Source organism: Pan paniscus, chromosome 6 (genome assembly GCF_029289425.2).
Source record: "Pan paniscus chromosome 6, NHGRI_mPanPan1-v2.0_pri, whole genome shotgun sequence".
Lineage (NCBI taxonomy): Eukaryota > Metazoa > Chordata > Mammalia > Primates > Hominidae > Pan > Pan paniscus.
Window position 1 is genome coordinate 34571062 of NC_073255.2, and position 538615 is coordinate 35109676.

Below are 538615 nucleotides of genomic sequence, written 5' to 3' on the forward strand. Positions count from 1 at the left end.
GAACATCCTTTACTTCACAAGTGGCCAGAAATACAAGAGAACCTCTGTGTCTTGTCAGGGAGTGGGTGCCTAGCCTAACTTAATCCTAGGGGTACCTGTGATGACATTGAAGGCTAGCATTTCTTAACATGCTGGGTACTGCGCTACGTGCTTTGCACATGTCACCTCACTTAATCCCTACAACAATACTGTACGTTTTTGGGTTTTTTGTTTGTTTTTTGGGACAATGTCTCTGTAAGGTTTTTGGTTTTGTTTTTTTTGTTTTGTTTTGTTTTGTTTTGTTTTTTGAGGCAGGGCCTTGCTCTGTCACTCAGGCTAGAATGGAGTAGCTCACTGCAGCCTGTACCTTCCAGGCTCAAGTGATCCTCCCACATTAGCCTCCCAAGTAGCTGGAACTACAGGCATGTGCCACCACACATGGCTAACTTTTTTATAGAGATGGGGTCTCACTATGTTTTCCAGGCTGCTCTCAAACTCATGGCCTCAAGCTGTCCTCCCACCTTGGCCTCCCAAAGTATTGGGATTATAGGCGTGAGCCGCCATGCCCAGCCAATACTGTTAGTTTTGATAACATCATTATCCTTATTGTACAGAAAAGGAATCTAAGTAATTGACTCAAGTCATACATCTAGCAAGAGAGGAATTAGATTTTTTATTCTATCCTATGATATGGAAGTAACTCTTCAGCTGCCCCGACCCTATGGCTCCAGGCTTCTGCTATGGGCCTAGTTCAGAGCTTCCAGGAAATGTAGATGATGCAGTACACTTACAGCACTGGTTCTCAACTCTATCTGCATGTGAGATCATCACCTGGGGAGATGATCCACCGGGTCCTCCCCAGACCACATGGATTCAATTTTCTGGAGGATGGGACCAAAGCTTTGGATGTTTTGTAAGATTTCTTTGGATGACTCTACTGGGTGTCCAGAGTTGAGACCCACTCCCCTTAAAGCCATTCTCAATGAATATATGAAACTTTAAAAAGAAATTCCGAAGACCCTCATATCAAAAGTCTCTTTGGAATAATATCTGCTCCTCCCTCTCCAAGGGGCAATCTCTGAACAGGCAGTGGAGGTAAGGATACTTCATGGGGGATTTCCAAACCTTTTACTTGCTTATAATGCATACATTGTAGGATTGGCTCACTTTAATGCAGAGGTAAGTGCTTCTCTCAGGCCCTTAAGAAAAAACTGACCCTAAGTACCACTTCTGCTCTTGCAAGAATCCGAGAGTATACACCTCCTTCAGTTTTGCACCCTAGACACCACTCTGACTCACCCTAATCCTGACCCTGCGAGACGTTTTTCACATACTATCACTCTGTAAAATGTAAGACAAATAGGAAAAAATTCAGTGGCTCACAGCAATATATAATAATCATCATCATCTACATTTGTATAGATAAAACTTTAACCGGTTAGAGATCTTTGGTTGCAAGCAACAGAAACAAACTCTGGCTAAGTTGAGGAAATAAAACTAATGAAAGCATATGGGTTGGATCACAGAATCCAATGAAATGCAGTAACCTCAGAAAAGATAAGAACCAAGGTGCCCATAAGAATCAAGGATGCAACAGCTTAAAGATGTTGCCTTTCCCCACTTTGAGATCCTGCTTCCAAGATTCAAACCCATGGTAAGAGGTTCTACTTGGCTCCTATGACTGCCCCTCAGCACTATGATTGACCGTTCCAACAACACTATATTCAAAAGGACAGCTCCCCAAAGCAAAACTGGGAGGTTTTAACAGAAGGAAGAAGAAACAAATGCTGGCCTGGCAAAACGAGTAGATGTTTATTCTTCTCCTGTGCCATTTACATTTATGTGTTTTGCATACATAAATAACATCATGTGAAGGAGCGGGGGCAGGACATCTGCATTCCAGGTAAAGTTATGTCCTGATTGCCACTTTCCTAACGTTAGTGATAAGTACTTTGTAAATTTAAAAAGCACTACACATATATGGTTTATTATTATAACCCTCTTCTTGAAAAATGTGGGCTTGCAAATCAGAGAGATTAGACCTATTTAACCTGCCTGCCACTAGACAGGCAGAAGCATAACTAGCTTACTGGTCCAGTTTTTTCTTCTTTGTTTTTTCCCATGAAGATTCCTCTAATTTTGCTCAAGCACGTATATACAATTCTGCATTTTGTCCAAAGTTTCTGAGGTGTTTTGTGAAGATGATTTTCTTTTTAAGATGCTGGTTCACTATGTTGCTGGAAAATGGAGTCCCCAGACTACATTCCATATCTCACTTTTAGATATTTGCATTGCATAGCAGCACATTGGGGGGGTCCTGAAATCAATAAACCTGTAAAGTCATGTTGAAGTCAGTATTTCTTGAACTTCTTTTACCTTGAAAGCTTTTCTTTAAATAATATCTATCTTTTGTGTGTGTGTGTGTGTGTGTGTGTGTGTCTGTGTGTGTGACAGAGTCTTGCTCTATTGCCCAGGCTGGAGTGCAGCGGCGCAATCTCTGCTTACTGCGACCTCCACCTCCCAGGTTCAAGTGATTCTCCCACCTCAGCCTCCCGAGTAGCTGGGACTACAGGCACATGCCACCATGCTCAGCTACTTTTTGTAATTTTAGTAGAGACACGGTTTTGCCATATTAGCCCGGCTGCTCTCCAACTCCTGGCATCAAATGATCTGCCCACCGTGACCTCCCAAAATGTTGGGATTACAGGTGTGAGCCACTGTGCCCAGCCAGTAACATCTATCTTTAAGAGCTAGTAATTCCTGGAATGTTCTTTAGGAAACACTGGTCTAATGATTTAAATGGTGATAATAAGTAACAGAGTCTGGCTACTAATAGAGGTCATTCTTGATAAATTTGGGGAAATGCCAAGGAAAACTTTGCAAACAAATTGTCTTTGCATTCCTGAGGGTTGTGGGGGATTTTTTTTGTTTTTGTTTTGGGGTTTTGTTGTTTATGGTGGTGGTAGTCCAATGTGGATTGCAGAAACACTGTATACATTTGCACACCTCTTGGCCAGCACACCCAGCTAATGTTATCTCTCTTCGCACAAGGAAGGAAATGAAGTACTTTCCATTCTTGCCCTTGTTTTCCAACCCCAAAGTTTCCATGGTTTTATTCTGATTGCTGAGACTTTCCAAACCCAGTGTCATGCAGTAAATTTGGTGGAACAGTTGTATAAAATCTGTTCTGCCATTTTTGAAGAAGGGAACTTATTATATTTATTTTTAGACCATAAAACATCTATTTTTCTGACAGCTCTGGAATAACCAACATTGAAATAGAACTTAGAACTACTCCTGATTGAGGAACAGAAGTTAAGCTAGCTCTCTAAAAGTTAAACAAGTTTAAATGAGCTGCCTAAACAGAACATAATCCTCCATGATATTCAATTGAGTCACAGTGAATTAATATGGACATGTCATAATTCTTTCACTCTGGAGCACAGATACTCCATGTGCTTTTGGAACAAGATTTTTCTAAATTGTAGAGTTGAATAGTTAGGGATATTTATTATATGAATATTTCCAGGGACTGGGGAATAGGACATTGCTCTGGAACTTATAATAATGTGATGTTTGAGTCAAGATTTATGTAGGAAACAAATAGGAAAAGCCAGATTTCACTAGGAAATTTTTTTATTGTTCAGCTAATTATAGTAAAAATTTATCTGAAGACTGAAGGGTGAACTGAGAGGGGATCGCTCTCAGTCCTAAAGTCTGCCTTTATGTTTTCTTCACTGCACCTAGGCTACAGATTTACTAGAAAAGCTTCTAGAAAAACATAATCCATCACAAAAAAATGGCCAATAAATAGCCAATTAATTAATCACTCAATGTATATTACACACCTATTCTGTGCAAGAGATTCAACGAAGCAATGGTCCTCTCCCTTGAACAGTTTCCAGTGTAAGCTGGCAAATCAAACGTGCACATGAAGAGCTGGAAACAGGACATCTCCTTTTTCACAGCTGTCAGGATGGCAGTCCCTGAGAAAGTCTCTCTTAACTTCCAGTTAAAATGCCTATGAAGATGCAGAAAAAGGTGGAAACTTGTGACACAAGGAAAACCAAAAATTTCCAGAATGTGATTCTCCAGTCACAGAAAATAACAGTGAAGCTATATTTAGAAAAGTACTTATTTGTCTTCTTATACTTTACAGCATAAAACAGCAAAGCCAGTCCACCTGAAAGATGTTTCTCCTCTGCTCAAAGAACCAGAGAGACAGGGTCAGGAACCCCATGGGAACTAGGCAGCTGTCTCTCCTGGGTGCCTTTTGTATTGATGAGAGTGCCATTCACATTTCCCCCACTGCAGCACTGTCTGTAAATGCACTTAAGATTGCAATTCCAAAAGAACAAACAAACAGCAGAAAAAGTAGGGAAGACCAACACTGGCATGACATTCAAGCTGTGAGATGATCAGGAGGAATCAGGATTTGTGGCAGGAGTATTACGTATTTCATGGACTCCAATAGAGAACCAGGCAGTGAGGGTAGGGGATCTCTCATCAGGACAGAAAAAATATACATAAAAAAATACATGGGCTGGGGGCAGTGGCTTACACCTGTAATCCCAGCACTTTGGGAGACCGAGGAGGGAGGATCACTTGAAGTCAGGAGTTGACCGCCTGGCCAACATGGTGAAACCCCATCTCTACATCAAATAAATAAATAAGCAAGCAAGCCGGGTGTGGTGACACGCACCTGTAGTCCCAGCTACTCAGGAGGCTGAGACATGAGAATCGATTGAACCCAGGAGGCAGAGGTTGCAGTGAGCTAAGACTGCACCACTGCACTCCAGCCTGGGCAACAGAGCAAGACCCTGTTTAAAAAAAAAAAAAAAAAGCATCTGTGCTAAATTCTGGGACTTAAGCAGAGAATGTTTAAAGATGGGTAGAAGGGAAAAAAATCAGGCCTATAAAGGTACTATGAAATAAAGGAAAGGATATTGTGGCAAGGTGGATGAAGCCAAATACCAAATATCCTGTGGTGCGGGCAACGGAACAGGGGTTCTTGGGGGACACTTACATGGCCAGCTGGAAAGGGCATCAGTCTGCCCCTCCCCACACATTCCCTCATCATCCCATGCAGAGAGGCAATATTGAGGGCCACACGGCACACTTACGGCCCAAAGGAGGAACTCTGCCTCTCTGCTTCTTCACCTTCTTATAATGCAAATACGAGAACAACCTTGAAGGTAAAGAATAAACTATTGGGGCATAAGCACCAAGCAGTTTGAATGCACAGGCACCCCTGCAGGGAATTATCTGCAAACTCAGGCATTCAGTGCCTGGCAACCTTGTGAGAAGTTAGATTCAGGCTGGTAGAAGAAGGGTCACCCAGTTCCAAGGGCAACTGAGTTAGCATCCCAGTGTTCCCACTATCAGTCAGCCTGAGCTCTTGGGGTCATTCAACAAACAGCCCTGCTTGCCTCTCTCCAACAATCCACCCAGTGACCCTGGAGACCCATGAAACATAAGCCTGCCCATTCGGGGCAGAAACATGAAATTTTCAGTGGAGATTTCAGCATTTGTTGACATCACCAAATAAGACAGTTTCATAAACAGGGAAAACACAAGTAAAAGTTCTTTGTGAAGGCCTGTAGGGCCTCCCAGAGTGTTTGGTCATGGATCCCAGGTCAATCCAGGAGGGAAAAAGTCCCAAGGATCAGCCTGAGGGGGTTTGCAACCATTTGACTGGCCCTGCAGTACTACAAATAAGGCCAGACTTTGGGCCAAACATGTTAATCTAGAAGCAATGGAAGGTGGTGACCACTATATATACACACACTGGCTAACCAGCAAATAATTCAGAGGTAGTGTTTAAGTAACAAAACTAAACTCTGGAGTCAAAGCTAGTCTCTTAAAATTAAGAGGCTTAACTGTCTTATTGGCAATATCTCCCTTGGGTGACTGGAAGATGTTGTATCAGGCCTTTGGGAGGAAAACTTGGGTAAAATGGCTAAAACCGTGTCCTTGTCTTCCTCAGAGAATTGTTGCCATTGGCACCAGAGGCTAAGACGTTGCTGCTGCTATCAGGGCTTGGGTCCTTGTCAAGGGTCATGTATAACTCCCAGGGAACAGGCAGTATTAGGTCCAAGGAAAAAGCAAGGAAGGGCCTGCTTGCCTTGCAGAAAAATCAGTCCTGGGGTCACATGGTGCCAATCTGAGTCTGGTTTAAGGTGATTTTCTGTATCAAGTTGCCAGTGGCATCATCTGGGCAGAAGATAGGAATATGGTTGTGTGGAACCAAGGGAAGTAGTTGCACCACTGCTAGATGACAGCTACTCCTGTACCATTGTCTGAGAGAGCAGAATATTAATAAAATCCCCTGCCTCCAGTTCAAGTTAAGGGTGACACTAAGTTTACACAATAAGCCATTGCCTGAGTCCCCCAAAGAAGGCTGTTCTTTATTCCCTACTTATATCTGGAATGGAATGGAAGAAAGGTAATTCATACCTTCAGCTCCACCCACACCCAATACAACTCTGAGTTGATCCAAACCATCCCTCCTTTTCCCTCAGCAAAAGCTATGTGCAGACAGGAAGTCATCATTCTGCCACCAAAGGCCACCAGGCTACCTTCACAGATCAAGGAGGGTCTACTACAGAGAAGAGGGAACCTGCTACATAGGCCTAATGCCACAACCACATCCCCATCATAGAAGAACATGTAAGAAGCATTGAAAAGTCAACACACACAAAAATGCCAGTCACCTACTTTGAGGCAATTACCATGAAATGACTTCACAGGGAAGAAAACATCCAAATTTATGTCCATGAAGTTGTTCCCAACCCAGGCTAACCTTCCCAGCCACCTACTGGAGTCAAGGTGGGGATGAAAAAAGAAGGAAAGTGGTTAGGTATAGAGACACAAAGGCCCTAACACACTCAATGGATTCTTCCTATAAGCCACCAGATGTGAACAGCCACTTGCTCATGAATTTTGCTCAGGACTTGAGGGCCAGATTTGGCCTGCAATTGGATGTACCACTTCCATTTCATAGGAGTTTTCTTGGCATTTTCCCACCTCAAAGGTCTTTGGTTCAGAGAGAGTGAGGTGGGTTGTTAGGTTAGAGTGTCACATTTTTTCTTTAGTGAGACAATCTCTCTCTGTTAGAGCTCAGAAACAGGGTTGAAATATTCAGCAGTGGAAGGAAGTCTCAAAGTGCAAAAATTTAAAGATCAAAAAATACTAACAGAATCTCATTGCCAAAAATTTTCAATAATCTATGAGATCAGCACTATGGTTTAAATATGTTCTCCAAAAAGCATGTGTTGGAAACTTAACCCTTATGCAACATTTTTAGGAGTTGAAGCCTAATGAGGGGTTATTAGGCCATGAGGGCTCTGCCCTCATGGATGGATTAATGCTGTTATCATGGAAGTGGGTTTGTTATTGAAGGAGTAGGCTTGTTACAAAAGAAAGAGTTCAGTTCTCTTCTCTCTCTCGACCTCTTGACCTCTCGACCCCTCTTGCCCTCTCACCTTCCTCTATGTGATGAAGGCCCTCACTAGATGTCAGCCCCTCAATCTTGGAGTTTCCAACCTCCACAACTGTAAGCCAATACATTTCCTTTCTTTGTAAATTACCCAGTCTTAGGTATTCTGTTGCAGCAGGATGGAATGAACCAAGGCAATCAGTCATGAATACATGTAACTTCTCAGGGTCCGAAGGGGATAAGGGGCCTAAGGCCAGAGATTGTGTTACTGTACCCTAGACAGCTTCCAAAGCTTCTTACTAGAGGGTGGGGGTGAGGGAGGTGTTTAAATCGGCCTGGTTGTCCAGTGAAGTATCACAAGTGCTTTGATAAAATGTATGTGTGTGATTCACTGTATCCAAAGAGGCAAACTAAGCGTTAGGGGTCTTTCTTTGTAGCTTATAGCTATAAGGTTAGCAATGTGTCTTTGGCAGTTGTAAAGTAGCTCTTTGGACTGCTGCCCAAGTACCCTTCAAGAAAGACATTTGGGAAGTGGGGCTGTTGACTCTCTTCTGATTCAAGGCCTAGCTGACTGTGAATAGCATTGTCTGGTCAGCATGAAGGACAGTAAAAGCCACTTTCTTAGTTGGAGCCATGATTAAGATGTCATAAATTTAATAAAATACTTAAATCTCAATGAGCTGTTCCCATTGTGCTAGGGATCAAGACCCTATTTCTAGTGAGTTCAAATATCCCTGCAACAGAATAATAAAGAGGTACTACATGTCATGTTAAGCAAAAGCAAAGTGCTCTTGAATTACTTCTTAAAGAATCAGGAAGAAGAGGCAATAGCAGACCTACAGTAACATACCAAGTGTAGATAGTAGCCTCAATCAGTTCAATAACTATTATACAACCACCTCTTTATTTAGTCCTTGTTATCCACAGTCAGGCATCAAGCCCAGTCCCTACCTCCAGCTTTTTTGACCAGCCAAACTGTACTGTTGAATCGGTAGATAATGGGCATTTAATCTTTGCCTACATTTAACCTCTCCTGGTATGTAATTCTACTTCAACAGAAAAATCTTTTCTAGCACAGTAAAATCAGGTAACTCCTAGGAGTGTAACTTTATAGCTTTTGCAGTAGCAAAAAAAAAAATGTGGGTGTTCATTTGGCATCTGTGCCCCTTCATTGGGCTGATATTTTACAATGTCCAGCCGGGCTCAGCGACGCACACCTGTAATGTCAGCACTTTAGAAGGCTAAGGTGGGCAGATGGCTTGAGCTCAGGAGTTCAAGTCTAGCCTGGGCAACATGAAAAGACCCCATTTCTACAAAAAAAAAAAAAATACAAAAATTAGCCAGATGTTATTTTGTATACCTGTAGTCCCAGCTAATCTGGAGGCTGAGGTGGGCACATCACTTGAGCCCGGGAGGTTGAGGCTGTAGAGAGCCAAGACAGTGTTACTGCACTCCAGTCTGGGCAACAGAATGAGACCCTGTCTCAAAAAAAAAAAAAAAAAAAGTCCAATCCATGTAGTCTGACAAAGAAATCCACAAGTGTAGTCCAATCAAATAGGCAAACATCCATACAAATTGTGACCCAGGGCTCTCAACTAAAAGTAATATTAGTCCTGAATCCTGACAGAGGGATTCATTTACCATGGAGTAAGCCTAAAAAGCTTTCTGAGGCAGTTGGGAAACAGGGTCTAGCCCTAGTCCTCCTTAAGTTTGAATAAGACAAAATCTGTCCAGAGGGATGCTTTGGAGCTTGAACTCAGCCCCAGAAGACAGCAACAAAGGCTGGTGCAGAATATCTCCAGGATGGTTAATTGTATGTGTTCATTTGACTGGGCTAGGGATGCCCAGATAGCTGGTAGAACATTTATGGGTGTATCTGTGAGGGTGTTTCCACAAGAGACTGGCATTTTAATCTTTAGACTGAGTAAAGAAGATAAGATCTCCCTCACCAACACAAGTGGGCATCATCCCATCCATTGAGGGCCTGAGTATGACAAAAAGTAACTTCGCTCTCTGCTCGAGCTGGGATATCCATCTTCTCCTGCTCCCAGACGTTGGTGCTCGTGGTTCTCAGGCCTTCAGACTTGAACCAGGATTTATACTATTTTCTCACCTGACCCTTATCCCTTCAGGTTTTGACTCAAACTACAAATGACACCACTGGCTTTCTTGGGCCTCCAGTTTGTAGATGGCAGATTATGGGACTTCACAGCTTCCATTATCTCAGGAGCCAATCTTTCATAATAATCTCTCTCTCTCTCTCTCTCTGAATAATGATATTTTGCATCTTCAAAACTTACATTAAATGATCATAGAGTCTTTAAATTGGGAAAATTTAGTAAATCATCCAGAGACAAATGTTACTTTTCTCTAGATCTTTCTTCATAACATCAGTATCTGTTAATACTATATATATACTATATATATTATATATACTATATATATATTATAAGGTAGATATATATATTATATATATATACCTTTCTTGCTAAACTAACTTTCATTAATCGTTGATTTGGTTAGACTATCTTCAAATAATTTTTTTTCCAAAAAATCTACAGTAGAGATTTCTCTTATGAGTAGTTGAGCATCTATTCATTCAAAATATTTATTGAAGTCACCATATGGTGACCTTATCTTTACTCCTTCGACCTGAGAATACTTAAAGGGTGCAATACTACTTTTATATATATATATATATATATATGTATATAATATGTATAGCATATATAATATACTACATATGTATATAATATGTATAGCATATATATTATATACTATATATATACTATATATAGTATACTATATATACAGTATATATATACTGTATATATAGTATACTATATATACAGTATATATATACTGTATATATAGTATACTATATATAGTGTATATATACTGTATATATAGTATATAGTGTATATGTATATATATAGAGAGAGAGAGAGAGAGAGAGAGATTCTGTTTCTCTGAAAAACCTTGACTAATACAATCCCTTTATGTCTCTGTTTTTGCTGTCATGGATTAAAAATAATATTAATAAAATAAAATAAAAAAATTGGGGCTGGGCACAGTGGCTCGCGCCTATAATCCCAGCACTTTGGGAGGCCAAGATGGGCAGATTGCTTGAGCCCAGGAGTCTGAGATCAGTCTGGAAGCCATGGCGAAACCCCATATCTACAAAAAATACCAAAAAATTAGCCAGGCTTGGCACATGCCTGTAGTTCCAGCTACTCAAAAGGCTGAGGTGGGAGGATCACCCAAGCCTGGGAGTTTGAGGCTGCAGTGAGCCATGATTGTGCCACTGCACTCCAGCCTGGGTGACAGAGTGAGACCCTGTCTCAAAAACAAAAAATAATTGGGTTATTTTGAGGCCTCTTGCTTCCACATTCCATGTTAAGGTGGAGCATATATTGCCTAAAAGTAGTATTGCACCCTCTAAGTATTCTCAGGTTGAAGGAGTAAAGATAAAGTCACCATATGGTGACTTCAATAGATATTTTGAATGAATAGATGCTCAACTACTCATGAGAAACATCTACTATAGATTTTTTGGAAAAAAATTATTTGAAGATACTCTAACCAAATCAACGATTAATGAAAGTATAGCAAGAAAGGGAAAATTGTAGTTCAAAAGGATAAGGTCTCTTCTTATTCAGTTTGCACCCCAACTTCAGGAATCTCTTTGAATTATGTATTTCCAGATAGATCCTGAGGTCTTGGGACAAAGTTTGACCTTGTGTCATTTTAATTAACTAGTCATATTCCTTTCTCCCTTTCTCAGTATAAGGATACGTGTTTCTTGAACCAGTCTCCACCCAACAAATCAGATGGAATGTCTTGACTTGTTTGATGACTATTTAAAACAATAACTACTGTTGTTCTTCCAGGACTTGCTAACAATGGCTAAGTTTTCACTTGATTGGAACACTATGCCAGAAGAAATACTTAACAAAAAGTCTTTTTTTCCCTTTATAGAAGCAGAATTACACAGAACAACATAATGGACATTTTTATGGCTGAGCAATTTGAATAATGATATTTTGCATCTTCAAAACTTATTTTAAATGATCATAGAGTCTTTAATTTTGGAAAATTTAGTAAACCATCCAGGGACAAATATTACCTTTCACCAGATCTTTCTTCATAGCATCTGGATCTGTTAATACTTCTGGGTTAACTAGAATTTAAAATACATGCAGCATGATCTTGACAATATGACCTTGACCATGTAAAAATATATGAGAAAAAGACTACAAAGAAATATATCAAAATGTATGAAGCAATTATTTCTAGATATTGGAAATCTGGGAGATTTGAGGGTTTTTTCCCACTTCTCTGTGATTTCAAATGACCATTTTTTATTAAAAATGAATATTATTTTTACAAAAATCAGAACATACAATTTATATATGTCCATAATATTAACTAAGTGAAGAAGAAATGTATAAAGAGAAAAACAACAGGAAGGAAGAATACTAGAATTTCAATGGTTCCTGAGTGATTTAATTTCTGCTTTCTGGCTTTTTGTATTTTCCAAATTTTCTGTGATTAGCAGAGCATATATTAATTTTTAATGTAAAAAGTCACTCTCTTTCAAAAAATAAATGGTAAATGAATAAGGCAGCAAATGCCAAAACAAAAAAAAAAAAAACAAAAAAAACCCACCCAGTTCCAATAATAAGTAAGATTATTGGAAGGAAGTTCACTGTGGCCGTGCATTAGGAATGACTTTATGGGAGACAGAACTTTTGCTGGGCTTGAAGTATGAGCAGGTGTAACTGGGCAAAGAGGAAGGAATAGGGAACTCCCAGCGCAGGAAGGGGGCCTGCCCACAGGGTGGAGGTAGAACATTCTGACTGGAGCAGAAAGCTCATTCAGGGAAGTGAAGGAGGGTAAGCATAAAGTTTGGCTCCACTCAACTGGGGAGGGCTATGGGTCTCCAGTGAGATACCTTGAGTTTATTCTGCAAAAAAGCATTGTCTGTTTATGCCATACATGCCTAAAGTATCCCAGGAGATTATTTGCAATTACGTTCAGGTAGTTGTTTCCATCCACTATTGGCTTAGTTCCATAGTCAAGAAGACTTCCACTGGGACCGTTCCGTTTCACTTTGTGACCTATATCCCTCCTTCTGCTGCCTTCCCTTTAACATTCTTCCCCTCTGCCTAAAGCCCTTTGACTTCTTGGCTCCATTCAGGACCCCCCACTCTCCTCCTAACCCTGCAGTAAGTTCCTTACTCTACAAAATCATCCTGTTGCTCTTTCTGGCATCCACACCCATCCAACAATATTGCTCTTCCCTTAATGTTGTTGATGGCAGATAGGAAATTACTCAGTTATAGTAATTCATAATAAAGGGTAAGTTATTTCTAAGTTTAACATTTACTTTCAAGAGATATTCCCATTTTAAAAGCGGTGCTTGTTCCACATGTTTTCACTCATAGGTGGGAACTGAACAATGAGAACACATGGACACAGGAAGGGGAACATCACACACCAGGGACTGTTGTGGGGTGGGGTGAGGGGGGAGGGATAGCACTGGGAGATATACCTAATGCTAAATGACGAGTTGATGGGTGCAGCACACCAACATGGCACATGTATACATATGTAACAAGCCTGCACGTTGTGCACATGTACCCAAAAACTTAAAGTATAATAATAATTAAAAAATAAAAAATAAAAATAAATAAAAGAGGTGCTTGTTAACCCATTCTACTTAGTACAATGGAGGGAAGGAAGGAGGTAAATTTTTTGAGCTACATGCCTTATCCTCAAACTAATAAAGCCACCAGTTAAACGTCCCAGAGCCAACAACTTTGGAAAAGTTGTCAATCCCTTTAAATCCCCATAAATTCAAGAGTGAGAGCTGGAGGAGATAGGATACAGGCGAGCCTCCAGGGCAGGTCAGTGCCCGGGAGGGCTGATGCCGACCCGTGATATTCTCCTCTACTGACACAGCTGGTCACAGCAGGTGAGTGAAATGCCTGCAGTCTCAGGGACCCAGGCAGAGCCAAGACTTCCTTTGACCCCTGGAGTGGGGACACATACTTTCCTGCTTACCCTACCACCCACCTGTTCAGTGTGTGCTTGACCTGACCCCATGCCTGGAGCAGGGAAAAAGGAGGAGGAAGAGGAGATATGCGTGGGACAGCACTCTGTGAGCTGGAGGGGTGGCAGGGTGATATGAAGAACAGATGCAAGGGCCGGTTATTATTAGTGCCCTTGGTAAACAGGAGAGCTGCTTACACAGGGATGAAATCAGCTGTTTTTGTACTGAGGCAAGTTCCAACAATTACTGCCTCCACTCTCTTCCCAACTTAATCTGACTTTCTCTGAAACTTGGAAACTGTTAACCCTATTTCTACCTTCCCCATCTTCAGTCTACTTTCTGCAACCGGGTATACAATAATAATAACTGTTGGAACTAACCACTCCAGGAACAATTCTAAGACATCATATATGTAAACTTTATTTTCCTTACAACCAGCCTCTGATGGAGGTGCTGTTGTTGTCACTGTTTCACAGATGAGGGCCCTAAAGCCTAAAGAGTTGAAATCACTTGCCTAAGATCACCCAGCTGATAAGTGGCAGGACTGGGATTTAAACCTGTATACTATTCCTACACACTTTGATGTACTACCTTAATGTTTTAGACTCATTAAACTTTGCTTTTATCATGTGTGTAAGGAATCCATAATTCACACTGAACAGAGTCCATACTCTTCAATCCAGAAGTAAAGTGCTTTCACACCCTGACCTCATTCTACTACCTATCTTACATACACAACTTGATCTCCGACCCCTTTGACACAGGAAATCACACCCTGGCCAAATGGATCTAGTCAATAACCTCTGAACTCTGAACTTACATATACACTCAATATCCCTGCACATTCAGCCTTTGTCACCTACCCCTTCTCCTCCTCACCTCCAGCTCATTGGAATACCCGACTTTCCCATACTATCTCTTGTGTCTGGGACAAAGCTCAACAAAATACTTGCAAACTGAATCCGGCAGCACATCAAAAAGCTGATACACCACAATCAAGTAGGCTTCATCCCTGGGATGCAAGGTTGGTTCAACATACTCAAATCAATAAATGTGATTCATCACGTAAACAGAACTAAAGACAAAAACCACATGATTATCTCAATAGATGCAGAAAAGGCTTTTGATAAAATTCAACATCCCTTCATGTTAAAAACCCTAAATAAACTAAGTATTGAAGGAATATACCTCAAAATAATATGAGCCATCTATGACAGACCCACAGCCAACATCATACTGAACAGGCAAAAGCTAGAAGCCTTCCCCTTAAAACTGGCACAAGACAAGGATGCCCTCTTTCACCACTCCTATCCAACATAGTATTGGAAGTCCTGGCCAGAGCAATCAGGCAAGAGAAAGAAATAAGGGCATCCAAATAGAGAGGAAGTCAAACTATCTCTGTTTGCAGATGACATGATCCTATACCCAGAAAACCTCATAATCTCAGCCCAAAAGCTCCTTCAGCTGATAAACAACTTCAGCAAAGTTTCAGGATACAAAATTAATGTACAAAATATTGCTAGCATTCCTATACACCAACAAAAGCCAAGCTGAGAGACAAATCAGGAATGGAATCTCATTCACAATTGCCACAAAAAGAATAAAATACCTAGGAATACAGCAAACCAGGGAGGTGAAATATCTCTACAATGAGAATTACGAAACACTCTTCAGAGAAATCAGAGATGACACAAACAAATGGAAAAGCATTTCATGTTCATGGATAGGATGAATCAATATCATTAAAATGGCCATGCTGCCCAAAGCAATTTACAGATTCATTGTGTTATCCCTATCAAACTACTAATAACATCCTTTGTAGAACTAGAAAATACTATTTTAAAATTCACGTGGAACCAAAGAAAAGCCCAAATGGCCAAGGCAATCCTCAGAACAAAAGCTGGAAGAACAAAAGAACAAAGCTGGAAGCATCACATTACCTGACTTCAAACTATACTACAGGGTTATAGTAACCAAAGCAGCATGATCCTGGTACAAAAATAGACACATAGACAAATGGAACAGAATAGAGAGCCCAGAAATAAGGCTGCACACCTACAACCATCTGATCTTAGACAAAGCTGACAAAAACAAGCAATGGGGAAAGGACTCCCTATTCCATAAATGGTGCTGGGATAACAGGCTAGTCATATGCAGAAGATTGAAACTGGACCCCTTTCTTACACCATACACAAAAATCAACTCAAGATAGGTTAAAGTCCAGGTGTGGTGGCTCACACCTGTAATCTCAGCACTTTGGTAGGCCCAGGTGGGCAGATCACCTGAGGTCAGGAGTTTGAGACCAGCCTGGCCAACATGGCAAAACCCCATCTCTACTAAAAATATAAAAAATTAGCTGAGAGTTTTGGCAGGCACCTATAATCCCAGCTACTTGGAAGGCTGAGACAGAAGAATTGCTTGATCCTGGGGGGGGAGGTCACAGTGAGCCGAGATTGTGCCATTGCAGTACAGCCTGTGCAACAGGGCAAGACTCTGTCTCAAAAAAAAAAAAAAAAAAAAAAAACTATATTAAAGACTTAAATGTAAAACCCAAATTTATAAAAACCCTGGAAGACAACCTATGTAATACTGTTCAAGACATAGGAACAGGCAAAAGTTTCACGGTGAAGACTCGGAAAGCAATTGCAACAAAAGTACAAATTAACAAATTAGATCTAATTAAACTTGAGAGCTTCTGCACAGCAAAAGAAACTATCAACACATTAAACAGACAACCTACAGAATGGGGTCAAATATTTGCAAACTATGCTTCTGACAAAGTTCTAATATCCAAAAGCTATAAGGAACTTAAACAAATTTACAAGAGAGAAAAACAACTCCATTAAAAAGTGGGCAAAGGACATGAACAGACAGTTTTTGAAAAAAGACATTCATGTGGCCAACAAACATATGAAGAAAAAGCTCAACATCATTGATTACCAGAGAAATGTAAATCAAAACCACGATGAGATACCATCTACCACCAGTTAGAATGACTATTATTAAAGAGCCAAAAAATAACAGATGCTGGCGAGGTTGCGGAGAAAAGGGAATGCTTATACACTGTTGGTGGGAATGTAAATTAGTTCAGTCACTGTGGAAAGCAGTGTGGCAATTTCTCAAAGAGCTAAAAATAGAACCACCATTCGACCCAGCAATCCCATTACTGGTATTTACCCAAAGGAATATAAATAGTTCTACCATAAAGATAAATGCATGCATATGTTCACTGCAGCAGGATTCACAGTAGCAAAGATATGGACTCAACCTAAATGCCCATCAATGGTAGACTGGATAAACAAAACACGGTACTGGCTGGGCGCAGTGGCTCACGCCTGTAATCCCAGAACTTTGGGAGGCCGAGGCAGGTGGATCACCTGAGGTCAGGAGTTCAAGACCAGCCTGGCCAACATGGTGAAACCTCGTCTCTACTAAAAATACAAAAAATTAGCCAGGCATGGTGGTGGGCGCCTGTAATCCCAGCTACTTGGGAGGCTGAAGCAGCAGAATCGCTTGAACCCATGAGTCGGAGATCCTGAGCTGAGCTGAGATCGTGCCACTGCACTCCAGACTGGGCAACAAGAGTGAAATTCTGTCTCAAAAAAAAAAAAAAGAAAATCCGGTGCATATACACTGTAGATATGTACGGCATGGCCCCAAACCATGATCCTGGTACAAAAACAGACACATGGACCAACATAACAGAACAGAAAGCTGAGAAATAAGGCTGCATGCCTACAACCATCTGATCTTCCACAAAGCTGACAAAAACAAGCAATGGAGAAAGAACTCCCTGTTCAATAAATGATGCTGGGATAACCGGCTAGCCATAGGAAGAAGATTGAAACTGGACTCCTTCTTCACACCATACACGAAAATCAACTCAAGGTAGTTTAAAGACTTAAATATAAAATCCTTTACAGAGGTAAAATCTTTAAGATATTCTGGAAAAATAGATTAATAAAACCTCCAGAGTTTGATGGAACCATTTCCACCCCCTACAGAAACCTTTATTTGCCTGTCAACAACATCTGTCCAATCATTTTGGTTTCTGGCTTCTTCCACTAATGTCTCACTGTAACCACCATTACCAGCCCCTCTGCGTGGGTGTCTGGGTGTCTCCTGGTTCAGTGAGTCTCAAACTTGAATATACATGTGGATCACTTGGAGATTATGATTTAGGACTTCTGAGTCGGGCCCGAGTGTCTGCATTTCAAACAAGCTGCCAGGTGATGCCAATGCTGTTAGTTCACGGACCAAACTTTGAGCAAACTTAACATCATGCCTAACTTGGCATAACAGATGCCAGCTCTTTTTCCTTCTGCCAGGTGATACACAATTATGAGGCTTCCCCCTAGATAGGTCCCCTCCTGGATCACCCAATACACCTATGGAAACCCTGTCACTTGCAAAAAATCTGCAATCCCAATTGTGCTTCATGCCTTCTCCTTCTGCTTGCTCACACCTTCCCCTCGTGTCGTCTCCCTCCCTCCTTCTTTTCCCTCTCCCTCTGACCCATACCAGCTTCAGTGGAGTAATCTTTACTACAGTTCTTGTCATGGTGCTCCCTGTTAAATAACTGTAGCATGTGTTTCTTGCTACCCAGAGATTCTGTAATTACAATAATAATGTCTGCACGCAATTTCTAGCCAGTCTGAAGACTGCACACTGTTGTAGGATGCGTGTATCACAATAAGAGGAAACACGTGGGAAGAGAATCAGAAAAAAGCTTGGAAGAACATTCTGTACTTTATGTTTTATTTACAAAGGCCCTTAATTATTTATTATGAGCATCATTATTCTTCCCTATAATCACAAGAGAAAAGAAAGCGTATTATTGAAGTTGAGGGATGTTAGCAGAGCCCCAGGGAAGCCTCCGGGGCCCCCACACAGCAGGAACAGGAGGAGTGTCCCACTGATAAAGACTGAGAGCTCAAGGCTGCATCCAATGTTCCCACCACCTCCAGGTGGGCTGCCCATGCCTGGCAGCGAGCAAGGCCACCTCAGGGTTTCTCCTTCATCACCATCCAGCACTGTGACTCTGAAACTTTTCAATTTCATGGAACCTTTCGAAAATCTGAATCTGAGGAAAGGGAAGGCCTCTGTGCACACAATCACACAAGAAAACACAGACTCCTTAAAAGTTCAGGGTTCACAGTTTTCCCAAGGGCATGAAAAACGGACCCTAGACTTAAAAGTATCCACACAATAGAAGCATAAAAGAGCCATGCTCAAGAAATTGTCTAGAAGTGAGAGGTGCAGAGGACATTTGGTGTAAAGTTAGGTCTGGATTCACACCCCAGATCTGCCGTTGCTAGGACATGAATTTGGGCACCTTGCTTAACCTCTCTTAAGTAGTGATACCTACCTTGTGGGCTTGCACCAAGGATTAAATGCAGTAAAGTACATGAAGGTACCTGCCAGGAAGCAGACGTGCAATCGATAGTAGAGGAATGTATCACTCTGATTTGGGATGCAGCAGGGACTTCTAAAAGTGGTAATTCTTACTCAGAATAAGAGATGTCTATGTGTTTTAATCCAAATTAAGAGGAGCCTTGCCCTCTTTGCCCATTTATTCAATGGCTGCTGGCCACTTGACAGCAGGGTCACTGCCCCACTCAGCAAGGTCACTGCCTCACTCAACAGGGTCTGGGTGAGCTGAGGCAGAGCAGTACACCTTCCACAATATGCCAGAAAAAAACACACTTGTGGTTACACTGGCCTCTGGAGCCTCAAAAAGCTGAAGAAGCCCAGAGAGATTTGCTTAAAAGCGCTATTTGAAGTCCTTGGTAAAAAATGCAACCTAAGGACAATTGTATTTCTACATTGAAAGGCTTTTAAAAATACTTTAAATTGGAAGGTCAGAGCTTCAAAGAGCATAATGACTGGCTGTTTATCTCCATTACCCTCTGCTTCTGGTGCTTCTGTGAACATGTTCTGACCTCTAACTGTGAGTGGAAATGCAGGAAGGATGCTGTCTGTGCATTAGTGAGAGCCTTGAAACTTGCCTAGAGCACTTCTGAAACTCTGCCAAGATGAAATAAATAGCATATAGCCTCCCTTCAAATCTCAACTTGAAAATGACACTGGCCAGGCGCAGTGGCTCACGCCTGTAATCCTAGCACTTTGGGAGGCCGAGGCAGGTGGATCTCGAGGTCAGGAGTTTGAGACCAGCCTGGTCAATATGGTGAAACCCTGTCTCTACTAGAAATACAAAAAGTAGCCAAGCATGGTGATGCATGCCTGTAGTCCCAGCTACTCAGGAGGCTGAGGCAGGAGAATCACTTGAACCCTGAAGGCAGAAGTTGCACTGAGCCGAGATTGTGCCACTGCACTCCAGCCTGGTGACAGAGCGAGACTCCGTCTCAAAAAAAAAAAAAAAAAAAAAAAAGTGACACTGTATATCTTTGAATTAAAAGATTCAAAATATTTTAAAGCATTTGACAGGTTTTACTAGAAAGAGAGGTTGTGATGATTACATGAGAAAAAGTTATTTTCAGACATCATAGATGTAAGTGTGAAAACAAAACTAATCAGGCTTCTAAAAGAATATAGAAGAGAGATTTTTATCACTATCTTAGTCTGTTTGTGCTGCTATAACAAAATGCCATGGACTGGGTAATTTATAAGAACTGACATTTATTTCTCACAGTTTTAGAGGCTGAGAGTCCAAGATCAATGCACCAGTAGCTTTGATTGTCAAGTAAAGGCCTAGTCTCTGCTCCCAAGTTGGGGCCCTGTTGCTGAATCGGATGGAGGAGATAAATGCTGTATCCTCACATGGCAGAGGGACAGAAAGGCAAGAGGTGCAAACTCCCTCTGTCAAGTCCTTTTATAAGGACACCTAATCCCATTCATGAAGGCAGAGTCCTCATGACTCAATTGCCTCCAAAAGGCCACACTTACTAATACTGTTGCATTGGGAATTAAGTTTCAACATGAATTTTGAAGGAACAGAAACCCTTCATTGCAATGGTCATTGCAAGGTCATAGCAATGACCTTGGGGTAAGCAAAAGTTTCTTAAACAGACCATGAAAAGAGCTAACCATAAAAGAAAAAAATTGATAAATTTTTTTTTAGTATGAAGAACCTTCTGTCCATCAAAAGACACCATTAAGAGAGTTAAGACTGGGTGCGGTGGCTCACGCCTCTAATTCCCAGCACTCTGGGAGGCTGGGGTGGGTGGGTCACTTGAGGTCAGGAGTTTGAGACCAGCCTGGCCAACATGGTGAAACCCCATCTCTACTAAAAATACAAAAAATTAGACGGGCGTGGTAGCACGTGTCTGTAATCCCAGTTACTCAGGAGGCTAAGGCAGGAGAATTGCTTGAACCTGGGAGGCGAAGGTGGCAGTGAACCGAGATCATGCCACTGCACTCCGAACTGGGAGAAAAGATATTTGCAATACACATATCTAATAAATAAATAGTATGAAAGACTCCTTTAAATTGTTTTAGCAGATAAAAATAAAATTTTAAATGTTCAAAAGACTGGAACAGGGGGCCAGGCATGGTGGCTTATGCCTGTAATCCCAGCACTTTGAGAGGCCGAGGCGGATGGATCACCTGAGGTCAGGAGTTCGAGTCCACCCCGGCCAACATGGTGAAACTCCGTCTCTACTAAATATACAAAAATTAGCTGGGCGTGGTGACATATGTCTGCAATCCCAGCTACTCGGGAGGCTGAGGCAGGGAGAATTGCTTCAGGTGGAAGTGGAGGTTGCAGTGAGCTGACAGCGTGCCACTGGACTCCAGCCTGGGCAACAGAGTGAGACTCCGTCTCAAAAAAAAAAAAAAAAGACTTGAACAGACACTTCACAAAAGACAATATCCGAATGGTCAATGTGTGCATGAAGAGAGTTGCTCAAAACCATCAGTCATCAGGGAAATGAAAGTTAAATCACAGTGAGATACCACTACTCACCCACCAGAATGGCTACAATGAAGAAGATTGACAGTACCAACAGTGGGAGAGAATGCAGACAACTGGAGCCCCCACATGCTCCTGGTGGGAATGTAAATTTCTTTGAACATCTTTATGTGCGATCCCTGTGAAGATGGAGAGTGCTGAAAGAGAAGAAAGCACCTAATAGTAGGTGTTAACGGACTGAATGTTTTGTCTTCCCCAAATTTATATGTTGAAACCTAATGCCCAATGTGATGGTATTAGGAAGTTAGGCCTTTGGGAGATGATTAGGTCAAGAGAGTGGAGCACCCATGAATGGAGTTAGTGCCCTTATAAGAAAAGACCCAAGAGAGATGATTTGTCTCTTGGTCCTGTGAGGATACAACCAGAAGACAGCTATCTGCAAACCTGGAAGAGGGCCCTCATCAGACACTGAATCAGCTGATCTGGGACTTCCCAGCTCCCAGAATTGTGAAAAAATAAATGTTTGTTGTTTAAGTCACCCAATCTATAGTATTCTGTTATGGCAGCCTGAAATGACCAGGATAGTAGGGAGTATGTTTTTTAAGTGAGCCATGGTTGAGGAGGTGAATATCAAGTCTCTCTTACACTTGAGCTCACTTGAAGCCATCCTTAGCTACTGGTTGGTACACTTGGAGATGTCAGCTTGTCTTTGTTTAGTCCTTCTCTCCTTGTTGTATGTTTTTTTTCTTCCTTTCTCTTGAGTTTAGATCTCTGGGTTTGGAGCCATTGATCTGCTTCAGCCACACTCCCCCACCAACTCCTCCAGTTTCCAACATTTTTTTTTTTTTTTTTACTTTTGGGGGCATAAACAAAGAAATGGACAAGCAGGTGAATGGATTTACTTCCCATTGCTGCAAAATGCATGCCTAAGCAGCCTCTTCCCATATTGATACGAGTTCTTTGTCAAAAGATACTCAGGATTACTGTAGACTGAAATGTAGTCTTTTAGTGTAATTTTTCTTTCTTAAACATGAATGCTCATGATTATCATCTTATTTAGTAAACTATCCTTGATCCTTCTTCACGCCCATCATTTGGTCATTTTATTGTGCTTCTAAGTGCCTGATTTCTCCTTCGGTTCCTGACACCCTCCTGCTGAGGTCTTTACAACCTACCAGTGCTCACAGTTCCGTGAATTCTTCATTCAGCCAATGGTATCATTTGCCAAGGACAATTTGAGAATATTGGATCACAGCCTATGAACATGTTCTGTGCTTGGAGTTAGAGACACAGTTTTTGAAAGCAAATTTTTTTGTTGTGGTTTGAGACAGAGTCTCGCTGTCACCCAGGCTGGAGTGCAGTGGCACGATCTCGGCTCACTGCAAGCTCCACCTCCCAGGTTCATGTCATTATCCTGACTCAGCCTTCCGAGAAGCTGGGACTAGAGGTGCCCACCACCACGCCCAGCTAATTTTTTGTATTTTTAGTAGAGATGGGGTTTCACCATGTTAGCCAGGATGGTCTCGATCTCCTGACCTCGTGATCCACCTGCCTCGGCCTCCCAGAGTGCTAGAATTTACAGGCGTGAGCCACCGCACCCGGCTGAAAGTAAAATTTTAAATACAGGCTAATTGGCCGGGCGCAGTGGCTCACGACTGTAATCCCAGTACTTTGGGAGGCCAAAGTGGGTGGATCACCTGAGGTCAGGAGTTCGAGACCAGCCTGGCCAACATGGTGAAATCCCATCTCTACTAAAAATATGAAAATTAGCTGGGCATTTTGGCATGCACCTGCAATCCCAGCTACCTGGGAGGCTGAGGCAGAAGAATCACTTGAACCCAGGAGGTGGAGGTTGCAGTGAGCCAAGATCACACCACTGCACTCCAGCCTAGGTGAAGGAGTGAGACTCTGTCTCAAAAAAATTAATTAATCAATTTTAAAAAATAAATACAGGCTAATCTCAATTTTTCCTAGATTTAGTACATAGTACATTAATGTTCATGTGGATTATTTTCCTGAGCAGAGCCTGACATTGAGACTCCTAAATACTTCCATGTATCTAATTCAAGCAATTGCAGGAAGGACAGATTTGTATGCAAGACCATTTCTAGGAAATATATCAGTAATTTTTAAATCTCCTAAACTCTGTTCATCTCCATCAACATTTGGAACTTGCAGTGCCAAGCGGAAGTTTCCTGTTTTCCTTTGTTCTAACCAGAATTATATAGATGGGCTCTACCCTTGTGACAGACACCATTTATCATCTACTCAGTATTCATTTCCCCCTACCACCACCCTATTCCTCCTCTGAATGCACCACCCTTATTTTTCTCCAGGGAATACCAGGCAATGCACCTCTGCCTGGAACAGCAATCTCATTCCCCCGACCTGTGATGGGTCTAGGGATGGCATGTGCCCCAGTTCTTCCACTGAGATGTATGCAGAATCTGCCAGGTAGAGCCTCAGAGGAAATGGCTGCTTTCTTGATGGGAAGGAAAAAGCCTGCTTGTCCTGGCTCCTTGCCCTTTTACCTTTACTTTTCTCTTGTCCTCATTCTTCCTTCCTGGAACACAAATGTGATACTAGAGCTATAGTAATCACCATGTGACCAAAAGGGAACAATCAAGAGAAATGCAGAGACATCAGACCTAATGTTGTTGAGCTGTTCAATCAGCAGGCAACATCCCATCTCTGGACTTGTTATGTGAGAAAAATTAACCTCTAATAGTTTAAGCCTGTCTATTTTGTTTTCTGTTACTTGCAGCCAAAAGCATTCCTAGCAGATGCCTCCATTATTATCATGAGGTCAAGGGAAACTAATATGTATTAAGCAGCTTCCATGCATCAAGGATTGAGCTGTTTTGCATATGCTAGTTCCTTGGCTCCTCAGACAGCCCTATGAAGTAGCTCTTAGCATCTCTGTTTATAGATTAGGGCACTGAGTTCAAAGAGATTAAGGAAAAGGTAGACCAAGATGAAACCCAGGCCTATCTGACTCTACTGCCCCAGTTCTCCCTATCCCACCATACTGCTGGGAAGGGCAGATGGCAGCTTGCCCTATTTTGGCTAAAATTTGAGCCTTTGGATAGTGAAGTAGGAGCATTTGGTTGTTTGGGTTTTTTATTATTATTATTTCAGATAATGATAAGTACCATGAAAAAATTAAAAAGAATTACAGATAGTAACTAGAGAATGACCCTAGTGACTACAGATTGGAAGTCAGAAAAACTTCTTCGAGAAGGAAATAATAGAGCAGAGTCCTGAATAATAAGTATGAACCAACCACACAAAGATCTGACAGAGAGTGTTCCAGGCTGGGAACAGCACGTGCAAATGCCCTGAGATGCAAGCAAGCCTCAAGTACGGCAGTGAGTTGGGCATAATAAGCCAGGAAGTAAGACATGAAGTCAGAGAGGCAGGAATGTGTAGGGTCTTGTGAGCTGTGGAGGAAAGTTTGGAAGGCATTAGAGGGTTTTACTCAGGCAGGTGACTTGATCTGATTTACCTTTTAAAAAGACCACTTTGCAGCTGTGTAAAGAATGGACTGTACAGAGGTTAAAAGTGGAGGCAGAGAGACCAGTTGGGAGGCTATTGCAATAATCCAGGCAAAAGAAGATGGTGGCTCAGACCAGGGTGGTAAACAGCAGAAAAAGTGGTGTGATAGGGGTAAGTTGTGAAGACAGAACTAACAGGGCTTGATTTTGATTCATTATAGGGGTTAACAGAAAGAGGAGTCAAAATCATTCTGGTGGGCTGGCAGCTCCATTTGCTAGGATGGAGAGGACTAAGGTGGATCACTTTGGGGAGGGCCTGGTGGAAGGGGGTAGGACTTGGGAACTAAGAGTTCCCTTTAGATCATGCTGTGTTTGAGATGCTTATGAAACATCCCGTGGAGATGTTGAGTGGGCAGTTAAATGAGGTAACAACAATTAATTGGGCACCTGCTATACACAAGTGTCCTCGTAAGTGTTACTGTGCTTCACACTCAGCTTTATGAAATAACTGGGTATTAGTACTGTCATCAAGCCCAGAAATCCAGATAAGGACAAAGGAAACTTACCCAATGGCTAAGTTACTTGCCTGAGATCCCACCTCAGGTAGGTGGCAGCCAGGACATGAACTCAGGGTTTAAGGTTCCAAAACCTATGGTTTTCCCTAGTACCACCCAGTAAAACAGTCCCAGGGAGAGCTTTCAAAATTCTTTCTGAGGATATTGTGGAAATTTGAGGCAGATGCAGAGCCTGCTGTGTGGGGATGGGGCTTCCTTAGGCCAGGACACTAAGCTTCTTTAGGGATCATTCCCTGGGCAACCTCAATCCCTTCTTAAAGAGAAGAGGAAGAGATTTTTTATGGACTAATGAGATTTTTACCTTCTGTTTAAGTTTATTAAATCTGAAAAACTTTCAATTTTAGAGCAAAGATGGATTCTCTCTCATCACCTCTTCTAGGGATTTTTTTCTAAATTTGACATTACCTGACCATATAGAAGATATTCTCAAATGCTCTTGTGAAGGGGAGAGAGAGAACTGTTCACTTTCTAGGCTGGAAAAAGAGCAGCTGCCAACACAAGTGCATTAAGGTGCCTGCCCATGGTTATTTAACCTGCGACAATTTCTTTAAAAACTCCTGGAAATGTGTGGTGAGAAATGGCGAAATCTGTCATTACTCAAACCAAAAATGAACCATGATTCCATCTTCTGAGGGCTGCCAAACAGCAATAGTAGCAAAATAAAAATGGATGTCAGAGTTGGGAGCCTTGGCTAAGGTGTTCAGAGGGAGGTTAATAAGATACCCAGGAAGAAAGAGGAAGGTTAGACTTCTTGACTTATTGTTTCCTTACACATCATGGTGCCAGCAAGTACTTGTGATCTTAGGGGTTCATAAAAGTATTCTAGAATACACTTTTTATTCCCAGATAGTGCAGTAGATGTCCCAGGAGAATTGATAAATGTCAAATTGGGCAGCATTTGAAGCTCAGTCTCTAGGGAACATTTTCTTTTTCAAATTCATATAGGGACACAATACAGATTTCCATCCTTTGCCTCTCTCTTTCTCCCAGTTTTTCTCCCCAGTAATTCCAAGGAGAAAAATCCTTGATAGAATGCAATCAGTTACTGTTCTGAGCTTGAATAGTGCTTCGATTTGCTTTTCCCTCCCTCAGTCTTGTCTTTGGAGTTATATAAAACCTGACATAATCATTTTTGTTCATCAAGCTTTAAATTAAGTGCAATTTATGGATAATTGCAATAATGTCTCTGATTCATTTGTGCTGAAATCACCAGAGTGCTGCCCAATAGCCAATCCTGAAGATTTTGGATTGCTCCAAAGATCTTTTCTCCTGCCCTGTTTCCTTAAAAGGATAGATAAAGAGAAATCCTGACTATTTACTGGATTCCATGCCATATCCTCCTACCCCTCAGTGAATTCAAAACCCAGAAACAGTCTAGCAACTTTGCAAATTTTTACTTGCCACAGTTACCTCAACCAAGTAAAACTTGATGCTGGAGGATGGGTGAGGAAGGAATAGAGAAGATTCTTGGATTAATTGAGTTCAACCTACTAAAGCACCCAAGCTTACATGGTTTTTGAATTATTATTTGCAAATCTATACCCCACCAAGCAACCATAACTATATTATCAAGATGGAAGCCCAGCAGTTCCAATCCTAAGCAAGTACTTGTGCTTTTTTAAAACAGGAGAAGTGGATTATTTGTTTGGTTAATTAGCTGTTGCCTCCTCAACTGCTTAGAATTTTCTCATTGCACTAATTCAATTATCTAATTAACACCAAGACGATATGGTTCTGCAATGCATTTCACTTATGATTCGTGTGTATTCTCTCATTTCTTTATCGTAACTGTACAGAGGCTAGCTTTCCTATTATCTTATTATCCCTATTTTCTACATGAGAAAAACAAGGTTCATAGCAGTACTGCAAATTAAGACAGAGACCAAAGTTTAGGCTTTGACATTTAATTCTACATGTGACTCTCTATTACATGGGCTCAGTCAGATAGGGTCTTCAGCTTGTTTGAAAATTCTTTAATGAGAGATGCTTTTAAGCCACTTTAAAAAATTTCAAGCTAGTATCTTGATAGTTGGTTTCATTCCTTAACAGGTAGAATGCGTGTCTGCAAACTACTAAATTTAAAGACTAAGAGAGAAGGAATACCATGGGGTTTATCCTACCCAGAGACTAGCACAGTTCCCTGCACAAAGAGGGTGATCTACTGATATTTCACAAATGAATGAATTTCTGGGTAGTTATTATAAAACATCGTTATTTTACTTTAAAACATAACTAAGATAAAATTATATCCCAATTTCAAAAATATAAATATTAGCATAAGAAATCTAGAAAAACATACAACAGATTTTTAATGTCTGACACATGATTAAAAAAGAACAAAATGAATGAGAATAAAACACATTACAGAGCCTTTGTGCAGTGAGTGTAGACAGACTTTTTTTTAAATCCCAGATCTTCCACTGTCCACAGTATGGTTTTGAGCAAGTTACTTAAGCCCTTTGCACCTCATTTTTGTCACTTGAAAAACAGGGATAATTATAATAGTGTATACTTCATAGTATTGCTGTACTAATTAAATAAGTAATGTGTATATAGTATCAAGCAATTAGCTAGTTTTTTTTTTTTTTTTTTTTTTTTTTTTTTTAAGACAGAAGGTCTCTCTCTGTTGCCCAGGCACAATCATAGCTCACTGCATCCTTGAACTCCTGGGCTCAAGTAATCCTCCCACCCTAGCCTCCCAAGTAGCCAAGACTACAGGCACACAGCCGTTACACCCAGCTAATTATTTTATTTTTTGTACAGACAGGTCTCACTAAGTTGCTCAGGCTGGTCTCGAACTCCTGGCCTCAAATGATCCTCTTGTCTTGGTCTCCCAAAGTGCTAAGATTACAGGCATGAACCACCATGCCTGGCCAGCTATTCTTACTATTGTCATCATGTCATTTCTCCTCAGTTCACATTTCTGTGACCTGAGTATCACTATGCCATGACCTACTTTCATTGGCAAATATAATGGAAAGCTGACTACAATTGCAAACATCAGTAGCATTACACACATGAAATGTGAGAACTAGAACTTTGGTTTCTCCATCCTTCTCTCTTAACCCACAAAGGAAGCAGCAAGGGAATTGCTGAGCCTATAGTTATATGGAAGAAGAAAGAAGGCAACTGCCTGCAGCCCATCTGGCATGTGCCAATGGCAGATGGAGAGATGGCACACATGCCTTTTGCTATGGGTCTTTGTCCCAATTTCTTTATTTTATGGCTTATTTATATCTTTGGGTGGGGAGAGAAAACCTGTCCACATTCTACCTACCAAGTGCATTCTAGAAATTTCATGTTAAATCATTGTTCACTAACTTCCAGAGCCAAGTCAAGAGAGTGCAGTAAACAATATCTAATTTTGCTACTTTTTGTTTTTTAGTAACCAAGAAGTCAACCAGAGAAATTTTAGCACTGGGACAACAGGCCCCATGGAGGGGTGAGGAGAGAGTGAGGGACTGAAAATTGCAGGATTATAAATCTGCATACTTAACAGTAAGGTATCACTCTCCTGCTCAGATCCCAGAATTTCCACAATCAGGTTGACTATACTCCCATGGGAGGTTAGAAGATTCTTCTCTGGAAAAACTCAATAGACTTAGCGAAAAACATCTTCAAATGTTGACATCAGGGGATTATCCAGTAAAGGACTGTCAACTTCCTGATCCCCGCTAGGAGCCTACCAATCAACAAGGCTCATCCAGGGACATGGAGCTTCCAACCGGAGAATGGACTTTTTCAATATATTGGCAATGAAAGATTACCTGGTATTTGGGGAAAGCTTCTAACATGCAAAACAGAGATACAAGCAAATAACAAAAAGGAACTTGGAGGCCAGAAACAGTGCTGGAAATAGAAAACTTCTCCATAAACAAAAAACAGTGGTAAGAGAAGATATTGCATCTATGAGATAAGAGCAATCACAAAACAAAGAACCCTGGAAAATTATAAAACTGAAAGCCAAACCAAAGAAGAAAATGTCAAGTAAGAGTCCAAGAAAGTTCACCAAAAAGCTAATCAGAGAAAACAATGTTAAAACTATTAATATTTTTATTTTTGAGACAGGGTCTCACCCTGTCACCTAAGCTGGAGTGCAGTAGCACAATCATGTCTCACTGCAGCCTCAACCTCCCAGGCTTCAGCAATCCTCTCACCTCAGCCTCTCAAGTAGCTGGGGTTACAGGCATGTACCACCACGCCCAGCTAATTTTTTTTTATTATATGTAGAGATGGGGTCTCACTATGTTGCCCAGGCTGGTTTCAATCTCCTGGGCTCAAGTGATCCTCCCGCCTCAAACTCTCAAAGTGCTGGGATTACAGGAATAAGCCACTGCGCTCAGCCAACAATATTAAAATTAGAGTATCAGTCTAGGAGGTCTGTGTCAGAAAGCTTAGGTTTGGGTACATATAACAGAAAACCAAAGATAATAGTGGCTTAAATGCACAAGGATTTATTCTCTCTTAAATGGAGATAGGCAAGCTAAGGTTAATATGGCAGCTCCAGAGAGATTGCCTCTATCTTTTTATTCTGCCTTTTTCAGCATGTGGCTTCTATCCTCAAATTCACATCATAGTCTAAAATATGCTGGAGCTCTGGCCATCCTGTCTGCATTCCAGTATCAGGAAAGAGGAAGCCAGGCAGGACAGAGGGACAGCTGGCCAGGTCAGTGCCAAAAGCAATTTTCCAAGAAATCCTATACCAATACCTCCACTGATGTCTCATTGGCCAGAACAGTAATCTGGTTCCCTCTAGCTGCAAAGGAGTCTGGGAAATGTATTCTTTTATCTGGGTACTTTACCACAGCCAACTAATAAGTGTTTTCCTACTAAGGAAGAAAGGGAGGATATAAATATATTTAGGTAGGCAATAGCAGTCTTTATTACAGGGTCCCATTTCTGGTTAACAAGAAGTCTGTGAAGAGTGACTAGAGAAAATGGACAGGAGGAAATTACTCAGAATTCATATAAGGAAAATATATTTCCAGATGGATGGACTGCTAAGGATCAAGCATAATGAATGAGAAAGGATCCCACCAAGGCCCATCCTTATAAGATTTCAGATTATTGGACACAAAGAGAAGATCCAGGCTAAGTTCACAAACAGTGGATCAGGGCTAAGGATGGCAAGGGACTCTCAGCAGCACCCCTGGGAACTAGAAGATAGTGGAACAGCACCGTTAAAATTCTCAGGAACGGCCAGGTGCTGTGGCTCACACCTGTAATCCCAGCACTTTGGGAGGCCAAGGAGGGTGGATCACAAGGTCAGGAGATCGAGACCATCCTGGCTAACACGGTGAAACCCTGTCTCTACTAAAAATACAAAAAATTAGCCGGGCGTGGTGATGGGCGCCTGTAGTCGCAGCTACTCGGGAGGCTGAGGCAAGAGAATGGCATGAACCCAGGAGGCAGAGCTTGCAGTGAGCTGAGATTGCACCACTGCACTCCAGCCTGGGGGACAGAGCGAGACTCTGTCTCAAAAAAAAAAAAAAAAAAAAAATTCTCAGGAACATGAGTTCTACACCTGGAAAAATGAATAATCAAGTTTACAGAGATTCTCAACTGTTGAAAAATGTTCTTGAGAAGAAACTAAGAAAAAAGAGAATGTAGAATTTAGGAAACAGTGGAGCCAACATGGGAGGAAGGATGAAGAAATTCCCAGTGATATGGGAGGGAGACAGGGAAGTGCTGGGTAGAGAAGGGCAGGGTCCCTAGCGAGGACTCCACCATCGGGTTTGTGCCCACGGACCTGAGTGAGAGCAGGCACTCCAGTTTTTGTGCCCAAATGTTGCATTTTCGAAGACTACTGTGACCTGCCATGCCCCCCATCCTGTGTCTATACAAACTCAAGACAGTAACAGGCGTAGACACAAGCAGCTGGACGAGCAGAGGAGCAGAAGAGCACACCAACAGGCACCAGCAGACACTTGGAGGCCATCGATGGCAGGTGACATGGAATTCAGTGGGGGGCGGTTGGAGGAAAGTCTGGGCTCTGGGCGGCCTGATTCCAGGGAAGACCACCTTCCCACTCCATCCCCCTTTTAGCCTCCCCATCCATCTCACCAAGAGCTACTTCCACCAGTAAAGGACAATAAAAGTCAATAAAACCTTGTACCCATCCTCCAAGCCCACATGTGGGCTTTCCAGTACACTAGGGCAAGAACCCAGGACACAGAAAGCCCTCTGTCCTTGCAATAAGACAGAGGGTCTAATTGAGCTGATTAACACAAGCTGCCTGTGGACGGCAAAACTGAAAGAGCACACTGTTAACACATGCCCACTGGGGCTTCAGGAGTTGTAAACACTCAACCCTAGACACTGCTATGGAGTTGGAGACCATGCTTCCCATGACCTGCCTGTCTGCATGCTCCCCATAGGGGTTTGAGCAGGGGGGCACCAAAGAAGAGAGCCATGCCCTGTCACAAGTTCTGCCAGGGGGATAAGGAAACTTCCCATTCCACCAGGATGGCAGCTGTTTAGCAGGCCTAGGGAGCAGCCAGCCCAGTTTAGAGTAGGAGAAAATAATGGATAGATTATTTGAAATTTACACTGTAAAACTAGGGGTGGAAGAAAATTTAGCAATAGATCCAAATAAAACTAAGCCAATTTAAATAAATGAACCAATTATAAGCCAGAGAGCAGCGGCTCACACCTGTAATCACAATGCTTTGAGGGGCCAGGGCAGGAGGATCTCTTGAGCCCAGGAGTTTGAGACCAGCCTGGGCAAAATAGTGAAACCTCATCTCTACAAAAAGTTAAAAAAATTAGCCAGCTGGCTGGGCACAGTGGCTCACACCTGTAATCCCAGCACTTTGGGAGGCCGAGGCAGGCAGATCATGAGGTCAGGAGTTCAAGACCAGCCTGACCAATATGATGAAACCCCATCTTACTAAAAATACAAAAATTACCTGGGTGTGGTGGTGTGCACTTGTAGTCCCAGCTACTCTGGAGGCTGAAGCAGGAGAATTGCTTGAACCCAGGAGGTGGAGGTTGCAGTGAGTCAAGATCACACCACTGCACTCCAGCCTGGGCAACAGAGTGAGACTCTGTCTCAAAAAAAAAAAAATAGTCAGCTGTCATGGTGTGCACCCACGTGTGTCCTAACTACTTGGGAAGATGAAGTGGGAGGATCGCTTGAGTGCAGGAATTCAAGGTTACGGTGAGCTATGATAACACCACTGCACTCCAACCTGGGTGACAGAGCAAGATCCTGCCTCAAAAATTAAAAAAAAAAACATTTAAGCAATTACAAAAGCAAATCTTCGTCTACCATGATACAAGTTAGATGATAACGTCTAAAACGTTTGAGAAACGATTGAGAAATAGAAGTTTATGCATATTTATAAACACATAGATGCAGACAACAAAAGAAAAAAAACAAAAATAGAGAGTGGTTGCTGTCAGGCCTCTGAGACCAAGCCAAGCCATTGCATCCCCTGTGACTTGTACGTATATATCCAGATGGCCTGAAGTAACTGAAGATCCACAAAAGAAGTAAAAATAGCCTTAACTGATGACATTCCACCATTGTGATTTGTTTCTGCCCCACCCTAACTGATCAATGTACTTTGTAATTCTCCCCACCCTTGAGAATGTACTTTGTGAGATCCACCCCTGCCCGCAAAACATTGCTCTTAACCTCACCGCCTATCCCAAAACCTATAAGAACTAATGATAATCCACCACCCTTTGCTGACTCTCTTTTTGGACTCAGCCCACCTGCACCCAGGTGAAATAAACAGCCATGTTGCTCACACAAAGCCTGTTTGGTGGTCTCTTCACACAGATGCGCATGAAATTTGGTGCCGTGACTCAGATTGGGGGACCTCCCTTGGGAGATCAATCCCCCGTCCTCCTGCTCTTTGCTCCATGAGAAAGATCCACCTACAACCTCAGGTCCTCAGACCGACCAGCCCAAGAAACATCTCACCAATTTCAAATCCGGTAAGTGGCCTCTTTTTACTCTCTTCTCCAACCTCCCTCACTATCCCTCAACCTCTTTCTCCTTTCAATCTTGGCGCCACACTTCAATCTCTCCCTTCTCTTGATTTCAATTCCTTTCATTTTCTGGTAGAGACAAAGGAGACACATTTTATCTGTGGACCCAAAACTCCGGCACCGGTCACGGACTGGGAAGGCAGCCTTCCCTTGGTGTTTAACCATTGCAGGGACGCCTCTCTGATCATTCACCCACGTTTCAGCGGTGTCAGACCACGCAGGGACACCTACCTTGGTCCTTCACCCTTAGCGGCAAGTCCTGCTTTTCTGGGGGAGGGGCAAGTACCCCAGCCCCTTCTCTCCATGTCTCTACCCCTTCTCTGATTTTCTGGGGCAGAGGCAAGAACCCCCCAACCCCTTCTCCTTCACCCTTAGCAGCAAGTCCTGCTTTTCTGGGGGAGGGGCAAGTACCCCAACCTTGTATCTCTGCACCCCAATCCCTTATTTCCCTGCCCCAACCCCTTTCCTGCTTTTCTGGAGGGTAAGAACCCCCAAACCCCTTCCCTCCATGTCTCTATGCTCTCTTTTCTCTGGGCTTGCCTCCTTCACTATGGGCAACCTTCCTACATTCCTCCTTCTTCTCCCTTAGCCTGTGTTCTCAAGAACTTAAAACCTCTTCAACTCACACCTGACCTAAAACCTAAATGCCTTATTTTCTTCTGCAATGCCGCTTGACCCCAATACAAACTCGACAGTAGTTCCAAATAGCCAGAAAATGGCACTTTGAATTTTTCCATCCTGCAAGATCTAAATAATTCTTGTCGTAAAATAGGCAAACAGTCTGAGGTGCCTGACGTCCAGGCATTCTTTGACACATCAGTCCCTTCCTAGTCTCTGTGCCTAATGCAACTCACCCCAAATCTTCCTTCCCCTCAGTCCCAACCCCAAGCATCACTGAGTCTTTCTAATCTTCCTTTTCTACAGACCTATCTGACCTCTCCCCTCCTTGCCAGGCCGAGCTAGGTCCCAATTCTTCCTCAGCCTCCTCTCCTCCACCCTATAATCCTATCACCTCCCCTCCTCACACCCGGTCTGGCTTACAGTTTTGTTCTGTGACTAGCCCTCCTCCACCTGCCCAGCAATTTATTCTTAAAAAGGTGGCTGGAGCTAAAGGCATAGTCAAAGTTAATGCTCCTTTTTCTTTATCCCAAATCAGAGAGCGTTTAGGCTCTTTTTCATCAAATATAAAAATCCAGCCCAGTTCATGACTTGTTTGGCAGCAACCCTGCAATGCTTTACAGCCCTAGACCCTAAAAGGTCAAAAGGCCGTCTTATTCTCAAAATACATTTTATTACCCAATCTGCTCCCGACATTAAATAAAACTCCAAAAATTAAATTCCAGCCCTCAAACCCCATAACAGGACTTAACTAACCTCGCCTTCAAGGTGTAAAATAATAGAAAAAAGTTGCAATTCCTTTCCTCCACTGTGAGACAAACCCCAGCCACATCTCCAGCACACAAGAACTTCCAAACGCCTGAACCGCAGCGGCCAGGCGTTCCTCCAGAACCTCCTCCCCCAGGAGCTTGCTACAAGTGCCACAAATCTGACCACCCGGCCAAGAAATGCCTGCAGCCCAGGATTCCTCCTAAGCCGTGTTCCATCTGTGCGGGACCCCACTGGAAATCGGACTGTTCAACTCACCTGGCAGCCACTCCCAGAGCCCCTGGAACTCTGGCCCAAGGCTCTCTGACTGACTCCTTCTCGGCTTACCAGCTGAAGACTGACGCTGCCCGATCGCCTCGGAAGCTCCATAGACCATCACGGACACCGAGCTTTGGGTAACTCTCACAGTGGAGGGTAAGTCCATCCCCTGTTTAATCAAAACCGGGACTACGCACTCCACGTTGCCTACTTTTCAAGGGCCTGTTTCCCTTGCCTCCATAACTGTTGTGAGTATTGACAGCCAGGCTTCTAAACCCCTGAAAACTCCCCCACTCTGGTGCCAACTTGGACAACAGTCTTTTATGCACTGCTTTTTAGTTATCCCCACCTGCCCAGTTCCCTTATTAGGCCGAGATATTTTAACCAAATTATCTGCTTCCCTGACTATTCCTGGATTACAGCTACATCTCATTGCTGCCCTTCTCCCCAACCCAAAGCCTCCTTCGCGTCTTCCTCTCGTATCCCCCCACCTTAACCCACAAGTATGGGACATCTCTACTCCTTCCCTGGCAACTGATCACATGCCCGTTACCATCCCATTAAAACCTAATCACCCTTACCCCGCTCAATGCCAATATCCCATCCCACAGCACGCTTTAAAAGGATTAAAGCCTGTTATCACTCGCCTGCTACAGCATGGGCTTCTAAAACCTATAAACTCTCCTTACAATTCCCCCATTTTACCTGTCCAAAAACTGGACAAGTCTTACAGATTAGTTCCGAATCTGCGCCTTATCAACAAAATTGTTTCGCCTATCCATCCTGTGGTGCCCAACCCGTACACTCTTTTGTCCTCAATACCTTCCTCCACAACTCACTATTCTGTTCTCAATCTTAAAGATGCTTTTTTCACTATTCCCCTGCACCCCTCGTCCCAGCGTCTCTTTGCTTTCACTTAGACTGACCCTGACACCCATTAGGCTCAGCAAATTACCTGGGCTGTACTGCTGCAAGGCTTCATAGACAGCCCCCATTACTTCAGTCAAGCCCAAATTTCATCCTCATCTGTTACCTATCTCGGCATAATTATCATAAAAACACACGTGCTCTCCCTGCTGATCGTGTCCGATTAATCTCCCAAACCTCAATCCCTTACAAAACAACAGCTCCTTTCCTTCCTAGCCATGGTTAGTGCGGTCAGAATTCTCACACAAGAGCCAGGACCACACCCTGTAACCTTTCTGTCCAAACAAATTGACCTTACTGTTTTAGCCTAGCCCTCATGTCTGCAGGCAGTGGCTGCCACTGCTTTAATACTTTTAGAGGCCCTAAAAATCACAAACTATGCTCAACTCACTCTCTACAGCTCTCATAATTTCCAAAATCTATTTTCTTACTCACACCTGACACATATACTGTCTGCTCCCTGGCTCCTTCAGCTGTACTCACTCTTCGTTAAGTCCCACAATTACCATTGTTCCTGGCCCAGACTAAAATCCAGCCTCCCACATTATTCCAAATACCACACCTGACCCTCATGACTGCATCTCTCTGATCCACCTGACGTTCCCCCCATTTCCCCATATTTCCTTCTTTCCTCTTCCTCACCCTGATCATGCTTGATTTATTGATGGCAGTTCCAAGGCCTAATCGCCACACACCAGCAAAGGCAGGCTATGCTATAGTACAAGCCACTAGCCCGCCTCTTAGAACCCCTCATTTCCTTTCCATCGTGGAAATCTATCCTCAAGGAAATAACTTCTCAGTGTTCCATCTGCTATTCTACTACTTCTCAGGGATTATTCAGGCCCCCTCCCTTCCCTACACATCAAGCTTGAAGATTTGCCCCCACCCAGGACTGGCAGATTAGCTTCACTCAACATGCCCCGAGTCAGATAACTAAAATACCTCTTAGTCTAAGTAGACACTTTCACTAGATAAGTAGAGGCCTTTCCTACAGGGTCTGAGAAGGCCACCACAGTCATTTCTTCCCTTCTGTCAGACATAATTCCTCAGTTTAGCCTTCCCACCTCTATACAGTCTGATAACAGACCAGCCTTTACTAGTCAAATCACCCAAGCAGTTTCTCAGGCTCTTGGTATTCAGTGGAACCTTCATATCCCTTATCATCCTCAATCTTCAGGAAAGGTAGAACGGACTAATGGTCTTTTAAAGGTACACCTCACCAAGCTCAGCCTCCAACTTAAAAAGGATTGGACAGTACTTTTACCTCTTGCTCTTCTCAGAATTAGAGCCTGTCCTCGAGATGCTACAGGGTACAGTCCATTTGAACTTTTATATGGACGCACTTTCTTGCTTGGCCCCAACCTCATCCCAGACACCAGCCCTCTAGGCGACTATCTTCCAGTCCTCCAGCAGGCTAGACAGGCTGCTAATCTTCTCTTGCCTACTCCAGATCTCCAGCCATATGAAGACACCCTAGCTGGACGATCAGTTCTTGTTAAGAATCTGACCCCTCAAACTCTACAACCTCGATAGACCGGACCCTACTTCGTCATCTATAGTGCCCCGACTGCCGTCCGCCTGCAGGATCCTCCCCACTAGGTTCACCATTCCAGAATAAAGCTGTGTCCATAGGACAGCCAGCCTAATCCCTCCTCTTCCTCCTGGAAGTCGCAAGTACTCTCCCCTACTTCCCTTAAACTCATTCGTATTTCTGAAGAACAGTAATAACCCTTATGAGCCTAATACATCCCTTCATTCTATTAGGTCTGTTCGTCCTTACCCTACTTTTTGCAACAGGACTTTACCAAGTCACCCCCACCACTTAGGCCGAGTCCCAAAAAACTAGTCATCCCTACTATCTTCCGTCTGGTCATACTCCTATTCTCCATTCTCAACTACTTATAAATGCCCTACTCTTGTTTACACCACTGGTTTACACTGTTTCTTCAAGCCATCACAGCTGATATCTCTTGGTGCTATCCCCAAACTGCCACTCTTAACTCCCTCTTAGAGTGGATAGATGATCTTTGCTGGCAAGGCACCCTCCAATACTTCCACCCTGATGAAGTTCTATTCTTTACTTTTATACTCGCTCTTATTCTCATTCCCATTCTTATGCCACCCTCTACCTCTCCCCAGCTATCTCCACCACACTATCAACCTTACCCATTCTCTCCTAGCCGCTTCTAATCCCTCCTTAGTGAACAACTGCTGGCTTTGCATTTCCCTTTCTTCCAGTGCCTACACAGCTGTCCCCGCCTTACAGGCAGACTGGGCAACATCTCCCATCTCCCTACACCTCCGAACTTCCTTTAACAGCCCTCACCTTTACCCTCCTGAAGAACTCATTTACTTTCTAGACAGGTCCAGCAAGACTTCCCCAGACATTTCACATCAGCAAGCTGCCGCCCTCCTTCGCACTTATTTAAAAAACCTTTCTCCTTATATTAACTCTATTCCCCCCATATTCGGACCTCTCACAACACAAACTACTATTCCTGTGGCCACTCCTTTATGTATCTCTCGGCAAAGACCCACTGGAATTCCCCTAGGTAACCTTTCACCTTCTCAATGTTCATTTACTCCTCATCTCCGAAGCCCAACTACACACATCACTGAAACAATTGGAGCCTTCCCGCTCCATGTTACAGACAAGCCCTCTATCAATACTGACAAACTTAAAAACATTAGCAGTAATTATTGCTTAGGAAGACACTTACCCTGTATTGCACTCCATCCTTGGCTACCTTCCCCTTGCTCATCAGACTCTCCTCCCAGGCCCTCTTCTTGTTTACTTATACCCAGCCCCGAAAATAACAGTGAAAGGTTGCTCGTAGATACTCAACGTTTTCTCATACACCATGAAAATCGAACCTCCCCCTCTAAGCAGTTACCCCAATCAGTCCTCATTACAACCTCTGACAGCTGCCGCCCTAGCTGGATCCCTAGGACTCTAGGTACAAGACACCCCTTTCAGCTCTTCTTCTCATCTTTTTACTTTACATCTCCAGTTTTGCCTCGCACAAGGTCTCTTCTTCCTCTGTGGATCCTCTACCTACATGTGTCTCTACCTGCTAATTGGACAGGCACATGCACACTAGTCTTCCTTACCCCCAAAATTCAATTTGCAAATAGGACCAAAGAGCTCCCTGTTCCCCTCATGACACCCAGACGACAAAGAAGAGTTGTTCCACTAATTCCCTTGATGGTCGGTTTAGGACTTTCTGCCTCCACTATTGCTCTCGGTACTGGAATAGCAGGCATTTCAACCTCTGTCACGACCTTCCGTAGCGTGTCTAATGACTTCTGCTAGCATCACAGACATATCACAAACTTTATCAGTCCTCCAGCCCCAAGTTGACTCTTTAGCTGCAGTTGTCCTCCAAAACCGCCGAGGCCTTGACTTACTCACTGCTGAAAAAGGAGGACTCTGCATATTCTTAAATGAAGAGTGTTGTTTTTACCTAAATCAATCTGGCTTGGTGTATGACAACATAAAAAAACTCAAGGATAGAGCCCAAAAACTTGCCAACCAAGCAAGTAATTATGCTGAACCCCCTTAGGCACTCTCTAATTGGATGTCCTAGGTCCTCCCAATTCTTAGTCCTTTAATACCCATTTTTCTCCTTCTTTTATTCAGACCTTGTATCTTCCGTTTAGTTTCTCAATTCATCCAAAACTGTATGCAGGCCATCACCAATCATTCCATATGACAAATGTTTCTTCTAACATCACCAATCATTCTATATGACAAATGTTTCTTCTAACATCCCCACAATATCACCCCTTACCACAAGACCTCCCTTCAGCTTAATCTCTCCCACTCTAGGTTCCCACGCTGCCCCTAATCCTGCTTGAAGCAGCCCTGAGAAACATCGCCCATTCTCTCTCCATACCACCCCCCAAAAATTTTCGCCGCCCCAACACTTCAACACTATTTTGTTTTATTTTTCTTATTAATAAAAGAAGGTAGGAATGTCAGGCCTCTGAGCCCAAGCCAAGCCATTGCATCCCCTGTGACTTGCATGTATACATCCAGATGGCCTGAAGTAACTGAAGATCCACAAAAGAAGTAAAAATAGCCTTAACTGATGATATTCCACCATTGTGATTTGTTTCTGCCCCACCCTAACTGATCAATGTACTTTGTAATTCTCCCCACCCTTGAGAATGTACTTTGTGAGATCCACCCCTGCCCGCAAAACATTGCTCTTAACTTCACCGCCTATCCCAAAACCTATAAGAACTAATGATAATCTACCACCCTTTGCTGACTCTTTTTTCGGACTCAGCCCGCCTGCACCCAGGTGAAATAAACAGCCATGTTGCTCACACAAAGCCTGTTTGGTGGTCTCTTCACACAGACGCGCATGAAAGTTGCCTCAGCAGAAGAGGAAGGGGGAAACCGAAGCAAGGAAATTCTGTTTTTCATATAAGAATTTTAGCACTATGGTTAAAATAGGTGCATTATCTTTGATATTTTAAAAATCAGTTTTTAAATGGTGGCTGATCCCTGTAATCCCAATAATTTAGGAGGCCAAGGCTGGAGGATGGCTTGAGCCCAGGAGTTTTGAGACCAGCCTGGGCTATGTAGTCCACTAAAGGAATATATTGTCTCTACCAAAAAAATATTTTAAATTAGCCAGACATGGTGAGCCTGTAGTCCCAGCTAATTGGAAAGCTGAGGTAGGAGGATTGCTCGAGCCCAGGAGGTCAAGGCTGTAGTGAGCCGTGATCTCACCACTGCACTCCAGCCCGGGTAAGAGTGAGACTCTGTCTCAAAAATAAAAAATAAAAAATACATTTTTGAAAAATGAAAACAATCCTGTCATTCCTTCACTAAATTATCCAAACTACTTCAGTGGCATCTTTCATTGGAATTAGAGAAATAAAACAGTAGAAGAAATAAATTAATAGATTGATCTGGATTAATCTTATCTTTATCTGTGATTCAATAACTCTATCAACTAGTCCTGTGAATTCTAGAAATCAAGGTTTCTGTGCTCAAGGTATATCTATCTCAATCTCAGCACCTATAAGAAATGACATTTTATCTTGGGAAGGCAGCAGGTACCACACACACGTGCGCACACACACACACACACATAGTATTTCTGTCCATGTTTCACTGATTCAATTTGAAGACTTTAGAACAAAAGATCCACTGGAATGGTTTACCAAGCACCAGACTGCTCAATTCCTGGGTCCTTAGAAATCTAGTTTAACTGTTGATTTAAAAAAAAAAATTAACGCAAAATGCATTAATGAGATAAATTGTAGAGGGAAGGAATCTGTCAAACTGAATCAAGGAAAGAGACAGCTAACATAATATTTCTCCCAAGATAAGTATTATTTGAAAACTCCTTGTGTAAGTTTGTCACTAGGAAATCCAGCTACTCAAAAAAGCATTTTACTGGGCTGACAAAGACAGGACAGCATGTATGCCCTGTTATTTTACATGTGTCAAAGTACCCAGGTGTTCCCTTTCATTCTTTCTCTGAAAGAGGAGTTGATTGAGGAGCCCTAAGAAGCTTCCGTCTCCTTTAGATAGCAACTGAAAGGCAGTTAATGGGCCTTTAAAGTGTAGATAACAGAGGTGAGCAAAACAAGAGCTACATCAAGCCTTCCTCCTACATTCCACTGCTCAGCTGGGGTTCAGTGCTGTCCCTCAGTCAAGAGAAAGAGCAGGACGAATTCAATTCTGCTATAACTGAGCTGCGTGCCCATCCCCTCTTTGCTTCCTTGTGGTTTGACCTCTAGTGAAATGTCATTTTATTTTACAGATGCAGACTTTCCATTCACAAGTGGGTGCTAGCCCTCAATCTAACAACAAATAAACACTAGATTTTGAAATCAAGGTGCCCTCAAAAGTAATGTCACTCCCAGGTCGAACCATCAAATGAGGAGTGAACCATACAACAAACCTTCAGCTTCCTGGGTCCCTTCACTCTTTCCACTGAACTGTGTAATGACAAGGAAACTTGCTCATGATATGATGGTAAGTGAAAAAAGCAGAACATGGGTGTATACATATGTCATATAGATGGGTCTGTGTTCATGTGTTTCAGAGAAATGCATTGAAGTATTATCTGTGGTTATTTGTGCTGTAGAAGAATTGTGAGTGATTCGTAATTTTATTCTTGGTAATTTTCTGTATTTTCCAAATTATCTCAACAGGGAACCAAGGACAATATATTCCTTTAGCATTAAAAGCAAAATAAAAGGAATCTTGAATAAAACTTTTTTCTGTTTTCTATTTAAATCAAAAGAAGGAAAGGGGGCTTGTTAATGGAGTTGCCACAGTGCAATTGTTTGCCCACACCTGGAAGATCCCACCAAGTTCTGGTCTCAGAGATAGTGTGGCTAAGAGCAGAGGTCAGAAAGTAAGATTAATTGTTATTGTAAGAATGAAGTGAATTGACACAAGTAAAGTGCTTAGAGCAGTGCCTATAGGCACTGGTAAGCACAGGTAGAAAATGTTTAATAAATATTAGCTATTATTATTATTACTCTGAGATGGTAGCTTCCCCCTCTTACCAGAAAGCGGTCCCAATCCAGACCCCAAGAGAGGGTTCTTGGGTCTCAGGCAAGAAAGAAATTAGGGCAAGTCCACAGAGTAAAGTGAAAGCAAGTTTATTAAGAAAGTAAAGGAATAAAGAATGGCTACTCCATAGACAGAGCAGCCCCAAGGGCTGCTGGTTGCCCATTTTTATGGTTATTTCTTGATTATATGCTAAACAATGGGTGGATTATTCATGCTTCCCCTTTTTAGACCATATAGGGTAATTTCCTGACATTGCCATGGCATTCGTAAACTGTCATGGCACTGGTGGGAGTGTAGCAGTGAGGACAACCAGAGTTTACTCTCGTCGCCATCTTGGTTCTGGTGGGTTTGGGCCAGCTCTATGGCCTGTATCTTGTGCCAACCTCCTATCTCATCCTGTGACTTAGAATGCCTAACTATCTGGGAATGCAGCCCAGTAGGTCTCAGCCTTACTTTAACCAGCTCCTATTCAAGATGGAGTTGCTCTTGTTCAAACGCCTCTGGCAACCCCACCCCTCCAGTTCCTTTCCTCTCCAAGACAATGAGCAGTTCTTTATGGTCCTTAAGGAACTTGCAAGTATATTTTCTGCCCGTTTACATCTTCTATATTATAATGCAGATTTTGGCTGTGTGGAGATATATGGGAGTTGCACACTAAAATTATATGCATTTTTTTTTCTGAGCTGGATCACATGCCCTTTGGTAAAATAATCCGGCTGGTGTTTCATTCGTCAGTAAGCTTTTCCAGGCTCATGCCTTCCCCCATTTTCACTAAGTGCTTCCTGACTATTTCTCTTGAATAGCCAAGAAGAAGGATTAATACGTTAAGCTGATTAAGGTGTACTTTGATTTATGATCATCTCTTTTCAAGTGTTTTCAAGACCCAGTCTTTTATTCTTACTAAGCTATAGAAAACTGGTAGGCAATGCCATCAGACAAGCAAGCTATTCTTTTTTTTCTACATGACACAATGTCTTTCTTCAACCTTTCTGTGGTCAAGAAATGCCAGCATTGAAAAATAAAAAGAAATAATCTCTTTAATGACAGGGAAACATGGCTATCTTGTATTTGAACTTGTTACCCTCTAGATGTGGGTGGAAGATGAGTCTCTCTTCTTTGAGAATTGACTGACCAAGGCCCGGCTATGTCACCTGGTTGACTAGATACAGAAGTCATCACTATTCCTCGTTGCCAGTAAGTGGCAATTTATCACCATGTCACATGCCACGTCGTGTTATCCTAATGTGCAGAACTCCAGGACTTTTGAGAACAATCTATCCTTGATCATCCCTGTAAACAATGTGACTCTATTTAGGGAGTATGAGCACAGATAGCCCAAAATGGCAAAAAATTTTAAAGCATGTCTACTTGGCCTTGAACTACTTTTTGTTTTCATATTTGAAATGTCTGTGATGATTGTTCAGAAGTTTGCCCCACTATTTAAAAAAAAAAAAAAAAAAAAAAGCAAAGCTACAAAGAGAGCCAAGTCAGGATTGCTCAAAAACTGTTTGCTTTCTTATTCTATCATTCTGTTCTAAAGGGCTCTGTGACTTCACACCATGAGGTTGAAGCTAGAGTCCTTTCTCACCAAGAGAGAAGTAAAGCATCCACTTTTGTTGACTTATCACCACTAAGCTGTAGTCTTTCTGGTGCAGAATTTTCCCTGGACAGGCAAGAAAAAGAGGATTAGATACTCTGTCATTAACTTATTCATCAATTCAAGATTTATTGAGTGCTGACTTATTATGTGAAGCCTATTTTGTTCAGTGCTGGTGGTACTGGGACAATGGCACCATTTCTGCCCTTAAGGATATAGACAAATAGACAGTTACAATGTCATGCTCTAAGTGCTTAAGAACAAAGGGGATGAGGATGTTAAATATTGAGAAATGGAGCCCTGGTCTTCCTTGAGGGTTCAGAAAGCTTTCTCAGAATAGGTGAGTGTTGATACTGAAGGATAAGATGTTCACCGGGAAATAAGGAGGGAAAAGGTATACCAGGACAAGAAGTGGCTTTGAGGAAGGCAGAGTCAGGTGAATGTGAGGGGCTCTGAGCCCTCTGGGACAGCAGCAGCACAGTGTGGTTGTGGGGAGGCAGAGTCGTCAGAAGATGAGATGAAGCTAATCTTGAGGGTCTTTGTAGATGATACTAAGTTACTTAGGCTTTATCTTAAGCTCGAAAGAGAGTGGTTGAGGAACTCTAAGCAGGTGAGTTAGATGATTAAAATTTTGCTTTAGAAAGATTATTATGGCTGCAGGGTGGAGAAGAGTTAGGAGGAGGGAACACAGCATTGGAGCCCATAACATCATGTTGCAGATGACAGCAATAGACCAGGCCTGAGCTAAAGCAGTGGCTCCAGGGGCCAACAGGGAAAGGTGTCTGGGAGGCAGAAGGTCAATGGTTTTGTGATGGATCAGATGGTGGTGGTAGAAATCAAGGAGAAGACTAGGATGACCCAGGTTCCTCACTTGAGAGAATCAGTGAGTGTCAGTGCTATTACCACGAACAAGCCAGAAAGAGGACAGAAGCCTCTAAAAAGAGCTTCCGTTAGGACAGGATGGCTCTTAAAGGGATGGAGGGTGCAGGGGGCACGACTAAGCTGAAATGTTCACGAGTCATTTGTCCAGTCACACATTCAATAAAGGTGCCTTGCAACAAGCCCTGTGCTGGCAGTGAGATGACCATCCTGTGGCATGGTGGCAAGACAGTAGGATTCATCTCCATTCACAGCTCTGCTCCTCACCAGCCCTGGGACTGTTGTCAGCCCATTCACTTCTAAGCCCCCATTTCATCATCTCAAATAGAGTGACTGAGGCCTCCACTTGTGATGATGATCGTTATGACAATGGAGGGGAAAGCCCTTAGAAAACTGTCAATTACTGTAAACCAAATGGCCATTTCCACCACGAAGCTGAGAGCAGAGTTTGCCTTGTGAATAATGGACCATACTGGCAAAGAAGAGACAAGAGAAGACTGGTGAAGAAAAGCAATCTTAGCAGTGCAACAGGCTTGGAGAGAAGTAGGGAGTGGCCTCAGGAGGCGCACCACCCCTTGTTCCTACATTGCAGTGACAGTCCTTTGTATTCACAGTGTGCAAAAAGGTGGCCCTTGTGTAGACAAAGGGAAGTACTCTGAAATAACAGGCTGGAGGCTGCAAGGTGAGAATAGTTGGCAGTTACAGTCCTTATTTTAAATAATAATTATTTTTCAGTAGGTGTTTTTGGAGTGCAGATTAATTAAAAATACGATACGGTAAAACAGGTGGTTTCTTTTATTTCTGTGGCCCTTCATAGTAAAATGCAGTGTTTGCACTTTAAAGAATTTCATAGAATTCACCTCTAGGTATTCTGATAGTGATTTTGAGGCACAGCAGAAATGACTGCACCTGCCTTGCACCTCAAACAACTAAGATTTAAGGATCTAACAAACTACTGAAAGATGAAAATCACACAGCCAGTTGGCAATGTGGATATAGACAAACCAGCTTGGATCTATGTCTTTTGTCTCCAAGATCCAGGCTTTCTATACTACTTTATGTTATTTACTTGGAAGGATCAAAGGTCTTAAAAATATTGTAAAATATTCTTTAGCAAAGCTCTTCTCAGTTTCTCAAAGAACAGGTTTAAGAAGGAATTTCAGAGAATGCCTTGCTCCATTTATAATTCTCTTGCTTTCCTAAATCTTGAAACTTTTTTCTCTCTTGGATCTTTTTTTCTTACCCTACAACATGTTAGAGTCTCGACTTTCTCTAGATTCTTGCTCCTCTTCTAGACATGGCCCTGTCTCTCCGTTTCTCTTCTAGGTCAAGGTTTTTGAAAAATACACTCAAAGTGTGGTCTCTACTTCCTCAGGTACTTCCCATATCTCAGCCCAGTAAGATCAGCCTGCTGAGTGGCCTACTGCACTGACCTTGCAAATACCAAGGTCACTGATGACTTCCCTTTGTCACGTGTTTTGGCCGCTGAATGTGACTTCCGTGTAGCATGACACTACCAGCCATGTCTTCTCTCCCCTTGGTTTCTGTGTCCTCACTCTCCTGGGCTCTTTCCTCTCTCTCTTGCCCCTCTCTCCCACCTGCCCTGTGGATTGTTTCCTCTTTCTCTGCCTGTTCAGTAAAGCCCTGTATTCTCCACACGCCTTGACTATCCTCTCTTCTCACTCCAAAAAATGAAGAAAGTAGATCTCAGCCTTTTGTGTTTGCAACACATTTTGGAGCAGGAGAAATTTTGGAGGCAGCCTGATGAGATTAAAATGCATCCACAGCTATATTGAACTATCGCCACCCTGGTTGCCTTTTGGCACAGTGTGGGTGTTTGAATAGAACTTCCTGCTCTCTTTTATGTACTCTTCTTGTGAAGTCAAGTTTCTCAACCCAGGAATCTGCACAGCCCTGGCCTGATGTTAAGTGATGGAGTGCCATGCCTCTTAACTTTTTCTCATGGCAAGATGGAGCTTCCTCTCTGCACAGAGACTTGCACAGAAGGCTCAGGGCTACATTTGAGCTGACAGACATGCCCACCCTCAGTTGTAGTGCGTGAAGGAATAGCTTTTACAGAGGGTGGGAAACACTGCCCCAGCCTTTCACACCCCTCTAAGGCTTTATCTTTTAGAATTATTGTGGTAAAATATACATAACATAAAATTTATTTATGTATTTATTTTTGAGACAAGCTCTTGCTCTGTCACCCAGGCTGGAGTGCAGTGGTGTGATCTCAGCTCCCTGCAACCTTCACTTTCCAGGCTCAAACAATCCTCCCACTTCAGCCTTCAAAGCACTTGGGACTACAGGCATGCTGCTATACACACTTGTATCACACTTGGCTAATCAAAAAAAAAAACAATTTGTAGAGACAAGATCTCACTATATTGTCCAGGCTGGTCTCAAACTCCCAGGCTCAAGCAATCCTGCTGCCTTGGCCTCCCAAAGTGCTGGGATTAACAGGCGTGAGCCGCCATACCCAGCCTAACTATTATTTTTTGAAAGATGAAGTCTTGCTCTGTTGCCCCAGCTGGAGTACAGCTGTGCTGTCATAGCTCACTGCAGCCTCAAATGCCTCCGTTCAAATGATCCTTCCACCTCAGCCTCCTGAGTAGCTGGGACTGCAGGCACATGCCACTATGCCTGGCTAATTTTCTTTTGTAGAGAATGGGTCTTGATATATTGCCCAGGCTGGTCTTGAACCCCTGGCCTCAAGCAATCTTCCTTCTTTGGTCTCCTCAAGTGCTTGGATTACAGACATGAGCCACAGCACCTGCTCTAAAATTTAATCTTTAAACCATGCTTAAGTGTACAGTTCAGTGGCATTGCATACATTCACAACTTTGTGCAAATATAGCCATTATCTAGTTCCAGAACATTTTTATCCCCCTCAATAGAAATCCTGTAGTCATTAAGCAATCCCTCCCCACTTTTCTTTCCCCAACCCCTGGCAACCACCAATCTGCTTTCTGTCTCTATGAATTTCCCTATTCTGTATATTTCGTATACATAGAATTACATAATATGTGGTCTTTTGTGTCTGTTTCTTTCAGTTAGCATATTTTCAAGGTTCATCCATGCTGTGGCTTGTATCAGTACTTCATTTTTTTCATTGCCGAATAATATTCCATTGTATGGATAGATCCCATTTTGTTTATCCAGTCACCTGTTGATGGAAATTTGGATTGTGTTCATCTTTTGGCTATTACGAGTAGTGTTACTATGAGCATTCATATACAAGTTTTTATTTAAATTCCTGTGTTCAAATCTTTTGGGTACATGCCTAGGAGTGGAATTTCTGGGTCCTATGGAAGTTCTATGTTTAACTTTTTGAGGAACTGCCAAACTATTTTCCACAGCAGCTGTACCATTTTATATTCTCCCCAGTAATGTATGAGGATTCCAACTTCTCCACATTCTCGCCAACACTTTCAAAAATTATGGCCATCTTAGTGGGTGTGAAGTAGTATCTCAGTGTGGTTCTAAGGTTTTATCTTTGTTTTAAATGTTAATGATTCTTAAAACTATATTCCTAAGTATTTACCATGGAGAAATAAAAGCATTTATCTGCAAAAGGACTTGTACACAAATATTCAAAGCACCTTCATTTGTAATATCAAAAAAAACTAGAAACAAACCAAGTGTCCACCAAAAGGTAAATGGATTAAACAAATACTGGCATATCCATACAATGAAATACCAATCAGCAGTAAAAAGGAATAAACTACATATAACACATAACTCATGGGTGAATCACATAGGCTGAGTGAAAGAAGTCAGGACAAAATAGTTCTTCATGTATGATTCTAGTACACAAAGCTCCAGAAAAGACAAAACTAATCCACAGTAATAGCTCCGTGGTTGTGATACTGACAGGAGGCAGGGGGGTACTGGATAAAAGAGGGCAGTTCCCCAGCAAAGGCCCCACCCTCAAGTCTGGAAACCTGCGGCCCTAAATGGGAATAGACATTCCTGGTTTTGTGCCCAAATGTTGCCTTCTGGCCTGCCACATCATTCTATCCTGTACCCATATAAACCCCAAACCCCATGAGCAAAAGAGCAGAGGAGCAAAAGAGCGGCACAGCAGAGCAGCAAAGGAGATAAGAGGAGGGTCTGACCATCGAGAGGAGTTCAGCTGGGGACAGTCGGAGAGGAGATCGGCTGCAGGACGGCCAAACTCCATGGTTGATCATCTTCACACTCCATTCCCTTTCCAGCTCCATCCATCCCACCAAGAGCCACTTCCATCCAGCAATAAAATCCCCCACATTTACTGTCCCTCAATTTGTCCATGTGACCTGATTCTTCCTGGATGCTGGGCAAAAACCTGGGTACCAAGAAGGTACTGAGCTGGTTAACACTTAGGCCATCTGCAGACAGCAGAGCTAAAAGAGCACTGTAATATGCCCACTGGGGCTTTAGGAGTCACAGGCATCCACCCCTAGATGCTACTATGGGCCCAGAGCCCAAAAGCACTTGCCCTGGCTCCTGCACCTGCCCATCTGCTCCCCATCCCATAAGAGGTTTGAGCGTGCAGTGGCCAAACAAATGAGCCACACCCCTGCCTCACATCCCACAAGGGGGTCAGGGAGCTCTCTCATTTCAGTTGCATGGGGCTGGGCATAGGGACTGACTGCAAAGGGGGATAAGATAACTTTATTGGAGATGGAATAGTCTATACCTTGATAAAGGTGGTGGTTATATCAGAGTAAACATTTGTCAGCATTCATTAAACTGTTCACTTAAAAGGAGTGCATTTTATTGTATGACATTATCCCTTAGTAAAGTTGATATAAACTTTTTTTGAGAAACGTTACAAACCCTCGGATATGTAGCTCCAGTCCCCAACCCTAATTTATTCATTTCTTTCAGAACTCAGCAAATGTGTATTGAGTACCTACTATGTGCTAGCCTCTGTGCTGTGAGATAAGGATACAAAGGTGACAGAGATGGTTCCTGAGGTCATGAATACCACAGTCTAGTCTGGAGGACAAATGTTACATCATTAAACAGATATTGTCATCATTACAACTGTAATAAATGCACAAAAGAAAGGTACATGAGGTTTTGAGAGCTTATAGAAGAGGGTGACCTAGCTGAGATTCAGATAAGTTGTGGCAAGGTTTAGTTGAGATCTGAAAAATGGAGAGGAGTTGACACTTGGGGTCTTCTTCACAAAGAGGGAAGAGCACATTCAAAAAGCCTGTGACTCGAAGGAATATTGCTGTCGAAGGATCTGAAAGCAGGGCAACATGGCTGGAGGACAGAGATGGAGGGGAGGACTGAGAAAGGTGCGTTGGAGAGTGGGTCAGGCCAGGTCATGAGGGCCTTCAGACAAAGCTCGGGATCTTGGTTTTATCATCAGAGCAATGAGAATTCATTGAACTACAGATAATGGGAATTGAAAAGATCAGCTTTGGGTTTCAAGACACTCTCCCCGGCCACCCTGGGGAGAATGCTTTAGAAGAGAGAAGTGGCATATGATTACGGAAGGAAAAGCTAACAGCTTCCTGGGAAAGTCCTGGAGAGAGGTGATGATGGGCTCTAGTCTCAGGTGGTGGTACAGATGGGCAAAATTGGACAGGTTCAACAGGCTCAACCTCAAGGAGGGTTGATGGGGGAAAAGTAGCTTTACAAAATTTCTGGGTGGTCCAACTAGATGGCGGGGGGTGGGGGGCGTTGGGGGATGGGCAACAGAGTGGGTCAGGTTTGGAAGGAAGACCTGAAGTGTGGTTCCAGACCTGTAGCATTTGAGGCTCCTAAACCACCAAGCTCTTTCAGACTTTCTTTTCCCTGAAATGCCCTCCCTTCCCCACTTTCTGACAGGAGAAACTCCATTCATGAATGGATGCCCAACTCAGGTCTCGCAGGCTCCCTCCTTTTCTACAGATAGTTCATCCTTTCTTCTCCTGTATCAGCTCTCTCTACAGCACAAGCTCCTCTCCTACCCAAAACTGCAATATTCTCTTCACAAGCTGTGTTCTCTACTAAGCTGTTGGCTCCCTGGGGGCAGGGCTGTGAATTCATCTTTGCACCCCTAGCACCAGTGCAGTATCACCAGAATATAGCTGATCTGTACATACTTGAGAGATTGAAGTGAGCGCATGTGTACAAAACACTTAATATTTCTGTAGTGCCTTTCTCCTGAAGAGCTCAAGAAGTTACAGAACAGATATAAATATATGTTTGCAAGTGGAAGGTGCGAAAGGTGAGCTATTGCAGACACTTGGTGAGTGATGAGAAGAAAAGAGGAGATTTTTGCTCTTTACCAGGTCATAGTATAAGTTAGGAATACATTTGGCTGCAAAATTAGAAAACTAATTCTCAGAGGCTGAAACAAACATGGGTTATTTTTCTCACATAGGATATAGTCCATCCAGAGGTGGACAGTTGCACACTTTGGCTCAAGTGCCCAGCGATACCACACTGACTCTATTTTCCAGTATGTTGTCCCAACTATATTGACCTTTTGACCTCACAGTCTTTGGCTCTTGATTGAAGTCTGGTTGTAGCATTACTAGGCATTTCATTTGCATTCAAATCATAAAGAAAGTGGGAAATGGGCTGGGCGCGGTGGCTCACGCCTATAATCCCAACACTTTGGGAAGCCAAGGTGGGCAGATCACCTGAGGTCAGGAGTTCGAGACCAGCCTGGCCAACATGGTGAAACCCCGCCTCTACTAAAAATACAAAAATTACCTGGGCATGGTGGCAGGCGCCTGTAATCCCAGCTACTCAGGAGGCTGAGGCAGGAGAATCTCTTGAACCCCGTAGACGGAGGTTGCAGCGAGCCAAGATGGTGCCATTGTACTCCAGCCTGGGCAACAACAGCAAAACTCTGTCTAAAAAAAAAAAAAAGAAAGAAAAAAGAAAAGAGGGAAAAGGAAAGACAGAACCAGAAAAAATTTTTCAGAGGCTCCCCCACCAGACCCTTCTTTCGACTCATTGGCTAGAACTGGGTCAATGACTTCCTTAGCTGTAAGAAAGACTGGGAAATCAGGAAGGGGATTGTCATGGTCGTCTTGGATCAATCATAATCCTGGGTTCTGTCACTAAGGAAGAAGTGGAGAATAGATTGATAATTGGGAAGACAATTCACAGTGTCTGCCACTGAACAAGTACCATCTACCAGGAAGAGCTAGTGCCTTCTTGAAGTCAATTTGTCTTCGTGGAGCTAGGTGGAAATGAATCCCTCTCTAATGTCCGTAGGAACAAGATGCTAATGGTATTGTTACTTCACATGGATAGAAAACACTGGGCACCTGAATGGAATGCCTCTTGAAGCTTTCAGCCCCAAATGTCCAAATTGATTCCTCACTCACCACCTCCCCATCCCTACAACCAGGCATTTTAAAAAACAAATTCTTTGATCCAATCCAGCATCTCTTGAGATAAATAACAGGCTTTCCATCCAACTGGCTCATGCTTGGGCTGCTCAGGAGATCTGATGGGAACTCTCTAGGCCCATGGCAATGTCTTCTCTAATAGTTTGACTTTTCTTCCTTTTTGAATTAGAATACTAGTGGTTATGTATTTAGTGAGCTTGAGCACTGGAGGTCCAGAGAAGGAGAGTGGCTGGGTCATGTTTTGGGGTTTTGGGTTTTGTTTTGTTTTTGTTTTAGTAACAATCACCCATGTAAGAGGGCTTATGAATTTTATATTGGAGAACTGTTCTTCAGGTTCCATACCTGTGGTCATCTATTATGATTCTAAAGGAGGAAAGGGCAAGAGGAACTCAGGACAAACAGGTGGAAAGCAAGTGCCTCATCAGCTTCCAGTCACTACACATAGACCCTTCTTCACCTAAATCAAAAGAGAAAACCATGTTCTTGACGACACTGGAGTGAAAGACATCAAAAGTGTATTATTAATCCTTGCTATAAACATAAGCCGACACATTGCCCAGCTACAAACATGAGTAATTAAGAGATCAGCTAAGGGCTGCTTGGGGAACATACTTTGACAGCAGCCACTACAGAACTTGAACCTGAATACAGGCTGCAATCCACGTGTGAGATCTTCCCTGCTGGCATTGACTGCTCCCTACCGGGGTCCCCAACATTTCACACAAGCCTCAGCACAGCGCTGAGCGCAGGTTTCTCCTCTATTCCAGACCAGCAGCAACTTTAGAGTTAGACACCTTGCCCTGAGGCCCTGCAGAGTGTCTGGCTCATGGCAGATACTCAAACACCGAGGCTGAGTGAACAGTCCACGAGTACCCGCTTAGCTCCTCCACTAGCAGGAATGCCCAGGACATGGGAAATACAGAATCCTCATCCAATGATCTCAGCACCTACAGCAATGCATTCAGCCTCGGACACAAACTTTCTGCATCCTCCAAGGGCCTGAACAAGAAATGTGACAGAAGCAAGGTTTTCCGTTCTTCAAGCTTATTTCAGGTTTGTTTTTGTTTGTTTCTTTGTTTGGTTTGGTTTGGTTTTTTGAGACAGGGTCTCACTCTATCGCCCAGGCTGGAGTGCAGTGGTTCATTGCAACTTTTGCCTCCTGGGTTCAAGCGATCCTTCCACCTCAGCCTCCCGAGTAGCTAGGACTAGAGAGCGCCACCACACCCGGCTAACTTTTGTATTTTTTGGTAGAGACAGGGCTTCACCATGTTGGCCAGGCTAGTAACTCCTGACCTCAAGTGATCCGCCCACCTCGGCCTCCCAAAGTCCTGGGATTCCAGGCTTGAGCCACCGCGCCCGGCCCTATTTCAGTTTTCAGTCTGCTTTCTCCTCCCTTCGGCTCTACCTGGGACATCAATCTACCTCCCCAGGCTACCCGGATAATTCTCTCATCACCTGGCTAATTCACTCTCAGTCTTCAGTTTTTCTCGTCGACGTCAGCTCCTCAAGAAGCCCTCCCTGACCTACTCCCCACCCCAAGTCTAGATCAGGTGACCCCTCTGGGAGCGGGCTCAGGAGGCCTCTGCCTCCTCTTGGTTGTGCTGTAATCGCCCATTGGTCGCTTTCCTTTTCTAGACTGTGAACTGCACGAGGGCAAGAGGTAATCTTGTTCTCTCGTCCCCATCGCTTATGACACCACCTGGAGCTTAGTAAGGGCTCAACATTTTGGAATAAATTCAAGGAGTGGCGTGTCCCCAGAGTAGCTGTGCTGGGCCGTGCGTCGCCCGCGAAACAGCTCCTATTTGGGGAATTCCAGCCTTAGGCCTCAGTCTCTCCGCAGCTGAGACTTGGGACTCTGTACTCGGGAGGCGCGCCCGCCGACTTGGGACCCGCTTCCAGGGTCCCAGAGCGACCCCGCCCGCTGGGGCCGTGTCCCTGCCGCGGGGCGGCGGCGGCGGCTCCCAGGCAGGAGCCTGCGAGCAGGTGGGGGCGGCGGCCCCGCCTCCGCGTCCCGGCAGCACCAGAGCCGGTGGCCGGGGAGCGAGCCGGGCACACCGAGCGCAGCTCGGCGGTAGCGGCGCCGCTTGGAGCACGGGCGCTGCGGGACGGAGCCCGGAGCCAGAGTCGGCGGCGGCGGAGACGTCGGCCGGAGCTCGAGTCCAGTCCAGACCCCGGCTCCGCCACCTGCAGGTAGCGGCTTCCCGCGCGGGTGCGGGTCGGTGCCCGAGGGTGGAAGGAACGGGCGGTGTAGCGGCGGCCGCCCTGGTCGGTCCCTGAGCAGAGTGGCCCGGCCCGGGACAGAGATCCTGAGGGCGTGGGAGGGCCGGGGAACCCCCGCCGGGCTGCAGCCCCGGGCCCAGGAGGTTGTCGACGTGCCGCGCGGCGCTCACGCCCCCCACCCGCACCCTGCCACGCGCCCCGGCCAGGCCGGGCCGGGCGGAAACAAACCGCGGGGTGGGGAGCGAGGTCACCACGGGGTTGCTTGGTGACTTCTCCGGACTGGACTCTCCGGTGAGCAGCCCCTGGCACCGAGGCGGCCTCGGCCTGGTCCTTCGCGACGCTCTCTCTTCTCCGCTTCGCCCCCGGAACAAAAGGCTGGGGTCTCGCTGGGGAGGGGGCTGTCGCGGGAAGGGCTGAGGCGGAGTAAAAGAGAGCTAGGAAATTGCAGAGCCGGAGGTGGCTTGGGGAATACAGAAGGAGCCCCCTAGTGAGGGAGCCAACTCCAGAGATGTGAAGTGACTTGTCCAAGGTCACACAGCTCATGGGGACAGAGCGCAGGTCTCTGGACGCCCCTCCCGTGCTCATCTCCAAGCCCCTGGGGTCAGTAGTCAGACTGTGCTCCAGCAATGTACATTTGGCCACAAATGGGTTTAGGGTCCTTTGGAGGATTAGGTGGTGGGTAGGTAGGTGGCAGAGCAGATTTCCCCCAGCCCCTGACACGCACTCTCTGAAGGTGGCGGGGAGGGCGGGCACCCGGCCGCCCTGGACCTGGAGGAGCGCGGCCCGGGCCCCGTGGGCAGGCAGGCACCGGTTCTCAGGAACAGCGCCTTTGGAGGGTGGCGTGCCAGCCACGTGGGTGTGCCCGTGGCGGGCGCTGGGGCGGCGTGGGGACCGTGTGTGCGCCTCCCTCTGGAAAGAATTTTCTGCAGGGAAAGGCCAGGAGAGCGGTTCCATGCTCCCTGGGACAGTGTGGCCAATCCCTGACACTCGGGGCGCTTTGTAACTGGCTGTATTGGGGAGGAAAGTTACTCTGTAGCAGGAAGTTAGGCTGTCTCTTCGCCTCTGTGCCTCGGGTCCTTGGCTGTAAATGAGGGCCTTGTTTGGCATGACCAGTGTGATTTAGAAGGTTTGTGCCCCTCCGCCTCCTCCTTTCCAGAATCTTTTCTCACTTCAGAGGGAGGACTGGGAGTGCACTTCTTGTGCCCAGCATTAATAGTTATCTCTGGGACTCCTGCCTCCCTTCAATTTTTTTTAACTTTATCATTACGAAAGAGGTCAGAGGAGAGGTTGTTTTTGGGCCTTGCAAGGAGATAAACTCCAGGTCAATACCTGGACAGGACATGAGGGAGGCTTCTGGGATGCTAGAAATGCTTCTCACCTTGACCTAAGAACTACTGAAGTTATACCCTTGAGACTTGTGCACTTACGTAAATTCTACCTCAGTGAAAAAGTAAATAAAAATGTGATGCTAAAGTCCACTCATTGTGGTAACACACAGATTGCTGCAGTTTTCCAGCTAATGCATTTCAAAGATACATTTAAAAACCACAAAAACCAAATCAGAAAAGAAGTGGCGAGGAGGGGCAAAAGAAAGTTAAGAAGTAACTGGAAATGAAACATACACTGCAGATGCCTTTATGTGCATCACCTGCTGTGATTCGCAGCAATTCTTTAACAGAGATATTGTTATTGTGCCTTTTTTACAGATGAGAAAATAAAAGGTCACAGAGGTTAAATTACTTACTCAGGGTAACAGCCTGGGCACACAGACTTCAAATTCTAGACAGGCAACCTTCAACAGGCAATTTGTGGCCACCTGAATCGGGGCAGAGCGGTCAGGGTGACAAACACTTGTAGGCTGGCTTCCTGCCATTGCCCCCTTTTTGTTCCTTTTAGGAGTCTCTGTTTTCATGTAATTGTGAGTGTGACATTGTGTCACAGATTGCAGTTACCCAGCAGCAGAAGGAATGGAGGAAGTGTGTGTGTGTGTGTGTGTGTGTGTGTGTGTGTGTGTGTGTCTAAGAACATACAGTTATAAGAACAGGGGAAAGCCAGCTGGTCTAGCCTGGCAACGCTCTTTTTAGGAGACTTATTGTTCAGAAACCATATAGTACAGGTTGCGAGTTTGCAGTCACTCCAACACATACACAAAGAATAAAGAATATAACCTAGGAAAGATCCGAGAAAACAAAATGTGATTAACGGTAGAGGGAAACATAGAATTTTCATCAGGGTGGCAGTCAACTTTTTTACATTCTAGAATTTATAAATATGTTTATTAATGTTGAAGTTTTTTAAAAAAAGAAACCTACACAAATAACTCAGCAAAAGGCAGGAAATGTGTTTTCTAGCAAATGTGTTATAAATATTTAATATATATGAACTTTGGTGCAGAAATATTTGAAACATTAGGGTACAGTAGCCTTAAATCTACGGAGAAATCCTGAGAACTTTGTCCTGATGTGTGGTCTTCTAGTGATTTTATATTTCTGCCTAATATTTCAAACTTAAAGGGGTAGAAACGTCTTTGTTTTACCACCAGTTTCAAGTTGCAGAGTTGAATGTTTGTCTTAGGAAGTTTTGGTGTAAAGAATGTGGGTTAAGGGGAGCAATTTAGAAATAGCTCTGGGCGAGTCCCCTCAGCCCAGTGCCATCGAGCACGGTTCTGCATCACAAAGTTATCTTTAGGCAAGTTTGCCTTGTCACAGTGGTGCTTCTGCCATCTGGCTGCTGGAATATTTAGAAAAGAATCGTAATGTTTGACTGACTTTGCCGACAGCATGACAAAACAAACTTCGAGGGGAACTATTAAATATGAGTTAGGGTTGGTGAGAAAGTGATTAATTGCTTTTTATTTAGCCACTGTACAAAACCGAAGAGGCATGCCTTTCCCCAGCCGATGCTGGGCAGGGGCAGCACACGTGTTTTCTCACTGGCTTCAGCCAGTAGTGCACTTGAAACTCCCCTTTTGCAATTCTAGCTGCGTCTTTCCTTAGACCTGTTCAAGAGGGAACCCGACTATTATGCAGCAGGGGAATTGTGTAGTGAACTGCGGTGTTCAAGTGCCAAGGAGGTAAACTAAAGCAGAGTAAACGTGACAAAAATGCCCAGCGGGCATTATGTGGGCCAGGCACTGTGGAGGAAGATTTTCAAGTGCATCTTGAAGGAATGTTCATCCTATGTGGGTGGTGTTTTCCAGCTAACACTGCATCTAGGATGGTGGCATCCAGGAGAGAGTGCCAGGCCTGCGCATGAACTGTGAGAGTCAGCTCTTGGTTAGCTAGGAGGAGGCAGTAGCCAGTCTCAGTGCTTGAGTTTCTGAGGACGTGCGTCTGTGTGAGTGCACATGTGTGTCTGAGCAAGGTGCCCAGGTTGCCATCCACTGTTCCTTAAGAGCTAATGACTAGCTAGCCCTGCCCAGGGCTGGGCTAAGAGCTTTATATGTAGGACATCACTACAGCAGCCCTATAGGGAGCTGATTCTTCATACTCCTTTATCAAAGGGGAGACAGAAGCCGAAGGCTGACTTACTCTCAGAATGATCATGTTGCACCCTACTGTGGTCTTTTATCAGCCCGCTCATAACCCCAAGGTGTCCCCAACCTACCTGACTCTCTCTTATTGCACCTGAGCTCCTGGAAGGCAGGAATTGTGTTCATCTCCATTCCCAGCACAGCACCTGCCCCATGCCTGGCAAGTGAGGGGTACTCCCTAAAGGTTGTTGAATGAATTAAAGGACTGTGTAAGTGGAGGAATCAGTAATTGTGTGAGTGAATGAATGAATGAATGAATGAATGAATATCTGGAAGTATGTTCCAAGATCAAAAGACAATTATTTGTTGTATTTTATCTGTTGTTTTAACTTTCACTGTCTAATTCCCTTTTGTTAATATGGCTCCATCAGGCATAACTGTATGGATGAGATTTCCAATAGGTATCTCCTTTAGTGCTCAGCCTATAAAATCAAAAAGCCTCTGCTTCTTTAAAACATTATTTATTCTTTTGTATAACTTATGTAAGTCAGAATCCCTGGACTATTTTGCATGAATCTTACATGCATCATTTATTTGCTATCTGATCTTGGACAAATTACTTAACCTCTCTGTGTTTTGGTTTTCTCATCTACGAAATGAGGATAATAATAGTATTTATCTCATGTTTAAGGCTAATAAGATAGATTTATTCTGTTTTTTTGTTTTGTTTTGTTTTTTTGTTTTTTGATAGGGTCTTGCTCTGTTGCCCAAGCTGGAGTGCAGTGGTTTGATCACAGCTCACTACTGCCTCCAACTCCCACGCTCAAGTGATCCTCCCACCTCAGCCTCCTGAGGAATTGGAACTACAGGCACATGCCACCATGCCCGGCTAATTTTTTTTTTATTTTTTGTAGAGACAGGATCTGACTATACTGCCCAGGCTGGTCTCGAACTCTTGGATTTAAGCGATCCTCCTGCCTCAGCCTCCCAAAATGCTGGGATTATAGACATGATCTGCCTTGCCCAGCCATAAGATAGATTTGGTACTTAGGACAGTGCCTCATTCATAGCAATGTTCAGTCAATTAGCCATTATGATGATGATGATGATGATGATGATGATCTGATGCTTTTAAAAATTGTTTGCCTTAAATGTTCCGGGTTCCATAAAGTGTTCAAGGAGTTTACAAAAATAGCAAACAACATAAAATTAATAGATAATGAAACTGAGGTAAAGGGAACACACGGGTTAGAAAGTGAGATAAAATCAGAGGTAATTTACAGAACCAGAATAGATCATAAGTTGTGGATAGTTTCCAGAGGTGGGAGTAAAAATTTGCCAGAGCTTCCCAGCAGCCAAAACAAAAAAGAAAACATAAATAGTTACCTGATCCACAGTGACCATGAGATAAAAACAGATCGGTTACACAGCTTTTCCTGGTCCTGAAACCTGGGATAACTTTCTCCTGGCAGGTCTTCAATGCACTCACTGTTGCCATAGAGACCTAAGTCTTCAACATCATCCCTGCCATAAAGACAATGGAAATGCTGTGGTAGAAGGCAAAAGTAAGGGTTTCCTAGAACTTTATTGACTGCAGTTCCGGAGACATAATCCCACACAGCTCAGTAAAAGCTCTTTGCAGGGCCAAAACACTGTGGTTCAGGGACATTCTGTATTCTTAGCTATGCTTACTGAGTGCCTGGAAGAGCCAGAGCCTTCCTTCCAAAGATTGTAATTCTTATGAGAGTCAGGTAGTGAACAATCTCATCTTTAAGAACTTTGGCTCTGGCTGAAGCCATTTAAGTGAGCCAAATCAGTTTACCTCATCCAGGAAAAGTCCAAAGGGTGTCATTGTGCACATGTACTCATTAACAGATGATTATGTATTTATGAATTTTCTTAATACCAGCAGTCCATAATTTCCCTTTAGCTGAAAATTTTTATTACCTACTTGGAAAAAGAAAAATCCAGTGCTAGAAAGCATAAGTATTTTATTTTTTAAACATTTTTTATTATTGAAATAATAGTGCTCATGTCTTTTAAGCTCCCCACTCCCGTATATATATCCAGATGTGAATTGTAGCAGCTGCCAAAGTAAACAAAACCAAACCAGTGCACACACCCGAATCTGGCTTACATGGATTTGTTTATTTGTCTTGTGGAATTAGACTCCTAAGAAAGGCAGTCTGGGGCCTGTGCAGGAGCTATCTGAGACCAGTATCCATCCATCTTCCTGCTTCACCACACTTAGCCTATAGGACTTCATCCTAAATCTGGTTGCCTCATGATGACGATACGGCTGCAGTATCTCTAGGCTTCCATCTGCAGTCTAGGCAAGAAGACAAGGAAGGTGCAAATAGATAAAGGAATTAACGTCCTTCTATTAGTGAGGTTTTACCTTTTTATTCAGCAAGTGATGCACTCCCTAGGACTTCCACCTGCATCTCACTGGTCAGAACAGTGTCACAGGGTTGTTCTAAATATATTAGAGTCTGATAAATCAAATATTTTTAGCTGGGTAAATTGCAACCCCATCACTCAAATTAGGGCTTCTGCTGTGAGGAAGAAGAGGGAATGGTTATTGAGTAGGCAGCTAGCAGTATCAGCCACCTGACTGACTTCCATTATTAGCCATGTGTCTGACTTAATTAGAAATTACAGAAGGTGACTCAGTAATTTTAAATGTTGTACTCTTCTAGATCTTCATGGAATTAGTGTTAGAGAATGAAATGCACCCAACTGCCTGTGTAAAGATTCCTAAATCGCTATTGTCAGCCTTGCTTCTTCTCTAAATTTCAGATCTAAATTTCCATTTGCCAAAAGCACCTCAAACTCAAAATGTTTCGAATTAAAATCTATTCTCTCTGCTCATTGACCACCGCTTCCCACTCTCTCCTCCGTCTCGTTTAACACTACATTGTCTTGACCACCAAGGACCCAAGGGGTCACCCCAGGCTCTTTCTTCTTCCCCATCCCAGGCATCCAATCTGATTTCCTCCTTGGCTCTATCCCATTGCCATTACTCTGATTTAAATAAATACCCATCCTTACTCATGTGGGTCCCCAAATTGATATACCTGTTTGCCCTTCCTCTCCCTACAATTCAGTTTCCACACATAGCCCCACGGTGCTGTTTTTAGAACACAGATGTCTAACAACATCTTTCCTCTCTTTAAAAACCTACAAAATAAGGTCCAAAAGCCCAGCTCTTGACAGCCTGGCATTGTGAGCTTCCTGCCACAACCCTCAAGCCACAGCACCCATGCACTCACACAGGGCAGGACTCTGCTCATACCCGCCCCTACTTCAGTCATGGAAGGCCTGGCTCAGACATTTCTTTCTGACACTTTACTTGTCCATAACTTATGGCACAATTAAGTAAATTTTCATGTATGCTTCCAAACTATTTTATATTTCTTTTTTGCCCTGGATTCTTTTTTCCTGATATTAATAATACTACAGCAGTTTTTTTCTTAAAAATCAGTTTTATTGAGCTATAATTCACATACCATAAGATTCAGCTTTTTAAAATACACAATTTCAGTGGTTTTTAGAATTTTCACAGTTGTGCAACCATTGCCATTATTTAATTCCAGACATTTTCATCACCCCAAGAAGAAACCTGTTAATAGTCGCTTCTCATCTCCCTCCCCTCAATCCTTGACAACCACTAATCTATTTTTTATTTCTATAGATATTTCCTATAAACGGAATCTTACAATATGTGGCCTTTTTGATAAGAGAATTTTTTTTTTTTTTTGAGACAGGGTTTCGCTCTGTCACCCAGACTGGAGTCCAGTGGTGCTATCCCAGCTCACTGCAGCCTCGACCACCCAGGCACAGGTGATCCTCCTGCCTTAGCCTCCCAGGTAGCTGGGACTACAGGCGCGTGCCATGACACCCAGCTAATTTTTGTATTTTTAGTAGAGATGGGGTTTTGCCATGTTGGCCAGGCTGGTCTCGAACTCCTAGGCAAGCGATCTGTCCGCCTCCACCTCCCAAAATGAATTTAATAACCTGCTTACGGTTATTATGATTACTCATATATTGGAACTTATTTTGTGTTTTCTTGTATACCCTGTGCTTTATTATTACTTCTTTTTTTCCCTTCCTTTTCTGCCTTCTACAAAAGTGCCTGGCACATAGTAACCTTCAGTAAGTGTTACAAGCTATCATTTGTGGGCAGGAACTATGTAGCTATGAATTTATTTATCCATCAAACATTTATTGATTACCTGCTACTCGTGTTTATAGTTTTGTTGCATGGCTAGCTTAGTGTCTAACAGATAGAAGAAGCTCAGTACATATTTGCTGCATTGCATGGACTGTGCAGAGACTGATGTGCTTGTCGAAGGCTGGGGGAGTCGTGGAAAGCACACAGGCTTGGGATCAAATTCACTTGGGTTGGATCTGATTTTGTCACATCCTAGCTATTTGATCTTGGGTGATTACCTTATGTCTTTGAGCCTTCATTTCCTCATCTGTGAAATGGGGATGATAACATCTGTTGTGAAGAGTTGTTTTGGGAGATGAGAGATAGTTATGTAAGTGACAATCAGAATTGCTAGTGTAGGGAATATGCTCAGTACATGTGAACTATTGTTTTTCTCAGTGAACTGTTTAACCGAGCACCCTCCCAACCATGTACATCAGTATTGAAACACCAACCATGACTGCCCAGGGAATAAAGGTGTAGTCAAAAATGAAACTGGCCCCTTTCCTATGTGGCTGATGTAAGTTATTACCGCCCTATTAGAGGAGGGGACATTTTCCCCTCACATGGTAGAACCAAGGAAAACAACCAAAAGTGTACTTTCTTCTTCCTTTTAACAACAGGAGTCGATTTTAAGTCTCCGATGTCCCTTAAAGCTTCCGTTTATTCTAACACTCGTTTAAACGTTTCAATGAAACATTTTTGTTTCAGTCATGCTTCTCTCCAGGGATTCAGAGAAAAAATAAAGTAGCGTCAGAAATAGGTAAGACAACTACCTAGAAAAGGAGAAGCTTAGCAAGCTTGAAGACAGGCTATTTGGAAATACACAGTCAGAGGAGACAAAAGAAAAAAAAACAGTAAGACAAGACAAGCAAGCAACCATTTTTCCTGAGTTTCAAATTCACTTTCCCCACGTTTTAAAAGCTTTTGCTCGTCTCTTTGTTGCTGTTGTTCTGGTTTTCACCCAAATGTGTATGTCTTGAGGTTAGAAATTTGCCTGCGGACATAGAAGGAAGGCTAAAGAGTAGCCTGGGTTTATGCCTTTTGTTGTCCTTCCTGGCATGCATGGATGCTCAGTGAGTTTTAAGGGATGGTGTTTGATCTGCACTCATTTTGACAGTATCCGTATGAATTACATGTATCTAAAAAAGACGAGCCAAGATACCTGTCCATAGGATCTAGGGATGCAGTATTTTGTGGCTAGGGGAACAGAGCCCCCACGTGTTATTTCAGACATGTGCACCTTCTCACCAGCATGCTTGTGTTCTCACAGGTAATAAATGACAGGGTCTGCTACAGCTGGAATCAACTTAAAATTATCCATGCCTAATACAGCATCATGTCTTAAAACCATTCCTTGTTGTGTGTTAACCATGTGATAACAGAAGAATTAAACTGTAGGGGTTATGACTGGTTTGGGGAGAATTATTTTATTCTGCTCTTGCCTATTTTCCTAGTGCACCTGGTCAGTCGCCTCTAACTTGTGGATGGCTGTGGTGGTGATTTCAGCTGTCCCAGGAAGTCTGTGTGCAAGGCCAGCACAGCAAATCCCACCCTCAGTGCTGAGTCCTACTCTCGATGGCTCCAGCAGCTGCTCATTTGGACCAAATCGTCAAGACCATTTTAATCTTTTTCTTTCTTTATTTGTATTTGCCTTTGAGGTGTAAAGAGATCTCCTAATTAGGATAGTTCAAAATACTTTTAAAAATACTTCTTCACAGTTGTCCCAAATAAAGTGTTTCTCTGAGGTGGTAATCCTGAACTTTTGCTTATTAATTTTTTGAATAAGGAATAATGCACATGACACTTCAAAAAGTGTAAAAAGGATGTTCACTATAAAATATTTCCTGTACTCTATCCTCAGACCACCTAGTTATGCATTCTTCCAGAGAAAAGGCATACTCATTCTTTTATTATTATTATTATCATCATCATCATCATCATCATTTTTTTAGAGACAGAGTCTCTCTCTGTTGCCCAGCTGGAGTGCAGTGGCCTGCCTGATCATGGCTCACTGCAGACTCCATCTCCTGAGCTCAAGCCTCAGCCTCCTGAGTAGCTGGGACTATAGGTACACCAGCTAATTTTTATTTTTATTTTATTTTATTTTATTTTTTAGTAGAGATAGGGACCTGCTTTGTTGCCCAGGCTGGTCTTGAATGTTAGGCCTCAAGTAATCCTGCCCCTGCTTTCCAAAGTGCTGGGATTACAGGTGTGAGCTGCCATGCCCAGCTGCAAACTCATTCCATATACATTTTCTGCTGCCTGCTTTTTTCACATAACACAATGTGGAAATCATTCCAGGTTCTTACATATAGGGCTGCCATATTCTTTGTGACAGCTACCTAGTGTGTCAGTATAATGTATGAACCATAATTTAATAATTAGTTTTCAGTTGACAGGTATATACACTATTTCCAGCCTTTTCCTATTAAAACAAATGCTGCAAGTTTTGTCACTGTACAAATTATTTCTCACACATGAGAAAGATCAGTAAGATAAATTCCTAGAATTGAAATGTGAATTTTTAAATGTTGCTATATTTTCCCATTACCCTTCACAGAAGTTGTACAAATTTATATTCCTACCAATAATTGTCTGATTCCCTGCACTCTCTCCAACACATACATATCAAACTTTTTATCTTTGCCAATTTGATAGGTGAAAATGGTATCTGATTGTGGTTTTGACTTGCATTTTCTCATTAGGAATAACATTGAGGGTCTTTGAATGTGTTTAATTGCCATTTATGTTTCCTTATGTGTGAACTGTTTAGGCCTATTTGTGTATTTTCTATCGGGTTATTGATTTTTATTGTAGGAACACCTTATAGAGAAGATAAAACAGCCATTTTACTATAATTTTTATTTTACTGTAATTTCCCCCAGTTTATAATATGACTTATTTTAATGTAATTTCCCTGCAATTTGTAGTATGACTGGGCTTTATTTAATGTGGTTTTATGTATATAGATATGTATTTATTGCTTTGCAGAAACCTTTTCTTCTATACATTTTAGAAAGGTCTTTCTGACTTGTAGATTTTAAAAATTCTCTCATATTTTTAGTATGATTATAATTTCCTTTTTTAGAAATTAAAAATTTGATTCCTTGCAATTTAATGTAAGGCATGAGATCCTTACATTGTTAGCTAACTTAATTTTTTTCCAGATTACTACCCAATTTACTCAATACTTTTTGTTGAATAACTTATCTTTTCCCCACTGATATCCAATGTCTTTCTTTTTTTAAAATAATAACCAAAATTTCCAAAAATACCTAGGTCAATTTCCAGGCTCTCAGGTCTATTACCATTACTGATTCTCCATATAGCAATATCAAATGGTTTTAATGAATATGGCTTTATTATTTGTTTATTATCCAATGATTTTATTTTTCCATGTAAACTTTGAAATCACCTTGAGTAGTTATAAAAAGCAAACAAGTTAGTATTTTCATTATGATCACCTTAAATTTATACATTAGTATAGAGAAAAATCAACTTTTGTATGATATTTAGTCTTCCTACCCAAGACTAAAGTGTGTTTTTCCACGTCTTCACTGTTTCTCAGTAATGTTTTGAAGTTTTATTTCATGTCTTTGCATATTTTGTTAAGTTTATGCTTAGGTATACTTTTTTAAAGTTGCTATTGTGAACACAATTATTTCTTCACAATACTTTCTGGCAGTTATTGTTTATATACAGGGATACTTTTTGGAGTTTATTGGTTTGGAAGAGCTACCTTTTTGAATTATCTTATTAATTAAAATAATTTTCCGGCCAGGTGCAGTGGCTCAAGCCTGTAATCCCAGCACTTTGGGAGGCCGAGGTGGGGTGGATCACCTGAGGTCAGGAGTTCAAGACCAGCCTGGTCAACATGGTGAAACCCCATCTCTACTAAATATACAAAAATTAACTGGGGTGGTGGCACATGCCTGTAGTACCAGCTACTTGGGAGGCTGAAGTAGGAGAATCGCTTGAACCTGGGAGATGGAGGTTGCAATGAGCTGAGATCACACCGCTGCACTCCAACCTGGGAGACAGAGCGAGACTCCGTCTCAAAAAAAATAATTAAAATAAAAATAAAAATAATTAAAATAATTAAATTATTTGATTTAATTATATAAATTAAAATTATATAATATATAATATGTATACTTATTTAATTTAATTATATAAATTAAAATTAAAATAATTTTTCTGTGGAGTCTCTTAGATTTTCCATATATATTACCATATTATTTGGGGGGAAAACATGATAATTGAGCCTCCTTCTTTTCAACTATTATACAATTTAGTTCTTTCTTTTATCTAATTGAATTGACTACTAGCTCTAGGATAATGATAACTAGTAGTGACAATAGTGGACATGCTTGTCTTGTTCCTGACTTTAATTGGAATTTGTTTAGTCTTTCTCCATTTGCCATAATGTATTTTGAGTTATGTTATAGATATTTAGAGGCAGCTATGGAGATGATTGTATGATTTTCCTGTTTTATGCCCCTGCTATAGTGAGTCATATCAGTAGGTTTTCTAGCATTAAAACATCTTTGCATTTAAACCCTACTTGGTTGGCGTGTATTATTTTTAGTGTGTTGCTGAATTCTGTTCATTTATGCTTATTATTTTCTTCCTCCATATTCATAAATGAGATTGGTCAGTAGTTTTCTTTTTTATTTGTTCTATTCTTTCTTAGGTTTGGATCTGACTGCTAAGTGGTAATTAACTGCTTCTTAGAGGTTGGGCAGAATTCAGCCATCTATCTTTCACACTTCTTGGTGGTGGATCTTTGACAACTTTCACTATTTCTTCTGTTTAGATGTTCTCTCTTGTCTTGGTCACTTGATTAACTCATGTTTTCATATTCAGCTCTTCATAATGGTTGTCTGTTTCAATTCAAGTTTTCAGATTTCTTTACCTAGATTTCAGCAAAATCTTTTAATGTCTTCTCTATCTATCATTATTTTCCCTGTCTCTTGTTTTATTTTGTGTATCTGTGCTTTCTCTTTCTCCCTCCCCTCATTTGGTTAAGGTAAGATGGTTACTTATTTTATTGTTTTTTGTTTTTCAGAGACTAAGCTTTTAGATATATTCATTTAAACATTTATCTTTTTCCTAATTCCTAAATATCTGGTTTCAAAAATTCACAAATAAATGTTAATTCCTTCCCTTCTGCCTCCTTTAGGTTCATATTATTGTTACTCATGTTTCTTGAGAGTTTTTTATTCCTTGTTTTATAAATATATTTACTTACAGCTATGATTTTTGCCCTGAATTTTTCATTAGCTGCATTCCATAGGTTCTGATATGCAATGTTTTCATTATCCTTATTTTCTCAGTACACATTAAGTTTGGTTTTCATATCTTTTTGTTCCGAGATCTGTTAAATAAAGTTTAAAAGTTTCTAAGTGATAGAATTTTAAAGTTTTCTTTGTATTTTTGTCATTTGATAGGATTGTGAACAGAAAATATTATCTGTTCTGTTTCTACGTTTTAGAATTTGTTAAGATTTTCTTTGCACTATTTACAGCTAATATATAGTCCCTTCTGTGGCTAGTTTAGGGACACTTTAATATGTGTCTTCTATATTTAGAATGTATAGTCATATATTTCCCCCTACCTTGCAATTATTTTATTTATTTATTTTAAAACCTTACTTTTTTGATCCACTAAATATGATAACGACAGAGAGAGAACCCATAAAAGTCTTGATCCGAATATAGATTTGCCTTCCTTTCCTTGAATAATATCCTATAGCTTTGCTTTATTAATTTTGTTACTGCTATTTGGAACATTGATATTCATGACTGCTAACTCAAACTTTGTATATTATTCCCTTTACCATTATAAAGAATCTTTCTTTGCCTTGTTTAATGGTTTTTATGGTGATTTTAATTTTCTCTGTTTCAAATCAGGTGTGTATCTTTTACACAGTATATAGTTGAATTTGGTCCAGTTTGAGGGCTTTTTCTTTTAATATGTGAGCTCTGCCTATTTATGTGTATTGATATGGCAGATATGTTTGTTATTATTTTTGTTATGTGTTCTGTTTTCTATTTTTTATTGCTTAATTTGCTTTTTTTACATGATCTGTTTTTTTCCTTACTTTGTGCCCATGTAATTCATTTGGGAGATGTGTCCTATCTTTAGTTCTTCTAGCAATCCCCTTTGTAATGATAATAATTCTCTGTTGTTGTTTCTTTTAATTTAGAGAGTATCCACTGATTCCCCAACAGAAATGATACTGAATATCCACTTCTTCCCACCTCTCCTCTATCCCTTTCCAAACCTCCTTTCCACCATTCAATTCTAGTTGATATAATCACTTTTTTTTAGTTTTTCCAAAACTAAACCTTTTAATATACTTGACTTATACTCCTGTGAGAAATAGACATGATTTATTCTCTTTAAAGATATTTTGATTTATTAACTTTAAAGGTATTATGCTTGAGTATAATAGCTAAGGAATCAACATGCATATATCTCCCACTTTATCTTCCTTTTCACCTGATAACTTTTGCAAGTTACGTTTTTCCATTTTGCCATGATTAATAGTAGTTCCATTCCTTTCCGATAGCATATTTCCATAGCTGTTTCAGTCTTGATTCAGCAGTTAATTCAATACTTACTGCCATTTCTTTGTCCCCACTTTCTCTCCTCAACTCTTGATTAGCTGACATTTTTCCTACAGTGGTATCTTCAATACAAATTCAAGAAACACACATTTTGCATGTTTAAAAACATTTGCCACTTGCCTTCTTACTACAATGACAGTTTGGCTGGATATAAACTTTTAAGTCACACATTGTTTCTCTGGGATATGATGGCATGGCTAATATGTCTCCAAAACTATATGATTTTCCTTTGGATATCACAGACCTTTTATTTTATTTATTAATAAATTTATTTATTTATTTTTGAGACAGAATCTCACTCTGTCATCCAGGCTGGAGTGCTATGGTTTGATCACAGCTTACTGCAGCCTCCACCTTCTAGCCTCAAGCAATCCTCCCATCTCAGCCTCCCAAGTAGCTGGGACAAGACACACGCCACCATGCCCAGCTAATTTTTCAATTTTTCTCTAGAGACAGGGTCTCCCTATATTTCCAGGCTCATGAACTCCTGGTGCAAGTGATTCTCTCGCCTTGGCCTCCCAAAGTATGGGGATTACAGGCATAAGCCACTGTGACTTGCCTTGTACCTTTAAATGTATAGAATTAAATCTTCCTTTTGAAAAGCTTTCTTAAATTATATGCTTGATATTATGTGTTTGAATATTTGTTCTCTTCCATTTGTTTATGTCTTTTACTCAGGAAAACCAGTTATCTTTTTCATTTGTCTTCCATATCTAGCAGTTTCTCTCTAATCCTTTCAAATTCTTTGTCCATTTACATTTCATTCTGCTCATTTTTCTCAATCCTCCATGGTACTCAGTGTGTTTTCAACAATCCCTGTTTTCTTTGGGCTTCTCCTAGTGTGTTCTTCATTTTTCTCTTTTACTTCTGCCATGATATTTTTCATCCTCTATTATTTTGCTAGATATTCTCAGAGTCCTTATCTCTTTTCTTTGATTCCTTGTTTTAAAGGGTTAATTATTTCATTAAATCCTTTGAGTTAATAATTGTATATCTTGTCACAGTGTTTATCTGCTTTACAGCAGTATTTTTTCTAATAAATGTTCTTTACTTATCATCGTTCTTTTCCTATTCCTTTCCTTATTTTTTTCTTAGTTTTTTTTTTTTTTTTTGGTATAGATCTTATACTGGTTCTCTTTTTCATTATTCATCTTGAAATGAGATCAACTCTTCTTGGACCAACTATTTTCAGATTTACTTGAGGAAATGACCATGGCAAGTTCTAGACCAGCAAGAATTCTTTTTGGCTTAGGGAGGAACTCCTTATGACACAGAGAGAGAGAAGTATGTGTGTTATAAGACTCATTGAAATGCACATTTGCATCTGTGCCTGCAAATAATTTTGGACCCTCCTTTCCCCAGCCGGTAGAGGTGGGTAGCTTTGAGGCTGCCCAAGATTCACTGTCTTCTTGGCCTACCTCATTCCTAGAATGTCCCTACAGAAATGCCTTGCCTTTGCCATCTTCTCTGCTCCCTGGTGGGTCTAGGGTCTAAGATCAGTTCTGCTGCCATCCTACACACCCTTTTCCATTATTCTAAATGAGAGTTGATGGGTTTTCTTTGCCAAGGAGCTAGTGTTTCCCACTTTGGAGAGCAGGGCTCTGCAGGCTTTGTCTGAGGCTTACAGCCACAAATGTATCCTCTACAGCATATCCACACCCCGTGTCAGATCATCCTGAGCAATGAACCGTCCTGTCTCATTCATTAAAGTGCAGAGTTACGGAGATATGGTTTTACCAAAGAATATTTTCTTTTTCTTTGTTATCTTGAGATGATTTCCAAGAAAAGGAAGAAACAGATATTTTTACCGTCTTAAAACTGGAAGACCTTCTTGAACTTTATTTTGAGAAGTGAGTTTTTCAATCTAAAAATCTAAAAGCAAGCTGCCTCCTCTCTGCTGCCGTTTAGTAAGACCACTTCTATTTCCAAGAAGCCACCATATCCTTACTTTAAAAAATTACATTTGGAAAAACTTTGTTTTTTGGACAGGATCATATGCAATTTTAAATTTCTTTATTATTTATCTCAAAGCAGTACTCCTTTGCTCCTCATATTTATACAACTTAGGAAAGAAGAAACAGTCTACCTTTTTCTTGAACAAATAGATGGGAATGAAAGCCAGAACTAGAGACCAGTTTTCCCAGCTATCAGATGATTTCTCTTTGATTGCCTTGCTTTTTGTCATGCCAGAGAAGGCTTTTCTAGTGTGCACTGTAAGCTTTGAGAACCCAACATTCATTTTTTTTTTTAGATGGAGTCTCACTCTGTCACTCAGGCTGGAGTGCGGTGGCACGATTTCGGCTCACTGCAACCTCCGTCTCCTGGGAGAACCCAACATTCAGAATATATTTTATTCCCACGCCAATAATGAGGTCTACCATTGGACAGAAACTTTGACACTTCTCTTCCCTTTTCTAGTTTGCAATATTTTTCTTTAATAATCATTAAGATGATATCTCATTTCTAGATTCACATATAACTTTCTCAATGTTCTGCTAACAAGGTTTGTCTCCATCTTTTGCGGGAGCCTGATTCCTTGTTTATATGCCATTGCCTTGATACAAAAATATCTTGATACCAACTGATATGGTTTGGATTTGTATCCCTGCCCAAATCTCATGTCGAACTGTAATCCCCAGTGTTGGAGGTGGGGCCTGGTGGCAGGTGATTGGATCGTGGGCGGTTTCTCATTATTGGTTTAGTGCCATCCCCTCATCGTTGCTCTTGTGATGGTGAGTGAGTTCTCACGAGATCTGATTGTTTAAAAGTGTGTGGCATCCCCACCCCAGTCTCCCCACCCCAGTCCTGCTTCTGCCATTTAAGACACTGTTCCCACTTTGCCTTCTGCCATGAGTAAACGTTCCCTGAGGCCTCCCCAGAAGCAGATGCCATTATGCTTCCTGTACAGCCTGCAGAACTGTGAGCCAATTAAACCTCTTTTCTTTATAAATTTCTCAGTTTTCAGGTATTTCTTTATAGCAACGCGAGAACAGACTAATACACCAAGGCAATGGTATTTGGCATTCGGCATTACTTTTGGCTTTGCCAATACCAATATCCCAAAGACGTAGTCCCTATCTTTGAAGCTTTGAGGAGCCCATGGTCCAGTGAAGGGAGACACAGAGACATATAAAAGGAAAATAGGTCCGGGCATGGTGGCCCATCCCTGTGATCCCAGCTATTAGGGATGCTGAGGCATGAGAATTGGTTGGCCCTGGTGGGGCAGAGCTTGCAGTGAGCTGAGATCATGCCACTGCACTCCAGCCTGGGTGACAGAGCGAGACTCCATCTCAAACAAAACAAAACAAAAATGAAAAAGAAGAAGAAAATTGCCAGAGTGCTCAGTACCATAGTAGAAGTGTGACCAAAGTGCAAAGTGCTATAGGGGCAGTTAGCCCTCCCGAAGGGAGAAGAAAGCCAATGCAGAGAAGCTGGCACCTGAACACAGTTTTGCAGGTTAGCAGGTGTTTTCCAGATGGTGAAGGCCCTGACCTGCAGCCTGAATACCATGGGCAGACTTAGAGATGTATTTAAAAAAAAAAAAAAGAAAAAAAGAATATAAGAAAATGTCAACAGTGTGATGTGGGTAAAATGGAGGAGGCCCAGAACACAGTGGAGGATGAGATGTGGAGTTTGACTTCGTAGTAAGTAGCCCAGAGAGGAGTACATGTTAAACCTGGGAGTGATGTCATGGACGCTGATAGGTGACACCTGTAGTCGATTTGTGAGACTTGGCTGTCAGTGATGTGCTGGCTGCCTCAGGAAGGAATCTGCCTGGTAGCTGAGATGAGGGAGGCTCCTTGCTGCAGGCTGTTTGAGGTTTTAGCCTAACTTCAAACTGGATGAGGGAGCCAGGGCGTCAGAATCTGCTTATCCTGGAACAGTAGGAATAAGGTTAAAGCACTTAAACTAACCTAAAGTCGCACCCAAAACCTGGAAAGAAAGGATTTGTTTCTTCTTGTACCCAATACTACCTCCCATCTGCACATTATTTCCTCAATGATTTTTGGAATAGTAGCATTTTTGGAGTACGTACAACGTGAAAAGTTACCACCTTAGCCTTAAGAAAGCAAAAAACACCATTCGTATAAAATCTAGCATCATAACATAAAGAGGTGGTCATTCATTTTGTAAAATGGCTCATTATTTTATGATATTAATTGTAAGTTTCCGTTGAATAATAAACTCCCTTTAGCTAATGCATGCTGGGCTTAATACCTAGATGATGGGTTGATCAGTGCAGCAAACCACCATGGTATGTGTTTTCCTATGTAACAAACCTGCACACCCTGCACATGTACCCCAGAAATTAAAATAAAAGTTGAAGGAAAAAAATATTAAGCTCCCTTTTTATGCTTAAGGTTTACCTTGATTTTCCAAAACTTAGAGATACCCTGTTTTAGAAGTATAACTGTTATATAAAATGAAGCTTACTTGTGAATGTGTGATTAATATCATGTATTTTTTAATAAACCCAGTTCTTAATTAATTCAAGGATGAAAGAGAAGAAAGACAGGAAATCAATATTTTCTCCTTTCACCCTTGGGAACCACACATATAACAATTTTTATGGAACTCAGCCCTCATTTAAATGCCTGAGTCAGTGATAAATATTATTAATATCTTAATTTTTTCCTTTCACCAAATACTGTTCAAAAATTAGAGTGAATTCAATGAATGATCTGGGAACAAATTTGCATTTCAATATGAGTCCTATAAAAGAAAACCAATTTATGAGCTCATCTTAGTATGTGTACATAGTGGGTTTCATATTAGATGTGGTTAAAGTATGTTTCCATTTTAGAATTCACATAGATAAACCCACATTAATCCTTTCAGCACTTCAGCAGATAATTAACTTTAATACCCAGTTAGGGCTGAGCCAGTTCAGTTTCTGGAGCCGATGTCTGGGCTGGTGTTTCTCAGGTGTCAGAAGTCGTTCATGTCGCCTGTGTGAGAGCAATGGTTTCCCTTTCACTTTGTATGTCATATTCAATTCCAAGTACAGTAGCATTTGCATGGACCCAGCCTGCTGAAATTAAATGAATCTACATGAAAATGAGCCTTTTCAGCAGAGGCCACAACTTCTGACTCTATGGGAGACAGAATGCTTTCATCATCCTAGATGTTCCAGAGCAGGGTTCTTCAAACTTTAGCGAGCATAAAACTCCCCTGTAGATAAGATGCTCTCAGAGATTCTGCTTCAGTAGGTCTGTGTGGAGACGGTGCCTTTCTTACAGCCTTCCACATTGGAGAGCTGCTCAGTGTGGCCCCAGATCCACAGTGTCGGCCTTACGCAGAAGCTTGTTAGAAATGCAGAATCCCAGGCCCCAACTCCGACCTACTGAATCAGCTGAATCAGAATCTGCATTTTAACAAGATCTCCAGTGACTCACCCTCCACTGGAGTTTGGTAAATACCACCCTAGATCACTGTTCCCCAAAGCCTGGTTTAGGTATTGCTAGGGAAACTGGAGATGAGTTTAGAGACTATATAAACATTTTAAAATAATGGCTGTGTTTATTCTTATTATTACTTTCCTTCTTTTTATTACCTTCTAAGTGTTTATTCTTCCTGAGATCCTGTGTTTATTCTTATTATTACCTTCCATTTATTCTTAGTATTACTTTCCATTATTATAAACCAAGTGGTATTGGTTTTCCGTTTATGATAATAAAGTTTATTTTCCAAAATAAACTTATTTGACTGAAAGCATGACTTGATTTATAGTAAATGTTAAATAAATGTGAGTTTAGGAGGTATGCGGCTGTCACAAAAACCACGAAAGTCATTTGTATACAAGTGACCTTACTTAGTATGGTGCTTAAGAGCCTGGCCTCTGGAGCCTGACACTCTGGGTTTGAGTACCAACTCCTCCACTAATGACACTGTGTGACCTTGGGCAAGTTTCTTGACCTCTCCATCCTTCAATTGCCTCATCTGGAGAATGGAGATAATAATGGTATCTATCTCATTGGGGTGTCATGGTGCTTAAAAAAGGGCTAATATATGAAACACTCTAAGAACAGTGCCTGACACATAGTAAGGGCTGTGTCAGGGCTAATTTGCTTCACTGTTATCTAGAGCACAAATACATGCTCAGTGATTTTTTCATCAGATTTCCCCCAATCCTGTTCCTGGCTTCTCTGCTTACTCAGGCCAACATGCCCCACCTCCCCACAAAAGCTAAATATTTACAGATTTTTTATATCATTGAGAAGAGTGAGAGCAGCAACTTCCATTTGGCCAAAAAGAGGACAGTCTCATAGGTTGGAAGTCCAAGGAGAGAGATGTGAACAGAGAATTTGCTCATTAAATGACAAGAAAGTGACAACAGAAAGTGACCATCATAAAACATTCTCATCATCACCTGGAGAGATGTTTAAAAATAAAAGTCTTTTATTATTTTACTTATAGCTTTAGAAACTTTACTACATTTACGTTGAGAACCCCTTTATTTGTTCCTTGTTTGCACGTGGGCTTGTGGGCTGCTATCTCCTGGCCGCAAGTTACCTTTAATAGATGAATGATGGATGCTTAGAGGTGGCAGGACCCTACTGAGATCATAATGTGAGATATATATTGCGTCATGGGGTTTATTAGCCTTCATTGGTTCAGAAGTGAGAAATCATTATTCTCCTCCTTCTGCCCCATTTTATAGCCAAAGAAACAAGGGATGTGTTTCTTTGAAAGAGGAACAGTGTCAAAACATACAAAGTTAGGATTGCGCAGAGTACCTTATTTGCAGATTCCTAGTCAAGTGTGTTATTTTACTATTATTATTGTTTTGAGGTGGGGTCTCACTCTGTCGCCCAGGCTGGAGCGTAGTGGTACAATCGCAGCTTACTGCAGCCTTGACTTCCCCAGGCTCAGGTGATCTTCCCACCTCAGCCTCCTGAGTAGCCGGAACTACAGGTGTGCACCACCACACTTGGCTAATTTTTTTTGTATTTTTTGTAGAGATGGGATTTTGCCATGTTGCCCAGGCTGATCTTGAACTCCTGGGCTCAAGCTATCTACCCATGTCGGCCTCCCAAAATGCTGGGATTACAGGTATGAGCCACTGCACCCAGCCCACATGCTTTTGTCAGATGGTGGCAGTAATCTTTCTTGCTTATATTTAAAAACATAAGCACACTTTCTGTGTGTGAACAGCTGTACTCTCACAGGCTACTCTTGGAGAAGAAAAAGAGTTTGACGAGAGCAACTAGTGTGTAAAATTACTTACATGAGTTCTTTCTTTCTGAAATAACTCACAAAGTGTGGTTGGAACACAGACATATATAATTTCTTATTAAAAGAGAGGCAAGCCCAGTCCACATCACTTCTGAATGAGTACAGACAGGCTGAACATGTAGGGAAAGAAAGGGATCAAGTAGGGCGCCCGTACCCTCACCCTGGAATAGCTCCCGCTAAAGAGGTTGCAGTGCATGTCCTGTGCGACCTGCAGACGTGCTCTGTGCTCTGTGGCCCACTGGCTTTTAAAAATGCTTTTTAAATTACATACCCAGATTTCAAAATTGAACTTCGCGCAAAAATCTAGATAGATACGGGGCTTTTGGAAGAGGGAAGTAGGGGGTTCTGGCCAATACTGGGCTCGTATTCCCATGGAATATCACCCAACCCACGCTGAGAGGGGCTCCCACTGCAGACCCAGGTCCATGTCCTGTAGCCGTGTCCCGCCTGCGCTCTTTCACCTGTTATTTAGCCCACCTCTGAGTGGGTGGTCACAGCCTGCTCCCTACTGGCAAGGGATGCTGGGGAAGGAGTTCCTACTTCTGGCTGGAGGAGGTGGGACTCACAATGTGGGAAATTCCTCCAGCATAGGGTAAGTGTTCAAAAGACGGTGGGCAACCATAAGACAGATGAGCACCCCTGCCCAAGGAGGAAGATGCTTGCAGGATAGCTGAGTGTCATTGAGGAGCCTCCATCATGGCAGCCCTTTCCTCTTCTCCCCGACACATGCAGAGCCTCCCAGGCTGCTTGTGTTCTCCCACTTCCAAATCTCTGATTATTTGCTGCTCCTGCTTACTAGAACAGACTCCTTTAGTCACCTCTCTGCCTGGTGAAAAATAAGATCACTTCTACCAAGTGTTTCTTTATTGCGCCTCCTCCTCAAGTTTGAATGGATGATGCTATCCGTTAGCACTCTCTACCTCTCCTGGGGCATTTATCTGACTCCTGCTTTTTTTTTTCTTTTTTTTTTTTTTGAGACAGAGTCTTGCTCTGTTGCCCAGGCTGGGGTGCAGCAGCGCAATCTAGGCTCACTGCAACCTCCGCCTCCCAGGTTCAAGCCACTCTCCCACCTCAGCCAGCCTCCCAAGTAGCTGGGATTACAGGAGCCTGCCACCACACCTGGCTAATTTTTTTGTATTTTTAGTAGAGACGGGGTTTCACCACGTTGGCCAGGCTGGTTTGGAACTCCTGACCTCAAGTGATCCACCTGCCTCGGCCTCCCAAAGTGCTAGGATTACAGGCGTGAGCCACCGTGCCTGAATTGACTCCTGCTTTTAACATAGTTATTTGTAGTGGTGATGATAAGTGTCACTTCCACGTATGTGTCAGGACGTGTACTGTGTCTTCATATACAGTGTTTGTTTTAATTGTGAAAACAAACAGAATTAAGCATTATCACTCCTAATTTACAAATGAAGAAAAGGAGGCCCAGTAAGGTAAAGTGACCTGACCAAGGCCACACGGCCAGGAAAAGGGAAAGGTGGAAGTGGAACCTGGGGCCGTCTGGTTCTGAGAGCAGGTGCTGTATTCGGGCCTCCCGTGAAAGTGCGTGTTAGTTCTGTTTCCCTCACCACCCTCTAATGGTGCTTGGATGTGTATTTCGATGCTGTTTTGCGATAGTTCATGAATTGGGAGAAAGTATAAAAGCCTTTGAGAATCTGTCCTTTTACATCCTAAACATTTTAAATACACTTCAGAGCAAAACAACATTTTTAAATGGGTTGAGAGAACACAAAGCCTCGAAGAGCTCTTGGGTGCAGCCCCTGACTTCCTGGAGCTCAGCATTCTCAACTGTCAGATTTTAACAAATACTTCTTTAGATAATTGCTTAATTATTGTATCTGGGAAAAAAAAAGCCTTTCACAGCCATCAAACACTACATATAAAACTATCCTCTAATCCCGGATTTTGAAAAATCCTTGCCTGTGACTTCAGCGAGGCAGCATCTCGGTGGCACCTAAGCATTCCCAGGTTCCTAAAGATAAAACTAGATGGAAACCAAGGCCGCTCAGGTGAGGGAGGGGCAAGCAGAAGAATTACAGCCACCTTTATGGGGTTTCTTTCACTTAAGGGTCTCAAAAATATTTTTAAATCTTTGCAAAATGGAAGCAGGGATATAACTTGACCTGAATCACATCAAGCTAATAAAGTAATGTGGTGCAGTGGAAATGAGGTTTTAATGGCAAAACTCCATCTATACTAAAAATACAAAAATTAGCCAGGGGTGGCAGTGTGTGCCTGTAGTCCTAGCTACTTGGGAGGCTGAGGTGGGAGGATCGCTTGAACCCAGGAGGTGGAGGTTGCAGTGAGCCGAGATCACGCCGCTGCACTCCAGCCTGGGTGACAGAGCGAGACTCTGTCTCAAAAAAAAAAAGAAATGAGGTTTTAGATAAGAAAAACCAGGGCTTTAAACTCAGCTCTGATGATCTTTCTGAAATTTAGTAGAAATTGCATACTTCTCTGAGGCAAAGTTGGGTTATTTGCTACAAGGAAATATCAGCATCTACCACGTGGTTGTTGAGAGGATTACATAAAATGTCTTAGAAGTCCCCAGTGCAGTGCTGAGCACCTACCGGGTGGGAGAGTCAAAAAGGTATAGAGCCAATCCTTATTACTTGCAGATTCTACATTTGCAAATTCACCTACGTGTACTCACGAAAGTGTATTTGTAACTCCAAAATCAGTACTCACGGTGCTTTTGTGGTCATTCCCAGGCATGTGAAAAGTGGTGAAAAACTGTAGACACTGACGAGCATGTTCCCAGCTGAGCTGAAATAACAGGACACTCTGCCTTCTTGTTTCAGCTCTTATCCTATAAACAAGTGCCCCTCTCGCAGTCTGTGTTAATGCCACGTTTTTTCCAAATTTTGTACTTATTGTTGGTGGTTTTGCCGTTTAAAATGGCCCCAAGCAAAGTGCTGAAGCGCTGCCTAGTATTCTTAAGCCCAAGAAGGCCGTGATGTGCCTTATGGAGAAAATATAAGTGTTTGATAAGATTTGTTCAGACATGACTCCTAGTGCCGTTGGCCATGGGTTGTCTTGTTCTATCTGGGCCCTCAACGGATTAGATGGCGCCCACCCGCAATGGTGAGGGAGACCTTTACTCAGTCTGCAGATTCAAATGCTAACCTGTTTTGGAAACACCTTTACAGATACACCCAGAAATGATGTTCTACCAGCCAGATGGGCAACCCTTAGCCCAATTAAGTTGACACATAAAAGTAATCATCACACTCTGTGTTCATGACAACTTTCTAAACATAACTATAGTGAATAATGAGAATCAACTGTATTTTATTTAGTTCCTATATTGGATAGGTTCAATATTACTGGATAAAACAAATTAACTCAAAAATCTTCATGGCTTAACACAATGGGAGTTTATTTTTCACATACGTAAAGTCTAATCAGGTGTTTGGCAGGTAGTCTTACAGGTGAGTCAGGGACCCGGACTCCTTTCATCTTGTGGCTCTGCCAACACATAGGACCTTTGCTACAGTCAATGGGCAGAGAAAGAGAAAAGTCGTGGGCAGAAGGTCTTTCTGAACCAGCCCAGAAGTAATAGCACATCACTTCGACCTTCATTGCATTGACCAGAACTCAGTCTCGTGGTCACACCTAGCTGCAAGGGAGGCTGGGAGATGCAGTCTAGCCATGTGCTGAGGGATTACAGGAATAGCTCTGCTGTAGTTCTCCTTAAAGTCTCTTTATACAGTTATTTTTTCTTAGGTAAATGACAAAACCCTTAGGTAAGTGGTATTTCCGTTTTTAAAGGTTATTCTTCCCCACCTTTTCCAGTTTTTCACCAGGGGAAGCATTTCTGTCTCCTGTCATGTGTCTTAGTTAAAAGATGAGATCCTTATATAATGAGACCTCTAGATAGTCTCTTGTTCTGTTAATACTTCAACCAACTCTTTAATCTTTGCTATAAATTTTTGACTAAAAATATTTTTGCCACTGAATAAAAGATCATAAAAAATAGACCCAGTGCCTCCTGTAAAAGAAAGTGTTAAAATACAAATATCTGATAATTTGTGCTTGTTCCAACTAAATTGTGGGCCTGCATCCAAGTTGCCTTAGCATCAGCCTGTAAAATGCTAACTGTGTCTAACCCTATGTCATTGTGTGTATTAGTTTAGTGCACCATTAGTTTAGTTTTGGTAATAAAATAACACTGATGTTACCTGAAAGAAACACATACTACCCCATGAGATCTCTGCTCAATTCTACTATGGTTTTATGCTGTGGACTCTGATGAGTATTTTCCTTTTCGGTCTTTCTGTTCTTGTTTTAATATCAAGGAATGAGGCAGTAACACAGTAATGATCAGGCTCCTTCTTTCAAGGAGCCTGAAATACTTTGTAAGAAAAGTGTAGTTGTGTACAACAATCAGCTTATGCACCTCCTTGGAACTCTTAGGAAAACTATCATGGACTCTTTCCCCAAAAAAGTTGCACTGACACACATATTTTACGCCATTTTCAATTTTTGTATAATTTTAGATTAATCCTGCTGGGAAAAAAGATGGTACCATATGATCCAGCAATTCCACTCTTGCATATACGCTGAAAAGAATGAAAAGCAAGGTCTTGAAGAGATATTTGTACACCAATGTTCATAGCAGCATTTCTCACAACACCCCAAAGGTGAAAGCAACCCAGGCACTCATCAATAGATGAATGGCTCAACTAAATGTGGTGTATACGTACAATGGAATAATTCAGAATGAATTTCTGATCCATGCTACAACATGAATGAAGGTTGAAAACATTATGCTAAATGAAATAAGCCAGACTCAAACGGACAAATATTATATTGTATGGTTCCACATATATGAGGTACCTAGACTAGACAAATTCATAGAGACAGAAAGTAGAACAGAGGTTACTGGGGGCTGAGGGGAGGAGACAGTGGGGAGTTATTGTTTAATGGGTACAGAGTTTCTGTTTGGGATGATGAACAAGTTTTGGAAATGGATAGTGATGCTGTTTGCACAGCATTGTGAATGCACTTAACGCCACTGAATTGTATACTTAAAAGGTGTTAAAATGATAAATCTGATATTCTTGGACTTTAGAACCTATTAAGCCTTGGTTCCAATCCCAGGTCTGCTGGTTATAGTATAGGTGACTTTGAGCAAAAGAGTTAATGTCTCTGAACATCCTTTTCTTTATCTATAAAAATGGGGATGCCAGGGCGTTGAAGCCCTGACCTTAGAAGATTCTTGTAGAAATAAGTGTGATTAGTGTGTCACATAATTGCCATTTATAAAAAGATAAAAAGAACTAACATATTAGGTGGGCAAAATTCAGTGGACTATGCTAACAAGAAAGCATCACATTGCATAAATGCTTTTGGCCTCTGTGGAGACAAGAATATTAACATGAAAAAACATAAATGCCACAGGATTTTAAAGATGAAAAAACATAGGGACAGGCCTTGTTCTGGTCCTCCAGTAACCAAAGGGACAGCTGGAATACAAAATCACCCCTGCCCAAGTGTAAGGTTTATTTCAGTTTCTGCTTTGATTGTTTTTAGGTTCTCATATAGGTTTTTCCAATTCTTATAAACTATGGGGTTTTTCTTTAATACAGATTTTAAGTCCTTGCAGTGTGCCTTGCTATGGGTTCTAAGACACATGCCCACATACACACATATGCATGCACACATACAGGCTCCACACATTTATCCAGAGATCAGACCTCCTATAATATTAACTATTTGAAACAGAATCATATTGGCAGAATCATGCCAAAAAGCCCCCTGCATAGCAAATACCAGATAGAATGTCTAGGCAGAGGAGAGGAGTGGCCCATCCTCATCCAGATGGCTGGGTAGAAATGATGACACAGGAATAGCAGGGAAAGTAAGAGCTGACAGGAGAGAAAGAGGCAGGAAAATGACTAGCGCCCTAAGCCTTGCTCGAGGCTGGCATCATGAGTTCATGTTGAGCCTGTGACATTCAGAAAAGGTTACATTTCATTCTGTTTGCTCTGCTTAGGAAAATGGGAGTCTATGCAGAATGATTGAAAACGATAAAACTAAAAATTTAATGCTAAAGAGGTAGAAGTCAGTTATCTGGAAAAATTATTATGGAATGAAGGATTGCTATATATATATATACATATATATGTATATTCTATTTGTACTGAGACACAAATAGCTAAATTCTATCAGTTTTAACACCTATTATCTCTAGAATCTGGCTGCTTTTGTCAATCTCCAGCACTTAGCACAAGGCTTGCCTCAGAGTGGGCACTCTGTGAATAAATGAATGAACAAATGAGTGAATGAATGAACAGGTGAAAGAATCAAGCTGACTATAATATGCATGTCTGCAAGATACACATTTCCTGCATGTAAGTAAAGAAATCCAAGTTTAAAGCCATCCTTTTTCTCTTTTTCAGAGCAGAAGCCACTCTCTTGGGACCATTAATAAGCAGGAGACATCAACACCGTGACACATGCCAGTGCCACCGCCACCCCCACCTCCTCTGCCTCCACCTCCCCCGCCTCTGGGGGCTCCTCCCCCTCCCCCACCATCAGCACCCCCGGTAAGACCTTTTTTTCTGATTGGTTTACTGTGGAGCATAAACTGCTTGAATACACTTGAGCAGAAGGTTTTAAATGTTCAGAAGTAGCACTGCCTAGCTTCCCTGTGGCAGGTGGCATCTTAGGTAGCTGGATCTGGCAGCTTTAGAGTCTGATTCCAAACCAGCCTGGCTCAGCCATTTCTCTCCCCCATTCTTCGGCAGCTTCCACCTCCACCTCACTGGTCTACTGATGTCTACCTCATTTCTCTTCTCATTCCTGCTGCTTGGTACAGGCTCGCGAGTCTGAGTGACTTTCTGTCTCACTGGAAACTTCACGCAATGGGCCATGCCAAAGTGCACAGCCAATGAGGCCTTGTGAAGTCAAGTTCCAGTGTGGAATTTGGATGGTGATAATGATAGATTGAGCTTCAGTCCCCTAGTGTAATAGGAAATGCCACAACGAAATATAAAATCCTTACATGAAGTTTCCCTATCTACACAAGACTGAATCAAGGCTATTTCAGTTCGTGTTGCTGAATGTTCTCTCTTGGTTTCATAGTTTGGTTTGTGTCTAGAAGTGGGCCACTGAGGGTGGTCATTTTGTTTTGGAACAGGGATTCTCAGCCTTGGCACCACTGACATTTGGGGTGAAATCATTTGTGTTGTTTGGGCTGTCCTATGCATTGTAGGATGTTTAGCAACATCCCTGGCCTCTACCCACTAGATGCCAGCAGCACCCCCCAATTGTGGCAGTAAAAAAATGGCCCTATATATTGCCAGATGTCCCCTTGTGGGACAAAAATCACCACCGCACACAGAGTTTCAGAAAAATGCTAGTGCTTACTGCTTATGGCAAACTTTTCCTCTAAAGAAAACCAGGAGCACTTCTCACACTCATTTTCCATTCCTCACACCACTTCAGTGAGGGGCGTCTCACATCCGCTCCGCAGCTTCTGTTTTCCGTGGAAAACGAACGAGATGACGGTATGGCACACAGAGACAGGGCTGCTTAGGGATGGTGTGAGCCAAGTCAGCAGAAGCCGGGAACAGAACCTCCCTGCCATCCTCCCCACCGGATGCAACCCTCCCTCAGATGCACAGATGACATGGCCCTGAGGAGTGTTAGCTATGAAGGGAGAGCCTGCGGCCCCTGCTGCATGACCACAGGCCCTGGTGAGGGTGAGAGTATGCCTGAGATGTCACCCCACGTGACATTAGTTTGGACACTGACCCTATCTGAGGTGCCAAGGGCTTAGACCTCCCTGGAACTTGGCTCTTGCCCTGCAAGAGAGTAGAAAGAAAGCACATAGTATAAATTACATTTGAGAGCTTTCTAACCAATATAAACAAAGAATAGGAATAAGTATTGAAGTTTCACTGCTGAATTTGACCCAAAGTCAAATTCAAGGTCATTGCCACAAAGTGATGGTTTGTAAGTAAACACACATGAAACTATCATATGGATCTTGCAAGCACTGAAGAAGTACAACTTAGAATAACTGCAAACACTGACGTACCCATAAATTTAGCCAGAATAAATAAACTGAACAAAATCCATGTTATTGGAGGTTTGAGAAAATAATCCTTTTTAAACATTGCTGGTGACAGACAAATGTCTAGGACTCAGTAAAAGTTGAACAGGTCTTTCTGGAGTGTTCTCTGTAAGAAAACAGTAAATGTGTATGTATCATAGTTTTCCCCTGGTAATCAGGTAGTTTTATTTTTGAGACTGATTTAAGAATTTAACCCTAAAAATACCAAAAAGAATTTATGCAAGGATATGTCCAACAATGCTATTTATTCTAGCGAAAAAATAGATCTTAAATGGCTTACGAGAACTAAATGAAATGTGTTATGTCATACTGTTAATTAAAAATTGCATTATGCAGTGGTGGTAATTAAAACTTACATCTGGCGGGGGCACAGTGGCTCACACCTGTTATCCCAGCACTTTGGGAGGCCGAGGTGGGCAGATCACCTGAGGTCAGGAATTCAAGACCAGCCTGGCCAACATGGCGAAACCCTGTCTCTACTAAAAAATACAAAAATTAGTCAGGCATGGTGGCAGGTGCCTGTAATCCCAGATACTCAGGAGGCTGTGGCAGGGAGAATTACTTGAACCCAGGAGGTGGAGGTTGCAGTGAGCCAACATGGCACCACTGCACTCCAGCCTGGGTGACAGAGTGAGACTCTGTCTCAAAACAAAAACAAAAACAAAAACAACTTACATCTATGCTGATATGGAAAAGTAGATATAAAATGATGGATTAGAAACAACACACATTTTGGCCGGGCATGGTGGCTCATACCTGTAATCCCAGCACTTTGGGAGGCTGAGGCAAGTGGATCACAAGGTCAGGAGATGGAGACCACCCTGGCTAACATGGTGAAACCCCGTCTCTACTAAAAACACAAAAAAATTAGCTGGGCATGGTGGTGGGCGCCTGTAGTCCCAGCTACTCGGGAGGCTGAGGCAGGAGAATGGTGTGAACCCAGGAGGCGGAGCTTGCGGTGAGCCGAGACCACGCCACTGCACTCCAGCCTGGGCAACAGAGTGAGACTCCGTCTCAAAAAAACAAACAAACAAATGAAAAACACATTTTGTGCATAATGAAATCAACTACTTAATATATGTAATAAATAGCAAAAATCAGAAGAGAATTTGATAATGTTGACAATAACATTTAATGTTTTATTAGGGAATTTCTTCTTTAAAGATGCTTAAATGCATAATAAAAATAATTGTACATTTGGTTAAATTTTTTGAATTCTCTCCTTCATTTCTCTCTCCCTTTCTCTCTCTTTCTGAAGAACAGGTCAATTTAAGAGTAAAATAATCATGTAAATTTTAATATTTTCTTAAAACATATTTTCTACATTTATGTAGAAAAATAATATGTATACTTACAATACATATTAAAGGCAAATAATTAACATCTTTAGCATATAAAGAGCTCTTACAGATTACTATGGAAATGATGAATACAAAGATGGGCACAGGATATGATTAGATTGAAGAAATGCAAATATTTTAACCTCACTACAGTTTAATAAGAACAAATTAAAATAATGAGAAACCATTTTTATCTATCAGTTTAGTGAGATATTTTTATTTATTTATTTATTTAGTTAGTTAGTTAGTTATTTAGTTATTGAGATGGAGTCTTGCTTTTTCGCCCAGGCTGGAGTGCAGTGGCACTATCTCGGCTCACTGCAAGCTCCTCCTCCCAGGTTCACGCCATTCTCCTGCATCAGCCTCCCGAGTAGCTGGAATTACAGGTGCCCGACACCACGCCCGGCTAATTTTCTCTATTTTTAGTAGAGACGGGGTTTCACTGTGTTAGCCAGGATGGTCTTGATCTCCTGACCTCGTGATCCACCCGCCTCAGCCTCCCAAAGTGCTGGGATTACAGGCGTGAGCCACTGCGCCCAACCTAGTGAGATACTTTTTAAATGTTGGCTGGAGTATTAGGAACTAGGCACTTATAACTCTTGGTGGGAGCAAAACTTAGTGAAATGCCCTAAGATACAATTTGTCAGTAAAAAATAGACCTAGTTTCACTTCAAGTAATTTTCTTGACATGGCTTCACTTCAAGTAATTTTTATTTAAGTAACTAATCATAGATATACAGAAATATATAGCTATAGGAGATTAATGAAAGTATTACTTGTAATAATAACCAAAAAGAAAGAAACAAAAAACAACCCACATTTTTTATGACAGCAGATTCAATAATTTATTATATAGCCTCTAAATGGTATATGAAGCAGCCATTAAAATCATATCAGAATTAAAAAGAAGAAAATGACAAATGTTGGCAAGGATGTGGAGTGATGGAAACTCTCATACACTGCTGGTGGGAGTGTAAATTGATATAAACCCTTTGGAAAACCGTTTGACAGCACCTACCACAGTTAAACATGTGCATCCTAGGTAGATATCCAAGAGAAGTATGTGCCTGCATGACCCAAAAGACATGTTAAGAACATTTGTAGCAGCATGAATAGCACAAAACTGGAAACAACCCCCTATGTCCATCAATGGCAGAATGGATTGATAAAATGTGTGTTATGGTCATGCTCTAAAGTATTATACAGCAGTGAAAATGAATCAACAATACATGCAACAATGTGGAGGAATAGCCACCTGACAAAAGAATACATGCTGTATGATCCCATGTATATAAAGCTCCAAAACAGAAAAAAATAAACTACAGTGTTTAGGAATGCAAGACAAGCTGGTAAAATTATGAGGAAAAGCAAGAAAGGGATAACCATAAAATCAGGAGATGGCACCCTTTGGGAGGAGAGTGGGGGACTCAGGATCAGAAAGGCCCTGGGTGCTTCTAGAGTGCTGGCAAGGCTCTAATTCTTGACACAGGTGGCGATGACATACAGTTATCACTTTATAGAAATATGTTAAACTGTACAAAATTATTTTATGTGCTTTTCTATTTGTGGCACTGGACAATTTAAAAAGTTAAAAGAGAAAAAAATCATATCCAAATTAATTTGTAACTTCCAATGTCGTGATTGATTCAGACAAGAATCATCTATGAAAGGTAAAACCACTGAGTGAAAGGTTGTGGGGGAAAAAGATGTTCTCAGGGTCAGAAGTATCACCCACAGATGCTTCTTACTGCAAAGGGGAAAGTGTCTCTTTAAAATGGATCAAACTTACCGTCACGTGTAATGGAATGACCTCCTATCACAAGCCTCTGCTGGATACAAGGAGGCACACAGAGCGTCACCCTGTGGTAATCTGCCCAGAATGAATGACCTCATGAGCAAGCAATCAGACACATGCAGAATGTGGGACCTTCTGCAACAGAGGCTGGCAAACCAGGACCCCTGAGCCACAGCCAGCTCACCACCTGTTTTTTATCGTCCTCCAGCTAAAACTGGTTTTTACATTTTCAAATGACTGGAAAAAAATTAAAAGAAAAGTAATATTTTGTGACACATGAAAAGTATACGAAATTCACGTTTCAATCCATAAATAGTGTTATTGGAGCACAGCCACACTCATGCAATTTGTCTATGACTGTTTTTATGCTACAGCAGCAGAACACCAATTAAGCGAAATGTTATTCCTCAAAGAATTCCATTCTTCTCCCTAGTAGGCTTGAATTTTAAAAATTTTACTCAATTATTATTACTATGTTCTGAGTTCTGTCAATAAATATTTTGTGGAAGTTTGTGTTCTCTTTTGTTATATAAGTATATACATTATATTCTAGATTTTTGCCTCTTGGCCCACATACCTAAAATATTTACAGCCTGGCCCCTTCCAAGAGAAGTTTGCCAACACCTGTCCCGCAGTCAGCTGGGCTCATTCAGCCTCCCATTCCCACTACCCACCACCCACCCACTGCAGTAGCCAGAGATCTTGCATGCGCACATCCTCTGCTTCTCCTCTCCAGAACTTCCTGGACCCTGCTGAGCTGTGGCCCACTCCATCCTGCATGGTCTGGCCCCTGCCTGTCTCTAAGACCTCTTCCTGTGCCCCTGTCCTGGAGTCTCCTACTTAAGGCCTCTGCATAGCCATTGAGAGCCTGGAAAGGCTCTTCACAGTCATCCCAGCTCAGGTGTCCCTTCCTCCTACATTACTGGCTTTTATATCGTTTATATCTGCAAAGCCCCCACTTCAGAGCAGGTAGTAGTTTTTAACTTTTTTAAAAATTTGACTGGGGTCTATATTTGATGTTTTGTGTCACTCATGCCTGGCTCGAAATAAGTACTCAACTCACTGAATGAATGAATACATGAATGAATGAACAACTATTTATGTAAATTGGGTTAAGAAATGGAGTTAAAACTTTTTATAATCAGTGTTCAGGACTCTAAACATCTATGTTGTGAAAGAAAAGAGTATATTTGAAGGTAGAAAGCATGGTAAGAAAGACTTTGTTTAGGACCATCACAACAGGTGGATAGGATTTTGCAGTGGGGGAGAGAGATTGGGCTCAACTCCGAATACAACATGGGCAAAAGGGAATGTATAGCCCAGGAGCAGGGTGGGGGTCAGTGAATATACTAAAAAGAAACATCAGGGCTAAAGGAGATTCTGGCTGAATGCAGCTAGCAAGATTCTTACTGAAGACAAGCCAGGGTGATCGGACATACCCTGGGGGTTGGTGAAGGATAAGGCACCTGATCGGATATCAAGGGTGATCAGATATCGAGATGGGGTCGTTCTTGCTAAACTGACGTAGCAGGGGGTTTTGCCAAAACTGGATTTTATAAGGGAGTGCATAGATGGGCCTGGGAAAAGCTTTGGAAGCTTGATTAAATTTTGGTTACAAGGTCAGGATTCTCTGGTCAAGCAGAGAGCCTTTGTCAGTGCGCATAGACCAGCATGTCAGGTTTTATTATATGTAATCTTTGTAAGATGGGGATCATTTTGTGTGATATGTCTGATCCTCTGTAACGAAATGCAAACTTCACACCGGCTCTGGAAGACCTGGGGAGCAGGTTAGGGGGAAATTAGGCCAAACGTTTTTTAGTTTCAGCCTTCTACCTCTCCCCTCACCCCTTCTTGCTCCTCCTCATCTCCATCGCTGATGAGCATCTTTTCTTTTTTCAAGAGCGTGGAACGGAGAAAAGGGCTGATGGAGCCTGCTGAAGCTGTGGAGCAGGCTTAAAGCAAAGCCAGATGGGCTCTCTTCATCTCCTTTCCCTCTTTTCTTGCTTCTGGTTCCCCAGTTTTTGAGCTCCTTTGTCTGATCTCTTTAAAATTCAATATTGTCTGGCACAGTGGCTCAAGCCTGTAATCCCAGCACTTTGGGAGGCCAAGGCAGGTGGATCACTTGAGGTCAGGAGTTCAAGACCAGCCTGGCCAACATGGTGAAACCCCATCTCTACTAAAAAATACAAAAATTAGCCACGTATGGTGGCGAGCACCTGTAATCCCAGCTACTTAGGAGGCTGAGGCAGGAGAATCGCTTGAACCCAAGAGGCGGAGGTTGCAGTGAACCAAGATCACACCACTGCACTCCAGCCTGGCTCAAAAAAATAGTAATAATAAATAAAAAATAAAATCCAATATCAATGTCAAAATTGCCCACATGGTGTGTTGGTCCACTTAAAATTAAATTATTACTGTTGCTTTACTTATAAGATGTAACCTAAAAATATATCTAAAGGAAATAGAATGGATTTGATATTTGAAATGCATCAGAATTTTACCAAACTTTTGCTTTCAACTGTACTTTGACCCCTTGGTAGATTCCAAGATGAGCAAAGAAGCCCCTCGGGGGCCTGTGATTTCCGTTTTCTTGCCACAGTCCCTAACCATGGGTGGTGCACTCTCCCTACATGTCACTGACCAGCTGAGAAATTCTTTGGAGTTGGGTTGCCCAGGCAAAGCCAGACAGTAGGGTTTATGGCTACAGCATTTGTGTTTATTTATAAAATAGAATGTGGATTTTTATACCATTATTATTTAATGTTGCCATTCAAATTTCAATATCCTAAGGAAGAAACAGTTCACCTAGGGCAGGCCATGTCTTATTATTTAAATACAAAGGGGAAACTGGCTTGATAATCACTTTTTGCCATGAAAAGCAACGCTCTAAGTAGGAAGACACTGAGGTGCCGTATATTTCTGCCTGCCCGTTCCGGGAGTGATGTTTCATAGAATGCTGAAGGGAGATTACAGTGAGAAGCTCATCGCACCCCTAGCTGTTTTCCTCCCTCGTTCCTGTTTGCCAGAGTCTTTGCTTTCAGGAAATTCAGTGGCATGATTTTTCTCCTTGTAGTCTAAGGATTGCATGATTCCTCGGCAAAGTGGGCTTTCCAGTAGGAAATATAAGCTGTGACATATATTCGGAGGTTTTCCCACCGTCTTTAACATGCTGGGGTGCATGCGGTATAGAAAAACATGCCAATCTGTGAAAGAAAATGGAGAAAATGGAGTGCTCTCTGAAGTCTCATGAGAGCTTTTTTGGAATTTTGTGTTTGCTGTTGTTAAAAAAAAATGCAGGGGCAGAGGGTCGCTAGGTGGAAGGGTGCTTAGTAGAATTGCATATTACACCATATTCTGGAAAAGGTAATTTGCATGTCTGCTGGTTCATTTGGAATAATGAAAGGCTTAAAAATTCTTACACACTGTCACTCACTTAGGTTCCCCTGACACTCTGGTACTTCGATTAGTGTCACTAATGAGGGATTGGGGACGCTTACCAGGAACTGATAGTGGCCACTGGAATAAGGATAAGGCATTTGCATCAGGCCAAGCTGTTAGGATAGTATTAAGTTGACATTTGGTTGCTGCTTAACAGTTTGCAAAATGACACCTTTGTCTTTAAGCAATTCTAAAAACTTGATTTTCCCTCTCTTCTTTGGTGGTGAACACCAGGAGCAGGAACATGGCTTTAGTGAAAAATGAGCTAGTGTTGGCAGCAGGTTGCCTCGGTCTGGAAGAGAAAGAGGTGTGGCAGGACCTGCCACTCATACTTCCAAAGGGCCATTCAGGGTGGTATTTAAATGTGTTTCTTTTTTCACAGCTGTGAGGTGGGAGGGGTGGCAGGAACAAAGAGGAGAGGGCTTGCAGTGGTGTGCAGGAGGCAGCGATTACAGACTCATAATGCCCAGGACTTGGCAAGAAAAGCCTGCGAGCACTTGTTAAGGGCCTTTGTTGAGTTTCATAGGAGCCCGGAGCATAAGCCGCTCGCAGGCGGTGTCTGAGCTGAGGGTTACGGCAGGAAGGTGACAGGGGGTACAATGCCAAAGGGTGACCCTAGGGTTTGTCTCTGGAGCAATGATTCCTAACTGGAGCTTTCTGTTATACCCAAATCTTCTGGCTCTTTGCCTTGGAAATATTTTAAGATTCCAGGGTAACTAACAATTCCTGGAAAACTGCCAGCGAACCTTTCCTCCCTCCACCAGGTTTGTCTTTTCATCTGTACACTGCTGTGCTTGCGAAGGTCACCATCGTTGGGAGGCTGGGATCTTTGGAGCCACTTACTTCTTTCCCCAAACTGTTCTTTCCTTCTTTAACCTTTCTTGTCATAAAAGGGAAAAAAAAACTCCACCCACGTCAGGTTGTTGCTGGTGGTTAGAGAACCAGCCCTGCCCAGGGAGGAAAAGCTCTCATAAGGTGGGGTGAGGAGGGGTGGCCCATGCTGAGCTCCACATCTAGTGGTGCTGGACTCTGCAACGTGACTTCCTGGCTGCCAAGCCAACACGCCACATCTCTGCAGTGGAGGGCTGGCTTGGCAGCCAGGAAGTCACGTTTCCTAGAGTGTTTAATAAAAGGATAGGTAACATGAAGTGAGAAAAACAGGATACATGTAGACAGTGTAGTCCCAGTTACGTAAAACAAAACTGTGTGTGCACCGGCTCGCCTATGCACTCTCACATAAAGGCTGTAAGGACATGGAAAACGTGTCATCACTGGGTATCTGGGGTGGAAAAGGGTTGGGTGATTTTTATTTTCTTTTTTGTGTGAGTCTGCGTCTCCTCAGATGTCTACATGGAACATTTGTTTCTTTTATAATTAGAAGAAAAGGTTTTTAAAAAGGAATGAATTATCACTTACCCATTGGCTGAGTTGGATCCTGTAACAATAATGCTTCATAATAACAGGCATCTACTAAATAGCTATTGTGCCCCAAGTACTGTGTTAAGCACTTAACATGGATTGTCTAAATTATCTAAATATTTACAACAATCCAATGAGGTAGGGACCGGTAGTGCCATTTTAAGGATGAGAGAACTGAGGCACAGAAAGTTTACTTACTTGCCCAGTGTCACACAGCCAGTCATGGGTAGAGGCTGGATTCCTCCCCTGCCTTTCTGGCCATTGAGCCTAACTCCCGTGTGCCCCACTGCCTCCAGCTGCGTGAACGGGTTCAGTAAGTGGTACTGATGACTAGGCAATGAACACTTATCTAGCATTTACTATGACCTTTGCATTGGCCTGTGGACTAGCACATAGTAATTGAGTTATTCTTCACAGTAACCCTTTGAGGCAGGTACTGTTGTTCTCATTTTAAGGATGAGCTAACTCAGGCACTGGGGGCACGTCACTTACTGGGCAGGGCTATTATTGGGACTCTGGCCAAACGGCTCCCGGCTGTGCTCTGAAGCGCTAAACCAAAAGCCCTTCGATGCAGATCTTCTCAAGGATTACTTCTACTTCTCTCAATCTAAAAGCCAGGAAGTCAATGGATTCTGCTCCCCATACCTTGGCCAGAGCTTCCACATTTCCTCCAAGCTGCCTCCTGAGATTGCTGTTTTCTTTCCTTTTTTTTTTTTTTCTGTGTGGTTCCATTGTTTTCCCCACTTGCTTTTTGGTTCTTCCACCCTTCTAATAGGAAAAAACAAAAAAACAAAAAACGTATTGCACATTGTCCTCGGAATAAAACTCATGGTTTAGAGAGATTCTGATAGAGAATCAGCATGAAAAAAGAAGATGCAGTGCAAAGGAACTTGATTTTGTTTTGTCTTTGTTTACAGCTAATGGCAGATGAGCTCAGAAGGATAGGGTCTCTGCTGCTAGCAGTGCGGGGCACATAGTGGGGACAGTGGCTGCCCCTTGAGCTCAGTGACAGCAGACTGTGTTCTTAACCTAGATCAGGCTATCATGCAAATTTAACTGAGCTTTGGCCACACAAAATTACTAAGTCTCTGCCTCTGAAGAGTTTAGAACCTGAATCCAGAGAAACCAGGGCATGACATTGGTCACTGCTTGGTCATGAGAAAGATGAGTATAGAATTGGCTTCTTATTCCTAGACTAAAACTTTGTACCGTATGTTGCCTGTTCATTAAGTATTTCCTGAATACGGGATCCTGAAGTCTCATCTTTAAAGAGCCCTCTTGCCCTCTGAATTAGTCACCTTTCATCCCTAAGCTTGCTTCTCTGCATATCAGGCATTAGATGTGCCTAGATAATGTTGTGAGCTCTCTCCTAAGCAGACCAGAGTCGGATGAGGGATGAGGGAGGATCTTGGGGCCAATGCACAAGGCAGCTAATGAGAGATCTGAAGACAGAGAGTCTGTGCCTAGGTCAGTCCGAAGGACGTAGTAGGCACTCGGTTCCTAGCCTTTCTTCCTGATCTAGTGAGTTTAGTGCAGATACTGTAATTCACCAGGCAAACCCACTATGAGCTAACCAACCACGATTTTCCATTTGCCGTGAGCCTAAGCCTTGAAAGCCAGAACGACATTCTGCGTTGTGTTGTATGAGAACACCATCAACATTGGACCTGGCTGTGATATGAAAGTTATTTTTTAAAGAAAAAATAAAATTAAAAAAGAACACCCTCAATGCGTTTAAATTTTAGTAAGAATATTTTATAAAGCAAATGCAGTTATATCAGAAGTAACAAATATAGGGACAGCAAAATTTAATACTTGGGTATTATTTTAAAAGCCATAAAGTATCTTTTGGCACAGCCTTTCTCATTCCAACTCATTATTTTCAAAGAGAATAGACCCTGTGCCTTTTGCTTTGCATGAAGATTTTTTTAAAATTCACAGAAAGGAACAGAGCGTACCCACTTTGTACATGCTAGCAATAGATTTCCATTTTAATAAGGTCTGTTCACAATAGAGGAGTCTGAATGTGTTTTCAAGTTGGTTAAAGCAGGATGCCACCTGTACCACATAGAGTATTTAAAACACAATGGTGGCCAGACACGTTGGCTCATGCCTGTAATCACAACACTTTGGGAGGCCCAGGCAGGTGGATCACCTGAGGTCAGGAGTTCAACACCAGCCTGGCCAATATGGTGAAACCCCGTCTCTACTAAAAATACAAGAATTTGCTGGGCATGGTGGCGTGCGCCTGTAATCCCAGCTACTCGGGAGGCTGAGGCAGGAGAATCGCTTGAACCTGGGAGGCAGAGGTTGCAGTGAGCCAAGATCACACCCCATTGTACTCCAGCCTGGAAGACAAGAGCAAAACTCTGTCTCAAAACAAAAATCAAAAAACAACACAGGGTGTAAAAACATGTTTAAACACGTTTGTGTCCCACAGTTGTCCAGTCAGCACTCATTGTGCTAAGCTGTCTGCTTCAGTAGGGATCATGTAATGGTGCAGCCTGGTGTATTAAAAACAAAACGTGGATTTTAGAGTCATACACCTTGGAAGCAGAATTTCAGCTGTGCCATTTCCTAGCCATAGGATGTCAAGCAAATTACTTAATAACTCTAAGCCTCAGTTTCCTCATTTGTGAATGGGACTAATAATTGCCACTTCCTAGGGTACATTGCTCCTAGAATGGAAACTTCATAGAGGGATTGTTTTTGTCTATTTTGCTCACAATGCATCTTTAATGCCCTGAACAGGAGTATAGCAGGCATAGAGTTATTGTGAGGACCCCATAAGATAGCAGTAGCAGCTGTTGCTTACCAAGAGCCTCCTTAGTAAATAGTACCTACTTTCATTTTGGGGACTGGAAAACAACTGGATAAATAACCCGATCTTGGACCGACATGTTCAGGTCAAAAGTCCTTGTGGTCAGTACAGGGCAGGAGGTCAGACACTAGAAGCCAACATCAAAATTGAGAACCTGAGTTATCCAAGTGGGAAGTCAGGCCAGCAGTCTGAAAATAGCCCAGAAATAGGTGGTATGGGACCAAGGGAAAGCTTCTCCTTTGCCCTCTGAAGGTTTGTTAAAAATCACTGAAAAGAGGCCAATTAACAGGAGAAAAGGCATATAAATTTTATTAACGTGTACCTGGGAGTCTTTAGAATAAAGACCCAACGATGTAGCGGAAATTATCTATTTTTATGTTTAGGTTGAACAGAGTATTGACAGCCGTGTGGAAATATGATTAGACAAAGAGGGTAGATCCGATGCTAATAGACTGAACAGGGGAAACCCAGCAAGGTGTGTCTGTCTAGACTCCTTCGGCCTCCCTGAGCTGCATTCCTTCCTTCTGGGTGTGGGACAAGACCCTCTCTGGAATGAGGTCTTATGACCTACAATCAAACAAAACAGGTCAGATAATTTCTTTATGGCCAGTTTTTACACTGAAGGCGGTGGGGAGTTAGAGTAATATTTTTAGGTTTATGGCTGGCTTTGGGGAAAAGGGGCTCTGGTTTCTATGACCCTCCTTGGGGAAGAGGGGTTCTAGTTTCTGTGGTTAGCCTTGGGGGAGAATGGGACTGAGCGACAAGAGGTCAGGTGAAGGTCAGAGATAAACTTTTGCCTCTGAGGCTACTTCTGAGGCCTTCATTTTGGGGAATTGTTTTAATTCCAAGCAATGTGCAGGTGTTACCATTTCTAGGTCATCTGGGGTTCCAAGTCCATGGGGCCAGTACTTGCTCCTGCAGCATGATTCTTAGGAGTGGAATGGTTTGTCTTCTCTCCTCTTTTGCTGAGTTGAGTGGACTTGGGCCCACGGGTATAGCAGGAGGTACCTGGAACCAGCCACAGATTAGACCCACATGGGTGCAGCTATAGGACTGTAACTGCTAAAGCTAGCAACAAATACACGAAGATCCGGGGGCATCCTGAGCATCCACTCCAGTGAGATGGCAGCTCCATTCAAACATTTTAAACATTTGGAGAGGACTTTGTTTTCTAAGCTGCCGTTGGTTTGTCATTTCACAAGCAGCTTCACCAGTAGCAGACCAAGAGGGAAGGGAAGGACATGCGTTTCCCTAGAAGGTTTAATCGTGATACTCATGCAAGAATTCTGGATCACCTGAGCCCAAGCCCCTCTCCAAAGCAAAGAAAGAAGTTCTTTGGGCCTTGTGGCAGCTTTGGGATGCTGAGATTCTAGTGCTGTGGGTTGGTCTTTCTCTACCTGAGCCAAACATTCATTTAAAACTCTACTACCCAGGGAAATTTGAACACTGATGGGATATTGGTTTATATAAAGGAACTGTAGATAATTTTACAGCTAATTTTATTTAATAATATGCTTGTTATATTTTAAGAGCTCTTTTCTTCTATAGCTATATACTGAAATATTTGTGGGTGATTTCATACAGTGTTGGATATGTTTTTAATAAGCAGGGATTTGGAGGGGGAACGTGGGTTGTGGAAAGACATAACAAGATGGGCTGGAGTTGATAATTGTTGAAGTTGGATGATGATGCCTGGAGGCTCAATTGTACTACTCACATCATGTATGCTAACAATTTTTCATAGTAAAAAAACTTTAGTGGACATCAACAACCTCACATTTTGTGCAAAATATAAGTGATTTGGCAGAACCAAGGAAGGAGTTATGTAGCATGCTTTCACTAATTCAGGTGGGCATTTGAGATCAAATATTATATGCTTTTTAATTTAAAAAATAAAAGTTCATAAGTCATCTGCTTGAAATTCTGTATGTCACTGTGATTTATTCCCCTTATCTCAACCCCAGCCTAGCCCAATCTGGCTCCTGTTTTTCTAGGGATTAACGTTAAGGTTTTATTGTGTTGTTTTGTTTTTAAGCTCTCCTGCCCTAATCGTTGAGTTGGCATATGCAATAGTTTGGGTCTTTTTTCCTAAGAGTGGAAATGGATACAAGCAACAGGAATGTCAGAGAAGCTGTGGGACTTGCCATCATAATCTTCCTTGCTACTTTTTATGTAAATAAACCACAGACCGCATGGGAACACCAGATATCAAACAATATTTTGTGAAACTGTTGCATTTACTGTTCTCTGCCCTGGTACAAGGACATCTATCACTAGCTGGTGTTTTCTCCCACAAAGCACAGAGGACATTGGGGCAATTATTAAATCAAAAGTTCCCAGTTGGCAACTCTTCTTGATGCCAAGGACACCAGATATGGAAGAATTTTCACCTTCAGTGTTCTCTAATCTGACTAAATGCCTCTCGTGACTGTATTGTTGAAGAATTTCAGAAGGTGGTGAGGGGGAAGGAGCCTTAAAGCCAACTCTAAGAGAAAAGCTTCTGGTCATAGAGATAGCATACAAAGTGTGTGTTGCGGCTTAAAAAAAATTCGTGTGCATACACGTGTGTGTATTTCTTTACATATACATATTTGTTAAAGACCATCATCTGAACTATTAAGAGACAATCAAAGGGAAAAGAGGTCTTTGGTTGTGCTAGACCTTAGCATAGGTCAGTGTATGTTCTAGAACAGAAACATGTCAGATGATGGAGTTTTCCAGAAAATTAAATCTAAGACCGTGGTGGAATAGTTATTTAAGGGCTTAGCATCATCAGAGCAATCGTTTATATTTTCTTCTGGGTTGCTTTTGGGAATTGCTTTTTGTCAGAGGGAAGGGTATGTCTTTAGGGATAAAAGAATAATTGGAAATTTAAAATATCTCAAGACTCATTCATATGCCTTTTGGGTCATCAGAAACCGTATCTGTTTACTAATGCTTGCTCAGATAGTTACATTTAAAAGGAGCATGTTTTTCCATGAATGTGAAACTTCATTTCGTGAAGAGGCACCATGCTTGTTCCCCATAACTTCCTCTAGTTTTTGTTCTAAAAAAGTAAAATTTTATTGATAGGTAGTCCTAAAAGGAAAAACCAAAAGCAATGGTTGATGTAAAATTAGAGAGACTGACTTTGGAGTATAAAGGATAATGGAAGACAGTTCAGGAGCCATGACTTTGGAGTATGAAGGAAAAACGGAAGAGAAAGTTTAGGAGCCTTGAATTAGGAGTTTGAAGGAGAATGGAAGAGAAGGTTTAGGAGCCTTGAATTAGGAATATGAAGGAGAATGGAAGAGAAGGTTTTGGAGCCAAACTCCAGGGCCTCTCCCGAGCTGGAGGAGCACAGCAGGTCTGGTTCTTTGTGGTTACACAGGGCAGGGCAGCGCCCCTTCAGTGATTCTCAAGACGTCACAACATGGGTACCCGGGGACTTCTTTAGACCTCACAGTCCACCACAGAGATTCAGACTCACACAGGGGAACATGCCACCCCTACTCACCCCATTGAGAACCACTACAGAAAGTGAGGATTGAAAGAGGGACAATGGAGACTCACCAATAAACATGATTCCAGGGGGCCAGAGAGCACCATGCCCCACCTGGCACACACTCACCTTCCCCATGTGTTGGAGGGATACCTGAGCTAGAAAGAAAAGGCCACAGGCCTGTGTGTCAGGTGGACCTGGCTCCCGAGTTTAGTCATCTCTGATATCTGGGCCAATTCTTTTGGACCTCACTTTCCTCATCTGTGAAATGGAAATAATAATACCTTTATGGGGTTGTAAAGGAATTCACTGCAATGATGCTTTAAAGCATCAGCACAGATCCTGGAACATACTAAGTGTTCAGTTATATCAGTGGCAGTCCCCTCTCCCCCAGTCCCCGGCATCTCAGGATGGGGCTCAGCCTCACTGAGTTTCGCACTGTCCTCTCTGGAAATACAGCAAACCCTCCTGTGTCGTATTATGCTCTTGCCAGGCCCGACCTTGCCGGCCATGTCACCTTCTGCTTCTGTGCCAGGAGAGACTGCCCTCAGGAGGGTGCTGAGACTGGAGGTGGGGGACGGAGATTGAACCCCCCTTTCCCCAGGGCTCTGCAGAGCAGAATGTGAAGCTCACTTCCTGGTGTCTGCGATGTTCTCCTTGGCTCGGCCACAAGCAAGTTCACACATCAGCTCCTCTTTACCTTATTGGGGTTGTCACTTTTTAGCCCACCTCCTCTTCTTTTTTTGACCAAATCTTTTCAATGGAATCATCAAATCCTGACCTTCATCTGGGAAAAACCCTGGCTGCTCCTCCTCACCAGGGTCATGCAAGACCACTCCCTCCTCACCATTGACTTACATTCAAAGTAACAATATACTTTTGTGTTCCAGGCACACAAAATTTCCATGACTGACAGTGCCAGGCTTGGCCTGTTTGGTTTAGATAAAAGCAATTGTCAAGCAGTGGACCTGGAAGGCTCGGTGGACTTTATGAAGTTCAGTATCGTTCCTTCCTGCTGTTGGCACAGATGGTGAGGGCTATTGGCAAGACCAGCTGCGTGGCCGCATGCTGGTGCAGGCTGGGCCGACTGGACGGGCGCCCCGAGAGCTGAGCTTCTTTCACATCGGCCTCATCAGTGCCCTCTGGGTAACCTTGGATTTCTGTGCCCTTCACCCTTCAGGCCCCACAGTGGGGACAGTCCTATAGGGAGAGGTTTGAGCGTGCTATTGATTTTCTTTCTTGCTTCATGTTGCTTTTGTTTCATTTAAAGTGTTGCTAGACAATGCCTGAAGAGAAAGGCTCCTCTAAACCTTTTTATTTTAATTTTACTTGTTTTTATTTTTTTAATTTTTTAATTTTTAATTTTTGAGATGGGAGTCTTGCTTTGTTACCCAGGCTGCAGTACAGTGGTACAATCATGGCTCACTGCAGCCTCCAGCTACTGGACTCAAGCAGTCCTCCTGCCTCAGCCTCCCAAATAGCTGAGACTACAGGCACACAGCACCATGCCTAGCTAATTTATTTTTTATTTATTTTGTAGAGACAGGTCTTGCTTTGTTGCCCCGGCTGGTTTCAAACTCCTGGCATCAAGCAATCCTCCTGCCTTGGCCTCCCAAAGCATAGGCATGAGCCATGATGCCTAGCCTAAAGCTTTAAACATGTTCTTCAAAGGCTGGGTTCTCAAGTGTAAAACAGGGAGAGGCTGGCCAAAAGTAGAAGGTGCCATGACCATACCACATCAGCTTCCTAAGGAGGATCAAAGGAACAAAATGAGATTTCATAGGAAAACTCTTTAAAATACAAAATCGTGTACAGCCTTGTTGTTCGGTGAAATGAACTGAAATATGGCAGCTATATTAGGACATATTATTCTTGCTTTAACAAGAGCCAGACACCAAGAGAATCAAGACCAACAAGAATCATCTTACCACTCAGTTCCCTGATTCACTGCTTTGACACCTGGAGCAGTAGCCCTAGGGCTACCCAACCTGCTGGAACTTCTTGTATGTCTTCCCCAAGAAACAGGTGCATATTGCGAAACCTCTTGTTCTCTTTGCTGCCAAATGTAGTTGCCCCCTACCCTGAACTCAGGATTTCTAACATAGACCCAGTGGTGATGGCTGAGTTTCAGGTTGGGAGGACAAGTTTAGAAAAAGGAAGGAGTGTGTGTCCAAAGTCACTTATTGACAGGGAGACTTTTCCACAGCAATTATAATCATACCTTCCTGTTATTACTCATAATAGTAATCCTCTAACATTTTGCTGTCAGCCGTGTGACAAATTAAAAAACATCTCCCCATAGAATATCACTGGATCTTTCAACACCTTCATGAGACAGGTAAGGTCTAATTTTGGGCTCCCCTAAAAGAAGATTCTGAGACAAGGCTTTAGGTGCAAGTAGTTTGTTTGGGAGGTGATTCCTGGATGCCCTGATAAGAGAGTGAGGAAGTGAAATAGAAGAGGGAGGAAAACCAGTAATGGGTGTACGGGGAACTGGGGCTGCACCCCTGCTGTATCCTGGAGAGACTGTGTGGAGCCTGCCTCAAGTCATTCCACCAACTCTTGTGACTCTCAGGCACTTTCCCCATCTGTCTTGCAGGGGTGTGCCTTCTCCTCTGGGAGTTCCCCTGGCAGAGTCCAACAGGCAGCTAGCCCAGAGGGGAGATGAAGTCATCCTCTGCAATAGGCTGAGCAGGTGTGCATGGGAGACCCACAGCATCTGCTATGGCTGTGCTTCTCACAGGGACAGGTTCATAGGGGAAGAAACAGGCACAGTGAGCTCCAGTGCTTGCTCAGAGTCCACAGGACTCCATCCCCTGCCCTCTGTCCCCTCCACCACAGTGCATCCCCTAAAGCCCCAGGGCAGTCAGTATTAGGAGACTAGCAACAGGGCCAGTAGCAATGGCCTTCTCTGACAGTGTTTCTCACACAGGGGCCCTGCATGGCTGGTGTGGCCCCTTCTTTTAGAGGCTCTTTTAGAGCATGGTGATTAAGATTCCTGAGCCAGACTTCCTGTGTTGCCATCCCAGAAGTTCTGCAGCCTTGGTTGAGCAAATTACTTAAATCTTCTGTGCCCTAGTTTCATTCTCTATTAAAATACTACCTTTCTCATTATGGCTGATGTGAAGACTAATTGAATTAATACATATGAAGAGCTTAGTAGAGAATAAGGACCATCCAGGTGTTCACTGGTGGTGGTGTGGTTGGGCATAGCGATGCTCTTTTTCCTTCTACTACCGTTTTCCTGGCTTTGGAATTAATGTGAACCGGTAAAACAAAAGCTCACATTTCATTGCAGCATTTATGTCTGATAGGGATCTCACGAAGTTTAAACACCATTACACTTCGGATGATTTATGTATCACCTGCCTTCACTGCACGCTGGTAAACTCCCTAAGGAAGGAGATTGCACTTGCCTTGCCCTTCCTGGCATCAGCAGCATGAATCAGTGAGGCACCCGGCCTTGGGAGCTGCTCAGGAAATACGCACTCAGCGAGGAGAGCACATCCTTCCACAGGTTCACCAGTGACAGCAAAGCCTCATGTTACACAGCCTAGCCACCTGCTGCTGGTGGCATTAATGTAAGAAGAATTTTAAAGGCTGCACAAAAGATGCACTTCTCCCAGAATTTTCTCTATATTTATAGAATGCTATTATAAGACCCTCAAAAGTATTTTCAGCTGTGGCTCGATTCTTTAATCCCAAGTAGGATGCAATTGAAAGCTAAAATATGGAGTGTGGCATTTTAATATGCGCTATTAGCATCCACCACTGATGATCAGTATTAATGTTTTATTATGGATAGCACTATATGCCAACAGGTGGACTACATTTAACACTTGTTTGACTTTGACACACTCTGAAAATGGGTCAGGGCCAAATTGAGGAGTCCTGTTTAACAGATGACGAATCCCTTCCACTGAGGTGTACAGACTCCCCTGCAGCAGAAGTGACCTGGGCCAGGTCACTTGTTCACAATTACCACGTTTCTTTGATAAATGTCAGAGGCACCCAGTAGAGGGAGATGGGTGTTGGCTCCGCAGCCTGTGACTTGGTCGTAGACTCAGCTTCTTGTGGGCTGAATTATGTTTCTCTGGCCAAATTCCAATGTCGAAATCCTAACCCCCAGTGCCTCAGAATGTATTTAGAGAGAGGGCCTTTGAAAAGGTAATTAAGATAAAGTGAAGTGCTAGTGCTTCACTTCCCATGTGAATACACAGGGAAAAGACAGCCATCTACAAGCAAGGGGAGAGGCTCTCAGAAAAAACCAGCCAGCCAACACCTTGATCTTGACCTTCTAACCTCCAGGACTCTGAGAAAATAAGTGTCTGCGGTTCAAGCCACTCAGTCTTTGTACTTTGTTGTCAGCCCTAACAAACTAATGCACGATGTCTTTCTTAGCAAGCGTGTGCAGAAACCACCTGAGGCTCCCTCAGCTCTATGAAGTCCCAGCTTCCATCCTCTGAGATGCTGCCATTAACCTGAGGAAAGGCTTTTAGGGGTAAACGTATTTTTCTTGAGGCAGAATTCAGCGTTCCTGGACAGAATCTGCACCTTGTATCTTCACCCAGTGCTCATACATGGATGTGGATGCACATCCTTTCCCCCAAGTGTCTGTGCTGTTTTGTTTTGGTTGTACTTGCTTTGTTTTGCCTTGTTCTGTCTACTGTTTAGAAAAAATGCAGAATCTCTGATTAGAAGGAGCCTTTTAGGGCTTTGCTTCTAATGACATAAATTGCTGAGTGTGCTGCAGTAGCAATGCATTTAGAATCAATGGACAGATAACTGCTATTTCTAGAAGCTTATATGGAGAATTGTGTCAATTCCTTGCAACCTTGGATGGTCTCAGCATTCATTATAGGACAGTCTTTCAGTAATCACAAAGCGAATTGTCCCTCTCACATGCCATGCAGCAGCTGTTGGCTCCCTTTTGGGGGCCACTGTTCTAATTGATTCTTGCTGGAGTGATGGGGCTCAGTTATGGCTGGAGTGGACGAGCAGACCCAGGGTTAGCCTCAGGGGGTCTTAGCGTAGGCTGATAGTTGCAAACATGTACCAAAGAAACCACAAGAAGTGAATGTTAACTCACTTTTTACAAATCATCTCACTCCTGCCCTTTCTTTGTCTCCATTTTTTCTCACTCTACTGTCCCTTTATTATTTTGTCTCTGTTGCCACAGTGAGCAAATCAAAGTACAGGACACCCTGTTAAACTTGAATTTCAATTAAATGACATATAATTGTTTTAGTATAAGTGTGTAGCAAACTCACACTAAATCAATTATTTGTTGTTTATCTGAAATTCAGATTTAACTGTGAATTCTGTATTTTATCTGGTAACCCTATGTCTCTCAACATGACTTTTGTGTGTTTCTTAGATATGTATGTGTATATGTAGATAGGACTATAGACATACACATAGCTATCTTCCTCACAGACTTTGCTAATCTGTCCTTTTCCATTGTAAACCTACCCCACCCTACATATCTCCCACCTTTATTCATATCTTTAGGGGTTTTTATACATATCTTTTCTTCTTCCTTTGTTCATGCCTTTGTATTCTATTCCCTATTGTATATCTCCCTAATCTATCCTTAAAAACTATGGTATTTCCTCCTAAATATTGGTCATATTTAATAAGTACTTTAAGTTTCCTTCTTACTTTAAAATTCTGAGAAGTAAAAATCTTTAGGCCAGGCACAGTGTCTCACACCTGCAATCCTAGCACTTTGGGAGGCCAAGGCTGGAGGATTGCTTGAGCCCAGGAGGTCGAGAATAGCATGAACAACAAAATGAGATCTCATCTCTACAAAAAATAAAAAAATAAAAAAATTAGCCGAGCATGTTGGTGTGGTGTCTGTTGTCTCAGATACACAGGAGTCTAAAGCAGGAGGACAGCTTGAGCGCAGGATTGCTTGAGCCTGCCGTGAGCTGTGATCTTGCCACTGCACGCTAGCCTAGGTGACAGAATGAGACCCTGTCTCAAAAGAAAAACCAAACAAAACTTTCTAGCTATCTCTTTAAAAACAGCACTTGCATTTTATTGTCATTCTTATTTATTTGTTTATATTGGTTTTACCTTGTCAGATCAATGGCTCTTCATTGAAAATGGGATGATACCCTTAGACAGAAGGTTGGTGGGGTAGAATACATGTCATGTAAGAACCTTCTGGGCAACATGGAAAGTTTAAGGAATAAATATTTTTTCACTCTTGTCATATTTTATTAGCAAATCTCAAAATCCACCAGTCAATAGGCACAAGTTACTCTAATGTCTGTTTTTTCGCAAATCACTATGCTAAGCTATGGGAGACCCAAATCAGTGGAGCCTTATTTGTCTCTGCCCTCAGGTAAGACATATGAAGAGATAATATGAAGTAATATATATTCATTGTAGCAAAGAATGTAGGCTGAGGGGGAACTGAGTGATAAGAGACCTTGGTGATTAAGGGATTGGGTGAAAATGGCTGCCCTCCTTACCAGCGTGAAGCACAGAGCAGACAGTGCTGGGGCCCTCGCTGGGAACTCACACACCTCCCTCACCTTGCACCCCAACCACCTCCCTCACCTCACCTTGTCCCCAAACTGTGTCATAGGGTAGTTAAACTTTGCTCCCCCATAATCTGGCATTTCAGAAGACAAACTAAGTCGTTTCTCTTAAAAAGAATCATGGCAACATGTCCCTGATGCTTTTGGAAAATATAAACTGATGAATTTATTTTTCTTGATTTTTAGTAGATTATGCCCCAACTCATTCCACAAAAAGTTGAGACAGTGATTTTCCCGCAGAGTTTTCCTACACCCTTTCCATAGTACTTGGCTTCTACAGATTTTTTTTTTCTGGTTTATAAGATGTCTGATTTATTTTTTGACAAAATAAACCAGAAAGCTCAGTGCAGGTGTCCACCAATTCAAGGAGAAGACACACTTTTCAGAGCTCTGCTTCCTATGGCCCAGCTGCTGTTGGCCATTGGTGTTACCTGGGGTTTCTACATTCTCCCACCTCCTACCCAGTGACTTCTCCCAGGGACGTTGATGACTGTGGAGCTTTAATAGTATGATTTTCTTTAAACTATTCCATGTAAACATTGAATATATCTCTGTGTGTATATGTGATTTAATTTTTAAATGGACTTTTTTAGAGCAGTTTTAGGTTCACAGCAAAATTGAGCACAAAGTACAGAGAGTTCCTGTACACCCACTGCTGCCACACATGCACAGCCTCTCCCACTGTGCACATCAAGACTTACATTCTGTATTTTTTAAAGATTCATCATCTTTAAAACCCTCCTTTTCATGGTTGTTGCAGCATGAACCTATTGTTACTCAAAATGAACAGACTGAGTACCAGAGATTATTGGCATTTTAATGTGATTTCTTTAAAATGTTTATGTATTAGTTTTTATGGTAAGTGTCTTACAGTCATATTACATAGCCATATTTTCTCATATTACATAGCCATATTTTCTGCCAGTACAAGTATTTTTGGTTCTTAAAGTGAAATGGAATATACTAGAGATCAGAATAGTAGCTGACACATCAAAGGCAGTTGATGATGTTTGTTAAACTACATTGATATTCTATTTCTCAGAGTCTTGTGACTTCCAGATGCTTCATGGTCTTTAAATGGCTTCTCCCCTCACCCCACCCTCAACAAGGCTGTAGCCTCTTCCATAGCGTGTGGGTTAACTTCACTGAAATACCAAGGAGGCAGAGACCCATCAGCACAAAAGAAGGACAGTGTATAGGGATATATCTTAGGTTCAGAGCAATGGTTACATCAGCCCACACCACTCTCATTACATATAGCCTCAATCAGCAGGCCTAATTTTAGGAGGTGCAAGACAAAAATACAGTCGAGAGAAGTGAACTAAAAATACACCCCCCTTATTCTGTTACAATGTACTTCCTCAGATAGTTGGTCTGTTCCATTAAGCAAAATTCTCTGCCTATCATAATTGTCATAAAGACTTTTCGATGATGATTAAGAACAATGAAAGCCTACATTTTATTTTGATTCATTGCAGCTGTCGTGACCTTCCACTTATTTCTGCTCCTTTTTAGAATTGCTGGCATTCACTTAAACAGATGCTACTGTATTTTTCAGGGAGAGTTTGAGGTGGCCCCATTTTATTAATATACAAAGAGTGTCATTAAGGAGGGTATGTTGTATGAGTCACACTTTAAGTATACCAGTGGGCCCCTTCTGTGATTCTCATGACAAAAATACTTGTTTCTATTTTCAGCTCCCACTGTATTTTTCACATTGAAGAACCTATTTTATTTTAATGAAGTTTTAAGAGTGCTTATTATGTATAAGACACTATGCTGAGTACTGGAAGGGTTGATTGAGACATAATTCCTGCCTCAAGGAACTTACTTGGAGAAGACAGATACATGTCAAGATGTGAAACTAGGATGTCTGCAGTTGGCACTTCTTAGGGAGGGAGCTGTTTTTGGGGAAATATCTTCATGAACTATGGAGGTAGGGCTGGAACTTGAGGGCAGGAACAAGGTAGCAGTAAGAATGGATAAACCATACCACATGAGACAAGGGGAAGAATTCGTTCCATGCATAAGAGGCTGGGCAGAGGGAGAAGACGGTTGAGCAGGGAGCTGAGAGAGAAGATCCAGAACACTGGTTTGAGGTTTGGGACAAAAGGAGTGCTGGACCAGGTGACATTCCATGTTGGGAAGATCAAAGGCCATTTGAGAGCCAGGGATGCCCAGTGCTCAGTGTGAGGATGTTGATGATGCTTGGGAGGGAGAGCCTTTCTGTTCTCTACCACATTTCAATAACATCTACTGTACTTATCAGGAATGCTTTATGTGAGTGTTTTGGGGTTTCTTTGTTTTGTTTTGTTTTGTTTGGGTGTGGGGACTATCCCAGAAGGTTCTGAGCTGCATTTCTGAGAGCATGAGGAATACAGCAGAGACAGGATATATGAAAGTAGGAACCTGGAAGCAAATGTGACCCTGAGACACAAGCTCCCCTGAAATTGCAGAAGTCTTTGGCAGGCATTGTACTTCCTGAGGGCATCAAGCGGGAGGTCTGAGCCAGTTTCCTCTCGATCTCAAGGGCTTGGGAAACCCCAGCTGATATCTGCTTGTCTGGGTTAAACTGTTAAAATGCATGGCCATTTTACATAAGTTTATAAGAGTGGAAATGCACAGAAGGGAATAATTAATTCTGACTCAGATTAATTTAGGGCTCCCTGAGAGAGCCTTCATAGCTGGGCGTTGGAAGCTGAGTGTGAGTTCAATAAACAGAATTGGAGAAGGCTGTGTCAGGTAGAGGGAATGCCTGAGAATTGGCCTTGAGACACCAACTGTGTGGACAGGACAGGGAATGGAGAACTAGGCATGTGTGGTTGGCATCTATAGTGTGTGGGTGGGTAGAAACATGGGCCGTGGTCAGATTCTGGAAGGCCTTAAACTCTGTGCTTAGTGAATTTTGACTTAAGTCTGTGGATGTCTGATCTGTATCTAGAGAACTAAATTGGAGAAACAACATGAAAGTTTGTAAGGAAAAGTTTTGAAAGCAAGAGTCCCATTAGAAGACATTTAAATCCATGACTCTCAAACTTCCCACTTCCACCTATACACCTACTACAGTTTGGATACTTGTCTCCCCAAACCTCATTGTGAAACGTGATCCCCAGTGCTGGAGGTGGGGCCTAATGGATGGTGGTTGGGTCATGGGGACAGCTCCCCATGAGTTTGTTCTTGCTGTATTAGTTCCCTCCAAAGCTGGTTGTTAAAAAGAACCTGGTGCCTCCCCCGTCTCTCTTCCTTCCTCTCTTACCATGTGATCTGGACACACTGGCTTCACTTTGCCTTCTACCATAAGTGGAATCAGCCTGAAGCCCCCACCAGAAGCAGATGCTCGCGCCATGCTTCTTGCACAGCCTGCAGGACTGTAAGTCAAATAAACCTCTCTTTTCTTCATAAATTACCCAGGCTCAGGTATTCCTTTATAGCAACACAAACAGACTAAGATAACCCCTGGAGGATGATCTACTCCCATCGCTAAGATTGGAGCCATAGTTCAAATGGTATGGGTGAGAAGTAAAGAGAGTGAACACAAGAAATTGTAGTAGAACTAGAAAGGATGGTAGGAATCAGAGATACATTTGGAGGCATGGTTGATAGGTGGTAAAATTGACAAATTATTGATACAGGGAATTGTTGGTTTTAAGTCTGGTTAACTTGAAAGATATTATTGAGCTCTGTATCACAATAGGAGTAAGAGATGCATAGGAGTGTGTTTGTGCACGGTGGGGAGCGGTGGGGGTGGGGCAGAGATTATGAGTTTGGTTTTGGATGTGTTAAGATTGAGGTACTAGTGGGATATTTACATGGAGATGTTCAGCAGCCAGTTGGAAATGCAGGCCTGGGGCTGCACACTAAGCTCATTCGTAAATGACTTATCTATGTCGCATAAATGCCAGCAAAGCCCAGAGGTAGATGGAGTAGATTCTAGGTGTTTCAGCTCATTCCTGAGCCTCACCATGGAAGTAATATATGGAAGTGTCTGGATTTCCCCCTACTCTGTCCCTGCCCATAGGAGATTCTCAGTGAATGTTTGTTTGAGTGGGAGCAATACCCTCAGTTTGGTGATTCTGGGGGGAATGGAAGAGTTTATACTTTACTTGCAAATCATGGTATGGAAGCACTCATTTACTATATTTGCTTATATTTGACCTTTTGTCCATGAACATATGGACATAACAAATATTTTCCTAGGAAAAGAAATGTAACTTTACAAGAGAGATTTTTCTTAAATACACAGGGCAAAGGGGTGGTGGCAGGGGTACTGCACAGTCTTAGTCCTGCCTTCCTGCCTCCTTTCCTTTGTTTTCTCTTCGTTGTGACCTGTTAGCATAGTAGTTTATACTACCTTCTATTTGCCATTTATTTATTTATTAATATATTGCTTGTTTATTGTTTCTTTATTATAGATATTTGTCCTCTAAAGAGCAGCAGCCTGAGTCTGTTTTGGTAGAGAACTTAGACCAGAATGGTTGTGCTTAATAGAAGAAGAAAGTCAAACAAGTATGGATTGAATGGCTGGCGTGCAGGGTCACTGGGCTTATGTGGTGAAAAATGAAGGAACTGACATTTGCCCCTCAGGGTTGTTGGGAGACTCACATGCCATCATATCTAGGGACAGAATTATAAGCTGCAAATGTTTGCAATTATAGGACACTGATGGTGTTGTCATCGTTATTTGGGGAAAATCAGGTAAATGAAGAAAGATTCACCAGAGTTTTCAGAACATACTTCATGGAAAAGATATATTTGAGCCAGACAGAGCCATTGTCCATTCTTACGCAGAAGAGGGACTGATGGCATTTGGGGAAGATTTATCTGGAAGTGTTTTGCAGCAATTCAGCCATGCAGTAGCGGGAAGCCCTGGCGTGGTTGCTGACATGGGAGGGGAGGTCATTCTGGCACTCCATGGTGTCCATGGGTCCCCTGAGGCATATAATTCAGGGGGCATTTTCTTCCCAGAACACATCCATTTAGCTTCCTTGCTGGCAGCACCTCCTGGCCCACTTACCTTATTCTGTGAAGGCCTCACACACAAACAAACTAGACCATTAGACAACTCAACTTGAGTTCAAGATGAGGCTGGGGGAGATGCTCCTTCTTTTTCCTAGGGAAAATGTCAGACTTGGTTGTTTCTGGATGTCTAAACTTTCTCATATGATAAAAGATACTGTAGGGCCAGGAAATGATAAAAGGTCAGTAAGACATGGGATAGTCGGCAAGGATGGTCACTTGGGCTGGGAAAGGCCTGGTCATTTGTTGGCCTGGGGATATATTATCATCTCTGTCCTGAAAATGAAAAGAAATTAGAACTGAGCAAGTGGCCCAGTGGGCATATCAAATTTTTATGTGTCCATGGTTAAAAAATGAGCTGTGCAAAGAGTCGGCAGTGAAAGGAGCAACATTGCAAGTGTAGTTTGTGTCTGTTAATGGGGCTCACTGTTTTGGCCAGGGTGTAAGAGAGATAATAAGCTTATTGCAGTGTGTTGAGTTTAAGTTGCAATCTCTAAATAATATGCCAACACTGTTATTTCTTTATTTATCACACTGAGACATCATCTGTTGACTTGCTACTATGAGTGATGAGGATTTAGCTTCCTTGAATCATCCCTCTTCTCTTCTTCCCCACCTTCCTCCTTATTTTTTTTATCCTTATGGCACTATTTTTACTTCCTTTTGTGGTTACCTTTGTAACTTTAAATAATACACTGAAGCCTCTGTTGCTTTTGGTCAGCTTTTGACAGCATTCTTTCACCCTCTGTTTTGTGAAATGAGGTTGTGGTGCCTCTCCCTTTTGCTACATCTCTTTTCTATCTTCCATATCCCAATTTTTCTCAACTGTATTTTTTATTTTGTTTGTTTTTATTTATTTATTTTGAAATTAACATATAGTAAGACTGACTTTTGCAGGGGAGGGTAACAACTTTGTAAATTGCAACACATGCATAGATTTTTGTAACTACCACCACCATCAGGACACAGTGCAATTCCATCACCCCTAAAAACTCCATCGTGCCACCCATTTGTAATCACACCTTCCTTCCACCCCTAATCCATGGCAGCCACTGCTCTTCCTTTATTATCATTATTATTCCATTGCTGGGTAGTAGTCCTCAGCTTATTAATCTATTCACCTCCTGAAGTACATTTTGGTTGTTTTCAGTTTTGAGCAATTATGAATAAAGCTGATCTAAACATTCATACATAAGTTTTCATATGAACATAAATCTCTATTTCTCTATCATAACCAGACCATACCATCTTGATTACTGTAGTTTACAGGAAGTCCTAAAATCAGGTAATGTGAGTTATCCAACTTTACTACTCTTCTTTTGCAAAATCATTTTGATGATTCTAGTTCCTTTGCCTTTCCATATAAATTTTAGAGTTAGCATGTCTATATCTATTTTAAAATCTTACTGGGATTTTGATTGGAATTGCATTGAATTTACAGATCAACCTGGGAAGAACTGACATCTTTCCTATGTTGAGTTATCCAGTTCATGAACATAGCATATCTCTTCATTTATTTAGGTCTACTTTCTTTCATTAGCATTTTTTGATTTTAAGAATCCATATGCTGTGCGTGTTTTGTTAGATTTATACGTAAGTATTTCCTTTGTACTTGGAGCTATTTTAAGGTATTTTTAAATTTTTGATTTCCAGTTTTTTGCTGGTACAGTATATAGTTTTGTGTACTGACCTGGTATCTTATTACCTGACTAAATTCACTTATCCGTTCTAGGAGTTTTCTACATAGAAAATCATGTTGTCTGAGAAGAGGTACAATTTTTATTTCCTCCTTCCCAATCTGTTATGCCATTTATTTATTTGTCTTATGTTATTGTGCTTGCTAGAATTTCCATTATGATGGTCAGTGAGAGTGGTGAGAGTGAATGTCCCTGCTTTGTTCCTGATCTTGGGAGAAAATGTTTTACCACTAAGTGTATTGTCAGCTATAGTTTTGTTTAGTTGTTGAAGTACCCTTTTATTCCTAGTTTGCTGAGAGTTTTTATCATGAATGGATGTTGAATTTTGTCAGATGCTTTTTCTGTATCAATTGATGTGATCATGTGATTTTTCTTTTTTAGACTATTAATATGGTGGATTTTATTGATTGATTTTGAACCAGATTTTATTATATTGTATTCCCAGAATAAACCCCACTTAGTGGTAGTTTATTATTATTTCTACATATTGCTGGACTCTGTCAGTTCTTCATAGCTAAGGATAACGTTTGTGTTCAGTTGTGTAATCATATTAAGTGTTTCCTGCTTTGTCTCTACAAATGTCTCTAAAAGTTGAAAATCTCTGAAAGACAATACTTTTAGGATTATGAAGTACAAATACTGTCTGTATGGAAACAAATAGGATTGCATGATTGCTACAATGAGAGTATTTGTGACAGAAATACTCTCAACGTTTTAATAGGGTAAGATATGATAACTCCTTTCTTACTCTTATTAAGTTACTCAGAATCAATGTCTTTCTTGGACAATTTTCTCTTTTTCCCACATTTCAGATTCTCTATTTTTAGTAGTGGTTGAGGAAAGGGAGCCATATTCTTTCTTCCCTTGATGCCCAGCATCGCCCAGCTTCTTAGACGTTCTCTTGCTCAGAATGTGTTCCATTCTTTTCTAATTTGAACTGGCTATTTTCTAGGCCTGCTACACAGCTGTCTTCCAGGGATTTCTTTTTATTGGATCTCTGGCTTTATTCCAGGGAATGCAAGCTTTAAAACAGGAAAAGGTGGAGTCTGCTGAAAATTATTAGGGGGAACTGATATTAATAGCTAACATTTATTGAGTAATTACCAGGTGCCAAGCCCTGTTTTAAGCTCATTATAGGGATTACCTCCTTTAATCTGCACTACAACTTATGTGGTAGTTATTACTCTCTTCCAAATTTTATGGATGAGGAAATTGAGGCTTCAAAAGTCAAGTAACCTGGCTAAGTTTTGCCACCAATAAATGGTGGACCCAGAATCCCAACTGAGGTGATGGGACTCTGGAGCCCTCATTTTTAACTGCAAAGAGGGGCTGTCTCGGGTGTCTTTAGGGGTGACTTACTCCACCAAGCACACTTGGCCACTGGCAGACTGGACCCAGATGCTTCCTGAAATGCAGACAGCCAGAACAGAATAGTAAATTGAAGAACTGACCCCTGAACTCAGCTCTTTCCACTATACCACACTGCCTTCTTAATAATGAGTGGGTAAATACGCTTTTGGCAGCCCAACTAGCAGGAAGAAGTGGCTCAGAGAAGAGCCAAGAATGTTGAGAACATGAACCACAGAGACACTAGGGGTATGGAGGATCACTGCAAACCAAAGAAGGACTTGTTGGGTGCAGACAGGGAAGAAAAGGCCTCTACTCTTCATTGACAGGGCCTAGAACTGGAGTGAGGCCGAGGGATGACACAGTTATAGAACACATATGCTCAGCAGCCCGGTCTGGTGACCTAGGGGCCCAATCCAGAGAGATTTGGAAGAAGGTTCTGGAATGGATGAGAATTCCATTGGATCCAGCAATGCAACCCTTTCAGGACTGTCCTTGGGCTAGCTGTGAGTCATTGTTTCTCTAGGATTCAATCCAAGTCTGGACCCAGAGGCATCTGTTGGACTTTTCATGCAAAGGTCCTAGAAATTGACTGTAAGACAAGGAAGTCTAGGCTGGGCATGGTGGCTCACGTCTGTAATCCTAGCACTTTGGGAGGCCGAGGCAGGTGGATCATCTGAGGTCAGGAGTTCAAGACCAGCCTGGCCAACATGGTGAAACCCTGTCTCTACTAAAAATACAAAAATTAGCCGGGCGTGATGGCACATGCCTGTAATCCCAGCTACTTGGGAGGCTGAGGCAGGAGAATCACTTGAACCTGTGAGGTGGAGGTTGCAGTAAACCAAAGTCGTGCCACTGCACTCCAGCCTGCGCGACAAAGCAAGACTCTGTCTCAAAAAAAAAGAAAAGGAAGTCTAGATTCACTTACATTATCATCTATAACAGACAATACTGTGGAAACATCTTGAACTTTCTAGAAATTTTGGAATTTTCCCTTGCTTAGTTATTTTCGTTACCTTTGTCTCCTTTCATATGTGAGCAATGTTCATAACCACTATTATTTTAGAGCCAACAAAGGGAGGCCAAATGCCAAAGACCCTGCATTTTGCCCTGCAGCCAATAGGGAGACAAGCAAGGAGAGAAGAGGCCCAACACTCACAAGAGAGAGGTGGACCAGCAGGGCTGGTCCATAAGAGGTTCTCTGTTACCTGACAAGGGAGTTTCAGGTACAGCTTATTTACAGTTGAGGGTATCAGCCACACAGCATAGGGTTACTCTGTGCACTTTCCATTTCAAGTGCTTTCAGTCCCCCTGCCAAGGTGGCTGCTGGCATTTAATGCACTCATCAGGCTCTTCTCAGAGCCTGTCATTCAGCCTTGGCTGTCCTTTCTGGCTCTGGCAAAAGCCTAGCACTTAGCTCCTTTGGCCCCAGCCTTCTTCGGCGCTCCACTCACTGTCTGTTTCTACCCACCCTCCCTTTTCCTTCTCTGATGCCCCTTTCCTGCCCACTCCTTCCTGCTCTGGCTCTCACACTGCTTGTGAGGCAACATCTAGCCTGGCCTCAAGCCAGAGAGCAGTGGGACCTCTCCGCTCTCCCAGCTTCAGGCCTGTCTTGTATTTCCTGGGTATAAGAGGCTGTGTTGTGATGAAGAAAGCCAAACTTGCCTAGACTCACTGCTCAGCTCTGTACTTGGTAGCAGTGGATGGTCTGCTTCACCCTTGTGCCTCATCTGTAGACTGGACATAATATTCATAACTAGTACCTACATTATAGAATTGTTCAGGGCCTTTGAAATGAATTAATACATGCAAAGCAGTTGGGACAGTGCCTGGCACATACAAATGCCTTCCCATTTCTTTTTATTATTGGTATTGTCATTGTCACCCATTGCATGTTGCAGCCGTCTTGTTAATTCCTTTACCCTAATGCCAAAGTCACCGCTGTGTGCACTCTAAGTAGAGAGAAGGAGCTGGGACTCTGTAAAAGACTGGTTATTTCAAATGAGAAAGAGAGCAAGGAGCCATAGGGACCTTTGAGGTTTCGAGCCTGGATGAATGGGGAGAAGCCCTTAACAGAGACTGAGGGCCAGCAGCACTGTGAGTTGGAAATAACAACGGTAATGTTATTTCATTAGTTTGCAAATTAATCTGCCAGGCGGGGGCATGTTTCTTTTTGATAGTACTTTTTGTCTAGAAGAAATAGAAGATATGAAACCTCACACTGTTCTAACTAGGTATTATTTATTAGTTGTTCCTGGTGCCATGCCCTTGACTCCTGGCTCTGCCCCCGCCCCCTCCACACCCCAGCTTTTTTTTTTTTTTTTTTTTTTTTTGAGTTCATGAGATTGTTCTTTCTAGGTCCAACTTAAGTTTGAAGATCAAATTTTCTCGTAATTTAAAATTTAGTCTTAAAAGCCTGAGAATATTGGCATCATTGTAAAGGAGAGAATGGTGCGGAATTGAATTCACATCTCTAGGGACACAGTGGCCAAAGGATAAAAAGGGTGAAGACATTAGGATGAATCAGGGCTGAAATGTGACCTCAAAAAACAGCCACTTCTCTTCCCACACCTGCGTGCTTTGTGGGAGCAGATAAATGTCAAGGGAGGCAGCGTCAAAGATCCAGGGACTAAGGTTTCTATAGAGTTCATGTCAACAAAATACTGATAGGTTGCTCACAGTTTTTTTAAGCTGGATTCACTGGTAAGAGAAAGTGGAGTGGCTTAGTTTTTGTGCTCAAAAATAAGAAGCAAGACCAATATGTAGAAGCTATAATACTGGGCAAGATATGAGCAGTGCTGTAGAGAATTAAAAACGATGTGCCTTGGCAGTGGAAAAGTAGATCACACAAGGAAAAGTTTAGTTGAGAAAGTTGAAAAAATACATTTTCTAAAGTAAACTGTATTTGGTGTCAAGAGCTTCACGGGGAGATGAAAGGTTTGGCAGATATGGCAGAGTGGGGTGTGGGGCATCCCCAGAAGAGGAGGTGGGCTGAGCACAGGCTTGGAAGTGGGAAAGAAGAGACAGGGGATAAACCCAGAGCAGCTGAAATGAGGCTCCAACTGGCCAAGGAAAGATATCTTGGGACAGTATGGCTGAATTCCTTGATTCGGTAGAGACTAGTGGGCCATTGAAGCATTTTGAGAAGAGGAGTCAATTAGCACTTTAAAAACGATCATTTGAAGGCTGTCTCAAAGAGAGATGAGAGTCCAATTTTGGAGACCAGCTAGGAGGCTCTGGGTCTAGAGTATAAATAATGAGAAGTATATATATATATATATACACACACATACACAAATATATTAAATATATGTACATATATGTGTGTATATACACACATATATACAGTGATGCATCGATTAACAAAGGGTATATGTTCTGAAGCATCTACATTGTTAGGTGATTTTGTCATCATGTGAACATCCTAGAGTGCACTCACACAAACCTGGATGGTAGAGCCTACTGCACACCTAGGTTATGTGGTATGGCCTGTTGCTCTAGGCTACAAACCTGTATGGCATGTTACTGTACTCAATGAATCCTGTAGGCAACTGTAACGCAGTGGTAAGTATTTGTGTATCTAACCATATCTAAACATAGGAAAGGTACAGTAACAATATGGTATTATACTGTTATAGGACCACCGTCGTATGTGTGGTGCATTACTGACTGATACATCATTATGCAGAGAATGTGCACACACGCACACACATGTACATACACCCCCCAAGCACAACATCCTGGCAATCTTACCCATACTTCATTCCCACTCTTTTTTTTTTCTTCTTTTTTTGAGATGGAGTTTCACTCGTGTTGCCCAGACTAGAGTGCAATGGCGCAATTTTGGCTCACTGCAACCTCTGCCTCCCGGGTTCAAGAGATTCTCCTGCCTCAGCCTCCCAAGTAGCTGGGATTACAGGCATGTGCCACCACACCTGGCTAATTTTGTATTTTTAGTAGGGACGGGGTTTCTCCATGTTGGTCAGGCTGGTCTCAAACTCCCAACCTCAGGTGATCCGCCCGCCTTGGCCTCCCAAAGTGCTGGGATTACAGGCGTGAGCCACTGTGCCCCACCTGTATCCCCACTCTTAACACCATGCCTAGCACAGAGTTAGCACTCAAATCTTAAATAATATTGGGTTATATTACTATTCAAGGGGTTCGCTTTACTGATTTCTATTTACCATCTTTTCAAGCCCCTTCTTTCCAGCAGTTTCTGTGAACTACTTTTACCAGTTAAAGTAACCATCATGTGCATTTAAAGACATGCCTTTGTCTAGTGTCTGATCCACCATTTATATGTTTAATGTCCTTTTGAATTGCTAGTTATGGGGTAGTTGAGTCTCTAATCCCTGCCTCTGAAATCCATCTGTATCTGCCCAATTTACACATGTCCCAAATCTCTCTTTCTCCATGTTTCTTTCTATTCTTCCCATCCCTAACATTTATTCTTATATTTTTCTGATTATTCCCTACTAAAGAGACTTAGAATTAATACTGGAATCAAAATTCTCATTGTTGCTAAAAATTAGTACTACAATATATTGCCAGATGTGCAGTTTGTAGTTAGGAAGGGATTGGCACACAGTAGAACTGCTTGATAACACTGGTTTGGGTAGGAAAAAGCTGGCATTTATACATAAACTCATGGTGCCCCGTGGAAATCTGGGCAAGCTCAGCAGGCAATACTAATGAGGCCTCTGATTTTCTTCCACTGGGTGAGATGGAAAGTCATTGGAGATTTTGAGTGGAATAACATGATCTGGGTAGTAGATGCTCTGCTAAAGGTAAGCATGTTGCTCTAGGAACACAGATAGGGATCTTCATCTGGACTTCCAGGATCAAGAGGCCTCTTGGGAGACAGCCAAGAGACAAGTGTAAAAAGAGCAGAGATCAGCTCAAGCCAAGGTCTGGAGGTGAGCACCAGCATGGAAGGCTCAAGGAGTGGAAAGTCTGGGCTGGTCACGAAGGGCCTTATGCATCGTGAGGGGATTTGAATCCTCAGGATTCAATTCAAATGGATCCAGCAAAGAATGACACAATTAATGATACATCTTTTATAAAGATTACTCTGTCTGTTGTGTGGGGGAGGGCAAGGAGACATGAAAACCACATAAGGGAATCCAGAGGTGATGAATGCCTGCTTAAGGCATCATGGCAGCGATGGAGAAGAGGTGACAGATTTCTGAGAAATCAGGAAAAACAACAGGAGTTTGCAATGGATTGGCTGTTAAGAATAAGGAAAAGGGATGAGTATGAGGTGACCTTTACATCCCTAAGCAAAGATGTGACAGCTGCAGATAGTAACCAAGTTATGAAAGTGGATGAAATAACCTTGATGGGTATGCTTGTTTTATGGGTGTAAAGAACAGGACCAGACTCATAGCCCCAACAAAAGACCCCCTCATTTTGCTTTACCTCCAGGGAAGCAAAGGGGCACAGGGTGAATCAGCTCTGTGCTCCAGGTAACAGTCACAGTTCTGTACACTGTACTGTTTAAGATATCAGACCTTGGCCAACATGGCGAAACCCCATCTCCACTAACAATACAAAAATTAGCTGGGCGTGGTGGTGTGCACCTGTAATCCCAGCTACTCCAGAGGCTGAGGCAGAAGAATTGCTTGAACCCAGGAGGAGGAGGTGGCAGTGAGCCAAGATCATGCCACTGCACTCCAGCCTGGGCAACAGAGTGACACCCCATCTCCAAAAAAAAAAAAAAATCAGGCTTTAGAAAAGAAGGTTAGCAGGTGCATTCTTTTTGAGCATGGATTGGAATTGGATATTTGGGTTTCTAAAAATGAGACTTGGAACTGTTAGATCTCAATGTACCTCATTCTAGAACAACTTGACTTATGCACATATGGGGTGCAGGGAACACTGTGTCAGACCTGACAGGAGAAAGTTAGTTTTTTAAGCAAATATTTCATGTCTCTCTTTTGGATTCCAGGTTCTCTGTGTTCTCCTACATAAAGATGGCAACAGTAGAAGGGAGACATTGCCATTCTGGCTGTCCTTGGGATTCAGACTTGGTAATGAACTACAAACACCCTGGCTGCTGACGCCTGTCTGCCCCCAAGTTTTAGGAGACAGGGGTAGGCTGAGGGCTGGGGTGATCAGCAGGCTTGTATGCCTGGAAACCTGTGCACTAATTTTTGGTTCAATGGCCACATTGGAGAAGCTACTTTTAGGAGACTGCAAGGCTGAAATTGTATTAAAACGATAGGGTTTGGACCCTTGTTGAGAGAAATGACCCGCTAGATTAGAATCGACCAGCTAAGGTTTTTATTAGTATTTTTCACAATTACGAGTATTGGAAAGGTGAGGATGGCATATGGTGACAGGGTGACAAATAGCAGGAGATGTGTATGTCAAAGTTTTGATCTGGGCTGGACTGTCATCTCCCTTCCCCAGCCTATGCTGTAAGGCAGTTGACTCATTTGTTGGAATGACAAATGGACATGCGAAAGCTTTTATAATGTATCAAGGTGAGAGAAAAGGCCCCTCCGTATTTTTTTTTGTTCTATCCTTGGCTTTGTTAAGACTGTTGTTCAATTTTTATATTTCTAATCTCACAGGCACACTTCAGGTCTGCATCCTTTATAACCAAAGGGATGAGCTAAGGTGAACGTCTATTCTACGATGGTTCATCTTTTGGGGATTCTGGGCTGTCTTTTTTGAAGCTTGCTGTAGAACTGAGTCAACAAAAGCTTTATGTGAAACCCAACAAATTGTCACTACTCAAGCACCATGTTAATGAGACAAAACAAGAGTGAACTTGGAAGTAATGTTTTGTTGGCTTCTTTTTTGTTTTGTTTTGTCTGTGTGTTTTTAGTTTTTGGTGCATAGTTTTGCCGTGGGAAAAGTGTCCAGGAATGGCTTTCTCTCCCTTGACTGTCTTTTTAGTGACGTTGCCCATGATCAGGATTTGCACAACATGAAACGTTCAGTGAATATTTGAAAATCCTTTCTTTCCTGTTTCTGCATCCTGTAACCACAGTAACAAGAATTCTTGAGGTGGCAGGAGGTTTTTTAAGCAAATGATGGTTGAATTGTTAATAAATATTGCAGATGAAGTGGAGAAATGACTGGTTTTGTGTAAAGTGGACTTCAGTGTGCAAATGGATATGTCCTTTTGTGCAAAACCAATTAAGTCTAAATATACTGTATATGGTCGCTTTTGCCACAAAATTGTTAATTCCTAGCTGCCGCACAGGAGAGGAGAGGATTGGCGAACACCATATTAAGATCAGGTGAGGCCGGGCACGGTGGCTTACGCCTGTAATCCCAGCACTTTGGGAGGCCGAGGCGGGCGGATCACAAGGTCAGGAGATCGAGACCATCCTGGCTAACACCGTAAAACCCCGTCTCTACTAAAAAAAATACAAAAATTAGCCGGGCGTGGTGGCGGGCGCCTGTAGTCCCAGCAACTCGGGAGGCTGAGGCAGGAGAATGGCGTGAACCTGGGAGGCGGAGCTTGCAGTGAGCCGAGATCGCGCCGCCACTGCACTCCAACCTGGGCGACAGAGTGAGACTCCATCTCAAAAAAAAAAAAAAAAAAAGATCGGGTGAGAGAGCCCTCTAGCGGGAGATCATCGGGGCGCTCATCAGGGCCGACACTGGAGCAGAAGACAGCTGAGAAGTCAGAGAGGGAATGTTAAATTTAGCCCACAAGGTTGAACTGCACCGTGTAAGTAAACACACTGTGACTTGCCATGTCCTCCTGCTGACTTGGAAGATGTTTACTAACAAATCTGCCCTGTGGAATTGTCAAGAACTTATTGAGGCATGTCCAAAGTTAAAATCATCATTTTAAGGACATGCAACGTTCTTCACAGCCCTCACCTGAAATGCCTGGCCTGGGCGAGGTCAAGGAGTGGGGGATACCTTTTGGTAATAAACAGTCTAAATTGGATGAGATGACCCTCCCCTCCAATCCCCAAGGGCTAGTGAGGGATGGGGTTTTCTCATCATTCCAGTTGCTTTTTTAAAGAAAAGAATGCACCATTCTCACCCTTGCCTTCCCTAAGGCTCCTCTGAGTTGGGCTGTGAATATTATTATAATTCAGTGGGTTATCTTCTTATACCTAGAAGGAAAATTACAAAGCACGCTTTTTCCCCAAATTCCCTGACCATAATGCATACCTGAAGTTGTAATGCCAAATTCACACAAAAATTTTCATACCCTCTTAGCTACAGTTGTGATATTTCTTTGGTCCCTTATTTCTGTCATTCATTATTTAATTGAGAGGAAACTTTAAAAATCTTAAAATTTTGCAGCTTAAAATGAACTCATGATATTAATGGTTATATGGGGTTTTTAAAAGCATATTGTATGGGAAATGCCCTACCTTTCTAAAATAAATAAATACATACATACATAATATCTCCAGTGAATCAGGATTGAGGCTCTTTGCTCGCCACTTTCTTGTTGACCATCATTCATAAGTCCCTCTCAGGGGTTCAAAAGCTTGTTTCCAGGCAGCAAGAATCAGACTTTGAAGCCTATGCCCTTCAAAACCTGCATAAGGTTCATAACCCACACAGTGGAGTCTGCCAGTGAAAATGTGGACTCAGCACATTTTAGCCAAAACCACAACTGCCTCTGCTTCTAGTCTGTGACACGAGAGAGCCCATGAGTTTCTAGTCAGCCAACCTGGTTTGTCCTTTTTTAAACAGAAAATGGCAATAGCAAGGATTTATAAATACTATTTATACTCCAGGGATCCTCTAAGGTCTCAGTCTTCCTTGAAGCCTGCTCAGCCTGAAAAACATGGTCATTTCTGGCCTCTTGGTGGCCTTCCTCTCTGGGGAACCAGCATGCCTGCCCAGTCCTGTGCTGTGCATTGCACAGTGGCTTAACTCGCTATAGTGTATGCCTCTCTGCCTGGTGCATGCGTATGCCCTTAAGAGCAAAGACAGCTCTGATACCCTGGGTCTAGTTCATTCATTCACTCACTCACTCAAGTCATTTATTCATTCGTTCATACAGTAGTTATTGAGCCAGATCCAATTCTACTCTTCGGGGATATTTTTGTGAACAAAACAGACAGAATATTTTTTCCTGATGTGGAGTCCTTGGGGTTAATGAACATTCATCTCATAATCACAAATGGAAATTTTCCACAATGATAATATAAACTTATATCCTATGATAAATGTGACAGAGGAAAAAGGAATATGGTACCCTCAGAGAAAACAGTGAATGGCCTTATTTAGATTTGGGGTCAGAAAAGGCCTCTGAAGTGGTGATATTTAAGCTGAAACCCAAAGATACATGGTATCCCCGTACAGTAGGGCTAACAAGTATTTCTTGCTTTGAGAAATGATCAGCCATTTCTAAGGTCACGTGGTTGGTATGAACCTTATAACTGTGGAGAATCCTCCTGGCTGTGGCTTCCAGGGCAACCCCTTCCCTCCTTTATTTGCCACCAATCTCCTAATGTTCTTTCTGGTGTTCCCTGGCTCTAATAACCCATGGAAACCTCCACCATGTCAGCTGAAGCTACAGCTGAAGTGAAGCAGTTGTATCTCAGGGCTACTTGCAGAAATAGGACAAAACTTTTTCCTGCAAATATATTTATGAAGCATCTTGCAGTCCATTAGACACTTATCCTAATAAAAGAGCATGTATCCTTGGTAGTCATTGTTGCAAAGTGAAAAGCACATGGCCTTTGGGATTCAGCTGATCTGGGTTTGAACCCCAGCCCTGCAGCCTCAAACAGACGATTTCTTAGTCTCAGTTTCCTCATCTGTAAGATGAGGGCAAACTCACTTGAAACGCACAAGGTCTTGTGAGGACTAATGTAACACACCCAGGCACAGAAGACAGTCACCAGACATTCATTGTAATCTTCTGCATTCCCTTTCTCCACAACTTTCTGACCTCTAGGGGTCCCAGTTTCCCCTGAGCTCCCCAGTTCTCCCCTCTGCTCCATGATCACATGAAGACCACCATCCTCCATTCAAAGCCAGCTCGTAGAGCATGAATCTGCTTCCCTTAAGAGACACAATGGGCCCAGCATGAGCCACCCAGGACCCAATAGCAAGGAGGTTGTGAGTACCTAAGGACTGAGCAAGACTTCGGTCCTGCTCAGGAGAACAGTCCAGGGGATGACAGGGCACAGGAGCAACTCCCATCGTCAAGTGGGGAATCAGTCAAGGATTTGGTCCAGGAGGGGACCTGGGGCACCAAGCAGGATGATCATTCAAAACCTGAGAGCAGGGACCAGGTACTCAAGGACAGAAGCCCTGGGGCGGGGAGTGTAAGAGAGAGGAAAGAGGGGCTATGATTTAGGGCTCCCTAAGACCTCCAGGAGCTTGTGCACAAGATAGGCACTTGGGACTTGGTCATCTAAAATAAAGAGTCCCTTCTAGGTCACCAGGAAAAGAGGTGTGAGCAGGACCCAAAAGTGTCTCTCCCGTAGGTAATCTGAGATCAGCCTTGGGAATGGGACGGGGAAGACAGAGAACTGCAAGAGGAGAAACTGACAGCAGACAGGACATTTTGCTTATCTGAAAATGCTATTATAGTCCAATCCCTCTTACTCCCTTACAGGTAAGCACAGACACCTCCAGCTTGCGAAGGGCAGATCCGAAAGGCCGGAGTGCGCTGTTAGCTGATATCCAGCAAGGAACTCGCCTGCGCAAAGTCACGCAGATCAACGACCGCAGTGCCCCGCAGATCGAGAGTAAGTGAGCAGCCCGGCCAGGCCTCCTGTGAGCCAAAGACAGGACAGGCATGTGAGGCACAGCCAGACACCCCTGGCTGGGGCCACAGCTGCTTCCCAGGATGCATATGGAGCCATCTCAGACCTGCTCATTGGACAGGCCAAGTGGGCGAGAGAACCGGAGCTTTCCCTCCAAATCTGCAAATGGTTTAGAGCATAACTTCCATCCTTTTCATATGCTAAAAAGAACAACTCTGCAATGGGACACCTATTTAAAAATTATGATAAAATACACATAATATAAAATTCATCATTTTAACCATTTTAAAGTGTTCAATCGGTGCCAATTATTATATTCACAATGTTGTTGCAACAATCACCTCTATCTAGTTCCAGAACATTTACATCGCCCCTAAAAGAAATCTCATACCCATTAGTAAGTCATTCCCCATTAGTCCCCGGCCCTTGCCAACCCAATCTACTTTCTGTCTCTCTGGATTTGCCTATTCTGTTATTTCAAAGAAATGGAATCATGCAATATATGGCCTTTTGTGACTGGCTTCCTTCACTTAGCATAATGTTTTCAAGCTTCATAGATGTTGGAGCATGTATCAGTACTTCACTCCTTTTATCACTGAATATTTAATTGTGTGGACACACCATGTTTTGTGTATTCTTTGTAGGGTAACATTTAAAGATCACTCACCTTGTGTCAACATGGTCCTCAAACTCAGTGATAGAAAGTGAAGGGCTCACTTTTTAAAAAATGCAAAATTTTTGTTTCGCTTTTCACAAGGAGAAAGATTTATTGAGAATTCTGTTTCAGAGGATGATATGACTGAAGCTTGCTGTCTTCTAGAATGTGACAGAGTAAATTGAGTCCTGTGCTCAGGTCAGACGACCCACATTGAGTTCTGGTTCTGCAACCAGACAAATCGGGGAGCCTCTTTGAGGATGTTTGGTCATCTGTGAAATGGGGAGACAATACCTGGCTCCTTTTTTTTTCTTGGTCGATTGTTGAAAGTTGAAATAATATATGCAGAACTCTTTAGTACAGATCGAGCATCCCTAATCCAAAAATCCCAAATCTGAAACTTTTTGAATGTCGACATGATGCCTCATGTGGATGATGAAGATGACGTTGTTAACCCTGAAGAAAATGTGCCTCCAGGTGACATGGTGGAAATGTATGATGTGTTTACTGAAGGACAAGAGTAGCATACATTCATAACAGAACAAGAAATGATGTCAGTTTACAAAATCAGAGAGAGGCTTCTGAGACAAAAACCATTGCTGATGAAGCAGATGACTCTGGAGGAAACATTTTTAAAAGCCAGCTAGCAGAATGCTGCCTCAACTCTAGAGGGCCTACTTCCTGGTCTCTCAGTGGTTTCTGATGTTTCTTCTCACCTAAAACAATGAGATCCAGTGTCCAGTAGCCTTTAGTCAAAACACAGCATCGCAGGAGACTGAAAGCCTGCCTTTGTTTGTTGCTGCCGTTGTCTAACAGCTGATCCGGGTATTCTGGTGATACTACTGTGTTGCTTAGTTACCTTGAACACATTATTTTTTTGCTGTGTTAATGGTATGCCATATTTTTAACTGCTAAGTACTTATGTGTGAAGAAGTGTAGGAAAATGATTGCTTATTGGTAGCATAGAAATTCAGTGTCAGGAATGATGGTAATGGACAAACCACAGATTGTCCACATGGGAGGCTGAGACGGTGACACCTATGCTTTCTGATGGCTCCATGAATGCAAGCTTTGTTTTATGCACAAAATTATTTTAAAATATTGCATGAAATTAATATTTTATTAACTTCGGGCTGTGTGTAAAGGTACATATGAAACAAATACATTTCATGTTTAGACTTGGGTCCCATTCCCCAAGATATCGCATTATGTATACGTAAATATTTCAAAATTTTAAAAAAATCTGAAATACTTTGGTCCCAAGCATTTTGGATAAGGGATACTCACCCTGTAATGTAAGGTATTATTATGTCTTCCTATGTTTTGCTATGACGTGCGTGATGGTAATTCTTAAAGATAGTCCTAAAAATAGAATTATATCTCCTATCTGTAATTATAAATGTCAACACACAAGGATAGACAAATTTTTAAAGAAATATTTTCAACATTGAGAAATATTTTCAACATTGAGTACATTAAAAATTAGTTTCTGGTTAAACCCATGATCGAATTGGTTAAGCCTAATTAACAGGTAAATCAATTTCATTGAAACACTCACTTCCTAATCATTCTCATGAGTAAGTAATGTACAATATTAATACTCAGAATAATCTGGCCACTTTCATCCACCAGTGGGCACTGTGCCCTAATTTCTCTGTGCATATTAGCTTCAAGTTGTTAAATATTTTCTGCCAGGAATTCTTGTCTAAGCTGAGTATCTTCTCGTTTTCTGTAGTTGGTAATCACATATGTCTGGAAGGCTGGAGTTAGTGACACCTTTCCTCAGGGGCTCATGATCTTTCCGTTCCATAGATGAAAAGGTGCAGGGAGGTGCGAGGGGCTGGGGGCTTGAGGGCTGGAGAGACAGGAAGGAAACTGCCAGGGCACAATCTGGCAGGCTTTACCTCCTGCCTGCTGTTCTGGTCAGCGCTCTGTGGACAAGAAGTTAAAATGACTGACTGAATTAAATCTGTGGGTTTTCTTTGTCTAGTCCTCCATAGCCAAGTTGAAAATAAGAGCAGCTCTACACCTACCACATTTGGGTTTTCTAATTCGAAGGTGCTGCCAGTTGCTCTGTTAGCATCTACAAAATGGCAGTGTTCAGGTCCCTTTGTTTTGGTCACTTTTCAGGGGAGCTGGGCACAGATGGTTAGTTCTTTGGTAGGACTGGAGAGGGCAGGGCATGTGAGTCTACAGGGTATCAAGGCAGAGGGTGCTTGGGGAGGATGCTGAGTGAAAGGATGACATTGGAGGTGGGAGAATGGGAAGGCTGACAAGGGCAGTGGTCGACCAGTGTTAGACCATGGTCTGAAATGAGACCTGGCTGCTCAGCTCTGCTCTCAAGTCCTTGCCTATTTGTGTCTTCTCTCTAAAGGTTCTAAAGGAACCAACAAAGAAGGAGGAGGTTCTGCAAACACACGAGGCGCGAGCACACCTCCCACCCTGGGAGATCTGTTTGCTGGTGGCTTTCCTGTATTGCGACCAGCAGGCCAGCGGGATGTAGCAGGTAAGGAAGAATTCATTCTGGCTCCCTTGTGGTCTGTATCTCCTTAACTTGTGGAACCATCTGGGCAATCCACACATGCCAGTAAGCAACATGGTTTTACTGAACGGGCATGATAGAGTAGAAGATCATGTTCTTGGGACCTTAAGCACTAGAAACTTCCAAAGTACAAAATGGTTCTTGAGAAATCTTTTAATTCATCATCCTGTTTAAATTATTCCATTGTAATAGCTTAAAAATGACTTGTAATAGTGTGTAATACTTAGTGATGGCGTGATGGTAGCCCAGACTGCAAAGTGTATATAAACAGAAGGTCCAAATTGTAATAGAACTTCATAGTGACATCACTGTGGATGCATTAGCAATGCATGAGTTGTAATGATTCGGTCATCATATCAGTTAGGTACTGCTGTGTAACGAAACACCCTAAAACTTAAAAGCTTTAAACAATCATTTTTTAGCCTACAATTCTGTGGGTTAGCAGCTTAGAGTAGTCTTGGCTGGGCTCCCTCTTGCATCTATAAAGAACTGCAGGTTGTGTAGGTAGCTTTGCTAATCTTATATTTCTCATATTTTTCCAACCTCTGGAGCCTCAGCTATAACCACTGGCCTGACCCACCTCTATCACGTGGTCTCTCAGTATCCAGCAGGCTGTCTGGGCCTTGTTTTCATGCCAGCAGCAGGGTTCCAAGAGAGAAGACAGAAGTATAAATAAAGTCTCTTGAGGCTTAGTCTTGGAAGTATTACTAGGATGTAACTTGGAAGTCTAAGAAGTATCACTTCCTACCACATTCTCTTAGCCAAAACAAGTCACAAGGATGGGGAAATAGACTTCGCCTCTTGATGAGAGGAACTGTAAAATCATATTTCAAAGATTATGGAATCAAGCATAAGTGGGTAATGAAGGCTATGTCTGTAATCAGTCTACCTCAGTGATTTTTGTTTCAGTGGGCATCAGATGTTTTGAAAATATTGCATTAAAATTGAACAAATACAAATTTACTCTGAGAAAAAAAACCTGTTTTTCCTATTCTTGTTCTCTTTAACCAGCAAGCTGAATAAACTCCAGGAATACCATTAATACAGGAGGAAATACAAAGGCCCAAACATTCCTCATACCAGATCTTCCATCATGCGACTTTTCTAACTTTTTCAGTGGCTTCTGTGACTGTTTAATATTATGGGATGCTTATGCTGCCTCACTCACCAATAAAAGTCCAGTAAAGAAAAAGGCTCTAGGATATTTTGAGATCCAACTTGAACCTTCTCAGGGGCCATGTTCATTTCCTCATTTTTGCTGAGGGGTTAGCAGGAAAGGTAGAGTACAAGGTCTTCCTCAATAAAGACAGTGGATATTCTTCAGTGTCCTCTTCTTTTTCAAAATTCCCGAGTGCTATCAAACAAATATCCTTTGGAATAGAAGGCTTCCACCAGTTTCTCTTCATAGAAGACGGGAGAAATGGGCCCCAGTCAGGTTTTCATAGGAAGCAGCCAAAAATAGCCAGCAGGAGTCCTACTGGTCTGCTTGTCACCAGTGGAACATAAGTGTCAGATGTTTGAGCCACTGTAATGGGGAAGACAAGAATTTATCTCTTTAGAGATGGAGGTCCATAAGGAAGTGACTAATGATGCCTGTTCCAGGATGGAAACTCAAGGAGAAAGCCACCAGATTAACACATGGACTGGGTACCATGTCAGGGCAAGGCAGGCTGTGGCTCCCTCCTCCCAGCACTTTCCCGGCAGCCCCATTCTCATCAGAGGAAGGGACTTGCGCCTTTGCTCCCTCTCTGATCTTCTGGCCTACCTTTCTTGGTGGTTCATGCCATCCCCTCCACTCACACTATCCTCCTTGCTGCTCTCACACACCAGCATGTTGCTGCCACTGGGCACTTGCACCAACTCTCCCTTGGCCTGAAAGGCTCATCCGCAGGTGTCCACGTGGCTCAGTCTCTCCCTTCCTGCAGGTCTCTGCTCAGGTGGCAGCTGATCAAAGTGTCCGTGAGGTCTTCACTTATTATCCCATATAAAGGTTTAGTCCTATCCTTTCATTCCATATCTCCTTTTCCTCAATTTACTTTTCTTGTATTACTCGGCACCACCTGACATATCATGTATTCACTGGTTTATCTGTTTATTGTCTGTCTTATCCATCTGAAGCTAAGCTCCGTGAAGGCAGGGACTATGTTTTGTTCATTGCCATAGAAATGCCTGGCGCATGGCAGGTGCTCAGTAAATACTTGCTGAATTGCATGTGTGAATGGTAGTGTGGTGGCTGACATTCATTAGGGACCATAGCACAGTGTCATGGGCTCATGGTACTTTTAGGGACCCATGAAAATATTTAAATTTCTTTTAAAATCAGAAGAAAACATATGACCTTTTAGGATCAAAGAATGTATTTGTCTTTGTACCAATGCAGTCATGAATGTAAATATTTTTTTAATAGAGAAGAGGCCCACAAAGGCAAAAGTGCCTAGGGACCCTGGAGTCATAATGCAGGCTCGGCTTAGAGCTCCAAGGGAGTGAGAATTACAATAAGATATGATGAGTAAACATTATTTCTGGGTTGAATAGAATATGTAATGAGACTTCCAAGGTCTTCTGGAAAACATTCAGATTTGAGGAAGAAGAAATATTTCATCTTTTGCTAAACCTGCACGTTCTAAAAGCTGAATCCTTTCCTATGGGCACAGCATCCCTGATGCCCTCAATCTGGCCTTTCCCGCCACCTCCTGGCCTCCTTTGTGTTTTCTTTGGATTTCTAGGGCTCGGGTTTCCATTGTGAAGGACAGCCTCCTCCCTTACTTCCTTCAACTCCCTCGGAGCTCTCTGTCGGCCCAGGCCTGCCTCCTCCACTTGCCTGCACTTACACCATCAGCCCCTTTCTCCCCTGCAGTCTCACCTTCCTCCCTGAGGGGCATGCCCGCCCTCGCTTATGCTGCGCATGTTAGGATAAAAATGAGTTTGCCCACATTTCTCATTTGGTTGGTGGCTTCATCAACACAGGATCCCCTACTTTTAACTGACTCACTTTAAGGGTTTTTGAATCTCTGAGACATGGTGTCCTCAGTTACTTAAAAGGTTTGGATAGGCTATTTAAGGGTAGGCTTTGCTCTGTTTTGTAAACTTTCATTATCCCTTTCAATTTCATTCAGCCACTGGGCATGTAGGTAGGCTCTGCCTTGTTTAGGCAGCTGCCTAGGTTCTCCTCGTCATCTTTTTGTATTATATGGAAAAAGGTTTGAGAACTTCTAGGCAGGAATCCCTGAGCTGACACCTGCTAATACCATCCTCACCCTACCTTAAGAACAGCCATTCCATAATGTGGTTGGAATATTATGGTCTAGGTGACTGTCACATTATAGCCAGAGGGGCTCATATTTGGAAAGCCAGATACCAAGGTCTTGCCTACTTAGCTTCACCTGAGTCACCTCTGCTAGGCCGTGCTTTGATTGGCCTGGCTTTTGACATCCAGTACTTTAAGTGTATGGCTTAGCCCCTGATTGGGGTAAACACACAGGAGACTCAAGTACTGCAAATCTCAGAATCCCCAACAGATGCTGGGGTTTCTAATCTGAAATGAAAGCTGCAGGTCCCATGCTGCAGCACCCAGGAAGTAGTGGGTGTGAGAAAACATCATTTTTCAAGTGTTGTCCACATGTCATGGTGATTATAAAATATAGGGGAGAACACCCCCCAGAATTCTTATAAAAAGAGCACTAAATCTGGAAGAAATATTTTAATCTGCCTCCTGAGTAGACAGTGATACTCCAAGGACATCTCTAAGCAGTAATTGCAGAACTTCAAGGCAGTAAACAACGAGAGGAACTTTTTCTTATTAGAGAGAGGCAGAGCGAAAAAAGGGTGAGAACTAGCAAAATGGTGCAAGGCTGTGCGGAGTATAGAGGCCCCTCCTGGGGACGTGCTCCACCTGAGTCTTCCGTAAAAACCAAACGCAAATGCTTATCAAGAGCCAATGGTTGTTGCTGAATTTAAAAGAGGAATTGAATTTCAAGCTGGGGCAGATGCAATGAAGGATCTATAGGGTGAGAAAGCCAAAACCCTTGGGAATTAGCATAAGTCTTTGGGAAAGGAGGTTTTGAACTTCCAGAGGTCATAGAACTGTGAGGTTCAAGGCCATTGGACCTGGGTTGTCAAGGGCAAATGTCTCCCTCCAGTCTTACCTTATGTATTCAGGGAATCATGAATTTTCTGCTCTCAACACAGAAACAAAGAAAGTCAAATTTCACGAAATGCTGGGAGTGAAGAAAACCTCCCTAGCCAGGAGTGCTGGTTGGTACACCTGAGGGTCCAAATTAGAGCATAAGGGCTGATGGACCTAGCAGGTGTCAGTGAATGAGTGTGTGTGTGGCCTTGATTAGGAAGGGCAAAAGACACCCGGGCAGTCCTGGCCCTGGCTGGGATACTAGAGGCCCAAGGCAGATGACAGCACAGGTGGCATGGATAGGAGGGCTGGAGGCCTGACCTGGGCTTGTCATTAATGCTGGCAAGGACTTTGGATCTGGTCCAGTTGGTCCTTCTGGGTGACAGCTGTGGCACCTGAGGCCTCTCAGTGGACACGTGCAGAAAAAGCGGTCTACAGTGCAGCTCACTGCGGGCAGGCTTGAGTGTCCTGAGTGCCGCCTGCCTGCGGGGGCTTTCTCCTTCTTTATTGCCGAGCTAACCCAGAATCTCTTTCACTTCCAGGTGGCAAGACAGGGCAGGGCCCTGGCTCCCGCGCGCCCTCTCCCAGGCTTCCCAACAAAACCATCAGCGGCCCGCTTATCCCGCCTGCCTCTCCCAGGCTAGGCAATACCTCCGAGGCGCATGGCGCTGCCAGGACAGCCCCGCCTCGCCCCAACGTGCCTGCCCCGCCCCCTCCCACCCCACCCCCTCCGCCTCCACCCTTACCCCCGCCCCTTCCCTCTTCCTCCCCCATCAAAACTCCGCTTGTGTCCCCACCCGGCCCACTGACCAAAGGGAACCTCCCGGTGGTTGCACCCCCCGTCCCCTGTGCGCCACCACCTCCACCTCCGCCACCTCCCCCAACGCCACCCCCGCTGCCCCCGGCCTCGGTTCTTAGTGACAAGGCAGTGAAGCCTCAGCTAGCTCCCTTGCACCTCCCGCCCATCCCGCCCCCGCTCCCTCTGCTCCCACCTTGTGGGTATCCGGGGCTCAAAGCGGAGCCCGCCAGCCCTGCGCAAGATGTGCAGGAGCCTCCCGCCCCGCCGCCCCCGCTCCCCCCTTATGCTTCGTGCTCCCCGAGGGCTTCTTTGCCCGCACCCCCTTTGCCGGGAGTTAATAGCAGCAGTGAAACTCCACCCCCGCTACCCCCTAAATCCCCCAGCTTCCAGGCCCCACCGCAGAAGGCCAGTGCGCAGGCCTTGCCCGCCCCGCCTGCCCCTCCGGGCTCCCAGCCGTTCCTGCAGAAGAAGAGGCATGGCCGACCAGGTAAGGAGCGCTGCCTGGCCCAGTGCCCCTGGTGGAGTGCGATAAAATCTTGTCGTTGCACAGGACTTTATTGTTGGAAGTATTCATTTCAGAGGTGGACACCAGGGGTGAGGGAGGCAGAGAGACTTGCCCAAAATCATGCTGCATGTAAGCAAGGGATCCCGGCCTTGATCCCCTGCCCTTACTAGCTCTGTGGCCCTGGGCAACCACTTGGCCTCTCTGTTCTCCCTTCTATTCATCTGTAAAATGGGGATAGATAGCAATAGTTGTTACCTCCTGGGCTTGTTGTTAAGGATTAAGTGCGTTCTTAGGTTTGAGGTGCTTGGAACAGGGCAACAGTGAGCTTGAGAGGGATTATTTATTCTTACTACCATCCTTCCAACTCCCAATCTCCTCCCTGAGGTGGAGGGGGCGTGAGTGTGGCTTGTTTCCAGAACCAGGCCTCCTTTTATATTTGCCCGCGTTTTCCTATCTGGCTCCCAGCCAGAATCTTCGCCGGCCCTCAGTAAACTGGATTCCCACTCTGCCTTAGTTTTCGCAGGTTCTCCAGCTGACTCAGGAAAACTGAGGGCCTGTATTTTGAGCCAAATATTAAAAATAATTCCTTCACATATGCAGCACAGGTTATTTGAATTGAGTGTTCATGCCCCATGGCTGATTTCCTTGATCCCGCTAGTAGGAGGCTTCATTCAGTTTTAGTGCCCCTGTGAATGGAAAGTACCTCCACACGTCCACAGACACACCCACATCCACACACGCAGACACACTCAAACATATGCACACTCATAACACACACATCCACATGCACACCCCCAACACACATATTCCTTTGTCTTTTAGAAAATCTTTTGATGCAGAAAGCTTCTTAAAAGTATTTTCTTGACTTAAAAATAACGCAAGCTTGTTGCAGAGCTAATAGAAGGAAATTCAAATTGGCCAGGTACGGATGGCTCACACCAGTAATCCCATTGCTTCGGGAGGCCCATGCATGAAGATGGCTTGAGGTCAGGAGTTCTAGGCCAGCCTGGGTAACACAGCAAAACCCCATCTCTACAGAAAATAAAAATAAAAAATTGGCTGGGCATGGTGGCAGACAACTATAGTCCCAGCTACTTGGGAGGCTAAGGCAGGAGGATCGTTTGAATCTAGGTGTTCAAGGCTGTGGTGAGCTATGATTGTGCCATTGTACTCCAGCTTGGATGACAGAGCCAGATGCTGCTGTCTCTGAGTAAATTAAGTAATTCAATCACCCATAATAACATCACCCAGAGATGAAAACTGCCATTTGGATAGGTTTCTTCAATTCTTTTTTCTGAATATATGTACACGTTTACATGGTTAATACCATTTTTCAGATACAGTTTTGTGTTCTGTTTTTTATTTAATATTATATTAAAAACAATTTTATCAAATTGTTAAAATGTCTTTATAAGCATGACAATATATTCCATATTCCTCATGTTAGATATCTAAGTTGATTCCATTTTTTGTTATTATGAATAATATTGCAAGAAATACTTTTGTAGAAATTTTAATCCACGTTTTTGATATTTTTCTAAAAGTATTGGTGTCTTAAAGGGAATTCCTGGTGCAAAGAGCAAAGATATTTTTAAGCCTCTTGATTACAAGAGGTAAGGTTTTAATCATTCTCTTTTCAATTGACTGGTCACCATGAGGGCCAGCATTTGGGCTGATAAGCCCCTTCTGATATTTGTTATTTTCAAATATTTATGATGTGATGAAAAAGACAAAGCTTTTTTTTTTTTTTTTTTGAGACACAGTTTCACTCTGCCATCTAGGCTGGAGTGCAGTGGCAGGATCTCAGCTCACTGCAACCTTCGCCTCCCAGGTTCAAGTGATTCTTGTGCCTCAACCTTCCGAGTAGCTGGGGTTACAGGCGTGCACCACCACACCTGGCTAATTTTTGTATTTTTAGTAGAGACAGGGTTTCACCATGTTGGCCAGGCTGGTCTCAAACTCCTGACTTCAAATGATCAGCCCACCTCAGCCTCCTAAGGTGCTGGTATTACAGGTGTGAGCCACCATGCCTGGCCAACAAAAACAAGGCTTTTGATTCAGAGGGCTATGAGTTCAAATCCTGGGTTCCTCGCCCACTCCTGTGGAAACTCACACCACATGGGTTTGTTTTTTATTAATACTGATTTTTTTTTATTTGACAAATGGGCCTACTAATAACACCTTTCACATAGGATTATTAGGAATATGAAATGAGAAATCTGCATAAAGGGCTTGCATGTAACTTCAGCTCCAGCAGCATTATTTCCTTACCACACAGTGGGGCAGCTGTTCACCCAGAAGAGGGGCTGCAGTCCTTTTACTGCATGTGGGAGCAAGTAAATTCCTCATAGATCCTTGTGCCCAGAAAGGGAAGACCAGAAAGGGAGAGGAAGGCAGTTGGGAGGAAGAAAGGAAGATGAGCAGATGCTGAAGGGACATGAGACACGAGGATGGCGGTTGATGACTGAGAATGCCTGCTGCAGCTGGGGCCCCTTCATCTGCTCCAGAGTAGTGAGCCCCAGGCCAGGATGGGGATTCATATCTGGCCTTCTTCTTTGCATCTTTGGATTTGAAACTTGGTTTGTCCATGTTCAAAATAAGGGCAATTTCTACTTTAGCCCAACATGGGGGGAAAAGAGAGAGGTAGTAGTTGTGAACATCTTAGCACAGATAGTAATAATGTAATTGTCATCATTTTAAGAAGCAAAGTGATGTTTGCAGTGCCACTGAAGAAATAAGCAGCAGTGGAACCCCTGCACTGATGTGCCAGGATAGCAGATTTTGGGTTGCCAGATGAACCATACAGGAAAGTATTGGCAAAGGAGACAGTGAGCCTCTCAGGCATGATCAGAGAAGGCTGGAGGAAGTAGGTTGGATTCAAGTTAGGCCCTGGTGGGCACGTAAGATTTAGGTGGACCGGAAAGAGAAACAAGCATTTGTAGTGCTGGAGAACCAGTGTGAGCAGGGACACAGGGGCAGAACAAGCCCCTGACCGCTCCCTCTTCAAGCCTCCCTCTGGGCCTCTTCTACAGACAACCCTTCCTGTTCTTACCACTCTCCAGTGATTCCCCTGCTTTGGGCTGTACCCAATGATGAAGGTTATCACCATCATTAATATTATTGCAGCAGCTAACATTTATTGAGGACTTACTACATGCCACTCAACTTAAATTCAACTCATTGAATCTTCTCAGTAACCCTGGAAAGTGGGTGTACTATTACTACTCCCATCTTACAGATGAGGAAACTAAAACACAAAGAGGCTATGCTACTTATCCCAACAGGAGAACTGCAATTCGGTGCCAAGCAGGTTGACTCCAGAGGTTGCCCTTTTACTCGCTGTATCATATTACATCTGAAGATAGAAAGGCCTAATATCTCACATAAGGTTATAGCATCCACCATTCCCATCCGTGTTTCTGAATACACCATCATCTTCTCTGTAAGGGGCCGGTGGGGGAAAGCTAAATCCACCTCCAGCACCCCCTGCGAGATCACCTACCACAGAGCTTTCAAGCAAGAGCCAGCAGGCTACAGCCTGGACCCCGACGCAGCAGCCTGGAGGTCAACTGCGAAATGGAAGCCTGCACATCATTGGTAAGTGGGTTGCACCCTCTGCCGCTTTGGCTGCCAGTAGGAAAGTGATTCTCCCAACCTCTGGAGAGAGAGTTTGCTGGCCACAGTGCTGCCATCTCAGGGTGCATGCTTCTTTCATGAACAGGGGCTCACTCCAGCACCAACCAGCCCATAGGTTCTGTTAAATAGGGTTCCTTTCAAGGCTTTCTGCATAGTTTCAAGGCCCACTGTCTAGCCTTCTAATTCAGATTAGAGAAAGGGAAGAAAAGCAGCATTTAAACTGTGTGTGTGCGTGTGCATGTGTGCATGTGTGTGTGTGTGTGTGTGTGTCTATGGAGAAATCAATGCATAAGCCTGAAAGAGTAGAATGATATGGATAAGGAGAAAGATACATAGAAGACTCACCAGGTAGAGGGACATTTTGAGTACAAGTATGGAGGTAGGAAGGAAAGTCACCTGGGGTCAGATGTGAAGCCGTGGAATCTTTCGATCCCTTCTGTGTGCTGGGCTAGTGTCTGACAGAGGCCCAGATCACAAAGCAGGGACTCAGCCCATGAAAGGGCCACAGGAGCCCTCCCCTCCTGCCAACACATCCCAGAGCAGAAGCTGTTTGCTTTGTGGAGCTCAGGTCCCACCCTAGACACAGGCCATGCTCCTCCATTCCCCAGTCATTCTGCCCACCTCTCCCTCCCCTCAAAACCCTCCCAGGAGCTTCTCAGGTGCTTCAGGCTGCTGGGGCTTTGCCAGTTCCTTGTTGGCACCAGGGTCCCCACCTCTGATTCTGGACCCTGGAGAGCCCCATGCCACTTCCACCCCTTTAGCAGCTTCCTTACGGTGTTATTGGTTGAAGTAAGTTCAGGTGGGTGACAGGGAGTGACTGGATTTCCCTCTTCCTGCTTCCCTCCATCCCAACCAACCAGTAAAACTTGAGAGGTGAATGGATGTCTTAGGGAGAATGGCCCTGTTGTTAAAATCCTTGCACTGAGCAGGCTAACAGAAAATGGTGGATGCAGTCAGAGTAATCTCTGTGCTCCTGGAAATGATCAAAACTTGGATCATGACAGTAACCTGAGTAACTCTTTCCATTTCACTTGTGTGCAGATGACTTTGAGTCTAAATTCACGTTCCATTCTGTGGAAGACTTTCCCCCTCCGGATGAATATAAACCATGCCAGAAGATTTACCCCAGCAAGATCCCCAGAAGTAAGTACCACCTTGATAAGACTCCTGGCATTTCCCGACCCTTCAAAATTAGGTGCCCACTGTGCATCAGTTGGTCACAGACTGTCTAAAGGATGATGTCATGATTTCACTGTACCACTGCAAGGATGTAGTGCTGTGCATAGTTCTGGAACTTTCAGGACATTGATTTCTCCTGATACCTAAGTGTTCATTTAGAGATTTTTATAGAACACTAACGGTAACTGTTTGGCATCAGATTTGGATGCCTAAACTTACCACTCATCCCTCTCCTCCGTGGGGCTTTTGATAAGGGAACTAACCAACCCAGGTAACAGCAAAATAGGATATTTTGCATCAATCACTGAGGAAGAACCTAAAAACCCCTAATTCAGAACTCTGGCAAATCGTGACATGGAGAATGTCCTTAGGTCAACGGTTCTCAACCGTGGCAACATATTAGAATGACCTAAGGAGCTTTTACAAATCCTGAAGGCCAGGCTACATCTAAACCACATAATCAGAATATGAAGGTGTCAGGATTTTTAAAAGCTGCCAGGTCATTCCAACATACAGCCAAGGTTGAGAATAATAGCCCAGTAAGGGCCCTCCTCCCCCTGATTTCATTGTGTGGTTGGACTTTAAGAGAGGACATTTAACCCAGCTTAACTGTTCAGCCTTAAGAGTAGAGAGATGAGCCAGGCATGATCCATGCCTGTAACCCCAGCACTTTGGGAGGCTGAGGCAGGAGGATCACATGAGGCCAGGAGTTTAAGGCCAGCCTTGTCAACATAGCGAGATTCCATTTCTACAAAATATTAGCCAGGTGTGGTAGTGCACACCTGTAGTCCCAGCTTCTTGGGAGCCTGAGGTGGGAGGATTGCTTGAGCCCAGGAGTTGGAGGCTGCAGTGAGCTATGATTGTGCCACTTCACTCCAGCATTGGTGACAGAGTGAGACTCTGTATCCACAAAAAAAAAAAAAAAAAAAGAGAGAGAGAGAATGAGGTGATGAGGTAGAAGAGCCAATTCTTGTCTGGTACTGGGCCAATCAGATTGGGCAGGAGCCAGAGTCAGCATTATAGAGTGAGTGTCAAATGCGTTCCCACCCCACGCCCTAAATAAGCCCCCATTCCAGACCTCTGTGGACCCAGATGGAAAATCAGTGTCCAGGGTTAGCCTAAGACCAGGAATCGTGAGCCAGGCTCTTTGCCCGTCTTCTTTCAGAGGGACCTTAGTGAAGTCCTTTCTGCAGAACTCAACTTCCTGCAGAGCAGAGGGAATGCAGGCCTGCCGTGTGCTCAGGTGGAGGGGGCGTGGACCTGCCCTGTGCTTAGGTGGAGGGAACCCAGGGCCCTGTGCTCAGGTGGAGGGGGCGCAGGCCTGCCCTGTGTTCAGGTGGAGGGGGTGAGGGCCTGCCCTGTGCTCAGGTGGAGGGGGCGCAGACCTGCCCTGTGCTCAGGTGGAGGGGATGCGGGCCTGCCCTATGCTCAGGTGGAAGGGGCGAGGGCCTGCCCTGTGCTCAGGTGGGGGGAATGCGGGCCTGCCTTGTGCTCAGGTGGAGGGGGCATGGGCCTGCCCTGTGCTCAGGTGGGGGAAACGCGGGCCTGCCCTGTGCTCAGGTGGAGGGGGCGAGGGCCTGCCCTGTGCTCAGGTGGAGGGGGCGAGGGCCTGCCCTGTGCTCAGGTGGAGGGGGCGAGGGCCTGCCCTGTGCTCAGGTGTGGGGAACACGGGCCTGACCTGTGCTCTGGTCGGGGGAAAGTGGGCCTGCCCTGTGCTCAGGTGCGGGGAACACAGGCCTGCCTTGTGCTCAGGTGGATGTTCATCTCTGGGTCCGCTGGGACATCTCTCTGCTGGCCTGTGTGGCTATACATTTAGAGATATAACCCTGTGTGCCCTTTCTAATAAAATGTAAACACCAACTGCTCTGAGTTGAGAGAGAGAGAAAGGGATCAGTATGAAGGAGGATGGAGGGAAATCCCACCCACTGAAGGTTAAATAGAACATGAAGGGCCAGCAATGGGGGAAGACAGGTGCTGTGTCCATCTCCCATCCTTGCTCAGTTCAGCGTGCTCACATGAACCGCCTGTCATACGCAGGCACCCTGTAGGCACCAGAGGCTGCAAAGTGTAAGAAACAAGCTCTCCTCCACCACGCACCCACCACCCTCCTGAGATAGATGAGAATTAGACCCCATAAGAATGTCTTAATCAGTGATTGTTTAGAGTGCCAAGGGGGTGCAGGTGAATGCTGGGGGCCTGAAAGCCAGAGAGAGAGGGTCACAGTTCCACGTGGGTGGGAAGGCATCCAGGCTGAGGACAGGACAGACCCAGGAGAGAGTGTGATTGTGCTGGGTGCATGTAGGAACCATCTGTCCCACGTGGTACATCAGAGCCCAAGGTGCCTGGCTAGATAAGACCATACAGACTGCCGGAGGTGCAAGGTTGGGAGTGTGTGTCCATATATAACACCCCTTTTCCCATCTTGTGAAATATGCACAGGAATCAGCTCGATAAAAACCTAAGTGTTTGTGTTCTTATTGGAGGATACAGCTTAGGTTCCCCAACAGCAGGCCTCCTAATACTGCACCCAGAATTAGGCTCCTTTACTCCCTCAGGCAACAGGACTCACACATGAGGAAACTGAGCCTGGCCCCCTGCAGTCACAGAGTGTGCCTCACGGGACTTTCCACATGGCAAGGAGAGCAGAGCCAAGGGACCCCCTTCATCAACAGGCAGCTGGATCTCATAGTGGGCCGGAAGGAGCCAGGCTGCACGGGGCTGCCTGCACATGAACCTACGGAGACAAGGAGATAAGGGTGCCTTCTAACAGTCTGTGTCCTGCCTAAGGCATTGGAGCGTGAACCTGTAAGCAGGGAAGAACTGTCAGTGAAAACACTAAATGACAGTTCCAGGGCCATCATGGACCCTGCAGTGGATGCTGTGGATGTTCATGCCCGGCACTGTTCTAGGTGCTTTGCATACCTTATCATTTGTCCTTAATGCAGAGAGTTTCCAGACAGGGAAAAGGCCAAGTGACTTGCCTAAAGCCTCACAGCAGATTAAAGCCAGAGCCAGGAATTTTGAACCCACACCTGTCTGAACCCAGGGCCAGTTCCATTTGGCCATGGTGAACTCTGAGAACAGACGTGATGAGATGCAGGTTGAGACAGATAACCAGTGGCTTGATCAGAGGAGGTAGAGACCAGGGTCAGGGAACCTGTTAGCCAGCTATTATAAGAGTCTGTGCTGGGAGGCCGAGGCAGGCGGATCACCTGAGGCCAGGAGTTTGAGACCAGCCTGGTCAACATGGTGAAACCCTGTCTCTACTAAAAATACAAAGTTAGCCGGGTGTGGTGGCGGACGCCTGTAATCCCAGCTACTCGGGAGGCTGAGGCAGGAGGACTGCTTGAACCTGGGAGGCAGAGGTTGCAGTGAGCTGAGATCGTGCCATTGCAATCCAGCCTGGGTGACAAGAGCAAAATTCCATCTAAAAACAAAAAACAAAAAAAAGAGTCTGTGCAAGGGAGGATGGATGGAGGAGGTCCTCAGAGTGATCAGGGTTTGGAGAAGCAGGTGCAGATGGGATCAAGGAAAGTGGAGGAGCCAGCGTCCCAGGAGTGCCTGCCTTGGGCTGGATGGAGGATGTGACACCAAGAAGGAACTGGAGGTTTCAGGGGGAGGCGATGGGATTCCTGTCATTTATGGTGAGGGGAGGTGGCTAAAGGGCTACAAGGGGGAGATGCCATGTGGCAGGTGGAGCACAGGGTATACAGGTCTGGGGCTGATAGGGTGGGGCAAGGGCAAGGACTTGATTTGCTGGCCATTAGTTTGGAGATGGAAATATAGAACAATGAAGGACATGGCCATGATGTCGCCCGGGGTGCGTGAAGTAGGTCTGTCTGTGTGACAGGAGGCTTTAAGCTGCCAATGAACAGGGTCAACTCAGTCCCTCCCAGACAACCAGGCCCGTGCAAGCATTTAATAAATGGGACTTGACTTTGGTGACCTAGACAGAAAGCTGAGGGGGGAGGTAAGGAATTCCTTTTATTATACTGTCACCAAGTTGTAAATCAAGAATGTATACTGTTTTTCTTAATTTAATTCAGTATACTTATTGGCAGTATTGAAATAACTGTGCCCTTGGAAAATGCACATGTACAGAATCCCAGCTACTGGCTCATTCAGGCTCCTTTCCTTCCCCTGAGGCAGGGTTTGCTGACTGGCCACGTTCATGCCATAAGCCCCACAGCTTTCCCTTACACCCACCTGGCCCCTGAAGGCTTTTTAATTGTAACCTATACCCTAAACCAGAGGTCAGCAAACATTTGCTGTAAAGGACCAGAGAATACATATTTGAAGTAATGTAGGTCTCGATTACAACTACTCAATTCTGCTGATTATTAAATCAATCAGCAGCCATAAATAATACATAAATGAATCGGCATGGCTGTGTTCCAATAAAACTTTATTTACAAAAACAGGTGTGGGCTGGATTTGGTCTGCTGGTCATGTTTTGCTGATCTGCCCTAAACCATTCCAGAAAACAGATTCCTAAAAACCTCTTTCTGCTCTTCAGTCTTTCCCAGTAATGTGCTGTGGGGTCCCTCAACCTTCAGATTCAGTCAGTTCTAATCTACAGCTAGCTGCATTTTATGCCCGTGGTGCTCACTCGCATCCTCAAGAAGAGAAGAAAAGCTACACCCCCTCACTGCACACAGCTTGCCAGGAGGGCGCAATTGGCAGTCTGTGCACCAAAAATAATCTCCTGATGTTTACAAAGAGCAGTTTTGTAAAGAGCCTATTAAATGAACTGACATTGTACAGACTTGAAAGGGCAAGTGCAATTTCAAAATTAAGATACTGTTTTAGATTGATGTGGCATCGGTGGACACGAAGTACTCCACTAGCCTCCCAGCAAAATTAAATATGCATGTTCCTGTCATCCCTGTGAGCCCTAGTGCAGAACCTTTTTAATTATATTAGTGTGAATCAGATGTGGCGTATGCCTGTCTGATTACATTTCTTCTTGTTCACTGTTGACCTGGCTTCCCAAGACAAGTTCTTCGTGGTCTGGGAGACAGTGTTGATTCCATCAGATGAGTGTGTTCTCATGCACTGTGGTCTCCTATGTGCCCTCTGTCCCCACCTGCTTGTTTGCTGTCTCTCTTTCTGACACACACACACATACAAGACACACACATGAGCACACACGCTTAGCTCTTCCACTAGCCATCATCACTGTCTCCACTCTGCAGGTGTTTGCTATTTTCTTCCATTGATTGAATGGCTTTGTTTAGTTTTGTGTTTTGTGTGTATTGTTTTTTGTTGTTGTTGTTGTTTTTTGCTTTTGTTTCATTTTTTTGAGACAGTCTCACTCGTTTGCCTAGGCTGGAGTACAGTGGTGTGATCTCGGCTCACTGCAACCTCTGCCTCCTGGGTTCAAGTGATTCTCCTGCCTCAGCCTCCCAAGTAGCACATGCACCACCACACCCAGCTAATTTTTGTATTTTCAGTACAGACAGGGTTTCATCCTGTTGGCCAGGCTGGGCTCGAACTCCTGACCTCAAGTGATCCGCCCACCTCGGCAACCCAAAGTGTTGGGTGGGTGAGCCACTGCACCCAGCCTAGTTTTTTTTTTCCTAATGTTTTAAAAATGCATTAGATTCCTCAATAAGTGAAACATATAATTACCATTATGACCCATCAATTCCACTCTTGGGTATAGGCTAAAAAGAATTTAAAACTAGTGTTCAAACAAGAACTTGTACACAAATATTCATAGCAGCACTATTCACAATAGCTAAAAGGTGGAAATAACTGATGAACACAGAAGCAAAATGTGGTGTAGCCATACGATGGAATATGATTCAACAAGAAATAGGATGGAAGCACTGATACATTGCTACAACATGGATAAACCTTGTGTTAGTTTGTTCTCACATTGTTATAAAGAAATACTTGAAACTGGGTAATTTATAAGAAAAGAGGTTTAATTGGCTCACAGTTCTTCAGGCTGTACGGGAAGCATAATGCCAGCATTTGCTTCTTGGGAAGCCTCAGGGAGCGTCCAGTCATGGTGGAAGGCGAATGAGGAGCACTTGTGTCACGTGACGGAGCGGAGCAAGAGGGAGAGTGTTTGGAGGAGGTGCCACACACTTAACCAGATCTTGCAACAATTCACTATCTCCAGGACAGCATCAAGCCATAAGGGATCTGCCCCCATGACTCAGACACCTCACACCAGGCCCCACCTCTAAATTGGGGATTACAGTTCAACATGAGATTTGGTGGGGACACATATTCAAACTATATCAAACCTTGAAAATATTATGTAAGTGAAAGAATCCAGAAACGAAAGGCCACATGTTGTATAATTTCATTTAGATGGAATGTCCAGAAGAGGCAAATCCACAGAGACAGAAAATAGATTAGTGGTTTCCAGAGAGAAGAGGAAGAAGGGAATGGTGAGTGAGTACTGATGGATGCCAGGCTTTCTTTTGGCAGCCAGGGCAACATAGCAAGACTCTGTCTTTACAGAAAAATTTTAAAAATTAGCCAGGCATGGTGGTGTGCTCCTATAGTCTCTGCTGCTGGGGAGGCTCAGGCAGGAGAATCATTTGAGCCCAGGAGTTTGAGACTGCAGTGAGCTATGATTGTGCCTGGGCAACAGTGAGATCCTCTCTAGCCTGCGCAACAGTGAGATCCTCTCTCTGAAAAAATTTTAGGCGGAGTACAGTGGCTCATGTCTCTAATCCCAGCACTTTGGGAGGCCAAAGCAGGTGGATGGCTTGAGCTCAAGAGCTCGAGACCAGCCTGGGCAACATGGCGAAACCCCATCACTACAAAAAAATACAAAAATTAGCTGAATGTGGTGGTGCATGCCTGTAGTCCCAGCTACCTGGGAGGCTGAGGTGGGAGGATTGCTTGAGCCCGGGAGGTGGAGGTTGCAGTGAGCCATAATGGTGCCACTGCACTCTAGCCTGGGTGCCAGAGCAAGACTCTGTCTCAAAACAAAAATTTTTTTTTAAGTTTTCCTTTTGGGGTGATAGAAACATTTTGAAACTACATAGAAGTGATGGTTGCACAACACTGTAAATGTACTAAATGTCACTAATGGTAAATTGTATGTTATGTGTATTTTACAACAATAAAAAGAAAGTGAACAAAAACTGTCAGTAGGAATTTTGGGAAAAATGCAAAGGTCACAAATATTTGTTAACATAATGATGGTATAAAGAATGACATCATCTTCCTATCAACAGATACTCACTGAGGCCCTTGCCCTTTGGAGAGATTTAGATAAACAAGTACCTCACATGTGCTTGAAAAATTCACATTTCAAACATAATTGTGGTTATATCCCAAGTCCTGAACAACTCCCCATTCTCCTCTTCCCCCAGCCCCTGGCAGTACCCTTCTACTCTCTGTCTCTATTAATTTCACTGCTCTAGGTACCTCATGTAAGTGGAATTATATAGCATTAGTTTTTTTAAGCCTGGTTTATTTTACTTAGCTTATGTCCTCAAAATTCATCTGTGTTGTAGCATATGTCAAAATTTATTTCCTTTTTAAGGCTGAATAGTATTCCATTGTATGGATGTACCACATTTTGTTATCCATTAATCTGTTGATAGACACTTGGGCTGCTTCCACCTCTTAACTTTTGTGAATGCTCTGAACATGGAAGTACAAATATCTGTTCAAGTCCCTGCTTTCAATACCCAAAGTAGAATTGCTGGATCGTATGGTAATTCCATTTTTAATTTTTTGAGGAAATGCTATACTGTTTTCATATCTACTGGGCCATTTTACACTTCTACCATCAGTGTGCAAGTGTTTCAATTTCTCTATATTCTCTCTGACAATTTTTATTTTCTGTTTTTTATTTTATCTTATTTTTATTGTATAGTGGCCATTCTAACAGGTGTGAGGTGTATCTCTTTGTGATTGAACTCCTATTTTAAAATAGAGTTACTTTACACTTAACAGTAAAAACACGCACCGTTATTTCCATTAGCAATGGAAACTCTCCATTAGGCACTGCAGTAATTTCAACAGTATGGAATAGTTCATGTCATAAAAATTAAAGAATTAGATGTCCCAAGACAGAGAACAAAACATACTGCCAGTAGGAGGGTATTTATTTCCATCTTTGCGGAAGGCAGCTGGGGAGTAAGAACCTCTGCCCTGATGAGCTTTCCTTGGTGAAGCCTGGTTTTTACTGCTGACCATACCTCTTCAAAAGCTGTCTTCCAGCACCCCACTCTTTTACCACAGCTTCTGTCCTTCCAGGACAATCCTTTATTTTTTGAACCCATGAAGGTACTGTAATGTCTATAAAGTATCTCTCTGGACCTACTCTGGTCCCTGAGCCATTTTTCTGCTCTTCTCTTAGCCAACACTGCCTCCACTTCCCCACCCCCCGTTCTCTCTGGAGCCAAGTCCTCCCAGGCTTTCTCCCCTCTGCACCATGGTAAGCGCTCTTACCAAGGCCACCAGTGGAGCTCCATGTTGCCAACTACAGTGTCAGAGGCTCTAGCCTCAGCCCGTCACTCCCTCTTTCTGAAACACTTCTTCATTTAGATTTTATGACAGCTCTCTCCTTTCTCCTTCCACTGTACACTGAGTCCTTCTCAGTTTTTTGTTACACCACACACTTCAGAGTCGTCTTTGACTTCTCTCTTCTACTCCTGCATCCAACTTACCAGTGAACTCGAGTGTCTCTCCTTGAAATGCACCCAGAATCTGATCTCTCTTACCTCCTCTGCCACTCCCATTCTGCCCTAAGCCACTGTCATTCCTCACCTGAATTGTTGCTGGAACCTGCTAACAGGATCCACTGCTTCACACTGCAGCCCAAGTGATTTGTCTACAGCCCAAGTTCAGTCACTCCCCTCCACTCAGAATCCTCCAGGGAATCCCCATCTCGCCCCAAGTCAACTGGAAATTCCTATCATGGTTCATAAGACCTACGTGAACTTCCTCCCTCCCCTTTCACCACTCTCCTCCTACCTCATTGTGCTCTAACAACACCTGCAATTTCCAGAACATTCCAAGTACACATTTGTTCCTGGGCTCTGCATTTGCTGTTCCTTCTGATACCTGGTTCTGAGTGATGATAACTACTTTTAATATATTGGTGTACATATTTCTGGTATTTTCTCTCTTTATTTGATCAATTTCTTTTCTACCTAAATATACAAACTATTTTTTACAAAATTTAGGTTTTATTTTATGTACTTTTTAGTATACTTTCTCCGAATATCCATGTGACTGTCTCCCTACTTTCTCTTGATCTTTGATCAAATGGTACCTGTCTTAGCTCAGGCTGCCATAACAAAATACCATAGACTGGGTGGCACAAACGACAGAAATTTATTTTCTCATGGTTCTGGAGGCTGAGAAGTCCAAGATCAAGGTGCTAGTCAATTTAGTTTCTGGGGAGGGCTCTCTTCCTGGCTTGCAGAGGGCTACCTTCTCACTGTGTGCACACTTGGTGCCACACAAGCTTCCTGGTGTCCTGTTTTATAAGGGCACTAATCCCATCATGAGGGTCCCATCCTCATGACTTCATTTGCACCTAACGACCTGCCAAAAGCCACACCTCCAAATACCATCATACTGGGGCTAGGGCTTCCACATATGAATTTTGGAGAAACACGATTCAATCCATGGCAGTAACTTATCAGAGAGGTCTCCCCTGACTACCCTGTATAAGACAGAAGCTCTTCCTGCCCTATCACTTTTTATTCTCTTTACACTGTTTTTTAATTGTCTTCAAAGCATTTATCACCTCCAGACATTATTTACCTGCTACTTGTCTGCCTCTGCAGTACAGTGTAAGGCCCTGAATGGCAGAGACTGCAGCAGTTTTTATTCACTGGCTTATTTCCAGCTCTCAGAATAAAGTGAGGCACACAGACACTCCTTACGTATTTGTTGAATTAATAAATTAAAATGTTCACTCATATATGCATTGCTGAACCATTTACATAATAAAAAATTTGGAAATAGCACACATCTCCAGTATTGGGGTTAAATAAATGGAGGCAGAGCCACACAATGGAACGCTATGTAACCATTACAAAATGGGGCTATCAAATATTTAGTGACATAGGAAAATGTTTACCTTTTTACGTAAAAACACCTTGTTATGTAAAAACAATACCAAAAAATGCATACAAAAAAGTATATAAAATAAAATCTACATTTTGTAAAAAATAAATTCATGTATCTATGCAGAAAAGGAGAAGTTGATCAAATAGAAGAGAGAAGAGACTAGAAATATGTACACCAAAATATTTTATTTATTTATTTATTCATTTATTTAGAGATTAGGTCTCACTCTATTGCCCTGGCTCGAGTGCAGTGGTGCGATCTTGTCTCACTGCAGCCTCCGCCTCCCAGGTTCAAGTGATTCTCCTGCCTCAGCCTCTTGAGTAGCTGGGACTACAGGTGTGTGCCACCACGCCCAGCTAATTTTTGTATTTTTAGTAGAGATGCAGTTTTGCCATGTTGGTCAGGCTGTTCTCAACTCCTGGCCTCAAGTGATCCGCCTGCCTCAGCCTCCCAAAGTGCTGGGATTACAGGTGTGAGCCACTGCACCCAGCCTGTACACGAAAATATTAAAAGTGGTTATCACTCAATGGTGAAAGTTGGGTGATATTAATTTTCTTTACTAATTAGTTCAAGTTTTTATAATACATGTGCATTGCTCTTAACAATCTTGAAATCTAATTTTTAAATTGCAAGTTGTCAGGAGAGAGAATATGATTAGCTCACCTCTGGCCCGAGCACCTGTGGACAGGAAGTGAGGTCCGCTGGTATGTAGGGTGACCTCTCTCAGAGACTGAGCGGGCTCAGTTCTCTACGAGGAGAGGAGGTTGAGGAAGGAGTGATGGAGGCTCTCATACCAGCCAAAATGATGACAGCAACAGTGGGGGATGAGAGGAAAGGCCAGATATGCAGTCTCTAAGGTTTAAACCTAGAAGACACTAGAATGATCATTTCCAATCACACTTGTCATTTCCTTCACTTAGAGATGATGAGAAGCCTTCAATGTAAGAACAAGAAAGGCCCTTTGAGGTCAGACAGCCCAACTCCTTCCTGTACAGCTAGAGAAGCCAAAGCAGAAGTAAAGTGGCCTGCCCTGTTTACAGCTGGTGGCAAAGCTGGGGCTAGAGTCCAAGTTCTCTGCCCTGGGGTCCAGCACTCCTTGCACCACATTGCACTGTCTCTCCACTCTGATGCCAGGGCAGCCCATAGCTTAGTCAGACGGTGTTGGCCCAGAGCTGACAGTTAGATTTGCTTCAAAGCCCCCTCCCTGGCTCACAGGAATTGCAGCCCAGGGCTGGTGGTTATGAATGGGAGGGAATTGCAGCCCAGGGCTGGTGGTTATGAATGGGAGGGAAGAGGAGCCATCTGTGGACAGGAGACGGAAGCAGTGTCCACTCAGCCTGCTCTTAAGTGCAGTAGGTGCTTGAGATTGAGGAGAGAGGTAAACAATATTTCTCCTGATGAGTTACAGTATCCCAAGTGTGAAAACCCCTGATTTGGTGAATCTGCAAAGCCCTTCTGTGGGAAGGGAGCCCATGTGAAGGACTACTTCAGCAGAATGGCTCTGCTTTTGAATTCTGAGATTCTGGTGGCATCTCATAAGGGAAAATCCCTTTAAGGGAATATTTGGATTAAAAGCACTCTGACAAACCCTGACTAAGTCCCGGCCACTCACTTCTAGTAGCAGTGATTTTTTTTTTTTTTTTTTTTACAAGACAGAGTTTGCCTTTCTGTTTTAGGGAGAAATTGATTCCCCTTTAATCTTCCCAATATTGTTTCTTGTCATATTTATGAAAACCAGTGGGAAGAGCCAGGTGCGATGGCTCATGTCTATAATCCCAACACTTTGGGAGGCTGAGGTGGGCGGATCGCTTGAGCTCAGGAGTTCGAGACCATCCTGGCCAACATGGCAAAACCCCATGTTTCTATTTTCATGTTTCTATTTTTCTATTTGAAGCCCCATTTTTTACTACCAAAAATATAAAAAAGTAGCCAGGTGTGGTGGTGTGCACCTGTAGTCCCAGCTACTCGGGAGGCTGAGGTGACAGGATTGCTTGAGCCTGGGAGGCAGAGGTTGCAGTAAGCTGAGATCATGCCACTGCACTCCAGAGCAAGTCCCTGTCTCAAAATAAAACAAAATAAAATAAAATAAAATAAAATAAAATAAAGAAAACCAGTGGGAATTGCTAACCTATGGTGAAGCCTATTTTATTGCCTAGTGGTTCCCAAACAGGGGAAATTTTGCCTCCCAGGAGACATTTGGCAATGTCTGGAGTCATTTTTGGGTTGTTACAAGTGGCCATAAGCAGGGGGCTGGGGTGTGCGACTGGCATCTAGTGCGTAGAGACCGGGGATGCTATTAAACATTCTGCAACACACAGGACCGCCCCCACAATAGAGAATTATACAGCCCAAATGTCAATAAAGCCAAGATTGCAGACCCCTGGCCTAGAAGGTCTTTCTGTAGTGGACAGGAGTTTCTTAAATCTAAGAACAGTCATTTCCAAGGCTACCCTCTCACATGGAATTAGACAAGGGGCTGTATATTAGTGATTTCTTCTTCTTTTTTTTTTTTTTTTTTACTTTTTGCTCAGTTAATAAACTAGCTAAAAATCTAGCAGTTACTATATATTTTGCTCTAAAATATCTTTATTCTAGAACAAGTGCACTCATTAAAAAGTTTTAATGAAAATTACAGTGCCCATTTGATTAATGTGTTATAAGTTTTAGAGAACCTTCTACGTGACAGTCCAATTTAAAAAATTGTACCTTACCTTAAAAGGTTTTTATAATGACTTATATATTATATATGTTGTAGAAAAGTTGAAAAAATATTTCTGAAGGGAGTTTTTTGGCCAGGCATGGTGGCTCATGCCTATAATCCCAGGACTTTGGGAGGCCAAGGTGCGAGGATCACTTGAGCCCAGGAGTTCGAGATAAGCCTGGCCAACATGGCGAAACCTTGTCTCTACTAAAAATATCAAAAAAATTAGCCACGCATGGTGGCAAGCACCTGTAGTCCTAGCTACTCAGGAGGCTGAGGAATCAGAATTGCTTGAACCTGGGAGGCAGAGGTTGCAGTGAGTTGAGATAGCACCACTGCACTCCAGCCTGTGGCAAGACTCTGTCTCAAAACAAACAAAAAAAAAGAGCGTGTTTTTTTTTTTAATGGTGATTCTACCACTTAGAAGGAAACATTTCAGAATATTATTATGTATTTCTCAATGAATTTTTTAAATAGTTGAGATCATTCTATTTATACAAATTCATTTCTCCAAAATGAGTCTTTGTAAATATTCAGTTTCCTGCAGGGTGCAGTAGCTCATGCCTGTAATCCCAGAATTTTGGGAGGCAAAGGTGGGAGGATCACTCGAGTCTGGGAGTTTGAGACCAGCCTGGGAAACATAGTGAGACCCTGTCTCTACAAAAAATTTTAAAAGTTAGCTGAATGTGGTGATGCACACCTGTGATCCCAGCTACTCAGGAGGCTGAGGTGGAAGGATCACTTGAGTCCAGAAGGTTGAGGCTGCAGTGAGTCATGATCATATCACTGCATTCCAGCCTGGGAGACAGAGGGAGACCTTGTCTAAAAAATAGAATAAAATGAAAAATAAAATAATAAAAAAACAGGTGCTTAGTACTCCATCATGTAATACTGAACCCTACGTTACCTAAAAACCTATGTTGAACACAGGTCATTAATTGTTCACTATTATAAATAGTCTATAATGAACATTCATGCTTTTCTGTTGCTTTTTAAATAGCACAGCAATCTGGATTGTTCTGGAGACTTTGGGACATGATTATTTAATGCCTAGTTCATGACAGAAACAGAATAGATAGGTGTCCTACCAGTGCAACAGAGGAAACACCATTTGGAATAACCAATTGAAGGGAGAGTTCTGGAACACCTGGGAATGGGGATTTAAGCTTGGGTAGACCAACCAAAACATGTATCTGTATATATACAGATGTATGTATGGAAATACCAAAAAGAAAAAAAAATTGAAGAGATAAACATCAAACTTTTAGCCATGGTGACTCTGGGATAGAAAATTGGGATTGGGGGAGGAACAAGAAGAGAAGAGGAACTTTGAGGTTTTTTTCCATTATCTTCTTATTTTTTGAATTCTTAACTATAAGAATATATTCATATGTAACTTGTGTAATACTTAAGCACAACACACTTGAGAGAATGATTTGGTTCCTCATGGATGGGAGGCCTGATTTGTCAGCAGTTACTCATCTTTTACTTTTTTAGCCAGCCCTGGTATTGCTGGGCACATTGTGGATAATGGATGAGCGTCCCTGGAGATGGTATATTTTGGTAAAGAAGTTCTAACGTGCATTTATTTGATGGGCCTTAATAATTTGTTCTCTTCTCAGAGTATTAGACATGACTCTTCTGCATCCATGGTCTTTGACATAGAAGATGGGAGTGGTGGAAACAGACAGTCTAGGGCCAGGATCCTGAAGGTTTCATTGTTTTAAGTGCTGATTTAGAGAAAGTTTCTCTGTGAAACATGCACACCTGGTCCCTGGGCCAATAGATAATGAGATTGTTCTTTTTTCCTTCAGGCCGTACACCTGGTCCCTGGCTCCAAGCGGAGGCAGTCGGGCAGAGCTCTGATGACATCAAAGGCAGAAATTCTCAGGTAACACAAGCCTCATGTCTCTGAATGTAAAACCAGGAATTCTCCTCAGGGGGCACAGAAATGGTAAGGGTATGCTTTCTCCTTAACAGCTTTATATTTTTCCTCACACTCCTTTTCCTCAGGGAAAGCCATTTGGTGGACCTTTTTTCAAGCCAGAATGAAACACTCACCATTTCAAAATCTGAAGTGTGACAAAAGGGGGCTTCCCTGGAATCACCACTACATATAGAAGCAAGTTTAGCAACTCTGACATTCTGCAACAATCATGCCAATCACTTCCCATTCTTCCTTGGTTATGATGGCCTGTGAGAAAAACTGAATAATATGTATAAAACATAATTCAGTATTCTCTCTCATCTGTAGAATACATGGTTTCTTTTAGCACACTTGGAGTTTTTTTCTCCCACCAATGTTATAATTGATTTTGGCCAAATTTAGTCACAATTCAAGTACTAGTACCCACAAGAAATGAACAGAACTAGAAGGCAAGCCAGACAGCTGCTTTTGTGATAAGACAGTCCTTGAAGAAACACCTTTAGTCTCACCCAGGGCATCTTGAACAGAAGTATTTCCTAACCTGGACACATTTCCCTGCACATGACAGGGTCTCATCTTTAAAAGCCCTTTGTTTCTTCGAAAACATGTATTCAGTCAAACAATAGTCTCCCCATTTCTGAATACTATGTGACAGACTACAGAGTCACTTGCAGTTAAACCAGGCAATTCTGCAACTGTGTGGAACATCAAGGAAAGTGACCTGAGAAGGAAGAGGCTAGGTTCCTGGAAGCTAGGATGAGTTCCTCAGAGGAAAAAGTACATCCTCTAGCAGATAAGTATCCCCCTTTTCTAACCACAGCTGATGCGAGAATTGCAGTAACGATTCTTAGACGATCACAGGTTCAAAACTGTGTGTATGATTGTAGTTAAGGAAGAAGTATATATACATAGGAAAAAAGACAGGAAGAATATACACAATATTGTTAACAGGTAGAGAGAATTCTGAGAAGATGGCAGAGGAGAAAGCACCAGGAATCTGTGGACAACAATTGCATTGGCAGAATCTGTCTGATGTAATTTGTCTCAGTATTTTGGAACTCTGGGATTCATTAAAGGCTTGAAACTTCCATGGGAAAGCTTGGACAGTAAATTGTGCTCTTAGTACAATAGTAACTACTCATCCTCCACCCCCCACCCCATGGCAGGCAACTGGGCACGTGTTCCTGGAGCAGCTTGCGCACAGCTTGCAGGAGCCAAGGTGGGCACACACACAAAAAAACCCTGTCCTCCAGATACTGGGGAATCTGTTCTCTGATTGCTTATTGCTGCTTCTGATCACAGAGGTACAAATAAAGAGATGGGCAGCCATTGTTGCACCTCCTCTTATTGTTGTAAATCCCTTTCCCTCTGGCTGAAGTGGCCTCCTGGGGATTTCAAGGGCTGGTGGCCATTTTGTTCCTCCTGTCCTTGCTCTTTTTTTTCCCCATTTGGGAGCCAAACATTAAAGATGAACATTCAAAGGCTACTACATATATGATGAAAATTAGAAAGTGACCACATATGCCCAGGGAAAGGCACAGGCTCAGAAAAGACCAAGAAGACCTTAAGATTACACCTCAGGCTGATTCTTAGCATAGAGACAGCCTACAACAATCAAAAAAATAAAATGAACAAAAACAATAAGAAAAACCAGCAAACCCTGGGGGAGAGAGAGAATTGGTATCTAGAGTTACCACATATTAGATTAAAATGTAGAGTTTTCAACAACAAAAATCACATCATACAAAGAAACAGGAGAGTATGGCCCATTCAAAGGAAGAAAAAAAAACAAATCAATAGAGACTGCTCTTAAAAAAGACCTGATGGGAGATCTACTAGACAAAGACTTTAAAACAACTGTCTTAAAGATGCTCAAAGAACTAAAGGAAAATGTGGAGAAAGTCAAGAAAAGGATGTATGAACAAAATGGAAGTATCAATAAAGAGGAAAAAAACATTTTCTGGAGCTGAAAAATACAACAAATGAAATGAAAAATTTACTAGAGGGAATAAAAGGCAGACTTGAGCAGGCAGATGAAAGAATCAACAAACTTGAAGATAGGACAACTGAAATTATTGAGTCAGAAGAACAGAAAGAAAAAAAATTAAAAGTGAACAAAGCCTAAGAGACCTGTGGGAGCCCATCTAGCAGATTAACAGGCTTATTGTGGGAGTTCTAGAAGGAGAAAGGAAAGAAAAAGGGTAAAAAAGACTCTCTGAAGAAATAATAGCTCAAAACTCCCCAAATTTGATGAAAGGCATGAATATAAACATCCAAAACGCTCAGTAAAGTAAGATGAACTAAAAAACTACACCAAAGAAACACTATAATCAAATTTTCAAAAGGCAAAGAGAAAATCTTGAAAACAGCAAGAGAGAAGTGACTCATCACATACAAGGGATCCTCAGTAAGATTATCAGTAAATTTATCATCCAAACTTTGAAGGCCAGAAGGTGGTGAGCCCATATATTCCAAGTGCTAAAAGAAAAAAACTGTCAAGCCGTAATTTTCTACCTGGCAAAACCATTCTTAAAAAGTGAGGGAGAAATTAAGATATTCACAGATAAACAAAAGCTGAGGGAGTTTGTTACCACTAGACCTGCCCTGCAAGAATACTCAAGGGAGTCCTAAAGGGTCAAATGAAAGGACACGAAACAGTAACTTGAAGCTGTAGGAAGAAACAGTGACCTCACTAAAGGTAAGTATATGGCCAATTATAAAATCTAATATTATTGTAACAACAGTTTGTAACTATACTTTTTGTTTTCTACATGATTTAAAAGACAAAACATTTTAAAATTTTTTAGTTTAAAAGCTAGTGTTATTGTAACTTTGGTTTGTAACTATATATTTAGGGTTATACATAATTTAAGAGACTAGTGTATTTAAAAGACTTATTAATTTATGTTTTGGGGCACACAATATATAAAGATGTAATTTGTTCACATCAACAACTAAAAGGAGTGGTGATGGAGCTGTAAAAAAGCAGATATTTTGTATGTTATTGAATCTAAGCTACTATAAAATCAAATTATAGTCTTATAACTTTAGGATGTTAAGTGTAATCCCTATGGGCTATGGCCTGAATGTTTGTGTCCTTCAAAATTCATATGCCAAAACCTAATCCCTAATGTGACAGTATTAAAAGGTTGGGCCTTTGGGAAGGTGATAAACCATGAGGGCAGAGCCCTCATGAATGAGATTAGTGCCCTTATAAAATAGGCTTAAGGGAGCTTGTTCATCCCTTTCACCATGTGAGGATGCAGTTTGAAGGCACCATCTAGCAGACAGCGAGCCCTCACAAGACACCATATCTGTTGGTGCCTTGATCTTGGACTTCCCAGCCTCTACAAATTTAAGAAATAAATTTCTGCTGTTTTCATGAATTACTCAGTGTAAGATGCTTTGTTATAGCAGCCTGAAAAGGCTAAGACACCATGGTAACCACACAGAAAATAGCTATAGAATATATACAAAAGGAAATGAGAAACAAATTTAAACATTTCACTACAAAAAAAGTCAACTAAACAGAAAAGAAAGGGTATGAGGTACAAAAAAGCTATATAGAAAACAAGTAGCAAAATGACAGAGTAAATCCCTCCTTGTCAGTAATTGCTTCAAATGTAAATGGATTCAACTTTCCAATCAAAAGACAGAGATTGGCAGAATGGATTTTTAAAAATCTGATCCAACAGTATGCTGTTTACAAGAGACTCAGTTTAGCTATAAAGACAAATAGGTTGAAAGTGAAAGGATGGAAAGAGATATTCCTACTGTGATCAAAAGAGAGCAGGGGTGGCTCTACTAACATCAGGCAAAATAGACATTAAATCAAAAAGTTTACAAGAAACAAAAAGGACATTATATGTTAATACAAGGTTCAATAGAGCAAGAAGACATAACAATTACAGCTATTAGTTCACCTAATAACAGACCATCAAAATGCATGAAAGTGAGAAATAGACCTATAATAATAGCTGAAGAATCAAATATCCTACTCCTAATAATGGGTGAAACAACCAGACAGGAGATAAGGAAAGAAATAGAGAACACAAAAAAGCTGTATATAACAGACATATACAGTACAGTCTACCCAACAACAGCAGTATATACATTCTTCTTAAATGCACGTGAGACATTTTCCAGGAGAGACCATTTGTTAGGCCACAAATTAAGTGTCTTAAATGATTTTAAAAGATAGATATCAGGCCAGGCATGGTGGCTCATGCCTGTAATCCTGGCACTTTGAGAGGCCTAGGTGGGTGGATCACCTGAGGTCAGGAGTTCCAGATCAGCCTGGAACATGGTGAAAACCCATCTCTACTAAAATACAAAAAATACCCGGGCATGGTGGTGGGCACGTGTAGTCCCAGCTACTTGGGAGGCTGAGGTGGGAGAATCACTTGAACCCAGGAGGCAGAGGTTGCAGTAAGCCAAGACCGTGCCATTGCACTCTAGCCTGGGCAACAAGAGTGAAACTCCATCTCAAAAAAAAAAAAAAAAGATAGATATCAGACAAAATATCTTTCCTAGCACAGTGGAATAAAATTATAAATCTAGAACAGAAGTAAAACTGGAAAATTCACAAATTTGTAGAAATTAAGCACTACACTCTTAAACAACCAATGGATCAAAGAATAAATCAGAAAGGAAACTATAAAACACTTGGAGATTAATTGAAATGAACATACAACATACCAAAATTTATGGAACACTGAAAGCAGTGCTAAGAGGGAGATTTATAGCTATAAATTGTTACATTAAAAAACAAGAAAGTTATCAAATCAGCAACCTAATTTTACAATGTAAAGAGCTAGAAAAAGAAGAACAAACTAAACCTAAAGCTAGCAAGAAGGAAGGAAATGAAGAAAATTAAAACAGAGATCAATGAAATAGAGAACAGAAAAACAATACAGAAAATCAACAGAACCAAAAGTTGGTTATTGAAAAGATTAACAAAACTGACAAACCTTTAGTTAGATAGACTAAGGAAAAAACAGAGAAGACTCAAACTGCTAAAATCAGAAATGAAAGTGGATACATTACTACTAATCCAACTGAAATAAAAAGGATTATAAGAGAGTATTATAAATACTTTTATGCCAAAAAGTTGGATAACCTAGATGAAATGGACACATTTCTAAAAACACAAAACCTACCAAGACCAAATCACAATGAAATAGAAAATCTGGCTGGGCATGGTGGCTTACACATGTAATCACAGCTCTTTGGGAGGTTAAGGTGGGAGAATTGCTTGAGGCCAGGAGTCTGAGCCAGCCTAGACAACATAGCGAACCCTGTCTCTACAAAAAAATTTTTAAATTAGCCAGATATGGTGGTGCGTGGCTGTAGTCTAGCTACTTGGGAGACTGAGGTGAGAAGATTGCTTGAACCCAGGAGTTTGAGGCTGCAGTGAGCTATGGATTGCACCACTGCACTACACCCTGGGTGACAGAGTGAAACCCTGTCTCAAAAAAAAAAAAGAAAAAGAAGATAGAGAGTAGAAGGATGGTTACAAACTAGTGGGGGAGTGGAGTTGGGGATGGTTACTTGGTATAAAAAATAGTTAGAATAAATAAGACCTACTATTTGATAGCACAACAGGGTGACTATAGTCAACAATAATTTAACTGTGCAGTTTAAAATAACTCAAAGAGTATAACTGGATTGTCTGTAACCCAAAGATAAATGCTTGAGGGGATGGATACCCGATTTTCCTTGATGTGATGATCACTCATTGTATACCTGTATCAAAACATCTCGTGTACCCCATAAATATATACACCTACTATGTACCCACAAAAAAAAAGAAATAGAAAATCTGAATAGACTTATAACTAGTAAGGACATTTAACCATTAATCAAATATCTCCCAAAAAAGAAGAGCTCTGGGCTTCATGGCTTCACTGGTGAATTCTGCCAAACGTTCAAAGAACTAACCCAATCCCTCTAAAAGCTTTCCAAAAAACTGAAGAGGAGGGAACACTTTTTATCTATTCTATGAGACCAGCATTATCCTGATACCAAAGCCAGCAAAGACACAAGAAAACTGTAGACCAATATCCCTTATAAACACTGATGCAGAAATTCTCAACAAAATACTAGCAAATCAAATCCAGTAGTATATTAAAAGGATTATATACCATGACCAAGTAGGATTTATTCCTGCATGGCAAAGATTATTCAATATATAAAAATCAGTTAATGCAATATATTGCATTAATAGGATGAAGGGAAAAAAACACATGATCATCTCAATTGATGCAGAAAAAGCATTTGACAAAATTGAACACCTTTTCATGATAAAAAAAATTCTCAATAAACTAGGAATAGAAGGAAACTCCCTTAACATAATAAAAGCCATATATGAAAAATCTACAGTGAACATGCCCAATGGTGAAAGACTGAAAGCTTTTGCTTTAAGATCAGGAACAAGGCAAGGATGCCTGCTTTCATCGCTTCTATTCAACATAGTACTGGAAGTCTATCCAGAGCAGTTGGGCAAGAAAAAGAAATAAAAGGCATCCAAATTGGAAAGCAAGAAGTAAAATTATCTCTGTTTGCAGATGATATGTTGTTATATGTAGAAAATCCTAAAGATTCCACCAAAAAAAAGCTGTTAGAAATAATTCAGCAAAGTAGCAGGATACAAAGTCAACACACAAAAATATGGTTGTATTTCTACACACTAACAATGAGCAATCTGTAACGAAAATTACAGAAAGAATTCCATTTATGATAGCATAGAAAAGAATGAAATACTTAGCAGTTAACCAAGCAGGTGAAAGACTTGCATAATGAAAACTATAAAACATGGCTGAAATAAATTAAATAAGACATAAATAAATGCAAACACATCCCATGTTCATGGGTTAGAAGACAATATTGTTAAGATGTCAATACTACCCAAAGCAATCTACAGATTCAGTGTAAACCCTACCGAAATCTCAATGACATTTTCTTCAGAAATAGAAAAACCCAGAATCCTAAAAGAAGAATCCTAAAATTCATATGGAATCTCAAGGAACTCCTTGAGATAGCCACAACAATCTTGAAAAAGAAAAATAAATCTAGGGGACTCACACGTCCTATTTCAAAACTATAATAATCAAAACAGTGTGGTACTGGTATAAAGACAGACATATAGACCAATGGGATAGAATAAAAAGCAATAAATAAATAGAATAAAAAGAAATAAACCCTTGCATGTATGGTCAAATGATTTTAACAAGGGTGCCAAGACCATTCAATAGGGAAAAGGTAGTATTTTCAACAAATGATGCTAGGAACACTGGATATCCCCACATAGAAGAATGAAGTTGGACCCCTTCTAATAACATGTACAAAAATTAACTCAAAATGAATCGAAGACCTAAATGTAGGACCCGAAACTGTAAAACTCTTAGGAGAAAACACAGGGCAAAACCTTCATGACACTGGGTTTGACAATGATTTCTTGGATATGACACTAAAGGCATAGTCAACAGAAGAAAAAATAAGCAAACTGGATTTCATGAAAATCTTTAAAATTTGCATATCAAAGACAATATAAAAAAGAACAGGCAACCCACAGAATGGGAGGAGGTATTTTCATATCGTGTATCTGATTAGAGATTAATATCCATAATATATACAGAACTTATAAAACTCAACAAGAAAACAAATAACCTAATTTAAAAATGAGCAATGGACTTGAGTAGACATTTCTCTAAAGAAGATAAACAAATGGCCAATGAGCATAGGAAAAGTTGCTCAGCATCACTAATCATTAGAGAAATAAAAATCAAAATTACAATGAGATACCACCTCATACACATCAAGATGGCTGCTATCAAAACAAAACAAAATAACAAGTGGTGGCAAAGATGTGGAGAAAATGGAACCCTTATGCACTGTTGGTGAGAATGTGAACTGGTACAGCTGCTGTGGAAAACAGTATGGCAGTTCCTCAAAATATAAAAAACAGAATTACCATATGATCTGGCACTTCCACTTCTGCGTATATACCCAAAAGAATCTAAAGCAGAGCCTGGAAGAGATATTTGTACACCCATGTTCATAGCAGCATTATTTACAATAGCTAAAATGTAGAAGCAACTTGATCCTCTTGTAGTTCATGAGCGTGATGATTGAGTATTCATGTGCATGTGTGAGATGTGCCACTCTCTGAACCTTGTTACAACCTTGGCACATTACCTGTCTGACCTGAACTTGGAAAAATAAAATAAAATGTAGAAGCAACTCAAGTATCATAGATAGATGAATGGATAAACAAAATGTGATACACGCATGTACAGTGGAATATTATCCAGCTTAAAAAGTAGGAAGTTCTAAAATATGCTTCAACATGGATGAACTTTGAGAACATTATTCTAAGTGAAATAAGCCACTCACAAAAGACAGACACCATATATGCCTCCATTTACCTAAGTACGTACGGTAGTAGAGACAGCAAGTAGACTGGTGCTTGCCAGAGATTAGAGGGAAAAAGAAAATTGAGAGGTATTGTTTAATGGGTACAGAGTCTCAGTTTTACAAGATGAAAAGAGTTAAACAAAAGTGGGTACTGATGATTGGTTGCAAAACATTATGAATGTATTTAATACCCCTAAACTATACACTTAAAAATGATTACTAGTCAGCTGGGTGTGGTGGCTCATGCCTGTAATCCCAGCACTTTGGGAGGCCAAGGCAGTCGGATCACCTGAGGTTGGGAGTTCGAGACCAGCCTGACCAACATGGAGAAACCCCATCTCTACTAAAAATACAGAATTAGCCAGGCATGGTGGCGCATATCTGTAATCCCAGCTACACGGGAGGCTGAGGCAAGAGAAGCGCTTGAACCCGTGGACGGAGGTTGCGGTGAGCTGAGATCACGCCATTGCACTCCAGCCTGGGCAACAAGAGTGAAACTCCGTCTCAAAAAAAAAAAAAAAAAGGTTACTAGTGTAAATTTTATGTTATTTATATTTTACCACAATAAAAATGGAGAAAAAATGTTAATAGGCATTCACTCTAGAAGACTATGGCTGATTTGTACTTTCTTCTTTTGGCGTTTATGCAATTTCCAAGTTTTCTACAATGATTATATTATTCCCGTGACCAGGAAAATATAGTAATAATCATAATCGTGTTCCTTCATATTCGTATGGCTCTTTACATTTTTCAGTTAGCTTGCATATGTTATATCATCTAATCCTTTTAATAACCCTGTGATGGAAGCTGGAGAGATACCTTTAATGCCATTTTTATAAAAGAGAAAACTTTCTAGAAATTTGAAGAACTTGCCCATGTCACAATGCCCAAACCTTCTGACCTCTTGTTCAGTGCTTCTTCCATAATGCCTCACTGCTTTTCCTGGCATGTTAGAATCTCCAGGGACAAGAATCCTCCTCACTACCAACGTGTCACACACTGTGCAGGATCTGGTCCCCAGCCTCACGGCAGGCATGCACCCAGATCACCTGAGTCTGGTGGTTTTGATCTCCGCCTGCAAGTCTAGTCAAAGTGGATTGTAGTCTCCTTTGGGCATTCCACAGTCAAGAAGATCTTTGTATCTCACTGGATACCATCTTAATTCATTCTCACTGCAGTGAGACACAAAACAATCGGAGAAATCACTGGGTTCTAGACATTGCAAACAATACCCCAGGGACTTTTCTTTTTTATGGCTAGAGTGGTCAGTGCATGGGGTGGTAGCCCTGGGCTGGAAGTCTGAATGCCTAAATCTGTTTCTTGCTTTTCCACTGCCTTAACTTGGGGTCTCCAGCACGTTTTTTTTATTTCTCTGAGCTTCCTGTCAAGTGAATTGCTGATGATTGGTTCTATAAATGTTTATAAGACAGTATTAGGTCCTCACATACCATCAACTACATATCCCATTTCATCTGGTTTCCACCCACAGCCCCTTGGGTAAAAATCAGCTCTTTGCATAGGCATCTCCCCAAACTTGACAGCCTTGCATGAATGAGAAGCTTCGGGGCCCAGCCTGTTTGTGGGGGTGGAGGAGGAAGGCTTTCATGTGCAAGAGTCTCCTAACTCCACCTGGTAATGTTCTGTTATGTTTCCACAGTTATCTCTAAAGACTCTTCGGTGAGAAGACAGATGAAGCGAAGGTCCCGGGGTTCCAGGTTGCAGAACAACATGTCAGATGCCACCCACCCCATGCTCAAGCTGTAATTCAGTTGGCATACAGGCTTGGAATTGAGAATTTATTTATTGTAAATATGTGATTTGCACGGGCTTTAAAGCAGTATTTTAATTGACTTTTATTTCAGTAATATTTTTTAAAACACCCCTCATTTTTCCATTTTTTACGTTGCATCTTGGCATTTGTCTGTCAGCACAGATAGAGCCCTGTCCCTCCACCTAGTGCCCACTCCATGGCTGTGAATATGCTTGCAGGCCGGCCCTTCCTAGATTCTGAACTGTTTGTAGAGAGTCCTTAGTTTGCAGGTAGCCCCAAAGTTATAAATATCTACAACGGCTTCTTATTGGCATAATTTCATATTCTCATCACACTAACTGCAAAATCAAACCAAATAATGCCTTATCAATGATGCAGCTCAGAGGAAGTAGTGTGTCCCCCACACCCAGACAGTGCCGCACAGCCTCCAGGGAACGAGATGCCATGTCTCGCTTCCATTTTGCAGTACAGGGAATTTTTTTTTTTTTTTTTTTTTTTTTTTTTGCTGCCTAATGTAATATATCACAAAGTAAAGGCAAGAGTGGGCTTGGCCCTCCGATGCCAACCACAGGGCCCCTTTTGTAACTGAATAATCCTCCAAGTAGCCAGTGCTCCTACTGTTTACAGTGTCCCTAGTGCCCAGGTCTCTGTCACTTTCCTCCTGTTCCCTCCAAGTTCCCAGTCCCATCCCAGTAGCCAGCTTTATGAGATTTTGGTATTTCTTCCCTACAGATTAAAAACATACCCAACTCATCATTATGCTAAACTACCAATTGTATCTCAGAGGTCTCCCCTTCTGCCCTTGCTTCGAGTGTGGACTTCCATGGAAAATATGACATGAAAAAGTATAGAACGAAACATCGTGTGAAATACCTGCCGCAAATACCTAGTGCCTCACTGCCCCCATCTTAGGATCCTTGGAGCCACCCGTCAGGCAAAATCTAGCTCCCTTCTGAGCTAAAGGAGAACCTTGCCTGACAACTCCACATTCATTCCCTTGTGGTGGGCACCTGTCTGTGGGGAGATGTGTGCAAGCTCAGCCACTCTGAATATGGAAAAGGTCAGGCCGGGCTGGTCCTGCTCTTCACTCCCTCTTCTTGATCCTGTAGGGAGTGGAAGTGTGTTTTTGCTTGCTGTCTGACCCCTGATGTTCCCCATCGTTGGTCGGGGAAGACTGTGACAGAGGAAGGAGAAAAAATAGAAGGAAACAGAATGATCCCTGGGCTGTGCTCAAAATAGCTGCCCTTTAAAGGAAATCAGGCAGGGAGGGGAGGGAAACCAGCGAAAAAGAAATTTGCTTTGCAACAACCCACGCACACATTCACCCCTGAAGTATGTCGTGTCCAGACCAAGCCATCCAGAAAGGCAGCCGGTCAGGAGGGTGTGGGCAAACATGACTGCATCTGCCTCACTGTTGTCTGGAGTAAAGACTCAGGTGGTGTCCCGCAGCAGTGCTGTGCTTTCTCATTCCAGATGGAAGCAAGTGAGCCAGGGTCAAATTCCCTTCTCCAGGGGAATGAATCAAGCCCAAACTGTAACAGCTAAATAAGTAGAAGTTTTTGCAGGTCATCAGCTCTGGGCATAACTAATTTGTTTTATTGGTTCTGGAAGATTTCCAAAAAGCCAGAATTTATTATTATAACAGTATCCACTCCACTGCCCTCACAGTTGTGTAAAATAATTATAGAAGTTTTAATGATCCTGATTAAGAAGACCCTAGACAAAGGCAATTCCACCTTCAGAGTAGACTGCCTGCCCTAATGAGGTGTTTAGACATTCGTGTCCCCTATGGCTGGGATGGAAATTAAAATAACACCATTTAAGGACAGAGCGGGCCAGGAGCAGTGGCTCATGCATGTAATCCCAGCATGAGAGGCTGAGGTGGGTGGATTACTTGAGGTTAGGAGTTCAAGACCAGCCTGGCCAACATGGTGAAACCCTGTCTACTCAAATACAAAAAGTTAGCCAGGCGTGGTGGCTCACACCTGTAATCCCAGCAACTTGGGAGGTTCAGGTACAAGAATTGCTCGAACCTTGGAGGTGGAGGTTGCAGTGAGCTGAGATGGCGCCACTGCACTCTAGCCTGGGCAACAGAGCGAGACCCTAACTCAAAAAAAAAAAAGGACAGAGGGGAGGAAGGAGCAGAAACCAAAAATGGCAATTAGGGAGAAATCTCAGGAATGTGGCGTCCCATCTCCCCTTGAGATCTATCACTGAATTCACAACCCTTCGAGCTCATGCTGGTGCACTGAGTCCCTTGGGCGCTGTAAAGGTTTAACCCCTTGACTGTAAACTCAGACTTAGAGACATCTGAGTCACACAGTCCCCGCCATTGTCACATATTCTCACTGACACTGCAGTCTGTGACTCCTCCAATGTATCACATGTATTTTATATTTATTGATGTCTCCCTCCGCAGATTCATTTCTTTGTACTTAATAAACTTTAGTAAGTGGAAATGCTTTCAGTCGTTTCCTTGTTAAAACCCATCAGTGGTCACCAGTATCAATCTAAACCAAACATTTTTAAGGATCAGGAGAAGTTGAAGTTCTAAGAATGATAGAAAAAAAATAGATATTTACACGGATACAGTGCTTGCTGTAACATAGTGTGTTAGAAACAGGGCCTTTCTTTCTTGAGCTAACTAGCCTAATTGGTATTTGGAAAAAACAAGCAAGAAAAAAAAATTTCTCAGGTGCATTTTTTAAAAAGTAGATAACACTATATTTATTCAGTTTGATTAACACAGAATGGGCAGTGTATTGCTTATAAATTCTGCTAAATTGTGTTGAAATAGAACAACCTTCCCTCTACGTGCACTTAGTCCCCACTCCCAACTCAGCAAACCCCTCAAAAAAACCTCCTGTAGGAACAGAATCATCTTGAATCCTCCTGTAGTGTTTTAAGGTGGACCTTTGGGAACAGGGTTCAGGGGAGGTGAGATTTACCTGCTAGGCAAGCTATCTCAGAGCTCGTGCTTAGAAGGCAAACCAGGATCTGAATCTCCATTTTGCCTCTTAAAAGTTGCCTCTTACAATCTGTGCCTCAGCTTCCTCATTTGTCAAAAGGGGACATAAATATGTATCCGAGTGTATATTGGTGAAGATTCAATGATGGTGAAGATACACATGGGCAAGCCCTCAACCCTTGGATCACAACGGAGCCAGTGATGCACACCCTGCACCCCGGGGAGCAGCCAGTTTGCTGATTCCATGCTTGGGCACAAACAGGGCTCTGCTGGCTGCATCCCAGGCACTTCATTCAGTATTTGCTGAGCTGCTCAGACCACACTTCACTAACTCTGCTGCTGGATAACAATGAGGAGCAGTCATTAAAATTCATAGATGTTCCTGAAATAAATCTCATCTAGAAACTAATTTCAAAGCTGGTTACTACACACTTTGCATCAGAATTAGTTAAGGGGCCGTTTTATTGCTCTCTTATTGGTGGAGGTACAGATTAGCTCTTTCATGGCCAAAAGGGCCAGTCTGAATGGGGAAGAAAAAGTAAGGGCCGAAGCTAATCTACAAAGTGGATGATGAACATCAAAGTCACATTGAGCGTGGCCGTGGTGAAGTAGCTAGAAGTGTAAGCACCTTTTATGGAGTTAAGTGTGAGAGACGTGTTCCTAGAGAGGGAGCAAGTTAATGGGAAGGGCTGTGGACTCCAGAATCAAGTTCCAGATTCTCAGACGGTGCCCCGGGAGGCTTCAGCATCCTCCATCCACCCATTCTGTTATGGGTTGAATTGTGTCCCCACAAAAATCCATAGGTTGAAGTCCCAACCCCCAGTACCTCAGAATGTGACCTTATTTAGAAATAGGCCCATTGCAGACATCGTTAGTTAAGATGAGGTCACACTGGATTAGGGTGGGCCCCTGATGCGATATGACTGGTGTCCTTAGAAAATGAAGAAACTGGACACAGACATAGACACAGGGAGAACGCCACATGAAGATGAAGGCAGAGATAATCAGGATGCTGCTTCTATGGGTCCCAAAGTGCTGAAGATTGCCAGCAAGCCACCAGAAGGTGGGCAAGAGACATGAAACACATTCTCACAGCCCTCAGAAGGAACCAGCCCTGCAGATGTCTTATTCCTGGTCCGTCTGGGCTCCAGAACTGTGAACCAGGAAATTTCTCCTGGTTACGCTGCCCAGTGTGTGGTACTTCTTTGTGACGGCAGCCCCGGCAAAAGAATACAGGCTTTGTCACCCAGAGCTTTGCAGGAGGGTACAATGTTTATGAAAAGAGAGCTGGGAATAAAATTTCAGAATTAGCAGCTCCTTATCATGTAAACAGAGCAGTCATCTACCCTGACCTTGAAATACGTCATTCATTGCAGGTTAACTAAGTCCTATCTTCACGAGCAAGACATTCAGTTTCGTTTTACCTGTCACAGTGGAGAGTCATGGAAAGCAAGCTGGCATTTCTGGGTCACAGGAGTGAAGAGAGCTGGCTTTTTCCCTAAGTGGCATCCTCGCCTGTTGTGGCATTGCTGATGCCTTGGAATCAAGATGTCTGGCACAGAGCACCAGCCACTCTGATGATCTAGACTTCCACTCTAATAACTATGGTAAAATACACATAAAGTCTACCATCCTTACCATGTTTAGTGCTTAATTCATTCGTGTTGTGTACATTCATATTGTTGTACAACCGTCACCACCATCCCTCTCCATAACTTATCTTGCGAAACTTTCTGAAACTCTATACTCATTAAACAGTAACTCCCAATTTCTCCCCCACCTCCAGCCCCTAGCAACCACCCTTCTAATTTCCGTCTCTGTGATTTTGACTGCTCTAGGTACCTCATAGAAATGAAACCATATAATATTCGTGACTGGTTGATTTCACAGAGCGTAACATCCTTAAGGTTCATCCATGTAGCATGTCAGAATCTGCTTCCACTTTTTAAGGATGAATAATATTCCATTGTATGGATAGAACACATTTTGTTTCTCCATTCTTCCATCTGTGGATATTTGAGTTGCTTCCAGATTTTAGCACTGTGAATAGTGCTACTATGAACATGGGTGTGCAACCTCTCTTCCAGACCCTACTTTCAATTCTTTTGTGTATACCCAGAAGTGGGATTGCCCGATTATACAGCAGTTCTATTTTTCATTTTTTGAGCAACTCCATACTGTTTCCCACAATGGATGCACTGTTTTACATTCCCACCAACAGTACATAAGGGTTCCAATTTCTCCACATCCTCACCCACATTTGTTATTTTCTGGTTGTGGTTTTTTGTTGTTGTTGTTTGTTGTTGTTGTTTTTGTTTTCAATAGTAGCTATCCTGACGGGTGTGAGGTGATATTTCGTTGTGGTTTTATATTTAAAGACTGAATTTATCCACAGAACATTACATGATGCAAGAAACTGCTGAACTGACTGTTTTCTAAAGATTCCAGCCAGAAAAATATATCCATTCTCATACATTTTCTATATTGCGACTGAGGCCCACGTTTATTCATGAGACACAAAACAGAAGAGGCCACTCCACTGGATGTTAATTTCAGTTTTTTTTATTGTATGCTTGATGCATTTAGAGACAATTCCAAGGGCAAGCACTGGATAGGGATATTATCTGCTTTGTAGATATTTGTACAAAAGACTGTTAAGACTACATGGCCAGTTCCCACTGCAGGAAACAGAATGATTTTCTTTTTTTTTTAATTATTATTCCCTGCCAATAGCATTTTCCATCTAACACATTTAAATTCTCACAGCATAATTGCAAACATGTACATATTGGTTCCCACGAGAAATCTGCAGGTGACATTTCGGGATATTTGGAGTCAATCAGATAAAGCACATTATGACAGAAACCATAAGAGGGGAGCTGGGACCTGGGACTGTGCAGAATGAAAAGCCACGGCTACGGGAAGCATAAGCTTGTGCTGCAACGGCATGTGCACATGACCTGCTGCTCCTGGCCCTCCACGAAGCATGCCCAGCAAGGGAACCTCCTCCGTCCCTCCTCCACGTGCTTCCTTCCTAAGGCTGAGAGCTCAACTGAAGACCTTCCCCAATAAATGACAGATGGCTCTTCAGTCGGGAATGCAGTTAGTGGTTTCAGGACAGACACACTGATCCCACCCGGCTTCCCTGCTGAACCACCCAGTACTGAATAACACCTGTACTAATGTGGGATGACATCAGCTAGGAAGCAAAGTAATTTGCCTGGTTGATGATTATTTTTTATACCTAATGATTCACCCAATAGTAAAGGAACCCCACAGCTAAGATCTAACAGGCATATACCTGCTCTGTTAGTTTATAAGAAAGACTCGTTCTAATAACACCAGGTCTTATATTATTGAGCACTAAGGAAACGCCATAATTTAGATTATATTCTACCAAAAATTTCAAAGCACCTCCAAGAATGAAAGGGTACTATTTCTGCTTTGCTAATTTACTCCTGCCAGAGCTTCTGTCCTTGAATATGAGGGCTATCTTCACCTATAGTAAATCCCATCTATTAGACAAGACTAGCTAGCTTATGTTTGGTTATGGGGCAAGGGAGTGGGGGAGAGATTCTGTCCTTTCTAGCTATGGCTTCTTTCTGCACAAGCATGCTCAGCCCCCACCCCAGTCTGAAAAGATACACAAAGGGTTTCCTAGGAAGCTACTTATACACTATGACCCTTAAACATAATTTTTGTATTTCATCTTGAATATTCATGTTCCCTATACTGCCTTCAGAAAAGCAATCCCTGGTCCACAAATTATTCATGTAACAAGCATTTTTCCAAAGCAAAATCTGTTAGGAACATTTAAAAATGAACATTCCTCACTATAACAGCCTGCTCAAAACCCAACAACCTATTTCCAGCTGTTAATATAAGTACATAAAGTCACTAAAAGTAAGCGCAGCCACATCAGCAGATTCTCTGCTCTCTTCTCGTCTTTCTCCACCCATCCCAATGCACAACTGTCCACTGTGCTTATAGACCACCTCCAGACCTGATGGGAGCTGCCACGCCCCTTTTAACTTTTGCCAGGCTGTGCCATGCCCTCTAGTGGTAGGACTAGGACATCACAATTGTGGTGTAGAGTATTAGCCAAGACAGCTCTCAATTATGGTTGCCTTCTTTAAGATGCTTGACCAAGGTCAATGTCCCCTAACAGAAGTAGCCATTGTGTTTCCCAATGGGTAATGACATAAAGCGGGTAGGGTTATCCATGGCCTTTGTTTGGCCCATAGAAATGAAAGGAGGCTTCTGTGTAATTAATTCTTACTAGACTTCTTTTGATCAAATCCTGAATCACCTTGGTTATCTCAGACATGTCAGGTCTGATGAGACATTTCATAGTAGGCGAAGGTGAAATCACTCAGTGAAATTTTAGAGCAGCTTTCTGCATCATCTTGCTTTACATAGCCACTTGGAACATGGACTTGGGAGGGGAGAGTTACCTACGTCATCTTCGAACCTCACCTCCCCCCCCTTAACAGTGATAGAAAGATACTTTTAGAATAGCCGCCCCACCTAAAAGGACACTCTAAATTCACCAACAGTGAAAGCCCAGGCCAAACCTGCGTGAAGCTCTTAGCAGCTACAGGCCACCATTATTGGTTGCCATTAACTCTGTCAGCTGAAATCGTCTTCCCATCACCCACAATGTGTGGTTAATGATTTTATATACAGAGTTTACAAAACTGCTGAGCAAAAAGCTCATGGCACTCCTATACTCATGCTCTGGAGAGTTGGTAGAAAAAAAGAATGTGTTCTGATAAAACCTCTGATCCTCACTGTTCACATCCATGTAACGGGCTGGGTCCCCTCAAAATCTCATGATACAGCTTCTGGGAAGGAGTTATTAACCCTGTCACTTCCCAGATTGCTGATACTCACAATGTTTCCATTTGCAGATTCCTGCCAAGAATGATGAGGCAGGATTAGGCCCAACTGGTGCTCTCTCACTAGCTGCTGTATTTACATACACTTCTGTTCATCATCTCTGCCCATTTCAGGAGTGGCTGAGAGTTTGAATAGGTGGCGGTAAGCTCCCACCACCACCCCATGCCCAGTGCAGCTACCCGCCTGAATGAAGGCAGCTCCTGGGACATGTGAGGTGTGAGGAGTGGGGGGAAGATCCAGGGAAGTCAGCTGCTTTGTATTTGGGTTTGTGGGATGTAATGGCCTTGGCAGGAAGGGTGGGGCCTGAACTGGTATCCTGCAGAGAAATGCTTCTATATCCATCTATCGCCTCCTTGCCCTCTGTCTTCCCAATGCTAAGCCCATCTGGTCTTCCTTGCATGCTTTTCTATGCTCTGGTGGTAAGTGAAATCCTTTAAGTGAACCCGACATTGGAAACAAATCAGTTTAATTAAAGTCTCTCTGCTGAGATAATGTAGTGACTGCTAGGATTCCAGATATTTAACTAGAATCTAAATAGTCAAGAGTTCTTCCTTTTCTTTCCCTCGTTGGCTGAGAGATTCACCACTCTGTGGGTGGAACTGTGCCATAGGACCATTCAATTATTCCTAGACTAGCTGTTGGTAACTAGACTGGGAATCATTTCTACACAAGGAATCCTGTGATGGCTGTGCTGCTGTGTAGGGAGAGCTGCCTCCTGGGACATCCATGCAGTGATTCAGAAGGCCACCAGCATGGCTATGCCTGAATCTCGGAAGTGAATAGGTTCCAGCTAACAAATTATCAGCTCTCCTGTAAGTGGAAGCAGCTCTGCAGTCCACCACACATAAGCACAGTGCATGGAAAATGGGAAGACAGCTTCTTCAGGAGCCCAGGATGTAGGAAGGAGCCAGGACTACAGAGGGGTCCCTTTCTTCCTTCCGATTGGTTCTGTCCCCCAGAAGACACCTGTAGAGACACTGTGCACTACAGGCATGCACTCACGGGAGGCCAGGGAGGGTCCCTTTGACAACACACACAAGAGCCCTGTGTGTGTGCACAAATGCCTCTTGTTAACCTGAAAGAAACCGCTACTGAGGGAAAGACTAAGACTTCAAAAGAATTTGCTTTTCCCGCCAACTCGGCACTGTGAAGCCTGCCTTTCAAGGCTTGATGAACTCTAGTCCTCTTGTAAAAGGCTAATGTGTCCATTGCCACTGAAATACAATAATAGCAGCTTAAAATCCACAATTAGTCACACAACTGAACAAAAGGCAACGGGATACATGTTACACTGCACAGGAAGGAGACCTACATTGCAGAAGGGGACGCTGTGAGATTCAAGGTGGAACACAAGGTAACAGTTTGATCTGGCTTCAGAAAAGGAGGCCACATATTAACTTTCTCATTTTACTCAAACAGGAGAGTGGTTTGTTTTGCTGGTAATTTAGTAAGGTGGGAAGTCTTAAATAAGAAGGGGAAAGGGAACGCTTACTTCACTTAAAGAACTTAATCTCCGTGTCAACACAGTCATAGAAAAGGTCCCCCACTTCTGCAGGGTCCAGTGGCTCGGAGCTGGTCAGGATTTCTTCCATGGCTTCCAGGCCTTGCTTCTCCAGCTCCAGCATGGTGCTCCTCAGCTTGCGACCTTGCTCCTGAGGAAGGACACGACTGCTTTAGGTGTCAGCAAAATAGCAGGGGACATTGCAGCGGACACTGAAACCCTCTAGGGGGCCAGCTGGCTTCCTGCTCAAGGTCCTGTCCTCCCCACACTCCGTTTCACACACGACTGCCGCAGGGATTGTTCTAGAATGCCTGTATGATTATGTCACTGCCCGGCTTAGAACACCTGCACAGCTTTCTGCTGCCTTCAGGACAAAGCCCAGACCCCAGAGTGACACTGAGGGAAGGCCCTTCTGACATCCGAGACCACTTCCCCTGCATCTCCCCACTCCTCAGCTGGACTGAATTCACTGTAGCCCTCCAGCCTCTGCTGCTGTCTCGCCCCTGCACAGGTGGCCCTGCCCTCTGGAAGGCCATCCCCTTTCTCAGCGCTTGGTCGACGTGCACCCATCTTCAGCTTCCTTGCAAAGCCTTTCCTCTTCCCCGCACAGTGCCACACCGTTCCCCCTGCCATGGGCGCTGTCTCCCACCTTGTGCTGGCTTGCCTCTGCAGCTGTGGCCCCTTGGATGGGAACCGGGCTCATTTCTATCCTCCAGTGACTGGGAGGGCACTCTCAAAAAATGTTCATTGAATGAAAAAATAATGGATCAATGAATAAACAGGTGCCATGTCTCTCCCCTGTTCACTCTTTTTCTGAGATGGTGAGTTCACTTCTTCCATGGGACTCACTCATTTATGGCAGATGACAGTGAAAGCTTTCATTTGCCCCATGAGTCCCAGAACTGAGAAGCTGCTCTCACCACCCGCCCACCACTGCTTCATGCAGCATCATGTGACTCCACCTGAGAGTCATTTGTAAATTTCAAAACCCACCAGCCTCAGCAGTCTCATCTTGAACACACAGCCCTTTCTACCTCTTCATTCTAATTAACCAAATATGCACAACACCATACACCACACAGCGACAGTTTTCATCTACTTGGGGCTTACGGTCATCCACCAAGAACATAAGCACTATCAGGAACTAATGTGGACAGCCCTGGAGAAAACACAGTTGAATGCAGTGGCAGCATGCATGCTTCCGATTATCTGCCAGCCTTTTTAGGCTGGCAGGGAGGAGAGATGTAAAATAACTGTGCGACCTTTACATGTCAAATGGTCACTTCTATGGAAGAGAAGGGCAAGCTCTCAGAAAAGTGAGACAGCCCTTCTCAGAGATGCTTTCTGAATTCATCTGGATTTATTGCTTGGATTTTTCTCTTGATATCCTTTTTCTATAGTCCACCATGTCAAATGCAAGAGGCTCACACAGTCCACAGCACCAATTTACACAAAAGGTCCCCCTTTTGGGCCCTTCAGGCCAGTTTGGACCTATTAAAAGTTGTCACATAAATAGTTGGGGAAAACTGATGAGTGTCTAACAAGCACGTTCCTTCTTCCTCTCTTCAGCAAAATATAGGCTTGAATTTTATATAAAGTCCATCGGGGTGGCTGCTGTGGACACACTGGGTGCTGTGGAACATGCTTTGGGTGGTTTTCTTGTTTGAATTGATGACTTATCACTTTATTAACCAAAGGTGTGGGATTGGGGAGAGCTGCACTTTGAAGGATTACGACTTCTTTTTTAAAACTAGGAATATGAGGCTGGGCGCGGTGGCTCATGCTTGTAATCCCAGCACTTTGGGAGGCAGAAGCAGGTGGATTGCTTGAGCTCAAGAGTTCAAGACCAGCCTGGCCAACAGGGTGAAACCCCGTCTCTACTAAAAATACAAAAAAACCCACAAAAAACCCTAGGAATATGAGAATATTTTCTAAAACTATGTTTGTACTATGGTAAAACATATGTATTATAACATAAGATTTACCATTTAAAAACTTTAAAATGTATAGTTCAGTGCATTAAGCTCATTCACAATGTTGTGCAACCAGCACCACCAGCCAACTCCAGAACTTTTTTGAAACAACATATGATTGTATCTTTAATAAAATGTTGCCAGCAAATAACAACTTTTTACCCCCAAAAGTACATAAGGAATTTTACACAATATATAACAGTTATCCCTACCGTACTGCATATTCCTATTATTCCTACATAAACAGTAAATGTAAGTAAGATACTCAGCCTGCTGAGTTCCAAAATAACATGAGAAGGAGAAGCTTTGTCTTATTTGGTTTCAAGAGCCTGGGCAGGAAAATGGACACCAGCCTTCTAGGAAAGGCCCCAGGAACCTGGCCTCTGGGAGGAGCCCGGTCACACTGGATGTGGGGGTAGGGTCTAGCTTGACATCTGCTTCCCTGCCTCCTTCCTCGCTGACCTCGCCCGCCCGCCTCCGCCTCCGCCTCTGCCTCTGTGGCCCTCATGCAAGCTCACCTGGTCACTTTCGATGATGGCACGTGCCCACTCGTGGGCTTTGTACAGCTCATGCCGGCGGTCTGGTTTCTCCTGGAACCGAGGCTCCTTTTTGGCAGGGTCGTCATCCCCAAAACAGGGAGACTGTGTTTTGGGGACAAGTTTTACGTCATCAACAAAGATGAAAGGCTTGAATATGGACCTGGAGAGGAAGGAGAGGCACTTCAGCCAGGCAGAGGCTGGGACCCGGGAACACCCAGAGACTGTCTTTTTATTCAGCAAACATTTCCCAAGCCAACTTATGGTGGGTGGTGGGTGTGTGTGACGGGTGGGTGGGTGAGTGCCAAGAGAGACATAACTGCATGTTTTAGTCGCTATTTTAGCAAAACTGCAGCCATTTACAAGCTGCAAATTCCTCTACTTACAGCAAAGAGACATCAAAACAGACTTCCTTTGTTCTGAACCATTTGAGAGGACTCTTTTAGCAATAAAAAGTGAGGCAAACAAACAGTGTTCTGACAAACGGTGCAAGGAACCATCTAGCTGAGCGAGAGAGGTTTGCCTTTTTTTTTTTTTTTTAATACCGCGGTCTGAGAAGCAGCCTTCGGGAAAGGAAGGGCCTTTTGGTTTGGGTTTGTTTTTAGTTTTTTTCTGAGGTTCTACCTTACTGAAAAATCTATGGAATATCTCTGACAGACCCAAGGAGGGGACAGAGTAAGAAAGATGACAGAAGAGGCCTTGGAGGGTGCACACCACACAGAAGTCTGGTTGTGTGAGAGAGCTAGCACAGGGCACAGCAGGTAGCTAATGCCCCCCAGCTCTCTTCAATTCAGTTCTCTCGGCAGGATGGATGTTATCTTCGGGAAAATGGCTGTGCGCATGCCTGCATGTGTGTGTACTTGTACAAGTCTAGGATACATCACCCCCCCACCCACCCACCCACACACACACACACAAGAGCCACGCATATTAACAGCTGTGGCCTGGGATCCCAGGCCAACGGGGTAAGGGACCACTATGGCCAACTGTAACGCCGGGGACAGAGTCTTATCCTACCCTCCCTGCACCCAGAGGAAACACTGCTGGATCAGAGGGCTGCTCCTGGCAGGCATGGGCACCTCTGCGTCCCAAGGATTGCCTGTTTTCAGCTGTACCATGGGGCAGCACCTGCAATAACAGCAGGAGAGAAGGAACTCCCCATATGTGCCCCATATGTATAGGTCAGATTTGTCAGATTTGGACATTTTTTTCTCCTCTCAACAGGTGCACTGTGGCCCACCTCGGGTACCTCAAGTGGGCTAGAGGTGAGCTAGGATGTTGATTCCCTCAGCCCTGGGGCATCTGGAGCTTGAGGAAGCCAGGGCAGCCTTGCCAGTATGGCACACAGGTATTAATATTTTCAGGTATGGGCAAGGTATGGTGGCTCACACCTGTAATCCCAGCATTTTGGGAGGCTGGGGCAGGTGGATCACTTGAGGTCAGGAGTTCGAGCCCAGCCTGGCCAACATGGTAAAACCCCGTTTCTACTAAAAATAAAAAAAAATTAGCCAGATGTGGTGGAGTGCTCCTGTAATCCCAGCTACTCAGGAGGTTGAGGTGGAAGAGTCGCTGGAACCCAGGAGGGAGAGGTTGCAGTGAGCCAAGATCATGCCATCGCACTCCGGCCTGGGTGACTGAGCGAGACTTTGTCTCAAAAACAAACAAACAGACAAAGAAAAACTATTTTCAGGTATGCCATGACCTGAAAAGGACTGGGAGCCAATAACCCTTGCCAGCCAATTTTGTCCTCGGACTTGCAGCAACAGTATCGGCTGCAGAACCTCAGGCCCCACCCTGTCCTGCTCAATCAGAATCTGCAATTTTAACAAGATCCCTGCAGATTCATAACATATCCCAGTCTGAAGAGCACTACTAAAGACACAATAGTAATGAGAAGTACTCTCTTAGGTTAGCTTCCTGATGTTGCCATGGGACAGGAGTCTCAAGTGAGAAAAGAAAGACACTGATCACAATATGCAAAATTGGGGCCCAGACTAATTTAATTTGAGTATTAAAAGCAGTGAGACCTTCGTACCCCAAGCTGGTGAACTGAGTGGTACTAGTTGAGGACTAGTGTCAGGTACTCTGCTGTTCTCTATAGATGACGCAAATATAATTGGAGACTGGGCCCATCTCCGATCCACTGGGAAGCACAAGGCATGCCAGGCTGCGCCTACCTGCTCAAAGTCAAGCCCTGCCAAGAACCTACCCTCCCTAGCCATCATCAAAAGAAGCCCCCCCTAAAGACATAGGGGAGCTACCCTTGCACAGAAGGAACACACACTTCCACTTCCTACAGCCCCTTGAAAATAGATGATTGCTATACCCCTCTACTGAGTGTTGAATGAATGGCTGTTGAATATGAAAAAGGAATTATTGCAAAACCTAAAACTGTTTAAACCAATTTTTACTATATGAAATTGAATTCTTTAACTGGTGAGTCAGTTGATTCTGCAAAAGGGCTGCAGATGGAGGGCTCGCTGCAATGGATCAGTGGGGAGGAGGAGGGCCAGGAGAGAGCACGCCTAGCCATCCACAACCAGCTGTCTCCAGGCTACCTCTGGGCTCTGACAGCAGGACTGTCTCACCACAGACAGGCGTCCTACCCTTGAGGGCCAGACAGCACTCGGGGTTTCCTGGGAAGTCAGCGCATGTCACATCAGCAGCATCAGCCTCTTTCGCTGGCACAGAGACCCTTCAGTGGTAGACAGGCCCAGGGCTCCCACCCAGCAGCCCAGAGTCAGCTCGGTTCACATCTTCTCAGCTCCAGGGCTCTGCGCTGGGCAGAACTGGGCAAAGCCAAGACTCCCACCTGGGCTGGTAGGCTTCACGGTGGAACTGGTGCAGGCTCAACACCTGGCAGGCAAGGGAACTGCGACCACGCCCTCCAGCGGAGCCTACTGAGCAGGCCCCATGCAATGCTACTTCATTCAATCCCCATGCCACTCCAAAGCCCACTCCAAACCCAAGTGGGAGCAGTATCTTCATCAGGAAACCTGCCATTTCACTCCTAAAACCTCAGTGCTTCCCTTACTGCGCATCTCAGGACTCTTCTGACACAGGACCCCTTGGGAGAGCCATGCCAAGAAGTGAGGGAAGGGGACAGCCTGGCAGCACCGCTGGGTGGAGCTACCTCCCACAGAGCAGGGCAGGGAACTGGGCTGGGACTTGGAACAGGGGTGTGAGTCCCCGCTTTGCGTCTGACCCACTGTGGGTCCATGTTTTCCCTCTCTGGCTCTCATCTGACTACAGTGATCTCAACAGTCCCTTCTAGCTTCTACAACTCGTTTATTTCTATTTCTGTCATGAAGCTTGTAAACTTGTGATGCCAGCTTCAGTAAGCTCATGCTAACCACAGTCAGGGTCTTCTGTATTCAATATAGGATAAACGCATAGTAAAAACTCAGAATGCTCTATGTGATGTAACTTTAAACCCACCCTAAGCTCACTGGAATGGAGAGGTTAATCAATGAGGGTGTCTGGTGCTTTTCTAAGAGAAGAGATACCATAAGTTTGTCCCTCTCATCTATCCATTTTAGTTTAAAAAGAATACATAATAAATATGAGGAGGTTCCCAAAATATTCTAAAGCAGCCAAAGCTCTCCAAATATTTTTTCAAAGCTTAGTATACTCAACTAATAAAAAATATAAAGCCTAAATGTATTGAGGTGGTTAAAAGCTTTTTTGAGATTGAATAAATTATATAACTAATAAATAAGGTTATCTAAAAAATAATAATTACATAAAATATTAACAAAAATTATTGCTGATAATAATTGCAATATTAATATTTGTTTAAACCAGGATGTGGAAATTATCTATAATTCAGGTTTCATCATTTGTGTCTATGTACCCAGAAAAGGGGAATGGGGGTAACTCAGTGGTTCCCAAACATTTTGATTTCTTACCAATCTTTACAGAAAATCACATGTAGAATTCCAAATAGATAAGGAGATACTCTGACATTTTCCCACAGGTGAGCCACAGACGGTAGCTTCTTAAATGCTACTTGAATGAACCTAAGCCCATTAACAGACACACCCAACTGTCTCCACCACCTACAATTAGCAGATACACCCAACCGTGTCCAGCCCACCTGACCAGGATGAGGCCCATTTCATCACATGCATGGGACGCCCCCGAGTGTCCCGTGGATGGCTTGGATGCAGAACACACCTGAGAAGGTTCCAGAAGGCTGATTCTGCCTCTGTCCTCAGGGCTGACTCTCAGACCAACCTTCAGAAAAGTCACCAAACCCTGGGTTGGGAATTTGCCCCAGTCACTCAGACTTCTGTGGTGTGGTGTGACAGGAATACAAGACGATGGGCCCAAAAGCACAAAGTGCTTCCAATGGCAAGGCACAGCCCAGCAGCCAGTTCATGAGGAGGTTCAAAGCTGGCCGAGCTACTTTAAAGGGACCTTGGGAGGGACAGTTAAATCAATGAGACCATGAGCAACACTAAAGGAAGCCTCCCTCAGCATCCAGCTCTCACGAAGAAAAATCCAAGGGCTGAGGCACACAGTCCCACGACACGACGCACAGTGTGGGCATCCAAACTCCATTGCAGAGATCTGCAGAATTTTAGCCTTGAGTGACAATTTGAGGCACAGCCAAGAAACATACTCCACTGGATACACCATTACCTCATCTGTCCATTTTTCCCTCTAAAGCCTTGTGAGGGATGCAGCATGCCAATGCAAAAAAAACTATTTTCCAATCATTTGTTTTCTCATTTTGGAAGAACAGCAACATTACCATGAAAATCTCTAACATTTCATAGCACAGCATAATTCTCAAAGCATCTGCATTCAATTCTCATGGTACTCTTATTCATTCATTCATTCATTCATTCAGCAAATATGTGTTGAGCCCTGGCTGAGTACCAGATGCTGTTCTAGGTACTAGGGATACAGCAGTGAACAAAGAAGGGCAAACATTTCTGTCCCATTTTACATATGAGATGACTGAGGCTCACAGAAGCTAAGTGCTTTGTCCAAAATCACATTCCTACTAAGTGGCAGATCTAGAAGTAAATTCAGATCTAAATGCAAGGTCAGTTTTCCCCACTACCTCTCACTCTTATATTCTTCTGTTAGTTTTTCCATACACCTTATACTGCTGCAGAAAAATAAAATACTTTTCGTGCTTTAGAATTTAGAATTTAATATCAGTGGCTAGCCAACAGTGTTGTCCTCAAACATGGCTCTGCACTTACTGAAGATGCAGAAACTCTCCAAGCAACAAACCAGGCTGCTCCTGTGACCTGGAGTTCCTGGCAAATCTACTGAGGAGAGTTAGCACAGAAAGAACAATACATAAATCCCTGTTCAGAGGAAGCTGCTCAAATTTGAACCAATCTCAAATAAACCTGCAATACCAAGTTTCTCTCAAAAACGCAGGCGCCCCTCAGAGTGGTTCATCTATGTTTATTCCAGCTTTACTGTGAGCCACTTTAATCATAGAGTCAAAGTCACACCTGGCTCCCATAAACATATACACCTTTTATGTACCCACAAAAATTAAAACAAACAAACAAAAACTTTTAAAGTCATACCTGGCTGAGAGCAGAACTAATCCATGAAGGGAGTTTCCATTTTAAAGGGAAAGAGAGCCAGTACTTTTGAAGCACCGAACAGCCTTAAGGATGGTGGGCTGGATTCAGCGGCTCTGGGAGGTTTTGAAAAGTCAGATGTGTAGGACAGAGAGAGGAGACAGCTGGTGTTGGAAGAATTCAGAATGGAATTGGAGGGGTAGGCACCATGTTGCCTAGGGCCTTCGGCTCTGTCTATCTGTGCAGGCTGTGCCCCACGTGGCTCCAAAGGCTGCATGAGTCATGCTGACCAAGGCTCATAATGTTTGCTCCAGTAACAAAAAGCTGTTTCTGACATTTGAATTATCTAGATGGTAATATCTTGCCCAAGCCAATTTAACTTCTCAAGATTAGTACACTGGCCCAGCACTTTGGGAGGCGGAGGCAGGCAGATCACCTGAGGTCAGGACTTCGAGACCAGCCTGGCCAACATGGTGAAACCCCGTCTCTACTAAAAATAAAAAATTAGCCGGGTGTGGTGGCACGTGCCTGTAGTCCCAGCTACTCAGGAGGCTGAGGAAGGAGAATCGTTTGAACCCAGGAGGTGGAGGTTGCAGTGAGCCGAGATCACGCCACTGCACTCCAGCCTAGGTAACAGAGTGAGATTCCATCTCAAAAAAAAAAAAAAAAAAAGATTAGTACACTGAGAGGAGAAGAGGAGGAAACAAAAGACACACAGACATACAAGTAAGGAGGTGGGGTAGAGGGGAATGTCCCTGGCATCTCTCCAGTACCCTGCCACTACATAAAGTAGCTCAGACACCCTATTTTCCTAGAACTTCTACATTCTCTCCCCCTTCTGGTTTACCCATCCTGTATCTTATTTATTTTATTTTATTTTATTTTTTGAGACAGAGTCTCACTCTGTCATGCAGGCTGGAGTGCAGTGGCTCAATCTCAGCTCACTGCAACCTTTGCCTCCCAGGTTCAAGTGATTCTCCTGCCTCAGCCTCCAGAGTAGCTGGGATTACAGGCGTGCACCACCACGCCTGGCTAATTTTTGTATTTTTTTTTAGTAGAGACAGGGTTTCGCCATGTTGGCCAGGCTGGTCTGGAACTCCTGACCTCAAGCAATCCACCCACCTTGACCTCCCAAAGTGCTGGGATTACAGGCGTGAGCGGCCGTACCTGGCCTGTATCTTGAGTATTTATTTGTGTATTTTCCTGCATGTGGGGACCTCTCAGTGGTTTACTGGTCTAACAACTATATCTCTGAAAAAAAATAGCTCAGTTTTATGGCATTTGCCAATTTCTGTAGTGTAAATACCCCCACTGTGGCCCATTTCAAGGGGCCAATGACATCACCAAATGTGGAGTTGGGAAGAGAGGCTCTCTTCACAATCAGCTTTCCGTGGCTCCAGCACACTGTAAGACTCCGAATTTTACACTCTCACAATGCTAAGGTACCTCTCTACTCCTCCCCTCTCCAATTCTTCACATCAATGAAGCTTTAACAAGTGCTGGCTTCCTAGGAAATGGTTTCCAAAAGTCAGAACCAGTATACTAAAGCCAATCAGTGTCACTCTTTGAATGACTGTGGCACACATGTTGATGTGATGGAATTTGCCTTCTCAATATAATTAAGTGAAGAACTTCTGCATCTCCCTCAGGCATTCAAACTCTGACTTTAGCATCTCCTTCCACTTCTCAACCTTACAAACTACCTAGCACATAGTAGGAGGAGGGAGGGAGGGAGGGGAAAAGAGGATGTGAGCGCAAGTTATTTCAAGGACAAGATCTATAATTAATACAGTGAGAAAAGGACAGACAAGTGTCCAGGCAGGCAGAACAACGGTAAGATCACGTTTTTTGGTTTTAACATTAACTGGGAGGGATAAAGACTAAAGTGCTGTTCTTTTCCAAGTCTGCTACTATGAAACAATTTCTAACATTTTTAGCATTAACAGAAGCCAAAATCTCCCTAATTTTCTTGCCTAAAAACCTAACAAAAGGTAATTATGTTTCTTGCTGACAAAAGACAGTAAGTCGAGCAAGCACAATTACAGAGAAACAACTGAAATGTTGAATAGAAAGAATAACAACCTATGACAGTTCTACAGTCATGGTAGGAAATGCAGCTCTTTTACCATGGAAGATAACACTGAATGTCTTCCAGAAGGGTCTTAATCTTCTATAATACAAGGTTTTTAAAATTAATTTAACCATGAATAATTTTCTTTTAAAAGTACTTAAAATTTTTTATTTTAACTATCAGAAGGCTATTGCCCAGCCATTTTTATAACTGGATTAGGCCATGTCCTTCAGCCTAGGAAGTGGAGTTCCTTTACGTTGGTGTCCTGGGCTCACAAGGCCCTGTCTCCTGAGCACAGTTAGAGCTGGTATCTGAGACATCAGGGACAACAGCAGTTGGTTCAGCTCAACCCACTCTTTGGAAGGGTCCTGTTCCCTAAAAAGCCATGCCCAAATACTTTGCAGAGCATTCCAGACACTTGAAAATAGAACTCCAAATGTCCATATGTACCCCTGTCATCCAGCAGGGTCCTCACAAGGGGCTACTGAGTCACCAGCATTAGGGGAGCAAACTAGGTCACAGTCCAGGAGGAGGGAGGCCCAGACACAAAGGGAAGACGGAGCCCCAAATCTGGTGGGATAAAAAGTGGGTAGAAGGTATGGCCATGGAGCCAAAGATTCAGAACTGGGAGAGAAAATCAAGGAAATAGCAACTGGACTCAAACAGGAGGAGCCTCCTGAGAGGCTGCCAGGAGCGGCGTAGAGCAGTTGAGGCTCACTGATAAAGGCTGACGGGTGCCACGGGAGGGTGGTGGGCTTGATTCACAGAGGGGCTGGGGGTAGAGGAGCAATAGTCACCTAGTGACCAGCATCACCTACAGGAGGATGCACGGCTCTAGCCCGTGGTCATGTGGTTTCATGACTCTCTGCCTTTGCATGTGCCATCCTCTCCACACAGACTGTTGTTTCTGCTTTTTACCTAAAGAACCCCTACTCTTCTCACAATGCCCAGTGCTCAAGAGCTCCTTCCTCTGTGAAGTTTTCCCCTTCATCATCTCATTTGTGCCACCACTTTCCTTGTACACACTTCATCCATGGTACACAACAGACACAATATTTGGTACACAGTAGGTGCTTAGCGTTTGTTGAATGAACGAGTGAATGAAAAACTAAGAACAGCTAATACTGAGTTCCGCAGTCAGGTCTGGTTAGAAACATCTATTGATATTGGCAGTAGTTTAAAAAATGAGGCCAAAGTGTCACAAGAGGTGCTTCACTTTTCCTCTGAGTCATCTAAGAACCAGTCCCTAGCTAGATGCAATCACTGTCTTATATTCCTGAAACAGTAAAAGGAGAATAAATATTTTCAGCTGCAAAAGGAATGAAATTTAATACCAGCAAATACCTTGGAAACAGATTCAAAGTTTAAAAGCTGACTTTCAGACACTGATAATGATGTTCAGTCAATGGAACACCCCAAAAAACACCAGAGAACCTACTGGAATGGGCAGCCTTCTAGAGCCTTCTAGGCTGAGGATCAGACTTACCTGACAGATTCCTAGGTCCACCTCAAAGATTCTGATACGATAGGTTTCAGTCAAGGAACCTGTATTTTTTGAAAACTCCTCCAAGTGATTCTAGCAATGAACAGATTTAGAAACCACTGGATGGCTGGTTCTAAGCTACTGATGATATGATTCCTGATATACATGACAGAATGTTCCTGGGGAGAGAGGCTGCTGTCTGCCTGGGAGATCAGAGATCGTCTTCATAAGTGATCGTTAAATCTACTATGTATTGACTTGGATTATCTCATTTAATCCTCCCAACAAGCATGTAAAGGTAGGGGCTGATATTATCCCCATTGTACAAATACAGAAACTGAAGCTTAGAGAGGTGAAATAACTTATTCAGCTACTATGTGGCAAAGGTCGGATTCAAAATCCTGGCAGGTCATTCTAGAGGCTGCGTTCTTCATCCCTGTGTAATGCTGCCTTTTTGCTGAAGCACATGGGCAGAAAGCAACCCCCTAAAACACAATGTCTTAAAGAAGGGGCCAGTACACTTGAAGTTGCTTCAATCTGTATTGCCTCCGAACTGTTTTATTCTCTAACTCACAGGAACTGGTTGTTTTGATAAATCATGAGCATTCCCACATCTCTCTGTCTCGCTGTGTTTTGTTCATTTATGTATTCCTCATGTACCACACAATGCTTGGCCCATGATATATACTCAGTAAATATTTGGTATTAGGTTGGTGCAAAAGTAATGGTAAGCACCACAATTACTTTTGCACCAACCTAATAAATTTAAAAGAACTACTAGATTCCCTGACTGTCATAAATACTATGTGACTAAAATCAAGGAATTCACTTAATCAAAGCCCTTGGTGCTACACTGCCCACACTGAGGCTGACTGAAAAACGTGACTTTGATAAGGGGAGGACATGGTCAGGCGCTTACTACGCACTTGCTGAATGAGCTTTCAAGGGAAGCACTTATGTTCTGCCTACGTGACCAGGCCTCGGACAAACCTGGAAGGATCAGGGGTTCCAGTGAAGTAGTGAATGCACAGAGAGCTTCTATTCTGCGGCAGGACAGACACTCCACTGGCTGTGGTGAGGAAAGACTCAGAGTCTATGCACACTCCACTGGCTTTGTCCCGTAAGGTGTTCATCATAGTCTGCACCGTGATGCTTTCTGCAAAAACACAAAAGACAGACAAATGGAAAGAGTAGATATAGGCCGGGCGCGGTGGCTCACGCCTGTAATCCCAGCACTTTGGAGGCCGAGGCGGGCGGATCACGAGGTCAGGAGATCGCGACCATCCTGGATAACACGGTGAAACCCCGTCTCTACTAAAAATACAAAAAAAAAGCCAGGGGTGGTGGCATGCGCCTGTAGTCGCAGCTACTTGGGAGGCTGAGGCAGGAGAATGGCGTGAACCTGGGAGGCAGAGTTTGCAGTGAGCTGAGATCGCGTCACTGCACTCCAGCCTGGGCGACAGAGCGAGACTCCGTCTCAAAAAACAAACAAACAAAAAAGAGTAGCTATAACACAAAACTGTGGCGTGGCGGGCCACTAACTAAAATCCATTCACTGCATTCTCTTTTTAGTAATAAAAACTCTGAAATTACATCTGGGACTGTAACTACCAAACTACAGTCTATTTCCCCACTTCCCTTGTGACTATGTGTGGCCATGTGACAAATGTTGATCAACAGGAGGTAAGCAGAAACAATGTGTGCAATTCCTCATCACATCTATAAACAAGGTATGTTTGCCTTTTATTTTCTCCCTTCCTGCCAACTAGGAGATGCAAACAAGCGGACCACAAATCGAATTCCTGTGTTGAGTCACAGTAACCAGCCCTGGACTGGCCGTATATACCTGAACTATAACATGGGAGAGAAATAACCTACTATTTTCTTTAAGCTACGTTAATTTGGGGTGTCTTTGTTACAGCATTTAGCTGTACCTCAACCAGTACAATAACTCAATAGATATCCACAAGAAAGTACATACAATCTACTACGCACAGTCCACCAAACTCGCTCCCATAAACTCTTGCTGGTCAGAGTCAATACTCTATTTGGAGAATGTCCTCTCTGCGGTGGGAAATATATGCACAGAGACGCATTTAGAATATTCAGAGCCATTAGGACTGTTGGCTGTGACCACAGATAAATGGATAAACAAATCCTTGATTACATGAGATCCCATTTCTACATCTTCCCCTGGGTTATAATTTGTTAAAACACTATTTTAGTCTGTGTTCACCACGATGGAACTGAAGTATCACATGGAGAGGTTTGTTGGCACATTCACATCCTCTTTATAAATCTCTACTTACATGTCATACCTAGAAATATTAACAACAAATCCTTGTTTGCTTCAACTGTCCAATGTTCAGATTTCCTCATTGTCTTATAAATGAGCCTATTGATTTGAATTGGAACCAATCAGAATTGGAAACGTCTCTGCCTCTTGTTTTTTCCCCTTGCATCTTTTTATTTTGAGATGGAGTCTCATTCTGTCCCCCAGGCTGGAGTGCAGTGGCGCAATCTTGGCTCACTGCATCCTCCGCCTCCCAGATTCAAGTGATTTGCCCACCTTAGCCTCCCTGGTAGCTGGGACTACAGGCATGCACCACCACGCCCAGCTAATTTTTGTATTTTTTTGGTAGAGATGGGGTTTCACCATGTTGGCCAGGCTGCTCTTGAACTCCTGGCCTCAAGTGATCCACTCTCCATGGGCCTCCCAAAGTGCTGGATTGCGGGCGTGAGCCACCGCACCCACTCAGCTTGCATCTTAGTTGTCAGAGTCATCTTTCCTGTAGTTTCGCACAGTGTAAGCTTTGCAGATGGCATCCTCATGGCATTATTTGTTGGGAACAGGGCCCCCGAAATCTGGCCATAAACTGGCCCCAAAACTGGCCATAAACAAAATCTCTGCAGCACTGTGACATGTTCATGATGGCCATGATACCCACACTGGAAGGTTGTGGGTTTAACAGAATCAGGGCAAGGAACACCTGGCCCACCCAGGGCAGAAAACCGCTTAAAGGTGTTCTTAAACCACAAACAATAGCATGAGCAATCTGTGTCTTAAGGACATGCTCCTGCTGCAGATAACTAGCCAGACCCATCCCTTTATTTCGGCCCATCCCTTTGTTTCCCGTAAGGAATACTTTTAGTTAATCTATAACCTATAGAAACAATGCTTATCACTGGCTTGCTGTCAGTAAATACATGGGTAAATCTATGTTCAAGGCTCCCATCTCTGAAGGCTGTGAGACCCCTGATTTCCCACTCCACACCTCTACACTTCCGTGTGTGTGTCTTTAATTCCTCTAGCGCCTCTGGGTTAGGGTCTCCCCAACCAAGCTGGTCTTGGCAATTATTATATTAAATAGCGTATTTGTTCCTCTATCCTCTGTATTTCCTGTAAATTAGTAGCTAGACCTAAAGGCTTTATCAGATTTAGAGTTGATGTTTTGGCAACATTATTTAATATCTTTCACCAAGCTAGTTTTTTTTTTAATTAAAAAAATTTTGATTTTTTAAAAGCTCCTGTTTAAAAGTGAGTATTTTCTTACCTTCCTACCCAGAATATATTACATAAGTGCTATAGCAAAAGTCCTAAAGTGTTCTAGATTAAGAGTCAGGAAACATTTTCCTTCTTTTTTGTTTTTTTTAAAAAGAGACAGGGTCTCACTCTGTCACCCAGGCTGGAGTGAGGTGGTGCAATCATACCTCACCGCAGCCTTGAACTCCTGGGCTTAAAAAATCTTCCCACCTCAGCCCCCTGAAGAGCTGGAACTATAGGACCACATCACCACATCTGGCTAATTTTATTTCTTTGGAGAGATGAGGTCTTGCTAAGTTACCCAGGCTGGTCTTAAACTGAACTCCTAGCCTCAAGTGATCCTCTGCCTCAGCCTCCCCAAAGTACTGTGATTACAAGCATGCACCTGGCCTGACAGTAAATATTTTAGGTTTATGGGCCATACAATTTCCGTTGAAACTTTCCTGTTGCACCTGCTCAACTCTGCCATTATAGTGAGAAAGCAGCCCCAAACAATATATAAATAAATGGGTGTGGCTACAGTCCAATAAAATTTTGTTTTTAAAACAGGCAGCTGCCAACAGGTCATAGTTTGCTGACCCCTGTTCTAAATGATCCAAAACTTCACCTTATAAAATACATGCATCACCAACAAATATAGAATGACTGTTGTGGGTTTTCTGGAAGGATTTCCACATAGGCACAAAAGTAAGAAGCTATCTAGTCGCCACATATACCTAAATATGGATTCTGATTTAAGTTAATAACTAGGGGCTGGGTGTGGTGGCTTAGGCCTATAATCCCAGCACTTTGGGAGGCCAAGGCGGGCAAATCTCTTGAGCCCAGGAGTGTCAGACCAGCCTGGGCAACAAAATGAGACCCTGTCTCTACAAAAAAAAAAATTAGCCAGAAATGGTGGCATATGTTTGTAGTCCCAGCTATTGGGATGGCAGCAGGGGTGCAGCTGAGGGAGGATCGCTTGAGTTCAGGAGGTGGAGGCTGCAGTGAGCCGAGACTGTGCCAACACACTTGAGTGTAGGCAACAGAGTGACACACTGTCTCAATAAACAAATAAATAAATAAATAAAATAAGTTAGTAACTAGTTGGCAGATGGAGTGGCAACAATTCAACTCATCAAGTATCCATGGAACAAAAAACTATACAGGCATCAAAAAGGGACCCTAAGATGAATAAGAGACAACACCTCTGCCCTCAAGTCCCAGCAGGCTAGCGGGGCAGGGAAAGATGAGTCAAATATATAATTACTGATGTATGAGGATGGCTGCAGTAATATTACAAAAGGCAACACAATGACATCAGAGATTAAAGGAGAATAACATGGGTAGGAGCAGGAAACCTCCAGGGATGAGGAAGCACCATGTAAAAATAAATACAAGTTGTTTTCTTGCCTGCACATCAGGGACTTTTAGCACAAGTTGGTCTTTACATACAAGGGCTATTCTGTATTTCTTTTTGTTCACCCTTCTAAGTTCAGACAAGTTCTCAGAAACAGCTGCAAGAGAAAGGGTATGAGAAGGAGAATTGTGAGGGAGAGACTAACTCACCTTCTTGTTTTTCTAAGCTGTCTTTGCCAGCACCGCAGTCTAGATGATCCTCAACTGGAGAAAAGACTTTGGAAAAATTGAACTCGCCCTCTCCCGTCCACCAACCTTGGCTCTGAGCGTAACTCCTGAGTTCAGGATGCTCTGCATCCATCTTAGTGGTGAGCGAAAGCCGATTGCAAATGCACCTCACTCCCTCTGCAGAGAGTGCAAAGCCCCATGAGTTAAAAATATACTTATAAAGACTTAATCAACAAATGGAAATGTATAGGGAATCCTTTTCCTGAAACACTGACTTTAACTACAGGGAGGAATCCATTTAATTTTTGAAGACAGAAACAGACAATCATTGAGTCTCTTTCTAGGAGACCTCCTAAAAGGTCTGACCAGTCTTGACTGGGCATTATCACATTTTAAATGAGCAACAGTCACTTAACCCATCTTAAAAGCATAATCAACAGGAAATATGTAAGGCTCTTCATTTTGGCTAAATAAGCCACAAGCATTCATTAGTTACACACAAAAAAAGGGACAGGTCCTTTGAAAGAGGTACTGAGCTAACAAGACTTAGCAATCCACAAGGGAGTCCTCTATAATAGAGATGCTGTTCCTCTACAGCAATGCTCTATCGCATCTATAGAAAGCCCCCTCCCTGGTCTGATTTCTTTTCACCTGGAAAAACACTTTACACCCCTACTCCTTGGCCAAATATATATGGTTTTTTTTAAAAAAATACAAATCAAATACTTCATTCAACTTTTTTTTCAGGTCTCAACATTTAGAAAATCATAGTGGCAATGACAAATTGTTTTAAAATAATTGAATATATTCATGAATATACATATGTCTGGGTACGTGTGTGTGCACACATGTGTGTGAGTGTGTGAGATAAAGTGTGTGCATGCGTGTGTGTATGTGTTTGAAAAATCTATGGGAAATATTTTCTTATAAAAATAGAAGTGTGACTAAATAAATCTAGAATTAGAAATGCCTGCATTCTGAGTACATTTCACTTTGATGAATGAGGGCTTAGACCAGAAACTCTCCTACCAGCTGGCTGGCTTGCTATGTCTTCTTCGAAGCCTGAGCTGCAAATGCACACAGGACAACTCAGCCTTCCAGCTTCAAGATGCTGTCTAGGGCACAAACACTAGGAAGTTATCAGTGCTAGCTTAAAAGGGCCATTCCTATTTGCTGCTTCCAGGGATTCTTGGAGAATGAAGTGAGATAAAGAACATAAACTACAAGCTACAGGAAAGCCATCATTGCCTGAAAACCAGTTCCTAGAGGCAGGATCAGTGCTGGACTAAGTTCTTTCAGTATGTTTTGCTTCACTGATTTACACTTCTGAAATAAGCATTCCTGGCTGGTAGGCATTGGTCCTTTGTCATTTATCTTTTCAGAGAGGACCATAAAAGTACAATTATAAACAATTAAAAATAAAAACCAGTTTTGGCCTAAACAAGTGATTTTGACATCATTCATACTAAGTTATTTAAAAAAATACTCTTGTAAGCAACTCTACAGATATTAGTTTCCCAGTGGGCAGATTTATAGTAGACATTTGCTTTTAAGAATGTTAGCCTTTGGGAGACGGAGTGCATTAAATCTTACTGCAATCCATCACACCGCTGCTGGGATCAGACGACATGAAATCAATAAGTCCAAGAAATGGCTGGGGTTCTTTTTTATTTAAATATTTAGTTAACTAATGGAAGCATTCATTTTGTGTAATTTTTTAAGCTACATTTTGAAGAGACGCTCAGCTTTTGAAACACAGTCATAGATCAAAAAGTGTTAGGTTCAACTTAAAAGCAATATGACTGCTTTGAAGCATGGATTACTAGCACTCTTGATGGAAGCATTCAATAGTAAGACTTCATCTTAGGAGGGCTTTTTATCAAGGAGTTTTAAGTTCCTGCATTGTAGGAGAGTTGGAGACCTGGTAGGCTGCACTGGCTCTTAGTTCTAGAACTACTGTAAGAGCTGGGCAAGTAGGCACACACACTGGTAGGTGGGTACATGCTGGGCATATGAGGTGGAGAAACTCTCCGTGATTGCTGACGGACACCACTAGCCCATTCTACACCCTTTTGAGATAGAAAGAGGCCACCCCCGCCTCCAGACAGACACAGCCTTCATACAGCTTGGCCAGGAAGCCACAGTCTAGATTTCACTGCCTCACTGGGGCAATTTTGTATAGAGTACAACGTACCCATCATCCAGAGAAGCCCTGATCACTGGACTAACTTTGTGCACAGAAAACAGGCTTCATTCCCATCTACTGTGGTAGATCTTCCGCTTCTAACTCGGGTCAAATTTGGTTCAATTCACCCCTAAGATAGGGATGGCACACAAGTTTCATCCCCAACATCATTATGGATTACTTGGAAGAGACTTCCTGGTAAATTTAGTTAAGAAAAATACATAGGCCAAGAATAGGTTCAATGAAAGAGAAGTGTCGTGACCTACTACTCCACCATTAGCACAGGAGGGAAGAATGGCAGTGCACACATCACATGGTCACCACCCAGTCCCAAGGAGCTGCTCGGGCCAAAATTCCCTCTTAGGACTACTTAGTTCTCTTCGAACCCCTTTAACCCATTCTGGGATCTCATCCTGTCCAGAAATGAGGATGCTGAGGCGGGGATACAAAACTACCACTCCCACCCCTAACACTTACTTCCCCAGGGCTGTGTTAGAAGCAAGATGCTGCAGGGGCCACAGAGCAGCAAATTTATGGGCACTAAATTCTTCTGGGTGGATCATCTAGTCCTCTGCTCTTCTAGAAACACTGTCTCACTGTGAGAGAAATGAACTTCACTCACAAAGAAATCCCACAGTGGCATATACCGGTCCTCACACAGATCTAAACTCCTATTTTAGAGGAACATGCCAAGCACAAAGATCTACAGGGTTGGGGGTGACAAGGAGTTACTGTCCAGTGAAGGGACTTGTTGACCTATTACACAAGAAGAGTCACCATTCTCTTGGCCAATTAATAGAGTAATGGTTTACGTCATGGAATTCCTGGTAGTCAAAAGCAGGTTCTTCCCAGAAAGCAAACAGAAAATACGAAATGTTAAGAGCCTGCTTCACTCCAGGTTCAGGAGACTCCAGGTTCTCTTCTTGGAGGTTCCCAGAAATGAGAGGCATGCCAAAGCATGACAGTCCCACACAGAGATGACCTGCAACGGCATGTCTTTCTTCTAGGTCTGACACTGTACATGCAGGCCACCCCATCTCTGTGGCCTTCCCTGTCCTCAGAACTCTCCATCATCCACACCCGCTCACCTGTGACTTTCTCGGCAGCCCAGTACTTCCCTATGGTCTCAAGCACCCAGGCTTCATCACGATCCACAATCAGATATGCACTTTGGAAGCTGTGGCAGGAGTTTGCATCTTCATAGTAATTCCCACCTTGTCCATGTTCTTCCAACAAGGAGACAATGACATCTAAGGCTTCTTTAGCTGTTTCCCCTCTTTCTAAACCAAGCCTGCAGGAAGGAAACCAGAACCATACTTCAGTCATTTCATACCACAGGATTGTTACTAGAGTAACCAAAGACTGGGCAAGGCCGAGTTATGAAGCATGCCAACATGTGTAAACATGTTAAGTCTGCAGAACAATAAGCAAACTGATTAACTGCACTGTATCTCAGAATACACTTCTCACATGTTTGCTTAAAAAACCATATGGGGTGGCCAGGTGCAGTGGTTCATGCCTATAATCCTAGCACTTTGGGAGTGGCAGGATTGCTTGAGCTCAGGAGTTCAAGTCCAGCCTGGGCAACATAGCAAGACCTCTTCCTCAAAAAAAATTTTTTTTAATTAGCCAGGCATGGCGGGACACACTGGCAGTCTCAGCTATTTGGAAGGCTGAGGTGGTACGATCGCTTAAGCCAAGCAGGTCGAGGCTGCAGTGAGTCATGATCATGCCACCACACTCCAGTCTGGGCATCAGAGTGAGACCCTGTCTCAAAAAAAAAAAAAAAAAAGAAAGAAAGAAAGAAAGAAAGAAAGAAAGAAAAAATCATAGGGGTTTCTGTCTTTGGTCATTTCCCTTCAACATAGGAGAGTCAGGAACCCAGTGTCTTCTCCCTCTGGGAAGGCACCTGTGTGTCTTCCCCTCTTCTGACTGTGTCTCGCACAGAGCTGGCCAGCTCAGCTCTAGCCCTTACAAAACCACCTCTCTGTGGCATGTACTCCCTCCTGACTCTAACCTGGGCAAAAGGAAATCAAGGCCAAGTCTGGCCTTGATCTCTATTATTCTACACCAGGTATTTTGCTTACTTATTAAAAGTGTTCAAATGCCAGACATTATCCTGTGTCCAGAGAGGACATTGTCCTGTCTCTGTCTCAGAGACCTTATTAGGAATGGGCAGCTGGTTGGGACATAATCAGCCTTTTCTACACATTTCTCCTCCTGCCTATTAGCCTACGTCTATTGGTATGGCTTACAGCTTCAGTCATCAAAAGAATATGTATTCCCTTTGAAGTGAGACATCCATCTCCCCCTAGCCTTTCCAATTAATAAACCCTTTAAAGAGGGCACTGATATGGTTTGGCTGTGTCCCCACCCAAATCTCAAATTACATCTCCCAGAATTCTCACTTGTTGTGGGAGGGACCCAAAAGGAGGTAACTGAATCAGGGGGTCCGGTCTTTCCTGTGCTATTCTCGTGATAGTGAATAAGACTCACAAGATCTGATGGGTTTATCAGGGGCTCCCGCTTTTGCTTCTTCCTCATTTTCTCTTGCACAGTACTGCCCTCTGTGTGACCTTGGGCAGGTTATATATTTTGAACTTCAGTTTTATGTCATCTATAAAATGAACGCCCACATCATTTAGTTGTTGTAAGAGTAGGTTTATGAGATAACATCCATGAAAATACGCAGTGCTAGTGCTTGTGACCAGGAAAGTGGTCAGTACATTTCTGGAGGTAGAACACTGTGGCAGAGAAACATATGACTCAGAGATAAATGGACCCAGCTTCTAGCTATGGCTCTGCTACTCACTGGCATTAAGATCTTAAGTAATGTGACCTTTCCAAACCTTGATTTTTCTCATCTGCAGATTGAAAACAACACTACCTCCCTCTCTGGCTGTTATGAAAGAGGATGGTACATGCCATGTACTCAGGAAGTGTCCATTGATTCATCTGTTCATTCAAATTATAATTCAGGTGGCAGGAACACAGGAGTCTTAGAACCTGGGCAATGGTTCTACTACAATGGTGGTACAAGCCCATTCTTGGTGAATTTTCAACTTGAGAAGTAAAAACTATTCAAATTTATCTAATTTGATGCTTCCTAAAGGGATATTTCACTGTGCTGCCAGGGAGAAGAAAAGCTAATACAACTAATCTATAGGCTGATTAGTATAACAGGCTTATGTTTATAGTCAAATAATTACATGACAATTCATTTGACATTTCTCATTTTAAGCTTATGTAGCAAGACTCGGTTACAAGGCAGTGATTTACAAAGCTGAACCCTAAAACCTTAGGAGAGGGATAAAAGAATAAACCCACTAGAAGATTGAATTCAGCTGACTTTTCCTTTGGTCAATGTCATCTTCTCCAAAGAGAAGGAACAGAAGCAGGCACTCATCTTATCTTGAGGCTCCGGAACAAACAAAGGTGCTGTGAGTGCCTCTCAGAATCCCACGTTGTGCACACTCGAAGGCCTCCTTCCTCCCTTCCACAGGTCCCTGGTAGCCCCCTGGTCACAATGCCTCACACAGACATTCCAGGCAGAATCCTGCTCCCAGGGCCTTTGCAGGGCCCCAACTTGCCCGTGCAAACATGTGCTAGGAGCATGTGAATACACAGCCAGCTGTAACAGCCCTGTCTTCGGAGCTTGTGACTTATCTTTTTTGATTTCTAGTGTACTCTTCTGATGTTCTGCCTGTTTGCATTCCACACTGAGGCCCTACACTTGCACTTGCCCTCCCATGCTGACTTTGATGTCCTATGGCAGAGTTGGCAACGGGACCTCAGCACTATCCACAGACCTAATTCTGATTTCACCCTCCTATCCCTTGTGCCAGGACCATGGGTCAGAGATACCCCTTTATCCCACCTGATTATTCCCACCTGGTCTTCCTACCATGCCATGAGGACAGGGCCAACTGCTCCATAGTACATGGGCCGTGAATAACACCAGGGTTACACCCTTGCCCTCTGCAACTGAGAAATGCAGATGAATCCCATGTCACTGGGTGCAGAAGAGATGCCAGAGAGACCTGGGGCCGCAAGTCACACGGCATCCAGAGGCCTATGTTAAAGCCATTCCCAACAGTCTCACCTCCTACATGGGGCAGATTCATGTGATTCCAGAAGAGGGCAGTGCTCTCTGGCCCCATGCCTAATTTGACTTTGGCTGCTACCCCTCTGCCTGGGCAGGACCAGGACAGGGAAGGGGAAGAAACTCAATGGGCCAAGGTTAGAGTCCCACTGTAACATCTATCTTCTGTGCAGTTCGAATTCTTCCAAAGTGTGTGCTTTGTCCAGCTTGTTCTGGGCCTGGAAATTAGATGCTCCTGAATTCAATTCCTAGTTTTATAGGAAAATCTTTCCTTGGGAGCCCATGACCTTCTCACAGGTATGTCAAGCTCACCCTGCCCGTTCCTGAAAAGTTAACACATCTCACTGAGAAAGATGGGTCACACCTGTACTTCTCCTGCTTAAAGCCCCTTTGTTTAGAAACTCTGCTTATCTTTTCAACATTTGTGCCTCCATGGATTAGGAGACCCCTGTCCTTTTCTATCTCAAATCAGGTAAAACTAGATTTGCCATGGATATATAATCACTGACTTGGGAAAAGTAATAAAAATAGGCAACACAGCCCCCTTAGAAAGGTGGGCCTGGTATTCTTATAGGACTCAGGTGCAAATAATCTTCCCTCCTCCCCACAATCAAGCAGTCTGCCAGGCCCTTCTGAGGTCAGGACCTTTTGGAAATTGGAAATTCCCAGCCTTCAGCCAGAGGGCTAGAAGCAGGAAGGTAATGCTATGAAGTGATTGCTTGTCCCCCTGGTTTCCCCAAAAATTCATATGTTAAGCCTCATCCCCAGTGTGATGGTATGGTACAAGGGGCCTTTGGGAGGTGATGAGGTCATGAGGGGTGGAGGCACCATGATGTGATTAGTGCCCTTAAAAGAAGAGACACCAGAACGTGTCCTCTTTCTCTGTTCTCTGCCATGTGAGGATACGGGGGAAGATGGCCGTCTGCAAACCAGCAAGCAGGCTCTCCCCAGACACTGGGTCTTCCGGTGCCTTGATCTCAGATTTCCCAGTCTCTAGGAATGTGAAAAATAAATTTTTGTAGTTTAAACCCCCTAGGCTATGGTATGTTTGTTATAGCAGCCCAAATGGACTAAGACGAGTGATAACACAGGTGATGGATGTGAAGGTGATCCAGGGAAAGAGCGTGTGAAACTTTTTGACTTATCTCCATCTCTCAGTGTCCCGAAATTCCTGCGTCATTGACAGGTGAAGTAAAATGTGCTCCACTACATAGAGGAGTGGCCTCTCTGAGATTAGCAGGCCCTGGGATCCCTGGCTTAGCCACCTTCTAGCTCTGGGGCCTTGGGCAACTCCTTCAACCCTCCTAAGCTCCAGTGTCCTCACCTCTCAAAGGGAGGAGACCTACTTCATTGGGTTACTGTGAGAGTTAAATGAAATAATATGTGCAAAGCATGTCTTACTACAGTGTTCAGGAAATAGTAACTCTGATTACACAGGTTCCTCCCGCCTACAAATGGTGACTGAACCTCCTTTTAAATCACCTGAGTCCTCACATTACCAACAACCTAAAGACAAACTATAGACCTTTCCAAATTTTCACACTGGCCTTTTGCCAAGGACTTTTGTGATTTTTAACATGCTGAAGGTCTGATGGAATGTGTCCAGAATTATAAGATGTTCTGAAATATTGGAATTGACTAGGTTTTAGTGCCATTGTTAAACACAAATGGGAGTAGCAAAAGTCAGCATGCAGGAAAAAAAAGAATAAAGTAGTTATGCAAAGGGAAGAAGAGGCAAGAAACACTGAAAGAATGCAGCAATCTGCTGGAGCCAGCTGCTACCAGCTTGGAGAGCAGATGGTTAAATTTTAGGGATTTTGAGCCAGTTCTGAAACTGTTGGTAGCTTGAAACCCCTCACGGTGGGAGTATTTACACCATGGAAATTGAAAAAGGACTCAAACAGCGCTGCCCCTTCCCTCCACCAGGCTGGTTATTAAACATTTACCAGCATACTTCTGACAAAGAGGTTCCAAACGCTTCATAGTTCTCATCCATGTTGAGGCCCAGAGGTATTATCATGTCTGACAGACCTTGGATTATAAGTGGCACCCTAGGCCAGGAGCGGTGGCTCACACCTGTAATCCTAGCACTTTGGGAGGCTGAGGCAGGCGGATCACGAGGTCAGGAGATCAAGACCATCCTGGATAACATGGTGAAATCCTGTCTCTACTAAAAATACAAAAAATTAGCCGGGCATGGTGGCGGGTGCCTGTAGTCCCAGCTACTCGGGAGGTTGAAGCAGGAGAATGGCGTGAACCCAGGAGGCGGAGGTTGCAGTGAGCCGAGATGGTGCCGCTGCACTCCAGCCTGGGTGACAGAGCAAGACTCCATCTAAAAAAAGAAAAGAAAGGGCACCCTAACATCCAGAAAGTAATTTCCCCTTTCTTTCCTTCGCTCTTTTTTTTTTTTGAGACAGGATCTTGTTCTGTGACCCAGGCTGGAGTGCAGTGGCATGATCTCAGCTCACTGCAGCCTCCCCACCTGGGTTCAAGCAAACCTCCCACCTCAGCCTCCCAAGTAGCTGGGACCACAGGCGTGGGCCACCATACTGGGTTAATTTTGTATATTTTGTAGATACAGAGTTTTACCATGTTGCCCAGGCTGGTCTTTAACTCCTGGGCTCAAGCAATCCTCCTGCCTCGGCCTCCCAGAGTGCTAAGATTATGGGGCATAACCCACCACATCAGGCCCTTTTTTCCTTCTTTCAGACAGGGTCTCGATCTGTTACCCAGGCTTGAGTGCAGTAGTGCAATCATGGTTCACTGCAGCCCTGACCTCCTGGACTCAGCAATCTTCCTGCCTCAGTCTCTCAAGTAGTTGGGACTACAAGCATGCAACAGTGCAACCAGCTACATTTTGCATTTGTTTTGTAGAAACAGGCTTTTGCCATGTTGCCCAGGCTGGTCTTGAACTCCTGGGCTCAAGTGATCCTCATGACTCGCCTCCTAAAGTGGTGATAGCAGTGGTGGCCCATCTGGAGGAGCCACTGTGAAGATGCTGGCTGCAACAGGGAGGCAGGGCCTGGGTTGCGTGCTTTGCGAGGCTGATGGGAGCCCCACCCCCTACCAAGTTGGCAGGGTGGGAGCCCCATGCTCCCAGGCACAGCTGCAGCTGCTCTGGACCTGGGCATCCCTGCACTCTCAGGAGCCCAGGAAGCCCTTGCCCCTACAGGCTTGGAAGTATCTGCTTCCTGCTCCCTGACCTCTTCCCACTTCCTAGCACCTGCTCCAGTGCAGAGCAAAGTTGTGGCTGAGCCCAGGTGCTATTGCAACCTGGATGGGTGTGCACATGCTTAGGGTGGTGCTGACACACCAGCCCCCTGCCGCCTCGGGCTTCTCCAGACTTTGGGCATCAATGAGCACAGGAGGGAGGCTGGGAGGGCTGAGGGCAGCTCAGTGTGGGCCTGCCAGTGCCCCCCAAGATGAAAAACCTGGACATCATGGATGGCATGTTGATGGCAGGAGGCAGACAGTTTCCTGGGCAGAAAGGAGCAGGTCCCCAGTGAAACCCCACCTTCAAGCCAGGAATGGCCGGAAGCCCGGAGGCTGGTCTGCTAGTTCCGGGTGGAGTACGCAGCCCAGAGTGAGAACTTATGGTGCTTTTTCCAGGCTTGCCCATGACCCAATCAGCACACACTTCCTCCCTTCTGAGCCCATAAAAACCCCAGACTCAGTCAGACTCCCACAGACGTTAGGACTACCAGCTGCAGGAAGGAGCTACCAAGTTTGGGCCTCCTTGACTCGTTGGGATGACCTGCCTGCAGAAGGGAGCTACCCACTACAGGTCTCCTCTCTGCTGAGAGCTGGATACTCGTCAGGATGATCTGCCTGCAGAATGGAGCTACCCACTTTGGTTCTCCTGAGAGCTGTTCTGTCACTCAATGAAGGTCCTCACCACCTTGCTCACTCTCCAGCTGTCCATGTATCTCACTCTTCCTGAACCAGGACAAGAGCTTGGGACCCGCCAAATGGCGGGACTGAAAGAGCTATAACACAAACAGTGCTGAAGCACACCCCCAGCCCCCACCATTCGCAAAATTGCAGGTGATGAAAAGGAGAGAAGAGCTGCAGCCCTTTGGGGAGTCCAGACCTAGGGGCTCCCTGAGCCAGGACTGTGACACTCTCTTTGGGGCTCTGCAGTTCCTGGCATTTCCAAGCTTCCAGGCACCATGTTTCTTGGTGACTGCAGTGGAAGCCATTTGCAGTACGCCTGGTCCAGCTGCAGCCTCGCACAGAGCTAATGCCTGTGCCAACGCCTAGAGCTGCCCATCCCGCCACAGCTGGCACACCTGGCTGTGTGCAGTGGCTGGACCCCATGCTTGCTCACACACCCCTTTCCTCTCTGCGCCTGGCTTGTGCTTGGAAGGCATGGGATCCAGGCCAGTAGCGTGAGCTGAGTACAGTGTGCAGGGCCAAGTGGTGGAACAAGCCCAGCAGCCCGACCAAAACTCAGGCAAAGGTGCCACCAGCCACAGAGGTTTCCGGCTGGAAAAGCAACACCGTAAGGATCGTGTGACACTGGGATTACAGGCATGAGCCACTGCACCTGGCCAAATTCCCACTTTTATGTTAGCTTCTATTGGCTACTCATTACTTGGAACCAACTTCATGAAACATGCAAAAATGTGTACGTGTCTTTATATGCCTCTACCTCAGGAGAAAGGGACTAGTGGTCAGAGAACAGTGAATCAAAAATAACAGATGAAGCTTAGCTTTCAGATAAATGTCACTGAAAACGCATTATAAAAACAATATTGCCTAATGCTTACATTCCCACAAGCCTCTAGGAAACATACACAAATTATACCTTTATCTTAAAATCAGTGCCTATTACATTGCTACTGTCATTCCCTTATGTCTCTTTGAACTGAGGTTGGATTTCACATGCTGCTGGAAAGTGCAAAGTACCAGGATAAGTATAGGGGCAACTACTGTATTCATTGAATAATCAACCACAGTCTAGCAGGCCCTTGAAAGAGCATGTGAAATGGATATAGCCTGCTCTCATAGAAGCTGTCCAGGGAGGAACTGGCACTAGACACAGAGTGCAAGCAAGGCCAGAGAAAGTAGTGGTTCCTCACACAGCAATACCTAGGGAGGCACTGAGCCCCAAATTAAGAGAATGCAACCAACTGATAGAAAGTTTCCTGTGGAGCAGCGGTTCTCACCGTAACCATGCATCAGCACCAGCTGGAGAACTTGTTAAAACAGGTTGCTGGCCCCTGGGTGTGAAGTAGGGACCGACAATTTACATTTCTAGCAAGTTCCCAGGCGATGCTTGTTCACCAGCCATACTTTGAGAACCACTACTCTAGAACCTGCCACTCAAACTGTGGTTTTTCGACTTGTAGTATCAATATCATCTGGAGCTTCTTAAAAATTAATACCAGAATTAAATCATTAAAAAGGAAATCTGGGGTGGGATGTGGTGGTCCACACCTGTAATGCCAGCACTCTGAGAGGCTGAGGCAGGCGGATCACTTGAGGTCAGAAGTTCGAGACCAGCCTGGTCAACATGGTGAAACCCTGTCCCTACTAAAAATACAAAAATTAGCTGGGTGTGGTGGCATACACCTGTAATCCCATCTACTCAGGAGGCTGAGGCAGGAGAATCGCTTGAACCTGGGAGGTGAAGGTTGCAATCAGCCGAGATCATACCACTGCACTCCTAGGAAACAGAGCAAGACTTGTCTAAAAAAAACAAAAGAGAGAGAGAGAGAATGCTGGGTAATGAGCATGAGTTACTTTTAGGATTTGGTTGGTATGAAATGACCCTTCAAAATCTGGCTATGCTTGGCTGAACTGATCATAGCTGCTTTAAAGATGAACTCAAAAGATCCACTTAAGGTGCAGATGCCTGTGACTCCATCCCCACCCTGAAGAACCTACCAGTGCTCTTCACACCCTTTTTATTGCAATAGCTGGACATGGCTAGCCCAAGATGGAGTTAATGTTATATGGTGAAGGTTAAACTCTCACCCTGTCATCTACTCCTGACCTTGCTAATTATCACAATGCCAAGTCTGTGACAAACATATCTTCTGTGTCTACCTCCCTCAGCCTTGCAGCTTCAGGTCAAATGAACCTGCCCCTCAAAGCATTCCCAAATATGACCAGTCTGTGATAATCTGTGAACATCCCGCAGTGTTTGCTGAAGGCCACACCCTGGAATTCTGTGCCATTCACGTGGCATCAAATCTCAGATCACTTTGAGTTACCTCTCTCCTACTATCTTCTTATATTATTCTTAAAATTTCCATTGCTCAATTTTCTTCTTCCTGCAACCAGACTAAAATCCCTTTGAAGCTTTGAGCTGCTTCATGTACCCACAGAATCTAGAACAAAGTAGATATTCAGTAAACTCCTGTTGCTTTATTGGTTGATAATCTTAAAAAGATATATCAGGTGCTCTGAAGAAAGGCAAAAAATCCTCTTCCACTGTCCCTTAGAAATCAACTGTTAAAATGGTAATTTTGCCTGTTCTATAAGTCTCATACTGCAAATACAGTAAAAAATACTGGAGAGCTGTCAAAACATAAGCTAAAAAAAAAAAAAACTTCTTGTTATTCTATACATTTCATTTTGCTAATCAAGAGAAAACTAGCTATATATAACTGGTTTTTAAAAACTGGCTTTTTCTGCCTTTTCCCCAGCTCAGGGAAGCTGCTCCTCCTGAGTTTATAAGAATGAGGAACAGTAAGGAAAGGTAAGGAAGGCAGGAAGTCACTGTGCTACCAAAAGGGTGTCCCTTGCAGACCTCTCCATCAGGTGGCAGAGGAGTGAGTTCCCGAGACCACTGTCTAAATGTGCCATTTCCCCCTACAAAACCAAAATCCAACCCCATTCCTTTTTCTAGGATGTTAGCTTTGGGAGTTCTTCAGAAGTCATCCAATCTAGACCTCATATTGAAAAAATGAGGAAACTGTGGCTCAGAGAGGTGATGTAACTTGGTACATCCACACTGAAAGCCAAGAACTCCAGATCCCAGCCCAATCTTCTTTCAACTGTCATGATTTTATTTCATTTCACTATTTCAGGGACAAAAAAAGGCATTTCAGAATGTTGCTTTGTTCCAGCCTACCTTCTACTTTAGTCATTCATTCAAAATTCAGTTATTGATCACTCATTACAGGCCAGGCACACAGTTCCCAGTGCTTATGACACAGCAGTGTACAGACAAAGATCCCTGCCCTATCCAGCTCGCACAGCAGGTTCCTTCTGCTGTGTAGTGGCTGGGAGAGGGGAAAAAGGAAGAAAAAACAACTGAGACATAGAGAGGAAAGGAGGGAAGTGATCTCTGTTCTATTTTTCTTTTCTAGTTTATGATTTTTCATATTTTATATATATATTATATATTTCAAGTACTATAAAATCCACCCATTTAAACTATACAGTTCAGTGGTTTTTAGTACACTCAGAAAGTTGTGCAGCCATCACCACAATCTAAGGTTTAGAACATTTTCAACACCCGCAAAAGAAAGCTCATGCCCATTAGGAATCACTCCCCATTCTCTCACCCACACCCAAACCCCAGGCAACCACTAATCTAACTTCCTGCCTCTATGGATTTGCCTATTCTGTATATTTCATATAAATAGAATCACAATATGTGACCTTTTGTGTCTGGCTTCTCTCTCAGTATAATGTTTTCAAGATCATTATGCTTTAGTATGTAACTATACTTGATTCTTTTGTTTGTTTTTGATGGAGACTCGTTGTTGTCACCTCAGCTGGAGTGCAATGACATGATCTCGGCTCACTGCAACCTCCGTCTTCCAGGTTCCAGCAATTCTCCTGTCTCAGCCTCCTGAGTAGCTGGGATTATAGGCGCCTAGCACCACGTTCGGCTAATTTTTGTATTTTTCGTAGAGACGGGGTTTCACCATGTTGGCCAGGCTGGTCTCGAACTCCTGACCTCAGGTGATCCACCTGCCTCAGCCTCCCAAAGTGCTGGGATTACAGGCATGAGCCACCATGCCCAGCCACTTGATTTTTTTTTTATTGTTAAGTAATATTCCATTGTAATCCACTCATTTATCTCATCATCTTAAAGTTTCTATCAAAAGGCACACATCATCTTTGGAAGGATTATGTTAAAAAATGCAAGGTTTAGGGAGAAATAAATCCTGTCCCCATTTCCAACCTTTTCTAGGAAGTTGTTTCAAAGAATCACCGTGCAGTACCTGACCAGATCCATCCCCAGCAAGGCTTCTATCTCGGCAGCTGGCTCTCTGGTGTTGATGGCTTCATTGGCTATGCACACTCCATGTTCATTGGCTCCCATTTCTGCTCCCCAGAGCCAGGCGGGTCTGCTTATCATTATGGCATGGGTCCTCGGAACTTGGTCGATTGAAATGTAAGTGCACTGAAAAACAAACATAGGAAAGAAAGCGCCATCACCTGTCAGGTACCACCTCATTTCTTCCTGGGTACTTATACTGAACCATCATATTAGTTACAAACAGAGCCAAAAAATAAAAGGCCTTGGGAATACCCTGATTTTTAAGTCTTCACAACGTAGCTCAAAAGTCTCCATGGTGAGTTTCAGTCTGTGTGGCTCATGCCAATCTATTCCTGGTGCTCACGTAATAGGGCAATCATCTTGAACCAGGTATTCAGCCAATCATCATCCTGAACATCCTAAGCCTGACCATTTCAACAGGCACAGGCGGCTGCCAGCATTCACCAATATTGAACACAGCAATTTACGAGCCCTACCTTCAAAAGAAACTTCACCTAGAAGCCTAAGATAGAAAGCAGGTAAAAGGGAAGATCTTTGCCTAAAGAAAGCAGAACTCTGAGTCCCCCTGCAAGGACCCTTTGGGTTTCCTGGAACACAGTTTGATAACCTACATGGTTGCTCTAGTGGTAGAAAACAGAAAAGGATAATAACATTTGCATTTAACTACTGCATAACACTGTGGGATTTCCCGCCTGTCCCATTTGATCCTCACACTAAGACAGTGAGGTGGACACAGAAGGAAACGGTCCCATGGAGGTGCATCTCCAGCTGCTGTCAGAACTGCAGAACACACAACTTAGTGGTGTATCTTACCTTCTCCAGGCTGCAGTGGCTTTACCTGGAAAATGAGGGAGCTAATTTGAGTCAAACTATTTCTTCCCAACTATTTTTAACCTCAGAACACCTTCTTCACACGAACTCTTACACAGAATCATAAGCACAATAAAATCAGTCAAAGTATGTCCAGGCAAAGGGAGGAAGAGGCCCGGGACCAGGATGTGGGTAACCCTCAGAGTCTCGCCCTCCTGTGCTTCCCTTTCTCCTCCCCACATTGTGACCCACGGCAGAGGAACCTGCAACTAGCTTCTCCATGGGGGCCTCCTGACTCTGACATTCTACGAGCCTATGACACACCCTTTGTGTGGTGGACGCTGTATTGAATTCAAGTCTCTAAGTTACACAGTGCTCTGGAGCTCTCAAGGGAGAATTTTATCAGCTGCAGGAGTCATTTACATTTTAAGCAGGGCAGTTGAAAGCAACAGCAGCCTTAGATCTTTCTTTTTTTATCTCAAGACCCAGCTATATTGACTGAATGCAGCCCACAAAGCTATTCTGTATTGATTTACCATAATCGCTAAACCTCAGGTAAGAGCTGAAACCCGTGTGACACACACACTCATTGGTCAGGTGACTTTGGGTCTGCACAATTCATGTTAAGGTGTTGCTCTGCACTGGGATAATGTCATTTTACTTGATAAATATTTGCAAACTGAAAGCTAATTATATCCAGAGTTTTTCAAGAGACTCTTGAATTTTTCATGGCAAACTGACAATAAAATATACTCAAGATTTTTCCCCTATGCAGTTCCCAAAAGTTATTTATTTAAAAAAAAAATGATTCTTGTAGAGCACGAAGCTGGCCAGAGCAGTAATCGAACTCTGCTCCTCTGTGCTCTTCTAAATGGAATTGACGTTTACATCTTAACATTGCACTCTATGTCAAAAAGTAGTCCAGGCATTGACCAACACTTTCCAAAACCCCTGTCCGCACTGAGTGCCAGTGGCAACTTTTGTCTTGAAAACAATGAGTAAATAGGAAAAGAATCTCAGCTTCTTAAGCACAGATTTATTATACAGGTTTTTAAAAGGGCAGAAAAAAAGTAAAAATTAGGAAATGGTTTGTCTTCAAATTCATTTTTACACACTCATTTCCATTTCCCCAATTATTTACAGAACACCAACTACATGCAAAGCATTTTGTGCTAAATGCTGCAAGCAGAAAATCAGTGAGGAGGCCCAGGCCCTGTCCTTTTGGCTGGGGAGGAAGGCAAAGGCGTGCACACAAATTCCTACGAGCCCAGGCCAGCTTCAGTGTCTCCAAGGCCTGCCTGCTTCATTCCTGAAGCATCGTGCCACTGCCTCCTGCTTTGGCCTTCTGATCCACCCAGCCCGGCTCTGCTTTTCCTCTTTGCCGTTCCATTCCATTTATCCCCTTCTGAAATACTATAGAACTGATGGACTTATTACATGTACTGTTTATGTATACTATCTCCCCCAGCTAGAGTGTAAGCCCCAAGAGGGAAGGGGGATATCTTTGTTATTTAGTTCACTGACATACCCCAAGTCTGGTATATATCAGGCATCAATAAGCCTTTTGTTGGATCGGTGGCTGAATGGATGGCTGGAGAAATTACAAAGCTCTAAGGGAGCACAGAAGGTAAAAGTCCAAAGAAATGAGGAAACACATCCGCATGGTCCGCTAGAGGCTGTATCACGTGGGAGAAATCTGGGTTGACCTTAAAAAATGGGCCAGCCATCAAGGTACTCCAGACACAGCTAAGGGCTTAAGAGAGGAAGGGGCATGTGAAGGGTCTCTATGGTCCAGAGAGGTCCCTGCTGTGCCATGTGGGGGAGCTGCCATGATGTCATTAAGGCACAGAACTACAAGGGCTTAATACGGATTGCCTGATTAAAAAAATGTTGACAATTGAATCAAAAAGACCAGATGGTCTTTGTAGGAGTTCAAAATATATGCAGCCAACTTGATGTTTTTCAGGCCAAACTCGGAATGGTGAGGAAGGAAGGGGATCCCTAAGTAGCCAGATGGGCCCAATCAGCCCTCCTAAGCACCAGACCGAAAGCCAGGCAGCCAGATCCCTTCACAGGCCCCGAGCCTGGAACACATGCCCCTTGCTGCATCTTTGTCATGGGCCACAGAACACGGGCCTCATAAGGGCTCTTCTATGACAGCCATTCACACCTGCTCCATTATGTTTTAAATCTGGCTAATCACAACCAGGTGGGGTTGGGGAGGGGTAAACACACTTATCTCATGTAGATAGACTGGCTACTTAAAATCCCACTTTGGGAGCAGATCTCACAAAATCAGGAACACTTACACAAAATTTAATTAGCTCAACTTGGTAAAGTCAGCCATCTAGAACATGAACTCCACAGCCACTTTTAAATATAAAATCCACCCACCTTTACAACTGCCACATTATTAATGAGCCAGAGAAGTGGGATTTGAGGAAGCAAAAGAGGTTTCTCTAGGTACAAATATCCAAAAAGCACCTGACATCTTCTTTCAGTGTGGCAAAAACAATTTAGTTCCCCAAGTCAAAATTCCTAGCTTAATTTCTATTAGAAAAGAAAAAGAAAAAAGGAAAGTGTTCACCACTTAAAAGATGGATCTTTACAGAGACGGTGCTGGTCTCACCTTTGGTTATTAAAGTGAACTGTGGAAAGAGATGAGCAATTGGTCTTTCTGCCCCATGGCCACTCCCACCCAGCCTTTCATAAAATAAATCTGTCAGCTAGTGTGACTTCTGGGTGCCCAAGTCACATAACAATATAAGAATGCCCAGAGCTGGAGTGTGGGCAAGCATTCTTCTAAATGTCAGCACTGCCCAGTGCTAATCAGGGGGTTTCCAAGGATCCGCCTGTCCTGAGCTTGCCACTCTCTCAGGGACCACCTGCCAGGTTAGGTTGGAGGATAGAAAACATGAGCCTCGAAAAGAACCTAGAGCCAAAGACAAAAACAATTCCGCAGAGCAAGCCCTTCATTATTTTGTGAGATTACGTCGAAAATGAAAAGAAAGATCAGCTTCATGCCATCACTTCACCCCATCCACATTCCAGCACACACTATTTCTGGATATGACCCAGTGAAAGGGGAAACAGAGACACTCACACAATAGACGTTTCAATTAATGAAACACAACCATTGTGCCTTTCGTACTGTACTCAAGATGGTGAACACAACCCTGGCACCACCAGCAAAAACCATTGTGAGATGAGTTGATGAGTCAGCTAAACTTCTTACGGTGGGAGAAGATGGCAAAGAAAATGGGATGCTTTGGAGAGATGTTTTTAGCTTTTAAAACTTTGTAGCTCTAAAGAAGCATTGATAATTATCACTGAGGGTTTTTTATTTATTTTAAATTATATATGTGTGTGTGTGTATGTGTGTATTTTGTTTGTTTGTTTTAGAGATGGAGTCTTACTATGTTGCCTAGGCTGTCCTCCCAACACCTGGGCTCAAGCGATCCTCCCCTCTTAGCCTCCCAAGTAGCTGGGACTAGAGGTGTGTGCCACCATGCCCTCCATGTTTGTTTTTATTTTATTTTTTTACCCCAGTGTCTTGCCTGCTATTTGACTGGCTTTAGGAAATGTATTCTTAAGGTTCATATAAGTTTAAATAAAGACAAAAGAAGGTGCTGAGATCAGAGGGCAACATCCTCAACCACACTTTAGAAGAACTGTTTTTTATTTCACTGAAGCATAAGATCTTTGGGGAGGAACAATGCAAAGGTCTGAGATCAGAAATGCATCTGGGAAAGGGGACATTATGGAAGGAAGCCCTCTGCTAAGCCATGTTCTCTTGGAAGTGAGGGAGACACTTCTGACTCCATACAAGACTGGGGACTCCTGATTCTGGAGCTGACTAGAAGAAAACAAAAAAAGAAAGAAAGGAAGAAAGAAAGAAAGTGGGGGGAGGGAGGGAGGAGGGAGGGAAGGAAGAAAGGAAGGAAAGGAAGGAAGGAAGGGAGGGAGGGAGGGAGGAAATCTGTCCAGTGGTCATGGAGCTTTGCTCAGCTCTCTCTGATTCCAGAATGACTTGTACTTTCCTATTGTAAGAAATAACTTTCAGAATTAAAATTCAGCTCCCCCGACTCCCGCAACATACACACACCCCACACATCACAAATATAGCCTCCATCTGGACAATTTTACTAACAATGCTACCAGCCATCATTAACTGGTAATTTTCTATTCTTCTTGTAAATATTTTCAATGATAAAGAAAGGGGAAATAATCTACCAAAAGCCTCCCCCAAATCATGAAAGTTATATAAACTCATTGACGACAGTGAATCCATACGGTATTTCATGTAGTGGAAAACAGACAAAAATTTAAGCTAATTTGAAAAAAAAATGAGGAAATGATAAAGACTTTAAGAAAGGAAATAATGGAGACAATATTTATTACCAAAGAAAGACTCTTTTAAAAAATGTTATGTGTCAAATCTAACTTTGTTATCAAGAATTCTGTCTCCGTAAATTCTGGTATAATTAGCCTCTTGGACACCAAGTATAAGTAACGTAAACCTTAGCCAAAGTCCACTGTTTTTCTGGAAAAGTAGTCTAATGTTGGATCCATTTTTTTCCTAAATAGAAGGTTCAACCATGTAAGAATGGACCTGTACCATCCATGAGCATGCATGCATACACACACACACATCCACACACACACACATCCACACACCATAATCCAGGAAGTTATTCCTCTGCTTCCTCAACATGCCTACCTAGAGGGAGGGCAGGATTTGGGGTAAAGTTGAGATGAGTTCTCTGATGCATCCTCAGACAGGATACCTATTTATCAATAGGTATTATAAATATTGATACCTATTTATCCATCCTACTCTGCAACCAAAAGAGATGTTGTTAAAAGCCCTGAATACACAAGGGAAATACTAAAGAATATAAAATTGGGATGTTCCAATTGCAAACTGCAGCTGAAAGAAAAAATCCAGTGTAATTTTGGAAACTGAGGAACTCTGTGCTGGAGGATCTTATTTCTTACTCTTCTAGTCTTAAGTACAGTGAACTTGACATATGGAGATGATGGCTGGATGGGACTGACTGACAAGAAGATGGAGAGTGGCTAAGTGGACAAGTTGAAGGGAGAACCGCCTGGAAAGGGGGATCAGTTGGCAGGTGGGTGAGTGGATGAATGAGGAGTCCACACGACTTTTTCCACGGTTTTTGCATGTGTCCAGAGGTTGCCCTAGAAACCTCATACTTGAGAGTGTTGAGGTCCCAGGAAATCATTTTCTGAGAATATAACCACCTAGTATATAATTAGTTTCATATAATTATTAAACACTGTAATTATTAAATAATATAATTATTTACATATAATTAAATTATATAATTATTAAATAATATAATTATGTATATGTAGTTAAATTATATAATTATTAAATAATTATTTATATATAATTAAATTATTATATAATAAATTATATAATAGAGGGTTATATTCTCAGAAAATGATTTCCTGGGACCTCAACACTCAAGTATGAGGTTTCTAGGGAAACCTCAGGACACATGTTTAAAATGTCATGAAATGGGCCAGGCATGGTGGCTCACGCCTGTAATCCCAACACTTTGGGAAGCCAAGGTGGGTGGATCACTTGAGCTCAGGAGTTTTGAGACCAGCCTGGCCAACATGATGAAACTCTGTCTCTACCAAAAATACGAAAATTAGCCTGCTATGGTGGCACATGCCTATAATCCCAGCTACTTGGGAGGCTGAGGCAGGAGAATTGCTTGAACCCAGGAGGCAGAGGTTGCAGTGAGCTGAGATCATGCCACTGCACTCCAGCCTGGGTGACAGAGTGAGACTGTCTCAAACATAAAATAAAATAAAATAAAATAAAATAAAATGTCATGAAATGGCTGAGGAATAGATGGGTTTTTATGAAAAGTTCTTACTCTTCATAGTTTAAAAAAGTCTGTATTTTAATAGTTGCTTGTATAAAAGTTACATGATAGTAATTGTGGCTCCTAGACCTAAATATGGAAAGAACCCATCATTCTGTACTTGGTACAAGTATAGGAGATGGAGACAGATGTAACTGTAAGGGAACTAAAGGGGTAAGAGTAAGTTTGAAAAGCAGATTCAGTAGTATGTGATGTGCCAAAGATAGTTTTGGAACTGAGACCCGGAGTCACAGCAATTCTCAACATTAGTCAATTCTTTAAAAAAAAAAAAAAAAAAATCCTTCTTCACAATGTTCTCCTTAAAGCTTTACAAAGTGCTTTCGTGCATCAGCTCACGTGTGTCTCACTAAAGCCTGTAATGCAGGCAGAGGGGGTATTATGATCTCTATCTGGCAAATAAAGAAACTGAGTTTCAGAGAGGCTCAAAGGCCCAAGACACTATAAAGGGAGAGGCAAAACACGAACCTAGGACCCCTCTCTCCTGGGCCAGAACTCATCCTCCTAGTTTCAGGTGGTTGTAAATTTCAATTGACGTGCATAGAGGAGTATCAGGCTAAAGGGAGGAGTGGATATTGGTGTTGAGGCCTGGAAGGATAAACAGGAGTCTACCAAGTAGATGAGAGGAGGGGAGAAGAAGGATCTTCTCAGCAAAGGACAGAAAGAGCAAAAGCACAGAAAAATGCAAGTGTGTTATTTGTTCAAGAAAAGGCAAGCAGTTCAGTGTAGCTGGGGCCTAGAGTACAAGCTGAGAGGGCAGAGCTAACAATGAGAATAGAAAAGTAAGCAGGAAATTGTATAACCCTTACAGAGGTCAATTCTTATAAAAGCTTTACCCTATGACCCAATGATGCTACATTTGGAAGTACATCCAATGGCTGTATCTACACATGCACAAAATGACTTATGTACAAGGTTCTCCACAGCTGCACTTTCTAGACTAGCAAAATACTAGAAGGAGTCCAAGCATCTACCAATAGAGCACTAATTAAATGAACTATGGTACATCTCCACAATGGATTACTATGTAGCTGTAAGAAAAAAATAAGGACAATCTCTATAGAAAAATCTTTAGAAAATGTTAAGTGAAAATAGGAAAGTGCAGATCTTTTCTGTAAGTTCAAAGTTATATATTAAAAAATCATGTTTAATAGTAGCGTGCATAATGTGCTGCATTCACACAAAACAATAGAAAATAAGGCCTGATATTCAGTTTTTTTGGATTTGCATAAAATACTGGAAGGATATGCATGAAATTAATAAGAGTTATACAGGATGGAGACAAGGGAGGAAGACTTCTTACTGTGAACCTTTTAAATATCATTCAATCTTTGAACCACATAAATATATGATTACCTACTCAAAATGAAAAATTACATTTTAAAATGTCTTTAGCCAAATGAGTTAAAAACTTATGTCTACACAAAAGACTGCACACAAATATTTATAGCAGCTATGTTCATAACTGCCAAACTTTGGAATCAACTAAGATGTCCTTCAGTGGGTGAATGGATAAATAACCTGGTATATCCAGAAAATGGAATATTGTTCAGCGATAAAAAGAAATGTGTCATCAAGCTTGGAAAAGACAGGAAGAAACCTTAAATGAACATTACTAAGTTTAAAAAAGCCAATCTGAAAAGGCTACACACTGAATGATTCCAACTATGTGACATTTTAGGAAAGGCAAAAGTATGGACACAATAGGATCAGTGATTTCTGGGGGCTAGGGTGGGTGGGTGAATAGGTGGAGCACAGAACCTCTAGGGTAGTAAAAGTATTCTCTATGATACTACAATGGCTTGTCATTATACATATAGGTATACCCACAGGATATCCAACACAGAGTATAAACTATGAACTTTAGTTAATAATACTGTATCAGGCCGGGCTCGGTGGCTCACATCCATAATCCCAGCACTTTGGGAGGCCGAGGCGGGTGGATCACTTGAGGTCAGGAGTTCAAGACAGCCTGGCCAACATGATGAAACCCCGTTTCTACTAAAAATACAAAAATTAGCCAGGCATGATGGTGGGCACCTGTAATCCCAGCTACTTGGGAGGCTGAAGGAAGAGCATCGCTTGAACCCGGGAGGTGGAGGTTGCAGTGAGCCGAGATTGTGCAACTGCACTCTAGCCTGGGCAACAAAGCTAGACTCTGTCTCAAAAAACAAAATATATATATATATATATATATATATATATATATATATATATATACTGTGTCAATATTGGCTCATCAGTTGTAGCGAATGTACCACATTGATGCCAGACGTTACTAGCAGGGGAAACTAGAGGGCAGGGTAAGGGGCTGTTTGGGAACTCTCTGTGCCTTCTGTTCATTTCTCTGTAAACATAAAACTGCTCTAAAAATAGTCTATCAATTTAAAATAGAAAAGAATGAAAGAGAATAAAAGAAAGGAAAAGTGAGCAGGGTGCCAGTTGGGAAGAGTTCTGAATGGCATACAAATCAGCTTGGACTCTCATCCTGTAAACAAAACGAAACACTTTTCAGCAAGGGAGTGATAGAGCTATCTATGTTCTGGGAAGAAAATTCTGGTAACCCTGTAGGGAGAAGAACCCAGGAGAAAGAGACCCAGGGACAAATGAGAAGATTGTAGCAGAAAAGAGATGGACTCAGTCTGAACGAGTCAGGGGCAGCGGGGAGGAGATGGACAAACAAGAGAGGGGACAGCGGGACTCAGTGACAGCTGTCCCTGTGCATTGGGGATGGGGGAAGTGAGGGTCGACGTTTCCCGAGGGCTTCTAGTATAAACTACGTGGCCGACAATGCATATGTTGTTACAGCAACATATATGAGCTGGGGGAAATGAATTTGCTTTCTTACCCGTGAGGTTATTTCACCTGCAGAATATGCAAGTGGGAACGCAAAGAGGCAGCTCAAAACACAGGTATGGAACTCAGAGAGAGGTCAGAGCTGCCTTAGAGGCTAATTATGGTATATACCACACTATACTTATGTATGGAAGGGGACAGGATTTAACCTAAATATATCTGAGTAATCATATACCATAGGTTAACTAGCAAAAGGAATCTAGCCTCATCCTTAAAATAATTGTAACCATGAGAGTAAAGTAAGAGTTATGTAGCCTATCCTCCAAAAAAGAAAACAAATTTTTTTGAAATATTTATTTCAGACATGTTTATAAATGGCTTTGTGTGATTTTTGAAGTTAGTATGGCTACTTAACAAATTACCCCAAAATTTAGTGGTGTAAAACAACTTTTTTAATGCTCATGGATTTGAACAGCAAACAGCAGGGATAATGTGTCTCCACTCCAGTGTCTGGGGCCTGGAATCATCTGAGAGACAGAGGAACGAGAGAGAGAGGGAGAGAGAGGAACCAGAGACACACACAGAGAGAGAGAGAGAGAGAGAGAGAGAGAAAGAGAGAGAGAGAGAAGCTGTATCCTTTTTTGGCCCAGCTCTGGAAGTCACATAGCATCACTTCCACCATGCTCCACCGGTCAGAGCAATCACAAGCCCTCAAAGATTCACAGTGAGAGTGAAGGGCATAGACTCACCTTTCCCTCTTCGTGGAAGGAGTGCCCTTCACAATGGAAGAAGGGCACTTGGGATGGGATTTGGTGCAGCCACCTTTGAGAACTTAAATCTGCCCACGTAAAAATCAAAGATTATTTTAGTCTGTGTGTCTTTTGGGAAAAAAAGATAGAAACGTTCAGGGAGGACAGACAGGGAAGGTCAGTAACAACTCAAATCAGCAAACTTTATCCACACAGAGTCCACTCTGTTCCAGGAAAAGAGAGAAACATTTGGACCCAAATAACATGGACATTCACTCATTGATGAATACCCATTTAAAACCTAACATGCTCACCAGGGAACCTAGCACTCTTCTCCACCTATACGAAAGGAAAGTCCCACTAAAGTTGCAAGGGCTTTTATTAAGTTAGTGGCTCAGTAAGAGAGGAAAGTGGGTCTGGTGAAAGCCCAGTAGGAGACAGTCTGCCACCGGATCATCCAGACAGCCCATGTGAAGTCCTGCCCACCTGCCTGTTCATTTCAGTGCCTTTGTTAAATTCATGTAAAGTAAGCAGCCCCTCATAGAGTTCTGTTGCTCTTTGGTGCTGATTACTGCTTTTAAAGAACTGAAACAGAGCCAGTGTGATTTAAGATTTAGATATGAAAATAAAATACACATTGGATGTAATGGAAGAATTTAAGAAAAAAAAAATACAAATTGATGAATGCCTATTTGAAACCAAGCACAATCATCAGAAAAATCAGTTTATTTTGTGAAGCACAGAGCACCAAAGAATAGAGGTTATGTAGTGAAAAGAGCTTCTTCATTTACTAGCCCTAATTTATTTTCTCCAGATTTTTCATCCTTTAACAAACTACCATCTAAACACACACACACACAGAAACACACACAGGTAAATACACTTATAAACAAAACATAACCAAGAAGGTTATGCCCTGAATGCAAAGATGGTTCAATTTATCACATAAATAAGTGATTATCTCCATAATTACTGAAAAGATACTTAACAAAATTTAGTATCTATTCCTGAGTTGTTGTTTTTAGAAATACTCAAAATAGAAATTCATGTATACTTTTTTCTTTTTTTTAAAGAGATGGGGTCTCACCATGTTGTCCAGGCTGGTCTCAACTTCCTGGGCTCACGTGATCCTCTCACCTCAGCCTCCAGGGTAGCTGGGACTACAGGCATGTGTCACTGTACCTGACTGATGTATACTTTTTATCATAAGCCAGGTGCAGTGGCACATAAAACTATATAAATCTCAATCCCAAAACCAGCAGCTTACTTAATAGGGAAGCACTAGAGACAGCCCCACTCAGGTCAGGTGCAGAGCCAAGGACACCCACTATGTCCACTACTACTTAACATAAAACCCAAGCTATAAGCCAAAGCAATCAAACAAGAAAACAATTAAAGACAGAACAACAACTAAACAATCTTTATGTGCAAGTGATATAAAAATATACCTGGAAACCCCAAGAGAAGCAATGATAAAAGCTGACACAACCAATAAAAGAATTTAGTAAAATGGCAGAAAGTATAATTAACATAAAATAGCCATCGTGAAAGTTTGACAACACATTCTGGGAATATGAAGAAACGGGCATTGTCATACAGTGCTGATGGGAATGCAAAACGGTACACCACCTATGGAAGGCAATTTGATAATATTTAATAAAATTACATTTTTATTTACCTTGTGACCCAGCAATTTCATTTCTAGGCATCTATCCCAAAGAAATACTGACAAAAATAGTATTTTTAAAAGATTTGAAATAAGAATTAATGGATAATGTTTTATTATGATAAAAATATATAAACTGAGACCAGACACTATGACAGATGCATAAGGCTGTTATCCACTTCAGTGCTGTTTGTAATAGCAATAGACTGAAAACAACCCAAATGTCCAGCAGTAATATGGAGCTGGTTAACTATGATACATCCATAGAATGAAACACCATGCAGCTCTAAATGAGGAATTATGACCTGCATGTACTGTAGGGAGTGATCTCCAGAATATGTTTTGAGTTGAAAAATACAAAGTAGAGATTCAACCTGAGAAAGCTGATTGAAGAAAATAAAAAAATAAAAATGAAAAAAAATGCAAAGTAGAGAAACGTATATATGGCATGCTGCTGTTAATCGAAGAAAGGAGGAAAGGGACCAGGATGAATATGCACATGTGTGTGTGATTTGTTACATTTATATGTGTAATTTTGCAAATGGAAGGATAAACCAAGATCTTCCAAAACATGATTACCTATAGGGGAAAAGATCATGGAGTAAAGGGGACAAGGATACAAGTTAGACTTCTGTGAATAAATCTTGTTTTTTAGATTTGATTTCAGAACTATGTACATATTTCACTTAATTATAAAACAATGGCCATAGCAGTGAGCATAGAGCTCTCCCATGACCTTGTTTTCAAGGCTATGAGCAAACCTGCATGGAAACAGGAATCAGCAGAACTGACATGACAGCTCTGACTTGTGAGCAAGCTTCCAAGCAAGAAGTTAGGGTTGTGCTAGCGGCAAAGCCAGAGAAAAGAGAGTGTGACTCGCAAGACTGCAATGCACGGCTTACCTCAACCTTGCTCTCCGGTTCGTGATCAGCAGCCGAGAAATACACAACCTCTTGCACTTCATCTCTGGGCCGGGCTGAATTTTTCCCAAATACCACCAGACCATCCTTAGCACGTGGAGGGAAGGCAACAAAACAGTAACTTGGTGGAGCTGCAGCCATCCTGAAAAGAGAATGCCAGCGAGAGTGGAAGCAGGCCTCACATGGAACACTCCAACAGTGAGTTCTTCAAACATATTTCACCAGCTAAAAGTGTTTTACTATTGAACTGTGCACAGCTAGCTCATTAAGAGATCCCAGCTGGCAAATGAAGGTGGGACGCCTGCAGTGGAATGACAGAGCCACCGAGACCAGATATTGTTTAATACTCTGTGGGATTAAATGAGCTCAGATTTGCAACAAACCACAGCGGCAGCCAAAAGTGCAGTGATGTGGGAGAAAGGAAAGGAGGTTATTGTTCTAGGCAGAAGACACAGACACACACCACACATACACACACTGCAATCTGTTCACAATAATAAAATAATAAATAAACATACCTTAATACTAACTACACAAATGCCTCAGATCCAGAAATGCATAGCCACCACATAACAGATTTGGGGTGTGATGAGGAAATGGGTCTACAGATCAATTGACAGATACCCTGCTTTGTTGTTTTTAGTAGTTTTACTCCACCTCGATGACATAACACTCAAACACCTTTTGGTTTTCCGTCCACCTCCCCAGCAGCTCCTGGACTGGATTGTTCTACCTGGCCAGTGCACATCCTCACTGCTTCATCCTTCTTTCCTCATTTAATGATCTTTTCTATCTGGGAAAATGCATCCATGCTCAGAGCTTCCCTTGTCAGTTACATGCTGATGACTTACACATTTAATTCCAGCTGGGTTCTCACCTTAAGCCTCTGACCCACAGACCCAGCTGCCTGCCTGATATCCGAAGCTGATTTCATCTTCTTCCCTTTTCAAGGTTCTTTATCTTGGTAGCCAAGGTAACCATCCTTGCCATTTGCTTCTCCATTATCTAATATATCACCAAGTCCTGTACATTCCATCTCCTAAATCTCTATGGAAACCTCCCACTCCTCTCCACCTCCACTGCCACCACCCTGCACCAAGCCACTACCATCTCCAGCCTGGACCACTACAATAACTTCCTGAGGGGTTGCTCCAAAACCTCTATCACTCCCCACTCCAAAACATTCTCTGCATTGCAGCCAAAGTGATCCTTTTAGAAGGAAGATTTGATCACACCATTCCTGCTTAAAATACTTCAGCAGTTTCCCAAGGCTCTTGGAATAAAGACCAAAATATGATCAAGTTTGTTTCCCCTTCCCAGCCCCATCTTCTACCACTCACCCCTCCACTCTCACAATGCCGGCACACAGGCCTTTTTCTAGCTCCTCCAGTGCCTGCCAGACCTCTGCACATGCTCCATCCTTTGTCCTCACCACTCCCTTCCCTGCTTCCTGTACCAAAACAATCTGCCTGGTTAACTCCTCCTCTTTCATGTACCAGCTCAAATATCACTCTAGTACTCTAATTTGTGTTGCTGTACTATACACTCTCATAGAATCCTGTCCTTTTCCTTCAAAGTAATTATCATAATCTGAAATACTTGTTTGATTATTTTATTACCAACAATCAATATTTAGTCTCTCCCAGCAAAATCTAAGCAATATGAAAGCAAGGACCTTTCCCTTTTGCACACCGCTGTAACTGCAGATGTACACTATGTCTTATGCAGAGTAGATTTTAAATGAGTGATAAACAAGGGTTCTTTTCTTGTTTATTAATAGTCCACCACACTGAAGCTGACTCTCTAATATCTCTCTTTTCTCCCGCCATGCCTCTGTACCTGGCTTGAATGCCCTGCCCTTAGTCTTTGTACATATACTTCAGGATCTGATTCAAAACCCTTTCTTTCATAAAGACTTCTATAAAGGACTCTCATTTATTCACCATCCACAGGTACTAATACATCCATTTTATTATAAAATAATGTACATATGTTGCTTGTATATTTCTTTACCTGTTTCAAAGAAAGCTCCCTGAAGGCAGGACTGATGCCATCCAACCATAGTAGCCCTTTCCCCAACCCCTGGCATTACAGGCACTCAAGAAACATTATCTAGTATACCAACTATTGTATTTGTGTCATCAATTATCCAACTTCCATGTGTTTTATTTTACAGGTCTGAAATATAAGTGAGAAGTACAGCAATCTTTTCAGAAAAGCACAAGAATGGGATTCAAAACTCAGCTCCACCACCTACTAGCTGTGTGACCTGCTTAAGTCACTTTACCTCTCTGAGCCTAGGTTTCCCTTTTGCAAATGTTTTGCCACAGCCCACAGGTTTATCAGAGTATCAAATAAAATGATCCTTGAGAACATATTTTGCAAACTGTGGAGGATGCATAAGTATAGGATACTTTATTTGCTGGCTGGGTGTGGTGGCTCATGCCTGTAATCCCAGCACTTTGGGAAGCCTAGGCAGGCAGATCACTTGAGCCTGGAAGTTTGAGACCAGCCTGGGCAACATGGAGAGACCCTGTTTCCACAAAAAATACAAAAACTAGCCGGGTGTGGTGACATGCACCTGTAGTCCCAGCTACTTGGGAGGCTGAGGAGGGAGGATCATTTGAGCCCGGAGAGGCTGAGGCTGCAGTGAGCTGAGATCACGCCACTGCACTCCAGCCTGGGCAAAGAGTGAGACCCTGTCTCAAAAAAAAAAAAAAAAACTTTATTTGGGTTTTGACTGTTAAAATAGAGCAATATCTAAAATTTTCTGTTAAGCAAACCAATCAAAATCTACTTGCCTCATTCCTAATTAGAGCAGTTACCAAATTGCAGAGTCATCAATATTCTATGTTTAGAAACCTCTTTGTATGGGACTGTATTGCTATTTCTATATCCAATCTACTTCAGGTTAATTTCTACATGCACACTCAGAGTTCTTCCCTGCATTGTTTATGGCAGGCCCCTCCCCAGAGTGCAGAGAAATGGGGGAGCCCCCACAATTCTGAAAATAATTCCCTTCTAGCTCAGTAGAACATCGCCCCTTCCCTCTGGAAAAGAAAAGCCAGAAAGATAAAGAGGCTCCAGTTCTTTCTCCCCTTAACCTTTCCCATTTTCACAAAAACGGCTTTATCTTCAGACTGGAGGAGTAGAGAGAGATAAACAAAGAATGTGTATGCACAAGAAAGACCTAGAATAATTATGAAATCAAATGCCTTTATAGAGTGCTACTAGAATCTGGGCATCGGGGGAATTGCTGGAGACAAATAAAGTGAAACAGACCCAGAGGAAGATAAGATGGGGAAAGGATGCATTTCTCTTGTGTGATGCCTCGAGTATCTCATATGCTCCCTCTCTCCCCATCACTGGGCCATTTCAAAAGAGCTAGTGTCTTGCCTAGGAGCAGAACCTTACTTTATTTGATCCTTAAAAATGGTAGAAATCCACCAATTTTGCATTTATGAGATTTATCTATAGAATATAAATAAAACCCATGGGGTTTTGGGCAAGCACCTATTATTTGGCCAAGGCACCTGCTTAGTCAGCAAATAATCTGGGTCACATGATCATGATGAGGATATAGGCAACAGAAGCCCAGGGGTATGTGGGCCAAGGGAGGCTGGCTTTTCCACTAAATTTTGTGAACGACTGGGAATGCCAGCAGGGAGCAGAATTTCAAAGTCTGTTTTAAGAATTAAAAAGCTAGATGAACCAGCAAACTGTGCATCAGACCTAGGAGCAAACTAGCCCAGGCTAACAGTCCATTAATTTTTCCTGAATCACCATGTGTGCACTGACTAGCTTCAGAGATGACTTTTCTGAAAAGAAAATTTTCTGTAGAAAATTCCAAAAGAATTTTCTACAATGATGGAAATGTTGTATGTCCACCATTCAATATGGCGACCACTAGCCTCAGGCAGCTATTGAAGTGTAGTTAGACTGATGAAGGAGCACAGTTTTCCATTTTATTCAAAACTTAAATTAATTTTCATTTAAATAGCCACATGTAGCTAGTAGAAACTCCATTGGACGGGACAGTGATACAGAGTCCCAAAGAAACCCAGAAATGAAGATTTTCATATTAAGGCTTCCAGTGATCTCAGAAGTTCTTGTTTGTGAAGTCCTCTTATTCTAAGGACAAAATGTGCTATCATCCATATAAACTGAATTAGCAAAGAGGAGGTGGGACACTTCCGGAAGACTGAAGAAAACAAACTTTAGGAAGCAGCTACAAAACTCACCAGGCTGACTTAGATTACATAAGTTAAAGGTAATCATAGCTGTAGATGCCAATTACACTTCTCTTGGTGTGAATCTCATATCCTGACTCTGAAAACACCATGAGAGTGGCCCTCATTACTATCTGGGAATCCTTTGTGTACTTGTCTGGCCAATTCCTCTATTTCCTAAATGAATTTTTGACACCTTCACTTTTCTTCAAATCTCCACCCACCTCCTCTAAGCAGAGGTCTCACTTTCTATTCCACAAAAGACAGGTGAATGGAGGGAGAATGTTTCAGAGAAAGGACATGCAGGCCTGAAGGCCCTGAAACTGGAGAAAAGGAACGGAGCCAAGAAATTAAAAAGCTGATGCAACTGAGGACAGGGAAAGTAGGGTAGAGGCCTGGAGAGGTGGGTATATAATGGGCAGGTCCACACTGAGCCTTGAAGGTCACATCAAGTACTTTAGTGTCTATTTCACAACACACAGTAAAGCACTGAAGGTTTTTAAGTCAGGTTTTAGGTTGAAAATTGCATACAGACAATATCAAAGAAGTTGCCTGTGATAGGAAGGAAACCACAAAGCAGATAGAAATGATGAAAATAGAATAAGTAATTTCATTTCTATGTACGTATCCTAAGGAAACAATCAGGAATATGGGCAAGGGGTATGCATAAGTGTTCACGTAGTGGTATTCATACAGGCGAAAAACTGAAACTTACTTGTCCAGCATCAGAGAACTGGCTGAAAATGTCTGCTACATCTATCGGGTAGAATACTATAAACCCATTAAATATATGTTTGTGAAGAGTTTTTAATTGCATGAAGAAATGATTTGAGGGGGCAAGATAAATTATCTTATTTAAAATATAGATAGAAAAAGACTATGCCCAAATACTTGCCCAGGAAATGTACTTAAAATATTAACAGTGGGAGCCCAGCAATGAAATATTCTTTGCTTTTTCATCTTTTCCTCTAATTTCCAACTTTCCTATAAGTATTTTTACTGATATAATCCCAGAAATGATTTTTAAAGTAAACCCAGGAGAGAATAGCAATTTAGGAATTTAATTTTAAAGAAAAATTTTAGTTCTGCATCTATATCCTAATACATCTGAAATTTCAAAAGTGGCAAATTCTTATATGAGTTATAGCTAGGATGAATTTTTTTATTTGGCATTGTTCTCTGATACTTTCTTTTACCTTTTTTACACCTGCCCAATTCAGAGTTGCTCAGAGAGCACACAATGTTTCATTACTATGTTTCACACAAATAGTGAGTTGGCCTCCTACAGTTGTCCACATGGGAAAAGAAAAACTGGCCAGTCTGGAAGCCAGAGCTCTCATGAACCTGAGACGAAACCCTTCGGAAAGTGATTCAAAGGAACTCAATTCTCTTCCTATTATTTGTCAAAATATTGGGTAACATACCAGACATTCACACTAAAATGAAAAAAAATCTGACAAGTTACATCATTTATATATTACATAAAACATGCATTTTAAAATATTTGTTTACACGATTCTTTCTTTCTTTCTTTTTTTTTTTTTTTTGAGATGGAGACTTGCTCTGTCGCCCAGGCTGGAGTACAGTGGCGCGATCTTGGTTTATTGCAACCTCCACCTCCTGGGTTCAAGCAATTCTCCCACCTCAGCCTCCTGAGTAGCTGGGATTACAGGCGCATACCACCATGCCCAGCTAATTTTTGTATTTTTAGTAGAGACGGGGTTTCACCATGTTGGCCAGGCTGGTTTCAAACTCCTGACATCGTGATCCCTCTGCCTTGGCCTCCCAAAGTGCTGGGATTACAGGCATGAGCCACCGTGCTCAGCCCTACATGATTCTTAAAAACTGTTAAATTATTCATGCATGACACAAGAAACTGGCTTTAAGATTTTTCTCCTTTTCCTTTATAACCTCATACAACGTTACGAAATGTATATTCTCCTTCACAAAGAAAAAAAAGAACCTAAAATTCAATTAACTCTCAATCACATACACGAATATAAAAACTTAGAACATGAGAAAACTTCTTTATATTCAGCTTTGAAAAGTAGAATATAAGCATTTGATGATGGGGTTTTCCATCATAACTACATTCTACTTAAACCGGTGTTAAAACCAGTGAACAGAGTTTGTCCAGAAATAAAGCTATAATTGATGGCTTTTTAAAAAACTTCCTTGTTTGAGGCATAATTCTGAAGCTGCTTTCTGAGCCGTGGGGACCCAGAAATGGCGGTGGGGCTTCAGTGTTACACTATAGGCCTGAAACTGGATGTGGGTGTATCCAAAACAGTGTTTTCCTAACTGTATGTTGTGGCCTTTTTGTGGTTTATGAAATCAATTTAGTGGATAGGAACAAGTTTTTTTAGAAAAGCATTTTTAGAAAGCATGTATGCATCTCATACAGTAAGGGTAAGTACTAATGCAAGAAACTCTGATTTTAAGTTTAGGTCCATACACATGCACATATAAACGTCTATAGGTATTATGTTGAGATGTAACATTTCTTACTGTGAGTCTTAAGGAAAAAACTTAAAAGCAACAGGCTAAAAGGGCAGGTCTGCTGAATAAGGCTTCTTTGTGGCAAATACCCATTAGGATTCTTGCCAGGTTAGCAATACACTGACAGTTCTAATTAATGAAACACTCTAATTTAACTCCCATAGATGGGTAGGCTGACAGGCATTTCCTAAGAAGTCCTTGTTAAGAGTATTTTAAAGTGCATTTATCTGTAGTTTGTACTATACATTTATGTTCTCTGTATTTTCCAACTGATTAGTTTAATGTTGCATGCTATTGGAGGAGAGGAGACATTAAAGACTGGAGTTTAGGATAAGGATGGAAGTTGTAAATGTAAAGGTATCATGTAGCTGGTACATTTTTGTGGTAGAGAAAAGAAGTCAGATTATTCACGTTGGCAGAGTATAAAAAAAATCTGCTACTTTTTCTCCTAGTCCCCCCTCCAATCAGCTCTCAGTGCGAGCCACCAGTTTTCCTTCAGACCAACGCTGTCCAGGAGCATTTTCTGAGATGATAGAAATAGTCTCTATCTGCACCATCCAATACAGTAGCCACCAGCCGGATGGGCTATCTGGTACTTGAAATGTGGCTAGTTCAACGAAGGAACCAAATTTTTAATTAATTTCAAGCTAAACACCCAATATTAGGCTAAGTGATATAAGCCAGTCACGAAAAAACTTACATAAGGCATCTAGAATAGTAAAACTCATATAAATAGAAAGTAGAATGGTGGTTGCCAAGGGCTGGGCAGAAGGGAATAAGTTGTTTACAATCTGCGTACAGATTTCAGTTTTGCAAGATGAAAAGGCTCTGGAGATCAGTTGTGCAACAATATGGATGTCCTTAACACTTCTGAACTCTAAAGTTAAAAATGGTTAAGATGGTAAATTTTATGCTATGTGCGTTTCACCACAATTAGAAGTAAAAATTAGAAAATTAAAGAGCCACATGTGGCCAGAGGCTACCATATTAGACCATCCAGCTTTAGCTACTGTGCCATTGGCTATGATAAAGCATCCCTAAGCTTAGTTTCTAACCACCACTGTCCTCCTTATCAAACTTCTTTCAGGATTCATGACTTCCTCTTGGGAACAAGATAGTAGTGCTTCCCTGGAGTTTACTGCAAAGGAGCTGCACGTACCAGCATTCATCCTCTGACTGGTGGCAGGAGGCCCAAGTTCAGGCTTGAGGGACTGGAGTACTGTACTCCCGTAACTAGGAGACTGCATACAGAATGTGTAGCTGAGGAGGGAGGAAGCCGTGTGGGAGAAAAGGTCTTTGTCCTCAAGTTCAGTGAGTAGTTATTGAAGGCGTGAATGCTCTGAGCCAAGGCAAGGGTTTTTTCTGCATGACTGCCAGACTGCCCTGCACCTTTATCTCAATGACGCACACAGTATCCCTCATCAGTTACCTTACGCATTGAAAAGAAAGCCTTGACTGCCTAAGAGAAAGAAAATAACTGTCTATATAAGCTCTCGGTTTATTAAGCGTCTTGCAAGTACCGATGACCAACTGCCTTTACTTACGTAAAGAATGAAACCCAAATGTCCAGCTAGACTTCCCTATTCTCCACACTACCAGCTTTATTGAGCAGACTGAATACATTTAAATTCAATGACTGTGAATTACCACCTTCCAGAAAAGCAAAGGAGAAATTATTATACTCTTCATTAATAAATTCATTTTTAAATGATTGCCATTCCTGCTTAACTGAAAACAGGACAAATGATACTCATTTATAAATTGATTTTTTTCTGTTTTAAACCTTCTATTGAAATAGGAATAAATGAAGTGTTTGGGAAAGGAATTAGCTAATTAAAAATTGGGATGTAAATGCCAGCTGATGAAAGTCATCTATATAAATTAGCTCAGACTCATCAAGCTCTGCCCAAAAGAAAGATTTTACTAAGTGTTTCATTGAAAGCTCATGAGAGTAGAGCATAAAGCTTTGGGACTCCACAGCCAGTGAATTCCAGCTCCTAATATTCAATGCCTTGAATGAGGAACCAAGTAATGGAAGAATAACTGTATGGGCTATTAAGTGAGTAAGCAGGCTTTGAAGCCCACCTGGGTTCAAATCTCAGCCCTGTCACTTCTCCAAGCGTTTATAAAAAAGGGATAATGATAGGTAGTTCATTCTTCCCAGGGTTGCAGTGAGATTTAAATGAGATAATGCTTATACCTACTTACAAAGTGCTCAGAATACCATTTGGGACACAGCAAGGACTCAATTATTGTGAGAACAAGAGAAGGATACGTGATGAAAGCGGTCCCTTTGTCAAAGTCTATCTGTTCAGACTTCAGAAACTTTCCTTGAAGTGTCTAAATGCTCTTTCACCTTTTGAAAATTTGCTTCATTGTCACTTCATGTCTTTTAAGAGCTGCTTAACAGTCTCTTTCTCCAATTTCAAAGGCAATATCTACTTCTGACAGTTAACTCTGTGGTCTTCAGTGCCAGTCTGCAGCTGACATACTTCCCAGCAGCGTGGTGTGGAACAGGGGTGACAGACTGCAGATTTGGTTGGTTTGGCCCAGAGTGCTGCATTAGATTGTGTTTTTAGAAATCTGAATTAGCAGCTAATATTTTAAGATCCAGAGATTTCCTATAGACACTCAGATATTTGGCTTCTGCTAAAAACTCAAAGATCTGGCAACACCAAATCCACATTCCCGCATGATGGCAAGACTGGAGTTGGGTAGTGGCTCCTCTCAACAGGGCCTGTATTTCCTATTGTCCCCTCCACTCTCTGACACGGAGGCCAATGAAAGCACCACCTCTCCTCACCTTTGTGTAATTGCACTCACTGATACCGCCTGCCTAGCCCTGCAGCCCCATGTGTATAGGTACAAGAGGATGACACACTTTAGAGACACCAGGCCCTAGTAGCCATCCTGACTTCTCTAACTCTGAGCCAGAGTTTCCTCATATAGAAATGGAATTAACCCCCCATACACAACATTGCATGGTGTTGTGAATGTAATGAAAATATTTTTTAAAAAAAGAAAAGAAAGAGTTGCATGAAAGTAATCTGTTATCCAATTAATTGCAGCTAAAAAGTATGGCCCTGCAATAGGGTGGAGACTCTGGGAGAACCCCATAGCTCAGCCACGGCAAATGAACTAATTTTACCTTTTGGCCACATCTGATTTTGCCTCATTTGCAAGATACAGTCATAATGAGAAATATGAATTAAAGCAAAATGTATAATTTATTGTTGTGATTCATGTGGCAGATTAGTAACTAGGGAAATATAGAGTTCAATGGAATGTTGTGCTTCAAAACCTACATTTATTCATAGGTAACTAATCATTTTACAAAAGTATTCTTCAAGTCACTTCAGAATTTATCTATAATGCAAAATATTTTTATATGATGTTTCCCAATTTTTTTATGTCAAAAATTTTCTGCCGGGTGTGGTGGCTCACGCCTGTAATCCCAGCACTTTGGGAGGCTGAGGCGGGCGGGTCACAAGGTCAGGAGTTCGAGACCAGCCTGACCAACATGGTGAAACCCTGTCTCTACTAAAAATACAAAAATTAGCCAGGCGTGGTGGCACGTGCCTGTAATCCCAGCTACTCAAGAGGCTGAGGCAGGAGAATCGCTTGAACCCAGGAGGCAGGGGTTGCAGTGAGCTGAGATCACGCCACTGCACTCCAGCCTAGGTGACAGAGTGGGATTCCATCTCAAAAAGAAAAAGAAAAAAAAATTCATGAACATTTCCACATAACAGTCATTGTAATTTGCTGGGGAAAATATGTGATGAATATATGTTATGAATTTAGTAACACTTTTAATGAATCTGTAGGTACGCAATGACAATAGAATCCTTACATAGTTGAAAAATAATAGTGTAGATACATGTCTCATTACGCCGTGCCCATTCAATGTTGGGACACACTTGAATTCAAGGACCACCTACAAGAACTCCTCCATACCCAGTGATTCTCTATCCACCCCGCTGTGCATTCAAAATATGATCCCACTTTTTAAAAATGCAGTCTTCATGCACATCTATCATGTAAGAACTCTTTTAGGGATTTTGTAAGTGAAGGAAAGAGGAGAGATTAATGGAATGGCATCCGTTCTTGGATACATTTTTTTAAAATGCATTAAGGAACAGATAACTTATGTAGGATTCATTTTCACTCAAGCTAGCCAAATTAGAAAAATATAGTCAGATCAAGTTCACTGTAAGAAAGACGTTTTCCTATACATGGCAGGTTGGAAAACAATTTTCCTTCTTTCACAGAAATATAAAGGAAGAAAACGATTTACATAAGATTATCCCTACAGGCTAGACCTATGCAGTCAGGATAATCACTCTAAGAGGTTATATTACGGCTTTTTGAAAAAGTCAGATAGACCCAGATTCCAGGTGATGCTCCTCTACTTACTAAGCTCCTTATCTGTAAAATGGGGCCATGTCAACCATATACAGTTATGAGGATTACATGAGATAATATATGTAGAGTGTCAGGAATAGAGATAAATTCAAGAAAGGTTTGTTCCTTTAACTTGATCATAAAGAATAGGGATGTAATGATGATGGACATAAAGGATGAAGGATGTGTTTGAAATAGGCAGGCTGTGGTGAGCTGCCAAAAGCATTCTCTGTGGGAAATAGGGAGGTACTGAGCAAGCCACATCTCAGGTCCTTTCATTTCCTTCTGTTCTTATTTTTGACATTGCTGCCATTGTGTCCACTAATTTGGCAAGGTTGCTTTGAATTATGACCTTCCTATTCCCACCATCTGTCTTCCTCTCCCATCAAAACAATGCATTGTGTATTCTGATCTTTTCCCATTAATGTGATTTGATATGTACTTTGTTAACTCTGTAAACTGGGATTTAAAAAAAAAATTTCCAAATCATCCTTAAAATGGTCGTTAGCCATTTAACTCTCCATCACTAAAAAATTAGCCAAACATTCATTTTCTACAGAAGAAATAAGGTAATAAGATGTAAATCTTGCTGGTCCAAAAACAAAGGGTTACTTTATATCTGGCAAAGTGGAATTTAAAACTACTTTGTAAAAGTCCATTAATAATGTCCATTAATTCTAGAGCTACTTGTTGTGTTTTATCATTATCAAATTTAAAACATTTTATTATCAAAAAGGAATATATACACATATATGAATACATGATTATGTATATGTATATACCTATATATGTGTGCATATACATTTATGTAAATATAAGTATAGGTAGGTAGATAGAAAGATAGGCACATAGATGGATGGATAGATAGATTTTAAAAGACCTAGAAGGATTAATATCTAACTGGGAGTTGAGAGTGAGAGTAAAGATGGGGATAGGGAGATAGAAACTTTAAATTTTACTTCATCTAGTTATATAGTTTTAAAATTCTTTACAGCAAGCTCATATTGCTTTATTGGTCTTTTAATTATTTTCTAAAATTTGATCATTTCAGTGCTTAAGAAGAACACTTTAAGACATTTCATTAATTCTTCCAGGTCACTAGGGCATTGCTAAGTGCAATAAAAAAAAAATACACTAAAGCTTTACCTTAAGAAAGAGGTGAAAAAGATAACTCAGGAAAGCTTTTGATCACTACATAATTTTAGTTAGGATTTTTAAGTCACATGAGTTACTAACATATATTTTGAGCCCCTAACCACCTACAAGCACTATGTTCAACTGCAGGGAAAACAGAGCTAAGATGTCTCAAGGTTTTTATCATTTGGAAGAGCTGTCTATGAACACAACCAAGAGAGAAAGGTAGTAACCCAACTTAGGATATTGATCAGAAATGTTTATGAGAGCTTTCAAACATGCCTAGCTGACAGGGGAGTAAATTAAGCACTTGGAGATTTAGGTTAAATACATAATCATTAAGAACAGAAGAAGAGATCATGAACCATCTCAAGCTCCTTCTCCAAGCTTCAGGTGAAGTTCAAGTTGGCAGGCCCCAGGCTCTCTATCTACTAGCCTGACTGAGTGAACTGACATTCCACCCAGTTCCCTTCAGCCCCATACAAGATTAGGTGAGGGCCCTGATGACACTGGGAGCTTCTGAGGAAGGGAGGACAGCTAGATATGACTAACATATACATCACTTCTTACCTTCTTGGACATAAAGAACCTCACCTATCACAAAAAAATTCATGAATGAGAGTATGTGGTCTTTGCCATCCCTTCCACCTATGAGAGCCTCATAACCATGCCTAAGCGATGTTGAGAAGAACATTCCATAGAAGGCTCAGATTGTGGGCAGGTATGGGAGTGAGGGTAGAAAGGAGGCAAAGAATGGCGGGAAAGGACACACCTGTCACTAGTACAGGCTAGGCACAAAGTCTTGGAGGCCTGTGGCTGATATACTCTGACATAAAGCAAGCAATACTCTAGCTCACCCCCACTGACTCTTTTCCACACTTATGGGCTCTTCCATTGGTTTGTTTCCCAAATCAAACTTTTAAAAAATTGACAAAGTGTTTCCAGTGTTCCTCTGGGTCTGTGATTGGAATTATACTGAATTTACAGATTCATTTGACAGGGGTAGCTAAAATAATCACAATCATAACATCTAAAATTGTATGCTAGAACATTAAGCATTCACCATGTGCTTAATAACATGCTAAGTCATACATATACATATATGTGTGCGTGTAATCACTTAATCCTCACAATAACCCATCACACACGTATTATGTCCATTTTACAGCTGAGAAAATGAAAGCTACAAATGGTGAAGTGGCCAGGTGCTATAGCCCATGCCTGTAATCGCAGTAGTTTGGGAGGCTGAGGCAGCAGGATCAGTTGGGTCCAGGAGTTCAAGACCATTCTGGGCAACCCAGAGAGACCCTATCTCTACAGAAAAATAAAAATAAATTAGTCAGGTGTAGTGGTGTACACTTGTGGTCCCAGCTACTCAGAAGGCTGAGGTGAGAGGACTGCTTGAGCCTGGGCGGTCAAGGCTCCAGTGACCCATGACTATGCCACTGCACTGCAGCCTGGACAACAGAGCGAGACCCTGTCTCAAAAAAAAAAAAAAAAAAAAAAGAATGGTGAAGTGGTGAAGTACTTTGCCCAGGGTTGTATAATTAATACGTAGTGGAGTGAAAATTCAGACTCCAAAATGCTCTTAAACACCAGGCTGCCCTGACTCTATCTTCTCAATCAAGGGCAAGAAGTGTCTCTTCATTTTTTTTTTATTTTTTATTTTTTTTGAGACGGAGTCTCGCCCTGTTGCCCAGGCTGGAATGCAATGGTGATCTCGGCTCACCACAATCTCCACCTCCCGGGTTCAAGCAATTCTCCTGCCTCAGCCTCCCAAGTAGCTGGGATTACAGGCATGCACCTCCATGCCCAGCTAATTTTTGTATTTTTAGTAGAGACGTGGTTTCACCATGTTGGCCAGGCTGGTCTCGAACTCCTGACCTCGTGATCCGCCCACCTCGGCCTCCCAAAGTGCTGGGATTACAGGCGTGAGCCATCACACCTGGCCCAAGAAGTGTCTCTTCTTTGGTGTGAGCTTTTTTTTTAAGTTCATCATTAGAGTTCTATAGTTTTCTTTATAGGGATTCTGCCATTATATGTCAGTTTACTAGAGAGAGAGATGCACAAATCCTCAATGAAGAAAACTCTTAAGACTTTATGGTGACATGGCAGAAGATTTAAAGAACAGAGAATGTTCCTGTTCTTTGCTAGAAAGATTCAGTGTTATGTAAAAAAGTCAGCCCTCCCTAAATTAATCTGTGGAGTCAATATGACAGCTATCAACATATAAATAGGGCTTTTGGAGAAAATCTGACAAAAAATGATCTTGAGGTCCATCTGCAAAGGATATGTGGGATTAGCCAAGTTTCAGAAATGAAAATTAATGAGGAAATACTAGACTTATGGAATTAAACTATATTATAAAGTTCCAGTATTAAGATAGTTTGTTACTGATAGAATCAGAAGTAGAAAGTCCTGAAATATAGCCATATAATGTAGGAAATTAGCATATGATGAAGACTGAATTTGAAACTGAAATGAATAAGTGTTGCCAGAATAACTGACTATAACAGGATGGGGAAAGGAAGAATGAAATCCGTAGAGATTGGTCAGGCGCAGTGGCTCATGCCTGTAATCCCAGCACTTTGGGAGTCTGAGGTGGGTGGATCCCTTGAGGCCACGAGTTCAAAAGTGGCCTGGCCAGCATGGCATTACCTTATCTCTAATAAAAATACAAAAATCAGTCGGGCGTGGTGGCGCTCACCTGTGAGCCAAGCTACTCGGGAGGCTGAGGCACAAGAATCACTTGAACCCAGGAGGTAGAGGTTGCAATGAGCCAAGATTGCACCACTGCACTCCAGCCTGGGCGACAGAGTGAGACTGTCTCCAAAAAAAAAAAGAAAAAAAAAGAAATCTGTTGAGATCCCCAATTCACTCCTAAGCCAAAATAAATTATTATAATTTAGAATTTTAAATTTTTACAATTAAAACCACAAAAATACAAATCATATGGATAAATTTTTAAAATAACATTAGCAAGCAAAACATAAACTCAATTCAACAAGGAAAATATAGACTCAATTATAAAATAACTTAAAATTTCTTGTGAGGCAAAAGTTTTTTAATGAGAAACTAGGAAATACATCTGCATCATACATGAAAAAGAGATAATTTCCCTTAATATATATAGAGCTCTTACATACCAATAAGAAAAAGATGACCACCCCAAAGGAAAAATATGCAAAATATATAAGCACCAGTTAAAAGAAGAACAATTATAAATAGCCAAAATATTTATTAGAAAATATTTCTCTCACTCACAATTAGAGAATTACAAATTAAAGGGCCAGGCGTGGTGGCTCACACCTGTAATCCCAGCACTTTGGGAAGCCGAGGTCTTGAGGTCAGGAGCTCGAGACCAGCCTGGCCAACATGGTGAAACCCCGCCTCTACTAAAAATACAAAAATTAGCTGGGCGTGGTGGCAGATGCCTGTAATCCCAGCTGCTCGGAAGGTTGGGACAGGAGAATCGCTTGAACCTGGGGCAGAGGTTGCAGTGAGCCAAGATAGCACCACTGTACTCCAGCCTGGGCGACAGAGCTAGACTCTGTCTCAAAAAAAAAAAAAAAAAAAAAAAAAAAAAAAAAAAAAAGAATTACAAATTAAAATAAGGAGCCAATTAAATATATAAGGTGAACAAAGATTTAAAAATTTGATAATATCTAGTCTTGACTTGTATGGGGAAAGTAGCTTCGGGTAATTTGGCCAAATCTAACAGATTAAACATAACCAGTGAAGTTGGTAGACAGCTCTTGTTCATCTCATCTTAAAAGGAAGGAGACTGGGCTGGGCGCGGTGGCTCACACCTGTAATCCCAGCACTTGGGAGACTGAGGCAGGCGGATCATGAGGTCAGGAGTTTGAGACGAGCCTGACCAACACGGTGAAACCCCGTCTCTACTAAAAAATACAAAAATTAGCCAGGCATGGTGGTGCGCACCTGTAATCCCAGCTACTCAGGAGACTAAAGCAGGAGAAATCACTTGAACCTGGGGGGACAGAGGTTGCAGTGAGCTGAGATCACGCCACTACACTCCAGCCTGGGTGACAGAGTGAGACTCTGTCTCAAAAAATAAATAAATAAAAATAAAAATAAAAGGAAGGAGATTGATAAGTGGTGTGCTCAAGGCCAAACTCCTAATTAGAGGTGGGACCAGAGCTAGGTCCCAGGTCCCCTAACTTGCAGCCCAGGGCCCTCTCACTGTACTGGGATGTATTCATCTCATTTCGATATGGGAACACAGATGTGTCAGAATGAGGAAGTTACTTTCCAATGCACTGTGCAGTTATGTTAGCCATGCTATTTCTCCATCCTAGCTGAAGTCCCACCACCATAGACCCTGACACTCCACTGTCCCCATGTCCTAGATCACCACGTAGTGTGCTTATTCTGCTTCATAGTCTCATACTCAGCAGTCCCAGCCCACCACATACTCCTTCTCTCCCTTTACAGTTTCCCTGGTCACTCACTTCTTGTAGTCCCTTCTCCGTCCATCCTGTCCCCTTTTCAGTTTCTGTTTTAACTTCTCCTTACATACCCAGTTCTACAAACAGCATTATGAGCTCAGCCACCCTCCAGTTCCTGTTAAAAACCACTAGAAATATAATCCAAGGGCTGGGCGCGGTGGCTCATGCCTGTAATCCCAGCACTTTGGGAGGCCGAGGCGGGCAGATCACCTGAGGTCAGGAGTTCGAGACCAGCCCGATCAATATGGTGAAACCCTGTCTCTACTAAAAATACAAAAGTTAGCCGGGCTGTGGTGGCGCACGCCTGTAATCCCAGCTACTCAGGAGGTTGAGGCAGGAGAATCGCTTGAACCCTGGAGGCAGAGGTTGCAGTGAGCCGAGATCGTGCCACTGCACTCTAGCCTGGGTGATGGAGGGAGGCCCTGTCTCGAGAGAGAGAGCAAGACAGATGCAAACCATATTTGCAATTTTATATTTTCTAGTAGCCACATTTTTAAAAGTAAAGAGAAACTCATGGAATTATTTTTAGTAATATATTTTACCCAATATATCCAACATGTTACTTCAATATAAAATCAATATAAAATTATTAATGAGATATTTTAAATTCTTTCTTCATATTAAATTTTTGAAATTGTGTGTATATTTTACACTCAGCATATCTCAATACAAACTAGCTGCATTTCAAGCGCTCAATAGCCACATGAGGCTGGTGGCTACCAGATGAAACAGCACAGATCTAGACTCTAATGAAAACGGATTTAAAAAAAAATAACTTTTGTTTATCTGTATTCTTATTCTTCAACAGACACAAATTGCATGCATTTCTGTATTTTTACAACTTGCTATTTTAAATATATTTGGCATATCTTCACATTCATCCTCTAATGCAAGTTAGTTTTCTAATTTTTTTATTTTTATTTTTTATTTATTTTTTTGAGACGGAGTCTCGCTCTGTCGCCCAGGCTGGAGTGCAGTGGCACCATCTCGCCTCACTGCAACCTCCGCCTCCCGGGTTCAAGCGATTCTCCTGCCTCAGCCTCCCAAGTAGCTGGGACTACAGGCGCGTGCCACCATGCCCGGCTAATTTTTTGTATTTTTAGTAGAGACGGGGTTTCACCGTGTTAGCCAGGATGGTCTCGATCTCCTGACCTCGTGATCCGCCCGCCTCGGCCTCCCAAAGTGCTGGGATTACAGGCGTGAGCCACCGCGCCCGGCTGCAAGTTAGTTTTCTAAATGGCACATGTCACATCAGCATCTGTCTTCACTTCGATATATATATTCATATTTAGCTCCTATCTGCTCCACTGCCTCAAGACATTCTCCCTGTTCCCTGCCTCCTGCCACCTTCTCCCTCTGCACATCACTGGCTGTGAAGGTTCAGATGCCCAGAAGAAACGTTTTCCACATCTTCACCACCTCTTCACACTAACCCATGCACAATTTCTAGCTCTGCTTTAGTAGATCTAAGGTCACTGACTCATGACTCAGAAAAGTCAAATGCAAATCATAGGAAAAGCCTGTCTTCACTGCTTCAAAGTTATGTTTACAATAGGCTTGTTATTTACTTTTACTTAAAATTAGAAACAGTCGAAAAAAATGAAATGCATGGCCTACTTTGGTTCCTTTTCAAAATAAACTGGCCTAATGGTTCTCCACAAACACAAGCAACTCAATTTTTAATCAAAAAATGTACTTCTTGCCTCAAAGACTTTACTAAAATAATGTTTTTGGTTCTTAACTATAGAAACAGTTTCACCACTGGAAAATGTGAACATGAGGTAGATACAGCTTAAGAAGTCAAAAGTCTTGAATTAGGAAATTAAGGTGTTGTCATTGACTTTAAACACCTATAGACTTTGTAATTCATATTACAGTTTGGCTTCCCATTGCTCGAAGTGTTTGCCTTCCTAATAATGACAGACTTGCTCTTCTCCCCCAGGCTCTAAAAGGTAGCATGTGGGACCCTGGGGAGTTATGAGACCTGGATTTGGGTCCTCACTGCCAGTTGACAGCCAGATATATGACCTTGGCGTCCATTCGCCCCACTGGCCTCAGCCTTCCTGCTGTAAAAAGGGGGTTGACAGCAGGCTCCTTAAGACTGCCTCCACCTCTGCCCCCCGACCTTAGCTCATCCTCCTCTATTCCATTATCCCTGAAGCATTTGCCTCCTCATGTATCTCCTTCCCAAAAGACAAGATGGCTGGCAGCACGGAAGTGAAAAGGGAAAGAAAGGCTGTTTAAAAAAAAAAAAAATTCTAAAATGAGTCACCTTTCAAGAATTTCCCATTTCCTCATGCCTGGGTGCTTCCTCGTGTCGCTAAATCAGTTCTTCCAATGAAACTTGATCTAAGAACCTGGTATTTGTTATGTGCACTGCTCTTGGATGATGTTTACAATGTGCACACATCTCTTTTAAGAGCTTGTAGGTATCAAACGACCTCCAGGTTGTGCATCAAAAAGACATCAGCAGCCACAGAGTCAACTTTAGTTGAGCCTGGAGAAAATCAGACCAAAACCGTAGAGTTTTAACTAGGTTTTGTATCATCTTTTGATAAGTTAGGAAAAATAATTACAGCTCTCCAAACTTCCCACTTAACAACTCCCAGGACCCTGCAGCACCCTAAAATCTAGCCAACTCCAAGAATCACTCCCTACTCCATACCCGGATGAGCCTTGACTCACACTAATTCCCTCCCTGAGGCTTAAGTCAGGGGGCAGCTGATGGTTGTGGTCTGTGCTGCTTCCGCCTGGCCTATTTTTCATGCTGCCATTTTGAATTAGCACAGGTTTCCTCTGCAACTGATGCATCTTCTAACCAGGCTGGGAACACAACACGCGCACACGCGCACACACGCGCACACACGCACGCACCCACCCCACCCGGCTGCCGGACGCAAGCGTAAGTCAAGGCACTTGCATGTTAGAATCAGACAGAAAATCCAGAAAAGCCACGTTATTTAACAGAACCCTACAAGGTCAGCTTTGAGTCAAAGCAGGTAACAGTTTCTTTCGATGTTTTCATGGACATTTTTATTCCCAAATCCGAGTTCTCGCCAATTCTCTAAAGTTCAAGCGCCCCTCCTGCTTTGCAGACCACATTTCTCTCGGCCCTCGCGAGTGAGGTCGCCAAATACTCGACGCCTCAAGAGCGAGCCGAGGAGGCAGAGGCCGACCAAGCCGGCCTCTCGGCAGCCCCGCCCGGCGCCCCGCGGAGAACGCCCGGGTGCGGCTCGAGGGAAGTTGTGTCAAGTCCCACGCGCGGCCCGCGGAGAACCCAGCGGCGGCCCGCGCGCGTCGGCCTAGCGGGGAGGGCTGCTCCGGGACACGGTGCGGCGGCCGCGGGCGAGTTGGACGCGCTAGCAGAGCCGGGCCGAAGGCGGCGGGCGTCTCCGGGCAGCCATGTTCGCGGCGCCCGCCCGCGCAGCAGGTACGGCACCTCGGGGAAGGTGCCCGGCTCGCCCCAGACCCCAGGGTGGCGAGGCCAGGGGCCCACAGGCACATCCCAGCGGGCAGCAGGTTGGCTGCCAGGAAAAGGAAACCCAGGAAGAGCAGCGCGGGGAACCCGGCTGCGGTGCGGGAGCCCGGGGCCGGCATCCTTCCACTGCACCCCCGCAGTCCCCGAGCCGAGTCACCCCGGCTTCAGGCCGAGGCCACCTCTCCTCTGACCGCCCCCAGGCTCCCAGCCCGCCCGGGCCAGCATCGGGAATCGGCCTGGGGTAACGCTACCCGCGGGTTCGGAGGGACAGCGGGAGGAGATGAAGCGCAGGAGGTGGCGATGGCGGGTGGGGTGAAACCGCCGGGAAAGCAGCGCTGCAAACGCCCTGCGCTCCCAGAAGCGGCTCACCTGGGGCGGCGGGCTCCGGGCTCCGGGCTCCGCGCTCCGCTCTCCGCTCTGCGGTGCTGAGGCTGCGGCCGCCGAGGGTGCGGGTGCTGCCGGGGCCGGATTACTGCGGCGACCTCGGGGGCTGCAGCTGCAGTGGCGGAGGCGGCCGCCGGGCGCTTCCCCCTACCCAGACTCCCAGCGCTGGGGCCCGCCGCCCCCCGCAGCAGCTGGCCCGACTCACGTGACCGCGGGGCCCACCCTCCGCCTCCCCCACCCCGGCCCCCGGGGCCCCGCCGCACCCCGCGCGTCTGGCTGCACGGGCCTCGGCGCTGCTCACCGTCGAGTAGGGAGGGGGCCTGGGAGCTGCAGGAGCGGCCGAGAGGGCGTATCTCGCCGCAGAAAGTGGCCCCCTCTTTGCTAGATTTTTATTTCTTGGTTGTGGCTCTCAAAAGGGAAAACCCGGGCTTTAAGGAGCCAGGCCCAGCATCCTTTCGGCGCCTCTTCCCGACGTTTGGTTGCTACGTCCGGGCCTCGGCGCCCACACAAGATTTCCCCGGAGAGAAATGTGTCCTGTACCTTGTTGACTCGCACGTCCAAGTCGAGTCCCTGGTTTTAAAAGTGCCGTCCTGTACCATGTTGGTAAGCCAGACCCTGTCCCAGGTACTTGGACATTGTGGCCTAGAGAGGTTAAGTAACTTGCCCAAGGTCACACAGCACGTAACTAAGCCAAGATTCCATATCTGGGTTAATAAAGTTATGTACAGGGACTTGTGTGGTGTGTGTGTGTGTGTGTGTGTGTGTGTGTGTGTGTGTGTGTGTTGATGCCAGCGTCAACTCCATCTTTTATAAGTAAATAAGAAAAGACTATCTCAAAAGATATGAAGACGTAATTCACAGGAAAATAAATGCAATTCTATCCTGGCACACGAAAAGATATTCAGGCTCACTTAACTGCAAATCAAATATGTGGGGTAGCATCTTCCACCAGCCAGATTAACAAAAATCAAAACATTTTGAGTCTTGCTCTGTCGCCCATTCTGGAATGCAGTGGCAGGATCTCGGCTCACTGCAAACTCCGCCTCCTGCCTCCTGCCTCCCGCCTCCCGCCTCCCGGGTTCAAGCGATTCTCGTGCCTCAGCCTCCCAAGTGGCTGAGACTACAGACCCACGCCACCAGCCTCGCTAATTTTTTTGATTTTTAGTAGAGATGGGGTTTCACCATGTTGCCCAGGCCGGTCTCAAACTCCTGAGCTTAGGCAATCCGCCTGCCTCTACTATCCATCTTCCTTAAAAAAGGAGAATGATCTTTATGTGCTAATACAAAACTATTTCCAACCTATACTAACTAAAGAAAAATAAAAAGCTAGGTGCAGAACGTTGTGTGTGTTATTTGTGGGAAGAAAATATGTATGTATGTCTCTACTTATTTTTGTAAATGCATAGAGTATCTTTGGAAGAGTACGTAAGAACCTGTAATAGATGCCACCAGGGAGCAGAATTGGGAGACTGGGTGCTGGGGAGAGAAGGAGACTTTTTTCCATGCCCTTTGAATGTTGAACCTGTGCTTACAGTCTGACACATGAGTAAACGGATAGTGGGGAAGGGCTGAGGAAGTTGGTGTAGGTACTGCAGAATAGAGCATTGGTTCATAGACTCTTGGAGCACAAAGGTACTTTACTGTTCTTTTAGTCTAGCCAAGAAAACTGTAGCCAATGAGTCTAAATAATCAATATTAGAAATTTCTAGCGGGCTTATTCCTGGGTTCCGCCCAGATCTATGGAATTCAGAGTCTCTGGGGCTGGAGCCAGGGAACCCGCATTTTTCAAGCTCTTTAGTTGTTTCTCTTGCACATTAAAGTCTGAAAGTCCGTGGGGTGTGGGTAGGGAGAGCATTAGGAAAAATAGGTAATGCATGCTGGGCTTAATACCTAAGTGATGGGTTGATAGGTGCAGCAAATCACCGTGGTACACGTTTACTTATATAACAAATCTGCACATCTTGCACATATACCCCAGAACTTAAAATAAATATTAAACATTTTTTAAAAAGTCTCAGAGTCGCTGTTTTATTTTTTGTTTGTTTTGAGATGGGATCTCGCTCTGTCACCCAGCCTCGAGGGAAGTGGCTCACTGCAGCCTCTACCTCCTAGGCTCAAGTGATCCTCCTACCTCAGCCTCCTGAGTAGATAGGACTACAGGCATGTGCCACCATGCCTAGCTACTTTTTAAAATATTTTTGTAGAAATGGAGTCTCACTATGTTGCCCAGGCTGGTTTCAAGCTCCTGGACTCAAATGATCCTCCTGCCTCAGCCATCTAAAGTGTTAAGATTACAGACGTGAGCCACCGTGCCCAGCCAGAGTCACTGTTTTAAATGTCTAGTTTAAGACTACACCACTACTAGAAAGGCAAATGCAATCCTGTGCCTTCCTATAGCCAGTATATGTCATTTGTTGTGTAAAGGATGGCACTTGCACCCCACGCTGCTCCCCTGGAGGCAGCCATATGCTCAGTACACGGATAGGGGATACTGCCAACCTGCCTGCCTGGCCTGAAATCTTTGAAGCCTGTTGGTTTGTCCCTACACAGCCACAGGAGCTGTGAGGCCAGGAGCCCAGGAACACATGGAGATTGAAAGACACCTGCTTTCCCCAGGGTCTGCATGGAGAAGCTTATTATATGGCACTATGAACGCTTATTAAACAGCAGCAATGACTGGGCATGGTGGCTCACGCCTGTAATCCCAGCACTTTGGGAGACCAAGGTGGGTGGATCACGAGGTCAGAAGATCAAGACCATCCTGGCCAACATGGTGAAACCCCGTCTCTACTGAAAATACAAAAATTAGCTGTGTGTGGTGGTGCATGCCTATAATCCCAGCTACTTGGGAGGCTGAGGCAGGAGAATAGCTTGAACCAGGGAGTCGGAGGTTGCAGTGAGCCAAGATCGTGCCATTGCACTCCAGCCTGGGTGAGAGAGTGAGACTCCGTCTTAAAAAAAAAAACAAAAACCAGCAGCAATACATTTATTTTGTCTCTGCTTTGTATCCAAAAGACAGTCCCTACTATTATTTGAGCTGCATAAATAGAGATAAGAGAACAGAACTGTCCAACAAATGTGGAGAACACCAAGAAATATCAGTAAGGGCTTTAATCATTGGCCTCTATCAATTATGTGAGGTTTAACTTTGAGTAAATTATAAGATTTCCATGAGCTAGCTTGCAAGGAAAAAAAATGTCTTAAATGACTTGCAACTGTTACACAGTCATTTATATTCCATCTAGTCATATTCAGAGACTTAAGAGCTAAAAAATACAAGCATAACAGATTTCCTTTTTTCTCTTCCGCCCTGAGAAGGACATGATCCCTACAGATCTCTGCAGCTGAGGCAGAAGGAGATTATAGCTAGAGTCTGTCTGCTAAACATGTCTGGAGGGTACACTCAGTGATGACCACAGATACTAATGGTGTTTTCAGTTTGGAACAATTATGAATAAAGCTGCTAATAATATTTATCTACAAGTTTTATGTAAGTGTAGGTTTTCATTTATCTTGGGTAGACATTAGATTGGTGCAAAAGTAATTGCAGTTTTTGCCATTACTGTTTTAAAAATGGCAAAAACTGCAATCACTTTTGCACCAACCAACCTAATACTTAAGAGTGAAGTGGGTGAGTCATATGGCAGGTGTATATTTAAATTTATAAAAAGTTGCCAAACTGTATTCCAAAGTGGTTTTTACCATTTTACATTATATCAGAAATATATGAGAGTTCCAGTTGCTCCACATCCTTATCAACACTTGCTATTATCAATCTTCTAAATTTTATCGATTCTCACAAATGTGTACTGAAATCTCCTCGTGGTTTTAATTTATATTGCCTTTTTTTTTTTTTTTTTTTTTTTTTTTGAGACAGCATCTCACTCTGTCTCCAGGCTGGAGTGCAGTGGTACGATCTCGGCTCACTGCAACCTCTACCTCCCAGGTTCAAGCAATTCTCCTGCCTCAGCCTCCTGAGTAGCTGAGACTACAGCTGCACACCACCATGCCTAGCTAATTTTTCTATCTTTAGTAGAGATGGGGTTTTACCATGTTGGCCAGGATGATCTTGATCTCTTGACCTCATGAGCCACCCGCCTCAGCCTCCCAAAGTGCTGGGATTATAGGCATGAACTACCGTGTCCAGCCTATATTTCTTTGCTGATTAATAATGGTGAGCAACTTTTCCTATACTTGTTAGCCATTCATATATGTTCTTTTGGAAAGTGTTTAAGTCTTTTGCCTGTTAAAAAGTTTTATATTTTTAATTAGTATTATTATTACATGTTAAGAATTCCTTATATCTGGATACAAGTTCTTTATCATATTTATGTATTACAAATATATTCTTTCAGTATATGTCTCGCTTTTCATTTTATTGGTGGTGTCTTTTGAAGAGAAGATTTTAATTTTGTTATGCTCAATTTATCAATATTTTTTCTTTTATAGTTAATACTTTTTATGTCCTAAGAAATTTTGCCTACTCCAAGGTTGCAAAGATTTTCTTCTATGTTTACATCCAGAGATGTATAGTTTTTTAGCACTTATGTTAAGACCATGGTCCATTTCAAGTAAATTTTTGAATAAGTGGAGGTAAAATTCCAAGTTTATTTATGTGACTATTCAATTGTTCCGGCACCATTTGTTTTCCCCCAGGATTTACCATGCTATTGACAAAAGTCAATTGACCGTGTAAATGTAGGTATATTTCTCAACTCTCTCTTCCATTCTATTGGTCTATATAATTATTCTTTTTTTTTTTTTTTTTTTGAGACAGAGTTTCACTCTTGTTGCCCAGGCTGCAGTGCAATGGCATAATCTTGGCTCACTGCAACCTCCACCCTCCAGGTTCAAGCGAGTCTCCTGCCTCAGCCTCCCAAGTAGCTGGGATTACAGGCATGTGCCACCACACCTAGCTAATTTTGTATTTTTAGTAGAGACAGGGTTTCTCCATGTTGGTCAGACTGGTCTCGAACTCCTGACCTCAGGCGATCTGCCCACCTCAGCCTCCCAAAGTGCTGGGATTACAGGCGTGAGCCACCATGCCCGGCTATGTATTTATTCTTATGCCAATACTATACTCTCTTGATTATTATAGATTTATATCAAGTCTTGAAGTCAGGCAGCTTAAGTCTTCCAAGTTTGTTCTTTTTCAGAACTGTTTTGGCTATTCTAGGTACTCTGCACTTGGTTATAAATTTTAGAATCAGCTTGCCAATTCCTATACAAAATGCTGACTGGAATCACATTCAATCTATAGACCAATTTGAGGAGAATTTACATCTTAATAATATTGAGTCTTCCAATCTATGAACATGGTATATTTCTCCATTTTTTTAGGTTGTCTGTAAGTTTTCTCAGCAAATATTTAGAGTTTTCAGCATACAGGTCTTGGACATATTTTATTTAATAGTTATTTCATGTTTTTGGGTGTTATTGTAACTAATCATTTTAAATTTTATTTTTCAATTGTTCATTGCTAGAATATAAAAATGCAATTGGTTTTTGTATATGGACCTTATATCCTATAACTTTACTAAATATGCTTATGAATTCTATTAACTTTTTCATCATTTGTTAGAATTTTCTCTGTACTCAATCATGTTGACTAAAAATACATTTTTAGTTATTCCTTTTCAATCTATTTGCCTTTTAATTCTTTTCCATATCTTATTGCATTTGCTAGGACCTACTTAATGCTATAGAGGAACAGTGAGAACAAACAAGTTCAGTCATTCACCACTAAGTATGATATTATTTGTAGAGTTTTTTATAGATACCATTTATCATGTTGAGGAAGTTTCCTTCTTTTCCTACTTTGCTGATAGTTTTGTTTTTTCATTTGTTTTTAATGATGAATCAGTGTTGAATTTTGTCAGCTGCTTTTTCTGCATCTATTAAGATGATGAAATGCTTTTTATCCTCTATCCTGTAAATACGATAAAATACATTAATTGATTTTCAAATGTTTAACTGCATTTGGGGGATAAATCTCAATTTGGTTATGATGAATTATCTTTTTTATATATTTCTAGGTTGAATGTGCTAATATTTTGCAAAACATTTTTGTGCCTATTTTTATGAGAGATATTGGCATATAGATTGATACATAGTATTCTTTTCTGGTTTTGGTGTATAGGTGATACTGACTTCATAATATAAGCTGGTAAGTGTACCCATCTCTTCTATTTTCTGAGTATTTGTAGGACTGGTATTTTTCCTTCCTTAAATATTTGATAGAGTTTGCCAATGACTTCATCAACCTGGAATGCAGTTTTGATTGTGAAAATATCTTAAAGTATGAATAAATTTCTTAATTGACATATGGTTATTCAGGTTTTTCGTTTGTCCTTAAGTCAATTTTGATAAATTGTGTCTTTCAAGGAAATTGTCCATTTCATGTAAGTTAGTGAATTTATTGGAAAAAATAATTTATAGTATTTCTTTATTATCCTTTATTATTCATAGCATCTGTAGCAGTGTCTCCTCCTCTGCATTTCTCTAGGAAATTTGTGTCTTTTTCTTTTTAAGGATTAGTCCAGTAGAGATTTATTGATTCCTCTGATCTTTTTGAAGAACCAGTTTTCAGTTTCACTGATTTTCTCTATTGTTTAAACTTTCTTTTATTTACTTTGAGTTTAATTTGCTCTTCTTTTTCTAGCTTCTTAGAACTTAGATCATTGATTTTAGATTCTTTGTCTTTTCAAAGTATATGTAGGAATAAACCTTTACCTTTAAAAATAAACTTTATATAAGTATATAAAGATATAAATTCCCCTCTAAACACTGCTTTAGCATCATCCTCCAAATTTGATATGTTATGTATTAGTTTCTTCTGGCTGCTATAACAAATTACCACAAACTTGGTGGCTTAGCTCAAAACAACACAAACATTTCCTCACAGTTCTGGAGGCCAGATGTCTGAAATCAGTATTACTGGGACGGACTCAAGGTATTGACAGGATCTGGCACCATCCAGAGGCTCTCAGGGAGAATCTGTTCCTTGCTTCTGTCAGCATTTGGTGGCTGCTAGCATTCCTTGGCTTGTAGCCACATCACTGCAATCTTCTAGGCCAGCATCTTCTAATCTCTCTTTCTGTTCTGTCTTCACATAGCTTTCAAAACTCTCTGTGATCAAATCTTCCTGTGCCTCCCTCATAAGGATACATATGATTGCATTTAGGGACCGCCATGCTAATCTAGGATAATCTTCCCATCTCAAGATCCTTAACCTAATCATATCCATAAAGTCCTTTTTATTGCCATATAAGATAATATCACAAATTTCAGGAATTAGGATGTAGATATCTTTTAGGAAGCCATTTTCATCATACCACATGTTGTATTTTCATTTTCATTCATTTTATTTCACTTCATTTTCATATTTTCTAAGTTCTCATATTTCTTTTCCCCATGGGTATTTTTGTTTTATGGCCTAGCTATGGACCATCTTGGTGAATTTTCCATGTGTGTGTTAAAAACCTGTGTATTCTGCTGTTGTTGAGGGTACTGTTTTATAAAAATCAATTAGATCAAGTTGGTTGATAGCACTGTTCAAGTCTTCTATTCCGTATAGATTTTTTTTCCATATTTGTTCTATCAGTTACTAAGAGAGGATTGCTGTAGCCTTGAACTGTATTTGTGGATCTTTCTATTTCTTTTAGTTCTGTCAATTTTTGCATCTTGTATTTTGAGGATCTGTTAGGAGGTACATACATACTTAGGATTGCTATGAATTATTTTAAAATGTCTCTTTTTTCTCTCTGGTAATATTTATTGTCCTGAAGTCTACTTAGTCTAATACTAACAAAGTCACCCTCCTGATTAGTGGTTGCATAGTACATTTTTTCATCGTTTTACTTTTAAACTGTGTTTGTCTTTATAGTGGGATTTTGTAGATACAATATAATTGGATCTTGCTTTTCATTCAATATGACATTTTTTTACTTTTTTAATTGAAGTGTTTTAATCAGTGTTTCTCAAATAGGGGCAATTTTGGACCCAGGGGACATTTGGCAATGTCTGGAGACATTTTTGGTTGTCACAATGGCAGAGGTTGAGGAAGTCTCTACTAGCATCTAGTTTATAAAGACCAGGAATGCTGTTGAACATTCTACAGTGGAAAGGATAGCCTCCTACAAGCAATAATTTTTTATTTTTGAGACTGGATCTCATTCTGTTTCCCAGGTGGAGTACAGCGGCACCTTCATGATTCACTGCAGCCTGGGTCTCCCAGGTTCAAGTGATCCTCCCACCTCACCCTTCCTAGGAGCTGGGACTACAGGCATGTGCCACCATGCCTGGCTAATTTTTCTATTTTTTGTAGAAACGGGGTTTGCCATGTTGTCCAGGCTGGTCTCAAACTCCTGTGCTCAAACAATCCACCCACCTCAGGCTTCCAAAGTGCTGGGATTACAGGTGTGAACCACTGTGCACAGCCCCTACCACATTTTCTTGATCCATTAATCTGTTGATAGACACTTAAGCTGATTCTACATCTTGGCTATTGTGAACAGTGCTGCCATAAACTTGGGGGTGCAGATATCTCTTTGAGACACTGATTTAATCCTTTGGATATACATCCAGTAGTGAGATTGCTGGATCATATGGTGACTCTTTTTTAGTTTTTTTGAGAAACCCCCATACTTTTCTCCATAATGGCTGTACTAATTTACATTCCCATCAACAGTATGGAAGAGTTCCCTTTTCTCTGCATTTCTGCCTGTATTTGTTATTTTTTGTCTTTTTGATACCAGCCATTCTAACTGGGGTGAGATGATACCTCATTGTGATTTTGATTTGCATTTCCCTGATGATTAGAGAGGTTGAGCATATTTACATATACTTATTGGCCATTTGTATGTCTTCTTTTTAAAAATATCTGTTCAGATTATTTGCTCATTTTTAAATTGGATTATTTGTTTTTTGCTGTTGAGATATTTGAATTCCTTGTATATTCTGAATATTAATCCCTTGTCAGATGAATAGTTTGGAAATATTTTCTCCCATTCTGTGGGTTGTCTCCTCACCTCACTGATTCACTTCCAGTTTTGAAAGATATTTTTGCTGAGTATGTAGTTTTTGGTTGAGAGCTTTTTTCTTTCAACACTTTAAAGGAACCATTCAGTTTTCATAAGACATTGCCATAAGGCTTGCATAATTTCTGAAGAAAAGTTTGTGTTTGATTACCTTTCTTCCCCTGCTTATATCTTTTTTCCTATGGCTACTTTTAAGATTTTTCTCTTTATCTCAGGCTTTGAGGAATATGATTATGACGTATCTTGGTATGTTCTTTTCTGTGTTTATCCCACCTAGGCTTTATTGAGTTTCTCAGATCTGTAGGTTTATCATTCCTCTTAAATTTTGGGCCATTATTTCTTCAAATATTTTATCCAGTGCATCCTTCCCCTCACAGATTCAGGAACTCTGATTACCCGTATGTTAGGCCACTTGATATTGTTCCATACATCACTGAGGTTCTTGTTCTTCTGCTTTTAGTCTCTGCTCTCTGTGCTTTATTTTGAATAATTTTGCTTGGTATTTGTTCAAATTTAGTTATCTTTTCTCCTGTAGCCTCTAATCTGCTATCATCTGTGAAATTTTTATAGCAGTAATGTAGTATTTTTCTTTTTTTGAAGCTCAGTTTGGTTCTTTTTTTTTTTGAGATGGAGTCTTGCTCTGTCACCCAGGCTGGAGTGTAGTGGCATGATCTTGGCTCACTGCAAGCTCCGCCTCCCGGGTTCACGACATTCTCCTGCCTCAGCCTCCTGAGTAGCTGGGACTACAGGCGCCTGCCACCACTCCTGGCTAATTTTTTGTATTTTTTTTTAGTAGAGATGGGGTTTCTCTGTGTTAGCCAGGATGGTCTTGATCTCCTGACTTCGTGATCCACCCACCTCGGCCTCCCAAAGTGCTGGGATTACAGGCGTGAGCCACAGTGCCCGGCCTCCAGTTTGGTTCTTTTTATATTACCCATTCCTTTCATATGTATTTTTCTTTAAATCCCTGATCATATTTATAATATTTTAATAGCTATTTTAAAGACCATGTATGCTAATTTCATAATTTCTGTCAATTTTTAGTCTGTTGTTGATGATTGATTGATCTCCTGTTTCTGTGCCAGTCTTCCAATTCAGATGCCAGGCTTTGTGAATTTTATGTTGTTGAGTGATGAATTTATTTTTTGTATTGCTTTAAAGAGTGTTGGTGTTGGGCCTTTTTCCAGTGCTCAACACGATGTGGAAGCTGCCAAAGCCAGGGCTTCCACCCTCTGAAGCCACAGCCCGAGCTCTACATTGGCCCCTTTCAGCCACGGCTGCAGTGGCTGGGACACAGGGTACCAAGTCCCTAGGCTACACACAACACGGGGACCCTGGGCCCAGCCCACGAAACCACTTTTTCCTCCTGGGCCTGCTGGCCTGGGATGGGAGGGGCTGCCGTGAAGGTCTCTGTCATGACCAGGAGACATTTTCCCCATGGTCTTGGGGATTAACATTAGGCTCCTTGCTACTTATGCAAATTTCTGCAGCAGGCTTGAATTTCTCCTCAGAAAATGGATTTCTACTGCATTGTCAGGTTGCAAATTTTCTGAACTTTTATGCTGTTTCCCTTTTAAAACAGAATGCTTTTAACAGCACCCAAGTCACATTTTGACTGCTTTGCTGCTTAGAAATTTCTTCTGCCAGATACCCTAAATCATCTCTCTCAAGTTCAAAGTTCCATAGATCTCTAGGGCAGGGGCAAAATGCTGCCAGTCTCTTTGCTAAAACATAACAAGAGTCACCTTTGCTCCAGTTCCCAACTAGTTCCTCATCTCCATCTGAGACCACCTCAGCCTGGACCTTATTGTTCATATCACTATCAGTATTTTGTCAAAGCCATTCAACAAGTCTCTAGGAAGTTCCAAACTTTCCCACATTTTCCTGTCTTCTTCTGAGTCCTCCAAACTGTTCCAACCTCTGCTTGTTACCCAGTTCCAAAGTTACTTCCACATTTTCAGGTATCTTTTCAGCAATGCCCCACTCTACAGGTACCAATTTACTTTATTAGTTCGTTTGCATGCTGCTGATAAAGACATGCCTGAAACCGGGAAGAAAAAGAGGTTTAATTGGACTTACAGTTCACATGGCTGGGGAGGCCACAGAATCATGGCGGGAAGTGAAAGGCACTTGTTACCTGGTAGTGGCAAGAGAAGAATGAGGAAGAAGCAAAAGCAGAAACCTCCAATAAACCCATCAGATCTCATGAAGCTTATTCACTATAATGACAATAGCAAGGGAAAGACCGGCCCCCATGATTCAATTACCTCTCCCTGGGTCCCTCCCACAACAGGTGGGAATTCTAGGAGATACAGTTCAAGTTGAGATTTGAGTGGAAACATAGCCAAACCATATCACTGTCCCTTCTCTTTGCCTCCAAGCAGAAAGCTGGGTGGTTGTCTCATTTGTTTCCTTTCTCTTGCGGATCACAAGAGAAAGGAAACAAATGCTCTGCCTGTCATCCAATGTCTGACAACAATTGTTTCATGCATTTTGCTCAGTTTTCTAGTTGTTCACAATAGAACAGCAAGTCCCATAGCAGTTTTTCCTTCATAGGCAGATGTGAAAGCCTAGGAGCACAAATCTTATTGCCTCTAAGGAACCAAATGTCCTGGTGTAGACTCAACTAGACCCATTATTTAGGAAATACAAATGTACAGTCTATTTATAGAACCTCTTATACATACCAGTAAGAAATATTTATCTGACACATGTACCAAAAATTGCACTCTTGCTACAAGAATGAAAAAGGGGGCTGGGCGCAGTGGCTCACGCCTGTAATCCCAGCACTTTGGGAGGCTGAGGTGGGCGGATCACGATGTCAGGAGTTCAAGACCAGCCTGGCCAACATGGTGAAACCCCATCTCTACTAAAAATACAAAAATTAGCCGGGCGTGGTGGCGCGTGCCTGTAATCCCAGCTACTTGAGAGGCTGAGGCAGGAGAATCACTTCAACCCAGGAGGCAGAGGTTGCAGTGAGCCGAGACCACGCCACTGCACTCCAGCCTGGCAACAGAGCATGACTCCATCTCAAAAAAAAAAAAAAAAAGGAACATCATAGCCTCTCCTCTCAAGATGTCAGAGACAAGCAAGGAAATTAAGTATAGAGGTAATATAATTAGACGTTGATTATATGTTGCTGTCAGGGTAGCACAAAGGTTATGCAAAAATAAATACACGGATCTGACATATTAGGAAATGTAAGCAAGTTTAAAAGATGGCCATCTCTCTCAAAACTTCCCTTTATTAAAAATATTTTCTTAAATAGCCATAAATGAGGGTTACTCAAACCTAGACCATTAAAAAATTATATATGACAATTTTGCCTTGTCTTCCAACCAGTGTTATTGATTGACTGAAGAACACTATGCATAGATTTTGAGGAGCTTAAAGTGCCGTAGGTGTAATTGCGAAATGCCTTTAACACATTGCATATAGAGGTATTTTCCACTTAGTACTTCTTTCAGTGTATAATAATGGGAGGAGGAAAAAAGACCTGTCACTGGGCAAACCTCATGGGAATGGACTACAGACAGTGCTGTGTGAATTAGGCACTTATGTATGGGTAAGAAAGCCTGCATAATTGCTTTATGTATAATGTTATGAGAACCAAACAAAGAAGCTGACAGAGAAGCCAGGGGAAAATGAGAAAGAAAAGCACTAGTCAAGATTAGTCAGCCACCTGCCTTAATCCTGTGACAACTGTGTTTAGGAGGTTAGTTTTCTGAATTTGGTTACCATAGTAATAGACCTTTAGAATGTCCTTAAATCAATTTACAGAATTACTATTCATATTAAGCAACACAAATAGATTTTAGGTTGTTAAAATCTATTTTTAAATTTTTTTAGAAATGAAGTGATCCATCAAGCCCTTTAGATATATAATTTAGACAACCATAAATTGTATTTTGGCAAAGGGAAGTTGTAAGGTCGTATTCATTATTATTGGGTGACGGGTTTATAAGTTCAATAATTCAAATATGTCATCTTAATGAATGACTCCTAATAAATTTTAAATAAGATAGAGTTCATGAATGTTCTAGACCTAGCTTTAAAACCAAATATGTATGCTTCACACGCATTCCTACACCTCTAGGAGTCATCTGTGGGTTTAGCCAATTATATGGATAATTTAAAGGGGAATTGCTGAGACCTGGTCTAGTGATCATCCAAGAGCTGCCTAGAGGATTCTACGGTCAGACTTGGGAATTTCAACCGAACTCTTCCTTTTTTTTTTTTTTTTTCTAGTTTACATGTGTGGAAAAGGTCCACTTTATTTTATGCAGTTTTTAAATTGGGCTTTTTAATATTCTAGTGACATCTGAAGCTACTTTTTAACAGATGAAGGCTTATCCAGAATTGTAAAAGTTGGTTCTCATATCTGCAATTTTAAGACCACTGCTCACTTAAGATATTAATAATATAAAACTTTAAACAAAAGTTGCAATTTTCTAATTCTTCAGAGAACTAAACAAAGTCTGCTTAAATTGCTGTAGATTGGCGTTCAGTTAAAGGAAGACTTCGTTCATGCTATGAGTGGTTAAAGGATTCCTGGCCAGGTATGGTAGCTCACACTTTGGAAAGCAAGGTGGGAGGAGCTTTTGAGGTCAGGAATTTGAGACCAGCATGGGTAACATAGCGAGACCCGCGTCTCTACAAAAAATTTTAAAAGTAGCCGGGCGTGGTGGTGTGTGCCTGCAGATTATTTGAGCCCAGAAGTTGGAATGGGGCTGTAATTGCACTATTGCACTCCAGCCTGGGAGACAGAGTTTGTTTTATTAGTTTCAAACAAAACAAAAAACCCCAGTGATTCCATGTATGAATTTCTCTGACTCTAGAGAAAGAATATTTTGTTTGAGGCATCCTTGTATTTTCCATGAACCACAGAAAAACTAGTATTAGTTTATTTCATGTCAGATGAATCGCCTGACTTTCAGAGAATTGGGAATAATCTAGATACATGAAAATATTTTAGTGTTTAAATTCCTGATTATTTTTCACTTTCCTTTTCATTGACTTTCTACCCTTAATCATAAGCCTAACCCTGGATTTTTACTATTATTATTATATCCCTTGTACCGCTGGTTCTAGATCCTGTAGAGCTGCAATCAGTGTCTTGTTCACCTTTGAATTTCAAAAAGCACCTATCATATTAAAATAAAAATTAAAGGTGGAAACTATCTTACCATCAAATGAAATTATCAGATAATCTCCCTTTTAGCTTTACTCTGCATACAAAGAAAGGACTGAGCTTTAAGAAGTGCTAGACAGGCCGGGCGCGGTGGCTCATGCCTGTAATCCCAGCACTTTGAGAGGCTGAGACGGGTGGATCACAAGGTCAGGAGATCGAGACCATCCTGGCTAACACGGTGAAACCCTGTCTCTACTAAAAATACAAAAAATTAGCCGGCCTGGTGGTGGGCGCCTGTAGTCCCAGCTACTCGGGAGGCTGAGGCAGGAGAATGGTGTGAACCCGGGAGGCGGAGCTTGCAGTGAGCCGAGATCGCGCCACTGCACTCCAGCCTGGGCGACAGAGCGAGACTCCGTCTCAAAAAAAAAAAGTACTAGACAATGTCCAGACTAGACAAATCCACAGAGAAAGTAGTCTGGTGATTGCTTAGGGCTGGGGGAGTTAGGGAAGGTGAGGAATAACTGCTAATGGGCATGGGCATCTCTTTTTGAGGTGATGAAATGTTCTAACAGTAACTGTGTTGATGGTTGCACAACTCTGAGTATACCAAAATTTATTGAACTGTAAAAAAAACATTGTAGTACATATTTTATAAAAAATGAAATAACCTCACCCCCTAAAAAAGAAATATTAGATAACCGTTGAACACTCACTAGCTGAGGAAAACAGGTAAGAGGTAACAGTTTTGAAGATATTATTGCCATAGCAATAAAGCGTTAGGAAAAAAATCCAAGGAGCAGAGTTGATTTACTGCACAGTCTTAATGTAAGAGTCAATTAACGTTAGTAGGCTGCTTAGTTTTCTTTAAAATTTATGATACAAAACCGAAAACCTTGACTATTACCATATGTGGCAAGGTAAGTACATGACATTTTGTGAAAGATAATATCTTATAAAATTTAGCCAAAATAATATAAGGAAAAACTTAAGTGAATATTCTCAAGGAACTATTGATATAAAGACACCAGGAGAGAACAATTATAATCTGGGGAAATTTGACAATTCCAAATGGGAATTTCATTGCAAGACCTTTTTTAAATTTTTCCCTGTTTTCCTATAAGTACAATGCTGTCTCTTATTTAAAGGCAAATCACCTTGTATTTGTACTACTATTCCTTTTGGTTAGTCTACCAAGGTCTAATTAAATTTAACTACTAAAGAACCACTTTAAAAATCTGGAATGTCTTAATATATTTTGCAAAAAAATAGCTATATAACAATTTTAGCAGATATGACCGTAATAGAAGAGAATCACCAATATGTGGTTGAATGTTATAATATCCTAGTCTCTTCATGAGAGGTAAAAATTAGATTTAGTTATATTAACATAAAATACATTCTGGCAGAATAAGTCCAACAAATGAATGAGAAAAATGCTACATGAAATTGGAACTAAGCCCCAGTGGGTCTCCCTATCCTTATTTCATTCTTTATAATAATGAAAACTGTTTCTCAATACCTCAATTTACTTTGTGCATGGAATTGTTTTTACTACAATTGTTTGCTGGAGAGGAAATTATCTTTATGCTACTGCAGTGTGGAATTTTGAATTAATTAAAAACTTATAAATTCCCAGAAATGCCCAAGTGGGATATAATTTAACTGTTACTAGAGACCAAGGGGATCCACTTTACTCTGGATTTTTAGAGTAAAATCTCAGCAAATATCTCATGTCATTTGTTTTTAGATGATCATAAAACAAAATTGATGTTAGTCTAGCTCACAGGCACTTAGACTGGTTTTATAGATTATGGGCTGACTCATACTCACTACAGCCATCCATTTTATACCAAAGGCTTCATTAGCACTTCAGGAGCACAGAGGACTGGGAAACAAAGGAATCCACAGTGTGCTACATGTTGCAGATCTCCCGGAGTCTTCCAACTGTTTTTATCCTTTTCCTTAAGTATGTCAAAATGAGCTACTTTATTCCCACGTTGAAGGGAGGAAAAGATTATCCTTAGTTTTAAATGGAGAACTGCTAGGAAATTTTACTTAAATTATGAGTGAAACACAGAAACGTGGGCAAAGTACAGAATGACAGACACCAAATGCACAAAAAGAAATTTAACTGCATGGCAAAGACAAGTTTTCACAGAGGGGTACCATGTACTACAGAGAGCATTTCAATTACTATCTTTGGTACAAAATTACACAGTGTATATACACAGTATCTACTATATACATGACATACACACACCATATGTACATACACACATATATATACATATATATTTAGGATAGTCTTTTTTTTTTTTAAGATAGGGGTCTCCCTCTGTTACCCAGGCTGAAGTGCAATGCTGTGATCATAGCTCACTTCAGCTTCAGACTCCTGGGCTCAAGCAATCTTCCCATCTCAGCCTCCTGAGTAGCTGGGACTACAGACATACACCATGATGCCTGACTAATTTTTTAAATAATTTTTTTGTAAAGATGGGATCTCACTATGTTGCCCAGGCTGGTCTCAAACTCCTGAGCTCAAGTGATCCTCCTTCCTTGGCCTCCGGAAGTGTTGAGATTACAGGCGTGAGCCACCATGGCTGGCTAGAAGAGTCATTTTTTTTTTTCTCCTAAATTGCTTGAACATTCTTCTACAGGGGTGTGTTGCAGATAATTCTGAAAAATATATATATAGAAGAGTAATTTTAGGGAAGTTCAGTGCTCTTTTCCTTTTTCTGGTAGGGAAGATGTTCACAAAAATGTATTTATTGACCATTAACTTTTTGCTGTAAGAATTCAGTCATACAGTCGTACAGGGTACAGAATAATTCTTCGTTGTGTGGCACCAACCCACACGCTGCAGGACATCATTCTCCCTGGCTGCATCCACTCATTGCCGGGAATAGTCCCCAATTATTATGAAATCACCAACAACCCACTGACCACAGTGAGAACCACTGATTTTTTCCACTGACCTAGTGACTATCTAGCATCCTTAGATCGGCTCAACTGTTACTTCCCCAAGGAGTCCTTCTATAGAGTAGGTCAGATCCTTGCCTCCCAAACCCCTTATTTTTAAAATACTTTGTGCCTTGCTTTGATAATTTGTATTATGTATCCAAACTGAAATTTTCTGCTTTCTGCATTAGAATGTAAGCCCCCTGGGGGTTGAGTCAGTCTGTCTTGTTCGCTGTGCCACGGCTGATGCCCAGCCCAGCAGGATGCTTTGTACACTGATATACTGGGTACATTTTGTTGAATAAATTAAGCTCAACTTTATATTTCAATAGTTGAGTTGTATTGCTTCTTGTTCTTCAAGCTTAATTTGAACTGTCTAATAAAAAGAAGTAATTGAGAAAAAGAATTCAGTCATAAAAAAAGTTCCTTTTTTTTTTTTTTTTAGACAGAGTCTCGCTCTGTCACCAGGCTGGAGTGCAGTGGTGCGATCTCGGCTCACTGCAACCTCCGCCTCCTGAATTCAAGCAATTCTCCTGCCTCAGCCTCCCAAGTAGCTGGGACTACAAGCACGCACCACCACACCCAGCTAATTTTTGTATTTTTAGTAGAGACCGGGTTTCACCATGTTGACCAGGATGGTCTCGATCTCTTGACCTCGTGATCTGCCCGCCTCGGCCTCCCAAAGTGCTGGGATTACAGGCGTGAGCCACTGCGCCCAGCCCATAAAAAATTCTAACCCTGGGGAGGATGGTATCTCTACACAACTTATCTTTTGGCCTATATACTCATTTTGAGGCACAATTAGTTGCCCCAATGCACAATGCTTTCTGGAATACATAAAAGAATGTTCATAGAAAATACAAATATAGGAGACTGTATTTACAAGGGCAGGGAACTAGTGAAGTTATCTGTCCCTCAAATTCAGGTTTTTGGACCACCTGCATCAGGGTCACCAGCAAGCATGTTAAAATGCAGACTCAGGCCCAGTGTGATGGCTCACACCTGTAATCCCAGGACTTTGGGAGGCTGAGGTGGGGGGATCACTTGAGGTCAGGAGTTCAAGACCAGTCTGGCCAACATGGTGAAACCTGGACTCTACTAAAAATACAAAAATTAGCCGGGCACGCTGGCATGCACCTTTAGTCCCAGCTACTTGGGAGGCTGAGGCAGGAGAATCGCTTGAACCTGGGAGGCAGAGGTTGCAGTGAGCTGAGATTGTGCCACTGCACTCTAGCCTGGGTGACAAAGCAGGACTCTGTCTCAACAACAACAAAAACTGCAGATTCACAGGCCCAATCCAATAATTAATGAGAATCTTTGGGGATTCAGGAATCTGCACTTTTAATACACCCCATGTGATTCTGCCATGCACTAAAATGTGAATCACTGCTACATTTCTGCAACCTTTAAAAACTAAGGTGTGTGTCTCATTTTACTTCAGGACGGAGCCCTGACAGCAATGTTTGCTACGGCCTCCCTCTGCAGTCAGCCTAAAGCAAGGAGCTGGAGGTAGATGAGGCAAAGGTAAAGGAGACCAAAACAGTATTTTAAAGAAAAAATCATTTATCTTCAAATAGGCTCCAAACCTAAGGTAAGAATGTATTGATTTCATTGTACTAAAGGGAATACACAAACCCTACTAAAAAGAATGCTGGCCAGGCACGGTGGCTCACGCCTATAATCCCAGCACTGTGGGAGGCCGAGGTAGGGAGATCATCTGAGTTCAGGAGTTCGAGACCAGCCTGACCAACCCAATCTCTACTAAAAATACAAAAATTAGCTGAGTGTGGTGGCATGTGTCTGTAGTCCCAGTTACTCAGGAGGCTGAGGCAGGAAGATCACTTGAACCTGGGAGGTGGAGGTTGCAGTGAGCTGAGATTTAAAAAAAAAAAAAAAGCCGGCCAGGCGCGGTGGCTCATACCTGTAATCCCAGCACTTTGGGAGGCCAAGGCGGGCGGATCACGAGGTCAGGAGATCAAGACCATCCTGGCTAACACGGTGGAACCCGTCTCTACTAAAAATACAAAAAAATTAGCCGGGCGTGGTGGCAGGTGCCTGTAGCCCCAGGCTGAGGCAGGAGAATGGCATGAACCCAGGAGGCAGAGCTTGCAGTGAGCCGAGATCCTGGGCGACAGAGCGAGAATCCGTCTCCAAAAAAAAAAATGCTAAGGATGCTAAGGATATTAAGACACAGAAGTACTAGAAATACTATAATAGTAATGCATAGTAATGCTTTTAAATGGGCATATGTGTTTATAATCATTTTGACATCTTAGATTTCAATTTAAGGTAAAATGGGCAAGAAACAAAAAACAAAAATTCTTATGTCCAAGTGCTCTGCACCTCTGGAAAAGAAGTTCTTTTTTATTTTCCCAGGGTTATTATTATAATGCTAATTTACTTTTTTAGTTTTTTGTTTCTCCCTGCATCCGATAGTGCTATAATTTTTTCTTTTTTCTTTTTTTTTTTTTTTTGAGATGGAGTCTTGCTCTGTCACTCAAGCTGGAATGTAGTAGCACAATTTTGGCTCACTTCAACCTCCACCTCCCAGGTTCAAGTGATTCTCCTGCTTCAGCCTCCCTAGTAGCTGGGATTACATGCGTGCACCACCATGCCTGGCTAATTTTTGCATTTTTAGTAGAGACAGTGTTTCACCATGTTGACCAGGTTGGTCTCGAGCACCTGACTTCAAGTGATCCCCCCGCCTCAGCGTCCCAAGGTGCTGGGAGTACAGGCATGAGCCACCACACTCAGCGTATAATTTACCTTTTTAATAAAAAGGTAAGAGAATATATTTTCCCATAACATGCCACCAAATTCCTTTTTCTCCTCTTGCAATTTCCAAACACTGAGAAATCACCCATATATACACAGTTCAATGGGGAGAGATAGCATGCTGACCTCTATGTAGCATTAGAAATATAAGCAATAGGCCGGGCGTGGTCCCTCACGCCTGTAATCCCAGCCCTTTGGGAGGCTGAGGCAGGCGGATTACCTGAGGTCAGGAGTTCGAGACCAGCCTGACCAACATGGAGAAACCCTGTCTCTACTAAAAAAAAAAATAAAAAAAAAATAAGCTGGGCGTGGTGGCGCATGCCTGTAATCCCGGCTATTGGGGAGGCTGAAGCAGGAGAATTGCTTGAACCCGGGAGGCGGAGGTTGTGGTCAGCCAAGATCGCGCCACTGGACTCCAGCCTGGCAACAAGAGCGAAACTCTGTCTCAACAACAACAAAAGAAAAAAAAATAAGAAATATAAGCAATATCCCACACATCATTAACAAAATAAAAACTACAAATTCATTTCCATAAGGAAAGATCCAAATGGCTAGATTCTTCATCTGAATCAGAAATCATTGTTTCTCGTTATTTTCATGGCAACCCCGCATTTCGTTTAATCACAGAGGGTATTTTATAGCACTGATTTACGCAGTAGGCATAAATCAGTGTGTCCACCTGCTACACACGATAAAACCCTAAACCAAAACAACAGTGATAATAAACATCACCCTCCCTCCTCCCCCTCGAAAAACCAAAAACACTTTCTTCAGTGCTAAGAATTAACTATTAACTATCATGCTAAAGGTCAAGACTTAATGCATATTTCAAAAGAATTTAAATCAAACCACAGCTTTTCTTACAAATATACCTATACAGAGCAGATAATCAGAGGCACAAAGTGTCACTGTACCCCTCTCCTTCCACTACCTGTCCATCTTCCTCACTTTTGGTATAAAATTTAGAATAACAGGTAAGAAAATCAGTACAACTGCTGAGGAAATTGGTGTTGAAGAATTTTTCACAAAATCAGTTATCTCCCAAATAAACTTTATTTTGAAAAGAATATCACAATATAGTCATGTAAATTTAAATATGGCACATTGAGAAGTATTGACGCAAATTATATAGTCATGTAACCACATGTTTCGGTCAATGTACAATATATATATGATGGTGGCCCCACAGATTATAATAGAGTTGAAAAATTCCTGTCACCTGCTAGGGATGTCTTGATCCTGACCCTGCATAGGCCTAGGCTAGTGTGTTTGTCTTGGTTTTTGACCAAAAAGTTTAAAAATTCAAAATTTAAATAGATAAAAGCTTATATAATAAGGATATAAAGAAAATATTTTTGTACAGCTGTACAATGTGTGTTTTAAGCTACGTTATTACTAGAAAAGTCCAAAAATTGTTTTTAAATAAGTATCTAAACTAGAAAATTTACAGTAAGCTAAGGTTAGTTTTTTATTATTTCTATAAAAATTATAGAATTTTTTTTTTGAGACAGTCTTGCTCCTCTGTCACCCAGACTAGAGTGCAGTGGTTCGATCTTGGCTCACTGCAACCTCCACCTCCTGGATTCAAGCAATTCTCCTGCCTCAGCCTCTCAATTAGCTGGGACTACACGCATGTGCCACCACACCTGGCTAATTATTGTATTTTTAGTAGAGATGGGGTTTAGCCATGTTGGCCCAGCTGGTCCCAAACTCATGACCTCGAGTGATCCACCCACCTTGGCCTCCCATAATGCTGGGATTATAGGCATAAGGCACCATGCCCAACCAGAAGAAAAACATTTTTTATAAATTTTAGTGTCACCTAAGTGTACAGTGTTTATAAAGTCTACAGTAGTGTACAGTAATGTCCTAGGCCTTTACATTCACTCACCACTGACTCATCCAGAGCAACTTCCAGTCCTGTAAGCTCCGTTAGTAAGTGCCCTATACAGGTATACCATATATATATATATACACCATATATATATATATATATATATACACACACACCATATATATATATACACACCATATATATATACACACCATATATATATATTATATATACACACCATATATATATTATATATACACACCATATATATATGGTGTATGTATATATTTTATATATATATATATATATATATTTTTTTTTTTTTTTAGATGGGGAGTCACTCTGTCACCCAGGCTGGAGTGCAGTGGTATGATCATGGCTCACTGCAGCCTTGACCTTGCCAGGCTCAGGTGATCCTCCAACCTCAGCTTTTGTACTTTTAGTAGAGACGGGGTTTCGCCCTGTTGCCCAGGCTGGTCTTGAGCTTCTGGGCTCAAGCAATCCACCTGCCTCAGCCTCCCAAAGTGCTAGGAGTACAGGCGTGAACCACTGCACCTGACCAGATTTTTTACAAATCTTTTATACCATATTGTTATTGTTGTAGTATCTTTTCTGTGTTTAGATGTTTGAATAAACAGACACTTGCCATTGTGTTACAATTGCCTACAAGATTCAGAACAGCAACATGCTGTAGCCTAGGAGCAATAGGCTATATACATGTCCTACATGTGTAGCAGGCTACACTATCTAGGTTTGTGTAAGTACACTCTATGATGTTCCCACAACGATGAAATAACCTAATTAGACATTTCTCAGAGTGCATCTCCATCATTAAGCGAGGTATGACTGTACATGTGAAGTCACAGTTCATGTCTGATTATTCCCACTAATAGAAGAGTACAAAGGTACAGTGAAACCAAAAAAAAAAAGCAGATAACTTAAAAACCATAACTTGTGCATATGTTTTCATTTTATACTTGTGTCCAAATGTTTAGATGAGAACTGATACAAATTCACAGGTTTTTAAAAATGCTGCCTGAATAATCAAAACTCTTTTTACTTTTCTTGCCCTACTATAGATAGCATCAGTAATGTTTATACAGAGTAGCACCATCGGACAAACTACTTTCCCTTCTCCCATCAGAGAGTATAAGGCTCTCTGTATTATGGCTTAAAACATTAGCAATGACTTAATAGTTTTCAACATACAGCTGATTTTGTTGGAGAAAGGTGTTACAGTATAGTCTTGTTAAGAACTTTATGTTTTACTGAGGAAAATGTCAATAATCAGTGAAAGTGGTCTACATATGATGTAATAATTGTTCATAATTCTTTTTAAACAACAAATGGGGGTAAATATGAATGAAAGAAGTAAAACACATCTGGAACCTCGCGTTGTTCAGGGTTTTTGAGGCAATTCAGAGCTAACTGCAAGATTATGCTATGAAACTGGAGCCATTTCTATATCATAGTGAGAATTCTAATGTACCAGAAACAGGCAGAAAGCCATCTTCAGAGAATGAAGACTCAAAGATAAACAACGGAACAGCAAACTGAAGAGAGAATTAGACCTCAGGGAAATTTTCACTTTTTCATTAGTAGAGGGCAGTAGAAGACACTGAACTTGGGGACTGAATACTGGTTCTGCAGGTTAGTGCTGACCCTGGGCATAACAGTCAATCTTTTTGAATGACAATTTCTTCATCTATAAATTAGGTATAGTGAGATCCACCAACTTGTTTTATGACTCAGAGCCATGAAAAGCGAAGATAATAATGCAGTTAATATCATTTTGTACACTATAAAGGGCTACTCTTAGAAAATGAAGATTTGATAACCTTAAAAAAAAAGAATTAAAGATAAAAGCCAATTTAAAATAAAATTAGGATATATTTTTTCTTTTTTAAAATCCAGGATAGGTATTTATTCAATAGTAGCTGCTGTAGGTCTGCTTCTTTTTTTTTTTGAGATGGAGTCTTGCTCTGTCACCCAGGCTGGAGTGCAGTGGCACAATCTTGGCTCACTGCAACCTCCGCCTCCCGGGTTCAAGCAAATCTCCTGTCTCAGCCTCCCGAGTAGCTGGGACTACAGGTGTGCACCACCACACCTGGCTAATTTTTGTATTTTTAGTAGAGACAAGGTTTCACCATGTTGGCCAGGCTGGTCTTGAACTCCTGATCTCAAGTGATCCACCCTCCTTGGCCCCCAAAGTACTGGGATTACAGGCATGAGCCACCACACCCAGCTAACTTCAGTTTTTGATGAGACAGAAATGGGAAAATGTAGACTGGTTTACTACTTTATCTTATGATACAATGTTATTGTAGTATAATATACTATAGACTACCCATTAAAGAACCAGGAAGGATATTCCGCTAGCCTTAAGAAGTAAATATTGAATATAAATATAACTTTCTACCTCATCTATAACATATTGATACATTTTATTACAAAGAAACTCACACATAAATGATTTGTCCTATTTATCATAATAGGCCACCAATTACTAGGAGCCAAGCTTCATCAGCTTAAGTCCTAGGTAGCATGTCTCAATGCATACATATTTATATGTTATTAACCGTGTTTCTTTTCTTTTTTTCGAGACAGAGTGTCCAGGCTGGAGGTGATCTTGGCTTACCGCAACCTCCGCCTCTGGGTTCAAGTGATTCTGCCGCCTCAGCCTTCCTGGGTAGCTGGGATTACAGGCAGGCATCACCACGCCCGGCTACTTTTGTATTTTTAGTAGAGATAGGGTTTCTCCATGTTGGTCAGGCTGGTCTTGAACTCCCAACCTCAGGTGATCCGCCCACCTCAGCCTCCCAAAGTGCTGGGATTACAGGCATGAGCCACCGTGCCTGGCTATTAACCTTGTTTCTAACTTCAGCATTGCACATCTCCTTAGTAAAGCAGTAGCCATTAACAAGTCAGGTCCAACAACCATTTTCCTCTGGTCCTCAAGCAGAGACTCAGAGCCAGTTACACATAAACTATTTCATTATAACATGAAAATAGCAAGCCTTGGGCTATTGCAAAAGGCTTTTCAAATGTTGACCTCTAACTTGGAGAAAATAGAGGGAAGCAGAAATATAGGGTGCTAATTTGTGCTATAACCTGGTCTCATGTCGTGGTATATTCCCAGTTGCAACATTTTAAATTTATAAGTGAGAAAGTAAAACAAAGCTTCATATCTGTGAAAGTGAAAAATTGTCCAGAAGTCGTCTATTCAAAGACCAATTAGCTTTTTCTTCCCAATAACTTACCAGAAAGAAATGGGTACTTAGAAACCCTAAGGGGTTCTTTAAATAGGGGTCAGAAAAAATATATAAAAATAAAAAACAAAGCAAGAAAGAACATTGTATAAAAATAAAATGTTCTTTAAAGATGACTGCCCTCTCTTGAAAGATGAGTGCTATATTAAAAGGGTAGATGTATCTCTATAACTCATCGTGTTTATATGTAAATTCTCTGGCAGATATAAACCCATCTTTGTCTTCATCTTCTTTATCAAAAATATCCTCCACCAAAGCATCATGATGACTTTCATTCACCACCGCACCATGTTTTTCAAACTCCTTCTTTAAATATGCTTTAACCTACAAAATAACAGATCCCATTAATAACTTGGATTCATAAGATACCCACATTGAGCCAATCAATATCACAGACATGGACTGTTACTATATTTAGTTCATTTAACTAAATATGATAACTTCTAAACAGCCATTTTATGACATAGTTTTAATGATAATTAAAAAATAATAGAAACTTTTTCCCTTAAAAAAACTGTTGCTAAACTGCTACAGTGGAGACACAAAATATTGCTCAAAGGCAGGGCCAGGTGTGGTGGCTCATGCCTGTTATCCCAGCACTTTGGGAGGCCCAAGTGGGAAGATCACTTGAGGTCAGGAGTTGGAGATCAGCCTGGCCGACATAATGAAACCCCATCTCCACTAAAAATACAAAAAAAAGTTAGCCAGGCATGATGGCATGCGTCTGTAATCCCAGCTACTCAGGAGGCTGAGGCAGTTGAATCGCTTGAACCTGGAAGGCGGAGGTTGCAGTGAATCGAGATTGCACTGCTGCACTCCAGCCTGGGCAACAGAGTGAGACTCTGTCAAAAAAATAAAAAATTAAAAAATTAAAAAAAATACATATATATATATAGCTCTCTCTCTATATATATTGCTCAAAGGCAGAGATAAAGCTTACGTCATGTATACAATCCTCATATAGGGCTTATATTATTGGAAAATACCCAATGAGAGCATACTACTTGTTCTTAATCTGAATCTAAATACTAGGCATTTCTCTTCTTTTTTTTAGACAGAATCTTTTTTTTTTTTTTGAGACGGAGTCTCACTCTGTTGCCCAGGCTGGAGTGCAGTGGTGCAATCTCGGCTCACTGCAAGCTCCGCCTCCTGGGTTCACGCCATTCTCCTGCCTCAGCCTCCCAAGTAGCTGGGACTACAGGCGCCTGCCACCACGCCCGGCTAATTTTTTGTATTTTTAGTAGAGACGGGGTTTCACCGTGTTAGCCAGGATGGTCTCGATCTCCTGACCTCGTGATCCGCCCGCCTCGGCCTCCCAAAGTGCTGGGATTACAGGCGTGAGCCACCGCGCCCGGCCTTTTAGACACAATCTTGCTGTCACCCAGGCTGGAGTGCAGTGGCACCATCTCAGCTCACTGCAACCTCTGCCTCCCAGGCTCAAGCAATCCTCCTACCTCAGCCTCACACATACCTGAGACTACAGGCATGCGCTACCACATCTGGCTAACTTTTATATTTTTTGTAGAGATGGGGTTTCACCATGTTGCCCAGGCTGGTCTTGAACTCCTGGGCTCAAGCAATCTAACCCCCTCAGCCTCCCAAAGTGCTGGGATTAGAAGCATGAGCCACTGCACCCCATGGACACTTCTCTTAAAACTAGATTAAATAGTGGCATCTTTGACTTGAATAAATGTCTGCAGGTAGTGGGTCTTTTGGGTTTTGGTTATGATCATGTGATTAGATTGAGTCTAGTCACAACCTTTCAATCTCAGAAAGTCAGGTCTGATAAGTGCCTAGACTACAATTTTCCATTTTCATTTGTTTTTTTGTTTTTCTTTTTTTTTTGAAATAGAGTCTTGCTCTGTCACGCAGGCTAGAGTACAATGGCACGATCTTGGCCCACTGCAACTTCCAACTCCCAGGTTCAAGCGATTCACCTGCCTCAGACTCCCTAGTAGCTGGGATTACAGACACCTGCCACCATGCCTGGCTAATTTTTGTATTTTTAGTAGAGACAGGGTTTCACCATGTTGGCCAGGCTGGCCTCGAACTCCTGACCTCAGAAGATTTGCCTGCCTCGGCCTCCCAAAGTGCTGGGATTACAGGTGTGAGCCACCATGCCCGGCCTCCATTTTCATTTCATTCAGATATTTAAAAATACAAATATTGTTTTCAATTTCCCACAAGATTCACCACAATGAAAATCAGCCTATATTTTCAGTTTTAATTATATCACCTCTCTTCCTTCTGTTTAGACCAGCAATTTCAAATCCTCTCTCCCCCAGCTTTCAAGAAGTACACATATAGTATATATTTATTTTTAAGTTAAAGTGATTTAATGCAGTTGTTAAAAAAGGGGTGGGGGAGAGATCCATTAATCCATAAAACTCTATGGATTAATGTAGAATGTATTTCTAGGATATATTGTGTGAATAAAGCAAAATGACAAAACAGCATGTATAGTTTGCTTCTTTTTGTGTAAGAAAGGGGGAAATAAGAGTATGTATTTGGATTTGCAGAAGGAAACACTGGAAGGATATATTAGAAACTAATAAAACTAAGCTGGGTGCAATGGTGCATGCCTGTACATAGCGAGACCTCATCTCTACAGAAAAAAAACAGAAAGAAAGAAAAAAGTAATTAATAAAACTGGATGTGGGGATAATAGAATAGAAGAGGATGTAGGTAGGAGAAAGACTTTTAAAAATATGTAAATAATAGGCCGGATGCGGTAGCTCACGCCTGTAATCCCAGCACTTTGGGAGGCCAAGGCAGGCGGATCACAAGGTCAGGAGCTTGAAACCATCCTGGCCAACATGGTGAAACCCTGTCTCTATTAAAAATACGACAATTAGCTGGGTATGGTGGCGTGCACCTGTAGTCCCAGCTGGCAGGCCGAGGCAGGAGAATCGCTTGAACCCGGGATGCAAAGGCTGCAGTGAGCTGAGATCGCACCACTGCAATCCAGCCTGGCAACAGAGTGAGATTCTGTCTAAAAAAAAAAAAAACAACAGTAAATAATAGAGACAAAGTCTTCCTATGTTGGCCAGGTTGGTCTTGAAGTCTCAGCCTCAAGCAATCTTCCTGCCTCAGCCTTCCAAAGTGGTAGGATTACAAGTGTGAGCCACCTCACCCAGCTAAGACTTTTAAATAAATATCTTTCTGCTGGGCACAGTGGTTCACGTCTGTAATCCCAGCACTTTGGAAGGCCGAGGTGGGCAGATCACGAGGTCAGGAGTTTGAGACCAGCCTGGCCAATATGGTGAAACCCCATCTGTACTAAAAATACAAAAATCAGCCGGGCGTGATGGTGCAGCTACTTGGGAGGCTGAGGCAGAATTGCTTGAACCCAGGAGGCAGAGGTTGCAGTGAGCCGAGATTTTGCCACTGCACTCCAGGCTGGGCAACAGAACAAGACTCCGTCTCAGGAAATAAATAAATATATTTTTGTTTTGAACCATGTGACTGTGTTATATATTCAAAATTATTTAATGAAAGGGAATTAAAATTTATCTTGGATGGAAGAAAAAGGCATATGACTGGTAATACTATGAGGTGTTATAAATTTAGTGGCTGTGGATCATGAACCCCTGGTTCATAACAATTTGGCTTACTCAAGACTTAATCATTTCCTGGCCATTAGAATGAATTTGATCAAAGCATAGAAAGGGACTTGATATCTGACCAGTCAGGACAGAATGGAGTGTGAGTAGATAAAAAACAGGAATAAATATCTCCCTCCACTTCTTTCCCCGCAGCAGCCAGACTAGGACAGGTATGTGTAGCAATGGCCGAATTATAAGGAGAAGCCTCTTCTTCCTTTCTCTTTACCCAAAGGCTCAGATTTTGATGGGGCTGGAGCCCTGCTGTGTAAAACCCAGGCTGGGGTCTCTTTTCTCTGGGGCAGCCTGAACAAAACAGAGCATGTAAGTTGCTTGCTGTTAATTGCCAGGAAAACACTACAAGATGTATTTAACAGCCAGTCTACAGTTTTAACAGAAACTGTCCACATGAGATATTTCTCAGGACAGCTAGCTTCTTATACAGTAACTCCAGATGGAAACTGTCTTGGCAAAATTGTTCTTTCAAAGACCCAAAAGTAAGGATAAGATACAGTGAACCCTAAGCATTGGGAAGAAAAAAGCAAAAGATTGAATGGTGCTTTTTAAGTCTTAATATATTTCTCTCCAAAACAGTGATTCACTATGAAAAAGTCCACTTTCAAACCATCAGTATTTTAAGAAAACTTATAAATAAATATTACCTAAATAAAAGTAGATTTGAAATATACACATATTCATTTAAAAAGTGAGTTACAAAAACAAAACAGAACAAAACAAAACCCCAAACAACCAAAGAAAAGTAGAAAGAGGAGTAGGAAGAAGGAAAGGTCACCTCATCTTTAGAGAGTTTCCAGTCATCATTAAGATCCATTTCTTGGAATGATTCATGGGATCTTGGTCCATTTCGAATCTCCAGGAGATCAATATTAAATATCAGTGTACTTTCTGGGGGAATTTTACCTGACGTGAGGAAAGAAGGCAGAAAGTTTTAAAAGAGCCAAAAGTTTTAATAATAGAAAATTTATGGTAATGGACAAAGTATTTTTTTTAACTGAATTAAAGAGCCTTCCTAAGATTGTCATATATGATGAAAATTATGTATATTATATTTTACTCGAATAGAATAGAGTAAAAGAAGAAATAATATAAACTAGCAGAGCAAAAGCATTCTATCTTTGGCTTAGCAATTAAAATGTAAATACACATACACACAATGCATATACATACACAGAGATGTACCTAATGGCTTAGGTATTACATTTCTAATATAATTAATATATTACATATTATATGTCAAGAAGGACTTAAAGGGTTTTAGATAATTCGGAGTTAAGTATATTACAAGTAATAAACTAACTTTTTGGTCAGAAAGTCCTGACCTAGAAATACATACAGTATTGCCATTTCTACCACTAGAAGGCATTTCTACCCATATAATTGAGTAAGCTCTGGTGTCACACTGTCTGAGGCTGAAGTTTACATTTGCCCATCTCTAAGCCTCAATTTCCTCATCTATAAAATGCAGATAATAAATTTCCTCCTCAGGAGTCTGTTGGGAGGATAAAGGGAGAAAAATCCATGCAAAATACTTAGCATTAAACTTGACAAATAGTAAACTCTGAATACATGTTATTGAGGTATAATTTTCTCACAGGCTTTAAAAATAATGCAGGAAGGTTTAACAATTTCAGAAAGTTAGGAAACACTACCTCTGATATAGAACATTATATATATGTTGAAGACATTTCATGGGAGGGGAGAAATTAAAATGAATTTCTGAGAAGGGAAATTAAAAATCTTTAAAAGTGAAAAGAGCTTTGTTAAAATCCCAGGAACCTGAAACAAACAAACAAACAAACAAACAAAAACACCCATCTGTGGAGTATGGACAATTGTTTTTCTCAAACTTGTTTCCTTATAACTATATTTAACATACAGGTCTGTGTAAACATGTTAAATATTTCTTAGTCATCCTCCCCCATCCCACATATTTCCATGAAAGAACATTCATAAATTCCAAAGAGAAGACTTATAAAGTGTGCTGAAGCTTACCATTTCAGATCTAGACAGAGATGCGACATGCGCTAGGTTGTTGATAAAACTGGTATCTTTCCAAAAGAGGCATGCAAGCATGTACTAAAAGACTACAAAATTAGTGTTAAATACAGATTAGAAAAATTAGTTTCATGGCATTCAGTTTGAAGGAAATGACTCAAATTTAGATCTCTACTTATTGTGAAGTAAACTTGAGTTAAATATAGTATGAGAAAGAGTAATGGACTAATACAACGTACAGTAGTCCCCACTGGGATATGTCCCAAGAATCCCATTAGATGCCTGAAACCGTGGATAGTACCAAACCCCATACATACAATGCTTTTTCCTATACATGCATATCTGTGATAAAGTTTAATTTATAAAATAGTCATAGTAACAGATTAAAAATAATAAAATAGAACAATTACAACAACATATCATAATAAAAGTTATATGAATGCGATCTCTCTCTCATTCTCAAAATACCTTAATATTTTCAGACTGCAGTTGACCACAGGTAACTAAAACGGTAGAAAGTGAAACCACAGGTAAAGGGGAACTACTGTATATAAATATTAAAGGTGAGACAATAAAGATAAAATGAAAACATTCTCAGCATCAGAAAAAATTTTCTAGATACTTGGTTTTCTTCTCTAAAGAGGATTATGACTAAAAGAAGAATTGAATTTGGTTAGTTAATCTTATCCTATGAACAAGATTTGTATAGATTTGTATATTTTGGAATACATAATGCTTGCCATATGGCATCTATTTTCCTTCTCAGGAAATGGGCTGTGAATCCTGACTCCTCACTTTTGTCAGTGGTTAACCTTAGACTTCAGGATGCTATGAAGTCTATATTTATACTATATCAGAGTGGTTGTCTGTCTGGTTCTGATGACTACTTAAACTTTTTTTTCTTCATTACGTTAAGTAATACATGCTCATTGTAGAGCACATACTTGGATGATAAAACCAGAAATAAATATGATTCCCAGTATCACAGTCCATTTTTAACATTCTTATTTATTTCCTTATGATTAACTTTCTATGTATATGTACCTTTTCCTATATTTACTATCATATATACTATAGGTTTATTTTCTACTTTTATATATAACACTGTATCTCATGCATTTCAGATATAATTTTTAAACTCTTTGGAAATGCCATTTTAAATAACTGGGCCATATTTTATTTAGCTAAATTCTTACCAGTATACCACTTACGACAGTTCCAATTTTTTGCTTAGAAACAATGCAATTATGGACATCCCTGTTCACAAATTTTTTTCCTGATATCTAATTATTCCCTTAGGTTTGAAGGAATTATAGAATAAATGCATATAGACATCTTCAGACCTCTTTTTTTTTTTTTTGAGCTTGAGTCTGGCTCTGTCCCCCAGGCTGGAGTACAGTGGCACGTTCTTGGCTCATTGCAACCTCTGCCTCACATGTTCAAGCAATTCTCCTGCCTCAGCCTCCTAAGTAACTGGGATTATAGGTGCACTCCACTACGTTCAGCTAATTTTGTATTTTTAGTAGAGACAGGGTTTCACCATGTTGGCCACGTCGGTCTCAAACTCCTGACCTCAAGTGATCCACCCTCCTTGGCCTCCCAAAGTGCTGGGATTACAGGTGTGAGCCACCATGCCTGGCCCAGACCTCTTGATATATATCACAAAGCAGCTCTTTGGAAAGTTGCAGGGGTTCTCACTTGAACAGCAGGATATGTGTCTGCCCTGAAAAACTAGCACAAAAGCTGTCCGGACCAGCTAGCCAGCTTGCTTCTGCTTTGTGACACAGGGAGAATTAAATTCATTTCATGTCACTCTATGATTTTTTTAAAATACATTGTTAAAAACTTTATAAATAAATTTAAAAACGGGAATGAAAAGAACTCCCAGTTTGCTGTGGGAGACTTAATATTCATGAAGTACAACCCATATATAACCCACATCTAAAATGCGTTCAATACTTTAATAATCTATATTTCACAGGTTCAACTCATCCAAACACTTATGTTAACGGATCTTTCTCTCTGCATTGTTAAAGTAAATTGGTGAGTTTCAGTTTGGGAAGATGAGAACATTCTGAAGATGGATAGTGGTGATGGTTCCACAATAACGTAAATGTATTTAATGCCACTGAACTGTGTACTTAAAAATGGTTCAAATGAAAAATTTTATGTATATTTTATCACAATTAAAACAACCCACCATATTGGTGAACAGTATTAATAGACCTCAATGTTCTTTTTTTATTGTTAGCATAGTTGCCCATTTAGACATTACAGCCTTAAACTGGCCATTTCAATTGATACTCAAGACATAATACAGTTGCTAAAGGAATACATACCCCCTATTAACTTCCAGGGAAAAAAAAAAAGTTGTAGTGACTCTAACTTCTGTCTCCTAATCCAGAGAACAACTCTAGTGCTATAGTAAGAAAAATACAGAAATACTATTACCTTTTCCTTCTTTTCCATAGCCCAGAGCAGGAGGAATGATGAGCTTTCTCTTCTCTCCTACACACATTCCTTTCAAGCCCTGGTCCCAACCTTTGAGAGCCTCCAGGATGCCCAGGGTAAACCAAATGGGCTGACCATTGTTATGTTTGTGACTATGATAGAAAGAAAACACATTAGAACTCCTTATTAACTCTAAAAAATTTTCTTTAGTGCATTTTCCCACCAGTAAGTGGTTAAGTTTATTAGTTTAAAAATTTATAAATACAGCAATTCTGTATTTGCACACACACACACACACACATCCAAGTCAAGTTTATAGGAATTCAATTCACTGCCCATCTTTCTTGATGCAAATTTCACATACTTGACTGGGCTTAAGAAAGACAGAGGAAATAATAAAAACAATTAACAACCATTTGAACATTTGTTGTATACCAGGAATTATTCTAAATTTTATTTTATTTTTTGCCTCTTAACCCTTATAGTAAGTCTATAATGTAAGTACCATTACTACCCCATTGTTCAGATGAGGAAACACAGGTTAAGTTCCAGTCTTTAAACCTAATTCCAAAGTTCAAGGTCTTAATCACAAAGTTATGTTGTCCCAGGAAGGCCACTAGGTTGCAGAACAGGGAGAAAATAATGGAAAAATGGCTGAGTTTGGGAAGGAGATTGAAAGGCTAAGGAGAATTTACTGCCAACATATGTGGGTCCATATGCACACAGATATGAAGAGTGAGAAGCACAGTGTCTTACGTCCTGCCTACAAACTTTCCTTAGCTATGGCCTGCTGATGGCTCTGACGGGTAGAAAAGGCTGCTTTTCATCCCTAAATCCCCACTCAGACCCTAGCCCAGTTTCCTCCTCAGGGGTCTACAGTGGGGCTATATAGGAAAGTCTGGAAGAGTAGCCCCTCAAGGACTGGTGTGTTAGTCCATTTTCATACTGCTATGAAGAAATATTCAAGACTGGGTAACTTATAAAGAAAAGGAGGTTTAATGGACTTGCAGTTCCACATGGCTGGGGAGGTCTCACAATCATGGCGGAAGGCAAAGGAGGAGCAAAGGCACGTCTTACATGGTAGCAGGCAAGAATGAGTGTGCAGAGGAGCTGCCTTTTATAAAACCATCAGATCTCGTGAGACTTATTTACTATCACAAGGAGAACAGCATGGGAAAAACCTGCCCTCATGATTCGATTACCTCCCACCAGGTCCCTTCCACAACATGTGGGGATTATGGGAGCTACAATTTAAGATGAGAATTGGGTGGGGCCACAGCGGAACCCTATCAACTGGGGAGGAGGGAAATAGGATGTCCTGGCTCATGAGTTGAAGAGAGTCTAGCCTAGGAAAACCAACCTGCCGAACTACATACAGGGAGGCTTAAGGGCTGAGTAATGCCTGATCCCTACCTAGCTCCCTTTCAGTGCAATAAGGAAAATATTCTATTCAAGGATATCTTGTAGGTGAGAAAAAGAAGTCACTGTACTACACTTCATGAGTACCATGGTTACTAAATCTGGGTAATGCCATTTTTTCCTGTAATTTTGCCCAATGATCAAAGTAACAAAATGCCAACTGTGGAAAATTTGGGAAGGCTAGAAATGAAAAAAGAAGCAGGAAACATTCTACTACTCATCACTGACTACAATTTTAGCACAGTTCTTCTTAGGGCTAAGCAATTTATCCCATAGGCTATGGTTCTAGAGATGGCAAACGTGCTTACAAACTGATCATTTGATGGTATTTCTTTTTCTTCAGAGCAGAGTCTCGCTCTGTTGCCCAGGCTGGAGTGCAGCGGCGCAATCTCGGCTCACTGCAGCCTCCGCCTCCTGGGTTCAAGCGATTCTCCTGCCTCAGCCTCCTGAGTAGCTGGGACAACATGTGTGCACCACCACGCCCAGATAACTTTTGTATTTTTAGTAGAGACGGGGTTTCACCATGTTGGCCAGGATGGTCTCAAACTCCTGACCTCGCGATCTGCCTGCCTCGGCCTCCCAAAGTGCTGGGATTACAGGCGTGAGCCACCGCGCCCAGCCCATTTGATGGTATTTCTTCATGAAGTTTACAGTTAGCAGCTTCTGACCATTTACATGGAGGCTGCATGATAACAGTCCCCTCATCAGGTATTAGAACTTAGTAGCAAACTGCTAAATAATATTCCATGGCTACCACCAAAGTCAGCACAGGTTTTTGGTTCAGAGATCTGAAAGAAGTCAGGCTGAGTCTAAAAGAGATCAGACTAAAAATAACAATATAACTGAATTTTCAAAATGCAAATCACATCATTTAATATCCGCTGTGGCACTCACCTAGTTGACAAGAAGAAAGGGCTGTTGAGAATTCTAAGGCAAGCCATTTTTCTGGAACTTTTTCCCAGGGCTAACAGTTCAGAGAAGAGCCCCATTCATTTCCCCAACCCTCAAGACAGACCAGGTCTGAATGCCCAGTAAAGGCAGTTTATTAGAAAATCAGGTGGAGGATGGGCTATGAAGATTCACTGTTTTAATTCATGTTATTCCCTCTACCTACAACATCCTTCCCTACTTTCCCCCTGGAAACCTCCACCCATCTTCCAAGGTTCATTTCAATTATGGTCTCTGGGAAGTCTTTCCCTTTCCCCACCCCGTGGAGCCTAACTACTTCAGGCCCAGTTACGCTTTGCTAGCACTTTGAATATTCTGTACCCTATATCATTGCATTATTTACTTGTCTTTCTCCCACCTGTAGATGGTGTATACTGTTAGAGGACAAGAACCTGCTTCTAGCCATCTTTGCGTCTCCAGGACCTGACTTGTGACCATTCAATAAGAGTTTGATAGATGGACAGATTAATGAATAGATGAAGATGATTAGAAGCCAAAATTTCTGAATCTTCCTAGCATCCAGAACATGGCTTAACATCAAGGAAATGCTCACTAAATACTGTCATAATGGAATGAATGGAACCGATGCCTAATTGAAAATCATTAGGCTGTAAACCATTTCCATGTTCCAATTTCTTCGTTTATAGAACAGAAATGATAGTGTAACCACCTGAAAATCCTTCACCTAGACTTCCAAAACCACACCCACCTCATCAATGAAGTCTGACTCTCTAGAAAGAAGCGAATGACTGAAATCATGGTCCTGTGCCTTGACCAAAATACCATTCGTCAGAACAAAAGAAGTAGGTCAGTGAAACGGCATTAGTATATCCTTCAACAGGCAAATAAGTGATAGTGTAGTTTGCTTTTGAAGTCGCTGTGAAAAGTTTTAGGTGAACATCACCTACACCACATTAAAAATGGAATCAAGTCATTTTCTTTAAGAAATGGAGTTTGAGATATGAGAATTCTTTTGGGCTTTTTCTACTTATTGGCCAATTATACACACAGATATATTTCTGCAATATTTCAAAGATTCTAGTTCTAATTTTTATAATAAAAAAATTAACAGCCTTTTCCAGATCACATGTTTCCAACAAGACCTTCAAAGGCCTCGCTCGCTATATAAAACTGGCTTTAAACAATTTCCTTTCCCAAAGAAGGAAATAAGATATTTCGGTTTTGTAAAAGAGGTAAAACCAAGTACAGGCCACCTTTCCTGCTGGAGAGCTGGCATAAGTGAGTGGATTCTTAATTACTATTTTACCTGCGGGGCATAATTACTTACGTCGAGTGAAATAAGGAGCCGTCCTTTTCTAAGTAGCCTTCATAGTGGACCAACATCAAATCCCCTCCTTTGGTCTTGCGATGGCAGATGAATGGCTTCTGGAGAACTTCAATTTTCACTTCTGGTTCAGGGATCAAAGCCCCAATCAAAGAAGTGACGAACAGAGTCAAGACCGCGTTCCACAAGAAAAGCCTCATGTTGCTGAAGCAAGGAAAGAAGTCCCTACAAAAGCAGCGAAAGGGCCCTCGACTTCATAGATTTAAGAACATAGTTCAAGGCTTAGGGACAAGGGCTTCAGGCAAGTTCAGGACTCCCCCTTCTTAGAAGACGTGGCACATTTACCACCAACTATTTTCTCAAGGGTCACTAACCTACCTTTAAAGAGTTAAGCCCAAATGCGGGCCTGACTGGCTCTTATAACGCGGCCGCCTGGGAATAGCAGCCTCCCATTGGCTATTGGTGCTGTCCTTCAGGCAGCTCTCAAGCCAATGACGCTGCAACGATGGAATTTACAGCCCGGTAGAGCCGGGCAGCTGCCAAGCGGCGGATCATCCCTTGTGGTCCTAGAGCCCGGCGGATTTCAGCATTCAACCAGCGTGGATTTTGGGAGAGGGGCGGGGCGCAGAGCCAACCGGAAACTCCTCCGGCTGATTTATCTCTGTGAAGAAACCTGCTGAGAGACGTAGGAAGAGTCCCGGGGCCCTATGAAATCTTCGGGGTTCCAGGAAAGACTCGTTTACTCTCGCCGTTGGAGAGCGGCCCCCCAAGATGCCACAATCCTAGGATTTTGCTATTGCTCATAAACTGTAAAGACTGACATACTGCTTGAGGGTTCACAAAGCGCGTTCCCGTTGCATGAACCTCACTACACCCAGTAAGGCAGGTTCTTTTTTCCCATTTAAAAGAGAAGTAAATTTACACCGGGAGATATTAACTGTCCTGCTTAAGGTTGTTTGGCCCCGAAGCAAATGAGCTCTGCCTTCAAACCAGGTCTGATTCATTCCACAGCACCACGTCATGTTATAGCTGCTAATAATTTATCCCTTAAGTTACCTTATAGGGTAAATAATCAGTTTCGACTTGCAGACTTCCGCTTTAAAGAATAAATGGTAATCATGGTTACGAATTACACAGCCTCATCGTAGTTTACATTTTCTAGTTTTACATTTTTTGCCTAAGTTCAGAAGTAATGCATGTTCATTGAAGTCAATTTGGAAGAAATTGGAAAGCACTAAAGTAAGATTTCCAGATAATATTGGGGAATCGAATTAAGTTGGAATTTCAGATACATAACGAATAATGGTTTTGCATTTTTATTTACTAAATCAGGCAACTTTAAAGAAAAAGAAAGCTCGCCGATACCACCACCAGCCGCAAACAATCCTCTTAATATTTTGGTGCATGCTTCTGTGACATATACCTAAAGCGATTTAAATCGTATTGTACTCTTTTCTCACCTCCTCTTTCCACTTAATCTGTAGTTAACATTTTTTCTGGTCTAATAACCGTAACACAGTGCATATCCGCACTCTATGTGCATAGGAATCCCCCTGAAGATCTTGTTTAAAATGCAGATTTTGATCTGGAGGTCTGGGGTGGGTGCAAGATTCTGCATTTCTAACAAGCTCTTAGGTGATGTCAGTGCTCCGGGTCAGTAGATCAACACTTCCATAGCGAGACCTTAGAGTCTGGACAACACCTGTTTACACTGGCCTCATAGTATTCTACCCTGAAATTCCAATAATCTCTTTACGCCCTGTTATTGGTTACCTCAAGTGTGTGAGATCAATTAGGCAGCTTTGGAACAAGAATAGGGACTAGAACTCAGGAGGTATCGTGAGAGGTCATGTAGACCCCCAAACGGCGGGCACCATTTACAGTCAGAACTGCGCTCCACACTTGTCTCAGGGGCCTTCCTCCTCCCGTCGCCTAGTCCGCAGTCCGCGTCTCGGGACTCAATTTCCCTGCGGGCCGTTCCCGCAAACTCCGCCCCGCCGCCGCCGCCGCCGCGAAATCCCGGAGTGGATTTTGGGAAGGGGCGCGCGAGCGGCGCCCTGGGCATGCGCGAGCGCGTCCCGGGCCCGGCGAGTAGAGGGTTCAGGTAGTGCGCCGTGGCGCCGCCTGCGACCGGCAGCTCGTTCGCCGCACTTTGGCGGCTTCGGCTGCCCCTCCGACCCACGTAGGGCCCGGACCTGGGCCTCCTTGTGAACAGCGTGCCGGCTTCGCCCCACGGGTTCACCGGCTGGCTGAGCTTCAAGCGCCGAGGCCGCCGCAGTGACCCCGCCCCCGGGCCGAGGATGTGAGGCGGGCCGGGCGTCCCCACACCGGGCCCGGGCGCCGGGAGTGGGCGTCTGGGCAGCGCCGGGCGATGGCCCTGCTGCTGGTGCTCCTCGCCTCTTGGGGCCTGGGGCAGTGAGGGGGCCGGCGGGCGTGGGCCGAGTGGCCGCGGGCGCCATGGAGGGGGTGCTGTACAAGTGGACCAACTATCTGAGCGGTGAGTGGCCGTGCCGGGCCGGGGGCGCGCCGGGGGCCGGTCCTTTGTCTGCGCGGCTGGAGGGCGGTGTCTGGACCCGTCTTAGGGAGGGGGTCACGGCCCTTTCCTGAGGCCAGCGCGGAGCGGGAGTATTTCCCAAAGCAGTTCTCTCACGGGACCGTGTCGCCGTGCAGGACGACACGGCCCTCTCTTGGGGTTGGGTAAGAGCTGTGGCTGCCGTTTCGCTTCAAGGAAGGCTACAAAGACGGAGATTTTGGGTGACTTGAAAGGCACGGTGCTCTCGATGTCAGCGGGAGGAAGGCGCAGACGCCCCGCCGTGGGGTCCTCTGGGAATCTCTTGAATTTTGGCGAAGGAACCGTACTCCCTTGGCTCGCAACTAGGTTGGAAGGTTTCAAAAGAATGCCAGCAGTAGCCTGGAATTCCACAGCGGAAAGATCCTTTATCAAAGTCCTCAGTGCAAACACTTTCCCTTTGTCACCTTCAGAGTCATCTGCGTGCACACCAGGGTGTCAAGAGTTTCAAAGCTCTGCACAAGGTTTTTTATTTTCTCGTTGAGCATTTCCTTTTGTTTTACAGACTCAGAAATTACCGTTAAATGAATGCAAATATTTGCAACTTTCTTGCCGTGCCTTACAGATTGGCTTTAAAATAGTCCCCGCCCTTTTTTTCTAGTTCGTGGAGGTAAAAGCTTCATATCTTGAGAAGGTTGTAACTGTTCTACAGCTGTGAAAATTATTCAGAACGATCATTTTTGTCATGTGTGCAACTAGTATTTAATACAAGCCTACTATATGCTGGAAACTGTGCTAGCCACTTTCTTGGAAGTAAACTTTTTATCACAGAAAATGAATTAGGTCTTTAAAATTTTAAAGGCAGTGTGTTTGAAAGCAGAAATGTTCCCAGTATCCCTTAGAGTGGGTGAGAGACGTTTTCTTTCTTTTGTGGGATAGTTTTTAAAAGGTTGTAGTATGGTAATGCGCCGGGTGTTTTAAGAATGGGTGTGTGTGGGAGGATCAGTTGGCATAGTAACTTTGAGGAGGTCACACAGCACAGCCAAAGGTGCCCCTATTGGGCGTACCCAGAATCTCTTCCCTTTGCTTAGTGTAATTAGCAGTGAGTTCACCTGTTTATTTTTTTTCTGTAATCATTAATAGAGACTAAATGAGAAGAGTTTTTTCTTGTTTGCGTCAAGGACCTTCAGTGATGTCTGCAATTAGATTAGATGAGAATAACTCAAAGCTAGGCTTTGGTTTGGTGGATGACAGAGGCTGATCAACACTGCTAACCTAAGGGGGAGGAGGCTCGACCTGGCAGTTTTCCTTCTGAGGTCTCTCTAAGCTCTCAGATGCATATACTTGAGTAAAATTTAGTTCCTGATCCTTCACTCCTTTCCATTACACACACTTTTTTTCATTCATCTTCAACACTCTTCTTTTTTTCCCATTCTTCCCCATCCCCAAATTTTTTTGTTGTTTTGTGGGGTTTTTTCCCCCTCTTTTCCTTCTCCTTTCTATATAGAAAGTTTAGTCTCTTGATACAGTAACTATTTCCTGGTAGTGAAATGCTTTTGCTGTTGTTGTTGCTGACTGTCCTTGTGTATCCTTCAATAAAGCAGAACTCTCTAGAAGGATCTTTTGGAATCTTTGTCATTTGATTCCTATCTGTTCTGTTGGAAAAGAGTCTACTTTTTTCTTCCCAAAGTAAGAGAAGTTAATGCTGTGAGTGGTGCTAGGGTGGAAACCCTGAAGAAGAGGGCACTGGAGCCATTGCCAGAGACAGCTGTCTCTACGTGATGCTGCTTGTTCCCTTAGCCCACGTGCCCCGTCCTTGTAGGCATACTGTTCATAGAAGCCCATCACACCACTGGGTATTTTCCAGATATACATAGAATGATGGTTCGGCATATTCTCTCCTTTTAGGAGATAAATTTACTTGGGAAAGAAGTGGTAATAGCCTAGGAGGATCACATGCATTCTTGTTTCCTCCACCCTCCACTTTTCTACTTGGTCTTCGGAAGTGAGCATGTTGTGTTAGTGACAAGTTACTTTTTCTTTTTCTGAAGCTTGTTTTAAAAAGTAACTTTTTTTTCTTGTAGGTTTGCACATAGTATCTTTAAAATACATACAATCCCAATCCAAGTTTTTGTTCATTCTGAATTTTTCTCCAAAGGTAGTACGTAACCCATGCCTCTGTTTGTATGGTTTGTGTATTTGTCATGCTGACAGCTTGATATGGGATGCCTTGTGTCAAATTTGAGTGAAGTTAGGAAATCAGTTTATCACTTGGTCTTTTGAATCCTTAGGGGATGTTGTTAATTTCATTCACCATCTACTGTGCTAGGCACAGGGGAAGCAATGTTGAACAAAGCCCATGCCCTTCTTGAGCCTACAGTCTGGTGGGGGAAGAAAGATATTTATTGGTTAAGTGGTTAGAACCATGTTTCATTGTGTGTGATTGATTGGGGAGGAGGGAGGGCAGAGAGGCTAGTACAGGTTGTTAGAGAAAGCTTCTTTGAGGAAAAATTTAAGCAGAGTCTGAAGGATAAATCAAGCTGTTAATAGTTCGCTGGAGAGGCCAAGGCAGAGGTGTAGTTAGAGGAAATAAAGAAGAACTTTTCAGGCACAGGGAATGCCAGTGTCAAGGCCCCAAAGCAGAATGGAGACGTGCGAGTTTGAGGAAAGGAAAGAGGACCCATCTGGCTGAGAGCTGAGGAGAGTGAGGCTGCAACAAAGATGCAGGGGTGTGCGGGAGGCTAGATATTTCAGGGCCTCATAGGCTGGTTTAAACACTGTGATGTGATTGTGTGTGTGCATGTGGGTACATGCATGCATGCGTCTGTGAGAGAAAGAGAAATGATGAGATTGTTTAAAAGCTTACTCTGGCTTTAGCGTAGCGTAGAACATTTTCTGGTTACATCTTTATATCTCTCCTGCTGCATTTATTGTACTTCACTAAATACTATGTATTATTATTTTGTGAGCTTCTTTTGCCTCTTGAATTTTAAATCGATAGGTATTAATTACTGAAAGTTAGAATTCATCAAGCCCTGATAATAGCATCTGAGGTTTATGTGAGTGTATTTCTAGAAGAGAAAAGAAGTCTCTTCCCTTAAATGCTAAGCGTATTCAGGTACTCTATTCTCCTTCAATGAAAAATACAAAAAAAAAAAAAAAAAGTTTACGTGTATTTTCTTTTATAGTCTGGTTTCATCCTGCCTTTTGGACATTCCAGGATTTAGTGCCAGTACCTTTCTTTAGATGTTAGAAGATTAAACTTGGGATGAAAAGAGAGTAAATTAAAAACATGTTACAGATTCCCACATTGTGTGAGACATACTTCTAAAGAAGCACTGTGTTTGTTATTTGTGTCTTTCAAGACCTAAAATTTAGTCAAGGAGTATTATACATGTAGGGCTACACATTAATACTCTAGAACGCTGGTTCAGGAGTCAGAGAGACCTGAAGCCTGGCAAACAGCCCTATTACTGCCAACTGCAGGGTCACTTTAGCATCCTGAGCCTTAGTGTCTTCCTCCATTTAAAATAATGGGATTTACTAGTTTATAATTGTAAGAACAGTTAAAAATTTATTAGTACTTACAATGTACCAAGCACTTTTCTAAACATTTTACATGGATTAACTCAGTCTTTGCAGCAATTTCAAAAAACAGTTGCCTTTATTATGCCCATTTTCCAGATGAAGACACTGAGGTATAGAGACGTGGGTTTGCTGAAGGTCACACAGCCACTTATTAAGTGCCTTCAGAGTCAGTGCTCCATTAGACAATACTTTTAAAGGTCCTTCTTGCTTGATCATTATGTAATTCTAGCTGATTCATAATGTACCTATATTTAAAGTATGTTTGACCTAGAATAGCAGACTATTTCGGGGGTGGGAAGTGGGGAGGAATTCAGAAGTGAAGAAAGCTTTGACTGCCCAATGTTGTGCATATGTTTTGCCACGAGGAAATTTTCTAACCTGTGCTTTCTACTTTGTAGTTTTAGGTCCTTTTCCTGCCCACTCAGCTGATAGGAGGGCTGCTGTTGTGAACTCCAGCCAGCCGAAGGCTGCTTGTGCCTCTCCAGCAGGTTAAAGCTCAAGCACATTGCATTACTGCATTCTGAAAATAACAAAAGCCTGCATCATACTGGCCAGATGGTTTTCATTAAGGATGTGCTATAATTTTGTTTCCCCTCAGGTGGAGGAAGGTGACTCTTGCCCTATATACTAGTGCTGTGTAAACAGTACCAGGAAGACGTCTGGAGTATGAGGATTCTTGGTTTCACAACCACTGGTCAACCCTTTTTGTTGTTGTTAACATTTTAACATCTTTATGGAGATAATTCATAAACCATAAAATTCATCCATTTAAAATGTACAAGTCAGTGATTTTAGTATATATAAAAAGTGTAACTATTACCATGATCAATTTTAGAACATTTTCATTATCCCAGAAAGAAACCCAGTACCCATTAGCAGTCACTCCTACACCTGCCCTTCACTGTTGGCAACCACTAATCTGTCTGCACAGATTTGCCTCTTCTAGGCAGTTTATATAAATGGAATTATATAATATGTGGTCTTTTGTGGCTGGCTGCTTTCCCGTAGCATAATTTTTTTTTTGGATAGCATGTATCAGAACTTCATTCCTTTTTATTACCAAATAATATTTCATTGTATGTGTATACCATATTTAGTTTATCCATTTTCAGTTGAAGAACATTTGGATTGGGCTGTTCTTTTTGTTTTTGTTTTTCTTGGTTATTATGAAATAACACTGCTGTGAACACTCATGTACAAGTTTTTTATAGACATGATTTCATTTCTCTTGGATATCTATAATACCTAGGAGTGGAATTGCTGGAGTCCTATGATAACTCTTTATTTAATAATTTTGAGAGACTACCAAATAGTTTTCCAAAGTGACTGCACCATTTTACATTCTCATCAGTAATCAAAGAAGTTTCCGTCTTCACATTCTCATCAACCTCATTATCGTCTTAGTATAGCTATCCTAGTAGTGGATGTGAAATGGTATCTCATGGTTTTGATTTATATTTCTCTGACTTAATGATGTTGATTATCTTTTTATATGCTGATTATCCATTTGTATATCTAATTTGGAAAAATGTCTGCATTTTTTGCCCATTTGTTTGGGTTATTTTTTCATTACAGAGTTGTAAGAGGTTTCTTTTTCTTTTTTTTTTTTTTTTTTTTGAGACAGAGTCTTACTCTGTCACCCAGGCTGGAGTGCAGTGGTGTGATCTCCGCCTCCCGAGTTCAAGCGATTCTCCTGCCTCAGCCTCCTGAGTACCTAGGACTACAGGTGTGTGCCACCATGCCTGGCTAATTTTTTTTGTTTTTAGTAGAGACGGGGTTTCACCATGTTGGCCAGGCTGGTCCGAACTCCTGACCTCAGGTGATCCGCCTGCCTCGGCCTCCCAAAATGCTAGGATTACAGGTGTGAGCCACTGTGCCCGGCCAAGAGTTCTTTATTCTGGATATAAGTTCCTTGTTAGATAGATGATTTGCAAATACAGTTGACCCATGAATAATGCAGGAGTTGGGGCACCAATCCCCACAGTCAAAAGTCTGCATGTAACTTTCGATTCCCCCAAAATCTTAACCAGTAGCCTGCGAATAACCAAAAGCCTTATGACCAAAAGCCTTATGAATAACTTTAATAATTAACACATATGTTATGTCATATGTGTCGTATACTGCATTCCTACAATAAAGTAAGCTAAAGAAAGGGTTATGAAGAAAATTATAAGGAAGAGAAAATACATTTACTGTTCATTAAGTGGAAGTGGATCATTGTAAAGGTCTTCATCCTTGTTGTCTTCACATTGAGGAGGCAGAGGAAGAGGAAGAGGAGGGGTTGGTTTTGCTATCTCAGGGTAGCAGAAGTGGAAGAAAATCCGCATGTGCACGGTTGAAATTCAAACCCATGGTATGCAAGGATCAACTGTATTTTCTTTTCTGTAGGTTGTCTTTTTCATTTTCTTCCTGGTATCATTTGCAACACAAAAGTTTTAAATTTTGATGTAGTCTAATTTATCAATTTTTTCTTTTATTGTTTGTTTTTGGTGTTACATTATCTTAGGAAACCATTGCCAAACCCAAGGTCATGAAGATTTACTCTTAAGGCTTTAAAAATAGTTTTTAGCGCTTACATTTAATTCTCATCCATTTTGAATTAATTTTTGTGTACGATATGAGGTAAGAGTACAGCTTTTTTTTTTCACATAGATATTCAATACTCAACTCTTTACGATGTGATCTATGGTTTCAGTGATAAAGTCACAAGCCAGCATTGCACCAATTCTTAAGTGTAAAAGGTTGGAGTCAGCCCTGAGTTTGAACTTTTGCCCCACTACTTAGTAGTGCTAATACCTTGAGCAAGTTACTTAATCTTCCTGAGTCTCAGTTTTAAAATGACAGCAATAATAATAGCTGTACCTAGGTTTGTTAAGAATATGTAATGGATATTGAGCTTACTGTTAGCAGTTTCTGGGTCGTGCCCATTAGTGTCAGACACTCTGCAGACATGCTCCACTGTGTACTAGGCAGGTTCATAGTTCACTTTAAGGGTAGGTTAATTAGATCACTGTTTTGATTAATAATGCCCAGAAAATTTAGTCTCTGTGTATTCAGCTTTCTATTTGCAAATTGTGGTTCCTCATGGATTCTTTTTCATATAATTATTTGCCATTGCTGTCTCTTCCATTGTGAAGTGTCTGTTCAAATCTTTAACCTATTTTTAAAAGTTAATTGTTCTTTTTATTATTGAGTTGTGAGAGCTCTTTATATATTCTTATATACTTATTTATTTATTTATTTATTTTGAGATGGAGTGTTGCTCTGTCGCCCAGGCTGGAGTGCAGTGGTGCAATCTCGGCTCACTGCAACCTTCGCCTCCTGGGTTCAAGCAATTCTCTACCTCAGCCTCCCAAGTAGCTGGGATTACAGGCGCCTGCCACCAAGCCCGGCTAATTTTTTTTTGTATTTTTAGTAGAGATGAGGTTTCACCATGTTGGCTAGGCTGGTCTTGAACTCCTGACCTCGTGATCCACCCTTCTTGGCCTCCCAAAGTGCTGGGATTACAGGCGTGAGCCACCTCGCCCGGCTATATATTCTTAATGAAAATTCCATTGTAGACCAGGCATGGTGGCTCACACCTGTAATGCCAACACTTTGGGAGGCCGACGTGGGCAGATCGCTTGAGGCCAGGAGTTTGAGACCAGCCTGGCCAACATGGTGAAGCCCGTCTCTACTAAAAATACAAAAATTAGCTGGGTGTGATGGCACACGCCTGTAATCCCAGCTACTTGGGAGGCTGAGGCACCAGAATCATTTGAACCCAGAAGGTGGAGGTTGCAGTGAGCTAAGGGGTTGCAGTGAGCCAAGATCACACCTGTGTTCCAGCCTGGGCAACAGAACGAGACTCTGTTGCAAATAAATAAATAGATAGATAGATAGATAGAGTGAGACTGTGTCTCAGATAGATAGATGGATAGATGGGTGACAGAGCAAGACTGTCACAAATAGATAGTGTAAGATTCTGTCTCAGGTAGATAGGATAGAATAGATAGATAGATAGATAAATAGATTAGATAGAGAAATAATGCCCAGAGGAATTAAGTAGTGTCCTTAAGATGACATACCTGGATGTTATGAGTCTGAACTTAAACCATGGTTTCCTCACTCCGTTGTCTTAAGGTGTTGGTAGGACATATGAGAAGCACTGTGCAGAACAAATAAATATTTAGTTTGGTAGCTCAAAGCGCACAGGAGAGGTGACCTACATCTTCTAGCAGAAGGTTTTAAAGAGAATTTGATATAATCTATTGTAATTATAGTCTTCTTACCATCTACATGGTAGACTCTCCAGTAGTCTGTCACTCCTTGAGGCTGGGATCTTTTCTCTAAATCTCCAAACCTGGCAAACTACAACTGCTCAGAAAATGCTTTGTGAATTAATTAATGGTAAATTAAGAAGCCTATAATTTAGCTAATGCTTGGGTAACTGTTACAATGAGGAGTGTTTCTTCATTCTTCCCTCCTCCCTAGCTACAACAGAACTCTTGACTGACCTGGCAGAGGAACCCAAGGCTTTGCTGTCTGCATCCCTGTCTGGAACTCCCCTAGAGAAGCTGAGTGGGGGAGGGCTCTAATGGGATGAGGTGTGGCTGAGCGCTCAGGTTGGATATTGGAAAACACCAAGGCTATGGAGGTCAGGGGTAGTAAATTAATTGCTCTGCTTTGCTTCAATTTAAAATGGTAGATTATTTCACTATTAACATATCTATATAGCATACATAATATATGATATGATAATATATATGGGTTATGAATGTAGAAACCATAATTTATAATGAATAAATTGTCTTGACTCAACATTTCAGATTGTCAGTCCTATCAAGACATTTAATTTCACTTTTTTTTTCTTGGCATTAGTTACTTTCTCTGTTTTTATTTAAAAAAATTTGTTTGGAAACAGGGTCTTGCTATGTTTGCCCAAGCTGGTCTTGAACTCCTGGCCTCAACTGATCCTTCTGCCTCATGAGCCACTGTACCTGGCAGTTACTATCTCTTGAATCAGATTCTGGGAAAGATGGGAGTTTTCTGTTATTTTGTATTAGGATAGGTTTTGAAAGCTGTGAGAGACTTCTAGGCATCATCTAAACTCCAGCTGAAATTTTGTAGAAAAGGAAACTAAAGCTGAAAGAAGTTAAGGGACTTAACCTTTTCTTCTCCCATTCTGTTCCCCCTTTATTATGGTCATTAATTTTTCCTCTTATTGTTAATGAAAAAGCACCTTTCCTTCACTTTTTTTTCTTTACTTTTGGCTAACTTTTCTAGAAAGAGTTTAAATAGTCCCTTTTCATTTTTTTTCCTGCATTTCTACACAACAGTAGTTCTTATGGATTTTTTTTTTTAATCTTAACTTTAAGTTCAGGGGTACATGTGCAGGTTTGTTACATAGATAAATGTGTGCCATGGTCGTTTGCTGTACAGATCATCCCATCACCTAGGTATTAAGCCCAGCATTCATTAATTTTTCCTGATCCTCTTCCTCCCCCAACCCCCTCTTAAGGATTTTAAAAATTCACAGTATGTTAAATTTTTAATTGTTTTTCCTGTTGAACAGTAAGATTATGAACTTCTGCTTTCCTAGAACACCTTAATTTTTAAGGCAAAAGTTCTGAAGGAACTGTGGCGGACTTAAAGGCAGAATGATATACTCTAGCATGAGGCTAACTAGTAGGCATTCTACTAGTTGTTTATTTAAGAGTCATTATTGGGCCAAGATGTAATAAGCCCATTGTAATGATTACAATAAAAAACTGAACAAAATACAACAGTAGAATATTGCATTTTTTTCAAATGCACATGGAACATTCACCAAGATAGACCATATTCTGAGCTATAATAGAAACCTTGCCAAAACTTGTTAAAAGAATGTTCTGTGTCTTTAATAGAAGTAAACTACAGATTAATAACAGATGTAGAGAATCCCCTGAAATATTAGGAAATTAAACAGTACACTTCAGAGTAGTTTGTGGGTCAAAGAGAAGGTCTCCAAGAAAATTGGGAAATATTTTGAACTTAAAATGAAAGCACAACAGTGGTTGGCCAAGGGTAAAGGGAGAGGGGAAGGCTTGATCAGAAAGGAGTAATACAAGGGAATTTTGGGGACAATTTTGGTAGAATGGAATTTTCTGTATCTTGATTATTGCGGTGGTTATTAAAGGACTACGCATTTATCAAAACTCAGAATTGTTCGCCAAATAATGAATTTTATTTTATGTAATTTTTAAAACTTTTAAGTGTCTGTTTAATGGAGTACAGTTTTTCATTGTGATGTGTTTGGATGAGCCACTTGTCACAAGGCTGCTGAAAGAAAAATGAAGGGAAGCTACAGTACTTTCTAGTCAGAAGTGGGTATGACTCACAAGTAATTACTTTTGGTTTGGATCTTTAAGGGAACAGGAACACCTCCATTTATAAATTTTGACTTAAAAATGGTGGTTGCTGTTGGGAAATTAAAAAAAAAAAGAAATTTTAGTGTAAAATTAACATGAGGTATGCCAGTTTAGATCCAAATATAAGTGCATTTCTTGAAGAAAATTATGCTCATTGAAAACATGTGTTGTTCAACATTAATTGAACTGAAAAGCCTTTCGGCTAAGATTTTTTAAAAGTAAATTTTACACAGTTGTTTGTCCATTAAGTGTAGAAAGGAGTTTGCACTATGTGAGAAAAGAATAAGCTGGTAGCAGTTTTGGAATAGTGGTTTTTAAATCTTTAATTTATTTGAACAACGATTTGTAGTTTTCAGTGTTTTACACTTATTTTTAAAAATTTATTCTTGGCCGGGTGCGGTGGCTCACGCCCGTAATCCTAGCACTTTGGAAGGCTGAGGTGGGTGGATCACCTGAGGTCAGGAGTTCGAGAACAGCCTGGCCAACAAGATGAAAGCCCGTCTCTACTAAAAATACAAAAATTAGCCGAGTGTGCTGGCGGGTGCCTGTAATCCCCACTACTCAGGAGGCTAAGGCAGGAGAATCGCTTGAACTCGGGAGGCGGAGATGGCAGTGAGCTGAGGTCACGCCGTTGCACTCCAGCCTGGGCAACAAGAGTGAAACTCTGTCTCAAAGTAAACTAAAATGAAATAAAATAAGATTTATTCTTAAGTAGTTTATTCTTTTTGATGTTATCGTAAATGGATTTGTTTTCTAACTTTCATTTTCAGATTGTTCATTGCAACTGTACAGAAATACAATTTTAATTGTATGTTAGTCTTGTATCCTATCACCTTGCTGAACTCATTTATTCTAATAGGTTTTTTTAGTGGCTTCCTTGCATTTTGTTTTTGTTTAAATATATAAGAGCAAGTCTGTGAGTAGAGCTAGGTTTGCTTCTTTCTTTCCCATCTAGATGTCTTTTATTTCACTTATTGACTAAGAGCTAGGTTTGCTTCTTTCTTTCCAATCTAGATGTCTTTTATTTCACTTATTGACTAATTGCCTTGGCTAGAACCTTTAGTACAATGTTGACTAGAAGTGGTAAAAGCAAACATCTTGTCTTGTTTCCAATCTTTGAGGGGAAGCATCCTGTTTTTCACCTTATACACATTAACTATGGGTTCTTTGTAGATGCCTTTATCAGGTTGAAGAAGTTCTCTTCTAAGTTTGTTAGGTGTTTTTATTATGAAAGGGTGTTAGATTTTTGTCAAGTGCTTTTTGTACGTTTAGTGAGATGATCATGTGATAGTTTAGAGCTTTTGTGTTTGCAGAAAGACCCAGTTCACACAGGCTTAAAGTAAAAAGGGATATTTATTGGTTCATTTAATGGAAAAATCTAGGGGGTGTCTTACCTTCAGGAATGATGTGGGCTGATCAGGGGGTTCAAACAATGTCATCCAGATTTTCTTCCTTCTCCTTCTGTCCCTCAAATCCTTCCAGTTCCATTTCCCTTTGTGTGTAAACCATGTTTAGGTCTCATGTGATGGCAAACTGCTGCAGGCAGCTGCAGGCTAACATTCTTAAGACCAAAGAAAAAAGAAACAGTCCCCATTTCTTTATGCCTTTCCCCAGTCCCAGCAAAAGTCCCAGAATTGTCTCCGGTTGGGCCACTTGCCCATTCTGGAACTATCATTGAGGATAGGGGATGTGAAGCTTCATTTAGGCCTAAATCACATACCCACCCTGGAGCTGGTCACCCCCGCCCAAACCTCATGGTTGGAGTGTGAAGAAGGGAGTTTTCATCAATGGAAAAGTACTAGGTAAATGCTGGATTGCCAAAAATAAATGTCAAGTATGCTTTCTGTAGTGAAACAATCCAGGATAATACAAAGCGTATGAAATTGGTATTTAAATACTCTTTTTTTTTACCCCCTACCCCATCCCTGGCAATGATAGCTAATACGAGCTAAAACTCTCCCCTGCTCATTGAAGTTTTATGTCTAATCCTTCCCAGCAGGGAATTTGGGTGATACCACATTGCATCTGTAATAGAGGATGGCATAAAAGAGGGTGGAGATTGGATAGGAAGATAGTCTAGTGGTTGTCTAAGGGAGCAGGGAGTAGTACAGACCAACAGTTTTCATCTGCTCTTTAGTTACCTTGACTGATCATTTCTGAGATAACTGCAGATTAATTTAAAATAGAAACTGGATTAATGGTCTCTTTTTCATCCATGCCTCTTTTCTCTACAATTCATCATTCCTGGGCTGTATCCCAGTTTCCCAGCACTGGACATTATGAAAGACCAGTGTGTCCTAATACTAATCTGAACTCTCTCCATCACTCTGCATTTAAATTTTGTCTAATAGGAATGAGATTTCTCTGGTCTCTTACTGTGCCTTTTGAAACTGCAAGAATTTTGTGCTTATAAGAAAAGTTTTTCTTGGTCACAGTTTGTGTAGTTACAAAGGACAGAATAAAATTGCCATATATTGAACATCCCTTGTATAATTATAACCTACCCTAGATAAATACAGAACCTGTTATAAGGAAAGTAATATTTCAGTTGCTATTATAATTTACCAGCTATGTTTTTTGTTTTTTGTTTTTTTTTTTTGAGACAAGGTCTCACTCTCACCCAGGCTGGAGTGCAGTGGCGTGATCATAGCTCACTGTAGTCTCGAACTCCTAGGCTCAAGCAGTCCTCCTGCCTCAGGTGCATCACCTTGCCCAGCTAGTTTTTAAAATTTTTTGTTGAGACAGGGTCTCACTATGTTGACTAGGCTGGTTTTGAACTGCCAGCCTCAAGCAGTCGTCCTGCCTCAGTCTCCTAAAGTGCTGGGATTACAGGAGTGAACCACGGAGCCCAGCCCTCAAGCTGCTTTCAAAATTTGCTGCAGCTGTGCTTTGGGTGGGGTTGAGAGCTGCTCTTCAACATTTTTCAGATTCTTGTAAGATAAAACTAGTTTAGTACATTTTTTTCAATTTTAGGACACTTTTTTTTTGTTTCACATTTCAACAACTCTGAAATCAAGAAGCATCTTAGAACCTGTGCTATGTCATTGTTTAATTGGTAGAGTTTTTTTCTTTCTTGTGTCATGTAAAATAATGGTGTGTCTTAAAATTGATGATGTGATGGTTTATTCTGGTTGGATCTGTAAGGATGTTGTGGAGGCAATTAACATTTGAATCAATAGACCTTATAAAGTAGATTGCCCTTCCTAATGTGGATGAGCCTTATCCAATCAGTTAAAGACTTGAAGAGAACAAAAAGACTGAGTAGCAGAGAATTCCTCCTGCGACTGCCTTGAGCTGAGACATTGGCCTTTTCTAGCTTTCATTGATTCTTCTTGGATCTTGAGCCTGCTAGCATGGAACTTAACCATGAGCTCTCCTGGCTTGCTGATTGCAGATCTTGGGACTTCTCAGTCTCTAGTCACATGAGCCAGTTACTTACAATTTCATTACATGCACACATACCCACCCACACACCCTTATAATATCTTTACACACACACCCTGACACTCTACTGGTTCTTTTTCTCTGGATAACACTCACAAATACAGATGGGTCCTAAATTTGATAAAAATACAGTAATTGAGGCTGTTCTAAATGCCTTCTACACAAAAGTCATGGTGGATTTGGGGAGTGTTCACACCAACCAGCATCATGGGAGTTGAGCTGTTCACACCAGCCAGCGTCATGGGAGTGAAAAGATGCTGTTGTTCTATACCAGGACAGCTTTCTGGGAGTGGGGAGCCAAGGTTTGGGAGCTTTTGTGCCTCAAGGGGCAGTATAGAAAGATAGAGTTTTCTTCCCAGCTCTGTTGTGTACTTCCTTTGTGACCCTAATTAGGTCACTTAATTTACCTGGGATTGGTTTCCTTATCTATAAAATGTGCTGGTTGGACTGTGTGATTTCAAAGACCTCTTCCTTTTCTCAGGTTCTCAGAAATTGACTCTTCTGTTTCAGTGAGTGGAGGTGGCCTAAGATATGAATAAACACTTTTGCAAAGGGCTGAAACATCACCAATAATGTCTGACTCCTGGAGCACTGATTCTGTGCCCAACAAGATACAGTCTGAGGATTGATTTGGTTTTCCAGGTTGTAATGTTTGTACAGGAGTGGTGGCCTTCACAGTTGAGTTTTTATAGAACTTGAAGCCAAGGTCTAGAAGCATCACCTTGTTTGTTTGTTTGTTTGTTTGTTTGTGACAAGGTCTCACTCTCACTCAGGTTGGAGTGCAGTGGCACAGTCATGGCTCACTGCAGCCTCGACCTTCCAGGCTCAAGCAGTCCTCCCACCTTAACCTCCTGCTGGGACCACAGGTGTATGCCACCACTGTCGGCTAATTTTTGTATTTTTATTAGAGAAGGGTTTCGCCATTGTTGCCCAGGCTGGTCTGGAACTCCTGGCCTCAAGTGATCCACCCACCTTGGCCTCCCAAAGTAGTCAATATTATAGCTGTGAGCCACCGTGCCCTGCCAGCATCACCTTCTGAAATAAAAATTTACAAGTTCATCCCAAGAAGTTTGCCAGCCAGGAACTGATTTGTGCTAGTGTAGAGATAAGGCCTAAGGGTTCCTGACCTGCAATAAAGGGTCTAGGTCTCTGGGAAGGAAGTCCTCCATATAAAATATAATAAGAGCAAAAGCCATAGTTTAAGAAAAGATTACTTATCTTTGGTGAGAAGATAAGTTCAGATATTATGGGAGAGTGGATGCTGGGAATTAGTGTTTATTTAGTTTTATTTAAAGAAGTAAGAGACATGGTACCTGGCAGTCCTGAGTATTGCGCTTTCTGGAAAAGCAGACCCTAATTAAGTAAATGATGAGCAAAATATGTTGCCTACCTACCCAACTCCTTCACATAGATTTAGTGCTGACTATTCAGGCTTCTGATAACGGTGTAGTTCCTTGTTCCATAATCTTGGGCTGGGGGTGCTCCAGGAAGTTCAGTAGCCTCCTATTAAAATGTAATAAAGTGATACCATTGGTGTCTGGCCCACTTGGTTTGTGTGAGTCAAACCCCAAGGGCCCATCAGATGTCTGTAGCTGAGCAGCCCTTGGGGCTCTGCCTTCTCTCTGGCTTCCTTAGCCATGGCAGTCCTATGAGAGAAATGTATCCCTAAAGGGCTGTGGCATTTCAGAGAAAGAAAAGAACTGCATCTGACTGAGGAGGACTGAGAAAACAAGGTTTACGCAGAGATAGTCAGGGATGATTTTTTTTTTTTTTTTTTTTTTTGAGACGGAGTCTCAAAAAAGATCTCGGCTCACTGCAACCTTCGCCTCCCGGGTTCAAGCGATTCTCCTGCCTCAGCCTCCTGAATAGCTGGGATTACAGGCACTTGCCGCCACGCCCAGCTAATTTTTGTATTTTTAGTAGAGATGGAGTTTCACCATGTTGGCCAGGATGGTCTCCATCTCCTGACCTCATGGTCCACCCACCTCGACCTCCCAAAGTGCTGGGATTACAGGCGTGAGCCACCGCGCTTGGCCCGGATGACATTTTGTGAAGAGATCCAGTTGGAGCAAAAGTTCAGAGACAGAAATACAGCAAACGAGTGGTTTGACTAGAACATAGGGTGTGTGAGAGGACTAGATAAGATGCGTATTTCTACTACACATGGTTTGTCCCCTGAAATTCTCCAATATTGAAGTGAATGTAGTTAAGCCTTGAATGTTTTAAGATAACTCATTTCAATGGATCAATACTAAAGAATAAGTCAAACAACGTTACCTTTTCCTAAGGGTCATAGGATTCTAGACAGGCTTCTTAGTTGGCACTCTGTATGACGTTTGTTGAAAGGACCTTGTCATCTTTGTTGCCTTATTTCTAAGTTTTGGATAATTTTTCTTAGAAGAGAGGAAGGCAAGCATGTGATAACAGTAATGTTCAGGACATCCTCATTATTCGTCTTAGAAAAAGTAAAAATCACAGACTACTGGTACTGTATTAGGAAAGAAATAGAATACACATCTCATTTATTTCTGTAAATCCTATTACCTAGAGAGTCATTAGTGTACTTGTTGCTTATCCTTCCACACTTCTGTAATCCTGTGACTAAAAAATATACACTTCTTTGGGCATTTTTAATTTTACAAAAATGGGATAAAACATACAGGTCTTTCTAACTTAATTCTTTCTCTTAGAATATCCCTGGCAATGTAAAGCTCCTTGGAGCTAACCCAGTGTCCTATGTTAGGCTCTATTTCTGTATCTTGGGAGGTAGTTCATACACAGGCAGTAATTGCAATGATGCTCTTGCTTTTGTTTTCAGGTTGGCAGCCTCGATGGTTCCTTCTCTGTGGGGGAATATTGTCCTATTATGATTCTCCTGAAGATGCCTGGAAAGGTTGCAAAGGGAGCATACAAATGGCAGTCTGTGAAATTCAAGGTGAGAAATCAAGCAACTTGCAAGTTTTATTTTTCTTTCTGTTTTCCCTCAAAAGCAAAAAAGCCCCTGGCCCCTGCATACCTTTCTCTGCTGCTCCCATAATACAGACCAAGGGACATAGTGTTATGTGTCAAAAGAAAGCCTTGCAAATACAACCCAAAACTGTAGCCAGCTTTTATAAGGAGATTGGCTAAGAGGTGGTCAAAATAAATGAGAGCAACGTGTTTCACTACTCAACTAGCACTCATTCCTTAGTGACCTGCTCACTTGGGACCAGTGGCTATTAGCAAAACTTAAAGTCTTTACTGCAGCATCAAACACTTTTGTGTTTAAATCAGGATGGACACACACATACACCCTCCACCAAAACAAAACAAGCAAAAACTTAACAGACTTTCAAATAGTCTTTACTTCTTGTTTTTGTCTTGAGACATGCTGAGAAGGTGTGGCTCAGAAGAATGGGAATTTAGGTAGTGGATGTGGGTGAAAGACTTTGGTTTGCTTGTTTCTTCTCCTAAAGGCCTCTGAGAAAATTCTCACACTTTTGGTCTGACTTTTCAAGGGAAGTAGAAGATGGAAAAGATTGTATTTTTGATTGTTTCCCAATAAATCCAAGGAGATAAAAAACATACCCTTGTTTCTTGGCCTCAGAGCAGCCTACTTAACACACACACCCACTGAAAGAGAGATTCCTTCTCTATTCTGATAAGAGATCAGTTTAACTGAAAAGTTAAATTGGTGATTCTTGTTTGGGCTGAAGTTTTTGTGATGCCTTGGAGGCAGTTGCAAGGTTTTCCCTCTTGATTAACAGAGACATCTAAGATGAGATAAGTAAACAGAACTTTGTGTGAATTAGGAGAGGTAATGACTGGCATCCTCTTTGGGAAGAAGCCTTCAATGACTGCCATCAGTTAAGCTCAAGAAGTTGGGTGGGGTGGAGGCTACCCAGACAGGGCTCTTCTGAGTCTCTGATCTCCCTCTGTCTTGCTCCCAGTTCATTCTGTAGATAATACACGCATGGACCTGATAATCCCTGGGGAACAGTATTTCTACCTGAAGGCCAGAAGTGTGGCTGAAAGACAGCGGTGGCTGGTGGCCCTGGGATCAGCCAAGGCTTGCCTGACTGACAGTAGGACCCAGAAGGAGAAAGGCAAGTACTGATTGTCCTTTGCTGTGGAAACCTTGGGAATCACCCACTGGCATCTCTGATTTCCCTTATTTGTTATCTTGCTTCTGACCACCTAGCCAGCTTTTTGTGTCATGCAAATGCTATGTATCTTAGTATAATTTAAACCAGGGTCCATATCTAACTCTTCTTTCTTGGCATAGGATAGTGCAAAGAATGCAGGCTTTGGAGCCAAACACAGCTGGGTGCACATGATGGCTTTGCAGTTTATTGACTGTATAACCTTGGCATCGGTCACTTAACCTTTCTTACTCTTAGTTTCTTCATCTTTTAAAAAGAGGTAATAGATCCTACCTTAGGAGGATTACCATGAGAATTAGTGATGATAAAATGGTGGAGTATCCAGTCTGTGGCCAAACTTGACCTTTGGTGAAGAGTAGTTGAACCAGATAAGCCTTGGATCAGGGTGTTTTCTGTAGCAACACCGTGCTCCTCCTCCCTTTTTTTCTGGGTGGGATGGATGCTTAATTGTCAGGTTCCTGTTGCTTAATGCTCATTCACTGGACATTGTTAAGTTCTCCAGAGAACTGTGGCCCAGCTTTCTCTTTGGACTGGGGCAAGAATACCAGGGCTTACTGCCTGGGTCCTAGTTGCTACCTTCCCTGCCCCGTGGCCCTAAATGTACCCTGAAGAGATGAGCTAGGGTGGGGTGAAATGGGAAAAAGTGTTCCAGGGAACATCTCTCATGACACGTGTGGCAGTTGTGCTTAACTTTTCACGTAGATTCATAAATTGACCTCTTCTTTTAATGCTAAATTGGTAATAAATTCTAGAAGCTGTTGGCTTTGACTCAGAGCAGATGGTAATGTGCAGTTTTTTTTTTCATGAAGAAGGAAACAGAAAAGTGATAATAATTGTAGCTGAGCCCTCGATGCCAGGGTGACTGGAGAGCATTGCTAATAATAATGGCTGGGTGCCATTAGCCTTGACAAGGCAGCATACCAAACCAGTCCTCAGCTGAAATTATGAACGGTGTTCTTAGTGGTAATTGGACACTACAGAATGTTTTTCCCAGGTAAGAGTAGAGCACTGCATTAGTAAGTAAACAGCTATGACCCAATTTTATAGATAGGAAAAACTCTCTGGCAGAACTGAGGCCAAAACTCTGAACCCCTTAGCTCTGCTCCCAGTTCTGACAGGAGTGGGTCAGACTATATTGTCTCCTTCTTTGTATACTGGTGATTATTCGGTATATTGGCTTAATAAATAATGTATACTACTTTGAAAGACTGGAGATCTACTTTTTCTGGTTTTTCTTGTTATTATGTCTTCACCTGTCACATTTGCAACCCATACTTTAAAGATTTGACTTTGGGCATATGTTCTGTGTGGTATCCTAACTAGTAAGGATTCCTCTTCTGCGTAGTATCCTAACTAGTAAATCAGTTGTTTGTTCTGGTTACTGCATTATCATCATTTTGTCATTTAGAGTTTGCTGAAAACACTGAAAACTTGAAAACCAAAATGTCAGAACTAAGACTCTACTGTGACCTCCTTGTTCAGCAAGTAGATAAAACAAAAGAAGTGACCACAACTGGTGTGTCCAATTCTGAGGTAAAATATTATTTATTAATATTATTAATATACATGAATAATATAAAAGAAGTGACTACCAGTATATCCAATTCTGAGGTAAAATATTATTTTATTAATATTACTAATACACCTAAAAAGCACCAGATGTTGCTTACAGGTGGTGTTTACTCTCACCTAATTTTTTGACTATCTTGGAATTTACTATTTTATAGAGGAAAAAAGTAACAAAATTAAACAAAGAGAAGCAATAGTACATTTCATCATATGCATGTGTATAGCTTTCCTTCCTGGAATAAATTAGGGATTAATTAATTGATAATATTTGGAACCTTTAACTTTAGTACTGTCATACTAAAATATGTTTCTCTCCAGTTTATATTGTTTTGTTAATTACAGTCTTGCAGAGCTATTTCTATAGCTGTGGCTATTAAGATGCCAACTTATTGTCTTTCATTGATGTGCATCTATGAGACTAACAGTATTTTGTTTTACCATCGTAACTGTGCTTTGGAATAGACTAGTGCTTTCAAAGATGGAGATACAGCTTTTTTTCTCTTCATTGTCAGCAAGGATTGTGATTTTTAGCATTTATTAATACAGTCATTATTCATTTATTTTAAAACATATATTAAAAGATTTCTCTGGTGTTAAGCTATGTATAGAATGGCTCACATTAACCAGAGTCTCTGCTCTGCTTTCAAAGAAGTTTTGATCTGACAGTGCAACTGCAGATTATAATGAAAGATTTTCATTTATTTTCTTAGGTAGTAGAAGAACACTATGCTACTGGTAGTACATGTGGTTCAAGTTTTTCTTAAAAAGGCGATTTAACCCACTTGCATTCACTTCCTTTTGGGTGCTCTTACTCATTCAGCAGCTGCCTAATATGTATGAGATAGACTGTGAGGGGAGGGGGAGGGAAGATGAAGGATACCAAAAAAGCATTTCAGTCCTGCTCTTGGAAAGTTTATAGTCTAGAGCAGTGATTCTCAAGGAGAGATACTTTTGGTTGTCATGACTGAGGGAGTTACAACTAATACAATGTAAATTGAACCACTTTACTACCTAAGGCTTTCAGCAGCTCCCTCATTGCTTGTAGGTGAAAGTCAAATAGAGCTGATAGTTACTTGATTAATAGATAAATTGGACTTTTCTTTTATAACTGATGTACATATTTCAGCAGGTGGATACATTATTATTATTTTGTGGACAACCTCTAAGGACATTCCACAATTGGGCTTTTTCTTTTTTGGCAAGGTAAAGGAGTCTTCCACTCTGGTTGTTTCGTAGGAGGGAATTGATGTGGGAACTTTGCTGAAATCAACCTGTAATACTTTTCTGAAGACCTTGGAAGAATGCATGCAGATCGCAAATGCAGCCTTCACCTCTGAGCTGCTTTACCGCACTCCACCAGGATCACCTCAGCTGGCCATGCTCAAGTCCAGCAAGGTAAAAGTCCAGCTCAGTTTGGCTGCAACAAGGCATCATGAAAAGTTTCAAAGTTTATAGTGAGTTATGTTCTCTATTACCCTTTAGTGACTTATAAAGACAGTTTTTTAATGGACTTTGCTCTATGTCCTTTTTTTATATCTGTCCTCAGCACCCCATATCCAGTCAGTTATTTGTGGCAATCTTACCACCTAAACATGTTTCTAATGTAACCTCTTTCCAACCCCTTGTCAGTGAGTCTTGCCTAAAGTTGTGATAGTCTTCTAACTATTAATAGTTGCTTTCAGCCTGACCCTTCCAGTCAACCATATTTCTATTAATGCAGTGTAAATTGAACCACTTAACCTAAGCGTTTCCAGTGGCTCCCTCATTGCCTGTAGGTTAAAGTCAAAACTTCTTAACCCCTTCCCACATTACCAGCTCTTTCCCTGTGATTACCTAGCTTGAACATATTCATTGCTTGTGTTAATAATTCCTTCCACACCTTTGTGCCGTTTTCCAGTGCCAGGAATGCTCTTCACCTCTCTTTCCTGGATTAGCTCATACACATCCTCAAAGACTTAGTCTCTTCTTCCCTGAATCACTGGATTGGTCTAAAAGCCTCTCTTACACATATTCCTATTTTATTTATATTCCTTGTTTTGTACTGAAATGATTTTTAGGGCAGGAACCCCATAGTGTCTACCTTTATACCTCTAGTATTTGATATAATACTTGTGTCATAGTTTGCTGCTTATTAATGTTTAATGAGCATAACTGAAATTACAAAGAAATCTAATCACTGAGTTTGACTGTGATAATTAGGTCTGTCAAAAGATCATCTTCCTTTTCCTTAGAAATGTATTTGTAAGGAATACATTTGTATAAATAAGAAGGACTAGTTGGAATCAATGACTCTCTTTTGGGAAGACCTAAAATTGTTTTTGTTTAGTGGGGCTAGTGTATTTTATGGTCATATGGTCATATTTACCATTTTGTATGTAATAAGATCATAAATATGCTCTGTTCAAAGTTTAACATGTGAACTTTCCTTTCTTTGCTTCTTTTAAAGATGAAACATCCTATTATACCAATTCATAATTCATTGGAAAGGTACAGTAGCTTTTTTCTTCTTGCTAAAAATTTAAAAAAAATAAGGATATTGTTATTCCTTGTTTAAAAAAAGATACCTTGATCTTGTAATGGTTTTTCTCAGGATTTGAAATAATATGGAAGTAAACAATATCTGACTTTCCTCTTTTGAGTGAGCCTGAATCAACCCAGAGCAGACCTTTTATTTAGCACTAATAGGGAAGATGTTGGCATTTTCCCTAAGATGGATCTCACCCATCACATCTAGTAACTTTTAATCTCTCTAGGGTGTACTGAAGGTAGAAACTTCTCTTGTAGAAGAAACTTCTCTCTGAGCATTGTTTTAAGTGTGCTTTTATCTAGAAATGATAGTAGTGCTATTTTGTTGTGTTTAAAAATAAAAATCTTAGGTAGCGTTGCAGGTTGAAAAATAACTTACTATCAAAATCTAAACTATTTCTATTCCCTAAATGCTCCTTCAATTTTTAAGATGATTTAACCCATGAAAGTGGGCTAAATTACTGTAGCCTCAACATCGTGGGCCCAAGCAATCCTTTTACCTCAGCGTCCCAAGTAGCTGGGACTATAGGTGCATGCCACCATGCCTGGCTAATTTTTGTATTTTTTGTAGAGATAGGGTTTCACCATGTTGCCCAGGCTGGTCTTGAACTCCTGAGCTCAAGCAGTTCACCCGCCTTGGTCTCCCCAAGTATTGGTATTACAGGCCTGAGCCACTGTGCCCGGCCTCAAATTATTTAATAGTTCATCTTTTTATATACTACTGCTTACTTCTTTATTACAAGGATTGTTCCCAATTTAGTTATTTCCAGTTTTCTCCTGTTCTAAATATTCTTACTAGGAGCATATTTGTAGGTTTTTTGTTGTTGTTGAGGTCTTTGCCTCTATATGCTCCTACATTTTGAATTACTAGGTTGAAATATGGTTTTTTTTTTTAAGAAAACAGCAAATACTTTTCCTGTAGTTACTATGTAGCTTGGACCCTTCCTTCTTATTTTTATTAGAAGAAAAAATTTTTGTTCTAATTAGGCTAGGTATAATCACCTAATCATAATGATAAGATATTATGATTGTTCCTTTAACCGATAGAATTACCTGTTCTACTTGCATGTTAATTGGCTTTTTCTGTTACCCTAATGTGCTGACATTTCCCTCAGGATGTGATGTGGTCCTCCTGGGTTTTTTCTCTCAGACATACTTTATAAGGAGTACTCTCCCTGGCTGGGCATGGTGGCTCACGCCTATAATCCCAGCACTTTGGGAGGCCGAGACGGGTGGATCACCTGAGGTCAGGCGTTCAAGACCAGCCTGGCCAACCTGGTGAAACCTGTCTCTACTAAAAATGCAAAAATTAACTGGGCGTGGTTGCGGGTGCCTGTAATCCCAGCTACTCAGGAGGCTGAGGCAGGAGAATCACTTGAACCCGGAAGGCAGAGGTTGCAGTGAGCCAAGATCACACCATTGCACTCCAGCCTGGGCGACAGAGCGAGACTCCATCTCTAAGTAAATAAATAAATAAATAAACAAACAAACAAACAAACAGACAGTTACTGGCCGGGCAAACACAGAGAAATGGCCAGTGGTGTAGAGAGAGAGAAGAAGCCCCCCAGGGAGAAGTTGAGGAAAGTAAAGTGTGCAAAGTGGCACCGGAGAAAACTGATTGAAAACCAAAGAGCTGTCAATGACTGTTTCCTGATGCTGCTGGGGAGCAGGAAGATTGGGACTGCTGAGGTGCTGGGAAAGCCATTAATGGCTCTTTGATTTCTAAATTGCAGCCTTGAGGCTGGACTGCTCCCATCACAGGCCTTGGAGGCAGAAGACTGGGAGGTTTGGCTTGATTTAACAATTCTTTCAGTGGGTGTTGAAAGGATAACATTTACCTGGGCAGTCAATTTATGACCAAGCTTGGCGAGGTGGCTCATGCCTGTAATCCCAGCACTTTAGAACGCTGAGGTGGGAGGATTGCCTGAGGCCAGGTGGTCAAGACCAACCTGGGCAACATAGTGACACCCCATCTCTACAAAAAATTAGAAATTAGCCGGGCATGATGGCAGGCACCTGTAGTCCGAGCTACTCAGGGTGGAGTGCTGGGCTCAAGTAGGAGGATTGATTGAGCCCAGAAGATTGCAGTGAGCTGTGATTGTGCCACTGTACTGCAGCCTGGGTGACAGAGTGGAGACCCTGTTTCAAAAAAAAAAAAAAACAAAAAAAGACCAAATAACGACTTTCTGGCTTTTTTTCCTTTTAAAAAATTTGCAGGCAAATGGAGTTGAGCACTTGTGAAAATGGATCTTTAAATATGGAAATAAATGGTGAGGAAGAAATCCTAATGAAAAATAAGAATTCCTTATATTTGAAATCTGCAGAGATAGACTGCAGCATATCAAGTGAGGAAAATACAGATGATAATATAACAGGTAAAAACAAAAGTAAAGTCTGAAACAAACCAATTTTAGATGATAGAAAATTTGGGAATTTGATGAATATCCATGATAGGGATTAACCTCAAGACCATGTAGTAGTGTCTGCTAAGGAGGATATTGGCTGGGTAAGATAAGTCATATGACTGAACAACATTCTTTCATCCAATCTGACCTGGTGTTGAGAAGGCAGAGTGAAGAGGAAGATTCCTGCTCAGTGTTCTTGGCTGTGTTCATGGGCTGCAGTGAGCAGAGGGCCTTCAACCCTGTATCTTCAAAGTCCTTTGAACTTAGATTATGATGTTATACTTAACAGTGTGTAAAATTACAGCAGTTCGGTTTTTCATCCTCCCGGTTTCTGTTGGGCCTGAGGATGTCAGAATTCACCAGTCACCATGAGGTTTCTACGTAGTCTTCTCTGTTTATCAAGCCAAAGTCCCACATTTCAGGTAATAGGTCTGTAGTTCAAATATGCTAATCCCTTGGCACTAATCACTGAAATCTACTTTAGATCAAAGACAACTATATTAGAGCTTTTAATTGTGTTATAAGAACTTAATAATTTGAAAATGAAATTAAAATTTCCTTCTCATCTACCTTGAAATAAGAGACCTTATTTTTTCTCGATGAATCGGGGAGCAGTGTGGGAGTTGAGGGAAGGAGCTGTGTTTTCTTAGCTGTTAATCTGAGAGAGACAATCCATACATCATTGGAGCCTTATCTCTTGGGTAAATAATAAAGACAGAAGAAAATATCTGTCAAAACAGTGCAGTCATTTATTTGCTCCTATAATTTTGCTTCTAGGAATTGTTCTTCAGTGAATAGTTAGATTTAAGGAGAAAGACCTATTGATAGGGATGTTCTTTGTGGCATTACAGTCAGTTCTCATTATTTGCAGTAGTTAGGTGTTATTGAGTCACCATGAGCCCTAAATTAGCAAATACTAAACTCTTGCTCCTGGGGGAAATACAAGGTTAGGTTCCTGCAAGACTTTGGTCACAAAATTTTTGTCTACCAATCAATACATAACCTTGTTTTATGTGTGTTTTCATTTAAAGACACTTTAATATGTATTGTTGATTCATTAACATTGAACTCACGGTGAACAGCACTATTACTCATGCTTGAATGAGGCTTATCTAACACACATCTTTTTTCCATAAGGCACATCACAGCCTTTTTGTGGGTAGGAACGCTAGACGGTACTATACTTGGGAGCCCTTTTAAACAGCAAAAACGATAAAATGCACAAACATGCATAAAATGTGGCACTAAGTAAGGACATTTGTCTATACTATGAGAGCTTAAACAAGAAGGCAGAACATCACATTGCTCTACCTCAGCTAGGAATATGTGTGTCCGGCAACAAAGTTTTCACCACTTTGCACGTGTCCACAAATGTCTGCAAAAGTGCCGCATGTGTTGATTTTGGGGTTACAGAATAAATTTTAGCAAGTAGACAAATTCACAAATACATATAGAATGTGCTAATAATGAGTAGTGATTGTATTTATAATTGTAAAATTTTGGAAGCTACCTAAGTGCCCCTCATGGGTATGATACAATATAACATGGTCATTAAAATCATGTTTTTGAAGGGTTGAATGATAATGAAAATATTCATGATACATTGTTTAGTGAAAGCAAGCAGGATTCAAATCTACACATACTTCAAGTTTTGTTTGTGTGTGTAGATGTATGTTTATGTATATGTGAATAGTGTTTCATGAATTTTTATTTCTATGTATTTTTCTGTGTTTTAGAAATTTTCAACAATCAATATGTATTTTTATAATAAATATATAATAGGTTAGTAATAGATATTTTCTACTTTGCAGTCCAAGGTGAAATAAGGAAGGAAGATGGATTGGAAAACCTGAAAAATCATGACAATAACTTGACTCAGTCTGGATCAGACTCAAGTTGCTCCCCGGAATGCCTCTGGGAGGAAGGCAAAGAAGTTATCCCAACTTTCTTTAGTACCATGAACACAAGGTATTCTAGACTCTTTAATATCACTGATGCTTGGATACTAACTTCCATTCTGGAAAATCGGTCATGGTGTTCCTTTCAGGTGATGGCATATTCTAGGAGAATAGAGAATGTGGTATACCAAGTACCTGCTTTACTGTTTACTCTTTCTTACCAATGAATAAGAAGGAATTGATTGTGAAGTGTGCTCTATGAACAAATGTTAGCTTGCTTTGGTGGATTATCTTTGGAAATTTGTTTTATGAGACCATATTAGAAAAACAGTCACTGGGGCATATCAAGTCAAACGATTTGCCCTACAGAGAGGCAGCTGTTTCTATGACTTACCTCTGAATTGCAGAGTGCTGATACTTATTTTCAATCTTTTCTCCTCCATATCACCAAATTATGTAGCTTTAGTGACATTGAACTTCTGGAAGACAGTGGCATTCCCACAGAAGCATTCTTGGCATCATGTTATGCTGTGGTTCCAGTATTAGGTAAGATTCCTGCAGTTGCCTTACATTCATTCATGTCTAGAATCTGCCTCACTGTAGTTATTTTGCAGGAGAAATACCCCAAACTATGTGTACAGTGAGATGACCCTTGGCTATTTGTTCAAATCACCAGACACATACAGTTAAAACTGTGTGACCTTAAGCATTATTGCATATTCCCATTTCATTTCTAATAATGATTAAATATTGACCTCAAAATAATGTAATTTAAAAGGGGGATCTTTCTAGAAACCATACATAAAAGTAAAAAAAGTATTTGAGGAATAGACCTTCAAATATATTGGCACTGTGAAAAAATGTGTTTTACCAGTTAAAACTTTTTTTGAGACAGGCTCTTGCTTTGTTGCCCAGGCTGGAGTGCAGTGGCATGATCTCTGTTCACTGCAAACTTCACCTCCCAGGCTCAAGCAATCCTTCCACCTCAGCCTTCTTGGTAGCTGGACTATATGCGCATGCCCAGCTAATTTTTGTATTTTTTGTGGACATGGGTTTCGTCATGTTGCCCATACTGGTCTGGAACACCCGGGCTCAAGTGATCCTTCCCTCCCAAAATGTGAGCCACCATACCCAACCAAAACATATTTTCTTTTTTGAGACGGAGTCTTGCTTTGTCACCCAGGCTGCAGTGCAGTGGCGGGATCTCCACTCACTGCAAGCTCCGCCCCCCAGGTTCATGCCATTCTCCTGCCTCAGCCTCCCGAGTAGCTGGGACTACAGGTGCCTGCCACCACACCTGGCTAATTTTTTTGTATTTTTAGTAGAGACAGGGTTTCACTGTGTTTGCCAGGATAGTCTTGATCTCCTGACCTTGTGATCCGCCCGCCTTGGCCTCCAAAAGTGCTGGGATTACAGGCGTGAACCACCATGCCCGGTCTGCAAAACATATTTTCAAAGATTTTTAAAGATATATTCTCTCTCTCTCTCTCTCTATATATATAACATATATATAATATATATAACACATAATATATAACATACATATATATGTAAATAAATAAAATGTATGTTATGGCTGGGCGCAGTGGCTCACGCCTGTAATCCCAGCACTTTGGGAGGCTGAGGTGGGCAGATCACCTGAGATGAGGAGTTTGAGACCAGCCTGGCCAACATGGTAAAACCCCGTCTCTACTAAAAATACAAAAATTAGCTGAGTGTGGTGGCGTGCACCTGTAATCCCAGTTACTCAGGAGGCTGAGGCAGGAGAATCACTTGAACCTGGGAGACGGAGGTTGCAGTGAGCCGAGATTGCACCACTGCACTCCAGCCTGGATGACAGACAGCCTGTCTCAAAAAAAAAAAAAAAAAGTATATATATATATATATATATATATATATATATATATATATATATGTTATGTGTATATATATGTTATGTATATATATGTTATATATATTTTTAATAGATAAATATATCTATGAAAATTTATATGTAACATTTAAATTATATGTAATTTATATCTAACAAATACATAATTTTATATATTATATATAATATATATTTATATATATAAAGAAGTTTATTTAGGTCAAATTCACTTTTACTTGTATAAAGTCAGTAATACCAAGAATGGCTAATGTGTTGAAATTTGCTTTATGACCCATTTAACTATCCATCTTTTGTAAAAATTGAGGTATAACTTGTGTAGGTCTTAACTGTTATGATTCAGTGAATTTTGACAAATGCATCTACCTCTCTAATCCATATCCTTATCAAGAAATAGTATGTTTTCATCACCCTCGAATATTCCCTGTGTCACTCAGCCTGAAATAACCATTTTATTGATTTCTGTCACCATAGGTTAGTTCTGCCTATTCTAAAACTTGATATAACTGGAATATTATACTTTTTTGCCTCTGGCTTTTCTCATACAGTATGTTTTTGAGATCCATCCTTGTTTTCTGTATCAGTAGTTTGTTCCTTTTTATTGCTAAGTAGTATTCCATTAAATGAATATACCACAATTATTTATTCACTCTCTTATGGATGGACTTTGGGCAGTTTGTAGTTTGGGACTCTTTTTTTTTTTTTTTCTTGAGACAGAGTCTTGCTCTGTCACCTAAGCTGGAGTGCAGTGGCACAATCTCGGCTCACTGCAACCTCCACCTCCCGGGTTCAAGTGATTCTCCTGCCCCAGCCTCCCAAGTAGCTGGGGTTACAGGCCTGTGCCACCATGCCTGGCCAATTTTTTTTGTATTTTTAATAGAGACAAGGTTTCACCATGTTGGCCAGGCTGGTCTCAAACTCCTGACCTCACGTGATCTGCCCACCTCGGTCTCCCAAAGTGCTGGGATTACAGGAGTGAGCCACTGCTCTTGGCCAATTTGGGACTATTATAAATGAAATTGCTCTAAACATTTTTGTGCCTATGGGCCTATGCTTTCATTTCTCTTGAGTAAATACCTAGGACTGGAATTGCTGGTTCATAGTTTAACTTTATAATAAACTGCCAGACAGTTATAATGGTTGCACAGTTGTTCATAGTGTATGAGTATTCTAGTTGTTTGACTTCTTCACCAGCATTTAGTAGTGTCAATATTTTGTTTTTGGCATTCCTGAATGTTTTAGTGGTATTTCATTGTGGCTTTAATCTGCATTTCCATGATGACTAATGATATTGAGCACTTTTTTTTTTATAATTATTGGCCATCCCTATCTCTTCCATTGTGAAATGTCTGTTCAAATCTTTCACCCATTTTTAAAAGTTAATTGTTTTTATTACTGAGTTGGGAGAGTTCTTTATATATTCTTAATTAAAATTCCATTGTAGACATGTGAATATTTTCCCCCAGAGCATGGCTTGCCTCCTCCTTTTCTTAATGATGCCTTTTCAGAAGTTTTAAATTTCCATGAAGTCCAGTTTCTTCTTTTATGCTTAGTGCTTTTAGTGTCTTAAGAAATCTTTACATATCCCAAAGGTCATGAAGATATTCTGTTTTCTTCTAGACTCTTCTAACTTTTACATTTGTGCCTATGAACCACTGGAATTATTTTTTGTGTGTGGTGTGAGGTAGGGAGTTGAGGTTCATTTTTTTTTTTTTCCTTGTGGTAACTGGTTGCTCAAGAACCATGGGTCAAAATATGTTTTCCTTTTTACATTGCTTTGGCAGCTCTGTCAAAAACCAATTGAACTTATAATGCTTATAATATGGGACTGTTTCTGGACTCTCTTTTCTGTTCCAATGATCTTATGGTGTCTTAATTATTATAAGGCTTGAAATCAGATAATGTAAGTCTCTCAGTTTTTTCTTTTTCAAGATTGTTATGGAAATTCTAGGCCTTTTGATAAATTTTAGCTGTTCAATTCCTATTTAAAAGCCTTTTAGGATTTTGATTAAGATTACATTATATCTCTAAACCAATTAGGGGAAAGCTGACATCTTAAACAACATCGAAGGCTGGGCTCACTGGCTTATAACTGTAATCCCAGCACTTTGGGAGGCCAAGGCAGGAGGATCGCTTGAAACCAGGAGTTTGATCCTGGCCTAGGCAACAAAGTAAGACCCTGTCTCTATGAAAAAAATTAGCCAGGTGTGATGGTGCAAGCCTATAGTCCCAGCTACTTGGGAGGCTGATGCAGGAGAATCACACGAGCCTGGGATATCAAGGCTGCAGTGAGCCGTGGCTGCACCACTGCACTCCATCCTAGTTGACAGAGCAAGACCCTGTCTCAAAAACAAAAGCATTGAATCTTCCAATCCATGAGGATGCTGTATCTATTTACTTAAGTCATTTTAATTTTCTCTGAAGAATGTTCTATCTAGTTTTTAGTGTATAGCTATCATATTCTTTCGTTAGGAATAAGTTTTAGAATTTTATTTTTTTATGCTGTTGTAAAAAGTGTTTTATTTCATTTTCCAATTATTAATAGCATGTACATGCAAATTATGTTTATATGCTGAGTTGTTTTTATAATCATGAATGAGTTAACTTTATAAAATGCTTTTTCTATATTTGCTGAAGTCATTTTTTTCCTGTAATTTGTTAATGTAATGAATTACATTGTTTGGATGAATTTCGTTCATTATCTTGGTATTTGTTTCTATCATCTTGCTACTTATTTTCTGCTTTTCTCTGTATGTTCTTTGTTCCCTTTTTTACTCCTTTCCTGATCTCTAGCCAGTTAATCAATTTTTTTTTAGTATTCTGTTTTATTTCCTCTTTTGGCCTCTTAGCTACCTATCTTTGTCCCTGCCTTTCTTTTAGATCAATCAAGTATTTTTTTTTTTTTTTTTTAAGAATTCCTCTATCTTTTCTCTTTTGGCTTTTTAGCTATACCTCTTTGTTTTATTTTTTAGTCATTGTTCTTGCCCAACAGAAATATTCAAACCACATATGTAATTTTAAGTTTTCTAGTAGGCACATTAACATAGTAAACACAAATTAATTTTAATAATGTATTTTAAAACCTAGAATATCTAAAATATCTTAACATGTAATAAATATAAAAGAATCATTGGGCCGGGCGTGGTGGCTCACGCCTGTAATCCCAGCACTTTGGGAGGCCGAGGCAAGTGGGTCACAAAGTCAGGAGATCGAGACCATCTTGGCCAACGTGATGGCACATGCCTGTAATCCCAGCTACCTGGGAGGCTGAGGCAGGAGAATCGCTTGAACCAGGGAGTCGGAGGTTGCAGTGAGCTGAGATCATGCCACTGCACTCTAGCCTGGTGACAGAGCGAGACTCCGTCCCCCCAGAAAAAAGAATCATTAATGAGTCTGAGCATGGTGGCTCACGCCTGTAATCCCAGCACTTTGGGAGGCCGAGGTGGGCAGATGACTTGAGATTAGGAGTTCGAGACCAGCCTGGCCAACATGGTGAAGCCCGTCTCTACTGAAAATACAAAAATTAGCTGGGCGTGGTGGTGGGCATCTGTAATCTCAGCTACTCGGGAGGCTGAGGGAGAATCGCTTGAACCTGGGAGGTGGAGGTTGCAGTGAGCCGAGATCATGCTACTCCACTCCAGCCTGGGGACAGAGCGAGAGACTCCATCTCAAAAAAACAAACAAACCGAAAGAATCATTAATGAGATAGTTTGCAATCTCTTTTTCATACTCAGTCTTCCTAATCTGGTACGTATTTTACTTCCAGTACATTTTGGTTAGTGCTAGCCACGCTGCAAGTACTAACTAGCCACATATCTAGTGGCTACCATATTGGACAGTGCAGCCCTAAGGATTACTATATGAATCCTAAACTTATAAGATTATCTTCATCTCACCTGTCACTTAGGGCCTCATTATAACTCACCTTGGAGTAGTGTAATAGAAAAAGATGGTAATAGTATCCTGGAAGCTTTTGAAGATTATGTTTAGATAAATGATTTGGAAGCAAAAATTAAAGTTGTTGGGGATCTGCTAAATTTATTATTACTTTATTATAAAAAATATTGCCACTTAAAAATTGCTTTTTCAGAAATGTTTTTAATCTTTTCTTCTAGACAAACTTGGCCCTACAGTGTTTGCTCCTGTTAAGATGGATCTTGTTGGAAATATTAAGGTGAGCATACTGGTTTGTCTCTGTGGAAACTTTTAAATAAAGGAAAATGTTCTCAACATTTTTGTGCTTGGCCAGAATAAATCAAAAAGTGAAAAATGTGTCACTGTTCTTTAAGAGAGCAAGCATCTTTCTTCTCACATTGTGAATGCTCAGTAAGGGAATTACTAAGCCTTTATTATATGCTAGAGTTAAGCTTTATGGGGAGTAGAAGATTCATTTTTAAAATGAAACCAGGACTGCCTTTTCATGTGCACCGTGTGGATCAGTAGGGTTTCACTCTAATGTCCACACTGATTCTGTGCTTTTTTAGGTTTAAATGGTGATAAGTTATATTTTTCTAAAAGATAGGTTATATAGTGAAAATAGCTGTCAGTGGTCTGGGACTCAAAAGGCCCATTTCCAGTGGTAGTTGTGGGACCATCAACAACTCACCAAATCTTTGAGCCTCTTTCTTCCAGGTAAAATAAGGGATGGGTCCCCTTTTAAATGCAGATTAAATGTTACCTTCTTGAGGATACAGTGCCCAATAAAAATCTTTTGTGTCATTGGAGACTAGTCTTTGAGGAAGCACTATTAGGAATTCCTGTAGATATACCTTTCTTTATTGTATTTAGGTGGAACAGTTGCAAGTAGTCTCATTAGAACAAATGATTGTTGAGTTTTATATTCAGAGTGAAAAGTATCTGCCAAAGACAAGCATGAGAGAGGTTCTGAGGCAGAAAAAATAACTTTAAGAACAAAACTTTAAACCCTGAGACTATTTAATTCCAGTTTAAGCTACATAGAATTCTCCAAAACAAATACTATCATGAAAACATAAGGAAGAAGGTAATAGGAGCTTAATTTATTTTCTTAGAGGCCTGCTTGCCAAACTTACAAGTCTCCAGACTATACTGAGTTGCTTGATAACTTCAGCATTTTAAACTTAGGTTGTTTCCCTGCTTTCCCTCCAGAAAGTAAATCAGAAGTATATAACCAACAAAGAAGAGTTTACCACTCTCCAGAAGATAGTGCTGCACGAAGTGGAGGCGGATGTAGCCCAGGTTAGGAACTCAGCGACTGAAGCCCTCTTGTGGCTGAAGAGGTGAGGCAGCTGGGGTGGGACAGCAGTTAAAATCTAGCTCAAAAAAAATTACCAGCAAAAAAAATTGTTACACAAAGGAGACTACTTCTGAGTGAAGGATCTAGTTGAATTGTGTAGCCTTTTCTAGAAGGTCTAATGAATAATACCACCTTATTTTTTTTTTGCCTCTCTTTTGATGGTGATAAATATTATTGATAAGTATATATAAGATAGGAATCTTAAAGGCATTAAAGTCAACTGCCTTCTCTTTAAATCAGTGGCTCTCCAACTTCAGTGGCATCAGAATCATCTGGAGGACTTGTTAAAAACACTAGACTCGGAACCAGTTTCTGATTCAGTAACTCGGGTGGGGCCCCAGAGTTTGCATTTCTAGCAAATTCCCAGGTGATGCTAAAGCCACTAGTCCTGGGACACATTTTGAAAACCACTTCTTTAGGTATATCAGATGAGCTGAAAGATGGGCTCCAGAGCAAGCTAAAGGGAAGTGAAGGGAAGAGGTTCAGGAAGGACTGCCATATAATTTGACCTATTCACTGCTGTGCCTAAGATGTTACTGAAATGGAAGCTGATGTCTGCCATTTCTTTATACCCACTCAACATAAGTGAACTTTGAAAATAATATTTCTTCCTTTATTTTGTTTTAGAGGTCTCAAATTTTTGAAGGGATTTTTGACAGAAGTGAAAAATGGGGAGAAGGATATCCAGACAGCCCTAAGTAAGTGTTCTTTATGTTTTGTTGAATGAGTCAATAGACTGTGGAATGGAGACCCCTAGAGGAGGATACAGGGTATAGGGGATATTTCCGCTTTTGAGAATTTGATTTTGTTTCTTTTCTTATTTCATTATTATTCATTGCTTCTTATATGCTTTGTTTAAAAAGTACCTATGAGACAATGACCTGGTAATCTAGATGTAACGTACTAAAAATCAGTATATTTTGAAGACGTGCTGAATAAGTGGAAAGCCATCTCTTAAACATAATAGGAAGACCTAATATTATCAAGAAGTTAGTTTTCCTAAATCTTCAAATATATTATAGTCTTTGAAAATCAGTATACAAAGAAAAGTTTGAACACCATAACAGCGGGTTGGCATGGGGGAATCCCAGGGATTTGTTCTGGAGTAAGAGTAAAGGTTTTCATCATCGTGTAACTCCTCAAATATATAATGCTGTGTGCGTCCCAGTTTCTAGTCATAAAGCCAAAATGGGATGAAGGGCTTGGTCAGAGGAGATCATCTTATATCTCCAGCACCTTAAAGTAGTGACTGCAACTTTGTAGGTGCTTAATAAACATTGGACAGGTAGGTAGATGGATGGATGTGTGGATAGAGCCATTTATCAGACCAGTTTTGGAAAATGTTGAGATTGGGGAGCATCCTTAGAGTGCTTCTAATGGAGTGGCTGAACTCTCACCATTGATCTATAGGAAATTCTTCTAGCATGGGCCATGAGGCGTGTGTGGAGAAAACAAATGAACTGTGACATAAACTAATTAGATGCTTCTGGTTTGAGAGGGAGCTAGTGTTCTCTGTGGCTTTTTTTCAGTGTCATAGTTGGGTTCTACCTCCTTCTGTTAGTCCTCTCTCTGGGCCATGAGTCCTCAAGAATTCTGCCCCCACGTGATTTCCCGAGTCTGCCCCATCTAGCAACTGCTGATCTGCCATAAAAATGAGAGCTGACATTTCTGTAGCACTTTGTGAAGAATGTAGACTTCATAAACTTAATCCTCATTTCAATCCATTTTTACAGGTTAGGGAACTGTAAGATTAAAATATTGCTTAAGACCAGCATAAGGTCTGAAGCAGAGTGGCTTTGAGGCCCCTGCTTTGAAGGTCCACATTTCTCCTACAAAGGGTCTTTTCCACCATTCCTGGGCCACCTGCATTTTTACATTCCCCATACATCCCTGAATTTCAGGATGGTCTCAGTTATATTCTCCCCTCTGTGTCCTGATTTCAAGTACTAAAAGTATATTCAGCATGTCTACTCATGCCCCCTAGCCAGTATCTGTCAAGCTTTATGGCTTGTGGAGTGTAGGATCAGGAGCTCTGGAGTGGCTCTCTGGATTCTGCCACTTATTAGTGCTCTGCCCTTAGGCAAGTTATTTAACCTCTCTGATCCTCACTTTGTTCATCTATAAAATGGGAATGGTGATATTATTTCCCTAACAAGGTGGTTGTAAATATTAAGTAGGTGCATGTGCATGTGAAAAAATTACGGAAGTATTCGGTACACAAAACACTCAGTGTGGCCGGGTGTGGTGGCTCATGCCTGTACTTTCGGAGACTGAGGCAGGAGGATCACTTGAGTTCAGGAGTTTGAGACCAGCCTACGCAACATGGCAAAACTCCATCTCTACAAAAATTAGATGAGTATGGTGTTGCGTGCCTGTAGTCCCAGCTACTTAGGGGGCTGAGGTGGGAAGATTGCTTGAACCCAGGAGGTCAAGGCTGCAGTGAGTTGTGGTCATGGCACTGTACTCCAGTCTGGGCAATCGAGTGAGACCAGACCCTGTCTCAAAAACAAACAAACAAACAAAAAAACAATGCTCAGTCGTCAAGATCAGCATCTATTGTTGTGATAATGATGTTTTGTCATCATTATCATAATCATGATATATGAAGTTAATAACCTGCCAGAAAATAAGACTTATTTGTCCCACATCAGTAATGGAAAGTTTACAAAGCTTAGGTGCCAAGCCAGAAACTTCACTTCAAACTAACTTATTAGTATGGAATTTTCATGCTAGCAGAAAGACTTCTCCACCTGTTGGAAATGCAGGAGATACAGGGTTTAGCACTGTGTGCCCAGTGGACTCCGCTTGTCTCATGCTGCTATTACTTTGTTAGGGCTGTCTATGGAAGGGGAGTAGGACAATGCTGATCCCATTTAGCCCACTGGAAGAGCTGGGGTGGAACGGAACCCAGCTGCTTATGGGCTTTGACCCCCCTAGAGATAGAAAGGAAACAGGATATACCATTTCTATCCAGTCCCAACCCCAATTCTGCCCACTTTTCTCTCTCCTTTTCTCCTCAAGGTTTCTCATCAAATGTTGTACTTGATTTGGAGACTGGGCCCAGGGGATGTATTGACTTTGTGAAGAAAGAGGAGACTTTGAAGGGCAAATGCTGCTTTGTGACTGCAATAATCACAGCCAGTCTCAGCTTTTTCTTCCCTCTCTTCTCCTTCGGCACAATTTTCAATGGAAAAGAGAAGGGAGGCTGTAAATTTGACATTTTTGTCCTGATGTTCAGGCTTATTTCAAAGAAGGTGTTTATGATTTAAATCCTATCTTTGATTGTGGAAATCCCTAGTTTCTTGCTGCTGCTCAGTATGAGGAGATAAAGTTCCCCTATTAAACCCACCCTCCCTCCAAAGTTCCCCTGTTAAACCCACCCTCCCCTCCCACAGACACAGACACAACAAGCTCTGCGTAAACGGTTTTTTGAGAAATGTTTACACAATAGTTACTCAGAACCTGTAGGCTCCTTGATGCATATTTCTTCTGGGATAATGGTTCCTTTTTCTCATTTTGAAGTCCCAGCCTTCGTAAGTAGAACTGATACCTTGTTTGAAATGAGGGAGGGTGAATGAGTAGGTAAAAGAGAGTGTGTGCAATTTATATGCCATATATAGGCAAGTTTGTTGGCTTTTTTAAATTCTAAAGTTGAATTTAAAAACAGCTATCACTTATAGAGCACCCAGTGTAACTACTACACTAAGTTTTTGATAAATATTTTATTTAATCTTCCAAATACTCTCCAGTGAATAAACTGAGGTTTAAAGAGGATAAATACTTTCCCTAGGGTCTCAAAATCTCCATCGGTGGTTCTCAAGCTGTTCCAAGGTCAGCAGCATCTTTATCACCTGAAAACTCATTAGAAATGCAGACTATCCGGTTCCACCCCAGACCTGCTGAATCAGACACTCTGAGGCTGGGGCCTGGCAGTCTGTGTTTTAACAAGTCATTCAGATGATTCTAATCCATGCTGAAGTTTGAGACCTAGTCATCTAGACTTAGGCCTTTGAGGTTCACCTGTCACTTGTCTACATCTTGATAATTTTGTGATTTTGACTGCATCTAAGAGATTTTTATTTTTTATTTTTTATTTTTTTTTAAGTTACTCAACATTTTTATTCCTTATTGGGAGCCAATTTGTTTCTAAATCTTTTTTTTTTTTAGCCTTTTTTTATTTTTTATTTTTTATTTTTTTATTTTTTTATTGATCATTCTTGGGTGTTTCTCGCAGAGGGGGATTTGGCAGGGTCATAGGACAATAGTGGAGGGAAGGTTAGCAGATAAACAAGTGAACAAAGGTCTCTGGTTTTCCTAGGCAGAGGACCCTGCGGCCTTCCGCAGTGTTTGTGTCCCTGGGTACTTGAGATTAGGGAGTGGTGATGACTCTTAACGAGCATGCTGCCTTCAAGCGTCTGTTTAACAAAGCACATCTTGCACCGCCCTTAATCCATTCAACCCTGAGTGGATACAGCACATGTTTCAGAGAGCACAGGGTTGGGGGTAAGGTCACAGATCAACAGGATCCCAAGGCAGAAGAATTTTTCTTAGTACAGAACAAAATGAAAAGTCTCCCATGTCTACCTCTTTCTACACAGACACGGCAACCATCCGATTTCTCAATCTTTTCCCCACCTTTCCCCCCTTTCTGTTCCACAAAACTGCCATTGTCATCATGGCCCATTCTCAATGAGCTGTTGGGTACACCTCCCAGACGGGGTGGTGGCCGGGCAGAGGGGCTCCTCACTTCCCAGTAGGGGCGGCCGGGCAGAGGCGCCCCTCACCTCCCGGACGGGGCGGCTGGCCAGGCGGGGGGGCTGACCCCCCCCACCTCCCTCCCGGACGGGGCGGCTGGCCAGGCGGGGGGCTGACCCCCCCACCTCCCTCCCGGACGGGGCGGCTGGCCAGGCGGGGGGCTGACCCCTCCACCTCCCTCCCGGACAGGGCGGCTGGCCGGGCAGAGGGGCTCCTCACTTCCCAGTAGGGGCGGCCGGGCAGAGGCGCCCCTCACCTCCCGGACGGGGCGGCTGGCCGGGCGGGGGGCTGACCCCCCACCTCCCTCCCGGACGGGGCGGCTGGCCGGGCAGAGGGGCTCCTCACTTCCCAGTAGGGGCGGCCGGGCAGAGGCGCCCCTCACCTCCCGGATGGGGTGGCTGGCCAGGCTGGGGGCTGACCCCCCCACCTCCCTCCCGGACGGGGCGGCTGGCCGGGCGGGGGGCTGACCCCCCACCTCCCTCCCGGACGGGGCGGCTGGCCGGGCAGAGGGGCTCCTCACTTCCCAGTAGGGGCGGCCGGGCAGAGGCGCCCCTCACCTCCCGGACGGGGCGGCTGGCCAGGTGGGGGGCTGACCCCCCCACCTCCCTCCCGGACGGGGCGGCTGGCCGGGCGGGGGGCTGACCCCCCCACCTCCCTCCCGGACGGGGCGGCTGGCCAGGCGGGGGGCTGACCCCTCCACCTCCCTCCCGGACAGGGCGGCTGGCCGGGCAGAGGGGCTCCTCACTTCCCAGTAGGGGCGGCCGGGCAGAGGCGCCCCTCACCTCCCGGATGGGGTGGCTGGCCGGGCTGGGGGCTGACCCCCCCACCTCCCTCCCGGACGGGGCGGCTGGCCGGGCGGGGGGCTGACCCCCCACCTCCCTCCCGGACGGGGCGGCTGGCCGGGCAGAGGGGCTCCTCACTTCCCAGTAGGGGCGGCCGGGCAGAGGCGCCCCTCACCTCCCGGACGGGGCGGCTGGCCAGGTGGGGGACTGACCCCCCCACCTCCCTCCCGGTTGGGGCGGCCGGCCAGGCAGAGGGGCTCCTCACTTCCCAGTAGGGGCGGCCGGGCAGAGGCGCCCCTCACCTCCCGGAGGGGGCGGCTGGCTGGGCGGGGGGCTGATCCCCCCACCTCCCTCCCGGACGGGGCGGCTGGCCAGGCGGGGGGCTGACCCCCCAACCTCCCTCCCGGACGGGGTGGCTGCCGGGCGGAGACGCTCCTCACTTCCCAGGCGGGGTGGCTGCCGGGTGGAGGGGCTCCTCACTTCTCAGACAGGGCGGTTGCCAGGCAGAGGGTCTCCTCACTTCTCAGACGGGGCGGCCGGGCAGAGACGCTCCTCACATCCCGGACGGGGCAACAGGGCAGAGGCGCTCCCCACATCTCAGACGATGGGCGGCCGGGCAGAGACGCTCCTCACTTCCTAGATGGGATGGCGGCCGGGAAGAGGCGCTCCTCACTTCCTAGATGGGATGGCGGCTGGGCAGAGACGCTCCTCACTTTCCAGACTGGGCAGCCAGGCAGAGGGCCTCCTCACATCCCAGACGATGGGCGGCCAGGCAGAGACGCTCCTCACTTCCCAGACGGGGTGGCGGCCGGGCAGAGGCTGCAATCTCGGCACTTTGGGAGGCCAAGGCAGGTGGCTGGGAGGTGGATGTTGTAGCGAGCCGAGATCACGCCACTGCACTCCAGCCTGGGCACCATTGAGCACTGATTGAAGGAGACTCCGTCTGCAATCCCGGCACCTCGGGAGGCCGAGGCTGGCGGATCACTCACGGTTAGGAGCTGGAGACCAGCCCGGCCAACACAGCGAAACCCCGTCTCCACCCAAAAAATAGGAAAACCAGTCAGGCGTGGCGGCGCGTGCCTGCAATCGCAGGCACTCGGCAGGCTGAGGCAGGAGAATCAGGCAGGGAGGTTGCAGTGAGCCGAGATGGCAGCAGTACAGTCCAGCTTCGGCTCGGCATCAGAGGGAGACTGTGGAAAGGGGAGAGGGAGGGGGAGGGGGAGGGGGAGAGATTAAGCAGGAGTAAAACTGCTGAAATTAGTTATAGCATCAGTTTATTTTGCCTCATTTTCATCATAATTAGACAGCTTTCCAATAAAAATACTGCTTAAGTAAGGTTTGAGGTGAATGTTCATGAAACTTGTATGGTCTTTATGGCCTTGGAAATAGTACATTTATATGTAGAAGTCCTAAATAACATAGTAGAAGCCTTGTCTCCTTTACCTTTCTGGAAAATGCATCTCTAGTTATTGTATTGCTGCAGTTCTGTGACCTGGAATACTTCCAGCATCTGGAAGGAGCCTTAGACTTTACACTGCCCCTTTTTGCACTTGAGCCATCACTTGGCTTCCCCATAATGATAATCAGAGTGGAACATTTTGGGTGGTTTCATGCTAAGAGCTGCTGTGTTCCCTTAGTGTCCTAACATTCTTTAGAGGTCATTTTCAGGAGGGAGTTGGGTTCACAAGGCAGATATGTTTAATAATCTGCTTTAGAGCTGAGTCCCCCTCTCCATTGCATATTCCACATCAAAAAGAGGTTTTGGAAAGCATCCTTGCAAGTGCAAGGAAGAAAAGTTGCTCTGGCATTTCATGCACCATTGTATTAAATGTTATATGCTCTGTGCTCAGTGGGATAACATATTGCCACATATCTCATCTCAGAATGATCCCATAAATGTCAGTAAAAGTTAACCCAACCAAGATCCTTTTCTGGCACAGAATAGAAAAAATTTTAAAAGGATGCTCAGTCATGTATTTAATATGAAAGGCTTTCACAGATAAGGAGAGATAAGTGAGAGAGATAAAGTCAGAACTCATAATCAGGTATTTGACATCAAATCATAAGTTGGCCATTCTGAAAATACTATGGAATGTGAATTGTAATACTCTTTCCAGAACCATTTGCAGCATATGCCTCCACTGTCAGGATTGGCTGGCAGCACAAGCATTAGTCTTAACAGTGCCTGAAATTAACAAAGGGCATCTCTGGGTGCTTGTTTGACCTCTTTCCACTGGTTATTGTCCATACAAGTCAATTTGCCTTAAGCTTAGTCACTATAAAGAATTCAGAGGTTACTCTCCTAGTAGCTCTGCTTTTAAAAATACATGCCAAAGCGCTTTGGGAGGCCAAGGCAGGCAGATCACTTGAGCTCACAAGTTCAAGACCAGCCTGGGCAACATGGCGAAGCCCCGTCTCTTCAAAACATTCAAAAATTAGCCATGTGTGGTGGTACCAGCCTGTGGTTCTAGCTACTTGGGGGCCTGAGGTGGGAGGATCACTTGCGCCAGGGACGTTGAGGCTGCAGTGAGCCATGTTTGCACCATTGCACTCCAGCCTGGGTGACAAACCAAGACTCTGTCTCAAAAAAGAAAATTATAAATAATTCAGGCATTTAACAAATATCTACCACTTGACCTAATAGAAAAAAATAGTTCAATACAGTTAAGTGCCCACGTGTCACTCCTTAATCCCGTGACTCCCATCGTTTTCCAGAGATCATCATCCTGAATTTGCATAGTTCATTATGTAATACATGTTTTTATGCTTTTGCTATATATTTATGTGTCCATAAGCAGCATCTAGTATTGGACTACATGTTTTAAACTTGTATATGAGGTATCATATTGTGCACATTCTTCCTTCTTCACTCAGTATTTTCAGACTTTAGCCACTGTTGAAGTGGCTTGTAGTCCTGGCTCATTCATTTTCCTTGCTGTTTAGCATTTCGTTGTATGAATAGACCATGGTTTAGAAAAACTAATATACTGTTAATGGACACAGTTGATTACAGATTTTCACCATTAAAAGCAATTCTACAATGTACACGTTCCTTTCACACATGTTCTCTATCATATGGAAAATTATGTCCGGACAGCACACCAGAAAAAGGAGGAGGCTTCTCATAGCTAAGAGGGACTGGTCCAGGGACTCTGGCTGTCTACAGACTGGTAGTTCATGGGGCCTTACTGCTTGAGAAGCTGTGCTGCCAGAACAGTGGTTCTCAAACTCTAACCTGTATTAGCCTCACCTGGAAGGCTCCTTGAAACACAGATTGCTCTGTAGGCCTGACGTGAGGCTGAGACTTTGCATTTGTAACAAGTTCCCAGGTGATGCTGAGGCTGCTGGTTTGGAGACTACACTGGGAACTGCTGCTGTAGTACATAATACAATTGGAATGGCTGAACCACATGACTAGATATTGCCAAATTGCTCTCCAAAGTCTATAATTACCAGCAGAGTAGTGAGAGTTCCCAATACTCCACATTCTTTTTAGCACTTGTCATTGTCAGCCTTTTAAATTTGTTCCTGATGGCTGTAAAATGATAGAATATTGCCAAAGTTTTTGTTCTTAGATTACAAGTAAGGTTGAGTAGCTTTTCCTGTCTTCACTGGCAGTTTGATTTCCTTCTCTGTGAGTTGCCTGTTCATGTATTTGACCACCTTTCTCTTAGGTTTTCTTTATCAACTCCTGGGAGTTCTTTATATTTCCTGGATATTAATCTTTTTCAGTGATGGGTTAAAATGTCTAATCTTTTTCAGTTATGTGTTAAAATGTCTTCTGTCAGTCTGTGGCTTGCGTTTGCTCTTTATCTATGGTGTCTTTTGGTATACAGAAGTTTCAGTTTTTATGTAATCAGACATGTCATTCTTTCTTTATGGATTGTACTTCTTAAAGAAATCCCTCTCTCCCTTGAGGTCACAAAGATGTTCTCTGACATTTTCTTCTCAAAGTTTTGTAGGTTTGCTTTCATATTTATGTCTTTAATCTTCCTGGAATTTATTTTTGTGAATGGTGTAAGGTGGGGATATAATTTTATTATTTCCAATCAGAAAGCCAGTTGTCTTAGCAGCATTTATTGGATCACCCATTCTTTTCCCCACTTGTATGTAATACCAACTTTGAGAGAGAGAGAGAGATCTGTTCTAGACTCCATATTCTGGTCCATTGTTCTTTTGCCCACCTATGCTTTAAAAAGACATGAGTTATAGGATGAAGGTTCTTACTATTCTAAGTGAGTTACTGGACCATTCTCTCTAGAATTCGTAGGATCTTAGGGCAAGCACACTTCCCCGGTGCCTATCTGTTTCCCACCAGCCTCCTGCCAGACTTGACTACCTGCTTTCAAATCTCCTGGTTCCTAATTCTTGCCTCAGAACTGTCTAGTTGAGCACATTTGCAGAACTATGATTTTCATTTCCTCAGCCCAGTGAGTAATTCCGCCCTTTCTGGCTTTGGTTCTCTACTTCCCAGGCTTTCTCTTAAGACTTAGATTGACATTTCTCTCGTCTTCTCTATAAGCCAAAATAACTTTACCAATTATAGGTTTACAGTAGAAAAACACTTTCCTGTATACAAAGTTCCTGGACAGAATGGTTGTCCACCAACAGTAATGGAAGGGTTGTTCTCTCAGTTACTATAAAAGCTTTAGGCATAATCTCTAAATACCTGATAGCAAGTTTCTGAGTTACTAATAGTAAATGAATGAGAGCTGTGCTGTTTCCATAACCAGGTGCCAATTCTTTCAGAAAAGGATTGGAAAAGGCATATTTTTCATTTTTATTACATTGTTTACAGAGTAAACACCAGTGTTTTTTGACAGAATGGTGTGATGCAACAAGAGTGTCCCCAGGTCTCATTGCTTTTAACTTTGTGACCTTGGGAAAGTCACTACCTTTCTGGGTCTTCCATGTCTTCATTTCTAAAAGGAAAAGAATTAGGCAAGGTGATTGTCAAGGCTTCCTACTTAGAAATTTTGACTCAGTTTCTGGGGAACTGACACATCTCAAAGAACTGGGAGAAGGGTATCATTTATGTCTTTCAGAGGCCAAAAATACTCCCAGATTATAGAACATGCATGATGATAATGAATGGGTATTACAGTGAAGATTAATGTATTTCATTATCTAATCTTCTCTAGGTAACCAAAATAGGTCAGGCTTAGACTTCATCTTATTTTAATGCCATCAGTCTCACATGGCAGGGATATTTGCAGCCTAGAAGTCAGCTAAGGACTTTGGGAAGTGTTTTTTTTTTTTTTTATGACTTTTATTTCATTTGTTGGTTTTAAATTGCAGCAGTGATCTCAGTCAAGACCCAGCCCAAATTCTTTTGACACACCTTCTCCCATTAGGTCATCTGGCCCACATTTTGCCAGGTGGAACTCTTCTCTGGCAAGGTATAAGCATAACAAGGAACAGCTTCTTTGTCTACTAGGGCCAAGTGGGAAGACAGATGTGCTCCTGTACAAACACTCTCCCATCCTTAAGCCAGACTCCCCATGCTGTTTGGACTCACAGCACCTTTGTCTTCCTTGTCTTTTTGCTGTCTTTTAGAAGAGGGCATGGAAAAGAGTTTCTAGGCTTTTTTGAACGGTTAACTTGAATGGCAATGTATAGGAAAGGTATAAGGTCTCTGAGGTTGGCATAGCAGCGAATCCAGAGCTTTTTTTTTTTTTTTTGAGACAGAGTTTCTATGTCGCCCTGGCTGCTGGACTGCAGTGGCGTGATCTCGGCTCACTGCAACCTCTGCCTCCCAGGTTCAAGCAATTCTCTGCCTCAGTCTCCCGAGTAGCTGGGATTACGGGCACCCACCACCACACCTGGCTAATTTTTATATTTTTAGTAGAGACGGGGTTTCACCATCTTGTCCAGGCTGGTCTTGAGCTCCCAACCTTGTGATCCACCCGCCTCGGCCTCCCGAAGTGCTGGGATTATAGGCGTGAGCCACCACTGTGCCTGGCCCAGAGCTCTTTTAAACAAGCAGTCTGTCTAGCCAGGTGGGCCTTGGAGCTGGAGGCTCAGGCACCAGGATAGCTGTTATTTGCTACAGACTGTAAAGAAGTGTGAATTTCAACTTGTTACTTCCCTACCACAATTCTGAATCAGAATGATCATGACTTTGCTGACAGAAGAAGGTAATGTTCTCTGTACAGGGGGAAAAAACTAACAGAATATTTTTCCAGAATACCCACTGTGGTTATCTCTGGGAGAAAGGATTATAGGTTTCTTTAGTTCTCTCCTTTTAAAATATTTTCCTTATTTTCAGCAACGGACATCAATCGTGAAACCCAAAAAAAGCGATAAATGTTATATTTTTCAAAACTTTCACTGTGCCTTAGGTGGAAGATCAGAATCTTTGACATGATGGATAAAGGTCCTCACAATTTGGCCCAACCCAGTTTGCAAGCCCTGGTGTTCTTCAGATCCAATGAATTTTGCTCACCATCGCCCAGCATGCCATGAGCTCTCACAACGCTGTGATGCTGGCTCTGTCTGCCGCACCATCTACCACTCTGCTCTCTACCCTACCCAGCCTTCGGGATTCCTTCTGAGAATTCTTTGTGTCCACACGCCTCACCCCCAACCCAGGCTGGATTAGTTTCTCCCTTCTTACTGTTCCTGTAGCACTGCATACAGATAGCTACTCTAGCAGTTATTGACTTATACAATAATGATTGTTAAATGACTGGCTCTTCTATAAACCATCAACTTCTAGAGGACAGGGAATTGACTGAATTTAAATCACCTAAAGATACTACTGTGTGGTAGACTTGCCCTGAATTCTTGTTGAATAGAGCAGGTGTTCATGGTAGATATCCACCAGCAGATTTTAATGGTATTTCTTTATTTATAATGGCATTTAATGCCCTGCATGGAATACTGACACAAGAAAGAAGGGATTCACAGTATCTTACCTTGGTAACTTACCTCAGGATGTTTTCCATGGACCTGTACACCCTCTTGCCAGCCCAGATGGCTGCTCAAATGGTTGAAAATTTGGTTGTCTTGCTGGTTTTTATCAGAGGCTGTACCTAGTATTCTCTGCCCATCTGTACTGTACGCTTTGTGAATCAGCAACCCCTTTCTTCACATTTCTCAGGATATCCTCACTAAGGTCTTGTATGCCATCTGAAATTTCCCTGATGCCATGTCTTCTTACAGGGAATCACCTACGTTTTGTTTGGTTTACATTGAAGACATATATCTTTGATCATGCCCTAGTTTACTCAGACTGTTCTCCTAAGAAAAAAGTTTAATTTTGGGTTCTCCTTTAGGCTCTAAGAGTCTTCTTCATACTTGAATGTATTAATTATCACTTATTGCTTCTGCTTTAGCTTTAACACACTGGATACTGGCATTCCAACATATTCCTAAGCTTTAGAGAGCCAAAGGAATCTGTTGTTCTATTTCACATGTACAGTCTTTTATATAAAATATATTGCAATATGTATTGAGTATGTATTTTATATAACATATAATTGCATTTTGTGAAAATTTGAATATGTAAAATTGAAATAGGATATTCTAAAAGTATTAATAAAGCCTCACTCCAATTTTAAAATAAAGTTGACTAGAATGACATAATTTCAAAGCTGGAAGGCTTGAGTTGATTGTAAACTGGGTTGAAGCTGTAGCCACATGGCAGTGCCATTTTGGCCAGTAAAATGCAAATAAATACCTGACTTCCCTTGGCAATGTCCTGTGAACCACGTTGCTTTTCACTGCATAGGAACTTGTACTTGTGGTTTTAGTGTCTGTTTATCTGTTATTTTAACATCTTCTCTTGTTAGAATTGAAAATATTTTTGTAGCCTTAGAATGTCACACTAAGCATTCATGAAATGGTGGTAGTACTTGTGCTGGTGCTGAAACTAGCACATGAAAATAAATATGCTTGGAATAGAATTTAGATATGGAGAAACATGAAGAAGGTCAAATAGCCCCCATGGTACACTGTGCTGTTAATTTAGAAATGAGTGCTCTGTTGCTACTGGAGATGATGCTTAGGAAATAAAGTGGAACATTGAAATAAAAATGCACCATGGTGATGTAGATCTGTGCCTCCTGAGAATGCATTTAATCCTGTGGAGAAATCAGTTTTGAATTTTGCATATATTGAATTATTCAAATTTCAGGAACGCATCCTTTGCATAAAATGCATCCATCTGGTTCTTGGGATTTTTTTCATAATTAAAATTATGATATGCCAGTTTCAAAATCTCCTTTTAAAATACATTGGGACAAAAATTATAGATTAAAGTATGAAACATGAATGGCTTTTATTAATATAGTTCTCACCAATTACTTTAGCTTAATAACTTCAAGCCATTCTTTCCATAAATATTTTTGAAGGTTTCTAGCCTAAATACTGTATATCCAGGGTCATAGGGTCATTTAGGACAAACATTTGGCATCCCAGAATAGAATGTTAAAATTGGAAAGAATCTTAGAGATCATTTTACAAAGGAGGAAACAGATGGTTAGAGAGGGCAGCTAAGGGACTGGCTCACGGTCACAAAACATTTCAAAGTATTTCTAATTGTATTGTCTCAATTTTTCAATATCCTTTCCTCCCTCTTTGTTTCTTTATATGTATTGACCTTTTCCCACCATGATAATAAGCTGAAGTTCAGATATATTGATTGACCCAGAGTAAGAGTGGAAGTATTTGTGTTTCTTTAAAAAAAAAAAAAAAAAAAAAAAAAAATTCCATGTGAGCTTTTTTACTGCTTTAGATTTTTTGGGTCCAAAATCTTGTAATTAGATTTTTTTCATAATTTCCAAATACCAATAGTATCGTGCTACTATGCATTATACAAATATGGCCAAGAATGGTGGTGCACACCTGTAGTCCCAATGCTTTAGAGGGCAAGGTGGGAGGATCACCTGAGCCCAGGAGTTCCAGAACAGCCTGGGCAACATAGCGAGACCTCATCTCTACAAAAAATTAAAAATAATTAGCTGGGCATGGTCATCCACACCTGTAGTCCTAGCTATTCGTGGAGCTGAGGCAGGAGGATCACTTGGGCGCAGGAGTTCAAGGCTGCAACTATTATCACACCACTGTACTCTAGCCTAGGTGACAGAGCAAGACCCTGTCTCTTTTAAAAAAAAAAAAAAGTACATTATACAAATAGCACATCAAATTCTGATGAAAGTGTTCCTCATGGAGTTTTTCTTCTTTTCAAGATAACGCATATGGTAAAACGTTGCGGCAACACCATGGCTGGGTAGTTCGAGGGGTTTTTGCGGTAAGTGATCCTTCTTGTCTCCTATTATTAACTGTATTGGGTATGCCAGTGGCTAGGGCTAGAAATCTCTTCTTACCCAGTTATTTATCTAGTCATGATTGTCAGAAACAAAGTTGTGTGTGTGTGTGTGTGTATGTGTGGTGTTTTTGTTTGCTTTGTTTTTGAGGATAAGAACAAAATGTTATTTATTTCATTTACGTTTATAGGCCTTTGGTGTGTGGAAATGTCAGCAGTAAAAAGTGTCTGGAATAGCAAAGACTGTTAAAGAAATATGAATAAAAGTTGATGCTTTACCCTAGCCAATTCTAATTACTCTAGCCAATTCCAATGACCTTGTGAAGATTTGCCTCATAAGTGGTTGCCTTTCTGATAAGGTAGTAAAAAGCTTAAGTATCCTAGCAGAAGTACCTAGGAAGCAGTGATCCTAAATACTTATCATTGAAGGGAAATGATGCATTCAGGTGATGAAGTCAACCTAATAGCTCCCTCTGCTGCCCATTGTATTCATTCCTTTTAATTCTTAGGTCTTAGTTGTTTTTTTTTTCACTAATTGAATTTTGTCCTTGAATATTAACTGTATTGGGTGTGCCAGTGGCTAGGAGGGCTAGAAATCTCTTCTTAGCCAGTTATTTTCATTGTGAAGGTGTTTTGTATTCATGTGTTTTGGCTCTGATTACCCACCACCCTCTTCTTCCCAGCATGTTTAACTAGGAAGAACACAAACCTGAGACTCTTAGTCTCCTGGGGAAGTCACTTAGCCTGCTTTATAAAATAGCAGGAGTAGATGGCTCCTTTATGTCAGCAATACACTCTGTGATTCTTCCCATCCAGGAAAAGGTCAGTCTTAGTCAAATCTAGTCATGAAAAGGCAGTCTCATGCAGTTGTATGTCAGGAAACCTCATAGAATGTACTCACATTCTTTGGAAGGTTGGGGAATAAAGTAGCCTTGCAGATGGTATCTTTTACTGATGTAAAGGATGCATCATTTGCCTAAAGAAAGAACTGTTTGGGTCGTGCTTTATTAGGGAGGCCGGTAAAGTGGGAAGAATGTACACTACAACAAATCAGATTCTAGTGAAAATGAAATATTTTTTGAAAGCATGGAGATTAAAGCTCCATATCCCATTCACTGTTCACTGGGATAGGTGCTGGACCAAATGAAGCTACAGACTGCTCACCCTTACCTTCAATACACCTTGAATAATCATAATTGCTACCATGTAGCTATTGGACACTTGTTGTGTACCAGGCATTCTTAACAGGTACTTTCATATTCTTTATCTTAATTCTCAGGATTAACTCCCACTATTTTACAAATTCAGAACAATTAATTCCAGTCCCCAAGTACCAGAGTGAGGCTATGTCAGAGCCCAGGTCTAAACTCAGATCTGTTATCTCCAAGGTGCTAGTGCTTACCTCCATTAGAGCTCTCTGCAGTGAAGACACAATCACTGAGAGGCCTCTACTGAGTTCTTAGGCAATGGACGCTCACTGTGGTCATTGATCTCCCTGAATGAATATTGTGATTATTGTGATTGCTAGCTTGTGCCTGACACTCGAGTTGCCCCAAAACAAGTGTGGGGGGAAGGGTTCAGTATAGAATGCAAAATTTAATCCTGAAATATTGATGATCCCAGAGATATTGTCAATAAGAATGCAGCTATAGTAGAAAACTTATCAGCATAAATCTTTTTTTCCTTTACCCTGTACTTTAATGGATGCAAAGCATAAGTCTTTAAGAGGACTTTTTAACTTTATTATACTAATTTAGACTCATAAAAAATTTTAGAAATCATGGTAGAAAGGGAAGAAATTAAAACTGTCCATATTTTCCTTTTTTAACATTTTTGTATTTTACTATCTTAGCTTTTTAATTTACATATTCTTTTAAATATTGATCTATTTTATATACTTAAATATAATATAGATGTTTATACATGCATATAGTATATGTGTATAATTGTCTTTATTTTGTATACTTACTCTGTATATGTATATACATTTTTTCTACCTTTAGCTTGTATAATTTTATATCCCCCCCAACTGAATAGAATCTATCATTATCATTTTTAAATGCCATAAAATAGTCTTTGAAAACAACACTATTTTTAGTGACTGTATAATATTTTCCTAGTATGGAGATATCATAATTTATTTGCTCAGTCCTGTGTGTGAGAGACTTAAGCTGCTTCTAAGTTTAGAATAAAACAGGTTAGAAATAAAACAGCATCTGTTTATATGCATTTTTGAATAAAATTCTTATTTCTTCAAAATAAATTCCTAGTAGAACTGCTATGTCGAATACTAAGAACTACAACCACAGTTTACAGTTTTGAGCACTTAACATGCACTAGATGTTGTTTTAAGTGCTTGACATACATAAATTTCTAAGTCTCATAATCCTGAGATAGATTCCATTATTTTCCCTGCTTATAGACAGAGAAATACCCAATACTTATAGACAGGTAATATACCCAATATTTAAATATTATTGCCAATAAAGGTGCTGGTTTTTAAGAAAATAGATTATGTAATGCATTTGGCAACAGCCTTATCAATAGAGGAGTTAATTCTGTAGCTAGATTGGCCTTTTCACCCTATTACTCACCAAGTCATGCCTACTTTGGAAGGTTTATAAGTTTTCTAACATGCTAACTTGCAGAGCCAAATTCATGTTAACTAATCTCGGTTGCTGAGGGAAACATTGTTTACATCCAAGGAATTTGACTTATCTATCAGCCAAATAGTGACCTTTTAATCTTTCAGCAGTTAAACTCTACTGAGCTGATAGCCATTTCAGGCAAGGTGGCTGCCTCCATCTTGGTCACTAACTAGCCTTCATTTGACCTTTTTGGTTTCCTCTTCAATCAGACTAGACAGTTGAACTCTATTACTGGTTCTCCCCTTTTTTTTCTAGAGTGCTGATGGCTGAGTGTAGAATTCTAGGTTAATAAACATTTTCCCTCCAAATTTTGAAGGCATTCCTCTATTGTCCTCCAGCTTCTACTGTTACTATTGTGAAATCCTATTCTATTATATATAATCTGTTCCTTGTCCCTTTCGAGATGTTTTAGATTGTTTTTCCCCACATTCTGAAATTTCATGATGTGCCCTTTTGGTCTTTATCATTCATTATGCTGAGCACTTGATTAGGTCTTTAAATCTGGAGACTCCTATCCTCCAGTTCTGGGAGATTTTCTTTTGTTATGTTTTTGGATAACTGCCTTCTCTTCATTTTCAGTTTTCCCACTCCCTTGTACTTTGACCATTATCTTAAGTATTTATCATGTGCCAGGCAGTGGGCTAAACACTTCCTACAGATCCCATTAATCCTTAAAATAAGGAAAGTGGTATTAGTCTTCTTCTATAGATAAGGAAACTGAGATTCTAGGAAGTTAAGCACTTTGCATAAATTCCTCAAACTGGTATGTGAAAGATCTGAGATTCAAGTCCAGGTCTTCTTCATCTAAGTCTGTGCTTTAGCCACTGCATGATAATGCCAGTCACTCTCTTACTGCAAAAATGGGGAGATCTGATTCTCAAAGACTTTCAAAGTATAAGGAAGATCAGGAAAGCAACTGTGGAATGATAATTCAAGATTCTTCAAAAAGCCTCTGCTGAGATCTAGTGAATGCCAGAAAACAGATTTTAGCAAGCTTAGGGAATATTGGCCCGCAAAGGAAGAGAAGGATAAGATGCCTAGGAAATCTGTTAGGGAAGTGGCATAGTATGGTGGTGTGGTTGAAAAACACAGAGATGATCCAAGTTCAGATCCTAGCCCTGGCACTCATTAGCTGTATGACATTTATATATAAAATAGAGATATAAACTGTACAGGGTTCTTATAAAGATCAGCTAGAATAAACTATGTTAAAGCATCAGCGCACAAGCAAACAACAAATGTTAGCTCCCTTCCTTTCTAGAAAGCATTCAAGAGTGCAAAGGAAAGATTATTCTTATGGGGGAAAAATAGAAGATACGCAAAGAAATATATAGAGATGAGATACAAATAAGAGAATGAGATGCCCTGGAAGACAGGCCATGTGGGAATAAAGACCATGATGGCAACATGCATATAGATTCTGAGGATTTGAGGGGAATAGTCTGGATCACACTGTGGATCAGAAGGGAGCTTTTCTCAGACTCTCTGTCTCAGCATTCCCTGATGTGATAGCATTATTTATCCTTAAGGTGGCCCAAGTACATGCTTGTTTCTTCTAGCCTTAAAGTTATTTGAATTGGCCCTTGAAACATAATTTTAGAGAAGCCACAAATTAGAAGGGTAGTCATATTTCTTTACTCTTGCTCTTCTCAGCTGTTTGTACGTGTGAAAGTATGTGTGTGTGCATGTGCACATGCATAAAAATAAGTGTGTGAGAGACAGACTTGATGCAGCTTCTCATGGGTTATTCTTTTGCAGTTAGCTTTAAGGGCAGCTCCATCCTATGAAGATTTTGTGGCCGCGTTAACCGTAAAGGAAGGTGACCACCAGAAAGAAGCTTTCAGTATTGGGATGCAGAGGGACCTCAGCCTTTACCTCCCTGCCATGGAGAAGCAGCTGGCCATACTGGACACTTTATATGAGGTCCACGGGCTGGAATCTGATGAGGTGGTATGATGGCTGCTGGGCAGCACCTCCTAACTTCAGGGAATAAGTGCTAAAGTGTTTTGTTGCCCTACTTAATTTCCAGCAACAGCCTCAACCCTCTCCAACCCCTTCACTTGGGGGGATGGACAGGAGGTGGCAAAACCCAGTGCTTTTATAATTTTTAAAATGCATATGTGTTTTGTTTAAAGATCAAGGTGCTATATATTTCAGTTCAGCAGGCCTACTGGAAACCAAATGATAAGCTGCTGTAGACTTGAACGGCAGGTTATAAGAGCAGATTTAACAAACAAATTTGCTGTTATTGTGTATTGTATTGTTTTTATATTTTAGTCTAATGGGCCACCCAAACCCAAGCTGAAAATCAGCAAATTCCATATTAAGTACCATAATTCATAGCCAGTGTTTCAGCCAACTTAGACTAGACATTTGGAGGTAGTATAAGCTGCTTTGTTGAAGCTGTGTAGAGTTTGCTGTTCCTAGATGTTCTTCAGTGGACCCTCTTCACTGCAACTCTGTCAGTGATAAGGGCCTGTGTAGTAAAGATGTTCAGGGCATTCACATGACCATGCAATTGTGGGAGACGAAGAAGACGTGGACAGGAGTCCCATCCTTCCTGACAGGCATGAAACCGTTGCTCTGAGAAGATTAATGGTGTGCCCTAGCCCCAAGTTGGAGGGGAGAATATGAGAGAGGTGGGACAGGTCATTTGAGATGACACCTCCCAACTGCCTACCATTTACCAGCATGTTCCCCATGCATTATCTCAATTGGGCATCACAAGTAATGATACCCAGAGGGATTATTACCCCACTTCAAAAGCAAGGTTTAGAAGTTGAGGGATCTGTTCACAGTCACATAGTTTTTAAGCAGAGGAGCCAGATAATTTCCAAGTGTGACCTGGACTGCCTCTGCATCAAAGTCATATGGAGTGCTTGTTCAAACAGCAGATTCCCAGGCCTTATTTTGGCCTAAAGAACCAGAGTCTAGGTGGTGGGACATAGGAATCTGCATTTCAATAAACTTTACACGTGATTCTTCTGCACACAGTATTGAAGAGCAACTAGATTAAATTCTAGTTTACAAAATTACCAGTTTTCTTCAAGAACTAAATGATATGTCCTTTTTTTTTTTTTTCAAAGAGGATGAGGCTGCTATTTAAATAAAATAGCTAAATGGAGAGTGAGAAGTGGAGCAAGTTCATTCAGCAGCATTCTTAATTGAGCCAGCATTGACACCCAGCCAGCAGGCCTTTGCATTGCATTCAGGGACCATGACTCTGAATCTGCTTACCAATCAATCTCGGTTTAATCACCAAAAGTGCAGAGCAGGCAAAATGCAGCTGTTTATCAATCTCAAAAGCTTTGGGACAGTGTCATAGTTGAAAGATGAGACTTAAGAAAACAGTTTCTTAAACTTCTTAAAACTTAAGAAACATTGTTTCATAAAACAATGTTGAGTGGGCATTCTTCTGCACAGTGTGATGCTCCAACCCTGGCCCTAGTCTCAGACCATGCTGCCTCGAGTGTGCATCGGAGAGAAGCCATGGGTACCTTCCCCATTAGAGGCTACTTCCTTCTAGTAACAGGAAGGGAAGTTCCAGCATGAGGTAGTTATCCAGGGTAGAAGGTCCTTTGAGGGGCTTGGTTGAGTTGAGAGCATCATCTCTAGATGATGCTGTTCCTGCTGCAGATCTCTGGGATGGAGAGAATTCTCTCTTTAGTCAGAGAAGTTTATGTAGGGAGGGGTATTGGTTTTGCCTTTGTGTGTCTTTAAACAAATGAACATTTATTTAGCTCAGATTAATTAGGTATTTTGCCCACATAAAGACTTCTGGAAAATACTTAAACTTGAAAAATCAACATCACATGTTTTAAAGCTAGGGAGAAAGAAGGGGGGTATTAAAATGATGTTGATTATTTTGTATTTTGCCAAGGTGTGTGTGTGTTATTTCCCTCCCACTCTCATGAGCAGTGAGTATAGATCTCCTTCTCTGATTAGTATGAATATGATGGCAGGACTCGGGGATAGTCCCTGCCCTTGACATAGCCCCCTAAAACGGAAAAAGAAAAAGCCAGTTTTTGCTTGTACTTTGAATGAAGATGTTTTAGGCATTGTACCATTTAGCGGGGATGATACCAGGTGGTTGTTAGAATTGTGCAGTGTGATCATTCTAAACAGCTGCTGGTGCTCCCTGTCACCTCAGGTGAACTCTGTGGTCTCTTGGAGAGGTAGCACTCTGAAAATACCTCAGGTTTGCCACCGCAACTCTGAATACACACAAAAGGAAAGCTGCTCAGCATGGCCATTTTGCATTTGTATAGGTAGTGACTAGATGTACACAACTTAATTTGCTGGGAATGAGGGGCTTAATATTATCTGAGATCATTGAGAACCCAGATCAGACAGAATAGCTTGAATAAGTTACATTTTCCAATTACCCTTTTTCCACATCTGTAGAAAGAGGGTAATATTTTTTAATAGGTATTTTCCCCACTGGAGCATATTACGTTTGCCTAAGATGTATAAAAGTTTGTTTAAGATGTGTAAAAGTTTGCTTAAGGAACTGAGGATCCTTAAATAAAAATATTAGAAATTAGAAATTGAACCTAATACTAAACAGTAAATTCAGCTTAACCTGAACCTTGGCATAGTCAGAGCTTCCTCCTACATCTAAAGTATTTGCTCTCTGTTTTAGTTAAAGTCATAATTTGCGCTGATGTGTAATCACTTTCCAAGAAGAGGGCAATGAGAAAAGATATTTAAAGCTTTCTCTCCATAGCCCTCCAAGACTTCTGGGACAACTAAATTTACTTTCACCATTACTGTGAGAGGAGGTGAGAAAACTCTAGTATTTTGTTGGCAGAGTAATCACTTTGTTCTCATCGCTCAAAGCATTTTTAGGATTATTTTTCTAGCGTAACCTTTAGAGAGAACTGGAAGAAAAAGGAAATTGGTCTACTAGGTATTGTAGACACAAATAAGTAACATTAGGCTAACCCCTTATGAGACATTTCCACACAATTTCATCGTGCCTGTACTTTTCTCTATGGTAAAAGCCAGTGTTTACACTTTGTAGGGATCAGGGTGTATTTGTTGAATTAAACAAAATATTTTCAATGATGGCAAGTCTCTTGACTTTTGAAAGCAAGTCAGATTCCTTATAGCTAATGCTGGTGAAAAATGTTAAATTGGGGAGATCCCTTTTGGGAGTGAAACCAAATTGTAACTATGAGGAGAAGATGGTCTTCTCATTGGCTCTTGATGTAGCTTTGAAGGGAGTTCCAGAAGAGGAGCTCTCACAGAATGTTGAGCCTGTGGGCCCAAGACATTGACTTCGAAGGGTAGTTCTCATTAGGATGTATAAGTAGTGGCTTGAGGCACCTTCTTACCATTTTTTGCATGTTATTCTGATTATTAAACTTCCCCCAATGTCATATTCCATGATGAGGGATTTCTGAACTCCATAGTCCAGCGTTGTTGCTTTTCTCTCTTCTTTGCTACTGAAAATTGCCAGCAGTACCGCCATCAGCACACCAAATCTACCCCCACTTATGTTTGTTCTGCCCCATTTCTCAGGAGCAGCTTCTAGCACATATGTAGAGTATCTGGCACCACCTTAGCCCAGGGCTGGGTGCCCGATCAGTGGGGATTCTGTTCCCCCACCCCCCAGACTGCAAGAGCTTCTTAAGAAGGAGCCCATATTCACATTTGTAGCTGGAAAGTGGGTGAATGACATGACATGGGGCACCTAGGAAAGAAGATTATTAGAGGAGTGCAGCGGGAAAAAATTTGCACTCCTCCTTTTGGTTATTACTTTCCAAATATATTAACAAAAAGTTGATGCTTTTAACTTTATATTTTCAGAAAAGTGTTTTTAATTAAAAATATGTGATAGGGACCAAATAAGTAAAGTACATTTTTCTCCACTAAATTTGAAGTGAGGGAAAGAGGAGCCGAAGTAAGAGATTTTTTTTTAAGGAAACTTAATCTGATTGTGAAAATCATACATATGGAGAAATATCAGATAAGGCAATAGAGTCAGAGGGTCATGAGCAATAGACGATGATGCGAGGCATTTGGGGAGCTTCCTGGAGGAAAATTAAGTTTTTTTCCTAGCAAACTACCATGTCCTACAAGAACTTGGTTATATAATGGTGCGTCTCTGAATCACTGATTAAAACCAGTTGCTTCTGATTTTAGTCACAGGTTTTACAAGTATTCAGCTCTCCCTCATGTTTCATTTCTTTTTTTAAGATAATCTATCAACCTTTTTTAAATTTTAAAATTTTTAGATGTAGAATTTATAAGTAAAATATATTTTTAGCCATTGTTCTGTTAGCTGAGCTGATGTGTTTGGTCTTAGAGGGCCTGACTTCAGATACTCTTTGTGATCTTGTAAGGTCTCTTACACAAACTTCATTATGTATGGTAAATTTGTATTCTTATGGATTGTATATAGAATGCTTTCGTTAGAAGTACGTTCTACTTCTGTATGTCCCTTTGTAATCCGCAGTTGCTTACTCAGGGGTTTCATAGTCATTTCATAAAAAATAATTCACTAGCTGTCTAATGGTATTTTAAGACTGTTTATCTGTATCACAACGTCATTAGGAGTTCTTTCAACAATTCCATAAATATACTGTTTACTAGACCTTCCCTGTAAATGTTCCCAATTCCCATCCTGTCTCAGACAGTCAATAGTCCTGTGTACAGTGACTATTTGCATGATTTCTCATTGCACTGCTGCATTCAGGCACTCCAGGGCATGATTAAACAGTCATTAACAGTGCCTCTCTGGTACAGTTGATGCATGCATTGATCTTTCTTCTCTGCTGTTTTTATATAGCCTTTAATTAAAAGGAAAAAAATACCACTACTCTGCAATGCAAAAGTCTTCAAAATTCTTTGTTTCCTGTATTAATCACTTCTGTTCCAGAGTGAACAAATGTTTTCAGCTAAGCTATGTGAGAATGTAAGAATAATATCCTGCTTGTTCTAAATAGTTCATATATTTAAAGTGTGGTCAGTATTTCCTCCCTGTACCTTACAAACAGAAACCACCCTGGGATGGTTGATACCCCTTACAAAGTCGCTCTTACCCACACAGACTCCTGTGTATGTGTGTCTGTTTATAGGTGTATATGGAGTCAGTGTTGATAGGAAGGATGCTCTAGAAGTACTTCTGTTGTTTCCTAGAAGGCTATGAGCCAGTTCCATGGCATGTTTAATGTATAATTCCCATGTATCATGAGAATTTCACTAGAATGTCATTAAACAGCCCAACTACCTCATGTGAAATTGGCTGTGGACAATCTGTGTCAGATGAGAAATGTGTTCAGATAAATTTAATCTGGTTAATAGATTTAACAAATTAATGTCTACATAAAGAAGAAACATGATAGACCAGATGCCAAAGGCTAAAATGTACATAGATTTCCTTGGATTAATTTTTAAGTCACTGTTTAATTCCATGCCTAGTATTCTTATGAATGTTTGTGGTTTCATAGATTTATGCACTCTGAATATCTGTCACGTGCAGTGTTAATGTTACCTGTTCTTGTCTCTCAGCATTTTGAATGAGCATCATAATCAGAGTAGAAGGCAAGTTAAACTATAAAAGTGTCAAGTGGCTTGTTAACTTCTTAATTTAATGGACCTTTACTTAGAATATAATATGTTGGAGCCTCTTGGGACCAACCGATGAGCGACAGTTTCATGTTTAGATTTGTATTGTTTCTCTGTCCAAGTCCTTATTCTCTATCTTGTGGGGAGGGGTGACAGGGGAGGGTTTTACTTTTTTTGCAAAAATGTTTGTAAATATCTGTCAGATTTTATATTCGTTAGTTATAATAAACTTATTTTTAAAGTATTAAGTTCTTAAAGGTTTTTGTGTGGTTTTCTGCCTAATTGAATATGTCAATAAAAAGTCTCATTTATGGAACACACATGACTTGCTGGGCATCAATCTAAGCCGTTTACAAATATAAGCACATTTCATCCTCCTAATAACTCCATGGGGCAGGTACTGTTGTTATCCTCAGGTTACAGCTGGGAAAACTGAGGCATATATTGAGGAAGCCCCTTGCCTAAGATCCCACAGCTAGGAGGAATAGAGCCAGGCTACAAACCCAGGCAACCAAACTCCAAAATCTTTTTTCTTTTTCTTTTTTCTTTCTTTTTTTTTTTTTTTGAGGCAGTCTTGCTCTGTTGCCCAGGCTGGAGTGCAATGGCACAATCTCAGCTCGCTGTGACCTCCACTTCCTGGGTTCAAGGGATTCTCATGCCTCAGCCTCCTGAGTAGCTGGGATTACAGGTGTGTGCTACCATGTCTGACTTTTAATTTTAGTAGAGATGGGGTTTCACCATGTTGCCCAGGCTGGTCTCGAACTTCTGGCCTCAAGTGATCTGCCCACCTCAGCCTCTCAAAGTGTTGGGATTACAACTTGAGCCACTGTGCCCAGCCCCAAGCTCCAAAATTTTTATGAAACTGTTTAAAACCTAAACAGAAGATCATTTTGAAGCATCAGACAGCCTCTGGAATGGCCTTCCCTGGGTGTTTTAAGCATTCGAGAAAGGCTCGCTCCTTTCAGAGGTAGCTATGTTCTTTGGCTTGGTTTAATTCTGTTTTCAGAGACACTAGATGTAGAACAATTAGTAGATTAATTTGCTAAGCCTAATGTTTCAATGGCTGTGTGCTTAATTAGATGACATCTGTAGCAGATGCTTTTTTGTCTAAATCACTTGATGTCAAAGTAGTGTTGAACCTGTCAGGTTTTGCCTCTCACACACTTGTTTGTGCATATTAGGATACCTACGGATATGTATGACTGGCATTGGAGAGCTGTCCTGTCCACCCACTTCTCAGGGAATCTTCCCACTATTGCCCACTTGAGCCCTCTCCAGCCACCTCTTTAAACACAACAGCTAAGTCCGTTAGAATTGAGAGTGGGAGGGATTGAAAGAAGAGAGAAACAGGAGTGTTGAGTGGTAGGTGCTTGAGCAAAAGGGTCAAGTAGAGTTGGGACTGGGGTGGCTATGTTGTGCCATGTGCAAGAGAAGGAAGAAGAAGAAGCTGGTGGAGAGGAAGGATGGTGTAGGCACACTGAGAAGCACTGATGCAGAATCATGTAGTAGCCAGGGACACCAGCAAAGTTTCCTTGAAGGCTGGCTTCCCTTTCCTAGTTCCAGCTGTCTGGAGGCCCTTGTTCCTTGCCCTAAAGTTCCTCTTCTTGAGAAACCTGTACCTTTACAATACACTGCCTTGACCTTTTTACTTGCACTAATTTTAATGGGCCACTATCCCTTCAAACAATCACTGTGACGAGCTTATCTGTCATTGTTCCACACTGAATATAGGCAAATCTTAAGCAAAACCCAAATGAGATATGTTGAGGAATCACCACCACCATCTGCCTCACTGGGTAAGAAAGGAAGTGCCTTTCAGACCTGAAGTCAGTCTGTATGGGCTCTGCTTATTCTAAGTTGTGAGCAGTACCCCACTGATCCCCAAGATCTTTCTCATAATGGCTTCTTATAAATCTAAAACATCAATACCGCTGGAGCAGGCTGTGTAAGGACCAGCTATCTACCTCTGGCCTCTCTGTGCCTAGGTGGAGGAGTGTGCTGAGATGGGAGGTATATGAAGGGAGTTCATTTCTGTTCTTCAGCTGTACCCTTTGGGGTGCTTGGACTGCTGTCCAGAGGGTGAACAGAGCTGGTTTCAGAAAAAGAATGTGTTTGGATGTCTGTCCCAACTTCCAGTGGGTAGAGGAGTACAGCTGCCTTGTGGTCATGAGGGTCCAGCAAAGGAGAACAGAGTGTGGCTGTGCATGCCACTTGCTATTACTCCAGAATCTGCAGGTACTGGTGCATTTTCTGTTCTACCATCACTCTATGATAACCTGGACACACCTGGAAGATCTGTGCTCATCTGTGCTGCAGTAGAGAAACTGAAAGAGCAAGAAGGAATAGAATGACCCTAGAGTTAGTATTTTTATTTTTTTCTTTCACTCTTGTTGGTAGGTTAGAAGAGCTGCTCTTTTATGATATGAGCACATGTCCTGTGTGTGTCCACATGGATTGACACACACATCCTGCCACTGTCATTATTATTGTCATCCTCTCCAGAGGCACAAAATGGAGATAACCACCTTTGGAGCAGTGTGGTTCGGGTTGATGGAGAATTGATGAACGATGATGGTCTGACATCAGCACTGAGGACACAGATCACGTTTGGGATGATTTGCTGTGTGAATGCATTGTCCTCAGAGAACAAAGTTGTCGCATCTTTGCTGACACTTGTGTATGGCCAGTTTTAGGACCTTTTGCTTTGGCTTGAGAGTCCAGCTTGTTGGAAAGGTTTTTAGATATTGTGAAGTCAAATTCTGCTTCAGAGTCTTTTATGAGATCACCTTAGACAGTGAATTCCCTCATCCTCCCCTTCCCTTGATAATTGTGCTTCAGTGACCAACCCTCTTCCCCAGAGTTCTGTGGTTACTGGGGGAGACGTGATGATTCTCCACCTTGTTCTTAATTTAGACCTGGCTCTCTGCTCTCCTCCCTGCGGATAACCCTTCAATTATACTTCAGGCAAAGGTCACTCATCTAGGCTGCGGTCTCAGAGCTCCAATCCAGACCCACCTGCCTCCTGACCATCCCTTAGAGACCCTACCTTCACCTGAAACCCCAAAGCCAAACTTGGTTGCACCTACAGCTTTTCCATCCAAGTCAGTTGAGTCACCATTGTTCTAGTCTCTCAGGCAAGAAATTCAGACACTCTGAACTCTTTTCTCACTTCCTCTCTATACCTGCTGTGTCAGCAAGGCCTGCCTCAGCCTCCATACTCCCAGTGCTGTGCACAGCTATGCTTGATCTCTGGATTCTCTGCCCTTCAACCTGTCATGGCCTTCCAAACCTGAAAATGCTCCCTGTGACTCTATGCCAGGCTTTAAGTCCCTTCACAAACTTGGTATGCCCTTTTCTCATCCTTATTCCTGGAAGCCCCTCAAAATCTTCCCAGACTCAATACATCTCTGCTATGGATTTTACCTCTAAACATTCCCTGCATTTCTAAATGATACTTTATGAATTACAACTTAGGGATTGGAAGTGTGACTCCAAGGTAACTGGACTAATTCTTTGGTGTTAGGTTCTGGTTATTGGTGTAGCCACCTCTCTCATTAAATCATGAACTTTACTTTCCTGTCAATGTGCCCCGCACCTGACAGTGCCTTCCTTGTCCGTGGTAGAATTCCAAAACTGTCCTAGGAGTTGGGCGTCACCACCAATGTGCTTTGTGATTCTTCCAGATGTGTTAGTTCTGTTAGCCAGCTAGATAAAAATATTTTTGAAGCAAAACCATACACTTCTATTCCCTCCTGCTCCCTTGGCTGCTCAGGAAATACTTTTTGAGTGCCTGACCACTCAGACTATAAATAATTTATGTGTTTTTTTATATTGTGTCTTTGCTAATGCACATGCAAAATGTTTGTATTTTATAGGTGCTTATATATATCAAATTATGAACGATTAGAATGCAAGGTCCAGCTCATGGTTCTCACCCTGTTTGTGCATTAGAATCACGGGAAGGACTCAAAAAACAAGCAAATAAGAAAAAATATATATATCACTTATATCTGGGCATCTCCCAGACCACTAAAATCAGGCTTAGGAATGTGGCCTGTCACTGATGTTAAAATCTCCCCAGTGATTCTAATTTGCAGCCCAGAGTGAGAACCCCCAGAGCTGCTGGTTTAGTCCTTTAAAATTGTAATGTGGAATCTTTTAGGATAAATATGGCCAGATCACAGCCCCTTCATCCCCTAAAGCTGAACATAAAGAACAACCAGAATAAATAAAAATTCAAAAAGTAAAACTCAGTTAAAAAAAATTCACTAGCACCCAGGCAATGGAAGGAGCCCAACCTTGTTTTTGTGTCTTAAACTTCAAAAGATGATAGTCAAACAAAAAGACCAGATTTTTCTGGTAAGAAAGAAGAGCTCCTAATCCCACCCACTAGAGGGGATTGGCAAGATGCAGAACACTCATTGAAATTTAGGGTTTTGGAAAGAAGTTAATTGGTGAATAGGGGCAGGATGAGTATCTTTATCTCTTCCTTATTTTGAGTGGGGGTGTTGTAGGGTGGGGTGGGGGTGGGTTGTGGGATGGAGTTTGCTGGGGAGAGATGGGTGAAACAGAGGACTGGAACTAGCTCATCCCTGAATTAAGAGACAAACCCACATTCCAAAGGCTGTGTCCCCCGTACATACAGTAGATATGTCTCCTCTCCATTCAGAATTCACTGTGGTGCAGGACTTAACGCAAGTATCAGAAGACAGAGCAGAGTCCAGTCCTCTAGTAAAAGCCTCTATACACAGCTCCTTCCTCCTCCATACAGACACAAAGACACGAACAGGCTGGGCTCATATTTGGCTGGTACACACTAATGTGGCTGTGCTGGTTATTAAAATATCAAAATACTTCCACACCACGATGGAAAGAATCACTTATCCAAGTGTCTCATGCTGTTCTGGCCACCCCAGCCCCTCTCACAAGAAGCCCCCCCCCGACTCCAGACCGCCCCCACAGACCAGCAACTACAGGAGTAACATGTGGCCCAGAGCTATGACCAACCTCTGTTCTGTCTGCTCAATGTCTGTGACATGTTGATGCTTAAATATTTTCAGTGTCATCCATTGGGAAAGTACACAGAACACAACCCTATAGGGGAAGCGAAATAGATGCCAAACAAGATGGGAAATATGTCAAGGAGAATACACTGACACTGTATGAAAGCAAATACCTGGTCTGAACAGAGCTGCTCACCTTAAACATGAGCAAATGTAAGGAAGATGGCCTGGCAACTGTGTGAGTATGCTACAGCCAGAAAGGGGATGGGGGTGGAGTGGGAAACAGGTGAAACCAATATGGAAAAAAAGCTAGTCCAAGAAACAAAAGTTCCCACAGGTGTGTTGTGCTCTCAGAGAACTTAGAAAACATGAACTCAATAAAACAAGCACTCAGGAGCCAGTGAAACAACAGAATGAGATAAAAAGGCAGATGGCAGAGATAAGAAAACTTCCCTAAAATAATATAGAACAAATAAATATATTCGAAATAGCAAAAAACATGGTTGAAAATGGAATTGATAACAGAAGAAAAGGCTTGAAATGATGCAGTGAATGAAGAATTTTAAAAACAGGGATTCGAGTAATTCCTGAAAGGATAAATGTAGGAGTATCGAGATATTCTGACGTAAGAATAATTGGTGACCAAAAATAAAAAGGAACTAAAAAAGTATCTGGAGATAAAATACAGAAGATTTTTCCTGAAATGAAGGAAGGAATCTCTAGATTAAAAGAGTGCACTATGTTGTAGGAAATCCAACAGAAAACACTTGACACCAGAACATACCCTGATGAAGATCCTGAACTTCAAGAATGAAGAAAGAATTCCTGACCATTCAGGCAGAAAAAGCAAGTCACCAAGGGACCTCAAACTTCCTTTCCACAAGATTCTGTGACGGGAAACAATGGGGGAGTATTTCCGAAGTTCTGAGTAGGAAAAAAGAATGACTCAAATGTATTATTGCCAACCAAGTCGTCAAATCTAATGTCAAGTTCTCTTAAGCAGGTAAGAACTCAGAACATAATACCCGAGTGCCCTTCTTAAGGAAACCATTTGATAGGAAAGATGAACCAAATAACTCAATGATGGATGAGCTGGTAGAAAAAAAGCTGGTGGTGAACCAAGGTCAAACTGGAAATTATAGTCACAGTATAGATATAGATTATAAATATTACAAACCCTAAGATAGCTAATAAATTGGGAATGGGAGAAGGGAGGATATAAGAGCACTAATGCCCTCTTATTTTCATAGCAGAGACTTGATACTGTCTCAACTTTTTTCAAAAACACAATTTCTTAAATTTTTTGGTAATCTTTTAAATAAACAGATTTCTAAAAAGAAATACGTATTGTTTCAGTTCACTTTAGTTTCTTGTCTTAAATACGAGCCAATTAGCTGAATGCTATTTATTTAAAAATAAATGTGATAAGAAATAAATTAAAAATAAATATGATTTTACGTTTATAAAAATTCCTCAGCCAGGCATGGTGGCTCACACCTGTAATCCCAGTGCTTTGGGAGGCCGAGGCAGGAGGATCGCTTGAGCCAAGGAGTTTGAGACCAGCCTGGGCAACAGAGCAAGACCCCTTCTCTACAAAAAAATCTTTAAAAATTAGCCAGGCATGATGGTGCATGCCTGTAGTTCCAACTACTCAGGAGAGTGAGGTGGGAAGATCGCTTGAGCCCAGGAGTTCAAGGCTGCAGGCCACTGCCCTCCAGCCCGGGCAATACAGCAAGACCCTATCTCTAAATATATATTTCCTCTATCTCTCTATCTCTGTAGAGACAAATCAAGAATTATATTCAGCTAAAGTGGATTACGATTATTTTTAGGTGGGTATTGATTTTGTTTTACTCTTTTTTTTTTTTTGTACTTTACTATATTGCTTGACTTTTGTTTGATGCCTGTGCTATCTTTTTATTTTTTAATGGAGGATGGGAGGTGTTTTTCTAAAAACAAGGTTAAAAATCATTGTAGAGTGTGGTGGACCCCTGGCAGGTGCTGCTCCTTATAATGACATTTGCTTCATAACTCCTATCAAGGTTCTTTAAAATTTCTAGCTTTATCTCCCTACATTTTTTTTTCGCTGCTAATTTTTCTCATAAGCTGCTATTCCTTTACCCACATGAAGCTATTGCTCATCCAAATATTCCATTTTATACAACTCATTAAGGATTGGGACATTCTTTTGGGGCTAAAGGGAAAGACTGAATGCCAGTATGATACCTAGGGACTTGCCCAGTACATCTGAAATAAATGGAAAATTAGGGAAAAAAAGCCATTTGGAGTGGTTGACAGTCATCTTACAAGAAGCCAGAAAGACTCTTAGCAACATAGGGATTTTGCACATGAATTGGCTGCAGTTCACCGAAGGAGCTGAAAGATTTCTTTCTTTGTGCTTCTGTGAGTTTGGAAATGAAATGTCAATCCTTTCTCTGCCCAAGTGAAATTGCTGGGCCATAGAGCATTAGTTCAGCATTAGCTTATGCTGATCAAACCCAGCCATCCAGAGATGGCAGATGAGAGAATGGAGCAGTAAACTTTATTCCACACACGTTTGTTTTAAGGACCATTCAGCCTTATGTTCATAGAAGCCCGTGGGAGCCCTATATTCTCTTGTGGCATGTATGTGAGCAACTAAGGACCCTGTCTCTGTGTGTTACACAAGACTTTTATAAAATCCCAAATCCTCAACTTGATTTGTATGAAAAGATGATCACAGGATTGTGGAGCTGGAAGACTCCTTCGTTCATAGTGGGAGTCATAGTAACTATTGCAAAAGATTGTTATAAGGATCAAGTCGGGAATTGTGCACAGTGTCTAGCACCAGGCAAGAGCTACAAAAATGGCGGTGGTAATAATAGTCGTTGTTATTGTTTGAAAGGGAAGTATGGCTCCATCATGCCTGGAGTTTACCTGGTGGAATAAGCCTTTTCTTATTTGTTCCACTTGTCCCTGCGCTCACAGAAGATTCACTGCTGCCCCTAGTCTCCCCACTTTGCACTGTGTGTCACGGCACCTTCAAGTAGAAGACCCTCATCTAATCATGTCTGTATGTGAATGTGGCACTACCATTTCCTTGCCTGAGCCCCGGAGCCAGCTGCAGTGCTCCACAGCTGTATCCCAGTTGGAGGATTCCAGAAGAATGGCTAACTGAGCATTAGGATGCACCTGACACTCGCCATAGGACCCCATTCTCCATACTCCAGAGGACATCTGTTTTTCTGCCTTCATCTCCTCCCCTTATTCAGAGCACACTCTTATTCCTTTGAATGAACTGCCTTCTCCACTCTGAGCTCTGGTTGGGCCGCCAGTCACAGTCCCCAGGCCTCTGGCCACAGCGTGGGCATATGATCCAGGATAGGCCCATCATGGGACTTCCCTGGGACTATGTATTTAGAGACTGGGAGAGAGGATCCCTTTCCCCTAGGGTTAAAGTGAGATTGAGAGAAAGAGAGGATAGAGATATGACATTTAGTCCTGAATCAAATCATGCCTGGGGCCACCTCCATGCTTGCTTTTTCTGGTTATGTAAGTCAGTAAGTCCCACTTTATTTAAAGTTCATTGGAATTAGGATTCTATCACTTGTAACCAAAAGAAGCCTGATAAGTTTTCAAATAAGTCCAAGATATGCCTTTGGTGAGGTTACCAGATTTTCTCTCAATGCTTTCCTCCTCTGCATAACATATGGGCACGTTATTTTACAGTGGGGTTAACAGAAGAAAATTGAGAAACATGCCTAAACTGGGGCCAACTGGGGTCCAATTTCAGTTATAACTATTTGGTCTGCTGCAGCATCAGGACACTGGGCTGTTAGCTTTTACTTCTTTCCTAAATAACAATAATAATTATGAATACTTATGAACTACCAGCCACTGTGTGAAAAACTTCATATAGGTTCTCACTTAACCCTGAGAGTAGCTGTGAAGTGGACACTATTATTAACCCCATTTATAGGTGAGAAGAGGAAATGTTGCTTGTCTTGCTCAAGGTGGGTGAGAAAGCACATGAGTGGTAGGACTGTGAGCCCAGACAGGCTGCCTCTAAGCCCACAGCCTTACCACTATGTGGCTATGTCCTGTGATGTAAGACAGAGCGGAGGCTGGAATCAGACCACGGGTCAAATCCCAGCACTGCCACACCCTCACCATGGGATTTTGAGCATGTTAGTTAACATCTCTGGATTCACTTTCTCCTCTGTAAACTGAGATAAAGAGATTGCACAACCCTGCTCATAAGATTCTTGCAAGGACTAAATGAGGCAGGGGATGTAAATCACCTGGCATGTTGCCTTACTCTCCTGGACAGGCAAAAGCTTGGTGTTTTCATCATGACCCACTTCTGAGTCTCCTAAGCTCAGCTGCCTGCCGCATGCATGGGTACTCAGCTCCAAGCAGCTCCTCTGCTTCCTTCTCATCTTCCTGGGTGTGAGCATGGAAACCATGTTGGACTTGGAATGGTCAGATTGGACTCTGGTCTGCCTTTCAGTTTACAAACTGGGTCACCTTGGACAAATCCTTTAACCCCTTGATCTTTTGTTTCCTAGTCAGTGAGACTGAGATGGTGTTGTTATGAGGATTAGCTGAGAAGACACATTGCTAGCGTATAGCACTGTGCCTGGCACATGGCTAGTACTACTTAAGTTATGATGGAATGGTTAGGGGACATATGTACCTGTTTCTGACAGATAGCTAATTCCTTTTCAGCTCACTCTAACTGTACCTAGACACAAAGGAAATTACATTATCCGAAGGGACATCTTTAGACTGTTCATAAATGTCATCACTCATACTTAATGTCTTTTTCTTTTAAATTCCATTTAGTTCTTTGATTTAATCTGCTAAATATTAGGGATTGGTAGGAGAGCAAGTTTCTACTTTTTTTTTTCCAGACGGAGTCTTGCTCTTGTTGCCCAGGCTGGAGTGCAGTGGCGCAATCTTGGCTCACTGCAACCTCCACCTCTTGGGTTCAAGCAATTCTTCTGCCTCAGCCTCCTGAGTAGCTGGGATTATAGGCGCCTGCCACCACGCCCAGCTAATTTTTTGTATTTTTAATACAGCCAGGGTTTCATCACATTGGCCAGGCCGGTCTCGAACTCCTTTTTTTTTTTTTAATTTTATTATTATTATACTTCAAGTTTTAGGGTACATGGGCACAACGTGCAGGTTTGTTACATATGTATACATGTGCCATGTTGGTGTGCTGTACCCATTAACTCATTTAGCATTAGGTCATTTAGCATTAGGTATCTCTCCTAATGCTATACCTCCCCCCTCCCCCCACCCCACAACAGTCCCCAGTGTGTGATGTTCCCCTTCCTGTGTCCATGTGTTCTCATTGTTCAATTCCCACCTATAAGTGAGAACATGCGGTGTTTGGTTTTTTGTCCTTGTGATAATTTGCTGAGAATGGTGGTTTCCAGCTTCATCCATGTCCCTACAAAGTACATGAATTCATCATTTTTTATGGCTGCATAGTATTCCGTGGTGTATATGTGCCACATTTTCTTAATCCAGTCTATCATTGTTGGACATTTGGGTTGGTTCCAAGTCTTTGCTATTGTGAATAGCGCTACAATAAACATACGTGTGCATGTGTCTTTATAGCAGCATGATTTATAATCCTTTGGGTATATACCCAGTAATGGGATGGCTGGGTCAAATGGTATTTCTAGTTCTAGATCCCTGAGGAATCACCACACTGACTTCCACAATGGTTGAACTAGTTTACAGTCCCACCAACAGTGTAAAAGTGTTCCATTTCTCCACATGCTCTCCAGCACCTGTTGTTTCCTGCCTTTTTAAAGATTGCCATGCTAACTGGTGTGAGATGGTATCTCATTGTGGTTTTGATTTGCATTTCTCTGATGGCCAGTGATGATGAGCATTTTTTCATGTGTTTTTTGGCTGCATAAATGTCTTCTTTTGGGAAGTGTCTGTTCATATCCTTCACCCACTTTTTAATGGGGTTGTTTGTTTTTTTCTTGTAAATTTGTTTGAGTTCATTGTAGATTCTGGATATTAGCCCTTTGTCAGATGAGTAGGTTGCAAAAATTTTCTCCCATTCTGTAGGTTGCCTGCTCAATCTGATGGTAGTTTCTTTGCTGCGCAGAAGCTCTTTAGTTTAATTAGATCCCATTTGTCAATTTTGGCTTTTGTTGCCATTGCTTTTGGTGTTTTAGACATGAAGTCGTGGCCCATGCCTATGTCCTGAATGGTATTGCCTAGGTTTTCTTCTAGGGTTTTTATGGTTTTAGGTCTAACATGTAAATCTTTAATCCATCTTGAATTACTTTTTGTATAAGGTGTAAGGAAGGGATCCAGTTTCAGCTTTCTCCATATGGCTAGCCAGTTTTCCCAGCACCATTTATTAAATAGGGAATCGTTTCCCCATTTCTTGTTTTTGTCAGGTTTGTCAAAGATCAGATAGTTGTAGATATGTGGCATTATTTCTGAGGGCTCTGTTCTGTTTCATTGATCTATATCTCTGTTTTGGTACCAGTACCATGCTGTTTTGGTTACTGTAGCCTTGTAGTATAGTTTGAAGTCAGGTAGCATGATGCCTCCAGCTTTGTTTTTTTGGCTTAGGATTGACTTGGCGATGCGGGCTCTTTTTTGGTTCCATATGAACTTTAAAGTAGTTTTTTCCAATTCTGTGAAGAAAGTCATTGGTAGCTTGATGGGTATGGCATTGAATCTATAAATTACCTTGGGCAGTATGGCCATTTTCACGATATTGATTCTTCCTACCCATGAGCATGGAATGTTCTTCCATTTGTTTGTATCCTCTTTTATTTCCTTGCATAGTGGTTTGTGGTTGTCCTTGAAGAGGTCCTTCACATCCCTTGTAAGTTGGATTCCTAGGTATTTTATTCTCTTTGAAGCAATTGTGAATGGGAGTTCACCATGATTTGGCTCTCTGTTTGTCTGTTATTGATGTGTAAGAATGCTTGTGATTTTTGCACATTGATTTTGTATCCTGAGACTTTGCTGAAGTTGCTTATCAGCTTAAGGAGATTTTGGGCTGAGACGATGGGGTTTTCTAGATATACAATCATGTCATCTGCAAACAGGGACAATTTGACTTCCTCTTTTCCTAATTGAATGCCCTTTATTTCCTTCTCCTGCCTGATTGACCTGGCCAGAACTTCCAACATTACGTTGAATAGGAGTGGTGAGAGAGGGCATCTTTGTCTCTTTTGATCTTTGTTGGTTTAAAGTCTGTTTTATCCGAGACTAGGATTGCAACCCCTGCCTTTTTTTGTTTTCCATTTGCTTGGTCGATCTTCCTCCATCCCTTTATTTTGAGCCTGTGTGTCTCTGCATGTGAGATGGGTTTCCTGAATACAGCACACTGATGGGTCTTAACTCTTTATCCAATTTGCCAGTCTGTGTCTTTACACTAAATTGCCCATTTACACTTAAGGTCAATATTGTTATGTGTGAATTTGATCCTGTCATTATGATGTTAGCTGGTTATTTTGCTCGTTAGTTGATGCAGTTTCTTCCTAGCCTTGATGGTCTTTACAGTTTGGCATGTTGGTACCGGTGGCTGGTACCAGTTGTTCCTTTCCATGTTTAGTGCTTCCTTCAGGAGCTCTTTTAGGGCAGGCCTGGTGGTGACAAAATCTCTCAGCATTTGCTTGTCTGTAAAGTATTTTATTTCTCCTTCACTTATGAATCTTAGTTTGGCTGGATATGAAATTCTGGGTTGAAAATTTTTTTCTTTAAGAATGTTGAATATTGGCCCCCACTCTCTTCTGGCTTGTAGAGTTTCTGCCGAGAGATCAGCTGTTAGTCTGATGAACTTCCCTTTGTGGGTATCCTGATCTTTCTCTCTGGCTGCCCTTAACATTTTTTCCTTCATTTCAACTTTGGTGAATCTGATAATTATGTGTCTTGGAGTTGCTCTTCTCGAGGAGTCTCTTTGTGGCGTTCTCTGTATTTCCTGAATTTGAGTGTTGGCCTGCCTTGCTAGATTGGGGAAGTTCTCCTAGATAATATCCTGCAGAGTGTTTTCCAACTTGGTTCCATTCTCCCCGTCACTTTCAGGTACACCAATCAGACGTAGATTTGGTCTTTTTACATAGTCCCATATTTCTTGGAGGCTTTGTTCGTTTCTTTTTATTCTTTTTTCTCTAACCTTCTCTTCTCGCTTCATTTCATTCATTTCATCTTACATCGCTGATACCCTTTCTTCCAGTTGATCACATCGGCTACTGAGGCTTGTGCATTTGTCACATAGTTCTCGTGCCGTGTTTTTCAGCTCCATCAGGTCCTTTAAGGACTTCTCTGCATTGGTTATTCTAGTTAGCCGTTCGCCTAATTTTTTTGCAAGGTTTTTAACTTCTTTGCCATTGGTTTGAACTTCTTCCTTTAGCTTGGAGTAGTTTGATCTTCTGAAGCATTCTTCTCTCAACTCGTCAAAGTCATTCTCCATCCAGCTTTGTTCCGTTGCTGGTGAGGAGCTGCATTCCTTTGGAGAAGGAGAGGTGCTCTGATTTTTAGAGTTTCCGGTTTTTCTGCTCTGTTTTTTCCCCATCTTTGTGGTTTTATCTACCTTTGGTCTTTGATGATGGTGACGTACAGATGGATTTTTGGTGTGGATGTCCTTTCTGTTTGTTAGTTTTCCTTCTAACAGTCAGGACCCTCACCTGCAGGTCTGTTGGAGTTTGCTGGAGGTCCACTCCAGACCCTGTTTGCCTGGGTATCAGCAGCGGTGGCTGCAGAACTGCAGATATTGGTGAACTGCAAACGCTGCTGCCTGATCGTTCCTCTGGAAGTTTTGTCTCAGAGGAGTACCCAGCCGTGTGAGGTGTCAGTCTGCCCCTACTGGGGAGTGCCTCCCAGTTAGGCTACTCGGGGGTCAGGGACCCACTTGAGGAGGCAGTCTGCCTGTTCTCAGATCTCCAGCTGCATTCTGGGAGAACCACTACTCTCTTCAAAGCTGTCAGACAGGGACATTTAAGTCTGCAGAGGTTACTGCTGCCTTTTGTTTGTCTGTGCCCTGCCCCCAGAGGTGGAGCCTACAGAGGCAGGCAGGCCTCCTTGAGCTGTGGTGGGCTCCACCCAGTTCGAGCTTCCCGGCTGCTTTGTTTACCTAATCAAACAACTAACTCGGCAATGGCAGGTGCCCGTCCCCCAGCCTCGCTGCCGCCTTGCAGTTTGATCTCAGACTGCTGTGCTAGCAATGAGCGAGGCTCCATGGGCGTAGGACCCTCCAAGCCATGTGCAGGATATAATCTCCTGGTGTGCCGTTTGTTAAACCCGTTGGAAAAGCGCAGTATTAGGGTGGGAGTGACCCGATTTTCCAGATGCCATCTGTCACCCCTTTCTTTGACTAGGAAAGGGAATTCCTTGACCCTTGCACTTCCTGGGTGAGGCGATGTCGCGCCCTGCTTCGGCTCACGCATGGTGCACTGCACCCACTGTCCTGCACCCACTGTCCGGCACTCCCCAGTGAGATAAACCCGGTACCTCAGTTGGAAATGCAGAAATCACCCGTCTTCTGCGTTGCTCATGCTGGGAGCTGTAGACTGGAGCTGTTCCTATTCGGCCATCTTGGCTCCACCTTGACCTGGTCTCGAACTCCTGACCTCAGGTGATCCACCTGCCTCAGCCTCCCAAAGTTCTGGGATTACAGATGTGAGCCACCGTGCCCAGCCTTTTCTTTCTTTCTTTTTACAATTTCTTACAAGTTTTTATTTTTATAAAGTACTTAAATATCTCAAATTTCAGAAAACAAGATATTTAATCAAACATCCAAACAGAGAATTCTCTAATATAGCCCCTTATCAATTCCCTGCATTGTAAGACAGTTCTTTTAGTAGAAGTGTCTCCACACCAAGCAAGAAACAAAACACCACAAACAATGAATACCTGCGGTATCCAAGTCACCAATTAGATGCCTTGCAGACCCAGAAATACATCAGAAACACTCTGCTCTCCAGGAATGTGCAGTGTAGTAATGGACATAAGACATATTCTTGAAAAACTATGCTGTAAAACAGAATGTAATGCAGGTTCTCTAAGAAGTATAAACAAATGCATTAGGAACCCAGAGTGCGGAGTATGTCCTTGTAGGTGAAGGCGAGGCACAAAGTCTCCCTTGAGGTGGCAGTGAAGTTCATGTATAATGAATGTTGTGTTCCTTGGCACTCTTTTGGCTGCAAATGACCAAAGACCTAAGTAATGCTGTTAACCAGCTCAGCCTCATCGACTTTTGTATAGCACTACATCCAGGGAGAATACACATTCTTTTCAAGTACACGTGGAATATACACCAAGTTATACCATATGCTGGACCATAAAACAGATTTATAATCATTGATCCAAAGAAGAATTCTGGGAAGTGGAGAGTGGCAGCAGGATAATTCTTCACTCTCTGTGAATTCCCACATGAAATAGAACAACTAGATAACATAACAAAAAATTCATGAACAGCTTGTATAACAAAGCTAGTTATTCATTTCCTAAGGGAATAGCAAATCACCACCAACCAGGTCGCTTAAAACAACAGAAATGTATCCTCTCATAGTTCTGGAGACTGGAAGTCCAAAACTAAGGTGTTGGCAAGTCCATCTCCCTCTGAAGGCTTTAGGGAGGGATCCTTCCTTACCTCTTCCTAGCTTCCGGTGGTTGTCGGCAATCCTAGCATTCTTTGGCTGTAGCAGCATCACTCCAATCTCTGCCTCTATCTTTATGTGTCTGTTGTCTTCATGTGTCTCCAAATCTCTCTCTCCTCATAAGGAGACCTGCCATTGGATTTAGAGCCCACTCTAATTCAGTATGACCCCATCTTGACTATATCCGTAAAGATCCTATTTCCAAATAAGGTCACATTCACAGGTACCAGATAATAGGATTTAAATATATCTTTTGGGACTAGGCACGGTGGCTCACACCTGTAATCCCAGTACTTTGGGAGGCCAAGGAGGGTGGATCACTTGAGGCCAGGAGTTCAAGACCAGCCTGGCCAACATGGTGAAACTCTGTCTCTACTAAAATTACAAAAAATTAGCCAGGTATGGTGGTGTACACCTGTGGTCCCAGCTACTCAGGAAGCCGAGGCAAGAGAATCGCTTGAACCTAGGACGTGGAGGTTGCAGTGAGCAGAGATCACACCACTGCACTCCAACCTGGGCAACAGAGCGAGACTGTGTCTCAAAAAAAATTAATTAATTAATTAATTAAATAAATCTTATAGAGGAACACAATTCAAATAATAACACTAGATATCATTATACCTAAGAATATGATAATATTGTCTCCCCAAGATTAAGGAACAAGGTAAGGATATCTGTTGTCACCATAACCACTTCTATTCATTATTGAAGTTGAGGTCATAGCCAGAGCAGTAACTCAAGAAAAGACAATAAAAGGTATACAGATTGAAAAGGAAGAAATAAAAACTACTTGCAAATGATGTATACAAATAAACCTAAGGATTCTGCAAAGACTATTTAAGCTAATAGCTAAATGTAGGATGTTTGCAAGATGGATCAATGTAGAAAAGTAAATTGCAGCTGGGCATGGTGGCTCATGCCTGTAATCCAAGCACTTTAGGAGGCCAGGGTGGGCAGATCACCTGAGGTCAGGAGTTCAACACCAGCCTGGCCAACATGGTGAAACCCCCTTTCTACTAAAAATACAAAAATTAGCTGGGTGTGGTGGTACACACCTGTAGTCACAGCTACTCGGGAGGCTAAGGCAGGAGAATGGCTTGAACCCGGGAGGCAGAGATTGCAGTGAGCCGAGATTGCACTCCAGCCTGGGCAACAGAGTGAGACTTGGAAAAAAAAAAGAAAGAAAGAAAGAAAGAAAAGAAAAGTAAATGCATTTCTACATACCAACAAAAACAATTAGAAAATGAAATTTGAAAGACAATGCTGTTTAAGACAGAATAAAAGTCTGTTTTAGTCTGTTGAGGCTGCTGTAATAAAATACCATAGACTGGGTAGCTTATGAACAATGGGAGTTTATTTCTCACAGTTGTGGTGGCTGGGAAGTCTGAGATCGTGGTGCCAGCATGGTCGGGTTCTAGTGAGGGCTCTCTTCCACGTTGCAGACAGCCACCTTCTTGCTGTGTCCTCACATGGAGGAAGGAGCAAACAAGCTCTCAGGGGCCTCTTTTATAAGCACAGCAGTCCCATTCCTGAGAGTCCTGCCTTCATGACCTAAGCACCTCCCAAAGGCCCCACCTCCTGATACCATCACCTTAGGTGCTAGGATTTCAATATATGAATTTGGGGAGAACACAGAGATTCAGACTATAGCAAAATTTGTAATCGGGAAAATTTAATAAAATATGTGCAAAATCTTTACACACTGAAAACTATAAAAACATTCTGCGACAAGTTAGAGAAGACCTAAAGAAAAGAGCTATACCACATTCATGGGTTAAAAGATCTGATATTGATAAGATGTCAGTTCTCAAATAGATCTCAAGGTTCAGTGCAATCCCAATCTAAATACCAGCAGGTAGATATGACACTAAAAGCATGAACAACAAAAGAAAATAAATAAATTGTACTTTATCAAATTAAAAAACTTTTGTGCATCAAAGGACATTGTCAAAGAAATGAGAAGATAACCTACAGAATGAGAGAAAGTATTTGCAAATCATACATCTGATAAGGGACTGGTATCTAGAATCTACAAAGAATTCTTATAACTCAACAACAGGAAAACAAACAACCCAATTTAAAAATAGGCAAAGGACTTGAATAGACATTTCTCTAAAGAAGACATACAGATGGCCAATAAGCACATGAAAAGATGCTCAACATAGTAGGGAAATATAAATTAGAACAACAAGGAGATAACCATTTCATACCTACCAGCATGGCTATAATAGTAATTTTTAAAATGCAGAAAATGAATATTGGTGAGGATGTGGAGAAATTGAATGTCTTGTCCATTGCTGGAAAATGGTGCAACTGCTGTGGAAGCACTTTAACAGTTCCTGAAAAAGGTAAACATAAAATTACGTTATGATCCAGCAATTCCACTCCTAGGTATAGACTCGAGGAAATTAAAAGCAGAGACTTGAGGAGATACTTGTATGCCAATATCCATTGCAGCATTATTCACAGTAGCCAGAAATGGGAAACAACCCAAGGGCCTATCAGCAGATGAGTGGGTAAACAAAATGTGGTATATACAAACAACGGGATATTATTTGGCCATAGGAAAGGAATCAGGATCTGAGACATGCTGATATGGATGAATCTTGGAAATACTATGTGAAGTGAAATAAGCCAGACACAAAAGGACAAATATTGTATGACTCCACTTATATGAAATATCTAGAATAGGCAAATTCATACAGACAGGGAGCAAATTAGAGATTACCAGAGGGCACCAAGGTGTGGTGGCTCACACTTTAATCCCAGCACTTTGGGAGGCATAGGTGCAAGGATTGCTTGAGGCCAAGGCCCGGAGTTCCAGACCAGTCAGGGCAAACACAGGGCAAATGCAAAACAAAAGCCCTTCCCTACAAAAAATATTTTTTAAGTTAGCTGGATGTGGCGGCTCATGCCTGTAGTCCCAGCTATTCAGGAGGCTGAGGCAGAGGATTGCCTGAGCCCAGGAGGTGGATGCTACAGTGAGATTTGATTGGCCCTCTGCACTTCAGCCTGGGTGATAGTGCAAGACCTTGTCTTTAAAAAAAAGAAAGAGAGAGAGAGAGATTACCAGGTGCTGGAGGGAGGAAGAATGGGGAATTATTGTATAATGTTTACAGAATTTCTGTTTCTAATAACAAAAATGTTCCAGAACAAGAATGTTCCAGATATTGTGCATAAAAAATGATGCACAACAATGTGAATATTTTGTTATGTATGTTTTACCATAATTTTAAAAAATTAATAATGTAATATACCAAAAGTTATTGCATGAATTGTGCACTTTGAATTGTATACTTGAATTGTACACTTTAAATGTATGAATTTTGTGGTATGTGAATTATATCTCAATAAAGTTGTTCTAAAAAATGCCAGCAATGTTTTTGTAGAAATTGGTGTGCTAATCCTAAAATGTATGAAGAAATGCAAAGGACCTAGAATAACCAGAATAATCTTGAAAATTAGTAAAGTTGGGAGACATATATTAGTGAATTGCAAGACTTTCTCTAAAGCTGTAGAAATGAAGATGGTATGTATTGGTGTAAAGGTCCATGGGACGAGAAAGAGTTCAGAAATCAGGCCCCACTTATATAGTCAGTTGATTTTTGATCAAGATGCCAAAGCAATTCAATGGTGAAAAGAAGATCACTTCAACAAATAGTGCTAGAACAACTGCTTATCTCTATGGAAAAGATAAACCTCAACCCCTACCTCACATCACACAGGTGAAATTTTTTGAGATAAATTATATAACTGAATGTAAAAGTGAAAATTTCGGATAAAGCTCCTACAAGGAAACATAGAGCATTATTTTTTAGGATACAAAAAGCACTATAAAGAAAAAAGTGACAAATTGGACTTCATCAAAACTAAAAACTTTACAAAAAATACAAGCCATAGATGAGAGACAGTATTCACAATACCTGCACATATGGCTGAGAAAAGCTTGTATCCAGACTCCTACAACTCAATAATAAAAAGACCAAAACAAATTATTAAAAAATGCACAATGACTTGAACAGCTGTTTTATAAAAGACCACATACAAATGCCAGTAAAATATGAAAAAGGGTTCAATATCATTAGTCACCAGGGTAATGCAAAATAAAACTAAACTGAGATAGCACTATATATCCACTAGTTTGGTGAACATTAAAAGAACAAAAACAACAAACCTTGGCAACTGGAATTACCATATGTTGCTAGTTGGAGTCTTAAATGGTATAACCACTTTGGAAATTGATCTGGTAATTTCTTTTAAACTCCATGACCCAGCAATAACGCTGCTAGGTATTTTTGCAAGATAAGGTCTTTTTCCATAATAGCCCCAATGACCCATCTTCTCCTAGAAGATACATTCTGCCTATCTGTTGATAGGCAAACTGTGGTTTGTCTCTTCACTTTGCTAAGTGAACAGATAAACAAATTTTGGTGTGTGGAAACAATGGAATACCACTCAGCAATAACAAGGAGAAAACTACTGATAGACAATATCCAGCAGCTTAGATGAACCCCAGAAACATTATGATGAGCAAAAGAAGCCAGATACAAAATAGTGCATAGTGTCTTATTCCATTTATATGAAATTCCAAAACAGGCAAAAACTAATTTATGGGACAAGAAATCATAACATTGGTTGCCTGGGTTATTAGGATGGGTGTTGAGTGGTAAAGGTCACAACAGCTTTTTTTTTTTTTTTTTTTTTCCTGAGGCAGAGTCTCATTTTGTTGCCCAGGCTGGAGTGCAGTGGCATGATCTTGGCTCACTGCAATCTCCACCTCCAGGGTTCAAGTGATTCTCGTGCCTCAGCCTTCCGAGTGGTTGGGACTACAGGTACATGCCACCACACCCAGCTAATTTTTGCATTTTTAGTAGAGATGGGGTTTCACCATATTGGCAAGGCTGGTCTCGAACTCCTGAACTCAGGTGATGATCCTCCTCTCTCGGCCTCCCAGAGTGCTGGGATTACAGGCATGAGCCACCGCGCCCAGCCTCACAACAGCTCTTTCTAGGGTGATGAGAATGGTCTATATCTTGCTAGTGGTATGGGTTACATGGGTGGGCATTTGTCATAACTCATCAGACTGCCCACTTATAATCTGCTCATTTCCCAGTATGTAAATTATTTTAAAAGTTAAGAAAAACATGTTCTCAGGGGCCGGGTGTGGTGGCTCACTCCTGTAATTCTGGCACTTTGGGAAGCCTAGGTAAGTTCATCCCTTCAACCCAGTAGTTCAAGGCCAGCCTGGGCAACATGGTGAAACCCTATCTCTATTAAAAAAAAAAAAAAAAAAAAAAAAAAAAAAAAGCCATTCATGGTGGTATATGCCTATAGTTCCAGGTACTCAGGAGGCTGAAGTGGGAGGATCACTTGAGCCCAGGAGGTTGAGATTGCAGTGAGCTGTGATTGCACTACTGCATTCCTTTCTGGGAGACAGAGCGAAATCTTGTCTCAAAAAAAAAAAAAAAAACAGTTATCAGGAATGACAGGGTTAAAACAGCAAGTTGGCATTCCAATCCAGTTCAAATAGCCAGATCAAAACAGCAAGTTCAAGACTTGAAGAATGCCCACAAATCAGAAAATTCACAAAGAAATGATAGAAAACATACAAAGGATATGACTAGGTAACTCACAAATGAGGAAATACAAATGGCTAAAAGGGGTAGGCAGGGGCTGGTGAGCAGCATTTCATAAGTTTACCGGCCACTCAGAGTTTTCCTCCAGGTATTGCTTGTTCATAGTTTATATCATTTTTCTCTTGGGTTGGTTATCTTTTTCTTTTCAACTATAGATACATTGGTTATATGAGTAGCAAATAGCTTTTCTTAGATGGTGGTTTGTATTTTCACTTTGTATGTCATTCTTTTGTTGTGTTTTAAATTTTAATTTAATCAAGTGGAATCCACCTTTTGGTGATTAGTGCTTGTGTTTAGTTTAGAAACAGAATTCCCTATTCAAATATCACTAAACATTATGTGATATTTTTCCTAATAATTTTATAGTTTTTTTCACCTTTAAGTCTTTAACATCTTTTTTTTTTTTTTTTCTTTTTGAGGTGGAGTCTCGCTCTGTTGCTCAGGCTGGAGTGCAGTGGCACGATCTTGGTTCACTGCAACCACTGCCTCCCAGGTTCAAGAGATTCTCCTGCCTCAGCCTCCCCAGTAGCTGGGATTACAGGCGCATGCCACCACGGCCAGCTAATTTTTTTTTGTATTTTTAGTAGAGGCGGGGTTTCACCATGTTGGCCAGACTGGTCTCGAACTCCTGACCTCAAATGATCTGCCTGCCTTGGCTTTCCAAAAGTGCTGGGATTATAGACATGAACCACCATGCCTGGCCATCTTTAAGTCTTTAAACCATCTGGAAGTTGTGTATGGGATGTAATTTGGGTTAATTTTATCTTCTTCCTTATGAATAGCCACTTGTCTTGGAATCATTCAGGCTATTCTTTTGCTGTAATTTAATAGCAGCAGCACCATCATATATAAATGATTTTAACTCTAGGTCCTCTCTTCTATTCATTTGCCTAATTGTCTCTCTGGACCAATATCACACTATTAGGAGGTCTCAGGGTCTGCTGAGATTTGCCCCCTCCCCTGCACCTACAAATAAATACAGTTGGCCCTCCATATCTGTGGGTTCCACTTAAATGGAGTCAGCCAACCCGGGATAAAAAGAATGTGGGCAAAAAAAATTTCACGAAGTTCCAAAATGCAAAACTTGAATTTTTTCTGAGCCAAGTACTATGTTGAATGCACGCAAATGAAGTGATGTGTAGGTATTGTATTAGGCATTATAAGTAATTTATAAATGATTTAAAATGTACGGGAGGATGTGCATAGGTTACATGCAAATACTGGTCCATTTTATATAAGGGACTTCTGAGCATCTTCAGATTTTGATATCTGCCAGGGTCCTGGAACTAATCCCCCACAGATACCAGGGTTTGACTATATAGTGTTTTCCTTTAAAACTGTGTTCGCTATTCTTGTTCCTTTAATCTTCTGTATGAATTTAAGGATCATCTTTTCTATTTTGAGAAATACCTTATTAGAATATTTATTGAAATTATACTGAATTTATAGACTGACTTTGGGAGAAATCGCTGTCACTACAAAATTTCATCTTCCTACCAATGAATATAGTTTATCTTTCTGCCTACTCCTATGTTCTTCAATAAAGTTTTACAATTTTATTATAAAATACAAGGTACCTAGGAATAAATTTACAATTTTATTGTAAAACTTTTGTTTTACAATATTACTTCCACCTATTACTATGTTCTTCCATAAAGTTTTACAATAAAATTGTAAACGTATTCCTAGGTACCTTGTATTTTATTGCTGCCATTAAAGAATGTATCTTTTGGAAAATTACATTTTCTAATTTTTGTTGCTATTGAATTTGTTAATATACTTGTTTTGGATTCAACAACCCTGACAAACTCTTATTTGTAGTAGTTTAAGGTTCCTTTGTATTTCGTATTTTTTCCTTTCTAATTATTATAAATTTTATTTCTTTTTCTTGTCTTATATAAGCAAAAAGGTTTTATACAATGCTGAATAGAAGTGGCCATAGAAGATAATCTTATTGTGTTCCTAATCTGAAATGGAATGCTTTCAACATTTCATAATTACATACAATTTTTGCTATAGGTTCTTTGGTAGCTGCCATTTACCAGGCTAAATAAGTTGCTTTCTCCATCTAGTTTACTAGTGATATTAATTATGAAGCAATGTTTAATATTACAAAAAAATTTTCTGGCTGGGCGTGGTGGCTCATGCCTGTAATCCCAGTACTTTGGGAGGCCAAGGTGGGCGGATCACCTGAGGTCAGGAGTTCAAGACCAGCCTGACCAACATGGAGAAATCCCATCTCTCCTAAAAGATACAAAAATTAGCTGGGTGTGGTGATGCATGCCTGTAATCCCAGCTACTCTGTAGGCTGAGGCAGGAGAATCACTTGAACCCAGGAGGCAGAGGTTGCAGTGAGCAGAGATCGCGCTATTGCACTCCAGCCTGGGCAAAAAGCAAAACTCCATCTCAAAAAAAAAAAAAAAAAAAAAAAAAAAAAAACCTACATTCATTGACATGATCATAAGGTTTCTTCCTTAAACCAACTAATATGGTAAATCTCATTAAGAGATTTTCTAACTTTAACCATCCTTGCATTCCTAGGATGAATCCAATTTGGTAATGGTGTATTTTTAATAGACATTTCTGGAATCAGGTGCCTACTGTTTTATTTAGGATTTTTGCATCTATATTTAGAAATGAGATTGGGCTTTAATTTTTTCCTTCATATACCATCCTTATCTGATTTGCCATCAGAATTGTTATACTTTGTAAAATGAGGTGGGCAGTGTTCCCTCATTTTATATTCACTGGAACAGTTTGTTTTAGATAATGATTATCTGTTCTTCAAAGTCTGGGTATAACTGGTAAACCTTCTGGGTTTAATGGGTTTTATTTTTATCTTAATTTTATTTTTTTTAGTATGGAGGGTAGATTTTAAAACTCCCAATTCAAGTTATAAATCTAACCCAAAAAATGTATTTCTTCTTGAGTAGTTCTGTTAGGTTGTATATTTCTAAGAAACTGCAGTTTGTCTATGTTTTCAGTTTATTGATTATGGGTTTTAAGTAGAATTGTGCATAAATGACCCTGAGAACTTACTCTGTGCAGTCTGGACAAGATGCCTGCTAGGACTTGTTGCGCCTTCTCCTAGAGAGAGAGACTTCACCCAAGTTCAGCTTCCCACAGAACCAGTAGCTCCCTTCCTTTGTTCCTTTGGCAGGAGGGTCTGTGGCTTTCCACAGCACTCCAGGTGTGGGGCTTTCACAGCAACTCCAGTAAACAACAAGCAGTTAAATAGAAATAATTCATACTAAGCAGTCTGTATGCCTCCCACAAACAAAGTTAATTCTCATGCTGGCACTAGAAGAGCCTGGGGCTAGTGATACCCATGAAATGCAAACCCACTGAGGGTCTGGCTCATCACCCTGGTCCTGCCACGATCCTCTGTTCAACAATGGGAGGACAGCAATTACATATCAAATGGTAGTTTATATACCGTTAGTCATCTCTAATTGTTCACTCTCTCTCTTTCTCTCTCTCTATAAAGTGCACTAAAGGTATGTCATGGTTGTTTTCACTTTTATTTTGGAATAATTTTAGATGTATAAAAAAGTTGCAGAGTTAACACAGAATTCCCATATAACCTTCACCCAGTTTCGATAATGTTGACATTTCATCTGACTATGTGCATTTGTTAAAAGAGATTAACATGGCTGGGCACGGTGGCTCACACCTGTAATCCCAGCACTTTGTGAGGCCTAGGCAGGTGGATGAGGTCAGGAGTTCGCGACTAGCCTGGCCAACATGGTGAAACCCTCTTTCTACAAAAAATACAAAAAATTACCTGGGCGTGGTGGTGGATGCCTGTAATCCCAGCTACTCGGGAGGCTTAGGCAGGAGAAATGCTTGAACCCGGGAGGTGGAGGTTGCAGTCAGCCAAGATCGCGCCATTGCACTCCAGCCTGGGCAACAAGAGTGAAACTCTGTCTCAAAAAAAAAAAAAAAAAGAGAGAGAGATTAACATTGTGTAACTACAGACATTATTCAGATTTTCCTTTTTCTTTTTCTTTTTTTTTTTTTTAAAGACAGAGTCTCACTTTGTCACCCAGGCTGGAGTGCAGTGGTACAATCACGCCTCACTGCAACCTTCGCCTCCCAGGCTCAAGCAGTCCTTTCATCTTAGCCTTCCAAGTAGCTGGGACCACAGGCATGCACCACCATGCCTGGCTAATTTTTAAATTTTATGTAGAGATGGGTCTCAATCACCCAGGTTGGTCTCAAACTCCTGGGCTCAAGCAATTATTCACATTTCACCAGTTTTTTCACTAATAACTTTTTCCTGTTTTAGGATCCAATACAAGATACCACATTGCTTTTAATGTCATCCTATTTAATTTTTTAAAACTCAATTGTATTGAGAAAAATTAACATATAAAATTTACCCACTTAGCATATATAATTCAGTGCTTTTCATTATATTTACAAAATTGTGTAGTCCTTGCCATAATCTAAGTTTAGAACATTTGCATTACCCCCAAGAGCAACCCTGTACTTATTAAGCAGTCACCCCCCATTCCTCCCTCCTATAGCCCTAGGCAACTAATCTTTCTGTTTCTATTGATTTTCCTGTTCTGGACTTTTCATATAAATGGAATCATACAATGTGTGTGGTGTTTTATGTCTGGCTACTTTCACTTAGCACATTTTGCAGATTCATCCATAGTGTAGTATTTATTAGTACTTCGTTCCTTTATATTGCTGAATAGTATTCCATTGTATAGGTATATGGTGTTGTGTTGATCCATTCACCAGTTAATGAGCATTCGGATTGTTTCCATTTGGGGGTTATTATTAATAATGTTGCTAGAATATTTGTGTACCAGTCATCATGTGGATATATGTTTTCATTTCTCTTGGTATGTACCTAGGAGCACAATTGCTTATTGCTTGGTCATACGGTAACTGTGTTTAACATTTTGAGGAACTTCCGAAGTGTTTTCCAAAGTGGTTGCACTGTTTTACAGTCCAGCAGCAACATATAAGGGATTCAATTTCTTTACATCCCCATCAACGCTTGTTATCATCTGCTTTTGTTTTTCCTTTTGTTTTTAATATAGCCATCCTAGTGAGTGCAAGTGTGAAGTAGATATCTCTTCATGGTTTTGATTTGAGTTTTTCTTTTGGTTAATGATGTTGAGCATCTTTTCATGTGCTTATTAGCAATTTGTATATCTTCTTTAAAGAAATATCTATTCAAATTCTTTGCCCAACTTTAATTGTGGCGTTTTCTTATTTTGAGGTTTTTTTTTTTTTTTTTTGACGGAGTCTCACTCTGTTGCCCAGACTGGAGTGCAGTGGCGCAATCTTGGCGCACTGCAACCTCTGCATCCTGGGCTCAAGCAATTCTCCTGCCTCAGCCCCCCAAGTAGCTGGGACTACAGGCACGCACCACCACGCGTGGCTAATTTTTGTATTTTTAGTAGAGACGGAGTTTCATCACATTGGCCAGGCTGGTCTCAAATTCCTAACCTCAGGTGATCCACCCACCTCGGCCTCCCAAAGCACTGGATTACACGCATGAGCCACCACACCTGGACCTTATTTTGAGTTTTAAGAGTTCTTTATATATTCTGGATGCAAGTCCCTCTTCATGTATATGATTTTCAAATATTTTCAAATATTTGAAAATGTTTGTCAAAAATCAATTGACTATTAATATAGCAGTTTATTATTGACACACTATCTTGATTTCTGTAACTTTGTAACAAGTTTTGAAATAAGAAAATGTAATTCTTCCAACTTTGATCTTTTTCTAGATTGTTTTGGCTATTCTGTGTCATCTTATTTTAAATTTTTTTCATTTAATCACTTTTGGTTTTGGGATTTTATTTGTTGTTTCTTAGTTTTCTATATCATTCATTTCTGTTTTATTTTTAAAATTTCCTAGCTTCTACATTCTTGGGTTTGCATATTTGTTTTATAACTGTAAAAATGAACATTTATTTTATTACCATTAGGACTTTTTTTTGAGACAGGGTCTCGTTCTGTCATCTAGGCTGAAATAGTGTGGCACAGTCATCACTCACTGTAACCTCCGCCTCTCAGGCTCAAGCAATCCTCCCACCTCAGCCTACCAAGTAACTGGGACTACCGGTGCATGCCACCACACCCAGCTAATTTTGTATGGAATGATACATTTCTCAGAAATACCCTTGTAGTTAAGCAACACATGACTGTGTATAAGTATATATATTTTTTTAATCCATGAGTTTAAAAATAGACTCTCAGATATAAGACATAAAAAGCCAACCATATGCTGTTCATAATAGGCATGCTTAAAATCTAATGATCTAGAAAGACTAAAAACAATGGAATGGCAAAATAATTACCAGGCAAATATTAATTTTTAAAATTGATGGCACAGAATTTTATAGCCACAACAGAGGCCAGAACACAGTGTAATTATGTTGATATCAGACAAAAAAGACTTAAAAAGTATTTAGGGATAAAGAAAGTCACTGCAAAATGAAAACATGAACAATTCACTAGGAATATTCAACAGTTCTGATTTTCTGTGCAACAACTAACAGCATAATTGACAGAAAGAGATGGAAAAAATGAACAAATTCACAGTCAGTATGGGGTAGACAAAAATAAAATATGAAAGGTTTGAACAAGACGATTTTCACGACTCAGCATATACCAAAAAAGTCAAGATTTTCTGACCACAATGTACTACAATTTGAAATTAGTTAACAAAAAGATAACTCCTTAAAAAAAAAAACCTTAAAAATACTTCTAAATGATTCACATGTCAAAAAAATCATAAATGAAATGAGTACATACTTAGCACTAAAAGAGTGTGACTACAATACATAATAAAATCTGAGGGATGTAGCTAAAGCAGAACTTGAGTCATTTGTGGGTTTAACTGCACACATTCAAAAAGAAAAAAGTGGCCAGGCACGGTGGCTCATGCCTGTAGTCCCAGCTACTTGGGAAGCTGAGGTGGGAGGATAGCTTGAGGCTGGGAGGCGGAGGTTGCAGTGAGTGATGATTGTGCCACGGCACTCCAGCCTGGGTGACAGACCCAGACCCAGTCTGAAAAAAAAAAAAGCCCATCTCTATAAAAAATACAAAATTAGCCAGGTGTGGTGGCATGTACCTGTAGTCCCAGCTATTTGGGAGGCTGAGGAGGGAGGATCACTTGAGCCCAGGAGTTCAAGGCTACAGTGAGCTGTGATATACCACTGCACTCCAGTTGGGGCAACAGAATGAAACTCTGTCTCTTTAAAAAAAAAAAAATTAACATATATGCTTGACTTAACAAGCCTAAAGTTTATCAGTATCTCTACCTTTCTCCTAAAATATACAAATAACCTTAGAACATTTTAACATCAGTCACTTGCCTCTTGTCTGACATGTTTTTGTCTTCTGATAGTTTTGTGCCTCCTTATGTCCCTCAAATTCATCATCATCATCATTACTATTAGCAGTAGGAGTGGTGTTTTCTACAGTCAGTGGTTGCTCTGGTTTACCCACATTTGCTATTTCTTTGGAGATCATTAGTTCTTGCTTTCTGCATCTTTCTTCTGGTTTTGATTTGCTCCTTCTGGAAGTAAAATGTTCCCATAGTAACATTTTCTGGAAGGGCCTATGAATGGTAAACTCAGTCTTTGCCTAAAAATGTCTTTTTTCTGCCTGACTTTTGAATTATAGTTTAGCTAGTTATAAAATTCTAGCTTATCAGTTATTTTCCCTCTATATTTTGAAGATATTTTTCTGTTGTCTTCTGGCCTCTGACTATTGAGTACTGTGCTGTCAACTTATTTTTTGCTTCTTTATAGGTAGTCTGTCCTTTACCTCTGGTGGCATTTAGGATCTTCACTTTGTTTTGTGGTCTTCAGTTTCCCTATTATGTGTAGTGTAGATTTATTTTCATTTCTTATCTTTGGTCTCAGTGCATGCTTTTATTCTGCAGATTCTTTCCTTACAATTCTAGTAGAGTCTATGTTATTATCTCTTTGAATACTACCACCTCACTATTCTCCCTATTACTGTTTCTGGAATTTCTATTAAATACATATTGGACTATCTCATTCCTTATGCCTCATAACCTCCTTTTAACATTTTCCATCACTTCATCATATTGCTGCACTTAGCACAATTTCCTCAGATGGGACTTCTAATTTACTAATTCTCCCTTCAACTTCTTTTCAGCTTACAAACTTTTAGTAGCTAGTTCTCATTTCTACACATTCTAATTTATTTCTGTTCAAAATATTACTTTTTTTTTTTTTTTTTTTGAGACAGAGTCTCACCGATGCCCAGGCTGGAATGCAGGGGCACAATCTCAGCTCACTGCAACCTCTGCCTCCCAGGTTCAAGTGATTCTCCTGCCTCAGCCTCCCCAGTAGCTGAGATTACAGGTGCACACCACCATGACTGGCTAATTTTTGTATTTTTAATAGAGACAGGGTTTTGCCATGTTGGCCAGGCTGGTCTTGAACTCCTGACCTCATGTTATCTGCCCACCTCAGTCCCCCAAAGTGCTGGGATTACAGGAGTGAGACACACCTGCCCTACTTTTCTTTTTTTTGTTACAATAGTAGCTAAAACTTACTCTGTGCCAAGCATATGTGTACTCTTCTAAGCACTTTACATATATTAACACACTTAATCCTTACAATAACCCATTGATATAGATACCATTAGTATACCTACTTTACAGATGAGGGACTTGAGGCACAGAAATATTAAGTGACACACCCAAGGTCACCCAGGTGGTGGTAGGTGATAGTGATGAGATTTGAACCCAGCACTTTAGCTTCAGTTTCTGTGCTCTTAGCTACCGTGCAACAGTGCCTCTCATGAGGTTTGTTCCTTTCTTGGTGTTTTAATTACATCTTTTAGGGCTTTAATAATTTTAAACATATTTATTTTACATTCCCTTTCCAATTGTCATTCTATTATATGAAGTTTTAGGGTGTCTTTTAGTGCTATTTATCGTGTCTGCTGACTCTTAAGTCAGCAGGATTTTGTCCTCCTGCATTTCATTATTTGTGTTTGTGAGCTTGTCTTTAAAGAAGGCTGTTTTTCTGTGAGAATCCCCGTGGCCTGGGTTGTACATGTGTCCCTCAAGAGCAGTTTTGCATTTGCCACAGAAAGATCACCAGATGTGGAACTCTTTTTTGGCTGTTTATCATTTTGGGAGTCATTTATCATCATGGTTCCTGGACCATCTGCAAATTTGAACCTCCAAATTTGAGGTAGAAAAAGACCCTGAGAATTCATTTCTCAGAGGACATTTTTCCCCATCCAGACAGAGGCATATAAATTCTTTTTTGTCTCTCCGTGCCAGTGCATCGATGGTTTTCCTAATTTAATCTTTTCAGTGTGGGTGTAGCCTTTTAAAAACTGCTGCAGTTTTTTAACTAAGCCCAGCTGTGGCAGCATCCCACATCCTTACCACTCACTTCTCTCTTTGTTACTGACACACCTGGAGACTTCCTTTCTCTCTTGCCAGTTCATTCATGCATTTAAAATAATTTTTGCTGTATTTTGTCAAGCATTTTAAGGCAGTATGGCAGGAGAGTTTTCGGACTGTTTCCCCACATCTTCTTTTAAGAAAGTTAGGAGTCTCATCCCACCCTTTAAAAAAAGTATGATGTTAATTATTTTCTCTTGGTAAGCCTGATTTAAAAATTGGGGACATCCATAGAAGTGTTAGGAGGAAAATGCAAACTACTCATTGTACCACTACCTAAAAATGGCCATGTTTTAAATGTTTTCTCCTTTTTGTATTATATGTGTTTAGATATACATATATACATGTATATATGTATACATGTGTACATACATATATACACATAATGTATGTATACATATGTATACATACATGTATACATGTATGCATGTATACATACATGTATACATGTATGCATGTATACATACATGTATGCATGTATGCATGTATACATACATGTATGCATGTATGCATGTATACATATGTATACATACATGTATGCATGTATGCATGTATACATATGTATACATACATGTATGCATGTATACATATGTACACATACATGTATGCATGTATACATGTGTACACATACATGTATGCATGTATGCATGTATACATATGTACACATACATGTATGCATGTATACATATGTACACATACGTGTATGCATGTATACATATGTACACATACGTGTATGCATGTATACATATGTACACATACGTGTATACATATGTATACATACATGTATACATACATGCATATGTATACATACATGTATACATACATGTATACATACATGTATACATATGTATACATACTACATACATGTATACATGCATACATACATACATACATGCATACATATGCATGCATACACGCATACATATGCATGCATGTATGCATGTATGTATACATGTATGCATGTATGTATACATGTATGCATGTATGTATACATGTATGCATGTATGCATGTATGTATGCATGTATGCATGTATGTATGCATGTATGCATGTATGTATGCATGTATACATACATGTATGCATGCATACATGCATACATATGTATACATGTATACATGTATACATACATATACATGTATACATGTATACATACATGTATGTTATATATGTATACATGTATACATACATGTATGTTATATATGTATACGTGTATACATACATGTATGTTATATATGTATACATGTATACATACATGTATATGTTATATATGTATATGTTATATATGTATGTATGTATGTATACATACATATATACATATATACATACACATATATGTGTGTATGTATATATGTACTATATAACTTGATTCATGTGTGAATATCTGTTTACGTGTGCGATTTTTCACCTAACAGTGTATTGTATTTTTCTTACATCATTAAAATTCATTAAAGAACAAACAACTGAAGAAAAACTTCTGCCTTAGAAGCTTAAGGATAAATGAGGGGCATCTTCCTGCATATATTTGATTAGCTGTTCTGCAAATCTACTCTTCTGCACCTAGCAACCTAGAAATAAAAAAGGGAATAGCTGCACTAAGAGCCCTAGAATCCTAATTAACATTGTGCCGCTCATAGATGCCTTACATTTAAAGCAAGATCATGTTGTTTCTCTCCCATATAAATGATTTTCATTGACTGTTCTGAATAACTTTATATTTCCGGTCTCCAATTTGCTGCAACTAAATCTTAGCTACCCCCCCATTCTGGCTTTCTTGTTGAAAATTGCTCTCTGAGCAAAACCTGGAATGTCTGAAGTCATTCCCCAACACAGTTGCTAGAGATGGGCTGTGAAATAACAGAATTTAGCAGCAAGTCTCTCCACAGGCCAGTGTATAAAAAGGATCTGAAACCTAGGCTGGGAATGACAAGTATGCTAGAGGGAATGGCACTCCCCTGCCCGCCTTCCAAAAGCAGTTTGGCTTCAGGAGAGTGGGTGTGTGTTTCACTTGGTCTTGCAAATGTAGGTCTAACTTTGTCACCGCCTTTCCGTCTGCCTTCCAGCATCTGTGCCCAGTTGACGTAATGACTGTGGAAGGCAGATTGAACGTTATTAAGGAGACAGTCTGGAAATTGTGAGAGGCAGGCAGGGTCAAGGATAGAAAGCATTCTTGGGAGACTGGGGTTCTCAGCTCACAGTAATTGAGAAATCGATTCAAACTCATGCCATACAATGAAATTATATGTGTGTGTGCATTTCCTAGAAGTTACCCCATGGCCCTTCCCACTTAAGTTAGCACTATACAATGTCTTGGCCAAATGAATTTGAGTTCCAAGTTAGGTTCTTGAGACTTAAATTAGTTCCAAGTTAGTTTCTTAAAATTTGTAGTAGAAGTAATAGCCTTAAAATGTAATTTATTAAAAATTAAATTTAGGGCCAGGCACGATGGTTCCTGCCTGTAAGCCTAGCACTTGGGGAGGCTGAGGCGGGAGGATTGCTTTAGCTCAGGAATTTGAGACCAGCCTGGGCAACATAGTGAGACCTTATCTCCACTAAAATAAAAAAATTAGCCAGGCATGTTGGCACACACCTGTAGTCCCAGGTACTCAGGAGGCTGAGGCAAGAGGGTCACTTGAGCCCAGGAGTTCAAGGCTGCAGTGAGCCATGATCATGCCACTGCACTCCAGCCTGTGTGACAGAGCAAGACCCCCCTCCAGAAAAAAAATTAAAATCTTTAAAAAACAACTGTTTTGATTTACAACTGCCAGAATTTGTGAGAAAAAGAATTTTAAGTTTCAAAAGTTTAGTGTGCACACTAACAAAATGAAGGCACAAAGCTTATGTTGCCAACAAGATATTAGAAACAGATTAGAAGTATAACTACACAACTCTACTTCCTGTAGATTAAAGATTGCCAAGACTTTATTCATATTTTTATTTTTTTAAAAATTTAAAAACTGAGACGTGGATTCATTTCTAACAGGGACACGCAAATGTCTGATGGTGGCCCAGGAGGGCTGTCACTCAGAATCAGGCGGGTGCAGAGTGGCCTGCAGGACATGATGACCCAGCATGAGACAGGATGCATCACATCTGGGTGACGCCTCTCTCCAGGGGATCAGCCTGGACTAAATGCCTCTCCTGGGCCAGGATGCCCAGCAAGCCCCGAGATGCCTCCTGGAGAGAAGGAAGTATGTGAGAGTATCCTGAGTTAAGTGAGACCTAAAATGCCTGAGAAAACCCTGAAATTACTGAGTCTATCTGGAACTTATTTGATTGTTTTTCTGCCATGAGATAGAATGAGGTCTCAAAAGAGAAATTAAATTATATTACAAGAAAATAAAGCTCAATTGCTTGCCTATTTGAGTTTGTGGCCTGTGAAAATCTTGCCCACCAAACTACGAGAAGCAACATGAGGGGCTTTATAATAACTCTGCAGGTAGGTGGACAGCTCATGGAATCCAAGGGGAAAGGCATGGGCTGGGCTGAGAAAGGACTAGAACCAGGAGCTGAAAGCCATTGGGATCTTTTCTCAGCTGCCATGGCTGCTTCTTACTGCATATCTTTCTGCCTTCTCTCTCTGAGGCCCATCTTTCTTTTTTTTTTTTTGAGACGGAGTCTTGCTCTGTCGCCCAGGCTGGAGTGCAGTGGCGCGATCTCGGCTCACTGCAAGCTCCGCCTGCCAGGTTCATGCCATTCTCCTGCCTCAGCCTCCCCAGCAGGTGGGACTACAGGCGCCCGCCGCCACGCCTGGCTAATTTTTTGTATTTTTAGTAGAGACGGGGTTTCACCGTGTTAGCCAGGATGATCTCGATCTCCAGACCTTGTGATCCACCCATCTGAGGCCCATCTTTCTCCACGTCTCCCATTCATCTGACAGAATATAGTGGCATCAATGCCTAAATTACGTGACACAGTTTTAGCCACATGCAGATTCTACCTTTCTGTATCTTGGCCTCATTCCCAAATTCTTGTACAAGAATCTGATTGGCCCACTTAAGTCCCATGTCTGTCTTCCTCCATTCAATCAATGGTGGCCTGAGGGGCATTGGCCCGTGGTACAGACATGACTGCTGTGGGTTCATCACCTCGGGTCAGGGGACAGTTCCCAGGGAATTGGAAATGGCTGTGAGCTGGGAGGGCACCCCAAAAGATGATGACTTCTGAGTCACTACGGGACCTATCCCTCACTTTTCCCATCTAGAAAATAGAAGGAATAATATCTATAATATTCCTAATTTTAAGTGAAGGCAAAGGGAATTAACATGTATTGACTTCTTTCCATGTAGGAATCTGCATCCTGAAAACAACCCTAAGAGGTGGGCATTTTAATTTCCTCCTTTTTAGATGAGAAAATTGATGCATGCGGAGGTTAAATCTCATAGCTAGTACATGAAAGCTCAGATCTAAACCCAGACAGAACCTGTGCTGCAGCCCCGGAGGCAACTGTTATTAAGATTGAGATAATGTCTCAAAGCCGTGCATTACATTCTCAGCTATTAAGAAACTGCCGAGGACAGTATCTTATATGTAGTAAATGCTCCGAATTGGAAGTCTCATTAATAAGAGCACTCTCCCTTCAATTGCAGCAGAAGTCTTATCATCACAGTGTTTTGCTCACATTAACCCACCAAACACCTCTGGGAAGTGGGCACCCATCTCCTTTGGAGAGGTTTCTGCCAAGACACATTTTATTACAATGAAAAGGGAGATGAAAACAGCCGCTTATACCTGTTTTAACTGTAATTGACCTTCAGCCACCATTTTGCTGCATCAGATTCGAGAGCTTCTAAAGCTTCCACCCTGCTTCATGTTGAGGTGTGAATTTGTCACCTTAGGAGCCTGTTGTCACAGTCTTTAGGATGTATTTATGTGCTCTGATCTTCTGGCCTCCTGACACTAAATATAACTCTTTCTTATTGGTACTCAGCTGATATACACAACTCAGGCTCTTTTTGTGAATGTTTGCTGAATGAGAGATTTGTTAACACCTACTGTATTCTCAGCTCTGAGAATATTAAACCTCTAAGATACAATGCAAGCCTCTGAGAGCAAACAGTCTTCTCTGTGCTATCAAAAAGCTAAGAACTTGGTCATTAGGGAAATGCAAATCAAAGCCACAATGAGATACCTCTTCATACTCAGTAGGATGGCTATAATACAAATAATTTTTAAAAAACAAACAAAAAAAAACAGAAAATAACATGTCGGCAGGTGTTAAAAGAAAAAACTTTAGACAAATTAAATTTAACAGAGTTTAACTGAGTAAATAACAATTTGAGAATGGGGCAGCCTCTAGAATCAGGGCTGCTACATGGTGGGCTAACATTTACGGACAGAAAAGGGAAAGTAACGTACAAAAAAGCGGAAGTGAGGTACAGAAATAGCTGGATTGGTTACAGCTCAGCGTTTGCTTTATTTGAATACAATTTAAACAGTTGGCTGCCTGTGATTGGCCAAACTAACACCTGTAAAGGAAAGCAATATGCCTATGATTGGCCAGAACTCTGCGACTGGTGCAAATGTAGGTTACAACAGTCTGTTTACATATCCAATTAGGTTTCAGTTAAACATTTAGGTCGGACCTAAATATGTAAGGAGGCAGCTTCAGGCTAAACTTAATTTAACACAGTGATGTGGAGAAATTGGAAAAAACACTACTAAGAACCAATTTTAAAGTCACCAGTCAGGTCTAGTTTGGGTGAAATTAATGCATGTTCACTTGAGAGCATTAGTTGAAACTTCCTGTAATTCCGTTGGCTTGATTGGTGGCCAACTTGCTTTGGTTAAAGATACAAATAAGGGACTTCAAACACCGTAAGTAGGTTTCTGATCTGCTTCTCTGAGCATTAGTACCACAGGTAGAATGATCGTGTAATTGATCATCCAAACTGTGACAATTATTTCCAAGACAAATGCTAAAACAAAAAGGACACTGGGACAGAAGGCCAACCCATGGTTGCCTTTGCTGAGGAATACCAGTAACATATTGACACCAGAGAACTGACTTTTTCTTTACCAAATCAATCATGGTAGATTTTACGATTAATCTATTTAATCTGTGGGAAAAATGTAACAATGGCCCAATGATAGAACCAAAGGATACATACTGTGATTTACCAGGAAGCAGCAGTGGCAGGGTTCCACGTGAAAAAATAGGTATCTTTTTCTCTTTTTCAGGTTTGCCTCTTTTTTGACCCACGCATGCTTCCGTTTTCTTCCATGGGAGGTTGGTCAGAAAGTGGCAGCTCAGGGTAGATGTCAGGAAGACAGTGGTCAGAAACAGACCCGGAGAGGGATTTGGGCCACCATGATAAGAGAGGAGTGGCCAAAGGGATGAAGAACTTACAGTTTATTGGCTGGGCACAGTGGCTCCCACCTGTAATTCCAGCACTTTGGGTCGCTGAGGCGGGCAGATCACTTGAGATTAGGAGTGCAAGACCAGCCTGTCCAACATGGTGAAACCCCCTCTCTACTAAAAATACAAAAATTATCCGGGTGTGGTGGCAGGAGCCTATAATCCCAGCTACTTGGGGGGCTGAGGCAGGAGAATCGCTTGAACCCAGAAGGCGGAGGTTGCAGTGAGCAGAGATTGTGCCACTGCACTCCAGCCTGGGCGACAGAGCGAGACCCTGTCTAAAAAAAAAACCCTACAGTTTATTGATTTCCTTTCCTTTACAAGGAAAAAGAGTTGGCTGCCTTCATGTATGACTTTTAATCTTTGTATCTCTGCCCAGAGGCACATTTTGGAGATGATGCTGTTTAAATTTCCAAATCAATAAATAAGCAGGGTCAAAGATCCAAAACTAGCAAATTGCTATTTCCAGGAAAAGATGCTGGCCTTGTCAATGTGGTTCTGTCCTGCACATACCAGGGAGTTCACGCTTTTCCTGCCCAGGCCTAGAGTTGCTTGGAGCTATTCATTCTACAGAAGTGCCATCCAACTATCTTCGTATGATTGCCACAAAGAACTTTTGAAGAGGGCTGAACTAGGTGGGCCTTAGAGACCTATAAAGGAAAGTAATATGCCTAGATTTTTATATGTGTATATAAAGCACTGTAAGAGCTATGACTAAAGAAATGAGAATGTCAGTGTGAAACTTTTTGTGATTCTGCCTGGGCGTCCATCAGATGGCCTTTCTTCTAAGAGGTAGAATCAGAACACATTGGCTTAGAAGCTGCTGTAGAAAACTGGCCCATCTGGCTATTCTAATTGTTTCAGAAAAGAAATACCACTGTATCTATATATGGATCTCTTGGTGTCCTCACTGCCAAATATACATAGATCATACAAGACCCTAAAACCGTTATCTGTTATGCTTTTGGCTTACTTTCCACTGGGCTTTTTTCCCCCACTTTCTTAAATAAGGTTATTATGACTCACATTCAGCTTCCTATATTCTATGAATTCACCCCCTTGCAAGAAGTTGCTTTTTAAAAAATCATGGTTGTCTAAAAGCCTTATAGTTGTAAATTTCTCCTTTCCTTCTGGTAGTACCTTGCACTTGTATGTATAGAAAAACGACCACAATGTAACTGTTGAAATAAATACCTTTTGCAATGTCTTCCCAGCTCAGTAACCCCTTCCATTGAGAATATCTCCATCTCCATAAGACATAACGTTTGTGATGGCTCACTCTGCTCTCCTGTCCATGAAGGGACTCCTGAGTTTGAGGTGAGCCAATCAAATTGGAGCTGGGGTTCAGTAATAGACAACCTGTTAACTGGAATGAAGGTAATGGAAACTGATGAGCAGAAGCTGCCATCATAGAAAAGCATTCTCATCCACATGCCAGGAGAAGCAGGAAAGTGGATATTTTAAGAGAAGAACAGAACAGATGTGCAAAGTAAAGGATGGAAAATGATCTGGCTAGAGACAAAGAAGAGGAGGGGTGGGAGAGAGAGGAAGGGACTGGAAATAGTAGTTCCTGGTAGTTTTCTAGTTCCTGGTTCTCAGCTGTCATGAAACCCACTCCTGTCCTTGGGTTCTGTGAGATATTCTGGACTTTTATACAAAGGTCTCCTGACTTTTCCCCCGCTAAGCTAGCTTGAATGAGTTCCTGTTATTGACAACCAGAATACCATTGACTAAGACAACTAGAACCCACTTCTCCATTTTCTCATCTGTTTTGAGTCCCAGAACAGAAGAATGAACCTGGATTCTTCCTGAATTAGTGAAATACAATTATAGACATTTAGATCTGAAATAATCTAATCCAACATATTTATTTTATGGATGAAACAGTAATGTCCAAGGAAGTTAAATGGCTTACCCAAGGTCAAGGTCACACAGTTAGGGGATAGTAGGATTAAAACTAAACCTTAGGTCATTTGAATGCCAGTCTGGCTTTCTTTCCACTAAACAAATCTGCCTTTTAATGAAAACATTTCAGCATCACACTTGGTGCAGAGAACAGCTGCTCCCTCTTCTGAATGATGTGGTAGATCCTGCAATCAAGGGATCCCCGTCCTCAAACACAGTGGTGGGCTGAGGATCCAGGCTGAGCTTTTAGAGTATCACAGACCTCTAGCATCAGTGATTGGCTCAGAGGTGGGCTTCAGCTCCAAGTTAGAACTACTTAAGGACTTTTTAGGGAGAATAATCAGGCACTTAGACAGAAGGAGAGAATGTGGATCTCTCGTTTTTGAGCTCTGAGAAATTAAGGATCACATGAGCTTAGAGCTGCTAGGGGTTGTCTTTTCAGCATGAGAAGACAGCCTGCTGAAGAACAGAGCCCGCACAGAGGAAAACAGAACCAAGAGATGGAGAGAGAGAGATATCCGATAACTTTACCTGGGCACCTAGATTTAGCCATGCCTGAAGTTATCCAATTCCTGAACTTATCAGTTACCTGACCCAGTGCATTTCCTTTTCTACTTAAGCTAGTTTGACTTGACTTTCTAGTATATGCAACCAAGTGAGGTATAATACCAAAACATTGATGGCTAATCCTAGTTTAACTTTATATACGTTTGCTGATTTTTATATGCTACAGAGAGGCTATATCTTTGGGTCGTTGTAAACAGATGTCAGCTATTTTGGTTAAAATGTATTTAATATGACTTATTAAGACTAAACTAGGAGCAGTAGTGACAAAGAAATACAACTGTGTGTGTGCTTTTGTTTTCCGAGGAAGAAGAGTAATTTTTCCTAAAGCAGTAGATGGGCTTTTTTCGTTGTTTCTGACCCCTTTTACACTTTTAGGACTTACTGAGGACCCCAAAGAACTTTTGTTATGTGGGTTCTGACTATCAATATTTACTGTATTAAAAATAGAAACTGAAAATCTTCAAAATATTTAGTGATTCATTTGAAGATAGCAATGATGAAAGCATGTGAACATAAATAATATCTTAGTATTATAATAAAATTAGTTTTGACCTTGCAGGCCCCCTGAGATCTGTTCTAAAGAAAAATGTCAGTTTGTGTGGGATAAAAAAGAGCAAAATGTAGGACAAACTTGGAAAGTGAGTTTTATTTGCCTTCGTTTGTAACACTTGAGTCGGAAAAGGAGCTCCATAATCTGTTGAAATCTTAGCAAAGTTTGCCTAATTTTGGTAAGCCTTTTTCGTTGTTTTACTGATTAATGCTTTCACCGACAATGTAAAAGGTTATTCATTACTTGCTGTGTAATCTGCCTGGATAGCAAAGATTCTAGGTCTTACCAGAATAATTTCCTGTGCTTTCTGTTGACCTTACTAGATCCTCGACTATTTAAAAAGAAAAAGTACAAAAGGTTTTCACTTATGAAAGAGCAAAGGTTCTTTTTAATCATGTTGCCTTCTATGTTTATTTCAAAATGCTTTTTTGTGACTCAAATAAGTAATAAAGTATTGTTTCTAAGGCACCCATGATCCTATCTTAATCAAGCATTCAAATATGTTCTGATAAGTTTTTTTTTTTTAATTTTTGTTCTCCCAAAAAAATTAGATCTTAAATTTAGGAAAAAATTTAAAAAATCAGAATTTTTTTTTGCCATTCTTTCGTCATAATTTTTTAACCTTTTTTATGATAATAAAATACATGGAACATAAAATTTAACATTTACCCTATTTTTAAATGTACAGAAAATTAGGATATCTTTTACACCTAAATTATCTTTGGGATTTTCCAGTGTATCCCTTGAAAATCACAAACTTGTTTCTTTCATCACATAAAAAGATAAGGGCTAGGTTTCTTTGATGTGTTACTATTGTAGGATTTGTATGAGAAGAGTTATCTAACCAGAGAAGGTACTTAGTCTTCCCTAGGTTAGATTTGTGTAAATAAAATATTGTTAGTGTAACTATTTCAGAAATGGTATACAGATGGTCCCCAACTTACAATGGTTTGACTTATGATTTTTCAACTGCGTTTATTGGGGTAGTAAATGCATTTTTGACTTCTGACATTTTTTATTTACAATGAGTTTATTGGGATTTAACCTCATTGGAAGCCAAGGAGCATCTGGACTTTAGAGGAAATCCCTGGAGATTTATCAGTACCCTGGCTGTCCATGATTTATTTTTACCCTCAAGGAAAACACTGATCAAACTCTTATGAAATTGGTTTGTTGTGTTTTATTTATCAGAGTCCTGACAATGCTTTGCCTGATGATATTAGACAACGGTGTAGTGTTCTCAATCCTAATTTCAGTTATTACTTAAAATGTTTCCTTAGCCTGGCCACAGTCTTATATTTTTAATTTGAATTTACTATCTCCTAAGCTAGTTGTTTTCAACTATGGAGTTTTATAAAAAATAAAATGCCTAGGCCCTACTGCTGAATCTCTTTACTTCATATATTTGGTATATTATGTCTCATAATTGTTATATCTCAATTTATTTTTCTATATAAAAATTGTGTTCCTCCATTTTTATAAATCAGATTTTTTTAATGAAAACTTAATTATTATCCTTAGAGACAACTTGCCTATTTTTTAATTTTATTTTTTGGAATGGCTTTATTATCTTTGGCATGCTACAGAAGCAACCACATTTCTTTACTGGTTGCATTATAATTATGCACCCCTCATCTGACCTGTCACATTTGAGGGTTACCAGTTATAAATTAAAAACAGCCACTCTAAGTCTCTGTCATCTACAGATTTTTTTTTTTCACTCTGAGGCTTGTGTGAACGCCCTGGTATAAGCTACAGGCCAGATTTTCTGTCTTCAGCCAAGGACAGTCTCAGGCTTGTGTGAAGGCCCTGAAGGCTTGTGTGAAGGCCCTGCTATAAGCTACAGGCCAGATTTTGTGTCTTCAACCAAGAAAGACAGTCTCAGAGCTTCATGGAGAAGGACTGTATTGGATATTTCAAACTGTTGACACTTTAAAACATAGACTCTTGGGTATAGCTTTCTGAGCTGATATCTCTTAGATAACTCTCAGCTCAGATGAGTAAACTCAGTCAAGATCTCTAGGACTCCTTTTAGTCTGGAGAACTGCTAACCTAAGATCCTCAGGACAAGAGTTACTTACATAAGGCTAAATGAACTGATGAGGGAAATTTTATTTTGTTTTTTAAAATAATATTGTTGATTTTGTTTCACTGTTCTATAGTCTGGTTGTATACATAAACCAATTTCTTTTTTTCTAAGCTATCTACAACCTATAAAATTTAGTAGACTACTTTTGTAAATTGTATTAGTTTGTTTTCACACTGCTGATAAAGACATACCCAAGACTGGGCAATTTGCAAAAGAAAGAGGTTTGATGGACTCACAGTTCCACATGGCTGGGGAGGCCTCACAATCATGGTGGAAGGTGAAAGGCACGTCTCACATGGCAGCAGGCTAGAGAAAAGAACTTATGCAAGGAAACTCCTCTTTATAAAACTGTCAGATCTCGTGAGAGTTATTCACTATCATGAGAATAGCACGGGAAAGACTCGCCCCCATGTTTCAATTATCTTCTACTAGGTCCCTCCCACAACATGTGGGAATTATGGGAGCTACAATTCAAGATGAGATTCGGGTGGGGACACAGCCAAACCATATCATAAACTGAAATGAAACATCTTAAATTGTATTTGATTCTCACTGATCCTATAGAATCCAGAAACTTACTGAATCTCTTTGCTTTTCATGGCAACGTAGTTTTATGTAAAAGCTCAATAAGAATATCTTCTCCTTCTTACTAGGATATAATTGGATGAATCAGTTGTACAACCAGGGCCTTACCTGGAGTGTCCTTTTTGAGAATGATGCTTATTTTATCAGAAGTAACCAGCCACTTTTCAGAAGCTAAAGTTGACGTTACTTATGGAGCCAATGCATACAAAGCCCTCCTAGGAAAACTGGCTGGTGTCTGGCTTATAGGATCCCAGCCTTACAGGAGGTGAGGAATATTATTCCCGTCAGGCTAGAAACTCAAGAAATTTGGAGGAATTTAAGAAGAAAGAAATTCACCCAAACATATAGATACTATGGGTGATATTTTTTGGTAAGAGTTTCTAAAAGATCATTTGGGATTCCTTATTAAAACTTCTAGACAGAAGTTAACTTTGTAAGTGATTAATACTATATGGACCTGGATTTTGCAAGCCAAACTTAAGAATAATCTTCCTTTGAAATTGTTATGATCACGAAAGGAAAGCGGACGCTAGGGAAAAATTGTGAAAGACTGAAATAGACCGAAAGGTGGACTGGTGTCTTCAATGGAAAACTATGCCTTGTTTTAGGGCACCCCCTTCCAAGTTTTCTGATTCTATAAATGCTGTGCCTTTCATTATCTTTGAGCTCCTATATAGAACACTTATAGGAATGTAAAAAGTTCTTGTTTATAGAAATAAAAATTGTGTTCAGTGAATAGCAATTGATTATTGTCCCATGGATATTAACCAATTTTACATCTATTTTTACATTCATTTCAGCATTCCTGATTCAACGATAAAAGTGTAGTATATTGAATTCTCCTATACAGCATCTTACTGGTTCCCTTATGAGTTAATTAAAAAGTTAAATGAAATCTTTGATGTTTCATCCTATATTTTTGTGTCATGATTTTACCTTTTTTTAAACAAGTATCCTTTAAAGTTATTTGCCTATTGTGTATTTTCCCATTTCTTTGCTTTCATACTTTCTCTATTAGAAATTGTGTCTCTTGTAAACAGCATATAGATGAGTTTTACTGTATTATTATTATTATTTTTTTTTACTTATTTATTTATTTTGAGACAAAGTCTTGCTCTGTCACCCAGGCTGGAGTGCAGTGGCATGATCACGGCTCACTGCAGACTCAACCTCCTGGGCTCAAATGATCCTCCCACCTCAGCCTCCTAAGTAGCTGGGATTACAGGCATAGGCCACCATGCCCAGCTAATTTTTTATTTTTTTGTAGAGACAAGGTCTCACTATGTTGTCCAGCCTGGTCTCAAACACCTGAGCTCAAGCAATCCTCCTGCTTTGGCCTCCCAGAGTGCTGGGATTATAGGTGTGAGCCACTATGCCCGGCTGTTTGGTTTATTCTGTCTGGCACTCTTATGTTTTCATCTGTGGGTTAAGTCACACATTGATTCCTATATTCACATTGATTATGATTACACTTAATTGGAATTATTTATTCCATCTTGGTTTCTTTTTATTTCTTTCTCGCTGTCTACTGGATTGATGGAGTTTTTTTTTATTTCCCGTTTTTCTTTCTACTCATTTGGAATTTTTCATTCTTTTTCTAATACTTAGTGGTTACCTTTGTGGCAGACACTGTTAGATGCCCTGTGTCTTAGTCCATTTATGTTGCTATAAAAGAATACCTGAGGCTGGGGAGTTTATAAAGAGAAGAGGTTTATTTGGCTCATTGTTCTGCAGGCTGTACAAGAAGCATGGCACCAACATCTGCACCTGGTGCAGGCCTCAGGCTGCTTCCACTCAAGGTGGAAGACAGAAGGGGAGCCTGTGTGGAGAGATCACATGGCAAGAGAGGAAGGAAGGTAGTGGAGGGGGCAGGCTCTTTTTAACAACCAGCTCTCGGGAGTGAACAGAGTGAGAATTCACTCATTACGGCAAGGATGGCCCCAAGCCATTCATGTGTGATCCACCCCCATGACCCAAACACCTCCCAATAGGCCCTGCCTCCACCACTGGGGATGAAGTTTCAACACGAGGCTTGGAGGGTCAAATATTCTAACTACAGCACCCTGCAATAGTCATTCTCCTTTTCTTCCTTAGCAATAAGATTCTGGAAAATATACCTTGCTGAAAAACTACTGATACAAAGGAAACAATAATATGTAACAGGAAGTTGCTGGTTGGGACTAAAAGAGTAATGACAGTTGGCCTGTGTTCCTCTGTCCTTCCCTCTTTTATCCTGGTGTAGGTGTAGGAATGTGGGTGTAGACGGAACTCCAGAAACCATCATGGACCATGAGGCAACTCTGAGGATGGAAGCCACACACTAAGGACGGTAAAGCAGAAAGAAGAGCTGAAACCCTGATGATAAAGAAGCAGCCAATTCCGTCCTGCACTGCCCACCTCCAGATCTCATTCATGTGAAACAAAGAGAAACTTTATCTTGTTCAAGTCACTTTAGTCAAGATTTTTATTATCAGATGAATGCAATTTCTAATTGATACACCTTAAAATTTTCAACATGTACACCTGATTTAACACAATCTAGAATTAAGTCAATACTTCTACATGCGTTATAGACCAAAGGTCACTGCTATAAGAACTTTGGGTATATAGTCAAATTCCTCACATTTTTAGAAACTTGTTTATTCATTGCATCCCTCCCCCATCTCACTCTCTCACACGCTCACATATTTATTTTCTCAGATCCTTATAAGTTCATAAGGCATATGTCCTTATTCCATTTTTACAGATGAGAAAACTGGGGTTTGCAGGGGTTAAGTAACTTATCCAAGATCACACAATTAATTAGTGGCGAAGTCATAATTTGAAGTCTTTCTAATGCCCAAATGTTTCCATTGTGTCACATATCGGAGCTGTGCTCTTTCCATCAGCCAGTTTCCCATTATCATAGCTGATGACATGCACACCCACCATCTGGGGCAGGCTTTAGTACAGCACTCTGTGCCATCATCCAGATCACCAAATCTTAGTAAATGGACATGTCATAAGAGATAAGGCTGCCATAGAATCACAGCAGCTTCTGGCTTAGTAAATTACCTGGATACACACCTTTTCCTAGAGGAAATCGCACATCTTCGTAGGAGATCTGGTGTAATGCTCTTGGGACCTCTCTCTAGAGGATGAGCTAGTATCACTGGGTCCTAGTAAGTTTCAACAAATATAATAGAGACAGAACTGTCATCATTATCAGAAAAGAAACAGAGAAAAATGTTAAAACAATGGTTTTGTGACCTTAAAGTCTGTGTTAGTCCCTTAGCACCAGCGCTGAGATTTTGCTGAAAGGGACGTTTTGTGCGTTAGGCTTCACTGAAGGAAGCCCCTGAAAGTGTTCAGAAATAGGGAAAATGAGAAACTGTTCCAGCTGAAAATACGGGCAAGGGGGAATCATTGAAGAAGACAGAATATTGAAGTGTTCAAATGAATAAAGAAGCTAAAAACTAAATCATAAGTATTGTTTCTTTGATATATATAAAAGGAAAATGTTTACCAGGTGAATGTGATCAGCTAGGCATGTTTTGAAGGCAATTGTAGCCAAAATGTAACCCCAACTCGCTCAAATTCTACATCCAAACCTTTCAGAGGAATGTCCAAAAAAGAAATAATTTTGTAAAAACTAAGGTTGGAAGATTTAGAAACAAAATTCAGAATGAATTTTGTAGGAAGGCTGAAGGAAATCCTTTTCCAGAGCTTTACTGGGCATTTGGGGTAAATCACAATGACTCATTTATATAGATCTTCAACTTTTCGCTGATCTTCCAACTTGATTTTCTTTCAGACTCTAGTTGCAGTGACACATAAACTATGGCGCAGGCTTAACTCATGTCTGCCCTCTACTTATCCTCCCCGCCCCACTGCTGGGCTCACTGTTCTGGAGCATAGTGCAGGGAGAAGACAGCTCTCATCCTTCCTGTGTTGCTCTCCTGGGAGTTACTTCTCCAGATCCTATGGTCTTTTCACCTCTCCCATCACCACTGTGACAAATCAAACACCTCTCTCCTGACCACCGTCTCCTGGAACCTGGGGTCTACAGTCCCTCTTGATACAATGAGACGACCTTGTGCTCAGGTGAAGGGTGAATGTGGAACCAGCTACGCTTCCCTCTCTACCTACCTCCTCCTACTGCATAACCACAAGGCTATGTGGATGGAGCAGATTTATCAAAAACTAGGGCTAATTTAATGGACTTACAACATAGGAGTGAATCAAAGGTCAAATTATATGTTAACATCAAACTTACACTAGAGTAAAAGCCATGGAGAACTTCAGAACAGAGATGGGCAGAAGAGTCAGCATTAGCAGGACAGTCTAGGGTGGCCTTTGCATTCCATACTGAGCTCCTGATGTCCTAGCCAGTGGGGTTTGAATATGTCTCCTCTTCTTGCCAACACACATCTCCCAAAGGCAAATGGTGATTTTCAGAGACAGCAAAGTCCAGATTTCTATAAATGAACAGAAACGTTCCTTAAATACAATGAAGACTGTACAACTCTGCCTACTGGTGGGGATAAGTTTTTTTGTCTGTTTGTTTTGTTTTTTGAGATAGGGTTTCCCTCTGTCACCTAGGCTGGAGGGCAGTGGTGTGATCATGGCTCACTGCAGCCTCGACTTCCAGGGCTCAAGGGATTCTCCCACCTCAGCCTCCCAAGTAGCTGGGACTACAGGCACATGCCACCATGCCCAGCTAATTTTTGTATTTTTAGTAGAGACAGGTTTTCACCATGTTGCCCAGGCTGGTCTCAAACTCCTGGGCTCAGTGATCCACCCACCTTGGCCTCCCAAAGTGGTGGGATTACAGGTGTGAGCCACCACGCCTGGCTGGGGAGAAGTTTTCATTTTCCTTCTACTTCCAAACCATGGCCAAAGGCTATGGGAACACAAGAAAGGGGGTATGGGTAGCCCTGGTGTTTCCTCACCTACTGGCTGCACAGAACACCTGGCTAGAGTTCTGAAATGACCACTGCCCTGTGCATGAGGCCTAAATACACCCCTACAACCTGGGATGCCTCACAGGACTCTCCCCAAACAGGAGGGAGGCAGGGCAAAGGTTTATGATCTTCTTAGCTAAGCAACTGGTGGCTTTACCAGTTGTTCTAAGGAAACAAAATTTCAAGCAACTTCTGCAGATGAACTTTCCAGGATGAATTTCAGCCGCTTTATGTGCACACCCTTTCCATTAGTTAGTAAAAATGACCAAAACACGACTGTTGCAAGACTTTTCTCTCTAAATCTGTGGTTCTCAAGTAGGGGCAATTTTGCACTCAGGGGACATTTGGCAATGTCTGGAGAAATTTTTGCTTGTCACAGTGGAGAGAGGGGAGGGTAGAGGGAGATGCTACAGGCATCTAGTGGGTGGAGGCCAGGGAATGTGGCTAAAAATCCTGCAATGTGCAGGACAGCCTCCAACAACAAAGAATTTTTGGCTTCAAATATCAATAGTGCTGCTGCTGAGAAACCCTGCTCTAAAGACTTGGAAAAAAAATGATATTTAGGTTCATCTGTGACCAATATTACCAGTCATATCACTCCTGAATTTTACTTTAAAAATTCATTAGCTGATCTTCTTACACATCATCCCTAAGAAGTAGATTAAGAGTAATAATGGCATTTACTGAGTTCTTACTATGTGCTAGGTTCTGGGATAAGGACTTTATATACTTTATCTCACTGTTGTCCCTGTTTTCAGAAAAGAAAACTGAGCTCCGAGCAATGAAGGAAGTTGCAGATGCACATAAAACTTAAAATGGCAGAGGGAGGAATCAATGCAGACATGGAGTTCTGAAGCTTTTGCTGTTGCTCTCAGTGCATTTCTAAGGAAACCCAACGGTATCCATTTCATTGACCAATTGCTTTGTACCCAAAATTTTATTTTTCATAAGAACTTTTCATTTTCTGACAAAAACTATTTGTTAAATAAACATAACTTCATAATTCTGATCACATCACTTGGAGCAAATTTGACTGATACATTTTAAAACACATGGATTAAAAAAAAAAACTCCTTCTTTCCCGAAAAAGGAAAAAAGGAATGTATTTTTCATATTTTCATCTCCAATTTAAGGAATTCATTTTTGGAACACATATTATGCTTTAAATGGTGGTGCCAGGTAAAACTGCAAGGAAGCTTGTGCTATCTGGAGACACCCATACTTTTTTTTTTTTAAGGAACATTTTGTAACTTTACAACAGCATATTGCATTTTTATATTCATGTGCCTGTCTCCTTCATTGTCCTGTGTATTAGTTTTCTACTGCTGCATGAAGAATTTAAACAGACCTAACAGCTTAAAACAACACCCATTTAATAGCCCACAGTTCTGAAAGTCGGAAGTCCCAGCACAGCCATGGCATCACTGGGTTCTCGCTCAGGTTCTGCCAAGGCTGCAATCATGGTAATAGTCAGGCTCAGTTCTTGTCTGGAAAAGACAACAAGTTTGAGAAAAAAATCTGCTTTTCAAGCTCATTCGGGTTGTTAGCAGAATTCAGTTCCTTGCAACATTGGCCTAGGCAAATAATTTATGACTAAAACCCCAAAGGAAGTGCAACAAAAACAAGAATAGACAAATGGGCCTTAATTAAACTAAAAAGCTTCTGCACAGTAAAAGAAACAATCAACAGAGTAAATAGACAACCTACAGAATGAGAGAAAATATTTGCAAACTACGCATCTGACAAAGGACTAATATCCAGAATCTACAAGGAACTCAAACAACAAGAAAAAAAAAAAACCATTAAAAAGTGGGCAAAGGACATGAACAGATATTTCTCAAAAAAGACATACAAGTGGCCAACGAACATATGAAAAAATGCTCAACATCCACTAATTATCAGAGAAATGCACATTAAAACCACAATGAGATACAATCTCACACCAGTCAAAATGGCTATGATTAAAAAGTCAAAAAACAACAGATGTTGGTGAGGGTGCAGAGAAAAGGAAACATATATACGTGTTGGTGGGAATGTAAATTCGTGCACAGTGCCTGGTTCAGAAGACACACTTTAAAGAAAAAAGCTGGCTGAATGTTTATAACGTGTCTGTGTTTGTAGTGTTCAAGTCCTGAGGGCGAGGACCCTAGTGCATTTTCTGCAATCCAGTAATGCCTGTCCAGTATATGGCAGCCAGTGAGCACTCAACAGGTGCAATCGTTGGGCCACACACTCTTGTTTTAAAATGTGCTTTATCCTCTTGACCTTTTTAGGTTATGCAATGTGAATTCAAGCTGAATAATACTGAAGCCAGTCTTATGAGGCTCATTTCTAAGAAATATTCAGCTTTACGTAACGCAAATAAAAAATCACACACGCCCTTCCTTTGCAAGTGAACATTCATATTAGTGTCTGATAAATGCATTAAGAAGACACATTCCCTTAAATCAATCGGAGAACAGAACTTTGGTTTCTGCAAAAAGAAAAACTCCCTTTTCCTTAGATTTTCTCAGCTCCTCCACTGCTAGCCCCAGACAAGTTCCAAGTTATCTGCAGTTCTATGGCCTCCCTTGCATTTAAATCGCATTTGGGTAAACGCTTCCTGGGCTTTCTAACTCCACAGAAACGCTAACCAGGTATTGGGCGCTCGCACCGCTTCCAGGTAACCCGCGGAGCTGCGGATTCCAGGCTCGCGCTGTGACGTCACCGGGCTCGCAAGCCGCGGCGCGGTCTCAGGCTCCGGTGATTGGCTGGGGCCCATGACGTCACGGCCCGGGGCGGCACCGCGATGGCCAGGGCCCCGGGATGCTCCGGGTTTGTTTAAAAATAAAGGGGGGGCGGGAGCGCCCAGGAAAATCCGGGCGCCAGCGGGGGTGCCGGCCGCTCCTCCCGCCGCCCCGCGTCCCGGCCCGGCAGCGCCAACCCCCACGGCGGCCCGCAAGGGGGCGGGGGGAGGCGGGGCGGAGGAGGAGCCGCGGGCGCGGCGCCGCGCTGTCCCCGGCCGCCGCCCGCCCCACTCCGCACCGCATGTAAACAGTCCCAGCCGGCCCAGCCCGGCCCCGGAGGAGCCCGCGCAGGCCGAGCCGAGCGCCGCGCTGCCCGCCCGGGAGGAGGGCGCCGAGGAGCGGGAGGGCGGGCGGCGGCGGGAGGCGGGCGCGGGGCCGCGATGGATTTCCAGCAGCTGGCCGACGTTGCGGAGAAATGGTGCTCCAACACGCCCTTCGAGCTCATCGCCACCGAGGAGACCGAGCGCAGGATGGATTTCTACGCCGACCCCGGCGTCTCCTTCTATGTGCTGTGTCCGGACAACGGCTGCGGCGACAATTTTGTGAGTGCCTGGGGGAGGGACCGCCGGAGCCGGCGGGAGTGTGGACGCGGCGGTGCGTCCCCGCGCCCGAGCTCCCGCGCGGTGGGCGGCGGTGGGCGCAGAGTGGGGGGGCGTAACCCGCGCCCCGCGCCCCGCGTGCTCCGCCGAGGAAGCCCCGGGCCGGGCGGTGCGGGCTCCGCTGCCCGGGTGGGGCCCGGTGGGCGGCGGGCAAGGCGCCCGGAGGATCCGGGGAGCCGGGTCGGGGCGGGAGGTGTGGCGTCCCCCTAAAGGCCACCCCTCTCCCCGCTGCTGCGGGCGCCGTTTCGGGAACCCGACCTCGCGGCCCGTGCGCGGTGCCTGGCATGGAGCATCCCTGGGGTGTGGGTGTCACCCGCGTCGGACCAGCCGGGTCTGGGGCGCACGGACCCTCCGGCAGGAGCCCAGGTCCGGAGCTTCCCACATCCAGGCGTCCCGTCCGGGATAGGAATCCGGCTCCCCTCCGGTGCCCAGCCTCGGCTCCTCGCATTGCCCCTCCCGGGAGAACCCCACTCCCCGCCCTCGCGGGTTAGTCCTTGCACTGCCTGTTTGGACACAAAGCTCTGTCCATACTAGCGATGCCCGATCTCCTGGACCACCTTTGCGGAATTACACCGCGGATCTTAATACGCACGCGCGCCTGCGCATACACCCCAACACACACACACTCATGCTCACACCCTAACCCTCACACGCGCACACTCACGCGCACACGCGGGCACGCCTCTCCCCCTGCCCCCGCGCTGCCCTCGCTGCCTCTCTGAGCTGCCCGAGAGGTGTGTGTGGCCCGGGCGGGTTCTCTCCAGCCGAGGCGGTGGCCCTGGCCCTGCTGAAGCCCGTCGGCTTTTCCAGATGACGGGGAATCCCCTCAGCCCCGGCTCAGAGGGACTGGGAACTGGGACTGCGGTGTCCAAACCTTCCACTTTGAATCCTGCACCCACCTGGGATCCCGGCTCTGGCAGTTGAGGAAGGGGATGCGGAGGGCAGGGGAGTCGGGGTGGGAGGGGTGGAGTAGGGCGAGCACGGTGCTCATGAAGTGTTTGCAAGGTCGGGGAATAAATAATGATCCCCAAATGTAAGATGGAGGCGGCCGTGGGCGCGGGTGACCGTGTGGTCGCGGGCCTTGTGGGCGGAGGTGGGGTGGTGCGGGGCGCGGCCTGATGCACGCTCCTCAGGTGGGGGAGACAAAGCTGGGCCGTGGTCCTGCCGCCGAGCGCCCTGACCACCTACGGGAAGTTCGCGAAGGAGTTAGGGAGACTGCAAGACCGCCTTTGTTGGTCCTGGAGAGGTGAAGGCTTATGTATGCCTGGCCAATAAAGCATTCCCTCCGCCCACACGCACCCCCTGAGGAGGGCAGGGATCCACCTGGGCATTCCAGAAGTGGCACTCCAGAAGAGGGATGGCCTTGTGTGACAGCCAGATTTGAGTTCTGGCTCTGTGACTGCTCAAATACCCTCCCTGAGCTCAATTTCCACATCCAAAAAAATAGGTATAATAATGCCAGCACCCAGGCGTTCATATAGGTAACGCACCGAATAGTCCCTGACACACAGCAAGAGCCCCACAAATTTGGGGTTAGAGACCTGGGGTTTCCCAGAATTTAGAGCTTGTCTCATTTTTTAAAGAGCCTTGGTTTTCCCACCTGTAAAATGGGGCTAATCAGAATACCTCCAGAAGAGCCAACTGAACAATAATATTAATGCCTGTAAGCCCATCTTAACTGTAGGTAAAGTAAGTAAATAAGTGTTCTTTTTGGAAGGAGTGGGAGATCATTAAAAAGGGATTCACTCCATTGCAAAAGTGTGAGAAAGCCCCCAGGATACAGTGGAAAGGGCACCAGAATCCAGCTGACTGTAAAATGTTAGGGTTTGGCTAGGGTCCCTTCCAGCTCTGGGCTTCCTTCATCTGCCAGCGTCCTTTCTCCCTCCTGACCGTGTGAAACAGGGCAAGAATGGCTCATGGTTCTGGATTTCACTGGGGAGAAGCCCACACAGCCTTCCTGCTGGGACCGCCCAGGCCATACCCAAAGAAATGACTCCAAAGACAGTAAGTGGGCCAGGAAGACAAAAGGCTGTTCTCTTGCCATGAATATGTGTATCCAACCATCGTTCAGAAGTAAGAAGTATTATATTATTTGTATCAGGCCTTTCTCTTGAGGCCACCCATATTTTAAATATTTTCCCATCTGCATGAGAAAAATGCTTGAAAGTGTCATGTAAACTGACAATTTAAATAGAATAGATAGAAAGATAGAGGATGGGGGTGGGCAGATGATTCCTTGGGTAGAATGGAACTTTCTCCAAGTTCTGGAGGCTCTAATGGACAAGATGCCAACCTCGGGAGTTTTCTTAGCCAGACCTCTTGAATCTGTCCCAGGCCAGGTTTGTCAAGCTACTGTTTGCCTCTAATAAGTATCCTGCCTCAGTTCTTTTCTTTTTCCCTGGAAAATGTGTTAAGCATTAGACAAAAATGTGAGATCAATGGAATTTCTATTAGTTGAAGGATTTAGCAATCAGAATGTCTACATGAGCATTTCTCAATTTACAAAAGTATTTCCGCATCATTCATTCATTCATTCAACAAACATTTATTGAGGGTTTACTTTGTGCCAGGCCAGTGCTATCTAGAATACAAATAGGGTCTCTGCCTTCATGTTCCTGGGGCAATTTTTACTTGTCTAGGAAGCAGTGTGGTGTGGTGGTTAAGCACACAGGCTGTAGATCAGACTACTTGGGTTTGCACCTCAGCTCCCCATATTTGTGTGCCTTGGGAAAGTTATTTAACCCCTCTATGCCATACTTTTTTTTTCTTTTTCTTTTTTTGAGACAGTCTTGCTCTGTTGCCCAGGCTGGAGTGTAGTGGCGTAATCTCGGATCACTGCAACCTCTGCCTCCCGGGTTCAAGTGACTCTTGTGCGTCAGCCGCTCCAGTAGCTGGGATTAAAGGCGTGCACCCCACGCCCAGCTAATTTTTCTATTTTTCGTAGAGACAGGGTTTTGTTACGTTACTTAGGCTGGTCTCGAACTCCTGGGCTCAAGTGATCCTCCCACCTTGGCCTCCCAAAGTGCTGGGATGATAGGCGTGAGCCACTGTGCCTGGCCTCTATGCCATACTTTCTACATCTGTAAAATCGGGATGATAATATTAGTACCTTCTGAGCAGAGTTGTTTGAGAACGGTATCTAAAGTAGGGGCAGCTTAGATAGTCTAAGCCACTGTCGTTTTTCATCGTATCTCCTAATTTGTCTCCTTGCTTATAACCTCCACCTCACTCTTACTGTAGTACTGAAGTGGGGGTACTAAATAGATCCAAAATGACTGCTTGGGGAGACTGACTCTAAGCCACTGTCTACCCAGCAGTCATTTTGGATCTATTTAAAATATAAGCCAGATCATGTCACCACTATCCCCCACCTCAGCTGAATTGACTTCCCATCTTTTATAATAAAACCTAAGCCCTTACCCTGGCCCCAAGCCCCCACATGAGCTACCTTCCTGCCACACAGACCCTGCTGGTCCTCAGATGTGCCAAGCGTGTTCCTGCCTCAAGGCCTTGGCACTTGCGTTCTGTCTGCCTAGAACCCTCTTGCCCCAGATCTTTCCACGGCTGGCTCCTCGATGCTCCTGAGGCCCAAGAGAAACCTTCCTGACCACATGTTCTTTGATCTCACCCTCTTTTATTCTTCCCATAGTACTTGTTAGACTTGGCATTCTCTTTTTGGTTTTCTGCCACCCCCACTAGACTCTAAGCTTCATGAGAGCAGAGGCCTTGTCTGTGTTATCACTGTGTTTTGGCATTTGGAGCAGCATCCAAACATGATGGGTGCTCAGTGCATATCTATAAGGATGAATAAATTATAGTCTAGTGTAAAAGACATGTCAGATGTCAAGAATTCATTTTCAAAGAATAATAATAATAGCCATCACTTATGTTCAGTTTACTATGTAGCAGACGCTGCTCTCGGCACTTTACATATGCCAACTCATTTAACTTTAGTACTCTCACATAATTATATAATCTGTATAATTATCTCTGTTTTGCAGAGGAAGAAACTGAGGCATGGCAAACTTTACTAACTTTTCCACAGTTAATAAGTGGTAGAGCAACTTCAACTATAGCCCTGTATTTAATGCATGGCATCACAGGAGTGACAACAGGGGACCCAATCTAGACTGGGTTCAAGGAGTGCTTCTTATTGGGCCTCACAGAAATTCATTGAGGTAGATATTATTATTCCCACTTTATAGGCAAAGAAACTGAGGCTCAGGGAGTTTAAAAGATTCATCCAGGACTGTACCACTAAGAAGTGACAGAGCAAGGACTTGAGCCCAGAGGCCTGTCCTCTCCACCATGCAGAACAGCCCACAGGTGGGGTCAGGCCAGTAGTTCCAGGGGCCCATGTTTAATAAACAGGATGCCTGTTTATTTTTCCTCCATTTTGGGTCCCTTGCACACTCCTTCTCTATCTCGCTCCACAGGCCATCCCATCCATGCTGACCCTTTCCAAACTGTCCCTCTACCTGGGACCCCTCTCTGTGGGCCCCATGATCAGGGCCTGGGGTGAAACAAAGCTGCTAGTGCCCTGTGTGTGGAGGAAATTCAAGGGCATGGCCACCCTGCCTGGCTCTACAGGTTTGACAAGGGAGGGCTCCTGGCCCTGGTCAGAGGGGTCCAAGGAGTCCTTTCTGCGAACTTGGAAGGTCCTTCGGGGCTTGGTAGGCTTGGAATGGGGTGTCAGCAGCCACTTGGATGCCAGATAAACAGAGGGGCACTCCTAGGCATGGAGCACCAGCTGCGTTCCTTCCTTGTCTTAGGCCACGAGAAATGAGGTCTCCGAGCAAAGAGCACTGCCCAGCCCATCTGGGGGCCTGGATCCTGATGATTGCGGGAGAGAGGGAGGGATTCATTTCCCAGATTGCCCAGCCTTTCCTGTCAGCCCAAAGACACGTTGGACTCTAAAATTTTGTATAGTTTAATCCCTCCTCAGCACAAAAACAAAGGTAGTAATCATGATATTATTAAAGAAAAAGGCTTTATTTATGGCAGGACTGTGATTTAATTTTACATGTGTTTGTAGAGGGGTGTGTGTGTGTGTGTGTGTGTGTATGTATATATATATATCCCCAATTGTGGTCTGAACACATCTTTATTATTAACTATGTGATCAAATAACAGCCTTCTTATTTGGATAAAGAAAATAGAACTTATTTAAATGAGATTGAGTCCCGCTTATGTGCTGGTATAGTGGAGAGAAAGTACTTTCTTGTCTGATTTAAACTCTACCCTGTTTCCTCCTCTGTCAGATAGGGACAGTCATGCCTGTATTACATGATTAGTGTGGGGATGAAATGAAGAGCTGTGCATGTGATGTGCCCAGTAGACATAAGGCCATTCCACAATGGCTGTGCCTGTTCATATAGAGAGGTTATTTCTGGGAAAATGAGAGGTCCTTTGTATATTCTTTGAGTGGTAGTCATGAGGAGAGTAGTTATGTTAATACAAGCTCAAGTGGATGGGCATAATCGCTTATTGGGCCCCTGCTAAATGAGAGTCAGTTTACAGGTTGTCCCCTGAAATCTTTAGATTCCCCCTGTAAATGTAATTATTTTCTGTGACTTACAAATGAATACACGAGGCTCAGGTTAAACATTGTGCACAGAGTGTAGTTGAAAGGGTGTACACTCCTCCGTTGACATTCTGGCTCTGCCCTTGTTCCCTGTGTGACCACAGGCAAGTTACTTAACCTCTCTGAGCCTCAGTTTCCTCACTGGTAAAATGGGTCAGTGGCTGACCCACAGATCGGGCTAGTCCTAGGTATGGCCAGCTGTGCTCTTCCCACCATGTGCAGTGGCTCACACCTGTAATCCCAGCACTTTGGGAGGCCGAGGCGGGCGGATCACCTGAGGACAGGAGTTCGAGACCAGCCTGGCCAACCTGGCGAAACCCTGTCTCTACTAAAAATACAAAAATTAGCTGGGCGTGGTGGTGGGCGCCTGTAATCCCAGCTACTTGGGAGGCTAAGTCAGGAGAATCACTTGATCCCGGGAGGCAGAGGTTGCAGTGAGCCAAGATCGCACCACTGCATTCCAGCCTGGGCGACAGAGCAAGACTCCGTCTCAAAAAAAAAAAAGAGAGAGAAAAGAAATATGTTGGGAGGCGTGTGGTGGATTGTGGCTTTTATCTTTTTCTGCCATCTGTTTCCAGGACAAGAATCAGGGTTTTGTTTTGGTATTTTATTTTGGAAACAGGGTCTCACTCTTGCTCACGCTGGAGTACAATGGTGTGATCAGAGCTCACCGTAACCTCAAACTCCTGGGCTGAAGCCGCCTGCTGCTTCATCCTGGCAAGTAGCCAGGACTACAGGTGCACACCACCACACCCAGCTATTTTTCTTATTTTTTGTGGAGACTGGAGTCTTGCTCTGTTGACCAGGTGGTCTTGAACTCCTGGTCTCAAGCAGCTCTTCCACCTTGGCCTCCCACAATGTTGGAATTACAGGTGTGAGCCACCAGGCCTGGCCAGGGATCCATTTTGGATTAAGACACACCAATTCAAAATGGACTCCCTCGGTACCGAGTGGCAGAAAACCCCCACTTCAGTACTACAGTAAGAGTGAGTCCCAGAGCAAGGGCCCCAGAGGGAGGAGACACAGGAGTGTGTTCTTACCTCCCCTGCCACCCCCACCCTGCTTAAGCACCGGGAAGTCCAGCTGCATACCCACCAGGATTTAGAACAGGAGGGGCGCACACATTGTGCTCCCCCAAAAATGTCTGTAGGGTTGGACTACTTTAATGACTGGAGACCACTTTTTGATAAACTGGATATTCCGATCTACATTGTACAAAACAGGAAGGTGCTCATTTTCCTATTTGCTGGTGACATAGTTATATTCTCTTAAGCTGGGCAAGCTTTTATGATAAACTCTGGCCTGACTTCACAGGAAGAAGGGTCACAGATGGCCTATACTCAAATCAAAGTGCTTATCGGATTTTCTGTAGGAAAGAGTAGACCACTCAGGCCAGGTTCGATGACAGCCACTTCACTGCAGCTCAGGCCAACCTGAGATTTGGAGTTGGCTATAGTCAGTAATGGCAATTGCTGTAGTTCTCCCGGAAAGATATTTAAATGTCACACCACCCACAACCCCCTTCAAATATGTAGTTAGCCAAAGTTCTGCTGTGCCCATGGTTCTCAAAGTGTGGTCCCAGAACCAGCCACATGAGCATCAGCTGGGAATTTGTTGGAAATACATATTCTCAGCTCACTGAATAGTTCATTAGCTAAATAAACTGATTACCAAGCAGAGGTGGATACATTGCAATTCTGTCATTGTGTTTGAGTGATACACTTTTCTCAGTTAACTTTGCAATTTAAACTCTGCCCCCGCAGCACGCAACTCTGATCCACACTGAAGCTTGAGAACCGCTTCCCTCTACTCCCTGAAGCCTTTCCAGGCATTTCTCCTTTAGTCCAAGGGAGTCCTGCAGGCTGTTGATGCTCTGACTACCGCCTTATTGGAAAGTCAATACTTTCCGTACCCAGATTCATGTTTGCCAGGGCGTTGCATTGTTCAGAGCTAGAGGTTCTCTGATTCCTGCTATAGTTTTTTTCCTGGTCAAAATGAGTATTTGGTTACACATGCTTAAAATATTTTCCAAGTTGAAGTTACTGTGGCCACGCCCAGTGGCACAGGACTCCGGGCCTTCAGTTGTGCATTTGTCTTTGTACAGGACTAAATCCTGTTTTCAGGAGCACCAGCCCTGCCCATAGATGGTCTCTCCACTCCCCTTGGTTTTGGAATGGGCCCCTGTATCTTCCTAAGAGAATAACCGCTCTGCCCCCAACCCCCTGCCTGTTAATTTTCCTGAAGAGCACGTCTGTTTTATCTGTGGACACTACGTCGTGAGATTGATGGTGCCTCTTTCTTTGCATGGGCTACTTAGAAAGCTTTGCTGGCAAATCTGTGTCCCATCTGTAGTAAGTAGCCAGGCCCTCATACCTTGCTCTGTTTGTCCTGGTCTCACTCTTGGATCTTATTTCCCTCCCTTTGTCCTTCCCCCCCCCCCATGACAGACTTAATTTTTAGTTCATTTTGTCTTGTATCTCGTGATACCTTGCCGGCTGCCTTGATTCATTTTGAAAGGAAGGAATTTAAATGGAACACTTCCTTGTTATGAGATACAATGGATATGAGACAACTAGCATTTAGTAAATGATGTCTTTTAAGTGACCGTGTACACCTGAATCTGAGTCCAAACCCCATGCCACTCTATCATGTGGACAAGGATTCAGTTACAACATTTTTTAAACCCCAAAACCTAACAGAACTGGTAATAGGTGGAGATAGCCAAATGAAGGAAGTTTAGACAGAAGGCCCTTTCGTGGGTATTAAGTCTTCCTTCAACATATAGTCCTAAATTGCTTTAAAAGGAGAGTAATGGAAATTGTGGCGTGAGCAATCTCTTCATGAGGTTAGAAATGCCTTAGAAACACTTAGCTAAATATACTGTCTGATTACCAAGCAGTGGTGGCTACACTGCAGTTTATGATTCTGTTATTGTTTGAGTGATATACTTTTCTAAGTTTACTTTGTAATTTAAAGCCCAGATGTACTTACTTTTTAACAAAGTAGGTTTACAAGCTTGTCATAGGTGCACCTGCTTCTGACTTAACCGCAACCTGAGTTGCCTCAGGCAGTGCTCTCAGTGAGTCACATTGGGTGTCTGATTTACTCATTGCGTGACCATAGCCTTGTGGCAGATGGTAAGCCCACCCCTTCCCCTCTGTCTCCCCCATCCTCCTGCAGATGCAAAGGGGGAAAGAAGGTACTTATGTCCACCATTTACTGAATATTCACTGCATGCCAGCCAGGCACTGTGCCAGGTACTTACTCAGCTTTTAACTCTTTCTGTCATCTTCACAAGTCTACAGAGGACAGCCTTCAAGTTTTCGAAATGTGGTGGTAGATGTTAATCCCCTCTTTAACTTGGATAATAATTTGAAATAAGCTGGAACTTTTACACATTTGAGTATGAAAATGGATGCTGAGCAGAACTTACTAAGTAGAACTTTTGTTGTTCTTCCAGAATCTCCACTGATTAAGAATCAACTGGCATAATGGATATACAAGTACTTTGTACTATTACACTTTTGTACAATGGAAGAGACTATTACATAAATGACATTGTGGTGGTTTGACAGCTTTAAGGGTCTCTAATTAGTAGGGAAGAGCATTTGAGCTGTTCGCTAAAGCTAGAGAGCCCAGACGTTGTCTTTATTGGGTTGGGGAAGCCTCTAGAGAAGTCTGCTGGCATGAGAGCAACGTGTGTCGAAAATGGACCTTTGCAACTATGAAACACAGATAATTGGGGTATAAAGATGGTACATTGGCACCTAGTTATTCTCATTTGGATCTGAGCAGTATTTTAAGTCTGTAGGTCTAGTTCTCAGAAACCCTGCAATGAGAAGAAAGGAGAGGAACTGTGTTTATTGAGTGATAGGGATATGGGGCCAGTGTGTGCTTGGCATGGACCATGTCTCCACATAAGTCTTATATCCTGCTATCTGGCCCCTGCATCTTGTTCTTATCTGCCAGATGTCTTTCTTTCTCCCAGACCTCAATACGTTTTTTTTTTTTTTTTTTTTTTTTTTTTTTTTGCCAGTGTTTAGCCATCCTGGATCCGTCCCCCCTAAAGAGTGATTCTTGGTACCTGACAGATACTCTGATGTTACCCTGGAAGCCCCATGTCCCTGACTTGCTTAGAAATGCAGGGCAGGGTATTCTGCATTAAGAATTCTCAAACCTATTTCTTGGCCTTGTTCCAGGTCTTTGAACATTTATGAGAGAGGTTTGCCTAGTCTTAAAGATGTGCTAAAATGGATATCCTCACATGGAAAAAAGCCTCACCCAGTCTTCAGAAAAAATAAAACCTAGACTGGGCATGGTGGCTCACGCCTATAATCCCAGCAATTTGGGAGGCTGAGGCAGGTGGATCGAGACCAGCCTGGGCAACATGGCGAAACCCTGTCTCTACCAAAAATACAAAGAATTAGTCAGGTGTGGTGGTGCGCACCTGTAGTTCCACCTACTTGGGTGGCCAAGATGGGAGGGTCACTTGAATCTGGGAGGCAGAGGTTGCAGTGAGTTAAGATCATGCCACTGCACTCCAGCCTGGGCAACAGAGCAAAACCCTGTCTTAAAAAGAAAAAGAAAAAGAAACAAAAAACCTAAAACCAATCTCCTCTTAGTATGTGTTAGATTGTGAAATGATGCTTTGGTATGATGTCCTCTTAAAGCATTTTAGGGAAGGGAAGTTTTCAGAAAGCCTTTGTTTTCCAGTGACATAGTGGTGACTTGGTGGCTTCTCTTAAGTTATTTGCATTTGGAAGTAAATTTACCACCACGCCCACTCACAGGCCGATCTGGGTAAAGAATGTCTTGTTCCAAGTTAATGCTTACAAACTATGCTTAATTAATCTTTCAGCCATAGCTGAAAGCAAAGTTAAGGATTTTGAAGGCAAAGGCTCTGGTTTCTCCTTCCCCATGTCTGAAAACCGCCCTTAGCCTGCACAAGGTGAACAGTGGAAATCATTGGTGAGGAATGGCCACCCACTGCCCTCTTTACTGTGTAGGAGCAGATCTGATGACGAACAGAGCAGGTGAGGTATGGACCAAAAGCTCGGGGGCTTCTATAGATTAGACAGTTTTTCTTCCCTTTCAACGCAAACAAATCAAGAACGCATGTATGAATTTTACTGTAGAATGGAGGCCTTCTTCAAATTGATGTTATTAAGAAAATCTGCTTGGCTTTTCTGAACTTCACACTGAGTGTAGTGACTGTGTGTCTTTGTTTTCTCCTTCCGTCGCCCGTGGGCACGCAGCACGTGTGGAGTGAGAGCGAGGACTGCCTGCCTTTCTTGCAGCTAGCACAGGATTACATCTCCTCCTGCGGCAAGAAGACGCTCCACGAAGTCCTGGAAAAAGTCTTCAAGTCTTTCAGACCTGTAGGTGCCTGCTTGGCTTCTCACCACAGCTTGTTTTCTATGGTGATTGTGTTTAGAATAACAGGGGCGGTGGGGAAGGTGGGCAAAACCTGGGATGACTAATTGTTTTTCTCTTGTCTGTCCTGTGGCTTAGAGATAGCAGCCAGTATAGGGAGGCCGAGGGCGGGAGGAGGGGGACGGGATGTGACACAGCTGTTTGCTGCAGGGATGATGGTTATTTCTAGCATCACTTGAGTTGAGAATCCCTGATGGGGGGGGGGAAGCAAACAGATCCTTTATGAGACAACTGAGTATTCCTGTTCTCCTCCAGGAGACTTGGCACCATGGCACTTGCAAGCCCGATGGAGGTTCTTTTATAATAGTGGGGCGTATATTTGGGGATTGCTGGGAAGCTGTATACAGGTTATATTAATACCTCCACGTTTGTGGGTATGGAAAAGGATGAAACTGGATACTGGCTCTATTCTTTTCTATTTTTAAAAAGTCTCTGTTATGAGCTACTGTTGCTTTGTTTTCCCCTTTTGGGATTTAGGAATGTGTATTTCTGTGGCTAGCTGACAGTCTGTTTACATTCTAGCTGATAAACCTTTAAAATGAATGCTCACTTCTATTTTGAAGATTACCTACTTCCCTTTATCTTCATTGGAAGATAAAGTCCCATCACCAGTGTCTCAGTGTTTCCCCTAAGTTCGATTCCCTGCTCACTGTAAATACTGCACATGTTCAGTGGTATTTGCTAGAATTTCTATTTATTTTTCAAATCTGTTTTAATGCTGTCTCCTTCTCTGCTGCGTTTTTCAAGCTTGTCTTCTGTTTCTTTGAACATAGGAAGCTTGGTTGCATAGTAGACTGTGTCTGATGATATTTCATTTTGTAAGTCTGTTTGGTCTTCTTTTGTTTCTGCTAGTTCTCAAACCTGGTATCTTGTTTCTCTGTGTGTGGGATTATCTTTGTGTGCTAGTTATTGTATTTGAAAGTTTACATGTAGGAATAAAGTGAGGCCTGAGATGACAGTACCTTACTCCAGAGAGGATTTCTGTTTGCTTCCGTCAGGACTTGGGGGCCTATTAGTTTGAGACACCTTAGCACAGTTTAAGTCTTGTGGTTCTCTGATGGCTCCCGGGGGTGAGAAGGCAGGATACGGGTCTGGCCTCCTGTGCCTCCTCCTCGTTCTGAGGGTGTGGGCCTCTGGGGGCCCAGCTTCAAGTGGGGATGGTATATAGTCTGCTACTTTGGAAAACTGTTAGAGTAGCCTGAGAAAGCAGTGAAGTTTCTAGCTGCTGCTTCCAGGTCAGCAAACGCCCCCAGGACAAAAGCAGCTTTTTATGTTTGGCTTACCTCTCCTGGTTAATACTTTATATTTAAGAAGGTATTTTTCATATTTAATTCAGCTTTTTTTAGTCATTCTCAATGAAAGAGTTGGACCCAGTCACTTTGTGCACCATTATAAGAAATGAGATTTCAGTGGCTTTTGTCACTCTGGTTTGCTTAAGCAAATGGTAGAAATCAAATAGAGTGACAAAAACCACTGAAATCCCTTTTTTGTTTGTTAATTTTCTAAGCCAGTTTGGCACATTCAAAATAGATACTTGACTTAAAAGTACCAGTCTGTCCCACATTCATTCATTCAATAAATATGTTTTGGGTACCCACTGGGTACATGGCACTGTGTACTGCATTGTTCCTGGCACTGGAACTAAAGCATGAGAAGCTTAGATCTCACAGAGCCTGTGCTCCAGTGGGGGGAGACAGGATAGACAAGGACACACTTAATGTCGTGAAATGATGCTAGTAATTAAGTGCCAAAGAGAAAGGAAAGAAATCAGGGAACGGGGTAAAAAGTGTCAGGGGTCCTGGAATTTTTGAGTGGGGAACCAGGGAAGACTTTGCTGAGAAGGTAACATTTGAGGAAAAACTTGGACTACAGAGTGGGCCATGAGAAAATCTAGGGGAATAGCATTTTCAGTAGAGAGAGCAGCAGGTATGAAGGCCTCGGGGTTGGACAACACCTGTGTCCGGGGAGCAGGAGCAGCCAGTGTGGCTGAAGGAATTAGAGAGAGGTGAGCTGGAGGAATTCCAGGAGTCACAGAAGGACATGGGCTCTTACTCTGGAGTGATGGGGAGCCCCCCAAGGGGTTAGGCAGAAGAGGGATGTGACCTGACTTCACATCTTGAAAGCCTCCCTCTGATGACTGTGTTGAGAATAGGCTGTGTTAGGGGAGGGACAGAGAGGCCATTGAGGAGGCCATTGCTGTCATCCAGGTGAGAGATGGTGGTGGCCTGGACTGGGACGGTCACGGCAGAGGCGGGGTGAGGGGTTGGATTCTGGAGATACCTTGAGAGTAGACCCAGCTGGACTTGCTGGTGGATCAGAAGTGGGATGTGGGAAAAAGGGAGAGAAGGCTGACCCTGAGTTTCTTGCCCAAGCAGTGAAGGGAATGGCCTAGTCATTTACTGAGATGGGGAAGGCTGCGGGGGCGGGTGGTGGGGAGTTTGGGGTTGGTAATGTCAGAGCTCAGTTTTGGACATGTCAGTGTTTTAAATGCCTGTTAGACATCGAAGAAGGGAGATGACATTAGGCAAAATTAAAAAGAAATGGATTCCTGTAAATTTTAACCAGAAGAATACCTGTTAGCAACTGAGGTTCGCTTTGCAGCAGGTTTCCTCACAGGGGCTGACTCATTGACTTGCCGCCAGCTGGTGTTTGTGGGTGTTGTCTGTGGTGGCAGGCAGCCTCCCCTCCCTGCAGAACTGGCTCACCTGGGAAGGGGAGCTCCAGCCGGGAGTCACTGTGCTGTTTTTCTTTACCAAGGTTCTGGTTGTATTTTGGCAACCAGGCTAGCCACGTTAAATGAGGAAACAAATGCGGTCCAAAAGAAATCCGGATGTGCAGCTGAAAGCAGTTGGGTTGGTTGAGGAAGTTCTTTCAGGTGGCGCTGAGATGTGTCACGTGGGCCCACAGCTTTGGTGTGCTGTTGCTGGGCTTCCAGGTTTCCTTTCTGAAGTGGAACTTTACCTTGTGGGCAGGGATGTGGCTCCCCAGGTGAGGAGGCCTTGACGTGGCACAGCATGCCCTTTGGTGAGGAGGTTTATGGGCTGGGCCGCCCTCTGGCAGGGCCGGTTTGCCCCTGAGGGCAAGGCTGGTGGGAGGCACCTTCCCGGACTGGTAAAGATGAAGTGCTGAAGGCCTCAAGTTTCTCCCAGTCAGGATGCGCCCCAGACTGGATGAGAGGGAGCGTCACAAACCGGAATAAAGGACCACAGAGATCCCTGGAGAAACTTCGACACTCTCCACCTCCACCAAATAGAGCACTGCTTCCCAATGGCACCATTTATCTGTTTGTTTTACGTAAGGGAGGTTTGTTAAAAATAAGACATAGGTAGGGGTTTTGTTGCTGTCATCACAGTTGAACGTATTTGTTGAAACGCTTACCCAAATGCTACAGGTTATCAAGTGGGTAAAACCAGCACATCATTTCCCTGAAAATACATGGGAATCTGATCAATCCATGTAGCTGCTTTTTTGTTTATCGTGGGCCAGCCCCAGGAGGAGTGTTTTTGCCTTCATCTTAGAGCAGTCTCCTGCTCTGCCTACTGCACTCTACTGGTTCTTGGGAGAGCTATTTCTGTGAGCATGTTCTGCAGGGGGTTGCTTGTCATCTCTTAACCCGATTATGAGGGAACAGGTACTACAGTCATGAAGAACCCAAGGTCTGTTGTCAGGCTACCCGGATTTAAGTCTCAGTTCTACCACTTGCTGGCTGTGTGACCTTAGACAAGTTACTTAACCTCTCTGTTTCTCAGTTCATTTGTAAAATTAGAAAATTAATGATGATAGTTCCCTTAGGGTTGCAGTGAAGATTAATGGAGTTTTTGTTGGGTACTCAGTGCAGTGCGTTATCCACGGTAGGCACTAAGTCAATGTTAATATGATGTGGATAGGATGAGGATACTAGACAAAATACTGTGGAGAAGTGAGCAGGTTACCGTTGGGGGGAGCCTTAGATTATTGGTGGAGAGAGAAAACAATTTGCTAAGTGATTTCAACATGAAAAGGCATTAGAAGGGTAAGTCAAAAGTTTATCAACATTGGTTTTGGTAAAATTACAAGCATTCACTGAGTACCTGATCCACACGACTCACTGTGCTAGAGGCTAGGACTCCATAGAGGACCAGTGGATGCACCTGTCCTCCCAGAGGGGCACGTGGCCAAAGCACTCAGGGTTATGGATGATTTTTTATTTTCTTCTTTTCCACATTTTCTAAGTTTTCTATGATCACATTATCAGAACATATTTTTTTTAATGAAACTGTGGCTTCCAGCGTATTCGAAGGGCTAGGAGTATCAGTGTGAGCAGGCTCATTGAGGAACAAAGCCAGGCAGTGGCTTCATGAGGAGGTGGGACTGAAGAATAGCCGGACCTAGACATGCTCAGAGCAGGGGCAGGGCTGGCCCAGCAGGACGTCCAGGAAGTGTCCATCTTGGCTGCTTCAGCTCCGTTTCCTTAGAAATGGCTCCATGTGGTGGAAGGTAGATCGGCTCTGCCCTGTTTTGCTCCCATGCTGTGTGGCCTCTAACAGGTACACTTGGCCTCAGTGTCCCCAGCTTTAAAATGGGGGCAATACTGATTTAGCTGTCTTGTGGATTCATGGGGAACTTTGAAGTCAGACTGAGAACCCAAAGGATTGTCAAAACCCAGACACTCTGCTAAATTTAGTCTCAGTTTCTGGCTCCTAACAGGTATTAGGAAATGTTTATTGGATGGGTAAATGACTGTGGATGCAGCCGGCCACCTTCCCTCGAGTGACCCACATTCTACTCCACTCCAGTGACCTCCTACTTGCTAATGTTGATTGCTCAGAGAGGTATGAGTTTTACCTATTTTTTCTTGCTACTGGCATGTCGTATCCAAATGGCACATGTATGCAAATGACAATGCCAGGCAGGCTGTTGTTGGCATCCACGAGCAGGTACTGCTACTTGTAGTGGTTTCAGAAACCCCCATCAATCACTTTGGTAAGTGTGAGTTGGATAATCGTCAGAACCTTGCATTTTTCTTAAGTGACCCTCCATTGACAGTTGCTGGTCATACACGATTGAGCTGGAGAATGAAACAATGGTTATGGACCTAAATAATGGTGATCATGCCGTTCAGTTTTCCCCACCATCTTTTCATGTTTTATATTTAGTGTCAACTGACAGACTTACTGCTGGGTAGAAAACAGTTTACAAGAGAAGAAATAGCCTACTATTTCCAATTTAGCAGTGAAACTAGACTTATCTTTGCCCTTTCGAATTCTCTCAAAGTGTTATGGGCTTAACAAGGAACTATTGCTTCCTCGAGTGTGTTCTTCTCCTTACCAACGCTGTGGACATTAGGGTCCTGAGTCCCCTATTGCTCTTGCAGTTTTGTGTGCTGTCTGGTTGTTGTTGCTTCCATGGCCCGGCCTGGAGTTGGGTCCTGTGGTCCTTGTAGATTCTCACTCAGTTGGCCCGAGTCCTCTCCTGGGCTTGCTGTGTGACTCTGCGTTTCTTCTCTCAAGAATGAGAGACATTTCTGCCAGAAAAATCCCCCTAATTCTGGTTCACTGGCATAAGCAAGATTGATATTTTCAGTTTGCCACAAGTGGCTGGAGAGCTGCGGCTTAAATCCCACAGGAAAATCCTGTGTCCCAGAAAAAGTCCAATTCTTGCCTCTACTCATGGAGTCTGGTCAAGAGCCTGGAAAAGAGAAAGAATCCACCTGTGAGAAGCTGCCTGGGTGGATCAGGGAAAGTCTGATGAGAAAAGATTATGCACACACGTGGGTTTCATAATAAACATTGAATATTGACAGTTTATCTTTTTTTTCTTTTTTCCTTTTTTTTTTTTCTCACTCATGTTATGAACATTCAAACCATTCTCTTTTTTAGAAAGTATGATGGCCTCAAAAGGTAAGAGAGTGCCTCCTCCTGCCCATTGTGCTACATCCATCTTGCCACCCTTTTTTCCTTAGGGTCAAGAAGACTGACTGACAGACCAGGACCCCACCAGGGGTTTCTCCATACCGCCAGCATCATGGTCATGAAGATAAATGGTGCCACATTTCCCAAATGCTTTAGAGTCCTACCACCCTTGGCTCTTGGACTAACAGTGTTCCCATCACCTGGGAGTGTGTTAGACATGCAGAACTGGGTCCCACTTGAGACCTGTTGAGTCATCATCTGCGTTTGAGGTAGATTGCTGAGCACGTTATCCACACCTACACATAGTGAAGGAGAAGAGAGACTGCCTAAGGGGAGTCCCTGGAAGGTACATACAAGGATCTCTGAAGCCACAGGGCACTTGCTCGATGCACAAAAGCCATGGTTGATTGGCCGTGCTCTCCAGGGTACAGACACCACCTCCCCTTCCTTTATGAAGACCTTCTAGCCCACTGTGCTGAGTGCCCCCTCCAGAGACAGTAGCTGCTAAATGCCACCTCAGTATGGCCTCACATAGTTTACACTATTATCCAAAAGACCTGTAGTCGGCCCTACAGATAACAGATACTCTCTTGGGTCTGAGGAACTGAATTCTCCAGAGTTGGCAGCTCTGCCTTTCTGGTGCAACCTGTTTGGATAGATGGGCCCGAGCAGTGCTTATGTGATCACCGATAGCTCACAGGAAGCTTTGTGGACAGTGAGACCCTGGAAATGCTAACTCTCTTGTCCAGAGTGAGCATAAGCTATTTTCCCAGTCAGCTGAAAAAAAATTCACTGAAATAGGAATAAATGATTATAACTGTCAGGAATAATTTAAATATACCAGTCACTTTCATTTTTTGGCTCACCTTTTCGGTATGAGAATGTGTGGTTGCAGTAAAAGCCAGGGCTCCAGAATTCTTCCCAGTCTGTGTGTACGCCTGTCTCTTCTTGACTGTTGAAAATTGGGATCCAGAAGTTAAATTTAGACTTGCCCACCATAGGTGGGATTAAGCATAGAGGTGAGGATGCTAGATTACTACATATCTGTAAGATATGTCCCTTAGAATTCCAGGCAGTCTATTTCTGGTGCTTTCTATCCATGCTTCCAAATTGTCCCTCCTCACAAATTTAGACATTAGCATTTCATACTGCATTTTTAAAAAAGATTTATTCCCCAGCGGAAAACATTGAAACCTCCAGCTAATAGGAACCGCATTAACAGCTGAATGGGAGTCTCCTGGGTGGCCTGGTGGGTAGGGATGTGAAGTCTGCTGTCAGATCACCCAGGTTTGAATTGAATCCTGGCTCTGCCACTTACTGGGTGACTCTGGGCAAGTTACTCAACCTCTTAAGGTCTTATCTGTAAAAGGGGGGCAATAAAAGTGTCCAACACAAGGTTATTATGAGGAGCAAAGGAGTTAATGTGTGTAATTCTGCTTAAGACAGTGCATTTGCTGTGCCAAACCCCCTTCTTATTTTATTTTATTTTATTTTATTTTATTTTTTTAGACGGAGTCTTGTTGTGTCACCCAGGCTGGAGTGCAATGGCACGATCTTGGCTCACTGCAACCTCTGTCTTCCTGGTTCAAGCGATTCTCTCACCTCTGCCTCCCGAGTAGCTGGGACTACAGGCACACGCCACCATGCCCAGCTAATTTTCATATTTTTAGTAGAGATGGTGTTTCACCATGTTGGCTAGGCTGGTCTCGAACTCCTGTCCTCAAGTGATCCTCCTGCCTCGGCCTCCCAAAGTGCTGGGATTACAGATGTGAGCCACCGTGCCTGGCCTAAACCCCCTTTAACCTCAGTAGGGAAGGCACCAGGTTCAAGAGGCCGAAGAAGAGACCCAGAGCCAGCAAACAAGACACGGGGTTTTACTGTACTGACATACAGGGGAGAGAGTCCAGCAGCAGGGGCTGGGCAGGAGAATCGCCTTACATGCAGTCCAGTGGCGACAGGCTGGACAGAAGAACCACGTGGTCCCGTGGTGGTGGGCTGGGCAGGAAAACTGCAACCTCCTGCAATCAGTGTGCAGTGTATATAGGATTTTCACTCAACACCCTCCCGCTAATGACCTCCACCTGGCAACATTCATTTAACCCAGAACTCAGGGCCGATTTTAATCCCCTATAACGACCCATGTTCCCTGGGATAGGCCATAGGCTCACGTGTTTCTTATAGATAAGGAGTGACTCTCTTGGCCACTCCCAGTTTCCCTAGCTCCTTAGAGATAATATAGCTAGATTACATCACATCACATCACATCACATCACATCACATCACATCACATCACATCACATGTAGTTACATAAGGCTCCATAGTTTGCAGATCATGGCTGCCTTCAATCTCATGTCATCTCCATAGTTACTCTGTGAGATAGAGCAGGTATCATGGTGCTTTACAGAGAAGGACACTGAGGCTCAGCAAGGTGGTGACTTGGCAGAGTTCTCCAGCTAACTAGAGCTCTGGCCTCTGGACTCTAGTGCCAGTGTCTTTTTCCACACACCCTCTCAATAAATCTGTAGACCCTACACTAAGGTGCTTCAAAAGTCCAGAAGGCCACAGAGAACTGCCTCTCCTCTCCCCTCTCCAGAAGGGCAGTGAGTGAGCAGCTCTTGAAAGAGCAGTCAGAAAACTTCCAGCCTGGGGACCTGTCAGTAGATGTGCTGGTTTCATCTGAGGTAAGGTAGGGAGCTGGAAAAAGGAACTGCAGAAGAGAGGTGGTCATGGCTATGTGCTTGGTTTCCTGGGTCTTTTTCAATAAGGTACCCTAAGCTGAAGAGAGGGAGGGTGTTGAGTGCTACCTATGGTTTGGGTCAGTATGAATCACCTAGGGATGTTATGGAACAGAATCGCCCATGGTACATCTCTTTTGGATAAAGATGGCAAATATGCAGATGCACACCTCAGCTGCGCCCTTTTCATGCAGGACAGCCATTGCTAGTTGACCACAGTGTTTTCCACGGGGCCTCAGAATCCTGAAACTCCAGGCAGCCACTCCCTGTCAGGTCTGTTAAGTGAGAGGGAACCAACTGGTCATTTCTCTTTAGTGACATCCCTTCAATACAATGAACAATTATATATATTGTTTAGGTGTTTAGGTAATTTTGGAGTTCCTGGTGGTGGCAATAGTGTTTATATTTTACCAGCTATTTAAATGTTACCACTTATTGACACTTTCACCTTGCTATGTCATCGAGCAGCTCTCCAAATAAAAAATTGACCACCAAGTGTAGTCATCGACGTGCCTTACGACTAGTCATCTTTTCTCTCTTTAGAGGCAAACTTGGTTTTTTATTCCATTTACTAAAATCTGGAAGGGAGACAGGAGCCGGAAAAAGAGACTTGCTTCTCCCAAGCACACTCAAGATTGGAGCACCCTCTCCGGGGAGCTGAGAGTGCTCTTCCTGCCCTTCCCCTCTACATCCGCAGAGTCTCTGAGGCAGCTGTGGCATGCCCAGCTCTAAGGGGTGAGCGTGTGTCTGCAGTTGACTGTGTATGCCTTGGCAAGCCACAGGCAGAGTGTGACCAACAATGCCTAGCAGATGATTTTGTCCTGAATGTGTTCATAGGGTGCTGGGAGACCTGGGAGAGCTGCAGCTGGAGAACTTCAGAGTGAAGGCATTATTTTCATCAGGACTCTGTTTCTCTTTCCCCATTTCAGCCGTGGGAGGGAGTGAGAGGAAGGGGGTGGCAGGACACCAGGGAGGCAATGCAGTTGAACAGAATGGTCAGTCTTCTTTTTACTGTCTTGATGCAGTTAGTGTTTAGATCATTAGGGCCACTCAGTGAAGGTGCTTGAAATTGATGGCCCTGGACACCCCTATGTAAGAAGTCCTTGGGCCACAAACAGACTGTAGATCTCATGAAGGCACCAGGAGACAGAAGCCTGGTTATCACAGGCAGGTCCGACAGCTAGGGTTGTGGCTTCTTGCCTGCACCAGGGGGTGGTGTTCATACTGATCAGGCCTAGCAAATGGCACTTGGTTTCTAACCAAAGACCAGCCAGTGCTTTAAAAAACAATGTTTATTTTGAACGTCCCACATAATTATACAGCAATTGGAAAATACAAAAAGATAAAAAGGAAAAAATTACCCATAATCTCACAATCTTAAAAAAACCTTAAAATTGGGGTGTATTTTACTGAAGTCTTTTTTCTATGCATATGTGTATAAATTTTAAGAACTCCGGGTCAGGTGTGGTGGCTCATGCTTGTAATCCCAGCACTTTGGGAGGCCAAGGCAGGAGGATTGCTTGAGTCCAGGTGTTGTAGACCTGCTTGGGCAACATACTGAGACCCTGTCTCTATTAAAAATATATAAATATATATACATACACACATATATAAGGAAACTCTGGGTCAGGCATGGTGGCTCACGCCTGTAATCCCAGCACTTTGGGAGGCTGAGGCAGGCAGATCACAAGGTCAGAAGATCGAGACCACCCAGGCCAACATGGTGAAACCCTGTCTCTCCTAAAAATACAAAAATTAGCTGGGCGTGGTGGTGCGCGTCTGTAGTCCCAGCTACTCAGGAGGCTGAGGCAGGATAATTGCTTGAACCCAGGAATTAGAGGTTGCAGTTAGCCGAGATTGCGCCACTGCACTCCAACCTGGCAACAGAGCGAGACTCCCTCTCAAAAAAAAAAAAAAAAAAAAAACTCTATCATAATAAAAGTGCAATTTTGTCATGCTTTTTTAACACTTATGTGCATCTTTTTAATGTCATCAAGTCATTCAAAAATGCCATTTTGAGTGGATATATAAGATTCCATTTCAATAACACCATAACCATTTTGCTGTTGAACATTTTAGTTGTCTCTACATTTTTAGAAATGTGTTATAAATAATAGCACCAATAAATAATAGCACCGTATGTTTTTAGGACAGAAAATACAGAATCAGTTTTTGACATCTTGGTGGGACAGTGAGCACAGTTCATTTCATACTACTGCTGACATCCCAGATGTGTGTGTGGGCACATAGCTAGCTCTCTGTGCATATGTGGTGCCACATTTTGATACTTAAAAATAGAGACTCTCCAGGCTCCCCAGTAAAACCTAGCCCTTTGGGCACTAATCCATTGAAAGATTGACATTTCCGTCTAACAAGTTTATGAAAATCATTGTAGGGGTGGTTGACGGGGAAGTCTGCAGCTGCTGGGTTAAGTACTGTTTAACGTGGATCCGATGCCTTTGGTTGTCTTCCTGCCTGTGGGCCATTTGGCGCTCACAGCTGCTTTTCTCTTGTTCTCTCCCTGTAGTTACTGGGGCTTCCGGATGCAGATGACGATGCGTTTGAAGAGTACAGTGCTGACGTGGAAGAAGAGGAGCCAGAGGCGGACCACCCCCAGATGGGGGTCAGCCAGCAGTAAATCTGGGGGCTCCCCTGAGAAGGAGAGTGAGCCCCACAGTAACCTAGGTGGGGTCACTGCCCCTCCTGGGTTAGCATTTTGCATTAGCACTTCGAAATAGGACATCTGGCTCCCAGCATCCAAATTAAAATGAAATACCTTTTTAACGACCACAAAATATCTGTGATGAGCTTTGCTCAGAAGTGACCTGAATTTCACTCCCGCTTCAGTGGGGTTTCTATGGAGTTGTCTTGGTAGCCTTTGCCATTTTGAATTTAGAGTCCGTTTTGTGGCTGACTATTCTCTTGAGTTTATGTTGGAGAATTAACATTCGCTGACTCGAATGTAGAGAACTCTGAATGTATTAAGGATATGTTTTGAGTCCTTACAGGTGACCTTACTGAGGGAAAGCATGGCAGAGAAGAAATGCAGTCTGCACTTTTTATGTACTTTTTAAGTGTCCGTAAGTGAAAGGTTTTGCTTATAAAGCATGAATTTTAATATCTAGTCATTAAACTGCACAAGTGCAAATACAAGGGCAGGAAAGGATAATCACTTAGCTTTGGACTAAGAGGGTAAGAGAGGCCCAGAAGCCTTTAAGTGTTTTGCCATTACTGAGTTACCTGGGTATGTAGCGACTGGTTCGTGGTTAGGTGTAAATGTTACTTGCTTGTTCGACTGTTTCAAAACATGCTAATTCCAAAGCCACTTTTAAAGTCTATAGTGGAAAATATAGATGGGGTGAAAGATATAATTTATTGATTTTTAAAGCTGTTTATAAGCCGTCCCACGTATAAAATGAAACATTTTACCTTCTCTCTTTCTAATGAGATGGCCACTTGTTAAATCATGAAAACATCCAGAATTCAAGTGCCACTTAAACTTTGAAGCCATAGATAAATTTGTTAGAAAAGTAAACCAGGATTAAAAGTTTTTAAAAATATGATAGAATCCTTCTTTACTTTTTAAGTCTTTTATTTAAAAAAAAAAGTCAAAAAAAGGATTCCATTGTGTAATTTATTTAAAAATTTAATCACATATTTCGAGGGACTTAATTGTGCTGTATTTGTAAAGGGACATGAAGTTAGGAATCTTTTAATCGTGGGTTAGCTTGGTTAAAAGGGAACGTTTTAATAATCAAGATACTCAGACAACTCACAGAAACAACTTCTGTAATAACTGGAAATACTGCTGTTATCATTTAGCCAACAATTACTTACTGGGGACATCCTTTGTAATGCTAACATGGAATTATTCCTGGACCCTTCTGCATCCCTGGTTTTAGTTAACCTAGGATGCGGAATGCCTCCTTTACAACACTAGATTAAACCTAGCATCTGGGGTGGGTACGTTTAAACAGTCACACATGTGCCTGTTAGGTTGTGAAAGTTTTGAATTAAAAACAAGCAGTAGCAGCAGAGGCCACAGAACTTATGGGAGTCTTGTATATCTTCCAGGCATGTCGGTGTAAACCTGATTGTCTCGACATTTTCTGTTTAATTGATTGGTGCTGTGAGGAGTTCGGCTGCTCTTGGTAAAACAGCGTACTCCAGTTTTAAGTCATCGGGTAAAATACTAGTACAGTGATTTCCATCTGTGCTTCAGTACCCACTTTGTGTTCTTTTCTTGAAAAGTCATACTAAAGGTTAATTTCAAGTAAAATGAATTTCCTTCCAAGTAGCCTATTAGTAAAACACAATTTAGTGTTTCATCCATTGGGGTGAGCAGCCCTTTGCAGCCCTGCCTGTGTTCTGATTGGCTCCATTCATGAGCAAAGGTGATTGTGAGCTGTATATTACACAGGTGTCGCCCAGGTTTCGTAACCTCCACTTTAATGCAGTAAGCTGCAAGAATGACTTCTGCAAGTGAAATGAGGAAGCTTCACTAGCTTGCTCCATTGGAAGGTAAACTGAAATTTTATACGTTGAAGCTTAAAATCTAAATTTACGTATGTTTGGAAATGGAATGGACATTAACATAAAATGTATTTTATCAAAAAAGTGTTTAGACTTTGACCAAATACATGTTGGTATTATCATGTTAATGTTCTCTGTTTATAAAAATTGAGTGGAGATAGACTCGGCCATTCTGTGGGCTGATGAGAATTCTGGGCTTTGTTTTGCACCAGGGGTAGGAGACAGAGAACATGTCTGTATGTTACTTAATTTCCATAGCAAAATCCCAAACAGCATTAGCAGATCGAATTGTTTCTTCTAAGACTTCCTTTTTCTGAATGTGTACACATCCCTTCTCGCGCTCACACACTTGCCCACACACTCACTTCTTCCTGTGCTGTGGCTGCTCTAAGCAGGGCTGTGCATGGTGCAAAGCTGCAGTCAGTGAGCCTGGCAGCCTGTGGTTTCTGTTATGGAAATGGTTCCATGGTGAAACACATCCCTGACCCTTCACAGACTTACACATTTACTCACCAGGAGGTGGCAGCGGTGTGGGAGGAGGAGTGTTGACCTTGGACGCAGGAGAGACACCTGGGTTCTAGTTCAAGTCGGCCAAGGATTGTGTGACCTTGACAAGTCTAACTGGTCTGTGAACAAGGGGCATTTGCCCTTCTAGCTGTAAACACTGCCCTTCTGTGCCTGCCTTATGTGTGTGTGTGAATAAGGAGCAACAGTCAAGGAAACTTTTAGGGATTCGAGAAGAAAATACATGTGGGATCTTGCCAAGGTGCTGCCTTTAGGATGCTGACCCCCGCACTACCTTAGAACATGTTGGTCTGTGAGTGCCCAAGCCCCTGAGGGCTCGATCTCATGGGGCTGATGAAATTCTCTTCCTTAGAGGAAAGGGAAAGGTGAGGCCCCAGAGGACTTATCTCAGCTGTACATGCTCTGCCTGTGGAGACATGGCTTTTCTTTGTGCTGTGGCAGACTGGGGCTTTGGAAGTGGTGTATGTTTAACTTACAGAGAGTGAGAGATGTGTAGGAAGAATAGCTGGAAGAAAGTGAAAGATGAGTGCCAGTACTTTTGGCCTGTTATCCAGTAGAGAGAAAGTGACAGTGAAAGTAAAGTGAGAGAGAAAGAAAGAGTGTGTGTGTATATGTGAGAGAGAGAAAGAAAGAGAAAGGAATGCTTGATTGCTTGTTGTTCACTGGGCCAGCTCTGAAATCCAAAATCATGCCTTGATAACATTACAAAACCGTGATCCTGGGTTTGAGTGAATCCTAGAGACATTGTTCTTATGGCTGCCTGGTTTCCGCAGCCTGATCACCATATCGAGCAGATGTCAAGGAATCAGAGTGAAGTACAGAGCCAGGGAGGGAGGTGAGACCCCGTGTAGTGCCTGTCACCACTATGGATTCACCTGCACTCAGGTGTCCACTCTTGTCTCCCAGGCCCAAAGCAGCACATGGTGCAATTTGTTTTTCCACAGGCAGAGCGTGAAAAGTCTCTTATGTAGGGATCCTCCTTGTGTCCTGGTGCCAGAATTAGGTTTCCAGTGTACTTTAACGAAAACTTCTCTCCTTTATAGTTGTTGTCATCTTTCATGTATAAACAGAAACCGTCTCTAGCACAATATATTTCTGAATATTGTTTCTGTTTCATAAGAGCACAATGTACATGGACCTAGGGGAGCTGTGGTCCCAAGTGTCATTGGAATTTATATTTTAGGAATAGGCTTTGCATGTTAAAATTCACAAGTTGGGAAACTGGTATGAACAGATCTGATTTCTTACAGAGAGGCATGAAGGAATAGGCAGGACTTAACTTGGGGTGGGAGGAGATGAATAAGGGAGAATGGGAGAGTTGGGGTCTGACAGTTACCACCTGAGCCTCAGGAAAACTGTTTTCATTTTCACGGCTGTCTCACTGGGGGCCTGCTTTCCTCAAAGGAACTGACCGTATGTTGAGAGGCAATGCCTTGTGTTGGCATGGCTTTGCCACTTTAAAAGTGCCCCCCAGCCAAGGAGACCAGCAGGGACCCTGCTCATCTGGTGGGGCTCTTTCCTTCAGTAAAACCAGCTGCCAGCCTGAGAAGCCAGTCTTTCCCAAATGCAGGCAGATCTGAGAGGGGCTCCAGGCACCCGGCAGCTAAATCACAAAGCAAACTTGGGTGTCCTTGGCAGCGGGGAGGAAGCAGAAGTGCCCCCTCAGGCCAGAGGGCAGGGCCAACCTCCTCACTGTGCTTCAAGGTTGTAGAAAGAGCACAATTAATGCTTAAGCGATCACAGACCCCTCTCCCCTGCAGTGGGTGTTAGCTCCAAAGAGATGCCATTGCTGATCACCCAGTCTTCGGAGAAGCCTAAAATTTCTTTGAATTAAAAACTGATCCTTTTTCATAAAGACCCAGTCACTTCTCCCAGTTTAGTGATAACAGGTATGACACAAGAAGCTGAAGTCTTTTAGATTTTATAGAGAGTAATTCTGAAACCTGCCAGAATGCTGGTAGCCTGTGGTGTCCATGGCAATGGGTGTCCATGGTAAAATATCTATAGCTTCTGCTCACTGGGCAAATTGTTAAATAATATGTTGTCTTTTATATTTTTATTTAAATCTGGATTACAAAAATATAGTACCCATGAGCATTTCATGTTAGAAACCCCATTTAAAGCACTACGAGGCTGAATAGGCACAAGCGATTAAAAGTAGATGCCAGGCCACATAAAAATAAATGTTTTAATTTACTTAGAGCTGTATTCAAGTTGTTTGATACCAGACAGAAAGCTGACAGTCTGTTCTTTGTAAACTGCCTTTCCCTGTTTTTCTGTTTTGTTTTGTTTCTCAAGTTTCATTTTTTACTAAGCCCCTTCTGACACCTAGGCAGATAAAGAAAAGAGTAGTGCACAGTACAAATGTCAGCTCTGAAGAGGAGGAAGTAAATCTTCAATGCTAGGGCAGATCTTCACTATCCGTGATCCAGTCTTAATTTGAGCATGAGAGCAAAATTTAGTCATCTACACAAGAAGCAAAAGCAAGGAATAGTTGTTGGGTTTTTGTTTTTTGGTTGTTGTTTTTTTTTTTTTTTTAGGCAAGAAGTGTTGCCGGTAGGGTATGTGTGCTTTCTTTGCCTTCCTATTTCCTTTCAAAGAAATCTCTTGTAAATTACAAAACTGTGAATTGGGTTGCCAAAAACTGTTGCCCTTCGTTAGATGCTTCAAACAGTGTAAATCCTATACTGCACCCTGTCCACCTCTGCTCCCTCCTCCCTCCCCTGAGAGTGAGGACCTCATCCGACCATGTAATTACCATTCGGTTGCTATTAAAGAGCCTTTCAAACTCTGTTGGTGTTTGCCTCTTTTTTTCTGCCTCCACAATGTTTGGTCCCAAAGGACACCTAATGTGACTTATAAATGAAGAGCAAAGAGTAAAGGACCGGCAGCTCGCTGTGTGGTTGCTGTTTGTGAGGAGGCTGGGGGAAGAGAGGGAGGAGCTGGTAACATGAAACACTGCCATTGTTCAAAGATTAATCATTTCTGTGTGATGCATTCATATGTCTATTCTGATGCTATAACTGGTAGTTAGTAATTTTCTACTTCTTTGAACCAATACTTTAGTTTTGTGTTTGAGAGCCCTATTTTTTCTAGCTTACTTAGGAATTCTTTTTGGCATTAATTAGAAATCTGTATTCTGTGGTCATTCTATGACATGACACCATGTCTCCACCACCTTCCTCCCGGTTATTTATTCACCAAACATGGCATTTAAATAACTCATCTGGAAGTTGATGGTAAGTTCTATTATTTTATTAAGAGCCAGTTTCTTTCTCCAAATGAATGAGTCTCCATAGAGAGACCCATTAGATTCGATTAGATTTGAGTTTTGCTTTACAGGCACAGCATAAAGGCTTGTGTGTACGTTCGATAGTGTGTGGTCCTTTGTTTTCGATGTGGCTGTTAGAGATTGTACTCAAGTGGTGAGCTCTGTGTCAGCAGTCCCAACCCTGCTCGTGGTGCAGCAGCGGGGGCAGGCGAAGTCTTACTTATGGACTTCCTTTGTTACAGTTATTGTATCCGTCTCACAGATAGAGTTTATAAAATGCAGGTTGGCCCCTTTAAGTGCAGGCACTGGTGTTAAAAATACCCACATTTCCCCCCCGTGTAATCATTCTGAAATCAGTGGCTGAGGGCAAGAGGTTCTAGCCCAGACTCCTCCTGGGCTGACTGTGGCCCTAGGCATGTCCCGTCCCCACCCCACCCACTTCCGGCTTTGTTTCCTCATCTGTAAAAATAAAGAGTGGGAGACTTGTCCCCGAGTTCCCTTTGGGCACTAGCCCTGACTTGTCTAGGGGAGTCAGGAGTCGGTAGAGAGGACATGAAGCACAGTTATAATGGAAACACTCACAAAACCAGGGTGGGGCGGCCAGGATTGGCAAAACTGTCCTTCTGGGATTCTGAAGCCCTTTCCCCTAGGATCCCTTTTAGAATTGAAGACGCCAGTTGATATCGTGGCTGTGTGTTAGCCCAAATGCTTATGTCCCTGTGTGTTTTCTCCTGCCTTCCCACACCTTCCTTCCCTTCGTGAAAGTAATAAGGAGTCACAACTACAACAAAATAAACTTGGGGTGTTCAGCTTAGGGATGTAATCAACAGTCTCACTCCCTTTAGAAATGAGCCTTGTTTCCATAGTGAAGTTGGGCCGAGTGGGATCCTCCATTGTCATAGAGTTCTTTGTGTACAGGTATGGGTTGAAGGACAACAAAATAAACAGAACCAGACCCACCACCCAGCATTTGGACGCCACACCGGGGCTGGACAAAGTGGACTTGCTGTCCGTGTACCTGAGTATCAGGGTGGTTTTGCCCTGTGCCCTGCCAAGTCAGAGTGAATGAACATTCCTGTCTCTGTTTAGCAGACTTGGCCCTTTGGAAACTCAAGAAATGCATCCTGAAAAAGCTGGCACTGTGCTTTCCTCTTAGGACCACAATAGGCAAAAAAAAAAAAAACTGAAGTACTTTCCCTATCTCTAACCCTCCTTTTTTCCTTTTTGGAGTAAACAATGACGTTTGTAATGATCTGGGCAAGTTTTAATTAGGCAGTCAAGGAAGAAGGTAGGCATTTTTTTAGGGATCATTTAAAGTAACATATTTTATCCTTATTTTGTTGGGAAATAGGGCAACAATGTACAGTGTAAAAACCAGCAGTAAAATTAAGTTGGCCCTTTGGGATGCTTTTTAATTAGAAGCCTCTAGAGGTCAGCACCACATAAAGAAAGGGCTTTTGAGTTCAGGGTGATCATGATGCCCATCTCCTTGTGGAGCTTTTGGGAAAGGAGGGTTGGTGAATGTCCAGGCTGGGGAAAGAGAAGTGAAGAGCCTCCTTCTTTATACATAAACCCTAACATTTGACTGGGTTGTTTTTTTCACTGCTCACCCATCTTTGCAGCTCCCACACCCCTGCGTCACACACTGTCAGTTCGATAAACATGACTTATTGACCGGTCGATGAAGTGTGGCATTTAGCTCATGCTGAGAAGGGCTGGAGAAATGCCGAAGATGAGATGGAAGGCACATTGCATTTTGCTTGGAGCAAGGTGGGAGGATGCTGGGTGTTCCAAGGCCTTTCAAAATATTTGTTAGCCCGTAGCCTGTTAAATTCTGCAACTTCCAGTGGAACATCAGGGAACACAGGTTTCTACCTAGAATCCATATCTGGCTCCCTGAAGCCTGCACAGATCAGGGGTGGGCTGGGGGAGGATTTGAGCATCTTCAGGAGGTCTGGCCAGAACTGAGATAGTTGGGAGCCCCTAAAAACTTGCAGACATACCTGTGGATCCCCAAAGTACAAGACCCAAGAGCACTGTGCAGTGATGGCCACAGGCTTCACAGACCACCTGAATTCAAGTCCAAAATGACAGGCAGCCTTGGGAGGCCACAGAGGCTCCTGGTGTTGCCCCGGGGTTTCATTTTGGCCCAACAAGGAACAGGAAGGGGAAACAATACAAAGGCTTTCCTCCCTTCTCTTTCCCTTGCCCCTTCTGTTCAGGGTTTACTGTTCCTGTCTACTAAGGAAGGCTTGACCCATAACACAAATAGTATTGACAGTTACTCTGCTGGGTGATTAGATGAGCCTTGGACCCTGAGGTTCTTTGACTCACTGAGAAGATACATTGGTGGAAAGGACGACAAATATGTCACAGGCACGATGGAAGCCCAGTCTTAACATCTTAGCACTTAGTGGCATAACAGCGATTTCACTAGTACTATTAGATTTCAAAATGCTGGGTTTGGATCCTCGTGAGGATGGGCTGTATTCTTTGCAGGTATGGAACAGTCTGATTCTGATGACTTTTCAATTGTTTTGTCATGAAGCCAACAGTGCTGAGTAAATATGCCCCACCTGTGTGTGCTATTACATACAAAAATTTTTTTGTAACAAACTTTTATGTAGTCCTTGCTAAGTACCACACACTGTACTAAGTTTCTTTTAACTCATTTAATCCTTCCAACAATCCTACAAGGTAGATATTATGGTTGATATTCTCTTTTTACAGATGAGGAAACTGAGGCACAGAGAATCTAAGTAACTCTCACAAGATCACACAGCTAGTAAGTGCCAGAGCTGGGATTTGGACCCAGGCAGTTTGGTTTCAGAACTCTTAACTACTCTGCTGAATAATGAATGTCATGGGTGTTGGTCTTACATTTACTGAAATCTATGATTTTTTTTCACACCACAGCACAGAGGCCCTGCCTGCCCGTATACTTCACGCAGTGCATGCTGCTAATATCCATGGTTGCCTGAGAACAGATGGAGTAAAGAGAGCATTTCCCTAGCTATTTGCCTTGCCTGTGGTCAGGTTGGCCGCGCAGGGTGGTTTAGGATAATAGCAGACACATTTTTTCTGGTATCCATGTACTTACAAAGATTTTTGAAAGTGACTGGAAGAACCTGGGCGACAAGTTTATAAAACAGGATCCTCAGATGGGGGCAGGGCTGGGGAAACAACCAATTGGCTTTCCATTCTGTACCCTTCTTTCTAGATCTTGTTCCCTGAGGAGCCCTCTACAAGGGTGTTACAGACTCCTCTAAGTGTCTCCCTCCTCATAGCGAAGGGGCTTTTACTCAGAGTTACCTTGAAGCAACCAGCAGCAGAAATGCATTGTCTAGTCAAGAGGAGGCCTGGGAGCAAGAAGAAAGCTCTCTTCCTCTGATGATGTGTGGTAACATGCCATTGAGTCACCATCCCACACCAAGGATTCCAGTCTGTGGCCCTACCCCTCAGCCATCCAAATACATTTCTAGCCTGCCTTCCTGTTCCACGCAGAGGCAACGTGCACAAACACCCTCAATACCACCGCCACTGCTGGATGACTGTCGTGCTATTGTGCAGAAGGAATAAGTGCAAATCTGAGACCCCATTTCAGAGGCAAACACAATTCACTTTTGAGCTCATCGGCTTGTTTGGATCATCTCTGCCACCATTTTCTGCATTCCTATGCGAAAGAAAAGCTGGCCAGATCAGTATCCCATAAGAAATGCAGGCACCCCAAATCTGCTGTTCTTGCTTCTAAGATTCTGAGTGCTATCACATGGTTCCCGAATGACAGGCTCCAGGTCCTGCCATGGGAGAATGGGCTTGCTGGTGAGTGGCTACAGGGAGAGGGTGCTAAACCTCAGGAGCAGCACTTTTGTGTTTTCCAAATGATGCACGGATGAGAGAAAGGAACGCAGGAAAGGTGAGTCAAAAACAAACCTTTGGAAATACAAAAATAAGGAGCATAGAGCTGCACAGGTTTGGAAAGAGGAGGAGGCAGTGCATGTTGGGTTTCTGGATCTGATGCGTGCCTTCCTGCATGACTTTGGTCATTTAGATGTTTAGTTTCTTCTACTCAGGAATGTTAGGGGGCATTTTGAGCCTGGGGCTACAAGGGGCTAAAAAAAAATACAAACTGTTGTGCAGAATCAACTTTGGAATAGATCTGGAAAGTCAGAATTTAAAAATTTTACTTCAGTATTCCCTAAAGTCAGAAATGTAAATCCAGTAACGGGAAAGGACATGAAATGTACAGTCCCCCCTCAAGTCTCACTCTGGGTGATGCCACTCTGGGTGGATGCTTTCACTTCATCAGATGCATCTGGGAGAGCTGGCCTGGGTCTGTCTGTCCCACCAGACCCCACGCTCCCCCGCTTCTCTCCTCTCCCACCTTGCCTGATGTGGAGCACTTTGTAATAAAGAGGTTGATTCCCTGAACTTAATATGGGGTGTCATCAAGGCCTTTACTAGACAACAAGCATGTCCTCTCCTTCCCAGCAGCAATGACCTCCCCACAAGAACATGCCTCTCACCGAGGTCTTCATCCCTCTCCAGAAAAGGAGACCCAAGCAGCAGCACCCAGGGCAGAGCCTCCGTTCCTACTTCATGGATGTGAAATACCCAGGATGCTACAAAATCACCATGGTCTTCAGTCACAAACGTGTGTTGGCCGCGCCACCATCCTCTCTCTGCCAGCGCACAGGAGGAAAAGCAAGACCCACAGAAGGACGTTCCTGTAGGAGGAAGCAGCACAGAAAGCACTCTAAGGGAAGAAGAATGAGATACCATCCCCATACACACATTCTGGGAAATACAAAACATGCCCTTCATATTTCCAAGTGGCCTTAGTTTTCAAACTGTACTCAGAGAAAAATCCCCATCTGAAAAATGACTCTTGTTTAGCCCGCATTGTTTGCCAGCTGGCTTTCCGTGGCAGCTCTGGCTGGAGAGAACCCTGGATGCTTAAGCAGTCCTTTTCCTTCCTCCTGTTAGGATGATGTGTGGGGAGAGTGAGGAAGAGGGAGTCAACAAAGGGAAAGGGATGAATGAAGTCATCTCAACGCACATGGGTTGTTTCTTTGGTGTTTTGTGGAGATTTCACTCCAGGGGCCTTGGGCCAACCAGTTTACTTGGGTAGAAGCATACGTTGCTCACCTGGCCAAGTTTTCTCGGTGGAAGATGGCTTAGCCATTCTTTGCCACGCTTACTTTTGGTCCTGTATATGTAAAGTTGACCAAAACCCTCACAAAGGCCATGATCCGATCTGCTTTCTCCCATCGTCTGCTACTCTCCTGCCTATCTCGCATCCCCAGGCTAAAACTGGTGGTTTGGCTGAGGAGTGGGTTTTGCTTCATGGTACAGCTAAAGTTATCCTGATCTCTCTTGATATCCCCTTCCTTCAAAGACTCTGTTTCTGACCCTGGCCAGCTCCCAAATAGCTCCTGTAATTGGTTACAAGCAAGGCTAAGTGAGATTGTGATTTGATTCTGGAAGCACAAACCAGTGCCTCCCTGGTGGGTGGGAAGCATCTTCTCCATGTTCACCCCACAAGCTTTTGAAAAAAACCTATAATTCAGAAGCAAGCCAAAACTGTCATCTCGCTCGATGCTAATGAACTCATCAAATCCATTCGCAGGGTTTCGGCTCTTCAGAACTCTGGCCAAGCCTTTGCTTAGCACATGAAAGAATATTCCCTGGGGTGCTTTTCAAACCCTAATTTGACCCCATACCCCTAAACTGTGGAAGAACACAGACACAATTGGCCACATGCTCTTGAAAAATTCAATCTGAAAGCTAGTGTTGGTGACTACAGACAGGATTTTGATAAAAGTAAAACACCGAGCCGGGTATGCTGCTTGCCGCTAGGAGTTTGTCTCCCTGGAGGACAGTCCTGCCTGCCCACTGCAGAGGAAGAGCATTCCATATGTGGAGTGAACAGGGAAGCTCCTGGGAAATACAGTGACCTTGGCCTCTTAATCCATCAACAAAATAATGGCACTTTTATGAGAACTCTAGAAATAGAACTTTTCATCCGGCACCATCTTATGCTACGCTTTGGAGCAGTGATGTCACCAAGGAGACAGAAACTAGGGAATTCATCCTCTTGGGCCGGGTGACTAATCCTGTTTCCCAACCTCAGAACATTTGCTGATATCATCCATCTTCCCGAAACCACACCAGCCTGGGGGTAAGAAGAGAGTGACATCAACTCACAAATTCACATTTCTGTGACTCTAACGCGTACTTTGGGGATTCCCAGCCCTTCTCGTATTCCTCCCAAATATTCCGGGAGGTGGTCCTCGGGGGCTGACTCGTGTGCTTCCCAAGTTCATCTTCTATGGCACCGGGTGTTCTCCCTGGCTTTAGTGCACAGCCTCTCTTCTGATGCTGCAGAACCCCATAATGGCAGTGGGTTTGCCAGAGCCCACAGAGGGGCACAAGGTCACCCACCAGAGGAGCCCACTTTCCTGCCACTACCCACCAGTGTTTACCCTGAGGCTGCCAGCATGAGGCAGTGAGGACCTGGGTGTGTGGTCCAGGGTGCTGTTGCCAGTGACCACAGAGAGTGCCACACCAATGAGCAATGAGTGATGCCCCAGTGACAGCTCTCTCCATTTTTATTCATCTTTCATTCCAGCCGCTCACCGAAGGGGCATGAGTCCAAACAGTTGGACATTGCTCTGAGTAACAGAGCCAGAATCTCCTTTTCATCCAGCCTTGCCATTGTCACCCATGAACTCAGTTTGTGAGCTTGACATGTTTTTCTTAGGATGAGCTCTGCCCACTGAGGCTCCTTGGGTCCTCCTGTAAGGAAGCTCCTGGCAGATCCACCCTCCTGACATACCAATATGTCCAGAAACAACATTAGCTGGGTCTTGCCATCCCCCTGAAATAGGGTGGGTAATTCCTTTGGGTGGCCCTAAGGTGCTGAGTGGAGGGGATTTAGCCAGGGCAGAGGAATGCTAAAGTCCCGAAAGTCTCCCTTCCCACACAGAAGTACTTTGGTGAGGAGGCTGTGGGTCAGGTGACTCTCTACACCTATGAAAGCTCTTTTGCTTAGGGTTGACCATTAAAAAGTGATTTCTTGACCCTCAGGGTAACAAAAGCGTGGCCCACCCATCAAGGCCAGCAAGTCTCAAACTTTAAGGCTCCTAAGAATCACCTGGTGGTGGGGCCAGAGCAGGGGGGCGGTGCTGTGAAACATGCAGATTCTTGGGCTGCGCTCCAGAACCTGGAGACAGAATCTGGACACAGGAAGCTGCAAGTTTACAAATACTCCAGGTTTACAGTTTACAAATATGTCAGGCCGTCCTCATGTAGGTGGCTCATGGACCACACTTTAAGAAACTCTGGGTTGAGCCGGCCTCCAGGCTCACCATGTCATTCACCATGTCTACAGGGAGCCAAGATTCATCACAACGTGACTGGGTGCCAGGAGCTGGGCAAAATTTCCTTCATGATCCTAACACATCTCATTCTATAAAAATAAAATCCTTGTACAGATGCCACAGTGATCTCCATTAACATCTCAAAACTTGGAAAAAAAAAAGTCTCTCTTCTAAGCTCACATGGTGACAGAGCTGGGGGCAGCTAGTTGTGCCTGACTCCAAAGCATGGTCCCTCATCATAGGATGTCACATTGCTTCTGTGACATTTAGGGGATATGAATGAGCAGAGGCCAAGTTGTATTTGGCTGCATGCTTGATTGCGTAGAAAAATGACGACACTACCCTTGGTACATCTATTGGCCCCAACAGGAAGGAGATGAAAGTATTGCAAAGGGAACAGTGAGCCTAGACTGAATCAGAGGACTCCCAGAAATTCACTGCACTCTCATGATATAATTATGCCATCAGGTTGGCCAGTTGAGGATTACACTTCAGAAGAAGGCAGATGTCATTATCTAAATAGGTCATTCTGTACTCATTTCTTTGTTTGCTTGTTTCTTGCCAGTCCATCCACTGGATCATAAACCTTATGAAGGCAAAGCTCTGTTTGTCCTGTTCTTCACAGAATCCCCAGTGTTTAGCACAGTCCTGGCCTTCTAGAAACCTTTGTCGAATGAATGAATGAATGGGTCATGGGGAGATGAAAGGCAGTGTTACTCTTTCTCTGGGGGGACATGGGAAGGCTGCTTCACTCTCAGAGCAGTGCACTCTCATTCATGTGTTGAGTGGCAGGTGCTGGAAGTCAGAGCATCTGAAATGCAAGCTCCTATGCCCCTTCCCTGGACCTCAGGTCTCCAACAATGGGGCATGTGGTTGGTAAGTCTCTGAGATTCTCAGGTATATCAGGGAATAGGAACTGGAGGGGGTGGATGGTACAGGTCTCTGTGCCCCCACCCCATGATCCCTAGATGACCATCCAGAAAGTGTCATCAGCCAATTGGAAAGTCATGAAGCAGACACAGCCCTAGACTATTCTAGTGGGGAGGCAAGAACATGTGCTGTGTCCCCGCCTGCTTTCCAACCTAAGGTAGAGGCTGTCCCAGGCACAAGAGCACTTTCAGGTCACTGGTGTAGCTTTTCCAAGGCTGCCTGCCTCTGCACCATCTCTGGGAAGATTCCGAAACTGCCCCATTCCAGTGGGGTGGCCTAGGGGCAGAAAAATGCTCCATGTGCCTCCCAGGCAGAGGTGGGAGCTTGGGGTGGCATTTCTTTAATGAAGTCACCTAGGTTTTCACATCTAGAACTGTGGACATCCAGGCTCCTGCTCACTGCTCTGAGTCACCGGAAGCCTGGAATGATGAGGCTTTTTTTCAAACACTATCTAAGAATCTTTGATGAATCCTCATCATCTGCCATCAGACACCACGATTTCATGATCCCCAAAGGAGTAGGGCAGGTTCCTGAAGGTCTCCCGGGGTCGGTCCACTGGCGCTGGGCCACTGACTCCATGGAAGTGGTTGGCACAGCTGGCCTTTGAGACTCTGTGCCTTCAGAACCTGATATAGTCTGGCTGTGTCCCCCACCCAAAATTTCATCTTGAATTGTAATTCCCATAATCCCCATAATCCTTAAGTGCCAAGGGCGAGACCAGGGGGAGGTAATTGGATCATGGGGGCGGCCTCCCCTGTGCAGTTCTCATGATAAGTGAGTCTCATGAGATCTGATGGTTTTATAAGCATCTGGCATTTCCACTGCTGGCACTCACTCCGTCCTACTGCCCTGTGAAGAAGGTGCCTACCTTTCCTTTGCCTTCTGCCATGATTGTAAGTTTCCTGAGGCCTCCCCAGTAATGTGGAACTGTGAGCCAATTAAATCTCTTTCCTTCATACATTACCCAGTCTCAGGTATTTATTCATAGCAGTGAGAACTGACTAATACAAAACCCTATTTGTTTTTCGCTTCCATCTGCTTTCCTTTTCCAGTTACTTCATTCTAATTGGTGTTCCTTTCCTACTTCTGGGTTCGTACCTCCCTTCTCATTACTGCTGTGACACATTCTCCCTCTACTGACTGGCAGGCCTGCCCTTCTCCCTGGTGACGTTTCAGGCAGGCCTTAGTGACCACGTGTGTTCACCCTAACCACAGACTTGACCCTTCTGCTTCAAACCCCATCGGAAATTGGCATTTCCTTGCTATTCTGAAAGATGGGAATGGGAATTTGGATTTGAGAGAACTGTAATAGAGCTCTGACACCTTCCTAGAGTCTGGGTGGCAGACTGGGTTCTGACTGGGACCAGATTCCACTTGTCCTTCCTCCTGGCAGGGTGTGTGTTAACTTCAGGGAGCCCAAGTCATTGTAACTCGTGTGCACAGACAACTAGAATCTGTGCCCAAGATGGGCCAGTGAGTCTGGAGTGATGATTCAAATTCATTTTCTTGCCGGGCAAACAAAATCTCTGACTTGCCTGGACTCCCCGTGAAGCTAGCTGCAGCTGCCAGTGCTGGTGTGTGGTGGCCCCAGGCTATGGGATTTGAACAGCTGCCTGCTAACAGCACCACCTCCTCTCCCGGATTTATCTTGCACCATTGCGCCCACAGCTGGGCCTGTGCAGAATGTACAACATGATGCTGATGCTGTTCAGGCTGCCAGCCCATTGGAAGCACAGCAAATGACTTCTATTTATAGAGAAGGCATTCCTGGGCCACACACAGCACTCTTGGCCTGCTGAGAAGTCGGCCAAGTCCCTGACAGACACCAAGGGGCAAGACTGCAAGCCTCCTCTGCCAGAGAAGGCATTGTTCTGTCACACACAATGGTAGAGCAGCCCTGGCATGATGTCAGATGAGTTGACAGTAGCAGCAGCTGCCTGTACGTTCCCTCTCCTCGTTTACAGCTGAGCTCTGCCAAACCCAGGGAGCAGTCCGGAGTTTTAGGTTTGGATTTTGGAAAATGAATTGCACCAAGAGGCCAGGACCGTCTTGCTCCAGTTGGCTTAGTAAGGAAATGGCCACAAGCCATAGGTGGTAATTTAGCAGTGGCTGCCTGAGTCGTTAGGGGAATGTAACCACAAAAGGCAGTAGAACGGGCAGCCAGGGCCATTGCAGGGCACAGTCACAGTGGCTGGCCAGGAGGTCTGATGGGGAGGCCTTTCCTTCCTGCAGACCCAGCCTCCCCTGGAATCCTCCCATTTCCCGAGGCCTAGCTGGTGGCACCCAAAACCCACGAGAGAGCTGCAACATAGAGCTGGGCTGTCTCAGGTAAATGCAGGAAGGGCTACCCCTCTGTGGGTGAGTGATACTAGCTTCCTTAGGCAGCCTTTAGGTTTCCATTCATTAGTTAACTCTGGCTATACCTGAGAAGACAGAGTAACCGGCCTGGTGGTTGAGTGTACACTGTAGAGAAACACAGAGCCAGCCTTAGTCCCAGCTCCACCACTTGCTAGCTGTGGGGCTCTGAGCTAGTTAATTCAATTTGTCCAGTCCTCAGATTTTCCACTAGTAATTTGGGATTAAATAACCCGATAGGAAAATGAACCAAGGACACAGAGAGGCAATTCATAGAATAAAAAATACAAGTGGCCAATAAATATATGAAAATGTGTTCAAGCTCTCTAGCTGTTAGAGAACTGCAAATTAAAATAAGGCCTCATTCCTGGCAAATGTTACAAGATTGATAATGCCCAGCACTGGCACGGAGGCACTGGCACACACTATTGGTGGGAACGTAAATTGGCTCGGTCCCATTAAAAGATCATTTCTCAGTCTCTATAAAGATTTTATGTGCAAACCCTTTGACTTCACAATCCTGCTTCTCAAAATCTATCCTGGAGAAATAATTGCATGTTATGGATATAGTGGTCAGTGTAAAATTGCTTGTAATCTTAAATAAAAGGACAGAAAAAGAAAAAGGAAAGACTAGCAGAAAACCCAAGTCATGAGCATGTAATTGCAGGTAAGAGCTACAGGTTCTGAGATGGGAACAACTCCAATATACATGGTTATCTGGAAAGAATATATCAGGGGAACAATACATGTAGGCCAATCACATTATATTAAAAAATGTATATTTTCATTTTTCTAAGTAAGGCCATGGAAAAGGTCCAGGAGGCTGCACTTTCCACTGTGCACAGTGGTTACCTCTGGGTGAGGACAGTCGGAGGGAGGGAGGGAGACTTTCATTTTTTACTCCATATACAGATGCCCCTCAACTTCGTAAGCAAAAATGTCATAAGTCACAATGCATTTAACCAACCTGCCAAACATCGTAGCTTAGCCCAGCCTACCTTAAACATGATCAGAACACTTACATTAACCTACTCCTGGGCAACATCATCTCACACAAAGGCTATTTTATAATAAAGTGCTGAATAGCTCATGTAATTTATTGAATACAGCACACTGTAAGGTGTCACTTGTTTACCCTCCTGATCGCGTGGCTGACTTGGCAGCTGAAATCTTACCACATAGCGCTAGCCCGGGAAAAGATCAAAATTCAGAATTCAGAGACGTGCATTGCTTTTGCACCATTTTAAAGTCAAAAAAATCATAAGTTGAACTATTGTAAGACCATCTGTACTCTATGTACTTACATCTGTATTTTTGCATTTTTTACAATATACACTGTAAGGTTATTGTTGTCCTCTATCATCCCAGTTTCTTGTAAAGCTGTCAGAACTAGACTGAATTGGGGAAGGCTGCAGCTGGAGCAGAGTGCACAGGAAATACCAGGCATTCAGATTTGGACGTGTTAAATGTCAGGCGCCCATTAGAATCTTAAGTGGAGATGCTGAGCAGGCAGATGGATAGAAGAGTTTGCAGTTTGGAAAGGAGATCCGGGTTGGAGAACCACATTTGAAGACGAGTCCCCTAGGATGTATGGGCATGAGGAGGACAGTCCCATTAATAAGATGGGGTGGGGCCCAGAGCCAAGTGTGTGGGCACCCAAGCCCTGGATTCCAATGTCTTTAACACAAATCAGTTTCTGCTACAAATCTAAACAACTATAGGGTCCTAACTGATTCTTCCTACACACCGGTATCACTGGCACCTATAAAAAACTCCTTGTGTCTTATTCTTAGCACTGCTCCCTGCTTTTCCTTTGAATGTCCAGCTTGGTCTGGCTGAACTGCTTTGGTGGTCTCTGGGTTTCCCAACTTCGCCTTCCCTTGACATCCTGTCTGAATCCCCCTTCTGCAAGCTTCATGGCTGCAGAGAAGCCCTGCCAACTGCTGAGTAACTCCACCCATCCCTCACTCTATTCTTCAAGCTCCAACCCAGGACAACTGCAACATGTGTATAGTTTTTCACACAGTTGCTCATTTAATTCCCAAGAGGCAGATATATTATTAGCATCACTTTTACTATTATCCTGCCCTCTTGACAGATGAGAAAACTGAGTGTTGTGTGGTGGGAAGTGTCTTATCTTCCACTAGAGTCTAGCAAACTACCATAAACTTAGCAACTTGAAACAGCCCATATTGGGGCCGAGTAACGTAGCTCATGCCTGTAATCCTGACAGTTTGGGAGGCCAGGGCAGGAAGATCACTTTAGGCTAGGAGTTCAAGACCAGCCTGAGCAATATAGCAACACCCCATCTCTACAAAAAATTTTTAAAAATTAGCCGGGCATGTGCCTATAGTCCCAGCTACTCTGGAGGCTGAGGCTTGAGCCTAGGAGCTTGAGGCTGCAGTGAGCTATGATTGCCACTGCACTACAGCCTGGGCAACAGGGTAAGAAAAAGAAAATACAACAACAACAGCAAAAACACATTTATTATCTCACAGTTTCTGTGCCTCAGGAATCTGGGTGTGTCTCTACAGAATCCTCTGCTTCAGGGTCTCTTCTGAGGCTGCAATCCAGGTGTCAGCTAGGGCTGGGGGCTCATCTGGAAGCTCAGCCGGTCAAGGAGCTGCCTCTAAGGCATTCCGCAGTTGACAGAATTCAGTTCCATCTGAGCAGTTAGACCAAGGGCCTCAGTTCCTGCCAGCTGTTGGCTGGAGGTCACTGTCAGTTCCTTGCCACATGGGCCTGCTTACTTTATCAATGTGTGTGACCCGAGAAGGCAATAAAGAATCTGCTTGTGAGGGAGGCTACAATCTCTTGAAACCTAATCTGAGAAGTGACACCCTGTCACCTTTGGTTAGAAGCAAGTTGCTAGGCCAGCCCACACTTAAGAGGAGGCACCCCCACTACACAGGGTGTGAATACAAGGAGCAGGTCACTAGCCATCCTAGTGTCAACCCACACAGGACATAACACGTGGGATTTGGGCACAGCCATGTCGACCTCCAATGCTTGGCTGCTTCCGTCTATGCAATCCTGGATCCTCCATGATTGTGCTCTGCTGTGGCCTGAACAAAAAGGGAACAATGATAGTTCTTTCTTCATGTGACTCTACTAAGTACTCTTTTAGCCAGGGAAGTTGAGTAATCTGGTTTTAACAATAGAAAAGTGGGACTTGCAAATTAGCATGGGTTTCCAAAACGGAATGCAATTTAAAGCTGAGAAGCTGAAGTGATAAATGGAGGAACAAACAGTGTTCTGTCTATAAAAGCAGCTGATAAAAATGCCTGTCACCTTTCAAACCAGTCCTGCACCCCACAGACCACAGGTAAATCATCTCTCTCTACCCAGACCTGCAAACTGTCCATGTATGTAACACTACCACTGCAGGGAAGGAGGCGGGCCAGAGGAGCAGGAGAGAGCCAGCCACCACCTCACCAGCCTTCTCTGTGAGTTGCCTTCTCCCAAGTCCTTTGAGTGGAGACAGCCCAGTCCCTGATCAACAAAGTGCCCTGCAGTGACAGCTGGGAAAGATGGCAGGTGTCAGCCTTCTCGCCCCATCTCTGCCACCACTGCTCCCTGAAAACTTCTCGCAGGGATGATTCCAGTGCTGTGGCTTCTCGGTAACCCAGCTTCAGTCTCGGGCACCCCTCTTCTCCCAAGCCTGTTTCTCAGCCTGCCACTGAGAAGACTCTCTTTTCAGTGCTCCTCAGAAAAGTTACTCCAGTTCCCAGGACCACCCCGATTCATCTCCTCAACTGGGACTTTCTATCTCTAGCTCGACCCCAAATTGTATATTGATTTAATTAATATTTATTGAAAACTTACTAAAGGCCATATATATCCTTCTAAAGCACTGAAAAACATATTCCTTATACATGGGTATGTATGTACATAAATACCTATAACATAGAGGCTAACAGCATGGTTTTAAAATTAGATCTCGTCATTTAGTAACAGTGAACTTTACTTTGGCAGGTTACTCTAACTTTCTGAGTCCCAGTTTCCTTTTCTGTAATGTGGACATCATTTTTCCTACCTCAAAGGATCAGTGTGAGAAGAAAGTGAAATAGTAATTTGTGTGTAGCACTTAGCACTGTGCCTAAAACATAATAAATACTTAATAGCACTTCTGTGTAATCAGCACAGGACAGACCATTCCCAAAGATTCCCACTCCCACCAAATCATAGGCTCTTAGAAGGCTAAAACCACAACTGTCTTGTTCACCCTTATATCCCCAGTACCTGGCATAATGCCTGGCACATGGTAAGTGCTTAATAAACATTTCTGCAATGAGTTAATAAGTGAATAAGTAATACTGCAGTTAATGACAAAAATATTTATCTGGTGCAACTTTCCAAGGAGCTTAAAGATCTCTCAATATTATTTAATTTGGTTTTAAAGTTCACCTTGGGGCCAGGCATAATGGCTCATGCCTCTAATCCCAGCACTTTGGGAGGCAGAGGTGGGAGGATCGCTTGAGTCCAGGAGTTCAAGATCAGACTGGGCAACAAAGCAAGTCTCCGTCCCTACCAAAAAAATATGAAAAATTATCCAGACATGGCAGTTGTACCTGTAGTCCTAGCTAGCCAGGAGGCTGAGGTGGGGGGAAATCGCTTGAGCCCAGGAGTTCAAGGATGCAGTGAGCTATGATCACATGACTGCTCCAGCCTGGGCAACAGAGCAGGACTCTAACTCTAAAAAAAAAGAAAAAAGAAAAAGAAACCCACAAAAAAACAAAGTTCACCTAGGATGGCAAGTAAAAGGTTTGACCATTTACTTAGGCCTTTGACCAAGGTGTAAAGGACTAAACTTGACTTGCCTAAAACCATGCAATAAATCTGGTTATAGGTTGGCATGGCTACAGGGTTGGCATTCGGATTCTTGTACTCATAGCTCCCTACTCCTACATATCTAGTGTATTGAGACCATCTTCCTAGCCTGACTGACTTGCCCATAGAGAAAAGCCCCTCTGAACTCCAAAATTTGAGGACTTTCTAATTCTTTGTGACCATGACTCACTTTATAAGGAACCAATAAGTTGTCCCAGGCCTTGGTGCTGAGCAAATGGTGGAGCAAAAGCCAGCTGTCTGCTGTCCATTAGTCCAAAAGTGGGATCTGACATCCCTGCAGAGTCCGTCCAGCACCCTAGGGTTGATTTCCCTGGGGGTGTTGTTAGCCACTCAGGATGACCAGCAGCCATTCCTGGAGAATGAGAACAAATCTCAGAATCATGTGATCTGTCTCTAGTCCCAGCTGCACTAGCTGTGTGACCTTGGACAAGTTACTTAACTTCTTTCCACTTTCATTTTCTCATCTGAAAAGAAGAGGAAGTAACACCTTGTAAGGACAGAATAATATGATGTCTGACAAAAGGCACCGTGCCCAGCACAATTCCCAGAGACTGTTTGTGGAGTTTGGATCTGAATGCAGGGCTGGCGTTAATCATCCTTTGTGGGGAGCAGCCCAGGAAAATCTTCTGGTCCCCTGTTTCCCTCTCATAGTCCAGTCCAATTCCCATTGGCACTTTGGGGAAGGCAGTGATTTTCAAGATTTATCTCAGAGCAGAACTCTTTTGTCAAGCAAACTTAACATGGAATGGAACGGAAGTATATAAAACTGATAAAGCTAAGCTCACTTGTCAAAGCAGGGCTGGGGACAACCTAGATCTCTCTTTGTGATTTGCCCCTCCTCATTTTGCAGTGGCCTCCAATATAACTCCATGAGCCCCCAGACTGCCCAGAACTTGGATGGAACACAACTCAACTAAAGTAGTATTCTAGATGGTCTCTGTCAAATTAGTAACAATATCAACACATTATTATAATATAAATGCTAGCTATAATTTATTATTATTATTACAGCTAACATTTACTACAGTGGTTCTCAAGCTTTAGCTTACATCAGAATCACCTGGAAACCTGATTAAAACACAGATTAATGGACCTCACCCCCAGAGTTTCTCATTCAAAAGCTAGCATGGAGCCGAGAATCTGCATTTCTAACACATAACTAACTAGTGATGGTGATGCTGGAGTGTGGGAAGACACTCTGAGAACTGATGATTTACTGTGAGCTAAGTGCTAAGCATTCTACGTGGAGACTGCTTTTAATGCTCACAACCACACGATGAGATAGGTATTGAACTATTTACATCCCTTTACAGATGAGGAAACTAAAAGTCTAAGTAACTTGCTCTAGGTCTTAGTTACTAAGTGGCAGATTCCAATCCAGGTCTGACTCCAAAGTCCTCACTCCTAACCATGATGTTAAAATGTTAAAATGGAAGCCTATTATAAGGAATAGGTCCACTTATTTGCATTCATTAACCAGCATAAATAAGTTCATGTAATGAACTGGCTCTGAGAGAAAGGGTTCTAAGGTAGTTGAGGTTTGATGAAGAATAGAACAACCAAACAAATCAGGAAGGTTTGAGTAACAGGCCATTGCTTATCATAGTCTGCAAGGTATCTCAAGAATTTGACCAAGAGAGACAGTACTTGTGACAAAAGATAGAAAAGCTGGTCAAAAAGACAAATTTCACTTTATTCATTATTCATGTAGTCACCAGTTTATAAAATGCTTATTGAATATGTACTATAAGCTGGGGGCTGTTTGGTGCTGAAGATATGAGGGAGAGTAAAAGTAGACAGGGTTCATGACCCTCAAAGCTTACAGACCCCTCAAAGCAACAATATTAAGCTTAGTAACAATTTTGCCCAAGTCACGAAATCTTCACATTCAGCTTTGGCCACATGGTTCTCTCAGGTCCCAGCTCTTTTGGGTCTGACTCTTCTGAATCTTATTATCTTGTATTATTCACTCTATCTGTTGACCTAATGAATTTCCATTCTGATGTGTGCAGTTCAGCACAATCCTGACATCATGAACTTAAAAGCCTGCCTTGTTAATAGATTTTATTTTTTGAGTGTTGACTATGGACAGGATTGGCTTGTGTGTGATAATTGGTAACTATATGACTAATAGGAGGAGGTTTTATAATTGGTCTGCTCTTGTATTCTTACTCATCACTGCTAATTACCCAGTGTGTCTGATATGCCAGATGGATATTTAATAAATGGTCTAATGATTGGATCTGAAATAACATATTCAGGTTCAAGAGAACCATGGTCCTGGGAGGGAGGTCACACAGTTCTCCATTCTGCCATCCAGCACCGTTGCTTTTAGATGAAGTTTGATGAGGCTGAATTAGATCCTGACAATTGTATGGCATTTTTGTTTAATTCCAAGGACATTTTCTTTCATGGGCTTACCATGATTTCTATGAAAACTCATTTTGGGGAAAATCCTCAGTCTTACTTGTTCCAAGTTGGATTTACTTACTCTGGCAAAGTTATGACCTATTAAAAAGTGCTAATGGAGACAACTGAGAAGCTAAGTTTCAGGGAACCGTGTTGTCTTAGTCTGCTTTGTGTTACTGTAAGAGAATACTTGAGACTGGATGATTTACACAGAGAGCTGGCATCTGCTCAGCTGCTGGTGAGGGCTTTCATGCTGCGTCACAACATGGCGGAAGGTCAAAGGGGAAGCGGAAATGCGCCAAGGGGCAAAATCCAAGGGGTGTCCTGGCTTGTTACCAATGCACTCTTGTAGGAACGAATCCCTTTCCTGATCCAGCCTTCCCAGAATGAGATTTCACTGTCTACTGCAGTAACAGCACCAAGGTATTTGTAAGGCATCTGCCCCCATGACCCAAACACCTCCTGCTAGGCCTCACCTCCCACCACTACCCCACTGGGAATCAAATGTCAACATCACTTTTGTTGGGGACAAACTATATCCAAACCATAGCACATGTGAAGGAAAAAGGAAAGAAAAAGGGAGGGAAGAATATAAAGACTGTAGTAAGAAATCCATGATCGGTGCGAAACATGGAGTTTTCACAACGAGCTAAAGAAACACTATAGGCTGTCTCCTAGAGACACACATTTCTGCCATCTAATCTGCAGATTTGTTTACATTAAAAAACAAGACTAAATTTAAGCTTCAAAGTAAAAGCTCAACATTTAGGGAGACATATGGGCTGTTTGCTTTGAATGAGGGGCAGGAGCCAGCCTTCTCCGAGTTGGCCCAGAGAAAATTTTTGAAACACAGAAATGTAATAATAGCTGGCACATGGGATGTGTGGAATGAAATCAGCACTTTCAAAAAGAAAAGAATGAAGAGAATAATAATAATAAGCCAACGCATTCAGTTCTTTTGGTTAATGTCAAATTTTACTCACCAATCTTAACAGATCTACTAGTGATTACTCTTATTTGGGTATTTCCAGTGGAAAATTATCCAGTTTGTGAAAAGTCTCAGTCATTTGCTATGAAGAACACAGCTTTCATTTTGTCCCAAAATTAGATGGGACTGAATTACCCCCACCAAGATGATTCAAGCTGCCTACTCATGCCCAGCTCTGCCCTTGCTTTTGGCAGGGTACAGCATGGCATTTAGCCTTGGCGTTATCCCTGATTGCCTGGCCAGGCCTACATCAGACTTAGTGGGGGAGGAGGAGGAGAAGAAGGAGGAGTTGGTATAGCTGACTGTTGAAGAGCTTAGGATCTGGAGCCAGAAAGACCTGGGTTCAAAGTTCAAATTTGCCTCTTACTATGTGAGCTTCAAGTTCTAAATAAATCTTAATAATAACATGAGCTTATTACAAAGATTTGATGAGGTAATATACACTAAGGGCTTAGTTCAGTGCATGGCACATGACATGTAATGGTACCTGTTGTTGCTGGGAGTCTTGATCTTAGTATGGGTGGTTTAAAAGAAGAAAGTAAGTGGGTCAGTCTTAGTTTCTAAATCCATTGTACAGTGCCATCCAATAGAACATTCTCCAATAATAGAAATTTCTATATCTGTGCTACCCAATACAGTTTAGTATCTTGCTGCATATAGCTATTGAGCTCTTCAGATTTGGCTAGAGGAAGTGACTTTTCACATTTAACTGATTTAAATCTCAATAGCCATGTGTGATCTGTGACTACCATGTTAGGCAGCACAGCTTTATGAGATTAATATTGTAGAATCATGTGACAAAGAGCAGCATTGTGAGAGAACAGTTACGTGAAAATATAAGGAAGCATAGAGCTCATGGGGTTGAGCCAGTCAGAATCACATTTTTAATGAGTCATGGACGCTACTCTTATTATGTCCTTTATTGTACAAACAAAAAAATAGAAAACATTTCCAAACCTTAAATGTCAAACAGTCCAGTGTCAAGATGTATTAGTTTGTTCTCACACTGCTATAAAGAGACACCTGAGCTTGGGTAATTTATAAAGAAAAAAGGTTTAACTGGCTCATGGTTCTATAAGCTGTATAGGAAGCATAGCTGCTTCTGCTTCTGGAGAGGCCTCAGGAAACTTACAATCATAGTGGAAGGTGAAGGGGAAGCAGGCATGTCTTACATAGTGGAGCAGGAGCAAGAGAGAGAGAAGGGATGTGCTACACACTTCTAAACAACTAGATCCCATGAGAACTGACCGTCAGGAGGACAGTACCAAGGGGGGATGGTGTTAAATCACGAAAAACCACCCCCATGACCCAATCACCTCCCATCAGGCCCCTCCTCCAACATTGGGGATTACAATTCAGCAGGAGATTTGGGTGGGGACACAGATCCAAACCATAACACAAGAGCTATTTGACAAATTGTAATCCCACTAAAATGAAAGAGATTCAACTTTCATTTAGAATCTACAATAGCAAAATTTTCACCATTTAGTAAACAGCCATGGTGAACACATGATGCAGTATCAAGTCTAACCACTGAGCCCTGTCAAGCACAGGAGAGCTTCCTAAGTGTCCTCCTTAAAGTACATGTTGTACCTGTACAGGTGAGAGCCATTTTTTGGACAAGATAATAGAGGAATCCATGTTAATGTAACTCACTGCTGAGTTGGCAATGAGCTCGCTCATTGGCAGCCAAATGAAAAAGCCCATATGGGAAGAAATTAATAAAGCTGGCATGTTTTCTGTTCCTATCAGCATAACCCAAGATATAGGGATAAATAGTGTTTGTTCAGTAATGACTCAAATGTGTCACAGGCATTTTGAAAGAATGTCTATGGTAAAGTTTAAATATTAGGACAATTATAGTCCAATGTGTCCCAGGTCCAAGATGCATAAAATAGTGTTTCAAAAAGGACTGGGTTTACATAGTACTTCATATTTTACATAAAGACTCTGCATAGTTGAAATGAAAGTGGCCTGACACTGGGATTCAAGAGCCCTGGTTTTGAGACCTGTTTTGCTGGTTACCAGTTGGTAGTTCTCAACAAGCTATTAACGCTCTCTGTGCCTGTTTCCACACATTTGAAAATGGGGTTGATACTATCTCATAAGATTCTTATAAAGGTTAAATGGAAAACTAAAAAGTACTTTGCAAATGAGAAGCATTATCATCACCATCATCATTATCTTCATCATCATGATGTTATTTTTACTTTCTCAACAATCTCCTGAGGGAGCTAGATAGAGCAAGTAGACCATTCACAAATGAGGAGACTGAAGGTGAGAGGATTTAAGTAACTTCCCAAGGTCACACAACTAGGAAGACTAGCATTCTCATCACAGCTATGAAAAACTGGGTGAAGTTTAGCTGAGGAACATAAAGGTTTTCTATTTCTTTTGGATCTCATCCTTTAGATCATAGAATTATAAAAATGAAAAAGTCAGGACTGTGTTTAGATACAAGCAAGAGAGACCCCCACCAAAGGTCTTGTGTGTTAGTTACAACAAGGGCCGACCAACTGGACCAAATCCGGCCTGCTTTGGTTAATAAAGTTTTATTAAAATGCCGTCACCCTCATTCATTTACAAGCTGTCTTTGGCTGCTTTTGCACGACAACAGCAGAACTGAATGGTTGCAATAGAAACCCTATGGACCACAATGCTAAAAACATGTACAATCTGGCCCTTTACAGAAAAAGTTTGCCAACTCCTGCTTTAGAAGGCCCCAGTATCACAAACCACACAAAAATAAATGTGTTAAAGAACACATGGCTGTTCTATTTGGTGATTGGCACTAGAAGAGTGTGACTCATGTCCTTGAATAGCCACTGTTGTGACCAGTACTCCTCAGGCCTCAGGGCCCAGATCACATCTGCCTTGTGTCCTTGAGACCAAAGAGACTACCTCTGGGTGCCAGGAAGGTTTGGGACTTCTGCCATTGTTCACTTGGGCCAGCAAGGCCTTGGGTCTGAAGAATTTGAGTGGCATAAGTACTCAGAAAACAGAAATGACAAATCAAGTAATTTGTCAAACCCTTCCCCCAAACAGCATAAACTACAGTAGATTCTTGCATAACAAAGTATCAGTTCCCAGTGGAGGCAGGCATCCTTGCCCTCTTTGAGTTTCAATTCCTGGTTTTGGATCTGGGGGTGCTCACAGATTGGCAAAGTACACAGATGCGCGTGGCAACTGGGGACCATTTTGCAATATTAAGTAACTCATGTTACTTGAAAAATTTTTTTATGGAGGTCATTGTATAACATGCATGAATTGTGATGCTTTTTTCTATATTGGCAACTAGATGGACGTTGAACAGCAGAATTGTGAATGATGTTATTTTCCTAAAATGATTTCATTTAAATAATTTTTATTTAAATATTTGACATTGTCCATTCAGGCTGCTATAACAGAATACCTTAGAATGTTTAATTTATAAACAATAGAAGTTTATTGCTCATAGTTCTGGAGACTGGGAAGTCCAAGGCCAAGATACCAGCTGACTCAGTGTCTGCTGAGGGCCTGTTTCTTCACAGATGGTGCCTTCTATGGGTTCTAACATGGTAGAAGGGCAAAAGGGGCTCAGAAGCTTCTCACACCTCTTTTATAAGGTCACAAATCTCATTGTGAGAGCCCTCATGACCTAATCACCTCCCAAAGTCCCTACCTTCTAATAATATGAGCTTGGTGATTAGGTTTCAACACATAAATTTTGGTAGGATACAAACATTCAGATCATAGCAGATATTCATGTATTATAATTTGTATTTTGCTTCTTAATTTTAAAGATAAATTTTGAATTTTTAGAAGAAAAATACGCATTTGAAAGCACAAAAGTTTTAGATTGGGGGACTTTTAAATATTTAATTTAATTTATTTGATGAAAATACATTCAAATTGTGTATGCTTTAAATACCAATATGTCTTATTTTTATAATCCTTTGAGCATTACTGTCAATGAAATAAAATCTAGGCTTCTCATTTTTATTGGTAGTCATGCTTTTTTAGTTTTGGCAATAACAAAAACAATATGCTTATCTTTAATTATTTAAAAAAATTAGAGAACAGATGAGAAAGTGACTGAAGAGAATTATTATTATGGTCCTAATAGGGACTGTAGTTGGAATTGGGTTGATTCCATTCTACTCCAGTGTATTAGCCTGTTCTCATGCTGCTAATAAAGATATACCTGAGATTGGGTAATTTATAAAGGAAAAAGGTTTAATTGGCTCACAGGTCAGCATCGCTGGGGAAGCCTCAGGAAACTTACAATCATGGTAGAAGGGGAAACAAACCCGTCCTTCTTCACATGGTGGCAGGAAGGAGAAGTGCAGAGCAAAGTGGAGAAAAGCCCCTTATTAAATCATCAGCTCTCATGAGAACTCACTCTCTATCATGAGAACAGCATGGGGGAAACCACCCCCATAATCTAATCACCTCCCACGAGGTTCCTCCCCCAGCACATGAAAATTACAACTCGGATTACAATAGAAGAGATTTGGGTGGGGACATACAGCCTGACCATATCATTCTGCCCCTTGCCCCTCCCAAATCTCATCTTTCTCACATTTCAAAGCAAAATTTTGTCTTCCCAACAGTCCCCCAAAGTCTTAACTCATTCCAACATTAATCCAAAAGCCCAAGTCCAAAGTCTTATCTGAGACAAGGCAAGTCCATTCTGCCTAGGAGCCTGTAAAATCAAAAGCCAGTTAATTACTTCCTGGATACAATGGGGGTACAGGCATTGGGTAAATATATTCATCCCAAATGGGAGAAATTGGCCATAACAAAGGGGCTACATACCCCATGCAAGTCTGAAATCCAATAGGGTAGTCATTAAATCTTAAAGTTCCACAGTGATCTCCTTTGACTCCATGTCTCACATCCAGGTCACACTGAAGCAAGAGATAGGCTCCCATGGCCTTGGGCAGCTCTGCCCCTGTGGCTTTGCAGGGTACAACACCCCTCCCTGTTGCTTTCATGGGCTGATATTGAGTGTTTGCGGCTTTTCCAGGTGCACAGGGCAAGCTATTGGTGGCTCTACCATTCTGGGGTCTGGAGAACAGTGGCTCTCTTCTCACAGCTCCACTAAGCAGTGCCTCAATGGGGACTGTGTTGGGGCTTCCACCCCACATTTCTCTTCTGCACTGCCCTAGCAGAGGTTCTCCATGAGGGCTCTGCCCCTGCAGCAAACTTCTGCCTAGACATACAGGCATTTCCATACTCCTCTGAAATCTAGGTGGAGGGTCCCAAACTTCAATTCTTGACTTTTGTGTACCTGCAGGCCCAACACTACATGTAAGCTGCCAAAGCTTGAGGCTTGCAACCTCTGAAGCAACAGCCTGAGCTGTGCCTTGGCCCCTTTTAGCCACGGCTGGGATGCAGGGTCCCAAGTCCCAAGACTGCACAAAGCCCCAAGGCCCTGGGCCCTGCCCATGAAACCATTTTTTCTTCCTAAGATTCCAGGCCTCTAATGGGAGGGGCTGTCTTGAAGGTCTCTGACATGCCCTGGAGATATTTTCCCCCATTGTCTTGGTGATTAACATTTGGCTCCTTGTTACTTATGCAAATTTCTGCAGCTGGCTTGAATATATCCCCAGAAAATGGGTTTTTCTTTTCTATTGCATTGTCAGGCTGCAAATTTTCCAAACTTTTATGCTTTGTCACCTCTTGAACACTTGGCTGCTCAGAAATTTCTTCTACCAGATACCCTAAATCATCTCTTTCAAGTTCAAATTTCCATAGATCTCTAGGGCAGGGGCAAAATGCTGCCAGTCTCTTTGCTAAAGCATAGCAAGAATCACCTTTGCTCCAGTTACCAAGAAATTCCTCATCTCCATCTCAGACCACCTCAGCCTGGACTTCATTTTCCATATCACTATCAGCATTTTGGTCAAAGTCACTCAACAAGTCTCCAGGAAGTTCCAAACTTTCCTACATCTTCCTGTCTTCTGAGCCCTCCAAACTGTTCCAACCTCTGCCTGTTACCCAGTTTCAAAGTCACTTCCACATTTATGGGTATCTTTACAGCAGCACCCCACTACTACCAGTAGCAAGTTACTTTATTAGTCCTTTCTCATGCTGCTAATAAAGACATACCAGAGACTGGGTAATTTATAAAGGGAAGAGGTTTCATTGACTCACAGTTCAGCATGGCTGGAGAAGCCTCAGGAAACTTACAATCATGACAGAAGGGGAAGCAAACACATCCTTCTTCACATGGTGGCAGGAAGGAGAAGTGCAGAGCAAAGCAGGGAAAAGCCCCTTATAAAACCATCAGATCTCATGAGAACTCAGTCACTATCATAAGAACAGCATGGGGGAACTACCTCGATGGTCTAGTCACCTCCCACAAGGTCCCTCCCCCAAAACAAAAAAATTACAATTCGGATTATAATAGAAGATACAATTTGGGTGGGAACACAGAGCCAGACCATATTATTCAATATTTCTGGGAACCTATTCCTCAGGAAAAGAACGGGAGTGGGGGAAGAAGTTCTGTTCCATTTTGGGACTGCACAATCCCATTTAACTTTGCTTTCCAGTGGGTTTAGGTTTCTTTTTCCAGTGACTCATTTAGTAGGAGGCTGCTTCTCAGGGGGCTTCCTTCGATGCCAGCACAGAGTTCCTTGAAGCCCCACCTGAGGTTGCCTTTCCCAGGAGGAGGAGGGAGGGCTGCTGGGCTGGTCTGTAAAGAAGGCAGCCTTTGTTCCATTTATCCTGAAGACAGCTGCTTCCCCTGGGGTGCCATTAGGGCAGTCATTCAGGGAGCTGACAAAGAAAGCCATTTCTCTTGTGAAGACAGACACTCTTCCAGATCCACCCAAGGCACTCCTGGAAAACTGGCATCAGGTGTTTTTCATTACTCAAGTGGGTTCCAAGGCAAGCACTCAGCTCTGCCACCCTGGGCCTGGGGGAGTTTCTTCCACACTTCAACGAAATAATGCATTCATTTTTTGGCTCATTCATTCATTTAACAAATATAGACTGCACACCTATTGTGTGCCAGGCACTGTGCTAGGCATAGGAGCACAACTGTGAATGTGGTCAATGTTTTCTTGTGCTACATTAAATAGATTTGGTCTTTGTCCATGGTTCCTGGCACAGCACTCTTGAAACCCTTGGGATTTCCAGGACGGAGTATTTGTGGCTTGTCACCAGAAAGACTGAGTGATTAGAGGGTTGGAACTCTCAGCCCACCTGCCCACCTCCCGGGATGGGAGGAAGTGGGAGCTGGAGATTGAGCTCTATAAAAACTCTGGAACAATGAGATTTGGAGAGCTTCCATGTTGGTGAATGCAGCCATGTGCCGAGAGGGTGGCACTCCCCATCTCCATGAGACAGACGCCCTTGTGCATGGGACTCTTTTGGACCTTGCAATGTGCACCTCTTCATCTGGCTGTTCATTTGTATCCTGTATAATTAACCAGTGTTGGGACTCAGAAAACAATTCACCAAAACGAAGGCCTCCAAAGCCACCTCAGAAGCAAAAGTTTTTCTCTGACCTTCTGCCCTCCTGTCTCTCAGTCACATTCTCCCCAGAGGCAAGCCATACCAGAAACTAAAATTCCTCTTCCACAAGGTGGGTCATAGAAACCAGAACCCCATTTCCCCAAAGCCAGCCATAATACAATATGACTCTAACTCTCCCTCCCTTTCTGAGTAAAAACTGGCCATAAAGAAATGATCTGACCTACTTTGTTTGACTGTAGGTCATCAGACTCCCATTCCAGAGAGGGTCCTGTCCCACACCCAGAAGGAAGGAACACTGCTCAGAGAGGCAAAGAGAATCTAGATAGATAGGCCTTGCTGGGTTTCCTCACTCAATCTATTAGCATCAGATCTCCCTTTTTGTCCAATCATATTTTTTTACATAACTCTTCATACTTTGTTGAACCTGAGCATAAAAATGGACCATTTTCCCTGTATCTTTGGGACTTCATCCTGAAGACTCCAGGGTCACATAAAATGATAATCAAATAAATCTGTATGCCTTTTCTCCTATTCTTCTACCTCGTCAGTGATTTTCAGCGAACCTTCAGAGGGCGAAGGGTAAGTTTTCCCTTGGCCCAGACACCAGCAAATGTAAGTAAAGTATTTTTCTGAGTCCTGTGAGCCACTTTAACAATATGAAACAGGGGGAAGGGGCTGTGGGAACTCCTGATTTACAACTGATCAGTCAGAAATATGGGTGGCCTGGGCCCTGCGACTGGCATCTGAAATAGGGATAGTTTTGTGAGACTGAGCTCTTGACTTGTGGGATTTGCATAAACTCTGGGTTACTAACTCTGGTGTCAGAATTAAATTGTAGGACACCCCACTGGTCTTGGAAAATTTGTTGGTGTCAGAAAACATCCCAGAGTTCCCTTACCACGTGTGGCAGGGAAGAGCTTACCACATGTGGCAGGGAAGAGAGATAATGAAACAAGTCATTATAATAAGATAATGAGTTTGAAGAGGGGGAAGGATGAGGTGCCCAGAGGGCCCACAGCAGGGGGATTTGTCCTAACTGAGGACAGATAGAAAGTGTCCCCGAAGTTGGGCGCAGTGGCTTGAGCCTGTAATCTCAGCACTTTGAGAGGATCACTTGAGCCTAGGAGTTTGAGCTCAACCTGGGCAACATGGTAAAACCTCATCTCTACCAAAAAAAAAAAAAAAAAAGTTAGCTGGGCATGATGGCACGCACCTGTAATCCTATCTACCTGGGAGGCTGAGGTGGGAGGATCACCTGAGCCCAGGAGGTCAAGGCTGGCAAAGAGGGCAAGGAAAGAGCTCCAGGGAGAGGGAGGAGCGTGGGCCTGTGGGAGGGCTGGCTGAAGACCAGGCTGGAGGTAGAGTGGGCCTGCATTTGAAGGACACCTATGCCAAGTAAGACAAACACTGGAATAATCCTAACCTCAGGATGATAACAACTTCACAAAGCCTTTCAGACACCTGTGGATATTTCCCCTTCAGAATGCTCCTGAGCCTCATTCATTCATTCAACAAGTGTCGAGGAAGCATGTTTCATGTGCATGTGCTGGTGAGGAGCTGGGACTACTCAGTGAAGTCAGATGCCATCTGTACAATGGAGGAAACAACAGCCTGGCCCTGAGGAGAAGCATCATGGATGCAGGCTTGCTTCTGCCCATCATCTCTTTACAGGATAGCCCTGCTTGCAGTCAGTGTAGTTTCATTGGCACTAATGTCACCTCTGCTAGATCCAAGGAGGAGTGTGTGACCAGCCCTGGCTAATCAGAGTATCACAATCCTTTTGACCATTGTGATTGGTTCAGAAATTGACACATGACCTGAGTTCAGGTCAAAAATCCTTCCCCAGGACTTTTGGTGGAGCTAATGAGGAAGGCACTCACCATCTGAAACAGCAAATTAGAACAGGGTGAGCCTGGAGATGTCAGGAGCTGCCTTTGCCGCCTCATGGAAAAAGCTTGCCTGAAATTAGAGCCAACACAGAGGAAAGGAGATCTAAAAGGTGGGTAGACAGATGCTTGAGTTCCTGGGTCTAGCTGTAACTCCTCCTAGATGGATGGGTGTCTGACTTTGTAGTTACAGGAACCAACAAGCTCACTTTTTTGTTTAAGTTAATGGAAGTTGAGGCTTTCTCGACTTACAAGCAAGAATTCTGATTAATACAGCAGACACCTGTGCCACCAACTTCACAATGAGCTGATAAATGCCGTTATAATAGAGGAAAGACAAGGGGGCGGGGCAGTGTAATGTGGGAAGGGCTGGTGCAGCTCATGCTGCTGGCCTGGCTCATCTGTCAGCTCCACCCTGGACGTCCCCTGTGGCATCAGAAGACAGTTTTCATGAATATTGTCGGCTTTCTAGCTCAAGGTCCTGTGTAGGTGTGTGCTCAACCCAGCCACAGGGCAGGTTGGAAGTCCTGAGTGGTTAGGACTCAGGGACAAATCTTTAACCCATGAAGGATTGCGTTTAGAGTTTCAGCACCCCAGCTCCCCTACTTCCGGGTGGAATAGTTCAGAGGTGTTCTTTTCTTAACCCTTCAGAAGGTCCCTGGCAGGTTGGGCTGAATTGTCCATAGATGGACCCTTTTGCTGGCTTTCCTCCTTTCTCTGTCTCACTCCCCTATTCCTCACCTGGGTATCCTGGGATCACCTCCCAAATAGAGCATTTGCACCCAAACCCTAATCTCAAGGGTCTACTTTTGGAGAACACAAACTCAGACAGAAGACTTCTGCATGCCGACCATATAGGTTTGGATCCCAATGATGATGCTTCCTGTTTGACTTTGGACAATGTATTTAATCGTATGCCTCAGTTTCCTCATCTATAAAAAGAAGATGGTAATTTCACCAATCTTAGAAAATTGTTATGAGGTTGAAATGAGGTACCATATACAAAGAGCTCACAACAATGTAAGTGCTGCATAAATACTGGTTATTGTTCTTATTATTCTTCTTATTCTTGTTATTGAGTGTTGTCTAAGCACGACCCAAGGGTCTGGGAAATCTTGGAAGAGGTGACACTTCAGCTGAATCATGAAGGATCAGCAGGAGCTGGGATGAAAAGGAAGGAGAGGGCCACATCGAGCAGAGGGAATGAAAGGCTCCACTTTGGAAGTTGCTTCTCTGTCTAAGCTAGTAATTCTAGAAGATTATACCTTTTCTAAAGCATCTGAAAATACCTTCTTTGGTTACAAGATAATTTTTGATATCACTTTTTGTTTTGTATCCACTGCAGAAGAATTAGAGTAGAAGTGGCAAAAAGGACTTTGAGTCCTTTAAGAGTTAAATCACCCAAATGAGATGTGTGTGTGTGTGCACGCGCGTGTGTGTGTGTGTGTGTGTGTGTGTGTGTGACATTTTCTCCCAAGACAGGAAAAGGGCCTGCAGAATGTAGTCCGAAGAAGAGATATGCCATGCTCCATTTGAGTTCCTGGGGTTGACAGCAGGACTTCACAGGGGCATGTGTCTGGTGCACTTAGAGACTAGAGCCCAGACACCAGGGTCCCAGTTTGACAAAGAGCCCAGTCCCTGAGATTGGCATGAGAGCCATGGGCTTGGGAAAAAGCGTAACATCAGAGACTGGTGTTGGCTGAAGACCAGAGAGCCCTTTCCTGTATGTTTTGCTCCATATGCTGACTCTCGTTCTTGGTGGGTTGTTTTCTTATATGTTTTGTAATCTTACTTTAGTCAGGCTGTATCTACATGGTCTGGGTTGAAGATGTGGCCCTCCAGGGTGGTTCTGCTTTTGATTCTGCCTAATGTCTCAGGGGTATTACAGGCTTAGAACCAAGTTTTATGTTCTTTTCTTTTACCATATCGTGCAAGCAATGTAAATTTCAAGTCCTAAAATGGAAGCGGGCGTGTGGTTAGGAACGATCATGGAATACATTTTCCCCATGCAAAGTAGGACAAAAACAGACAAGTTTCCTTGTTGTCTCAGTTTGCTGATGAATGGATTTTACCCTAGCTAACTGTTTTGTTAAGTATATAGCTCTGCGGAGTGACGGTTTCATAAGGGGGTTTCAATTCTCATTCTTCATCTTATGTGGGACCAAGGCTTTCTCTCTGATTCACAAAAAACATTAAAATTCAAGTACTGTATTAATTGGGATATATTATTAGCAGCTTCAACAGAGACCCCAAATAGCAGTAGCTTAGATGGGAAAGTTTAGCTCTTTTTCATATGAAAGTCCATGCTGGCACTGTGAAGTAGTCAGAGGTTCAGGTTCCTTCCATATCATCATCTTATCATCCCTAGGGTGCTGACGTGGCCCAAAAGGGGTCTCAGCTATGCCTATGTTCATGGGTCAAGCTGAAAGTCATTGAAGGATTGAGAACAAGGATATGGGAGAAATAACAAGACCAGTCTCTGCAGAGACTGCAATGCCTCTGCTCTAGTGGAGTTGAGATCAGATTTGGATAATCAAAGACATGTGACACGAATTCAGCACCCATAGTAGATGGTAATTAAGCCCACAGCACTTCGAGTAGTGAGGAAACCATCAGGCCATGGGTGGTGTAGACAAGCTAAGTAGGTGTAAAGTAGTAAACATATTTGTGTATATATATATATGTGTGTATATATATACACACATATATATGGTGTATATGTGTGTGGTATGTCACTGTGTGGTGTGCGTGTATGGTGTGTGTGTGTATGTATGTGTGGTGTATGTGTCTATGAGTGTGAGATGCTGTACATGTCTTTGTGTCTCTGTCTCTAGTGCCTGTGTTTGTACAGGTGTGTAGGGGTTATGTGTGTACCAGTGTGTATATTTATGTGTGTTGTGTGAATGTGTGTCTATCCATGAGCTCCATGAAGCTAGACCCTTTTTTCTGTCACCATTCATTGGAATAAACCATACCTTTAGGATAAAATTATTTTCTAGTCAATCATATTAAGTTTAAATCTCATTCCACAAACACACGTGTGCATGAAATAAAATATCGTTTTTCTTCAGCAGAAGTTAATTTCCATCATAACTCCCATCACCTCCTCCCTTTGAGATTGTCTGAGTTCCAGAGGACTCATGTAGCACCAGCATGTGAGACCTAGGACCAGGGCTAGGGGGGAAGCAGGAGGCAGGGAAACCTGTCCCAATTTCCAGGGCCAGAGGTCTGGAAGGAGATCTGGGCCCAGCTATGCTGTGTATCATACAGTGGTGGTCGAGCACCTCTCAGAGGCCCTGCTTGGGACTTGGGTTGTGGATTGTAGTCATTTGCTGTTTTGGTTGTTGATTCACTGGTGAGTGACCCCTTCTGTCCCTGCTCTTTGTGCTAGTTTAGTGCCACCCTTGGGCACATGTGAGCCAACTGCTGTCATGGAAAACTTGGTAAGTTCCGCAGCCCAGCTCTGCCATCTTGCCACTTCCACAGATCTCCCACACACTCTGCTCTCTCAGACTGTGGCTTCCTGCCTGCCCCTCTCTGAGTCTCAGTCTGGAGCAGGCATGGTGTACCTCTCCACAATCCACCAGTGTCAACCACTGCTGCTTCTCTGCTGTCCTTTACCTAAGTGGGAGAACTTCAGTCTGGGTGAGGCAGGGGGCAGGGGGGATGAGGTAAACTTTATGTCCTCCCATCAGATACTCTTGCAAATCTAATGCACATGCCCTGTGTTTTTCCTATTGCTCCCAAGGCTTAGGCTTTTGGAAATTAAAAGCCACGAACTGACTCTTTAAATGTTTTCTCAACTTTCCGCTGTGCCTCCTTATCCCAGAGGCAAGGATACTGTGCCAAGCTGACTGATGCGGAAAGGACACATGGTGGAAAGACAGAGGAGAAAAACACATCAGAAAATACATCATGAAGCATATGACCATGCCAGGAGAACCTCATGCTGCTACTGAATAGGATAAAATAGCTTTCTGCAATCAGGACTGGGGACCCTGTTTCACACAACAGTGTCTGGCACATGTTTTTGCCCTAGAAGCCTGCATAACCCCTGAGACTTGTCATCAGTGTGACTAGCTGGGGCTGGTGTCATGGGCAATAAAGGAATTTACCAAGACAGTTGTAGGTATAGAAAGGCAGAATTATTAGAGAAGGTATGAAAGTATGTTGCAAGGTTGCAATAGGCAGCACAGCAGAGAAGGGGCTACTTGCGAAGAGGCAGGGGCCGGAGGAGAGTTTACAGGGTCGTGCTGAAGGGGGCTACAAGTGGAAGAAGGTTGTGCTGCTGGGGCTACATGTGGAATAAGGTCATTGTGCCCTTGGGTTGTTTGTAATTAGCCATCTCTCAGAAAAATTATTCATGGTTCTCCCCACCTGGGGCCCCTTCCTCATTGTTGCTTACTTTTCAGGACCCTACATTCCACCCCAAGAGAAAACAATGACAAATCTTTGGCATTGGGGCAGAGAACTCATCTTCCAACTACTTCCTGCTGGCCTGGGGTGTAGAATTGACCCTACCTATGGTTGTTGGTCTGGTAGGAGACCCTGTAGGTCATTGTCCCGGATTGTGGGACTTAGGATATTGCATCTTGCTGGAGGAAGGGACTCATCACAAAGGGGGAACATGTCAAGGGGAAACTGGTGTCTTGCAGAATCCAGGGGAGATTCATAAAGGTAGCAGGCATCCCTGGGGTGAGACAGATATTCCATTCACAGCATCATTTGAAGGTGAAACTGCTCAATTCCAGCAGGGGAAATTTTGTTTCTTAAGCCAGTTACCAAAAAGGCAAAGAAAAACCTTTTGCAGTGTGACTGTTTGTCCTTATTGGAAGCCCATTTAGATAACCTGGAAGTTGAACTCAATGAAAAAGTGTTTAAATTTAATTAGACACAGCATAGGGAACCAATTTTAGAGAGACTACTATACGTTAATTACATACAATATTCCTTTTATAAATTTCCATTCATAAATTTTCTCATGACTTACGCAGACCATCTATGACACACTTGGACTTTCCGACTTGTCCTAAACATCCCTCTTTTTAAAACAACCAGTCATTTTACTTTAGGCCAAGAATTTACCATATAAGATCCTTTCTTATATAAATCCTCTTTTCTACAACCTTCCTTACCAAAAAATACCTCTTTACTTTTATAACCTTTTTTATGTCTCTCTTATTTCCTGATTCCTTTGATCTTATTTAATATAAAACCTTTAAATAACCTTTGAATTAGACAAAAATTATTTTTATTTTGTTAGGAAGTTAAGGTTTGTACTGCATATTGCTGTGTTAATACATATTGTCCATGAAGGGGGAACAAATGAGGACGTGATCTACATACTGTAGGTTATCCCCCCTCAAGAAATTGTTGGGTTAGATTTCTTGCTAGGACTTGTCTGAATAAGTGTGAGCTATTTTTAAAACCCTGAGTTAGGTAGGACTATTTAGGTTGAAGTTATTGGTAAAGATTTATGTAGCTTTCCTGGGAGAAATAGGACTATTAGAGGGAAAGATGAATGTAGAGGTTGGGCAAATATTAAAGCAGGCACCCATCTTGGAAAGTATATTTCTGTCCCAAAGGGGTATGAAGTATTTAGACATTACTGGGGACTTGGGAGAATGGTAATTGGACCCTTCAGTAACATAAAGAAATGTGAATCTTTTCTTTTGGAGGGAGGGGTTGTCATTTGCTCCAATTACCCAACAGGATTTGGAGGAGAGTTGCTCAGAGAAGGAGATTAGTACAGAGTAGGCAGCTCTTGAACCCAAAAGGGAAATTTATCATTTTACTTTCCATCTCTAGGGTTGTCCTTGGCTTTGTCTTGTTGATGATAATGTTTGATTTGGAAGCCAGCTGGAGCAGAGAGCCCCTTTCTCTCAGGGCCATCAGAGGTTGGGATTCTGTCCCAGGGACGCTTCAGCTCTCAGGGAAGTCTTGTTTCCAGTGGCCAAGCTTGTGACAGAGGGGGAAAGACACAGAGGGCTTTTTCCATTTATTCCTTTGGGTCAGTTTGCTTTCCAGTGGCCTGGCCTTCTGCACTGGTGGCAGTTACCTGGAGGGATGTTCTTAGGGCAACCTGGAAGGGGCTGGGGTCTTGTAAAGCAGCCAGCAGTTGAGCCTGCCTCTTGTCCCTTTGTTTTTCTTTCTTCTTAGCCCTGTCCTCCCTATTCTGCTCTCAGTTATAAAAAACTGAGGAGGCTAATTTGAAGACTTCCTGCAATGGGGCCATGCTGTGTTACACAAGAAAACTAGATGCTTCTTTTTGAGAATCTGAGGATTAAATTTATCCTAATGTTTTAGAATGTAACCCAGAGGTGGCTCTGAATGAAAAGATGGGGTTTGTCCCATGGTGGGACTAGAAAACGACAAGCAACTGAGGATGATGTCTACTAGAGTGGGACACAAGTCACACTTTCTCTTGGGGCAGGCATCCCACTGAAGAAAGGGGTTCCACTCAAGTCCACTGGGGGACTTCTCAGATGCATTCCTAGAGGGGTGTCCCACCTATTAGGAAGGATCTCCTGGCGTTGGGATCAACAGCTCTAGGGCCTTACGCTGTATGGCCAGTCCAGGCATGAGGAATGAGGGTGAAGGGAGAACTCAGCTGGAAAGCAACCTAGAAGAGGGGAGAGGAATGGGGAGACTCACTGCTCTGTGGCCACTTGAGATCACCTGATTTGGGAACACCTGGAGCAGGAAGTCTGGCTGTCTTCATGGGAGAATTTAGAGTAAGAAAGAGGTGGTCTGAGTTCCCCAGAACATGTGCAGGTTTGTCTTTGTTGAGCTTTCACCACCAATCATGCTATAAGTAAGGATTGGGGGCTTTTGACCAGAAAGGATAAGAGAGAGCCTTATTCCCTTCTGGGAAAGACAGCCAACCCTGTTTACCCCCTGGACTTCAGGCAACACCAGAGAGCAGCCCTGACCAGTTACTGTAAGTTGACAAAGGGATACTAGACGTTGGCTGCTGGAAGACTGAAAAGGAGAAACTGAACTAAGGTCCCTCATCTGATCAGGTGATGGTGGTAAGATGCTTCCACATGGACACCTTCTAGCTTCATCAGGGTATAGCCCTGCCAGAGACTGTCAGTTGTTTCTGTTTTTGTGTGCTGTCCACGAAGGGTCCCCAGTTGGAAGAGAGAAAGGGAAAGGGGAGAGAGGTCCCCGTAAGAGCCAAAGAAATATTGCAGGTGCGACTAGCTGGGGCTGGTGTCATGGGCCATAAAGGAATTTACCAAGACAGTTGTAGATAAAGAAAGGCAGATTTATTAGAGAAGCTATGAAAATACGTTGCAAGGTTGCAATGAGCAGCACAACAGAGAAGTGACTGTCTGCAAATAGGCAGGGGCTGGAGGGAAGTTTTATAGGGTCATGCTGAAGGGGGCTACATGTGGAACAATGTCATTGTGCCCACCGGTTGTTTGTGATTAGCCATCTCTCAGAAAAATTGGTCATTGTTCTCCCCAACCTGGGGCTCCTTCCTCGTTGTTGCTTACTTATCTTATCAGGACTCCGTAAGACTATTTGAAATTTATAGTGAAAACTATGTATATTTCCCCATCTAGTCTAACAGGTTGTAGACTTATTTCAAAGTAACAGCAAATACCACAAATATTTTCCCAAATCCAATATCTACAGGAAATGCACCAGTCTCTGATCTGCCCCTGATGTAAGTGTCAGATGTGCTTCCAGGGCTGTGGCCCACTCCTGTGGCTGGCCAAGGGTCCAGCCTGACCAACAGAACGTTGCTGTAACTCTAGGAATGAGTGCACACTCAACCTGAGCCGGGGCTTATTGGCTGTACCTCAGGGTTGCCAGCCTTTGTCAAGCTTCCTACTTTCTGGTCCTTCTGGTCTACACTCCTACGGCACATGGTCAGGGTCACCTTTCATGAGAAGGGAATATGTATTGGTAGCCAGGGGCCTGCATGCCATTTCTGGCACAAACACATTGCAGGTTGCAAATCCCTGCTTCACCTTTATGAAAATGGTATTGATGACCTTCAGGCAGAGCAGTGATTTCTTAAAGTAGCTTCTGTCCAAAGGTAATAGACATTATTTGAAAATAGGATTCTGTGATCAAATCTCTTTAGCAGGTCAACTTCTCAGAGTCTGTAATATGCGACAGTGCATCATCATACATGTCCAAGATGGGGGTATTTATAATATGTGATGTGAACTAAATTCACTTGGCCACTGAACACTCTGACCCTGATAGGTCCCAGGGATGCTGCTAGGTGGAACACGCTTTAAGGAATGTTGTGTGGCACACCTCTCTTCTTACAATATATTGTTCTGTGGCTCTGACCATCTTGGTTTGGGGTTAGAGAAAATATTAGCTTGTCTAAGCTAAGTGACTGAGAAGCAGCAATTTGCAATCATTATGGAGGCAGCAACTCATTATTCCTGTAAACTTCCAGGTAAAGAAATCAATGGCTGGGTTGTTGACACTACTTATTTCAGAGCTGAGTTTTTCTGGCTTTGTCTAAGGTCCAAGTTGTTTCTTTTGTTTATGATTTATTTTTTGAAATACAAGCACAAACTTCAAAACCCTGAAAGATGGTGGAGACTGTGTAAAGTGCCTTAATGTCTTTCCAGGTGAAAAATCAGTAGCAAATTCATTATTACATTACTTCATCCACCTGCTATTTAGTACCCAGTAGGTACTGAGGCCTACAGAACATATAAAGTTGAATAAAGCAAAATTCCTACTCTTTATTACATTCTACGCCAGCTCTGTCTGATGTCTTCAGCCATTTATGGTCTAGAAAATGTTACAGTAACACATTTATCGATAAAGGGACCCATCTGGAGATGAATGAAGTAAGTGGCTGCCACAGATTTGCTGCTGTGAGGTGAAAAACTGTTCCAAGGCAGCAGGATAAGGAAGGAAGATGATTACTTCCTTTCCACTTAATTTCAAAAGATCTGAAATAAGGGCATGGGACCCATCTCAAGATGAGTTGTTCAATAGATGTGAGGATCCAGGCTTGGAAATGTGAGCATTGTGGACAAAAGGAGGCTAACTCCACCAACAGCTCAGAGCCAGTGATTCCAGGTGATCTAAACCTCTTTGTTCACTGTTGAAGACAGCATCTCTTAGATTTCCTAAATCCCACCGTTGGGAACAGCCAAGCCAGTGTTTCATTACAATCTTGGCCCTAAAACAGCATAGTTCATCCAAGAATGACAGGGTTTTATGAACAGAAATTAGGCTTTGGACCAAGTTTGTAATAAATCTTAAGCTTCATTATATAGGTGAGGAAAAATAACCAACTACTGGATGACAGATTTGCCATGGAGCAAGAGAATAGACTCTGTGTGACATTTCAGGAAGGTTCCACGGCAGATTTTCACTGACTCGTGGGGTGACTTTCTTCGGGGGCAGTAGTGTGGAAGGAGGATAATAAAAGGCAAAGGATAAAGAGAGGAGCAGTTTGGGGTGGATGTTCCCTTCATTCACTGCTCCATCAAAATCACTTGAACCCCCAATGAATGGTAGCATTATATGATGCTTTATACATCTTAAAGGAGAAAACCAAATCATTTTTTTTCTATTCAAGTCTAATGAAGATCTATGTGAAAAATGGAGTCTTCTCTCTTACTCAAAATGAACAAAAGGTCTATTAATAATGTTAGGATGTGACCTCACTGAGGTTAAAAATATTTGCTTATGTATAAAATGGCAGGTAAACCATTCAGGACTAATGTAAGCAACAAGAAATATAAGAGAGAAGAGGAAATGAAAATGCAGTGGCAACAACAGACTTGGATTAACACCAGTATTTTCAAAAGAGCCCAAACAATTTCAGATTCAATAGAAACCACTTTGCCAAGGACTCCGATGCATTTCATCTATCAGCAGGCTTGTTGCCGTTTCCTAAGGAACGCCCCTGGGATCTGCCCTTTCCCCTTGGTTCTTATGCCAAAGCCAGCCCTGTTCTCTCTTCCTCATACTGTAGCCATCATTGTGTGGCCACAAAGCTGCCAGGTCGCTCTGTATGCTGCCACTGTTATAAACCACGCTCATGCACTCATGCATTTTTTTCTCCATCTGTAATGAAGGACATTACAGATCATTTATGAGATGACCATTGCTGAGCCTAAACAAGGAAACTCAGACTGGTCCTGGGTTGTTTGGTGACCTGCTGAGGCCCACAGGCCCACAGATGTTTGATTTCTTTTTTGGAATCTTTTCTTTTTGGAATCTTTTGCTCTGACTGAGAGGGAGACATGATGCCTAGAGTTGGGGAGTTATAGGTCTCATTGGAAAGGATGTGGGGGGCTGTGCCCTTCTCTGGTTCCATGGACAGTTTTCTGAGCTCTTCTAAGAAAGAAGGGTGAACAACAGAAGCTGGGGAAGTTGCTTTTATAAAATGACCCATGATACTGGGGTATGACTATATGATGGAAGGTGGAGGTGAGATGCCCAGAGAATGCTGCTTGGTCTTCCCCTCCCCGCCCCCAGGTGACAGTGTGTTGCAGACGTGTTTCCTACTGCTACAGAAAACTCAGCCTCTGCCTGGTCACATGTGGCATGGCAGCTTTGAGAACAGGAGCCTGTGATGAAGCAACTACAGGTTGGCCAGGAACCTGGTATAGATTAATGAGTGGGTAATCATATACTCTATCTGGGAGTATATGAGGGAGAATGAACTCAAAACATTGAAAAGAATGAGCCAATTGGGAATTTGAGACAGAGACTGCTAGGGCCCACCAATATCTGGGTGCTCTGCTCCTTCTGTGGGCATAGCTAGACAACATTTCCCCACCCCCTTGCATCTAGATGGGACCATGCAATTAGTCCTGGCCAGTGAAATGTGGCTGGAAGTGTTGCACACCACTTCCAGGCCTGCCTTCTTAAATCTTCTGTGAGATCATACATATTCTCTCTTTATTTGTCTGCTGGCTAGATGCAGAGGATCTAGGAGAGATCTCTGAAGTCCTAGAGGATAGCTGAGCCACAAGATGGGAGGAACCTGGATCCCTGAGTGACTGTGTGGACCAGTCTCTCATACCATACTACATCCCCATCTTTACTGCATTGTGATACAGAGGAAAAAATTAAAACTTTGTTATGTGAAACCACTGAGATTTGGAGCTTGCTTGTTACAGTTGAAGGAAACCAAAACATTTCTCCTCAAAACATTGAGGATTGCTAAGTTAAAAACACTAAAAATGCAGGGGAACACTCTGCCTCAGCCTCTATTTGCTTGACAGCAGGACATAAATCCTTCCTTACTGGACACTTGCTTATTGGCCCAGAGAAGGCAGCAGGAGGCACCAGAGGAATCCGGAAAGAGATTCTACTATTTTCCACTTTCTCCCACCTTTTCAAAGACGGGAATGTCTCTCTCTTTTGTCTTGACACTATGTACTATTTATGGCTCTTTGTTAAAACATTATTTAAGCAAAGCCTCTAAGCCACTGCCTTGAGAGAGAAATACTTTTGAGGCCTCTCCCACATGACAGGTACAGCACATGTTAATAAACTTCTGCTTCTTTTTCTTTTATTATTGTGACTTTTGTTTTTAGGAGAGTGTCTCAACTAAGAACATAAAAATGCAAAGAAATAAATTATGTTTTCTCCCTTCCATAGTCATTACCATACTGACTAATACAGAACTGAAGCTGAAAAGCCATGATGTAGAAAGAGGGGCCAAGATTATCTATTTCCTTCTTGAAAGTTTTTCCCTGAACTTTCCAGAAGTACAAATAAGAGTAAAAACATATCCCTGGGTACTGGAGCTGGCAACCTAACTGGCTTGTTTTGAGTTTAAATTTCTTCTTAATGCCCTGAATGGAAATATTTGACTTCCTCTCTGTAATATATTCATGTTTGCTTCAATATAAAAATACTATTTATAAAGATTTAGCCCTCAAGTTAAATGGACTTTTAACCTGTGCCTTGGCATCCGCACGTAATAGTCACATTTAAGTTTGGCTCCAAAGATTACTTCCCTCCCTCTTCCCTGGTCATTTGGTAAAAAGCAAAGCGACTTCATGAAACCACCTATGTAGGGGTTCAGTAAGTTAGTACTCTTTAGATTTCAGATGCCTGCTTTCATTCTTTAAAAACAAAAATAAAAACAACTTTGATCCATTTTTTAATACTGATGTTATAATATTAAAATGTTTAATAACTTGGTTTGACAAAAAACAGCATATTTTTTTAAAAGTCTCGAGATTTGTTAAACAATACAAAATTACAAGGCCCGGTGTGGTGGCTCACGCCTGTAATCCCAGCATTTTGGGAGGCTGAGGTGGGCAGATCACCTGAGGTCAGGAGTTCAAGACCAGCCTGGCCAACATGGTGAAACCCCATCTCTACTAAAAATACAAAAATTAGCTGGGTGTGGTGGCAGGTGCCTGTAATCCCAGCTACTTGGGAAGCTGAGGTAGGAGAATCACTTGAACCTGGGAGGCAGAGGTTGCAGTGAGCTGAGACCGTACCATTACACTCCAGCCAGGGCAACAAGAGCGAAACTCTGCCTCAAAAAAAAAAAAAAAAAAAAAAAAAGAATATGAAATTACAGCTAGATAGGAGGCATGAGTGCTAGCGTTCTATAGCACTGTAGGATGACAAAGTTAACAATAATATATCACATAGTTTTAAATAGCTAGAAAGAGGATAGTGAATGTTCCCAACACAAAGAAATGAGAAATGTTTGAGATGATGGATATGCTAATTACTTTGATCTGATCACATACCTTATATGTATTGCAACATCACTATGTACCTTATAAATATGTATAATTATTATATGTCAATCAAAAATAACAAAATACATTAAGTCTGGACTTTTTATTGAAGCTATGTCCTTCTTTGGGGTGGGGCAGCCAAGGTGTGAGATGGCGAATGCCTTTTTCCTGCCTTGTATTTACATCTCAGTGAATTTTCCTCGTGTTCTAACTTGGGTCAGACTGCCTGGGAGGGTGAGACTTTAGGCCAGAATCACAGCCTGGATCCTGGAGAGTCCTCTAAGCCAACACTTGACCTTCAAACAGGAATCCATCAAGACTACCTTAGATCAGGGAGGAGACACCTGAGCCAACTCTTCACCAAACTGGAAACTCCCCATTCTCTTTATGTTTTTTCTCTCTCTCTCTCTTTTTTTGAGACAGGGTCTTGCTCTGTCACCCAGGCTGGAGTGAAGTGGTGTGATCTCGGCTCACTGCAGCCTTTGCCTCTCAGGTTCAAGCAATTCTTGTGCTTCAGCCTCCCCAGTGGCTGGGATTACAGGCGCCAGCCACCAACCCTGGTTAATTTTTGTATTTTTAGTAGAGATAGGGTTTCACCCTGTCATGTTGGTCAGGATGGTCTTGAACTCTTGACCTCAAATGATCTGCCCGCCTCAGCCTCTCAAAGTTCTGGGATTACAGCCATGCCCTGTATGCCCGGCCCCTTTATGTTTTCACAGTGTCCTTCTTTGCAACTCCTTAATGATTTAGCTGGATGAATCTCTGAGAAATTCACTGTCCTCGGCAGCACAAGCTTGCTGAGCTGCTGCCATCAGCCAAGGGGTGAGTGTGACAAAGGAGTGGCCCTTAGACCCACTTCTACATGTCTCATCTTAATTTTATCATACAGTCTTTACCATAGACTTAACAACCATTATGTTAATATAATATCTTGAGAAAAGTTGTTGGAACCCAAAGTAATTGAAAGCAGTGACCTGAAGATATATTGGTATGCCCACATTCATAGCAGCATGATTCAGAACAGTCAAAAGGTGGAAGAAGCCCAAGTGTCCATCGACGGATGAATGAATGAACAAAATATGGCATATTCATACGATGGGATATTATTATTCAGCCTTAAAAGGGCAGGAAACTCTGACACATGCTACAACATGGATAAACTTCGAAGACATTATATTAAGTAAAATAATTCAGTCTCAAAGAGACAGATATTGTTTGATTCCACGTCTATGAGGTACCTAGAGAAGTTAAACTCACAGAAGAGAAAAGTAGAATGAATGGTGGTTGCAGGGGCTGGGGCAGGGAGGAATGGGGGTTATTGCTTAATGGGACTGAGTTTCAGTTTGGGAAGATGAAAAAAGTTCTTGAGATGGATGATGGTGATGGTAGTACGACAATGTGAATATACTTAAGGCCACCGGACTTATACTCAAAAGTGGTTAAAATGGTTAATTTTATGTTATGTGTATTTTATCACAATTTAAGAAAGTTGTTGAAGAGTCATAACATTGGGAGAATGTGTTGGGGTGGAGGCAAAGATTCCCTCGCCCCCTTCTCATCCCCAGATACAACTCTGCAGTTGGAGTAATGTATTTAGTTTAATGTTTGATTTGCACACAAGCACGCATTTCATAATTTATTTTGCTGCATTGGGCTTCTGAGCTAAGGGACTAAAATGGTAATTTCCCGTTTTTTCTTCACAGAAAAGAGCCAGGCTTTTGCATCCTTAATTTCTGTGCTCCCTTGCGCCATGGGGAATGATCAGCTTTTCTGTGTCTTACAGGCCACTGAAAAGACCACCATCTTCCCAGGTCTTTATCTGGTTGTTCAGGACCCATCTAGGGAGCGTCAGGGGTTGCACAAAATGGAGAGGGGTTGGAGCAGGGGGGTGCATCCTAGGAACTTGAGATGAGGCTTTCAAAGGGCTGGAAGAAGTTGCAGCCTTAATGCTAGGAAGGGTTTGGGGTTGGTGGATTTTGTGGGGCCCCATTGAGATATTATGTTAATACCTGGGAGAAAGGGGGAGCCCCTGGTTGTAGCAAAGGTTTTCAAGGCAGGGTCTGTGGTTAGCAGGGAGGTGCCCCATTCATGCACACTATGGCAGGTGGTGGGGAGAAGTGCCCTCCTAGGATATCCAACCAACACTGGCAGTGGCAGCGACATGACAAAAGGCGCACCCAAGACAACCACCATGGGTTAAGGAACAGGCTGCATCTTTATTTTTCAGGACCAACTAAGCTTCCTGTCCTTGTGCCAGTCACTGAAGGGAGCAGAGGGAGCCTGGGCTTAGGGGGCAGGGGAGGAATAAGCACTCAGAGCTGGGCATGAGTCAGCTGGAAAGAAACAAAGAAGCGTGTCACTGCCCACACCTTTAATAAGTGCCTTGGAATGCTCCCGGCTCTCACAGTGGCGCATGTTTTACTCTGCATCCCATCTGTGGCTTCTATTGTCTTCTCATACTGTGGGACACTTAAGGAGATGTGACAGATGGCTGTGTGTGTGCTCCGTCCCTACAGGCAGTGTGCATTTTTAAAAATTCCTTTTTCTTTAGTGAAAAAAAAAGATTTTTCTTTATAGCAAAAGCAATATATTGTTTTGCTATTGTAGAAAAGTATGAGAAGAAAATGAAAGTCTCCCATAATGCAACAGTGATTCAGATAATCACTATTACCGTTTTCATGTATTTCCTTCCCAGGGTTCCTCCCGCATTGTTTAATCTGTCCTTAGCCACGGTTCCTCTTCAGGTCTCGCTGCCCCGAGTGAGCTGATGGACCTGTGGTCAACCTTCCACATTCCCCAGGCACAGGTTCCCACAGTAACACACTGAATTAGGAAGGTGGCATGTGACACAGAACAGAGAAAAAGCTTACCTGCCTACAGGGGACATCGACTTACCACTGTCTCAGCCGATCCCTCACCAACCACACCTAATCTCGATCCAGGCAGTTTAGTTGCCATTGAGCTGGTTTCAAAAGTTTATCAGAACTTACACAACATTTATTTTTAAAAACAAGATTGTAAGGGTGGTTAGGTTGGCAGGCCAGCTCACAAAAACTGAGATGACCAACAAGGTAACTTAGAAATCATTGATAACAGTTCTGAACACAGATTCTAACCCCTTCTAAATTCTGGTCTCTCTGAGACTCAAGTGCCATGTCTGGAATCCCTCCCCCTTATTTGGGGCCCCTCTAAATCTCCATGGTATGTAGGTTCCACTAGGCAGATGGCAGTGAAAGGTCAAAAGCAAGGTGAGAGAACTCAGATGGGAGCGGCGTGGTATCATCTATGAGTGCACTGCTGCTCATTTGGGAGTCGGAGTTGAAACCACAGGCTTTGGAGTCAGTCCTGCCCCAGGTTCAAATTCCAGCTCTGCCTTTCATTAACTGTGTGGGTTTGGGCACATCACTTCACCTCTTTAAGTCTTGGTTTTTTCATCTGTAAAATGTGAAATAGGCCAGGCACGGTGGCTCATGCCTGTAATCCCAGCACTTTGGGAGGCCGAGGTGGGCGGATCACCAGAGGCCAGGAATTCAAGAGCAGCCTGGCCAACATGGTGAAACCCCGTCTCTACTAAAAATACAAAAATTAGCCAGGTGTGGTGGTGCACACCTGTAATCTCAGCTACTCAGGAGGCTGAGGCAGGAGAATCGCTTGAACCTGGGAGGCGGAGGTTGCAGTGAGCCAAGATCACGCCACTTCACTCCAGCCTGGGCGACACAGCAAGACTCCATCTCAAAAAAGAAAAAAGTTAAATAATACATCTTTCTAAAGATGTTTGTGAAGATTAGAGGAGACAAGACATCATTTGTCAGACTTGAGAATGACATATCTTACAGTTCATATCACTGCTGATGTGAACTATTTATGTTAGACCACAAATAACTGATAAGTATGTGAGTTAATACATATGTTAATTAGCTTGATTCAGCCATTTCACAATGTGTACATATTTCAAAACATGTTGTGCACCATAAATATATAAAATTTTTATTTGTCAATTTAAAAAAAAACAATTCTTCCATACTGACAAATAGACTCTTACACAACTATAAAGCCAAAGGCAAGTTTACAAATAAATAAAAACCAAAAACAAGCCAACAAAGTTAAAACTGAAGTGTGTTGGATGATGTTATTTTGCTGAAATTAATTGAGCTTCTCGAAATGTTGGTTTCTAGTGATACCAGGACATGGTTCTTTAGAGCTTGGCATCCTTAGACTACCATATACTCAATGATTTTACTCACCCAAACCTTTCCTTAGTCTAGTGGTTGTAAACTGGAGGACCGTAGGCTGTATGTAGTCCGTGAACATGTTTTATTTAATTCTCACAGTGTTAATTTTTTCAATTTATTGCTATTATAGAAGAATTTAAAATTTTTACGTAAAATTTGCTTTTCCAGCTTCTCTTGAAAAGCTGGAAAATCGAGCCCCACAGGGTCCATATTTCCAAGAGGCCACAAGGTCAAAGCTGAACAATAGCCCCTAGAAGCCTGAGCCTGGGCTTCTAGTCTGCCCCTGACTCCACACCACCAGCTGCATTCATTCATGGACCCTACCAACTCCTATAGGCATTTAGGTTTGTGATGCCTTCTCTATGTGGGTTAGTGAAAAGCGTCTGTCCTTTCTTCACCAGCCAGTGACAATTAAAACAGCACTTCCAGATACCAATAAAAGATGAGAAACCCAAGTGCCAACAGTTGCTGAAATGAGCAGTCCATAGCTCTAAGGTACCCATCCAGAAGACCTGGCCAATACACTTCTGTGAGGGCATTTTGAAATTATTATTGAAATAGAAATAAAAAATGTTTAAAGTATCTTAGGGAATTCTTAGTCCCTCTGGGATCCCTGAACCCCAGTTTGAGAACCACTGAGATAAGGATGTCAAGGACTTAGAACAGTGCCTGGAATAGAGAAAAGACCTAATAAAAAGGCAGGGTGAGGATCTGGATGGCAAAGCCTGAACAATGGGAGAGTAGCTGAGTGCTCTCTATGGGCTGCCCACCTGACTCTCGAGCCACTGGGTTATGTTCACTGATTTTCAACTTCTGGTTCACCATGGTTTGCAGAGCCCCTTCTTTGGGATTGTCCATCCACTCTGAGAGCTCTATCCTTAAGATTTCATCCTCCTGGACTTTATTACAGGGACCAGGGTAGCAGAAGAGGGCTCCTCCCTTCCTCCCTCAGAAAAGACACCACACACTTTTAGATTCTTGGAGTCACTGCATTCAGCTCGTTAATCTGTGCCTTGTGGAAATTTGGATACACAATTGGAGTCAGGGCCTCCTGGAAATCAACTGGGTAAGGCATTTGCTGCTGATTTGTTTCACATCACTTTACAAAAGGGGGTGGGAGAGTTAGGTGAGATACTGTGTTTATTTGATTTGAACAGTCTTAGAGAAATCACCAATACCAGAGAAAGGTAGGAGTATAGGCCTGGTGATCACTCGCCAGAATCACAGGATGCCATTGTGCATTGTCTAGGGTAGGGACAAATTTCTAAATCCAAAGTGCCCAATAATAATCAGGATCAGGTTGATCACTAGCAAAGGGTGAGCCCATGCATGGCCTGAGCATTGCTGAGAAGTAAATGAAAAGAGAAAAACCCAAAACTATAAGACATAGAAGTTCATTTTGCCTTTGTAGATCAAATCGAGTTTCCAGGGCAGGCAACCTTTGGAGAGACACATCTGAGTGTGCACCCTTTGAAGTTTCTTTGCTAGCTTAGGAGGAATGGATAGTAATGAGAATGAAGACTCAAGGAGGGAAACATGGGGAAGAAGTGGTGCCTGAGTCTTGCAGGAGCTGCCGGAGGAGGCCGGGAGGAAACTACACAGGGCAGAGGAAGGGGAGAGAGGGATGAGAGCCCTTCAAGTACTTCTCTGAGAGTTGGCCAGGGAGAGAGAGAGAGGCTGCTTAAGGGCAGGACAGTATACAGGATTCACTCACAGAAGCCAGTTAATTCCTCATTGTCAAAACCAACAGCACATGCCACACTGGGCACAATCATGCCCAGTCCTGCTCCACTATGTCAGCAAACAGGCTCACCAACCATGGGGAAGAAGCCTTCTCTCCAGTGGCTTGTGCTGCCGAGAACCAAGTAAGGGACTGTCCATGTGTTATCAATTCAGGTGTCACAAATACACTTGTCATCCTTACAGTCTGTCCCAGTGGCCAGATGGACATTCCCATAGGAAGAATCACACTGTGTCCTCTACGTGGTGATAAACAAAGGTTTGATGAAGTCAGGACATTGTCCTTGAAGGCCTTTGTTAAAGCATACATGTATTACTTAGGAAGGTCACATGGGAGCATATTCTTAGCCACTAACACTTGCCTAAGAATTGCTTTGTTACGTTGACCTAGGGTGGTTTTAGCAAGGGTGAGTGACAGAGGAGGGGTGACACAGACACAGGAGGGATGAGTTTGCATAGGGAGGAAGGGAAGGAGAAGCAAACAGTCTGCATCCTGGGGTGAAGTGTGAGAAGGAACACAGCGTACTGCAGGGGTCCCGAGGGCCCAGAGTACTGGAAGATGCTGATCGCCATCTTTGCAGTTAGAAGTAACGACCTGCCACTCTTGTCCACTTAACCAGACCTAGTGAAAGCTCCACCTGCTCACAGTGACGGAAGGATGCCTCTATACTGATTGCCCAGGACAGCAGCCTGAGGGGACAATGGAGAGGAGAAAGAATCCCTAAGTTTCCTTTAGAAGCAAACACCTCCCATTTTGCAGATGAATAAACTGAGACTCAGAAAAGTCTTGGACTAAACCAGGGATCCACCCCCCACCGCCAAGAAAAGTAATATTTTATATGTGTTAAGCATTTGCAGGAACTTCTGGGTCTGTTCTCATGAATTTAAACTCTGGACCAGGTCTGTCTGAATTTGCAGAAATATTTAGTTTCACTTGTGTTTCTTCATGTTAACTCATGTGCTAAGAACAATACCAAGAATTCTCTATGGTATATTTCTTTTTTTTTTATTATACTTTAAGTTTTAGGGTACATGTGCACATTGTGCAGGTTAGTTACATATGTATACATGTGCCATGCTGGTGCACTGCACCCACTAACTCCTCATCTAGCATTAGGTATATCTCCCGATGCTAACCCTCCCCGCTCCCCCCAACCCACAACAGTCCCCAGAGTGTGATATTCCCCTTCCTGTGTCCATGTGATCTCATTGTTCAGTTCCCACCTATGAGTGAGAATATGTGGTGTTTGGTTTTTTGTTCTTGCGATAGTTTACTGAGAATGATGATTTCCAATTTCATCCATGTCCCTACAAAGGACATGAACTCATCATTTTTTATGGCTGCATAGTATTCCATGGTGTATACGTGCCACATTTTCTTAATCCAGTCTATCATTGTTGGACATTTGGGTTGGTTCCAAGTCTTTGCTATTGTGAATAATGCCGCAATAAACATACGTGCGCATGTGTCTTTAAAGCAGCATGATTTATAGTCCTTTGGGTATATACCCAGTAATGGGATGACTGGGTCAAATGGTATTTCCAGTTCTAGATCCCTGAGGAATCGCCACACTGACTTCCACAATGGTTGAACTAGTTTACAGTCCCACCAGCAGTGTAAAAGTGTTCCTATTTCTCCACATCCTCTCCAGCACCTGTTGTTTCCTGACTTTTTCATGATTGCCATTCTAACTGGTGTGAGATGGTATCTCATTGTGGTTTTGATTTGCATTTCTCTGATGGCCAGTGATCATGAGCATTTTTTCATGTGTTTTTTGGCTGCATACATGTCTTCTTTTGAGAAGTGTCTGTTCATGTCCTTCGCCCACTTTTTGATGGGGTTGTTTGTTTTTTTCTTGTAAATTTGTTTGAGTTCATTGTAGATTCTGGATATTAGCCCTTTGTCAGATGAGTAGGTTGCGAAAATTTTCTCCCATTTTGTAGGTTGCCTGTTCACTTAGATGGTAGTTTCTTTTGCTGTGCAGAAGCTCTTTAGTTTAATTAGATCCCATTTGTCAATTTTGTCTTTTGTTGCCATTGCTTTTGGTGTTTTAGACATGAAGTCCTTGCCCATGCCTATGTCCTGAATGGTAATGCCTAGGTTTTCTTCTAGGGTTTTTATGGTTTTAGGTCTAACATTTAAGTCTTTAATCCATCTTGAATTGATTTTTGTATAAGGTGTAAGGAAGGGATCCAGTTTCAGCTTTCTACATATGGCTAGCCAGTTTTCCCAGCACCATTTATTAAATAGGGAATCCTTTCCCCATTGCTTGTTTTTCTCAGGTTTGTCAAAGATCGGATAGTTTTAGATATACAGCGTTATTTCTGAGGGCTCTGTTCTGTTCCATTGATCTATATCTCTGTTTTGGTACCAGTACCATGCTGTTTTGGTTACTGTAGCCTTGTCGTATAGCTTGAAGTCAGGTAGTGTGATGCCTCCAGCTTTGTTCTTCTGGCTTAGGATTGACTTGGCGATGCGGGCTCTTTTTTGGTTCCATATGAACTTTAAAGTAGTTTTTTCCAATTCTGCGAAGAAAGGCATTGGTAGCTTGATGGGGATGGCATTGAATCTGTAAATTACCTTGGGCAGTATGGCCATTTTCACGATATTGATTCTTCCTACCCATGAGCATGGAATGTTCTTCCATTTGTTTGTATCCTCTTTTATTTCCTTGAGCAGTGGCTTGTAGTTCTCCTTGAAGAGGTCCTTCACATCCCTTGTAAGTTGGATTCCTAGGTATTTTATTCTCTTTGAAGCAATTGTGAATGGGAGTTCACTCATGATTTGGCTCTCTGTTTGTCTGTTGTTGGTGTATAAGAATGCTTGTGATTTTTGTACATTGATTTTGTATCCTGAGACTTTGCTGAAGTTGCTTATCAGCTTAAGGAGATTTTGGGCTGAGACAATGGGGTTTTCTAGATATACAATCATGTCGTCTGCAAACAGGGACAATTTGACTTCCTCTTTTCCTAATTGAATACCCTTTATTTCCTTCTCCTGCCTAATTGCCCTGGCCAGAACTTCCAACACTATGTTGAATAGGAGTGGTGAGAGAGGGCATCCCTGTCTTGTGCCAGTTTTCAAAGGGAATGCTTCCAGTTTTTGCCCATTCAGTATGATATTGGCTGTGGGTTTATCATAGATAGCTCTTATTATTTTGAAATACATCCCATCAATACCTAATTTATTGAGAGTTTTTAGCATGAAGGGTTGTTGAATTTTGTCAAAGGCTTTTTCTGCATCTATTGAGATAATCATGTGGTTTTTGTCTTTGGCTCTGTTTATATGCTGGATTACATTTATTGATTTGCATATATTGAACCAGCCTTCCATCCCAGGGATGAAGCCCACTTGATCATGGTGGATAAGCTTTTTGATGTGCTGCTGGATTCGTTTTGCCAGTATTTTATTGAGGATTTTTGCATCAATGTTCATCAAAGATATTGGTCTAAAATTCTCTTTTTTTGTTGTGTCTCTGCCTGGCTTTGGTATCAGAATGATGCTGGCCTCATAAAATGAGTTAGGGAGGATTCCCTCTTTTTCTATTGATTGGAATAGTTTCAGAAGGAATGGTACCAGTTCCTCCTTGTACCTCTGGTAGAATTCGGCTGTGAATCCATCTGGTCCTGGACTCTTTTTGGTTGGTACGCTATTGATTATTGCCACAATTTCAGAGCCTGTTATTGGTCTATTCAGAGATTCAACTTCTTCCTGGTTTAGTCTTGGGAGAGTGTATGTGTCCAGGAATTTATCCATTTCTTCCAGATTTTCTAGTTCATTTGCGTAGAGGTGTTTGTAGTATTCCCTGATGGTAGTTTGTATTTCTGTGGGATTGGTGGTGATATCCCCTTTATCATTTTTTATTGCATCTATTTGATTCTTCTCTCTTTTTTTCTTTATTAGTCTTGCTAGCGGTCTATCAATTTTGTTGATCCTTTCAAAAAACCAGCTCCTGGATTCATTAATTTTTTGAAGGGTTTTTTGTATCTCTATTTCCTTCAGTTCTGCTCTGATTTTAGTTATTTCTTGCCTTCTGCTAGCTTTTGAATGTGTTTGCTCTTGCTTTTCTAGTTCTTTTAATTGTGATGTTAGGGTGTCAATTTTGGATCTTTCCTGCTTTCTCTCGTGGGCATTTAGTGCTATAAATTTCCCTCTACACACTGCTTTGAATGCGTCCCAGAGATTCTGGTATGTTGTGTCTTTGTTCTCGTTGGTTTCAAAGAACATCTTTATTTCTGCCTTCATTTCGTTATGTACCCAGTAGTCATTCAGGAGCAGGTTGTTCAGTTTCCATGTAGTTGAGCGGTTTTGAGTGAGATTCTTAATCCTGAGTTCTAGTTTGATTGCACTGTGGTCTGAGAGATAGTTTGTTATAATTTCTGTTCTTTTACATTTGCTGAGGAGAGCTTTACTTCCCAGTATGTGGTCAATTTTGGAATAGGTGTGGTGTGGTGCTGAAAAAAATGTATATTCTGTTGATTTGGGGTGGAGAGTTCTGTAGATGTCTATTAGGTCCGCTTGGTGCGGAGCTGAGTTCAATTCCTGGGTATCCTTGTTGACTTTCTGTCTCATTGATCTGTCTAATGTTGACAGTGGGGTGTTAAAGTCTCCCATTATTAATGTGTGGGAGTCTAAGTCTCTTTGTAGGTCACTCAGGACTTGCTTTATGAATCTTGGTGCTCCTGTATTGGGTGCATATATATTTAGGATAGTTAGCTCTTCTTGTTGAATTGATCCCTTTACCATTATGTAATGGCCTTCTTTGTCTCTTTTGATCTTTGTTGGTTTAAAGTCTGTTTTATCAGAGACTAGGATTGCAACCCCTGCCTTTTTTTGTTTTCCATTTGCTTGGTAGATCTTCCTCCATCCTTTTATTTTGAGCCTATGTGTGTCTCTGCACGTGAGATGGGTTTCCTGAATACAGCACACTGATGGGTGTTGACTCTTTATCCAATTTGCCAGTCTGTGTCTTTTAATTGGAGCATTTAGTCCATTTACATTTAAAGTTAATATTGTTATGTGTGAATTTGATCCTGTCATTATGATGTTATTTTGCTGGTTATTTTGCTCGTTAGTTGATGCAGTTTCTTCCTAGTCTTGATGGTCTTTACATTTTGGCATGATTTTGCAGCGGCTGTTACCAGTTGTTCCTTTCCATGTTTAGTGCTTCCTTCAGGAGCTCTTGTAAGGCAGGCCTGGTGGTGGCAAAATCTCTCAGCATTTGCTTGTCTGTAAAGTATTTTATTTCTCCTTCACTTATGAAGCTTAGTTTGGCTGGATATAAAATTCTGGGTTGAAAATTCTTTCCTTTAAGAATGTTGAATATTGGCCCCCACTCTCTTCTGGCTTGTAGGGTTTCTGCCGAGAGATCCACTGTTAGTCTGATAGGCTTCCCTTTGAGGGTAACCCGACCTTTCTCTCTGGCTGCCCTTAACATTTTTTCCTTCATTTCAACTTTGGTGAATCTGACAATTATGTGTCTTGGAGTTGCTCTTCTCGAGGAGTATCTTTGTGGCGTTCTCTGTATTTCCTGAATCTGAACGTTGGCCTGCCTTGCTAGATTGGGGAAGTTCTCCTGGATAATATCCTGCAGAGTGTTTTCCAACTTGGTTCCATTCTCCCCATCACTTTCAGGTACACCAATCAGACGTAGATTTGGTCTTTTCACATAGTCCCATATTTCTTGGAGGCTTTGCTCATTTCTTTTCATTCTTTTTTCTCTAGACTTCCCTTCTTGCTTCATTTCATTCATTTCATCTTCCATCGCTGATACCCTTTCTTCCAGTTGATCGCATCGGCTCCTGACGCTTCTGCATTCTTCACATAGTTCTCGAGCCTTGGTTTTCAGCTCCATCAGCTCCTTTAAGCACTTCTCTGTATTAGTTATTCTAGTTATACATTCTTCTAAATTTTTTTCAAAGTTTTCAACTTCTTTGCCTTTGGTTTGAATGTCCTCCCATAGCTCAGAGTAATTTGATCGTCTGAAGCCTTCTTCTCTCAGCTCGTCAAAGTCATTCTCCATCCAGCTTTGTTCCGTTGCTGGTGAGGAACTGCATTCCTTTGGAGGAGGAGAGGTGCTCTGCTTTTTAGAGTTTCCCATTTTTCTGTTCTGTTTTTTCCCCATCTTTGTGGTTTTATCTACTTTTGGTCTTTGATGATGGTGATGTACAGATGGGTTTTTGGTGTGGATGTCCTTTCTGTTTGTTAGTTTTCCTTCTAACAGACAGGTCCCTCAGCTGCAGGTCTGTTGGAGTACCCTGCCTTGTGAGGTGTCAGTGTGCCCCTGCTGGGGGGTGCCTCCCAGTTAGGCTGCTTGGGGGTCAGGGACCCACTTGAGGAGGCAGTCTGCCCGTTCTCAGATCTCCAGCTGCGTGCTGGGAGAACCACTGCTCTCTTCAAAGCTCTCAGATAGGGACATTTAAGTCTGCAGAGGTTACTGCTGTCTTTTTGTTTGTCTGTGCCCTGTCCCCAGAGGTGGAGCCTACAGAGGCAGGCAGGCCTCCTTGAGCCCTGGTGGGCTCCACCCAGTTCGAGCTTCCTGGCTGCTTTGTTTACCTAATCAAGCCTGGGCAATGGCGGGCGCCTCTCCCCCAGCCTCGCTGCCACCTTGCAGTTTGATCTCAGACTGCTGTGCTAGCAATCAGTGAGACTCAATGGGCGTAGGACCCTCCGAGCCCTGTGCGGGATATAATCTCGTGGTGCGCCGTTTTTTAAGCCCATCGGAAAAGCGCAGTATTCGGGTGGGAGTGACCCGATTTTCCAGGTGCCATCCGTCACCCCTTTCTTTGACTCAGAAAGGGAACTCCCTGACCCCTTGCGCTTCCCGAGTGAGGCAATGCCTCGCCCTGCTTCGGCTCGCGCATGGTGTGCGCACCCACTGACCTGCGCCCACTGTCTGGCACTCCCTAGTGAGATGAACCCGGTACCTCAGATGGAAATGCAGAAATCACCCGTCTTCTGCATCGCTCACGCTGGGAGCTGTAGACAGGAGCTGTTCCTATTTGGCCATCTTGGCTCCTCCCCTCTATGGTATATTTCTGTCATGGGGCCAGCTGTGGAACAAGAAACAGAAGGAACAAGAAGCAAGAAAAGACCTTCAAAGTACCTTCTGACCAGCATTGCTGAATTCCAGAGCCCAGGATTCTGGAGAAAACTCTGCCTTCAGTTCTCATAAAAATCGGTGAGCCTGGAGGAATGAAAAGTCCTGTAAGTGGGAGAGGACATTTAAACCTAGAGTATAGTTCCTCAGATAAGCATTTCCCTTTATTATCCTGGTTTTCTTCACATGCACAGGAGAAGTGAATTCCAAAGCAATTCTGGTTTTGCACCACTTAATGCTTCAGTAAAAACCTCAGCTTTAGTCGTTGTCATGGGCTGAATCGTGTCCCCATGAAGATACGATGAGGTCTTAATCTCCAGAACCTCAGAATGTGACCTTTGAAAATAGGGTCATTGAGATGTAATTAGTTAGGAAAAGCTGATACTAAAGCAGGTGAGACCTTAATTTAATATGGCTGGTGTCCTTGTTTTAAAAATTATATGAAGATACAAGGGAAGAAGGCCATGTGATGATGGAGGCAGAGCTTGGGCTGACACAGCTGCAAGCCAAGAAACGCCCAGAGCTGCTGCAACACCAGAAGCCAGACAAGGCCTGGAGCAGATGTAACCTCAGAGCACCCAGGAGAAACCAATCCTGCTGACACTGTGATTTCAGACCTCCAGCTCCAGAACCATAAGGGAATAAATTTCTGATGTCTTCAACGACCCAGTTGGCAGTAATTTGTCAGGACAGCCTTAGGACACTAATATAGTCACCTTGCATAGAATTGGACCCCAGAAAAAAATGAACTGGACATGACCATAACTGAAAGGTAAGAGACTAGGAAGAGGATTAGCCCCAGTCCCAAAATGGCAAATAGGGGGTCCAAATGCCACCAGTCCCCATTGCTTGCCCTGGTAGACATGACTGAATGATTAGGGTCCTCTCCCACAGGGCCAGGCTAAGGCCTTGGAGGACTTAGCACAGTGCTTCAGCTGCCACTAAGTTTGGAGATTCTTGCCCTCTTCTATTCACTCTGCTTCAAGTTATACTTTAGCTCCCTTGCGCTTCCTTAATCTACTGTCGACTCTTTTTCTAAGTTTTTAGTGAGCACTGGGTAAATTGTTACACCAGAAAAATTGCATGGCTGGGTGACAGGATGGGATGTAGGGTCCAGCCCAGGGGTGGGGTATGATTGCCAAGAGAGAGGAAGCCCAGTGTAACCAGGAAACATGTGGGTTTTATACCCATTCTGCCCCAAAATTTGAGCCAACAGGCATGATAGACAACATTCAAAAAGACAATGCTGCAAGTATCTAAGCATGAAGTCTTTGTTCTTGCTTGGCCAATTAAAAACAAAACTGTTTTTCTTTTAAGGCAAAAAGAAACCTAAATAATACTCCAGTCTTTAACAAAGCTGTCTGCAGAAGCAAAGAGTTTGTGCAGTCTGAGTTTTTACTAATGTGCATTGCCTTGCCGCAGGCTCGTTCCCGGCATGGTATGAAAACCTGTATGTACTCCAGTTCTCCGTGCTGTGCCGCCTGTGGACAGCGGCATCAGTGTTTTGCTGGCCAACATTTTTCTGCCTTTCATCTCACTACTGTTCTACTGACACTAATCTCAAATGAACTTTAAACAAAGGCTTGTCTTGTCATTGCACCCACTTAACTTGCTGCAATCTGTGTGTTGTCACATTTCTGTCTGTCCTTAGATCTTTGGGATAAACTGACTTTAAATGTGATCAGAACTTATGTCTCTTCATCTGTCATCTTCATGCCCTTCACACTGACATGCAGTGTGCACCTTTTTAACCATGTGTTTGCTGCTGGTGCCATTTTCTCCCCATTTACTTCCTACCATTCTGATATTTGCATTGCATTAATATGCAAATTAAACAAAATGAAATGCTTCTTAATTCAGTTGAGAATTCACGGTTCTAAGCCTGAAGGCTGGCTGATTTATTTTTAAACAGATTTTTATAACTCCAAGTTTTGCTGCTGTGTCAGAAAACAAGAACATCCCCAGATGTTTTCTGCCTTTTCTTTTTCCCTTCCTTCCTCTTTCTGTTTCTTACTTCAATTCATATTTATTTATTTACTGACATTAAAACATACAGAAAATTTACCATTGTAACCATGTTAAAGGGCACCATTCAGGGGCAATAAGTGCGTTCACATTGCTGCCCCACCCTCGCCTTTTTCCATTTCCAGAACTTCTTTATCATCCCAAACAGGAACTGTGTACCCATGCAAAATAACCCTCAAGTTCTCCCAATACCCTAGGCTCTGGCAACCACGATTCTACTTTTCATTTCTATGAATTTAAATTCTTTATTTCTTCTAAAATTACTGTTTCATTATGTGGGCAAAGTCATACTGATAATACATTTATAAAAGTTAATCAATTACTCTTACCTCACACCAGACACAAAAACTAACTCAGAATGGACTTCAGCACAGATCTAAACAAATGTGAACGCTAAACTAAGATGTCTAGAAGAAAACACAGAAAACAATTTTGCAATCTTAAGGTAGGCAAAGGTTTCTTAGGATACACACACACACACACACACCAACCCATAAAAGAAAAAAAATGAATTAAACTTTGCACTTTGAAAGACACTATGCAACAGAATGGAGAAAACATTCACAGTACATTTGTCTGACAAAAGATTTGTATACGGAAAATATAAACAAGTATTACAACTCAATAAAAAGAAGAAAAACAATAAATTTTTAAAAACAGATACAGATTTGAAAAGACATTTGATAAAAGAGGATACGTAAATGACCAATTAGCTCATTAAAAATGTTTCATATAATTAGTCGTTAACTAAAATAAAAATTAAAGATGGCTAAAATTCCTTTTGTAGCTTTATTGAGGTATAAATGACAAATAAAAATGATGTATGTTCAAGGTGTACAACATGATGATTTCATACATGTATACATTGTGAAATGATTACCACAATTAAATTAATTAACACACTCACCTCACATAGTTACCATTGTGTGTGTGTGCATTTATGTGTGTGTGGTGAGGACACTTAAGATTTATTTTTAGCAATTTCAAGTATATAATACCGTATCATTAACTATAGTCACCATGCTGTACATAATATCCTCAGAACTTATTCATTTTATAACTACAAATGGTTGAAATTTAAAAGACTGACAATACAAAGTATTGACAAGGATGTGATGCAATTGGAACTCTCGTACATTGCTGGTAGAACTGTGAAATGGCATGGACATTCTGGCAATTTATTTAAAAATTAAAGCATTCAGATTTCCAGTCCAAGATGTAAGGCGCTTAGGAGCCACTTCATCCTAACAACAAGTAAAATGCTGAACAAACTGAAAAATCAACAACTGTGATCTGTCATTGAAGTGGGGTCACAAGGCAAATTACTTTAAAAATTGAAGAGACAGACAGGTGGATACAGAGAATCACAAGTTACCAGAGCAGAAACCCACAAACAGAAAGCCCCATGGGAACCAATGCTGAGATAGAAAACTTGAAGTATAACTGATGAATCGCTGGAGGCTTAGTGTGAATAAGTCTATGAGTTAAAAACTCGAGGGGGACCTGGCCGGGTGTAGTGGCTCACACACTTTGGGAGGCCAACGGGGGCAGATCACCTGAGGTTGGGAGTTCAAGACCAGCTTGACCAATATGATGAAACCCTTTCTGTACTAAAAAATACAAAAATTAGCTGGGCAGTGGTGGTGCACACCTGCAATCCCAGCTACTCAGGAGGCTGAGGTGGGAGAATCGCTTGAACCCAGGAGGCGGAGGGTGCAGTGAGCCAAAATCGTGCCACTGCACTCCAGCTTGGGTGACAGAGGGAAACCCTGTCTCAAACAAAAAAACAAACAAAACCCACACACACAACACAACTCTAGGAGGACCCAATCCTTTTGCAAGGCTTATGCCCTGGAGCTCTACCAGGTTCTCACAGCAAGGATCAGAGAAAAATCCTCTTGTGTTTTCACCAGGGAGAGAAAAGTGGCCATTTTGAAATATACCAGCCTTCTTCAGAAGTACTGTCCTAATGAGAAACTGTTTCACTAGAGCCTAAGCTATTGTGTTTTGCCAGAGCCTAACCAAACTGAGGGAAAGTAATTATCCAACTCCAGCCCCTTCAGCCATCCTTTCTCACCTAAGGTGGGTAAAAGAAACTGAGAGGAATTTGTAAAGTCTCTAGCCAAGGGACGGAGGTTCACTAGAGGACTGAGACCTAAACATAGGACTGTAGAGCAGGTCCTCTTTCCTCACTGTGTACTACCATATTACTAAAGGTTTATTTACTGTGGTTCCTTTCACCCAGTACTTCATGTCTGGCTTTCTGCAAAAAAATTACAAGGCGTACCAAAAGGCAAAATGACAACAACAAAAAACAAAAACAAAAACCAAACTAACAAAAAAACACAAAAGCACAGTTTGAGGAGACAGGGCAAGCATCAGAACCAGATTCAGATATGCAGGAATATAGAAATTATCAGATTGTGAATTCAAAAATCACAGTTGTGATTAATATGCTAAGGGATCTAATGGGGGGAAAAAGGCAGCATGCAAGAACAGATGGATAATGTAAGCAGAGAGATGAAAACTCTAAGAAAAATCAAAAAGAAATGCCAGGAATTTTTTAAAAACTGTAACAGAAATAAAGAATGCCTTCGATGAGCTTATTAATAGACAGACTGTACATGGCTGAGGAAAGAATCTCTGAGCTTGAGGATATGTCAATAGAAACATCCAAAACTAAAGAGCAAAGAGAAAAAAAGACTAAAAATAAAAAATATAAAAGGAACAAGATCTGTGAGACAGCTACAAAAGGTGTAAATCCATGTAATTGGAATACCAGAAGGAGAGGAAAGAAAAGAAGGAAGGAACAGGGGAAATGTTTGAAGCAATGATGACTGAGAATTTTCCCAAGTTAATGTCAGAATATCAGGAAGAATAAATGCCAAAAATCAGCTACACCTAAATATGTCATGTTCAAATGGCAGAAAATCAAAGATAAAGAAAACATCTTGCAAGAAGACAGAGGAGAAAAGGATTCAACCTACAGAGAAGCAAAGATAAGAATTACATCTAACTTCTCCTCAGAAACCATGTAAACAAGAAGAGAGTGGAGTAAAATATTTAAAGTGTTGAGAGAAAAAACCCACCAATCTAGAGTTCTATATCCTGCAAAATTATCCCTCAAAAGTGAGAGAAAAATAACAACTTTCTCAGACAAACAAACATTGAGGGAAATTTGTTGCCAGTAAATCTAACTTTGCAAGAAAGTTAAAAGAAATTCTTCAGAGAGAAGAAAATCAATATAGGTCAGAAACTTGAATCTACATAAAGAATGAAAGAGCATTAGAGAAAGAATAAGTGAAGGTAAATTTTAAAAGTTATTTTTTCTTATTTTTAACTGATCTAACAGACTACAGTTTGTTCAAAATAGTAATATCAACGTCTTCAATTTTGTGTGCTTATGTATGTGTGCGTGTGCACATGCATGTGCTTATGTATATGTAAAGTTAATGGCAACAATAATACAGGGTCAAAAGAAAATAACTAAAAATATATTATTATAAGGTACTTGTACCACTTGTGACAGTACAGTACAATTTGGAAGTGGACTTGGATTAGTTGTAAGTGTATATTGATAACTCTAGGATAACCACTAAAAACTTTTTTTTTTAAAAAAGGTATAATTGGTATGCTAAGAAAGGAGAGAAAATTGAATCATATAAAATGAATTCTGCTATAAAAACCATATGGCAGAAAAAGAGATGAAGACAAAAATAAAAACGAAGAATGAGGGCAATGAATAAAAAATAATGACAAGTAGGATAGCTATTAATCCAATATACCAATAATCTCTTTAAGTGGCAATGGTCTAAATAGATAAATTAAAAGACAGAGATTGTCAGAGCAGATCAAAAAGCAAGATTCAACTCTATGTTGTCTATAAGAAACTCACTTTAAATATAAAGACACATACAGGTCAAAAGTAAAGTGATGGCTGGGCATGGTGGCTCACACCTGTAATCCCAACACTTTGGGAGGCTAAGACAGGAGAATTTCTCGAGCCCAGGAGTTCAAGACCAGCCTGGGCAACATAATAAGATCCTGTCTCTACAAAGAAATTAAAAAGAAATTAGCCAGGTTTGGTGGCATGCACCTGTAGTCCCAGCTACTTGGGGGGCTGAGGTGGGAGTTGGGGAGGTCCAGGCTGCAGTGAGCCATGATTGTGTCACTGCACTCCAGCCTGAGCAACAGAGCAAGACCCTGTCTCAAAAAACAAAAAAGAAAAATGATGGAGAATGATATACCATGTTAACACTAATCAAAAGAAAGCTGGGGTAACTATATTAATTTCAGACTAAGTAGGGTTCAGAGCAAGGAAAATTATCAGTGATGAAGAGGGTTATTACATAATGATAAAAGGATCAATTCTTTAAGAGACAAAACAATCCTTATTGTGTATATGCTTAACAACAAAGTATCAAAATATGTGAGGCAAAGACTGATAGAACAGCAAAAAGAAATACATGAATGCATTATTATAGTCGGAGACCTCTATCAGAAATGAACATATGCAGTAGCCAGAAAATCAGTAAGGGTATAGCTTATCTCAATGACATCATCAATCAACTGGATATAATTGACATCTATAGACTACTTCATTCAGCAATAGCACGATGCACGTTCTTCTCAAGCTCGCATGGAACATACACCAACATAGACCACATTCCGGGCCATGAAACACATCTTAACAATTTAAAAAAAAATAAAAATGATACAGTGTCTGCTTTCAGACCACAATGAAATTAAATTAAAATTGACAACATAAAGATACCAGGAAAATTCCCAGATACTTAAAGATTAAATAACACATTTCTAAATAGCACATAGGTCAAATAAGAAATCTCAAGAGAAGTTTTAAAATATTTTTTAACTAAATGGAAATGAAAATACAACTTCTCAAAATTTATGAGATGCAGTGAAAGAAGTGCTGAGAGAGAAATGTATAGCATTGAATCCATATTTAGAAGAGAAAAAAGATCAAAATCAATAACCTAAGCTTCCACCTTTGGAAATTATTAAAAAAAAACAAGCAAATTAAATCCAACGTAAGCAAAGAGAAGAAATGATAGAAATTAGAGCAAACATCAATGAAATTGCAAACACAAAATCAATAGAGAAAATCAAACCATAAGCTGATTCTTTGAAAAGATCAATAATAAAATTGATAAGTGTCTAAACCAGACTAATGAAGAAAAAAAAGAAATAACACAAACTACTAATATTAAAAATAAAAGGGGATATCACTACAGGTCCTGTGGATATTAAAAGAATAACAAAGGAATACTTTGAACAACTCTTCCCACAAATTTCATAACCTGATAAAATGGATGAATTCCTTGAAGGACAAAATCTGCCAAAATTCACACAAGAAGAAATAGACAATCTGAATAGGCCTATATCTATTAAAGAAATTGAGTAACAGTTAATAACTTTCCAAAACAGAAAGTGCCAAGCCCAAGTAGGTTCATGGGTGAATTTTTCCAAAATTTAAGGAAAAAATCATACCAATTCTCTACAATCTATTTCAGAAAATAGTGGCAGAGTGAATACTTTCTAACTCATTATATGAGGCTAGCATTACCCTAATACTAAAACCAAAGACATTACAAGGAAAGGAAACTACAGACCAACACTTCTCGTAAACATAGATGCAAAAATTTTCAAGAAAATTTGGCAAATCAAATCCAACAATGTATAAAAAGAATTATACTCCATGACCAAGTGGGATTTATCTCAGGTATGCAAGTCTGGTCCAATATTCAAAAATCAATTAATGTAATTCATTACACCAAAAAGCTAAAGAAGAAAAATCACGTGATCATATAAATAGATGCAGAAACAGCACCTGAAAAATTCCAACATCTATTCATGATAAAACTCTCAGCAAAGTAGGAATAGAGGGAAACTTCTTTAACTGGATAAGGAACATTTACAAAATACCCACAGTTAGCATCACACTTAATGGTGAGAAACTAGAAGCTTTCTGCTAAGATCAGGAACAATGCAAGGATGTTCTCTTTCACCAATTATTTTCAACATCTAACTGGAAGTCCTAACTAATGCAATAAGACAAGAAAAAAAGATATATAGATTGGGAAGGAAGAAATAAAACTGCCATTGTTTGCAAATGATATAACTATGTATGTAGAAAATCTGAAAGAATTAACAAAAAACTCCTAGAACTAATAAGTGATGATAGCAAGGTTGCAAGATACAAGGTTAGTATACAAAAGTCAATCATTTTCCTAAATCCCAGCAATGAATAAGTGGAATTTGAAATTTAAAACACAATACTATTTACCCCAAAAATGAAATACTTAGGTATAAATCTAACAAATCATGCACAAGATCTACATGAGGAGAAATGCAAAACTTGGATAAAAGAAATCCAGGATGAACTTAACAAAGAGATGTTCCATGTTCATGGATAGGAAGACTCAATGTTGTCAAGATGTCAGTTCTTTCCCAACTTTATCTATAAAGTCAATGTGAAGTCAATAAAATCTTAGCAAGTTAATTTGTGGATACTGACAAACTGATCTAAAGTTTATATGGAGAGGCAAAAGACCCAGAAGTAGCAAGTCAATATTGAAGAAGAACAAAGTTGGAAGACCAACCCTATGTAATGGAAGATTTATTATAAAGCTACAGTAATCACAAAAGTGTGGTGCTAGTGAAATAATAGACAGATAGCTCAATAAAACAGAACAGAGAGCCCAGAAATAGACCCACATAAATGTGGCTAACTGATCTCTAGCAAAGAAGCAAAGGCAATACAATGAAGAAAAGATAGTCTTTTCAACAAGTGGTGCTGGAACAACTGGGTATCCACATGCAAAAATATAAATCTAGATACAAACCTTAAACCCGTCCCAAAAATTAACTCAAAATAGATCACAGACCTAAATGTAAAATGCAAACTATAAAACTCATAGAAGATAACATGTGAGAAAGTCTAGATGACCTTGGGTTTGGTGATGACTTTTTAGATGAACACTAAAGGCACAATCCATGAAAGAAGAAACTGACAAAATGGACATCATTAAAATTCAAATGTTCTGCTCTGTGAAAGACACTGCTAAGAGAATAAAAGGATAAGCCATAGACTGGAAGAAAATATTTGCAAAAGACATATCTGATAAAGGACTTTATTCAAAATATATATAAAAAAACCCTTAAAACTCAACAATAAGAAAACAAACATCCTGATGTAAAAATGGGTAAAGACTTTAATGGACACTTCACCGAAGAAGACATACAGTTAGCAAATAAGTATATGAAAAGATGTTCCACATCACATGTCATCAGGGAAATGCAAATTAACACAAGATAACACCACCTACCTATTAGAATGGCCAAAATCCAGAATGCTGATAACACCAAATGCTGACAAGAAGTTAGAACAACAAGAACTCTCATTCATTGCTGCTAGGAATGCAAAATGGTAGACACTTTGGAAGACGGTTTTATTACAAAAGCAAATATATTCTTATCATATGATCCAGCAGTTATGCTCCTTGGTATTTACCCAAAGGAGTTGAAAACTTTCATCCACACAAAAACCTGCACATGGATATTTACAGAAACTTTATTCCTAATTTGCCAAAACTTGGAAGCTACCAAGATATCCTTCAGTAGGTAAGGAGATAAATAAACTGTGGTACATCCAGATAATGGAATATTATTCAGAGCTAAAAAGGAATGAACTATCAAGCCAGAAAAGAAATGGATGCGAGCCTGGGCAACATAGCTAGACCCCATATCTACAAAAACATTAAAAAATTATCCAGGCATGATGGCTCACACTTGTAGTCCTAGCTACTCAGGAGGCTGAAGCAGGAGGATCACTCAAGCCCAGGAGGTCGAAGCTGCAGTGAGCTATGATTACGCCAATGCACTCCAACCTGGGTGACAGAGCAAGACTCTGTCTCTAAAAGAAAGACATAGATGAAATTTAATGCATATTACTAAGTGAAAGATGCCAATTTTAAAGGGCTACATACTGTATAATTCCCAGCATATGACAGTTTGGAAAAGGCAAAATGATGGAGAGAGTAAAAAGATGAATGGTTGTCAGGGCCTGGTGGAGGGATGAATATGCAAGGCACAGAGGATATTTAGGGCAGTAAAACTATTCTATAGGATACTATAATAAGTAAAACTATTATATAATATCATATAGAATATAAAACTATTCTATATGATACTATAATGGTGAATATATGTCACTATACATTTATTCAAACCCATAGAATGCACAACACCTACAGTGGACCTTAATGTTAACTATGGACTGTAGATAGTAATGTGTTAGTGCGGGTTCATCAGCTGTAACGAATGTACCACTCTGGTGTGGGATGTTGATAATGGGGAGGCTGTGCATGGTGGCGGTAGAGGGTAATGGGAAATCTCTGTACTTTTTGCTCAATTCTGCTGTGAACCTAAAGCCGCACTAAAAAAAAAAGTTCACTTAGAAAGAAAATAAGTTAATACATATTAAAAAAATTTAAGCATATTACCATATGACCTAGTCATTTCATTTCTAGGTATTTACCCAAGAAAAATGAAAACACACCCACACAAAGACTTGTGCACAAATGTTCAGAGGAGCTTTATGCGCATGAACTAAAAACTGGAAACAACTCAAATGTCCATCAGTGGGTAATTGGATAAACAAAATGAGGTTATCCATGAAATGGAATATTACTAGCAATAAAGAGGAATAAACTAGTGATAGCCTAAAAATCATTATGCTAAGTGAATGAAGACAGAAGCAAAGGCATCCACACTCTCTGATGCCATTTATATAAATTCTAGAAAATGTACATTAATCTGTAGCAACGAAAAGCAGATCAGCAGTGTTGGGCCCAGGGGCAGAGTGTGGAAACTACTGCAAAGGGGAATGAAGAAGCTTTTGGGGGTGATGGAAATGTTCTGTATCTTGCTCGTGCTGGTGATTTCACAAGTGTACATGCCTAGGAAAAGTCATCAAATCATACACTTGAAAAGGAAGCAGTTTATTGTATGTAATTACACTCCAGTAAAGGCAAAAAAAAACTCAGCAATTAAATTAATATCAATAGTAGGCTTTCACTTGAATCAAGGTTTTTCACTTTTCAATTTTTGCTGAAAAAACTGAGCCCCTCAGCTATTTTAAGGATAGAAAACTCTGGTATGATTGTTGTTTGACTACTCTGCTTGGAGAGGGTGAGTGGGGGTGCCTGAGCACGGTTTTGAGCCTTGCCTACCTCATTCCCACCCCCAGGAACGTGGGTGACATCATTTCAGGACACATCATGAGGAATACACTTGACTACCTCTGGGCCCAGCATGCCGCAGACCTCCATTCAGTTGGCTCCTACATCCTCCAACCAACAGGAGGTGGAGAAAGGCCCAGGGATGCTCAGAACCCCAGGAGGCCTACAGATGCTTTAGATCAGCTGTACCGTCCCTTCACCTGCATAAACTCAAACCTGCAGAGGAAATTTCCTCCTAAGCCCAGACATTAATCACACCACTGGGAGACTGTAAAGCCAGTGCCAGGCTGACAGAGAGGCCTGCAGGAACCGGGTCCTTTTTAACAGCACCCAGCAAAGGGAGGGAAAGCCCAAAACCCAGCCTCAGGCAGGACAATCAGCATGCAACAGTCATAAGGAAGCTGCTCCGCTCCCCGGGTTTCCTGAGCAGGATCTGAGTGTGCATCCCTCCAAGAACTAGCACTTGGGTTTTAATTATAACCTCTACCAAACTTCTCTGCTCTCTGCTCCCACACAGATCTGCAGCTGAACCTGTCCTCTGTCAATATATAAGCATCCCCTACTCTCAGGCAGCCAGACACATTTAGGACCTATCTAGCCCCAAGTATTCCTTCAGGAAACACTATCAGCCACATCTGGAAGCCTCCAGGTGGGAACACAGTGCAGACCCATGGGACACATGTGCTCAAGTCCTGACTGTGCGTCACTAGCTGTGTGATTCTGGCAGGTGACCACCAATCTGATTACCATCGTCCTCATTAGTAACATATGGATAATAGCTTCCTTACAGATTAGGTGTGTAGATCACAGGAGATTAAGGGATTTATAAAGTGCTGTATGGTCTATGAAAGTTGGCTATTATTAACCATGCCTAGGGAATTCAGACTTCATATGGCTTTTCTCCACAGAATCTTCTTACACTTTTCTAAGGTTAAAAAACAAAGGTGGGTCTAGGATCCAAAAAAGAAAAAATATGTTAAAAAATATTTCTACCAAGTTTGAAAAAACACTTTAAAATCCTTTCTAACCTCTCTCTCCTCCCACACATACACCTTAGCTCTATAGATGAGCTGTGGCTAATGTTAAAACAAATCTATTTTCCCTTAGAAAGAAGATGATGACACAGGGTAGTGGGTAAAGGAGGGGAGGATTGGCAGGACGGCCATAGGAAGTTACAAACTGAGAACATTCCGTAGCTGTTTAAATTACACAGAGTACAGTATGTGTAGAACGAGAAAGACAGGGAGGTGGGTTAAGGCCTATGGAATATCAGCATTTCAAGATTGGATAGAAAAAGAGAAGCTTACAAAGGAGAATGAGAAGGAGTCACAAAGGTGAGTATGACAGAGACTGCCAGTTGCCCCAACATCCATCCTCCCTTTCTTCCACAGTGATAGAATTGTTGGCTGCGTGCATGTTCACTTAGCTAAAGACTGCATTTACCAACCTCTGTTGCAGCTAGATGTGACCATGTGACTGTTCCGGCTACAGGATCTGAACACAACATGTGCAACTACAGATTATTCCTTAAAGGGAAAGGATATGCTCTCTCCTATATATTTTCCCTTTTTCAGTGGTGGATTGTGGCTGTGGGAAGAACCATCCTGAACCACACAGACAGGTGGGATACCTAAGGATGTTAGAGCAACAAGATAGAAAGAACCTGGGCTTGGGACAATGTTGCAGAGCAGATCCAACACACCAATTTCAATGTTTGCATGATAGTGCAATAAAATCCTGTGCTTTTAAGCCACTATTTCTTTAGGTCTCCGAGATGTGGATGGACCAATATCTATCTTACTCAGTGCATGTAGGAAAAAGATGATTTAAAGAAGGAAGAGAAATGTGGCTGATATGTCAGATAAGATGAGGACTGAAGCTTCCTCTTGGTTGAGCAATAAAAAATTCACTGGTGACTCCAGGAAGAGCATTTTTAAAGGTGACAGGACCATTGGAAGGCCAGTTTTAAGAGTGGGCTCAAGGCAAGGAAGGATGGACAGCAAGGATCAGCACTTTGTTAAGAAATTTAGCGGTAAAGGAGGCAAGAGCTGGAGAGTGACATGGGGTTGAAAAAAATCCTGCTTCACTTCTCTGTTTCTGTTTCATGGGACTCTCCAAGAATGGGTCTCCATCCTAACAAAAATTGCTTGTGTTCTCAGCCTATTTTGCTTACTCATAATTGTGTAACAAACCACTTCAAGAAACTTAGTGGCTTAGACTATGATGATTTATAATTTCTCAGGACTCTGTGGGTTGACTGGGCAGTTCTCTTCATGTGGTGTGGGCTGGAGCACTAGCATGCTTGAAAAGTCCAAATGGCTGGCTGTGGCTGCTGGCTGCGGCCTGGGAGCTCAGCTAGGGCTCTCAGCCAGGGGTCTTGGTTTTCTTCCAGGGGTCCTTTCTATGTCGTTGCTTGAGCTTCCTCCCAGCATGACAGCTAAATTCCAAGATGAAACATTTCAAGAGTGCAAACACATAAACTGCTAGTCTTTTCTAAGGCTTAAGCCTGAAACTAGCATAGCATCACTTTCACCACATTCCATTATTTAAAATAGATCACAAGGCAGCCCAGATTCAAGGGAGAGGAGACTACACAAGTGTATGAATACGAGGAGGCATGGAAGACCACCAAAATGAAAACCTAACAAGTAGAAATGACCCAGAGAAGAGAGAGAGGTTGCAAAGGGGTTGGAGGAAATTTGGTGGAGGGGTGAGGGATAAGTTTTTATTTTAATTGTAGTGATGGTTTTACAGGCCGACTCATGTCAAGCTTATCAAATTATACACTTTAAATTTGTACAGTTTATTGTATATCAATTATACCTCAAGTACGTCTTTTTTTTAAAAGCGCAATCTACTTACAGAGTAAATATTTCGGTAAATTGTGGTATCTCCATTAGGTAAAATATTTTATAGCAATTATCAGTGATAAGAACAGCGTGAAATAGCAGGAGAAATGTTTCTGATGTAAAGACAAATGAAAAAAGCAAGTATGAAATTCTGGGTACACTGATAATTTTGTAAAAATGTGTATATGTGGGCAAGGCTAGGAAAGCATTCACAGAATGAAAATACCACCATTAGGCAGGTGGAATAGCATGGATTTTCCCCTTCAATTGTCCGCATTTTCTGCTCTGTTGCTATATTTGCTTTATAATTAATCTCTTGATCCTTCTATTTTTGCACTCATTCTCTTATCTGCAGGCCCGCCACATGGGTCAGGCCTCTTCCTCTGAGGCTCTGGCAGTGTAAATCCTGCGTCTGTCTAAAGCACTTTGTTTCTGTGTGGTTCACTCCTGATACAGGGCCACTTGTGCGAGAGTTGAGAGGGAGACAGGCAGGGCTCTTGGGGAGTGATACAGCACTTATGTGTTCGTCAATTCTAATAACAGGCTTGCTCCTTCTCCCACCTGGGGCTGTCACTCTGGCTTCCAAATCCAGACAGGTTTCTGTTTCAAAATTACTTCCTTGTTAGTCATTCCCTTTCCACTTCCCTTTTCTGCCACCTTCTTATAAAACACACTGGTTCAGCAAGCTCTGTGTGTCTGAATCACTGCCAGGCCACAGCTCCCTCCCTGGCTGCCCCAGCTGCTCCCCCACCATTTAGCAGAACCATGCAGGCATCCAAAAATGGGGAAACAGCTACAGCTGGTGTCAGCTGCAAAGTTTCTCTCCTGCCCCTCCATCTCTCCCCCTCTTTCCTGACATGTTATATTTTCACAAGAAGGGACTTGGAGAAACGTGCTATTATTCTTTTCTGGGTGACACACAATCACAAAGGCAATCTTCCTGGGAGATGGGCTCAGCAGGGCCAATGCCAGCAATAGGGAGAGAAGGGAGTTAGGCCTTTTAATCACACTCCTTTGGCTCGGTGTATCCATTTTACCCGCCACGATGGTGCTTGCTGTCTGCTTCAGATCAGCTCTGCCCCTCAGGGTAATGAGCAAGGAAAGACAGGTGATGGCAGGCTGACATTTACGATCTCACGAGTCAAACTGCTGCCTGCATGCCCAGAAGGATGTGAGGGTACCATGATGGAGGATTGCAAGTGAGAGCCAGAGAGGCACCTGCCAAGCCCCGTCACCTGGCTGCACACACGGTGAGGGAGGGATGAGGTGGAGAGGAATTGTGTGAAGGGCGCAGCTCTGAGCCATATGTTCTGTTGGGGAGGCTTTTCAGCTATGAGCAGGCAGCCTGATACCTGTTAAATGGCTCCTCAAGGTGGCTACACTAAGACTCAACCCGGTAAGACAGAATGGCAATGTGTTGTCAACTTGATTTGTTCTTAAAATGGGCCTTTTTTTTTCCTTTGGCCAGAAGGCCTGTCAATTTCCAGCAGGGGCAGCGCAGTCCGCTTCCAGGGAAAACTTAGGTCCTTGCCAGCAGGTGGGGCAGGTGGCCTCCAACCGTGGTTTTTCTCCTCTCACCAGTCCTGTGTTCTCCCTCAAGGTAGCCTTTTAAAGCTATGTTTTCTCCTACTTCTCTGCTTACACCTCCCGCTGCCTCGCTCACTGTTTTTTTTGTTTGTTTGTTTTGAGACAGGGTCACTGTCTTTTTAACTGTCCCTTCTCTTTCCTCTTCTGCCTTTTCGTGTTCCTTTTCAGGCAAGAAAAAATGCAAACACGTGCCCATGTGCACACCCACCCAACCCACACACAAGAATTCTGGAAAGAAATAGAGTACCAAAAAGTCTTCCTTTCCAGCATTTGTAATTTGCATAATTTAAAACTGCATATCCCTAACCATTTCATTATTATATTAAATATATAGTATTTCAAAACAGTGGGGGAAAATGATCAAGTTGGACCCACAATGACTTAAAGTTATATTTATGCCTTATCCAGAAAGCTTTCTTTTCAAGAAGAAAATGAGTGACTTTAGAAAATGTATACATTGAGATTACTTTTTAAGGTTAAAAAATGCCAACAATAATGTTAAAAAGTGATGATGCTTGAAATCATTTAGATGCTCTAAGTACTGGTAATAAAGATGTTCTATTTTATTTGAGTTTTTACAGATTGAGAAACTGAAGGACAGATAAGACTCGACTCTCCTGAATCCCAGACCCTTGCTGGGTCCCCACAAGGTGGTGAGGTCCTTGAAGGTAGGATCTGTTTTATTGAAACATCTTTGCAGCCCCTTTAGGTCTGGAACACAGTAGGGACTCAATAAATGTCTGTGGAATTTAACTATTTCCTGGAAATGACCAACAATATTAATATGTTGAACATGAGGACTTTTAGTAGGATAATTAATAATTTAATAAATATATACATTCTATATTTTCCTTATATCTTGGTAACCTAAAGGGAATTACTTGAGCTAGCAAACTGCAGCCAGTAATGGACAGCAGCAGCCACATTAAGAATGCCTTATTTTCCCAAAGGGATACGATTTTCACATATGGCATTAATTTCTGGGAGTTTGTGAGACAACTGGGACTATTTGAACAATTTTACAGAGATTTAGCTGCTTATACTGAGCTGTGTTGCTCAACCTGACTTACTCCAAAGCCTGAAAGGATGTAGTTCAGGTGTGTTTGGCAGCTGAATGAGGCCACAGTGTTTAGTGTTGGGTTAGCCCGTGATTCTCCACCAGGCTACGTGTCAGAATCACCTGTGAAACGTCTTAAGTAATTCCTATTTCCCAGGTCCCTCGTTAAACCAGTTAAATCAGAATCTCAGGAGTAGGGTCTAGGCATTACATTTTTGAAGCTCTCTGGAGGGGTCTCAAAAGAGGCACAGAGAATGAATGGTGAGAGGGGAGAGCTCCTTCTTGCTTTCTACAAGCTCCAAGTTTGCTTTTAGCCGATAGTGTTAGCCCCATGTTGTTCAAACCTTAATGTGTACACGTATCGCCTGGGGATCTTGCTGAAATGCAGCTTCTGACTTGGTAGATCTGGCCTGCAGCTGCAGGTGCAACTGGTTAGCAGGCCACCATAGGGAGCAAGGATCCGGAGCTGCACAGGCCAATATGGTGGCCACAGGACATGTGTGGCTATTGAGTGTGTGAAACATGGCTAGTCCAAGTTGCAATGTGCTGTAAGTATAAAATAAACACCAGATTTGGAAGCTTTTGTACCAAAACATAGATATATCCATAATAATTTTTATCTTGGTTACATGTCAAAATGATAATATCTTAGACATACTGAGTTAAATAAAATACACTATGAAATTAATCTCGCCTGTTCCTTCTTTTCTTGTTTTAGCGTAACTACTAGAAAATTTGATGTTATCCTAAGCAAATTAATGCAGGAACAGAAAAGCAAATACCACATGTTCTCACTTGTAAGTGGGAGCTACACATTGGCTACTTATGGACATAAAGATGGCAACAATAGACAGTAGAGACTACTAGAGGTAGGAGGAAGGAAGTGGGGCAAGGGTTGAAAAACTAACTATTGGGTACTATGCTCACTATTTGGGTGATGGCATCCATTGTACCCCAAACCTCAGCATCATACAATATACCCATGTAACAAACCTGCATATGTAACCCTGGATCTAGGATAAAAGTTGAAATTATTTTTAAAAAGAAAATTAAAAATTACTTATTGACTTGCATTGACTTTCTATTGGGCAGCGCTGGTCTAGGAAACTGTTCATTGCTTGGTGGCAACTGCATAGTGGCCAGGGTGTTTAAATGGGATGAATGCAGTGGCTGGGGGAGTGGCTACCTGCCTAGAATTCAGACTCTACAGGTATAAATGAAGAACAATCATGGCTATCATTTATGAGTGCTTCTACGACCTATCACTGTTCTAAACACTTTACATGAATTATCTCATTTAGTGCTCATAACAGCCCATGAGGTAAACATCTCAATTATTCCCATTTCACAGATGGGGAATTTAAGGCAGAGACAGTTTCAGCAACTTGCCTCAGCTAGCAAGTGAAAGGGTTTAGGCTTGAGCTTTAGAAAGCTCCCTCTCCCTCTGCCCTCTGTTTTAGTCCATTTGTGCTGCTATAACAAAATACCACAGACTAGGTAATTTATAAACTATAGACATTTATTTCTCATGGTTCTGAAAGCTGGAAGTCCCAGGTCAAGGTGCCAGCAGGATTGGTGTCTGGTGGGGGCTGCTGTCTGCTTCCAAAATGGTCCCTTGTTGCTGCATCCTCTGGAGGGGAGGGATGTTGTGTCTTCACATGGCAGAAGGGATGGAGGGGCTGGAGACACTCCCTTCAACCTCAAGCCCTTTTATAAGGACACTAATTCCATTCATGAGGGCAGAGCCCTTATGACTTACTTCTCAAAGGCCATATGTTTTAATAATGTTACATTGGGGATTATGTTTCAACATGAATTTTTCAGAGGACACCATCCATTCAAACCATTCCACCTACCTCCATGGAGGAAAGAGACCAGGGGCCAAGAGGATGTGACTACCTGGAGGCCATGCCCCATTTCTATTCTAGAACATGCTACTTGATTGGTCTGAGTGGTGGCTGAAGGCAGATGTTTTGGGGAGTGCAGCAGATGGACCTTGGGTCCCCAAATCCTTTTCAGTACAAGATGGAGCTAGGGATGGGAAGAGAGGTGGGGCAGGTGGAGTGCAGGGGGCTTCCAGCTCTACTGTTGCTGTGGCCACCACTAATGTTAGAGGCAGGCCTAGTGCCAGGATTCGATGCCAATGCCCACGTACCGAAGGACTGACAGAGCTGAAGGTGGACTGTGTTCTGAGACTCTGCAGGTCACTCTGGGCTCGGAGACTCCCCATTGCATACAAGAGGAGAAGCATTGCTACTTCAGTGACAAAGGCCAATGGGATTCTGATCTGCAGAAGGCCCTTCTCTGCCTTAGGTGTAAGTCAATGTAAGGGTGGAGCTTTCCCATCCCTGCCTCCTGACTGACCGCGTTACACTCAAACTCAAAATGATCTCCCTTATGGAAAGTGATTCCTTCGCAGTAGGATGCAAAAAAATGAAAGCCTCTCTGTAGAAATAAATCACAGTGCTGGAACTTATTTCAATACTTTAGCATCCCTGAAAAATACCCTAGGTTTGATAAAGAGTCCACTATGTAGTGCAGAAAGTTGCAAAAAAGGATGAACAATATATCTGAATTTCTCTTTCTGTAAAATACAGATGGTGGTAACATATGCCCCTGACTCTTGTTTGTTGAAGACATTCAGAGCTAATGTGGTTTGGATCTGTGTCCCCGTCCAAACCTCATGTCAAATTGTAATCCCTAATGTTGGAGGTGGGACCTGGTGGGAGGTGACTGGATCATGGAGGCAGTTTCTCATGAATGGTTTAGTACCATCCCCTTGGTGCTGTTCTCGTAATAGTGAGTTCTTGTGAGACCTGGTTGTTTAAAAGATTGTAGCACCTCCTCACTCTCTCTTCCTCCTGCTCTGGACATGTGAAGTGTGTGCTCTCCCTTTTCCTTCCACCCTGATTGGAAGCTTCCTGAGGCTTCCCAGAAGCAGAAGCTGCTATGCTTCCTGTACAACCTGCAGAACTGTGACCCAATTAAACTTCTTTTCTTTATAAATTACCCAGTTCAGGTATTTCTTTATATCAGCCCAAGAATGGACTAATACAAGAGCATTCTGAAGTTTTACAAAGGAAGCTTCTGGAAAACAGAACATTGCCAGACCCTTCCACTGGCTGGACCACTGAAGAACAGAACTTTGACAGCTGCAGCCAGCCCTAGGGTGCTGTAACTATCACCGTAAAACATTGGTTTTCTTTGATCTGCCCTGCCTGGTCATTCTCTCTTGGGCAACAGATGGGAATGCTTTGATCAACTTCAGGAGATGCCTTTGTGGTTGGTGACTTTTCCCTCGTCTAAGAGCCTGTCCTCAGCCTGAGTCTGAGTCCTGTGTTCTTGCAGCATCAACTTTTCAACTGCATGTAAAATAAATTCTTGACATTCCTCTGAACTGGACATGAAAACCTTATGTTTCCTCCACTGGAGAGGGGAAGAAGAAAACTTAGCAGCAAAGTCTCAACAGCCTTGAAGGTCACAGTAGGGTGAAAGAGATAATCCTCATCTCCTCTGAAATCAGAATCAGAGGTAATCAGTTACTTGGCAGTACAAGGGGCTATGGATAGACATTGAAAGAACTTCCAGATAATGAGGTTTTTGAACTCCAGAATGAGTTGCCTGGGTGGAACAGAATTTCCTTCCCTTGAGGTCTTTAGAGGCAGGAGCGAGGTCCAGGGAGTATGTAAGTGCAGAATGGCTTGCATGGAGAGGGAAGAATTAGCTTTGTGTCTTGCTTAAGAGAATAATGGGAGTAGCTAGAGTAATAAAATCAGCCTTTCCCCTCCCTTCTATATGGTCTCAAGCAAGTAAAATAAGCCATGGCAGCAGTAATGACTACCTTGCCTTGTGTATTTCCAAAATACTTTCCTGTTACTTCAGTTGGTTCTTACCGTGGCAACTACATGAGTTAGATGGGAAGCACGCACATTATTATCACCATTGGCAGAGGAGACTAGAGTAAAGGGAACAGTCCGCACAGCTGGTTAGCATCACAGCTGGGGCTGCATAGGGATCCTGATCAATTGCTCTTTCCACTGATGCTTGAAATTCTGAATCTGGTGAAATATTAGGGATGGTAGGGATTCCACTACAGTTTCAATTGCATTTCTGAAAACATTCTATGTTTTAAAAAATTCAAATAATATGAACTTTGCACCCTATCTCCTGGTTAACATGTTGCTGGAAGGTGGAATGGCTTGACTTCTAACTAGCCTTATTAGAATTAACACAAACTGAGGAAGCAACTACACTGAAAACAGAGAGAGGGAGAGAGAGAGCTCCTCTGTCTAATCTGTCTAATTGTATGATCTACTTAACTTCAAGACAGTAGCTCAGGGGCTTGACTCCAAACCAGAAAACCCTGGGGAACATATTGTTGGGAAATGCCCAGCCTCACTGGAGGCAGAGAGACCAGATGCTCCAATTACAGCTTTGTCATCCCAACTTGAGACTTGTGTAGCTCCTTTCCTTAAGAAATGGAGAGTGAAACTGTGTTGTAAAAAAACAAAAAACAAAAAACAAACAAACAAAAAACTTCTTTATATCTCTCCTGTAGCTATATAGTCAAAGGAAGTAGTAGCCAAGTCTCTGTATTCAGAGGGGGTTTTTTGGGGGGTGGTGAGGGCAGAAGGTGGAGTTCAGGTTTGGACCTAACATGGAAGTCAGCGGCCAGTATTCACTTTCTGAGAAATTGTAAAGTGCCCTGCTGGCTCCCCCAGCCCCTGACTGCAGCCCTTGCCATTCTCACTTTAGGGTACAAGCATGTTACCAAAAATGCCAGGTATAGATCAGCAATGTCCGTGAAAATCAGGAAAATAAATATTTACTATTCATTTGTATTTGTAAAAATGAAAAAAACATAGGTTTATTGATTACTTCTGTAGAAAATATCAATCTATGCCTTGAAAAGGGGGGGTTATATTTTTCTGTTTTAAGTTTTTGGTCATATGTGTAATCTATACACACATATATACATTTATCCCCTAGACACACACCCTTCCCCGTATAAATAATCAAACGTGTGTGGGCCTCTATGTGAATATACCAGATGTATTAAACACACACAAAACTTACAAGGTTTTTAATGGATGATGACTCAGTGGAACCGAGTTTCAGCAATTTTTGTTTTCAACTGAATGACTGGCACCTTCAATTTTACTCCTTTGTAACAGAAGGTGTGGGGCTCCTGGCTAAGACACAAAACAGTTCTTCTTCTTTTTAATCTGAGAAAGGAAGGAAGAGTTTTAACAGAGTTAATTGAGTGGTTGGGGTCTCTAGAAAGCAACTTGCCTCTCTCAGCTAACAGGAAAGGAAGGAAGAAATAGAAATCAAGGAGAAGCTTTTCTGTGCCCATGCCCTGCCTGCAATGTTAGGAACCTCCCTCTTGAAGTAAATTGGCGAAGCCCTTTGCAGGGCAGCTTGGTGATAGGCCTCTACTTTGACCCAGTTCCTCTTCTAGGAATTTATCCTAAGGAGGAAATTGGACAAGCATACAAAGACAGAGGTGTCAGGATGCACACTAGTGGAAAATTGAAGATTGGAGACAACAAAATGGCTGTCAAGACAAGACATTATTTAATACATGTTAAATAAATCATACAACGTCCCCACAATAGGATAATGAACATTCATTCAAATGGTGATATAGATCCCTATTTCTTGCTTGGAAAGGATATAAGTAGAAAATTCAACAAAGCTATTTTTATTTTGGAAAATAATAGATGACAAAGAATGAGAGAGGAAGAAAAGTATGAGAAGGTGAAGATCGAGAAGGGGGAACACCATTATCCTCTCTACAACTAATTGTTGCTGGCAGGACTTGGAGCTGCAATCTGAGAATTCTGAATTTATTTATTTATCTTTTTTTTGTCACTCATGGGAAGAGAAAATTCTGCCCTTAGAATGAATGTAATGTGCATTTTCATCAGCTTGAGGAACACTCTGCAGGAGTTAGGCAGGTCTACTTGTGGAGGAGACCTTTGGCTGGGACTGCTGTTCACAGGCCTAGCCCATCTTTCCGTGCCCTTTGCCAGGCTCCTGCCTCTCTAGGAGCTCTGCTCTTTCCTCTGGGAAGGGAAACAGTCTGAAAAACGATTCATACAAATGCACAAGTGATTCATCGAGTTATGGGAGCCCTGTCATAGTAGTTATATTAAAAAAGAACCATTTAGGAAAACTCCTGGCCTGCTGGAGGGAGACTAAATTTGTCTAACTATTGAAAGTTAATTTAGATTTGTACCAAAACTCTAAGAATTTTACAAAAATTTTAATGTAGCAATTCCACTTTGAAGAATTTATTCCAAGGAAGCAATCATAAATATAAAAAACATTTAACTACATAAAGATTCATCATAGCAACTGTTTATAAGAGTGAAAATTAAGATCTGCCTGCATGTCCAGCAATAAGGGATTGGATAAATTACATTAGCTCCATTCGATGGAATACATGATATCCCCTAAAAATATTGTTGTGGGAATATACATATTGTTATGGCAAAATTTTTGCAATATGATATTGACTGAAAAAGTAGGTACCCAAACACATAATCCTAATTTTTTTAAAGTATAAAAATATCAAAATGTTAAAAATATTTGTTCCTGAATTATATATGATTATTTTCTTCTCCTTATTGAATATATGTCACTTTTGAAATAAGCAATGTTAATAAAATTTTACTTTTTATTTTTTCTTTTTATTTTTTTTTTATTTTATTTTATTTTTATTATTATACTTTAAGTTTTAGGGTACATGTGCACAATGTGCAGGTTAGTTACATATGTATACATGTGCCATGTTGGTGTGCTGAACCCAGTAACTCGTCATTTAACATTAGGTATATCTCCTAATGCTATCCCTCCTGCCTCCCCCCACCCCACAACAGGCCCCAATGTGTGATGTTCCCCTTCCTGTGTCCATGTGTTCTCATTGTTCAATTCTCACCTATGAGTGAGAACATGCAGTGTTTGGTTTTTTGTCCTTGCGATAATTTGCTGAGAATGATGGTTTCCAGCTTCATCTATGTCCCTACAAAGGACATGAACTCATCATTTTTTATGGCTGCATAGTATTCCATGGTGTATATGTGCCACATTTTCTTAATCCAGTCTATCGTTGGACATTTGGGTTGGTGCCAAGTCTTTGCTATTGTGAATAGTGCCGCAGTAAACATACGTGTGCATGTATCTTTATAGCAGCATGATTTATAATCCTTTGGGTATATACCCAGTAATGAGATGGCTGGGTCAAATGGTATTTCTAGTTCTAGATCCCTGAGGAATTGCCACACTGACTTCCACAATGGTTGAACTAGTTTACAGTCCCACCAACAGTGTAAAAGTGTTCCTATTTCTCCACATCCTCTCCAGCACCTGTTGTTTCCTGACTTTTTAGTGATCGCCAGTCTAACTGGTGTGAGATGGTATCTCATTGTGGTTTTGATTTGCATTTCTCTGATGGCCAGTGATGATGAGCATTTTTTCATGTGTCTTTTGGCTGCATAAATGTCTTCTTTTGAGAAGTGTCTGTTCATATCCTTCACCCACTTTTTAATGGGGTTGTTTGTTTTTTTCTTATAAATTTGTTGGAGTTCATTGTAGATTCTGGATATTAACCCTTTGTCAGATGAGTAGATTGCGAAAATTTTCTCCCATTTTGTAGGTTGCCTGTTCACCCAGAGGGTAGTTTCTTTTGCTGTGCAGAAGCTCTTTAGTTTAATTAGATCCCATTTGTCAATTTTGGCTTTTGTTGCCATTGCTTTTTGTGTTTTAGACATGAAGTCCTTGCCCATGCCTATGTCCTGAATGGTGTTGCCTAGGTTTTCTTCTAGGGTTTTTATGGTTTTAGGTCTAACATTTAAGTCTTTAATCCATCTTGAATTAATTTTTGTATAAGGTGTAAAGAAGGGATCCAGTTTCAGCTTTCTACATATGGCTAGCCAGTTTTCCCAGCACCATTTATTAAATAGTGAATCGTTTCCCCATTTCTTGTTTTTGTCAGGTTTGTCAAAGATCAGATGGTTGTAGATATGTGGCATTTTTTCTGAGGGCTCTGTTCTGTTCCATTGGAATTTTACTTTTTTAAAGACACAGGAACCCAAAGTATACCTATAGCATATGACATCATCCTATACTGTTAACTGCACAAGGAGATGTATTTAATACTACATCTGCTTTAGTATATCATTGTGATTCCAGCACCTAGCACAGTGCCTGACATGTAGAAGTTCTTCACAAAGAACAAAGTGGCAGTAACAGGAAGCCCAAATGGAGGAGAAACACTCAACAAACTCCGTACACAACTGTCTGACCTCCTTCATGTCAATTTGATAGTTAAGCTTCATGGAATGAGACCCATTCACTTTTGAATCCCTCACAGTGCCTTGCCCATAGTAGGGACAGCTCAATAAATGTTTCATAAAACTATAAATGATGGTTTCTCTTCTCCTGGAATCATTTCTACAGACTTTCCTGCGTTTGATGCATGCATGCCCTGGTGACAGATCATGTGCTAGAACTGGGATAATAGCCATTGTCATAGGACGTTATGTAGTTGGGATTATGTTGGTCATAAAGCAACAGAACGAAAACAAGTAAGAATGGCTTAAAAGAATTGAAAAGCTATTTCTTTCTAATGTTCAAGAAATCTAGAAGCAGGCAACCCATGATTGGAATGGAGCTCCATGGTGTCAGGGACCCAGGTTTCTTCTTTTTGCTCTGCCACAAGTGGCTTCCGTTCCCAAGGTCACCTCATGGTTCAAAATGGCACCTGGAGCTCTGAGCACTAGTCATTACATGAACATTCCAGCCATCAAGAAGGAGGAAGAGGAGAATGAAGGCATGCCTCCCTCTTCAGAAGTTTCATGTACCACCTCCACTTATGTCCCATTGGCCAGAACTTTGTCAAAAAAGCCTGAAAGGCATAGATTTTATTATGGAGTGCCTGGTTCCCAGCTAATGTTTAGGAATCTCTCCCTATGGAAGAAGGGTAGAACTGACATTGGGAAACAACTGGCAGCCTCTGCCATTGACCTGTCCTCAGCCATCCCGTCACTAGCCAATATGAGTTTCATTAAGCATGTAGCATCTACTCTGATGATGTAGGGAAGGTTACCATGACAGTGACTTACAATTAACCAGGTGTTTGGGACCAGTGCCAACAAACACTACCTGAGAGATGACAGACTTCTTTAGTTGCCCCATAATGGCACATTTCCGTTTCTGACATGGTCCCCATGGTGTCACAGGGGTGACCTGGGTCACTACTCTCTGCCTAGCAGAGCCAGGCCATGAACTGCAAGTCAGCATCTTTCCTGCAGCAGTGATTGCTTATGTCCTGCACACGGTGGCTGACTGCAGCATTCAAATCATCAGAGAAATCAGGAAGTTGGAGTTAGGGATTCTCATTACATATATAAAGAAATAGAAGAGGCCAAAGTTTCAGAATACAAGTTATTTGACTCACACTTGTGAGGTCATGGGGTGCTGCCCTTTCTGACATCACTATGGGACTGACAGGCCAGTAGATCTGAGAGCAGAAAAGCAATGATTGGGTCATTTTAGAACAGAGGAAAATAAATGGTTTTTATTTGATAAAAAGCAGATAATAATATTATTCATATTATTAGCTACCATTTAGCTAGGAACTGTGCAAGCCCTATGGTTGCCAGCATCCAAGAAAACCCCCAGTGATACTTGTTTCCTGATATTCATGCCTTTGCATAGTCCCCTCCCATATTAAATCAGGGCTGACCTCTTTAACAAATAGAATACAATGGAAGTGGTGATTGTGACTTCTGAGGCCAAGTCCTAAAATGCATTGCAGTTTCTGCTTTGGTCTCTTGGTGGGTCACTCTGGGAGAAGCGAGTTGTCACTTTGAGGACACTCCATCAATCCTGTGGAGAGGAACTGAGGTCTCCTGCCAAGAACCAGCACCACATATCAGCCACGTGAGTGAACAGCCTTACAAGAAGATCCTCCTGCCCCAATCTAGCCTTTGGATGACTGCAGCCCTGGCTGACATCCATGAACCTTATAAGACCCTGAACCAGTACCACCCAGCTAAACCATTCCTCATTTCCTGACCCTCAGAAACTATGAGATAATTAATTTTTATTGTTCTTTAGGCCACTACATTTTGGGGTAATTTGTTAGGCAGCAAAACATAATGAATACAGCCTCTTTATATAATTTATTCATCACAATACCACTTGAAACTAGGTATTATTTCCCTGTTTTACTGATAAAGAAACTGAGGCTTAGAGAGGTTAGTTAATTTTCCCCCAGGTCAGAGAAGCTCGTAGAAGGGAAGCTGTTACTTTAGCATAGCTCTGCTTGCACAAAACCTATATGCTGAACAACTGCTCACTATGCTACATGGCCTGTGGACCCACTTAGGACTTCCAGAATGCCTGGAAGAGAAAAGCCAAATGTCCCTAAATGAATTGATTCTAGTGAGGGTGATTGTGAGGGTTACATGCTAGCGTTCAAAATTATATAGACTCTATAGGCATCTATTAATCTGTGCTCTAAAATCCACAGCCAGATTGAAACTCAAGTGCATGATTGTGTTATTAAAATCAAAGTGAGGTTAACCCAGGGACTACCTATCAAGAAAGCCCCCATTTAGGTGCTTGGAATGCAGAAAGGTTCCCAAAGTTCCAGCAGAGTCTGTGCAGCCTCAAACAATTGCCTTTACCAGGGCCTTACAACCTGATGTCATTTGGGGATGCTGTATTTAAAGTTGCCTGAGTTACAGAGAACAGGGATATGGTCTATTCTCTCAGAGGTGGGCATGAGCTCTATAGGGTGGAATGATCATTTGCCTCCTTATTTGCCCAAGAAATGTAGGGTGGAATGATCATTTGCTCTCCTCTTTTTTTGTGTGTGTGTGATGGATCAGTTTCCATTTACCATCTTGGCTCCCTGCCAGTGTGCTGACAGTGCCAAATTTGGTTGGTACATACTTGTCAGCAAAAGAATGTGAGCACTGCTCTGAAGTCACAGCAAATAATGGGTTTCTGAGATCTTCTCTTTGACTCACAGGTTTCCATGTGTCTCATTCTAGCCAGAGGCTTCACTGCAAGACCAAGAAGCCATTTAATATCTAGTGGAGGTTTCTGGTCTTGTATTGTTGGCTAAGAAAGCCAGAAATGTGGGTGAGAGAGAAGTCTGTTCTTGTTCCCCAGGCTTCCCCCATTGCACTCCAGATGCAAATCTGTTCTGGTAACCACATAGCCAAATAAACAAATGAGGATGGAAAGTCTCTTGCTGAAAAATGAAATGTCATTTCTAAAACAGAATTCATGATCTTCTTTCAGCTCTTTCAAACTTCCCTTTCTATGTTGGTGCCAACATGCCCCTGAGCTCAAAACTTTGGCATTAACATTGACTGTTCCCTCCATTCAGCCTTTCAAATCGAGCCAATCATCCAGGCTTGTCAATTATGCCTTCAAAATATCCTAGGATTATTTCTCCTCCATTTTTACTTTGCTTTTATGTCATCACCTAGATAGATACCCGTGCCCAAATTTCTTTCCCCATTAGTAGCTCTAAGCTGCCTACTGCAATGATTACAAATTTATGCATCTAGCTTTCAAGACCCTGCATAGTTTATTCCTTCCTAACTTTATTAGGCTCAGGTCCCAGTGCTAATCCCTCTGCATACACATGTGCTCATGTGTACATACACACACAGACACACACTGCTGTGTGTATGCACCATGCCCTGCACCATCACTCACCTTTCATTTGGGCTGCCTTCTCTGCAGTTTTGGATGTTCCTTTGATTCTTATTTTTTTAATTTTACTTTTATTTATTTATTTTTTTTTGAGACGGAGTCTCGCTCTGTCGCCCAGGCTGGAGTGCAGTGGCGCTATCTCGGCTCACTGCAGCCTCCACCTCCTGAGTTCACGCCATTCTCCTGCCTCAGTCTCTTGAGTAGCTGGGACTACAGGCGTGCGCTGCCATGCCCAGCTAATTTGCATATTTTTAGTTGAGACAGGGTTTCACCATGTTGGCCAGGCTGGTCTTAAACTCCTGACCTCAAGTGATCCACCCGCCTTGGCCTCCCAAAGTGAGGATGTTCCTTTTAATCCTTTGTCTGTCTTAACTCATTCTTAAGGAAAACTTTCTTGCCTCCTGCCGCCCACAGTCATCTCTCCTTTGACAATTTCCACAGGCTGTTATTTTCACTATTGGCCAAACCACACCTCTGCACTAGCCTCATTTTCTAGATCCCTCAGGCTTCTACAATCTCTCTGGACTCAAAAGTCTTTGGGAAAACAAAAATAGAACTGATTGACAGTAAAGCACAGCTCCTGATGACCCAGCTCACAAATGCTGCTAATCAGAGCCACTATCCCAGAGACCACATTGTGCCGAGATTCATGGTTTGCTGGGCAGAAGGAAAAGCACCCGGTAATTGGCTGTGACCACAAAGGTCAACCACATGAACACCCAGCAAGACAGGCATGATAAAAAGCAATAGAAGGCCTGGAGAGAAAAAAGCTGTGGTGGTAAGTGGTACTGGATGTGATTAGAGGTGGGGACAGGAGTTATGAGCAGCAGACACTCTGCAGGAGAGAAGCAAGTTGATGATGAAGTGAGAGAAGATACCAGCTTTATGGTCTGTAGAGGTGGCAATAAGCTCTCTCTCTCTCTCTCTTTCTCATTGTCTCTCTCTTTCTCGTTGTCTCTCACTTTCTCTCTCTCTCTCAATGGTATAGCCCTCAGGAATGAAGAAGACTCTGGGGAAAGCAGCAGCTTCCTCTCCTGCTATGTGGAACATCTCGGTATCATATGTAACCACCTCTGCAATTATCCGCCAGGGGCAGCAAGCAGCTCAAGTACCTACAGATACCAAATGGATAATGTAAATGTGCAAAGTAGGGCAGGTATTAGGAATGGAGAGAGGTGGGAACCATGGCAAATTGAAGAGCACACACTCCATCGAAAGGTGTCCAACTGTGCATCACATCTTCTTAAGATACCATATAGGCTAGACAAGACATATATTTGGGCCAAATATGGCCCACAGTCACCCTGCCTGTAATCTTGGGGCTTCACAGGTGTATGTGCAGCACATCATGACAACTGGTGATGAGAATGATGAACTTGGGTTGCCAACATGTTGGTTATGCTCTTTCAGACTTCCAGGACTAATGTGATCTAATGGGGCTACTGTAAGTGTATTTTGGGAGGTAAGCTTGATGACATGGCTTTATCAGCTACCAGCTACAGCATGGTAGTGGCCCTTAAAGGATTTTAGATCACTTTCAGAAGATCTAGAATAAAAGGCTCATCTTATTGTTCCCTCAGTAACATTGGTGGCTTCTACCCTAGAGGCTGTGCCATAGTTAAGATTCTACTGCTGTTACCATATAACTTTTTTTTTTTAGATGGGGTCTCACTCTGTAGCCCAGACTGGAGTACAGTGGCAGGATCAAGCTCACTGAAACCTCAAACTCCTTGTCTCAAGCTATCCTCCCGCCTCAGCCTCCTGAGTAGCTGTGCCCAGATATATTTATATCAATCGATTGATAGATAGATTTTAGTTTTTGTAGAAATGGGGTGTTGCTCTGTTGACCAGGCTGGTCTCAAACTCCTGGCCTCAAGCAATCCTCCCACCTCGGTGTCCCAAAGTGCTAGGATTACAGTGACTCCACTGCACCCAGCCTCATATAACTTTTTCACTTTCCTTCTCTTTACCTCTTGGTTTCTGCTTATTCTTGACTTGTCTTGCCTTGTGGCCTGCATTCTCCTTGTATTACTCAACTTGTGTCTCATAGGTAGACCAGTTAACATCTATCTATACAGTGCCTTTGCTGGACAGAACTCTCATGGCTACCAGCCGATCTGCACATGGCTGCTTTGGGCCAAGTGCTGAATATCTAAGTCAGCTTAGCATTGGCCAGAGAATCACAGTAACCAGGCACAAAGCATGGGGGCCCATTCATAAAGAACCACTTATGGTTATCCTCTGAAGGGGCTGTGAGCATAGCAGATACTTGGTGTCATGTCTACAGCACCAAGATGTCTAAAATTACATTCAGGGTAGTCTCTTTAAGAAGGCAGGGAAAAGTTAGTTAAAAGAGGCATAGAAATCTAAGGCTTGACTTAGTTCTATGGAAAGTGAGGCTACTCAAACTGGGTCTTGTTTCTGTATAAATTAGGGTTGTATTTGGCTGCAAGTAACAGAATACCCAATTAAGCGTTCTTAAATAAATATGGATTTATTTTTTACAAGTACAGAGGTAGGTGGTTATTGGTATTGGCTCAGCAGCTCTGTGATATTAAGGTAGCCATCTCTGAGATTCCTTTTGCTTGTGCCTTGTGGTTACAAGATCGCTACTGCAGATCCAGCATTGCCATTTGTGTTCAAAAAACGAAGGACAGGAGAAGGTCCTTGATAGCTCAGGCTGTCCCTTTTATCAGGAAGGCAAAGGTTTTCCAATAACTCACCTATCTCCACCAGCCAATTCCTCTTAACATCTCATTGGCTGGATTTATGGCTTCCTAGCTGCAAGGCAGGCTGGGAAATCGGGCACCTGGCTCTCCAACTAGATTGAAAGTATCTTGTTTCTCAGGCATAAGGATTTTTTCATGTTGTGGTTCAATGAAGCATTGGGTGGCTTATGCAAGAAGTGCAAGATAACAGAAAAAGCAAAGAAAAAAGCAGAGGTTTGAATATGGGCTCCATCATTTACTGACTCTGTATTCTAAAAGTAATTAACCTTGCTGAATGTTATTTTCTTGCTAGAAAAGGGAGGTACTAAATGCCTGCCTAGCAGGGCTGTTGTGAAGATTGAATATTATAGTGTAGTTACAGTTCCTGGCCCTGAAGAGATGCCCCCAAAGAGTCATTATTCTATTGTGGTGTGCTTTGTTCTATCTGATGAGTATGTGGCAAGTAGACACAAAGTGGAAGCAGCAGAACTTTGAGGTGAAGAGCATAGGCCCTAAATCAGGCCACTTGGTCCAGATTTCCCCTCTACCACTTACTAGTTGTGTGACCTTGGAGATGTTACCTGGCCTCTCTAAGCTTCAGTTCCCCTGTCTGTAAACTGGAGATAAGAATAGGACTTATCTCCTAGAGGTACATTTGGAAGAAAGAAAGAAGTAATATACACAAAGCATTGGGCACTGAGCCCAGCACAAAGTATGCGCACAGTAAGTGTTAGCTATTATTAATATTGATTGGATTTTTTTCCCCTTGGCCCAGAAGTAAACTTATTGAACCAAAAGAGCAAGTGCATTGCCATTGAAACTCTTTAAAACCAAGTCCTTTTCAATCCCTAAAGTATACCAACTATTATAACTGGAAGCAGCAGCATACCAAGAGTGGGTTTGGGCATGGGCGGGGGGGGCTTCCCTATATTCAGGAATTAAGAGGGTTCATTGTCTGTGTAGAATTTTAAAAAAATAATTTTTAAAAACCCAAGTGAAATAAAACATTGATCTGCTTTTTATGATCACCATCTGCCAACATTTCTAAACAATGTCATTGATAAAATTGCCCCCTCACAAAACTTTTGTTTGCTTAAGTTCTAAACATTGCTGCAATGACTATTGAGTTTTAATAATAGATCCGTAAGTTGCACATCAGCACATTTTTATTACTTATCCTTTAATAAAGATTGTGTTCTTTATTAAAGTAAAGTACTGGAGAACTCTGAGTTATATAGTCAGCCCCTCATGCCTACAGACTCCATTTGTAACAGTTTTGAACTGGGGCTGGCTTCTATTTGTATCTCCAACTTGAGCAGTCCTTCACATTCCTGCATGCAAACAGCAGACCCAGCAACACAGATTTAGCGGCTGCAAAGACAAAAACATGGAATTTGAGTTACTTCAATTCTGTGTGACTTTGGGAAATTTTATTTCTATTATTTTTAAATTTAAATTGGCTAACAGAGCATGAACTGTGAGGTATGGTATTTATTTGAGCATATTTGAGTGATCTTTTAAAAGGAAATTATTCTTTTAAAATTACTTGTTTTTCAGAGTAAAGATCAAGAAGATTGTGCTTATTTCTGATTATTACATGATTACTGCTGAAAATATTTTTGTTATATAGAGGATGTATTAGTTCGTTCTCATGCTGCCATAAAGAAAGAAAGGGGTTTAATTGATTCACAGTTCTTCATGGTTGGGGAGGTCTCAGGAAACTTACAGTCATGATGGAAGGTATCTCTTCAAAGGGCAGAAGGAGAGAGAATGAACGCCGAGTGCGGGGGAAGCCCCTTATAAAACCACCAGATCTCGTGATAAACACTATCACGAGAACAGCATGGGAAAAACCGCCCCTCATGATTCAAGTATCTCCACCTGATCCTGCCCTTGACATGTGGGGATTATTACAATTCAAGGTGAGATTTGGGTAGGGACACAAAGCCAAACAATATCAGAGGAAGCGGAGATTAAGAAATGATTTACTCTGGTAACAAATATGCTCATTGTGCCACAGCACAGAAGGGACTTAGAATCTAGTGTAAGCCCTTCACTCTACAATTATCAGAAGGGAAGTTGTCTGAGGTCACCCAGCTAGGCAGTAGCAAAGAGACTAGACAAAACTCTCCTAGCTGTTGCCGGACTATTTTTTCCATCCTCTACTCCCAAGGTAACTGAAATAGAACTATAGTGTTAGTGTTTCTCAAACTGATAAAGAATCAATTTCTGAAATTTTTCAATCTATTACAGAATAATACTAGCACACAGCCCAGACTACTGGCAGTTCATCATTCAAGTTCATACCATCCAAACAGTCACTCTCCTGCTGAACAAGATAAGTCCACTGATCACACACTTGGATATAGCAGCAATATCAAGTTGCCATAAACGTTTTTAAATGTTTACTCTCAATTTCTGTTCTTATCCCATCATAGACTGGTGATGGTTTCCTGACCAGCTTTGAGTAGCTCTGTACCATCTCATATAGAGTCCATAGCAGGGACTTATGGGCAGGAAAATATCTCTGGATAGTTAGATAAGCAAATTTTAGCTTTTGGGTTGTTTTGACTTTGTTAAATTTCTGTGAGGTTAAGGGCTTAGGTTTGAATTACCATCTGTATACTAGCTGCATGGCCTAAGCATCTTTAGGTGAGTTTTCTCATCCATAGAACAAGGGAACATTAGTGCCTAGCTCAGAGGGGCTTTTAAGGGGATATGTGTGTGCAACCGAGGGTGGGGGTTGACATGTAGTAAGCCATCTTGTGTATTAGCTATTATTAATTTTATTGCCCCCTCCTCTTTTTTTTAATGTGGTGGGAGGAGGGTGTTGCAGAATAATGTGTCACAGTATAGTTACTATTATTAGGGTTGTTGCTTTTCTAGCCAGAAACCTCTGTGGCCGGTGGCGCCTTTGCCTGAGTTATTGTCCTGCATCCAGGAAGAATGAGGCATGCAGACAAGTGGAGAGTGAGCAAGCTGAAGAGGAGCTTTATCAAGTGGTAGAACAGCTGAGAGGAAACCGGCAGTGGGTAGCTCCTCTCTGCAAGCAGGTCATCCCGTCACCTCTGCAGCTCTCAGCAAATGCTTGGACTGGGTGGCTCCTCTCCGCAGGCAAGTTGTCCCAATGAGTGTTCAGCTCTCAGCAGAAAGGGTAGTTTCTGTCTGCTGAGAGCAGGCCCTAGCTCCTCTCTGCAGCTGGTTGTCTGGATGTCTGCTGCTCTCAGCAGAGAGGAGACCCTGGAGAGGCTAGCTCTTCTCTGCAGCTGGTCATCCAGAAGTCTGCTCTGCTCTAGCTGAGTCGGGGGTTTTTATGGTCTTCGGCAGGGGGGTAGTGCATGCTGATTGGTCCATGGGCAGCCATAGGTGGGCCCAGGGTAAAGCACCCCGAGTTCCCCCTCTGGTCAGCAGGACTGGCAGCCTGGTCCCCAGGCTTTAGGACTTTCCCAGGCTGAAGGTGAGGCTTCACCGGGGACCCAACCCCTTCTGCCCAGGAGCCTGTCTGCCTCCCCCTGCTGTTCATGGCACCCAGGCTATTTGTCCCAAGGTGAGCCTGCAGGCCAGTGGCTGAGCTGCCCTCACCCCTGCCCCTCAGCTTCCCTCCCATGCTTGTTGGTACCCAAAGTTCAGAGGGGGCTGAGGGAGCAGGGGGCTGGCGTATCAGTACTGTCCCAAGCATGCGTCCACCTGGCCAGGCTGCGTCAGTACCCGGGCTTGGCCCCAACCTTACTATATGATCAGAGCAGGCACTGGGAGCAGGGAGAGGCCAGGCAGTGGGAGCAGGCACTTCCAAGCCTGTTGGGGGCAGGGGCACCTTCCTGGGCCCCCAAGGCACAGAGACACCCAGTCTGGAGCTGCACCAGGGCAGCTGCAGCAGCACCGGAGGAAAGCAGGGCTCCTGCCTGCTCCCTAGAGTGGGAGCCCAGCCACACTTTCCCACCACAGCCAGTGTCTTGGCAGCAGCCACTGTAGATGGGCTGTTGCTGCCATCACCATAAGGCAGCCCAGGGAAGAAATTATGCCAAGTCAGGAGTTAGAGCTGTGAGCTCTGGCCCTGTTTTCTGGTGACCTGGCAGGATCACTACGCTAGAGGTGCATTCAGGAAGCAAGGATGGGGCATCGTCCTGCGCCAGGCTTTCACTGTCTCTGGCAGAGAGATGGTCCCTGTTCTCGAGGGTCTCACGTCGTGGAGAAGAAGCAGAAGAGATACTGTCAGCAGATACAGGGGCTATCACAGAGGCAGGATCCCACGCAGAAGAACTCCAGCTAGCTCTTCTCCATCTTAAGTTTCCCAGTTTGAGCTCACAGAGAGAGCCCAGTTGGGTTTGTGTTACACAAGGGCACCGTCTCCATCTTTGCTTCCCTTGAGGAGAGATTGTCACCTTGTCATGGGACTCACGATGACCTTGACATTGCTGCATCTCCTCCCATGACACAGTGGTTTTTCACTGATCCTGGATAAATGAATTCACTGCAGTGGTGCTGGTGGCAGGGGGCGTGGAGGGAACAGGAAATACTACAGAAAAGGGGAGATGTTGTATTCGGGCTTCGAAGGATGAGGAGGAATCTGCATTGCAAGGTGAATGCCCAGGGGTTGGACATGTTCCGTGACAATAAAAAGTCCCCATCTTTCTAAGATCTGGCTTTCTCATCTGCGGGATGAGGATAAGGAAACTGCCCTTGCCTCACTCATGGCATCGTTGGGAGTGTCCTCTGACGGACCCAAGGTAGAAATGTTTTAGGAACTATGAACTGCTGTACAAATTATTATATAATACTCAGCCCCCAGCACAAACATTGACTGTCAGCAGAGAGGGTTAGAACAATTTTTTTGCAAGTTGATGAATTATTTTAATCTTTTATAAAGTGAACTCTCCCAGAATGGTTTTCATTAATGTCCGATACCCACAACTGAACCACCATGCCACTTGTCTTTTACTAAAACACTGATAAAACAGAATCCAGCTTGCCTTTGTGAACGTGTTAAAAACGATGTTTTCAGGGAGAACAATAGAAAAGTAGCCAGTATTGTCAGTTTGACATTCCTTGCTAGGATTTATTCAGGCTGCTGATGTCTATATGCAAACAGTACATTTAGAAGCCAAATGGGTTCTGGTGCCTTATGAATTTCTTTCTTCTCCCCAATTTGCATAGAGAGGAGGCCAGCAGGAAATGTAGTGGCAATCAAATTTCACTTGCAATGAAACAATGCAGTGTTTTTGACTGTGGATGGGTGTTTAAATAATCATGACAGTAGCAGCTGGTTCCTTTCTTCCTTTGTCCAATTAGGTGCTGTTTTTTCTGCAAGGATTACTCAAAGGCGGTCAAACCTTGATCCTCCCTGTGTCAAAAGTCTGCCTGAAAGCCTGACTTATCATCATCTAAGAAGAAACAGCACATTTATTTTTCTGTCTGGGTGTGACACCATTTCAGAGAAAGGTTGCTAGCTTTGAGCTGAAATGTTATTTCATCCCTGGAGTGTAGGTGAAGGCTGTTTCTTCTAGGGATTGGAGAGAACTGTGCCAGCTGAGGCAAGTACTCAGGATAGCCAGATGCTGTCAGCAAACAAAGAGTCTCGGTGGAAAGTGAGAAAGTGTGCATTAGGGTGAAGAGGCTGAATTGCCACCTATCAGTAGCTCTGGGAAGAGAGAAGCTCTGTAAATAATCCACTTTCAGGCAGTTTAATGCTTTGAACATAGTAACAGCCCATGCGCAGAAATCATCTGATAGAGCAGACTGCAAATTTCACTTCCAGCAGTGTGGTTGTTCTTGCACTACAAGCAAAAGTTCTGGCAGCCTAGGGAGGAAGAGGGAAGAGAAGGAGGGGGACTTTGAAATATGGCCTGGCCCTCCTCCCACCTCCATGATGCCACGGGGAAGGGGTATCTCAGAAGGGATCCTAGCTATTGATTAGAGCCAGTGTAATTTTCTTTTTCAGCACTTAAGACTGTTTCCCACTACCTGTAGACTTCTCAGAGTAATGAGTCAATGGTGTCCATGGAGCACCTCTTATATGTGCAACTGATCCCCAGCATCCGGAGAGTGGCATAAGGTTTACAAAATGTTTTTCATTTACGGTGTTGTATATTTTTCCTCCCAATAATCCTGATGGGTAAGAACAGACATGGAAGTTATTTCCCTGAAAAAAGAGGTAAAAGAATAAGATGTCATAATAATAATAATAATAATGGCTCAAATTTATTGAGCATTTACCAGACTTACTATCCAAATGATCACATTTAATTCTCATAACCACCTTGTAAGGGAGGTACTCATCACTCCCAATTTGCAGATGAGAAAACTGAGGTTCAGAGAAGTTAAGTAAACAGCCTAGGTCATACGAGTAGGACACAGCCCACTCCAGCTGAGACAGAGCCTGTGGTCTTCTGAATCACTATGCTATGCGGCCTGGGTCTCTTTGACACTTAGCCCTGTTCGTCCTCCAGGGAGAGACATTTGACCTGTATTAAGAGCCTACTGTGTGCCAGGAATAGCTCTAGACACTGGTGATGCACTCGTTCACTCAACAAATATTTCAGTATTTCCTGAGTGCTCACTACATGCCAGATTCTGTTTTGTGTTTGGGGTATATCAGTGAACAAAGCTCTCTGCCTTCCTGGAGTGTACGTTCTACTGGAGCAGGCAGACAAGAAACAGGACACATTTAAGAAAATCATATGGTATGTTAGCAAGTGAAACACTCTATGGAAGAAAGAAAACTTACAGCATAGTAAAGGGTACCAGGAATGCTGGAGTGGCGGTAGACAGGGTACACTTTTAAATAAAGTGGCCAAGAGAGGTCTCATTAAGAAGGTGGCATTCAAACACAAAAATGGAAGGAAATGAGGGAAGTAACTGTGTCCACATATAGGGAAGAGCATTACAGACAGAGGGAAGAGGCAGTGCCCAGCATGTTGAAAGAACAGCAAGAGGGTAACATGGCCAGAACTGTGAATGAGGAAGAGACAGCAATAGAGATGTGATCACAGCATGGTGAGGACCCAGTCATGGCAGGCCCCCACGTCACTGTGAAGACTCTGAGTGAAATGGAGTGCCCTGGCAGGGCTCTGAGCAGAGGAATGACCTTTTCTTGTTTTTGTGTTTAAAGAACCACTCTGAATGCTATTTTGAGATGAACTCTAATGTGGCAAGGGTGGAGGCAGGTCAGAGCCAATGCAGTGATCTAGGGAAGAGATAATGCTGGCTCGGGCTGGGCAGTGGTGAAGGTAGTAAGAAGTGGTCAGATTCTGTGGGTGTTTTGAATGTAGAGCCACATTACAAGACTACCAAGTCATTAAATCAACTGAAACCTGGAGTTTCAAAAAACCTAGACTTAATAAAACCATTTTCATAACAGAGGAACAGAACATAGGATTTCATGAATGGTGACTTAGAATACTGAAAATGAGTGCTAGTTAGGAAAGAACTATACTTAGACCCAACAGAAAGCATGTCAATAAGAAAACTAGAAAACATAATACATTCCTGTTGTTGTTCCTTGTTTCATTAAATTCAATGCATTCACAAAAATAAAGCAAGCCTCACTAACAAAGCCACATCATTTATAACTTTGCCCTTGTGATTGTGCTGTGAGTACATTCCACAGACAGAGTTAACAGTATTTTAAGAACCATTGCTTCTTTGTTTTCCAAGCTGAACCCTGTTTTACTCCATTGGGAAATACAAATAATGGGAGAAAAGGAAGCAAGATAATGCAAGTATTAATTAACCATTCCTGATCCCTATGACTACAGACACTTTGTGATTATGAGAATCCTAAGAAAAATGGCTTTTTTCTTCTAGGCTTCATCTATTAGATGCTAATGTGGAGAACAAAGTGGCCAGATGAACTTGATTAGCATCACTCTAAAGGAAGATGAGTTGTACATAGGCAGTTGTCGTGGGCTTGGTGTTTTTTACCTTCTCTATATAGCACAGGAAGTGTTTTGCTGCTAAGACTCGGTGGATCATCATTTGTTCTTTTATCATGGGTGGGTGTGGGCAGAAGATGAGCATCAACAATATTTACTGCTTGACTCCTATGTGCCAGCACTCTGCTACTGTCTCATTCTCCTTTGTACACCCAGTTTATAGTCTTTTAATTCAGCCTGACAGTGTTCTTTATTGAGGTGCGCACCATCATTAATGTTCACAGCTGAATGAAGATCTGGCTTTCTAAACAGCTACAGGATTGATGGTTTTATATTAAGGGAGCATTCTCCTCAATGGAGCTGACTTTTAAAAGTGGACTCTGGCATTGGATTAAGTTCTGAGTATTAGGAGATCACTCAGAAGGTCTGTACCTTCCTGCTTGCCTGGTGGCTAATTGTGCAGCCATTATCAGATTCCTGATTAAGAAAGTATATGATGAAAGTTTCCTATGAGGAAACTACTGTCGATAAAGGCCTAAGCTTAGCCTCTTCAAAATATGATTAAATATTAGGTTGGTACAAAAGTAATTGTGGTTTTTGCCTAATAGTTGAGGCATTCTTATTAATCAGGATCACTATTTCTGGAAGTTCTAGCCACTAATAGGCAAGAGAATGAAATAAGTATACCACATTATAATTATTTGTGAGAATTATTAAAAATAATAAAAGTTCAATCAGAAGCCACTGCTAGAAATCACATTACATGTCTTTGAGAAAAAGCCCAGGCACAATCACTGCTGTCTGGGCAGAGCCTCAGAAATCAACTTGCTCACTTAAGGCAAAGGAACATTTACTATTATACTGAACTTTGTCTACACTCAAAAATGGGATCAGAAGAAAGGGAAAGGTTTGTGAACCTCAAGTCCAAGAATAAAAATAGAGGGCTGAAAACAAAAACTCTTATTTTTTTTTAATTTTATTTTTTTTTATTTATTTTTTTTTTATTTTTATTTATTTATTTATTTATTTTGAGACGGAGTCTCGCTCTGTCGCCCAGGCTGGAGTGCAGTGGCGCGATCTCGGCTCACTGCAAGCTCCGCCTCCTGGGTTCACGCCATTCTCCTGCCTCAGCCTCCCGAGTAGCTGGGACTACAGGCGCCCGCTACCACGCCCGGCTAATTTTTTGTATTTTTAGTAGAGACGGGGTTTCACCGTGTTAGCCAGGATGGTCTCGATCTCCTGACCTCGTGATCCGCCCGCCTCGGCCTCCCAAAGTGCTGGGATTACAGGCGTGAGCCACCGCGCCCGGCCAAAAACTCTTATTTTTTAGCTGTCTCAAAAGGAAGCCAGACATTACAGACCAAGGACCACTACTATAAAAGCCTTGGATATAAAGTCAAATTTCTCACATTTTAAAACTCTATGCTATTGCTTCCTTCCTCTCCTCCTCCTCCTCCTCCTCCTCCTCCTCCTGCTGAGTGAAGAGCATAGGCCCTAAATCAGGCCACTTGGTCCAGATTTCCCTTCTACCACTTACTAGTTGTGTGACCATGGAGATGTTACCTGGCCTCTCTAAGCTTCAGTTCCCCTGTCTGTAAACTGGAGATAAGAATAGGACTTATCTCCTAGAGGTACATTTGGAAGAAAGAAAGAACTACTACAAAACACACACACACACACACACACACACACACACACACACAGAGTCAGTGCTTCAGGAGCAATGACAATGGGGGATATTTGTCATAGCCTACTGCCAGGTTTGAGAAACCCCAAGGGATACAGTAGATGGTACAGTGATGGAGGTTGTCACTAGGCTGGATGGGGGGAAACAATTGAAAGAATGTACTCGAAGCTCAGTTTGGAGGTCCAGCATAGGAGAATGGCTGGGGGAGGCAGGAACAACAGCCTAACTCATTTAAAGAATAGTAGAATCAAATATATCCCTCACAGCTTCCAGCGCATGATCTTTATAAATGTGTCTGAATCCAGGAAGATTGCTTCATAGCAAGACACACTTTCCCCCGTTGCCATGGAAACAGCACTGTTCTCATGTGTCAGGAGCGCATGCAGACACACACACACGCACACACGCACGCACACACTGTATGTTAATACATTCTGGTGTTCTTTATACTTCTAAAAGGACATGTTCAGAGCCAGAATTTTACTAATTCCTATCATCCACTTGTTATCTATTATCTGTGTTGTTATGATGTTAAAAATACTGATTTTAGGTTTTTCTTCAATATAATCTCTCCTAGAAGTGAAATAATTCATTATTTGCCCCTTCACCTAGCTCCAATTTTTCTCCCACCCCTTAAATGAACATACTGTAGATCTCAATGCCTATAGTTTATTAATGTTTTAGAAACCTATTTCAGATCCTAGTCAATTTCTTTGATGGGTAGAATGATGCATTTTGTGTACTTCATGTTCTTAAATATTCTCAATCTAAAATATTGTTTTTACACTGGTAAAATGGCAATTTCTGGGAAGAATGTTGATGAATCACAAGTTTGTATGAGTGTGGGACTATAGTGGTCTGGTTCAGTCTTCAATCTGTATACACTTTAAAAGAAACTAAAGGAAACTGATATGGAGAAATACATTATTTTGACAAGTGTTTCTTGGGCATCTACTATCTCCATATATGACCCAGTTGCCCCTGAGAGCTGATTCCAACTACATGGAGATGCTCACGATCAATGATGAGATGGCATGGTGCGTGACAGTCGGGGAACAGTCTTCAAAGCTCAACACAGCCAGCTGTGGCTTTCACTTCACTTAAATTAGGTCATAGAGTCATAACCTGTAAAATGAGCAACTTGGACTAGACTATCTCCCTGGTCAGCTTCAAGACGCCACGGCTATACTTCCATTTCAGAACCAGGCCCCATGGAGTGTGTGGTTGCTTAGACAGCCTCAGTAAGTCCCCATCTAGGAAGTGACTCAGCCATGTCAGTGTGGGGCTCACACCCCATCAGGCTTCCCACTCCTTGCTGCACCAGTCTTCACCCCAGACCTAGGCCCTCTGGGTGGGGTGGAGCTCCTTCCCAGTGTTCCCTCCCTTCTCCTTCTGCCCACCTCAGATCTACCCTTTGTCACTTGCCTGCTGAGACCAGCCAACTTGAGGCAATCATTCCTGCCAAGTTAGCCAGTGGCTGCATATATCATACTCAAGGCAACATTCTTATGGTAAAAATTTACTTTCTGCAGATACCAACCCTGGTAAAGTCTCCAATTTATTTCCTAAAACAACTTACCTTCTCACATTCTTTGTTTCAGCCTCAAGGGCAGTTCCTGGAATTCACCAGGCTCTTCACTGCCCTCAGCCTTGGCCTCTAGCCAATGCTGCTGCCACTGCCCAGAAAGCTTCTCCTCTACTCAGCCCTCTGTTAACTCCTTTCCGCCCTTCAGCAACAGCTTCCAAGTCTCTTCCCCCAATTGAGCCCTCTGCTATTCTCTTTTCCGTCATAGATCTTACCAGAAAGTACAAACATCTCCCTCAGTAGATGACAGATTTCATGAAGGCACTGTACCACCGTACACCTGGTACCTGCCTGGTACACAGCAGGGGCTCAGGTTAATAACCGTTGGTTAAATACATGGATGAACAAATGAATGAAAGCACTGTCTTAACCCAAAGATGAGACAGATGGTAGGAATTGCAGGCCCTGGCACATGTTGATGGGTGAAGAGACATTTTTGAGCAGGTGAAACTTGTCTCTCATCTCTACCTGCAGTGCTCACCTGACTCCTGAAGGACAGACACTAGCAGCAGAAAATATCATCACTCCCAAATGTAGCTTGTCCTTTAACTGTTTGTCAACAATAAGGCTTTGACTCACTACAAAAGCTTTCTTTACATGAATTCAAAGCATTTCGCTTTGCATTTGAGCAAGCCTGTTGGTGACAGCAGTCCTTAGAATGTGAAGCACAATGGTTTAAACATTAAATTGAGACCGTAAGGCTGAAACTTGTTCCCATCTCACAACGAACCTTTGGCAGAACAAAGACCAGAATCCAATTTTTGTCAATCAAGTCACTTTTCCCCTCTGGGCCTCAGTTTCCTCCTCTGTAGTTGAATGTACCTCTTCCTCCACTTCACTCTTCCCAAAGTGCTGGGATTACAGGTGTAAGCCGCCGCACCTGGCTTTCATGTTTATATCTAAAAAAAAAAATCACTCACATGTGAACTTTTCTTTAAATAATTGGCTATAGAGGACACGTTTTCTTGGGAATAAAAAAGGCACTAGTAGTGCTATTTTTGTTGTGCCGATTGATGCCAGCAGATTTATAGTTGCCCTACTTGTTCTGTTTGTCTTGCCTGCAGAGTGGATAGGTGGCTGGGTACATTGCCCTCAAATCTTTGAACAATGGCCGCAGCTTTAAAATATGCTTTCTTGTCCTATTTTCACCACTGAATCAATGTTAATTAGAAAAATCCTTTAACCTCTTTATGTCTTAGTTTTTTCACATGCGAAATGGAAAGAGCACCTGGCTCTCCGTATGCCTAGAGAAATCTAGCACAGGGTGGTTAGAATTTGTGACTGCTGCCCTGTCAGTTCCATGGAGATGTCTGGCCTCTGGACAGTATGGAGATGCAGGCTTGCCAGCAGTTTGTGATGCCTCTTTTGCTGGGTTCCATGGAAGGTTGCTAGATGCCCTGACTCCTGGTGTTCTATAGCCGGAGAAGACAGATTTCGGTGCTACTTCTAGAACAGTGCCTCCCCACAGGACCAAGTCTAATACGGTCTGATCTGTAGCCAATGAGAAAAATAAAGATAATGTGGTGTATGTGTCTGTGTGTCTGTGTGTGAGTGTGTGAGTGTGCATATTGTCAGCTGTTCTTTCTTCTGAGATAATGTGCTTCCTATTTTTTGGTGTGAAACTGTTTTTTTTTAATGTCCATAATGCATACTTGTCATAAAATTTCAAAGTCTGCTTTAAAACACTGAGCTGAAGGACAACCCTGTTATTGTTTCCTAGATCTTCTGTGACCTGGTTTTGACAGTCAATGATTAACTTACTTTGGCTAGAAGAGATAATGCTAAGTGTTGGAAGTTTACTCAGCTTCTTAACTAGAATTGCACTAACATTTACTAAGGGTACACTGTGTGCTAGGAACTGTGTTTGATGCTTCCATGTACATCATTTTATTCAGTCCTCTTAGGAATTCTATGAGGTTGGAAGTGTTATAGCCATTTAAAATAAGGGCAATCTGAAGCTCGAAGAAGACAAACCACTTGGTCAAGGTCCCCAGTTGTTAACCATCAAAGTCTGAATTTGAACTCGGTTTGTCTGAGCCCAAAGTCCATAGTTTTTAACCTCACTAGCCTAATTCCGTAAATAGATCTGGGATGAACAGGACTCTTTCATCCATGACGCCTTCCTATCTGCTGAGTTTGTGAGAGTCTGAAGAGGGGCCAAACCAGGGACAAAGTGAGACCAAGTCCCTGAGTCACACAGTGACCTTGAGTGCATTCCAGAGATCAGACTGAAACATCCTCGATTATCTCTTCTGTGGTATCATCTACCCTTGATTTTTCTATCAATAGGAGTAATCAATGTTGACTGGACTGAATGACACAGAAGCAAACGAATCGTTTGTCCTCCAGGACTGTAACCAGCAATCAGCCTTGTATTCAGTGATATTTGGGCCAGTATTTACTTCTTTATCTCATATCTGTTTTGTCTATGATTAAATTCCACTATGAAGGTGACCAAGAAAGCTAATGTTTTGAATTTTCAAGATTTCATTGTTAAGAAATCTGTTCAAGGAAAGGCCAAGTCTTTGGGCAGAATGACCAAATGCTCCTAAGCCTCAAGTTTGCGAACTTTATTTTAAAAAGTAGAGTACTGGTCTTTGTAGCTAAAGGTTCCCATTCTGTAGGTCTCATGGGGGTGTCCTGGAATCAAACCTGGGGATTGAATATAGGCAGAAGATCCAGGAACACACATTGGGAACAGTTCTAAGATACCCACATTTCGTTCAAGAGGCATATATAATCATCATTGGCTGGCTGGACACTTTTCCTTCATTGTTTTTCTTTACAATCAACAGGGATGAAGAATAGCCCTTGTTGACCCTACATGCCAAAAACAAATTGCACGAGCCTCCAAATAATCACTTTTTGGAGGGTATATTTTAGTACAAAAAATGGACCAAACTGAAGAAGCCTTAGTTGTAGAGTCCAGAGGGTTGAAATTGGGGAGGGGTGAGAACCAAGGTGTCCTCATGGGCCAGGAGAGGACACCCTGGCCCATGCCTTTCTTAAAGACAAAGCATGTGCTGGGCACTGTCAGCGTGGAGTCATGAATCCGGACGAAGCAGTTGCACTAACTCAAAAGTCCTTCAGCATTTACAGACAGTTCTGTTTTTATTGAGTATAAGCATATCTTCCGAATGCTGCCTGCAAATGCCAACTCTCTGGCTGGCTGCCATGCTTCTCCAAGGTAACGCACTCTGTGTGCATGGCTGTCTTCATGGCTGTTTATAGGCAGAGAACAATTCTCATTGATCAACACCTGGGCTGAACCAGTTGTTCGATATACAGGCGTACCTTGTTTTATTGCATTTCGCTTTATTGCACATCCTAGATACTGCTTACTACTTTTTTTTATATATACAAATTGAAGGTTTGTGGCAACCTGGCATCAGGCAAGTCTACTGGTGCCATTTTTCCAACAGCATGTGTTCATTTCATGTCTTTGTGTCACATTTTGGTAATTTTCACAATACTTCAAACTTTTTCATTATTACATTTGTTATGGTGAACTATGATCAGTGATTTTTTTCTTTTTCTTTTCTTTTCTTTTTTTTTTTTTTTTGAGATGGAGTTTCGCTCTTGTTGCCCAGGCTGGAGTGCAATGGCGTGATCTTGGCTCGCCACAACCTCTGCCTCCTGGGCTCAAGCAATTCTCCTGCCTCAGCCTCCCTAGTAGCTGAGATTACTGGCATGTGCCACCATGCCTGGCTAGTTTTGTATTTTTAGTAGAGACAGGGTTTCTCCATGTTGGTCAGGCTGGTCTCAAACTCCCGACCTCAGGTGATCCACCCGCCTCAGCCTCCCAAAGTGCTGGGATTAACAGGCATAAGCCACCACACCTGGCCAATTAGTGATTTTTGACGTTACTGTTTTATTGTTTTGGGGAATCATATAAGATGGAGAACTTAATAAATGTATGTGTGCTAACTGCTCCCCTGACTGCCTGTTCCTCCATCTCTCCCTTACCTTGGCCCTCCCTATTTCCTGAGACACAACAATATTGAAATTAGGACAATTAATAACCATACAATGGCCTTTAAATATTCAAGTAAAGGAAGAGGAACACATCTCATCTTCTTTTTTCTTTCTTTCTTTTTTTTTTTTTTTTTGAGATGGAGTCTTGTTCTGAGGCCCAGGCTGTAGTGCAGTGGTGCAATCTCGGCTCACTGCAACCTCCACCTCCCAGGTTCAAGCAATTCTCCTGTCTCAGCCTCCCAAGTAGCTGGGACTACAGGCATGTGCCACCATATCCAGCTAATTTTTGTATTTTTAGTAGAGACAGGATTTTACCATGTTGGCCAGGCTGGTCTTGAACTCCTGACCTCAAGTGATCCACCCACCTTGGCCTCCCAAAATGTTGGGATTACAGGCGTAAGCCACCATGCCCTGCCACATCTCTCGCTATCAATCAAAAGGGAGAAATTATTAAGCTTAGTGGGAGGCATGTGGGAAGCCAAGATGGGCTGAAAGCAAGGCCTCTTGCACAAAACAGTTGGCCAAGTTGTGAATGCAAAGAAAAAGTTATTGAAGGAAATTGAAAGTGCTACTCCAGTGAACACATGAATGATAAGAAAGCAAAAGAGTCTTATTGTTGATATAGAGAAAGTTTGACTGATCTGGATAGAAAATCAAGCCAGTCACAATATTTCCCTAAGCCAATGCCTTGTCCAGAACAAGGCCCTATCTCTCTTCAATTCTTTGAAGACAGAGAGAAGTGAAAAAGTTGCAGAAGAAAAGGTGGAAGCTAGCAGAGGTTGGTTCATGAGGTTTAAGGAAAGAAGTTGCCTCCATGACATAGAAGTGCAAGGTAAAGTAGCAAATGCTGATGTAGAAATTGCAGCAAGTTATCCAGAAGACCTAGCCCAAGACAGTTGATGAAGGTGGCTACACTAAACAACAGATTGTCAGTGTAGATAAAACAGCCTTCTGTTGAAAGAAGATGCCATCTAGAACTTCCATAGCTAGAGAAGAGAACTCAAGGCCTGGCTTCAAGTCAGCCTTCAAAGGACTCTTTTGTTACGGGTTAATGCAGCTGGTGACTTTAAATTGAAGCCAATGTTCCATTACAAAAATCCCAAGGCCCTTAAGAATTATGCTAAATCTACTCTGCCTGTGCTCTAGAAATGGAACAACAAAGCCTGGATGACAGCACATCCGTTTACAGCATGGATTAGTGAATAGTTTATGCCCACTGTTGAGACTTACAGCTCAGAAAAAAAAAAAAAGATTCCTTGCAAAACATGACTGCTCATTGATGATGTACCTAGTCACCCAAAAGCTCTGATGGAGATGTACAGCGAGATTAATGTGATTTTCCTGTCTGCTCACACAACATCCATTCTGCAATCTATGGATCAAGGAGTAATTTTGACTTTCAAATGTTATTATATAAGAAATACATTTTATATGATTATAGCTACCATAGGTAGTGATTCCTTCAATGGGTTTGGATAAAGTAAATTGAAAATCTTCTAGAAAGGATTCACCATTCTAGATGCCATTAAGAACATTTTTGATTCATGGGAGGAGGCCAAAATATCAACATTAAGAGGAATTTGGAAGAAGTTGATTCCAACCCTCATGGATGACTTTGAGGAGTTCAAGACTTTAGTGGAAGAAGTCACTGCAGATATGGTGGAAATAGCAAGATAACTAGAATTATAAGTGGAGCCTGGAGATGTGACTGGATTGCTGCAGTCTCATGACCAAACTTCAATGAATGAGGAGTTGCTTCTTATGGATGAGTAAAGAAAGTGGTTTCTTGAGATGGAATCTACTCTTGGTGAACATGCTGTGAACATTGTTGGAATCACAACAAAAAATTTAGAATGCTTCATCAACTTAGTTGATAAAGCAGTGGCAGGGTTGGAGAGGATTGACTCCCAATTTTGAAAGAAGTTCTACTGTGGGTAAGTAAAATGCTATCAAACAGCGTTGCATGCTACAGAGAAATATTTTATGAAAGAGTCCATCAATAAGTCCATTATTGTCTTATTTTAAGAAATTGCCACAGTCACCCAACTTTCAGCACCACTACTCTGATCAGTCAACAGCCATCAAAAGTGAGGCAAGACCTTCCACCGGCAAAAAGATTAAGACTCGCTGAAGGCTCAGATTGTTAGCATTTTTTAGCAATAAAGTACTTTTAAACTAAAGCATATCTGTTTTAGACATAATGCTATTGCACACTTCAGACTACAGTATAGTATAAACATAATTTTTATATGCACTGGAAAACCAAAAAAAGTGTGACTCGCTTTATGACATTATTCACTTTGTTTTGGTGGTCTGGAATCAAACCTGCAATGTCTCTGAGGTATGCCTGTACTTAATGTCATCCCTAACTGTGACAGTGCCTCTTGGGCAAGTTTATCTTTGAGGTTATTTTGGACCATGGAAGGTCACAAAGAGTGAAGTGTATAAAGGGTTCCCTGAGAAAAGAGAGTTGGAACTTGAGGCAAGGTGGCAGGAGGAAGAGGAGAGAATACAGCTAAAAATACTTAGTATGGTGTCCCTAATTGGTGAAACTAGGCCAAGGTTGGCAAAACTTTTGTAGGAGAGTCAAGTCTGAAGGATGGGTTAGTGGCTCCCTGGAGTCCTGATCTGGAAGAATTTCTGCAGTCACAGACAGCCTCAGCAGTGATATCTACAATGACTGATTACTGATGTCTGCCAAGGGCCCAGGAAGAGGTGTGTTTGGCATATTTGTCAGCCATGCTCTGGTGGACATGTGGATACATTTTGAACTTTTTGGCCTTTTGCTGATCTTTATTTTCAGAAACACACACCAGCATTTCTTTTGTCCTCATGCATATTCATGGCTATCTACTCGCTGCTCAAATAAGAGATTTATAGTAGTTTAGGCAGAATCTCTCAGAGGTATCTGAGCTAATGAGCAGTAAACACCACTCAGCATATGTCTCTAGAAACTCTGGGCAGGGAAGCCTCTACAAGTTGGTCATCCCTGTGTAGTCACTTTTTCTCTTTGCAACAGATGTCCAATACGCAGGTTCTCCCATGCCTCCAAAACAGCTGTCACCCTCAAATCCCCTGGAGTGGATCACGACTGTGGCAGGATCTATGACATCCATTATGGATTTCACACAGAAGACATGATAGAGTGATATGAACTGTGACTGTGCTGTCACCAGCACTTTTAGTTATAACTGAGCTCTCTGGAAATATCTGCACCACTTGAGGGAGTTGGTGTCCTCAGCTGTGTCCTGCTGCATGATGTGAAATGGTAGAGGCAGGCCATTTGCCTCGCTCCCTTATTGCTACACTGCCTGGCTCTTTGCTATTTTTATAAAAAATCAAGTTTTCCTTAAATATCAAAGAATTTTGGCCAGGCGTGGTGGCTCATACCCATAATCCCAGCACTTTGGGAGACTAAGGTGGGTGGATCACTTGAGGTCAGGAGTTCGAGACCAGCCTGGCCAACATGGTGAAACCCCATCTCTACTAAAAATACAATAATTAGCTGGGCATGGTGGCACATGCCTGTACTCCCAGCTACTTGGGAGTCTGAGGTGAGAGAATTGCTTGAACATGGGAGGCGGAGCTTGCAGTGAGCCAAGATTGTGCCACTGCATTCCAGCCTGGGCAACAGAGTGAGACTCCATCTCAAAAAAAAAAAAAAAAAGAATTTTATCTTCAGGGAGCCCCTCTGTTTTAGTCTACTTGGGCTGCTATACCAAAATACCATAGACTGGCTGGATGAAACAACAGAAATGTGTTTCTTTATAGTTCTGGAGGCTGAGAAGTCTGAGATCAAGATGCTGGCTGATTCAGTTCCTGGTGAGGGCCAACATCACAGCCTCTAGACAGCCAGCCACCTTTTTGCTGTATCCTCACTTGGTGGGGAGAGAGCAAGCTGCCATCTCAAGAAGACTGATCCCATCATGGGGGCCTCCCTCAAGACCTCATCTAAACCCAATGACCTCCCAGAGGCCCACCTCCCAATACCATCACACTGGGGGTGAAGCCTTCCACCTAGAAATGTGAGGGGGATACAAACACTCAGTCTGTAACACCCTCCTTTCTGGAAGGTGTGTTTTCATTAGAAAACACCAATCCTTGATAATATAACCAAACTTTTTAACACTAAAGAGTTTGGCTGGTCGCGGTGGCTCACGCCTGTAATCCCAGCACTTTGGGAGGCCGAGGCGGGTGGATCATGAGGTCAGGAGATTGAGACCATCCTGGCTAACACAGTGAAACCACGTCTCCACTAAAAATACAAAAAATCAGCCAGGTGTGGTGGCGGGCACCCGTAGTCCCAACTACTCGGGAGGCTGAGGCAGGAGAATCACGTGAACCCAGGAGGCGGAGGTTGCAGTGAGCCAAGATCGCGCCACTGCACTCCAGGCTGGATGACAGAGCGAGACTCTGTCTCGGAAAAAAAAAAAAAAAAAAAGTTTGACCTGAATGTTTTGTGCTTTGGGTTTTAGTGGGGTTGGTGTGCTTGTGCTACTGAGTTGAGAGAATAGAGAGCTTTAATAATTATTAGCATTTAGCAAAATAATGATGTTTTCAGTTTTAAAAAGAACAGTAAGTGACTCAATTCCTATTGCTAATTGTAGAAAATGTCATGGTGGAACTGCGTGGGGAAATACAGAGGAAACTGCAGTGGGTTGGGGAGGAGGACCGTTTTGAACTGCTTTTTGTTAAGAGAACTGACAATTCTGCTTGTCGAGTTGTTAATACAATGTTGAAGTTCAGGTGCTGTATCTGATTTCAATTCCTGACTCCTCCACTTAGTAGCACTGTGACTCTGTGCAAGTTACTGCATCTCTCTAAGTCTCAGCTTTGTCATTTCTAAAATGAAAGTAATAATAGTTCCTACTCCATGGGACTTAATGAGGAGAAGACTCAATGAGGAGCTGGGAGTGGTGTCTCTCGCCTGTAATCCCATCACTTTGGGAGGCTGAGGCAGGAGGATCGCTTGAGCCCAGGAGGTCAAGACCAGCCTAGGCAATAAAGTGAGACTGTTGCTACAAAAAAAAAAAAAAAAAAAAAAAAGCCAGGCATGGTAGTGTGCACCTGTGGTCCCAGCTACTCAGGAGGCTGAAGTGGGAGGATCGCTTGAGTTCAGGAGGTTGATGCTGCAGTGAGCCATGTTCACGTCACTGCACTCCAGCCTGGGTGATAGAGCCAGACTCTGCCTCAGAAGAAAAAAAAGAAAAGAAAAGAAAGATTCAATGTGAATGTATGCAAAGTAATTCAGGATTGTGTCTGGAACATGGTAAGTGCTCATTAGATGTTAGCTATTATTATTAGTAGTATTATTAGCAGCATGGTGGGAAAGATACAGCACTAGGAAGCTAGAGCCCTTTCCCCAATTACTGAGGTACGTTGACAGTAACAATAACAATGACAACAACAATAATAGCAACACTTTTATGTACTAGGCTGTTAATATTATTACTATTATAATCATCCCTTACTTATAACTGAGGAAATTGAGTCACAGAAAGATTAAATAACTTGCCCAAAGTAACAAGGCTAATGACCAGCAAGGCCAGAGCTTGAATCCAGGCAGCCTGTTGCAGATCTGACATGTTGAACTACCATGATATGTTGCTTTTTTTTGTCTATACAGTTAGGGCCATGGCTGGAGGCAACGTGTAGACCCAGTAATCTATTGGGATCCCTCCATATCTCGGATCCTTGGGAATGTCCCTGAGTTTAGATCTACTGTTATGCTCTATATCAGACGATGAAAAACACAGTTCTAAGTCCTTAGCTTGGGAAACTCTCATAACATTTGGCTTAGTGAAGTCAAATGGTACAAAATTCAAAAGTAAAAGGCACATGGTATAAAGTCTTACTTCATCATCCAGCCATCTAGTTCCCTTGCCCGGAGATAGCAAATGTTAGCTAATGGATCAACTTTGAGCAAATTGTTAACCCAAACCTTACCTCTTTATCATCCAAGACAAACACTGCTTCCATGCCCCACCTCCCATCTCTGCTCTGACTTCCTGGCTGGAGACAGAATTCTCAATGAAGGAGAGAAACAGAAGTAGTTTCTCTTCAGTGCCAGCCTCACCTTCCCTTCCCCTCTTTTCACGTCTCCCCTCCCCTACCACTCCTGGGTCTTTCTTTCCCAACTCAAACTATCACCACTTTACACTACACTAAAGGTATCCTCAGGAGAAGGTTGGGACATCTGCTTTAACTTCCACAACTCCTTTGCTACCGTGACTATCATTCTGGGTTTATCACCAATTAACATATCACTCACGCTGTGAAGTATAAGGGCTGGTGTGGCTGGACCACCAAAGAAGACTCATTCGCTGTAATATTCCTAAACACAGAAAGAAAAAAAAATAAGATTTTCTTTCTCTAAATATTCTAGTACTAAACCTTATAGCTACATATGTACAGGAACAGAGAGATATCAGGACATGCTATTGATCTCATTTGCAAAACCCCAAAATAATAGCAACAACAAACTAAGCATTCACACATTGACTAGCAGATTAAACTGTTAACAGTGAATATGTTACTTGCCAACTATTTTAACTTTTAATAAGAAGCATGAATTTCATATATATATACATATATATGTATATATGATTTTCAGATCGCAGATCTTTTCTCCCCTTTTTATTGTGGTAAAATAACATATGCTTTACCATTTTAACTATTTTTAGTTAGTTGTTTTTTTTTTAACAGAGATGGGGTCTCACTATGTTGCCTAGGCTGGTCTCAACCTCCTGGACCCAAGCACTCCTCCCGCCCTGGCCTCCCAAAGTGTTGAGATTATAGGCATGAGCCACTGCACCCAGCCTCAACTATTTTTACGTCTACAATTCAGTGACATTAAGTATATTCACAATGTTGTGAAATAGTCACCACTATCCATTTTCATCATCCCAAACAGAAACTCTGTACCCATGAAATAATAACTCCCCATTCCTCCCTCCCCAAGTGCCTTAGAACCTCGATTCTACTTTCTGTCTCTATGGATTTGTCTATTCTATAAGCTGCATCATGCAATATTTGCTCTTCAGTGTCTGGTTTATTTCACCAAGCACAATGTCTTCAATGTTCACCAATGTTGTGATATATATTAAAATCACATACATCCTTTATTTATGTAAAAGAATTTTCGTTCCTTTTAAAGGCTGAATGATACCCAATTTTATGTATATACTACATTTTAAAAATCCATGCATTTGCTGGTTGGGTTGTTACCACCCTTTAGCTATTGACAATAGTGCTGCTATGAAATGGGTGTAGGAGTATCTGTTTGAATCCCTGCTTTCAATTCTTTTGGGCATATACCTAGAAGAGAAATTGCTAGATTCTATGGTTTATCTATGTTTAACTTTTTGAGGAAACACCATACTGTTTTCCATAGCAGCTGCACCATTTTACATTCCCACCAGGAATGGACCAGGGTCCTAATTTCTACCCATCATCATCAATCCTTTTTTTAAAAAAATAGTTACCCTGATGGGTGTGAATCTCATTTTTTATCCCTTACCCCCCTTTTCCTCCAAGTCCCCAAAGTCCGTTTTATCATTCTTATGCCTGTGCATCATCATAGCTTGGCTCGCACTTATGAGTGAGAACATACAATGTTTGGTTTTCCATTCTTGAGTTACTTCACTCAGAATAATGTTCTCCAGGCACGGTGGCTCACACCTGTAATCCCAGCACTTTGGGAGGCTGAGGTGGGTGGATCACGAGGTCAGGAGATCGAGACCATCTTGGCCAGCATGGTGAAACCCCATCTCTACTAAAATGCAAAAAATTAGCCAGGTGTGGTGGCACGTGCCTGTAATCCCAGCTACTGAGGCTGAGGCGGGGCAGTCGCTTGAATCTGGGAGGCGGAGGTTGCAGTGAGCTGAGATCACACCACTGCACTCCAGCCTGGCGACAGAGCAAGACTCTGTCTAAAAAAAAAAAAAAAAAAAAAAAAAAAATGGTCTCCAATTTCATCCAGGATCCAGGTTGCTGCAAATGCCATCATTTCATTCCTTTTTATGGCTGAGTAGTATTCCACGGTGTGTGTGTGTGTGTGTGTGTGTGTGTGTATCACATTTTCTTTATTCACTTGTTGATTGGTGGGCATTTGGGCTGGTTCCATATTTTTGCAATTGTGAATTGTGCTGCTATAAACATGTGTGTGCAAGTATCTTTTTTGTATAATTACTTCTTTTCCTCTGGGTAGATAGCCAGTAGTGGGATTGCTGGATCAAATGGTAGATCTATTTTTAGTTTTTAAAGGAAACTCCACACTGTTTTCCACAGTGGTTGTACTAGTTTACGTTCCCACCAACAATGTTAAAGTGTTCCCTTGTTAGCACATCCATGCCAGCATCTATTATTTTTTTATTTTTTTTATGATAGCCATATGAGTTTCATTTTTTTTTCTTCCTGAGACGGAGTCTCACTCTGTTGCCTGGCTGGAGTTCAGTGGCGAGATCTCGGCTTACTGCAATCTCTGCCTCCTGGGTTCAAGTGATTCCCCTGCCTCAGGCTTCTGAATAGCTGGGACTACAGGCACACACCACCACGCCTGGCTAATTTTTTATATTTTAGTAGAGACAGGGTTTCACCTTGTTGGCCAGAATGGTCTCGATCTTCTGACCTCGTGATCTGCCCGCCTCAGCCTCCTAAAGTGTGGGGATTACAGGCATGAGCCACTGTGCCCAGCCCCATATTTTTCATAAAAGGTGTGATGGTCAATTGTGTCATCTTGACTGAGCCATGGGGTGGCTAGCTGTTTGGTCAAACACTATTGTGTGTATATGTGAGGGAACATCTTAAGTCCTGGGCTTCCACAGAGACAGTTTCTATTAATTGCTTTTTTCCTGTGTATTGGCCATACTCTTTTGTTTCTTTGAATGTCTTGTAATTTTTTGTTGAAAATTGCATATTTAAAATGCTATAATGTGGCAACTGTGGAAATTAGATTCTCAGCCTTCCTCAGGGCTTGTCATTGTTGCTCTTAGTTATTGTTTGTTTAGTGACTTTTCTGAAATAGTCTGTAAAGTCTGTATTCTTTGTCATGTTTGGCTGCTGAAGTCTCTGTACAGTTAGTTTAGTGGTCAGGTAATGATTGGATACAGATTTCCTTAAATATCAGGGACTAATGAGCTTCCCAGTTTTTGCAAAGGGGTTCTGTGAGTAAATTGGGGCTAGCCTTCAACACTCAGCCAGGGCCTTGACAATTCTGTTTGAGCCTTCACACAGCTTCAAGGATATGTTGCACAGAGGTGAGAACTTAGGGCCTTCTCAGGTCTTTCCTAAGCATCCACACAACCCTGGCCTCATGCACAGCCCTCTGCAGGCATGTGGCCTTCTAGCTTTCAGGAATATGTCAAGTTCCTACAGACATCTCATTCCCTGGCTTTTCCTTGAAAGCTTTTTGGTTAGCCTATTGTTTGCCAACTAGTATCCACTACTTCAGGTACCCTTGAAATTAAATGGTTGCCTCCAAATGTTTTCAATAAATGTCCCCAGGGAAAAGGGTTTTTGCACCAGGTGATCTTCAGATCAAGTAAATCTGCAATTAAAGTCTTGCAATTAAAGTCTTCCTGGGAACTCCCAGAGAGGGCAAATCCTGACAGATCTGTGGGAATGAGGTTTTGAAGGAACTCTAATACTACTGTGCCTCCTCCAGTGGCTGCCAGGCTATTGGCTTTCACTGTGATTGTGGGCTGTTGATTTTCAAGGCTACCACAGAGCTGGAAGAGGTGGGTGATGGGAACAGGGCAAGTTAAGCTTGCTGCACTTACTGAGATTCAACCATTTTTCTGGAATAAACACTCCCTGGATTGCTGCAAGCCTTGGGTTAATTTACAGAGTTCTGAAAAAGTTGAGTCTCACTATTTTTGCTGGTTTTCTCACTGCTTTCCTAGAGGAGAGAAGTTTTGGAGATACTTACATTTTTGCCAACAATATCCCAATGAAGTGTTAATGGGGAAAGAGAGTGAGTTGTGTGAGAAAGCAGTGCTGGAGTTACTGTCAGAGGTGGAGTCATTTCAAGTGATGACAGGGCCCAGGGTAAGGCCAGGGGAATGGACACCTGGAGTGGAGTGCAAGTGAAGGTCACTGCTGCGGGAGGGGGCAGGCAATGGATGTTCAGGCCAGACTGATGGGAGGGTGTCCACATGGAGGCTGAAATCCTCCAGGACCAGGATACTATTTGAGGGGAGAAGGAGACTGAACCAGGTGTCTAAGTCCTCCCTGACTGCAGGAGTGACCTGAGATTGATGGATGATGGCAGTGTCAGTGCTGGGAAATGAATGTTGTCACATGCATAGCCAGTATGGAAAACAGTGGCAGAGATATTCTGAAGACTGAAGAGGACCAGTAAATTTTAAAAGAGAATTATGATATGTAAATAGATATCTTATACCAAGAAGGGAGAATTGTTGTCAAATTAACTAATGTGGTCTATCAGTAGGGAGGATTGTTGTCAATTTAATTAATATGGCCTACCAGTAGAAAAACTTCTTAGTGCCAACAAACTATTTTTACTTATCTCTCCATGCATCAGGAGGTGAAGGTAAGAACTGCAGCCCTCGATAGATGCATCTTCTTGTCGTTCACCCTCTGTCTTCATTCTTGTTCATCTTTTTTTCTCTTTTGAGACAGGGTCTCATTCTGTTGCCCAAGCTGGAGTGCAGTGGCATGATCTCGGCTCACTGCAGCCTTGATCTCCACAGTTCAAGTGATCCTCCCACCTCAGCCTCCTGAGTAGCTAGGATTACAGGTGTGTACCACCATGCCTGACTAATTTTTTTTTTTTTTTTTTTTTTTTTACATTTTGTAGAGACAGGGTCTCACTACATTGCCAGACTGGTCCCAAACTCCTGGGCTTAAGTGATCCTCCCATCTCGGCCTTCCAAAATGCTGGGGTTACAGGTATGAGCCACCACACCCAGCCTCTCTTCATTCTTTAAGGGAGTCTCCTTTCTCTGAGTTTATATTACCTGTTTTATCTCTGAGTTTACATCACGTTAGGGACCACAAGTCCCTGTTGCTGGAGATGACCCACCATGAGGATCAGATTGGTGACCTGCATATCTTTAGGCCAAGGTTAGTGAAGGACTAGAGAATCCCGGAGAGCCACACACTGCCTTTATTTTTGGAAAGCCATATTTTCTGCAGGCTCCGAGGGTACTGATTTAGTCATCTTCGGTCTTACACACAGAATCATGAGTATTCATTATGTAAAATTCTTTTAATCAATCTTTTCACAATGTATAATAGCTGTGATCATCAAATTCTAAGCTATAGCAGCCTACAACAGTAATGTGTAAAAAGCTCTATACACTGAAATGTCCTAACTGGGCCGTCGCCAAGTTATGTCTGAATACAAACCAAGACATCAAGATTTGGGGCTGGAAAACTCACTCTCAATGTAATTTCTTAAAGCCACCATCACTTGGATTCAACTCTCATGACTGTGAAAAGCACTTCAAGTTCAGCTCTCAAGACTATGAAAGCAGAACCCAGGGTACTCGCGGTGGATTCAGCTGCCTTTTCTCTAATTTTCCAACCACGTGTTCACACAAGACGTAGCAGTAAACAGCATGAGGAAAATCAAGCAGGGAAACCTTGCCTCCCTATCAAGTTGCTGTAACTCCCTCTCCTGCCTGTCACTATTAACCTCTGGAAAGAGTGGCCTGTAATTGCCATCTAGTACTCATTCCCATGCAGTCTGCAACATGCAGTGGCCTGTCTTCCATCTCCACCACTCAAAAAAGATCAACACTGATGGATGCTATGCTCAAGAATGATGCCAATCTTCACCATTCCCTACCTGTTTGCTACTTTTGACATCGTTGAATGAATGACTTTCATCCCAAAACCTTTCCCCCTCTTTCACCCTCTGGGATACCTCTCCTCTATTTTTCCTCCTACAACTCTGACTCCACCTCTTCCTTCCCTGGCTCCTCTTCCTCCACCAGCTCCTTGCCATTTCCTCTAAGTCCATCCTAGGTTTCATATTGTCTCCCTCTTTACCATCTCTCCTTCAGTATTTTGAGCAACTTCCACCTAGTATCCTAACGACCTAATCTGCATGTTCAATCCACACCTGTGAGCTCTACGCCTCCTGTTCTAATTGCCTACACTGGATGCTGACATAGATATTTAGCAAATATCTCCAGCTCAACATGCCTCAAATTATACAAACTGTTTCCCTAAAACCTGTTTCTCTTCTTGTCTTCCCAGCCCCATGGCACCCAGGCTGGAAGTGCAGAGTCATCATTAGCTATTCTCTCTCTCAATCTATCTCCAAGTTCAGTCTGTCTTATTTCTTACAAAACCAATCGTCTATCGCTCTCCTCTTCATTCCCACGGCCTTCCTAGCTGTCTCCTTGACGGCAGGAACTTCCTCTTTTTTCCAATCCACATTGCTGCCAGAATTCCCTCTACAATAAACAAATTTGATGAGTGTTAGTCCTTAGAGGTTTCCCAAAGCTAGGGTGACTGTATGCCTCTGTTGGCCTGGAACAGTGCTGTTTTCTGCTGAGTGTTTGGTTATTCTATCTGGGTAGCATGTCCATTAACTCTCAAAAGTGGCGCATTTGGATGATGAATTATGTGATCAGCCTATCACAGAGTGACAGGTTAAAATCCAAACTCTTTCACCTGGCGTACAATCTGTCCCCAAGCTAACTTTCTATTGCCATCTTCTTCCATCCTGTTTAATTGCCATTCCCCAAACACGCCAGGCTGTTTCCCAGCTCACTGTCATTGTTCGTGCTGTTCTCTCTTCCTGAACACCTTTCCCCCATTTGCCACTTCTCAAATCCTCCTTAACCTTCACTGCCCAGCCAAGGTAGCACCTCTTATGTGAAACAGCATATCCTGTCTGCCCCATTCCCATCTGTCAAGAGCCTCCTCTCCGTCCCCTGCTCCCCAGTGATCCTGTAGCGATTTGTTCAACTCTCTGTCACGTATTCTACTTTGAATCTGGTACAATACCTGGCACATTGCAGGTCCTCAAAACATTTTGAAGGAGAGGCTTTCAAGAGGCAGGAAGCCAGGAGGGTTTTTTTTTGTTTTTTTCCCGGCTGTCTCTGATTAGAATTAAACGCTTTTATTTTCGATATGGGACTTGCTTGAGAAAATCCAACATGTCAGAGCCAAATCTATTTCTTCATCTGTAGAGTAATAAGGAGAATAATTGCTGCTGCCAAAAGCTACCCATGTGAACTCAATAAGGTAATAAAAACAAGCCCTGCTGTTGAAGTAGAACGTATTGAAATAGAGAGTGAGATGAGCCTCCCATCCTCTGTCATCTATCCCTACAATCTGCAGCCTGTGTGGTGTAGGGGGCAGGAGAAGATTCTGAGAACTGGCAGATGGTTAAATAGAAAATGTACCTATGGGAGGGAACGATGATTTATCCCAATACAAATGAAACTAATTTGAGGAATAACCACTTATTGAGCATGCACATGGATCGAATATTGTGCTAAGAATTTTACATATAGTTTCTTTATCTTTCCAATCTTATAAGGAGATTGATGGATATTATGATTCCCCATTTTACAGTGCAGGAAACTGGAGCTCAGAGAGGTTAAGCAACTTGCTGATATAGTTTGGCTCTGTGTTCCCACCCAAATCTCATGTTGAATTGTGATCCCCAATGTTGGGGGAGAGACCTGGTGAGAGGTGATTGGATCATGGGGGTGGATTTCCTCCTTGCTTTTCTCACAATAGCGAGTGAGTTCTCACAAGATCTGGTTGTTTGAAAGTGTGTAGCACTTCCCCCTTTGCTCTCTCTTCCTCCTGCTCCTACCACATAAGACTTGCTGGCTTCCACTTCGCCTTCTGCCATGATTGTAGGTTTCCTGAGGCCTTCCCAGACATGCCTCCTGTACAGCTTGCAGAGCTGTGAGTCAATTAACTGTCCTTTTTATAAATTACTCAGTCTCAGGTAGTTCTTTACAGCAGTGTGAGAATGGACTAATACACTTACCAACAGCACAAAGCTAGTAAGTGGTGGAATTGGGATACGTAATAATAATGCTAATAACTCACACATGTGTACCACGGTGTCTGTGGTGTTCTGCTCAGTTCTCACACCCACCCTACGTATTATATTATGTTATATCTCCATCATCAGATGAAGGCAACTTTAAATAACTAGCCCAAGGTCACATCACTAGGAAGAAAGGGTGCCAGGCAATTTACTCCAGTAATCATATGCCTGGTCACTACCCTTGCTCTCCTCCAGGTCTGTCTGACTTTGCTATCTCAGCTCTTTTTATGTAGCCAGAGAATCCATCAGATGGCTCTTCCCTCCTTTCTCAAGATGTGGTCAGCAGACCATCAGCATCAACATCACCTGGAAGCACATTAGAAAGAATCTTGTGCCCCTACTCCAGGCCTAGGGAGGCAGTATCTGCATTTTCACAAGATCCCCAGGACCTGGTCTACATCAGTCACTTTCAATCTCATCTGCATATTGGACTCCCCTTGCGGAGCTTTAAAGAATCTGATGCTGGCTGGGCATGGTAGCTCATGCCTGTAATCCCAGCACTTTGGGAGGCCAGGCCAGGGAATCATTTGAGACCAGCAGTTTGAGACTGGTCTGGGCAACATGGCAAAACCTTGTCTCTACTAAAAATACAAAAATTAGCTGGGCGTGGTGGCATACACCTGAAGTCCCAGCTACTCGGGAGGCTGAGGCAGGAGAATCGCTTGAACCTGGGAGGCAGAGGTTGCAGCGAGTTGAAATTGTACCACTGTACCCCAGCCTGGGGTACAGAGCGAGACTCCTTCCCCACGCCCCCTGCCAAAAAAAAAGAATCTGATGCCTGGACACCACTGACAGTGCTTCTGCTTTAATTGTCCAGGTACGGTTTGGGTATTGGGCTTTTTAAAAGCTTCCCAGGGGATTCTGATGTGAAGCCAGGTTGTGAACCACTCCCTTAAGCAAATACACTGTTGCTTGCCTCCTTCCTTCACTCATTCAAGTGCACTCTGGCACAATTTGCTGGGGAGATGGACGATTACAATATAGTATTATAAGTAGTATGTCAAGCACCATCCCAAAGGCCAGGGGAGCCCAGAGGAAGGCCTGAGGCCAAGTCAGATTGCCTGGAGATACCAGATGGGACCACAGGCTCAAGGACAAAGAGGAGTTCTTGGATTTGTTGAGGGCTATGTTGAGCAGGGTGGGAGAAGGGAGAGTTCTATGCTCATTACCAAAGTGAAATTCATAGAATTTTAAGCTGTAATAGATTATAGAGATTGTTGAATGAATCTAATGGTTTTCAAACTTTTTTTTTCTTTTTTTTTTTGAGACGGAGTCTCATTCTGTCGCCCAGGCTGGAGTGCAGTGTCACCATCTCAGCTCACTGCAACCCGTCTCCTGGGTTCAAGAAATTCTCCTGTCTCAGCCTCCCGAGTAGCTGAGATTACAGGTGTGTACCACCATGCCTGGCTAATTTTTGTATTGTTAGTAGAGGTGGGGTTTCACCAGGTGGGCCAGGCTGGTCTTGAACTCCTGACCTCAGGTGATCTGCCTGCCTCGGCCTCCCAAAGTGCTGGGATTACAGGTGTAAGCCACCGTACATAGCCAACTTTTTTAAAAACTATAACCTACATTAGGAGAAATATTCTATGTCTCAGCTCAGAATATATATAAAGTTTCATAAAACAATGTTTAGCTTCACTAAATTCCATGCACTTTGATATTTTTATTTATTTATTTTGTATAGATGAGGCCTTACTATGTTGGCCAGGTTGGTCTCCAACTTTTGGCCTTGAGCCATCCTCCCACCTCAGCCTCCCAAAGCACTGGAATTATAAGCATGAGCCATTGCATCCAGCCTACTTTGATATTTTCTAGTCTTTCAATACTATGCACTTTTAGAAAAAAAAAAATACTGGTCATGTTTAGCTGGATTCATTTTCCACTACACTAACGGGTCACAGTGGGCAGTTTGAAAGACCTGGACCTTATCCCTTCAATGTTTCCTTGAGGAAACGATGACCAAGAATAACTACATGGCATGGCCTGAAAGAGTAAAGAAAAGTGTGTCTGAATTACAGTATGAAGGACTGGTGTTAGAGACGAAAAAAACCTGTATGGCACTGGTTGGTGGATACTTCAGAGGGACTTGCCTTCCGGAGAAATCCTACTCATTTTTCTGGGAAGTAAAGATAACAGTCCTGTAGAGAGGGCAAGATGATAAATTAATAAATGAGGTATCTGGGTCATTTCTAGGCCCACTGGATATGTCAGTATTACTGAGTGAGAATTGTCAGTTTAGCTGGGGTTTGGGCCCTATTAGAACCACCTGGGGCCTTTGTCTAGTACATATATGACTTCCAGCCATTCTGGTATGCACCCTCCCTCTTCAAGAGCCTAAGTTTCTGCTGATAACAAGTCTTATTGAGGCTTGAGCTGATGGGGGTATATCCTATCTCTCCAGTATGTTGGGGCAGGCAGGGAAAACAAAGGTGAGAACTGCTGATCTCTTGAGCAACAGTTTCCAACATTTTAGATTTCACAGGTCAGTAAAAATTCAAAAACAGTTTAGGAATCAACATCAGGGTGCCAATATTTCTTTGTCCCAAACAACAAAATCTACACTTAAAAAGGAAGAAACAAAAAACCAAATACTCCCCAAATCTATGGCCATCTACAACTATCATAGGGTAGGAAGGAATCTAATCTTAGACTAAAGATAGTCTTGTGCATGAAATACATTTAACTTTGTATGGATAACAAAGCTACTGCACTGTCCTAATTTTTCTTATTTCACTATGAGCACCTTATTACAGACTGGTGCTGGTCTGTAGACCAGTGCCTGGAATTACTGCTCCAACAGATATAAACTTCTTCCTGAGGCTATTCATTCTTCCAGTGTGGAAATTTGTATTCTTTATGTCTTGACTGACATGGAAGACAATTATTTTAAATCATAAAAATATCCATTAAGTTGTCTGGAAAATTATACACAAGCCATTAGCTAGATTACATTAAATCTAAAAAAAAGACCGTTCTTATTATTTAGTTTCTCAAGGCATCACCATTTCAAATTTGGCCATAGATGGCTATCATTCTAGTATTGAGCACTGAAGGTAACAGGCACTTGCTTCCTTCTTTCCTCTGCATGATGACTGAGTTTGCCAAAGTTCTAAAGAAGCTGGCCTCACTTTCCAAAACTCTCGTTCCTCTCAAGTTCATATGTGTCAAGCTAAGTAAATTTTCTGCATGGTGGGACATATTTATTTATTTATTTTTAATTGTTCATCCTGTTTGTGAGCTCCAGAAGAAACTTTTTTTTGCTACTGAAATTCATGAGTTATTATCAAATAAACATATATGAACATTTAATTCAGTATAAAAATCCTGCTGTATTAAAATGAAATCCTAATTGTAGCTGTCATTCTCCTTATTAATATTGGTCTAGACAGTATTTTTCACTTTTTCACCCCATCATTAGCAGTTGGGGGGAGTGGTGTTAAGAAACAGAGCAAGATTTATTATTAGTATGCCACCTGTTAAAAACTATACTGGAGAAACCAGCTACGTGTACCTCTAAACGTACCGAAATGCTATGTTTTACCAGAGAAATTCTAGGTCATTTCTAATGCCTCCCCAGAATGTCAATGAATCAGTATTTCAATTGATTACAAACTCTAAAAAGTAAAAACTCATCATTTTCAAAACCTTTGAATTTGCTGTTTGTACAGGTCAGGTCTGGAGTGCCTTCCTAAAAGTTATTTATTTTCCCCTTTTTTGCTTGCTTCACAGAAGCAACTGAATTCTGTCAGTGTTTTTAGCTCTCTCATATATTTCTGAGAGTCAAAACTGCCTTAGGAGGTTTTTTGTTTTTGTCCTTTCTTTGCTAAGTCTGTATGTTTTTAATGCAGCACATGTTATTTTCTTGTCTGTATGATTTGCTTGAAGGTTTTGATATTTACATATTATGAAAGAAAATGTCCAAAGTGTATGAAAAACACATTCCTTGTAAAATCTGATTATTTCCTAATGTTCAGGTCTGTTTGTTTCGATGTGGAGGTTGTAGAAGTTTTTTGGCATTAGTATTCTAAACAGTTTAGTATTTGTTCATGTGTACATTTTGCCTATGAGAACGATGTGAAAACGTATCTGCATCCAATCATTTGATCAGTCCTGCAAAAGCTTCTTCCATTCCTACTGTTACTGATGCTGTCCAGCCTTCATTATTTTTTTAATTGAGGTAAAATAGACGTAACACAAAATTTACCATTTTAACCAATTTTAAATGGTTTAGTGGCATTAAGTACATTCATATTGTTGTGCAGCCTCCTCATTCTTTTTCACCTGGGTTACTGCAACAACCTTAAAAATGCAGTCTTGCTTCTAACTGTGCCGCCATTAAGGAAGGAACTAGAAATCGTATCTCTGCTGACTTATTTTCATTGGTGTATAGAAGAAAAATGGAAAGACAGAAGAAGCATTCTTTGTCATTTCTTCTGTACCTTAGACTTCTGAGTTGCTGAAAATGAAATGCAGACAGTGTTCTCAGGGCCTAAAAGGGACAAGTACCTGCTGTACTGGTTCCATCCCCTGCTGCAGATCATTCCTTGCTCAGGACATTTCAGCCCAAGCATTTGTTCTCAGAACATATAGAAAATAAAAAAATTCACTTGGCATTAAAGGGTCTGGCCACTGCAAGCACAAAGAAGCTTTTAGAAGTAAATTCTATAGCTTTAAAATGTGCTGAAATGATCATTTCAAAAATTAAGAGGCAAAACTCTTAGATGGCCAAACTAAGTTTGTAAGTGAAACATAAAGAAGCCTGAACTGCTTTGGCCCCCACCAGGGCAGCTGAAATTGGCTGGTGTGCACTGAGTCTTCAAGCCCTCTTGGGGGGCAGTAGACGCATCAGAATTGAGGAGCCCACTGCTGCAAATAGCTTCAGTTGGAGCCTTTGGCAGTGCAGTTTTGTATCACTAGATGTCAGTGTGGACTTTCCCAACCTTCGCCTTCTTGCCTTTGCAGGAGGTGGACTAGACATCACTTGGGGGCCTTCCTCAAGTCCTGGCAAACATAAGGCTATTTTCAGAACTGTAATTTCACCAAATATTTTGTCCACCTACATATATTGACTTTTAAGAGTTCTAGAAAATACAAACAGAAACTTTGAACCAAAGGTTGTTCTTTTTAATGCTGTGCCCTTCTAATCTCAATGCTTACATTTGGAAGCCTGCTTACAAGGATGTTCCAAGGCCAGCAATGGAAAGTTCCATGCGGGTCTTTTGACAGCAGCATGCTAGCCCAGATACCTGCAGGCCTAGCTTCAAGAAAGCATGGCTCCCTACACTACCAGGGCTCAGGAGTGAGGGCAGGAAGTCAAGAAGAAGTGTATGTGATTAATGCCGGATGTGGTGGCTCAGGCCTGTAATCCCAGCACTACAGGAGGCCAAGGCGGGTGGATCACCTGTGGTCAGGAGTTTGAGACCAGTGTGGCCCACATGGCGAAACCCGGTCTGTATTAAAAATACAAAAATTAGCCGGGCATGGTGGCATACACCTGTAATCCCAGCTACTCGGGAGGCTGAGGCAGGAGAATTGCTTAAACCCGGGAGGAGGAGGTTGCAGTGAGCTGAGATCGGGCCACTGCATTCCAGCCTGGGGGACAGAGCAAGATGCTATCTCAAAAAAAAAGAAAGAAAAGAAAAAAAAAGAAAAGTATATGTGATTAGCCACATAGGGATTTAGTGGCCATATTTATCAGATTTTTTTTCGAAGTAGTTTGTAATCAGCTGCCTTCTGAAACCTTAAAGAATAGTCACTGTATTAGTTTTCCCATTGCTGATGTAACAAATTATCATAAATTCAGTGGCTTAAAACAACACAAATTTATCTTACTGTTCTAGAGGTCAGAAGTCTGAAATGGGACTTAAGTTGACTCACCTAAAATCGAGGTGTCAGGAGGGCTGTGTTCTTCTTGGAGTCTTGGGGAGAATCCATCTCCTCGTCTTTTCCAGCTTCTAGAGGCCACCTGCATCCCTTGGCTGGTGGCCCTCTTCAGGCTTCAAAACCAACAATAGCCTTGAGCGTTTCTTTGAACCACTCTGACCCTGCCTGCCTCTTTTACTTTTAAGGAATCTTGTAAGCACCCTGGGACCACAGAGACCACCCAGGTCTAGCTCCCGATCTCAAGATTCTGAATTTATTGACAACTGCAATGTCTCTCTTGCTTCCGTAAGGTAACATATTCAGAGGTTCCAGGGATGAGGACAGGGACATTTTTGGGTGGGCAGAGGCAGCACTTTTCTGCCTACTACAGTCATTACTTTTAAAGTAATATATGATGCAATTTTTCAGGTATGAATTTTTTAACAAACTAATTCAGTGTCACAAACAACTGTTTCTACTGGAGACTATGTTGGAAAATAACAAGGGCTACATTTCCTTCGCTCATGGAGTGATAACAATGAAAATTAATTTGCCACACCCAGCATTCATATTTGGTCACCTTCCAACTGAACTGAGCACTAACTCCAGTCCTTTGTTGACCCCTGTGCTCAGGGTGTCCATCCCCAGAACAGCACTGAGCAGGCACAGGGTGAACACATACAGAGAGAGCTGGAGACATGATTCCCACACCAAGAAACACTGAGCAAAGTGAAATCCAGTGCACTGAGGGACCAGACTAGGGTAACCTGTGCGTACCCCTGTGCAAATTCAACATACAGCTGGAGGCCTAAAGCCAACAGAACCTAACCCCATGCCTTGCCATAACTACAAGGCTGGTTTTGTTCTGCCTACGTAAAGCTGAATTCAGCTACCTCTCCTCAAATGTGCTCTTTCCCCCATAGTCCTACTTAGTGCTAGGACCAGGGACTACCTGTCCCTGGTCATCTTGACTCTGTCATCCTTGACTCTTCCTTCTTGGTCATGTAGGACATCCAATTGGCCTCCAAGACCTGCGGAGGCTGCTCTCTCAAGAGTTTTAGAATCTGCCCTACCACCACTCTAATTCAGGTTCTCTTCACTTCTTGCCTGGATGACTACGTTAGCCTCTGGACTAGTCTTCCACTTCACTGTGCGTTCCTCCCTCCCATCAATCCATTCTCCAAAATACTGCTGGAGTTGTCTTTCCATACTGTAAATGCGATCCTGCTACTTACCTGTTTGGGAAAGTGGTTCCCTTTTGCTTTCTGGATGAATTCCAACTTCTTAGCTCAGCACACCAGGCCGGTTACATGCAGCTTTCCAGCCTATTCTCTCACCCTCTCACCTGTTACTCTTCATTCCAGCTATAATTAACTGCTTGAAGTTCTTCAGCTGCTCAAAGCTCTCCCTTGCTTCATGCTCCCTCAGCCTGGAATGCCTATGGATGCTGAAGCCAGAAGTCTCTCAAGACTCAGCCCAGCGTCCCTTCTCAGACTACATCTTTGTCCTTCACCAATCCCCATCCCTTCAGTCAGCTCCAGTATGCCTTTACCACATGGTACTCTGACCATCTCTTCATTTCTATCTAAGTCCTTTGATTAGAAGCTATAAGGTTTTTGAAGCTATATGGTGTTTAGTTGGTTTAACTTTACATCCCCAGATGCTCAGCTACTCTGTTTAAAGAATGAAAATATCTCCATTGGGGGTCCTAAGTTATTCCGATGTTTCCCTGCACCAGGTATGACCCAGCTCAGGGCTATGTTCCAAAACCTACCCAGTTTAGACTTGTATCCCTAGAGTTCAGCCAGAGCCCAGCTAACTTCTGGGAAACAGAGGGTGGGGTAAATTGACCAGGAGCTCTTGTTGCTCTATCTTCTCATGGTGGAAGAAAGGCAGTTCTGCAACTATGACCTTACCCTTTCCAACCTGGCCTAACTTGGGGGCGTAGATCATTCAATAGCAACTCATAGGGAATTGGCCCCCTAATGCACAAACTTGCCCTGGCTGAACAGTGTAGAAGGCAGCCAACTTCACACACAAACTTAATGTGGTGATGACAGTCTGTTAAGTTGGTAGCAATTCCGGACATGCATTAATCACTGCTGCCTGTCCTTAGCGAGCCATAGCTGTTACTCAAAGTCTCTTGCATATAGATTGTCTTCGAGCTCTCTAGAAGCAGGCACTCTGGGGAGTTAAAAATGAAGCAGAAATAGAGTTCCTGTACTTGGGAGGCTTAAACAATCTAGTCCTAAAATGTAGGGCTTGCCTTTACGGGGGCTTTTGACTAACTTTGAGGGAGGAAGTGGTAAGGGAAAATGTCTTATAATACGTTTTAATCCTTCATGTACAACAGTCATTCACGTACAGTATTCATGATTTAAGCAAGTGACAGGAGGCAGTTTGGAGGGTGCATCTGCACTGGAGGAGGGACCACATGCATTATGTAGCAGAGGGCTATTTTTTCTCCAAGCTAGTCTTCACTTCCGTAGGCTGGGAAAATCCCCTTGGTACCGACCCCATGATACATTTTTCCACTAAATTTTATGTCTTTTCAACAGTATGTCCCCAATAAAGATCTTGGATTCCTTTCAAAACACTATGTATGGAATCTGAGAGTTTCCTTTATAATGGAGTAAAAGCATCTTGGGTTGTGGTTGGTTGGTATTAAGGGTTTTTAAATTAGGGCTCTTACAGATAAAAAAAAAACAAAAAACGTTTGAAAGCCCAAGTGAATTAATTGAGAATAGAACACAATATAAATATTTAAGCTCTTAGTAATACTACATACCATTTTGGCAAGCAAAAATTATTTTTATTAGCAGGTGCTGACATTATATCTCAAGCTGTTTTTAGAAAGGAAAATGATTCCGGATTCTATGTTAAACATAGCCATAGGGCTCCGGTCATTGATTAATTAACATGAAATACTTTTGTGACACATTTAAGTCTATTTAGGACCCAAAGACTCTTTAGTCAAAGTGTTAACTACCCTGTGGAATCAAAAGAAAAAAAATGTTTAAGAGTTTAAATATTGGAGATTTCAAATAGGTAGTCTCTGATATCTTAATGATAATTTCCTTTCAAATTTCATCTATCTAGCTATCTATGAGTATATGTACACACACACACACACACATCCATCCATCCCATGGTGGAAAGATATAGATGTGTCATGACATATCATACTATCATCATTATTATAGCAGTGATGTAAATACTTATTAGTAAACTACTACTAACGAATTATTACCAATACATCCTTATGCATCAATAATGTATTAAAATTTCACAAAATGGTAAAATCAATTTCATTGAGTATTAGTATATATTAAACTGTACAATGTCACAACATGCTAGAGATATGGAAATTATTACAATCTGCTAGGGATAATAACATTGAGATTAAAATTTGTTTCTCTATTAACACATTTGAAAGTACTCTCAAATAGAGAATGAATCTTTTGAGAATCATAGCCACTCTGTGAGACTGGTATTGCTATATGATCATCCACGTTTTACAGAAGAAACAGGTTTAGCCAGGTTAAGTGGCTTGCCCTAAATCCCACAGCCAGTGTCAGACAAAGCCAGGGCCTAACCCCAGCTTGAGCTCAACCACTTCACGGCAGGTACTTTTAATCCTGTCATGATTGGCTCTTGTCTTTTGCTTCTCATTAAAAAACTAATACAAGTACAGGGGAGGGAGGATAGAAATTTGTTAAAGACATTACATAAACTTTTGATGTTTTCTGAACAATTACCCAACAATGTGACTCCTAAATACTACAAACTAAGATTTTGAATTTAAGATGTAAGTTTCTAATCACCACTAAGATCTTGGACAGTGTATGTAGGATGTATTAACACATATGTAGGATGTATTAAGATTCATTTTAATGTTTAGATGGTCCTTTTGTTTCTTTAAAAAGCAAAATAATAGGAAAATAGGCCTATTTAAAAATAGGCAATTATACATATAGTCCTATTTTGGTAGAGATGAGGTAGTGTATGAACACTTACTTGAAAAAAAAAAAAAAGCAAAGCCATAACCATCTCTTAAATCCTATAACAAGGGGAAAAGTGGGATGGCAAAACCTTAGCAAAATGTGTAGGGCTACTGCTGGCTGCGGGACAGCCCTGTAGAGAGGCTGTGGTCCCCGACCGAGAGGACTAATGGGTGTCACTATGCAAATTTGCTGTCCCACACATCAAAGGTCTGATCCAGCAGAGTTTTAAAAGAGAAGCCAAGGGAGGAAAGAGGAATGCAAAGGAGAGTAAGGGAACACAAAGGGAAGAGGCTTGCCCCAACTAAACTTCAAACTAGACAACAACAAACTGATTGGTCAGGCATTTTTATTGAAAGCCCAGAAGTAGCTTACCTGTTCCAGTGTGAGTTTGTGGACAATAATTTTGTCAATGTGAAGTGCTTTAACAATACATTCAGACTAATTTTGCACCCCCAAAGCCTTTGGTCAAAATATCATTGAACTGCATCAGGAGGAATATAGTGTATTTTAAAACCTTCAAATTTGAAAAATTTTAAAGAGCTGGGGCTCTGGTCTCTTGATAAGTGGTGAAGGCATTAAAACAACAGTTCTGATTGTAGAGGAAAGCGTCATTTAGACCAGTGCTTCTCCAAACAAGAGTCCGAAGTCTGATGGCAGCAACATCACTGGGCAGCTTGTTAGGATGCAAATTCTCCAGGCCCAACCCTGAGCTATGGAATGAGAATCATTGAGGGTGGGGCCCAACAGCCTGTTTTAACAAGGTTTTCCTGTAATCCTTGTGTGTGCTAAAGTTTGCAAAGCACTGATTTAGACTACTGTTTATCAAAGTGCAGATTACATCCCCATAGGGGGGTGTAAAATCAATCCAATAAGCAGTGACCAGCATTTTACAAAAGTGAAGTCAAATAGAAAGCAGAGTGCATTTCAGGTAGCATGGGTATTATCTCAAAAACCCGTTGCAGTTCTACATGTGTGTATACCTGTGTGTACTCATTTGGATGAAGCAGCACTTTTAATTTTTGAAGAACTGGTAGGTATAATAAAGACGTGATGGCCAGGCACGGTGGCTCACGCCTGTAATCCCAGCATTTTGGGAAGCCGAGGCGGGTGGATCACAAGTTCTGGAGTTAGAGACCACCCTGGCCAACATGGTGAAACCCTGTCTCTACTAAAAGTACAAAAAAAATGAGCTGGGCATGGTGGCACGTGCCTGTATCCCAGCTACTCTGGAGGCTGAGGCAGGAGAATTGCTTGAACCTGGGAGGCAGAGGTTGCAGTGAGCCCAGATCGCACCACTGCACTCCAGCCTGGTGACAGAGCGAGACTCTGTCTCAAATAAATAAATAAATAAATAAGCGACACATTTTCAACGAAGTCAGAACTGTTTGGTTGACAATAACACACATTGACAGCTTCATGCTGGTGACTGGAGAGAGATGAGAGGGGTGAGGAGAGAGGAAAGAGGGCCAAGGAAAGAACATAGAAGGCCAGCATTTTATCTCCAGAACCTTCGTGGGGAAAGAAACAAGGCTCACCAGAGAGGAGGTGGAAGGGGCACCCACCACAAGCGAAATGTCAAGGAGAATAAGAACATGATAAGTTAATGAGTGACATTCAAGAAAGAATCGTTTTAGTACAACTGGTGAGGATATATGTATTCACTCACTCATTCATTCATTCATT

General features: G+C 42.3%; 5 protein-coding genes, 1 long non-coding RNA gene and 1 other non-coding gene across 18 annotated transcripts; 5 read left to right on the forward strand and 2 right to left on the reverse strand.

The window, feature by feature from the left end:
- The first annotated feature begins 52516 nt into the window (after positions 1–52516).
- On the forward strand, positions 52517–164593 carry WIPF3 (WAS/WASL interacting protein family member 3). 2 transcript variants are annotated; one of them, XM_034963860.2, is made up of 9 exons: positions 52517–54539; positions 82533–82679; positions 123669–123801; positions 126849–126980; positions 131685–132428; positions 135894–136043; positions 137124–137225; positions 151836–151912; positions 162021–164593. In XM_034963860.2, exons 2-9 carry the CDS (start codon positions 82590–82592, stop codon positions 162042–162044), a joined length of 1452 nt encoding a protein of 483 aa, XP_034819751.2. In that variant the 5' UTR covers positions 52517–54539; positions 82533–82589; the 3' UTR covers positions 162045–164593. The 2 variants fall into 2 exon arrangements, with proteins under 2 accessions (XP_034819751.2, XP_034819752.2); XM_034963861.2 differs by having other exon boundaries at positions 82538–82679.
- Positions 160050–160154, forward strand: LOC112440593 (small nucleolar RNA U13). The gene has a single exon (XR_003028619.1). It is a non-coding gene; the product is annotated as a small nucleolar RNA U13 (small nucleolar RNA).
- Positions 164594–167648: 3055 nt separating the features above from the next.
- On the reverse strand, positions 167649–236660 carry SCRN1 (secernin 1). 6 transcript variants are annotated; one of them, XM_063605664.1, is made up of 9 exons: positions 236192–236322; positions 234617–234841; positions 215595–215754; positions 202695–202876; positions 191498–191700; positions 188207–188401; positions 184108–184273; positions 173994–174174; positions 167649–171653 (listed from the first exon to the last, which is right to left on the reverse strand). In XM_063605664.1, the coding sequence occupies exons 2-9, from the start codon at positions 234640–234642 to the stop codon at positions 171495–171497; spliced, it is 1272 nt and encodes a 423-aa protein (XP_063461734.1). In that variant the 5' UTR covers positions 234643–234841; positions 236192–236322; the 3' UTR covers positions 167649–171494. The 6 variants fall into 6 exon arrangements, with proteins under 6 accessions (XP_063461734.1, XP_003833419.2, XP_003833418.2 ...); XM_003833371.6 differs by lacking the exons at positions 234617–234841; positions 236192–236322 and adding an exon at positions 236508–236660; XM_003833370.5 differs by lacking the exon at positions 234617–234841 and having other exon boundaries at positions 236192–236323.
- A 20478-nt stretch (positions 236661–257138) lies between these two features.
- FKBP14 (FKBP prolyl isomerase 14) lies at positions 257139–274871 on the reverse strand. The gene is made up of 4 exons (XM_003833374.5): positions 272936–274871; positions 269281–269432; positions 265607–265734; positions 257139–261535 (listed from the first exon to the last, which is right to left on the reverse strand). The coding sequence occupies exons 1-4, from the start codon at positions 273130–273132 to the stop codon at positions 261377–261379; spliced, it is 636 nt and encodes a 211-aa protein (XP_003833422.2). The 5' UTR covers positions 273133–274871; the 3' UTR covers positions 257139–261376.
- Positions 274872–274970: 99 nt separating this feature from the next.
- Positions 274971–379786, forward strand: PLEKHA8 (pleckstrin homology domain containing A8). 6 transcript variants are annotated; one of them, XM_034963864.4, is made up of 15 exons: positions 274971–275429; positions 291681–291797; positions 292792–292947; positions 294413–294537; positions 295810–295968; positions 297020–297060; positions 299317–299474; positions 301316–301472; positions 301863–301948; positions 307406–307464; positions 308418–308548; positions 309193–309263; positions 323294–323355; positions 327777–327965; positions 367261–378555. In XM_034963864.4, the coding sequence occupies exons 1-15, from the start codon at positions 275390–275392 to the stop codon at positions 367276–367278; spliced, it is 1569 nt and encodes a 522-aa protein (XP_034819755.1). In that variant the 5' UTR covers positions 274971–275389; the 3' UTR covers positions 367279–378555. The 6 variants fall into 6 exon arrangements, with proteins under 6 accessions (XP_034819755.1, XP_063461735.1, XP_014201108.1 ...); XM_063605665.1 differs by lacking the exon at positions 367261–378555 and having other exon boundaries at positions 327777–333834; XM_014345622.4 differs by lacking the exons at positions 327777–327965; positions 367261–378555 and adding an exon at positions 378574–379786 and having other exon boundaries at positions 275014–275429.
- A 4502-nt stretch (positions 379787–384288) lies between these two features.
- On the forward strand, positions 384289–412152 carry MTURN (maturin, neural progenitor differentiation regulator homolog). Its single transcript, XM_034963868.3, has 3 exons — positions 384289–384602; positions 395499–395621; positions 406831–412152. Exons 1-3 carry the CDS (start codon positions 384441–384443, stop codon positions 406939–406941), a joined length of 396 nt encoding a protein of 131 aa, XP_034819759.1. The 5' UTR covers positions 384289–384440; the 3' UTR covers positions 406942–412152.
- On the forward strand, positions 384656–388521 carry LOC134730670 (uncharacterized). Its single transcript, XR_010112579.1, has 2 exons — positions 384656–385578; positions 386562–388521. It is a non-coding gene; the product is annotated as an uncharacterized LOC134730670 (long non-coding RNA).
- Positions 412153–538615: the final 126463 nt, after the last annotated feature.

Excerpts from the sequence above, each read along its gene's own strand:
- FKBP14 (XM_003833374.5), bottom strand. The coding sequence starts at position 273,132 with ATGAGGCTTTTCTTGTGGAACGCGGTCTTGACTCTGTTCGTCACTTCT. Across the intron at positions 269,433-272,935 it reads GGCTCCTTATTTCACTCGAC|TCACAAACATAACAATGGTC; the intron begins GTAAGTAATTAT and ends TTTCTATCATAG. Across the intron at positions 265,735-269,280 it reads CTATGGAAAAGAAGGAAAAG|GTAAAATTCCCCCAGAAAGT; the intron begins GTAATAGTATTT and ends TCCTCACGTCAG.
- PLEKHA8 (XM_034963864.4), top strand. The coding sequence starts at position 275,390 with ATGGAGGGGGTGCTGTACAAGTGGACCAACTATCTGAGCG. Across the intron at positions 292,948-294,412 it reads TAGGACCCAGAAGGAGAAAG|AGTTTGCTGAAAACACTGAA; the intron begins GCAAGTACTGAT and ends TTTGTCATTTAG. Across the intron at positions 323,356-327,776 it reads TAGTTCGAGGGGTTTTTGCG|TTAGCTTTAAGGGCAGCTCC; the intron begins GTAAGTGATCCT and ends ATTCTTTTGCAG.
- WIPF3 (XM_034963860.2), top strand. The coding sequence starts at position 82,590 with ATGCCAGTGCCACCGCCACCCCCACCTCCTCTGCCTCCACCTCCCCCG. Across the intron at positions 136,044-137,123 it reads TGGAAGCCTGCACATCATTG|ATGACTTTGAGTCTAAATTC; the intron begins GTAAGTGGGTTG and ends ACTTGTGTGCAG. Across the intron at positions 137,226-151,835 it reads CCCCAGCAAGATCCCCAGAA|GCCGTACACCTGGTCCCTGG; the intron begins GTAAGTACCACC and ends TTTTTCCTTCAG.
- SCRN1 (XM_063605664.1), bottom strand. The coding sequence starts at position 234,642 with ATGAGGAAATGGGAAATTCTTGAAAG. Across the intron at positions 188,402-191,497 it reads GGCTGCCGAGAAAGTCACAG|AGGGAGTGAGGTGCATTTGC; the intron begins GTGAGCGGGTGT and ends CACTCTCTGCAG. Across the intron at positions 184,274-188,206 it reads CAGCTTAGAAAAACAAGAAG|AAAGCATCACGGTGCAGACT; the intron begins GTGAGTTAGTCT and ends GTGTTTTTGCAG.
- MTURN (XM_034963868.3), top strand. The coding sequence starts at position 384,441 with ATGGATTTCCAGCAGCTGGCCGACGTTGCGGAGAAATGGTGCTCCAAC. Across the intron at positions 384,603-395,498 it reads ACGGCTGCGGCGACAATTTT|CACGTGTGGAGTGAGAGCGA; the intron begins GTGAGTGCCTGG and ends GTGGGCACGCAG. Across the intron at positions 395,622-406,830 it reads TCTTCAAGTCTTTCAGACCT|TTACTGGGGCTTCCGGATGC; the intron begins GTAGGTGCCTGC and ends CTCTCCCTGTAG.